At 38.7% G+C, this 573,401-nt stretch overlaps 36 protein-coding genes and 4 long non-coding RNA genes across 79 annotated transcripts; 20 read left to right on the top strand and 20 right to left on the bottom strand.

Annotated features, from left to right (window-relative positions):
- The first annotated feature begins 1,738 nt into the window (after window positions 1-1,738).
- On the top strand, window positions 1,739-33,118 carry b4galnt3b (beta-1,4-N-acetyl-galactosaminyl transferase 3b). Its single transcript, XM_017713448.2, has 20 exons — window positions 1,739-2,006; window positions 9,246-9,289; window positions 12,441-12,521; window positions 13,156-13,251; window positions 13,348-13,438; window positions 13,521-13,621; window positions 13,734-13,801; window positions 17,538-17,616; window positions 17,722-17,788; window positions 18,696-18,839; window positions 20,274-20,383; window positions 20,690-20,790; window positions 21,465-21,532; window positions 23,649-25,170; window positions 25,976-26,235; window positions 27,405-27,558; window positions 27,653-27,725; window positions 27,830-27,983; window positions 30,414-30,540; window positions 30,818-33,118. Exons 1-20 carry the CDS (start codon window positions 1,871-1,873, stop codon window positions 30,924-30,926), a joined length of 3,585 nt encoding a protein of 1,194 aa, XP_017568937.2. The 5' UTR covers window positions 1,739-1,870; the 3' UTR covers window positions 30,927-33,118.
- A 1,674-nt stretch (window positions 33,119-34,792) lies between these two features.
- Window positions 34,793-41,575, bottom strand: tnni1c (troponin I, skeletal, slow c). The gene is made up of 7 exons (XM_017690854.2): window positions 41,561-41,575; window positions 41,232-41,270; window positions 40,950-40,991; window positions 40,115-40,243; window positions 36,056-36,145; window positions 35,792-35,974; window positions 34,793-34,974 (listed from the first exon to the last, which is right to left on the bottom strand). Exons 1-7 carry the CDS (start codon window positions 41,573-41,575, stop codon window positions 34,873-34,875), a joined length of 600 nt encoding a protein of 199 aa, XP_017546343.2. The 3' UTR covers window positions 34,793-34,872.
- A 15-nt stretch (window positions 41,576-41,590) lies between these two features.
- LOC119263705 lies at window positions 41,591-45,581 on the bottom strand. Its single transcript, XR_005130480.1, has 3 exons — window positions 45,273-45,581; window positions 41,839-42,139; window positions 41,591-41,609 (listed from the first exon to the last, which is right to left on the bottom strand). It is a non-coding gene; the product is annotated as an uncharacterized LOC119263705 (long non-coding RNA).
- A 39-nt stretch (window positions 45,582-45,620) lies between these two features.
- c2cd5 (C2 calcium dependent domain containing 5) lies at window positions 45,621-78,260 on the top strand. 20 transcript variants are annotated; one of them, XM_037540133.1, is made up of 30 exons: window positions 45,624-45,886; window positions 47,050-47,175; window positions 47,936-48,022; window positions 48,115-48,286; window positions 48,559-48,654; window positions 48,838-48,993; window positions 51,211-51,421; window positions 53,319-53,492; window positions 54,226-54,380; window positions 55,053-55,226; window positions 56,034-56,122; window positions 58,003-58,111; window positions 60,079-60,132; window positions 63,868-63,982; window positions 65,236-65,406; window positions 65,767-65,958; window positions 66,539-66,725; window positions 67,103-67,267; window positions 68,405-68,545; window positions 68,682-68,745; window positions 68,825-68,886; window positions 69,134-69,232; window positions 69,334-69,423; window positions 69,683-69,770; window positions 72,016-72,099; window positions 72,513-72,551; window positions 72,912-72,983; window positions 75,727-75,920; window positions 76,965-77,111; window positions 77,199-78,260. In XM_037540133.1, exons 2-30 carry the CDS (start codon window positions 47,086-47,088, stop codon window positions 77,322-77,324), a joined length of 3,603 nt encoding a protein of 1,200 aa, XP_037396030.1. In that variant the 5' UTR covers window positions 45,624-45,886; window positions 47,050-47,085; the 3' UTR covers window positions 77,325-78,260. The 20 variants fall into 20 exon arrangements, with proteins under 20 accessions (XP_037396039.1, XP_037396030.1, XP_037396033.1 ...); XM_037540135.1 differs by having other exon boundaries at window positions 45,625-45,886; window positions 65,236-65,325; window positions 72,882-72,983; XM_037540132.1 differs by having other exon boundaries at window positions 45,625-45,886; window positions 72,882-72,983.
- Window positions 78,261-80,319: 2,059 nt separating this feature from the next.
- lmf2a (lipase maturation factor 2a) lies at window positions 80,320-91,636 on the top strand. The gene is made up of 14 exons (XM_017714564.2): window positions 80,320-80,556; window positions 81,342-81,595; window positions 82,171-82,199; window positions 82,498-82,688; window positions 83,227-83,405; window positions 83,502-83,640; window positions 83,856-83,990; window positions 84,671-84,776; window positions 86,485-86,581; window positions 86,696-86,878; window positions 88,090-88,258; window positions 88,349-88,460; window positions 88,630-88,738; window positions 89,538-91,636. Exons 1-14 carry the CDS (start codon window positions 80,463-80,465, stop codon window positions 90,003-90,005), a joined length of 2,265 nt encoding a protein of 754 aa, XP_017570053.2. The 5' UTR covers window positions 80,320-80,462; the 3' UTR covers window positions 90,006-91,636.
- miox (myo-inositol oxygenase) lies at window positions 91,583-97,794 on the bottom strand. Its single transcript, XM_017714688.2, has 10 exons — window positions 97,578-97,794; window positions 97,215-97,295; window positions 97,030-97,110; window positions 95,799-95,961; window positions 95,519-95,586; window positions 94,645-94,754; window positions 94,054-94,121; window positions 93,777-93,826; window positions 93,516-93,628; window positions 91,583-92,555 (listed from the first exon to the last, which is right to left on the bottom strand). Exons 1-10 carry the CDS (start codon window positions 97,593-97,595, stop codon window positions 92,447-92,449), a joined length of 861 nt encoding a protein of 286 aa, XP_017570177.1. The 5' UTR covers window positions 97,596-97,794; the 3' UTR covers window positions 91,583-92,446.
- Window positions 97,795-100,682: 2,888 nt separating this feature from the next.
- On the bottom strand, window positions 100,683-113,233 carry adm2b (adrenomedullin 2b). 2 transcript variants are annotated; one of them, XM_017714807.2, is made up of 3 exons: window positions 113,170-113,233; window positions 112,882-113,033; window positions 100,683-102,459 (listed from the first exon to the last, which is right to left on the bottom strand). In XM_017714807.2, the coding sequence occupies exons 2-3, from the start codon at window positions 112,962-112,964 to the stop codon at window positions 102,072-102,074; spliced, it is 471 nt and encodes a 156-aa protein (XP_017570296.1). In that variant the 5' UTR covers window positions 112,965-113,033; window positions 113,170-113,233; the 3' UTR covers window positions 100,683-102,071. The 2 variants fall into 2 exon arrangements, with proteins under 2 accessions (XP_017570296.1, XP_017570378.1); XM_017714889.2 differs by lacking the exon at window positions 113,170-113,233 and having other exon boundaries at window positions 112,882-113,156.
- Window positions 113,234-122,663: 9,430 nt separating this feature from the next.
- Window positions 122,664-159,059, bottom strand: ppp6r2b (protein phosphatase 6, regulatory subunit 2b). 2 transcript variants are annotated; one of them, XM_037540217.1, is made up of 25 exons: window positions 158,775-159,049; window positions 154,226-154,354; window positions 153,736-153,985; window positions 152,908-153,094; window positions 152,211-152,348; window positions 152,036-152,101; window positions 148,356-148,468; window positions 148,041-148,154; window positions 147,829-147,952; window positions 147,589-147,741; window positions 147,253-147,468; window positions 145,877-145,941; window positions 145,663-145,778; window positions 145,484-145,569; window positions 145,215-145,312; window positions 145,006-145,057; window positions 144,448-144,575; window positions 144,133-144,287; window positions 143,864-144,029; window positions 143,709-143,782; window positions 143,402-143,600; window positions 129,295-129,446; window positions 125,672-125,768; window positions 125,027-125,151; window positions 122,664-124,639 (listed from the first exon to the last, which is right to left on the bottom strand). In XM_037540217.1, the coding sequence occupies exons 3-25, from the start codon at window positions 153,960-153,962 to the stop codon at window positions 124,407-124,409; spliced, it is 3,084 nt and encodes a 1,027-aa protein (XP_037396114.1). In that variant the 5' UTR covers window positions 153,963-153,985; window positions 154,226-154,354; window positions 158,775-159,049; the 3' UTR covers window positions 122,664-124,406. The 2 variants fall into 2 exon arrangements, with proteins under 2 accessions (XP_037396114.1, XP_017570717.1); XM_017715228.2 differs by lacking the exons at window positions 122,664-124,639; window positions 125,027-125,151; window positions 125,672-125,768; window positions 129,295-129,446 and adding exons at window positions 138,679-142,154; window positions 142,262-142,357 and having other exon boundaries at window positions 158,775-159,059.
- A 1,448-nt stretch (window positions 159,060-160,507) lies between these two features.
- On the top strand, window positions 160,508-166,264 carry dnaja2b (DnaJ heat shock protein family (Hsp40) member A2b). Its single transcript, XM_017715933.2, has 9 exons — window positions 160,508-160,639; window positions 161,878-161,937; window positions 162,048-162,277; window positions 162,688-162,768; window positions 163,108-163,241; window positions 163,923-164,119; window positions 164,256-164,400; window positions 164,711-164,838; window positions 165,571-166,264. The coding sequence occupies exons 1-9, from the start codon at window positions 160,562-160,564 to the stop codon at window positions 165,757-165,759; spliced, it is 1,242 nt and encodes a 413-aa protein (XP_017571422.1). The 5' UTR covers window positions 160,508-160,561; the 3' UTR covers window positions 165,760-166,264.
- LOC108438286 lies at window positions 165,987-172,373 on the bottom strand. The gene is made up of 6 exons (XM_017716049.2): window positions 172,106-172,373; window positions 171,428-171,685; window positions 169,014-169,301; window positions 168,256-168,360; window positions 168,011-168,102; window positions 165,987-166,716 (listed from the first exon to the last, which is right to left on the bottom strand). Exons 1-6 carry the CDS (start codon window positions 172,301-172,303, stop codon window positions 166,644-166,646), a joined length of 1,014 nt encoding a protein of 337 aa, XP_017571538.2. The 5' UTR covers window positions 172,304-172,373; the 3' UTR covers window positions 165,987-166,643.
- A 12,022-nt stretch (window positions 172,374-184,395) lies between these two features.
- LOC108438363 (kielin cysteine rich BMP regulator) lies at window positions 184,396-232,984 on the bottom strand. Its single transcript, XM_017716170.2, has 51 exons — window positions 232,661-232,984; window positions 229,151-229,698; window positions 227,660-227,732; window positions 224,532-224,743; window positions 224,031-224,196; window positions 214,051-214,127; window positions 212,971-213,064; window positions 212,725-212,807; window positions 210,936-211,029; window positions 210,518-210,591; window positions 209,383-209,562; window positions 208,509-208,602; window positions 208,308-208,390; window positions 208,048-208,141; window positions 207,856-207,935; window positions 205,353-205,438; window positions 205,131-205,221; window positions 204,524-204,623; window positions 204,313-204,398; window positions 202,704-202,797; window positions 202,382-202,534; window positions 201,588-201,694; window positions 201,292-201,385; window positions 201,031-201,201; window positions 200,428-200,510; window positions 200,210-200,303; window positions 199,892-200,074; window positions 198,379-198,549; window positions 198,076-198,252; window positions 197,533-197,615; window positions 197,358-197,448; window positions 196,479-196,561; window positions 195,532-195,705; window positions 194,380-194,559; window positions 193,132-193,396; window positions 192,881-192,963; window positions 191,617-191,710; window positions 191,331-191,504; window positions 190,780-190,862; window positions 190,181-190,301; window positions 189,713-189,795; window positions 189,464-189,563; window positions 189,289-189,377; window positions 188,950-189,052; window positions 188,655-188,797; window positions 188,402-188,574; window positions 187,681-187,792; window positions 187,335-187,436; window positions 187,036-187,200; window positions 186,212-186,512; window positions 184,396-185,155 (listed from the first exon to the last, which is right to left on the bottom strand). The coding sequence occupies exons 1-51, from the start codon at window positions 232,770-232,772 to the stop codon at window positions 184,938-184,940; spliced, it is 6,774 nt and encodes a 2,257-aa protein (XP_017571659.1). The 5' UTR covers window positions 232,773-232,984; the 3' UTR covers window positions 184,396-184,937.
- A 5,214-nt stretch (window positions 232,985-238,198) lies between these two features.
- Window positions 238,199-251,197, top strand: LOC108438448. 2 transcript variants are annotated; one of them, XM_017716282.2, is made up of 16 exons: window positions 238,199-238,370; window positions 240,009-240,114; window positions 240,567-240,775; window positions 240,860-240,916; window positions 242,173-242,265; window positions 242,406-242,492; window positions 243,472-243,582; window positions 244,069-244,233; window positions 245,491-245,581; window positions 245,680-245,786; window positions 246,299-246,499; window positions 246,590-246,721; window positions 248,059-248,137; window positions 248,258-248,451; window positions 248,616-248,636; window positions 249,153-251,197. In XM_017716282.2, the coding sequence occupies exons 2-16, from the start codon at window positions 240,021-240,023 to the stop codon at window positions 250,446-250,448; spliced, it is 2,937 nt and encodes a 978-aa protein (XP_017571771.1). In that variant the 5' UTR covers window positions 238,199-238,370; window positions 240,009-240,020; the 3' UTR covers window positions 250,449-251,197. The 2 variants fall into 2 exon arrangements, with proteins under 2 accessions (XP_017571771.1, XP_017571857.1); XM_017716368.2 differs by lacking the exon at window positions 248,616-248,636.
- An 888-nt stretch (window positions 251,198-252,085) lies between these two features.
- Window positions 252,086-257,297, bottom strand: calub (calumenin b). Of its 2 annotated transcripts, none has more exons than XM_017716491.2 (7): window positions 257,170-257,297; window positions 255,985-256,230; window positions 255,685-255,878; window positions 254,755-254,921; window positions 254,462-254,522; window positions 254,169-254,368; window positions 252,086-253,101 (listed from the first exon to the last, which is right to left on the bottom strand). In XM_017716491.2, the coding sequence occupies exons 2-7, from the start codon at window positions 256,203-256,205 to the stop codon at window positions 252,997-252,999; spliced, it is 948 nt and encodes a 315-aa protein (XP_017571980.1). In that variant the 5' UTR covers window positions 256,206-256,230; window positions 257,170-257,297; the 3' UTR covers window positions 252,086-252,996. The 2 variants fall into 2 exon arrangements, with proteins under 2 accessions (XP_017571980.1, XP_037395639.1); XM_037539742.1 differs by lacking the exon at window positions 257,170-257,297 and adding an exon at window positions 257,018-257,159.
- Window positions 257,298-257,621: 324 nt separating this feature from the next.
- On the top strand, window positions 257,622-259,219 carry LOC108423551. The gene is made up of 2 exons (XR_001857568.2): window positions 257,622-257,813; window positions 258,409-259,219. It is a non-coding gene; the product is annotated as an uncharacterized LOC108423551 (long non-coding RNA).
- Window positions 259,220-263,024: 3,805 nt separating this feature from the next.
- On the bottom strand, window positions 263,025-272,358 carry utp15 (UTP15 small subunit processome component). 2 transcript variants are annotated; one of them, XM_017716621.2, is made up of 13 exons: window positions 272,200-272,358; window positions 270,634-270,760; window positions 270,460-270,552; window positions 269,553-269,737; window positions 269,225-269,403; window positions 267,994-268,119; window positions 267,485-267,620; window positions 267,268-267,349; window positions 266,999-267,154; window positions 266,795-266,896; window positions 265,402-265,535; window positions 265,205-265,263; window positions 263,025-263,448 (listed from the first exon to the last, which is right to left on the bottom strand). In XM_017716621.2, the coding sequence occupies exons 2-13, from the start codon at window positions 270,721-270,723 to the stop codon at window positions 263,234-263,236; spliced, it is 1,557 nt and encodes a 518-aa protein (XP_017572110.1). In that variant the 5' UTR covers window positions 270,724-270,760; window positions 272,200-272,358; the 3' UTR covers window positions 263,025-263,233. The 2 variants fall into 2 exon arrangements, with proteins under 2 accessions (XP_017572110.1, XP_017572189.1); XM_017716700.2 differs by having other exon boundaries at window positions 272,101-272,357.
- A 6,315-nt stretch (window positions 272,359-278,673) lies between these two features.
- On the top strand, window positions 278,674-284,797 carry si:dkey-88e18.2 (interleukin-12 subunit beta). The gene is made up of 8 exons (XM_037539747.1): window positions 278,674-278,758; window positions 279,411-279,492; window positions 279,597-279,833; window positions 280,888-280,990; window positions 281,083-281,249; window positions 281,336-281,469; window positions 282,598-282,717; window positions 283,973-284,797. The coding sequence occupies exons 2-8, from the start codon at window positions 279,411-279,413 to the stop codon at window positions 284,027-284,029; spliced, it is 900 nt and encodes a 299-aa protein (XP_037395644.1). The 5' UTR covers window positions 278,674-278,758; the 3' UTR covers window positions 284,030-284,797.
- On the bottom strand, window positions 284,027-295,140 carry cfap161 (cilia and flagella associated protein 161). Of its 2 annotated transcripts, XM_017716817.2 has the most exons (7): window positions 294,882-295,140; window positions 294,636-294,725; window positions 290,731-290,969; window positions 290,519-290,600; window positions 290,007-290,165; window positions 285,212-285,285; window positions 284,027-285,069 (listed from the first exon to the last, which is right to left on the bottom strand). In XM_017716817.2, the coding sequence occupies exons 1-7, from the start codon at window positions 294,951-294,953 to the stop codon at window positions 284,856-284,858; spliced, it is 930 nt and encodes a 309-aa protein (XP_017572306.1). In that variant the 5' UTR covers window positions 294,954-295,140; the 3' UTR covers window positions 284,027-284,855. The 2 variants fall into 2 exon arrangements, with proteins under 2 accessions (XP_017572306.1, XP_037395643.1); XM_037539746.1 differs by lacking the exon at window positions 290,519-290,600 and having other exon boundaries at window positions 290,913-290,969.
- A 4,169-nt stretch (window positions 295,141-299,309) lies between these two features.
- Window positions 299,310-305,563, bottom strand: si:dkey-88e18.8 (major intrinsically disordered Notch2-binding receptor 1). 2 transcript variants are annotated; one of them, XM_037539870.1, is made up of 4 exons: window positions 304,115-305,563; window positions 302,827-303,838; window positions 301,408-301,596; window positions 299,310-300,551 (listed from the first exon to the last, which is right to left on the bottom strand). In XM_037539870.1, the coding sequence occupies exons 1-4, from the start codon at window positions 304,882-304,884 to the stop codon at window positions 300,369-300,371; spliced, it is 2,154 nt and encodes a 717-aa protein (XP_037395767.1). In that variant the 5' UTR covers window positions 304,885-305,563; the 3' UTR covers window positions 299,310-300,368. The 2 variants fall into 2 exon arrangements, with proteins under 2 accessions (XP_037395767.1, XP_037395766.1); XM_037539869.1 differs by having other exon boundaries at window positions 302,827-305,563.
- A 6,383-nt stretch (window positions 305,564-311,946) lies between these two features.
- On the bottom strand, window positions 311,947-320,808 carry cd9a (CD9 molecule a). 2 transcript variants are annotated; one of them, XM_017716936.2, is made up of 8 exons: window positions 320,591-320,808; window positions 317,477-317,579; window positions 316,361-316,458; window positions 316,080-316,154; window positions 315,891-315,992; window positions 315,719-315,814; window positions 315,498-315,581; window positions 311,947-312,478 (listed from the first exon to the last, which is right to left on the bottom strand). In XM_017716936.2, the coding sequence occupies exons 1-8, from the start codon at window positions 320,657-320,659 to the stop codon at window positions 312,413-312,415; spliced, it is 693 nt and encodes a 230-aa protein (XP_017572425.1). In that variant the 5' UTR covers window positions 320,660-320,808; the 3' UTR covers window positions 311,947-312,412. The 2 variants fall into 2 exon arrangements, with proteins under 2 accessions (XP_017572425.1, XP_017572511.1); XM_017717022.2 differs by lacking the exon at window positions 320,591-320,808 and adding an exon at window positions 318,716-319,320.
- A 3,623-nt stretch (window positions 320,809-324,431) lies between these two features.
- vwf (von Willebrand factor) lies at window positions 324,432-367,808 on the top strand. 2 transcript variants are annotated; one of them, XM_017717137.2, is made up of 52 exons: window positions 324,432-324,570; window positions 327,821-327,884; window positions 328,068-328,214; window positions 330,186-330,288; window positions 331,316-331,524; window positions 332,494-332,615; window positions 334,618-334,834; window positions 334,988-335,110; window positions 337,455-337,566; window positions 337,714-337,760; window positions 338,020-338,156; window positions 339,522-339,660; window positions 339,783-339,883; window positions 340,566-340,761; window positions 341,693-341,908; window positions 342,800-343,040; window positions 343,407-343,501; window positions 343,756-343,910; window positions 345,743-345,846; window positions 345,947-346,085; window positions 346,806-346,940; window positions 347,177-347,323; window positions 348,197-348,337; window positions 348,557-348,655; window positions 348,742-348,898; window positions 349,957-350,112; window positions 350,697-350,832; window positions 350,917-352,373; window positions 352,510-352,617; window positions 352,733-352,876; window positions 353,636-353,779; window positions 353,865-354,029; window positions 354,138-354,184; window positions 355,295-355,472; window positions 355,727-355,941; window positions 356,041-356,230; window positions 356,788-357,117; window positions 357,955-358,202; window positions 358,772-358,874; window positions 359,071-359,142; window positions 359,284-359,388; window positions 359,528-359,730; window positions 361,096-361,245; window positions 361,720-361,818; window positions 361,939-362,122; window positions 362,326-362,366; window positions 362,489-362,596; window positions 363,384-363,482; window positions 363,833-363,961; window positions 364,130-364,169; window positions 365,698-365,795; window positions 367,358-367,808. In XM_017717137.2, the coding sequence occupies exons 2-52, from the start codon at window positions 327,821-327,823 to the stop codon at window positions 367,547-367,549; spliced, it is 8,487 nt and encodes a 2,828-aa protein (XP_017572626.2). In that variant the 5' UTR covers window positions 324,432-324,570; the 3' UTR covers window positions 367,550-367,808. The 2 variants fall into 2 exon arrangements, with proteins under 2 accessions (XP_017572626.2, XP_017572701.2); XM_017717212.2 differs by lacking the exons at window positions 324,432-324,570; window positions 327,821-327,884 and having other exon boundaries at window positions 328,076-328,214; window positions 331,316-331,526; window positions 332,495-332,615.
- A 1,585-nt stretch (window positions 367,809-369,393) lies between these two features.
- LOC108439094 (anoctamin-1) lies at window positions 369,394-399,931 on the top strand. 2 transcript variants are annotated; one of them, XM_017717333.2, is made up of 28 exons: window positions 369,394-369,667; window positions 371,522-371,685; window positions 373,737-374,042; window positions 377,720-377,812; window positions 380,484-380,635; window positions 380,736-380,790; window positions 380,921-380,972; window positions 381,104-381,159; window positions 382,390-382,437; window positions 382,795-382,859; window positions 382,998-383,132; window positions 384,210-384,370; window positions 385,149-385,231; window positions 385,331-385,354; window positions 387,357-387,368; window positions 388,689-388,766; window positions 389,523-389,588; window positions 391,395-391,469; window positions 391,571-391,772; window positions 391,970-392,081; window positions 392,285-392,342; window positions 392,423-392,523; window positions 392,679-392,830; window positions 394,355-394,507; window positions 395,080-395,132; window positions 395,495-395,676; window positions 396,180-396,285; window positions 396,420-399,931. In XM_017717333.2, exons 1-28 carry the CDS (start codon window positions 369,637-369,639, stop codon window positions 397,677-397,679), a joined length of 4,035 nt encoding a protein of 1,344 aa, XP_017572822.1. In that variant the 5' UTR covers window positions 369,394-369,636; the 3' UTR covers window positions 397,680-399,931. The 2 variants fall into 2 exon arrangements, with proteins under 2 accessions (XP_017572822.1, XP_017572907.1); XM_017717418.2 differs by lacking the exon at window positions 385,331-385,354.
- A 2,353-nt stretch (window positions 399,932-402,284) lies between these two features.
- On the top strand, window positions 402,285-413,837 carry cers3b (ceramide synthase 3b). Of its 2 annotated transcripts, none has more exons than XM_037539829.1 (11): window positions 402,285-402,356; window positions 404,288-404,455; window positions 407,958-408,075; window positions 408,195-408,313; window positions 409,472-409,529; window positions 409,933-409,983; window positions 410,911-411,003; window positions 412,125-412,253; window positions 413,120-413,226; window positions 413,324-413,477; window positions 413,599-413,837. In XM_037539829.1, the coding sequence occupies exons 2-11, from the start codon at window positions 404,292-404,294 to the stop codon at window positions 413,704-413,706; spliced, it is 1,101 nt and encodes a 366-aa protein (XP_037395726.1). In that variant the 5' UTR covers window positions 402,285-402,356; window positions 404,288-404,291; the 3' UTR covers window positions 413,707-413,837. The 2 variants fall into 2 exon arrangements, with proteins under 2 accessions (XP_037395726.1, XP_037395725.1); XM_037539828.1 differs by lacking the exon at window positions 402,285-402,356 and adding an exon at window positions 402,838-402,859.
- Window positions 410,206-422,763, bottom strand: caps2 (calcyphosine 2). Of its 4 annotated transcripts, none has more exons than XM_017717527.2 (18): window positions 422,596-422,763; window positions 422,451-422,491; window positions 421,871-421,916; window positions 421,703-421,792; window positions 421,201-421,383; window positions 420,824-420,891; window positions 420,139-420,222; window positions 419,915-419,989; window positions 418,930-419,025; window positions 418,755-418,833; window positions 417,420-417,535; window positions 416,795-416,871; window positions 416,267-416,418; window positions 415,985-416,104; window positions 415,789-415,885; window positions 415,242-415,423; window positions 413,158-413,223; window positions 410,206-410,492 (listed from the first exon to the last, which is right to left on the bottom strand). In XM_017717527.2, the coding sequence occupies exons 1-16, from the start codon at window positions 422,671-422,673 to the stop codon at window positions 415,266-415,268; spliced, it is 1,560 nt and encodes a 519-aa protein (XP_017573016.1). In that variant the 5' UTR covers window positions 422,674-422,763; the 3' UTR covers window positions 410,206-410,492; window positions 413,158-413,223; window positions 415,242-415,265. The 4 variants fall into 4 exon arrangements, with proteins under 4 accessions (XP_017573016.1, XP_037395724.1, XP_037395723.1 ...); XM_037539827.1 differs by having other exon boundaries at window positions 422,602-422,763; XM_037539826.1 differs by lacking the exon at window positions 410,206-410,492 and having other exon boundaries at window positions 412,846-413,223.
- A 2,098-nt stretch (window positions 422,764-424,861) lies between these two features.
- glipr1b (GLI pathogenesis-related 1b) lies at window positions 424,862-429,310 on the top strand. The gene is made up of 5 exons (XM_017691186.2): window positions 424,862-425,160; window positions 427,053-427,301; window positions 427,474-427,589; window positions 428,216-428,301; window positions 428,861-429,310. The coding sequence occupies exons 1-5, from the start codon at window positions 424,984-424,986 to the stop codon at window positions 428,992-428,994; spliced, it is 762 nt and encodes a 253-aa protein (XP_017546675.1). The 5' UTR covers window positions 424,862-424,983; the 3' UTR covers window positions 428,995-429,310.
- A 1,691-nt stretch (window positions 429,311-431,001) lies between these two features.
- si:dkey-30c15.17 (cAMP-regulated D2 protein) lies at window positions 431,002-440,824 on the top strand. Of its 2 annotated transcripts, none has more exons than XM_037539715.1 (9): window positions 431,002-431,061; window positions 432,542-433,560; window positions 434,819-435,020; window positions 435,681-435,814; window positions 437,400-437,527; window positions 437,610-437,728; window positions 437,810-437,950; window positions 438,452-438,624; window positions 438,933-440,824. In XM_037539715.1, the coding sequence occupies exons 2-9, from the start codon at window positions 432,769-432,771 to the stop codon at window positions 439,383-439,385; spliced, it is 2,142 nt and encodes a 713-aa protein (XP_037395612.1). In that variant the 5' UTR covers window positions 431,002-431,061; window positions 432,542-432,768; the 3' UTR covers window positions 439,386-440,824. The 2 variants fall into 2 exon arrangements, with proteins under 2 accessions (XP_037395612.1, XP_017573140.1); XM_017717651.2 differs by having other exon boundaries at window positions 431,022-431,061; window positions 431,824-433,560.
- Window positions 440,825-440,868: 44 nt separating this feature from the next.
- On the bottom strand, window positions 440,869-445,303 carry bbs10 (Bardet-Biedl syndrome 10). 2 transcript variants are annotated; one of them, XM_017717775.2, is made up of 3 exons: window positions 445,231-445,303; window positions 444,118-444,314; window positions 440,869-443,270 (listed from the first exon to the last, which is right to left on the bottom strand). In XM_017717775.2, exons 2-3 carry the CDS (start codon window positions 444,306-444,308, stop codon window positions 441,614-441,616), a joined length of 1,848 nt encoding a protein of 615 aa, XP_017573264.1. In that variant the 5' UTR covers window positions 444,309-444,314; window positions 445,231-445,303; the 3' UTR covers window positions 440,869-441,613. The 2 variants fall into 2 exon arrangements, with proteins under 2 accessions (XP_017573264.1, XP_017573352.1); XM_017717863.2 differs by having other exon boundaries at window positions 445,094-445,286.
- Window positions 445,304-449,952: 4,649 nt separating this feature from the next.
- On the top strand, window positions 449,953-453,169 carry syt1b (synaptotagmin Ib; the record flags this gene model as incomplete). Its single annotated transcript, XM_017698239.2, has 8 exons — window positions 449,953-450,031; window positions 450,597-450,772; window positions 450,908-451,021; window positions 451,147-451,314; window positions 451,913-452,080; window positions 452,402-452,519; window positions 452,659-452,792; window positions 452,966-453,169. Coding segments are annotated over 8 exons (1,161 nt in total), but the record flags the coding sequence as incomplete, so codon positions are not given.
- A 1,023-nt stretch (window positions 453,170-454,192) lies between these two features.
- si:dkey-30c15.10 (uncharacterized protein LOC559353 homolog) lies at window positions 454,193-463,075 on the bottom strand. Of its 3 annotated transcripts, XM_017691310.2 has the most exons (24): window positions 462,941-463,075; window positions 462,476-462,561; window positions 461,988-462,170; window positions 461,616-461,702; window positions 460,872-461,044; window positions 460,635-460,727; window positions 460,420-460,500; window positions 460,059-460,200; window positions 459,477-459,928; window positions 459,260-459,354; window positions 458,921-459,050; window positions 458,658-458,793; window positions 458,413-458,577; window positions 458,181-458,307; window positions 457,807-457,855; window positions 457,620-457,685; window positions 457,514-457,546; window positions 457,399-457,420; window positions 457,203-457,312; window positions 457,030-457,083; window positions 456,660-456,746; window positions 455,999-456,106; window positions 455,740-455,876; window positions 454,193-455,625 (listed from the first exon to the last, which is right to left on the bottom strand). In XM_017691310.2, the coding sequence occupies exons 2-24, from the start codon at window positions 462,552-462,554 to the stop codon at window positions 455,463-455,465; spliced, it is 2,772 nt and encodes a 923-aa protein (XP_017546799.1). In that variant the 5' UTR covers window positions 462,555-462,561; window positions 462,941-463,075; the 3' UTR covers window positions 454,193-455,462. The 3 variants fall into 3 exon arrangements, with proteins under 3 accessions (XP_017546799.1, XP_017546888.1, XP_017546958.1); XM_017691399.2 differs by lacking the exon at window positions 457,030-457,083; XM_017691469.2 differs by lacking the exon at window positions 460,420-460,500.
- Window positions 463,076-464,734: 1,659 nt separating this feature from the next.
- Window positions 464,735-467,983, bottom strand: pdp2 (putative pyruvate dehydrogenase phosphatase isoenzyme 2). Its single transcript, XM_017691597.1, has 2 exons — window positions 467,899-467,983; window positions 464,735-467,272 (listed from the first exon to the last, which is right to left on the bottom strand). The coding sequence occupies exon 2, from the start codon at window positions 467,219-467,221 to the stop codon at window positions 465,626-465,628; it is 1,596 nt and encodes a 531-aa protein (XP_017547086.1). The 5' UTR covers window positions 467,222-467,272; window positions 467,899-467,983; the 3' UTR covers window positions 464,735-465,625.
- An 859-nt stretch (window positions 467,984-468,842) lies between these two features.
- Window positions 468,843-479,878, top strand: terb1 (telomere repeat binding bouquet formation protein 1). The gene is given in 20 exon segments (XM_037540193.1): window positions 468,843-468,852; window positions 469,409-469,519; window positions 469,620-469,748; window positions 469,956-470,084; window positions 470,352-470,412; window positions 470,971-471,068; window positions 471,280-471,408; window positions 472,090-472,242; window positions 472,326-472,457; window positions 472,556-472,681; window positions 473,831-473,956; window positions 474,030-474,268; window positions 474,429-474,736; window positions 474,990-475,054; window positions 475,209-475,304; window positions 475,482-475,631; window positions 475,937-475,978; window positions 478,423-478,493; window positions 478,679-478,836; window positions 479,806-479,878. Coding segments are annotated over 20 exon segments (2,406 nt in total).
- Window positions 479,879-480,852: 974 nt separating this feature from the next.
- si:dkey-238c7.16 (uncharacterized protein LOC559078 homolog) lies at window positions 480,853-484,438 on the bottom strand. Its single transcript, XM_017718265.2, has 2 exons — window positions 484,322-484,438; window positions 480,853-482,191 (listed from the first exon to the last, which is right to left on the bottom strand). The coding sequence occupies exon 2, from the start codon at window positions 482,181-482,183 to the stop codon at window positions 481,371-481,373; it is 813 nt and encodes a 270-aa protein (XP_017573754.1). The 5' UTR covers window positions 482,184-482,191; window positions 484,322-484,438; the 3' UTR covers window positions 480,853-481,370.
- A 200-nt stretch (window positions 484,439-484,638) lies between these two features.
- Window positions 484,639-511,554, top strand: neto2b (neuropilin (NRP) and tolloid (TLL)-like 2b). Of its 3 annotated transcripts, XM_017718140.2 has the most exons (11): window positions 493,220-493,311; window positions 493,439-493,496; window positions 495,371-495,427; window positions 498,176-498,316; window positions 500,201-500,449; window positions 500,543-500,590; window positions 502,320-502,447; window positions 502,864-503,092; window positions 504,366-504,479; window positions 507,480-507,610; window positions 508,298-511,554. In XM_017718140.2, exons 2-11 carry the CDS (start codon window positions 493,487-493,489, stop codon window positions 508,853-508,855), a joined length of 1,665 nt encoding a protein of 554 aa, XP_017573629.1. In that variant the 5' UTR covers window positions 493,220-493,311; window positions 493,439-493,486; the 3' UTR covers window positions 508,856-511,554. The 3 variants fall into 3 exon arrangements, with proteins under 3 accessions (XP_017573469.1, XP_017573629.1, XP_017573546.1); XM_017717980.2 differs by lacking the exons at window positions 493,220-493,311; window positions 493,439-493,496 and adding an exon at window positions 484,639-484,727; XM_017718057.2 differs by having other exon boundaries at window positions 493,227-493,496.
- On the bottom strand, window positions 500,316-503,007 carry LOC119263726. The gene is made up of 3 exons (XR_005130485.1): window positions 502,839-503,007; window positions 500,725-500,807; window positions 500,316-500,443 (listed from the first exon to the last, which is right to left on the bottom strand). It is a non-coding gene; the product is annotated as an uncharacterized LOC119263726 (long non-coding RNA).
- Window positions 511,555-515,675: 4,121 nt separating the features above from the next.
- On the bottom strand, window positions 515,676-524,267 carry si:dkey-30c15.2 (uncharacterized protein LOC558938 homolog). The gene is made up of 12 exons (XM_017691727.2): window positions 524,081-524,267; window positions 523,870-523,913; window positions 522,955-523,018; window positions 521,401-521,541; window positions 520,944-521,048; window positions 519,813-519,859; window positions 519,394-519,522; window positions 517,899-517,950; window positions 517,729-517,800; window positions 517,498-517,636; window positions 516,590-516,660; window positions 515,676-516,370 (listed from the first exon to the last, which is right to left on the bottom strand). The coding sequence occupies exons 1-12, from the start codon at window positions 524,108-524,110 to the stop codon at window positions 516,215-516,217; spliced, it is 1,050 nt and encodes a 349-aa protein (XP_017547216.1). The 5' UTR covers window positions 524,111-524,267; the 3' UTR covers window positions 515,676-516,214.
- A 3,074-nt stretch (window positions 524,268-527,341) lies between these two features.
- Window positions 527,342-531,137, top strand: LOC108439842 (ADP-ribosylation factor 4-like). The gene is made up of 6 exons (XM_017718514.2): window positions 527,342-527,536; window positions 528,294-528,374; window positions 528,681-528,790; window positions 529,315-529,386; window positions 529,513-529,638; window positions 529,733-531,137. The coding sequence occupies exons 1-6, from the start codon at window positions 527,470-527,472 to the stop codon at window positions 529,817-529,819; spliced, it is 543 nt and encodes a 180-aa protein (XP_017574003.1). The 5' UTR covers window positions 527,342-527,469; the 3' UTR covers window positions 529,820-531,137.
- Window positions 531,138-533,864: 2,727 nt separating this feature from the next.
- On the top strand, window positions 533,865-539,087 carry LOC108439765 (ADP-ribosylation factor 4). Its single transcript, XM_017718387.2, has 6 exons — window positions 533,865-534,056; window positions 535,515-535,595; window positions 536,496-536,605; window positions 537,290-537,361; window positions 537,505-537,630; window positions 537,719-539,087. The coding sequence occupies exons 1-6, from the start codon at window positions 533,990-533,992 to the stop codon at window positions 537,803-537,805; spliced, it is 543 nt and encodes a 180-aa protein (XP_017573876.1). The 5' UTR covers window positions 533,865-533,989; the 3' UTR covers window positions 537,806-539,087.
- A 4,231-nt stretch (window positions 539,088-543,318) lies between these two features.
- Window positions 543,319-547,249, top strand: LOC108439924. The gene is made up of 2 exons (XR_001858794.2): window positions 543,319-543,468; window positions 544,226-547,249. It is a non-coding gene; the product is annotated as an uncharacterized LOC108439924 (long non-coding RNA).
- A 4,243-nt stretch (window positions 547,250-551,492) lies between these two features.
- On the top strand, window positions 551,493-558,369 carry zgc:77752 (uncharacterized protein LOC393862 homolog). The gene is made up of 12 exons (XM_017718700.2): window positions 551,493-551,614; window positions 551,909-552,277; window positions 553,091-553,171; window positions 553,442-553,560; window positions 554,070-554,207; window positions 554,962-555,515; window positions 556,335-556,583; window positions 556,830-556,946; window positions 557,078-557,179; window positions 557,596-557,676; window positions 557,876-557,986; window positions 558,216-558,369. The coding sequence occupies exons 2-12, from the start codon at window positions 552,099-552,101 to the stop codon at window positions 558,327-558,329; spliced, it is 1,845 nt and encodes a 614-aa protein (XP_017574189.1). The 5' UTR covers window positions 551,493-551,614; window positions 551,909-552,098; the 3' UTR covers window positions 558,330-558,369.
- Window positions 558,370-561,674: 3,305 nt separating this feature from the next.
- Window positions 561,675-565,220, top strand: odf3b (outer dense fiber of sperm tails 3B). Its single transcript, XM_017691935.1, has 7 exons — window positions 561,675-561,743; window positions 562,373-562,491; window positions 562,588-562,791; window positions 562,976-563,077; window positions 563,170-563,291; window positions 563,368-563,508; window positions 564,372-565,220. Exons 2-7 carry the CDS (start codon window positions 562,380-562,382, stop codon window positions 564,462-564,464), a joined length of 774 nt encoding a protein of 257 aa, XP_017547424.1. The 5' UTR covers window positions 561,675-561,743; window positions 562,373-562,379; the 3' UTR covers window positions 564,465-565,220.
- Window positions 565,221-565,436: 216 nt separating this feature from the next.
- Window positions 565,437-573,097, bottom strand: trim35-30 (tripartite motif containing 35-30). The gene is made up of 9 exons (XM_017692052.2): window positions 572,515-573,097; window positions 572,108-572,199; window positions 571,766-571,991; window positions 568,525-568,937; window positions 567,665-567,760; window positions 567,346-567,576; window positions 567,222-567,244; window positions 567,013-567,131; window positions 565,437-566,062 (listed from the first exon to the last, which is right to left on the bottom strand). The coding sequence occupies exons 4-9, from the start codon at window positions 568,933-568,935 to the stop codon at window positions 565,518-565,520; spliced, it is 1,425 nt and encodes a 474-aa protein (XP_017547541.1). The 5' UTR covers window positions 568,936-568,937; window positions 571,766-571,991; window positions 572,108-572,199; window positions 572,515-573,097; the 3' UTR covers window positions 565,437-565,517.
- Window positions 573,098-573,401: the final 304 nt, after the last annotated feature.

The raw sequence follows: 573,401 nt of genomic DNA, 5'->3' as shown, positions 1-573,401 counted from the left end.
CACAAACACACATACAGAGAGTTAGCCAGAGAGACAGAGAGAAACAAGACCCCCTTAAGAGTTCATGATTCTGGATAGATTTCTCCTCTGTGCCTGTAAGTTTATACTTTGATCTTTGTTACTCCCTCCTGCTTCAAATCTGTCTATATACGTACAACTGGGTGACATATCATAGAAAAGGCCAAGATACATTAAGCATCTTAGTAATAATAATATAGTGATAAGACACTTAGACTCTCTGGAAGTGTACTGGAAGGATTCTCTCAAAAGATATTCCCTCAGTTGGGGTTTTGATGATGGTGGTGGAGAGGCATGTGTTGGCCCAAAATCTCCCATAGCAGCTCAAAATGGTTGAGATCTGGTTACTGCGGAGGCCATAGCACACATTTTACATAATTTTCATACTCAATAATCCACTGCACTAATTTGGCTCCTTTGGATCCTTATAACTAACAGAATGAGTAGACCCAAAATCCAAAGGCATTAGAGGTATTGTGATGGTTTCGGTTGGACCACTCAATGCCTTCTTTGACTGTGTCTCAGAACCCTAGGCCAACATTAGCTTGACTAGTGCCCCACAGAGGACTGCACAGGACCCATGACTTTGCTCATTGGCAAATGATAATAATGTTAATGTTGATCCTTCATAATAGGCCTAAATGAGAAGCTTAAGTCCACAGCTCAGTGGGCCACTCCTCCTCCATGCAGGGCCTATACAGGCTTAAAAATGACAGTTCTTCAAGGTTTTTAAGTAATGATAATGGTTCTGTATAGAACCATGAACAGTCAAAGAACCTTTTGTATGAGAAAAGAGTTCTTTGCATCATTAAATGGTTCTTAAGATTGAAAGAGAATGTGTTGTAGATGTCAAGCCTGTAACAAGAGAATTCTTCTTAGTGCTGTATAGAACCATATACAACACATTTAATCATGCAAATGATTCTTTGATTGTTCATGGTGTCATGTAGAACCATTTTCTTTACTAAAGAACCCTGGAAGAACAGTCAGTCCACAGTGGGCCACGTTCTGCAGAGGTGGTGTGGGTCTGGGTGTGGGCTTTGTGGGGCTATGCGCAGTCAGTCCACAGTAGGTCTTAAAAATGATAGTTCTTCAAGGTTTTTAAGTAATGATAATGGTTCTGTATAGAGCCATGAACACTCAAAGAACCTTTTGTATGAAAAAAGAGTTCTTTGCATCATTAAATGGTTCTTAAGATTGAAAGAGAATGTGTTGTAGATGTCAAGCCTGTAACAAGAGAATTCTTCTTAGTGCTGTATAGAACCATATACAACACATTTAATCATGCAAATGGTTCTTTGATTGTTCATGGTGTCATGTAGAACCATTTTCTTTACTAAAGAACCCTGGAAGAACAGTCAGTCCACAGTTGGCCACGTTCTGCAGAGGTGGTGTGGGTCTGGGTGTGGGCTTTGTGGGGCTATGTGCAGTCAGTCCACAGTAGGTCCAGTGGGGGCAAGAGGTCAGAAACTGTATGTAACTGTGTATAAAGCCACACAAATGGCATACGTGGACTTCAGGGACAATCAATAAAACAGGAAAATGTAAGATTTCACATTCACCCACAACCACCGACAAACTTACAAACGTTGGACTACTCCTTTAACTACCTGGACGTGAGGAGTGACGTCGCTCCAGAGGGCGTCGCCAACCTGTAAATCAAAGCTGTAGCCACACCGTGGCGCCTCCTGCGCTCGCTAGCGGGTCTCCACCTCTACCCAGTCGTGGTTTGGCTGCAGGATGCGGCTGTTCGCTGCGGGAGGCAGACACGTTTGTGGCCGCGTTGATGGAAGCCGCTTGGTTTTCGAGAGTACGTGACAGTTCCTGACTTCGGGAGCAGAGCGGACTCAGGATGCAGTGGCTGCCCTTTTTCCCCCTGAGGAAACTCAGGCGGAATGGAGGATACCTTCTGTTCGGGGCCGTGCTGCTAGTCGCGGCTTTCGCTGCCTATCTGGAGTTTGTTGCCAAAAGCGCATGGAGCACCGTCCGTAAGTTCAGCTCTTTACTGTTAACTTTACACTGAACACATGTACCTAACACGCGGTGTAATACCGTTTAACATGGGTTAAACAGTGTTACAGAGTGTTAAGAGTCGTCTAGCGCTGTTTACGCGGCGAAAGTAATAAGGGGTTAGAAGGCTGAAGGTTGGCTTGTTTCCAGAGCCCCAAAGTTTAGCCCACAGGTGGGTTTCTCGGTACCACGCCCAATGTGTCCGCCTGGCTGACTAACTTCACATATCCAGAGAAAAAGCTGACGTGAAGCAGCAGGTAAACTGATAGTTCAGTAGTGATTCGGGTCAGCACGATTCTCGCTTTTCCACTTGTGAACTTGAGATGAATGTTAATCACGTAGTTTATCTTGAACCCATCTCTGCGCATGAGTACTGAGGCTGAATGTGTGAATACTTTTTCCAGTGTGATTGAGAAGTTCGCTCATATCTGCAGTGAACTGGGCCACGGTGACAGCAGTATTACTGCAGCAGTCCAACAGAGCTGCTACTGTTCATACAGTTTGATTCTGACATGATTTTTATTTTATTTTTTTTGCAGTGCTCACTTTCAAGGGATTACAGCATTTTGGCAGTGCGTTTGCCTTTATTTTTTATTAATTATATATTTAACTAGTGCCTGTTAGAGTCAACGGAGAACAAGCATATGGAACTAGGCCAGTATTGTCAAAACCTGCAAAAAAACCTCACTGATTCACTGATGAAATGAATCAGTCCACAATCAAGCTAAAGCACTCATTCAGTCCTTTACTGCAGCAGATACAACTGACTTCAGACTATGCAGTTTAAAGAGTCTTTGTGAACATTGTTGTTTTGCAAATTGCAGTATTTTGCTCTGCTTTCTGCATGATGAGTATTCTATGCAGTCTTCACTGAGCTTTAAAATATGTTTGTCCTTTGATCAAATATTTCAACAGTAAATATTTGTGTCTGATATATGTGCTTGTGTGTTTTGTTTCTCAGAGCTGACTGATCACTTTTTGCTTCAAAGAAAAACAGACATGCATGTATTAAAAAGCATTTTTTCCTAATAATTACTTCAAACTAGTTGCAGATAAGAAACAGGATGGAAAATGCAATAACGCTAGTGTGCTAATGCATAACTACTCTTAAGTATTATATTAGATATATAAGATCTGTACTTAAGTATTAATTAAGTACAAATGTGCTCAATTGCATTTCTAACAGAAAAACAACATACTTTTAGTCCTTCTGTTTTTATTGATTCAGATAGGTGAGGTGTTTATCTCTGAGTGTATGTGTGTGTAACTGCAACACGAGAGGCTTGAGTTTAGGCATGACTGGTAGCTTCCCCCAGTCTGGTCCAACCAGCCTTACCACTTGAGTGCTAATGCTTTGTCAGCCTGTCTTGCTTTAAGTTGCGGGTTTCAGGGTTTTTTGAGGCACGATTAAAGGGGAATGTCACTCATTTTTCTTTACTAAAGAACTCTTGATGAACCATTTTTTTAAGAGTGTAGTTTAGAATTGCTCACAGTCCACAGTTTCCAGAAAATGAAATGGTTAAGATGTAAACTGCGTCTTTTAGAGTACTTTGATGTGAAATACTCTCACTTGCTGAATCAGAATTGTACACAGTGGTGTCAAATGGAACCAGACACCCAAACTGTTTGATAGCTCTAAAAGCCATCCCACAGGAAGTTTTAACAAGATGTGGTTTAGAATTAATCTGGCATCTGGTTAATGTCTCGTGTTGAAGTTCAGTAGTTGGTGTAGTGTAGTGGGTTCAATTCCTGCCTGGGTAAGCATCTTACACTATACCAATAAGAGTCCTTGGGCAAGACTCCAAACACTACCTTTGCCTACCAGTGTAAAATGATCAAACTGTAAGTTGCTCTGGATAAGATCGTCTGCCAAATGCCGTAAAAGTAAAGTCCTCAAACACCAATGTCATGTTTGATTTCAGTTACAGAGAACAGCCAGTGAGCACTGTACTTTACAACTGTTGATTCAGTCCTTGTGTTTGTATCTGTTTTCTTCCCTTCATGCTGTGGCTTGCCTCTCTATTGTCTGTGTACTGCTTATGCTAAGACTTTGTTCTGTGTGTTAATTCTGTCAACTGTCATCTGTGAGAGTGTGTGTATGTACAGGATGTGTTGGCTAGGGAAAGCAGGGAAGGGCCATTGGTGTCAGTGCCCAGGGGCCTCTGACTGTCAGGGGCCTTGTGGGGTCTAGACCATTAAGATTGAGGTGGCTCGCAATAGCTGAGACAACCCACTGATGTAAAGACCAGATGAACCAGTAATCCTTAATTATGTACAAATTAAATAAAGAAAGAAATGTTGAGATATTATTGAGGTATTTATGTTGCCATCCTAATAGGAAGTTGGCATCAATATTTATATTACATTTTGGCTTGATAGAAAAAGAGAGGAAATATTTTTTCTGAATCTGACGCAAAACTGTTAGTGTAGGCACAATAGGATACTGCATGTTAATAAGGCAAGTTTTTAAAAAAAAAAAAAAAAAAAAAAAAAAAAAAAACAGTGCTTCTCAGAATGAACATTTTGAAGACCTTCAAGGAGTTTTGTGACCATGATCCGTCCAAACGAACCAGTCCACAATCAAACTGAAGCTACTGTTCAGTCCTTTACTGCAGCAGACACAACTGCCCTGCTGTAAGATTTGCAGATGTTCTTTTTGTTGCATAAGGAGGCTTTATAAGCTTTGCACTTTGTAAATTGCAGTGTTTTTTTTTAATTGCTTTACATTCTGCATGTTGAGTGTTGTAGCCACCCTTCACTGAACTGTGAGAAGTGTTTATCCCTTATTTGATTAAATGTTTAAACTGCAAATATTTGTCTGTGATATGTGTGCTTGTGTATTTTGTTTCTCAGAACTGCCTGATTATGCAGTTTCTCTGTACTTTTTCTACCCTGATGCTGGTAGTAGTGGGGTGATATACAGTTCCTTGAAAAAGTATTAATACCCCTTGAACCTTTCCACATTTTTTCACATTACACCCCCAAACTTAAATATATTTTATTGGGATTTTATGTGATAGACCAACACAAAGTAGTGAAAAGAAAATTATACATATAATTTATTTAATTTTATTTAATAATTAATTTTTAATTTCCATTTATTTAACAAATAAAAATCTGAAAAGTGTGGTGTGCATTTGTATTCAGCCCCCTGTACTCTGATTCCCCTAAATAAAATCCAGTGTGAGCAATTGCCATCAGATGTCACCTAATTAGTAAATAGGGTCCACCTGTGTGCAATTTATTCTCAGTGTAATGACAGCTGTTCTGTGAAGGCCTCAGAGTTGTATTAGAGAACATTAGTGATCAAACAGCATCACGAAAACCAAGGAACACACCAGATAGGTCAGGGATAAAGTTGTGGAGAAGTGTAAAGCAGGGTTAGGTTATAAAAAAAAAATCCCAAGCTATGAACATCTAACAGAACACTGTTCAGTCCATCATCCAAAAATGGAAGGAGTATGGCACAACTGCAAACCTACCAAGACATGGCCATCCACCTAAACTGTCAGCCCAGGCAAGGAGAGCACTAATTAGAGAAGCAGCCAAGAGGCCCCTAGTCACTCTGGCAGAGTTGCAGAGAGCCACAGCTCAGGTGGGAGAATCTGTCCTCAGAACCACTATTAGTTGTGTACTCCACAAATTTGGCCTTTATGGAAGAGTGGCAAGAAGAAAGACATTTTTGAAATCAAGCCAAGAATTCCCATTTGCAGTTTGCCACAAGCCATGTAGGGGACACAGCAAACATGTGGAAGAAGGTGCTCTGGTCAGATGAGACCAAAGTTGAACTTTGGAACTTTGAAAACTAACACCGCACATCACCCTGAACACACCACTCCCACCGTGAAACATTGTGGTGGTAGCATCATGCTGTGGCTCTGCTTCTCTTGAGTAAGGCCAGGGAAGCTGGTCAGAGTTGATGGGAATATTGATGGAGCTAAATACAGGGCAAATCTGGAGGAAAACCTGTTAGAGCCTGCAAAAGGCTTGATACTGGGATGGAGGTTCACCTTCCAACAGCACAACGACCCTAAACATACAGCCAGAGCTACAATGGAATGATTTAGATCAAAGCATATTCATGTGTTCGAATGGCCCAGTCAAAGTCCAGACATAAATTCCATTGAGAATCTGTGGCAAGACTTGAAAATTGCTTTTCACAGACACTCTCCATCCAATCTGACTGAGCTTGAGCTATTTTGCCAAGAAGAATGGGCAAAATTTTCAACCTCTATATGTGCAAAGCTGGTAGAGATATACCCCAAAAGACTTGCAGCTGTAATTGCAGCGAAAGGTGGTCCTACAAAGAATTGCCTCAGGGGGGGCTAAATACAAATGCATATCACACTTTCCAGATCTGTATTTGTAAAACATTTTGAAAACCATGTATAATTTTTCACTTCACAATTACTTGCTATTTTGTGTTGGTCTATTACATAAAATCCCAATAAAATACATTTAAGTTTGTGGGTGTAACATGAAAAAATGTGGAAAAATTCAAGGGGTATGAATACTTTTTCAAGGCATTGTACCAGTTCGTCTGGTATTAGTCTTTTCAAAAGCTTTTACACCTATACCGCCATTGGGTGCAGAGAACTCAGCATACCTATGGTGTAAAACAGTTTTTTTGGCTGATTGGAGTTGTTTCAGCAATCCTACATCTCCATCTGTGTAGTGAGTTGCAGTAATGTTTGTCCACAATTTTCAAAAGATATAATGAAAGAACAGCCAGTCTCTTGAAGTTATACTAGCTTGGACACCAACCTGCTTCTGTTTCCTCTTGAACTGCCTGTGGTGCTGCCTCTCTCTGACAGTGGGGGCTCTTGGATCTTGCTCCCATCTGCTAATGAGCATGAAAGATGTGTGGGACAGGCTTAAGCAAAGGACTTTAGAAATTCGGATGAGAAACCTTTTGCAATATTTTCACACATGCACCCTAGGTTTGTCGATATACAGTCTTATTCAGTTCTGTTTTTATTATTTTTTGTGATTAAAAGTAGTTTAAATGTATTTCAGCGAAGATCTTATTTAAGAGCCTACAAATCAGAGGTGAGGTTTGATCGTGGTCTTAGATGGAGTGCATGCAAAGGCTAGAAAAAAAATATATAAACAGTAATCTGGGATTTTGCAGCCTTTTGTGTACAGAGAGATTTTCACACTTCCTGGAATGCTGTTGGGTGCCTTTCAACAATATCTGGTGGAAAAGTATGCCATTCTGCAAGATGAAAAGACCCAGTGCATTATTAACCAGTTTTGCAATGTTGGTTGAAGGCTCCTTTTTACATACTTTGAAGAGAAACTCATTCAAGGGGTAGAAGGAGGAGTAAAGGACAGTTCTTCAGAGCTCATTACACTCTTCTAAACTCAATGCCTAAAAGTGCCGTAATAAAAAAATCTCAACAAATCTGTAGGTTAGAGAACATCTCTCTCTCTCTCTCTCTCTCTCTCTCTCTCTCTCTCTCTCTCTCTCTCTCTCTCTCTCTCTCTCTCTCTCTCTCTCTCTCTCTCTCTCTCTCTCTCTCTCTCTCTCTCTCTCTCTCTCTCTCTCGTGTGTGTGTGTATATATATATTTCTAATTTACATGACCAAAATGGCCATTGGTTTATTCAAAATATACCAAAAGCAAAATATAGGCACTTTTTTTACACAGACACAAACACACAGTTTATATACACTGATCAGGCATATCATTATGACCTCATCCTTGTTTCTGCGCTCATTCATTGTCCATTTTATCAGCTCCACTTACTACATAGGTGCACTTTGTAGTAGTTCTACAATTACAATTCCATCCACTATATATATATATATATATATATATATATATATATATATATATATATAAAATGTGTGTGTGTATGTATGGATGTGTGTGTGTGTGTGTGTGTGTGTGTGTGTGTGTATATATATATATATATAAATGGAATGGAATGTAAAAAATCTATCTATTTTCAAATGTGTAAGCTTGCTAATTGCTATTATTGTCCGTATTCACTACTGTATAAGTAGGTAGTTTCATTGCACTTATGAAAATAAAGGTCATATTTGTGTACTGAGTATTTCTTCTAAGTAATTCCAGATTATTCCAAGATAATCAAATCATAGTAGTGAAATTTGAGATTTGAGGATGTGTTCAATAATTTAAAACAATTGCAGTGAAGTCAAATGTTGGTGAGGCCTCACGTTTGCTCAAGTTATATAATCTTAGTTCTGTGATACATAGTCCATCAGACATTATAATTCACATGCATGCACATGGTTTTGCATGTATGAACACATACTTTGCATTCTGTAATATTACACATAGAGCAGGATATAGTCAATAGTTATGGAAATAAGCAAGGCTTTATATAAAGAGAGCACTGTGGTGTGTGTGTGTGTGTGTGTGTGTGTGTGTTGTGTAAGCCTGCCTTGTCTTGACAGCTCTGAAACTTTGAATGACCCTCATTGTCTCTCTCTCCACCCACTTTTACATACACCCACACACATGCTGGCCAGTTGGTCTCCTGGGTGTGGCGATCGGTGAAGGTCCATTTTCTTTGTTTACCCTCCAGACTCGCAAAACAACACAGTGTTTTAGATGGATAATAGCTAGCAAACAAGAATATATGTGGTGAGAGAAGCTGTGTTTGATAAGATCGCCTGCTTTTTTTTTTGGTACACTCCCTTCTCTTAAAACATTCACATTGATGGGCTTGTATTGCAGTGAGGGTGAGTGTACTGTTACCACTGCTCTAATGCACACGGACACAAATAAAATATAAATAAACTACAACTCTCCCTTTTAAGCCTGCTTTGTGAGTATGTGTCCTATGGGCAATAGCAGTGTGACGCCTTTAAAGTGAATGTTTCAGTTTCTACCACTAAAGAAAAAGATACACTTGCACAAAATTCAGTTTTAGTGTTAAATGGGTAATGGAGCCAGATTGACTCTGTAAAGCTTTCATTGTCATTCTGTAGAGGGAGAGAATGCCATGCCTTCTGTTGTTTCATTTTGAAATGTAAACAGTTTCATTCCATCTGGAGAAAGCTTGCGCTATCAGTAGTAATCAAACGCATCACTAATATCTGTCTCTTTGTCTCTCTCTCTCTTTCTTTTTTTCTCATTCACACACAACATGGTTCAGGTGACAGTGATGGGTCTGAAGAGTGACAGTTACTAGATAATAGAAAGCCCTCTGTTTGATATTTAATGTTTTTGGTCTCTTTCTCTTCAGATGACGACCTGCACAAGGACCAGACAGCCTACGTAAAGCCAGCTGTGAGTAGAGATGTGAAAACTCTCACACACAAACAAATCAGGAAAAATAATCTGCATTTAACAGAAAATTACTTACAAGCCTCAACTACTAAGCATAATGGAAACTATTTAGTATTTACTGTGTTTTGCCTTTATTAAAGCTTCCATTCTTTTCAGGAGATATTTTCAGTTTTTCAAAGAAATCTGCAGGGGCATTTTTCCACATCTTGAAAGTTCAGTCTTAGAAGCATTTTCTGCTTCTCAAAATCCAAGCAGTCAGAAACACATTCAGTGATGTTGAGGACTGGGGTGTTTAGTCCATTGTTCTGAGAACACCAGCAAATTCTTTTTGATTTACAGATATTCTTTTTTCTCTACTTTCTTTTCTTGGTAACAGCTTCTTCATGACTACACATCCTTTCAGATAAAAGATAGTAGTGTTGAGCTGGATTTTTTTCTCTCTTTCAAAAATGAAAGAAGTACTGTTTATCCGATGGCGACAGTTTTGGTGGCTCAGGTCTTGCACAGTTGTTAGGACACCCAGTTTCTCTGTATGTTTTTATCATTTTATTTCTCTAGTTTAGGAAACTCCTGTTTTTCTGCTTGTTTTCGTTTGTTTTCCCCTTCCTTATGCAAGTATCTTATCTCTAAACTCCTCCGACATATCTGCTGAAAAATTAATAACTTTAATTTGACTGGAATTTGAATACATGAACGATGCTCTCTGACTTTTGCACAGTACCGTACCAATGATAACCACATAAGAGAGAACCGATATTATTTCTGTAATTTCACTGCTGAACTACTACTACTATTTTCACACTGAGTAACCCTGTGACGTTGAGGCTTACTGAGTTATTAATCTTCAGACTTATTAATCAGTAACTACTGTGAAACTAATATGCAAGTTATGTAGTTGTAAGTATGAAGAATTGAAGTGAAGGGGTCTGTGCATTTTCATTGAGGATACCAAAGAATTTAGTGCTAATCATTTGCCCTGTTTCTGGGACATTGCAAGTTCAGTGCCAAGGCATGCCGTAACCATTCATGACTGGAAGTCCAATAGAGAATAACTGGTCTCACTCTCTCTGCATGGGTAGAATTACCTTCCCTCAACCCCATCATGAAGCTAAGGAGCACCTGTTGGCTGACATAACAAAATCGTCGGTAACACTTTCTTTTAAGGAACACATACTGCCCTATTGTTTAATGATTTTAACTGTTGGTGATGAATACAACTTTACAATATGGAATAGAAACTGTCCACACAAGTTTTTTTCACTCCTGCTACTGCAAGATTTCATCCTGCTCCTGCAGCAAATCTCCCACCCGCAACCAAAATGTTTTGGCCTGCTCCCAATCATGAGTTCTGTCAAGGCGAACTGACGTCCAATAACTGACAGTCTATTCACAAATGCATTATTCTCAGCTGAAAGAACACAGCAGTCATAGTCATCAGACTCACTGTGAAGTTACTTCACCAAACACAGTTTATTCCCAGTAAAGACAGAGCAGGAATTAACCCACAGGGCGGTTATTTTTGTTATTCTGTTGGGCTTGACAGCTGTGGCTGTAGGACTGAAGGCTGTGCCGTCTCTTAAGCAATGAGAATTTGCATATTGTTCATGTGATCTTTAGAATGACCTTCATTAATTTTAACTGTGTATGTATAGTAGTGATTGTTCTGATTTTTTTAGGCTATCCATTTTTTTTTGCGAGATTTCTCTCACTGTGTGCTTTGGCCCGCTTCCAAATGCAGTAGGCTGGAAAAGTAGTCCTGGAATACAATTTCAAGCATTTGTGACTTATTACATTCTTATTATCAGTAAATATGCAGTAAATTCCAGCAGTCATATGTCACTACTTAGAACCTATAGGAATGTTGCCAATTTTGCATTAACAAGATTTGAATTTAGGTGATTATGTTCAGTACTTTGAATAATAGTCTTACAAAGTGTTTATTTTGCATTATTATACCTAATAAAGCAATCATTACAGATTTTTACATTACAAACATCCAATTATGTATTAATATAGGTCATAATAAATCATGCTTAGTGGGAAATTCCACCATCTTTTTCAAAATTCAGTCATTGAGATGTGAACAATGTCATTCCGAGTGGTTTGATGTGAAATGGTGCGTTGTGGAGAAATTTAACAACTAAAGGTCATAATGTCTACAACACAAATGCAGCCATTTAATTTACTACTCATAATGACCAGTGAACCAACGCGTGCCTTCTGTGTATTTGTAATATATGTATATGTAATGTTGGTAATGATAAAATAGTGGTAAATTTGAACCAAAAAATAAGCTTTTGTATCTTGGTGCCCTGCATCTACCTCTCCATCATGATTGTATTAAAAAAAAAAACATGTTACCTATTTCACAAAGTAACTGTTTGTGAGAGGCATTAAACCCTTCAAATGTCACCACAACTGTGAAAACATCTGACTTGGTAAGCTCCTCCTATGGCGTTGCATTTCGCATCAAAGCACTCTGAATGACTTAGTTCAGACGTCAAGATGTAAGCAATGTTAACTTTGAAAAAATTAGAGGAATTCCCTTTTAATATGTAGTAAATAAACCATTTAGAAATGTCTGATCTGGCCTTTATTGAACAAAGAGCAAGACCTTTATCAACCCCCAGTATGTATTCCTTAAAACAAAATTTGACCGAATTGGCAGTTAGCCCGGGTGGATTTGGCAGACCGGCAGCCCATGAGCTGCTTCACTTATACAAATCATTAAAGTTTGGGTTGTGCCAGTTTGAGGTAATATACAGCAGTCGCACAGTGCAGCCACACACACACACACACACACACACACACACACACACACACACACACACACACACACACACACACACACACACACACACATGGTTCTCCAGCAGATGGTTTGAAAGGGCAGTCACATTTTGGGGTTAGTGCATAGAGCACATTTAGTCTGTGTTCAAATACAATACACATGTCATGCTCATTGCACGATGCACAAACAACTGCAAACATGAAGGATCCTGTTCTTAAATCCTCAGCAAGATATAGTGCCCGCCCTTGTCCTGCTGAATACTAATTTGTCTGAAGAGGCCCCTGTTGGGTCTCAGGTATTAGCATAAGAGTCATGTTTTACTGAAAAGGCTGAGGCTGAACTTGAGTCTGTCTTCCATAGGTTATCAGAGACGGATCTGAAGTTTATGAAAAGGACAAGAGCTGGATGTCCAGATACACTCCTCAGCCCTGGAGGCCTGAGGTAAACAAAAAAATACCACCATACAAAACTTTAAAGACTGTGGACTGGCTATTAAGGCTGTTCAGTATGTGGTTTGTTAATCATTATGGCATTATAGGCCTTTGCAGTACTGATATCACAGAAGGCTGAAATATGCAAATTTTGACTAATGAAAGCGTTGACTCATGACCCCACAAATGTAAATAATGTCTCAAAATAATGCTGGCATTAACCATGTTAAATAAAGCATTCATGTAGCAATATTTGACAATAGTATCAAATATCAGAAATCAGTCTGCGATGTAATACCTTTTGAAAGCAAACCTTCCCCACCTTAAAAGTAACTAAGGAGGACGAGATATTGTGGAGGTTGTTGCCAGAGAGCAAACAAACTCATGTAAACGCAGAGTGCTCACCTGATTATTTTCTTCATTGGAGCTATTGAAATGCTGGAGGGAAAATGCAGCTCCAGCACACTGTGCTACGTGTAAAGTCTGGACTTTTAATGGCATGTTGGCAGCAAAAGCAATCCCATTCAAGCTCAACCTCTCATTAGGTTTAGAAGTAAACAGTTCTGAAAGGATCAGCAGCTGTGGTGACAAGATGCTTGCCATACATTGATGTCTGCTGACCAATTCTATTGTCTTTGTTTCAGTATAAAGGAGAGGCTAATCTTCATGTATTTGAAGACTGGTGTGGCAGCACCATCGCAAAACTCAGAAAAAACCTGCACTATCCCCTTTATCCTCACGTAAGTCCACGTTTGCAGGGCCACAGAAATATAGGGTCATTCAAACTTGGATCTTCAACTCATTCTACTTCTTTTGCTGTCCATCTGCTTTTGTAGTCACGTATCACAGTGAAGAAACTGGCTGTGTCCCCCAGCTGGACTAACTATGGCCTCAGAATGTTTGGCTACATCCACCCATTTACTGATGGTCAGTAAGACACTTTTAGGCACAAGCCCCTGTTGTTATCTGGACTGCCCTTTTAACTGGTTTTTTTTCCCCTTTTTTTCAGGTGAGTTCCTTTTTGCAGTGGCGTGTGATGATAACTGTGAGTTCTGGCTTAGTCAGGATGAAAACCCAGACAACCTGAAACTCTCTGCCTACGTTGGCAAGGTCTGTGTGTGCTGGGGGAGTGCTTTCAAATTGCTGTGAATGTACATATTCAATGATGGTGCGATATTTATATCCAGACATAAAAGGATTGTGTACTCTCTTTGATTTTCAGGCTGGTAAAGAATGGACTGCACCAGGGGAATATGGGAAATATCCAAGCCAGATATCCCAGCCAGTCCTGTAAGTATGTGTGTGAGAACAAATCATAAACAACACATTAACACGTTATGAACAGACTACAACTTTATTGACCCCAAAGAGGTGAGATTATTTATAGCTCATGGGAGTGTCTCTGTGCATGTATATGTGTCTAAGTGTATGTGTACTGATCATATTTCAGGGCTTGCTGAGACACACTCCCAAGGTTAATTATAACTGTTGAAATATATTAACCCTCAAATACATGATGAGCAAAAGTTTGAGGGCATCATCAGTTGCCTGTTTTGGAGCTCCTTCAGTTGAACTATGCATTTTGTTTGTACAATAAGATTAATGGAGCAAAGTTGTACAGTGAAAAAGTATAATCAAAACTTGATTTTCATTTATGTAGGTAATTAAGCAAGTCCACATTTATATGTTAGTGGGACACTATTTTATGTTCTCAGAATTCTATTTTATTAAGGTACAGCCATCTTTGTTATGAGGTGTGAATTGTTCTTTACATCAGGGGTATTCCTTCCCCTTCACTCCCCATTGCTCACTAACAGCTCAACACAGTCACAACATTTCACACAGAGAGAGAGATATCAGTGTAATATTTAATCTCATTTCGGCAAAATATTTGTGATTTATAATCATTTTAAAAATCTGATTTCCACTATAGAAAGAAGGCCTACAGAAAGAATGCTATTGAGTGCTGACACAACAATAACACAATAAGTGTTGAGTGCTAACGTCACAGGATAAAATATGTGGGGTCTGACATTATTCCCAATATGGTATGGTCACAAATACAGTTATTAACATGGATGGTGTTCCCCTTAAAATTAACCTGTAGTCTTTATTATTATAAGTTACTGCAAACTGATGAAGAAAACTTGCCTATTTACATGTAAAACCTTCTGAACAGCTGCTGTGTTTATTTTGACAGGCGTTGTATAATATCAAAACAGGCTAGATGATCTGTGCGTTTTGGAGAAAGATTTATGGTATGATGGCAGATTTGAAAAATGATTAGAGAGAATTTTATATTCAAATGAGATGTCGTCATGGTAAGTTAAGAAATCAGGATGCCACAAAGGGTCAAGAATAAACAAGTAATAACATTTATTATTAGTAATCATAGTAGTATTAATATTATTATTATTAGTATAATTTTAAAAGATGAGTATTTTATACTAGTATGCAAGAAAAAAATAAAGCCTTCAATAAATATGTGCTGCAAGGCTTGTTAGTATTGGCCATGGTGGGTCAACTCTGATGGCTTATTCAAAAATGAAAAACATTTTTATTGACCTAACCCATGTATGATTTTAAAACACCTCAGGTCAGATCCAGGATTACACAAATATTTGTAAATTCAGATTTAATCTGCCAAGATTGATTGACTTTCCTGGTAAATCTTTTTCCTTTTTTTATTTTATTATTTTACTAGTAACAGTAAGTAATTTGTGAGTTTGTTACAGGAAGTTACTACCCAATTAAGTTTACAATGTTGGAATGATTTTCAGAATGAATTACAGCACTGGCCTCATCTGCTGCTATCTATAGCTATGCACGTTGACTCAGTAGTGAGAAATTGACCCAGTGGCAGTATATACAAGAAAACCTAATGGAGGCCAAGAATTAAACTGGGTGAAACACCATAATAAACATTATGCATTTATGAGACAAAGTCCTGCATGTAAAATATTATGAACTACATTGATTCATTTCCAGGAAGGGCAGTCTAACTTCAGGTCTACTTGTGATTTATAGTGTCAGAGTTGACCCATTATTCTTATCAGAATATTGACCCTCAAATCATTAACCACTCATTAACATAAAATCTTACAGACATTATTTTAAGACATTTTGAATAAAATATTATAGAATTTGAAGTAAAAATAATCTAGGACCTACACTCCTCTGTAAAAAAATGGAAGAACATTAAGCTGGTCTTAACAACAAATCTTTAAACAAGTAGATAACGTATAGTGAAGAGATTTTCTCTCTCTGGTTTTTTTTAAATGTAGTCTTGTAGGTGAAACTTGCAAAAAAGTCTTGAAGGTGAACTTGCAGACAATCTTTTACAGGAAGAAGAGTCAGCACTGTTCCGCTCAGCATTGATGGCTTCAAAGCCAGCCAGTTGAAAAACATTGCCAAGCTGTTTTGTGTTTTATTTAAGACCAGATATGTTATTGTTGTTATTTTATTTCATTCTTTTCACCTGTGTATATGTTTAGATATATGTTCTAAAATCTAGATTTGTGTAAGTTAGTGAGTGAGCAGCTCAGAGAGAGAGAGAGAGAGAGAGAGAGGGATATGAAAGGAAGAGTAATAACTGAGTAATTTAGATGGTGGTTTTGCTTGGCGAACTGACAGCAAGATCAGAGAATAAATGTTGCAGCAGATAAATTTAAACCCGCTGTATGTAATGACACACACTTGAAGACGGTGGTGTTTTGTCACATGTAACTTGCCAGGGACATTTAGAACATTTAGAAATAATTTGTCTTTTTAAGTGCACCAAAGGCAAACAGATATGTACACACAGAGAAGCACACACACTGCTTTTGTTTGGATGTGCAAACACACCACTAATCACTACACACGCACAAATGATAGCTAATGTGTTTTAACGGTCTCTGTATATTTTCATGCAAGGAAACACTGATAATACTCAAAAATAAAGATGGCATGAAACCTCTGTTTTTTTTAATGATAACTATGTCAGTATATCCCAATTTGTCTGTTTTTTGGGAAAAAAAAAACATTTGGACAGAAACATGCACAAGTCTTTTTCAGAACCCATAGTATTGGCCGATACCAATACAGATCCAGTATGTTTTCTTTAAAAAGTAATAAGGCTTAAAATTAGCTAATCACTTCAACATAAAGCACTGTGCTACTGTGAGTCAGCCTGTAAGGCCTGAAATAAGCATTTAAAGGTCAGAGATGTCAATAGTAGATAAGTCACATCCTGAGAAGATGTTTCAGCATGCTCATTATCATCATTCATCTGCCCAGGGAAGGCGTTTAGAGCACAAATGATGCTACAAATATGTTGTTCTGCACTTTGTGTGCAGTTACATGCAGGTCTCCCATATCTTATGTAATGTAACTTTAAGAAGATGAAACTACACTACGCTCAAACTACACTGTTTTAAGTAAAGGTAGACTGCACATATATTTTTCATGCATCAAGGAACAAACAATGTAACTGTACCTTCAAAGGTACAACATTTGTTATAAGATCCAATTGTGTACCTTAAATGAGTTTCTCCCAGTGGATAGGTACGTATTTGTATCCTTTCATAGCCAATTGTTTTAAGATGGAACACTAAAATAAAAAGCCTGGAGACAAGATGGGGTGTGTGGAGTCAATACAACTTAGAAAATGTCATTTCAGTAGAATTATGGAACAATTATATTCCCTAACTAAAGGTACTAATGTACCCTTGAGGGTACAACCCCAGCAACAAAAGGGGTACTGCCCCAGTGACCGTGTATTACCTTTATTTCTGAGAGTGTACTCAAACAGTCTGCTACCCCAACATGAAGAAGTACACAACTAACGACATTGCATCACATAATGTGTGCATGAGCTGTTATAAGATTGGATTGGAATCATTCTTTTTTTTCTCTCTGCTGCTGATACCCATCAGCATCAGTGTTCCATTTCTCCTCAAAATATGACCACTGGTCTCCATTGACTGTCTCAGTATGTAGTGAGTGGTGTAATGCTGAAGACTGTCTCTCTGTCTTTCTCTCTCAGACTGCAGCAGCAGAAGAGATATTATTTTGAGCTGATCCACAAACAGAATGATCACGGAACAGACCATGTTGAGGTTGCGGTGAGTACTGTATATACTACTACTATACTATGTGTATATGGTTGTATATGATTGTGCATGTATATGTGCTTTTCTGGGAAAAAAAATTTTTTTTCTTTGCAACAGTGGCGGCTCAAACAAGCCAGTACAAAGTTTATACTTATCGACTCTCGGTCCATCTCTCTTTATACCAGTAAGTTTGGTAGTAACTTGTAGTTTTGCATGTCTGTCTGTCCATCTGCATGCATAAGTGTTATTTTGGGCAGTGGTAGCTCTATGTGTAATGCTGGAATAGCCGTCCCTGGCCACACCCCATGCTGTGGTGGCACTCTGAAATAGCTAAAATGATAGGTTATAATGTCTGTGTGTGTGTCTGTGTGTGTGTGTGTTCTGCTCCTGCAGTATGGGTGTGTTGTGTTTCTTGTGTGCACACTTATGTTGGGATTGTGGTGTAAGTGTGGGGAACAGGGGAAGGGTGTATACATGTGTATGTTGGTGTATGTGACACTGTAGAGGCCTGGATGGAGAGGTGTGTTTGTGTTTGTGTTGGTATATTTAGCTGCAGTATGTGAGTGCATTGATCTCCAAGGGGCTTAAAGAGGAGGGCCTTAACACAGCTTTACACAAGGTTTCTTTCACTGCAGTCAATGTGGGAAAGGAATTATTTTTAAAATTATGACTGTGCTGCAGTTTATACTAATCCTGCACATGACATGTCATGAACTGAAATGGGAAAAGTGATAAGACTTTACTGTAGAGGAGCATTCATAAGGCTACACAACACCTACATAAGCCTTTCATGACAACTGACATAAAATTATGTAGATATTTATAAAGGCTTACTCAAAAAATGATAAATATAATAACACTTTTTGAGCTGCAATAACATCATAATTGACAGAAGCAGCCTTTGATAGCTGGCATTTGTTGGAATGAGTTTTTAAAAATGTAAGTTTATGGAGTTGTCATGAAAGGTGTCATGTAGCTTTATGAATGCTGCCCTTCAGTAAAGTGTTACTGAAAAATGTGAAGACAAATATAAGAAAATCTGTAAAACATTAACACATTGATTATTTTACTGGGGTGTGTGTGTCTGTCAGATGAGTCTTCCCTGAAGATGAATTATGTGAGTCACATTCCTCAGACTGTTGCCAGTCATGTAGTTCTGTCCCGGGACGCTGCACTATCCACTCCCCATGAGGCGGACATGCTGAAAGAGGATCCCCGTGACACCTTTTATCAGAGTGAGAACCCTCAGTCGTACACTAAGTCAAATCCACATCTACTAGAGTCTAAAAGAGACATGACACTTGTTTCTGTCCAAATGATTTCCCCCAAAAAACAGACAAATTGTAACGAGCTGATTATTGAGTAGAAAAATCAATTATGTAGGTTTAAGGGCTGATTTTGAATTCTTTAAGAAATGAGCATGAAATCCAGAGGTGGAAAAAGTACAGAGAAATTATATGTAATTATACATAAGAAATTATACCCAAAATTTGGGTACTGTGTCAAATATTTATTCAGTTAAAAGTGCTGAAGTCAAAGAGTCATGTCTGTATTGTATCTGGTTCAGGGCTAGGCAGTATAACAATATTTATTGTTGTTGTGATCATTTATTTCATAATACAATATAATATGCTTTTCTGAACATATCATGGACATCATCAGTAGTTGTAAAACACTGACCAGGTGCATGTTTCATGATAAAGAGAGCAATTAGTCCCATTTAACTGGAGTTAATGCGAAATATTGAATAATGTGCTCATGATTTGATATTCTTTTTAAATGTAGCACTACTGGTTCTTTTTTCTCTGGTCTTTTTTCTGGGTGCTGGCCCAGAGTGCAAGAAAGCACTTGGTTTGGATATAATTTCAGCCTCTCAAATCCTCCATTTTTCATTTAACTGTTTTTTCTCTCATGTAATTTTAAATGGAAATCATGCAGATTCTGTTCAGACTTGTGTTGAGTTGGATCAAGATCCGTCTCTGACCACCTCTGAATGTAATTTTGAATGATCACACCTGGCTTTTCATGTGTTCAAGTCAAATCAAAAGACTCAATAACTGAAAATGCTGCAAGGTGTAAACAGGCCCTAAGAGCGTTAAAACATATTCAAATGATACTTTCAACTTCAAATATTTGAACAAATTACAAATATTTTAATAATATGAATAGTATAGTATAGTAAAATATAATTACTGACTACAATTACAACAATTACTACAAGTGTTTTCCACCCCTGATGAAATTACAGGATTATTAAAATGTGTTTTTATTTATTTGTATTTAAAAATACACAATAGTGGAACATGGAGTATAAAAACAATACGCCACACTTTTTCCATACTTTATGGAATGTTATTATATTTGATGGTAATTTATTAAAATTTTTCAAAATCGGTGCATTTTAATTTCCAATTTTAGGCTGATGCATCACAATGCATCAATATATTTTCACAACTTTTAAGTTATATAATCAAAACTGATTAATTAGCAGATTAGTTGCTTTTAATCCAGTATTCAAGAGTGGGTAAACATGCTAAGAAAAGGATCCACTTTTGTCTCTGTACAGTATTGCATGCTATATTATGTGAAGTAGGGTCTCAGAAGAATTTGTGAGGAAGAAGACTGGAGATTTATCTTCTGTATGTGTATATGTGTGTATTTCTTTATAGTTTCATTGCTGGACCGGTCCCATTTATGGGGTGTTTTGCCAGAATGTGCCTATAAACCCAGTTACATCATCAAAGGCTTCCCTTTGCTCCGCTATCAGGGTCTGCAGTTTGTAAGTGCTTGTATATATACTATAACCACATATTCAGTGAAAACTCATGATACATATATTGCTTTTTGTGTTGTAAGACTTGCTCTGTGTACTCTGAAGGTGTTGGTATAATGTCATAGGGCAAGGGTTGTTTCTGGTGTGTTTTGTCTTAAAAACCAAAGCAGCGTAAAGTGTGTTTAGTAAAATGTTGCTCCACACCTGCCATTCCCTCCAACCACTCTAGTCTTGCTTTTGGACTTCATGATACTCGTCAGGGTGTTTTTGTTTGAATATTTAATTGAATATTATATTGTATTTGTATTGCAGGTGCGCCTATTGTATGTTTACCCTAATGACTACACTCGCCTTACTCACATGGAGAATGATAACAAGTGTTTCTATCAGGAGAGACCCTACTACTTAAAGAGGTAATGAACCACACCCAAGGCCACATTGCAGTGTGTGCATGACTAGATGTCAAGTACCCACGACAGATCATGCAAACGTGGGAGCTGAAAGTATGAATACAGTCCTGCCAGACACGGAAGACTAATAATCTTTATGTATTTTCATTAAAAAAAAAAACACACACTTAACACTTAGAAGTCAAAAGTTATCATCATTTTGCTGTTTTTTACCTCATTTTTCTACATCATCTGAGCATAGCAGCTGCCTGTGAAATGTAAAAATTTAATGATATATGGAACATTTGAAATGCACCAAAATTGCTTGGAATAAAAAATGAAAAATGTTTTTCTTTCTACAAAACAATTCAAATCATAATAAATATAAACACAACTGTGGAATCGATAATTTAGAATCTGTGCTTCAGATGGAATTTCTCTGCATGTTTTTAAGAACTACAAAGTATGCTGGAATCCAGCCCTCCAGGTACAGAGTTGGAGACCCCTGCAATAAGACATCTAGGCGCTTCATTTTTTGTTTCAGCTTAGGTGCAGCAGGGGGCAGTATGTGGCAATAAAAGTAAACAAATGAGCGACTTCTTAATTCTTACATTTAAAAGAATGAAGTATTTTGTAGACTTTTAGATCAGTTTGACACATCATTGAACTATTGTTGATAAGAATTTTTTTTCCCACAGATATGGCTTCTCCATGTATATGAAACTGGACCAATCGGAAAACAAGAATGTGGGCTTCAGACACAGAGGTACTGAAATAACGCTCCGTCTCAGCCCCTCTCACTGCTCAGCCACACTTTTGCCAAGTAAACATTCTAGCCCTAAAAAAATATTTACATCAGGCATATTTTCCAAAATGTAGATGAATTTTACTTATGTCCCACAACATACTCACCCTATTTCCTGAGCACATTCCCCTTTATGAAATATCTGTAACATTTCACAGGTCATATGTTCAACAGGAATTTGCATTATCCACAACTCTGAAAGATCAGGTTTATCAGATTTATTTTCAAAGATATTGGGATATTGACTGACAGGTTCCCTTTGAAAGTACAACCTTGTTACCCAGATTAGTGGCATTTCCTTAATGTCCTTGCACTATTTGCATGAATGCTAGTTAAGCCCATTTTGTATATGTTCTAATTATAAACCATAAACTCAGCCTTATTTCTCATTTAAGTCATTGTAATGACACTTTGTAAAAATTTGATATTGGTCATGATGTGGGTTAAAACATGTAAATAGTGAATATGAATAATGCTTGAAACATCCATCCATCCAGCCAGCCAGCCAGCCAGCCAGCCACTCATCCACTTATCCGAGTCGCGGGGGCAGCAGCCTAAGCAAAGAGGCCCAGGCCTCCCTCTTCCTCGCCACCTCCTCCAGCACTTCTGGAGAGATACCGAGACAGTCGAGAGATATAATCCCTCCAACGTGTCCTGGGTCTTCCCCGGGGTCTCTTCCCCATCAGACATGTCTGGAACACCTCCCTAGGGAGGTGCCCAGAGGCTGTTCTTACCAGATGTCCGAACCATCTCTCAACGTGGATGAGCAGCGGCTCTACTCCGAGCCTCTCCTGAATCACCAAGCTTCTGGGTCCTGATGGTCTCCGTCATATGGGGTTTTTGGATCACCCTTTGTCTGGCCCATCACCTAGGACCTGTTTGCCTTTGGAGCTTTAGCCCCTGACAACATCCTAGGATCATGTAGGCACAAAACCTCTCCACCACAGTAAGGTGGTGATTCAAGATCATTGAAAGATCATAAAAACAGTTTTAAAAATTATGTTTTTAAGAATCACAAGAGCTAAATGTCACCCCAATCATCACTCAGCTAAGAAGTAATGGAAGCTTGTGTCCCACCAGTTGGCACAAAATGTATGCATGAATCTTACCAATCTTTTCTTCAAATTCTGAAGCTGTAAAAATGAACATTGTATAGCTCAAAACAGATCTGAGTCTGAGTTTTGTCTGCAATCGTCTGTTTTTATAGATAACAATATATTGTACGGTATCAGATACAACATAAGCACAGGTAGATTTAATGGCTTTAATCATACATCCTCGTTTCCTTTCCTTGTGTCTTAACTCCTCCCTCTGAGAGAAGCATGAATGAGATGCAAGGACTGAGGAATCTGTACCAAATGTGTTTGCTGAAAGAGAGGTCCTTCACTCAGTTGTCAAAATCCTCTCCTCTTACTGGGCTTATTTACTCTGAAAGTAATATACACATATATTGTTACTGTCAAAAAACAAAATTATTTTTTTTACATCACATGAACACATTAACTTTACATTGCCCTTTACATTGTTTGAAAATGTTATGATGGATGAACAAACAGAAATGCTCTAAATTACTCTGAATGAAATATTTTTATGTTAACTTTTATTAAAAGTTAGTTTTTTTGCCCTATCCTGTAAAGTTGATCTTTTGGAAATGCATGTTTTTGGGGGGGTTTTGGGTAAGCAACAATATTATCAAATGACTTTTCACATCAGCATTATTTATTGAAATGCATATACATCACCTTGGTGCTGTCACCAAATCTAGCCTGTAAAATGTACATATGTTTCCTTGCTTTGCTTTTCTTTCCTTGCTCAATTCTTCAGAGCGCATTTATAGAAGTGATACATACTTAAATCTGGAGGATTTTGAGATGTCAGAGTTATGAGATCCAAGAAGCCCATATCTTTTGTACATGTGATGTACATATACATCCATTAGTTGTTTGCTGCATTAGCCTTGTAGTTCCACTGCAAATCTACTCTAGCAGGCTTTGCTCAATACTCTCTGGACTCTTATTTTCAGCTATCTGCATTGCAGTCTTATTAATTTACAGTCTTTTTTTCTGCTTTCCTTCAGGTGATGATAGGATGAGATGGAGGCAGAGGCAGGATTGGTACAATTATGGAAGGATGGAGCAAGAAGGAGAGGAGGAGGACATAAACGATGAGCAGAAAGCTGAAGATGGGATTGTGGATGATTTTGATGACTACTCACTGCAGAAACAAAGGAAACTCTTTTCTATGTTGGCTGAAGGGAGCAGGAACGGGGGGTGGAGAGATGACGGACAGGTGAATGGAGTGGGGAGAGCACAGCAGGAGAACTCCCTAGTAAATACAGTTGGCGAAATAAGAGCACCAAACTGGCCTTCAGAACAGCATCTGGGAAGGGCAGTGGAGAATCAGCAGCAAGGACCAGAAGCACTCCAAATCCAAAGCAAAACAGCAGGACAGCTCAGTAGGTCAAGGGTGAAACGTAAAGTTGAGCGTGATCTGTCTCTTAAAAGGAAACAAGGACATGACCTCCAGCCTATGGGACGCTTAAGTAGTCATGATGGCCAAAGAGAGACACCGCCTGCTGTAGAAAAGCCTGAAGACTTTACTGCCAAACCAGCCGAGGCGAAAGATAAAACTGTTGAAGCAGTGGTGTTGGGCAACTATGATGATGAGCTATTCAAACGGGATGCTGCTAACAGGAAGTCTGCAGATTTTGTCATATCTGACATCAAGGAGAGAGGTCAGCATCTACCCAGATTAAATAACAATGTTCTGCTTGCTAATAGTGAACACAAGGCAGCAGAGCATGTGTCAGATGGCAAACTGAACATTTTGGATGAAGGCAAGATAAAGGAAACCATCCCAGAGGAAATTAGAGCTATTCGGGCAGGGAGAAAAACTGATCCAAGCCTGCTGGATGGTCCTAAGCACAGGTCAGCGGGTCAAGAGAAGGACCGAGCTGCTGAGCATAGGGTCCTGAATCACAAAGTAGCTAATTCAGACAGAGAAAATGCAGCAATATTCCATGTAGATAAGGGCAATGCTTCTCTGTCTCTCAGGTCAAATTCAAATGGTTCTCTGTCTCATAAAGTAAAAGATGGTTCCATCAGGCTCTTAAATGGGCCTAAACCTCAAGAACATCATTATGCCATTACTCGAGATGCACAGCAGCTTGTTGATAAACAGATGGCAAAGGAGTTAAATAAGTCCATTACTGGGCATGTGGAGATGGATGTTGTTGATCCTCCCACCAAGGAAAATAACCACTCTTGGAGGAGAGAGAGAGGGGCAGAGGGAGAGGAGTCTAGATTCGTTTCCAAAAGAAAGCAGAAATTGAGCAAGTATGAGGAAGAAGACAACACTGTTGATGATTGGGCGCTCTATGGAGACTCTGAGTCAGAGTATGACCTCCTCAATCGAGTTGGGTTTGACCGTGAGGTGAACTGGGCTCAGACGTTCCAGGTCAAGCCGCTGGACTTCCAGACCCTACGATCTGATTGGATAGATCTAGCCTGCAACGTGTCTGGGAATCTGCTTATCAGCCAGTCAGAGGCAGAGGCTGTAGTGCAGACTTTCATGGAGAAACTCAACAAGAAATACCCAAGGTACGTTAGAGAGAGAACAACATTGTGTAATATTACCATTAAAAAGCTTGGGATTGTTCTTGGGTAATAACAATCTACACACATTCAAAAGCACAATGTTGCAAACAGTTCTGTGGTTTAGAAAGTAAAATACACACACACAAGATGTATATTGATAGAAATGTTGACATGACAAGTGATACTTTTGAGTGTAGAATCACTGCCTGTCAAAAGTTTTGAGACACCTTGTCTTCTTCTTCAAAAAAGTCATAAAATGTAACATTTTCTCATCCTTTGGGTACTTTTTTGCAACATTCATGTTCATGATCATCAAACTGTCTTCTTTGGTATAAATTTCATAATATATTATAAAGAGCAGCTGTTTTGTGAATGATGTGCCAGTACTCTTTTCTAAACTGTTTTTTAAAGGAGATCTTTTGGCCCAAAGATGGTTTCAAAATCCTGAAATGTTTGTGTTGATGAGTAGGTATGAGTGGAGGGTGAGCATCTCTAGAATCTCCATTTCCACTCAGGTTTCCAAGAGTCAGTTATAAAATGATTTCAACTAATTTTGATGCATCTCAGTATTGTTTTCAATATGCTGCATTGTCATTTTTTAAAATCTTATTTGTCATTAACAAGTAGTGTTTATACCTTGCCCACTTTGTGACTGTGTATGATTTGGTTAGATCCTTTTTCTCCTCCTAGCTGGGCTTCACTAAAATATCTTTCTTTACAATGTCACTAATTGTTTGAATGTGTGTGTGTGTGTGTGTGTGTGTGTGTGTGTGTGTGTGTGTGTGTGTGTGTGTGTGTGTGTGTGTAGTCGGTTCACTCTCCAGCGTATAGTGAATGTAGAGAAGCGGCCTGATGTAGCTCGGGGCAGTCGGTATCTGCTGGAATTGGATCTGCTAGAGTGGTCCAGCCGCAGAATACGCCTAGCTCACTACATCTATGTCCTGTACAACCCTGACCAGAGCCGAGGCAGGGCCATCAACAAGCAGAGTAACCATCCACAACTGCTACTCTGCAGCCCACACAACTTTCAGTGGAACCCCAGAGCTACTGTCCACTTCATTGTGCCAGGTGAGATACACACATCGAAACATGGAGTTCCTCACTTAAAGCTGTTTAAACCACTTTCAATCCAGAAGATTTTCAGCATGAGCTTTTAACAATAGATTGGAAAAGAAAACTCTCAAATCATTATTTAGGCAAAAAGTATTGCAAAATATATACATTACACACTCACTGACCATTTTATTAAGTACACCTACCCTGTGTCTACACTGTACTTACCATGTAGGTGCAGTTTATGGTTTCACAAGTTAATTTGTTTCTTTGCACAATTTGTTAGCCATTCTTTGTCCCATTCATCAACAGTATAGACCTTCATAGGACCACCACTTAGAGTGTATTAACAGCATGGTGAATCATTCTCAGCAGTGCAGTATAAAAAGAAGGAAAGAAATATGGCTTGCTCAGTAATAGTAATGACCAAATTTGTCCAAATTTTGCTTCCCTAGCATTGAACTACAGCTACAGGGTTAACAGTGATAAACAATAAAGGTCAATATTCACCTAAGCCTTTTTTGGTATATACATCCCCCAAATTTCTCTCAGTCTACTCAAACCTCATCTTGATCTTCATTAAGGTCTTGCAGACTAGTCAGTGTGATTTAGTGCTCATTATGACTCTATATGAACTATAAAAAAAAGAACCTCTCCTTGTAGCTGAACCTATTAGGCAGCCATTTTAGGCAACAGGTGTTATGCTGAATTCTGACTCTTCATTCTTCATATTCACACATCACACTGACTTTTACATGCATCAGATTCTGGTCAAAATCTATGTTGTTGATTTTTATGACATTCCTCCTATTTCTTACATTTATAAATAAAAATCTGAAACCGTCATCTAGTGTCCATATATCCTAAAGGCAAACAAGAAGGGGAGTCTGATTCTGTGGGGGAGGCAGAATTTGGCATAATGTGTAAAAGGTGAAGTGTTTAAAAATGTAAAAAAAAAAAAACATAAGTCACATTGTGTCTTAAACCACTTAAGAAAAGATTTGGGCACCTGTTGACTGTTAGCAGTGCAAGATAGTTACATTGCTAAATTAAAGAAGCAAAATATGTCGTTTTTTTCCAGATAATTTTGTTAATGTTGTTTATGAGCGCAGAACGCTCTACAAAGCATTTTTAGTTATTGTTTAATACAGAACCCAGTTAAGTTTATGTATATGTGTATATAGTGAAGAACCAGGCTCGCTGGGTGCAGCAGTTCATTGTGGATATGGAGGAGCTCTACAGAGCCACTGGAGACAGCAATTTCAACATCATCATTACTGATTATGACAGCACAGATATGGATATAGAGAAAGCCCTGAAAAACTCTCATCTACCAAGGTACATACACATACATTTTTTCTAAGTACCTTTCCCTTTGTATTTGTGTGTCTCTCTGTCCTTTGTGATTGTAATTGTCTGTCTGCCCTCTCAGTTACCAGTACCTCAGACTAAAGGGAAACTTTCAGAGGTCAGCTGGGCTACAGGCTGGAATAGACATCATTACAGTAAGTTTTGAAAGGCATATGTAATTACATATGAGTAATACTGCATTGCATCTGAATTCCATCTGAATCTCAGTTACTTGTAGTTTGTTCTTTATTTTTCTCAGGATGAGCACAGCATTGTGTTTCTGTGTGATCTACACATCCATTTCCCACTGGGTTTTATTGACTCAGTGAGGAGACACTGCGTTGAAGGACGAATGGCCTTCGCTCCCATAGTGATGAGGCTTAACTGTGGTGCTACGCCTCAGGAACCTGATGGTGCGCATACTAATCTCTCTTTTTTGTGTGAAAATGTTCAAGTAGGAAATTTTAGGTCCCACTATATATTCACAAGGCTATTCATTGAACAAGACACATATGAATAGAGGACTATTTGTGTAGCTTTTTAGTGCATATCAAAACAAACTGGTTGGCCTCTACCAAAGAATTTAATAAACAGGCAAAGAAAGTTAGTATGTTCAGAAATGCCCTGTCAGTTACTCAGTGACTACTACTGCTAAGGAACCGTATATAGTGTTGTAAATGAAAACTATCTGCAGAGACTTTGCGATGCATTCCAGTCAGAGTTTGGTATCAATGTAGCATGAAAGAACCAGACCCAAGAGACACATCCTATGCCTGACCCTCCTAGAGCTTTAAGCAAGTCTGAAATTTAAGGATAAACTGCACCCAAACTGAAAATAACTGAAACCATCAATATGGTAAGAAACCATAAGAAATTGCTACCCAGCAAATAGACCTATATGCCATATTAATAAGAACTTGGTACACATGAAAGGACGTATGATAGTTCCTAAAATTCACTTAATTTTTAAGGGCTTAGACAGTCTAGGAAATATTTGATTGGTGAATTAATCATCTCTGACAGAAGACTTAAAAAAAGAGGAAAGTAAAAAAAAAAAGTCACATTAAATTTGTGCTAATAGATTTTTCTGTGTGCTCCTAAACAATTGCTTACTTCAAATCAGTAGCATCAGTGTTACCATAGAACTCTGCCAGCGTCTGCCACCATCGCCAGCTCCTATCATCGTGCTGCTAACACAGTTCTTCCCTGAAACATTGCTTCAAGCATGGTAATGATGACTAGGCAACTTGTTTTTGGAATACATAGTAAAAATTCAAAGCTGTACATAGCTGTAAAAGGGTATTTCTTTGAGGTTAGAATTGAATGTGGAATTAGATTACCGGACTTGCAGAGGGAGAGATGTTCTAGACATAAAGAGCAGATCTTAAAACTGCTTGATCATATAAACTTTGGAAGATTGATGATGGGATAGTGAGTAGCCCTGCATACATGGTACATGTCACATCCAGTGGATAAACCAAGTGACTACACTGTAAATTATCACATACTGTATGTTAATAGTTATGCAATATGCTTAGGTGTATGAATAAGTGGCAGTGCAATATGAAATATTTATATATGTATAAACAAAACAGTAGTGCATGGTAAACAGTAGAGACATATAATCCAGTGTAGTCCAGTTGGTGCTCAGTGAGACTGTCTTGTCAGTACCTTAGTATACAGCAATGAAGGGGACCTAACGGTGCAAGTAGGTTTGTAGGGAGAAACAAGAAGGAGCGGTGATGTTAAGAGCTTTGTGTAAAAGCAAGATTTTGAAATGTATATGGTATTTTATGGGAAGGCAGTGGAGATTTTGAAGAACTGGTGTCAGGGGATGGTGTGACTGGGAGTGAGTAAGAAGAGTTCAGGACCGTCTGGAGCTTGTAAGAGAAGAAGAACTACTGCAGATGAGAAGAGAGTGGCATAGTCTAGGTGGCTGCAGAGGAAGGCATGAATCAGTTTCAGCAGTAGACTTTGAGAGACATGGTCTGATTTTGGTGGTTAAGTACAGGTGAAAGAAACAGGTTGTAACAACAGTTCTTACATGGGGACCAAACGAAAAGGATAGAGTCAAGAACGAGACCCAGATTTCGAATAAGAGGGGAATGGGACGTAGTTACATCTTCAATGTGGAGAGTGAGAGAAGCAGTTTTACTGAGGGTTGAGTTGGATCTAATGAGGATAACTTTAGTCTTATCACTGTTTAGCATGAGGAAGTTTTGCTTCATCCAGTTTTTTGTAGCAGATAGGCAACCTGCCAAGTTACTAAGGAGTGGATTGGTAAGGGAATTGTGAGCCCCATGGGATTCTGTGCTAAATTTTGTCAGCGGCATGAGTGAGTTACTTTAGTCTGCCAGATTTTTTGTTAGTCTTGAAAGGTAGGAAAAAATCTAATGCAGGAGGAATTGCAGGCAGACTTGCAGAAGGAGAGCAAGTTAAAGCATTAAAAGCGGACTTTTTCCAAATACTTGACAAAATTCTGCAACAAAGCCAAGTAACATCTGTAAAAGAAAATATCTGTATTGCAGCCACATACATGAACATGAACCAGCACAGCTTCTGTAACAGCTTCTTGTTCTAAAATGATTTAATCTGTGTCATTCTATTTAATCTATTTGCCTGGAGAAATCATAAATTAAGCATTTAAAGGCAAAAATTGTTCCCATTCAATTTTTAGTTTATTTGGACTTTTCTGAGCTGGAAATTTGATGTATCAGGTTTAGTTGAGTGCCCCTGCTCTAGATCCTGTGCAGTCATATGCAAATTAAATCACACACATGTAGTCTGAAATATATATTATAAAAAATGCTTCTTTTTTTTTTAATTGCTTGGATATTCTGCAGGGTACTGGGAAGTAAACGGCTTTGGTTTGCTGGGTATTTATAAATCTGACCTGGACTCTATTGGTGGCATGAACACCAAAGACTTCACTGTCCGCTGGGGAGGAGAGGACTGGGAACTACTGGATAGGTGGGACATTACACTGTTTGTTGGATGTAACGGTTTCTGTAGGCTACTATGCTTTTCTACTTTCTGCTTCAACTTTTCTACTACTATGCCTTTTATAATATTCAGACTGCATCTGAATTATTCCAAGCATATAAACTGCATGGTTCATAATTACATGTAATTATGTGTTTGATTATACAAATACATGTAGTTCTGAACCATGTAGTTTTATTGATGTGTAATTACTTGTGTCTATATGTGGCTTATGGAATGGATGATGTATTGCTCTTGTTTGCAGGATCCTGCAGACAGGAATGGAAGTGGAACGGCTATACTTGAGGAATTTCTTCCATTACTATCACTCTCGGCGTGGCATGTGGAACCGCCGGATAGTCCCTGATACGTAACTATGGCAACCCTACATCTTCAGCACAACAGTCACTGTGGCACTTTAATCAGCCTATGTTCAGTTTGGCCATTCTGGCAGATGACTCCTGTAAGGGTGGGCCTCGGGGCATTGATGCTGTCTGTTAGTCAGGCAGTTTTTGTGATGATAGGCTTTGGTTGTGGTAGCAGAAACCGAAAATAAGAAACATGAAGGAGCTAAACTCTCTGGATGCTCCTGATACTACTGAAGATACACACTCAGGAGAGAAAGTGCTCTAAAAGTAAGTACATCTTAGCTTTATTTATGCTTTGAAGCATTTCTTTAGTTTACACACAGTCTTGAATGTGTATTTATTGGTGTAGAGTCGTTTTGTGTGGGTTTCATTCCACATTGGCATGTGTCCTGTATATAGTGTACAGGCCCTCTCTGAGGCTATGAGGAACTCTACGTTGCTGTAAGGTTTAGTCACAGTCCTTATAAGACTGCCCACGACCAGGCTCCTAGCTCTTTGAATGGAGAGAGACATATGAACCCCAAACTGAAGTTTGGTTTAAAAATTTTATTGACATTGTTTGTTCTCCTGAACCCCAGCACATGCAGCCAATAGTAGTTTTGCACTGGAGATGCAAGGCTTATATAACAGGTTTTTAGACATTTTGGATGCATTAGCCTTGCAGCTCCACTATAATACTAACTTTGGATGGCAAACAGTGGGGTAAATTGTTTGATTCATTTTTTTTGAATAACCATTCCATTAATACACCTACCTCTAAATACCCTGTTAATGAGGTGGATCATGTACAGTATGTTAGAAGACTGAAACTGAACTCTGCAGGGTGATTAGATCTCCGGGACCAGTGTTTGTCTCTCCTGGTGTTCAGCTGGGCAGTGATCAAACCAACTAGTTGCAATAGTTTTGTGCCTTCAGCCTGCAAGCCTTAATGCAAGTCGCTTGCAAGACACTTCAGCTCTGATTTAATCAGCATGGGCAGGGTGGAACAAGTAGCCTTTGTCTTAAGAAAACCTTTTTTGCTTGAAGAGTGCAGAAGCAATACATAACAGTCTGCTATTATTCCCATTCCAAGGAGGAGTTGTAGCATTCATATTGTTTCAGATGTTTCACTGCGCAGAATTACTCAGATACGTAAATTATTTTGTCTCAGCAAACTCAGTCTGCCTCATTAAGAGAAGATTAATTAGAAGATTTAGAAAATCTGTGGATTTAACAGAGCTTCTTTTATGGTCTTTTATTGTTTAATAGCAAGTTCTGATCTCTCTGACTCAGGAAAAGTGGAGAATACTATACTGACTCAAAAGTGCCTTTTGCTTTCTGTTGCAAAAAAGGGAAATTATTCAGAAAACGTAGGCTTGTTTGGTTGTATGAATTCAGCCAGGTTGCATTGGTTTTGTGCGTATTTAATTTTATATATGTGTGTGTATATAAGGGTCTACAGTAAGGACAGATACAGGCAAGAGTCAAGCTACATGTGCACTAAATCTAAAGAAATACCTTGTGAGCAAGTAAAATATTCAAAAGGAGTTTATCATTTTATTTTGTTTTTGAGATTTGCTGCTCATCTGTCTTCAACAATTTGTCTTCAATGAAATACCAATTTTTTGTCATAAATATATTTATATACTTATGTATATGTTTGTTGGTATGTCATTTTTCTTAGTTACAGGAAAAATAAATGTAAAACTTTTGAACTCTCATATGATGGTTTCAGGCAGATGCTGTTTACTTTGTGCTATGAAGTACAGCAGATTTTATTGTTTATATACAGTGCTGAGCAAAAGCTTTATGCTCTTTTAAGCAAATATTACAGTATGTAGTGATTTTTATGAATGTCAATGTGTGTGTTTAAGCCTTTCCAAACCTCCTCATGGCAGCCCAGTATTATTTGTAGGTATCACCCAATACTTGGTTTGGCTCAGTCAGCCGTGAGTGCTGTGTGACAGCTAGAGGCATCCAAGAAAAAAATCAGGAACAAAACTTTAGTCTATAAACTAGCAAGATACTACTTTTTTTCAAAATATGAAATTCTTGTTCTGCTTACTTTCTGCTGTATTTCTGTTTCTTTGTATAGACTCTAATGATATGTGGTGTTTTTACAAACCAAAACATTTTTCTTGCCAAGTTTTAGACAGTATGCCCAAGACTTTTGCACAGTTTGTTATATTGAATAAAATCTGTCTGCTGAGTCTTCTGAACTCTTGTGTTCCATCTGCTCAATCTAAATGTGTGGATTTGGTTTTAAATACAGAATTGCACTGCTTTGTATAAATGAATATGCTTGCATAATAACAACAACAATAATAATAATAATAATAATAATAATGAAGCAATTAATCTAAAGATAATTTAACTAACATAATCATGGTAACAGTTTAATTATTGAACAAAGTAAGGATTTCTAATGTTATTTCATTTTCATTTGTTGTTTATTAAAATGAAGTGGAATCATTAGGGCATATATGAATAGAATAAATGAATAAAATAGAATACTTAGTGTTGTTCTTTGGTAACCCCTTTTTTTTAAATGCAAAGACTAAAAAGATTTGACTTATATCTGTACATTCTGTAAAGCCTTTTATGCAAATAGATACAAGATTTACCAGGGGTCTTCTTACCCCAAGTACAGCAGTAAATAGTGGAGCAAGATGCCTTTTTACAAGATTTTCTTTTTTATAAAATGGAACTGTCTGCTGTTCCAGGTGCATGTGTTTATGAGCAACAACACTCACTCACTCACTCACTCACTCACTCACTCACTCACTCACTCACTCACAAATGTAGTTTACATTTAAAGTAAATGTACTGTTCATCGTTGTTAAAGGGGGTATTTTCCACCTTTTCCCCCTGTGTCTTTTCTTTGTTAGGCTTCAGTGGACTAGTATACGTCACTGGCTTTTCTGGATTAAAAGTATTATCATAATTGGACCTGTTTATAAAAAATGAGGAAAAAGACACTGGCGCGCGCACACACACACATGCCCCAAGATAATCTATATGCAAACACTTAAGGACTCAAAATGATCCTGTGTATCAAGAAAAGTGAGGGAAGCCTCAGCATCTGGCCCTCTCACTTGTTTGAGTGGGGGTTGGAAACAGGTAACTGTTTTCTTAAAATATGCTGGTAAATCTATAAAACACACACACACACACACACACACACACACACACCTCATAATTCAGAGCCCCTGACAGAACACTTGCATTACACACCCTCCTGTCCTTCAACACAAAAGCAATTATTAAGATGGCTCACATAGTAGGAATTTTCCAAGCTGGTGGTCACCCTCATTGGACAGTGACATCGAGCCTTTGTTATGTGGTAAAAACTCAAATAATAATAATAAATAATTTAGTGACACAAAGCTGCCTCTCATCTGTGTCTGGAAAACATGTAAAATAGCATAAAATATTTTACAGGAGAAGAAAAGACTATCATAACTTTTGAAGGTAATCCCAAGTACTTTTTTGGAGCATTTCTATTGGTTCTATTGGTTCATCATGACAGCTGCTGTGATGACACTGATATTCTTGTGTGTGTGTTGGGGGAAGGGGGCAGTGTATGTGTATTTGTTGCATATCTGCCTTCACAATCATGAATAATAAACAACATCTAAATGTTTTTATTTCTCCATTTACAGTTTTTCCAGAAGGTCCACTCAGACAATGTTTTAAAAAATGACATTGTGTTTTCTGTGCATTTGGTTCAGTTCAAGTCCTCATTTCTAGATAAAACCTGTGGTCTTACACCATGAAATGAAATTAATTGTGGTGAAATGATGTGAGATGAAATAACATCACATGGGAAAAAGGTAAGCTCTTACATTCTTGAGAGAACCAAGCATGAGCGAGTGAAGCTCTGACAGCTTAAATGAGTTCAAGTTTTCATTTTTATTCTTCTACTTTAATCAAGTCTCTCACGCACTCATATATACAAAACTATAAACACTGCTCACTGTCCTCCACCAGCAGCATCAAACATCTTCTTCCTGCCCTCCATTCCGGACATGGCCTCCACATTCTTACGCCAGTCACCTACCTCAGTGGTCAGCACCTGCCAAAGGCACATACACATTGGTTGGTCAGACATATTGTAGAAAAGTTTGGAATCACTGTTTTCAATAATGTTCAATAATGTTGCAAAGAAGAAAAAGAGATGCTAGAAAAATACATTCTATACACAATACGTTGATGTTTTAGTTTATAGATTACCACAGGCTGTAAACTGCATAGAAGCTGTAAAAAAACCCTCTAAAGATCAAGAACATTTCAAAGATGAACAGAGCTTCAAATGGTTGAGAAGGCTGTTAACATCAAGATTAAAATTCATTTCCAGAATATTTGAAATGCAGTGAGCAAATCTCACTGAGCAGATAGCTTTGTCCAATCTATATTGCATCACTCATTTAAGATGGTTAGTGAGCATTTCACAGTGTTCCTAGTCTTAAATTGCCTCTGTCCCAACTTTTTTGTTGAAGGCATCACTTTCATAATGAGTGTAATTAAATATTACATGTATGTAAATTGAGTTTATAATCAGTTCATTATTTAGTCATTGATTTCCATTTTGGTTTCTAGTTTGACATTTGAATTTACATTAAATAAGCTATTGAAAACAAATATGACAAGATTTACATGACAATGTGGTATGGTATATATAATAATATAGCAACAGATTATGTATTAAAACATAGTAACAATAAAGTGATATGTGCTCACTATCAGGAAAAACTCAACTCCATTTTTGCTTATTTTTTCCACAATAGATGAACCAATAAAATATTTGAAAAGCTTTAAAGTTTTTTACATCACTGATATTAAAGGTTATACATTTCAAAGTCTTGTTTCTCATTATGTTTGTGTTCAAATACCTTCTCTTGTTTAATGTCCTCTTTCTTGACTGATTTGAGGTTGGCTCTGAGGTCCATGGAGCCTTTGTGCTTGGACCCCAGCAGTGCTCGCATCATCTCATCAGCAGACACGCGCACCTTCCTCAGAGCAGGCTTCTTAAACTTACCCCCGAGGTCCTCCACTTTCAGCTTCAGCTCGTGAATCTGTAACACATAGACTGGTTGTGATTGTACAGAATGATATAATATCTCATGCAGAAGATGTGAGCAGCCTTCTACCCTCACCTCTTTATTATTCTTGCTGACTTTGGCCTCAATGTCATACCTCTCCTCATCCACCACGTCAACTTTAGCATGAAGTTGTCTGCACAGTTTCTGCAGAGAGACACAAACACACGTAATGCCATCATTCTATTAACCCCTTCAAATCACAGCTGTATTACATGCTAAGTCTTATTATTTTGTAACTACAGGGACTTTAGTGCAAACTGGCTGAGCTTATTCTCAGAAGATTATTAGAAGTGTGTAGTAACACTTTAGGCTTGCTGGTGGAAACTGGACATTTATGGGATTAAAACCTGATACTTCCATATTTTTTTACACCATTTGACACCAACTGCCCTTTAAACTGAGTGAACACTTCATTATGAGTGGATCTAGTGCCATGACTAGGGTCTTATGGACCCCAGTACAAAAGCCAATGCCCCACCCATCCAAAAATTACTTTCAATGAATAAAAAACCACTGGGCCACATTCATCAACTGTTCTTATGAAGAAATTTCTTCTTAATGCATTTTTTTACAAAGATTCTGACATTTGCCAGATTCTGACATTTGCCAGTGAATCTACATACACTCAAGAGCACAAAGGTTCACACAGTTCCACACGTGTTTAAGAACACGTCATGAATCTGGCGTAAACTTTATTTTAGGACCTCTCTCAAGAACACATTCAAGAAATTTAGGAAGTCATTGGTGAGTGAGGCCCATTTATGTTTACTCACTTTTATTATGCCTCAAAGCCAATCACGATCATGTAACATCTGGCATTAACCTAAATGTTTACATGCATGTTCTGAACGATTACTGCTATTGAAATGCATCATAAATTAAAGAGAGATAATTAAACATTGGGGCTATATAATGGAAGTTGAGTGGTCATATGCAGTTTTATGCAAAACTGTTTTACATAGTTATAACTACGTATTACATGTTTTGTTGTTTTTCTTTGCTGAGTTTAACTTCTGCACAGGCCACATTTGATGTTTTTTAATGTTTTAATTTGATGTTAAATTCAGCAAAGTGTTAAAGAATGTGTCCTGTGTAGAACATGTGTTAACTTATCTTCACCTACACAATCAACAAAATGTCATTTGACCAGAAGATTACAAACTTTTGCATACCACTGTGTAAAATTGGATCTTTCTAGGCCCCTCACATAAATACTAACACAACTGTACACACATGACCCAGAAATGACTGTGACCCTGTGCGATGGGCCCCAGTGCAATTTCACCCCCTGCCCCATGTACAACATACAGTGGTGGTGATAGGATCCAGGGGTCACAATGTCTACAACTCAAATATAGCCATTTTAGTTGCTATGCACAATGACCACTGAACCTCCATCTGTCTTCTGACTTTTTATATGTAATATTGAAAATATCAAAATAATAGTAAACAGAAAAATGTTTTCTTTGGGAACTATTTTGTCTTCCCACACCCTGTATGTACGTCTCCACCATGAATGTATTTGTATATATAATATTTTAAGCAAATTTTTTTTAAGCAAAAAGATTTCATAAACTGGTCATAAAACAGTCCTTCAGGAATCAGGCAGTGTATCTGTAGTCATTTAATGTCGTAACTTTCTGTGAGGGAGCTTTTAGAGGCATTGAATGCTTCAGGCGTCTGGCTCCTATCAGCACCACTGTAAACAAGTTTCTCCAGAAAGCTAGAAAGCCGCAGTTCATCAAACCACTCTGAATGACTTTACACGATTATGACTTTATGAATAATTTAATAATGCAGAAATTTAGAAACCCTTTAATGGACCAACAGAAATGTATTAAAATTACTTTAATAAATTCTTGTGAGTGAGTGAGTTAATACTTTAACTTACAACCCCAATTCCAATTAAGTTAAAACAGAATATGATGATTTGCAAATCCTTTTCAACCTATATTCTATTGAATACACTACAAAGACAAGATATTTAATGTTCAAATGGAAAAACTTTATTATTTTTTGCAAATGTTCACTTATTTTGAATTTGATGCCTGCAACACATTCCAAAGAAGTTGGGACAGGGGCAACAAAAGACTGGGAAAGTTGAGAAATGCTCAAAAAAACACCTGTTTGGAACATTCCACAGGTGAACAGGTTGATTGGAAACAGGTAAGCGTCATAATTGGGTATAAAGGGAGCATCCCTGAAAGGCTCAGTTGTTCACAAGCAAGGATGAGGCAAGGTTCACCACTTTGTGAACAACTGCGTGGGCAAATAATCCAACAGTTTAAGAACAACGTTTCTCAATGTGCAATTGAAAGGAATTTAGGGATTTCATCATCTACAGTCCATAATATCATCAAAAGATTCAGAGAATCTGGAGAAATCTCTGCAAGTAAGCAGCAAGGCAGAAAAACAACATTGAATGCCTGTGACCTTCGATCCTGCATTAAAAACTGACATCATTCTGTAACGGATATTACCATATGGGCTCAGGAACACTTCAGAAAACTATTGTCAGTGAACACAGTTCGTCGCTCCATCTACAAATGCAAGTTAAAACTCTGCCATGCAAAGTGAAAGCCATACATCAACAACACCCAGAAACGCTTCCGGCTTTTCTGGGCTCCAGCTCATCTGAGATGGACTGACGCAAAGTGGAAAAGTGTCCTGTGGTCTGACGAGTCCACATTTCAAATTGTTTTTGGAAATCATGGACGTCAAGTCCTCCGGGCCAAAGAGGAAAAGGACTGTCCGGTTTGTTATCAGTGCGAAGTTCAAAAGCCAGCATCTCTGATGGTATGTGGGTGTGTTAGTGCCCATGGCATGGGTAACTTGCACATCTGTGAAGGCCCCATTAATGCTGAAAGGTACATACAGGTTTTGGAGCAACATATGCTGCCATCCAAGCAACGTCTTTTTCAGGGACATCCCTGCTTATTTCAGCAAGACAATACCAAGCCACATTCTGCACGTGTTACAACAGCGTGGCTTTGTAGTAAAAGAGTGCGGGTACTAGACTGGCCTGCCTGCAGTCCAGACCTGTCTCCCATTGAAAATGTGTGCATGTTATGAAGTGCAAAATACGACAACAGAGACTCCGGACTGTTGCGCCACTGAAGTTGTACATCAAGCAAGAATGGGAAAGAATTCCACCTACAAAGCTTCAACAATTAGTGTCCTCAGTTCCCAAACGCTTATTGAGTGTTGTTAAAAGGAAAGGTGATGTAACACAGTGGTAAACATGCCCCTGTGCCAACTTCTTTGGAATGTGTTGCAGGCATCAAATTCAAAGTGAGTGAATATTTGCAAAAAACAATAAAGTTTATCTGTTTGAACATGAAATATCTTGTCTTTGTAATGTATTCAATTGAATGTAGGTTGAAAAGGATTTGCAAATCATCGTATTCTGTTTTTATTTATGTTTTACCCAACGTCCCAACTTCATAGGTTTTGCCCATCTTTTTTCCATTGTATGTTGGGTTGTCCACATATACAGAAGCTTTGGTTTGAGGTCATTAAGGCGATTGAGGAAATTTTCAAATGTTCTCTTAATTCAGAGGCTAAGATTTGTGTGTCACGGCTCAATGATGGTTTACCTCAAAAATTTTCAGGTATACGTTTGCTGCATATTCTTTTGTATTGTGCTTACATGTGCTTTTTGTTCTAAATTAGTCCCACTTATAAAGTTTATGTCTGAATACAATTTGTTTAACTATGTGTATATGAGTGTATCTAGGATGTACATGTAGCTCCCACTTTTTTTTCTCATTCCTTTTTCTCTTCCCCTTTCACCTCCTCTTTAATTGTATACTGCATATAATGTTTTCGTCATGTAATTTGTACAATATCTTTGTTTTGCCTTAAAATGTTTAATAAAAATATTTATTTAAAAAAACGCTTTGCCCTTTCCTAATAAAGCTACTTTTTTATTATTCGGTTTGATGTTTTGTTACTATGTTGTTAAGATTGTAGTGGGAATAATCTACATTAATTGTGTGACAGTTTCCACACTCACACTCACTGAGCACTGCCTGATTACTTTAAGCGATGTGGTCACTGTGGTCTATTTTAGTTACTCTCTCTACCTCATCGACTAAGCTTCCATTCATGCACCTGTAGCTCATCCATTGCAAGCCCAGACATCTGCAGAGGTTGGAGTCCTCCCAGGTAGCGGACCTTCTCCTCATCACGGGTCACTTTCTCCTGCTCCAGATCCTCCATCGCTCTCTGCAGCAGCAGAATCTGACACACAAACACCCCTTAGAGTACACATAAACTAGTGCAGCAAACTGACCACATACATGTCCCTCAATGTGTGTAAATTACATGTTTTGTCAGTTTTTAAGTAGAAATAAATGTATATGTCCTCTACAGAGAACACACTTCACATTTCAGTGCACAATTACTGTTTATTTTCTGAATTTAACATATTGGGAAACAATAAAATATAAAATGTGGCCTGTGCAAAAGTTATGACATGTATTTTCATGTTTTCTTTTTTTCAATATTTAAAATTCAGCAAATAAATAAAGATTGTGCACTAAAATTGACAGAAACTTTATATTTCAGTATGTTCTGTGAAGAGGAAGTGTAAAAGAAATATAGAGGAAAATCAACAAACATGACTTGGGTGCTCAAATTTTTGCACGTGACTGAATACAGACACCCCATATTCACTGTTGTTCGTTGATCTTTTTCTCTTCCTGTTCACAGAAATCCTGAAATATTGAAATATCCTGAAAATGACGAAACATCTAAAAATACATTTTGTTAGTTTTAGATTGTTTGCAATATATAAATTCACATCTTCAAAGTTATTTGTGTATATAAAACAACAAAACATAGTTAATATGCCAATTAATTCCAGACTATTAAATGGAAGTGTAGATCAGATGATTAACCCTGATATGTAAATAGATAAAGAGCAATCAGAAAAAATGTAACTCACTTTCAGAGACAGCTTTCTCGAAGCTGAGATCTTTGACTTAGGCTAGAAAAAAAAACAGTTCAGCATTTTGGTTTCAGTTGGTATCAGAGTTTCACTCCCAGTGTTTTATGCAGAAACTCATTTAGCAATTATCTAAAAAAGGTCTACTAAAACAGAAATCTTTGTAGAAATGTAATGACAATCTACAGGAGGTTTCAGTACGGTTATAACCCAACTTAAAAACACAATATAACAAAATAGAAATTAAGTACGTTTCAGTGTTTCGAGTTTGGAGGGAAGTACCTTAGCCTGAACCCGAGGGGCCATTGGCCTGGGGGCATCCTGTGTTCATGTAAAAGAAAAAGATAAATTATTATCATAATTTATGCAGATTTAGTTTTAGTAAATACATTGCATATGTAAAAAAAATTGAATCTTTAAAAGCACTTACACTGTAGACGTTTTAACAGAGAGTGGGCAAAGAGAGAAGAGGAATGAGATTAAACAGTTTTACAGTAGGACAAGAAAATCCATACACTGACCTCAAATATCAATGTTCATGTACATACAAATGAAGTTAATATACATTTGCACTTTTGCTAGTGGGATGATCAGAATTAAGAGGTTTTCACAGAAGACAAATGCATTTAAAATATACTCACTCGTCCGCCATTGTGAAACCTGAGATCAGAGGAAAAAGACAAGAACACATATCAGCACAAGGAACACAAAGCAGTGGTCACCTGCGCAATGATTATATAAAAGATGCTATATAAACGCTGTAATATTGTAATAATGAGGGGAAAATAATCCCTTACTTGGAGCCTGTAAGAAGCACCATCATATCTACACAGTTTAGCTCATTCAAAGAGATACTATTACAAAACAAATGACTTATTTTGTTTCTCACCTTCTCTTTAAGTCCCGAAAAAGTGATAACACATCTACAGTCACAATACACAGCAGTGCACAGAGCTCTATAATGCAGTCTCTCTACATAGGTAAGTGTAAATGAATGTAAAGAAGGCTACAGTACCTTAGCTGCTGTCTGTGGCGCTACTAACAGCACACAGACTGAGACAATGGGTTTTATGTGTGACAGATGGTAGGTAAATAATTATAGCACACAGACAGCAATGTCGATGACCAGACCAGCTGCCTCTGTACGTGTGTGTGTGGGTGATGGCTTGCCAGACCTTGCATTTCTTCTCCTGTCACACAAGGACACAGTAAGACCATAAGAAGTCAACCATAAATCTCTGCTCGATTACATCCAACAAAAACTGTATATATTTATATGACCATTCTAAACACAGCAAACATGCACTCACACAATACAGAGCCTTCAGCTGAGGACAATATTTAGGGGTCACTACATGGAGCAAACAATACTAAATGTAGCAGACCCATCCACAACAAGCTAGACACAATCATAAATGACAAGAAAAGCTGAGGTCATAAAGTCCACACCATGCTAGGCCGTATTACAAATAATAACACTACAAACATCACATCCCTGTCATATCAAATCCTTTGTGACTCTGTTTTCTCAGCTGTTCGTTTTAACTCAGGCCAATAGAGATGGTCCAAAACTACTTAGAACAAAACCTTGCTATGCTAACACACATGTTTAAATTTAACACCTTAAATGGCTGGGGACCATTGACACACCCAAAGTTTTATTCCATGCTTCTATAACCTAAGAATAGCTCAGCCAGTTTGCATTGAAGTCCCAGTAGCTAATGAATAATAAGCCTTAGTGTATTACCAGCATGGGATTTATGGGGTTAAAGCAACAGTTTATCAATAAATCAAATTTACACAATTTTCTCCTCATCCTAAACATAGCTGATTGGCTGAGAAATGTTTCAGTTTTTGTACATTAGCTACAAAGCTAACATAATAGAATTTCATGTCACACAAAACGATTTCTGTTATGTTTTCTGTCATCAAACTGTTTTGATGACAGTTAATAAAAGCTAACTTAGCCAGCTAAGATATTCTAACATTGCTCTGCAGGGTCATTTATTATTAGACATCATATTAAAATGGGTGTTAGCAAATGCAGTGGCCCAGATAAGGTTTAGCTACCCTAATAGCTGTTTGTTAATTTGCCATTGAGCTGTGAAGCTTGGTATTCTACACAGTTTTATCTAAAACTGTTTCAGCTTCAGAAATGAATTAACTACAGCTCTGCACTCCAGATGATCCGGCGTCTAAGTAATATCTGCCTCAGTAACATTTATCCATTTCTTAGCACAAGCTGATTGTTCAGCACACCGGCATCCAGAATACAACATATTTTGGTTTTGCTGGTGACCACTATGCTGTTTTTTCTATCAGGGCTATCAGAATAAGCAGTGCTTACAGACAGCTACAATTCAGTGATTGGTTGAGCGTCATGTCAATCATTGTTTTGCAATAGGCAATTACAGTCTGATGTTCTGATTTTAATTTAGAGCGTGGATTCTAATTCCATCTGATGGGGCACATAAGAAGTATAATTATGGCCGAAGAATTAATGAATGCGCAGTGATGTCCCCAATGAAAAGCAAAAAGATGATAGTCATGCTGACCAGAAATGGACACTTAAAGACACTCATTGAAACGACAGTGCCAACAATAAGTCGGTTTCACCTAAAGTGGTTACTCTGTGGTTTATTTTTGAACTGTGAGTTTTGCTTTGTCATAAGGAGCTGGGTTTATCCATTAAAAATATCCCAGCACTGATCACCAGGTGACTGTACTTCTTGGGAGGATAACGACACTGCAGAGGAATGTGGGGAGGGGAAGGGGTGTTCGATGTCTGTCATTTGCTTAAAACACATCCAAAGACTGCAGAGACGTGACAGAGACTTTAACTGTCTTCTTCCTTTGTGTGAACTGAAGCACACATACAATTTACAATGCTACAAATCATGAGCAACACACCAGCTGAACTCTATATAATGTTGAAAAAAGATGAAGATTAATAGATAGACAGACAGACAGACAGACAGATAAGCAGACACAATGCAAGTGACAGACAAATATTTCATAAAGAAACTATTTAAACTATTATGATTGAAGATAGTATAGTAAAAGTTTAAAGTTGCAGATGTAATTTAGACTGCTATAGAGACAACACGTATATGTTTTTGCACACTAAAGCTGTATAGGCTATTTATTCAGTAACCTTTTCATGGTCAGCAGAGAGGTATGCCAGCTTCCCAGACTATGCAGCATTGTGCCACTGTGGCCGTCCATCACTTGTACACTGACAGAGCGCATGTACACAAGACCAAAGTGACAGTAATCTCTAAGTGATTGTGCTACTATTAGCACATTTCCACCTAAGACAACTCAACAGTGTAAAAATCCCTATGACTCTAAAGCTGCATTTAAAGTCAAATCCGACATTCTAAGGCACACAGTAACACAGTCAAAAGTGTGTCAGATGTGAGCTTAATATAACATGAGATCAGCTTATGCAAGTGGTTTAGAAATAAATGCCAGTCAAACAGGACAGGTGTGTGTGTGTGTGCGTGTGTAATAATAGTAATGCAATTGTAGGATTGCCTGTCTCCTAGTTGAAATTCAAAGGGATTAGTCTTTAAGTCTCTGACTTTACATTTGTGGTACCTGTGAGGTGTCCATTAGCGTGAATGTATGAGGTGAAATGACAAGCCCAGTGACACTGCACATGTTGAGGATTTGATAACGTTTCAACTCAGGATCAGTTAATCAGCCCTGGCTGTCTTTATATAATTCCCATCCCAGGTTTGACATAAGCCCTTGGGCCGAGCAGTGTCTCTGTCCTCATGCTCCTCTGGCTGCTGCCTCTACCCAGGAAAACCTCGCACAAGACTCCCTGTGTTGCCATGTTGATCATTTTTGAATTGGGGGGGGGTGCAAAGAGGATAGGCCACTCGGCCAAAGATCTATTTTATAGCAATACACTGTATGATTCACTTCCAAATAGAAGTACTTAAAGTGAAATTTAATTCAATTACAATTAAATGAATTGTTTTTTTTTTTGTTATGAAATGGAATATTATTTTAATAATAAATCTAAAATATTTAAATAATACAAATACATTTGTTCTTTTACTGGTTGAGGAGGTTTGGTTGTGGGAAAGTTTCTAGCAGGCCAAATCAAATGTTTTTTGACCCTGAGGCCCCACTTTGGGCCTGATTTACAACAAAGGCTTGTGTCTGTTTTTTTCCAAAGTAAGTAGAGTAATGATTTAATGGTACTTTGACAAATAGCACTTCATGACCCAAGATATTGTCCTGCACTTTGCATAAAAGCTCACACACATAAAAAGGTCAGGGACATGCAGAAAAATCAGATATATACCATACATGAGAGCAAGTCTGCTTTCTAGAGAGGTGCTGTTCCTACTGATGCCCAGTTCTGCTGGCTTCTGTGCACTTGTGTGGGTTGCATGAGTGTGTTTAGTGTAACTACTAATTTTATTGTACTCGACGAACACAGCCACAATGCTTTTTACTGTCGTGTGTATTCTGCATCATGTAACTACACTAAGCTTCTTGGACAGGTAATTTAACTTAAGTACCGGATAAACCTCCAGGTCCTTATCCTAAACACCAATAACCCGAGTGCTAAAGGCAATTCATGCAGCGAAATCAGTCTAATAGGAGGAGTTTTGTGTAACTTGGCAACCCTGAATGGAACCTCCTACCTGTCGCCTTTGGCATGTAACGCCACTGCAGTGTGTTTATCTCCAATGAGCCTTATTAGCGAATACACCGCAGTTTTATTGGTACCATTCAAACCTACCGACATGATCTTTAAGGAATAACCGCAGCGCAGTGCTTTTCTAATCATCTACGTCAGGAATACCGTTTTAATTCGTGTTATGGGATCGAAAGGCTCGCTAGGCCGATGGACCGACTGTAACGTCAAATTGAAAACGCTGCGGTATTTTGCAGCTTTGCTGAAACGCCAAGCTCCGGTGAGTAACGTTAGCTAAATGCTGATCAGTGAGCATGTGTTAGCAAAAATCCGCCTTAACACGGGCATAAAGTCAGAGTCGCGTTAGCTGTGTTGCTAACTAGCTAATAATGCATGCTACACGAAACTGAAGTCAAGCTTCTTATTCAGATTTTCCCATTACACCTTAAACAGCTTAAACAGTTAACCCAAGCTAGCTAGTTAGCTAACTAGTTACCTTCTGGCGTCTGAACCTGAGGCGCTGGAATCTAACTCCTGCACTAGTTAAGGTGGAACGGGAAAATCGGAATAAGAAGCTGACTGCAGCCTCGTGAACGCTATGGCGCAAGGTGCAGACTACGACGCAATGTGTGAGGTTCGCTGGTGGTTCCGTTAAAGGCCGGTGTTGTACCGACTCCAGCGCCCCAGCAGAATCAGAATCAGCACAACACTGCTACAGTACTGCTGCTGGTACTCGACTCACTCAAGAACACTGTCGCTTAGCAAGTTTTAATATAACTGTTACGGCTAACTAGAAGCTAAGCTAGTTAGCTAGCTGACCCTTAACGTTATGCAACCGATGTCCATAACAAAACCAGTGCTTTCTCACAGGTTCAGCTGGTAAATCTAGGAAGCAAATTAGCTTAGCCACCTGACTAACTAAGCTAACTAGCTGACAGTTATCCTTGCCAAGCCTGTTTAAAATATAGGTTATGTTGGATGTATCGAATAAAGTAAAGCAAATATTTGTCACTCTAAGCGGAGTTAGTTAACCTACTAATCTGTTACTGCTATGCCGTAATTAGCCAACCCAGTTACCGCTGCATTTCCAACCTTACTGTACGTGGTTTATTTTCTTGTTGAATGATAAAACCAAAACATACTCTTAGATTTTGTTGCTGCACTTGCGTTCTTCACATGTAACGTTCATTTATAGGTAAATGTAAAATAACTGGAATGGTGATTTGAAGTGTCAGGTAACGTTAAAATGAAGCTGAACTAACTAAATCTCTATGAGTTTGTGCAGGTCTTAGTTTTCCCTTCCTGGTTCAAATGCACCCAGCCTGTCAATTGCAGCTGATCTGATTATGCGACCCATACCTGTCTGCAGCATCTGCAGCATGTTATAAATGTTTAGAGGTCCACGACATCTCAGACGTTTTGGTTCTTGTTTTGTGACTTTAGGTCTGGTGTAGGTAAAAAAAAGTAACAAAAAAAAACATGCCAGGGAAACTGAAGGCCAAAATTGTGGCGGGCAGACACCTGCCCGTCATGGACCGTGCAAGTGACCTCACTGACGCCTTTGTTGAGGTGAGTCCAGACTTGTTCAGCTTTACTTACAGCTTCAGTCACGCATTTATTGGTTTATGTACAGTTTCAGTCAAGCAATTACAGCTTCAGTAGCACATTGACAGCTTTATATACAGCTTCAGTCACACATTTACAGTTTTACATGTAACTTCAGTTGTGCATTTACAGCTTTACATACACCTTTAGTTTTGAAAAATGTACCAGTTGCATAGCGAGAATTTTATTTTTGTGGGATTACATGTTGTGGGTCCATCTATGAAGCATTATGTTCCATAGGAATCGCTATATTGAGGATGTCAATCACTGTCATCTGCATTATATTCTAGCTACCGTAGCCAGGAAGATAAAAATTTTAAATTTAAATATCAAAAGATTGCTGACTTCGCATTTAACAGTCTTGCTGACAGAATACCACAGTGGATATTGACTAATTAACCATAGGCCTAAAATTTGGCACTAGGCACTTATTTACTTTACCGAAATCTGAAGGTGCATTCAGAAATTTGAGGAGGTCTAGGCTCCCTACAGATCCTCCTGCAGCTGTGCCCCCTATATGCACAACTTTACATACGGCTCCACACATTTGCAGGTTTATGTACATTCTGATACATGTACAACTTCACATACAGCTTCAGTGCCATCTTTGTAGCTTTACAGAGCCTACATTCTAACATATTTACAGGTTTACAAACTGTTCAGTGTATGTACAGCTTTATGTATAAACACCTGCAATCACACTAACAGTATTTTTGTTTAATAGGTGAAGTTTGGAAACACAACTTTTAAAACTGATGTGTATCCCAAGTCTCTGAATCCCCAATGGAATTCAGAGTGGTTTAAGTTTGAGGTGGGTTTAAGTTTTTTTTTGTCTATTTGATGAATTTTGCTTATACTGTAACTTAATTAAATAAGTTACACCGCCACCTTCTCTCTTTGTAGGTGGATGATGAGGATTTGCAGGATGAGCCATTACAGATAACTGTTCTGGATCATGATACATACAGCGCTAATGATGCGATAGGGAAAGTTTACATCGACATTGATCCACTACTTTCCAGTGAAGCTGCTACAGTCATCTCTGGCTGGTTTCCCATCTACGATACCATACATGGTGTGTACCTGCAGTGTAATTTTTTCTTTCAAGGTTCATTTGACTCAATGTAGAATCACTGGAGTTGAGCAACACCATTACTGTTACATTTAACCTTCCAAACTGATGGGACTGTTGACTCCCTTTTTGTTTAAGTGCTTTGGCATGTAATGTTTTTACTAAACAGTCTGCAACACTTTATGCATGTTCTGTGTGTAGTGACATGGAGTTTGTGTCGTAATCCTGTGATTTTTAATCTTATTTATTTATTTATTTATTTATTTATTTAAAAGGTATAAGAGGGGAGATCAATGTGCTAGTTAAGGTGGAACTTTTCAATGACCTGAACCGATTCAGACAGTCTTCCTGTGGAGTCAAGTTCTTCTGTAGTAAGTCTCCAGACCAAATTTCTTATTTACCTATGTTTTACATTTTCCTCTCTCTTGACCTCTTTTTTTGTGTATTCTGTTTTCTGTTTAATGCTGTCTGGCTCTGGTCATCTTTCTCAGAGGCTGTATGCTTTTAATTCTGTCGATTTGCTTTCTCCCTCTCTTCCCATCTCTGCATGCCAGCCACATCTATTCCACGATGTTACCGTGCTGTGATGGTTCATGGCTTTGTGGAGGAGCTGGTAGTAAATGAGGATCCAGAGTACCAGTGGATTGACCGCATCCGAACCCCACGAGCTTCCAATGAGGCCCGTCAAAGACTCATCTCTCTTATGTCAGGTATAAATGCTCACGTGTGCCTGATTGCTGATCTTCCATCAGTGTGTACAGGCCAATCAATGCTGAGAAGTTTCATTACTCGAACACACATATTAGGGCTGGTGTCACCACCGATTTGGAGCTCAGATCTAGCCTCCAACTGCATACTTGGAACGTGTTAGCGTTTTAGAGACACACCCCCAAAGCAGCAAAACTGACTTGAGGGCTCTGGCTGTTTGTAGTGAACATGTATTTTTGTCACGGTTAGTGCCAGATGGTATTGATAAAATTCAGTAAAGGAATATATGTTACATAATATGTATGTTTTTATACAGTACTCTTCACAATTATTAGCACCCTTAGTAAAGATGAGTGAAATGTATTGTAAGAAATTGAAATTTGTTGTAAGAAAATTAACATCTCAATAAAAAAAAGGAAATATTCAGACATTGAGGTAAATTTAATCAGAGAAAAAAAATCCCTCAACAAGTAATAATTATTTTTAACAAAACATTAGAACCTTACCCCAATACGTTGTACAGCTTGCCTCTGCCGATTAAACAGCACGCAGTCTTCTCTTGTAACGTCTTGTAAGGCTGGAAAATACCGAGCTGGGAATTTGAGACCATTTCTCTTTAGAGGATCTCTCCAGGTGGCCCAGGGCCCCAGGGTCCTCTTTTGTGCACTCTCCTCTTTAGCACACCTCACTGGTTTCTGTTGAGTGTAGATCAGGGGTCTGAGATGGACATGGTAGAAGTTTGATATAGTGTTTAGTAAACCATTTTTGTGTTGTTCTGGACATATGTTTTGGATCATTGTCCTGCTGGAAGGTCCATTGACGACCCATTTTTAGTTTCTTGGAAGAGGAAGACAGATTTTGATTTAAAATCTTCTGGTATTTCATGTAGTCCATGATGCCATGTAATCAGTCCCTGTGTGTATGCACATGAAAAAATATGAAGAGGACAATTTTCAAAAGAGGACCAAGACATCGTAGTATGTAAAACAAAAGCTTAGGAAATAAATCTAAAATGGTAGAAAACACTGTATTCTCTGCCACCTCTATGGTTGTTTACTGAGGCAATAATTGCTCTGTATTTTTCACAATTATTTAGCATGATTTTTTCCCTAAGCTGAAAAGTGATGTTTTACAGTCTTTTTTTAAATGGGTAGCGTCCCACCCATAATGTTGGTCTTTTGCTGTTTAGCTTTAGAGAACTGTCGCTGATGTAGCACTGGCATGGCAAGGCTTGAGTATATGGAAGAGAAATGAACCCTAGAAAGAGCCATTTCTCATTCTTCATCTAACAGGAGAACCCCTTGATCATGTTCCCGTTGATCTCCTATATGAGATATTGAGGGATTATATCCTCATAATTTGAGTATGAATCACTGAGACTCTACCCTTGTTTAACTTTTTTTTTTTTTTTTTTTTTTTTAAACTATACATTTTGCCCCACCACTTTTGGAGGCATGTTGCCACCCCTGCTGAGGGTGTGCATGCTATATGATTAGGCAGAGAGAGGGTATCAAAGATATGAGTTGGGGCTAAGAAAAAGCACTTTAAATCTCAGATCGCTTTATTACATGATGCAAACAAACCTAAACTGGACCAGACCCCATTTGGCATTTAGTGCACACACTAGAGCCAAGAAAAAACACACAAACATGGGGTTGACAAACTCAGAAATCAAAGAGTGCTGAAGAAATATTTCACTACAAACTGGCAACCCACTTGGCATTGTAAAGAGAGTGACTTTTTGCCAGTGTTCAGCCAGGTGATCCTCTGTTTTTCCACTGTCTTACTTGCATGTGTTTACAATTTTTCCTCTCTACTAGTTCTCTGATTGGCCGTTTCCTGAATTACATCACTGGCCATGTAGCTACTTATGAATGATTTGAGTTTTAAAAGTAAAATATCTGCAAATATATGAAGGCCTTTGATCACATCAGGAGCTAAAGGCTAAAGACTTGTGTCTCTTCTCATACTGCCAGATCATTTGGGCTGTTAATCGCTTTTAACCAAGCTCCCAACTTGGAAAATTGCATCAGATTGTGAAAATTAGTCAGAATGGGCAAATTGGGGTTTAAATCAGATTAATCAATATGTAGTGTAGGGTCACTGTAACCGAGATATTCAGCTTTGTGAGACACGTCTCAGGAAGCTTACTATCAAAGTATACTGGTAATGGTTACATTTCACCCTGCAGTAGTCATGGTGTTTGGTTCTCTCTGCAGGTGAACTCCAGAGGAAGATTGGTCTGAAAGTTCTTGAGATGGGTGGGAATGCAGTGGTGGGCTACCTGCAGTGTTTTGACCTGGAAGGGGAATCTGGCCTTGTTGTTCGTGCCATCGGCACTGCCTGCACACTCGACAAACTCAGCAACACATACACACCTGCAACAGCCATAAACCCTTGTAACTCATCTCCGTCAAAAGATATAAAAGAGTGAGTGAGTGCGTTTTTGCACAAAAATGCAAAACGGCCCTGCCTTCGTGCAATGGCCAGGAATAGTCTGTGTAAAATAAAAAAAAAAAAAGTGCCACATCTTGCGGTGTTTTTAGAATGACGCGACTGTGGATGGAACTATATTCAGCTATCCCTGTTCAACCAATATTTTAGGTACAGGTATATTTTGGATTGGATGGTGACTAGCCAAAGGTAATTGCTTCATTAATGAACTGAACTGTTCAGCAGTTTTATCTTAGGAGAGCATTTCTTATTAGTTAAGCAGGGATACCTCTGAAACATTAGGTGAAAGTAAATGCGCTCATATTGTTTGTGCAGTAGCTTGTTTTGTCTGTGTGAAGGGTTTGTTTGTTTTAGGAGTATGTTCTACTGTAATATATTCTCAACATACAAACACTCCACACCTTCAGCCATGCCTTCCCTTTCCTTGCATGCCCTCTCTTTATTTTTCCACCGACTCTGTCTGACCTCCCCCTTCTTCCCTCTTTCTCTATCTCCTGCACGCGACTTCTTTCCTGCGCTTGCATGTTTGTATTAGTGGGCTGTGGTGAAGTTGCAGCTGTGGCGTGCCGAGTTGGGCGTTTTTTGCGTCGGTCCTGTGTCTACAGTCTATTTTGCTCAGCATATTTGAGTGCGTGAGTGTTCATGTTCACAACCACACAAGCCTCTGTGTTTTGTTCTTGTGCTCAGTTAGGGGGAAGGTGTTGTACTTCTCTTTGTTTGCAATTTTTTTGTGTTTTGCACTTTCTGTCTGTGTCTGCTTGCTTGGATGGGTTTGTCGTTGTGTATGTACTCCACGTCTGTGCGTGTATATTTCCACACATCTTTATATATATATATATATATATATATATATATATATATAAACATATACATGTATGTATGTATGTATGTATGTATGTATGCAAGCAAGTGTGAGTTTTGTCCATGTACAGTTCTATGCAAAAGACAGAGACCAACTTCATTTATTTAGTTTCTGGTCAAAATGGCCATTAAGTTGTTCATTTTTCAAGCAAAAAAAATACATATCTGTATATATGTGATTTGCGCAAAGTTTTGGCACATTTAATATTTTTTTATTTATTTTTTCCACTATGTGAATTTGCACATTTAAGTTGCCTGTAGCAGATGTGTTAGCTTACTTTCTCTTAGAAAATCAACAAAACATGCAGTTTTTCTGTTTTTTTAGTGTGTCCACCTTTTGCCTTTATTAAAGCTTCCATTTTTTTGAGAGACTTGCCTGGAATTTTTCAAAGAAATGTGCAGGGATATTTTTCCACACCTTCAGAGATCAGGCTTAAACGTTCTGCATTGTCTGCTTCTCACAGTTCCAAATTTAGACTCTTCAGTCTGAAAGACCTTACTACGTATCTCAAGGGGCCAGTTTCAGTGTTCTAGTGCAGATTCTCTTCTTTTTGTCTAGTTTCTTTTAACAGCTTCTTTACAGCTACACATCCATTCAAACCAATTGAGTACTGACAGTTCTAGAACTTTTTAGATCTAAAGTAAGAGTTGAGTTTGATTTTGCTCCTGTCTCTCAAAAATGAAAACTTTTAAGTAGTGTTTAACTGAACACCTTTTTTTGGAAATGTGTGGGTTTTTTTTCTCACTTTGACTTTCCCTGTTTTTATGGAAGGTTTAAGAAGATATGGGACAAAGCACTATCTCCTGAAAAAATAATATCTTGTACATCATGGCTTATTTGACTGAAAATTAAATAATTGAAACGTGGTCTCTGACTTCTGAACTGTACTGCATGTTTGTATGTGCTTTGTGTATCTAAGTGTGTGTAAGTTTGTGTGTGCCTTTGTGTGTCCGTGTATGAATGTATGAAACACACGTGTGTGTTTGTGTGTGTGTGTGTGTGTGTGTGTAGCTCTCCGCAGGCTGTTCCTTCTGCTCTTGGATGTCGCTCCACTCACAGCAGTCCGGTTCACAGTGCAAGCAGCCGTCTCTCTCAGGGCTTCTCCGTTTCTGTGCCAACCCTGCTGTTCGCCGGTATGAAACACAGACACAGGAGCTCAGACGGCCCCAGAGCCAGGCAGTGTAGGCAGGTACCCCCACGACCCCATGATCCCACCACAACCCTGCAAAAGATCTCTCACCACCCCCTCTTCATTGGACGAGATGGCTATGACATCACAAGACCTGCCCTTCAGCTGCCAAAGCAACCTTTTCTGCAGCTAAGGCTCTGCCCCACAATATGCTTCTGACCAATCAGTGGGCTGCATTCAGCTCGCATAGTGTAGCCAGTCAGATTTCTGGGTTTAGCTGTCGCGTGTGGTTTTTGGTAGTAAACAGGGATGTTAAATTTGTCAGTTTGGGCAAGTTGAATCAGTTGAGGGGGGAAGTCGGCGTTCATATTATTTCTGGTGCCGTTATCAGAGGGTTGTGCTTTAGTTAGCTGAGCGTTGTGCTTTGGTTAGCTGAAACAAATGCTTTTTCATCTCATGGCTTTGTATTGTCACTTTTTTGTTTTGGTATTGCCTGTTCTTTTCCTACTCTTGTGTTGAACTCATGTTTGTTGGTTTGATTCTTTTTGCCTGCCCGCTCTCTCCTGCCACCATCCCCACAGCCTTCCTGTCCAGCAGCAAGCAACCAACACTCTCCTCTCCCCTTCAGCCTTTTCTCTCCTTTACCTTCAGTCTTTCTCCCTCCCTCACATACATCCCCACACACGCCCGCACGCACGCACGCACGCACACACACGCGCGCACACACACACCGCCTGTGTGTGTACGTAGTGGGTGTGAGACTGAGTGTGTTCCTCCTTGCTCTGACAGGGCGGGTTTTGGGGAGGAGGCCCCTGGTGTCCCGTTGTCCTCCGGACCCCCCACCCCTCTGAGAGCCCAAACCTTCTCCTCCTTCTCCCCTTCCAAGTCCTACAGCCGCCAGTCCTCTTCCTCTGACACGGAGCTCAGCCTTACCCCCAAAACTGGTAAGACCATTCATATCCCTGCTCCACCCCAGATCTACCTAACGCTCTCTACACACGTGGTACGCACTCACAGAGTTGGATAATCAGGCCTGTGGTCGCTATCAGGCTTCATATTTATTATTGCACCAACCATCGCAGAGAGCGGGAGGTACCACACTTTCCCTTCATTTGTTTGAGTCTGCTTTTGTGTTTATTTTTAATCAAATCATATTTATTTGTACTTATTTTTTTATATTGATCCATGGTCTTTATTTTGTTTGTATGTGTGGGTATGTATGAAAGAGTGTTATTTAAATAGGGGTAAGCCATGATTAAGTAGAAGGAAAGTCACGGTATATTGTGTAGTGATGAGCTGTTTTGATGGTGTAACATTAATTTGTTGTATTTTCTAGGCACATAAGACAGAAGCATTATTTTTTTATGTAGCCACAGATATTGCGACACTTCCCAGCCATGAATCCCATTCTAAAAAACTGAAATACATTCCTCATGTTTAATACCTCCAAGCCTTCCTCTTCAGTGTTGTCTCTCTTGCTGTCTGTCTTTTCTCTCTCTTACTCTATCTCGCTTTATTTCATAATTAATTTGTGCTTCATTATTGCTTCATTCTCATGTGATCTTTCCATTCCTTATCCTCTTTTTCCATACTCTTCTCTTCTCGTTTTCCTTCAGCAAGGATTTGTCTGTCTCCCAGTTCTCCTACCCTTCAATCTAAATCTTCACCCATTCCCACTACTAAGGCCCTCAGGAGTACAACTCCTCCCCCTCTCCATGTGAGCCAGTCAGACACAGCCATGCTGAGAAAGAGCGTGTCCTTCAGTGAGGACCTGTTACTGGCAGCCTCCGGTAGGACACACCCACTCCTGTCGTTACGACCCCCCTAATCCCCGACTGAGTGCACGCAGTGTGGCCAACCCCAAATTGACCCTTAACAGGAAATCACATTCCTCTTTGAGGGTTGAACTAACTAACGTTTTTGCAAACGTTAGCCAGCGTATTTGCCTGAGTGATCATTCCCATACAAGTAAAATAAAATGGTTTTGCTGTGTGGTTCAAAAGCATTTGTTTTAATTAACAAAAGTTCACTCGCATGTACTTAATTAGTTTGATTAAGAACCCTCTCAGGCAATGGGATTGTAGACGTTGTCTGATCTGCTGTGGTTTAAAGAATGCTGTCATTTGCCAGACAGTGTTTGGGCCTGGTTATGTGTTCAAAGTTGACGTTTTATTCTTGTAATCTGCACGCTAACATTTACTTTTGAAAGTGATGCTCCAAACATAAGTGGGAGTTTGAGGCCTCTGGACTGGGTGTTGATGATGACTGTTATAGAGTCAAAACCTGCTGTTTGTTCATGCTCTCTGTAATTCTTTGCACAAAGGACAACCCTTTCTTTTCTCAGACCTCTTCATGTCAGAATCATGGTCATTGCACCCTACGTGTTATTGTGGACATTAGCACCAAGTAGTGCAATGAGGCTGCAGACAACTTTGAAATATAATTTAATTCTGGAGTTGTAGGGAGATACCATGCTAACTGTGTGGATGTATGTGGCATAAATGAGCATGAAGATTTGTGAAGTAGTGATGTTCATTTCTTTCAGTGTCTTTTCTGTATCCTGGAGTTTTCTCTCTCTCTCTCTGCTTCCTTCCTAGGTATGGGCAGTGGTGGCAGTGCTGGGAAGGAGGCAGGGCCTCTTAAAGCACTTTTAAGGCAGCAGACTCAAACAGCTTTGGAGCAGAGGGTACGGACACACAGACGCTTAAAAACAAACAATGCAAACACTGCAGAAAGTTTACTGTTACTATTCTGTGTACTGTGTGTTTTCATTGTGTCATTTTTTTTTTTTTCATTGGGCTTCAGGGTGTGTCATCGTCCTCTGAGACATTTGTTAGGATGGGGGTATGTCTGCATAGAGCATGTTTTGGGGGTTTAAATAAAGGCCTGGACCTCTTTTTTTCCATTTCAGTGTTCTTAAAACTCCCTCTTTGTAATGCCTTTTTGAGGACTGTAAGCTGATTTCATAGAAGAGTCTCCTCTTTTTTTAAATATGATCCTGTTTCATGTTCATTATTACACGATGACCTGCATGACTTTATCACCACCGCTTACGATGTTATAAAACAACATCTTGCCCATCCCAGTGGACCCAGTAACTAAGGCCATTCAGTTTGAATAGTTCAGCTGTGAAGCATTTGCTCATTCCTTTCACGTGTATTTTCCTCCAAGACGTACTCCAGGGCAAAGGCATTTGGACCTTTTATTTCTGTCTGTATAGTAACATAGAAGTCTTGTTTAACATGACTTTAAATATGACTTGTTGTATGTAAATGAGCAGAACCCCTATGTGTGTTCTTTCCTGATTTAGTACTGTCCGAGGCCACCATTCATTTATTAAATTTTCAGTCAAAACAGTTTGTCAAGAAAAAAAATGTTTCCAGTTGCAGTAAGTATATAATTATAAATATTATATATTATAAATGGCAGTATGGCTCTGTTCTGGGACCTCCCTGCCATTGTTCAGCCTAAGGCAGGGAGAGCAGAAAAAAGACCTCGCAAACCCCCGGCCTGCCGGAGACTGAGAAAAGGCTTGCAGAGTAAGCCGTGAGAAAGGGAAGGCTAAAGCATCTCAAATAGCACCCTAATGAATCAGTTAATCAGTTTTATGCATAGAGGTGATCAGCTGAGCCATCAAGTGATAGAGATCAGATCTGGACAGCTGCTGATTTGAGATTGGCCTCAGCTTGACTTTGTGGCCTGCCCGAACCAACGCTATGCTCAATTTCAGTTGAGACTACTTGGTCAAAGAAATTATGTAATTTCTATTTACAGTAGTTATAGTTGGGGATATGGTTCTGCCCTTCCATGTGCATGCATGGAAAGCCTAAGGCAGGGAGAGCAGCAGAAAGACCCCTGAAATGACCATACCAGGCAAACTACTGTATACTCTTCATATTACGAGTTAGACCATTACTGAAACGTAAATAACTTGTACTTAACAGCATTTTGACTACAAATTTGGTAAATGAAGTGTGGTCTTTGATGGCACTGTACTGTATGACCCTGAGAAAGTGAAGCTGGTAACAGTTAAGAGCACTTACTCAGGACTTCTTATGCATTATGTACGCATATCTCTTTGTGTAAAGTGTTCACAAATGGTAAAAAAGACATGTTGAGGGTATCTGTGCTGTTTGCAGATCTCTAACATTTTGCATGTTACATTGTATAGATTTATTAAGAAATCCTTAAGGAGTGCTCTTAAAATAAATGCAGTGCCTATTATATGTACTGGCACAGTAAAGATAGTTATTTCTGTTGCATGTAAGTGTGTAATCATTTAATCAATTAAAACAATCATAAGCATATTTGCTGTAAATAAATTAGTACTATTACATTTTTATGTATTTAATATGAAGAGCTTGAGAGTACATAAATGAACTTTGACTCTATCCCTGTACATATAGAGAACATTGCGGTTACCAGAGAGCTTCTTTCCTGGAAAATCATTTGTGTTGTATTATCAGAATGCTAAAGCTACTTTGGCATGTTTTGAGTTGTGCACTTCTCATAATATCTAAGATACACTGGGCAGTATAAAACCTATAAGATGTTTGTGTGTTTCAGGAGTTTCCCTTCTTCACCTTGACCAGTTTCCCTCCTGGTTTTCTGCTTCATGTGGGTGGGGTGGTCAGCGCACGATCGGTCAAGCTTCTGGATCGAATCCACAACCCTGGTAAGACACCCTGCAACACAACAGATAAACAGTTCACAACATTATAACAACCTACAATACTCTAAGACATAAGACTAATGCAGCCCCTACACCTGTCAACTTAGTATAAATGATAGTTAAAATTGTAATAAGCCAACAAGAAACCTTTTGATGATGGCAAGATAATATGCAGTGTGTCTGCCAATTGGAAATGCCTTGTAGTTCAATTTGATGGTTGAACACTGCACACCTAATTAACTTAGTCTGACAAAACTTCATTGTATATGGAGTAATGTAAGCAATGTAATGTTTTTTGTGGTTAAATGGAATATTTCTGTACTGCAAATTTGATGAGGAAGTTCAAGCAATAGGAGGACCTTTTTTCTAAAGGCAAATTAAGCAGTTTAAGGAGAAAACCACCAGAAAATTCATAGTAATTGTACTTCTTTGAGCTTTAGGGCTAGAGGTGAAATGTGGAATCTGTTCTGCATCACATGATCTATTGCTGCATGCCCTGTCTGCCTGACAACCAAATGACTGCATCTGTTTTGCAGGTCTCATATATTCAGTTATTTATTTTTACCTCTGTGCTGCACATGGTGCATCTACTAATCCCTACTCCCTGTATTTCCTATTTCCTCAAAGTATTGGAATGATACACGGTGCACATGTTTGTCTTTTTAAATGTGGAGTATTCCCAACACTGCAAAACACTCCAAACTGGCTGTCCTAATACTGGAATGTATGTCATGTGTTAGTAAATGCTACCATCATGCTTCCAAAAGCTTTTTCCAATTTTACCCTGTGCTTGTGCGTAATTTTCATCTTTCCTACCCTGCATATCACCCTCCTGTCACTGCTGGTGCTGTGCCACCACTTCCTGTGCCAGCAATTACTTTCTTCTATGAAATAGTGCTCAGCAATGATGCACATACTATACAAACTGGCTTAATACCTGAATATGCCCATTTCACCTGAAGTAATAATGTAGGTTTCTTTCAAGTTTAAGATGTTCAAATTTTCAGAGTTTTAGGATTATAAGAGTTAAATTGTAGTCTGACCCGTATGAGAATGTTTTGAGATTCTAGAGTCGAGGTACATTCACCTGATTCACAGAATTGAACACACATGCTGAAGTTGTGTGCAAGTAACACACTTCCAAACTCGCATAGTGTGTATTTGTTTACAATATGTAAAAGCCACACATACATGTTTAAAACCTTTTAAACAGAATGAACTAATGTCTGGGCCCACATTTCAGTTCCTCACGCTTATAACTACAGCACATATTGAATTTATTCTCTTTTACTGAATACTAAGTTTAAATAACCTACATTTCAAGAGGTTAAAGTTTATAATCCCACTCTTGACTGCAAAAAAAAAAATCCACTCTACTTATCTTTGTGTGTGTGTGTGTGAGTGAATGTGAGGGAGTGGTAGGGTGTAAGTGTTACCTGAATGTGAAGCATGGTTTGGTTCTAGGTGCTGCTTGAATAATTTTTACTGTGCTGATATAGAGCCACTGACCTAGTGACATAGTGCTGCTGCATGCTTTTCTCTTTCTCTTCTCTCTCTAGATATATATCCTTCCCTTTCTTCATCTCTACTTCATCCTCTATCTCCTCTCTGCCTTTTCTTTCCCCAGTCTCTGCACTCTCTCTCTCTCTCTCTGACGATAACTCTCTTGTCTGTCTTTGCAGTTCCTGTGGAGTGGTGTTGTCCAGTGTTGTGCTCTTGTTTGTAGTTTGTGTGTTCTTTTTTTTCTTCTTTTCTACTCTCTCTCTCTCTCTCTCTCTCTCTCTCTCTCTCTCTCTCTCTCTCTCTCTCTCTCTCTCTCTCTCTCTCTCTCTCTCTCTCTCTCTCTCTCTCTCTCTCTCTCTCTCTCTCTCTCTCTCTCTCTCTCTCTCTCTCTCTCTCTCTCTCTCTCTCTCTCTCTCTCTCTCTCTCTGCTCCTATAACTGATCTACTAATGTGGCGTTTTGAATCAGCCTTGGGTAACACCAGATCATACAAACTGCTAGACTGGAATAGTTTCACCGCAGGTACTACCCTACCCCCAGTCCTGCATTTACACACACACAGCTCTTGGCAGCTCAGTTTCAAGCTCATATCAGCGCTCGCTCACACACATACACACACACACAATACTCAAAAAGTAATGTAGTTTGGTTATTTATTTATTTATTTTAATTTTTATTATTATTCTTATTTTTTATTTCTCACCTCAAAAAAATGTTTGAACCTATATTACCATTCAGAAGTTTGGAATCGTTATTCAAAAGTTCAGAATCAATGGTTTCAGATAATTATATAAACTCACTATGTTAGTCCTGTATAGTTTCATAGCTTTCAAACAATTAGTATGAAGCTAAGAAGCTGTAAAAGAATGAAGAAATTTGAATTGTGTCCACAATAGTGAACAAAGCTAAAAATGGCTTAGAAAGCTGTATAGCATTGAGATTGAGAAATAATTTCAAAATATATAACTACACTTCATCCTACACTGTCCTAGACTATATAAATATTTACTCATCAAATGTTGACTAAAATGCCTTAAATACTTTATGGTGCCTATTTCTTGGGATATAGGTAATATATTTTGAATAAGTTAATATTATGTATAAAATTTATCATGAACATAACACGTGATTCCAAACTTTTAAATGGTAGTGTAAATGATTCTGGCTTTCATCATTGAAATAATTGTGAATAGTTGCTTTTAATGTAAGCCATTAAATGGCATTTTTTTAGCCTAATCTGTATCTGCCATATCTACGTTATGCAGTCACTTACCAATAATACTGAACCATTTCCTTGTACTTTGTAAAGAGCACAGTACTGAAACTTACTCATAATAGAAGCCATTGGACAACAGCTGAATTTTGCGAATAACCATTTAAACGGCACGGCGGTGTAACAAATTCAAAACCAACTATTACACACTTGAGAATACTATAAACATGAGGGAATGTGACATTTAAAGCTATTCCTATGAAGTTTTATCCAAGTTCCAAACCGTCAAACAACACAATTAGTAATTCTCTAACATATTTTCATTCAAGTTCATGATTAGGCCCCCACTATGTTAAAAAGGAGCCCCTGCACCATCACGCTGGCAGCATATTATGTTTACATTGGCAATGTATAATCAGAAATTCATACCTCTGGAAAACAATAATTTTCTGAAAGAACTTGTTCAGTTGAATTTAACTACCAATTACGTTTAATTAATCTTTGTTTTTGTCAGAAATCAGTTTTTATTTTAAGTGGATTTAGACTTAACATTGTTCTTTACAGGGACATGTGTTGAAATTGTCCAATTAATGCCACAGATGCATCGGGTAGAGATTAGTCTAATAAATGTAGGAGTATGCCTTTAATACTATCCACATTAGCTTATCAACTCAAAGTATTTCACACATCACACATATACACAAAATTCTGTAGACACAAAAACTCACACACTTTTTGGGTTTTTCTCAGTAGTGTGTGTTGCATGAGCTGCCATGCGCTGTGTTGGATATGTGTGTGTGTGTGTGTGTGTGTGTGTGTGTGTGAGGCGGCTGCAGCATGCTTTAGCTGGCTGTGTAGCTGTTCTCTGCTGGCTGAATGTTTTCGATTGGCTTTGGCTGCTCTTCACCAGAACCCTTACCCAACATCCTTTCCTCCTTGATCACATCATCACATGACCAAATGATCCAGAGAGGCATGCGCATCGCCCTGCTTTTCTTGTAACTATGGCGATAACTTTGACCACTCAGTAACTCTGTCTCTGGTACCCATGACCCAGCCCTCCATGGTTGCTTTTATATATTTCAGTGGATGCGTGTATACCGTTCTACAGTATGTGTGTTTGCACTGAGGTCATGTGCTGTAATAGAATTTATTGTAGTTGTTTATGGTTGCATATATGTGTATATTTGGGAAAACTCAATTCTGTCTGTGCTTTAACTTAAGTTTTGTAGACTTGTGCTTCTCTGCTGTCCCCAACATTTAATTTTTAAATATACATTTTTTGCCTTTGGATTTTACTGAGTAAAAGATTTCTGATAAAAGTCAACCCTTCCAAAAGTCCAACCCTTCCAAGAGACCACCCTTCATTTATTTAATTTCCATTCAAAACAATGAAGTCAGTCCATTCTTCTGAGAACACTGGCAGATATTTTCTTTCTTTATTTATTTATTTATTGTCCCTTTGTTTCTTTTCTCAGTAAGGGCTTCTTGATAGCTACATATCCTTTCAGACTCATAGCGCTGATTTGTCTGCTGAGGATATCTGTAGATTTTTTTCAAATCTGAGGCAAGAGTGGAGCTTCATTCTCATTTCTCAAAGATGAAAGCTTTAAGTTCTACTTTTGTACTGACTTTTTTTCTCCTTTATGCAAGTGGATTATCTTGCATCTAATCTCAGAAGTATTTCCTGAAATAAAGGAAAGGTGGTCTCTGACCTCTGCGCGTCTTAATGCACTTTTAATTTTGACAGTGGAAAAAGCATTGATATTGTCAAAAGCTGCACATTCGTCAATGCTCTGTAAAGAAAAATGTCTGTGTAAAATCTGGCCCTTCTGCCAGTTAAAGGAAAGAAGCCACTGTTACTTGCAGAATGTTGCAGTTCCTGAACAATCTTGGGCATGTAGCTTCGAATAATTAGGTCATAAGTAACGCATTTATTTTTGTTGGAAAGAAAAAAATGTTACCTCAGGGTAATAATAAGACATTGCTGAGATGTGAGATCTGTGCTATTGTTCATAGTAGTATAACTTGTCAGGTGGCGGAAAGAACTCCCTACATTTTCAGTTTTGTCAGACCACGTTTTCATAAAATTTGGTTTAATGCCGTTAAATCACTTGGAAGCAAAACATTACATCAGACAAACTGAAGTGCAAGAGGGCAACAGCTGTGGGTTTGTATTGTACATGAAGATGCAAGTCAGTTTTCAGAAATCTGCCTTTTTTCAGTAGCTGGGAAGACCCTGACAAGCTGTGACTAGCAGCCAGCAAAACACTGAATTCCTTTAATATCTCAGCTAGAGAAGCTCACAGTCTGAGAGAGGTTTTACTGAGAAGTAGTTTAGGTCATGCAAGCTCCTAGGTTTTGCTGTAGGCATGTAGTGCATATTGACCAAAGACAGATAAATAATAATGGTAAAAGCCTTGAATCAAACTGATTCTCAGTGAAGGCATTTATAGCACTTGCCAATACATGTAACATTGTTAGACGCACAAAACTAGTGTTGTTGTTTAGAATTCTAAGTGATTGGCCTGTTAATTCTCCTCTTTTCATTTATCCTTTATTCATTTCAGTACTGTCACTTTGTCCTCCACTTTTCAGTTGTGGTCACTTGTGTACTTATTTACTCACCCGTTATTCCTTCCCTCTGCTATTGGCTCAACCAGAAAAGAGTTTGCCCTCATTAAGAATTTCTGTGAGATCGCATGTCTGCAAATCTGAATGAATGTTCTGATTTGTAATCAGGTGAGAGTGTTTGATCCTGTCGTTTTGCCCATCCCTGAGATTAAGAGGATGAGCCATCAGGAGAATGGCAATATAATAATCACACTTGCATTATCATAATCATCCTCATCCTCACTGTTGTTAGCTCCATTCTTCTCCTGATCTGTTGCATACTGCCAAAGGGGTTTATTTGTGCTTGCTCTAATGAGCATCTTTAAAAACCCCTTGCTCTGAGAGAGAGGAAATGTGTGCAAGTGTGAAAGAGTTTTTGTGCATATTGACTTTGTGCAAATGTGTGAGTTTGTGCTTTCTATGTGTTTCAGATGAGCCTGAGACACGAGATGCTTGGTGGGAGGAGATCCGTCAGGAGATAAAGTCTCACGCTAAAGCTCTGGGCTGTCACGCTGTGGTGGGCTACAGCGAGTCCACCAGCATCTGGTACTTTTCACCCAGACACACATTCGTGTTGACTGTCAAAAGTTTGGGGACACACAAGCCTTTTCAAATATTTTCAATAAATCAACATGTTTTCTTTGTCTGTAAAATGGCTCACACACTATTCCAGTTGACTAATACAGCAGCACACACTGCTTGACATGTTTAGGGCTGGCCAGAATATTTCTAGTACTGCAGTATTCACTCATTATGTTGGTGTGCAGTTACTTAGTTTTAATAAAAGACAAGGCTTTTAATAAATATGTGGATTCCTGACAATTCTCAGAGTTTACCACTGATTTAAACAAAACATTTTATCATGAAGCCTGGAGGACAATGGCAGCTAATTAATGATAGATATTAAACTATAAAAAATGTCACACCCAAGTAACTTTAGCTGAAAGCTTAATGCTCTCCCTCATGATTTTGCAGTTCACCCTGTTTGTATGAAAGAGGAAGACGATAAGTTAGTGAGACATTATAATTGGAAACACCACACTTGACTAGTCAGTTAAACTGATATTGAAAATACAGAGCTAAACAAAGATTTTAAACCATTTACCTTTTTCTATTACCCAGACATGTAAGCAAAAATGAAGTCAGACTCAACCATCTGTCTGACATAACAAATTTGTTTCTTGGCATCTTTTGAAATGTATAAATCAAAACTTTTAGCAATAGTTTGGAAATAAAAAGTATCAAAATATTATATGGGCAAAACTTGCTCTTCATGCTAAGAATGGCACTTGGTTGATCTTGAAGCTGAGTGTTGTGTAAGCAACTAGCTGCATTATGTTAACAAAACCTTAGCAGGGATTTTGATCTTTCTTAACACAATTTATAGTGTTTTCATTGTGTTTGCTGGTTACAACACCTTTCTTTTTTTTAATTGAAAAGTAAGGCAAGAAGCATATTTCATGCATGTACACAAAAGCACTGTTTTGCACAACACTTCATTCTGTCCGTGTTAAGTAGAGTTTTTTTTACTTGCCCCAGTGATGTAATAACATGCATTAATTATGTGCGGCAAGACATATTTGCAGTGCATTTGTGGCTGCTGTCATTTGCATTTGTGTACGTGTGTTGAGTATGTTTCTGGCCTAAGATCAGTCAGTAAGTCATTACTAAGAAAATTTCAAAAGAAAGCAAAGTGTCCCCAGACTTAAACTGCAGTGTACACATTCACATGCTGCTTTGCTCGCAAATTAATTTTTATTCACACTAATGGATAAGGCACATGTCTGTGTATTTTGCAGTGAGGAAGTGTGTATTCTCTCAGCGTCGGGCACTGCTGCTATCCTCAGCTCCCGCTTCATGCAGGACAGCGCCCTGGACACAGAACACAGGTTGTCACGGCAACAAGCGTCTGTCTTTACCTCAGGGGCAGAGAAGGGCGAGGGTGATATGGGTAGTACAGCCTCATTAGGGTAGGTTAATCACATGCCCTGTACTGAAGGACTAAAACCTCACTAAACTTTACTAATGAGGCTGCTGTGTGTGGTTGAAGATTTATAGAGGATTCACAGGTTTTCACAGAGACTAACCCTTTTAAATATTTGCAAAAGAAAGATGTCTGTCTGTGTTTGTGGGGGGATGGGATGGGGGGGGACATAATATCTAATTTTTTTTTTATTTAAATTTTGTCTTGAGCATAGAGTTATGCATATTAAATATCTCCCTGTAAGCATGTGTATGAGAGAGAGTGAGTCCTTACTGACCATGCTATGCATTTCCCAACATGTTATATTGAGAGGTGGAGTATTTATTGTTCTGTGTCTTTGTGTTAGGTTTGAAGACCTGATGTCCCCTGGTTGTGCGTTTTGTCACATCCCATATGATGAATTGAACATGCCATTTCCCGCTCAGCTCACATACTGCCACTGCTGTCGGCGCTATAAAGTCCCTGATGTGCTCTTCACTACTATAGACCTGCCTACTGAAGCCAATGTTACCGGCAAGGGTTGCCTTATACAGGCCAGGTGTGTTATTTTCATTCTTAATTTTAGAGATGTACCCATACCATTTTCACTACTGATACCAACTACCGATATGGATATAATAACTGTCTAACCTAAACAGCTTATAAGTCATGATATGTATACAATTCCACTTCTTAAATATCTTGATATTTTATTAAAAGCCATGTCACAAATCATTAGGTCATGTTCTTTACAGTTCAGAAAGCACATCAGAAGCATTTAGCAATTACATTATATTAGATGAAATGGCAGAAATTGACACATTTTTATTGGCAATGGCCTTAAAGAGTTGAAGTGCTTGTATCTTTTTATATTTATTTTTTGCAGTAATAGGTTAATATACTATGTATAAATTGTTGTGTATATAATGACATTACCCCACCCACTCTTATAAAACTAATTCCCTCTAAATAGTAATGCTAGTGGAGTAGTAGTAATACTAAAGAGTACTTATGGTCATATAAAATTGATATTGATTACTTTTGGTACTTTAAACCTGCATCAAGTTCACCGGTGACTAGGGAAATACAAGAAAAATATATAACGTAGGCTATTTAAATCTCTCTTTCTCCTTCTTAAGGTTGTGTCGGACTAAAAAGAAGGCTCAGGGGGAGGGCAATGCCACAGCCATTAGTAACTTGTTGCCCTTTCTGGAGTACGAGCTGCACACACAGCTGATGAACAAGCTGAAGCTGCGCAGCATGAATGCACTGTTTGGCTTGCGCATCCAGATCAGTGTGGGAGAGAACATGCTGCTAGGCCTGGCTGTGAGTAGTGCACTTGTGATCCCAATATAGCTCATTTCTCCCTTCACTCATTTCATATGCAACTTATCAGTACTGTTGGGACAAACCCTTATTATTATGTAATTTGAAACCTCCAGCTGCCCATTTACACTATGTGGAAATTTCATTATTAGTAGACCAATAGAAATGTCCAGAATGACTTAATTACCCAGAATTAATTAATAATGATATGAAAGTAAATTAATAACATTTTTGTGTCCATTTTGGAGAGATTTTGTTCCAACAGCACATTAGTATACACTATATTGTTTCCTTAAGCTGTAATTGTGTCCTGAGATATTAGGTAGGTTATAAGAAGCAAGTGTGTGTGTGTGTGTGTGTGTGTGTGTGTGTTGTAGTCAGCTACAGGGGTTTATCTAACAGCGTTGCCCAGTCCAGGAGGGATCCAGATAGCAGGAAAGACCCCCAGTGACATCACGTATGAACAACACATCTCAAACATGCAAAAGAAAATCAATGACACCATTGCCAAAAACAAAGAGCTCTATGAGATCAACCCTCCGGTAAGTGTATACACACTATAACAGTAACTTGAGGTTGTAACTTTTTAGATTGGGTAGTATTGTGTTTTGGTCTGCTGCCACAGAGCTTTTTGCTGAATGGGTTTTGGATATTAACTGGCCAATACTGTGTTTCTCTCTGAACTGATAAAGAAACTATTCACTCTGGACCCAGAAGCTTTCCGATGCATCAATACGGTACATTCTAATGCATGGCAGTTCAATAAAGTACAGACCAGAGGTCTGCACAAAATTGAAGCCCGAGCCCAACACATACCCATGACCTGCCCTGACCTGACCCGGCCTGACTGACTAACTCCACCTGAACACCCAGATTTTCATAGACACAACATTGTAGTGCTTTGAAAGTTAACTGACAAAATATGTTGTGCTGGGCATTTTGCACATCTGTAATACACTAACGGTTTTTATTGTCAGTATATTTTTGTGGAAATGCTGATCATACCTTGCAGAGATATATTGTCGGGCCCTGCTGGGTTCGGGTTAAGTAACAAACCTCTAGTACACACAACTATATTTATAAACTCACACAACACAGTAATAAAAGCATGCAGGCTTGTGTTTACACTCACTCTCTAAGGTGACCATATGCGCTCAGTAACAAACACATGGATGCACCACCCTTTCTTTAAGAGTAACAGGTGTTTCACAACTAATCATGCTGACCTCCTGCAGGGCTGCTGTGGTTTACAAGTTGTATTTTTTTTTTCTTTAAAGTAGCAGAGGATCTTTAACTCTATAAAGCAGCCACTTATAATTCCCTGCTGTTGTTAGCATTAAAATTCTTGAGTTTTATTTGGTCCTGAGTTATTCTTAACAAAGAGTAGCTGGACAAAAACATCAATGGGTAGTTTTAAAGAAAATAATATGAAACTGCTACAGTATACATTTGTTTCTGTGATTTTTGATACATACAGTGCTTGGACTGGCAATTTTATTACAAACTTACTTATCACCAAATTCCGAGTCTACTGTAACTCTACTGTAAGCACAGCAATAGCTCCAAAGGGAATCCTTCAACCTTTGAGCCAACAGACTATTCTGATGATCTATAACCTTTATCTGCCATGACACTGAACTGCCCTCTGATTAGTCAGTGCCTGTGTGTTCCTTATACAGGACTTGGTTGAAGAGGTGATTGGCTCTCCGATCCCTGAACCCCGGCAGCGTTCCCGCCTCTTTCGCTCTCACTCAGAGAGCTCAGATGAAGTGTCAGAGTTAGACTTGTCTCATGGAAAGAAAGATGCCTTTGTTCTGGAGGTACGACAGATGCATGCAAAATGGACTAAATTAGTTTATTCATAGAGTTTAGGTAGATTTATGCAAAATAACTGTATTTGATCTGAATAGATGTATTTTATTCAATAAGGCTTGTGGATTTTGCTGCATTTTCCAGATTGATGACACGGATGCTGTTGAAGACATTCACTCCCTCCTTACTGATGCCCCAACGCCTCCAGGTAATTCCTCTCCTTTTCTCGCTTCTGCCTTTCTTACCTTTTCTCTCCTCACGTTTATTTATGTGCGTCTCACCCACAGGGTTTTACAGCTGCAACACTGAAATCATGCCTGGGATTTATAACTGGACTTCAGCTTTACAGGTACTGTTCAATTTGTTGTATACCTACTCCATATCTTTTCACTTCTCATGGCAAGATTAATAACTGTGGTCACAACACCTCTTTAAAAAGCATATAACAGTTCTCTTGATCCTTCAGTCCACAAAGACTTTCATGTATTCAGTTAAACAGTGTATTGATTTAATACCAGTAACTGGACGAATGCCATACAGTGTGTCATCTAAAGTAGTGTGAAACTGTATGTTTCATGTTTTTTTCACTTCTGTAGATGTTTACGTCCGTGAGGGTCTTTCGTCTCAGCAATGTAAATCTGACTAATCAGGGCCTGAATAAGGTCTTCAATGACCTCTGTGAGAACCTGCTTAAGGTGAGCTCACTCTTTACCTAATACCTACCTTTCCTGTTGTTGTACAATCAAAGGACTTTGATTGTTTGAAAGAGACACTTGTGTATGTTTGTGTGTGTTAGAGTCTGTACTTCAAACTGCGCTCCATGGTGCCCTGCTGCCTCTGCCATGTGAACTTTACTGTTGCTGTGCCTGAAGATGAGCTTATACAGGTAAGAAGTGACTTCAAATAAAAAAGAAAAAAAAAAAGAAAAAGGTAAATGCACTATTTGGCTTTTCTTATGATCCAGTAGATTAACCCCTTACTTATCTGTCTCAGGAGTGTTAGGAACTTGGACTAGAGTAAAGATGTGGTCTGACTTGGCGGGTCTTTCAGTGCTGAATTATTATGGATTATTTTGAGTGCTTTACAATGCCTACCACTATTTTTTTAGACCCTGCTTGTGATTTTGTGTTCTGCTTGATTGACAGGTGGCAGTGACAGCTGTTGCTATGAGCTTTGATAAAGATCAGACACAGGAGAATGGCAGACAAAGTATAGACAAGAATCTTATGAAAGGTGAGTGTGTATGCACCTGCATGTGTGTACGAGAGTTCTTTCCAGAATAAACATGAAACGGAATAATATTATTTAACGTATTATTTAGGATGAATGTGAAGACTGAGGAAATTATAGCTCTCTTGTCCACGTCATGGATCCCATTAGTAGGCTAATTCCATATGAGTATCTGAGCCAAACACCATGCTGTGTGTTCTGCACATTTCAGTTTTACATTAAATATTCATTTTTTTAGTGCATAATTATGCTAAAATGCTTAAAATAAAAGTGATCTGTACGAAGAGCAGTGCACAAGTGATAACCAAGATGCAAAAAGACATCTTATAGACATTTAGCTGGCTGAGTGCAGCTATTACAGTACAAGAGCATGAAGACTAGAGTGGGAATCTTTAGGCACCTCACGATTCGATTAAATTGCGATTGAGGGTTGCGATGCAATTATAAAACGATTATCAATGCATCTTGATGCATTTTTTGTTTTTTTCCTTTACAGAATTTCTGTTTTCGGTAGTTTTAAAGCAAATGCATTTACTTCCAATATCTTTTATTAGTAAATCAGATGGAAGTGATCTAGAAGGCTCTCATTTACTGCTCTCGTTTGAGATGCTGCTGCCACTAATCTCCGATAAAATGCGCTGTTAGGGTGACATACGACCCAGTGGTAATGGATGCCCACGCAGCACATTTTGATTTTTTTGATTTTATGACTTCGGTTTTGGTCTTGTTGTAGAGAGTCAGGGGTCACTGCGTCAGTAAAATATTTTCGAGACTGGACGCTGAATCTTGGCTCCAAAGTGTGCAACATGGCACAAAAGCCCTGGTTCTCAACGACCAGAAATGGCATGCAGATGGCAAATGGCGATCATAGAAATGGCGTGCAGACTGCAGGTCACATGGCAATGAAGTCTCACCTCACTAGTAGCTATGGAAAGACAGATCTGACTGGAGACTAATGGTCTTATTCGCGTTTACAAGCGCTGCACTAGGTTTCCTGGAACTTTAAATCTGCAACCAGAGACTGTCAAACACTAAAGTTCCGAAGATGAAGTCGCTTCTCCTTCAAATTTCCCTGTTTGATCTTAAATGATGCAGCAGTTGCATTCGGTGCCTCAAGCAGAATTTAAGGTGGAATGGGAAAATTCGAATGAGAAGCAACTTCAGCCTCATAAAACAGCCAAACTTTGAGAGACATTTTACAATAAGCTGCTCAACTTCTGATGAAAAGTTTTCTGGCGGAGATGGAAGAAACTTAAAGAAGAAGCTTAAAGCAGAGCAAAGTAAATCTGCATTATCGTTCAGATTTTTTAGCCTATACTAGGACATCAGCACACACTGAAACATAATAGACATTAAATGTTGAGGTTCTCAAGGTGGTTTGATTTTTGTTAAAAGGACAAAATTTCTCTTCGTAACATTTTGGTTGTGACCCCTGACCTAAGCTAGCTTTAATGTACAGTGTGCCGGTTGGATTTCTCGCTCATCCAGTAGCGTTTTTGTTATGTGCTGCCACAGACTGTCCGGGCACTGCACTTACCCACTTCCAAGTTCTACTTTTTACATTCCATCAACACTACGGTATAAATAAAAATTTAGGAAATTGATTTTTGACATTTATGAATCGATTCAGAATCGTTCACGTCCACATTGCGATGCATCTAAGAATCGAGTTTTTCCTGCACCCCTAATGAAGACAAGAAGTTTATCTTGTATGTATTGCCTTACAAATACCTACAGAAAAAAAAACAATTAAGCACTCATTCTTGTGTCTGTTTCCTTAAAAATGTACAGGAAGAACTGCCTCAGTTTATTAAGAAGTTCAGTGTGAGAATAAGGCCTGTTTCACACACACTACCTGTGATTGGTGCAAGCGATGTGCAACACCTTTTTTCCATTTTTGTGTTCATGTTAACAGGGCAGAGCATTCACACAGACTATGCGAGCAACGTGTTAATACACTGAAGTAAACTCTGAAAACCTTTGAAAATGAAACAAACTCTACAAACCCTACAAATTCATAACACTGTCAGACGAAATGTTTGTCAGCAGGTTTACAAGAACAGTCAAATGGCAAATTGTTAATTGTTCCCTCTTATTCAGTCTTAATGAACTGACTGTTCATTTGCGCGCGTGTGTATGTATTAGTGTTATTAAATAGCCCCATCCACAGCATGTTGCTTAGTTTTTCCCTGATTTAATCTGTTGATCAAAGCTAATCTGAACCCTTAACCATGCATGTCCTCTCCAGCGATTACAGAAAATGAAGATCAGCTTCAGTTCCCTCTAGAGCTCTCTGCTGAATCCTCCTCCAATCCCCTCAACTCTGCTAAAGGTAAACTCTCCCTGTTCCCTTTTGCCCTTTTAGCCCTTTTTACACTTAAAACCCAGGACAGCACCAGGTTCATTTTACAAGCAATGTTCCGGCTTGCACAAAAGACACTCCTGTTAATTTTCACCTTTTTTTTTTTTTTTAAGTGTAGATGTGACTCTTCATACATAAGCCTTTTTAGGTATTGTGTGGGACTGCAACTCTAGCTTGCATTCTCACATAACCACTTACTGCTTAATTACTGGGAAAAATACCCATAAATGTGCAGATGTAAAAGGGACTACAGATGCCTGAGACCCTCCTAAGTGCTACCAAAGCTTGCAGTAATACGCTTTCTAACCTACTTGGCAAACATATTCATATCAACTTGTCTTAGTGGTCAAAGTGATGTGAAATCATTTGTGTCTGTGTCTTAGGTTTGTCTGAGGTTTCAGGCCCCCTGCCGAGTGCACGAGGTGAGTCCTTGCTTTGTTCACTGGGTGTTTTCACGGTGGCAGGATTATTTTTTTCAGTTTGATTTCTGCTCCTTTTGTATCTGACAGATTGCGGTGCTGCAACACACACTCCAGCATCATCCATTTTACCCTTCTTTTCTGTTCTTCTTTTTTCTTTTTTGTTCTATGTCCTGTTTCCTCTTCTATGTATCCCTCTGTTGCGTGTGTGTCTCTTGTCTGTGTGATTTGATGTGGTGGCATGCGCATGTCTGTTTGTGTGTTTCTGTCTGTCATTTTGTGTGTGTGTGTGTGTGTGTGTGTGTGTGTGTGTTTGTTTATATGTGTGCCCAGCCCCCTCAGTTGATTACAGTTCCTTTACAGATAGATGCAGCTCCTGGATAGAGCAGCTTAGACTGAAAGCTCATACCATAAGATGCGGATCAATTAAAACAAGTAGGAGCACATTCATTTACACAGACACACACACACACTTATGCTGGCATAAACAGATCACGCCAAACTGACTGACAGAGTGTGAAATCTGAGGCCTGCCCCCTAGTGAAGACAATATTCTAACATGAAGAGTGTGAATTGATGGATTGGTTGGGTTTCTGAATGATTTTTGAATTGGCCTGAATGATGTGTAAGTATGGCAGCACCTCACAGAATGCTCTGTCTTGAAGCCTGCATAAGTGCGTCATAAGCATGACTTAACAAAGAACTAAATGACCTGTGATGTTTAACTCTGACATCTCTCATAGTTCTCATAGTTGCATGCATTCTATTAGCCTCTGTGCAGTGTAATGGTTATGATGCATTATGAAGGCTTTATGGCAGGGCTGTGTTATGTATGCTACGCAGGCTTGGGCGATTAAAAAAATCAAATGGTTTTTCCCCCCATATTGGGAGTGAGTGTTTAAGGTATTTTTGACTCTCTTCTTGTGACTATGCTCTACTATGCTGTTCAGTATCTATTCCATATAGCTCAACATGCTTGGAAGAGAATGCTATCTGAAGAAGTTGCTTTAACAACAGTTTGTAAGGATGCAGTAGTTGCTTCGGGCTGGTGGTATTGTGTGATGGGGAAGCCTAGCTATCAGGTGGGAAGACGGTTTGAAGCTTGAAGCTCTTTTATTGTTTCTACTGTTGTTTGTGATTACTGTTAGGGCTAGATTTATATGAATTTATGTGACGACACAAGCTAAAGAGAACATACTTGCATGGTTCTGTTGTGCAGTGGGAAGTGGACACAGGTACTGTAGTGATAATTTGGGTTCAAATTTGTAACCATACTGCCAGTTGAATATACACGATATTGCCAAAAGTATTCACTCACCCATCCAAATCATTGAATTCAGGTGTTCCAATTCCTTGGCCACAGGTGTATAAAACCAAGCACCTAGGCCTGCAGACTGCTGCTACAAACAATTGTGAAAGAATGGGTCGCACTCAGGAGCTCCGTGGATTCCAGCGTGGTACCGTGGGATGCCACCTGTCATTAAATTTCCTCATTACTAAATATTCCACAGTCAACTGTCAGTGGTATTATAACAAAGTGGAAGCAATTGGGAACGATAGCAACTCAGCTACGAAGTGGTAGGCCACATAAAATGACAGCATGGGGTCAGCGGATGCAGAGGTCGCCAATTTTTTGCAGAGTCAGTCGCTACAGACCTCAAAACTTAATGTGGCCTTCAGATTAGCTCAAGAACAGTGCGTGGAGAGCTTCATGGAATGGGTTTCCACGGCCAAGCAGCTGCAGCCAAGCCTTACATCACCAAGCACAATGCAAAGCGTCGAATGCAGTGGTGTAAAGCACCGACACTGGACTCTACGGCAGTTGAGATGTTCTCTGGAGTGACGAATCACACTTCTCCGTCTGGCAATCCGATGGACAAGTCTGGGTTTGCCGGTTGCCAGGAGAATGGTACTTGTCTGACTGAAAGTGTAAACTTTGGTGGAGGGGGGATTATGGTGCGGGGTAGTTTTTCAGGAGCTCAGCTCAACCCCTTAGTTTCAGTGAAAGGAACTCTTAATGCTTGAGCAGACCAAGAGATTTTGGAAACTTTCATGCTCCCAAATTTGTGGTAACAGTTTGGGGACGGCCTCTGCCTGTTCCAACATGACTGAGCACCAGTGCACAAAGCAAGGTCCATAAAGACATGGATGAGCGAGTTTGGTGTGGAAGAATTTGACTGGCCTGTACAGAGTCCTGATTTCAACCGGATAGAAAACCTTTGGGATGAATTGGAGCAGAGACTGCAAGCCAGGCCTTCTCGTCCAATGTCAGTGTCTGACCTGTGCTTCTAGAAGAATGGTCAAAAATTCCCATAAGCACTCTCCTAACCCTTGTGGAAAGCCTTACCAGAAGAATTGAAGCTGTTATAGCTGCAAAGGGTCGGCCAACATCATATTAAACCCTATGGATTAAGAATGGGATGTCACTCAAGGTCATATGCGTGTGAAGGTAGACGAGCGAATACTTTTGACAATGTAGTGTAGGTGGAAATGCATGCCTTTGACTTGCTTTGTCAAGAAAGGAGTGTTGCTGTTCACTTGAAAGCAGTTATATAGGTGAGCAAGCTATTTTCAGTGTTGACATTATGGAGTAAATAAAGTGAGTTTTATGAAAACATCTTGGAACAGGAGGAGATTGTGGAAAAAGGACAATTTTGCATGTTTTTCAAAATGTTCTTCAGGGATTAAAAATACTATTCAGACGAAAAAGTAGCAGAAAATACATACGAATTTTCAGTGGTGAATTACTACTTGTCTCTTTTCATTGCAGTCTGACTTACCACAGCGCAAGATTCTTCATGAACACAATCGCTCGCTCGCTTGCTCACTGTTTCTCTCTCTTACACACTCTGTGTCAGTGTGTATGCATGTGATGTATGGTAGCCTACATTTTTTAGTAGCATTTTCACATTGCTGAGCTTTCTGATCACATAAAGCTCTTTCCGCTGCACATGAACGCAGAGATGCATGCATGTCCGCTCTCCTTGCTGCCTCGATCCTGTGTTTATCTAGTCATATTTTTGCCCTTAAATAGCGTGCCCTCTGAAAGCCATGTCCACTATTTCTCCTCTACCACCGCTCTCTCTCGCTCTCTCTCGCTCTCTCTCGCTCTCTCTCTCGCGCTCTCTCTCTCTCTAATCCTTCTCTCTCGCTCTCTCTCGCTCTCTCCCTCTCTCAGTGTCATCCCTAGAGAAAGCAAGTCCATTGCCGGAGGGTCGTTCTCGTTCTCTCAGGTCAAATCGCTCCTACGCCGGTAGTTCAGTCACAGTGGTCAAGATGACCCCACTCTCTTTTATTCCCGGAACGAAAATAATCAAGTACCTCGGCATCATTAACATGTTCTTCATCAGGGAGACCACTTCACTACGAGAGGTAATTCATGTTACTCACCCTCAAATGTATTCATGCTCTTTAAAGGACACGAAAATACTAAACAAGCAGGCGCACACCTGATTCTACTCATTAATTTGTCAGTTGATGTGTGCTCCTGCTTTGTTGGAATTAAAATCTGCCGCCACACCAGTGCTTTGTGGATAGGATTGGACACTCTTGAGCTATGTTTGGTTTCCTAAGTTCTTTCTTATCTTTATGCTGGAGCTGTAAGGCTAATGAAGCTAAGAAGTAATGGAATCTTATACTTGTAATTTGCCACTTATTCTAGAGGTAGTGGATCAGTTAAGTCATGTTTGGTGTCCACATTTTGCTAACATTGAAAACAAACATTGGAAGTCAATGGACACCCAAATCTTTTTTCTGTAAAATGCGTACACAATCGAGATCTAGTATTCTTATGTCTGTGTGTTGTGCCTCAACATGAAGGGGATTCAGACTGTACAGGGGAATCAGAATTTGGCGTAACACCTGCAGTCTGAAATGGCTGCCACTGCATTTATGCACCCTGTGAAGTTTTGTTTTGTTTTGTTTTTATATAGCATTGTATGTCATACTGTGCTTAAATCACATTGACAAGTCTGCACGACTTTAATGAAAACCTGGATGCAGTCTGAGCAGGTTGAAAGACGTTTTGGGAATATATTTACAGAAAAACATTTGGATGACTGTTGATTTGGTGTTGGTTAGCTTAATAGCTCCAGTCCAAAACTAAAGAAGCAAACTTTTAGCTAGTCAACTGGAATAAATAGAAAGTTATTTACTTTTTCTTTATTCTGAAGTATTCCTTGAAATGAGTGATTCTTCGGTTGGCTTTACTTAGATGCAACTGTAGTTTCTTCAAACCTACATGAAATTAAACTGCACTTGAGTTGCACAATGTCAATTTTGTCTTTGTAAAATGAACATTTTCCTGAGTCATGACACCAAACATGACTTTTTTTTCTCTGAAAGTTGCATGAACATTTTTCCATGTAAAGCCAGCTCAAGCATCTTCCAAGCTTCTTAACTATGTATGTATTTTAGGAGGGTGGTGTGAGTGGGTTCCTGCATTCGTTTATCGCTGAGGTTTTCGCTATGGTACGAGCCCATGTAGCTGCTCTTGGTGGAAATGCTGTTGTGTCCTACAACATGAAGGAGTGTGTGTTTATGGAGAATCCTAACAAGAACCAGGTCAGTGTGTGTAAATCTATACATTTGCTCTCATGCTCTCACACAGACGTACCTACTTTCTTACTTGTTTTGTAATGTGTTTTCCAGGCTCAGTGCCTTATCAATGTGAGTGGAGATGCTGTGATCTTCGTTCGAGAGTCTGAGCTTGAGGCAACTCCTCCACAGCCACATTCAGCAAGTGCACAGACCTCCAGCAGTGGAGAGGGAACGTGAAGATTCACAAGCAGACACACACCCTCTATAACCTTAAACACATGTACACTCCAAGTCTAGAAGATTTAGTGTCTGTCTCTGCAGATCCAAGCAGACTTCCAAAGATGAATAAAGAAAAGTGAACTTTTTCCCAGGTGAACTCATATAGATTGATTGGCAGAGTGGCATACTTTGTATAAATATTTCTCGTCCATGTTGATACAATGTCGTTACGAGCTTTTACTGAAAGCCTTTTTGCAAGGAAAATCGCCATGCTTTTATTTATCGGCCATGTTTGTAGACATTCCGTTCATCCAAGAGAAGACCGAGGCAGCTAAGAGATGTGACGTTTGAGTGTATGAGTCTGCAAAGAATGTCCAAGTGTCAACGTTGAGAGTCTTTCAGTGGCCATCTTTTATTATTCCACCAAAGGAATGAAGTAAACACATGCACTCATGCTTACGTCCTGTTCAGCGTGCTGAACACAAAACTCCTGCCATGCTTAGTGTCATTTTAGACATCTCTCATGATGTACTACTACTGATCATATTTCAATCATGTAAAAATGCTGGAAATATTTTTTTTTTCTATTTTTAAACCATGTGCCAGATTGGCTGCATTTTCTGTAAAAAAAAAAAAAAAAAAAGGAAAAAAAGAAAAAGCAGTTTGGGATTAACCCTCACTGATCATAGTTTCTTATTCTTGCATGTGCAATGCCAGCTAGTTCTTTCCATACTTATATATGAGGGCAGAGGGATGCCAAAGCAAAGTGCCCAGGAAAGACTTGAATGTACAGATGGAGGTGAACAGAAGGCCGTTGGCTTGAAGAGGCTGGCAGCTTGCTGAAACCTCTGCTCATTTATGGACTGATGGTCTACAGTGTATGTCTGTCTGTCTGTTTGCCTGAGGACAAATCAAATGGTGCAGAGTAATTAAAATATCTATGTTAATAACTGGTCCTGATGTGTTGCTAGTCATTTTCAATTGCAAAACGATTAATCATTAAGATTCCTTTAACTAAAATAATACCTAATCCTTTTTTAAGAGACTGAGTTTTAGAGGGATCGACATTATCAGCAGGTGGTGATAACATTTTCTGTAATGACTCCAATCATCTTCACTGCTTCTGCACAGTCAATGGCTAGAGGCTGCCTGGACACAGACAGAAGAGTTCATGTAGACTGCATTTCAGTGTTTTAGGCAGCTGTGTTTCCCATACTTGAATCACTAACATCCCAGAAATGGTAGTTGTTACATGTTAAAGCCTTTAACACAAATTGCAAGCAGGCCATTTTAACCAAAAGCTATATGCTCTCATCTTTTGTAATTTTGTGAGTTGTCACAAGCTTCCTACATGTACCATAAATGTGTTAAAACAGGGACAGCCATTTGAACTTATTGGAAACTTACCTAATTTAGACTGCTGGAAGAACAGTAAAATACTATGTAGACCAATAAATGGTTAAATTTCAGTTGGCTAACTAACTTAACAACCGTGAACTAAATGAACAAAAAAAACAAGTTCCTTTAAAAGATGAACCAGCTGAACCCCTTACCGTTCTCTCTCAGAGAACCTGCTCCAGGATGTCCCCCCTGGGTCAGGCTGCCCGTCCTACTCTTCCACGCACATAGTGATTGTCACATATTTTATTAGCTTAAGTCTATATGCATTATGACTCCACACAATAGCTCATCAGTATAAAGGCTCTTGGCCCGAAAGGAATCATCTATACTTTTTTGCATCACATTATACAGTTGTAGCCACAACTTGGTACCAATCCTGAAATACATTGAGAATAGTAGTAACGACGTTAGCTCCTATAAGTGTGGACATAAAAGACCGCAATGGTCTCAAAAGACATCCCTTCATTTAGCATGTGCAGTAAAGCATGTTTAAAATAAATAAATAAACAAATAAAAGTAACAATATAAAGCTTTTCACTGGCCTCCCAATCATGTGCTCTGCAGAATCAGGCGGACTGTGACCACGCCCACACCGACGATGTCAGGCCAGTGACAACCAGAGAACTTGTAGAGAGGAGAATTCCCGCTCTGCAATGTCTTCCGGTTTCCTCAAACGCTAGAGGGCGCTCCCGAGGGAGTCCAAAATAAATGGGTTGATACGGAGCAGAGCATTTGAGCAAAATCATAGTTTAGAAATGCTTAAACATTTTTAATGCAAAAAAATACAATAATTTCCTGAACACTGAACAGCATAAACCATTTTAACACCGCTGTTATATTTTAAGAGCTTTTTAAACGGCGCCATGGTCATGACGTCAGTGAGCGGGATCAGCCAATGAGCTGCTCCGCTCGCCAATCAATCATCACGCTCTAGCGGTAATGCCCGCCTTCTGCTGCCCAAAAATGCTGTATAAAAAAAGGAAATATATAGGTGGGATTTCTTTGCTTTTGTGAAATAAATCCTTCTACTCTCTAAAATTAAAGAAACCTTCCGGATGAGTGATTAGAAGCTACTTTAACTGTTCGTTTTTAGCCGTTGTGCTCCATTAACTCCCATTCATTGAAGACTCACTCGCGAGCGCCCTCTGCTGATTAGCAGGTCCTGTTTTTGTTATAACAGGGGAAAAGGAAGTGGCCAGGCTGGTCATTAGCCGGCTCTGGTGACAACAGTTTCATGATTATATTTGAATGGCGGTGTTCAAAATAGCATACTGCGCACTAACTGTGTAGTACGTACTACTTTTGGGGCAGAGTCAGTGGGCTACCGTCGAACACAGCCAAAGTCCGCTGCCATTAACAGGCCATTGAAGTGCGAAGCTTTACTTCACCCACTTTTCCTGAACTCACCCAACTGAGTGTAACACCGGCTGCGGTCTCTTCCTTACACACTGAAAAATAAAAGCCTCTGTGTTCAATTTACATTTTCTAGGCTGTGTGTTAAACGAAGTATGAAGAAGGAGCTGAGATTTATCTTCTGAAACTCTCTCCTGCCCATAGAGGTCGTCTTGCCTGATTGTGGCGATACATAGTGGCGCATGCGCAGTGGCGTTTCCAGTTGTTGCTTCCCTAACGCTCAGTGGGCGACGTGTCTGCTGGAGCGTTTTCCCCCCACAGCGCTGCTGCTCCTGCTGGACTGCTGGACACCTCCAACCCAAACATACACAGACTGCAAAGGAGTAGTGATTTATGTAGAAAATGGGTGAAACAAGATTACCGAGACACATGTTTCTGTGGTGTCTATCTGCAACCTATGTGTTTGCTTTTGCATCTATTTACGTGCAGATTCCAGGTGAGATTTACTTACTGCAAAACTTTCAGTGGCTGGAAGTTTAGTTTAGCTAAACAGCTACGACTAGTGAACTGAATTGAAGCAAAGCTTGCTAGCGTGGCAGCTACTTCTCTATGTATGGCTAAAGCAGAAGGAAGCCCGCCAGAGCCGTTGCAGAAATGCAAGTGATTAGACGCGATGAAACGTTCAGTTGTCAGTTTAAGCAGTGGTTTAGTTAGCTAACTAGGCTGGCAAGCTAGCATTAACAATATCTCTAAGGAAAAGTAAGATCATCATCATCATTAACCGCTTAACGTTAGTCCAGATATGGTGTGCTAGTGATTCAAGACTGAATATTCTTCTTTACAGTACGGGGGCTAAATTAAACATTTACGTTTAAGGGATTTTGTAGTACTAAATCATTCAAGTTGTTAAATCCATCAAGCCCTAATATAAGACTGATAATAAACTGAAACAACGAGGCTAAAGGCAGCTTATTCGCCATAAGCCTCGCTACTATGGGTTTAGTGAAAGACTGTGTGCAAGTTGGTCCAAATGCGTGTCCAGCATCCTTGTTTTGTGGCTGTTTAAGATTTCCTCTCTGACCGTGCTTTAAGTACCGTTTTGCTAAAAAGGATGAAATATTATTATTTTGTTATTGAATTGGGTTCCATATGCAGTGCGATTCCACACAACAGCTTATTAAAATAAAGCCTGTAGGTTAAAAAGAGATCTTTAGCACGCTTACGTTGTGGTTTTGTTTTCTGTTTAATAGACTTATCAGCGTTCTCTTTATACCCCCCCAGGGCTTTATGGCAATGAGGGTGTGTTACCGGCTCGATGGATGCTCAGGATCTCTGGTAAAAGTGTGTGGGAGCAGTTGAGAGACTTGCCCACCCTGCTGTGGTTTGGTCCCAAGCTTGGTCTTGACACGCAGCAGTGCATGGAGCTGCTCAGTCTAGCTGGAGCTTTGCTGGGCCTGGCAGCTACAGCCATACCCGCCCTTCGAGACTGCAGAGTCTACTTGGTGCTGTGGGTGCTCTACCTGTCACTCTACCAGGTACAGTGTCACTCAGTACGATACAGCATACCCTACAACTGCGCTTTCCAACTCCACTGCTGTAGCTACTTGCACTGCACTGATTTTGTGCAGCTTTCCTTAGCTAGTGATTAAGTATTTCATTGGCTGAATTAGATGTGTCAGAGCAGGATAACACAGAGATGTTGGATTACATGACTGTTAGACTGTTAATTAGGGGGCAGTCGTGGGCTGGAGGTTAGGGAGCCAGCCCTGTGACCAGAAGGTTGCCGGTTCGATCCCCAGGGCCGACAGTCCATGACTGAGGTGTCCTTGAGCAAGACACCTAACCCCCAACTGCTCCCCGGGCGCCGTGGATAGGGCTGCCCACCGCTCCGGGCAAGTGTGCTCACTGCCCCCTAGTGTGTATGTGGTGTTTCACTTCACGGATGGGTTAAATGCGGAGGTGGAATTTTTGTGGGATCAAAAAAGTATCACTTACCTTAGAAAGCACTAGCCTACAGCTTGGTGTGGTGTTGTGTGCCACAGGTACAGTACTGTTAAGTGCACTTTCCTGGCTTTTTGCATAGCCTTTTCTCATGATGTTTTTTCTACAGGTGGGACAAGTCTTTCTATACTTCCAGTGGTGAGTACAGGTTCAACTTGAATCTTTTCTGTGTGTGTGTGTGTGTGTGTGTGTTGGGATGGTTTAAGCAGTGGTGAGCATTTGTGTCTGTTCTTTCCTTGACACTGTGGCTGCTCTGTAACTTGGATACAAAACAAACTTGACACTAGTTACACTGTCATACATATCACATACACGTCAAAATGATGTGTGTGTCTGCAACACACACGATGATACTAAATACTTTTAGTATGTCGTACAGACAGCCAACAGAGTCTCTCTCTCTCTTCTTTCTTTCTTTCTTTCTTTCTTTACTCAGGGATAATCTGCTGTTGGAGGTGGGCTTTCTGGCCATCGTTATTGCACCCATGAACATGCCCTGGGGACGGAGGGTGAGCCTCCATGACAACATAACCTTCTGGCTGACGCGCTGGCTGCTCTTTCGTCTAATGTTTGCCTCGGGCGTGGTCAAGCTGACCAGCCGCTGCCCCACCTGGTGGGGCCTCACAGGTGAGAGAGTGGAGTGCGTAAAGCACGCTAAATGAATGTGGTCTAATAATCTTTAGGTGAAAAAATAAAAATTAGTCCAATTATTGCAGTGTCACAGCCCTGATCAGCATTCTTACTTTTACATTAAGACAGTAGTTGCTTTGCTGCTTAATTGTATTCTTAACATTAACAAAAAATGTTCAGAATGCAATCAAGATTTGAGATTAAGAAATGTTAAGAATGCAAGTAAGATTTGTGAGTCCAGTTCAGGCAGAGCTTATGTCTGATGTCTGCAAAAATCACTGAGTACAAGCATGAAAATGTGAGATGGAATCACTGGATTCATTGCAAAGGGAAAGGGTTCATTTTCACACATTGGAGAAATTGCACATTGTTGGTTTTTACAGGAGGCAGATTAAGCCTGAAGACCAGGGTTGTATAAACTTTTTGCCTTGGGGGGGCCAAAGTGCAATGTTTGTCATGTTATTGTTCTAAATATGTATATGCTAGGTCTTCCAGTGTGTGTGCCTCTGATATTATGTGCTCTCTACATCCACAGCATTGACATATCACTACGAGACACAGTGCATCCCCACACCTCTGGCCTGGTTTGCTCACCAGTTGCCAGTCTGGTTCCAGAAACTTAGTGTGGTGGGCACGTTTGTGATTGAGATCGCTGTCCCTTTCCTTTTTTTCAGCCCTATTCGCAGACACAGACTCACTGCCTTCTATATGCAGGTAAGTGTTGTTTTCCTTCTCAGCCTTGCAGCTTTTTGAGGTGTTGTGATTGATTTGCTATATTTATTGTGATGTATATCTTTGTGTCATGGACAGGTCTTATTGCAGGTGCTTATTATCCTGACAGGGAATTATAACTTCTTCAATCTGCTGACCATCACATTGTGCATTTCTCTGTTGGATGACCAGCATGTGAACTTCTGGCTCTGCAGACGGACAGCCCAGAAAGAGCGAAGTATGATCTGTCTCTGCTATGTTGCATTTGCCATCTATCTTATACATGCCTACTTCTTAAATTTTCCACACCAAAGTATAAGCAAGAAGGTGGTGTACTCATGTAACTGATGTGCATAACCAGTGATTTTTTTAGTGTGTAAGTTCAAGTTAAAGAAGAATTGGCCTTCATAAATGTGTGAGTGTTTTGTAAGATTGACTGACTGTCTTTTGCAGCATTGTTGCAGACAGCCTTGTCATGGGTTTGTTTGCTGGTGGAAGTGGCTGTTTATGGACTAATTGTCTACTGGACCATCCTCTACTTTGACTTGAAAGTGGAATGGAACAGGAAAAGCATCTCCTCTAAAACAGGTGGATTTTTTTGTCTTCTTTTTTTGAATATAGCAAAAGTTATACTACATTTTTTATGTGGTTCATAAAAAACAATAAAGCAAAACTTGCCCAACAACGTAGTAAAACCCAGAACATCCTTGCTTCCCTATCAAGGTATTACATCATTATTTAATATTATTTTGGGCACCCTTTTCTTCTCTTCAGTTCACAACAGTTCCTAAAATAGAGCTCATAGAGCACAGCATGCTCCACTCCAGCCTTAGACTGACAGGTAGTCTCAAACAAACTATTGTGCTACTTACCATCTGTTTCAACGTCATCATCCATTTAAAAAAAATAGGATTGACTTGTGATGATGATGGTAATAATAATAATATAATAAATTCTTAGTGATGGAATACAGTATTACATCTGATTGAGTAATAAATTCCTAACAACAATAATGTTGTTAAGGTACTACATAAGACACTACATTATCAGTAAAAATATTATTACATGATGAGTAAGACACCTTACATTACTTGTATTAAATTTTTACGCTAGATATTATATGGTGTTTTTTATTAGAATTTGTGAGTAAAGTGAGTGCAATTTTTTTGGTTGGCATTACATAATTGGGAAATTATTACATGATTGGGTTATACAGGGTTTATCATGCAAAATATATAAGTTGTGTATGTATGTTTTTTCCACTGTAGCATTTACACATTATGAGTTCAATGGGTTTCTGAAGTTGGTCACAGTTCCCAGTATTTGGATAGGGGTTCTCTCTCTCACCTGGGAGATTGTCACTGCCATGTTTAGGTGAGTCGCAACTTATTTTACATTTAATATGGCACTGTTCATGTTCAGTGCATTGGGCTATATTAATCTCCCTTTGGGATATACTTACATCAGAGATCTCAAAGTACTGTTCTGGTTCATACAGCCTGTCATGTTTATATTTTAATTCCATCACGCATGTCATGGATGTTTTTCCCTTCATTCTTCAGTGGTTTAAGGTTTACATTTGACTTTTACATTTACTTCACCAGACACTGTGGCTGTTTACCCAACATAATGTCAGCTTAGGCTGAAGCTTGAAAATACACTTCAAAATTAGACACGACGTGAATGCTGCACATTAAGCAGGCAGCTGAAACTAACTTGGTACTTGACTCTAATCCTAATTTAGACTGATAGTAGGCTAAGTACACCATCTGCCTGATTCGTTCATGGCATAATAGTAGATTTAAGAAATTAATGGAGCCATCAAATAAATCATGGAATTCGTGCTTTCTGTTGGTTTACGCTCACCTGACTTTACTCATGTTTAGCAAATATAGCACTGCTATAAGAGACCCATGCAATTCCACTGTAAATCTAAGTTTTTACTTGCTTGAATCCAACACTAAAGTGCTTATTAAATACATTTCTGCATTTATAGTGCTGCTACGGCTACTAATGATGATGATAATAGTAATGTTTGTGGTGTCAGAAGTGTTGCTAATTAACATTTAACTAAAGCCCTATTTGGTCAGGATTAGTTTTCCGTGGGGAGATGGAGTAATGCCAGTTTACCTGAGGATATCTGTAATATTTACGAGCGATTCGCCTGGTATAAGAAATCTCAGTCTAAATGACAGAGATGGGAGTGCCTACTTGATTTCCGTTCTGCATTTACTCCAGAAAAGAGTAGAAAAGATGTTAAAGCATTTAATTTAGCCATTATTTTGTTTGCCTTAACCATTTACATTTCTATTTTAAGTGTATGCAGTGCAACATTAGCATCATCATTAGCTTGAAAATTCACAACAGTGAACTTCAACACACAAAATCAATTTTTAATAATTTTTTTTACATGTTCTGAGTTCTATTAGCCCCAGAGAACAATGAGGCTGGAGTCAGCTTCCTATTATCACCTTTTTGTTCAGATTTCCCAATTCAACTTTAAATTGTTCAGCAGTTACATTCTGGTGCCTTAAGCATTATGATGATAACTGCTACACAGTTTAATGGGGAAATGGGGAAAATTTAAATAAGTAGCTGATTTCAGCTATGGTAAAGAGCACAAGTAAGTGCTCAAGTAACCTCATTATTTTTACACTTCGTTTTATAGAAGGTAAAAGACACTGGAATCTTTACTGACGGTAAAAAATTACTGACATGGCGCATTCAGATGGGACTAAAATCACTAACAAAAATGCCAGTAATAATTACATTACGTCACCTCCTCTTGTTAAACCATTTCCATCTGAATAGATGTGCAGAAATGTGTCAATAAATGTGTAGTTAGATTTTCTACATGTAGTTAAACTCCCCACAATGGTCTGTGGCATGATGGTCATCTCCTGCAGATGGCATTGTAATGCAGCCGATGGAAAAAGTGAAGACTGGAGCTGTGGTCATGCTCCGTTGTCAGCAGTGCTGGAGTGTTACCAAGTGACAGTTAAATAAACAAGAGACAGTTAAATTAACATTTCTGTACAGAAAGCTTGTGTGTGTTAAGTGCTCTGCCTGCTCTGTGTTTCAGGAGTGCATGTGTGAAGGGTATATTCCTGCGTCTGTGGAGCACTGTGCAGTGGGCAGTCTTTGCTGCAGCTGCTGCCTCCATGTTTGCCATTAGTTTGGTCAGTAGCACCATACTCTTGCATGATTGTAAATCTTTTGTAGTAATGTTTATAGTGTGTTGTTTTTTTGGGGGGGTTTTCTTATTTTTTTTTTCTTTTTGTTTGTGAGTGCAGGTTCCCTACACATACATAGAGTATGAGGCTAACAGTAATATCTGGCCCGGTGTGCGGAAAGCCTTTGAGCTGACTGACCGTTACCAGCTGGTCAACCCGTACGGGCTTTTCCGAAGGATGACAGGAGTTGGGGGACGGCCAGAGGTAGTCATCGAAGGCAGCATGGACGGCAGCACTTGGACGGTCAGTTCCAACTCCATGTAAACTTCTCAAAGGAATGTTTTAATTGCTGCAGGTGTATATTCTAAAGAAATCTCCAACTGATTTTTACAATTACAGTATATTCTAATTGTCTGGTTTTTAAACATGTATTTAGAAGATAAAGTCACCAGACCTTTCTTTTGCTCTACATTTTGTAGCTTCTGAAATTACAAAAGCAATGCAAATGTCCAAAACATTGACGTTTAATGTTTAATTAGAGTGCTAAATATAACTCTTCAGACTTGCAGGGTGTCCTCCGGATTCAGTGTTATGTATTTAACCTTTAGCATTTACATAAGTACAGTCTGTATTTTAAGCCGCTTTATTAAGCGGCATGGAACAAATCTGCCAGTCTTAAGGCCTATTCAGATGGCATTAGTCTTACACGAGGAGGTGGGCTAATGTAATTTTTACCAGTGTTTCTCAGTGAGTTTAGTGTAGTCACAAATATGCCATGTGAAAAGGTGATATGTAACTTCACTGTCCTGTCTCGTGTGCAGTTTATATAAATTAAAATACAACTCTTATTCTGTAATTCAGAATTGGAGAAAAAAAGTCAGATTTTATGAGCTGAAGTTGACTGGTGCGAATTCCTGGTTCCTGATGGCGATACTAATGATGTGCCGCCTTCGCTTAAGGCAGCAAAGTAAATGGTTAGCAAATAAATAGATTTTCTTTGCAGTTTTTTTGCAGTAAAGGTGGTGCGAAAATAGTATCCACTCACATCTGTCAGTTATCCTGAGTCTTCTTATCCCATACAAATTGGTGAGAAACATTAGACATCCTTTGGAAAACTGGCATTACCCCACTTCCCCTTGAAAAACAAATCTTATCTGACTGGGCTTTAGCTGTCGACTATTCAGCATATAATTTGAAGACAGGTGGCACAGATTTAGAAAGCAGTTTATGGCAACTAGGTATTGATGGGTAGGAATAATAGTTAAAAAAATTGTAGGTAGGAATGAAATAAAAGAATAGGTGATTTTGGTTTGTTTGGAATAGTTCATTTGGATTTGCTCACCATGTTGTGAATAATTTTCAGTTTTTCCCTGTTTTATATTTCATGTTACAGAGTGTTAACAAGTCACTTGTCATTGATGTCAGAAATATGGCTTCATTAATCATCGACTTCCTGTCACTTTTATAGCTCGCTAGAATGAGTGTCCTAAACCACTTTTCCCTTTGTTCTTCAGGAAATAGAGTTTATGTATAAACCAGGTAATGTGAGTGCAGCACCCTCAGTGGTGACTCCGCACCAGCCTAGATTGGACTGGCAGATGTGGTTTGCAGCACTGGGGCCGCACACACAAAGCCCCTGGTTCAGCAGCCTTGTCCACCGACTCCTGCAGGGCAAGAAGGATGGTAAGGGGATTGACAGGAAAGCTATACAGGTTGTAGGTAACTAGTTTATTGGAATTGTGTATGAATGGCTACATTTTGTGTGTTAAACAGTCATAAGACTCATTCAAACAGATGAGTCTCAGTACCCGTTCAGTCAGCAACCTCCAGCATACATCCGTGCTCACCGCTACAAATACTGGTACACGGAGCCCAAAGAGGATGGGTGAGTGAACACATCCACCTAGTACACATCGCTGGGAGCCATTTAACGACAGATTAACAAAAGATAAAATTTAGTATGTGTACTGTAAGTTTTTTTCAGGCTGTTTAATAATACTTTTCAGTCACTCTACACATCAGTGTTCTTATCAAGTGCGTTTGTGTTTGTATAGGTCGTTTCCACAGAGATGGTGGAGGAGGATTTATGTAGAAGAGTTTTACCCTGTTGTCCATCTGGGTAATGCTTTTTTGGAGCACATGCTTTCACAGCACGGTCTGAAGGTGAGAACACAGTAGGAAGGAGGTTCCTTAAAAGTTGAGCTTCAAAATTATAGCGATGTTTTAATAACCTTGTGTTTCTGAAATAAAGACAGGACAGGAAAAAAATGTTTTTTAAATTCCACCAGTTTGCAAAAGAATTCTGTATAGTTCAACCATTCAGAATGGTTTAATGTGAAATGATGCAACAGAAACGTACTGATTTGGATTTTCTATGCAGTGGTGATTGGAACCAGGGATCGCAACACAAATAAAGCCATTTTGTTTACTGTCCAGAATGATCAGTGAACCAACGAGTGTCTTCTGAGTTTTTATATGCAAATGGTAATGTTAAAAAAATGGTAAATCTGAAAAAATACATACAAATATAAAAGCTGATCTCAAAAAGCCTCCGTGATCATACAGCATTTATGTAAGGAAACCTTTTATGAACTTTCTCTGAGGTAACTTTTAGAGACTTTAAATGCTTCAGACTGTCATTACCACATGAACAATTCTGAAGGTATGTAGGAGCATTTCACATCAAACCTCTCTGAATGACTTTGAGTACATATTAGCTTTTTAATACAAAAATTTGTAAAAACAACTTTAACGTGTGTTAATGTATAAGGATTTTATTCCAAGTAATTTTGGACCATTTCTATATGTCGTGTCAATCCATTGGTCATGAAATGTTTACATGATGCGAAAGGCAGCCATAACTTGTTTGAACACACTCTTAGGTTATTTCTGCTGATTTTATGTTGTGTATAAGATTTGGTATGTAGTGGTTTCTGTGCAGTGTGTTCTGTGTGTTTTTCAGGATAAGCCTCCTGTGCGGCGGGGATCAGACGCTTGGTTGCCTCGTGTGTTGAAGCATGTTGGTGAGCATGTGCGGGACGTGCCTACCCCACTGTTACTATGGACACTCTTCAGCTCAGCAGTCACAATCTGTGTGATCAACTCTCTCCGCTCACACACTCGCTCTCCGCTGCACTCACAGAGATCAGCCTCCAAATACACTCCACAGCAGCCAGATGGGAAAGAAGAAGAGGAAAAAAAGAAAATGAATGAGAAACAGGAGAAAGTGAAAGTAATAAAAGATGCAGAAAGAGAAAAGGAGGAAAGCAGGGAGGAGGAGGAGGAGGAAGGTGGGGAGGAGGAGGAGGAGGAGGAGGAGGAAGGCGGGGAGGAGGAGGAGGAGGAGGAAGGCGGGGAGGAGGAGGAGGTGCTGAGTGATGAGAATAATGGAAATCATGAAGAGCCAGATCATCTTAGGAAAAGGAAATGAACTTGGTGCTATTTCCATCTGTAGTTGGACTCATAAACCATCTCTGCTGGAGAAGTTGATATACCCAGTCCTTACTGCTATACTGTCTCCTCCCCCTTAACATCAGCACTTGTTAATGCCTCTTTCAGTCATAATGTGCACACATCCTCGCTCATTTAGGAACAGTCATGAGGCATATTTTAATAAAGCTCGATAACTTCAGCCAAAAGGGAGGAATGTCCAATGGAAAACACACTTCTGCTGGATAGGCTTGATTTGGGGCTTAACTTATCTGGTTTAACTGTCAAATTCTGCTTCAAAAAGGTCTTCACACAGCTGATTGCCCTGTGTTTAGCAGCAGGATGAGTAAACCATTGATCTTAAATGTAGTTGTTGAATAAGGTTAGATCCATATCAAATCCTTTGTTGTCTTCTATATCAAAACCAATTAAAAGATAATTATTAAAATCCATACATACCGTACACTCTCTTACACCAAACTTTATATACTGAACAGGGAATTTCACACTACTTGCTTTTTCCAAATATTTAATAGGCTATTTAAATAGTTAAAACTTGACTTTTTGTGCATGTGTGTGTTTAAAGAAAGGCTGTTGATTGTGGCCCGTTGTAGTCAAACACTGAGGCTTCTCTGTTAGGAACCCACATCACATAATTTTAATTTAGCTTTTGTGCACACCTGCATATATTCTCGTATGACTCCTGTGTAAACTTTATTATTTATTTGTGATAGAAACCTTGACCAATTTGGCTTAATGACTTGTTTTGCCTGACACTGGAAGTCTGGCCCATTACATTATTAGCTCCCGCCTTTCAGGGTTTCTGAACCTGTCGGTTGACTGGCCAACAGGATTACACCTACAAAAGGCTGTGCCGTAGATTCTGCTAGGGCTGAACATTTTGGGGAAAATATTGAATTGTGATTTTTGTGACTAATGTTGTGATTGTGATGTTTGTGCGATTATTTTCTATACATTTTCAGGCATTTTTTGGTTGTTTTCTAGAAGACCAGCACATCTGTTTTTTTTAATGCTGACTGTAATATGCAGGCCTGCCAGTTCACAAGCTCTGTTAATCTTAAATTAATTTTAAGATGAAATTTTCCCATTTTTAGCATTTAGTATTATAGAACAGAATAAAAATTGCTGCCCTTGCAAAGTGAAAATGGAACTCTTTCAAACTGCCATTTTGATATTAAAAATGATTGTTTAGCCTTAAAATCTGCAGTTGATTGTTGCTGATCCAGTCAGAAGGTTTCTGACCTCATTAAAAAAATTCAGGACCTGGCCACAGCCAATGTGCAGTTATGCTGTAATGTTTTCTAACAATTCATACTTTCTGGACCCTCAGTGCTTTAGGTTCATTAGGGCCGTCTTAGCTGTTCATCCTAATGGTAATGCAGTTGTGTGTTTGTTTGTGTTTGTTTTTATGTTCAGTTCTTCAGCTTCTTGTTAATGTGCCTCCTGAATCCCTCATTATTATTATTTTTTTTTATCCCCAGAAGTTGTGCACGTTTGCATCTTGTTTCTTTTCCTCCTTTATTGTGATGTATTTTCAAAGACAAATATGAATCGGAACACATTTTATATCATTTATAATAAAACATCCATCTTTTTTGGTTCAAAAAGGAACTAATTGCACAGTTGAAATCTTTCACTGCTGTCAGCTTTTACAGTTAAAGTGTTCCTTTGACCGAATCTGATGCAAATAACTCAAAGTGCTCTGAGTGTTTTTTTCTTTCTAAAAGCATGATTTGTACCTTTCAGTTTGAAGAAGAAAACGTTAGGGAACGTGAAATTAAGAAAGGAAAAAAAGAATTCAGGAGAAAATAGAAACACAGAAAAGGAGAAGAGCGGATGGGAGAAAGGTGTGTAATGTAGACGTTCAAATCTTTGGTCCACTGTATGTCCATCCAGTCTGTGTCCCCTGTATCTTTCAGATGGTGGTGGTGGTGATGATAGGCAGCAAAGCAGCAGGTGTCATAGAGGGAGAGTGATGTAGGTTTTGAGGAAGTGAGCCTTAGACCCAGAGTGCAGTACATTCACTAGACCCAATTACACATCAGCATAGTGAAAGGATGACGAATGTGCTTAGAATGCCCATTACACATCAGCACACAGTATAGAGGTTATAAACAGGCTGAAAAGGCACTAATTGTGATAACTCCATCAAATATAGACAAAATGAGCTACTAAAACAAGTCTTTTAAACAGTAGGACAGAGGAATACAGTAGTCTTACTATTATGTCAGTTCAGATTAGCAGACTTTCATTTAGTTTAAAGCTTATTCAAACTTTGCCATAATTCTGAGATGTCTTCCTTAAGCAAGCACTGTTCTGTGAGAGCTCAAATCAACATTGGTTTATCTATGTGCAGAAGAAGCCTGCATCACTTTGTGTGCATGTACACAGAGATACTGCTGGTCAGGCCACGGTGTGTGTTCACCAGGACAGTACTCCCGGACAGTACTTGTCAATGAGAGACTGATAATACGGCTTCAGCTGCTCCACGTCCGGCAGATCCGTGCTTTTAGTGTATAAATCAAACTTGCTGTAGAGGAAAACACATTGTCACTTTAGTATACGGCTCATCATTTATGTGTTTGTGTTAACAGCGTTATTAGCTTCAAGTGGTAGTGTGGCAAATTTTTGCAATTCCTGCCTTATTAGTCAGATATAGATGATTTGCTAAGACATGTTTAGTATTCACAGTTTATCTCTTTAGTTTTCCAGCTTTTTGAATGAGGCACAATAAAGGACAGCCAGAACAGGGATAATTTACTAATCAGTCTTAAAGATACAATAACAAAAACAGCCTGTTCAGTTCTAAGAGATAAAGACAGGTCGGAAAATGGTCTTGTAAAAATGAATTATGCCAGTTTTTGGTGCATTAAACTGCATGCTTTGTGAGTCGACCAAAGGAGCAAAATAAAGTACAAGACAATTATAGGATATGGGCCCTATAAGTTATCTTAGTGTTTGCTTATATGGTTTGCTTATATGGTTAATAGTAAACAACATGCCATGGAGCATGTATCACGTTCCAATGTTTGTGAGCCAAAATACTGCAGACATCAGCACATTGCCTCATTAAACACACCTGATTCAGCTTATTAGGTAATTAGCAAGACCTTCATGTATTTAATTCTGAGTGTTAAATGAGGGAAAGCGCTAATTATCTCTGCAGCACTTTGGCCCAGAAGGTCTCTAGTTTGACATCTATGATACAGAGTAGTGCACTATAATAAGCTATCTTGAAGCCTGAATTTTGCAAAACTAAAGAAACAATCTTAGAACATGAAACATTTAACTGAACAACTGTATTATTGGGGAAAATTGTATTAATTAAATTTTTGACAAACTATTGTTTTCAAGGAAAATACCATGTGCAAACTCATTATTGGAATAAACTTCAAATTGTGTGTTTAAATAATTGAGATATTGAGCATTTACATAGACAAATTTATATATTATGTATATGTATGTGAGAAAGCTAATACTTAGTGCATACTTGAACTCTTTGACCCAGGGCAACATCTTCAGATCTTTCTCATTGCACAGGTGCATGTAGTTTCCGTGAGTATGCCAGGGGTAGAACGAGTGGAACCGTATCATGTACAGACCCTGAGAGGAGTGGATGTCAGAGCATAGGTACATGGGTAACTATTGGTAAAGCTCATTTTGCAGTAAAAAGGGTTGCTTGATATTAATATCTACTAAAATGATCAGAATTGCCACATGTGTGTAAGTTGAGGAAAGATTAAACACTGACCTCCTCAGGGATGGGACACTTGTTAAATTTCATCACTTGGTACAGATACTCTACAGAAGATGAACAGTTCATTAGCTCATCAGATCTTCTTTGTCATCATTGTTAATTCCAGCATTGGAGTATTTTTTTTTGTTGTTGTTTTTTGTTTTGCAGCATACAGTTTTACAAAGGGTGGTAGCCAATACCTCAGCAGTCTCATTTTATTTATGCCATTGGGTCATGTGTGAGACGGTGACACTTGGACATCTATCTGTGTATATGTGTACACTGTACTCACCATCATGTCCCCAGGACATCAGCACATTACCAAGACCACAGTGAGTTTCATAGATTCCACATTCTGTGCTGTAGAAAAAAAGACAGTGGGTTGGGAGCTGAGTAAAAGGTTCAAAATTGCATTTGTATGACCTTGGATTATATTCTGTTTTTCTGATTTATATTCAAAGACCTAAGGTTAATCTTCAATGTCGAGAGGCTCATTTTTGATAATCCACACACACAAGTGTAAAATTCTAATTACAGATGTTTATGGTTAATTCCAATATTGTATAAAGAAATATAAAATATCTGTATCATATTTACTTTAGTGTATTTGTAATCATTATGTGTTTCCATTGCATTCCATTCTCTGTAATGCTAATCCAGGATAATCTAGTCCTAATTTTTACATTTTATAAACGATTATATATCAGCAGCAGCATTAGCAGAGATGTACATGGAAAATATTGCACATTATATGTCATGTACATGTCAATATATCCCCAAGTACAGAAGACTTCTAATATCAGTATCAGAAAAGAAAATCATTATTCTCTGTGCTTTAGTGATGAGTGAGTTTGTAAGTTTGTATGTAAGTGTTATTTATTACTTCAGGCTGCTGTTCTTGTCATCTGGATTGTCCACAAATGTAGTTTCTCTGAAAACGATTGCGTTCTGGAAGCGGCATCCTACAGGGTATGTATCTCCAACCACTGCCCACTTAAATATACACAAACAGGCTATCAAGAAGTCATCTGTAGGCCAGATTGGGCAACATATTTGGAAAAAGTAGTGATTACTGAATACACTTTCAAACGTATTCCATAACATATTTCACTACAACACAAAGTAATACATTCAGAATACATTTACAATACATTTTGGTAAGGAACACAGAAAAATCTTTTTTTTTTTTGAAACATAATAAGTACCCTAAGTATATTAGTGTTAAACTCACAAACATGTCCACTAGTAGGACATGGAGATTAGTAGTTTGAATGTCCCTGAAAAAGGTTCAATAATGCTGAAAGGAAAAACTTGATCACTTCAATTTATCAGTCTACTCAGGTTTTAGCATGAGCTTTAGTGTTTGTAAAAAAAAAAGCCTTTAATTGAGGCCCTCTTTAAAGTTTTCCTAACAAGTATGTTTGCTATATGCAGTGCACTGATTCTGAAATAGTAAAGATTGTATTTTTTTAATTACTTTTTATTACTTGGACTGATTACAGATACTTTTGTCTCTTTACATCCCAAACCTGTCTGTGTGTTGTTGCACCAATTTAATTGATGTTTTATTATGTAGAACAGGAGCGGGGGGCTGAGGGCCGAGTCCAGCTGAGGGACAGTTTACTGATGTTGCTACTCTAGCACATCCACTAAACATGGCAGTTAACTGCAAAGTTGATTTAAGTGTGTTTGAACAGCCAAATCTGGCCCTCCAGACCCACGTTCCTCAACCTTGGTGCAGTTAATCTGTCACCTACCTGTGGCTCTCCCCAGAGGGCCATGATTTTACCAATGTCGTGGATCAGGCCTACCAGCTGGAACCAGTCTGGAGAAAGAGAGTAAGAGCAATTAGCATGATTGTTCTTTTGTGTGTAGTGCAAATGTAAGCTTTTACTATTAAAAACTTAAAACTAAAACCACCCTACCACTCCTTTCATGGAATTATTGATTTGCACCTTATGTAAATAATACTGTAACATCTGATTCCCTGAAGTTCATGCATGGCAGTGTGGGGTGAATGCCTTGCTAGTCCCTCACCCTTATCTGGGTGCTCCCTGCGAATGCCCTCAGCAGTTTGGAAGGCGTGGAAAGAGTTTGGGAAGTCGACATCAGGATCAGATTCATCGATTAGCTGGTCCAGACGGTCAATACTCTCCATCACAGTCATACGAGAATGAGTGCAGCCCGCCCATTCTGCATGCTGGAGCAGAGGTCAGAGATTAAGGACAGGCGTAAAGAACGATTATATAATGTGCTTTTTTGTTTGTTTACTTTTTTCTTGTAATAAAACATCCTGTTTCACAAGAACTTTAAGTAGTTTCCTGAGATCATTAGCAGAATGTGAAAGTTTACATGAATTGGAAATGATTAGGCTTCAGAATTTGTCCCAAAGGTTTTCTGAAGCTTAAATGTGTCATAATTATTTTATTTATTTATTTATTTTTAAATAATTAACATTTGACGTAGACATTGACGTACACAAGTTAGATGGGAGGAGTCGGGGAGATCACTGAAGTCTCATTCGGACTGAGATCACATTTTGTTCTTAAAGATCCCATAGCCTACAGTTTCCTCGCATTCTATCTTTTCCCCTAAGACTTGCTTATGAGCTTTTATCAGGTTTAATGTATGAAAAAAATGACATTTTCCAACCTCTCTTTAATTCTTTTTATATTCAGTCTGCTTTTGGTACTGTGCCTTTAAGATGGATCAAACTTCATTTCATTTCTGTTAAAGAAAGGTATCCCCAAAATGATGACTGTCTAAAGAAAAACATGTAAAATTGTTAATGTAAGACTTTTTTATTCTAGAGTATTTCTATTGATCACTGACACAATGTAAAGGACAGCTACTGTGTCCACATTTTGTAGAAGAAAATGAAAATAAAACATTTTTTGGACAGCAACAATTTATTAATCAGAAGGCAAATTTGATTCTTACAATCTGCCTAGCCCCCATAACCAGTTACCTAGTGACAAACACTGGTTTAAAAGCAATAATTACATGTTTAAAAACACATAATATATATACATATATATATATATATATATATATATATATATATATATAGCATGTTTTAAACATAATATATCATGTATATCATGCATTTTAAACATATTACTGCATTTAAATCAGTGTTTAAAAACACATTACATACATTTATATATTTGCTGACATTTAGGAAATCCCTTTGTTTACTGCCGTTGATTCTAGATAGCACTGTTTGTTTTGTGTTTGAGTAACTGTTTAAGAAAGATTACGTACTGACCTTTTGTTTGACAAAGTCCAGGGTCTGATGTTTGTGCATCAGTTTGTATGTGTTGAACACACGCTCAAAAAGATCCCCACTCTGTCTCACACACGCACAAAATGGCAGCAAAAAGATTTTTAACAAGCTGTGAAAAATACTGATATTCAGACCTTTTTGCAGTTTTCATTCTTTGAGAAGTTTACCTCAAAGTTTCTAAATTGAGATTTGTCTTTGCCTTCTTGTAGCGGGTACTCAGGACGGTATGCTAGTGAAGGGTCGGGACCCTGACATGGGACAGAAGACAGAGGCAATGATTTGCATTTCCAGTGCAAAATGCGGTAACTCAGTCACAGCTGTAATGTTATTGGAATAGTAAGTATGGAATAGAAGTATGTATGCAAAGTATTGCAAAGTATGTATGGTACTTGATATAGATTTTTGGATGTTTTTTGTAACATTTAACTAACCCCCCTTTACTTGAAGACATATTACCTTCTACTTGCTTTCTTCAGTAGAAAAGAACATGGATAGATGAATGCACATGTAGAGTGCAGAGAGCCACTCACCAGGTTAATCACCCTCATGTTGAAGCTGGGTTCTCTGAGGCTGCTGTTTGTGATGATAGGAGATGCTGTGTTTCTGTATTTCTCTTCTCGACTGCCCTATTTATGAACTCACACACCGCACAGGACGTTTTGGGAGACTAGTAGTGACACTTTAACCTCCATTCAATTACAGAGAAAAGACTTTTGCTGGAACATGTGTTTGTGTACGTGCGTTTATGAGTGTGTGTGTGTGTGTGTGTTTGTTCTGTTTGCCTCCATATTTCTGTAGCTCTTTGCTGTGTTCATCAGGATTTGGGGGTAAGATTTTACCTCAAGCAGAGCCAGCTCAGACTGGATTCTCTGCACCATTAGAGTGACTAAGGCGTTTCAGGAGACATTTTAACTGCAACTCACTCATTGTCTGATGAATGCTTTACTAGACTTTGCGTGTGTGCTTGTGTTTGTGCTGGTTAAAGCTGCTTTGGATTTTAAGTGATGTGTGGTGTTGTCTTGTTTTGTCCATAATTCACCTTAGTCATGTATCTCCCAGCTTAGTCAGGTGGAGTTTAAATGTTGACCACATAGTTATCGATTTTAAAATGTACTTAAATATACTAGTTTAGTTGTTAAAGGGATTTTCTTTTAAAATTACACATAATTCAGTCACTTAGATGTAACCAAAGTCATTCAGAGTGGTTAATTGTAAAGAAACTCACTGATAATGTCTACAACACAAATACAGCCATTTTATTTACTGTCCAGACCGGTGAACCTACTCATCTTTTATATGTAATATTGATAAAAGGGGTGCAACGATTATTCGATGTAGTTGATTAAAATCAATGTCCAAATTAGTTTTTAATTTAATTTAATAGTCAATTAGTTGGTGACATCATTGCACATCTTTCTTGCGCTCACTAGGACCTTTTTGACATTGCTGCTCACTGGAGAGTTTTAACAACAGCGTGATGGCAACCTCAAGAACAAAATTCTTTAAAGTGATGGAGCTAAAAAGTTAGTTTGTTGTAGCTCTAATTGATAGTGGTAAAATTGCTGTAAATCTGAAAAAATAAGTTTTCTTTGGGGACTGTTTTGCCTTACAACACCCTGCATGTACCTCCATGCCATGACTGTGCTTTAAAAATATTCTAAATGTATTCATAAATATTTTGTGTAATAATGTCATATGATGTAGCTTTTAGAGGCATTAAACACTTGAGACTTATGGTTCCTTTCACCTCCACTGTTAACATTTCTAATTTGGCAAGTTTCCCTAGAACAGAGCATTTCACATCAAACCACTCTGAATCACTTTATTTGCATTTTATTGATATCATTATGCAGAAAGTTACAGAGAAGTCAACTGAAAAATCAGTTGCATTTCCTTTTAAGCTCTTAAAAATGTGAATGCACTAAAATGATAGTGTGGATTCAGGTAAATGGGACAGCATATACAGATAATATGGACGTAGGTTATCAGCCCTGAATGGCGATTAACAAAATGTACCTTTTCTCATTGAAGAAACTTCAGCTAAAATATTTAAATTCTGGATGTGTCCCAAAATACCTTTAGTTATTTCCTATTTTGATTTGACCCTGTATGTGTGGTGGTGGGTATGAGTCTGTGTAACACCCCTTTTTTTTATTGGCTCCTGGTTTGGGGGGTGAGACAGCAGTGTAATTGTGTCACTATGTCAGAGGTGCTGAGTAAACAGTGAGAGGTCAAAATTCAACACACTTATACTATATAGAAATCAAGCATTCATCCCACCCTCTAGAATGGAGTGCCAAACTCAGGTCCCAGAAGGCCACAGTTCTGCAGAGATTCGAGTATTCTCTCTTTTAAAACACTAACCTCTGCAGAGGTCTGGCCATCCATGACCTAAGTTTGACAACCTGCACTCTTTCTTTTTTCTTTCACTCTGTTTTTTTAATTAGTTTTAGGTAAACACTGAGCTGATTTTTAACACTCACAGTCAGCCCTCTGATTCCTTCTTTGGCTTCTTCACTGTTATTTTTGCTTAGTATTTTTACTGTTAACTAGCATATCCTGCAATCTCAGCATATGCAACTATAGCTGGTGAGAAGGTAATGTTTTCTGCCATGTGTTCTTTTTTTGTGCATTTGTAGCTTTTGCAAGGCTGTCCAGCTCCATGGGAGGTTTGATGTGGTAAAAAGGGTTTTATAGCTGATTCATTTATGAAAAGGCACAAATGCTTGCAGTTTGCTTTCCCTGCAGTGCTTCTTGCTATTATGCTTGAGTAGAATATAGTGAAGTATTCAGACTCCAGAGGGCAGTCTAACTGCATTCAAATTTCTGAATGGCTTTTTGAACAGAGTTTAGTTAGAGCAGTGCTCAATGTTAAGACAACATGCATGCAGAAATAGTATTTACAAATGCATTCGTAACATATCATATAACCTATATATCTCATTTAGTGGCCACTTTTACCAGATACACCTATTTTTAACTGTTCCTTATGTAATCCACACATTTCTGGCGCCACAGTTTTAGTTGCTTCTCTCAATATGTTTGGCACAAAAAGATTAGATGCATTGCATCTCATGTTTTAACTTGCAGTGTGTTGTGTAATTCATGAAAGATGAACATGAAACATGACAACTGTTATCATTTGTCAACTGACTTCAGTTTATGGTACTCTTTTTATAAATGCCTGCATTACACACTAACCTTAATATTATGACAGCTTAGTACATAAAGATGTATAATAGATGTATGCCTCATAATGCAGCTTCAGCTTGTAAGTATTTTTGTATGTATTGTGTATGTTTGTTTGTGTGTGTGTATATGTATGTATGTGTATATATTGTGTATATATATATATATATATATATATATATATATATATATATATATATATATATATATATATATAATGTGTGTGTATATACATACGTGTCTGTGTGTGTGTATGTATGTATATATATATATGTGTGTGTGTGTGTGTGTGTGTGTGTGTGTGTGTGTATATATATATATATATATATATAAAATTCACACACATGGTACTGTGCAAAAGAAACTGTCACATAGAGCCATTTATCTGGGCAGTATCTGTTTATTTGTTCATATGTTACTATTGAAACTCTAGTCAAAGAAGCCTTCACAGTTACCATCCAATACCCTGTTCAGCTAATCAGTTTTTCATTAAGTGAAATCAGATGTGCTGCTGATGGAACTGAACAAATCTATGCAATCAGGAACCAAACCTCTGCTCTTCTAACAGAACATAGCAATACTGTTACAACAAAACCCAAATGACTGTTACTTTCTATTTTATTTGTTTATTTGTATTTAAACTGTTATATAGTACAGTTTAGTAGTATGGTATGAACACACTTGCTGCTGAGGAACAGGTTTAAACATTTCATGTGACTTCCTAAAACTTTTGCACAGTACTGTGTAATCCTTTTTGTTTTTGTTTAGCTTGTTAGTGCGCTAGCATAAGTGATCCGCTCGTGTGATAAGACAGAGGACGAAGGCTGTATTGGTTTATTGATAATAAAATTACAATTATGCATGTCATGGTGATCATGATCTGCTCATGCTGACATTTCCACATTCTCACTCACACACACTCATACTTCTCATGAAGAAAGGGAAGAGACCTCAGGTTTATGATGCCCTACATTTCGAGTGTTTATGTGGTACATTGTGACGTATTTGTGTGTGTATGCAAACATATTGGTTACCAACTAAGCAAATGAGGAGACTTTCTTAGTGTGGCTTTAAAATAAGCATGTCAGGGGTTTATTGAATATGACAGCTAGTTAATGTATAAACATGTTAGAGAAACAGATCACTGCATATACAGATACAGATACTTTGAATGTTTCTAAAATATTTACATTTCAACACTTAACTTAGAATTAAATAACATGTTTTCTGTTCAAGTCTTAAAGTGGTTAATGAAAACATTTTTCTTTTAAAGTGCTTTCACATGTCTGAGAAATGAATTTGACCTACTTGATTAGTGTGCACATGAGGACAGCAGACATTCCTCCAGGGCTCCACTGAGTGAGGCTGTCTGTATTTGTATATGTGTTCATGTAAAGGAGAGCGACTGTGTTTTTATTAAGGAATCTTGTGTAGGCATGCAAATTGGTCAGGCACACAGTTGACTTTCTGTTTACAAGCTTTTGACAGCATATTTGATGCTGTCTGTGTTCATGGATATGGATGTGTCCTCTTGTGTGTGTTTGTACTCAATTTGACTTTGGCCGGCTTAGCCAAAGGTGATTAAAGAGATTCAAAGTAAGAGAGCAATCTCCTTCTAAACAAACAGTACAGGATTACAGTGGAGATAATGGAAAGTGGTCACTAGAGAGAGACATCTCAGTATTAAAGAGAATGAGAACAAAGTATTCCACGCTTTGGGACCCAGCCTTGAGTGGGGCTTTAGCTTGCAGCTATGCTAGCTCTGAACCTGTATTCTAGGGACTTAATGCCAAGTAGACCCTGTTGTCGCATAGGATTTGTTTGCAGGTACCGTCTTATCCATAACTGTGAGGACTTCGGGGATTGACTGGGGAGGACTCTTCTCTTCCACTCTGACCAATGAGCTGGTAGAGACGATGCCCAAGGTTTTGGACTTGGCAGGTGCCTAATACGCAGCCCACGCGCATCAGTTGGCCGTGCCCATGACCCCGCGTCCCTATGAGGGCATGGCGACGGCCCCGTCTGCGTGTGGCAGTGCCACTGGTGCTGTGGGGGAGCGCTGTGCAGGAATGCCTCGGTGGGGGCTCTTTGTGCAGGAGACTTCTCCAGACCAAACGGCGCTCGCGCAACACTTCATTCACAGCAACTGAAGGCCTAGAAACTGTTTCCAAGGCCATATCACCTCTCACCTCCACCTCCCAGAGCTTTCTGGGAAAATTCACTCTGGGAAAGAGAGAGAGAGAAAGAGCAGAGAAAAATTGATGGCTGGAGTGAACAGACATGTGAAATAGACATTGAAAGTGACATTCTGACCTAAAACTGGAGGTTAGTTATTTGACATTATGCAGCATCCTTTGCTGCAGCTTAACATCACATGGCTTTATCAGTTTGATAAAATTAGCAATGTCTCCATTCATCACTGTTATTTCGCTACAATGTCCTGTATTCATTAGGCAAATACATCATACAACCCTATAGTGTCTCTGTAGTGTCAAACTAAATACAACCATTAGTGTAACTCTGGCCTCAGTCACCAAACAAAATTGAAAATTAAACATTGATTCTGTCTTTATTCTGCACAAAATGGACACCAGAGATGAGTTTTTTTGTCCTTTCAGCCAGAGAATAGAAGCTTAACTGAGGTTAGAAACCTCGATAGCCAGGTAGCAACCTTTCTTAGCTATTTGTCCTTATATGAAGAATCATATCTGTGTTTGAGTAATTCATTCTTTTCATTGTGATGATGATTCGAATAAAGTTAGGTACAAGCAGAAGAATGTAACAGCTGCACTGTTTAAGGTGGAACAGAAAATTCAAGTAAGAAGAGAGCAAATACGAACTTTAGCCTTGTGTTCGAATCAGAGTTAGAATCAGAATCTTTATTCGCCAAGTGCCCTGGACAAGATTTTTTTTCCTGGTGCAGGAGTCAATATGAAATAAAATTCAGTAAAATAAATATAGAAAAAATATACTATATAAACATAAAATAGACAATACACAAACAATCTGCAGTCGGTTAGTAGACAGCCAATTTGAATATCAAGCTGTTGTGGCCTGTACCTACACAGGGCTGCACATTATAAGCAAAATTGTAGTACTGCAGTTATATTGCTACATATTGTCATATTGTGATTTTGATATATTAACAATGCAACATTAATATATGGGAGATACAGCTACAACAAAAGTACTGAAGTACTGAGGTGCATAAAAATAGTACGACAGTTAAAAGAATTGAGTAGCAAATCTAAATATAAATATAAGCATATTTATAAAATATGTATACTGCAACACGTTACATCAGTGAGATTAAATAGGACTACTCAGCTCACATTAGTAATTAAAACATTATGTGTAAACATATATATTAATGCAATGGTACAAGTTGTGTTCTTTGTCTTGTTTTATTAAAGTTTTGCAGTAAGACCTCATTCTAAGACACTAAGGCATAACGTCTGTCACTAAACTGCCTCCTTATTACACATGAATTACCTACTTTAACATTGAGTCTAAACATTGCTATAAAGTCACCAGGATTCACATTCTTTGTTTGCACTGAACATATTACAAAAACAGTTTATTTTTGAAGGAAAAATGTTTCAGATGTACTCCTCCTTGTGCTTCTGCTTTACTTTGTACTACTGAACTTTTTGTCTAGTAAGTGTTACAAATGCTACAAGGAAGCTGCACTCATGTTTGATGGATGTTGCAATGATAAAAAAGAGAGACAGAACTTTTAGAAATTTGGCAATTGATAAAAATTATGTTGGGCAGCCTGATCAGACACACTATTGAGGTTTGCTCTTCCAGAATGCTGTTGTCCAGGGGTCACAGAGACATGTATGTACAGAGATGTTTCAGATCCAGACATATTCTGTTTCACAGGGAGGCATTCTTTAGGCTGTCCTTGAGTGGTATGCAGTGTAACTTGGACATTCTCCCCCTTTTGTCTCAGACTGTGGTGACTGTGTCTGGTCTGTCTCCCATAGACGAAAGTCTAAGTTTTATTCTTAGAGACGTGTAGGCTTTTCTGGGTAAGACAGCGGGGTGAAAAGTCCTTCCTGAACTTTCTCTTTCAGCAGTGCTCTCTTACTGCTGTCTCTTTTCCTTTTCTTTTCTGTGCTTTGACTGAAGAGCCTGCCCTGTCTCTAAATACCTGGCTGTGTTTCCTCTCTCTATTGTAGATGGAGAGGTTCCATCTAGGAAGGGGTCTGGTTGAGCTCCACACTGTCTGAATGATGTAAGATACAAACTTCTCTCTGTAATCATTACTTGTTAAAACCTGAGTTGATTTTTATATCAATGTGATGCAGTTTCTTCCTAGTAATTAACCTGTTTAGTGAATTGTTAAGAGAACAGCTGGCAGTACTGCAGTAGTACAACAGAATTGCAACACAATCAGTCTCATCCCTCTGAACAGTGGAAAGGCTTATATATGAAAGGAGGCTATGTGTTATGTGATACAGTACATTAGGACCTGCCTTGTGTCAGCTTTGTTAGAGAGAGCTGCCTTTACAGGGATTAGCATATGAGTTTCACCTTAGTGTTATAAATCCATTTTGACCCCAATTTACTTACCAGGTTATTAGCGCATGAGTTCAATTGACTTTACAAAAGATTTAGGTGCTGTCGTAAAGGGACAGAGCGACCTCTTGGTCTGTTTTTCTTAGTGATTACAGAAAGCGTCTAGCTTATGGCTCTGTACAAAAAATTGGATTTAGGGCCAGTCTTCTTACTGCCAAAGGGGATTACCTGCCATTCCTCTCTTTATACTGTTGCATAGTTCATCTCTTGGATTAACACAAGTATTAATACTTTATTAACTACAAGTGTAAAAGTCATCTAGTTATTAACATCTAAACGGTATGAACACTTAACTCTTTGCAATCTCAGGGCCCACATAAAATTAAAAAAGGAAAAATAAACTTTAAATTACTGACTACTATGAAACTTATATGTGAGTTATATAGTTATGCGAGTTGTGGACCCTCATAAAGGTTTATTTGCTAATATTTATGTCTTTGATTGAGGATTTTTCCTAGAATGTGGTATCACTATAGTAGATTTAAGTGAAACATGGAAATGTATTGTCACGGAGTGGCATTATATGGTAAAATAGAAAAAGAAACAGCACCATTTCTGTGTGCACTGCTTTGTGTGTGAGAGGATATAGGCCAGTGCTCCCACTAATCCCTAACAGAATGTTTCTAATCAGGATCATTCTGGAAACTACACAAACACACAGGCTTCAAAATATCATTCATTTTATAGTGCTAATAATAGATGTTTGGTTTGAAGTTGGGTGCAATTTGTGCTTCTCACAATCCAGGCAACATTCAGTGATGTTGAGATTTGGGCCCTAAGGACACCAGCAGCTTCTTTCTTTCTTTTTTTTTGTCTGTTTCTTTTTCTCAGTAATGGCTTCTTGAAAGCTACACATCCTTTCAGAGTCGTTGAGTGTCTTCTCACAGTAGAAGGATGGACAGAAACACAAACACCTGTGGACTTTTTTCAGATGCGAAGCAAGTTTGATGAAAGTTTTAAGTTTATTTATCTGATGGGGATAATTTCCTCCAGTTTGTTAGGGATATTCTGTCTTTTTCTCTCTCTCTCAAATAACACATTCTAGATCTGAAGAAAGCATAGGTACTGAGAAGTGGTCTGTGGTCCCCACCTGCAGAACCACTCCTTTATTGAGTGTGTCTTGCTAATTGCCAATAATTTCCATATAATAATAAAGACAATAATTTTGTCTATTCCATTTGCACAATAGCATGTAAAATTGATTGTCAATCAGTGTTGCTTCCTAAGTGGACAGTTTGATTTCACAGAAGTTTGATTTATTTGGAGTTATATTGTGTTGTTTAAGTGTTCCCTTTATTTTTTGGAGCAGTGTGCATATATATATATATATATATATATATATATATATATATATATATATATATATATATATATGTATATGTGTGTATATGTATATGTATATGTATATATATATATCTCACACACACACAGTGCCTCCAAGTAGTATTCAACCCCCTACATTTGAAGTTAACTTAGCATTGTAAAATTTGGAGTGTAGATGGGCCTGGAGAAAAGAATGTTATTCCTCTGTTTATTCATTTTTTAATTTTTTTGCAAAGTTTACCACAGGGCCAATTATTATTCAACCCCTCAAACCACCCAAATTCTGTTTGGTTCCCTCAAGTATTAAGAAGTAATTGCGGTATTAAGAACAATGAGCTCCACATGCTTGGATTAATTACCTGTTTTTTCCCACCTTTTCTGACTATAAAAACCCCTCCCCAATCAAGTGAAAAGCACTCATACATGGTCAACATGGGAAGGACTAAGCAGCATTCCAAGGCCATCAGAGACAAAATCGTGGAGTGTCACAAGACTGACAAGGGATATAAAACCTTTTCCAAGGAGTTGGGCCTACCTGTCTCCACCGTTGGGAGCATCATCCAGAAGTGTAAAGCTTATGGAACTACAGTTAACCTTCCACAGCCTGGACAGCCTTTCAAAGATTCCTCCTGTGCCAAGGTCAGGCTTGTCTGAATGGTCATGGCTGACCCAAGGAAAACAAGGAGGGAGCTCTGGGAAGATCTCATGGTGGTGGGGACATTGGTTTCAATAAATACCATAAGTAGCATGCTCTACCACAATGGTCTCCATTCCAGGCGAGCCCATAAGGTACCTTTACTTTCAAAGCATCATGTCAAGACCTGTCTAAAGTTTGCTCATGATCACTTGGAGGACTCTGAGGCAGAGTGGTTGAAGGTTCTCTGGTTTGATGAGACAAAGATCAAGGTCTTTGGTGCCAACCACACCTGCGGCATTTGGCGAGAGGATGGCATTGCATACGACCCCAAGAATACCATTCTTGCAGTCAAGCATGGTGGAGGCAGCATCATGCTATGGGGCTGCTTCTCAGCCAAGGGGCCTGGCCATCTGTACCGCATCCACGGGAAGATGGATAGCACAGCCTACCTGGAGATTTTGGCCAAAATCCTTCGCTCCTCCATCAATCTTAAAATGGGTTGTCATTTCATCTTCCAACAGGACAACGACCCCAAGCACATGACCAAGAAAACCAAGGCCTGGTTTAAGAGGGTACTACTGGGGCAGTCGTGGACGGGAAGTTAGGGAACCAGCCCTCTGACCGGAAGGTTGCAGGTTCGATCCCCTTGGCTGACAGTCCATGATTGAAGTGCCCGTGAGCAAGGCACCTAACCCCCAGCTCCCTGGGCCCTGTGGATAGGGCTGCCCACTGCTCCAGGCAAGTGTACTCACTGCCCCCTAGTGTGTGTGTTCACTAGTGTGCATGTATGTGGGTGTTTCACTGCACGGATGGGTTAGACTGCCGAGGTGAAATTTCCCTGTTGTGGAACTAATAAGGTCTAATTTCACAGTGTGCAAACACAGTGACACATGGTTCTCAATTCAGTTCAAATCAATTAAGGAAAATATCAAGGTTTTGCAGTCAGTCCTAGTCAGCTTCCTGACCCAATTAAAAACTTGTGGAAGGAGCTCAAGATCAACGTTCACAAGAGATGCCCAAAGAACCTAGACAAATTGGAGAAGATCTGCATGGAGGAGTGGGCCAAGATTATTCCAGAGACCTGTGCTAGCCTGATCAGGTCTTATAACAAACGATTAATTGCAAACATGGGTTATTCCACAAGATATTAAATCTAGGGGTTGAATAATACTTGATCCTATATATATATATATATATATATATATATATGCCTCCAAGTAGTATTCAACCCCCTGCAGACTTTGCAAATTCAACAAATTGCAAATAAGTTAGAGCCTTCAAACTTTGAACAAAAAATATAGGCATAAATTTTAAGTATAAAAATTAGGCATATATATAAAACAGGAGTTTCCATTCGTGTGTGTGTATATATATATATATATATATATATATATATATATATATATATATATATATATATATATATATATATATATATATATATGTATATATCAGAAATATCTCGTGAAAAAAGGAATAACAAATGCTTAAGGGTCTTTTATTAAATAAATGAAGGGGATCTCTGACTTTTGCTCAGTACTGTATGTCACCAGCTGAGTGCTTTAGATCATTTTAAATTAACTGCTTATAATACTTAAATAAATAGTGTAATACTTAAAAAAATCTGCTTTTTGTCTGAGAGACGAATTACAGAACAAAGAATCGTTGGAAATTTTTACAAGACAATACTTAGAAAGCATGAGCTCATTAATTTTATCAATACAGTCTTAAATATCATCTGAAATGGTAGTACTGTATAGTTGGAAAGTTTTATGATGTTGAATTGCATCAGTACTGCTCAGCTTCAGTAGACATGTGATGTCTACTTCTGACATACAGAACTGAGCAAAAGTCAGAGATCCCCTTCATTTATTTAATAAAAGACCCTTAAGTATACGTTATTATAGGTTGCTCAATTAAATTATAATACATTTTTGGTAACTAGCAAAGACACTTTCTCTAGATAGACAAAACACTTCTTGCAAAACTTCTTGTACTCTGCTAAAAGCTGTAAATGTAAATGTGGGCAGTAGTTAATACCTGTGATTGCTCAGCTGTAATGAAATTAGATGTGGTGTTGAAGAGTGTTAGAGAAATCTTTCTACTGATCCGGGTTTTGCAGAGACACGTGAGAGCTACACCTGACTGACTGACTGGCACTCAGCACTGAGCTGAGTAAAACACTGATTCTCTATTACCAGCGCTAGAGGCACAAAAAAAGCGGAGGGTCTGGAGCAGTGTGTGTGTGTGTATGAAACTGACGCTAAAACCTAAGTTTGGCTCCAAATCACTTCTCAGTCCAATCAAATGTAGGCCAGCACAAGAAAGAAACAAAGCTGCCTTCCTGACCAAGGTCACCAGTCTTTAAACACATGCTTTTCTCTCTGATACAAACACACACAGCACACCAATGAACTGGTACTAATAATGCATCACACTGCATCTGTCAGCTCACACAAAACAGCCTTGAACAACGGCCTCTTCTTGCACAGAAGAGAGCACTTTAAAACCTACTGCCCTGTAACTACAGGACCGAACACTGATGGGTGGTAGCAGCTCATTTCATTCCCTCTCTCCCTCTCTCCCTCTCTCTCTCTCTCTCTCTCTCTCTCTATCTCTTTCTGCCTCTCTCTAAGTAATGTTTAATTGGCTTCTTCTCTTGTCTTTTCTGCTTTCTTATTGATTTTCAACAAATCATTGCCCTGTTTATTTTTGCATGTTGTGCTATGTTAAGAAAACCCTGTATCTCAAAAATGGTAACTTTATAGGAAAAAGGAAAAAAACATTTTCAAAATCTTGTAATGCAACTTGAAATGTTGACTGTAACAAAAGGGTTAAAATCTCAGCTTAAGTACCATGATTTACCTTGCTTGGGACCCATTTTATAAAAAAAAAAACACTCACTCTAAGGCCTCTGGAACACATGGCACTGACTGAGAATATGAGCGCTAGTCTAGTCTTAACTTAAGAACTGCTTAATGTCTGTTACGACCTTCATATAAAACATATGGCATGTTTTTAACAAGTGTCCAATATTTGTGTTTGATCTAAAATGTGTATCAACCATCAGCTAAGCACTAACATACTATCAGAAACTCCATAGGGATTTGATTCTCACTTTGGCACTTATGGCCTGAACTGAAGGCCAACCTCAAGTACTCTAATACTGTAATGGCTCACTACTGGTAATACGTGTATGTGTGTGTGTTATACTTGAGTGTGATTAACAGCCTCTCATCGCATTCATTTAGTATTCCTGCAACCTGTGAAGCATGATTAGATAAAAAAATCACCCCACCTTAGTCATCAAAGTCTGCTGTGATGAAATTGGCCATTAGAACATTTTTACAATGTTTCTAATGTACCAGCATCTACCAGATACAACAGAGTTACACAATGTACCCCAAACCAGCTTACACCAGCTTTTACCTCCAGCTAAAGTCTTTCTGTTTCACACTCCCATTCCTAGAACACAGGACGGTGCAGTATTTCTCATACACTAGCCATGCCTGTCTATGAACATGGAGAGTCGCTCAGAGGAGAGAGCAGACAGAGCACTGACCGGAGACGGACGAGTCTGGCAATTGTTCAGTTCTTTAGGCCATTGTGAGGGAGTGGAGAAGAGGAGAGAAGAAAGGGGAGGGTTCATTACCGAATGAAGGTGAAAAAGGGTCTGAAACCAGTTCCCACATTTACAGCCCAGTAGGAGGCCTCACACTCACACAAGATGAGAGACGCAAAGACTGAGATGACCACATTAAAACCCCATCCCACTAATAAGTATATGCAATGTGGCAATTGGACTGTTCATGGCACAGGCTAAACATGGATAAACTGGAAAAACTTAGAGAAAGCCACCTTACATAAGGTGTGTGTGTGTGTATGCTTGTGTGAAAGTGAAAAAGAGGATTTAATTCCCTGCTGAACATTAATGTCCTAAATCAGCTCAGAGTGACCTCACTTTGGCTGCACAACCTTTTCCCACATCTCTCCTCACAAACACTCTGAGCTGAAATCTAGTCTTATCTGTTTTGTTGTCCACTGAAGGTTGCCTAGATGCTCCATTTTTTTAATCCTTCACCTTCTCACACTCCTGCATTTGTCAGTCTTTCATAGCTCAGAGTACCCATGAAAAGGTGAGTGAGATTTCCTGACAGTAATGCTAAGAATGACCCGCGCTATTTAGCAGAGGTGAGTAGTTATTGCTATATGCACTCAAATAAAATTTTTATGGAAGCAAAAGTTCCTTTCCAAAAGTAACTTTGTACCAGGTAAAAAAGCTAAGTACTAGGTGAGTACTGAGTGAACCACTGCAGAAATTGGTAGTACATCCAGCATCTATCAGCATAGGCACTGGAGTTTAATGGGCTTTGTTCTTCTGTGACTGATTGCAAAACAGCACAGGTGCTTTCACCAAAAAACACAATGACATTAAACACAAAAGGAATTACTAACTAAATGTCAAGGGCTAAAACATCAAACTGAGTTTGAGTAAAAAGTAGACTGCTTTCCTCCAAAATATACCAGAGTAGAAGTAAAAGTATCACCGCTATTAAAAGGGACAAGCCGCACAATTCGTGGTGCTTTATTTTCTAGCTGTTGTAGGCCACAGCTACGCCTTACACAGGCAGAGTTTACAATAACAATCAGACAATAAGAGTCCTTTGCAGAATTAACCCAGTGATTGGGTTAATGTTAAATGTAAAGCTAACATGTAAATATTCCATGAACATGTTACAGTATCATCATTTGAATATACTCACCTATTTTTTTTACTCGAGTACCGAGTAAATGTAACTAGCTATTACCCAACTTTGCTTCTGCTCATAGTTGTGAGGAAAGGAATAAACTTTTTACTCAGTTATAGTTTTGTTTTTGTTTATTTAGTTATTAATTTTGTGTTTGGTTTCATTCCATTTTGTTGGTGACAGCATCTGTAGCTCGCGTTCCCTGTAGAGTACTACATTACCATTGGACACAACTTTGAATTTTTTTCAGGATTTCTCAAGCAATTTTAGAATAGATTTCAGTCCCTATGCTGATAGATGCTGTGTTGTGCTAGTAAGTTTTGCTGCAGGTTTTTACTTACTTTAGTTAGTAACTAGTACAGTTATCCAGTAGTTTTTGGTACATTTGCAATTCTAATCAACTTGTTTTTATCCTAGACTTCTTCTAGAGTCAAGCAGCAACAAAGTCGATTTAGGCTATGTTACCCACTTCTGCTGCTCAGCCTGATAGCACTGGAGTTGTTTTACCTGAGCTTTTTAAGATTTGCTTTTTATATCTTTGGTATTCTTGATGACTTTGTACTGCTGTACACTCTTTAAAAAGATGGTTCTTCAAGGGTTCTTTAGCAAAGAAAATGGTTCTCCATAGATCCATGAACACTCAAAGAACCCTTTGTATGATTAAAGGGTTCTTTGTGTGGTGAAACTGTTCTTCAGACTGAAAGAAATTCTGCATGTAGAATATAGCACCGAAAAGCTTTATTCTAGTGTTATAGTGTCAAGCTTGTAACAATAGAAGAACCGTTTGTGGTGCAGAACACTTTTCAGAAAGGTTCTATATAGAACGATATGCAACACATTCTTGATCAATCTGATTAACCTTTTCATGAGGCAAAGAACCCTTTAAGGTCTACATAGAACTGTTGTTTTTACTGAAATAGAAGAAGCATCTTTTTAAGTGTGACACTGTTCACAGTCAAGGGCCGCTGTAAGTGCTGTGCTTTTCAGTCCCAAATTAAAGGAAAGTATATGCAGGTCTGCCCACTGTGCAAATAAAAAGATGATCATTTTCCCAGCATGCTTTATCTTATTCCTGATTTTGATTCAATCCCAGCTGTAAACTCAGGAAACAAAATGAAATGTTTGGGCTCTTTTACTTTTTCAAATACGAAAGCATTTTTTGATGAAGTATTTGATGTCGTGATGACCAGCTAAACGCACAGGGCACCTGCAACTTCAAAATGTTGACGTTTTCTATCATCCTGGGTACATCTGGTCCCCCAAAAAGAGCGCCAACACCAATCTGCAGCATTTCAGGTCATTCCTTCATTCTCTCTCTCTCTCTCTCTCTCTCTCTCTCTCTCTCTCTCTCACCTGTTGCGCAGAGGTGCGGCTCCGCGTGCCATCAGCAGCATCAGCGCGGTGCAGCACGCGCACAGGAGCGGCGGTGCTGTCATCACACTAAGGTGGGCGCAGAGGAGAGGCTCCCCTCAGTGAAGCGGCTGCAGCGCTATCAGTGTTACCGGCTGAGAGACAGAGAGGAGACACAGAGTGAGTTCTCTGAAACTTCACTTATCATTCAATGAAGTTTAGCGTAGCGCGCGGTTCCAGAGCAGAGAGTCATTGCGCTCAGGGCTTTCTATCCTCCTCCTGTCCACTCACCCTGCTGCCCGAATGCAGACTGGTCACCCCTCTAGTTTACAGATGGGTCAGTGAGGCTGCCGCGCTTCGTCGAGTGTGCCCGGCGCGCGTTCCCGTCGAGTTAAATATGGGAGGGCGGGGCGCGCGCTTTAAAGATCCAAAGTAGCACCAATTACTGCCAGAGAGATGGAGAGCAAGGCTCTGGCTTCACTGCTGCACACAGAGCTGCTGCAATTCTGCAGTTCCACGTACACGCTTTTAAAAGATGGTTCTTTAGTAAAGGCAATGGTTCTATACAGAACCATGAACACTCAAAGAACCATTTGCATGCTTTGGGTTCCGTACAGAACCATACAGTATATTACACATCCTCCATCAATCTTTTCTGAAACCACTCTCTGTAATAGAGGGGAGCAAGGTTCAACAGGGCTTTGAAAGAGAGTAGTAAAATTTTAAGCTTTATCCGGGACGGGAACGGCAGCCAGTGTAGCTGAGAGAGAATGGGGTGATGTGAGCTGAAGGCTTAGTATGTGTGAGAACTCTTGCTGCAGAGTTCTAAATGTACTGTAGCTTTTTATAGACTTTACAGGGAGACCAGCAAAGAGTGAGTTGCACTAATCAATACAAGACATGATGAAGGCATGGACCAAAGTTTGTGCATCGTTATCAGTCAGAAACAGGTGAAGATGAGTAAGTCACATTAGTGAAAGAATGTAGTCTTTGTGAGGAACTTGATATGCAGCTCAAAATTAAATAATGGGTTGGATAAAACACCAAGATTTCTAACAACAGGTGCAGGCTTAACAAGCAGCCCATCAATACTAATGGAAAAATTTGATGATTTTGACTAATATTTTGATTAAGATTTAGGGCCAACCAGTAAGACTTCAGTTTTATCAGTGTTTAGCATGAAAATGTTATTGTACATCCAGAGCTTTAAATCAGAAATACAGTGGGTTATAGTATTGGGAGGGGAATCTGAGTGTGAGTGTGTACTGAGATATGACAGAATATCATCAGCATAACAGTGAAAGATAAGGCCATGGCTATGAATGATCTTGCCAAGGGGTAAGATGGAGATTAAGAAAACTAGGGGTCCAAGAAATGAGCCTGAAGGGATATCACATGTAACAGGAGAGGTGGAGGACTTGTGTGGACCTAGTGTGATAAACTGCTGTCTGTCTGTAAGATATGACCTGAACCACTGTAAGGCTTTTTCTTTGATACCAATAGAGAAAAGACGAGAAATGAGAACATCATGATTAACAGTATCGAATGCCGCACTTAAGTCGAGGAGAAGGAGAATACTGAGAGAACCATTTTCAGCAGACCAGAAAAGATCATTAATTACAGCAGAAGAGCTGCGGTGAGTATGGAAACCAAATTGAAATGGTTAATAGATCACATTATCACTGAGAAATGTCTGGAGTTGGCAACCACTCTTTCCATTACTTTAGCTAAAAATGGAAGGTGTGAAATGGGTCTGTATTAGAAAGGGAATTCAGATTTTTGACTTCAGCAGTTTTAAGGGCAGTAGGAACAAAACCAGGAGAGACATGGATTTATCATTGTAGCAATTGGAGTGTTGATTACAGATGAACAGGCCTTGAGTAGAGGGGTGGGAGCAGGGTCAAGCTGACAGAAGGAAGCATTAGGCTTAGTGATGAGTTCAGAGACAGACAAGGAGTCAACAGGTGTGAAACAAGTTAGCTTTGCACCCAGAGTAGGAAAATTGATAAAGGTGAATGACTGATAAGTAGAAGGAAAAAAATGATAGATTTGATTAATTTCTTTTCAAAGGAATGCACGCTGACACAGGAGATTGGAAAAGTTCGTTAACAGTTCAAAACAGTGTTTTCGGCCTAGACTTAGCATTATTTATGATGGAGGAGTAGTATTTGGAGCGGGCAGTATTAGTGCCATCCCTATACTTGTGGGTGTGCTGACTGTAAAGTAGACAGTGGACAGTAAGGCCATTTTTTTAAAGGTGCTCAAGACGCCGACCAATGACCTTCAGTACTCTTAGTACAGGGGTGAACCAAGGACACAAGCGGGTGGCACAGAGAAGTCTATTCTTAAAAGGGGCTAAATCATTAAGCAATCCAGGTAGTGTTATTATAGAGGGAAAACATACTGTCAGGGAATGATAGGTTGTGTAGGTCAGACAGGGCTGAAGACTGAAGAGAAACAGCAAAGAGATTGAGATTGACAGAGCAAATATCACAAAGACCACAGAGATTTTCTCAGAGGGGGAGGAGTAGAAATAGGAAAACTACATTCAGCTTATGGTCAGAGATACCAGAGACTGAACCAGAGACAGAGATCTCATTCAAACTAGTAGGACAGAGTAAATCAAGAATATGGCCATGAGAGTGAGTTGGAAAATCAACATGCTGCATCAAGTTAAAACACTCTAAAACTGAAATGAACTTAGATGTGAAAATTCAGTATCAACATGGATATTGAAGTCACCAAGCACAATTATGGCAGAGCAAAGACATGAGGTGATTGTGTTCATTAAGTTCAGATTGAGTTCATTAAGTTCAGAGAAGAAGCTTGCAGCAAGTTTGGGAGGGCAATAAAGCAACATTAGAGGTGAGGAGGAAACAACCTTCCAAGCATTATATTCAAAGGATGTAGTACTAAATAGTGAAAGTTCTTTGACTGTTAAACCAAAATGATAAACCATAGCCAGACCATCTCCTCTCCTTTTCAGTCGGGGTTTTGATAGCTAACTATAGCCTGGGGGCATCAGCATGTTTAAATGTAGAAACACCAGGTTGTTGCCAAGTTTCTGAGTATAAAAACATATCCACATTTTTCTGGGTAATGAGGTCATTGATTAATGGGGCTTTATTGGTTATAGATTGTGAGTTAACATGGGCAAGGTTAAAGCAGCGACAGTTGGGAAGGGAAGTTTTAACCAGTTTTGAAAGTGGACGAAGATGACCCTGATTTATTTCATGTTTAGATAGATTTGAACTCTCTTTACTGTATATTTTCAAGTGATATTTTAATTTCTGTGGAAAAGGAAATATGCTTTTTACTCCTATTTCATTTATTCTCATTTACTTATTAATAATTGTTTATAGGGCCTGTGTCTTACATTTTTCTTCTATTACTTTTTTCCCGAGGTCCACTGTATGTCGTTTGTGTGCTTTTGTGTACCAAAAACAGTGGTACCTTATTTTTGAATGACTTTTCTCCAACCTCTCTTTATCCCTTATAAATAATAAATATAAATAAATAATAATATGCTGTTTTTATTACTATGCATTTGAAACTGATGTATGTAAATGACCTGTTTTGACTGGCGGCAGTGTATTGTGCCTCACTCAGAAAGCAGTTTAAGCTGAAACACTCCTTACAACATCAGTGCAAATGGGTGGGGCTACTCTTCTGTAGGCTGGATGTGCACATCTGTTGGTTTTCTGGGCATTATAAAACCACTTACATTTTGAAAGATAAGCCATGTTTACATACAAACTGTTTTGTTTCACAAACAGTGGGGAAAGTTTTGTTTTCCAAGGTATGGGCCCTTTAATTTTGTTCTGTTCTGCTTGTGATAGCCAGGGCCATTTTTTGCTATAAGTGAGATATGCAAGTTCTTGGGACCTCAAGACCACCAGAGGGTCCCAAGTACATAACTTGTAAATAAATTTGTTCAGTATTGTTTGTAGAAAAAGGTAAAGTCTTACTTTAAATAAGATCAACATTAATTCATTATTCTTTAATTGATACAAAAAGAAATGACTGGAGCTAAAAAGTGTTTAAGGCTCTATAGAAATTCATTCATTTTGGACTCTCTCAGGAGCGCCCTCTAGTGCCTGACCAAATGGCAGTTCTTCTCACTACTAGCTGAAATGCAAGTTATAGTGAAGCACTAAGCGCTTTAGAAGTTTTTTCATCTGATTCTTTTTCACTCCTACTCAGGTTGGTTTTTGGTGGCTTTGTGAGTCATTAATTCATTGAATTACAAGACTTTAAAAGGATCGGTTTAGACTGGTCTAACTACCTCTGGTATTGAGGAGGCATGTGTGGTCAGGAGCAGGATTTGGAGATTACACTGTACTCTCACCTCTTTAATCAGACTACAAATAAACACGGCAGTTATTAAGACAGTTTATTACCCCTTTTAATGCTGATTATAGTCATTATGGACTATAACTCACTCAACTTCAAATCACTCAAAACAAAAAGTTCTCTTATGTACACACACATGCTAATCCTTAGGCCTGTATAGATTATGCATAACAGTAAAGACGAGTCTTTAAGTATGTATTGGGTCTATTGTAAATGAATATTTCAGAGACTTTAGTCAGGCCTGTGTGAGTTTACTAATTGTCACATCCCTACTACAAAGTAAGATATTAACTTTATTTCCAGAGTGGGTGCAAATGTTACAACCAAAACATAACAGAATAAATATGGATAGTAAAAAGAGTGTTTCAAATGTGGTAAATTTATTTTTGATGACAAAGTAGAACAGTAAATAGCAGCCCAATAAATTAACATTGCATGACATTTATATTCATTACATTCATAGCATATTTTTGGTTCACCTGTGCAATAATATTTCCAAAAAGCTGATTGTGAATCTGTGTGGGAGGCATTTTGGATTTAGCTGTTACACTGTGCTAAAACTACCCCCGCCATGTGGAGGCTGAACATTAACCTGGCTAGCTCATGCTGTGAATTGTTTACATCCTTCAAAGAGTGCAATATTACATCCATGAGGAGGTTGATAGAAATAATAAATGTGTGAGTTCAATGACTTGTACACACAGCTCAGTAAGCAAAAAACACTTATCGGGGAAAAAAGTCTTCAGGGTGAATCTTGAGAAAATCTGCCTGATTGCTGACAGAATTCTCCAAAGACCTTGCTACAATACAACATGCAGAAAGTATGATTAAAAATAGAAAAAGGTGACTAAAGTACATTCTACTTCAAACCCTTAAACCACAAAATATCCATGTTACATTTTACATCACCTTAGTTTGTGCTCTGTGCTCCATGTGCCCCTGATTTTTGCCCTTTTAAAACTGCAACAGAAAGACAGATGTGTCTCTGTTTTGTGTGTTATGATGGGGAGCTCACTCTGCTCTGATAATGACACACTGCTGACTGTGTATATTAGTGAAACTGCAGTGATTCTGGCCTGTGTGCATGAAAAGCTTATACTGTCTTGGCCTTGATCTTTCATGTCAGGTGTTTATCAGTCGGTCTGTATTACGAGTAAATGCTTAATAAGGTGATAGGAGAAAGGTGACAACACTGAATATATCTGAGTCTTTTTTAAAAGGCAGTAATAGAAATGTCAACTCCTGCATATAAAGCTTATATAATGTCCATAGAAAAGCATTGACAATAGAATCGGATACTTTGTAGCAGCCGCACATGTGGCGAAGTTCACTATGCCCAGTGCCAATTGTCAGCTATAAAGCTTGTGAGAAGATGCTTCCAGATAGCAATTAATATCCTACCATGCTCTGTAGCATGTATAAATACACTAAGAAGTACCTTATCCTATGATGGAACATTTCAGTTCTGATGGGCAGTCTAACTGTTTTGAAGGGTATGAAAATGATCATCATATGAAACTGAAGGTCATGTGCTATTAGCCCTCCAGTACAATATATGTGAAGGCACTGTTCTTGTAGCTTGTGGTGGCCCAACATCTTGCTAAAAAACTCAGGTTGTCTCATTTAAATTACACTTACCATACAGGTTCACCTTGTAGTTCTACAACTATACAATTACACAATTACAGAGTGTAGACAATCTGTTTTCCTGTATACCTCGTTGGAACCCCCTTTACCCTGGTCTTCAATGGTCAGGACCCCAACAGGATCACCACAGAGTATTATTTGGGTGGTGGGTCATTTTCAGCACTGCAGTGATACTGATGTGGTGGTGGCATGTTAGTGTGCCACAGTGAGTGGTGTCCACACATTGTCCACTATATTAGAGAAACCTACCTTATTGGTCCATCTTGTAGATGTAAAATCAGAGACATTAGCTCATCAGTTGCTACACAGTTTGCGTTGGTCATCCTTAAATCTTTCATCAGTGGTCACAGGACGCTGCCCACACCACGCTGGCTGGATATTTTTTGTTGGTGCACTAGTCTCTGTACAGTGGTGACACTGAGGTCTGCAGCAGCACTGCTGTGTCTGACCCACCTGTCACCACCACATCAGTGTGACTGCAGCACTAAGAATGATCCAAATAATACCTGCTCTTTGGTGGTCCTGTAGGGATCCAGACCACTGAAGGACAGGGTAAAAAAAGGTTAACATGTGGAGCAACAGATGAACTACAGTCTGTAACTGTAGAACTACAAAGTGGAGTGGATAAAATGGAAATAGAGTATAGATACAAAATAGGTGTGTTTAATGAAGTGCTGTGTGTGTGTGTGTGGGTGTGTGTGTGGATGTGTGTGTGTGTGTTAAGACATTGTGTGTTCCCCAGTGTGTTAAAATCAACAAATAAAGTTTGTTTTCTGTGGAAGACTATGTAACTATGTAGTCCCAAGAGAGTTTATATGTTTGTAGAGAAACTTGACATTTTATAATATACTATAAAGTCATAAAAGAGAGGCATTTTAAGTATTCAGTCTAGATATACAGTGTACTCTGAGACGTATTCTCAGACTCCACTTCCTCCATATTATAAGTGAGGGCTCACACTTACAAGCTATGCTGGACAAGGTCCAGTCTGTATGTCATCCAACTTCATGGTGGCACTGATATCCACGAGTTCACTGCACTGTGTGTGGAAGTGTATATCTGAGTTGGGCAGCAATCGGATATACCCGTCTTCATGCATCACTTCATACAGACAGAGCTGACCGCTTCAGTGCCTGTGTGTGTGTGTGTCTGTGTGTGTGTGTGTGTGTGTGCGCGTGAACTCCATCCCCTATTACCACACACTCACCAGAAATTCATTAAACACTCATCATAGACTCATCACTTTTATTAGAATGGTATTAAAATCTCATTCTAGCCATGTGCTAGTGCAAAGTACACTTGTCTGATTCATTTCAGCCTGGCACTGCATGGGCATCTGGCCTGGCTCTGAGGATAGAATGGAAGGCTGGAAGAAAGTTTATATCACTACTTGGATTTCCTCTGCTGTGCTGTAATGCAGTGATGATTTTGTGACTAGCAGCGTAGGACCAGCAGAGCACATGCTGATTATTAAACATAAAAAGAGCAGTTTGTACTGATTCAGGTCCTGTTAGTATTTATTATATTGTGATCACACACACAAGTTCATATAGAAATCTATTCACACACAAACATACAGACACACACACACACACGTACACACGTTTATATAGAAAACTATTCACACACAAAGACACGCACACACACACACACACACACAGGCACACATTCAATTAGAAAACTATTCACACACAAACAGTAAGATAAGTGTGTGGCTGGTTAGAAGGCCACATGGCATGGATACGTGTGAGTTCATAACTTTTCATAACAACTCTTGAAAGCCAAGCTGGCTAACTGAACAGGTGATTTGTGTAGAATGGAGGTAGAGTCAGTCACAAGCCAGAGTCTCTGCTTCCTGAAAGAGCCTTTCACTGGACCACTGCACCTTCTGATAGGCTCAACCCTTCTGAGACACAGCTGCTAAGAAAGCAATGCCATCTGATCCATAATCTCTCTCTCTTTCTCGCTCTCTCCCTTTTTTTCTCCCTCTTTCATCCCCTTTCTCTCATTCTGTCTGTCTCTCCCCTCATTCCATCCCTCTTTCTCTCTCTCCCTCTCCTCCATCCTATTTTTTCTTTTTCCGTTCTCCATGTTTCGTTCTTTACTTTTCTCCCTTTGCTTTCTTTCCTTTCAGTTTGTCATCGTCCATTCAGTTGTTCCCACTTCAGCGTCAGTGATTAGTTTGATGTGAATATTTCACAGATTTAAAGAAGTTTCATTGAAATTCTTATAACATATATAACTTTTCAGTATTTCACAGCTGTGATCATGTTTTGTCTTGTTTTTTTGTGTGTGTGCGTGTGTGCACCCTTTTTTATGCTTAGCTAAGCAAATTCCTCTGGACACCATATAATTATGTCAAGCATTCAGAGTTGCTTTTATTGCCCTGGTGAGTTCTTCATTGGAATGTTCTTCACAGTGTTGTACTGTGCTGCCCCCAACTGGCTGAGTGAAGCCCACAACATATCATCAGCCTCAGAACAAACCCTAGCATGTACATTTTGGTATCTCCATCATACTTTAATATACTTCTCCTGTATACAGGCTCCTGTATCTCTGTAGGATTGTGAGAGTCTTCTTACAGTTTTTATTCATTGATGTTGACAGCAGTGAGCAGGGCACTGTGTGTAATGCGTGATTTGCAACATATACAAATCCAGTAGTTCAAGTAAAAGTGCAGCTTGGTAAAAATGACTAAAGTAAAAGTGCCATATTTATATGTTTTACTTAGTAACACTTTACATTAAGGGTCGCCAATCATTAATTGTATAATAATCACCTATTCATTTCCCATTATTTAGTTATTAACTCTTCATTAAGCATTACTTAGTAAATGATTAAGCGCTTATCGATTAGTAAATGAGTACATTGTTAGTTGGTAAGTTAGCCTGTCATTGTCAAACATTAGTTCATAATATAATTAATGGAAAAGGTTGTCACTTCACTTGGAGGGACCCAAAAGCAGTAATTCATGATTGAGTAAGAGGAATTTAAGAAGTAATTAATGGTCAAAATGTAAAGATCTAATAGCCATTAATCATCAAACTTCCATAAAAAAAGGTAAGGTAAGAACTCCCGCGACCCTGACGGGGAAGCGGCTTGGAAAATGGGTGGATAATAATAAACAAAATACTTAGTGTTGTTAACATAGTAGAGTGATTGTTTAGTGTTATTAATTCCATAGAATAAACTCTGTATTATTACAGTGTATGACAACAAAAGCACAGTGTAATGTGTCTTTAAATGGAACATGAAATAGTTGCAGCATTTGTTTATATCAGTGCACATGTAAAGTAAGTACATCTACTTACATATACAGATATGCACACGTCATGTGAAATTTGATAGGCCACATTGATCATTATATTATATTACATTTTAAATGATCAGGTTGATTTCTTCATCTTGTGGGCTGCGAAAGCTTTTCTGGTCAGATGTGTGGGCTGTGGGTTGCAAAAGGTTGGGACCCCTGGTTTAGGATAAAATTGTATTCCCAAGCTAAACTCCTGAGATATTGGGCATCTGTTTTGAAAAATACCCTGCACAATGTTACAGTATTTTTAATTCTGAATGCTTGTCAGAGAAGCCTGGGTTACTGTTGCTAATCTATGACTGTACATTCAGTAGTAAGGGGTGGGATTTAGTGTAAGGTATGCTATGATTGACTATTTGTGAAAGTGTATCTTGTATATTATGGAAAATCTAGTTTTTAATTCACAGTAATTTGCAAAAAGTACTGGCATAAAAGTAGACTATTTCAGTGTGGAATGAAAGAAAGTCTCAAATAATGGAAATATTTTAATAAAATACAGATACTTGAAAAAAGTACTTAAGTACATTGACTTGAGTACAAAGTACGTGTAACACAGCAAGAACACATTTTATAGATGTCAATGCTAACAGCAAACATGAGGCCATAAATGTTATAAATAATTTCATACCTGATGAGGGAAAAAGTCGAGTATGTGTGTGAAAGGATCTTATTCCTCTTTAAACCAGTTAGACCAGATATCTGATGCATACTCTCCATGCGAGAGGGAGTGGGAGTAGGCACTGTGTACATTTGTAATGCGGTGGCCTTCTTAATATTTACAACATGCCCTCGAGTAAATAAAGGAAGCTGATCTGTATTCTACATACGTACACCCCAACCACTGTGCTGCGGCTCCAGCGCTCATGCAGTAGCACTCCCAGTTCTGTCCCTTTCCTCACAGCACTCTATGAAGGCCTTCAGCAGTGTCCATCAGGTGGGTTAAAGTGAAAGTTCAATCAAATGTGTACAAGTTTTCCTTTTAGGCAAAATGTAGCATATCATTTTCCATTGGAGCCACAAGGCTAGTGTAGCTAAGTAATGATGACCATTTAGCCATTTAGCATTTGGCCTAAATCATCAAACTCTCAAAACGTGTCAAGTTGACACTGTTTTCTATAAAAATGGGGAACAATACTCAACATAGCTAAAACGGTAACAGCAGCCATTCTGGAGCCGGAATTTTGTCTGTATATTTCATAACCGTCCAACTGTTGCTTTAATGAGTGTCCAAACAGGGGTCAGGCCACTGGATCTACTACACCATCCAGCTTGACAGACAGAGCTTAATTTTACAGTGAAACACTTAAGTTCTATTCAGTCAAGAATACAGAGAGCAGAACTCTGTGTGAAAGCAATCCAACATTTCTTTGGCTCCAGTATATGAACTTGTATGTTTGTGTGTGTGTGTTTGTGTGTGTGCAATACTGAGCAAAAGTCAGAGAACCTTCATTTATGTCATTTCCAGTCAGAATGGCTACAAAGTACAAGTTACACTTTTAACAGAAAATTACACAGAAGCTTCAATACCCGCTATGTCTACTCTGTAATCCTTTTAGCTTCCATTCTTTTTGGGAGATTTCAGTTTTTCAGAGATTTTTTTTCAGGAATATTTTTTCTACACATCTAAAGTTCAGTCTTAGAATTTGGTTGTATTTTTGGTTGTTTCTCATGATCCAAGTAATCCCAGGGTTCAGGACTTTGGGGTGGACAGTCAATTGTTCTAAGAACACCAGCAGCCTGTTTAATTTAATTATTTAAGCTTGTTCAATTTACAAATGTTCCTTTTTGTCTATTTTCTTTTCTCAGTGATATCTTCTCGACGGCTACACATTCTTTCAGGCTCATAGTGCTGAGTTGTCTCACAGTGGAAGGATAGACAGAAACACCTGTGGATTTTTATCAGACCTGAAGCAACAGTGGGGCTTGATTTTCTCCTCTCTCTCAAAGGTGAAACCTTTAAGTGCTGTTTAATTGATGGTGACAGTTTTGGTGGTCTACCAGGTCTTGTGTGGTTGTTAAGAAATCCATTTTCTCTATATCTTTTAATGATTTTTTGAAATTCCAGTTTTTATTATTAACTTTCTTTTGACTTTCACCTTCCTTATGCTAATTATCTAAACTCAGAAAAATTAATCAGTTGTACTTAATCACCATTTTGGATGAAAACGTAATAAATGAAGGGACTTTTGTACAGTACTGTGTGCGTGTGTGTGTATTACTGCATTAGAGCTGTGATCAGGTCGTCGAGTGGTGCAGTCTCTGAGGGCTCCAGCAGTTTAAAGGCGTGACTAAATGTGATAAAGTGTGTGAAGAGGGTGTTGAGGTGTGGGTGTATCTCCATGGCGATGGCGTCCCTGTAGTGAGCTCTGTACAGGTGAGCGAGGGTTCGGAACAGCAGCAGAAACACCTTCTGAACCAAGAACATGAATCCAGGTGGGAACTGCGCATCTACACACACACGCACACACACACACATACACACACAACAATTCCAAGTTTTACCTAAGCCTTGTTTCAGCTCACACTAGTTGTTTAAACATACACTAAGTGTCCAAAGGTATCCAGACACCCCTTCTAATAAGTAAATCCAGACACTTTAAGGTGCACCCATTGCTGGCTCAGGCATTCAATTATGGACACAGTTTGTATAATATCTATAGAATAGGATGTTTTGGAGCAGCTGCACATTAGTCCCCATGGCCAAGGGCACATTTTGGCTAGTAAAATATAAAGTGTTTATAAAGAGACTGTGTTCTCAAGTGTTGCTCTTGAGTGATGGAACATCCAAAGCCTAAGAATGTGCATGTGCTGTGTAGGACTTGGACATTTTTTTACCTGCCCTAGTAGGAAAAACATTCTCATCTGTGAGGAGTTCCTGGATGTAGGACATGGCGTAGTCAGTGTAGAGAGGAGCTGAACACTTCAGCTTCCTTCCATTCTCATCCGTCCACTCATACACCCTGCATAGCAAACACAGCAAAGAGGCACAGCTTCTGAACACTGCGGTTGCCCACCCTAGTCCTGGAGGACCCTCTACCCATTTTATCGTTTTCCCTGCTGCCAAAACACCTGAACCAACTAATCAGCTAATTAACAAGCCCTTCCTGGGTAGAAGTGGGAGTGTTCTGACAGGAAAACACAATAATGTGCAGGGCTGGGGGTTCTCAGTGACCAGGGTTGAGAACACACTGACATTTCTGTACATCACCTGTATGTGTGCGTATGTGTGTGTTTAGTACATTTTCAGGAAAATAATCTGACACTGTAGGAAAAAGCCTAAGCTGCACTGTCATGACCTACAAAAATTTGTAAAATGTGTATTCATTCATTCATTCATTCATTCATTCATTCATTCATTCATTCATTACCTACTATCTTTTTGTTTACTGACATTAAGGTTTAGGATTAAGTTTAGAAAATGTATATTGTTACATATTACACATAGGATATGTGTAGTATGTGTGTATTGATACTCCTCACTTGTTTCCTGGACCACTGGCTGTTGGGCAGGTTGTCAAGGTGCAGAACTCAGAGAGAGCACTGGACATAAGAGTTGTATTCTGAAAGAAAGAGATGGCTGGAAAAAAGCAAGAGAGAGAGGAAGAGAATTAAAACACACACATATATACACACTGATTTTCCCAGTGAAGATATACAGCCTCCCTAGTCTTTTGACATAGTGACATGTTATTATAGTTTATGGATTAAGCAAACATAGGTGACATTATTAAATGCTTCACTGGTATTTCTCTTTTATCATCTTTGTTTATAATCTATAATATTCAGATGACACTATCTATGAGTGACAGTAGAGATAATCCTGACAGAAAACTTATCTGTGTAGGAGTTAAACAGCCCACATCTTACATTTTCTTGAGTTTTATTTTTCCATGAAGTCCATTCGTAGCATTTGTGCAGATTTACACCCACAGACCTTTAATCCCTTTAGAATTAAACAGGCTGTTTGTTGTCTTTAAGACTGAAATATATAAATGAATTCTGTTCTGAATGGTTGCCCTGTATTTTTGTGACATCACAAAAAGTTCCTCAAACCAAGCTGATTTTGTAATTTAGTTCTATATAGTTCTATATATGGATTGTATGAACGGGAGAGTTAATGGTACATTATAAAATTTTAACAGTATTTATATTCTGCACCAACGTGCTTTATTGAAAAAAAAATTCCATGATATAGGATCCAACATTTTATTTAAACTGAAGTTTTCCTTTTAGACTTGTGTAGCGAATGCAAATGTTCATCTCTGTGACTACTGATGGATTCAAAATCAACTCAGTGTGCTTCATCTTCTTTCTATCAGACTTAGTGGCTTTGGTTATCATTTGTTATGCAAACCAGATCACTCATATAACAAGTATTGTTCTGAAACTTATTTTTACAAAGTCATACTGTAAACAGTGACACAATACAGTTTCATAAAATGCCATTGTGTCCTTTGTTACGCATGAAATACAAACAGTGTTGTTGTTTATCCTGACAGCCTGCCCACTAAAGAATAGGTGATTAACCTCATATATCAGATATATTACAATCTACATAATGTAAACATCTGTAATTTAAAAATAATGTAAAAAAAGTTGGTCACTGTGTAACAAAATGAATATACGTAGTTCATCTAGAGATGATCTAAATTCTGCTCAGTTGTTTGTTAATTTATTATTCAGAAATGCTGAGGTAAAACCCCTCCATATGTTGCTGTGTGTACAGGAGCCAAATCATTACAGTTTAGGTTTGTCTAGAATGTAATTATATCAGAGAACATGTCATGGATTTAAAGTTACATTGGTCAAAATTGCACAAATAAAGTAAAGCTCTAACCCAAAAGTGACTGAGTAGACATATTTTATGCTAATGGTAGCATGATGTGTTTGAATAGATTATACATTATATTCCCAAAAGTATTCACTCACCCATTCAAATAATTGAATTCAGGTGTTCCAATCACTTCCATGGCCATAGGTGTATAAAACCAAGCACCTAGGCCTACAGACTGCTTCTACAAACATGTGTGAAAGAGTGGGTCGCACTCAGGAGCTCAGTGAATTCCAGGGTGGTACCGTGATAGGATGTTACCTGTGCAACATGTCCAGTTGTAAAAGCTCCTCCCTACTAAATACTCCAGTCAACTGTCAGTGGTATTATAACAAAGTGGTAGCAATTGGGAATGACAGTTACTCAGCCATGAACTGGTAGGCCACGTAAAATGAACGAGAGGGATCAGCGGATGCAGAGGGTCATTGTACAGACATGCTACAGACCTCCAAACTTCATGTGGCCTTCAGATTAGCTCAAGAACAGTGCATAAAGAGCTTCATGGAATGGGTTTCCGTGGCCAAGCAGCTGCATCCAAGCCTTACATCAACAAGCGCAATGCAAAGTGCCAAATGCAGCTGGTAATGCGCCGCCACTTGACTCTAGAGCAGTGGAGACGTGTTCTCTAGAGTGATGAATCGCGCTTCTCTGTCTGGCAATCCGATGGACAAGTCTGGGTTTGGCAGTTGCCAGGAAAATGGTACTTGTCTGACTGCATTGTGCCAAGTGCAAAGTTTGGTGGAGGGGGGGATTATGTTGTGGGATTTTTTTCAGGTGTTGGGCTTGGCCCCTTAGTTCCAGTGAAATGAACTCTTAATGTTTCAGCAGACCAAGAGATTTTGGACAATTTCATGCTCCCAACTTTGTGGGAACAGTTTGGGGATGGCCCCTTCCTGTTCCAACATGACTATGCATCAGTGCACAAAGCAAGGTCCATAAAGACATGGATGATTTGGTTTGGTGTAGAAGAACTTGACTGGCCTGCACAGAGTCCAGACCTCAACCCAATAGAAACCTTTGGGATGAGCAGATTAATGCAGATCCTGCAAGCCAGGCCTTCTTGTCCAACATCAGTGTCTGACCTCTCAAATCTACTTCTGGAGGAATGGTAAAGAATTCCCATAAACACACTCCTAAACCTTGTGGAAAGCCTTCCAAGAAGAGTGGAAGCTGTTATAGCTGCAAAGGGTGGGCCATCATCATATTAAAGCCTATGGATAAGGAATGGGATGTCACTCAATTTGTATGTGTGTGAAGGCAGAAAAGTGAGTAGTTTTAGCAATATAGGGTATTTCATTTAATAATAAATCATAATAATCCTAATAATGATAGTCATAATAATTATTTATTTTATTCAATGATAATTTAAACTGAAATACTATAAGCCAGACAGCATATGGTAATTTTACATATTTCTTTCCAATATTTAAAGTTTTTTGGAATCAAGACATTATATTCTATATTGCATGTGTTATAATATTGTAATATGATTACTTATTTATAGCAAGTTCTTGAGTTATTTTTCTCATGATTTGATCATGACTTTTCAAATATAAGTATATAAGTAAAATATATTTGTATTTTTTAAAATATTATTTTATGTATTATCTTTTATTTTCTCAATATATATTTTCCCATTCTCAATGTTCTACAACTTTCTAAATGATCTGTCATTTACAGCTCTTTTCATCATTCTGGATCTAAGTTTGTATTTTTACAGATTCTATGAAATAGTAGAAACCTATGAAGCTGTAAAGCACTAGCATCATATTCCAATCATTTCATACATGTTTCTGCAACACAGAGGTTTATATCATCGACAACAATGATTACACATTTTTGAATGGCTTCGTATTTCACTTTCACACAAAATCAGTATCTGTGACTCAGTAATTTTATAGAAGTAGGGAAGACACACCAACTAATTTATCTTAACTTATCTTAATCTTAAGCTTGGGAGATTCCTTTTCAAATTGTTCTGCTGTTTCATTCATCATGAAACATTAAGATTAATATTAAGTGACCCTTATTAGTTCCACAACAGGGAAATTTCACCTCGGCAGTCATCCATGCAGTGAAGCACCACATACACACTAGTGAAGACACACACTAGGGTGCAGTGAGCACACTTGCCCGGAGCGGTGGGCAGCCCGATCTGCAGCACCTGGGGAGCAGCTGGGGGTTAGGTGCCTTGCTTAAGGGCACCTCAGTCACAAGAGGATGATATGATTGGTAGTGATGATGTATTTTAGATGCCTGTGCCTGTACTCACTGTTAAATGCCATCCACTCTTGCTGGTCCAGGTCATGAGGCAGAGCAGTGAGTGTAAGCAGATCAATGTCAGCAATGTGGTCCCTCAGGAAATGTTCCTGCAGGTATGGCTTCTCCTCCAGTGATGGAGCGCTCTGCACATTATTGTTTTTCCTGCTTTACGCAGATAGACACACACACACACACACACACACACACACACACACACACACACACACACACACACACACACACACACACACAATTAGTCATTCTGATTTCCTGTCTTCTGGTGTGTTATGAGAGGTGTGGGTTCATGTGTTCTCTGTATGCACTCTATGCCCCTCATACAGGTGAGTCACTATCAGGAGATTAGGCACATTACTGTGTGATGGGACAGCTGGATTCTTTGATAAGACATAGTTAATCTGTACTCATTTCAACTTTTCCTAACTCTTTTTTTTTTTCCATATACTACATTTTCCTGCTATTTCATTTCTTCCACTTACGATCTTTTGTGGTTTTATATAGTCAAAATTCATTTTTCCAACCTCTCTTGATCATTACACTTAAACAAGCTGTTTTTATTGTGCCTTTAAGAATAAAGCCACAATGTAAACCTCTGTTCTGATTTGATATCCTAAATTGTGCAGGAGTTAGGGTTCTGGGACAGACAACTTTTAATATAAAATGGTGATTTTGTATATATTTAGCTTATCACCATAGGTTAAAAAAAAGATTACATGATCCTTATCTAAAATCTGAATACTTTTTTTTTTACTATAGGACCACAGTTTGGATTAATTTAGATAGAAAATGTCAACAAGTTCTATTTCAAGGAAGCACAGAAAGCAAGGAAATATGGGTTTTCCAGTGTAAGCTGGCTGTATGTATAGCATATATAATGTGGAATATAATGCCATATTCTGGCCATTTAAGGAGTTAACATTTGTGCTTGTTGGCAGCCAAGTTTGCAGAGACCAGTGTTTAACAAATGACTAAGCAAAAGGTTATAACAGCTTGATTCCTTTTCATTTCAATCATAACTTCTTGCTTAAGCTGGCAGTAGACATCAAAAGCTAAAAGAAATAAAATCAAACTAGTGCCAGACTCATCATCATGAGTATACATAAAAAGAATCAATGTGTCGTCTTGGCCAGAATGTCACTGGTTTCATTTGAAGTTACTGCTGGCTTTAGTCTTTTGTTGAGTGCGTACTTCTTACTTCACTTACTTTAAATTTTGGACAATTCCAGAGTCTACTTACCAGTACACATGTAAAAAGTTTTCCAGCTGTTTCCAGCTAAAGTCTAATTAAATTTAAGTAACACTGTTGATATCCCTGTATTTATGGTTTTAGAGACACTCGATCTTATACTATGATATAATATTCTGTAGATGTCCTGAAGCCTAAAATGTTACAAACCTTACAAACACAGCTTATATAACACAACTTAATTGTGTTATATAAGCAGGTGAATGTAACATCTCTGAAATCTTCCGTGCGCAGGACAGTGGGGTTATCCACTACACTATACCAGCCACACCACAAGCATATATACACATGAGCACATGAGTGATGTAGATTAATGTACACTGTGTGCTCAGGGAGTTGCTCCTGTAAGCTCTGTGTAAACGTCTAGGCCTGAAATTTATCCTGGAAAGAAAGCAGCTCTCCAATGCAAACAAGCTCATTTTCCTGCATGCAAACAGGCAGCGTCACACTCTGTAGATGAACAGACAGGAATGCCTTAACGTGGTGTTTACGCACAGAGTGAAAGTCCTGATAACATTAGAGCTGACCTCCACGTCAAACCTTGAAATGACCAATCGTTCATGAGAAAGAATTGCGTGTGTGCAGGAGGCTGGACATGGATGGCCTTGTCCTGACTGATAAAGCAAGCACGTCATGTTGTAGTCTCTGTCCTGTGTATGTATGTGAGTAAGAGTACAAAAACAGGGATGTTACCCCGCATGTTGTTCCTGTTTCCTCGTAATGTAAGCAGCTGAAATTAAATTAATGAATAGATGTTAGGTTCATAACTTTAAGAGCATGTCCAATATGTGCTATTTTACTCAGTATTATGTTGTAATGACTAAAAATATAACTATATAACATACTTATGTTCTTTATTTTTTTTTAAGTACAGATACAGTTTGCTTCTATACAAAGAGTAGCCCAGTAAATGAGTCAGTGAACCCTGTATTACAATTTCTCAATTATAACTACATAACTTACACGTCACAAGAACCAAAGTTCGCCATCATTTAAATACGAATTTGTAAACACTGCTAGAGTTACAAAATGTACCATTCACTACCCAATCCACACTGTCCATATATGAAACCTATACAGTCTGTTTTGAAATCACTGTTTCTGTGATCTCACAGGAACTCAGGTACATCCAACTACAAAAATAGTTCCTCCACCCAATCACACTGAGGATATAAGGAGTGTTTCAAAACAGCGTTTCAGGAGTGCCAATCAGAACAGAGCTCATTCCGTATCAGTCTTGAAGGCACAATAACAAAAACAGGCTTTTTAATTCTAAGGGATAACGTGAGCCTGGAAAAAGGTAATGGTAAAAATTATTTATGACCTTTTTTAAAACCACACAAATGGTGGTTTTAAAAAAAAAAAAAAAAAAAAGAGTGGGTCTAAAGGGGGAAAATGTAATACAAGAAAAATGTAGTGTATGATCCCTTTAAGATTAAAGGAATGGTTCAGCAAAAATTCTAATTTACACAATTTTCCACCTACCCCAGATGTAGTCAATCAGCCAAGAGATGTTTGGTGTCACTATTTTTTTGTTTAACGCAGGAGCTACAAGGCAAACGTTGCTAAGAAAAACACTAGAAGTCAATAGACACGTAAATCTTTTCCATAAAGAAAAGAAAAAAGAAAAAAACTCAAACTGCACTGAAGACTTCACTGAGGTCATGGAGATGTGATTTAGCACACAGTATGACTTACTGTGCACAATATAAAAAGGACAAAATGTCTTTTGAAAAGCTGTCGACTGTTCAAAAGCAGCAGTCCGACACACAGTAAAGAAGGAAATTAATCAAGTGGAAAACTGCATAAATCAGATAACCATTTCTTTAATGACTGAATAACAGGCCTACATCTTAGATATATTGACAGTAGCATTATTATTAGATGCAGGCAATGTATAAAAAGTAGGGGGCAGGGCTGACTGACACATGATGATGCATACTAAACTTGACAGAATTTCTATACATTTCTCAGGATTGATCACTATTTAATTTACAATGAACTACTCTGCTCTATAAACAAACAAAAGTGAGAGAGAGTGAGAGAGTGAGAGAGTGAGAGAGAGAGAGATGCCTTTAAGTAAAACATCCTGTATTTGTCTTAGGTTTAATCCTTAGGCTGGTAAGCAAGCTTGGTCACATTTCCCATGTTCCTTACGGCCCATCTCCCTTAAGAACTGCTGTCCTGTGCATCATAGAAATGTTAAAAACTATCTGGGCTGAGTTTTCCAGAGGCCTCATAATACAAAGATCATTATTTATCGGCAGAGCAAGCAACACATAACCACTCTCTCTACCAGTAATGACCTTAACTAGCACTACAAGACTTTTGGACCAGTGTGCCCCGAAGAGTAAATCTAGTAAAAGCACTAATTAAAATTACAGTTCATACAAATAAATACTAATGTGGTAAAAAGTAAGATATTTAAAGCAAAATTTTATGAAAAGGTTATAACACAGATTAGTTTTCTTTTCTCTTTACCTCTGAACATAAAGAATATAACATGAAGTGTTATGACATAATGATGTGAAGCCTTCAACATGCGTTGGATGGTGACTGTATGTTACCATCATCTTGAATTGATCCATCCAGTATCTACAGAGAAGAATCTGAATGCCAACATACACCTGAACATGTTAATAAAGGCCATCAATAGTTTCCAGACATTTTCCAACAATATGGTGTACCACCGCATTTGAATGTGGAGCAATATGGACCATTTAAATAATGCAGTGTGCTAGCACTACATTAGAAAGGCACCTCCGAATGTGGAGTATGACTGACAGACGTATCAGACTGTGGCTTACTGACAATGGAAGGGACATAAAGTATGTGTTATAAAACATATGTCATAAATTCTAAGCCAGTAAAGATATCTAAAAATGAACATCACTGGACTTTTCAGGAAGTTTACACAATTTAGAGTGGTCACATTACCCCTTTCATCTTCATATTTCTTGCCAGAGGGGTAGGGTACATTATGCATCATTAATACTCCCATTAGTGTAATACATAATAGTACTAATGAGATCACAGATATTTGAATCTTGCTGTATTTAATCTAATGTTAGTTTTCGTATCAGCAAAACGGCTTTAAATGTAAATTTAATAGAATTTTGTGCCTTTTTCTGGTCTGAGTTTTGCACCGAACCCGCAGTTTGTGGTCATTTCTGCATTTCTGAGTCCACTCAACACTAAATGTGCCAAAAAACATTCTTTATTCTGTGCCACAGAAGAACAAGTTCTATTAATGGTTCTTTAAGGAACTGTTTTTTGTAAATAAGATATGTGAATGTGAAGAACCGCTTTAAATTTAAAGGCCCTCCATCCATCCATCCATCCATTTTCTAAGCCGCTTCTCCGTCAGGGTCGCGGAGGGATGCTGGAGCCTATCCCAGCAGTCTTCGGGCGGAAGGCAGGATACACCCTGGACAGGTCGCCAGTCCATCGCAGGGCTTTAAAGGCCCTCCATATAATGGAAAGGTTCCAATGTTCTAATTAAATGTCTACAGAACTTCTACATTATGTGATGGCTCTTCACATTCACAAATCTCTTTTTTGAACGTAGTTCTCTAGGGGACTAATAGAGGTTCTTCTGTAGCACTGCTCAGTGAACCACTTTTAAGAGTGCAGGTTCTGCATGTCTGAGGCTCCCAAAGCATCGACTGTCTTGTCAGATCAAAGCTGAGTGCAGACAAAAAGAGAAACTTTGGATGGATGGAGAAGCCAAACATGAGGAAATGAGCATGGGGGTGGAGGCCCCCACCTTATCATAGGTTGTAGATTTCAGCTGATGTTTTTAGAGATTTGTTTGAGAAGAATGGAGGTTTGTGAAAGCACAGCACCATGTTGAAGCAGTTTGGGGTAAATGAGTTGCTCTGATGTAGAATGCTTGAATGCAGCACCAGCTTTTGGTATGATTAACCCATTCATTCATCTGCTAAACATTTAAACATCAGGTCAGGATGGCAGATATGAACAGTGTTTCATTGAAGTGCCCATACTGTTCTGATGAAATGCACTAAAACACTTTGATTCAAATAATAAAAAAATTTAACTACATACAAGCATTTTTCTACCTTTATAACCATCTTCTGTTTATATTTTCTCTCTCTCTTCCTGTTCTAGACGCAGTATGTAAATACACAAAGACATGTTTACCCATAAACAGGTGCTGCACAGAGAATGGCTAGTGTTTTCACTAAAGGACATAAATACTCTCTAAACAGAACTTTCATTCCATTCCATTATGTATCTATATCTTTGTTCAGTTTGTAGTGGCAGAGACCTGCTTGAAGACATAATATCAGATATCTCTCTAAAAGACCCACATCATGAATACCTGCGTTTTTCTTACTTTTTGTTTTAAAGAGATTGCTATAGAATATGAACATTGTTAAGAGTTTCATACGATACACATTTCCTTACATCACCTATTCAGCCTACAGCAGTTTAACATCGCCTATTATTTGGACTGCTTTTTGAACAATATAAAGCAGCCAATGAAAAAAGAGGTCATATACAGAAAGGGTAGTTAAAGGGCAATTTTCAAACATTCTGCATAATTGCATGGTTAGGATGCAAATAAAGTCATTCAGAATGCTTTGATTAAACTTGCGAGTCAGAATTGTTCACAGTGGTGGTGATAGGAACCAGAAGTCTGAAGAGTTTAATGCCTCTAAAAGCTCCCTCACTGAAAGCTACTAGATTAAATTAAATAGGTTGCAAATATTCTGTCTGATGCTTTAGACATTGTTTGTGAAGCTTTTATGTGTTTTTTGGCCTGAACTGTATTTTTTTTAAACAGTTATTCATGACGGAGAGGTACATACAGAGTGTTAGGAAAAACAGTACCCAAAATAAAGTGTCTTTTACCAGATATACCAGTTTTACCTTTTCTGTTTACCAACATTACATATAAAAACTCAGACATGCATAGGTTCACTGGTCATTTCGGGTAGTTAATAAAATGACTTGTGTTGTAGACCCAGGTTCATATCACCACCACTGTAAAGAAGTCTGAGTCACTAAGTTTCTTTACAATAAACCATCTCACATCAGATCACTCTGAATGACTTTGCTTACACCCCATAGCTATTAACTTTTGGTGGAATTCTCCCTTAAAGGCACAGTAACAAAAACAGTCTGTTTTTGGGTAAGAGGATAAGAGAGGTTGAAAATCCGTCATAAGAAACGTATGACTCTTTGGTACAGGAAACAACACATGAGTGGAAATAAAATACCAGAAAAAATGTAAGATATGGGCCCTTTAACGCTCCCACTTGACAGAAGCTCTGCTTTACTTTCTATATCTCTCACTCATTCCCTCTCTCTCTCTAAAGGTATGTTGGCCCTTATCTTTCCAACAGCCATCTGTCTGCCATGTGCATTCTTTCTGCCACATTTACTGCCTGTCTGCTGCTAGTATGTCAGAGAGAGAGGTTCATACTCACAGTTTAAGTATGCTGATGTCGCTGTAGTTCGCTGTAGTCGTTGAGGCCTCGTCCCCGGAGCCATTATAACTCTGACATCCCCCCATAGCCGCAGAAGCTCATCCATGAGAGGAACGCTCTCTCTCTCAAAGATTCAGTCATTCAAGCTCAAGCTCTCTCGCCCAAACTACAAAAGCAGCCTCTCACATTTTCACCCACAGACATGCTTTCATGGTTTGAGAGATCTACACACACGCCAGTCCCTCACTCTCACACTCCGTTTCAGTCCACATCAAGTCCAGCTGCAGTGTCAACTCTGAACAAAATGCAGAGTAAAAGCTCCCTGTGCCTCACATACCTCAGTCTAGTGCGCACTGACACTGTTTCTGGCTGCTTTTCTTCTCCACCTCAGGCTGTGTCCTCTCACTCGCTCTCTAACAAAGCAGACAGACAGGTTCCACCAGCGCTGAGAAAATATTTACACACACACACACACACACACACACACACACACACACACACACACACACACACACACACACACACACACACACACACACACACACACTCACACCAGTGAAGCCCACCCCCAACCCAACACATGCCTCTTCCTATTCGGACGCCCCTCCCTACTGGAGTGTGGTTTCTTGTCCTCTAGGAGCACTGTTGTCTTCCATGCCCATCCCCTTCTCTTTACACACTGTACAGCAGAAATTACACAGTGGGCTTCTGCACTTTTTTTGTTGTTGTTTATTGGTTTTGCAACACATTTTATTATTTTAAATATTTTCACATTGCTGTAGTTGGAAAAGGGCTCAGAATGTTTCACTTGAATTTAGATACAAATCTCAGCAACACGTTCCATGAAGTAAATACTTAACATTATCCTCCATGTATCTTAGCTTTGGTTTGTGAATCTGCTTGTAATGATGAAATGCCACTCATACCATTGTAATGGACAGTCATGAATTCAGAGTGTAACTGGATCCGGTCTCTCACACTGCTGAGAAATATGGTGAATAAAAACTGTTGTAACACTTTAAGCACAAGTTTGATAATATATTTGAATATAAATGAAAACTTAATAAATACAACTGTTCTGTTGTGAGAATCAATTAAAATAGCTATGCTCCTACACTCCTACTGATGAATATCATAGCACTAAAAGATTAGCTTTAACAACTGAAAAAGGCTATTATGAGTGTTTCTAATGAAATGTTAAAACATACAACTTATGTTAGAAAATGGTCAATTTTATATGATTATTCATGGAAATTAGGTGTGGGTGATACAGCAAAAATGTCATCACAATATGTTACATTTTCACAATACAATGCATGCATTATGATGCTTTTTACTGAAGTTGATCAATTGCAACACACAAAAATGCTACTTTAAAATGCTATTTAAAAATACTGCAAGAAACTATTGTTGACTTCTGCTGGCAAGCGTTGGGTTCTTCGAAGAAACAGAAGTGAAGACTTTGTCACAGAAAAGAAGTTTAATAAACGCGTCTGAATGATGAACTTATAGTCACCAATGTAAACCACATCCTCTAGTTGTCCCTTTGTCTAAACGATCCAGAACCCCCCCTACTGGATGGGCAACTGCCTCTAGCTTTGTAATTAAAATAGGGGTGTTAAGGCCCACCCAGGAATTTACAGTCTCCCTATTTTTCATTCCCTATTACACACATTGCCCAGCATGAATCCAATTCAACAAGAGTAGCTGTGCTTTCTTTCTACACTGAAAAAAACGCTGACTGTCCCTGGTTCAAATCTTTACATAAGCTCCACATGAAAATATATTGTCAACTCAATTCTTGACAAAAATAAACAAATAAAAAGAAAAAGAAAAACATTCATGTGTAACCAATGTACACATTTAAATCAAGTCAGCCCTTTTTTCAGTGCAATGAGTCATGCAGCCAGTCAGTATTCTTTCAGTACTGACAACATACACAATATGATCAGAAAGGCAGTGTGAATTATGATGGGCCTAATGGGAGATAGTACTGTCTGTATGGGGTCTAAAGCTATCTGAAACAAAGTAGCAACATTTCAATTATATATCTATATAAAATCTTCCTTAAAATGAGCTCCATTAGTTCATGTGTCTGATCATATTAATATAATGCATCTTATCAGTTAAAAGACACAATTCTTGTTTTCCTGTCACTTTCAATCAAAATACAATGACTTTAGCCTGGCTCTTTTGATTTTCGTCTACATCACTGTGCCCCAGCAAGCGAGGAAAAACAAAATTATCCAGGAATATCATGTTTCGCCTTCCCTTCCCACCATCCCCACCTATTATTGAGTGAAATGCTCAGTTGGCTCAGAGACCCTCCCTGATATTATGTTTCACTCAGAAATACATCATGGAATGGAGGGAAAATGTGTTGTGATTACAGATTCTAACAACTACATATGATATTTTTTCTGCAAAAACTGAGCAACAAACAGCAGTCAAAAACGTGGGCGCCTCAGGATTTAAGCACAGTTATAACAAAGCACATTATATTATCATGTACCAAAATATCATATTCATAGTAAATGATGTGCAGATCACAGAGTTAATAGAAGTGTGGAGAAATAAAACATTTTGATAATTGAGGTTGATGTCTAAGTTAAAAGCAGATGTTCTTAAATGCTTATTTTTGTTGTTCTTGTTCACTGAAAGAAAATAAGAGCTGACATTTAGACACATCTAAAATGTTTATTGGTTTGATATTTGAATTTGAAGCCTAGAGTCAACAAAAAATAACAGGTACAGTATTGCATTTATACAAAAAAGAAACCACCAGCATCAGTTTACAAATACAAAAGGCATTTGACTGTATGATGACCTGTAGTCCAGACTGACACAAATACACAGATGCTGAAGGCAGTAGATACCATACAATACTGGACCAGATAATGACATATGCTTTAGTGTCCTGTATACATGTTTACATAAACATTAGTCCAACTTTAAATTAGGTGTTTGTATGAATATGCAGTTCAGACAGTCAATCACAGACCTGGTAAGTATACTCAGGGATAACTAAAGTGTGATGAAATCTAATACCATGACAGTTACAAAACAAGTGAGCACACTAGCATTAATCACACCTAAAATAAAGCCGGACCTAAATAGATTTAAGAATCAAAATGATTAGTTTCACAGCTGCACTTTCAAAGTGGAACAGCTGAAGCTACAAGAAACATTATTACTGTGTAATAACAATTTACATGGTTAAATTGTGTTCAGTTGAACTAATAATAATTAATATTGGTTCATTATTGTATCTTTTTCATTTATAAAGATTGACTATTATATGTTTGATAGTTAAACTAGTTCAATTAGGTGGTGTGTGTATTTATTTGACTGCAGTAAGAAATGATCTTTTCTGACTATTAAATTGCCATCGTCACAAAGTTTGTTTCATCAGGTGTTATAATGATTTTGGGGGGGAAAAAACAAACAGGAATGTGAAGGCTTTTGCTACCATCTGTGTGCTTCTGCACGTCACTGAGCAATGACAAGGAAAAAATAAATATTTTAATAAGCAAATTCTACATGAAGAGGAAGAAAAGTACAGAGTGAGCGAGTGGTTAACTAGTATGTGCACTTGGAAGACAGGATAAAGAGAGAATACAGACTATAGCGGCATAGACACTGACCAGAAGGCAGTTGAGTTACTGTAGAGGCATACAGTACAGGAAAAGAATCTTACTCTAATGCTGTGGAAGGGCATAAAGGCGTCTAAGGGAAGAAAATGTAACCCTGTTTTCCAGCAAAAAGGAAAAAAGAAAAAAAAAGAAAGGAGATTGATTTGTTTTTTAAATCAAGAAATTATTTTGTTTAAATTTGAGACCAGTTTGAGACTTTGGCAAAATATATTGATAAATTCAGAAAAAAAATCATAAAAAAAGAAGATACATTCAAACACAAGGCCTGGGTTTGATGGACCACACCTTCTGTTAGACACTCACTCACACCTGCATATTAATTACAAAATAAAGTGTTTCAAAACTTTCAACCATGTACATAGTAGCATAACACAGTGAAAAAGCTCCGTCATTGTCACCATCATTATCATCACCATCATCATCGTACAGCTTTTGGTATCAAAAATCAAGTTTTCAAAAGTGCAAAAAATCTAAACGCAAGGACTGAGCTTCTGGTAGAGTGAATTTGCATGTACACAATCAAGTATCAAGTCATTTAACAGAGAATGCAGTGTGTTTGACAGTCGTGAAAGCAAAGCTAGAGGAAAACTTTCAGAACAGCTAAAGCACTCAAACTTTGTTATTGCCTCTAAATTCTCATACACACCAAAGCTTTGTATTTTGCAAGTAACTCCTCATAAAAAATATATATATACTGTATGTTAAGTAACATACACAACAAAATAGAAGCAACAATCACACAGTAATTACTAATACCTGCCATGGAAAAGGCATACCTAAAGCAAGGGTCAGTCAATATGTGTCAGTGGCATATTTCTGTTTGTTCTTTCTCTTCAGTCTTCAATCTTTCCCAAATATTACTTCAAAAGACTGTAATCCTTCTTGACATTTACAAACTGGATATGCAGGAAGTGCTTGAAATATGTATTTTCACAATTGTTTCAATTATTTACCTTTCAACTTACAGGCTGCAGATGAATGTCAACAATACAAGACATTATAATAAACAAAATTGACTTACATAACATGGTATTTTTATCTACCATTTAAAATTTGCAAATGTCAGTCTCAATATATTAGGCTCTACAGGTTGTGAATTTTCAATTAAAATCCACATTCTTAGCCTGACAATGTGAATTCAGTAATTCAGAATTGCAATTAGCATGTTTATCATTGATATTAAATCAATCTATTTACTAATGATATAAATGTGCAACCTTTAAAATACTACTTTGAAAATAGTATCCGAAGTAACTGAATAGAGAAAGTATGCAATGTTTGACACAAGTCTTTAAGAGCCAAGAAAGATACACATCATCATCATCATCATCATACCTGAGCAAACAAGCTGCAACTACATACACATACATACCCTTGTATCCTCCAGCTATTCTGTGTGTGAATGCATATGTGAGACACAGCATGAAAAGGATTTTTTTGGATGCAAGTAATTGAGAATTGTGTTGCAAATAAGAATTCTGTGTAAGTTGAAATCTCTGAGACAATGATTAAGACAGAATAGACAATTATGAAATTAAACACTGAGCCAATGGACCTGACCAGATATAGATCCAGAAAGGACCTGCAATAAATAAATAAATACACACACACACACACACACACACACACACACACTTATGGGTAAACAGTGATGCTATCATCTACTGGGGGGGAAAAAAAAAAAAAAAAAAAAAACTTATTATGTAATGCAATTCCTAATACTCGCTACAGAATGCAACCTTATTGCATTATAGACACAGCATTCTAAACTGAGTAAACTTCATAGTCTATCCAAAATGTCTTCTACAACTCACTCTTTCGTGCACACACGCACACACACAAAGTAGTGGAAGGAGCTGGCCCACAGAGTTTTAGTGGAAAATGTACCTATCTGTTCTAAGGAAGAGGCCAGATGTCACTTATCTAGTTCTTGTGGAGGTTTGTTTAGGTTGTAACAATGCACCAAATAAAATTTCATTTAAGTGGCTAATAGGGACAGCAGAAGTGCAAGAAAATCCTGAAGGAGCTTGTGAGGATTTGACTTAAGCTGAAGTAAAACCACACCCTTTTGCCTTATTTCCACTGGTGTTCTGGATTGGAAGTGCACTAGTTAGCTTGGCTCGGGAAAAAAGGGAGGAGGATAAAAGTAGTGGCTGGCCACTCGAGGACTGCGAATTGAATGTGTCACAGCTGTGGTAAGCTGCCCTTAGCAACATTGCTATACTGCTCGCAACATAGCAATATTGACAGCAAATGGAAGAATCCTAAACCTGCATTTGCCTGGCACGAATGCATTCAGGCTAGCAGCTGCTATGCAATAGGTCAGATTTCAAAGAGGCTTGACTTGAAGCTGGACTAAAAGAAACTTGGGGGCTCTGGGAAAATGTGAAAACAAGGCATTAGATATTTCACAAGTGGAGCTGATACACAAGAACACTGAGGTGGCTCTGAAATACTGACAGCTTTTGTCACACTTGGTCATTAGTATTTGGGTTTTTGCCTAGAGAGAAAGAGAGAGACAGAGAGAGAGAGAGATATTTGTATGAGATGAACTGAATATGTATATGCATTTATGATGAACTTACACTCATTGCATTTATAAATCACCTTTAGTCTGCTTTCTGCTCCTTAGGGGGAGGAGTATCTGTGATGGACATCGTAGTGCCTGCTGTCATGCCACTTGATGTTTTGGCATCAGCTTCACTGAAACGTTCCGAAATAAAAACAGTTCATCAGGAACGTCTTCTATATTTTGTTTGGAACAGTGTTCCCCACAATCACACTACAAGGTTACATTCACAACATATATACACTGATCAGGCATAACATTATGACCACCTCCTTGTTTCTATGCTCATTGTCCATTTTATCAGCTCCACTTACTGTATAGGTGCACTTTGTAGTTCTACTATTACAGACTGTGGTCCATCTGTTTCTCTGCATACTTTGTTAGCCTCATTTTACCATTTTCTTCAGTGGTCAGGACCCCCCTGGACCCTCAAAGAGCAGGTACTATTCGGGTGGTGGATCATTCTCAGCACTGCACTGCACTAACACTGGTGTGTTAGTTTGTGTTGTGCAGGTACAAGTGGATCAGATACAGCAGTGCTGCTGATGTCTTTAAACACCTCAGTGTCACTGCTGGACTGAATAGTCCACTAAACAAAAACATCCAGTCAACAGTGTCCTATGGACAGCATCCTGTGACCAATGAAGGACTAGAGTATGATTAGCTCATATTGTACAGCAAGAGATGAGCTGTTGTCTACAACTTTACATCTATAGGGTGGACCAACAACGCAGGTGTGTCTAATACAGTGGACAGTGAACTCCAGCACATTGTTGGGTACTTTGCTGACCATTATGCACTACATGACTCATGAGCATTTTAAAGTTGGAGGGCCTCCAATCACTCTGAAGCTCAATCGAAGGGCTAAAGATCGATTAATTTCTCTTCTCACATCACCAGATCATTTGTGCTGTCAGAGCTCCCGACCTTTAAAATCACTTTGAAATTTGTCAGAAGGGGCAAGTCAGTGTATACATTTGGTAGTGTAAGCCCAGCATGAATCACGCCTATGAGTAACATGACAACATACACAAAAAAGCCACCACTGTATAAACTGTTTAAAGATCTGTCTACTTCAAGCTTGTAGGGCCTTGCCAATCAGACTGATCAGACTAACAGCTTAAGAAAAAAAAGTGTAAAGCATCTGTAAAGCATCTTGGCATTGTGTGTGTGTCTACCTGGTAAAGAGTGCCTTCTCATTTTTGGCTTCCATTGTGATTTTGCCAGTCTCTTTGCCTGTAGTAATCTTATCCAGGACAATCTCACTTCTCTCCTCCTCTTCCTCGCTATCGGAACCGCTAGAGCTGCTGTCAGACGCCACCAGAGGAGCCTTCCTCGATCCGCACACACTCCACACACACGCAGCTGAGCCCTTCACTGAAACATATGTGAACATACACTATACATTACAACATTATTTGCACTATTCAGCTTTAAAATATGCAATAATTTCACTGTAGACTAATTCTGAGAAGGAGTACTCACCATCTTTGTCTTGGTTTTGTGTTCCTTGAATTTCTGAGTCTACTGGAGAGCTGCATCTGGGTCCAGTGTCAGAGCTACAGAATGACCACACCATGAATTACATATTATTTTTAAAGAAAATCATACAGAGAGGTTTTCTCCATAGACATACTCACCAGCAGAAAGGCTGAAAGTCAGTGAAGGTGGCCCAGCCCTTCTCCTCACTGTCACTCAGCTGAGCTGTTGAGCTACCCCACACCCCAGAACCTGTGTCTATAGCAACGCTTGCAAAATCAGCCTTAAAGTTAAAGTCATCTTCAAAACTCGCCACCCAGCCTGGACCTACAAGAAATCAGCCATAGGAATAAATACATACATAAAATACATCACATAATGTACTGTGATCTTGAACAACAGTTCTGCTGAAACTGAGTACGAGTCTCACTCTGTGGGGAGCTTGCTTGTGTGCCCACTTCCTGGCCCTGGTTGTTGTCTGGGATCTGCTTAGGCTCTGGAAATCGCTCCAAGTCAGGTGAGCCCAGACGCCTTCGAGCTCCACCCTCACCCTCACTCTTTAGGGTGCTTGATGTTACCCCAAACCTGCCGAAGAATGTTGCATAGTACTCAGCACCAGCATCTGAGACTGTCTTTGTACACGTGCATGCGTGTGTGTGTGTGTGTGTCTGTGTCTGTGAGTGTGTGTGTTTGTGCGCATAAACTCATAGTTCTGTGTATATGAGCAAGTGAATTAATTACTTACCTAGTTCTAGATTTCACTTGTGTTGCATAGTTGATTTCTTTGTCCTCCCAAATATCTTCCTCCTCATCAGCATCATCAAATTGCCGAATTTTCTCCTTACCGCAAGCTTCAAAGGCTCCAGGAGTGGGCTGGTACAGGACAAAACATGAAAATGAGGAAAAGGTAACTAAAACCACAATTTGTTTCCTCTTCTCCTCATATGATGGTCAGCCCAATCATATTTAAACAGTTTAAGCAGGGAAAACGTCAGCCATGAGGGACTATTTCACAGATTTTGCCACTGTAGAAACGCTTTGGTAATCAGTGCTCATGCTAGGTTTTAGTGGGGGGTACAACATCCAAGGACCTCATCATTGCAGGTTTTAAAAGACATCATTCCAACTATCAGCTTTTTCCATTTTCCACACCATGTGTATTTCAGTATTTCGATGAAGAATATTCATTTCAGTGCATCAATGCCAGAAAGAGAAGGAGAGAGAGGATAGAGGAGGAAAGAAATTAGGGAATTTAAGACAGCTAGAAGTTTATAAAAAAAAAAAAAAAAAAAAAAAGACTCACGCCCTCATCCACCAGGCTACAGTTGATTCCTGCAATTCGACTGAATGTTGCACTGAAAGAGAAACATAAACAGAAACATAACTACCTAAAATCCAGTCTACACAGAAGACAGTACAGCTGCAGACAATAGTTTTACAGCTATATAAAGACAAAAAGCTTTTTTTGTCAGTAAATCAGTAAAAATCAGTAAAAATAAGTGCCAAAGTTACTTGATACTGTCATCATGCTCTCCAAACTCATCATCATTGAATCCAAATTGGTCAACAAAGTTTGCTGTCATTTGCTGGATCTGGTAATCTGAAAATACCTGAAATGTGACATACACACAAAACGAAATAAACAAGTAGTTGAAATACAGAAGGTAATGAGGATGCCACAGATTTATTTCACACTGTCCAATGTTCTAACTTGAAATATGCAGTACAACACTGTGTTCACGCACATGGACACTGGTTAATCATATTTTGTGAAATCTTACCAGGTCCACTGCATTCTTCTTGTTGGTTTCTGCTAGCGTTTCATCCACAAAGTTTTGCCAGCGTGTTCTATAGTCTTCAGGTAATTCTAACACAGATGCCAGACAAACACAGTAAGATTATGAAGAGCAATTTTCTTTGCAAAAACCCAAAGAAGCAGAATTATTATGTAAGAGAGTACCGTTTATAAGCTGCATGATGTGAGCTTGTGCTGGCTCTTTCTCTGCACATTGCACTACAGCATTTGCTATCCTGGTAAGATGTCCCATGTACCCTCTCCTCATGCCCCCCTCGGCCCTGCAACACACAAACAGTAGTTTCTACCCTCAAACATTAACACAGAAACACAACCACATGGCATACGAACATTTTTAAACACATTTAAAGTTACTTACTGTGTTTTGTCATTTTCCTCCCACGCATCTAGTATTCTCTGGACCAGCCTGCACTTCTGAAAGAGCTGCACATACAAGAAGAAATATGAACATATGTACATATGAAATACAACAATGAGCAATGCTTTTTAAAATTGTGTATTAGAGATGCAAACTTAGGCAAAACTTTGACTGATAAAGGCCCGTCATTAGTCTGTGATTAACTGTTAATTGGCAAGCCTAAAATCAATAACACAACCCATCCAAACATCTATGATAAAAGTTACAGATCTGGTTCTAAAATCTGACATTTGAAGCCATTGAAAATACTTATATATGGACATATATGGACAAATCAACTAAATTCTGTATTAATGCACCTTGTATGGACCATGGAATGTAGTAGCCTGCACAAAATGAATGTACACATGTCCAGCTAAGCTCATCAATCATGAACATCCAACCTCAAAGAGCTCAGAACTGTATTCTGAGTACTGCCTTTACAAAGTTTAACTTGGACTGAATATAGATACTTAATTAGGGCTGCGACAAAGGAACTGAATCCTCTAGGAAATATCAATGTTCTGGTGGGAATTAGGTTTTCACCTCCACCATGTAGTATGAAGTGGTTCTCACACTACTACAGGAATGGTTATGTTTGTTTAGGGCCCTAAAACAGAGGTAAGTTTTTCAAAGATTATAAAACTAAATGTTATAGTGACCTCAGTACTTTTCAAAACAACCAAAAACCAATGTGTGTAAATCCTGATATTTCATGTTTTATACAGCTAAAACAGCCTGGGGTTGAACTGGCCCCAAAAAGCACCAATGCGTACAAAATATGTATAGGACACTGACAACATATCATTGTGTTAACTTTATGTTGATCCAGTTGTCTTCAATACATTAGGTAAAGAGAAAAAAAATTGTCGTTCATTTATTGAGAGATGTTGGGCTCAGATCAACCCCAAAGATAGCAGGAGGGTTAAACATACCACGGACTTCTTTTGTGTGTCTGATTATTATTGATTATACACAAATAAGACACAAATAAGTCCATAGTTGACACTTGCCTGTTGACATTATTTGATTCAACAAAGGCAAAATCTAGTTTGAACATCAAATGTTATGTCACCAATTTGGGCACATTTTGGCTTTGGGGCAAAACTTGGAGCATTGGCAGTAAAGCGTCAAACCGCAGGGATACACTGATTTTTTTTCACTGCAGAAAGAAAAATCTATAATACCCCTATACTTAATTTTTCTATTCTGAATACATACTTTAAATAAACGTTTTTTTAACCGATAGGACAATAAGTTGAATAATTGTACTTGTTGGTCAACAGTTAATCAGTTAATTGTTTAACTAACACAAGTTAAGGAGATGGCAGACATACATGCTTTACCAGGTCTTGGTGTGATAGCATGTCGGACTTGTCCAAGTTTTGTATATCCTCAATGCAAGCGTGTGCTATGTCTTTGTTTTCTGGCTGTTCTGGCTCAGGACTGTCCTGTGCTGTCCCCTCCTGCACTACTTGATGAAGAATGGCAGATACACAGTGCTCCACTTGAACATGGAGGAAATTGTTCCATGTGAATTTAAAGAACAGATCCTAGATATTGAGAAAGAGAAAGGAATTAAAACTTGTGAGAGAGTTGAATACTTAATGAACAAATGGTGAGTGTTGGTGTGATTGTTATTATGTAGGCAGCAATGTGAAGAGAAGCCACACCAGTATCAGGTTGACCATGTCCAACTGGCAGAGCTCATAGTGGATTCTGGGAGCTGTAGTGTTAAGCAGTGCAGCCACAAGTCTGCAGGCATGCAGCCGAGCATTCCCAAAGGGCTCCTCTAAAATGCCCAAAGTCGTCAGCATACTGCACTTCTATACAAGTGAGGAGAAGAAAGTCTGATCCAAACACATACCCAAATACACCATCTTAAAAACAGAAGCATGGAGAATGAGTATTACCTTAGGCGGGTTCAGCAGGAGGTTGTGGTAATGCTTTAGATAAGGCTGAATGCCCAATAAGATGCTGTTGTTTACAGTATAAGACTTTTCCAACCCCTGAGATGCTGGGTCTATCAGCTCCACTCTGTTACATAACAAATGGTTAAAGATGATAAACACGAAATTTGTGCTTGTGCTCAGAAATGAGTAGACTGCATGTTTATGTTACAAACCCAGGTTTCCTTGTCTCTAATAATGTAAGTAAAACATGAGTTCCATTTATGATGCAGACTTCACTCTTCTCTCCCTCGAACATGTTCTTTAAGAGGGCCTCCACACTCTGCTGGCTAACAAACACAAAGACACAAGAGAGAGTATCATTTTTGACTGTTAGTTTCAAACTGATTATTGCTATTCGAGTATCTCTTTCACACACACACACACACACACACACACACACACTCACACTCACTCACACTCACTCACACTCACTCACACTCACTCACACTCACTCACACTCACTCACACTCACTCACACACACACTCACAGCTCCAGCGTAGTGAGCAGAGGGTCTAGCTCTGTAGGCTCTTGCAGCAGACTGGCCTGATCACGACTCATGCGGATGATGTCGCAAAGCGTCTGAGACACATTCGACTGCCTCTGTGAACAAACACACAAAATGTCAGACTCGGTTACTCTCACAAACATGACATCACTGGGACTCCGTTACAAAAAATTAAAATGACTAAAACGTAATGTTTTCTCTTTTTTTGAAAGTACAAACAATGGCCTGTATTCCTGAAGCTTCTCAGATCAGGACTGCTGATCTACAACCCCAATTCCAATGAAGTTGGGACGTTGTGTAAAACATAAATAAAAACAGAATACAAAGATTTGCGAATACTTTTCAATCTATATTCAACTGAATACACTACAAAGACAAGATATTTAATGTTCAAACGGATAAACTTTATTGTTTTTTGCAGATATTCACTCATTTTGAATTTGATGCCTGCAACACATTCCAAAGAAGTTGAGACAGGGGCAACAAAAGACTGGGAAAGTTGAGGAAGGCTCAAAAAAACACCTGTATGGAACATTCCACAGGTGAGCAGGTTAATGTAAAAGGTTACAGGCAGCATCCCTGAAAGGCTCAGTCGTTCACAAGCAAGGATGGGGTGAGGTTCACCACTTGGTGAACAACATTGTTGAGAACAATGTTTCTCAACGTGCAACTGCAAGGAATTTCATCATCTACAGTCTATAATATCATCAAAAGATTCAGAGAATCTGGAGAAATCTCTGCAAGTAAGTGGCAAGGCAGAAGACCAACACTGAATGTCCGTGACCTTCGATCCCTCAGGCGACACTGCATTAAAAAAACGACATCATTCTGTAACGGATATTACCACATGGGCTCAGGAACACTTCAGAAAACCATTGTCAGTGAACACAGTTCGTCACTCCATCTACAAGTGCAAGTTAAAACTCTGCCATGCAAATCGAAAGCCATATATCAACAACACCTGTGCTCTGACGAGTCCACATTTCTAATTGTTTTTGGAAATCATGGACGTCGTGTCCTCCGGGCCAAAGAGGAAAAGGACTGTCCAGATTGTTTTCAGCGCAAAGTTCAAAAGCCAGCATCTCTGATGGTGTGGGGGTGTGTTAGTGCCCATGGCATGAGTAACATGCACATCTGTGAAGGCACCATTAATGCTAAAAGGTACATACAGGTTTTGGAGCAACATATGCTGCCATCCAAGCAACGTCTTTTTCAGGGACGTCCCTGCTTATTTCAGCAAGACAATGCCAAGCCACATTCTGCACGTGTTACAACAGCGTGGCTTCATAGTAAAAGAGTGCGGGTACTAGACTGGCCTGCCTGCAGTCCAGATCTGTCTCCCATTGAAAATGTGTGGTGTGTTATGAAGCACAAAATACGACAACTGAGACCCCGGACTGTTGAACAACTGAAGTTGTACATCAAGCAAGAATGGGAAAGAATTCCACCTACAAAGCTTCAACAATTAGTGTCCTTAGTTCCCAAACGCTTATTGAGTGTTGTTAAAAGGAAGGTGATGTAACACAGTAGTAAACATGCCCCTGTCCCAACTGCTTTGGAATGTGTTGCAGGCATCAAATTCAAAATGAGTGAATATTTACAAAAAACAATAAAATGTATCTGTTTGAACATTAAATATCTTGTCTTTGTAATGTATTCAGTTGAATATAGGTTGAAAAGGATTTGCAAATCATCATATTCTGTTTTTATTTATGTTTTACACAACGTCCCAACTTCATTGGAATTGGGGTTGTAGGATCTGATCCTAGATTAGCACTCCTATTCTAAGAAGCTTCATGAATTCAGGCACAAATACACACACACACACACACACACAATTAATAAGAATACTATACTAATATTGGGTAGGGCTCTCAAAAGCCTCAATTCTTAAAGGCATAGGTTCCACAAGATGTTGGAAACATTTTTCAGTTGCACTTTCATGCTGCAAATCACCTGTTGTACCACATCCCAAAGGTGTTCTATTGGATTCAAATTCCAGTGACTGGGAAGGCCTCTGAAGAACACTAAACTCACTGTTAGGTTCATGAAACTAATTTCACATGACTTTTGCTTTCTATCATGTTGGATGTAGCCATTAGAAGATGGTAAATGGTGTCCATGAAGGGAAGCACATGGTCAACAACAACACTCAAATAGGCTGTGGCATTCAAGCAATGACTTAATATTAATGGGACAAAAGTGTGGCAAGAAAACATACCCCATACCATTACACCACCTCCACCAGCCTGGACTTTTGACAGAAGGCAGGCTGGGTCCATGGATGCATGCTGCTGGCACCAAATTCTGACCCATCGGTCTGCCTCAGCAGAATTCATGAGTGGTAAAGTAAGTTACCATAGCCTTTCAAAACACTCTGGCCCTTCTCTGTTAACCTGTACTTGAATGATTTTATGCACTACTGCCAAATGACTAAACTGAATGAGTAAGTGTACAGTACTGTTCCTAATAAAGCACTCAGTAGGGTTATATGTGTGTGTATATATACACCAATAAGGCATAATCTTGTTTATACGCTCATTGTCCATTCTATCGGCTTCACTTACTATATACAGTGTCTCACAAAAGTGAGTACACCGCTCACATATCTGCAAATATTTTATTATATCTTTTCATGAGACAACACTATAGAAATGAAACTTGGATAGAACTTAGTCATTGTACAACTTGTATAGCAGTACAGATTTACTGTCCTCTGGAAATAACTCAACACACAGCCATTAATATCTAAATATCTGGCAACACAAGTGAGTACACCTCACAGTGAACATGTCCAAACTGTGCCCAATTGTATTGTATTGCCCAACTGTGTGTTAGTGTGTGTTGTACTGGCATGAATGGATCAGACATAGCAGTGCTGCTGTAGTTTTTAAACACTGTGTCCACTCACTGTCTGCTCTAATAGACACTTGTCTGACACTTGTCAGTCCACCTTGTAGATGTAAAGTCAGACATGACAGCTCATCTGATGCTGCACAGGTTGTGTTGGTCATCCTCTAGTCCTTCATCAGTGGTCACAGGATACTGCCCACAAGACGCTGTTGGCTGGACATTTTTGGGTGGTGGACTATTCTCAATCCAGCAGTGACACTGAGGTGTTTAAAAACTCCAGCATCACTGCTGTGTCTGATCAGCTGTGTCTGACCAGCTCAACACAGACTAACAACACCACCACATCAGTGCTGCTCTTTGAGGGTCCATGGGGGTCCTGACCACTGAATAACAGGGTAAAAGCTGGCTAACAAAGTATGCAGAGAAACAGATGGACTACAGTCTGTAATTGTACAACTACAAAGTGCACCTATATAGTAAGTGGAGCTGATAAAATGGACAGTGTACAAACAAGGAGGTGGTCATAATGTTATGCCTGAATGGTGTGTGTGTGCGCGCATGTGTATATAGTTGTATTAGTTATTTTTCAATTTTTTTTTTTATTTGTCTTTACATTACAATAGAAAAATGTACCATATAGAGCTACAACTAAACTATGAATTATGACACTCAAAAATTTATGGACACAGTTTGAGGCTGTTTCATAAGAACAGTCTGAATGAGATGAGCTTTAGTGCCCTCTAGCAGATGTGTTCAGCTAGGAGTGTCAAAAACAATATATTTAAAGAAGATCTGCTTGTTATACTGACCTCATTGTCACTGCTGGGGTTAATTAACTCTGTCAGTCTTTGAATAAGCTTCTCCTCATCCAACCACTGAAAATAATACACAGAGGAATCTTCTGAAATTTTTATAAAAACATGTAAGGTATGCATAAATCTTGTAATACATTACTTAAATGCAAATACAGCAGTACCCACTCACAGTTAGGACGTCCTGTCTGAGGGGAGCAGGCTCCACACAGCTGATGAGCCGCAGCAGCAGATCCATCATAGCCGAAGTGTCCATGTGCTTCAGCACCAACGTAATAAATCCATCCTTTTTCCTCAGGAAACTGATTGTCTGTTAGCAGCCATAATGTAGGCAGTGCGCATAAAAATTAATAATCTCAGTGAAATGACTTTAGTGTAAAAATGTTTTAGTCCAAATGATTTAGGAGCATTTCTATTGGTCTATTCACCATTAAATGTACACCCAGTATAAAGGACAGCAGTCATGTTGAAGCAATATATCATCATTTTTATTTTTCAAATTTTCTTCTCACAGTGGAAGGATTGGCAGAAACGCCAGTGGATTTTTTTAGATCTGAAAAAAGAGTGGAGCTTGATTTTCTGTCTCTCAAAGATGGCAGCTTGAAATACTGTTTGTCATATGGGGACAGTTTTAATGGCCTGGCAAGTCTGGACCAGCTGTTTTTTTCTTGTTTTTCTTTGACTTTGCCCTTCATTATACAAATATCTTACATTCTTACATCTAATCTTCTCAGAAATCTCTCCTGAAAAATAAATAGTTTCTACTTAAGAGCTGTTTTGACAACTAAAGAAATGAAGTGTGGTCTTAAGGGGACACTTGCACAATACTGCATAAGTGTAAACTCCACAGTGTATGTGTATTTGTGTACCTGCTCTGTCTTGCGGCTAATCAGACTGCCAAAGGTCTTGCTGAAGAAGGAGGCAAGCAGGGGGTTAAGAGGTGGGTCCTGTTCTACAAAGCTGTAAAGTGCGTTCAGGAAAGAATCGTCTCCGCCTACTTTGTCATTAATGATGGACACATCGCATGTCAACAACTCACATGCTGTGTTGGCATATCTGAGAGACAGAAAGAACAAGAAAGAGACAGAGAGAAAAAAGGACAAAAAAAAGAGAGATGTATTAAAGATGCATCGGTGTTAGTGCAAAAAGTACAACGAGTCAGTGATGCTTTTACATTTCAGTTTCAGAAATACTGAGGACAACGGTCAATGTTGCGCAAATGCAATTGCCTAGCTGTCCATAAGGACACATAAGCAAGTCTCAAAATTTTTTAGGCAAAGCTAAGCCCTCCTTTGAGCAAAGTAAGCACCACTGCAGCCCACCCACTCCCATGGCCCTGTTCTATGACATTACCTATACACGATAACGCGACCATGAATGGATTGGCACAAATTTACTAATAAAAGCATTCAACAACATCTATCATCTTTAATCAAGTCCTCCTTTTTTAATATATGGTCAATAAGCAAACCACTGTGATACATACTGGCACACTTGCAGCTCTAAATGAGCAATTTCACACTTTGACTGAGAATTCAGAAATAAACATGTACACACACACACAAACACACACACAGGTCCACACTTAAGCAAAATCATAAACTCTGGACTTTGTGATCGGTCATCTGAGAATCAGTACATTCTGCTCAAGAGAGAACCCTTCTTTCCTTCCTCCTCTCTAATTTCTCCCTGCTTACTTGTAGCGCAGTTTCTCCTCCCGGTCAGTAGGGGGCTCATGTGTGATGAGGCTGATGAGCTCCAGCAGGCTGCTATCCTGTGTGAGGAAGAGTAAGAGGCGCTGGTTCTGAGCTTTACACTCCTGCAGCACATCATCCTCATCCAGCAGCTCCTTCAGAGTAACATCCTCCTTCTCCAACAGCTTCTCCACTTGAGACGCCGTATGCAGGTCAAACTTCCAGAACATGACTGCAGCCTGCACCTTGGGGACTGGAGAGAGAGGAGCAGGAGAGAGAGAGCAGTTTACAGACAGGTTTAGGTAAACAGTGTGACTTAGGCTAACAGTGTAATTTAATAGGGGTCTCATGCTTAGGACGTTTAATAACTGTTCTTCCAATCACTTGAGCATGATAAAAAGTGCTGGAGATCAAACTGTTGCAAGTTATTCCACTGGCAGGCCTGTGTGCTTTATGCAACATGACTGAATACAAAGAACATAAATACATTTACCTTCAAGTCAGAGAGTGTTGTTCCTTAGATAAGGTGCAGCACACCCACATTGGCCTCACAGACAGTAGAGCCAGATAAACTGACTATCTTGAAGGAGTTTTCAAGTCACATCACAATATTCACATCTGTCTAAAAAAACGAGATGACTCATCAGTTCTGAAAGGTCTTAGGCTTGTTGAAGCCTGCTTTTTTCTTTTTTTTTTTTAAAGGGTGGGGGAGGTAGAGTTTCAGTACACTGACCATAAAACAACTCGATAGCAAAAGAATCTGCAATACTTACAGGGGACTTTCAGTGATCTCAAATTTTCTAAGTTATGTACTTCACTAAATCCAATTCAATCAGCCTATTTATGTAGTGTTCTGACAATGTAGTGCTGACAATATCCACGATATACTCAGAAAAGCATATTTATATTACATATTATTGTGTAATCACAATAATAAAATCTGTCACAGTAACAGTGAAATACAGCTATTTTGCCAACCTCTAAGTGTACAAGTGCTACAAGTGTAGCTTCACATCAATCCACTCTGAATGACTCAGTTTACATATAAGTGACTGATCTGAGAAAAGGTGAAATTCCCTTTTGAAAAGTGATTCTGGTGAGAAAGAAAGGTCAGGGCCATATGGGCCTTATGCTGGGGGAAGGGTAAAAGTCACGTTTTAGACCTTATTTATTAGGTGTTTACAGAACGAATATGGAATTAAATCTAAAGGGATTCCCTGGTTAAAGCCCTACTTTTACTAAAATCTAACAGTACACAGACTATAAAAATGTGAAACAGCCCAAATGCACACACATAAATACAAAATAAAAATGATCTGAAGGTAGAAACTAGTATGTCACAGCTGTTCTGGAAAATCACTTGCATTTAAAATACAGGCTGAATGCAAATAAGCAGCCTTTTTCCTGTGCTAATGGAATTAATAAGCGCCTGCAGAGGAGGTCATCCATTATCATATTTACTGATAGATGATCTGTTAAGTCATGAAAGATTCACATGCATCACAAGGTGAGTGCATCAAATTTGGTTAAATTGGTTAAAACCTCTGGTTCTACAATCATGATCTCTGTGTATTTTGGAGGAACACAGGCCAACAAAATCATTTAAAAAGTCTGGGTCATGATAAAATGAATGTTCCTTGCTATTTTCAAATAAAGGTATGTTATATAGTATAATATATTACAGTATATCAAGACATATGTTAAAATGTCAGTGTACCATTTATTCCCCAGTGCAAACAATCCATATATGGAACCAAAGCTGTAAAAACAACCAGATATCTGTTCATTAAAAGATATTAAAGGGCCAATGCCATGCAAAAATCAATTTTAGCTTGTTTATCTGATGCAACACAGTTTGATGTAGGATGCAAGCATTCACTCCCTGTCCATATATGAAACTATCCTGCAAAAACTGACCATGCTGAATTCACTGTTTCTGTGAAAAAACAACACATTGACATGTATCCACCTATTCAGCCTACAGCAATTTAGCCCTGCCCCATTCTTGTTGAGACAAGGAGTCTTCTGACGGTACCTAATACCATAGAAAAGTCTGAAAATTGTCATTTATACATGTATTATGACCCACACAAGTAGGGATGCATAAATACTATTATTTTCAGACTGAGTGTGAGTACATGTTTTTTAGTATTTGCTGATACCAATACATACTGAGCAGCCTTTTAGAATTAAGTAATTGTGCAAGTGCAAATGAGTGCCATGGACCCTAACAATTAAATAACTAACATCTAGCTGATATTAAATCGAATGCATTAGCTAACTATGTTACATTTGTGGGCAGTCGTGGGCTGGAGGTTAGGGATCTGGCACTGTGACCAGAATGTCCATGACTGAGGTGTCCTTGAGCAAGACACCTAACCCCCAACTGCTCCCCGGGTGCCGTGGATAGGGCTGCCCACCGCTCTGAGCAAGTGTGTGCTCACTGCCCCCTAGTGTGTGTGTTCACTAGTGTCGTGGGTTTCACGTCACGGATGGGTTAAATGCGGAGGTGGAATTTCCCCGGTTGTGAGTATATCTTAACTTTATTATCTTGGAGTAGCACTGCAGTGAAGAACAGCACGTTTTGTTCCAACGTCAAAAAGGGACTCCTGTACAGCTGTAAGTAGATTGTGTTTCACAGTTTTGATCACAACTTCTCATCTGTGTCTTTCAACCGTCTTTGTAGCACCATGACAGCAGGAATCACAACTGAGGCTAATGCATCCAAACAGTTCACCTGTGGAGTATTGTCTTGTTGGAGTCTTCTGTTTGGCTGGTTGAGCTGTAGTTAAATGTGCTTTAAAGCCAGGCAGACAACAAGTGATTTTAGAAATCTTGTTATTGTGTGACTCACACTGTACGTTCGCATAGACCATTGTGAACGGACAGACTATGATTTATATGTTCAGACTGTCTGAAAACTCTCGGCCCGGTTGACATGCGGTATAGCCTCTACAGACAGCTCTGTCTATAAACAATTTCAAATAAAGCTGTTTCACTCAATATAACACATTGCACACTCGAGTACTGAGCAAACACTCTCAGAATCTGAGCTACAGCAGCTTTGCTAACTTTGCTTATTGAAATTATGCAGTCTCTCTACAGAGTCTATCACAAAGACGATTTTAAAAAACAACCCATCAACATTTATACTTTGCGATTGTATTAAGTTAAGCAAGGTAAAGGAGGTATACATGGCCTTTAGGGCCACAAATGTTGACTTTCTGCCTATGTTTTGTTATCCATGTGGATCTGACTGTGCCAGTGTTGAAAAATCACACAGTGCCAGGCAGGAAATTCAACAAAGCAGAATGTTTAAAGTGGCCTTTGGGTCTGAAAGCCACAGCATCAGCAACACTTCTCTGCCTTTGTTCACTACCAGCTTGAGTAGTCAGTTGATTAGCACAAGAGCATACACTAAGCTCACGTCACACAGTATGAGGTAGTATTGAATGTTATAGGATATGTGCATTTTTATGAGTACCTTTAAAAGAACACTGTATCGGGCTGATACCAGATACCAGTATTGGTATCAATGCATGTACACAAAAACATATAAAATGCAAGAAAAAAAGTAGAACATGGGGCAGCCAGTCAGATCAGATTGCATTTACATACATCAGCCTTAAAGGGCCCGAATCCTTCCATTTTTCTTTATATATTTTCCTTATGGCATACGTGTGGCTTGATGTTTTGAAAGTTATTCACTTTTTACAGGATCATTTTCCAGCCTCTCTTTATCCCTTAGAATTAAACAGGCTGTTTTCATTATTATACCATGAAGACTGATTCATATAAATGACCTCTGTACTGGGAGGCTGCCCTGTATTGTACCTCATTCAAAAAACAGTCCAGGCTGAAATACTCCTTATAATTTCAGTGTGAATCAGTGGGGCTGGCAAAGTCGAAACACATTTCGTATCACATTTCACGTCAAAAACAGGCTGTTTAGTATGGACTGAATGGTCAAGGGAATAAATGTTATGTTTTCAAACTTTTACATAGTATGTAAGCACCATTAAAGACTTTTATTTTAAAAAAGCAAGGGAAATTCACTTTTCCATAATATGGGTCCTTTAAAGACACAAAATGAAAAAGCCTGTTTCATTCTAAGAAATAAAAAGACATGGACAATGGGTAAAAAGGAATTACAACTGGTCTTGTTGCACAAACCCAAAGAAAGGTCATATGTTCACCTCAGGATAGGGGCACTTTAATATAATGTGCAGACCATTCCCAACATTGCTCTCCTTTCTTCCACTATACCCACATAATGCCTATCATAAAAACATGCTTTAAAGTGGTGGTATTTTATCTCAAAGGCAAATGACTCTAAATGTCACAGCAAGGCAAAAAAAAAAGATGTGAAGGAGTTCGGTTTGTTACCTGCACTCAATATTCGTCTTGCCCACCACTCTCTGCCAAACATTCACCAGTATTTTCCCCCTACAATCCCACTTAGCAAAAGAATTGCCTCAGCACCTGACTGACCATCTCCGGTCGAGAAGGGGCAGCGGCCTCTGTCTCTCTCCTGTTCAATGTCCGCCGTCAAGGAAAGAAGAGCAGCTCCAAATACTTCACGTGGAGGGATCAACCGGGAACGGTTAACGTTAACAGTTTAGCTGCGACGCTAACTCCCGCTCTTTAAAATGAATCCCAGCGCATCAGTGAATACTCATTAGCTAAAGCCCTTTACCACCACGGGCTAAACTGCAGCTTTCAGCCCGATTGCAAACTACTGGTTGGTGGATAATTATCTCGGCTAGCTAACCACATGGCCCAAAAACGCCTTGTGACTTAAATTTACAATAGGTAGGTTAGTCAGCTACCGTTAACGTTAGCATACTTCGCCTCCTTTGGAGATAAACAACTATCGTTAACATTAACGTTAGCACCTAAACCTAAACCTCAGCTCGCTCCTCCAACGTCAAGCATTAAGGTTACACGAGGGGCCGTAGCTGGTTTATCTGATCAGTTTGTTTGCCTAATAATGAGAGCAAACACAGGTCCTTAACTGAACATATGTGCTACAGCGGACTCACCTCAGCTCTCAGAGCAAAGCTGCTGCCCACGGTTAGCTCCAGCTACAGGCTCGGTCACAGCCTGCGGCCGTTAAAAATCAGGCTGCGCGGTGACTGACTGCGCCCCGCTGCAGCACCACCAAGTCCCCACCCGGCGTCCTCACCTGAAAACGCCTCCTCCGGGTCCGGAGCCGCTCAGATCTGTAGGTCGTAAGCAGAAAAATATTTTGACATGTTTTGGAGTTAAAATGGCGGTTCTAGTAACGGGAGCGCGCAGAGCGCGTAGGGCGAGCACCCGGTGCGCTCCAGTTTGATTTATTGGAGATTTATTGATTGTTTATTTATTTATTTAGAAGATAAAAAACGGACCATCCCACTGAACACCTCGTGTGGACTCAGTCTAATGGAAGCATTCATACAATCCAAATATGTTTTAGCTGTTTTAATTCCGAGGTTTATGTATATTATGGATTATTATCCTCTACGTCAAAGATCTTTAATAAAATGACTACTAATAAATCTTAAATTAAATTAGGACAGTTATTATAGTTCTACAGGATAATGCACACATGATGTTCATCATAAGGTGACACTACATGAGTATTGCACGTGAGTGAAATATTATGGGTTAAAAATCTTATAAATTGAAGTCTTATAAATCTGGTTTTCACACATGCCAGCAGTGCTTTACGATAGAAGTATATAAAGGTGTAAGATCATTAATAGCAAGGCGCGCACGAGGTTCCGCAATAAAGAGAGCCTCATAAACTCTTCAGTTTATGGAAAAGGGGAATTCCACCAAATCTCCAAAATTTCTGCACAATAAAAAGGTTAATCTGCAAATCATGTCGTGCAGACTGGTTTAATATGAAATGCTCCACTCTAGATAAACTTACCAAGTTTTTTCACAGAAGGGGTGAGGAGCCAGACCAGTGTTTAAAGCCCCTGAAAGCTACCTCACAGAAAGTTATTATACAGTTATTATACATGTAAGGTTTAAAAACATGTACATTGATTTATCATAGTTTTGCAATAAACGTTTTGCCCGTTACATAAAAAACATAATTTCATAACGATAGTTCCATGGCTGAGCTACAGGGATCATCACACCCAGGCAAAATTACACACAAAGATTAACCAGTGTTTAACCATTATTAACATTCACATTATTAACATTCATTTGAAAGGAAATCTCAGCGCACCCTGTCAGTTCAAACTACTGTGAAATACGTTGAGTACAATGATTGATTCATACAGAAAAATTGGTGGATATACCTCTTAAAAATGAAATTAAAATCAAGACGGTCCCAAAATCAGCGTCAATCTGAACTTCAGGAAGGACTTGGTTATTGAAATTAATTATGAAATTTGGTCAGTGTTTCCCATTTTAGGTCAAGACAACAAAGAGAAGAGCAGACACAAAAAATCAGTTCCTCAGCTGATGGACTGTGAAGTTACAGTGAAGTAAGCGTCTCTGTGGTTGAACTTGTGTAGTTCTACTCCGATTGTTTCTTTTTTTCTTTTCTTTTTTATTTCACAAAAATAACAAAAGAACATTCTTTATTTTACCGAAGTAACAATAACTTTACTGAAGGCTTTAGGTTGGTCTACTCGGCTAAGACGCAGCTCAAGGACACGCTTGTGTGCTAAGCTGAGCTGCGGCGGAGTGACGCATTGCGTATGACGTCTCCAGCCGGCTCCTCTCTCTCTCTCTCTCTCTCTCTCTCTCTCTCTCTCTCTCTCCCACCCTCATTTAACAGAAACTCGGCCCTCCGCTCTAGCGCTCCTTCCTCTGCTGCTCCGGTGCCATGGCGAACGTCGCGGATACTAAATTATATGACATCCTCGGCGTGTCTCCTTCGGCCACGGAGAATGAGCTCAAGAAGGTACGCTCAGTTTTCAGACCCGTTTAAAGCGAGTCGGTCCGTGATTTTTTCCCGAGATGTTGTTAGCTAGCGAGCTAACTAAACCTAGCTAGCGTGTTACCTGGAACGCTAACTAGCTGTTTGGTTGCTAAGCTTCTAACCGTAGACTCATGTGGCCTTTACAATCGGGAAGACATTTTCCCGTGTAGTAAGACTCGTTATTTAGCACCTCCTTTTGTTTTAATAAAGGTAGTTATTATTTAAAGATGTCTTTTAAAAGCCTTCACATGAGACCAGTCCTGACAAAAGATGCTCCTGAGACCGGCTAGCGCGGAGAGCATCACAGAGAAAGAGGACACTGAAAGCTGGCTGTAGCTAGCAGCTAGCTGTGGTTGTGAATTGGGACAAATGTCCATCGGTTAGCCTGCCAATGTAGCAGGCCTGCTCGCTGGACGGGCTTAAAGCTGATTAAATCATTTTTTTAAAGTTAGGGTGTGACTGTACGCTGGTGACTGTCATCCATGCTGATATAACGCGTTGTTCACCTTTCAGATTTGTGGTGACAAAAACAAGCCATTGTCTTTGAATTTGTGTAAACAAAGCTCCTTTACAACCTAAAGAAATAATTTGCTTTGTTTATTTTAAGGTCTTAGACTGGAGGTCGCGTTATCGCTAGTTAGTTAAACAAAAACTGTTATGATTTGTACGATTATACGACTGTGATGTATGGCTCAATTAAAGGGAAAATAATCGTTTCATTGTTATAAAGTATGGTTTATTATTGCATTACCCAGCATAATCTCACTGCTTTGTACTTGTGCTTAAGTTACTACTATTATCACAAATCCATCTGAGCTGAGACGCTGATGTAATACATGAATTATTACTTATTTCTAAATTAGTTTTACATTTTTTCAGGAAACCTGCTGTTATCCGAGGTGTTCTTATAAAGATTCATTTTATAGTGTTGTGTAATTTATGAATTTGTATAGATAATTACATACACTTTTTTCCATTATTTTTTCTTAGACAAAGTAAAAGTGGGCCACAGCAGCATCTCTGTTTGGCTTGTGCCCGTTTTCCAATATAGAAAAAGCAAAATACTGTGAAATATTTATTTTTGCCTCTCCCAATGTAAGACCAGGTTTAAACCAATCTGACCTACTTGCTGCTTTGAGTTTAGGCTGAAAAGAATTGACTATCTGTTCTACTATCTGTATCTACCTCCAAATGTTATAATTATTTCAATTTAATTACAGGCTTATCGAAAGTTGGCAAAAGAATACCACCCTGATAAGAATCCCAATGCAGGAGACAAGGTAAAAGATTCGTCTTCAAGTGAAACTTTTATAAGTGGAAAACAAAAAGAATTTTACTTGATCAAATTAATTGAACTTGAATTGATACAATTTGTGTATGTATGTATCAGTTTAAGGAAATCAGTTTTGCATATGAAGTGCTAACTAATCCAGAGAAGAAGGAGTTGTATGATCGCTATGGAGAGCAGGGCTTGCGTGAGGGTGGCGGTGGTGGAGCTGGGATGGAGGACATCTTCTCACATATCTTTGGTGGAGGTCTGTTTGGCTTCATGGGCGGTCAGAGCAGCAGAAGCCGAAATGGGGGCCGGCGGAGGGGAGAAGATATGGTGCATCCACTGAAGTGAGTCACTGGATGTTGAAGTAAAAAGTTTGTCTTGGCTTTGCCTTATGCTAAAAATATATATTTAAAGTTGTTGCTGGTTTTCATCAAGTGTATTGTGAAAATGTGAAAATTTTTAGTAACTACTATCTGATAACCCAGATTTCTTAGGTGCTCCTGTTGTAACTTCCAAAGTAATTGTTTAGATGGACAAGTATTGGCAACATGAACTTTATGAGGTTCTGTTTTTGGCTTTACAGAACACATGTAAAATATATTTAATATATGTCTTAAAAAGGTCTTAAGGGAACAGATTGGACATTTAATCTCTGGAATGGTGGATGGTGTAGTTGACATTGAGCCTAAAGATGTCAGGAGACCTCAGAGAGGTAAAGCATAAATTAACTTGTTTGTTTGTTTATTTCTGACAGGGTGACCTTAGAAGATCTTTACAATGGGAAAACTACCAAACTACAGCTAAGCAAGAATGTCCTCTGTAGTGCATGCAATGGGTGAGTGATGTTTCTGTTTTCTGTCTACTACCACAACACTGGCTGGATTTAAAATGGCTTCCTACTCCCTAAGTCAGTGTTTGAGCCCTTCTTGGTCCTAGAGTAAGCTTGTCATGCTTGTTTTAGTGTTTTCAGTGCATGAGTAACATGATTTCATGTGATTCATGAGTTGCAGTAGTTGTGTTCGAGTGGGGAAATACTAGACTTGGGGCTTCAAAACCAGAATCAAGAACCAATGAGTGTTTTACATTAGGCCTGAGCTAATTGCTTGTATATCCGATAATAAATTGTCTCAACACCATATATGGATGGAATGCCTGAATTTTCTTTCTTTCTCAGTCAGGGCGGTAAGACTGGGGCTGTGCAGAAGTGTACCACATGCAGAGGGAGGGGCATGCGGATCATGATTAGACAGCTGGCTCCTGGCATGGTCCAACAAATGCAGACAGTGTGTAGTGACTGCAATGGAGAAGGTGAGAGTCTCTTTGAGTGTCATGGAGAAGTAGGTTTAGGCAATTTGGCAAAATTATGATATCAAAGCACCCAAAGTAAAGGGCCCCATCCTACTTTTTTCTATTGTATTTTTTCTCCCTGAAGTCAGCTTTTGATATCTGTATGGTATTAGGTACCAAAACATCATGGTTCATTTTTCCATTTTTTGAGACTGGACTTTTAAGACTGGAATATGTAAATAGTCTTCGTTCTGATTTGCTGCAGTCCATGTTGAAACATTCCTTTATAACTGTAGCATGAAAGGGTGGGGCAAAACTGTTGTATGCTGAATAGATGGATATGCCAATTTTGTTGTTTTTGTGACATCACAAAAACGGTAAATTCACAACAATTCAGAGTCTTTTTGGTTTATATGGACTGAGGAGTAAATAGCATGTTTTGAAACGTTTTGTTCGTAAGTCTTAACTATGGCATGTCATTGTTGCAGCAGCAACTGTTGCATTAACTAATCCAAAACTTGGATCAGTCATGTCATAAAAATGTTTGCTTACAGGAACTTAGGTTCAGTATTATTGTATCACAGAGCTGACAGCCATAATATTATGCAAGATCCATAACTGCCGCCTTTGTATCTTTGCTGTCTTCTAAATATTATGATTGGTTGGGCTGTTTAAGGAACTTGTGCTTTAATCTTTGTGCAGGAGAAGTGATCAGTGAGAGGGACCGCTGCAAACAATGTGAAGGCCGCAAGGTGTGTAAGGAGCTGAAAGTTTTGGAGGTTCATGTGGATAAGGGCATGAAACATGGCCAGAAGATCACATTTAGTGGAGAAGCAGACCAGTCACCTAACACTGAGCCTGGAGATATTATACTAGTTCTGCAGGAAAAAGAACATGAGGTAACATTTCTCATACACTTACATAATTAACCCCTTATGGGTATGTGATATCTGCGCATACTCCAGTTAGATTGCAGTACAGCAAATTAAACAGAGGATACGTAATGATGGAAGAACTTTTTCTCTTGCTGTGTAGGAGTTCCGCCGCGATGGTAATGATCTGCACATGTGCCAGACTATCGGCCTGGTGGAGGCCCTCTGCGGTTTCCAGCTCACTCTCACACACCTTGACGGCAGACATCTCCTCATTAAGTACCCTGCTGGCAAAGTCATAGAGCCAGGTGTGTAAGATGTACTTTCTTGTCCTGTTAAAGTGCTGCTTCTTTGAAAGCTAGGCTCTTCTTATCTGAAAAGGATGGCCGTGGACCTTCACGACAACTAAGCAGAGCACATGACAGAATAGGGTTCAGGCTTTTCCAAAGGCTCCAAGTGTTTTGGATGAGCCTTTACTCTCCAGAATTGTTTGCTTTGTCATGTCATTGTGGAATGATTTACTATAATGCAAATTTGTTACTGATAAACAGGGACAGAAATTTATTATTAAATGGTGGAAAAAGCAGGAATTTAACAATGCTATGAATGTTGTTTTAGGTTCTATTAGAGTTGTCCGTGGTGAGGGAATGCCCCAGTACAGAAACCCGTTCGAGAAAGGAGATCTGTATATCAAGTTTGATGTGCGCTTTCCTGATAATGGCTGGATCAGCACAGAGAAACTAACGGTAACCATTTCATTAATGCAAGTGCAAATAAACTCTTGTGCAACAATAGCTATGACATATTTTACGTTCACAAACTACCCCAGACATCATGTGAGTTACATATGCATTTAAGCTTACCAGACAAAAATCAGTTCCATGCATTATTTTTCCTCTAGTGTCCCCTGGCATTCATAACAGTGTCGATCCCGTCAAGTGAGGATTACATTAGTCTCTTAAAATAGTTCCTGCCCATTTAGCCAAGTTTGTGTGTGTTCATGCATCACCTGCTGTTCCACACTGAGAATTGGGATTAAAATCTAGTGATCTTGGGATTAAATCTTTGCTATTCAGGCAAGGTGTCCCAGGGTTCCATCATGTCTGTTGTACCAATCACATACAGACATCTGACAGATATAGTATGAGAATGTCATAGATTTGTTCTGCTTGAGCTTGAAGCACAAAGATAGTGGAAGAGCAGTCTAAAATAGATAGGAACTATCTCAAGAGGCTGTTGTAATCCTAACAGGATTGGCACTGTCTTTAAGGCAATTAGATGCTTAACTACATGTTAGAGAAGACATGATGCTTAAAAAAAAAGTCATAGGTACATACGCATATATCTGTTAATGGAGATATATACAACATATCACAGCAGTAATTTTTTCCCAGTATTTTCTTCCTTCTGTAAAATCACTGTTTTGTAGAACAAGGTTTCACAACGACATGATGACAGAACTGTGTTTGTTTGTGTAGGAGTTGGAAGATCTGTTACCATCACGTGCAGAGGTTCCTGTAATCTCAGCTGATACAGAAGAAGTTGACCTGAAGGAGTTTGATATAAGTCAAGGGTCGTCTGGAGGTCACCGGCGTGAGGCCTATAATGACAGCTCAGATGAGGAAGGTGGTCCACATGGGCCGGGGGTGCAGTGCGCTCACCAGTAAAGTCCTACAAACCTTCATAGTGTTTCTCCTGGGGAAAACTCTTGATTGCGTTTCAGTTGAACAAACTCTTTAACCCCCAAATCATTGATCGCACAGTGTAGTGAACACAACCCATTCACATCCGCTAAAACTGGACGTTATACTAGAAATAAAATGTTGCAGGCAGCACACATGCACTAATTTTAAATTGATGACAGAAAGAAGAGAATAGAGCAAAAAAGAGGATCTTTTTATTTCATTACAAGTTACATTGTCATTGTAGACTTTTACATACTGTATACTTGCTCACTTGAATATTTAAACTTGAAATGGGGGGAGAACTGACTTTGTGTATAGGGTTTAAGTTATGATTGCCATACATACACAAAACACGCACAGACATGTACACACGCACACATACAGATTTGTGAAGAAGAGACTGCATTGTGTCGGAATGGAGTTGAGGCAGTGATGTTAGCGCTGTGGAAGTGTCTTGAAGTTCAATAAAATGTTCAAATGTGTCTAATACATGCTTGTTAGTCATTCGCCATATAAATCAAATGTTGATGTTATTCGTATGTGTGACTTTAGAATTTAGCTGGAGGGCAAACGATTCCACTTTGATTTTTTAATGACATTTCTATAGATGTAACAGTACCACTAGCGTTTACATTAGAATATTTTGATTATCAGACAGTCTGGTATTGTGCACTGCAAAAAGTCAATAGCCAGCAGCGCTGATGCTACCATTACAACTAAGGGGCCTATAGAGAGCATCAGATGGTGAATATCTTACTGCATGGAGTCACTAGTGAACTTTACCCAGAAGCATACTAACAAAATACTAGAATTAATAGAAAGGTGTGCTACAGTCACCTTACATGTGCATGTAAGCATGTTCTGTGTTAAAGCACATCCTCTGCATTAGTCATCTGTTGAGCTGTGGGTGCAAGCAGTTCCTTAAATCCAGCAGTGTTCCTGCAGACAGAGAGATTTTCATTTATGTTAATGCATTTAGCACATGTTTTTATCCAGATGCTAAAATATGTTCCACCCACAGATACAGTACTGTACAAAACCTGGGGAGTTAGGCAGCCAAATCATTTAAAATAGCTTATCTTGGCAGTAAAACTATGTAACATGATGCATCCAAAGTAACATAAATACAGCAAAAGTTAAAATTCTTTTTAAAAACATTTTAAAATCTTGGTTGGAAGAATACAGATTTGGTTCTTTTACTCCTCTCTAGCCATTCTATGGATTTGTTACATTTCATCAGGAGCGTACCTCATTTAATTTAATGAAAGATTCGTTATTTAAAGCAGATGCTGGATGGTAACTCAAAATACTGAGCATCCTCAAGGAGAGCTTTGGAAATAATTGAGCGAACGCAGACAGAAAAGTCAATGAATTGTTTGCATGTTTATTCATATTTATTTTATAAGCACGAATAAGTTTTTGGGTAGGCATTTGAAAAATGGGTAGGTGAACTAGATACAGTACAATGTTGTCCTGCAATGTCATAAAATCAAGCTATTTCTTATTCCTGGTAGTAGTGCAGTTGTCACCCTGCCTATTCCAAAGCTTCCACCCTATGGTGATATAAAAGACTTGACGGCTAGTCTGTCAGTATACAAATAAAAATACAGGATTCACATAAACCCAACCAGCACTGTAACACCCTTCACTATAAAGCATGCGTCCACTCTCCACAGGCATAAATTCTGCCCAATGAAGGCATATTTAAGTTAAAATCTGACACCTGAGATGAACAAAGATGACGACTAACAATGCTGCAAACAAAGCATCTTAGACTAAAGCTCAGTCAGGCCCAATGATGACATAAGTGATTTAAAATCAGACAGAGAAGTTGTATAAAGACAAGGAAAAACACCACAGAAATCCTAGAAACCTGAACCTAATTCTGTCCTAAGCTAAAGCATCTTAAATCTTATGAAAAATGTTTATGGGCCATTTATGTCGTACGTTTGATCACTCAATGCATTGAAACAGATGTTTGCTTTAATATTCTAACACAGCCCATGTCAGCTTTTGTAATTAAAGAGCATCAGAAGGGCTGAATTCACAGTCCACTCAAGACAACAATATATTCTGTGAAGAAAAGACTTTTGGCTTTGAATGGCTAGAAAACAACTAACTCAACTATATCTGGGACAAGACCCCACTTTTACACATATTTAAGTCTTTTATAAATATTACATGTCCAGCTATATAACCAGCTGTAGGATTCATCTGAAGTGCTGTGCATTACCTTTCTCTCCTCGACTGCAGGATATAAGACCGTTCTCTCCGCAGTTGCTGCAGCTTCTCTCTGACCAAAGTCTTCTGATGCTGCTCATCTTCCTAAAATGCACATACTTCCATTATTGTTTTACCAGGTTATGTGTAAATGTGTTCAAATTACAATGCTTTGTGAACATGTGTTTATGTGATGAATTATTATGTGTACCTAAACCTAATCATCCTGTATAATGTGAATGTGTATAAGTAGGGTACCTGCTGTATAGTGCTGGTCAGGTGTCTGAAAGTGTCTTCCTGTGTCAGACCTAGCAGGTCTTCGTCTGACTTTCTGTTCTGGATGATTGACAGCCGCTCTTGAACCTGTGTGCAACCAAAGGTGTGAATTAACAGTAGCCATCAACACGGATAAAGAGCTTTATGTATTATTTACTTATATACAGAGTACTGCATATTAACAGCTTAGCATAGTTTATATTCTGAATACAGTCCTGGTCAGTGTAGCCGCCTCTGTGACCAACAAGTATTTATCTACTCATCTAGGTCAATCAAATACATAGACACAGCTTTTCAAATTGTTTATAAATGAGCATGACTTCTTTGTCATAAGTAAGTTAGACATTTTAAGTTAGACAAACCAGGTTTTAAAAAAACTTGCAGTGGTAACATTTGGACAGTGCACAGTAAGTGGAGGCAATGTTGACAAACATCAGCAGCACTGCTCTGTCTGATCCACTTTTACCAGCACAACACACACGTAACACAACACCATCACATCAGTTACTGCAATGCTAAGAATGATCCGCCATCCAAGATATACCTACTCTGTGGTGGTCCTGTGGGGGTTCTAAACACAATATGTTTATCAAAAACATTCTTCATACTATAAATGGTCAGGAATGTCTGAGAACCTATAAAATGAACACAATTTTTTACAGGATAAGATGGTATGATTATTTTGACAAGCAATGTGTGTGTGTGTGTGTGTGCGCGTGTGTTTTTGAGGGTGCTCTCACTCTGAGGAGTTGTCTGTCTCTGTCTCTCTGCCAGCGTCTCTCCGCTGTCCTTTGGATGTGGACGAGGCTGCGCATGGTGGCCTCGCGCTGCAGCTGCTGCTCCTCACACACGTCCACATGCTCCTTTTTACCCCCACACACCAGCTCACTGTCCTGATCCTCACACGCTGACTCTATTCCTACTGCCTCAGAGGGTTGAGCAGCAGCGTGTGAGTCCTCAAGATCCAGTTCTGAAACTGTTGGATGTGCGGTGTGTCCATCTGCTACACGGCCCTCACGCTCAGCGTCCTTTTTAAAACAAAAGAGTAAGAAGTGAACTCACTCTCCACAGGGACGGTTTCACAATGAAAGTAGAGTTAAAAAACAATACAATAATTTACATATTATAAACTGGACACACAAAAAAGTGTTTTTACATGTTTTATTCTACATTTATTCATGTTTTATTAGTATTTTCTCATTGTAATACACTCACTGGACACTTTCATTTAAGCCTGGAATGAAAAAGAATACACTGTTCAAAAAAATAAAGGGAACACTCAAGTAACACATCCTAGATCTGAATGAATGAAATATTCTCATTGAATACTTTGTTCTGTACAAAGTTGAATGTGCTGACAACAAAATCACACAAAAATCATCAATGGAAATCAAATTTATTCACCAATGGAGGCCTGGATTTGGAGTCACACACAAAATTAAAGTGGAAAAACACACGACAGGCTGATCCAACTTTGATGTGATGTCCTTAAAACAAGTCAAAATGAGGCTCAGTATTGTGTGTGGCCTCCATGTGCCTGTATGACCTCCCTACAACGCCTGGGCATGCTCCTGATGAGGTGGCGGATGGTCTCCTGAGGGATCTCCTCCCAGACCTGAACTAAAGCATCCACCAACTCCTGGACAGTCTGTGGTGCAACGTGGCGTTGGTGGATGGAGCGAGACATGATGTCCCAGATGTGCTCAATCAGATTCAGGTCTGGGGAACGGGCGGGCCAGTCCATAGCTTCAATGCCTTCATCTTGCAGGAACTGCTGACACACTCCAGCCACATGAGGTCTAGCATTGTCCTGCATTAGGAGGAACCCAGGGCCAACCACACCAGCATATGGTCTCACAAGGGGTCTGAGGATCTCATCTCGGTCCCTAATGGCAGTCAGGCTACCTCTGGCGAGCACATGGAGGGCTGTGCAGCCCTCCAAAGAAATGCTACCCCACATCATTATTGACCCACAGCCAAACCGGTCATGCTGAAGGATGTTGCAGGCAGCAGATCGCTCTCCATGGTGTCTCCAGATTCTGTCACATCTGTCACATGTGCTCAGTGTGAACCTGCTTTCGTCTGTGAAGAGCACAGGGCTCCAGTGGCAAATTTGCCAATCCTGGTGTTCTCTGGCAAATGCCAAGCGTCCTGCACGGTGTTGAGCTGTGAGGACAACCCCCATCTGTGGATGTCGGGCCCTCATACCATCCTCATGGAGTCGTTTCTAATCATTTGTGCAGATACATGCACAATTGTGGCCTGCTGGAGGTAAGTGGCCGTTGCCTGGCAGTGCTCCTCCTGTTCCTCCTTGCACAAAGGTGGAGGTAGCGGTCCTGCTGCTGGGTTGTTGCCCTCCTACGGCCTCCTCCACGTCTCCTGGTGTACTGGCCTGTCTCCTGGTAACGGCTCCAGCCTCTGGACACTACGCTGACAGACAAAGCAAACCTTCTTGCCCCAGCTCGCATTGATGTGCCATCCTGGATGAGCTGCACTACCTGAGCCATTTGTGTGAGTTGTAGAGTCTGTCTCATGCTACCACGAGTGTGAAAGCACCACCAACATTCAAAAGTGACCAAAACATCAGCCAGAATGCATAGGTACTGAGAAGTGGTCTGTGGTCCCCACCTGCAGAACCACTCCCTTATTGAGTGTGTCTTGCTAATTGCCAATAATTTCCACCTATTGTCTATTCCATTTGCACAACAGCATGTGAAATTGATTCTCAGTCAGTGTTGCTTCCTAAGTGGACAGTTTGATTTCAGAGAGGTTTCATTTACATGGAGTTATATTTTGTTGTTTAAGTGTTCCCATTATTTTTTTGAGCAGTGTATATATATATATATATATATATATATATTTATATATATATATATGTGTGTGTGTGTGTGTATGTAATATATATATAGACATATGAATTTCCATTCAACCTATCCAGGGTGTATCCTGCCTTTCCCCCGAAGACTGCTGGGATAGGCTCCAGCAACCCCCCCCCCCCCCCCCCCCCCGCGACCCTGACCGAGAAGACGGCTTAGAAAATGGATGGATGGATGGAGTTTCCTTTCACATCGACAATTGTCTTTGTACACTTCTCAAACCTATGATGGCGCAAGAGGGAGGAAGGTAAGGGAGAGAAAGAAGTAGAAATTCTAACCATACTGGAGGTGGAGTCGTCCTGTAGAGCCTGCACGAATGTGTGCTCCTCCACGGTCTGTGTGTGCTCAGGATGTTCAGTGTTTGCTTGTTCTTGCAGCTGAAATGAAGTGGACCCACTCTCCTCAGGGTATGTGTGCCTTCGCTCTTCATCATGGGTCATTATGGGGTCTCCATGGACCTGTTGTGTGCTGATTTGAGCATGTAAATCTGTAGATATTACTACCGGCTCTTCTACTGCTGGAGCTGCGCTCATTTCCTGTAGACACAGAAAGAAAGTACTTGACAAAAACACAGGACTCACCAACTTATATACTTAGGAATAATTATAATATGCTTTTAATTTACTGTTAATTGCTAGTGGGAATAGGAAATTTGCCATATTTTAGCATTATTGTAATTAATTACAATAGTATATTACAACATATTGTGTCAACATGCTTCTCTGAGCATATTATGGATATCATGTGTGTGTAGAACACCAAACAATTGCAGCAAATCTGTCACATTACTTAACAGATGCCCATGTTGACTAGCATTGCACTGAGTGGTGGGTGAGAGAGGCACTTTTGGACTCCTGGCTATGGGTGGCTGTGGTATCACTGGAGATGAATTTGTTGCTGTGTTTATTCATATGTTATGTTCGCACGTGTGTGTGTGTGTGTGTGTGTGTGTGTACCTGGTCTTTGTCTGTAGCATCAGCTGGTTTGCTCCAGGCCAGCGTGATCAGTGAGCCCTGTTTCTCCAAGGAAATCTCCACCTCCCTCGCCTCTGTTCCTTCACTCATCTCCTTTCCCTCCTCTCTCCTCTCACCTGCTCCCTCTCTCCCCTCCTCTTTTTCCTCCTCTCTACTCTTTGCTACTCCATCTATGCCCATGTCTGGTCCCTCCTTCCCTTCATTTTCTCTTCCCTCCCTCCTCTCCTCTTCTCCTCCTCCCTCCCTCCTGTCTGTATTGCCTTCATCTCTCTGGTTTCTGATACCCAGAATCTCTAGGTATGGAGCATCTTCAGGAACGAGGACAACACCACAGCCTACAAACATGGGAGAAATATCAGAAAAGCTGTCCCTTTTAACTACAGGCCTACTATTGAGTCATGATTTAATTCATAACATATAGTAACTACTATGAAAGTAACATGTCATCACAAGATTGAGCAATAGATTTGTAGTCAGTGAACTGTGTGTGGTAGAGCATTCTGTAGGTTTGCAGAACTGAGATTTACCACTGCAGTGTTCTTGTGTCTCACTCTCTGATGGATCACTCTGTCTCTGCTCAGTGCTCTCACCATCCTACCAGCACAGAAAACACACAATCACTTAACCATCCTTTCACATGCTCAGACAATTTACAGAATGTTTTTTTTGCTCGTTATCACTTCTTTATGTTTTTTTATATGACAGCTGGAGATTTTACTCATTGTTGTGTTGATCTGGGTGTACATGATTATTTGATTTCTACACACACTGCAATCAGTAACAAAGGCTTAATACAAGTAAAACATGTAAACTTAATATCAAGTAAAACATGCTCTCTGTATTTTCTATTACCCTACTATTTATGGGTTCATGCAGGCTTATGTTGATAAAACAAGCTTTTATATTAATCACTGTATTGCAGAAACCTCAGTAAGCTTTAAAACGCATGGTTGCAATTTTGCAACATTTTTGTAATTTTCAAAATATGGATAAGCAGAGGTGTGGACTTGAGTCATATAACTTGGACTAAACTCAATTACTTGAGACTCAAATCAACAAAATCAAAAAAGGCTTGCAACTTGACTTTCAATTGAACACCAATGACTCAGACTTCAACTCGGACTTGAGCCTCAGAAAAGACTCGAGAACAGAAGTGGAAGAAACATAAAGAGGCAACTTCAGCTTCATACATTCACCATTATTTTGCCTTCTTTTCCTTAAACTTTGTTCAGCTTGGTCATTTTGGTTTCTGTCGGAACTAAGTAGCTGTTTTTAGGATGGAGCTAGTTTTTATTTTAATCCCATGCACACAATGTTCCCAAAAATCATCAAAAATCATTATCTTAAAATACAAGTTGTTATTAAGTTTAATTGTATTTTGAAAATTATTTGTATGTGTAGTTGCACTAGTCTGTTTATACCTTTTTGTCTGTCCATACCATTATACCATTATGATGTACCATGGATTGTGTATTTTATTTGGAAGTGTGAAAAAAAGATAAAAAATTAATATACATTAAAAGAGGCATCATTTTGGTATGCAGTGCTGAAACAGCCTTTAATTAGAAGAAGAATACATACTGAACTGTTTAGGACTTAGGACTTGAACCAAGACTCGACTGTCTTTTCTTGAGGCTTGACTTGAGACTTACTTGTTACATGCAACCTAGTGACTTTAAACACCTTAAACTCCTAGCTTGTTCCATACTAAAGGTTATTGTTCAGTACCTACATGGACTGAAATACTATAATTTATAATATGTCAGTTATAAATGGTTATAGAAGTGTGTAATAGTAGTTTGGACCCACCAGCAAATCCTACTCATTTAAAGTATAAAGAAAGTGCATGAGCAAAATTAGAGTTTGGGTTTCTGAGGGCTAAACATTTAGAAAAATCATTTGGGTTGGTCGAAGGTGACTCACCGTTAAAGTGATAGTATCTCTGGAGGCTTGTGGCTGTAGAAGATCATGTAGGTTGTGCAGTTTTGGGGAATGAAGCTCACTCTCATATTTGTGCAGCAAGGCTGTAATACCACTGGATTCCTGGAGGTGATAAACTCACATAGTCACATCCGTTTATAATTAATTCTTTTCTGCAAAATTGCAACTGTGGGTTTTCAAGCATACAGAATTGTCTGCAATACAGTGAATAATATAATCCTTGCTTTATCGACACAAACCTGCATAAATTCATAAATAGTTGGTTACTGAGTGGACATTACATCTGTATAACTCTTACCATGACTGGAAGAGAGCGCAGCACAGTCCAGATTTCATGTTCATGTGCCACGGTAAGCTGAGCAAGTAGGTGAACGGCACAGTCAGGCCAGGACACTCCCTGCATAGAGGCTTTTATCTCTTTCAGACTCGACACACAGCTTTGTTTCAGAGTAGCAGCAGTTCTCTCAGCAGCCTCTGAAACACACACACAATTCCGTTGTGTGTGCAAAAAATGGTCTTGATCATTGTTCAACCTCTCTATATCCCTTGGAATTAAACAGGCTGCCCTGTATTGTCCCTCATTCAAAGGGCAGAGGTCAGACTGCTTATAACTTCAGTATGAATGGGTAGGGCTGAGCTGTGGATATATGTAAATGAGGGGGTTCTGGCATCACAGTAAAACTACTTTCAGAATGGGCTGTTTTTGCAGCATGGTTTCCGTACATGGACTGTATGGGCTGGAATAGTGAACGGTATGTTTTGAAATTTAAAAACACTTGGACTGAGTATTTCAACCTACATTATTTCAAAATAAAGTGAGGAAATTAGATTTTTGGTAATGGGCTTTTTAACTTAAAGGGTCTGCCAGTGGGTCTAGTCATCAGTTCCTCATTTTCATAGCTATATACTTCAATATTTGTATTGTGCTGGTATGAGTGGATGAGACACAGCAGTGTTCCTGGAGTTTTTAAACACCTCTCCTTTGCTGCTGAACTGAAAATAGTCCACTTATCAAAAATATCCACTCAAAAGCATCCTTTGACCACTAATGAAGAACTAGAGGATGACTAATACAAACTGTGCAGCAACAGGTGGTTCTATTGTCTCTGACTTTACATCTACAATGTGAACTAACAAGGTAGGTGTGTCTTACAGAGTGGACAGTGAGTAGACACTGATGGAAAAACCCAGCAGCACTGCTGTGTCTGATCCACTCATACCAGCGCAACACACGACACACAGTGTCACTGCAATGCTGAAAATGATCCACCACCCAAATAATACCTCTCTGGTGGTCTTTGGAGGGTCCTGATCACTGTAGAACACACACACACACACACATACACATACACACACACACACAATGGTGCCTAGCCAGTAACCTGGCTGTAAATAAAGCTGTGCTGCTAATGAGCTGTATGTGGGTATGTCTATGACGTTTTTGACTCACTATAAGCTGATGGCAGACCATGGTCCTGGTCCTGTAGCTCATTCAGAGAGAGTGTGTGTAGAATCTCCAGAAGGCTCTTCCTCTCCTGCTCCTGACAGAGGACCAAATACTGCAGCACAACCTGCTGGGTGATGATATACAACAGACTGAGTGAAACACTGAGTGGAGGTTTGGGAATGGAGCATGTTTTAATCATGTGTTAATGGGTGTGTATGTTACATGGACTGTGTGAGAACCTGTTGTGTACAGCCTGCTGTTCTGCAGTCCTGTTGGAATTTCTTGGTGGGACTTTGTTTCTCCTGAAACCAAAACTTAAGTAATTCATGACTCACTGATCCTCTGGTATGTGGCCTAGAAAAGTAAGCACCAAATGGGGGTTTGTTTGATGCATGTATGTACATAGCAGAAACATGACAACACAGCAGTATTATATATGTGCATATAACACCTAAGGTGTACTACCCTTTGCCACTGAAACAGCTTCAGTTACACTTATAATGTTATCAGTCCTGTAACTGTGCATGCTGGGATATCAGACTTCCTATCAATAAGAAAAGACTTCAGTCCCTGAATGAAAGAAAAGAAAATCTACTTTCCTGTATGGGCTCTAGAATATTGAGGACATATTGTTAGATATTCTGACACATTTTGTCAATACTCTGCAGCCTAACTGATTCCCTTGGCTGTATCTATATACCATAGGGTAAAGGTCCTGACTGGATCATTTTCCTTTAGGTGGTTGGACCCTTTAATTTCTAATCAGACCCTAACATGAGAGTATCACCAAAAGTATAAATCCAACAAGCCTGATGATTTCAGCAATAAAAATCAATCAATTAAATACATAAATCAATGAAAAATTACAGAAATGTATTTAGTTCAGTATTTAACATTTAGGTTATTTTTCTGAAATCAGGAAGGCCCTGAAGAATCCCCTCTGAAAGGGGAAGAACTCTGCCTCTGTAGCTCCAGAATAGCCATAAACCTACAATAATGCTGTAAAGTTGGGGACTGGGGGATCATGCATGATATGGTGTTTAATGGAAGTTTGTGTAGGAGCACTGATCTTTTAAAATAAGATAACACTGTGTGTGTACAGTGTTTTCCCCAAAGAATGATGCTGAACCATTTTAAAATGACCTTTAAAATGACCTTGTTTTTTTTGGCTGTTTTAAGTCCATGCTGAGCATGTAGAGCAATCTTTGGACTTAATATTCCTTATGAGATTTCTGCCTATATATCATTCTAAGTCCATCTCATGTGCAGGCAGTAAGGCATTTTTTGGCTTTTTATAAACATAAACACCAACTTATGTATCTTTATACATTCTATATAAATATATTTTTGGAATATACATTTGTAACTCATGCTGCTTTTAAGGCACACATATAAAAGTGTTGACTGTCCAACCAACTTTATGTGATCCACCTATGTAGTTGCCCTGTTGTATTTAACTCACCACTTGTCCCAGTACTGTCTGGAGGCTAACAGTGCTGTGTGAGAGTGCATCTCTCTCTCTGCCCTCCTCACCGCCACACACAAACTCAGATAGATTTCCCTCAGGACCACCCTCTCTACTCTGCAGCAGTAATGACACTGTTAACTTATCAACATTAACTTTATCAAGAAATAATATCAGAAACAGACAGATTTTAAATCAGAAAATTAAACAAATTGGTCAAGCCTATCAAGTTAGACGATGATGTAAGAGGGAAATTAATCAACAAATGACATGCCTGTAATGGTAATTAAATAATAATTACTCATTAATCAAAAGGAATTTAAAGAAGTTACTGAATAAAACTCTTTGTGTACATGCCTTAAGATTATTAACTAAATAATTAGCCTGCAGTGTAAGGGGTTAATGAAACATCATTACAAGAGACTGCCACCTATTAAAAAATAACCTGCATAATTAAATGATCAAAATGTAAACAAAGTCATTCAGAGGGGTTTAAAGTCAAATGCTCAGTTCAAGAGATGTAGTCAGACTTGTTCACAGTGGTGGTGATAGCAACTAGACATCTAATTTAATGCCTCTTAAAGCTTTTTAAAGTGATTAATAAAATGGTTTTGGCTTAAAGCTAGTCATTTTACATAGTAAAATGTCTATATTATATTTGTATGTAGACATTGAGACCACTGGTTCTTATCTAATCTAAAGTAAATCAGGTTTATCAAGTTATCAGATTCATTAAGTCTCTCTAAAATTAATCATTTCACATCAAACCACTCTGAATGACCTTGTTTCCATCTCATCATTAAATTATATAGAAAATGTAATAAAAATGCAGTTCCATTAATCTATAATGAGATAATAATAATAATATCAGAAACCAAGATTTTTTTGTCTGAAAATGTAACAAATTAGTCAATCCTAACAAGTTTGACTAAGACATTAATAGGAAATAGGTATTAATAATAAAAATAGGCAATAATGATAATAATAATAATAATAATAATCCTCACATGAATAAGTCATAATACCTGAGTAATAAGTCTGCAGTGTAAGAGGTTAAAGAACCATGTAATTATGCTGGGTGAGTGACCTGTTGAGCAGTACTGTGAGAGAATCTCTTTCATCTTGGTGGTGAGACCTGAGGTCTGAGAAGAACACTGCGGCTGACCAGGCTTGTTCCTGGGGTTTGGATGACCATGCCTGTTCCCTGGGTTTAACTGCCTCCCCACAGCCTTGTAAGACCACCTGACCACTGCTCCTGCCATTGTAGATAATTGATAAGTTAGCACTAGTTTTAACATTATCTTCAGTATTGCACTTACTGGCCACTTTATTAGAAACCCCTATGTGTCTCTCCTTCTAGCTGGTGTACGGACTATTGATGCATCCAATAGTCCTACAATAATGGTTGGTTCCATAGAGTACAGAACTGTTGGCGGGATTGTTGGTGGACATTGACATGTGTACAACCCCAGTAACACCACTATAAATGATACAGCTGTGTGAGCTCAACCCACACTGCTGCACTGAGAATAACTAAATAGTCCAGTAGCTTAATAGTATCTAGTCATAATGAAGGTGGAAGAGAGGGCAGACACATTGTGAATGAAACAGCTGGCCCAGGGAGAGGTAGGTACTTGCTATGAACTGTGAGCATATGCTAAAACTGACTTAAATATTGCTGCATGTGTACCTACCTGTAACAGCGGAGTGCACCAGGCAATTCACAAACTCTGAGTAAGTCCATTTGTTTGAATGCTGTCTCAGCTGCCTCTCCCAGCTCACACATACAGTCCACCTGCTCCTGTGATGTCAGTGTGTCCCACCAAACAAGACCTGCAGATACATCACAGTGACATACATCACATACACTGCCTTCATTGCATCAGTATTGAGAGAAAATCCTTATATCTGTGTGCAGTGAAATTAAGTTGGACATTCACCATCGTTTGTTATCACAAAAAAAGTGTAATTGTGAGTGCGTGAAAAAAAACCCTACCATGCTCTTCCTGCAGCATCTCCCTATAAAGCCGCTCCTTGATGATTTCATATTTGTACTGCAGCAGTAGAAGAATATCTGAAGTGGTGGGACTTATCCAGCCCAGTGGTCTAGCAGCAATATGGCCATGAGACAGAGATGAAAAGATACTGCAAACACCATCAAGATGAAGCCTGGACAAAGAGAGCTTAATGAGAATTCTGTCAGTGCACTTAAAGAAAAGTGACTGTGTGTATGTTGGTACATGTGTGCAAGTGCAGTGAGTTTTAGACCTCATGTAAAGTCTTCTGGACTTGCTCAGAAGGCTACTGCAAAGATTTGCGTCTTGCTTCTGAAAGAACACACAGAGTAGCGATATTAGACAGAAGAGGCTAGAAAGCCAAACACACATTGATGAACAGTGGTAGTGAGAGAGAAGACTGATGGACAATGCTAGGTCTGAGAGAAGACAGATGAACAGTGGTAGGTCTGAGAGAAGACAGATGAACAATGGTAGGTCTGTGAGAAGACTGATGGAGAGTGGTAGGTCTGAGAGAAGACTGGTGAACAGTGGTAGGTCTGAGAGAAGACTGATGAACAGTGGTAGGTCTGAGAGAAGACTGGTGAATAGTGATAGGTCTGAGAGAAGACTGATGATCAGTGGTAGGTCTGAGAGAAGTCTGATGAGCAGTGATAGGTCTGAGAGAAGACTGATGAACAGTGATAGTTCTGAGAGAAGACTGATGGACAGTGATAGGTCTGAGAGAAGACTGATGAACAGTGGTAGGTCTGAGAGAAGACTGATGGACAATGCTAGGTCTGAGAGAAGACTGATGGACAGTGATAGGTCTGAGAGAAGACTGATGAACAGTGGTAGGTTTGAGAGAAGACTGATGGACAATGCTAGGTCTGAGAGAAGACTGATGGACAATGGTAGGTCTGAGAGAAGACTGATTAACTGTAGTAGGTCTGAAAGAAGTGTGGTAAACAGTGGTAGGTCTAAGCGAAGACTGATTAACAGTGGTAGGTCTGAAAGAAGAGTGGTAAACAGTGGTAGGTCTAAGAGAAGACTGATGATCAGTGGTAGGTCTGAAAGAAGACTGATGGACAGTGGTAGGTCTGAAAGAAGACTGATGGACAGTGGTAGGTCTGAGAGATGACTGATGAATAGTGGCAGGTCTGAGAGAACACTGATGGACAGTGGTAGGTCTGAGAAAAGACTGATGATCAGTGGTAGTTCTGAAAGAAGACTGATGGACAGTGGTAGGTCTGAGAGAAGACTGATGATCAGTGGTAGGTCTGAAAGAAGACTGGTGAACAGTGGCAGTTCTGAGAGAAGACTGGTGAACAGTGGTAGAACTGAGAGAGAAGGAACAGAGAGGAATCTCACAGGAAATGGAAGGTAGAGGTGGAAATTTATTGGAAGACATTGGAAAGGAGAAGAAGAAGACTGGAAGGAGGAGGATCTTCAGGTGTGACCCTCCTCCCAAAATTCAACTCCAGTTCAAAAAAAGTAAAAAAATAACTAATAGCTTGTGGTTTCTACTTGACTCACCATATGCTCTTTACTGCCAGAGTTCTGGAGCAGCAGCTGTGACTTCATTCCAGCAGAAGTGCTGTTTCTGCCAGACTTCAACATCTGCAGTTCCCAGTACAGCTACAAAAATACATTTAATCGGCATTCATTCCCAACATCAGTAAACATATTCAACCAGTCAATCTCTGACACAACTAGCGGAGTTAAGAGATGAAGGCTGATTAAAAAAATCACTCATTAAGGTGAAAGAGATTGTATTATATATATTATGAAACAAATGATTTTTAATCATCTTTTAAAAGATGTGTACCTTCTCCCTGCTCTCTCGCCCCTCTTCCATCAATAGCAGAACATGCAGAACCCTTCTGCCTGAACAGGGCAATCCTGCATTCTGTGCACTAACCTGAATACAAAAATACACCAACATGTGAATCAGTCTCTCTCTGTCTCACATCTTATTAGGATAGAATGAGTAAGTTAAAGTTAAACTCTTAGATTAAAGTTAAGATTAAACTCTGACTTCATAACAGTTTGATTCAATAATGAATATGATACTTTAGGAAATGATTCCATGCATGACAAAATCTCACATTTCAATACAGTTTAATTTAATTTTATTATATTGTTAATAATAGACAATAAAGGTTCTGGACAAATAGAATGATTTAATCAGATTTTCTTTATGCATACATTGCAGTAAAATGTTTATTAACAAGTTTATTTCAATTGAGGTTTTTAAAAAAAGCTGGTAAGGGGGCCTCAGCAGGAAAAAGTTTAAAAACCTCTGCTCCAACCCCACTGACAAAAATCTCAGGACAAGATTTGCAATTGTATGCAAAAGTGTGGATGACCCTAAGTTTGGATGACCCAACTTATGTTTTGTCAAAATAAGTTCACACTTAACTGTATTATTATTATTATGAACATAAGTACTATTCATTTTCTGAATTTAACATATTGGAACAAAACATAAAACATAAAATGTGCCCTGTGTAAAAGTTACGGCACATTTTATGCTTAATTTTTTTCCTAATATAATACTGAGTAAATATATATAAATTGTGCACTAAAATTTGCAGAAATGCCATATTGAAGTGTGTTCTCTGTAGAGGATGTGTTAACTTATTTCCACTAAGTACATCAACGAAACATGTTGGCTGGGTGTGTTTAAACCTTATATAACTGTGTGATCAAAATGCAGTTACATTTATATATCATCACTGTCCAAAGAAAAACATGTACCTTTTTGTCATTTTTTGGCAGTTTTCTGCATTACTTGAACATGATGATTCTCCTTTATATTGTGTGATAATTTCATAATGAATGGACTAATGGAAATGTTCCAAAATTACTTGGTATAATATATATATATATTTGACTTACATTCAAAAAGTAAATTAAGAAAAAAGGTGTTTTGCCTCTCCTGTAAAGATATCATTTTGGAGATACTTGTTCTTCTTTGGACAGCGACAACATGTAAAATAATTTTAACATCGAATAGACTGTAATTTAATGCATTTTTACTATTTAAACTGAAAAACTGTCACTGCTGCGTCATGCTGTTTGTCATGTATGACTAAAAATCAATCGATTTTTTGTAGTTTTGTTGATTAATTTATGTACATCTATGGTTTATTCTTACTTTGAGCTCATGTTAATGTCTTTAAAGTTGTGGGAAACCATTTGCCACCACAATAGTACAATGGCCCACATTGTAAAGAGGTAAAAATACAGACAGACAGTCAGGACCCATTCCATCCTTTACAGCTCATAACTCAACTCTTCTCCTCTCTCACCTGTGTGATGGCTCTCTGAGTGTCATCGAGGTTGGCGGGGATGAGGAACACTTTCTGATAGAGCACACATACCTTCTCTACATTCACCTCATCATCCTCACAAACACCCAGAGACTCACACACCAAATGCACACAGTCCTCCATCTGTAAACACTACAAACATCAGGAACACATGAGCAAAATAACCACTGTCAACGTTTAATGTGATCTTTGAACACTAATGTAGGAAAAGTCTCACCTGTTCAACAAGAGGAATCATCTTGATGAATGATGAATGACCACAACAAAGCTGCGTCTGTTACTAAGGCAACTACGGGGGTCAAGTTGCACATGATAGCGTAGCACTTTCTCTTTTCCCAGAAAACACTTAGGCTGAGTACTGTCTACCTGCGTCACCTTAAAGCTCCTTCCAGCTTGGTACATTATTCACTTATTAAACGTCGTTATTCTATAGACTACTCTGAAACTAAATTGTAAGTTGTGATGTCTGGGGGAGAGGAACTGAACTGCAGGCCGCATACAGGCCTTTGGGGTTTAACGAGTTAATTTCTGTATGTTGGTCAGAAAGAACATTAACCCACTCACATGAACTTCAAACTGTGGACAGCATCAGGACACACTCTGTATGCCTTCTCAAATAATGTATGGATAATGGATAAGTTAGTGAAAATACAAAGTTTTATTTTTGTTAGAATTGTGACTGATGGGGAACTACAGAGTCAAATGCTGCATCAATTAATTAATTACACCATATTACATGATAAATACAACACAAATAATAATTTAATTGATAAAAACAATGAGGTATGATGAAATGTCAGATATAATGACAGAAATGATACACAGGGTTTATACTAGGTTATTGTGTCCTAGCATGTCCAGTACTTCCTCATCATCATCACTTTTGTTTATATAGCTCCTTTCCCATGCTCAAGGATGATTTACAATCAAAAAATATGAACAAATGAAACAATTAACAACAAAAGAACAATATAGGTATAGAGTTCAAGTACAAACGGAACAACGATAACACAGAGAAAACAAGTAAGTCTTTAACAGAGATTTAAATGAAGATAGAGGGGTGGCATCCTGCACAGAATGGGGGAGAGTATTCTATAATTTGGGAACTGCAACACTAAATGATCGACCACCCATAGAAATCAATGCTCCAAAAAAAAAACTTGGAACATGAAGAAGGCCTACATTTTGCAATATTAAAATGCAGCATGGAATATATAGAATAATGTGAGGACCCTGAAGGACAGGGATGATATGATCATTCTTCTTTGAAAAGGTGATGATCCTAGCAGCGGCATTTTAAACATGTAACCTAGTGAGGGTTTGAAAAGGAGGCCAAATGTAAGCCACTGTGAACCCACCATTCATAGACATTTACATTTACATCTCCTGTAATGCAGTAGCATTATCTTTATACAATATTAATAATAGATCCATTTGGAACTTGGTTAATCTAAATTCAAATGGTTTATCTTCTATATTCACAATTAATTTATTTTAAAGTTGATTTATTTCTAAATCTTTATTCATAGTACTTGTATTGTTGTTTTGCTTTACTGTGTCAGGCCCCTTTTAAGTTTTCTATGACTCTTTCTATGAGTTTTTGTGGCCACTGTCATCCCTGGTTTGCTCATTTAGGGACTGGACCTGGATTTTCTGAAAAGCCTTGTGACAACAGCCATTTTAAAAAATGTTTTACAAAGATTATATGCATTAAATATAGCAGTTGTAGCTGTATTATAACATGCTTTCCTTACTTTTTTTAGTAGAGATTCAATGCAGGCATCTTTTTTTTCTGGTACATACTTAAAGTCAAATGATCATATAATTAACAGTTTAAATTCAGTAAAAACAAATATTTTAGAAACAAATGTGATGGTGGATTTCACTGAAACTAACAGGCATAATATGTGTTAAACTCACTGTCCTTCAATGTCCAGAAAACGATCAGAACTTTAAGAAACATGGGAAAAATCTTAACACTGGGCTAGACCCCTAGCTGTGTCCTTCCACCTCCTTGCATTTGTCTATTTTTATAAAACACAATTTTAGTAATAATAAAAACATGTTTCAAAATAAACAAAACATTCGACTCAAAGATATAAAAAGATTTAATATAATGTTCTGCACAGTAAAACCAGAACAGAGGACAGTGATATAAATACAGTGGCTGTTTAAAAAAATTACCAGTGCATTAGTACAAAATGCCCATTCAATAAGAGTGTCCCTTATAAAACTTACAGAAATGTAAAAGCGTCATTTGATTCTGTTCTTTGATAAATATAATCCATCAAGAAACATACAGTCTCACATAATTTAGAAGAAAACTGCTGCTCGACATTTGATTGTCTGAAATCACCAGCTTAAGTTAGTTAAACACAGTTAAATAAGGTTTACCACAGTGATCAGTCATATGCTTTATACTGCAATCTTTAATAGCACCATAATCAGACTCAATGTAGTGCATGTGGAAGACAAAGAAAGAGGCTCCTATTTTATAATGTTCAGTACAGAAGAGTTGGGACCAGTCCAATGTCCGGGATGTCATGGCTCGAACTCTTGTGTGTTGTCCTTGCGCAGTCCGAAATGCTGTGTGTTTCCGGTTAGCTTGTAATGCAATATGGATTTGAGGTGCTCATGGGTTGCTATAGATGATTTTGGGGCATTTCTCTGGGGCGATGCAGTGAGCTTCGTGCTGCACCAGTCCAGCTGGGCACTGGCAGCCTGGCACGCATGGCTTAAAGCAGTGAGCTTCAATCACACCCAGTGGCACATCTTTATTGAAGCAGGTTTTAGGACATGGTGGTCCACATTCATCAAATACATACCCACGGTCCAAAGGACAGCCCACCGCTACAGAAGAGTAAACATAAGAGAGAAAAGAAGAAAGGCAACATGAAGAATAAAACTTAAACCACACTACCTCCCGCACATAAGCATGCTTTATGGATCAGATCAAACCTTTCAGATGTGTAGCCTCTATCTGCTGACTGCCATTCCACCACTAGAATGGAAACTAACTTATAAAATAAAATATATATTTTTGCCTCACAACTCTGCTAGACATGAACTAGAAAGCATAAAAATTAATGAACATAGAAAAAGAAGATAAATTCAGAAACCAATCCCCTGTCGCGGGGTCCGGCAGCATCATTCCAAGAAGATTTTAGTGACACGAAATTCTTGTGCGTACTGAGACTGAAATAGTCTAATTGCTGTGGAACAACTTGAGTTAAACAACTACAAGGCATGTTCAAATATTATACTGTTTTCTGGGTATTTTGATTTATTAAAAATGGACTAACCATATTAAGGTCAAAAGGTGTATACAAAATGTATCATCTTCTTTTACACAGTTAGAAATAAAGGTGCTGTGTCGGTACATTTTTCGTTCATCAAGGTACAAACAATGTAAATGTTCCCTCAAAGGTACAACAGTGGTTTTACAACAGGTCCAATTGTGAACTTTTTCCCAGGAGAAAACATAATCTAATGATTTAAAACAGAACCAAAGGGTCCAGTTCTGTAAATCATATACATTTTAGTCTAAAATAATTACATTAACATTATGGAAAGAAAGTGGTTCAACTAAGGAAGCTCTAGGCAAAACGCATTTCATGGCTATTATGAAAAAGAGTCAAGCCAACCTTCGGGCCAAAATGTGTTCAATATATAGTTTTTTACAGCAGTTTAGAAATTAAAACACTTAAATCATTATTAAAGCAAAACCTGTTCCTCATAGCACCAAAGGCACTGTTAAGCAAAATATACACAAAGCTATTAATAATCAGCTGTTTGGTGCAAAGTGATCACAAGTGACTTTGATAGGCAGTGCATAAACTCTAATTTGTGCAGAGAAGAAACACTGAATCTGAAAATGCAACAATGGTGTGTGTGTGTAGAACTCACCACAGAGTGATGGTGATCTCCACTGCAGGACAACTCCAGCCTCGCGGCATTCAGAAGCGTACGCCTCCAGAGCATCACACAGACACTCGTCAGTGTTGGAGCCGCAGGCACACAGGTCATACACACACGAGGCAAAGAACATCTCGGGTGGTATCACCTTATGGCAGCGCTGAAACACTGCAGACTTCAGCACCGCACAGCGGCTATTAGCTGTCTTACGTGCAAAATAGCCAGCCTCCTTACATGGGTCAATGTCCCGCCCGTCAGAACACTGACCTCTGGAATGGTTCCCACTCCCCACCTGTGAAGGATTGTTGTTTCTGCTTATATAAATATCAAGCTTACATGATTGCTATGTTATAAATATTCTGTCCCATTTTAACTATCAAAGGTTTAATAGTCTACTTTTTTCTTATATTTTAGTTATTTAATTTCTCATATTTATAATGTGTGATGTAGTAATTTATTTTCACATGACCATATTTAAACCTCTCTTGATCCCTTAGAAATAAACAGGCTGCTTTACTGAGTGTAAGTTTATATAAGTTTATATAAGTGTTAATGAGAAGCTAAACTGCTGTAGGCTGAATGGGTAATAATACGTAAGTCTACAGGCTGTTTATGCAGTGTCCATAAAATTGCTATGTGGAATGTTGATGTACAAAGTACATCAAACTTTTTTATTCAAAGTCCGCAAGAAAAATGAGTTTTTCCATGATATGCGGACCTTAAAACTAATATGCATTTCTAATGTACTAATGTACTTCATAATGAATTTTTCTATTATTTCCTTCCATAGAGTTTGTTCTCTATGTTTTTATTACCTTCCAGTCGTTTCCAAAGGCTGCCTCCGAGGAGCTGATTTGTCCATTGCGTAGCCTCATGTCATCCTGAGGGTAGTTGTTGAAGTTGCCACACAGGCCACACATGTGTTTCTTGTAGGTTCCTGGAACACTCACTTCTAGATGAGAGCGTCCGCTCCACAACACCTGGAAACAGTTTCAGAGCAGTGATTAGAGACGTTTTTCTCTTTTTACAACCTGAAAGTGTAACAGAGAGAAACACGTCTTGGCAGCTATAAAACAAAATGACACTTCAAGCAGACATATTGAAAAAAATGTACCTTCATGCCAATGTTAGTGTTCAGCAGAATGGTGTTGGTTTTCCGCTCTAAGTACACATACGGCTCTTTCAGAAACGGCAGAGAGACGGTCTGATAATCAACCTGTAATGAAGAAGTGCATAAAAACGAAAAAACCTGAAAACTAATATGTAATTCTACTCCTTCCAAAACGATCAACTGGAAAGACCTTAACATAATCAAAAAATAAAAACAGAATTAATTATATGTTACTGAGGAGTATGACTAAGACATAATTAGCAAATAAATCAGTAAAAGACACATATTTATGTTTACACTATGAAAGTAGGTTATATAAAGAGTCATTTTACTGGAGAATATTGACCACCTTCACAACCCAGTCCTGCAGCAGCTGCACCACAACATCACCGATAAACACAGTGACCTCTTTAGTCCAGGACACACCATTACGCCCACGGTCATCATTAGTCACATGAATGCTGCACATAAAAACACACAAATTGAGTTAACTAGCTACCACAAATAGCATGTTAGTGACCCCAAACAGCTCCCTGCAAAGTAGTTAAAAGGCAGCAAGGATATTCAGGTTCAGCTTCAGGTTTAATTTTACGTTCTGAATTCTTTTTCATCACACTAACCCAACATGTAGAGTTCTACAAGTAGCAACACAGGGGTTGTAAACAAAGTCTTAATAAATATGCAGTATGCTGGGGTCCACGCTCACATGGTGGTATGGTATGCGCCAACAATGAATATTAGTAATTACATGTGACAGTATAAGTTCTACTGAAAGCATGTAAATCTCTTCATAACAACTAATTTACAAAATGATTCACTATACCATGAGATCTGATTTTCACATTTGAAAATAGCTAAAAAAAATCAGTTATGCGACAAAAAAGAGCATATACTTTAATCAATATTGACTGATTATTATTGATTCTAATATTCTAAAAGTGATGCAGTTGAAAACTTCATCTTCATTCATATTTGTATTAATGCATTTTTACATACCTAGACTATTCTAAATCATTGTGTTCCTCATGCATTCCTGCAAATAATGTGAGTGCATTACAAAAGACACACACCTGAAGTCTCCACCCTCACAGTCCTGAGCTAGAACATAAGTACATGCCCCCTGGAAGTTCACCATCTTTCCATCAAATGTGCGGTAGTGAGGGTCTCCAAACACAATACAGGTAGCAGGACGGGGGATACAGTGAGGACAGCACATGCCCGGAATCAGGGAAGGAGATTCATCCTACATACACACACACACAAAATGTACACAAACACATACAAATATACACAGAGCAGTAAATGTGTATCTCTGTTACTCACAGAGGTGCAGGACACTGCAGGACATCTCTCAGTCTGACAGTGCACGTCTCCAGACACACACGTGCAGGTTGTGCACTCATCCATCTCCCAGTATTCATTAGAGTCATATGTCTGACCTTCATACACACACTGTACATTCAGGTCTGCAATACACACACATAAACAGACACACACAAATACAAAACTTTACACACATTTTATTCATGATACAAATCAAAAGACTTACAGGCACAAATAACCAAAAACACATACACATATATGCACACACACACACACAAAAGCACAGCAGCAGTACCTTGGCACTCATAACAGCACTTTCCTGGGCTTTTCACTTTGGCCGGTCCATCCTGGCAAACGGGTGGAGCACACACTTTTATATTACACTCTACATGGCCCAGCTAAAACATAAACACATACAGATACCACTTTTACATTGTAGTTCCAACAGTAAAGGAAAAAAGATATTGGCACTGGTGAGTCATAGATTTTATCATCATCAAGAATTAAACTGAAAATACATCGTTCAAACCAATACATTTTATAATAATCTCAGCACAGTGCAAAAAGCACTGGTGATATACACACAGTTTTAAGGACATGTGCATGATGGAGAGTATTTGCGTGTCTCACTCACATTGCAGGAGCAAGTGATACACTCGTCTTCACTGTCTGTCCAGCTCTCACCATTGGACACTCGTCTCCTCTCCCCCTCCAGCACACACACTGAAGGACACACATGCATAGATATTGACTATATACATAAACATTCACAAAACCAAATAAGAGTAAAACACACACACAAACTCTACCATTGCAGATAGGGCAGCAGGAGTCAGGGGGTGTGTACTGTTCATCTGGGGGACAGCTAAGAGGGTAGCAGGTTTGATGGATACACGTCCATGTTAGATCCTACACACGCACACACACACACACACACACACACACACACACACACACACACACAAACACACACACACAGGTCATGACTTCAGTGATTCTCAACACAGTTTCATGGATAAGTGAGTGCCTGTATGTGTATGTATGTATGTACAGTCTACCTTGCACTGGCAGGTGAAACAGGGGTCATCTGTGGCCAAGACTTCATTTCCAATCAGTGTCTCTGTACAATTACTCAGAGGCTCTGATAAAACAACAAAGGCAGACCCCTAAACATTTCTAAATTAAAGCATTAATTTCATTACAAAGATAAAACCTGTGTCATTGGAAAACTGATGGCTGTCTGCTTAGAGAAAAGAGAATAGCTAAACTCTTAGAAGAAGGATTTCTCTACTTGCTTCAATGAGTTACAAATAAGAAATAGTTCAACAAAATGTATGAGGATGTTCTAAGGGGTATAAACCATGGAGAACCTATAAAGAATTAGGTGAAATAATTATGACATAATCTGAGTACTCAGTCATAAAAAGTCACCTTGGACCAGAAAACTCTACAAACTGAAATGTTATGATAAACATATGTGAACTGCACACAGTAATCTGTCTCTTCCTGTCCATTCTGATACTGACGAGCACACACTGGGCAGCAGGAGTCCGGCCCACTGAACAGGATGTTGTGTTTGGGGCAGTCCACCAGGCTGGGGCACTGCTTTCGGTAGCAGCGCAAGTGCTGCTGTCCATCAGGCATCACCTGAAAAATACACACACACACACACACACACACACACACACACACACGAAACAGCCCTTAACATTACTGAAAACTATTAAGTTACACAGACATTTATCAACATTAACACACAGACAGGGCACTGACATAATGTGCTCATTAACTGTAATAACAACACAAAAAGCTTTCAAAAACACAAAAACTAAAGCAAAACTATAAAGAGAGTTAAAACATTTAACTAAAACAAACTTTTCACAAAATAAAAACATAAATACACTATTAACACACCTTTAAAGGTAATTAAAACTTAACTGAAATCAAAATTAAAGTGAAGAGCACATTATCCCAATTGTGACAAAACCTCGTATCTCCAAAATGGTAGCTTTGTAGAAAAAGTTTGAATAGAACCGAATGGTACAAAATACCATAATGTTAAATCATAAATCTTAAATGCATAAATGAACCTAACTGAAGACAAGGATTTATGTGTCAGGTGTACCTCACAGGTGCAGATCTGACATGGGTCATTAGATGGATGAAAGTTTTCTCCTGGTCCATAGACACGGCCATCATAGATGCAGTCTAGATAAAACATGTGAAAAAGAAAACACCCGAGATCAAAATGACCTGACTGTAAACTGCAGTAGCTAATCAACCACAGAGCACATGGCAAGCATTAATGTAATTCACATAATACACATGAATTGGCTTCATGGATATTAGTGCCAATAACACAGATGACTTTGGCGAGCCAGATTAAAAATTATTCAACGCAAAATGTAAGGAGGAAGAATGAAGTATGTAGAAAAACTAAAGAAGAAGTAAATGCAGGCCGAAATCTGCAGAAATTGTGAGGAAACTGTGATATTTGAAGGAATCTGAATTGTGAGGAAATGTGATATCTGAAGTTATCTGAATTGTGAGGAAGTGTGATATCTGAATCCGACCCAAATTTAAGTCTGACAAACAAATGGGAAAAGATACGTTATCTACGGTCAAAATAAAAAAAATGGGTACCACTGGGTTCAGAGACATTTTTTAAGTTCTGACCTGCACAGAGTGGACAGCATTCTCCTGGTACACTGATCTGGTTTTGGCAGGGGGACAGACACTGGATCTCCGAGCAGGTGGTCACTCCGTCCACACACATGCAGGACATACAGGGTCCACTTGAGGCAAACCATGTACTGCCCTCAGCATGCTCAACACCATCATACACACAGCCTGGGACACACAGACAGCTGCGTTGTTGATAATGCAGTTAGATAAAGCAGTATTACAGGTCTTTTACCTGAACAGCTTGTTTGCTATTTTATTGGCTTACTGAAATATGTACCTCGACACCGTGAGCAACATGAGCTTGGGTCAGTGACCTGGTGCATGCAGCTCAGTGGTGCACAATGGAGACCAGCACAGCTCACCTCAGCAGCCTAAGACACATACACACACACACGCACACACACACACACACACGGAAAAGACTGTGCTTTTCTATATAGAAAATTCTGTAGAAACACGACAGCAGTCACCAGTAAAATGATTCTACTTTATGTATGAGTCAAACAGCAATAAGCAATATTTCAATTAATAATAAAAATACTCTAATACACTTTTTATATAAAACCAAAATACACTAAATATCAATGTGAATGGAGAAACTAATTAAACAATAATAAAAAAACAATAAAAACAAAACAATTTTTTACATATATAGTCCAAGTGTTTACTGAATATTATTGTAATCAATTATAAACAGTTCTAATATTTCAAATTAGTGCAGTTGAATTCGACACATTCACCTGCGTGTAAAAGCTGGTACATACAAACGGCCAACAGTGACACTGGGTGGGCTATTTTCATTTTGAAAAAGTTAAAGGGGAACACTTGATTTGGAGTGGTCCTTTGTAGATGATTAATAAACTCTTAACAGATTATCAGTAATACATCAACAACACATCAGTAAAGTATCTGTAGTGAATTATCTGAATACACTGAAGTTGTTGATCTTGTAGATGTTCTGTTGATACATTACTAACATTACATAAACGTATTGTTAATATGGTTCTTCCATTACGCGAAACCTATCCTTACCCAACCATCCACAAAACCAAACCGCAAACCTGGCATTAATCCAAACACTAACCTTAACCTCAGCCCAAAACCTAAACCTAACAGGCATATGTTTTTGACATGTTACTGAGTGTCTAGTGAGTGTTTTATTTAAAAAGGACCACTCAAATTAAAGCATCATCAATTAAAGAAGCACTGAGAGTTTCAGCTCCTCATTCAGGAGCTGAAACTTCATAGGCGCTTTCAAACAGCTCAGGTATTCATAGCTACATGACAAAGCTAATCCTTTTGACGTTTGTTACAAGTTCTACTTACATATTGCGCTAGTTTGTTTCTGAACATCAAACTGAGGGGGAATGTTATGCTTTTGCCTTTCAAAAAACATGTTTGGTGTGCAAAATATCATCAGTAATAGACATAATCCAATGAATTAATTGAGATATGAATAAATCACACATACAGTTCAGGTTTGGTGTGTGAAGACATTATTACTTTACATCCTGTAGACGGAGTGTGTTTGTGCGTCTCACCATGCATGTACACTGAGTGCAGGGGTCACTGGGGGAATTCCACCGCTGCCCCTCTTTGTACTCTATGCCATTCTGCACACAAGCTGAAGGGTTGAAGGGCACAAAAGGGTTTTGTTCATATCAATTCTTATTTTAGCACAACAATCAAACTGATGTTTGTCACAAACACAAACTTTTCTTTTTTACACACACACAAACACACACACACACACACACACACACACACACACACACACACACACAGAACTTACGTCTGCACTGGGGGCAGCATTGTCCTGGTAGGGTAACTGGATTAGGGCAGGAAACCGCAGGGCAAGCGACCGCAGTACACGCCACAGTACCACTCATACACACGCAGCGCTGACACGGATTAGACCGTGATGTGAAAGTCTGCGTGTGTTTGTACTCAACTCCTTCATACAAGCACAAATCACACACTGGACAACAGTCTGTAGAACGTGCTGGGTGGGAACATTGCTGAGCACAGGGCTTCCTCTGACACGAGACAATTTCATTCTGCCAAAACACACACACACACAAATTTGCAAATATCAGAGACCACCCTTCATTTATTACATTTCCAGTCAAGATAGCCATTGTGTACAAGTTATTCTTTTTTCAGGAGATATTTCTGAGAACACTAGATATAAAATAATTGCTCCTAACAACTGTGCATGACCTGGTAGACCACCAAAGCTGTCACTATCTGATAAACAGAACTTCAGTCTTTCATGTTTGAGCGAGAGGAGAAAATCAGGCTCCACTCTTGCTTCAGATCTAAAAAAAATCCACAGGTACTTCTGTCTATCATTGTAACTCACAAGAAGCTCTTACAGAGACAGCAAATACACAAAAAAAGAAATTTTGCCAAAAAAGAAGCTGCTGGTGCTCTCAGAGCAACGGATGGGTATCGTAGGATTTTATTAATACTGCTTATCCATACCAATCCTTATTGATACTCTAAGTTAACACAAAGTTAACTTATTTACCCTTGGTTGTCAGGACAGCTCACACTAAGCCCAAACTTAGGCTACCTAGCAGTTAGCAATTTATGCTATGTTAGATGGCTAGCCAATTTTCATTCACTACCCCATTTTGATTCAGTTTAATATTGCTACCCCCCGATAAGGTGATTTAGGCTATACAAATATAATTATTCTTTTAATACTGCAAAAATTTTTTTTGCAGAATCATTAGAAAAACTGAAAGAAAGTCAACGGAAGTTGTAATAAAGGCAAAGGGTTGACATACTAAACACTGTAAATAGTTCTACTTTTTTCCTGACATTGGAAAATGAATAAATTGTGCTTAACAGACTGGAAATTAAATACTTGGTGGTGGTCTCTGAGTTTTACACAAAACTGCATTTACTTCTGCAGTTGAATGCAAATGCATTCTTATGTTAATTTTTTTACACAGTAAATAAAAGAGTAAATATTAATTATTGTGCCCTAAATATCTAAATCTACTCCTGAAAACCCCAATATGAGCACACTCACCAGGCATGTGCAGGATAAGCAACGGTCAGTGGGCGGGGTGAAAGTGGAGCCGCTCTCGTATTCCTGTCCAAAATACTCACACACACCCGTACACACTGGACAGCACTCCCCTGCAGGCCTCACCGGCCTCCTGCAGGACACCACAGGACAAGACACCGGTGCACAGGACACACCACCATTCTATGCACACAGAAAACAATTATCAGCACCAACACTTCACTGTAAGACATAGTGATTTGCTATGGAGGTGTCCATCTATGATTTGTCTGTATTATCCACATAAAATACGTATAAGGCAGATATACTATAAAGTTAATCTAAGCCCTATTTGATTGTGATTACTGGGATAATTACGTCTTTTAAAGGAGCTACTCTGTACTCCTGTCCAATTTGGTCATGTTTGTGTTTTTCTCCCTTCTCCTCTGAGAAAATTACAGACTGAATTATCTACTGTTTTTCACCAAACTCAGTGATCGACTGACATAATTACCATCCGGATGCAAATCTCTGTGAGGATTTTCCCAAGTATGTATTCCTGCAGGCAAGGCCAACTCCATACTGGAGGGACTGAACCTCAAATAGGTTAGTCTTAACTTAAGGGAAGCTTTTCATGTAGCCTCGTCAAATCCAAACAAAATCACATATCAAAAAATGCACGCTGATGCCAAATTTGAACAGACCTAAAATGTCCTCAAGCACTGTGATACTGTATTTCACAAACTTCAGAAAAACAAAACATCTTAATACATACTGTGCATCATGAAAATGTTTTTTTTTAAATATTGTATTTTTGCCACATCACACATCCCAAATGAGAAATCTACTAAATGTCTATTGCAGCATTTTTGCTAATCATGAATCTAACATGTTCTTCAGTGGCCCAGCTGTCTTTTGTCAGAGAGAGTTGTTTGTCAGTCAGTCTGCCACTGTTATAGCATAAAAACACTTTAGCTAAGATTTTTTGGAACCAAAAATTTTGCTTGCCACACCCTGCTTGCATACAAGAATAAGATATTAGAATGACCAGAATTTGATCTCCAGTATTTTCATGACAGGTTGGTTCTGTTTTTTTGCCACTTAGAACAGTTATTCTGCTCTAATCAAATGTAATACACTCTTCAATATGATGAGGAGGATGAGGGGTGTTTGTACCTGGCATGAGCAGTGCTGGCAGTGGTCTTGTGGATCAGGAAACCGTTCTCCATTTCCACACTCTCGCCCATGGAACCTGCAGTCATTACAGACTCCACATCCACATTGGTCCTGTGCAGGGTTGGGACATGCCACTTGCGGACAGCTCTTAGGTGTACACCTCACTTCACCTTTCTAACACACACACATATGCACACAGAAATGAGGACAGAGTTGATGACAATAAATGATTTTAAAATGACATTTCATGTCCTGGCTTTAGCATCCTTTGAGGTCTGATATATGGTCTGCAGTGTGCTGGTGCAGTAGGCATGAGAACAGTTAAACAAAAACAGTAATCTATCAAATAATGCAGAAGTAAAATAAACAGTTTCACTAAATATGTAGCAAGACCAGCAGCTGTTCAGAAAAAGGAAATATTATAAAGACTTCTACAGAAACTGACACATCTTCACTTCTGAGCATGGGAAAACAGGAAATGCACAAGTGGCTGATGCAAATTTTTGGTTTTCCAAACCACTTTTCACAGTAGCCATAAAATGTCATTTCCATCTGTTTTAGGAGTAAGTCCCCCCAGCTTAACTATGTTTTTTTCTTCAAAAACACTGATGGAATAAACTGGAATTAAAATCTATATGATTTGCAAAACCAGAAGCAAACTGGATTTTAATCTAAACCTGTAGTCATTACAGACTCCACGTCCACACTGGTCCTCTGCAGGACAGCGACTTGCGGACAGCGCTTAGGTATACACCTCACTTCACCTTTCTGACACACACACACATATGCACACAAAAATGGAGTAAGATGTAATTTATATACACACAAGGCAAATCCCATATTAACTGAAAACTTTCTCTGTTATTAATTTTGAGATTATTGTTCAGTAGTTATGTGAGTGAGGAACATGACTATGAGACTATTTTTGTGAGGGTGTATTTGCTTACAGTACATCTGCACTCCTCACAGACTGCGTTAGGGGCTTGAAAAATCTCTCCATCAGCATGAACCTTACCCTGGAAAAGACAATCTACACACAAAAACAGTTTCAGTGGAGTGTCTACACAGAGTATTGGTACAGTTGTGTCTTCCTTTGTGCTTCCTGTGCTTTGTTCCTTTATTTTTGAGTGGGATCTATGTTTATTTACAGCAGTGTGAGTCTTTGTATGCTATAAGTCTGTTAACATTTAAAAGAAATAACATAATTGCATAATTAATTAAATAGTAAAAGTTGTAAGCAGAATGTGGGAATTCAGGGCCAAATTATATATTTTGTTGAAGTAAAAAAAAAGCAAACAATAAAAAATATATTTTTCTGCAAATCTTAATGCACACAAAAATTATAGTAATTATGGCATGTGCAAAATTTTGGATTGCTTGGTAACACTCCCTTTGGCAGATATCACAGCTTGCAAGCGCCTTTTGCGGCCAGCTGGGAGTCTTTCTATCTCGTATTTGGAATTTTTACCCACTCCCCTTTCTAGTTCTGTGATATCCTTGGGCAACAGTCTGGACTTTGTTTAAGTCACAGCAAACATGTGAAAGTTTCTTTTTCTACGTTCCACAAAACAAGGCTGAATGTGTGACAATAACTTTTCATCCTAATCAAACTCTGATAAAATGTCTTACTTTATATTCACAAAAACAAATATGTTACTGATTAAAAGTTTAGAATCTGCCCTTCTGACATAATTTCTCTGCATATTTCAATAAGCTTTGAGTGGGACAAAAATAATATCAAACTGCCATGCGTTTAATTTTTCTGTGGTTTCTAATGGTTAATCTACATCTAAGTGTGTCTCCCTGAATGTATATGTGTTCCACACCTTTACAGACAGGGCAACTGCATGGTCCGCTGACAGGATGGGGACATTTAGGAGCTTCACATGCTCTTCTTACACAATGCACTGAGCCTGCCTGTTAAACACACACTGCTGTGAACAGTTCGCATACACTGCATTCAGGCAGACATATATTCACACACACATACACATAGCTCACCCTGCAAGTGCACTCTGAGCAGTGGTCATTGCGGTCTGGTATTGTCTGTCCACTAAGCAGCATCACGCCATTATAGAAACAACCTTGAAGTAAAAGTAACATCAGATTTGTTAAACATCGCTGTTCATCTCAAAATAACCTGATGTTTCTCAAACAAAAAACCGCTGTACCACCACAGAGATGTCAGTATATCAGAGCTGATGACATTAAATGATCGTAAAATGATAATTGTACACTGTAGACTGGGGTTCAATCCCCACCTGGGCAAACACCCTACACTATACCAATAAGAGTCCTTGGGCAAGACTCCTAACACTGCCTTGGCCTGCCTGTGTAAAATAAACAGTTTCACTAAATGTAATCTATCTATCTATCTATCTATCTATCTATCTATCTATCTATCTATCTATCTATCTATCTATCTATCTATCTATCTATCTATCTATCTATCTATCTATCTATCTATCTATCTATCTATATCAGTCAATAGATTGCTAAACAGCATATTGTGTCATGCCTACAGTGCAGTGAAGTGTCTCTCACCATCACACACAGGGCAGCAGTGGCCAGATAGAAGCGCAGGGTGAGTGCAGCCAGGGTTGTAGCAGGGCTTCTTACTGCAGGTCACATGACCACTCATGCACACACAGTGATTACAGCGGTCTGCAGGGTCAGGAAACTCCTGACCATTTAAATACTCCACACCAGCGTACCTACAACCTGGACAGACATGCAAGCGCACACATACCTTTAAGTAGAACAGACATTAGAGATATTTCCTGCAAAGAATTTACAAACGCTACAGCTGAACTCCACTCCAGCAGGACAAACAAACAGGAAGCGTACCCTCACAGCTCTGACAGCACTTTCCCTGCACAGGAAACGGACAGTTGATGGCTGGACATTGTCTCCTCTCGCATGTCACGGAGCCCTCACGACACACACAGGTTCCACATGGATCGTATGCGTCCACAAACACTGCACCATTACTATGCTCCTCGCCATTATACATACAGCCTGAAAAACAACAGGCAGACAAATTCAGATAAATAACCCGCAAGCTTCATCACATATTCATCTTCATCAGATACAACTGCTCTTATTCATAATTTTATAACTAATAAACATTATACAAATCATTTTAAACCATTCATCCACACTTAATAAAGGGCTGTCTTATTGTAAATTAGTACCAGAAAATATTGTACATAATATTAAGAAAGCCCCCCTTGGAGAGCTGGTGGAAGTGGCTGGGGAAAGGGAGGTCTGGGCTTCATTGCTTAGGATGCTGCCCCCGCGACCCGAACCCCGGACAAGCGGAAGATAATGGATGGATGGATGGATGGATGGATATTAAGAAAGCTTTAAAGTGATAATTAAACAAGAAATCAAAAGTTCAACATTCTCCCTTACCTAAAATGTAGTTGATCAGCCAAGACATGCTTGGTCCTAAATCTGATCATCACACATTTACCTCAAACTGTATCTAGATGTTAATATATTTGAAATAAACTTATGTGGTTTCTGACATTGTTACAGTTATCTGACTAAATGCTCAAAATACTGCAGTACCAGCCAACTTACTACAAGAATTCCCTCTGTATTTTTCTCCATATTATAATAATATGTCATAAAGTGTCAGAAACCATAAAAAGGTAGTCCACCTGAGATTATTTAAGAACTTCATATTGTTTGAGGTGTGTGATGATTTAGACATTGAGTAATGCTAACTGGTGTACATAAGCTTCCATTACTTGTTAGCTACATTACCCTCACTGCTCCATACAAAACTAAAGAAGCAGATTTCAGACTCCAATCTTGTTGATTGCTTTACAGAGCATGTTAGGACAAAAACGAACAAGGACATTAACATGGTAACTGGCATTCAAAAGTTTGATAACACTTGTTATATTAATAATTGTTGTTATGTATGCAATAATAACTTGTACAGTGTAGACTGAAACACTATAAGCTAAACAGTAGAAGGTATTTCAAGATGTTTTATTCAATATTTCACTCTTTTTTGAACACCAAAAGTTAAATAAAACAAAATATACTGTAACTATTTATAATTTCTTTGATAAATTCATTTTTTGTTAAATTATCTGTCTCAGAATTTCACCACTACCTTTTTTAAATATGAAATCTATCTTTTCAGTACACCTAAAACTTTTTTAAAGCTTTATACAAATTTTTAAAGCTTTATACAAATGAGCTGAAAACTATTGCAGAACAGTGGCATCATACTGTTATCATGTTATACATGTAGCTGCCTCAAAATTGGTTTGATAATATTGAAAACAGTGATTCCAAACTTTGAAACAGCCATTTTAGGAAAAGTCTTGATGAGCTATCATACCATCACACGTGCGACAGCATTGCTCAAAGATGGGGTGGGTACAGAGGGCGAGAGGGCAGGGCTTGCGGTGACAGCTTACTTTCCCGTCGGTGCAGGAGCATGACTGACAGCTGTCACTGGGGTGGTAGAACTGCTGCATGTGTCTGTAAGAGTGTCCCTCATAAACACAATCAGCAGGGGGTGCTGTAACACATAAAAAAATAAAATCTTTCATGGTTAATGATGGGATCCTTCTTACAAATAACAAAATTTGAAATGAAAAGAAAAGATGAAGAAAGAAAAAGAGAATAAAAGGAATAGGTTTTATGGGTTTTTGACCTGGACATTGAGGACAACACTGTCCTGGTGTCGAGATGCGATTACTGCACTGTAGAGAAGGACATCTCTTCATCAAACACTGCACATTACCGTTCTATAGAGATTAAAAAGGAAACACAAACACAACAGTTTAAAAGACATACACCAAGTATTACAACCTCTCTTCAGCAGAAAGCATTTTTAGTCCAGAACCCATGAGAATTCTCTGTGTTACTTACAATGCAGTGGCATTCCCTGCACTTGTCTGTTGGGTGAGGAAAGTGCATTCCATTTGCATATTCCTTACCTGCATAACTACAACCTGGAAGGAACAGACAGTGTTAACTCCTGTGAATTTGTATAGGTACATGTTAGGGCCCTGACACATCAAGCTGACTGTCAGTCATTTGATGACCCTCGTTTAGCGTGTAAACTGTTACCTCTAGTTTATGCAGTGTATCTAGTTGGCTCTTATTGCAACTGTTTTGTCTGACTGCATGTTGTATCGGCGTCAGTGGTCAGCGCACAGGGAGACAAGTGAACAACGGCAAAGGAAGTGAACGGCACTCTTAAGAGGGCACTCACAAAGAGTAGCCTGAATTTTCAACGGCAAACCAAATAGCAATAGTTCACTATTACTAGGGATGACCCTTTTAACTAATGTTAGTATTTGAATGTACAAATCGGTATCAGTACTCAATATTTACAGATACTTGAGAATCATGTATCAATATACAGTAGATACTGGAAGGGGAATTTGGTATGTGTGGTGGCCTAGTTTCTCCTTGTCACCTTGGTGTGTCTGGGCCCTTAGGATGCGTTTGTGTGTATCTCTGGGGTACCATTGCAGTTGTTCTGGCAGCACGTTCCTGAGACAGGATAATTGCAGCTTGGTCTTTGACACTGCTGACGGCAGTTCACATGCCCCCCTGTACACACACAGTCTTCACATGGATTCACTGGGCTAGGAAATGTCTCTCCATTAACGAACACCTGGTTCTCAAAAACACAGTCTGGAAGCAGAGTGTAGAGGAATGAAGAAAAGCCTTTAAATACATGACCAAAACAAAGAGTAGACTAGATAATCATCCACTATCGTTTACCTGGACACTGGGGACAGCACTGTCCAGGTGGGGTGTAAGGGTTGGAGCAGGAGACTGATGGACACTGAGCTACAGCACACCGTACCGAGCCATCCTACATACACACACACACACACACACACACACACACACACACACACACACACACACTCTAAAATACACTCATATATGTACAAAGATAATTGTGATGATTGAGAGACCAAGTTAAATACATGCAAGCATTTTATGTTTATTATTTATGTTATTATTATTTATGTATTTTATTTTTTTAGCTTTAATTCTATAACTGAATGTACCTGACAGGTGCACCGCTGACAGGAATCATCTGGGTCAGAGAATGTTTGACCATTTTCATAAATGCGCTGTTTGTAGAGACAGTGATAACAAGAGGCACAGCACTCTCCTGAAATAAACAGATATTAATATATAATATATATAATTAATATTAAATAATCAGTTTAATAAAAAATAATCAGTTTCCCAGCTTCCATATATGACCTACGACATCAAACATAATTTCTAAGAGATATGATTGGGCGATGGTCCGGTTTGAAAACAGACAGCCTGACTTGGAAGATCATATCCCAGACATGTGTGTCATTACATAACAGGCACAAAGCTGAATAACAGTAACGACACAACACACAGCCACATCTATTAGTAGATTTTGCCAAAGTGAATCTGTACCCATAATGCATTTTCCTTCCATACAATGACAGTTTTCTAAGTGAAGCATGGTATAAGAGAGGGTCGCCAAAACGTTTTACTCAGGTATGGTAGTGGATTGAGAGGGAGAAGACACTTTACAAATAATTAAGGATTAAAAAATATTCTGGGAAAACATGAATTTTGTTTTTAAAATGATATGATATGATCATATGATGATGTGACCAAGTTAAAGTTACAGCACATAAATCTACTCCAGCTTTAATATGGCTCTAGACTCCTTGTACTGTCTCTCTCTGTGTCTCTGTCTTTCCTTCTCTGGTTCCGTGTTTAATATGGCTCTAGACTCCTTCTACTCTCTCTCTCCCTCTCTCTCTCCCTCTCTCTCTCTCTCTCTCTCTCTCTCTCTCTCTCTCTCTCTCACCAGGTTCTGTGTTGGGGTGGAGGCAGGATGTAGAAGCACATGCTTTGGTTTGACACACCACTGTCCCCTCCTTACAAGAGCAGGTGTTGCAGGGAGAACCGTCAGCGTCCCAGACAGAACCGTCGTCATACTCTACATCATCCAACACACATGCTACACACACACACACACACACACACACACACACAGATGTATTCATGCCCAAGGATGTAAAGATAATAAGCAGTTAGGACATGACAAAATATAATACTGCATATATCCATGTGGTAGATGTGTTTGGTGTAGGGAAAGTTAAGTGTTAGTGTGTATTTATGTGTGCTACCTTTGCAGGAAGGGCAGCAGACATGAGGGTCCCTAATAGGGTTTGCGCAATGCACACGGGGGCATCTCTCCTGATGGCATCTTACATTACCTCGCTTTACCACACACACACACGCACACACACACACAGTTAGAGATGGATAGTCAAATAACTTCTGATTCTGTTTTGTTTAAAGGTGCATTAGTCAATGTATTTCTGTTATTATTAGTACAAATAACCTGGCAAATATGTAGAATATGAAAAATCCTTTTGCAATGTGATCAGCACAAGTATTTTTCAAGTCTGAGAAATCCAATTTGGAAAGCTGAAGGCTGGAATAGAGGGCTTGTCTTGACACTGACCACTTGATGGTCATTTTGTAAGACACTCCTACACCGAATAACTCCAGCCCCATCTACGTCTTGAATACCTACTGTTTGTAGGTTTGTAACTTTGCAATTCACCCAGACAGAAAAGACAAAAAAGAGTTTGATATTCCCTCAGGCCAAACAGCACTGCTACAGAAAGAACTATTTGGAGAGTACTTGGATAGCATGACTAGAAACGATGAAGTGTAATGGGATATGGGTATTGTAGTGCTCTCTTGACCCTTACATCTTTTAGCTAGGCTCCTTAAAAATAAGAACACCACCTTGAGATAAATTAGCTAATAGCCAAGGTAATAACAACATGTGAAATGATTGTTTTAGCTGTGAAAAGGACAGCCCTAGGTTTGCTCTACTGAGATTTGGCTATAGTATTCTGATCTCCTCTCAGGCAATGTTAGGATAATGCTATACTTCTATTATCTAAATCTAAATAAAGAAGTAAGGCAAAACCCTTTACAAACAGACTATGTCACTGCTAGAATGTGAAGTCATGACAATACTTGGCAATGCTGGCAAACTCTAAAACAATTTGACGCTGGGATTTTTGAAAATTGGTAGGAAAGAGTGGCACATCTAAATAGTAAAAAAATACATTAGTGTTTTTTGTAGTTCACCTATTTAACCACTGAGGTTTGCATATCTAAGGCTGGGCAGTTTGGAGAATATATCTAATTGTGACGTTTCTCACCAATATTGTGGCTATAAATCAATTAATGATTAATAATTAAGGTCAAGGCCTGTTTTTTGGCCAATAACACCAGCATATCTGCTTTTTTTCTGGCTTGAAGTTTCTGTGATGAACAAAATGTACCAGACAGCCAGTTAATAGTTGTGGTCGCAAATTTCATGTAAACCTTAAAAGCACATGAGCTGCTTCTTTTTTGTCTGCCTCAAATAAAGGCGGTTCATGAGCTCTGTGTTACTGGATTAAATCATCATCTTTAAGTGCTTAATCCAGATAGGGTCACGTTATTGGATTAAATTCCTCCATTAAAACTTTGATATATAGGCTATAATTAAAATTGCAACACGTGTGATTTTATCTAGTCTAATTTTTTTTATAAACATCCCAGACCTGGATAAAATTATTTTGCATAGAAGTGAGACATGTTCCTCCCCATCCCGCACTGATTTTGCACCACTGCATTCCAGAACTGTTTTTTAGTGAATTTGTATTGTATGTATTGTGTGTACTGCATGTGTTATATGTATGTTATGTATTATACATGTATATACCTTACCTCGCAGGTACACTTTAGACAGGGTCCATCTCCTAGTGGGTTGAACTCCTTCCCATCAGCATACACTCTTCTCTCATATTCACACACTGCACACACACAGTAAGAGCACAGATCAGAGTTCCCTAGCACCTCTGGGGTTTCATGCTGCTTTGTGGAATCACTAACAAACTACTATAAACACAAGGGTAACAACTGTGTGTAGGTTACTCACTGTCACACGTGGGGCAGCACTCGCCATGTCGTCTTGCTGGGTGTGCACAGTGAAGAGGGGGGCATGAAGACTCTGTATTTTCACACACCACCTCACCAGCCTGGTTACACATACACATATTATCATTATCAGAACAAAAACTCTCCAAAAAAGCAACTTCACATACAAAAGACAAAGGGTGCTTAACTTTCAATTCAAGTTGATCTTAGGATGTTTATTTTAAACCTTTTTGGACCTTTGTAACTGGTCTCCTCATCACAAAATTTTTAAATAGTGTAAACAGCAGCTGGAATTTTAATATTACAAAAAAACAGATAAAAATGGAGGTACAAGCTTCTGTTATGACAGCAATGATATTCAAACACTTGCACACATACAGACATGCAAACATTCAAAAGGAGATCCATGGAAAAATAATATGGTGAAAAAAGGTCACTAGGTCAGTCACTCGGTCCGTCACAATTATTACATAACTGCCTGATCGCAATTAGTCAGCAACTACTTTTGCCATATCATGCTTGTATTTAAATTGGTGATGACAATAATTTTTAGAGAATCTATCATGAGGCCTAACAGTCACATCCTACTGTAAAAAAGACATACTTACTGAACAGTGGCAGTTCAAGCAGGGGTTCTGTTTAGAGGTAAAGCTTTGTCCATGTGAATATTGTTCAGACTCATAATTACACTGTTCACACCTGCACGTGTACAGACACACACACACACACACACACACACACACACACACACACACAAATAAATGTCAGGGGGTGTGAAGGAGCTGTCTCAGATTCTCGTCACTGTTGAAGAAGAATACTGTGTGAGTTACCGTGGGCAACAGTCTCCTGCTCTTCTGACAGGATGAGAGCAAATCGTGGCAGGGCAAGGGAGGTGCTCACACTGAACGTTTCCATTCTGAGACATGCACACACACATATAAGAGCATATCTGATATGAAGGTAAAGTGCCTGTTTCTTAATCAACTTTAACTGTGCTGAGTCCCTTGTACACAAGTAATACACTGTTAATATACTATACATTACATTATTATTCATTTTGGCTATTGTATATACAGTAATAATCTCCATGATATGGATTTAAATATTGCTAATTGTTAAAAGTAGTTTAAGATGTTTTATTCAATATTTCAAAAATAATCAGTGAAAAAGAAGCTATTAAATAAAATATATAATATACTGTAATTATATTTATTTACATTATTTTTGTCAAAATATCCACTTTTTTAGCCTTGTTCATCATTCTGGATACACTTAATATTATTTTTATTGACAGCTTCTTAGTTTGTCTGTAACCAAAGTTTTTATATTATTGAATATATTAATTTCAAACCTTTGAATAGAAATGTATGCTGCTTAATCCTACCCCAAACTAAATAATCTTACAATCTATTGTTGCTGTCAGAAATAAATATGCAATTATGTCATATGCCAAACTTTTTGAAGTGAAAAGAAGTAGACATTCTCCACAGTAAACACACTTCTGCATATTTAATGCACAATTTTGTATATATATATATATATATATATATACTGCTCAAAAAAATAAAGGGAACACTTAAACAACACAATATAACTCCAAGTAAATCAAACCTCTCTGAAATCAAACTGTCCACTTAGGAAGCAACACTGACTGAGAATCAATTTCACATGCTGTTGTGCAAATGGAACAGACAACAGGTGGAAATGATTGGCAAATAGCAAGACACACTCAATAAAGGAGTGGTTCTGCAGGTGGGGACCACAGACCACTTCTCAGTACCTTTCTGCTTTCTGGCTGATGTTTTGGTCACTTTTGAATGTTGGTGGTGCTTTCACACTCGTGGTAGCATGAGACGGACTCTACAACCCACACAAGTGGCTCAGGTAGTGCAGCTCATCCAGGATGGCACATCAATGCGAGCTGTGGCAAGAAGGTTTGCTGTGTCTGTCAGCATAGTATCCAGAGGCTGGAGGCGCTACCAGGAGACAGGCCAGTACACCAGGAGATGTGGAGGAGGCCGTAGGAGGGCAACAACCCAGCAGCAGGACTGCTACCTCCGCCTTTGTGCAAGGAGGAACAGGAGGAGCACTGCCAGAGCCCTGCAAAATGGTCACAAATGTGCATGTGTCTGCACAAACGGTTAGAAACCGACTCCATGAGGATGGTATGAGGGCCCGATGTCCACAGATGGGGGTTGTGCTCACAGCCCAACACCATGCAGGACACTTGGCATTTGCCAGAGAACACCAGGATTGGCAAATTCGCCACTGGCGCCCTGTGTTCTTCACAGATGAAAGCAGGTTCACACTGAGCACATGTGACAGACGTGACAGAGCCTGGAGACGCCATGGAGAGCGATCTGCTGCCTGCAAGATCCTTCAGCATGACGACATTTGGCAGTGGGTCAATAATGGTGTGGGGTGGCATTTCTTTGGAGGGCTGCACAGCTCGCCAGAGGTAGCCTGACTGCCATTAGGGACCGAGATGAGATCCTCAGACCCCTTGTGAGACCATGTGCTGGTGCGGTTGGCCCTGGGTTCCTCCTAATGCAGGACAATGCTAGACCTCATGTGGCTGAAGTATGTCAGCAGTTCCTGCAAGATGAAGGCATTGAAGCTATGGACTGGCCTGCCCGTTCCCCAGACCTGAATCTGATTGAGCACATCTGGGACATCATGTCTCGCTCCATCCACCAACGCCACGTTGCACCACAGACTGTCCAGGAGTTGGTGGATGCTTTAGTCCAGGACTGGGAGGAGATCCCTCAGGAGACCATCTGCCACCTCATCAGGAGCATGCCCAGGCGTTGTAGGGAGGTCATACAGGCACATGGAGGTCACACACAATACTGAGCCTCATTTTGACTTGTTTTAAGGACATCGCATCAAAGTTGGATCAGCCTGTAGTGTGTTTTTCCACTTTAATTTAGTGTGTGACTCCAAATCCAGGCCTCCATTGGTTAATAAATTTGATTTCCATTGATGATTTTTGTGTGATTTTGTTGTCAGCACATTCAACTTTGTACAGAACAAAGTATTCAATGAGAATATTTCATTCATTCAGATCTAGGATGTGTTATTTGAGTGTTCCCTTTATTTTTTTGAGCAGTGTATATATAAAATATAATTTTTTATGATTTATATATGGAAATAAATGGATGTTGTGGCCTAGAGGACATATTAGCTTTTTTCACTTAAAAAAAACAACAAGATGCAAACCACTGTACATCCACAAATATATATAGTGAATGTCTGAACTGTAAATCCTCTATGAAGAGTAATTTGAAGTGACAGAGTTCTGTGTTCACTCCTGAGCACTGCGTGTTAACTCACCACGCACACACACTGCTCACATCGATCTCCACTGGGAACTCGCTCCCCATTTCGAAAATTCACTCCATTCATACCACAACCTACAAGTCACACACATGAAAAATGCAACAGCACTGTTAACATCTATTGTTAAATGTGGGAATCCAATCAATTTTTTAGCTCTTGGTCTTTGATTGGTGGGAACTCACTGACCGTCACAGACAGGACAGCAGCTTCCTGGAAGAGGAGAGGGAGGGTTCGTACATGGAAGTTTACACTCCTCTCTGTCACATTGAACATGCCCCTCCTATGAAAGAGAGAGAGAGAGAGAGAGAGAGAGAGAGAGACAGCAGGTTGAACCATTTCTGGCCATTCATATATATATATATATATGTATACATACATACATACATACATATATGTATACACACACACACACACACACACATATGTATAAACTTGTGTAAACTCACTAAGCATGTACAGACACTGCAGGGGTCATCTGGGTGGTGCCAGCGAGAGTTGTGCTGGTGGCGATTACCCTGATGCATGCAACCTTCATGTGACAGAGACATTACATTAGCACAAGCAGAAAGAAAACCACATTTGTAAAACTGTGTTGTGTTAAATACAGAAACATACAAGCAAAAACACACACACACAGAAACACTTACTTCGGCACCTGGGACAACATTCTCCCCCAACAGTTTCAAGTAAAGTGCAGTCAAGCGTGGGGCAAGCTGTTGTGCTGCACACCACATTCCCCTCCTACACAAGCATGAAGACACAGAGAATTTCAAACACTAGACAGGGGTAGATAGGGGCAGTGCAGAGAAAGCTTTACTCTCTGTGTCTTTCTTTTTTGTTTAGTCAGCCTGGCAATAAAACAAGGTTCAGTGTTCTAGAAATGAAAACTATTTTGTGTTTGCATGTGCATTTTATGTGGGAGGAGGAGGGGTCAAACAGTTCATTGCTTTTTTCTTTTCTATTCTAGGACAACTCATTACTGCCTTCTCTGCATGACTGATCCAGTCTCTCTCGTTCACTCCCACGCATACACACACACAAATGTGGGCCTTTTCAGTGATGAAAAATTACAGTCATTAGTGTTATTCATACAATTGCTAGTGAGTGAATGCCTCAAGGCTCCATCACAGGTCCTCTTTCTTTTTGTTGTGTGTGAAAACTTTTTTCACCAGTCCAACACCACCACAAATATCTCAGGTCCTGAGAAGCAGCCTCTAGTGATTACCCTGCCAAAGGTAATTACTAGAGGTGAATCTGAGGCCTTCATAATTTACTTCACAATAAAGGCAGCATGGTGTTTCTTTTTCACAGTGTTGAAAATCCGATTGCCCACGGAAAGCTCCAATATTACTTCATAAAGTATTTAACTATTCTGAACATGGACATCATAACTACTCTGGGGTCACTGGATGGGGTGTGGGAAAACAGGCAGGTATACTCCACAACCCAGACTCAGAAATACTGCTCAGCAGGACAGATCAAACATTCAAACAGCTTGAAGATTAAAAATTGCTGTCTTACACTGCAGATGCAGCGTTTGCAAGGGTCGTGTCTGTCAGAGAAGGAGACTCCTTCCAGAATGATCTCCCCCTGATATTCACATCGAGTACAGTCCTTGCAGCAAGAGCCAAATGGAGGCCTCACTCCATCATGACATAACACAGGACACTGCTGTTTGTCAACACACGATACATCGCCATTCTGGTGAGAAAAACAACACACAGAATTTTATACATTACATACATACATTACAAATATAAATAAATTTAAAAAATGACATGAAAGTTATCAGTAAGGCCACCACAAGCCAACAGAACAGGTTTAATACACCTTGAATTTACAACCCCAATTCCAATGAAGTTGGGATGTTGTGTAAAACATAAATAAAAAATAATATAAATATAAACAGAATACGATGATTTGCAAGTCCTTTTCAACCTATATTCAACTGAATACACTACAAAGACAAGATATTTAATGTTCAAACAGATAAACTTTATTGTTTTTTGCAAATATTCACTCATTTTGAATTTGATGCCTGCAACATGTTCCAAAGAAGTGTAGTGAAGGTGGACATGGAGATGGTTGGTGTGAAAGTAGAGGAGGCAATGGACAGGGCAAGATGGAGGCAAATGATCCGCTGTGGCGACCCCTAAAGGGAGCAGCCGGGTTTCATGAAAATATAATTTATAGAGCTTATGTTTGCAGAGGATAGCGCAAGATCACCACTGGCCACTGCACATTTGTACAAGCCTAGTTTAAAAAGCATATTTAAGATGAGCCACATAAAAAGCCAGTTCCCTCTTATTACTGTTGTGGCAATTTATTTGATTCATTTTATTTAAATTTTTTAAAAAAAAATCGACAAATTAGACTGGAAAGAAACTAAAATTGAAATCAGCTATAAAAATTAATTATTTGTTATCAGTGCATCTCCAGTCACTACACTTCTGTTTTAATTCCAAAAATTTAGTTACTGGACCTCCTTCGATTTTAAGTTTATTGAACTTCTAATAGTAAGTAAATGAAACTTAAAACATGTAATGTTATGCCTCATGATGATAATTCACATGTATGCTGCTGCTTAGATGTCATAATATTTGATAACACTGGCCCAGGCCTAGTTTAAAGAGCATATTTAAGATAAGCCACATACCCGGCAAGTGCACACCTGGCATCCATCAATGGTACTGAAGGAGCCACTGTGGGGTCGGCCATCCAGCTCACATGCTAGGGAGAACAGAGAAGGGTAACATGTCATTAGTTATGATTGAATTTATAACAGGAAAAATGGTGCTCAAAAGACACCAAAAGACAAAAGACATTTTTGTGCATACACATGCATGCCCATGATTTTAATCTGCATAAGCCTTGGCATAGGTCTGAGGTTTTAGTTTATCACTGAATGAAGAAGGCAGCGATTCTGTGGGAATAAAGACAAGTATGTGATTGAATCTATGCACACTGCTGCTTATCAAGCCTATTCTGCGCTTACCTCAGAGATTACATCAAAGCACATACATACGGGTACTGATGGAGGGTCTGTGTGAGTGTGAGTGTGTCTGATCAAATACCTGAGCAAGTTGGGCAGCACTCCCCAGCCCTTTTGTAAGGACTGGCACAGAGAGTGGGGGGACAGTGGGTAGGGTTACATCTCACCAAATGATTCTGCAAAACACACACAAACATTTACACAAAAAACTGTCCCACACTTCTTACACTTTACAACTGCAATGGTATTTCTTAAGTAATATTTCAGCAAAAAAAACAAATTTACACAATTTCCCCCAAAATTAATGCCAAAACATAAGCTATTACTCTGACATCCTGTCTTGCCCTGCTTTGTCTTTCCTTGTTTCTGTGTCTGCCTTTATTTATCTTCCCTTGTGAGTCTTGATGCATGTGCTTTTGTTTATGTAGGCCATGAGCTTTTGTTGATCTGGTTTTAGTCTCCTCCCAATTCCTGCCCTCTTGTCACCTGTCGAACTTGTCTATAGTCTGTAACCCCACCCTCTCATTAGTTCCAGGTGTTTCTGGTTTGTTCCGTGTATTTTTATTCCCCTGGTGTATGCTTTGTGTTTGCTTGGGGTTTTGTTTTCTCTGTTTCTGTTATCTCCTGTTTGTTTTCTAGTTCTCATGTTCTTTTGTCTTGTTTCCTTTCTGTTGTGGTATTTTGTCAGTGAGTATTTTTTGTTGTTTGGTTACTCTGTGGACTCCTTCTTCACGGGTTATGTCTTATGTATTATGGCAATATGTCTTAGATTGATTTGCCTAATAACTTCATTGCAAAACTAAAGAAGCAACATTCAAACACCAAACATTTTTGCTAAACTATCACTTTGATGGTCACTACTAGGGATGCATTATTGGAACTGGTCCAAATCAGAATCGGCAATCAGACATTTTTTTTCTTCCAGCACAGTCGTCAACAAGCCAATTTATTATTTTGATCATGGCTGATCTGTGTTGCAATTTTATGATGTGAAAGAATGTGAAGCAGGTAAGTGCACTAGCTCTGCAAGTGAATAACATTGCTACACCTATACAAAAAGATCATAGCATAGTTATGTACCTCATTGTGCTAAAAAGCCAGTTCCCTCTTATTTCAATAGGCAACTAATTTTTCATTACAGGGATCACAGCCACACGTCATTCAGCTGCCAATATGTATGAAATACAAATGACTTACAAAGCTTATGTTCCCTGAGAACTCAAGGATAGTGCAAAATCACCACTGGCCAAATCACTGTACATTTGTACAAGCCTAGTTTAAAAAGCATATTTAAGATAAGCAAAATAAAAAGCCAGTTCCCTCTTATTTTTGAAATGGCAATTTATTGAATTCATTATTGAAAAAGTCCAATAGAAAAAATTGGAAAGGTACTCCCGTGTTTCAAGTGGAATTTAGGTCACAATTTAGAGCTCCGGGCACTTCAACCTCAGCAAAAATAAATAGATAAATAAATGCAATTGGCAAATTTGGCTGGAAAGAAACTAAAATCAAAATCAACTATAAAAATTAATTATTCATTATCGGTGCATTTCCAGTCACTACACTGGTGTTTTAACTCCAAAAAGTTACTTGACCTCATCGAATTTTACATTTATTGAACTTCAAATAGTAAGTCAATGAAACTTAAAACATGTAACATTACTTTTAGAAGTTAAATTAACTCAACGCTTTAAGCCAACCCAGTACCTTTAAGTTAAAACAGATTTTTCTTTAAATACATGATTAACTATTTAAGAATGCCTGTTACTAACTCAGCTTAATAAGCATGTAGCACACATATAGAAAAACACTGCAAAATGTACTGACACAGACACACATACACAAACTCAGTCATTAGAGAAAAGACTCACGGAGCATGAGCAGTTGAGGCAGGGGTTTGTTCTGGACACAAACACCTCTCCATCAGCATAGAGCTCACCTTCATACTCACAGCCTACAGAGCAGCCCAAGGAACAGACAGTAACATCAGCAACCTCACTAAGCACTGGACCACCCATCATATGCTCACAACATAAAGTTCACACAATTCTCAATGTCTGTTTAAATGTGCAAGTACAAGGCTTGCATGTGCATGTGTATGTGTTTTGTCTGTGTACCTGGCTGACAGACAGGGCAGCATGCACCATGAGGAATATACGTTTTGCAGGATAGAGCAGGACAGCGAACCTCATCACACTCCACCTTACCATTCTAAAAGCAAAACATTCCATAATAAGGTGCAGACTTATCATTCAGTCAATCTTAAGACATAACATTCAAAAACTATACATTATTGCAGAACTATTATGAAACTAGCATAAAGATGAGGAAATGAAATGTGGACTGTCAGATGAGACCCTAGAGCTTAAGGGACTAACAACAAGAGAGAGAATGAGAGAAAGAGAGAGAGAGAGAGAGAGAGAGAGAGAATGAGAAAGAAAAAAAGAGAATGAGAGAAAGAATGAATAAGACAGAGACAGGGAGAGACAAACTAAAAGGAAAATGAGAGAAAGAGAGGAATGAGAATGAGAAAAAGACAGTGTGAGAGAGAGTAAGAAAGAAATAGAGAGAGAGAGAGAGAGAGCGAGAGAGAGAGAGAGAGAGAAAGAGAGAGAGAGAGAGAGGAAAGAGAATGAGAGAGAAAGTAATGAAGATTAAAGCATTAACGCCAGGCCCAGCATCAAGGGGTCATTTAGCAGGGAAATGCTTACCACCACCCAATCATCATGCCCCACTAAACCTATTATTTTGTCTATGTTTCTATAGAAAGCAGCAAAAAATAACTGAAGTGAAAATAAACTTTATGTGCAGCTGGTATAAAAGGCTACACTGATTAACACAGAAAGGTTTGCATGCATCCCTTTGTACTGGCTGTATTTTAGGGCTGTGCTGTACGTTAGGAGAAGACAAATCAGAGAGCAAAGTTCCTAAATAGATTTGCTCTCCTGTTGATTCTCTACTGAATGTGTGGCTTCTTTGGACAGATCTACAGATTTCACATTTCGTATTTTATTTTTGCTGTTCTTCTGTGTGGCCCGCCCCCCCGAAATCAAATGAATTACATGAAAATAATCAGACATAAAAATACACAAAATTCTGAAATAGTTTGTTTGAGTTGCCCTGCGATGGACTGGCGACTTGTCCGGGGTGTATCCTGCCTTCCGCCCAATGTGTGTGTGTTTGTTTTTTGTTCATACCTGACACACGCACTTGGAGCAGGGGTGTGGACTGAAGACTTCATCATTTCTATAGATCCTGCCCTCATAACTGCACTCTGTCAGACAGGAGACACACACACACACACACACACACACACACACACACACACACACACACAGTGGTTAAATACAGCATACTGAACATCTAAAATCAAGGAAAGTACAACAGTGTCCGGGAGATTGTGGAGTTAGAGGAGGGTGAAGTTAGTGGGTCAGATAAAGGATATTCTGTTTTGTTCATTAACCCCTTAAAATCTCAGGCTTATTAGGTAGATAAATAGATAGATAGATACTTTTTGATCCCGAAGGAAATTTAGCAGCCAGTAGCAGACACACAACACAGTACAGTAATAGTAATAAGGGTGTAGACATATAACAAGAATAAATATACCAAGTCCTATCTACAGGCACATATACAAATAGAAAAAAGACAACAATCTGTGATAATATCTATAACCTGAGATGAGAGATGCAGTGCAATAATGACTGTACAAGAAGTTACAGGTTACAGTATATAATGACCACACTGAATGAATGAATAAATAAATATGTGTATATATTGTACCAAATAAAGTGTCTAGTGTCCAGTTGTGCAAGATGCCAAACAAGGTATGCAGAAAGTGCTAAATGTACAGCACGCTGTCTATATGTGCAGATGAATAGAGAAACACAAGATAAGCATCCTTTCTCTCCACCCTTCTCTGCTGGCCCCCCAGGGAAGAGTTGAAGAGCCTGATGGCTCTGAGCTCTGATGGCTCTGGCTCTGAGCCTTAGTATTACATACTAAGGCTTATTATTTAGTTTCTACAGGGACTTCAGAGCAACTGGTTGGGCTCTTTTTGGTTACAGATTTGTGTAATAAAACTTTGGGCCTACTGGTGGGCCTTGGCCTTTTAAGGGGTTAATTACACTGACAATTTAAGTCAGAATAATCTAATGTGCAATACGTGAAGGAAAACACATAACAGGGGACATTACTAACACTAATTCAGAGTTCAAAAATAAAAGCTGAAACGAAACTATGTGAGTTGAAGCACTGTTATTCTTTACTGCACTCACTTTCTACAGAGCCAATTAACAAGACGATTGCACAACACAATTATGTTGTGCCATTTACCAACTAATATTGGATGTAATGGCAAATAAAGTGAGTTGACTTAATATTCTCATTATGAGATTGTTATGAGAGTATTGTAAGGTTATTAAACTTATTCCTAGTTCATTTTTACTTGTTTTAAGCAGTTGTATCCAGAGACATGGTCTTATTTTATTGCCAGTTCATTTTTTTCAGTTTGATTAAAGCATTATTTCTTGAAATTAGTAGAAAGAGGTATATTACTTCTTGAGACAAATAAAAATATCTTTCAAAAGAAAAACAATAAGACAATTTCTGTAAAGTAATTTAAAGCAAGTAAACCAGGTCTACAAATAAGTTACATATTATAAATATTCTCACAACAATCTCTAAATAAGAAATATTCAATATATCAACTAGATTTAAGATAATCTCACTTGATAAGACCATTGTTTGCTTGGTCAGTTTAACATATTAAACACTAACCATGTTTATTCTGATAAAACAAAATCACACTTTTAAAAGAGTTATATTTTTTTAAATAAAAAGTAACAGGAAAAAATAGAAAGGCAAGATGTAAGTACAATACACAGTAAATGTTTCTGCTCAGGCTTCTCAATACGACTGACAATGACATTCATTGTTTGCGGATCACTGGTGCAATGTCCAGAAACAGGCTTTTCACTTACACTTATCACTACATGGGAAAGACTCTTTGGCATACGTGTGATGTTGTGTTTCAGAATAACAGAAACCAGGAACCATTCTACCAGTTTCTGTAGAATATACACTAATAACACCACTATGCTATGAGTGTTACTATGTGGAATAACCGACTACTAGTAATTACTCAAAGTTAGCCACAGTCTGTAAAATACCATATCCGGCCACATCAGGCAACCTGTCAATCAAAAATCCTAAAGAACAAATCATTCTTAAGAGTTCAGAGGCCATTACAGCATAAACAAAGAAAAAGAAATCTAAAAAGTAGAAGAAAGAAAAGAACAAACTAAATGATGACACATTTAGTTTGAAATGATTTTCTGCTAGAAACCGGATGCTGCTAGATTTTGTATATCTTTACCCAAGAGGTCAATCACACACATAAAGACACAGCAGAGACAAAAAATGCAAGACATGCAGAAACAATTAGAGGAGGAAGAAGCAAGGCAGAGGGACAGAAGGGTCAGACTTCAATTCAAAATGAACCCTCACTCATTTCCCTTCACTAACATGCAATATGAAAGGCATCCTCAAAAACTGAAAAAAGCTGCATCTGTACAAATGACAACTGCAGCCCTGCACCACAGGATATCTAGAAGTGGAAGCAGCTAAGGGAATTGAGGGAGGACTTTATGTCTCTAAACTGGAAATGCTCCAAAAGGGAGGAAGAGGGAGGGAGCAGCTATTAAACAACAGCAGATTTGCATGCGCACACATCAGGCTTCTTCCTGTTTGAATGTTTTTAGTTGCTTAATTGCTATAAAAATAGATTTTCAAACACAATTAATGGTGACACACATAGACTGAAACAACAGCACACAGTCAATCTGACAGTAATCATCAGCATTTTCACTGTATGGCAAAAATATCCATATCAAACCCTCAACATAAATAAAGTACAATTACACGTACAGCTGTAAAAAAATACACAAAACCAGAGAGACAGCAACAACAAAACCAAATCTTCATTTTGAGCAGTGCTTTTATAAATAACAAGTGCAAACATGGTTACATGATGTTGTTCTTGCAATGTTAAAGCAAATAATCAAATTTCCACACACCCCACATATTCGTTCAGCCAGGATATGTTTGGTATCCAGCTTTTACGTCTTATTTTAGTGCTGGAGCTACGAGGTTAATGTTGCTAAAAAACACCAGAAGTTGACAGTAACTAAATATTTTGTGTAAATAAATCTCCAAAACTTTTCAACCTACTTAAACTGCGGTTTATGACATGAACTGTGGTTCATGACAGATTATGACTAACACTGAACTACAAAAATAAACAAAATGTTTACTATGTAGCTGAACACTGTAACAATGACACAAAAAGAAATAAGAAAATGTAAAATGTAAATGTAATGTTATGTAGCATTCATATACCTGTGTGACAAGCTTGCATGCATATGGAAATCAGATTTCAGCACAACACCTGTTGTCTAAAGTAGCTGCCCACAGTGTTTGGCTGCAAGTTCTATTTATTTTTATAGATCTGAGTAGGACTGGCTCAAGCTTTGTTAGTGGCCTTAAGCAGGATTTTTTGGGGCCCCACCAATATTGCTAGTTGATATACTGTAAAACTATGGACAAAAAAAAACTACCAGCCCCGACGTAACTTAATGAAAATTACCACAAGCTATCTAGATTATATACATTTTAACTGGGGTTCTAATAAATTGCAGTTTAAATTATAAATAACCTTCTCAGCATTTTTTATCCAGGGGTCTGTCTCACAATGCAGTATTTCTTCCTTAACCAGCTAACTTTAAGCTTAGATGGATTTAACCTTGGTGGTAGTGTTGCTTTTTTACCATTATAAATGCTTTACTCTCTACATGTTTAGCTGGTATTATTTCTTTTTCCTTCTTTGTTGGCTTGTCCTCATTTTACACGTGACCATCTGTTCGTCATAAACATCATGCTCTTATGCGCACAAGCAAGAGAATTAATCACAGTATCAAAACCTGGATTAACAGAGAACGTTGTAAACTGTTGTTGAAGAACAACTGCACCTAGCTTATCTTTAAGCTTTTTATTTGCATCTTCGCTTTTAATTTTCTGTTGTTTTTTTTTTTTGGTCTAGATGCATATATTCTTTTTGATTAACCAGGTGCTTTTTTGCCTTCACTTAGATAACATAATGGTATAGTAATAACCAAGATGTTGTTAGGCCCCCCATTTGCCGCAAGGCCCTAAGCAGCTGTTTATGTTGCTTATTAAGCAGAGTCAACATTGGTTCACAGTAAGTCATAATGTGTCCTAAACCATGACAACCATTCTGTGCAACCTTAATAAAGACAGGAAAGTGGCTTGAGCAGATGTAGAGATGTTTTTTGGGAAATACTTATAATAAAGATCTGGGTGACTACTGACTACTGTTTTCCAGTATTTGACAGCAATGTTAGCCTTGAAGCTTGTGGTTAACTAAAAATGCAAAATGTCTTGGTTGGTCACACAAGCTCTGTGGCAAATTGAAAAATAGATCATTTTATTCACTGAACCATTGCTTTAACTATGGTAATTCAACTTAGGGTTTAAGTAAATAATTCCAAAACTACAACTACTGAGAATTTTAGCATAACATTTCTGCTTCCTTAAATCTGTGTACATTATTAAATTCTATGGCAGAAGAATTCTGCCTAGCATTGAATGGGTCAGCTGGGATGCCACATTGTTTTAGTCTTCCGTAAGGGTCTTTGTTACTGGTAAGACTGTCACCACTCCTGGCATGCCACAACCTCGCCTGTGTCTTTGTGTATCCATTCAATGAAACAGGAGCCACACATGCGGACATGGCATTGGGCGTCCGGTTGCCCTGGACAAAGAGAATCTTGGCACAAATCGGAGCACTCCACTGGAGCTACGCCAACCGGACACCCAGAAAACCATGGCAACTCAAAACAAAACCTGCAGAAATTGAAATGATAGAAAGATGATGGACAGACGAACACAGAGGCAGATGAAAGCAAAAAGAATCTGTGACATTTTAACTTCAGTGTAATTTCTTATTCATTTTACTTCTACATGAAGAGTCTGTTACCTGAGGTCAGGTGTAATTGGCAGCCAGAGGCCTGTCGCCCTAACTGAAGAGTCGTGGGGGTTGTAATCCTTGTCAAAAGGCCTTCGCTCCTCCCACTGCTGCTCCACCTGATCAATCAGATGATGTCTCTCCTCTAAGCCTAGCCCAATCCACTGCCGACTGGCCCAACGAGGGGGCAGAAGGCTGATTGGAGGGCAGATGCGCTTAATAGTGGACAGAGACTGCACCTCAGCCACACTCATTTGCAGTTGCGCATAAAAGTAGAAACGAAGATAGTGTGGCCCATGGAAGAAGAAATTACACTGGTCTTTATCATAGCCATTGACTCTGAAACCAAATGCATCAAGTCCTGCTCTATCCAGGCCATAAGGACTGAAGCCATATCTGTTGAAGCCGTCTGGAAAAAGCTGGTTCACAAGCACTTTAGTCATAGAAGATATCATAGTCCCATCCCCTTTCATGCCAAATGCGGCCATATTGGCTCGGTTAAAGCCGTATCTGTTGTGACCGTAGATGTCATAACCATCCCTGTCAAAGTGATCCCGATTAAAGCCATCCCTACCAAACCCATCACGGTCCCATCCCATCCAGTCAAAGCCACTGCGATCATATCCCTGTGCATCGAAACCTTGTTTATTGAACTCACATTCAGATTCTATTGCCAGCTCTTGACCATCCTCTGTAGAGCTCATGCCACATGGTCGATTCAAGCCATTCCGGTCACCTGTTTGCATCGTCCACTGCTTGTAAGAGGCATTGCAAGGCGCTCCAAGGGTTATGGGAATGTAAACGGTGCAGAGTTGCTGCCGTGATTTCATCACATCTTCTGGCGATACACCAAATGGCTCCATCTTAACATAGAGCCGCTCTAGAGGGAAGAAGGAAGCTGGCTCAGGGTGTCTCTCCTGCCACTCAGCCCACAGGCGGTCCAGGAAGGCAGAGTGGGACAAGAACACTGGGTCATAGACACAAAGTGAAGAGGCCATGTGACCCCCCACCCAGCGCTGGAACAGGGCACCAGCCACCTGCAGCTGCTGGGAGAAGGACAGGAAGTCTGGTTCAGCTAGTAGAATCTGGAGGGTCACGGCGTCAGGCAGGGAGATGGAGGCATTAAAGTGACGCCGAAGGCAAGGCACCCAGGGTTTTTCTGCTTGCTGGAAAGGGTGTAGTTTTACACATTCATTGCCGGGTTCCCCATCGCCTCCAAACATGTTGGCCTGCCAAGCAGAGGAGGTGTCCTGCGCACCCGCATCCACAGTCCACTCCAGATATGGAATTGAAATGCTACATGATGAAACAGTCCGAAGTTCACGCTCCACCATCCACAAGAAATAACGATGCCAAGGCAGGAAGTAGACATTGTCATTTGCCTGTGGGAGGAAGTCAGCCTGCTGTCTGACAAAGCCCTCCCACATGTCTGATCACACAACAGAGACACAACACATATAATTATGGTGCAATCTGATGGATCTCATTAAGTCATAAAGACACAAGATCATAACCAGTTTCAGTGCTTACAGGCAAGAGTTAGAGCTATCATTTAAACAATAAACATATCTGCTGGGTTCAATGCTGGCTTGGTCTTGGGTGTTCACTTGATATCAAATGAAGCGCTAGCTGGTGAAAGTTAAACTCAGGAAAGAGGGAATTTGCCTGTTTACCACAGCTTTGTCAGCTGTTCTCAAGGGCAACTTGCTTTGGGTGAACTTGTACATTCATAAGTGTACAAAGACTGTTCAATGCACCATTAAATCAATGGCTCGTAACCCTGGTCTTAGAGTACCCCTCTAAGACTGGGGCAGTCGTGGGCTGGAGGTTAGGGATCCAGCCTTGTGACCGGAAGGTCGCCGGTTCAATCCCCAGAGCCGACAGCACATGACTGAGGTGTCCTTGAGCAAGACACCTAACCCCCAACTGCTCCCCGGGCGCTGCGGATTGGGCTGCCCACCGCTCTGGGCAAGTGTGCTCACTAGAGTGTATGTGGTGTTTCACTTCACAGATGGGTTAAATGCGGAGGTGAAATTTCCCAGTTGTGGGACTAATAAGGGTCTCTTAATCTTAATCTTAAGGCATATTTAAGCATAGTCCCTGGTCTATCACATCCACTTCAGCTCATGAGGACCTTAATTAAGTGATTAGATGGCTCATGTGTGCTAGCCAGAGTGTGTTCCACCGCTTACCATGACCAGAAACAGCTTACTTTGAGAGGAAATGGTCATTTGATTGACATGCAAAGTAATCAATCAGAGCAGGGAAACCAGTCAAATATGCAGGGGTATGAGTTGTGAACAACTGAATAAAGTAAAAAAATGCATTAAACAATTCAGGTACACTGCAATATACCTGATTTATGGTAGATTTTCTGGATGGCCTTGTGGTACTCCTCTCTCTCAGACTGGCTCATGTCTCTCACCTCTTTGCGCTGAGTGAGCTGCTGGCAGGTGCACTCCACCACACCCCTGTAAGTGCACACGCAGGCCTCACAGGCCAGCTGGAAGGCTTCTCCTGCCCGATAGAGTCGCCCATTAAACCAGCAGCCACAGACTGGGGCAAAGTGCGATTCTCCACACTGTTGACCTGGTGAGAAGCTCACAACCTCCAGCTGCTCTGCAGTACCAGTCCGAGCCATGCGCTGGCACTGGGTCACGGATACATGCATACAAACATATGGCTTAAACACTGCCCCCTGCAGGCCAAACCCTTCCGCAGTACAGTCCCCCCTCTCACTGTCATTATTCAACCCAGTCCAGCTCATGTTGTAACCACCATCTGAAAAGTTACTGGGGTAATCCAACATTCGCTTCTTAAGGATTCTCCCATTCTTTGGATCATGGTCTGCCCACAACCACATTTCCTCACCCCTCGGTCGGTCTATATCAGTCATGTTATATCCAAGGGAATCTCTGGCATTGCTCTTCCATTCTGGCATTCCATTTTTCTCATCTCTAATAGAAGGGCTTGGTCGATATTGTCGATAACAGCAAGCTCCCAGGATGCACTGCTCCTGACAGGCATGGTGGCTGTGGAAGTTATTGGCATTTCCTCCACACCCACTATATAGGAAATTTTTACAAGATGCAGAGGTGGAGTCGTAGAACCAACGGCGAACAGTTTTCATTTTTCCAGGACATGCACCCTCAACTTGTGGCATGAAACAGGCCTACAGATGAGAATACATGGATCTCACCACGGAAAACACCAAAAGCAGGAATATACATTAGGACTGCATGATGATAATGGATTCCTATTAGTATGGATTGTTTAATATATTTCAAACCGATATTTGATGATGTATTTATTTTTCAGGTGACACTGGGCTAACACACTAATATATGTGTATTTTATTCGTATTGCTGCATTTGCAGACCTAAAGAAATAAATGTTATATTTCTCCATTATGCTAATCCAGGTACATGTAACCTCCGATTTTTATGTTTTGTGAATATTTATGTATCGACACAAGTAGATATATACATGAAAAAAATGAGATTTTGGCCACAGTCCATGATTCCTGTATCAGGGCATCCATACTACACATTAGGGTGTCACAATAAACACAGTGATACACTTGTTTAATATGGGAGATGTGAGATTATATGAGCCACGTATTGAATACTGTCTGATTTTGAGCTATAAAATGTATGATACTGGGAATGGTTACCATAGTTCTATTTAACACAATCAATTCATAAATGTGACAACAAAACCATTAAAAATCCTCTGCACAGCTCTTGGAAGTGGAAAAATCTGCCTACCTTGAATGGTTGATCTGATCAACTAACTAGTTAACAGGCTAAATAATCCTCACATTCATATACTTTGTGGGAACACTTTGGTTTCCCTTTCAAACACAATAAAGAGCAGCAGATTAAATAGTGACAGTGTGCTGACATTGCACAAAGTGAGGATCAAAAACTTTGCTAATGCTAATACCTGAAATATGCAAACTCATTTATGAAGACATCACTCAAATGTGTCAGTTACTGGCGCATGGAGAAAAACTAGGTTTTTATTCGCCAGCTTCTTGTTCAAATTTTATATTTCACCTTAAAGGGAGAATGTAACTGCTACTCCATTTCAGATAGAATCAAAAAATTAACTAGACAGGCAGACAGTTTCCAATTTGCACCACTACTCATTGGTAGAGTCCTGGATTCTGCAGTAAGAGCGACCTAACCTTAACACGTCAGAACATCTACCATATTGTGAAATTTGCGTATTGTTACACCCCTACTACACATCCTAATTAGTGGAGACCTACAAAATCTAAATTGCTCTGAGGTCTGGTAGTGTCTAGTTTACAGGTCCATACTGGAATCCATTCTCATAAAATTGAATGTATGGGTTTTCTACTCTAGTCACTAAACTAAGCTGCAGTACCTGAAAGCTTTTTGCCTCACACCATCTCCCCACTGTGCTAGGGGGACAGGAACAGCTGAACCAGGGGTCGGAGGTCATGGCCTTGCACACCCCCCCATTCTGACAAGGGGCAGAATCACACGGATCTGCAAGATGACCATTGCAAAAGCTCAAATCCCTAACAGACAATCGTAGTGTAGAATCCAATCACCATGTTCTGCTATGGAGGGTAATCTCTTGGATTCAGTCTTATAGATTCTTTAGATTTCACAGAGCTATACATTTCATAGTTTTATGACAAGCAACTACTCACAGAAATGAAAAATGTTCTCATCCCACATTCATGTATGTGCTCACACACACACAACCCAACCCAACCAACCCACCCACCCACCCACACAGTCTTTCTCGCTCTTCAAAACAATTAAAAGGGTATCGTGGAACATTACCAGCAATTACTCTGATGAAACCAACAAGTTAATACTAAATATAAACAGCTGCTAATGTATGTAAGGAAATAAAAATAAATTGTTAAGGAGGGACTGATAAGAAATTTTCGATGAGAAAACCCAGAACAGGGGGACTTCCGCAGATGTGTTATAACCACTGAGTGTTTCTGCTGTAAACTGATGGATATTCCAGGTGTTCATGCACATTATGTCTGTTTTGCTATTAATCAGTAAATTCTGATATGAAGATGTGACAGATAATGAGTAAGCTGATGACTTTGTTAAATGCTTAAAGGACAGAAGTATCACTCACCATTTGAGACGACACAGTGGACTTTCCCTGACGTGCATGAACACACGGTGTGGCTATCAATCAACCAGCGGGACCCTTCCTCTTTCTCACGACCCTCCCATGTGCAGGTTCGCCTCACACACTCACACGACTCCAGATACTGCACTCGAGTCTGCAGGTCCTCATTCTAGAGGTACACAAAGACACACGCACAGTCACTCACAGGCAAGCTCCATTTTCACTAGCCCTTCAAATTCGGCCAACTTGGGCCCACAGGAAACACTGTGGGCAGCACTGGTTACCCAGCCCCACTCCTCCCCCAATGACAGAACAAACATATTTTTATACTTCATATATCTAGACACCTTACCTATTTTTATATTGTTTTGGATTTTTGGTCCTTGGCACACCAAAAACATTGCACTTTGGCCCCCCAAGAAAACAAGTTTGGGCACTCCTACTCTAGACACACTATGACACATGTACACACACTCAGACAGCAGCAATGGCCTGAATACCCACCTGGGCTTTGAGCATGGTCAGCATAGTGTTGACACTGTGCAGTGCCTCCTCTAGGCTGGTATAATCCTGGGCCAGATCACTGGGGGCCACTCTCCCCCGCAAGGTCCCTGGAGGCCCCAGCCCTGTTCCAGCTACACGCTCTGGCTGGTCATGCACCACACCCAGATCAGGGAGCAAAGATGTAAGATCAACAGGGGGCGCTACTGCTCCCTCTATAGAAGAGGGAATAGCAAAGAGATTTGGAAGACACACACACACACACACACACACACACAAACACACAAACAATGACAAACAAACTGTAAAAAAGTGTTCCAGTCATTCCATCATTTAGTCATCATTCTTAAGAAGACACCAGCCCTTGCAAACACCGCAGAGGATTAATTTAGCAATAGAGACCAACAGAGTAATCAAGCTTTAATAGTAACCAGACTAATAGGGTACATGTCATTTCCAGCTAACCTCCTGCTTTTGAAAATTACACCTTCAGATGGAATTAACCTTGTAAAAACTAAAAATACATTAGTATCAATAACATTAATTTCTTAAAACCCCAGCGTAGACAGAAGTGACTCCTTTCAACAAAAATGAAACCACCTTGGGAGCCACAACATTTTATGTCTGTTTTACTATCTTGGCTGTAAGTGTGTCTCAGTATGCGCTGATGTCCTGGTACAGGCTAAAAATTAAATAAACGAAAACCCAGACTTACTTAGCTCAGCTGTAGCCACTTTTCTTGTATCTCGCTTTTCTGCGAGTTTCTTGTAAAATGTCTTTTAATGTTCAACTTTTTACAAGGCTGAAGTCTCTTCTTCTTCTCCTGCTTCTCGTTTGAATTCTCCCGTTCCACCTTGAATAGTGCCTGAGGCACCAGATTGCACTGCTGTGCCATTTAAGGTGGAACGGGAGAATCTGAATGAGAAGCAGGAGAATGAGAAGCGACTTCAGCTTCGTGAGTAGTTGAAGATTAATCGTATCAGGAAACCAGCTGAGTGGTTATGAATGCAAATAAGTTCTTTTATCTCCAAATTATCAATGTTCATCTTAAATCTTTCTCTTTGCCATTTTGTTATCTGCATTGCTGAGTGTCCAGCAGTCTGCGCATCAGTCTTCAGCATTAAAGGGTGAATTAGCTTAACTTCAGTGTTTAAGATTCATTCTGAGAACTGTGTTAGAACTGTCCGTTATAACAATTTTACAGTAAATGAAGATTGTTATGTTATTTTACCTAAAAATCTAGTTGTACTGTGGAGCCGCAGCAGCTCTGCAGCAGTGGAGAGATTATTCAGGCCTGATTCTCACCCAAACAGAACCAGGGTCACTGATGAGGATTTCTGAGGCTGAAGTATTGGTGAAGTTTAAAGGACTCTGAATATCATGTCTATACATATCTTGGGGAAAATGTTTAAATTGGAGCGGTTTTATTTCAACAGTTGACAATGCTTTGCACAAAGTTGTGTGGCTTGTATTGACTAAATGCAGTATCTCATTCACACTTTCAGTTGGGCTTGTTTGGTGTGTCAGGTGGAGATACACAAACTTTCTGACAGTCGTGCTTTGAAAGAAGCTAAAAAGTAGTGCCCTACGTTTCAAAAAGTACCTAAAAATTAGCCACTACTTTTTCTGGAAAAGTAGCTAAATTGTTGCTAGCTACAAATTTTGGGAAAGTAGCCACAGAAGAGCTAACTACTAATTTTTCAGTAGCTATCCCAACCCTGCCAGCACAACATTACACTGTCCATAAAAAGGAACACTTTTTAATCTCTCTGGGCATTTTGATGGGACGCATCATTTTATTTTAATTTTGATGATTTTAATCTTACTGATTAATCACCAAGTACTGACAGTCAGTTATGGGTCAAAGGAATTTGCCAAAAGTTGTATCCTATTTCTGTGGGGTAACTGTTTGAGCTTGTGCTTGAGAAAGATATCCCCCTATATATATCCCCCTTTATATTCTCATTTAGGTGATGCAATTCAATCATATAGTAACTCACTACTTTGAAGTAGTTTTTAAAGAAAAAAAATCAGTATTCAATGTTTAAATGTCAGTATTGCTGTTGGTAAATGTCATCTTGTCATATCTAGTGAGTGTCTTCTTTTTGTCTTTTGTATTTTCCTCAGCTGTCATTGTCTTTGTGAGTATGCACTGGCTCTTAGGTGTGAGCATAAATCTTGGAGAGTGATCATCCTCAGAGTAGAGTGGAGCCTAATCATAAGTTAAACATGCTCTAAAACCCAGTAAAACTACTCTCTACTACCTCATAAGCACCCAAAAACACCACAAAGGCAGATTTTTGCAAACTCTGGACCAAACTCTCAAAGCACTAGACCAGAGGTCACTAATAGGTGGTCCAGACCCAGACGCTGTCCTACACGGACCTGGACCTATAATCAATAATTATAGATAATTCTCTAATTTCGACTGGCTGATCCTAATTTAATCAGCATAACTTTTCTAGTCATTATGGTAGCTTTAGCATCCCGGGAAACTCACAGACCAATCGCATGAGTTGTAAATATCACGTGACGCTACTCAGCCAATCAGATCTGTGCATTACGATGAGCACTGAGACTCGAGTGAGTGGTGTGCACATTGTGGAGGGACGAGGCGAGACACAGCAGTCAGAGAAGAAATTGAGTTAGGGGGAAGTTATTTAACATGTCATGCTCTAAAAAGAGAAAACTGACTATAAATGTTGTTGAAATATGACTGAATTGTACTATATTTGATTTGACATTCAGTTGCTGAATGTATAAGATGTTGATATAACTACTAGGCTACTTCAGTAAACGGTCTATGACACTTAATCATGATGCAAGTTAGACATTATGATGTTCCGGACCTTTGCTTGAGGAAATTTTCTCTAACTGGACCTTAGTGAATTTTAATTAAATACACCTGCACTAGGCCGAGGGTGTGACTTTCTGCTGACATCATCTTGCTCTAAGGTCACAGATCCGCAGAATGAGAAACTACAGAACATGTCATGCCAGAGAGATACCATACTGACACAGCAATACTTTTTTATGTAGACCTAGTTTGTATAGTAAGCAGAATAAATTACTCACATGTATTGACTTCCAAGTGACCATTCAACATGGTCAGACTCAGGAATTTATTTTACCTGTTTCACTCTCGCAGAGCCATGGACGCTTCTCATAAGCCCTGGTGTAGAGTTCTGCAGTCTGCCAGTAGCCCTGGAATCATTCAAACAGTCCCTACTGTAAAGCTACAAAAATCAAATCACACTGCTACGGATAACAAACACTTCATAACAGACAGAAACACTACTTACAATTTTGTATAAGCTTAAAAGGGACAGTCCAATAAAATCTTGTATGTAAATTTTGCATTTGTACTTTGAAATGTTCATTGTCTGACCTACACATTACAGGATATGTGCACTGCTCATATATGCACATATGTACATCATTAGCAAATTTACACATTTTATAAGAAAATTCCTTGCATATCTTGCACTTGTCACAAAAAAATTATTTTATTTTGAGACAAAACGATATCAGTAATTTGTACAAAATCACAAAACTTGTGAAACCACTTCTCTACCACAAGCCACCCCCTACAATGGTGTTTATCAGAGGCTTTAGCTGTGAAGCATATAAGCACTTACATATTAAGGTGGTTATTTAGATTTGTTTGTTGTGATGTTATTTTAAAATGGCTCATATCAGACATCTCTGTTTCCACTCTGAGCAAAGATTTCCTTTTAACTCACACAAACACTCTCATGTGCTACATGTAAGGTGGCAGAAAGATCTGATAAGGCAAACATATGTAAACAATGACATACAACTCAAGTGCCACTACATGTATTTTTATGTAGATGTATTTGGATGAGTTTTAACTATTTACACTTTAGGCTACAGGACTATATTGTTCTGTTATTGGTGGCTTATTATGAAAAACTACTATGAAACTAATATTTAAGGTATGCAGTTATGAGACTGAGGAATAATCTGGGCCTGCAGATGTATTCCAGTGGCCAGGGCACAACAGCACAACAAAGACCAATATTCTAATGTTTTCAGTTATTGTACAATGTACTGATAAGCCAAGTGAACCAGTATAAATGGGCAGATAAATTCTAGAACACTGTGAATAGGACAGGAGATTCTAGAACAGTATGATTAGGGGGGCATTCAAAAACAGTAAGACTAAGAGAGGACATTCTAGAACAGTGAAAATGGGGCAGAACATTCTATAGCAGAGTGAATACGGGGGGGAGAACATTCTAGAACTGTATAAATGGGAAAGATAATTCTAGAACAGTATGAACAGGTAACAGATTGGAGTTGGGGGCATACGAGAACAGTATGAATGAGGACATTTTCAGGAATTGTATGAATAGTGAGAAAATTCTAGAGCAGTGTGAATAAGGTAGAAGATTCTAGAACAGAGTGAACAGGCAGAATGTTCTAGGACAGTGTAAGAGCATTCAAGAACAGTATGAACAGAGAAAAGCAGTCAAGGACATTGCAAACTAGGGAGAACATTTTCACAACAATCACACACAGGTATAGGACACCAACTCAGTGTTTGGGTTTGTTGGGTTTGGTGCTCTGGTCTTTAGAGCTTAAGGGGTTAAAATACTCACAGTGAATTTGCTGGCCTTGTCTCCTGCAGTGCTGGAGAAGGTGACCTGCAGGTCGAAAGGAAGTTCCAGGTTAAGTGTTTGATCCAGGTCCAGTACTGTGGCCTCCTTGCACTCCACAAACAGCACCAGCCTCCTGGGCTCCAGGCCCAGCCCCATCCTCACCCAGCCACCACCAGAGAAAGGGTTTCCACCCGGCAGTGTCAACACCTCAGACTTCAAAACCTCCTGAGATTGGAATTCCAGCCGCAGCCAGTCATCTCGAGTGCTGGAGCTGAGGCGCAGAAGTGGTGGGCTGTCCAGCTGCAGGGCAGCCCTAGAGCTCAGGGAGATGAGAGTGGCCTCAGAGTCTCTGGCTTGCTGCCCGACCAGATGTAAGCCCAGAGAACCCCGTGAGGAGCTCAGCAGGTAGCGAGAGAAGTCCTGTGGCAGAGTCAGGTGAGGCGCGCGGGAGCGAAAACGCCATGCCAATGCCCCAGGTTCACGACCTTTGGTCTTTGTGATTCCTCGAACAAAGCGAGTGATATTCAAAGCTTCTAGGAGATCAATAACTAAAAGGAAGAAAACAACACAACACCAAGCATCAGAATCTGCCAATCCACACACCAAAGTCCATACTACAAAACACACCAACACATCCACACCAAGAGCAATGGCTTACAGAGCTTCTACTTTACTCTGCAAGTAAAAAAAATTCTGATCCTTTTTCTAAACAGCTGTATTTTTAATTGAATAGCTCTTGTATTCTGCAAGTCGTGTATTCAAATATTAGAAATGCTAACTAATTACCAAAAAAAATAAAATAAATAAATGCAAAAGTCATCTTACCATTTATTTTCTAGTTCTGTATCAATTTGCATTGCACTGAGATGCAAAAATTATAATATGTTTCTTATTGTGAAATTCATTACACATCATTACACCCTTACTCTAAAGATGTAATAGCAGCAGTCAACAATTAGAACATTGTTTTAATAAGACTTATGATGTGTATCAAAAATGTGTTTTCTGCTTTCTTTCATTAACCTCAATTCATTTCAAGTCTGCTTGTTGTAATAAAAAACATATGAGACTGGGAAAGCTAAGGTGTGGAATTTATTTATTAAATGTATAAATCACAGGCGATTAAATTCACAGGCTTACCTGGGCAGAAGCCCTTTATTTTGATTGAGATTTATTTGTTCCCTCTCACCAGACTGAGAACAGACCTACCCAATCAAATTGTGGAAGAATATTTATCAAGCCAACATTTTAGGAAGTTTTAATGAAGTTGAAAGTTCAGTTCATTTATAGTGTGAAATTTGTTTTAGATCAGTTTCAGTAAAATAAGGCAGCCCATCATTGCCCGTTAAACAACAGACCAGAGAAAAATAACTGGGAAAGAAGTAAAAATGAGCTGTGGTAACACACGGGGAGAGGAAGAGACAAAACATTTAACTGTAATTTGTTCCAATGGAAAAGTCAAAAGTCTTGAAATAATGCATCATTCTCTGACAGCAGAAGGATATTTTTCTCCATTCACACAGAAAAGGCTACCCGCCGAATCAACTAAATGCTGACGTCTGATGCGTGCTCCTCTACAAACCAATGTCAAGTAGAGCGAGATCAAGCCCAGAAAACGACAGTACACAGGCATTTCATGAAAAGTTCAATAGTGCACATAACAAATTGCGGTGTGAAACCCAGAAACAAACACACTTATTTTTGTTTGTTTAAAAGTTTGTGTGTTATTACAAATATCATCAATAAACACACAGTGTACATGAGTAAAACTCCTGTAAATAAACCATAAAACTTGTTTTAATGGATGCTTCAGGACACAAATCTGATACTGTCATCAGCATGTAGCCATGCCATACACTAACACACACACACACACATTCAATCTCTCTAGGGATATTAAATGAGAACAGCAGAGAGCTGCTTTCAGAGTCCACAGTGACAGCTCCTCTCATGTTTCAACACTTAATTTCTCTCCACTGACACAGGACATGCAGGCTGGGTTAGCACTCTGTGTGCGCACAGTGTGTGTGTGTGTGTGTGTGTGTGTGCGTGTGTGCGTGTGTGTGTGTGTGTGTGCGTGTGCATGTGTACACAGCTGCATTCTTTACTTCCACAACTAAACATGTAGTAGGCGATGAAACTGAATCATCCACAAAGTTTCCTTCCTCACATTCAGGCCGGACAAGCTGTAAATTTCCAAATCCAATGTCTCTACAGGACCTTCTACATTTCATTCTCCCAGCTTAAGCTGTGTATTTTCACACATTCAATTGTGTGTGAGAGTCTGAGTGCTTATGAGCATGTAATCCTCTTCAAGAACAGCTGTTTCTGATTCTCACACTCACCAATTATGGTGTGTAGCAGTAATGTAGCTGTTTGGTGCAGATATTTAATCTCACCAAATCAGATGACGGAGACTGCATTGTCTGCTGTGGAAGGTAATATTGTTTTAAGGCCTTTAACGCATCAATGAAGTGTTTGAGACAGTGTATGAGCGTGTAACAGACAGAGAAGGAAGAGACATGCAGAGCAGAGCTAGTGACTCAGCAAGATGATCCTTAATGGCTTCCTGTCCTCATTAGAATGGAGACTTAATGAGTTACTGACTCGACTGCACACAAATGACTCATTATGCACGCACACTGTCGCAACATGCAGAGGAATGTCTGTGTGAAAACCATGCAGGAGCTCAGAGAACATTAGAGGATAGAAAAGAGAAGGATAGAGATAGATAGAGAGAGAGTGTATTTGAGAGACAAAGAGAACCAGGGGAGATAGAGAGAGAAAGAAAAAGAGAGAGAAGGGAGAAAGGGGAGAAAAGGAGATAGAAAGACAGAAATAGATGGGGGAGAGAGAGAAATGTAAAAAGAGAAGGGGGGGGGCAGAAAAAATGAGATAAAAGAAAAAGAACAGGGAAAGAAAGAAAAGAAAGAAAGAAAGAAAGAAAGAAAGAAAGAAAGAAGAGAGACATAAATGTAAAGGGGCAGGAGAGACAGCAGAAGAAAGGGGAGAAAAGGAGATTAAAAGAATTAAAGGGGGAAAAGAACAGAAAGAGAAAGAAATTTAGAAGGGGAAAGGCAGAGAAAGAGAGAGAGAGAGAGAGAGAGAGAGAGAGAGAGAGAGAGAGAGAGAGAGAGAGAGAGAAAATACACATTTAATCCATTAAATCAGTGAAACTTATTTTCACTTAGAAAATCAACAAAACGTGATTTGGTGGGGTGTTCAAACTTTTTACACTCCGGTCAAATAGTGACACGGTGCGTGAGACCTCAGTGCAACTGAATGAAACTGAGGGAATCTTCTGATCTCACCGTTGTCTCAACTGCGTGCATGAAGACTATATCACAAATATAGACTCTGCATTAATTCTCCCTGAGACCACTCAGTGACGTTAGTGATGTGCGAAAGCCCCGCTGCGTATACACAGCACAAAACTTCCCCCATGCGCTTTCTCAGTACTGCATTCTCCCCTGAAGTGCAGGAGGGAATCCCCCTTAGCAGTGAGCTCACCGTTCTCATCGTTGTCTTGAAGCTGCGCGTCGGCCTTCGTTTGCAGTGACGAGCAAAGCGCTAACAAAGTCAGCTGAGCAAAGAAAAGAGCTTGACTGACTGCGAACTCCATCCTGCACACCAGCTGACTGCAAACTGTGAAGGAGAACAAAGAAGTTTTCCTTTTTTCTTAAAAACATAAAATGAATCCTGCAGAAGGTATCAGTGAGAGCAAAATCCCCTTTACGACTGCACCAGCATCAGTCCAGGGACATGTGCTCTTTGGGACGTCGACATGTCAGACACGGTGTTTTGCTGTTCTTCTGACTGGAATTTACGCGCCCAAGAAACAAGAACCATCTGGTAGCAGGAGTGGTGTTGTTTTCGCACCTTTTTTCCGACAAGCCACGCCTCCCTTGCTAGGATTGGGTCGTGTTTGGCGTCTTGTGTCAGGATTGGCTAGTTATTCCCACTCAAGCACGTTCAGCCCGCCTACATGGCTCTTGTTCAGCCATACTACTAGATAATCCGCGCAAAGAAGGCGGGGCTTGTCTGAATATGGGTGGGGAAAATAACGCGTTCCAGCTGTGGTTTCTTGCGTTGAATTAAAAGCGCTGGAAGGTGAGGTGGCTTAGTGGTGGACCACAGCAGGACAAAGGTCAAAGAATTGGCCGCAGTGGTCAAACTGTATGCACTGCCCTTTTTAGTTAACCGTTGAGTGGAGCAGGTAGGAAAGCTCTTCCAGCTATGTGTTGTTTGTTTGTGGTGGGGGGATTCTCCAGGTCTTCCTCCAGAGAAAAAAACAGCACTGGATTTCTGGCCTAGATACGAGCCAAAGCTCAGAGTTTTGCACCGCTGCCAAAATTAGAACAGGAATTAAAAACTCTATATTGACACCAAAGGCAAATGTATGATTATATAGTAGAATCGGAAGAAGAAGAAGAAGAGGCAGGAGAAGCTCAGAAAATGCTCTTTATTAAATGAGTAAGGCAGGAAGGTCAATCAAAAAGCAACTAAAAACCACAGACAGGCATCTCCAAACCCTGTTCTTTTATCTTATCGCGGGAACAAGTCACTAAGTTGCAAGTAACAAGTCTCAAGTCTTGACACTCAAGTCCTGAGTCAAGTCCTAAGCAAAGATAGTCAAGTCTCATGCAAGTCTCAAGTCGAGTCCTAAGTCAGTAGTCCTAATTTTTGAGTCCTAAACAAGTCAGTCTGCTCCCTTTAGCTAATTTAAGGCCTGAACACTAAAAAGGTAACAGTAATACAGCCACTTAACGACAGCATGTTAGTAGAGTATGGCTGTATATTATTTTTTATTCATTTTCTTTTTACCCTTCCAACTGAAATACAAATATATGGAACATAGATAACCACATTTCCATGATTAAAGGGTTCTTTGCATCATGAAAGTGTTCTTAAGAATGTGCTATTGATGGTTCTATATGGAACCTTTTTAAAATGGGGGGTTTACATAGCACTCAAAATGATTTTTGATTGTTACAATGTCAAGCTTGTAACAAAGGTAAAGAAGAATCTTTTTGGGTGCTATATAGAAGCCTTTCCAAAAGGTTCTGTATATAATCATCTATAGCACATTCTCCACCGATCTGAAGAACCATTCCATGATGCAAAGAACCCTTTTAATCATGCAAAAGGGTTGTTTGAGTGTTCATGGTTCTTTATAAAACAATTTTCTGTACTAAACAACTCCTGAAAAACCATCATTTTTAAGAGTGCATGACAGACATACTGGTATGCACAAAGAATAGTGACCTACACAAGAAAAATGTGCTACTGAACTACTGAAACAAAACTTAGCCAACCAACTCAGCCAACTAAAAAGAACCGCTAGTTGGAATTGAATTTAGATGACAACAGTAACCAAAATGACCAAGCTGAACAAAGTTTACAGAAAAGACAGCAAAATTATGGTGAATGTACGAAGTTGATGTTGACTTCAGCAGTTTCTTAGTTTAATTTGTTGTTCCACGTTAACTTGTGCAGCAGTTACATTCCTTCAGAGCCCTGCTGGTGACATCCTCTATGAATATTGCTGGTTAGTTTAAGTCATGTGTATGTGTTAACTGTGTTGTTCTATATTGAGTTGTGGGGGGTTACTGTCAGGATGAAGCCTGTGGCTGGTAGTGACCTCCCCTGTGAGGTCTGTTTTATGTATATGCCTGTCTGTGTGGTTGCTCAGTAGAGAGTTGCTGCTCTTGGGTGAGAATCATGGCTTTGGTTCTGTCTTCATGTGAAAGGTGTCATAGTATATCGTACTGTCCTGCTAGGCTTGCTCTGCCGTGGGAGCATGGGAGATGTGGCCATGCAGAGCAGCCTTGCAAGGAGGCTTTTGGGAAATCAAAACTTCATGATGAATAGATGAACAGAAATGTCCCAAAATTACTTGGAGTTATATTATCCATTGAAGCTTTTAAACTGCAATTTGGTAAATATATACTTCTAGCAAACAGAACAGTTCCATATATTACCAAAAATTACTTGTAGAACCCTTTTTTGGAACTTTAGAGAACCATTTTTAAAGCTTCTTTTATTAACCATTTACAACAGTTTTTTAATCATAGAGAAGAACCATTTAAATATTTAATTCCACATAACAATAGTTAGTGTGCAGTTCTGGGTGGAATCCAACTCTGCATTTGTGCATGTTTGTGTTTACTGAAGTAGATGTCTAGTATATTTCCTGCAGAACACACAGCCTCACAGTTGGGTGTAGTTTGCTTTATCTGCCCTTACTTTGTTTTCTTGAATGATAGAGGTGCTTATCAGTCATACTCAAAACACATTGAACATCAGATAGGAGAAGTATTCAACGCACTGCTAGCATCTGATTATTATGGAATGCTTAAGTTTTTTCTGTTTGTCCCAAGGAGACCACAAATCTACACTTTACAAGATGCCAACATTATGGACATACATTTACCCATAAAAAGCTCTCTAGTGGCCTCTGGTGTAAGATAAGAAGTAGGAATGAGCAGATAATGAACAAAACAAACTTTTTTCATCTAAAATACCAAGACTCTGGCATAGCTTAGCTTTTCCTTTACATCAGGGGAATAGATCTGTTTCACGCAGATCTTACAATCGATCAACAATCAAACTTTGTCACTCCTTTTCCCCATAGCCTTGAATTAAGTGAGGAGTGAAATATGGTTCCCTCAAGAATACACTGTTAACTACAGTGTTAGCACGAAACAGACAAGAGAAAAATGTGAAAATAGTACACAAATCATGAGTAAATAAAATACAGCCAGTATAGTACACTCATTCAAATGAGCTAAAGTGGTACAATTTTATCCACAAAGGGCTGGTGAGTCTTCAGATTTACATTCCAAACAAGCTGGATCACACCTGATTCCACGTGTTTCAGTCAGTTGTTCTCTGCCTCTAAAGAACTAATCCAGTGTGCTCCTGCTTTGCTGGAATAAAACCCTGCAACCAACACTGGCCCTTTGCAGATAAAGTTAGACACCCATGCAATAAGCTATTCAAAGATGAGGATATGGGTAATTTAACAGAAAAGTCCACTTTTCTATCTATCCATAGGTGTCATTGGTTTTACTGATCATCACTGGTAATACACATAAGAAAGGTAACACCAGTGACAGTAACACCAGTGACATTTTAAATTAAAAATGCATTTTACAAAATGCCTGCTACAGACCATCAAACCGCATGTTGTCAGTCTTGGAATATCCACTAATATATGTAATTTAATCCATTTGTATTATATTTTTTATCTAAGAATAAAGTAGGTCACACCAGTAACTTCAGGTAAAAGTTTCATATGAAATCATGAGCTAAATGAGAACATTTTGATAACTGAAAGATGCAGTGGACTTACCATGTGCTTTTTTCATAGATCCTCAGAAAATAGATAAAAGCAAGTCAAGTGACGTCATCAGTGTGCTTTTTATTTCAAAATAAAAGATTTTTTGGTAACACCAGTGACACAACTCCTGGGGACAACCACTTTTATTATATATTTTATAATATTTATTTGGCATTTGTTTTCTTTATGTCACTTAATTTGTATATTTCATAGTCATATATAGATTATTTGTATTTACACATGACTGTGGGGACAAGCACTTTGGTAGTGCTTGGAATTCTAGATAATTTATTTAAAAACTAATATTGCTAAACTGATGACTCAAGAAGATGTAATAGTTAAAATAGCATTGTTTTATTTTAAAGTATAAATAAATTGTTACCCTAACCTGTTTTTAAAAGTGTAATATATCTGTAAACGCTGTAAATGCAAAAATGAATGTTTCTATAGAATGACCCATACGTAAAAGGTAATATGTATGCATGTCTATATATTACTGTGTAACCCTTGATGTTTGTAAAATGGTCCTGTTAGCCATTGGACACTAGGTTACCTCCTAGACAACCTTTGTTCTTAAGTTGTTTTTGTTTATGCTTGTATTAATCTGTCTTTTCGCCTGGAAGTCATCCAATGATAATTGTAAAATGAGAAAAATAAAGTTAAAAAAAGCTATTCAAACACAATAAATACAGAACAATACACAATAACAGCAGTGCCCAAACCTTTTGTCTTGGAGGGTGGGGGACTGCAATGTTAATGGTGGTTTGAGGGCCAAAAGTTATGGGTGTCCAGCGGTGTAACTAGGATCATATTGGCCCCAAATAAAAAAAAACCTACCTAATAGAAAATTTTACTGAATTGATGATGAAAAAGTTATTTGCTTTTTATTTTTTCCTTGCTATTGATATGCCTTAATCATGTAGGTGCTCTAATGTAAGCTAGTGAATAAATTATGTTTATTATTAAGTTATTGTAGAGTTGTTGGTGTAAACTTGTGTAATATATAGTGATATATTCCAATAGCCATGTTTGGTGACTAGGTTGTCATGTCCCACCCAACACACACACAATACAGGCCCCAGTGCAACTGGCTCCCCTGCACGGCTGCAGGTAACACCAGTGGAAGTGAATGCTGTAAAAGGTCACAGTGGAGAACGTGGAGAAGTTCTTATCTGATCTGTTAGAAAAGAGGATGCTATTCCAGCCTCTTAATCTCCTGTCTGTTTTAATTACTGTGTGCATTCATTGCCTGGTCAGCCTTAATCACTGTGTGTGTTTGTGTGTCTGTGTTCATTCCTTTGTTTCACTCTCTATGTGTGTTTGTAGGGAGAAAGTTAGGAATGCATCCTGTAACCCTGTAACATGCATTACAAGAGAATGGCGAAGTACATTAATACCAAAGTTCCATTCCCTCCACCATTTTTATTCTTATATAGTTTTGCACTACTTATGAGTAAGTGTGTGGCTGTATCAAGTGGCCACTTGTTTGGTCCTAGTATATGCCTTTAGAACAAGCCTAACGATTGGTCTGAATGAGAAAGCTGTGTTATTTGACTGGTGGTAAGTCATGTAATTGGTTAGGCTGTGGGGATATCTGATGTGATTGGTTAGATCTCTGGCTCAGACATTGGTTTTCTCCTCTTGGCTCAGAGCCCCCGAGCTTTAACACTAATTCATAATCCTCAGACTGTTCTTTGACTGCCCCTGAATACGTACACATATGTACTAGCAGTCAAGTTCACAAACGAGGTACGAGTCTTACTTCAGATCTGGAGTCCTGCTCACCATACTGAACACTCTGAAAGCAGTGATGGATTCAGATAAGAATGAGCAGAGCTACACCCTGAGAGGAATGTAAATGCTTTTCAGGAGATATAGGTGAGTCATATTTCTACCTTTTCATTTTATCTTTTGGCATTGTCAGTTCCTGCATCCTGCTCTCTACTCCTCCGTCTTTGTCTCTTGATTTTGTGTTCTTTCCCATTCTTTCATGTCTAGAGAAGTGATAGCTCACTGGCTTCTTTTTCTTTCATATATTTAGAATTTTTGGGCCATAGTTTGTGTAGTGCTTATTGAGTTCAGTGTGTATGCTACTGTTTTTTGTAGTTTTTGTTTTTTATTCTGACCTACAACATTAATGCTGGGTCATATTTTTATCTGTTTTCTAGGGTAATACAATGTGATTGGTATGGCTAGTGTGATTTGCATGTTTTTAAAATCTGTTGAGATTTTCTTTTAAACACATGACTGAATCACCCCCCCCATAATCCTCTTTTGTTACTTAAAACGAGTCACGAGTGCCTCTGGTATACACCCTGAAACAAACCTCAGAGCCAAGACCTGAAGCACACTACTGTTTTATGATTTAAGTGATTTAAATATGTGCTCAATACTGTATGTTATGTGCTGAATGAGTGAAACAAATGTGTGGATATGGAAGACAGTCAGTGTAAGTGTTTTGAGGCCTATATTTGTAGGAAAGAATAACAGAAATCCACAGGGAGACCACATAAGCAGGTAAACCAGCATGAATGCATGACACTGTTAGAGTGTTGTGTGTGTGTTTGGGTGCATGCATGTGAGGAGGTTTACTTGTCTGAAAGGGAAGAACAGGATCTCGGAGGGATTAATGGGTCTTAAGCGAAAACAGAGTGTCCATCAGAGGTCATGTGACTTAAGGCCACTCACTGTATAAGCAATGCAACATGATGAACAATTATCACCATCATCAGTGATGCTATCAGGGATGCAATAGTCCATAACTTGTAACATCTTTCTCCAACTAATTTATTACCAGCAGTTTCTGTTACCTTACAATTATTAGTGTTCTGTAATGTGCAATGTTATTGTTATCTGGTAGTAGGGTATACACAGCATGAGGATTGGTTTTTGCATAGTCTGATTTTTTTTACCGTAAGCATTAATGACAGAACCATGTTGCAAATGTTTGTGCACCCCTTCTTAGGTCATAATGATACAAGAACACTAGCGATCCTAGCAACCACCTAAAATGTCATAGCAATCACCTTGGATACAATGGCAATCACCTTGGATGCCATGGCAATCACCTAGCAACACCCTAGCAACCTTCAGAGATAACACAGCAACCATTTAGCAATACCAAAAAGCCATGTGGAATAACATTTGAACTGCTTAGCAACACCCTAGCAACCACTTAAAATACTATTGAAAACCACCTAAATATATATCAAAACCATCTAAAAATGCATAGCTACATCCTAGCAACCACCTGAAACACCAAAGTCTAACAACACACTAGAAACACCAGGGATTTGCTGAAGCTGTGCAATTACTCTACACTTTCTTGAGGAAATGCACGTTTCTAGTTGAATCACATCATTAGCAATTTAACACAAACACATATGACACTCAAGCTTCAAGAACCATACTGTCTCAGTGCAGTTGCAAAGGACCAGGAAAGTGTAACATGAACGTATGACGAAGTGTAAAGTCCTGCTGAACCTAAACTATGTATGTCTCTCCTCTCTCAATCAGGCACTATTAGAGATGAAGAGTAACAGATTGGTCACCATAAGAGATTTCTGGGGAACGGTTCTGCTGTATTATCTTCTGTCACCTGTCAATCATCTCACTGTATCTGGTACACACACATATACACACAGAGATATGTATAGAAACAAATATATACCATAGTTACATCAATTTCAATGACTCATAAATTGGTAAACAGGATTCAGCTCATGGCCTAGCAGTTGTAGTGGTCATTGTACATCGAATTGAAAAAGATGGGTAGCAGACTCAGAACATTAGAGCAACTTAGGCAAATCTGTAAAGAGCTTTGTGCTTTTTCAAAACGGTAAAGAATATTTATTCATTTTTATTTACACATTATTATAGTCAGAATTGACATTTTCTAGTTTATTAAAACAAAAGTTATGTGTATCTAGTTGTTCAATTAAGTGGACCTCAAAAGTGGTCTTGACTTGGTTGGAGAGATTTATCATCACCACAACAGAAGCACACAGGACCAAACATAACTTGATGAATTTAATGTTATATAAAAAGGTTTGTGTGTGTGTGTGTGTTTGGTAGCCAGTGAGTGTGAAGGTGGGCAGGATGTGTTTGCTACTGTCAGAGAGAACAGTCCTGTGGGAGAATTCGTTGCCAATCTCACCATCACTGGAGACCCTTCAGCCAGTCAACACAACCTGACTCTCACTGGTGAAAATGCTGACTGGTTTTGGCTGGAAGGGAAGACCATCAGACTAAATTCCTCCTTTACACGAGTTCTGGATCGAGAGGTAACAGTACATCATTATTACAAGCATCATTAATATACAAAAAATGAAACCTGTGCACTTGCATGTAATCTCCACTGTTTTCAGGTGCATGGCCCTATTCTAATAGCGACTCTGAGCTGTTATGAGGACGGTGCCATCCAGGTAAAGAACACTTAGCCATCTGTAACAATATAATACCAGTCCCTCAAAAATGTAATCATTAAAGTATCATATCTGAATCAGATTTAAATTGTGCTATGTGTGTTAAAAGTGAATTCTACTATTCTTTTTTAAAAATCAGCATAATTCAATTGTTGTAAACCAAACCACTCAGAATGGTTTGATGGAAAAGGATGCATTGCAAAGAAATCTGCAATGGATGTGATAGAAACCAGGTGTCATGATATCTACGGAGCAAATACAGCCATTTATTTGGTATCCAAACTGATGAGCAAACCTATATGTGTGCTCTGAAATTTTATTTGTAATGTTGATGACAGAAAAATAATAACACACACACATTTTCTAAGCCTCTTCTCCCTCAGGGTCGCAGGGTGGTGCTGGAGCCCATCCCAGCGGTCATTGGGTGGAAGGCAGAAAAATGATAACAAAACACAAATACATTGTCTTTGGGTACTGTGTTTCCTTACAACACTCTAAATGTACGTCTCTTCCAGGCACAGTTTTTGACTAGAACCATACAACAAAGGTGTCATAAAGCAATGTCCTGGGCATCATTTTATGTAATAGTTTGTGAGGTAGCTTTTAGAAGCACATCCGGTTCCTATAACCACCACTGTGGGCAGTTCTGACTTGGGAAGTTTCTCTAAAACGGCACCTCAAACCACTCTGAATGACTTTATTTACAACAGTGGAAACATTCAGGGAATTCCCCACCTAAAAACAAAAAAAAGGCAAAACTTTGTGTGTGTGTGTGTGTGTGTGTGTGTGTATATATAAATCTATTTATTTGTGCAGTATGTGTTTATATGCTCAGAAAAGTGTTAATATTTGAATAAACAAAATGTATGGAAAATGAATTAATAATTAATAATTAATTATATGTAGTTAAAAAGCAACTCCTGGTTAGACCAATCAGTGCTTCATTAAACTGTGCTCATGATGTAATTGATGATATTAACAAGTCTCTGCGATGGCTGTGAAGACATCAAGGAAAAATATGGACCCAAGAAATTCTTGTTACTTTTTATTGTTTTTATGTTTATTTGAATTATGAATATGACTTTATTCTAATGTATATTGTGATAAACTCATGGCTGAGGTAAATTGTTAAAAAATTTGCTTAGATTCCTAAAACTTTCACACAGTACTATATATATATATATATATATATATATATATATATATATATATATATATATATATATACATGCCTAATTAAACAATGTTATCTCTAGAGTGAGCACAGAATTACAGTGGAGATTCTCAACATAAATGACAACAAACCAGAGTTTCTACAAGACACCATCCAGCCTATAGAAATCAGTGAGGTAATGGACACACACAGACACATGCTACCAGTTAAATTTGCCAAAATCTCTCAGTGCTTTAGCCACATTCACCTTTCATTCTGAATCTCTTAATATTTTCTGTAGGCTACATTAACTCTGCTTTGTTTCTGTTTGTTAAGTTGACTACAGTGAACTCCATAGCATTCACTGTTCGGGCAACAGATGCAGATGGAGACACACTCATATATGGCATCAATGAGACATCGGTAAGGGAGCAATATGTACTGGATATAGTCACGATATTTTTATTTTACTTTTTCGTCAGAAGGTGTAGTTCTGCTAGTGTTCATGTGTACATTTTAAAAGCAATACTGTTCCACATGCTACAGTCTATTTCTGGGGTTTGTAGTGTGTTCATTAGCAGGGTCTCAGGAGGGTCTCAGGAGGGTCTGACTATGAAAAAAATTACAAAAAAATTGTCACAAATGTACTACAACATACAAACTGGGCACAGCTAACAGGTCACCAAAGAAATGATTTCTCTAAATATTTTCATGATCACTTGGTTGGAAACCTAACTTAAAAACAGTGTATCACCATATACAGGGTGGTGAGAGTAGGAAGTGGAGCAGCAATACAAATGTAAAAATGTGCATAGAAAGCATTCATATCATCATAGTGATATCTCATTTATGTCTTAATAAAACACAAAACAAATATTTCATCATTGTACATATTCAGTAAAGAAATCTGTTTTGTTGCCAATTTTAACAGCATTTTTTCTTTCCATTGTGTCACTAAAGTCTTAGTCTGATCTGCATAATAATAATGTGATAAATGCCATGATAAATATTTTATGGAAATACCCCAATAATATTAAACATGATTATAATTCAGAAGAAAAAGGAAGGACTACTAATAACTGTTATGATATGAGTCAACAAATAATCACTGAAAAGTGTACCAGGGCAGGTTAGTGCTTCTTTATTTTTGTCATTACTGACTATAATTAAATGAAACAACAAAATCTAATTTGGCTTTAATTACAGTTTTAAACTGTAATTGACAGTATGTTAATATTACAGATTTTATTTTCCATCAGCTTTTCTGCGTCAACGTTTCGGATAACCATCCTGTAACCCCCAAAATAGCTCATGCAATCTTAAAGAGTTATGAATTTACCCCAGCACATACACACGCACCCTTATGAGAGCGATAATATGTGTTTGTGTGTGTTTTCTCTAGCCTGATGCTAGTTATTTCAGAGTGGATCTGCCCAACAGTGGTCGAATAGTTCTGAACAGATCTCTGGACTATGAGACTAAAACTCAGCTTCAGCTGCATCTATATGCTGTGGTAATTCCCCTCACACATGCACAGTCACTCTTTAATTGCTTGGTTCTAGGCTTTAGTGAGGATAACAATAACTGATGATTGTATGCACGGTGCTCAGAATAACCCCTTTTCCCTACACTGGAAACCCAGGAGCACTATATACAGCAGAATTATGGGGAACCGAATTTGTAATTCAAGTAAATAAAACTAATTTTACACAGCTTTGCTTATCAGTCTGCGACTGCGGTCATGTTCCATGGCATTCATCACAGTGCTTATGGGCATTCCATATCTATGATGGTACATTGTTTGTACACTTCCTGTTTCAGAGCACAATCCGATTGTAAGAGATTTGTAAAGAGGAATTGTGATCTTTAATATGTTTTTAGACAGCATTACAAAGAGAGACTCCAGAATAGTGGATCAGGCAGGGGAATAGGGGATATAGCTTTGGGCACAGCTGTGGAGTAACAGAGACATTATTTGTCTTTTTGAAATTTGCTACAGGAGATGAACACAAAAGAGCATTACAACACAACAGCCACAATAACCATCAATGTGACTGATGGAGATGACCAGTACCCACAGTTCCAGCCATGCAAACTCCTGTCCCTCAGTCAAAGCATTTGTGTCAACCCTCTATACACAGTCAACATTACTGAGCAAGACGAGGTAATGGAGTTAAGGGAAACGGGATCATGGAGTCGCCCTCACACTCTGATATACATTCATTGGACTTCATGTATTTCAACAGTGTTAAAAAAAGCATCTCCAAAATGGTAACTTTACAGGAAAAGGCAACAATGTTATAACAAGATTACAACAAGATTTCATTTAAAGCAATTTTGGACCATTTGTATTCATCATTAAATATTCACTCAATGTGAAAAGCAGCTGCTGTGCTCAAATTATTAAAAAGAAAAGAGGAAATACATGTTTTTATATGACAGCCATGATTTGCACTTCATATATTTGTATTTTCTCTTAAGTCAAGTTTCTAAATTCAAATCATGGAGCATCACTGTCCTGCCTAAAACACAATGTTCCTACTTTTGGACACCAAGTTCAGTTAAAGAAAGACATTCATTAGTTGGTGAGTTGAATCAGGCGTGCTAAAGTAGCAAAAACACTGAACTGTGGAGGCAGGTGCATTCTATGACCACAACAAAGAAACACTGACCTAAACTACTGGATCTGTTATGACCATGTAGAGTTCTGTACAAAAGTCAGAGACCACTCTTCATTTATTTATTGTACAGTCAAAACAGCTATTAAGTTATTCATTTTTCAGTGTCAGAAAAAGCTGAAAACATACACTTAACAGAAAATTACATAGAAGCCTCAAAAAGTAAATAAAATGTTTTTTTTTATTTCTACTCTTTGCCTACTATTCTTTTTTGATAGAACTGCTCTTAATTTTTCAAAACCAACAAACAACAAAACTACAGGAATATTTTTCCACACTTCCAAAGGCCAGAGTCCAGACGTTAGTTGCATTTTATGCTTATCAATATAAACGTAATCCAAACATGTTCAGTGATGTTGAGCTCTGCACTCTGGGCTGTCCAGTCCATCACTCAGCTTCTTTGCTTATCTTTTCTTTATACTTCTTTTTTCAGTGAGGGCTTCTTATCAGCTACACATACGTTCAGGCCCACAGTGTTCAGTCATTTTCTCACAGTGGAAAGATGGACAGAAACATCTGTGGATTTTTTCAGATTGATTTTCTCTCTCAAAGTTAAAAGCTTAAAGAAATGTTTATCTGATGGCGACGGTTGCCCTGGTCTGCCAGGTCTTGCAGTTGTTTTCTCTTATTTTCCTTCAGCTTTTCCCTTCCTTATGCAAGTGGATTATCTTATATAAGGAGGGTCTCTCTTTTGCACGTAGTAGTAAGATATATGGCTACTAATGACACTCTCTGTTGTTTAGGACGTTGTCTTGGATTTCTTGCCTGGCCCAATTCTAGCAGTGGATGGTGATGAGGGCTTGAGAACACCCCTCACTTATACAATCCTGTCAGGTTTGGAATACAACACCAACCAGTGTTATGAAGTGTATAAGTGACAGTGTTGAACAGTAATCTTTTCTGATGGTATGGTAATATGTGTGTGTGTGTAGGAGCTGATAATGGGCGGTTTGTGATTGACAGCGAGACAGGGGAAGTGAGGCTTACTAAGCGGGTTGAGAACAGATTGCTGACACCTACACTTAGACTGCACATTATGGTGAGTTTGAGAGTATCTGTGTGGGTAAGAGTGGGCAGTATGACTGTGTCAGCACTATCATGATAAATGATGTCACTCTGGGCTTTCTGAGTATATCATGGATATTGCCAGCACTTCCAGAACACTGAACAACTGCATGTATAATAAAAAAAAAAGATTTAGACCAATTACAGAGAGCCTGTAAACAAAACAACGCACAGTTATAAGTAGCTGATTGGCTTCTTCTGACAGAGTCTTACACCAAGCACTGAAAAAAAACCATTTGTATTCATAGCTTTCCACAGCACTATTTAAAAATAAAAGTTTGAATACCCCGATCAAATGTCATTTTATTGTTTGAGAACTTGCGTAAATATAACATTTTTATGCAAATTTTAGAGCATAATCTTATTTATTTGCTGAGTTTAACATATTGGGGAAAAGCTGGATTTTGTATTTTTGCCATATCTCTCCGTGAGACAGAAACAGGGAAAAATGTAAAACACAATCAGGAGGTGATTTTCTCACTGCAGGCTGCCCAGAGAGATGATCCTATGAAGTATTCAGTTGCTACAGCACTAGTGCGGGTTGTGGCAGAGAATCGATTCCCTCCTCAGTTCAGCCGTTCCACATACCATGGCTTTGTCAGTGAGAGCACCAGCCCTGCCACTCTGGTCAACACCTATGGAAATGAACTGCTCATACTGGAGGCCACTGACCGAGACTTTACAGACGTACGCTACACCACAGCTCTGCACATAATGTAGAATTTCAGTCTAACACAGCTGAATGTTTGACTCCATCTGTGTGCTTGCGCCTGACAGGGCTTCAACCCAAAGCTGCAGTATTCTCTGACCTCGGACTCTAACAGCTCTCAATCCTACTACATTACCCAGGAGGGACTTCTGATCGCCAAAGCCAGTCAGCTGCAGCCAAACCACAAACACTCTCTGGAGGTCAGCACGTTAATCATTGGCTCATCCATACTAAATTATCTCCCTCCCTTAAAGAAGGTTGATTATTCAGTTATTATCCTTAATGGAATAGTTTGGCCAAACATGCTGATTTGGTTAAAAGTTAATGGAAGCTCTTAGACATTAGGGCTGCACAATTAATCACACAATTTTTGGACTCACAATTATGGACTCTCTTGCACCACGACTTGTGTGAAAGCTACAATATATATATATATATATATATATACACACACATACACACACACAGTTGTATGAAAACGTTTGGGCACTTTGGTCAAATTGCATGTACAGTATTTCTCAGTAAAAATAAGTTAGCACATCCTGTACACTCTATAGAAAACGCACTTCTGGACATGGTAATGCTGCACTATGTAAAATCGAGTTGGGAGTCCTCTGTGGTGGAATTACATGCAATGTGAAAAAGAACATTTTGTAATATTAGCTGTACTTTTTTGTACATTTGGAAGTGCGTTGAAAAAACGTCAAAACAAAAGTAAGAGTCAAAACTTGGTAAGGGACATGTCTGCGGCTTTATCTACTGTTGTTATCATCTCTTTATCAGTATAACGTAAATTTTGCATTTGAGACCTAAACATCGACCCTCTGTTTTACTCTGTGCATGTGATGTATGAAAAACTCTACTTTTTTTCTAGTTTTATGAAAAACTACTTCTTTCAATTTGAAACAAAATTTAAATAATGCTGCTTTATTGCACAATCACTATTTATTTACTGAATTTAATGTGTAGAGGAAAATAAAGCAAAATATTTAAGTGTTGTTTTATATAATCAATGAAACTTTTCCATACGACTGTTTTAAAAAATGAAAAGCATACATATTCTTTTATTTTTGTAAGCATATATAGAAATAGCTACTGCAGAAATGTTGACTGTTTCTCTTACAGCCTTACAGTGCAACAAAAAATTCACCTGTAGTTGAAATGTCTGTAGCTATAGTATTATTTTTATTCTACACTTTACACACTAATTAATGGGGCTTTTGCTACAAGAAATAATGTGCTTGTTTAAAGAAGAGGGCAATTAGAGGAACAAAAGGGAGATAATATTATAATAAGAATTTATCACTCATCATATTATCTTTGATATCCAACTTTATTGTACATTTCATTTTATATCCATGTCAATCAGTCCTCTTAGACACCTATTAGCATGCTGTCCCTTGCTTATTGCTCATTGCTTGCTGTCTATTTTTAGTTATTGTCATCTACAGTAGGTTTTTGAGTAACCTATTCCATTAAGGATATTATAAAATTAATATGTAAATTCCTGAATTTGATTATGGACATTCCATCATAGGTTCTGGCTACAGACCAGGAGTCTGGAGATGTTGTTAAAGCTGTGGTTGACATTGAGGTTCTACAGAAAGGAGTGCCAGGTACACTTTGCTTTTGTACATCTGAGTTGTATAATTCATTTACACTCAAAAGAACTTCAGAACGACCAAATAGAAAATTATAGAAAAGAAATGTTAATTACTCCATTCCCCATAACCCAGTTCCGCAGGGCCCACTGGAAGAGGGGCACCCCTATGGCAGTGGGACAGTGGGCAGAACAGGGGGCGTGGTGGGGGTCTGTCTGATCCTGCTAGCTATTGCCTTGTTTGTTCTGGTGTACTTTTTGAAAAAGAAGAGGCAGAGACAGCACCCTGCCAACCGTGCCAACGTAGCTGAGGGCAAGCACCCAAATGTGGTAAGACACTAGCACACATACCCTGCCAGTCAGATGCTTTTTGTTCAATTTGTTGACAATGCTGGCAATTTGTATCTTGTCAACATGGTTTAAAGTTTCACATTAAAATATACTGGATAAGGCAAGTTAATAATTCTGTTTGTATCTCTTAAATTTTTGCAAAGAGTCTAAGATGGTTTCAGCTGGTAAGTTGTTGATGGGTTGAATACTGTTAAATTTCCATTAGGACAAAGATCTTCGTTGTATTTTCTTTGTTGATAAGACATAAAACTCCAAAACCACTTCATTCAACTTGTCACTGAAAATGCAATGAAGATATGGTGACTGTTTTAGCTCTTACACTGTAGATAGTCTAGAGTTGATGACAGTACTGTTTTTCATTGGCTCTAGAACATGTACATGTATGTGTCTGTGTGACGTGTGCCACACAGATAGCCTAGAACAGTATATATTGTTAGAATAGTTTACACTGACAATAGTACCGATTCACTGCCACAAATAACTTTATGTACCTGCAGATAGCAGGCCATATTATTGGTGCTCTTATGTGACACTGTGACTGAGGGAATTTTCAAAAGTTTTCTAAAAGTTTCCAATTGAGAGGCTATTTGTACCAGTGTGAGGTAAAAAAACAAAAAAACATAAAACACAAATACCTTCATGGAATAAACTTATGAATTCACTGGATATTTTTGTCTCAGGTGAATCACGGAAGAGCACAGCCCCAGGCTGAGGAAGTCTACTATCACAATGAGGCATTCAGTGGGTATGATGCCTCCACCTCCACTTTGCATGGCACACAGGGCTTTTACAGCAAAGCTGAGGAGGAGTCTGGTAAAGAGCCCCAACCCAAAGTCAGCTTACCGTCAGATGTTTTAACTTTAACCACACCGACAACAGAAGACACATTTCCAGCTGTAAAGACCAATGGAAAGCAGATGGACAAACCCATCAGCAAGTCAGTGTCATTTCAGGATTTTGTTATGGTGAGGGAGTGTGAATCCCAAGTGGACGAGGACAGAGAAAGAAGTGACAGTGCAGGTTTGGAGGACATTAATATTGATCTCATAGGAATAAGTGTTGATCTAGATGGAGTTACTGTAGACACAGAGGAATCTAGTGCTAAGCCAGAGAGCATCAATGTTGGACCAGAGAAAATTAACAGTGTATCGGTTTTTGAGACTCCAGACATGGACCTGAACAGAAACAGAAAAGATCTTGGTATAGAAAATGCAAATTCTGAGAAACCTGGAATTTCTGATCCAAATGCAGAACAAGAAGCACCAGAGGAAACAAGACAAACTCTCAGATATCCAGACCTGCCAGAGCCATTAGATGGAAAACTTGTCATTCCACAAGAAGACAAGCCTAACTCAAACCAAACAAGAACAGACATAGTTGAGGGTGTAGCATTTGACAACACAGCAAGTAAAGATGCATCTAAAGCAGAAACCCTCAGCACAGCAAAGTCAAATACCATCAAGCCCAATATGATAAACCCAGATGTCTCAAACACAGTGGCAGAAATACCAGATGTGCAATGTTCCAACAGTAAAAGGCCAGATACTGTCACCACAGAGCCTGAGGTACCACATGAAAGTCTTATACCTTCAGCGACTGGAGGAATAAAAATAATAGTTACAATAACAGACACAGACGAGACAAACACTGACTCGGTAAGCGGAGAAACTGAAGCGCAAGACATGGTAGAAAGAGATATGCTAAAAATAAGAGATGTGACACATGACTCACCACAGCATCATGGGACAAAACATATGGCTTCAGCAGGAGAGGCAAAGAATGCAAACAAAGACCCAGAAGAAGCTAACTCAGGCATTTTAAATGTGCAATATGACAGCGAAGACATTTCAACAAACCTAGACAATATGAGCCAAGACGAGAGCAATGCTCCGTTCAACCCAGACATAAACAAGCAAGTATTGAACCATTCAGATCTCAGCCATCTATCAGCAAACAGTCCAGAAACAAACATCTAAACATAACCAAGCAAGCAAAGGGTCATGCACTTATCCCTGATGCAGGTTATCTACCATCAAGATATGAGACATCATCATAAAACACACTTAGGAGACAGCACAGCAATAAAAATATAGAGAAATTACTATTATTATTACTATAAGAATGATCATGCTGAAGAGCTCTGGGGAAAAAGAGGTGGTCTTAACTGAGTCTAAATTTGTTACCTGAAGAATCCTCTGTGCTTCAAGTACAGCATAAAGAGCCACTTTAATGCACTTTTTCCATGAGGAAAAAGATGGAAAGCAAGGTGTGGACAAGGCTGGGTAACAACACCTGATGCATATTTCAGCTGTGCAGTGCAGTACGCAACATTAAATATATTGCACTGTACTGCAGTACATAAAATGCATTAAACTGACATTCACCCATTCTCTTTTGGAGTTCGGTCTATTCAGTCAACATACAGCCTATGAAGAAAAACAGACACTTTGAACTGCTAAGACCTGTCCTTAGCAAAAACAAGAGCAATTTAGACTGCTGCTGTGTCATACATGTATTTCAGACAATCAAGCAGGCTAACTCTGTTGCAACATAAACCAGCTTATACATGAAAAAAGTGGCCTGTTCTGCGTCTCTACTTGGAGAAAGATGTGTTTTAGATATGAAACGACTCCTTTATATTAAACCCTGCAAATGTAAAGATGCTTTGTGATATTGTTCATTATGTAAAGAACTACTCAAATAAACTTCAACAAGGGCAAACAGCTTTGGTTCGTATTTGTTGTATTCAGTGTATTATCTGACGGCTATGTGGATTCCATGTTGAAGGCCTTTAAAATGATGCACAATTTCAATGTTGCCTGTACATTTAAGGACTGGCTAGGAGTTCATACTCATAGGCACGCAACATAGAAGAGTATTCAACTAGCTTCAGTAAGGCATATCATATATAACTGGAGATGGCATCCTGTAACAAATATAGCCTGAAATAATTCACACTACCATTGTGTGATATGTTAGCTGTGTATTTCTTCATGTGGGGTAGAAGAGTGTGATAGCTTACTTTTAGATGCTCACTTTCAATTTTGTGAGTTCACACCATGTCTTCAACGTGGTGGTAATATGAGGGAAGTCTTATAAAGGGTACGGAAGAACTCTGAGAACTTGGGAAGTTTCTGCCTGTAACTAGAATTGCACACCCTTTGTCACGGGAACACCCCCCCCCCCAGTTTTGTTATTGCCAATACCTCTTGACTGTTAGGTCACTCACTATCACACAGTGCCATCATGGTGGGAGACTGGAAGCCAGCATGTTGGGGATCAAACTTGAGATCTTCCCATGATGGTTGCACCACACAGAAGCCCAGTTTAGCACAAATCAGTTTCAGTACAGTATTGCACAATAAAATGGTTTGAATATTGGTGTCAGGAAAGAAGAAATGGTATTGCGCACTCATTACAACACTACAGTTTACTATAATAATGCTTTATTCTTATTATTCAGGCTTTGAAAATGTTAAGATTACATTTATTATGCAGTAACTATGTCTGACAATTATTATGAAACAGTTATGTTTTTATAAAACTAGAGATGCAGTTCCTTTGAGGTGAATAGGTTCATTTACTTCAATACACAACAACTAGAAAAAAAATGTTTAGTTTCTTTCAGATAGATTTTATTGTGAAAAGTCTCATTTGCAGAGCCTGTAGTGTATTTACACTCAATGTGCTTAATACAATTTACATGACTTTAAATATATGTACAGTGTTTTGAAAAGTAGACAGCAGTCAGCTTTACTTCATTATCTCTAATAGTATGCAAAATGAATCAGTGATTGTTCAAACATATACAGTAACGACTGAAATGGTGAGGAGAGAAGAAAAGGCACTTAAGAGACAGAATGATAGAAGGAGACTCAACACCTCCAAATAAAGTGAAATGTGAAGAACAGAATTATTGATGAATGAAACTGCCTCATTAGAATACGTTGCCATTCTTAACAAAAACTTAATGCATTACATTTAAATTAGCCTAAAATGTATGTAGTGATTGTAAATGGTCCCTATGTTGCAAACCAAAACTATTTCAGAAGTGCTGTTTAAATAATATGCACCACTGCATCAGTTTACTCTAGTGACAAAGCTTTGACTTTCAGTAACCTACAGCGACAATCCAAGTCCTATATGAGATACTAAACATTCCATAAAGTTTGATTACAAGGATAAACAACATTGTTATAATCCTTCCTAAAATTAAGATGTGCTTTTGTAGAAACCTCAACACTCCAGAGACTTTATAACATGCACAACAAAATATGAATATTCTTAAATGTTCAGTGCATCTGAATACAAAATCAGCTGTCCACCTTCAAAATCTACCTTCTATGAATAAACTAAAAATGTCTGACATAAAAGCTAACTAAACAATATTTGATTGTTTTCTTTTACAAAAGTAGAAAAATGACAATTCATGGCTGTGGAAGTTTACACAATTAGGATTTTACACAAGGAAAACTGTGAAATAAATTACAGTCCATTTCACAGTCACACGCAATCATTTGGAGATTAGAACTCTTCATGTCTTACTAGAGCTTCTCCAAAATCTGTTGCTTGGCTTCCCACAAATAAGTCATATTTATTCACAATCTCCTGTTTAGTGAGCTGTCCGTCCTGCAATTAGAACACATAACCACACACAAGAAGAGTTAAAAACAAAAGGAACTGTCAAACAAAACTATTCCTGCTGCATAACTCTGCAACCAAAAGATTATGACTTCTGCCACTTTGATCCATTTGCACAGTATCTAAGAGGGGCTGCCTAACAAGGGATATTCAGATGATGAACTGACAGCATGCATGGCTGACTGCATACTATATACTTTCCTTATAACAATTTCTATATAAGATAAAAGCAAAACCATAATAAATAAATGTAACTAATGATGACTAAATTGTCAGAGCCACATTAATTTCATCTTTGTTTTCAAATATGGCCAATTTGTAATGTTTTATTGTGCCGGGTGACAGCAAGGGCGATGAATAGCACATTTGTGCTGTGCTGTATGCCAAACTTTCACAAAGCAGCTAGGAATTCCAGGCTTAACCAGTCTTGAGAGATTTATCACAAGGCCTCCATAAAGTCTAGGTTCCTAAAATATTTGTCATGTGCACTGCTGGGATAAGCCAAGAATGGTTAAATGTGTCATTGTACACAATACAGAGGTACACTTCTATGCAAAAGTGTGAAGACCTGCAGTCAAATTACATAGTTTGGATGATTTTCCTAGCAAAAATAAAATTTACTCATTCTCTACAGGGAGCAAACGTATATATAGAATTTTAAAGTTTTAGTGCACAATTTACATTTGTGCTGACATGTTTGCTAAATAGAACAAAACACGCCACACTGTGTTTTATTTTTTCCAATATATCAAGTAAATAAACAATAATTGTGCATTAAAATGTGTAGAAGTGTTTTCCCTGTAGAGGATGCATCAACTTATTTTCACTTAACAATTCAAAAAATCATGTAACCTGACCAGAGTCACCCAAACTTTTGCACATGACTGCAGGTTGTTCTTTTGCTCTGCTTTTACTAAATAAATTACATGAAAGAAATTCACTTTAAAATATACACAATTCATCAGAGAATTGTAGCAAATTGAGTTTTGTACACAAGAATTATTACTTTCAGTATTCTTTTACATGAGAATTCGGAACATGATGCTCACTCTCACCTTATCTGCATCAGATTCGTAAAGCAAGTGTTTGGCCTCTGCTTCTGCGTGGTCGTAATCTGAGGGTAGAATCCAGTCCTTAGTCTCCTCCTTATCCATACGACCATCTTTATTTTTGTCTCTGAACTCTGTGAACTGCTCTCTCTCAGTCCGCACCCACTCTGGTTCTGTTGGGTCACCATTCTGACTGTACATATCACCTTAGTGAGGCAGGAAAAAAGAGACAAACCGTGAGAAAGATATAAACAACTGAGGGATATGTAATGTTTGTGTTTCCTACATGTTCCACTCACCAATGTACTCTTCTAAGTCAATGAAACCATCTCCATTTTTATCAATGTCCTCCATTGTCTCCTGAGGATCACAAAGTAAAAAAATATTTGACATTATCTGTGCAAACAGGACCAGAGACTGCTGTAAAAGTTTTTAAAATGTACCTAGAGTTCCAGCATAAATTAGCACAACAAATAAGTCAACGGCCATGACAGCATGTTATGTTAGGGGAGCAGTACTGGTCAAGTTTAATCCAATCCAAATTCTAGTAAACTACACTCTTGCTGACTCTGTGTGTGCCTCTCAGACATACCAGCACAACAATATTCTTCATGTAGTCATACTCTTCAGGGTGTAGGAAGGCTGTGAACTCCTCTTTATCTGCTTGCAGGTCACCATTTTTATCAGCCATTTTAAAGCGCCGCTCATCTCTGAACATCATCTGCCTGTAATTAAAACCATCCTCGGGATCTGACTCATCTGCACAGACACAGACATAATTTTTAGCCATCTGCACAAATAGTTCATATAAGTGATGACTAGGGATGTAACAAGGCATCATGACACCATGTTATCGGAATGCAAAACTGTGACAACGTGGAGAACAGACAATCTATTGATTATGCTACCTGCAATTAACATTGTTTGTTGTCATGTTTGTCTTTTGCAAACAATCAGCACCAGTCAACCCATTATAGCACTGCCTCCTAGTGTTCTGGCTCACAAAGCAGAATTTCCTGTTTATCTTAGCCAGGAATAATCATAGTCCAAGTATCTAAAGCTATATTCACTCAGAAAGTTTTTAACCGGCATCACAAAACAACTGCTGGTTAGTATAGCATAGTAGCATAGCATACTACTGCTGCCCTCCATGCAGCAGACTGGGGTCTGATTTATGCTTGGGAGTTCTTGGGCAAGATTCCTGTTTTTCTTTTTTTCTTATTTCTTTATAAAAAAAATCCTAAAGCTACATTCTACATTACACTGACATCTGTAACACGATTAAATTGTGTTATTCAAATGCATAAATGTAGTTAACCGCAGCTGCATTTGTTTGATTTTGTGAAGCTGAAACTTAGTCAGAAACACAAAGTTGAATGTGTTTCATAAGACAATCTCCAGCTCAAGTGTCTCCTGTAAGCTGCTTACAGTGATAATTTCTCTTCATTTGAGTTTTGTTCAGAATATTGTGAGATTTGTCATCTGTAAACATGTCTACACACGGTCACATACAAACACGCACCGAGAATGTAGCCATATGTAGCGTTCTTGTACTCTTCCCAGGAAACAAATGAATCTCCATTGAGGTCGTGAGACTGCCACTGCCGGTCTACATCTTCATAGATCCAGCGCTTCTGAGCATGTTTGATCCATTTCTTCAACTCCTCAACAGTAACATAGCCACTCTGATCCTCGTCTATCTTATCGACAATTATACTGTAGAAAGACAGAGAAAAACAGAAAGACAGGTAAGACTATCTGCAAATATCACCATACTAAACACAACTGGATTGTTTCTGAATAAGCGTCAATGTGTTTATACCCTAGTCTCTCCTTGCTCTCCTCTGGAGTTAACTGGTCAAAAGTCTTTGCCTCCTCCTGGCCAAGGAAGGCATCATGGTCATAGTCAAAATTATCGTCATCATCATGCTCCTTGTCACTGAGTGGAGCATCGTGATGGACACGGTCCTTCTTCTCCATTGGTTTACTGTAAATGTGAACTACACAAAGACTGGCACACAAAAGCAAAGGCCACAGTTCCATCCTCTCCTCTCTGATCTTGCAGCGTCTAAAAAAATGAGTATAAGCAAAGATGGGTAGAGTAGCCTAAACCCAGACTCAAGTAAAAACATTGACGCTGCAAGTAAATAATGAATCAAGCAGTAAAATGCTTTAGTACTGAGCAACTTCTAGAACAATTGTTAGCACATGAAGGTATTTTACTGAAAAAAAAATTCCACCGAATTTTCACATTTTCGGCATATTTCAATGGCTAGTCGTAAACAAAGGCATTCAGAGTGGTTTTATGTGAAATGCTCTGTTCTGCAGAATTTTAGCAATGATTTGTTCACAGTGGTGGTGACAGGAACCAAACGTCTGAAGCAATGTACGCCTCTCAAAGCTCACTCACAGAAAGTTATTACACAAAATGGTTAAGAATACGCCTGATGTCCGAGACACTGTTTAGGAAAGTTTTGAGGACGTTTTGGTCTAAAATATTTTAAAACCCATTCATGGTTATTTTTACTGTTTTACTGCTACATTATTTTACAGTTCGACATCACATATAAAAGCTCAAAAATTAACAGGTTTATTGGTCATTTTGGACAGTAAGTTAAAGAAATAAAATGGTTATATTCGTGTTGTAGACATTGCGACCCCTGGTTCCCATCACCACCACTGTATAGACATTCGAGTCAGCACGTTTTTTTCTGTAACGCACAATTTTACTTCGAACCTCTCTGAATGGCTTTGCTTACATCTCAATGTTGGCCAAAATTGGGATATTTTTCTAGAAGACGTATTTAACGTATAGAATAATGTCATTTATAACGTTTCTAGCTAACGTTAGCTACCTCACGTTACCCTCCACAGCGGACAGCACCTCACATCTTCTTTACACTTATCTAGCGCTGTTACGGCTTCTTTCTCAAGCTATCAAGCGGGGCATAAAAATGAGAAGAATATTAGCAACGACGCCTCTTTGAGTGCAGACGATCCAACTCACCACAATTCCTAACTTTAAATGTTTTTGCACGCCGGTTTCGAGCTGAACTCCGTTCCGGATATAAACTGTACTTTGTGAAAGCGCTTCCTCCCGAGAACATCGGCTCCGACCAATCAGGTCACGAGTTCTGTTCTGCACCGCCTCCAGTGACGTACAACAGGGTGTGTCTCTATTGGTCCACTTCAGGCAAATTGTGTGATCTGATTGGCTGAGAATCGCCACGTACTCAAGCCTATGCCAAGTGCAATAAACTTAAAAACTCTGGTTGTGGTTTGGCTTTGCAATGTGTTTCAACCGTTTCATAATAAAATTATGAAAATTGTAATGTTAATTACATACACAACGTTCATATGCAAATGATACATCTTTACTAACAAAATTCAGCTGTCATTAACACTGTAAGGCCCCTTGTTGCAAAATTACAACATCACTTTTAGCTGTACCAAAAACAAACCTGCAAAACAAAAATATCCTGTGACGCCACATTTTCATAGCCATTAGGTCTTATTGTTTAGCCTTGCAATGCCATTGGACGGTAAAATGTGTAAAAAGGTCTGACCATCAAGCCATGAAGTCATTCGACTTGGGAACTTTTCTGGATGCACATCTCCCTCGTTTACTGAAGTGGATATCTCAACACTGAAGTAAGTAAAATCCTTGAATTATTTTTTTGGGTGATAATTAGAATGTCTAGAACATGTAATTACTACATTATTGTTGAATGCATGCACCAACTTAGATTTTGAGCTTATGTCTTTGTGTCTAACACTTCTCAAATGTTCACATATTGTGAAAATGCTTACTTATTACTACTAGAAACATAACACAGATTTGAGTAATTCTGAATGAAAACATGATTTGTTGTTGTGGTATTTCAAGCCTTTCCAGTAGCAGTATTTGAAACTTTGGCTGTATTTTATATGTAAAAATATATATACATATGTTTTTCTGGGATTTAATTACTCAAATATCTAAAGCCAGACACTGGTTGTGCGGATGGTTACTGTATGGGTGTAGGGAAAGGTGTGAACATTCTTGACTGTATGGATGTAAGTGGGCAGGGGAATTGCAAGTATGGTGCATTGTTCTGGACTCTGTGGATCTAAGTGGTCTGGGTGTTCCTTTTATTATGTTTATCTAAGTGGCCAAACAGTGCATTGTGTGACTTGAGTGGAATGTATTCATATTGATTCATATTGTAGCATATGTAGCATCTAATCCTTCCCACTATTATTTCAGTTCCAGAATGTTACGAGCAAGGAAATCTGTTTACACCGTGAAAGATGTCATTGAAGCTGTTCAAACCGGAGAGAGTGATTTTGAAATGGAATCAGACACCAGTGAATCAAGTGATGAGGAGCTGGACAAACAGAACCAGGCACCCATAGATTGCCCAACTGCTGATGATGAGGAAGTTGAGGCAACTAAACCAAGCCAAACAACTTATCGGACCACACCCCAGGACTGATATCGCTGGCTGAAAAAGGATTTCACTAGTCCATGTACCAATTTCTCTGGTCCAGATGTCACGAGTGGTGCCGTTAACCTCCATACACCATTAGAATACTTCCAAAGGTTTGTGTCAGAAGACATGATCCAGGCTCTGACAGAAAACACAAATGAGTACAGCTTACAAAAGAATGGCAGATGGGAGACCATCTTTAGGCAGGGGGAGCCCTGTATCACCAGTGACATCACAGAGCCCTTTGACATCCATGACAGTGATACCACAGAGACCTGTGTCTGCCCTGAGGAGGTTATGTGTACCACCAGTGGATGTGCGCAAGGATATGGTCGCACATTTCCCTGTAAAATCAAAGAGAGGACGCTGCAGACACTCTGATAAAGGCTACACCAATACCCTGTGCAGGAAGTGTAGTGTGCGTCTATGCTTTTCAGATGAAAGGAACTGCTTTTTGGAGTACCACTGTACATAAAAACAAGTGGTTATCACCATTGCCTCCCACTAATCTGGGTTCTGTCTGCTTGTCCTGGGTCTGCAACAGTTTTTATTCTTATTTTTTTGGTCAATAAATTAAGATTCATAAAAGTATGACTGCTGTGTGATTATTAATAATGATATTTACTGTTAAAGAGCTTTATAAGCAGTCCACAGTGCAAATCAAGCCTTATTTGTTCAGTATATTTGTTTTGACAGCATGAGTGCAAATACACAAATTCTGCTCCTATCTAGGCGCGATGTTGCAATATTGCAACATTTCAATAAAAACTTACTAAAACATAAAAAATTTGGTAACACTTCAATTTCTGCATCACAGGTCCCCTTTAACATTTGCATTTTTTTCTATATTTGGGTTTTACAGGGTTAACATAACACCACCTCCAGATTTCAGAGAACAATGCAAACAATCGTTTATTGCTGGCATGGCAGTTTTCTTTTAACTGAATAAATAAAAAAGTGAAATGAGATTTTTTTTTACTGTAGATCATTTCCAGATATCTTACTACTTGCTCATTTTAAATTAGAAATATTCAGTCTCACTGCATTTGCACATATTTCAAATGCACCTCAATTTAAAAAAGTTGGGATAGTATGTGAAATGCCAATAAATACAGAAAGCAGTGATTTTTAAATTCTATTTGACCTGTATTAAGTTGAAAATGGTACAAAAACACTGCTTTGTTTGTTCCCTATGAACTTCATAGTTTTTTTTTTGCACATACATTGTAAAAGACAGACAGAAATATATTTACCACTTTGTTACATTACTTAACTTTTTAACATTTAATAATCGTTCAGGGACTGAAAATACAAAGAAGGCAGAGGTTTTGCCATTCTTCTATTAAACTAGTCTTTATCTGTGCAACCGTGAAGGGCCTTTGCGGCCATATTTTGAGCTTAATTAGGCTGAGTACATCAGTCCATTTTAAAAGAACTAGAGCCCAGAGAAGTTGGCAGCGTTTCTGGATGTTGTTGATATATGGCTTTTACTGAGTGTAGTATAGTCAGTCGTAACTAATGTTTGTGTCTGCAGCAAAGGATGGTATTTAATGACATTTTTTCAAAGTAGTCCTGAGCCCATGCAGTGATATCCATCACAGAAACCGGTTTGTTTTTAATGCAGTGTTGTCTGAGGGGTCGAAGGTCATGGGCACTAATTTTCATTTTCACCGTTGTCCTTTATGCACAGATATTTTTCCAGATTTCCTGAATCTCTTGATATTATGCACTGTAGAAGGCAAAATGCCTTGCAATATCTGACTGAGGAATAATATTTTTAAGCTGCTGGGCCTTTTGCTATAGGATTTTTTTGGCAAAGTGGTGAGCCTCAACTATTAGACGCTCCTACCTTGTTTGTCCACTTTGTAGTTGTAAATGATAGCTCATATGTTGCTGCACAATTTGTCACTCAACCTTTTAGTTCTTCATCAGTGGACACCGGATGCTATTGACTGGATATTTTTGGTCGGTGGACAATTCTTAGTTAAGCAATGACACTGCTCCTACATAGTAAGTGTAACTGATAAAGTTGACAATGAGTGTAGAAACAAAGAGGTGTTCCTAATGAAGTGCTTGGGAAGTGTGCAAGTTTACTATTCTTAAAACAACGCATCTTTTCCTTTGTTTTGGTAGTAATCCGTAGATGTCTTCAGTTTCAATTTCTGCTACAGCACCCCCATTCATTAATTTCATCGAAACCTGATTAGGCAAGGACAGAAATTCACGACTTGACTTTCATTTCCTCTACTTGGATCGAGTGTTTCCTCCCTGGGCCCTACATACATCTCTATTAATATCTGCTACTCTTGTCAAGCTACAGTCTATTATACACACATGGCACCAAACAGTGCTAAGGTTTGTGCTGAATATCCAGATATTTTCTCAAATGCATCCTGCACTCCTTTAGTTTCCTTCACATGCTAAAAGTAGTACAATACTCTTCCTCAGCAAGTTTGTCTTCTCTCACAAAACATTTGAATTAGAGAAGGCCTTTTACTCTATTGGAGAATAATCTATAACCACTGACGTTACAAAACCTATGCATATAAAGAAAATACACACACCCACTGTACTGTGCAAAAGTCTGTGTTAATACTTGAAAACACAAAATGTATAGAATATTAATGATTTTCACACAAAAATCATCAATGGAAATCAAATTTATTAACCAACGGAGGCCTGGATTTGGAGTCACAAAATTAAAGTGTAAAAACACACATGTCCTTAAAACAAGTCAAAATGAGGCTCAGTATTGTGTGTGGCCTCCACGTGCCTGTATGACCTCCCTACAATGCCTGGGCATGCTCCTGATGAGGTGGCGGATGGTCTCCTGAGGGATCTCCTCCCAGACCTGGACTAAAGCCTCCGCCAACTCCTGGACAGTCTGTGGTGCAACGTGGCGTTGGTGGATGGAGCAAGACATGATGTGCCAGATGTGCTCAATCACATTCAGGTCTGGGGAACAGGTGGGCCAGTCCATAGCTCCAATGCCTTCATCTTGCAGGAGCTGCTGACTCCAGCCACGAGGTCTAGCATTGTCCTGCATTAGGAGGAACCCAGGGCCAACCGCACCAGCATATGGTCTCACAAGGGGTCTGAGGATCTCATCTCGGTACCTAATGGCAGTCAGGCTACCTCTGGCGAGCACATGGAGGGCTGTGCGGCCCTCCAAAGAAATGCCACCCCACACCATTACTGACCCACTGCCAAACCGGTCATGGTGAAGGATGTTGCAGGCAGCAGATCGCTCTCCACGGCGTCTCCAGACTGTGTCACATCTGTCACATGTGCTCAGTGTGAACCTGCTTTCCTCTGTGAAGAGCACAGGGCGCCAGTGGCGATTTGCCAATCCTGGTGTTCTCTGGCAAATGCCAAGCGTCCTGCACGGTGTTGGGCTGTGAGCACAACCCCCATCTGTGGACGTCGGGCCCTCATACCATCCTCATGGAGTCGGTTTCTAACCGTTTGTGCAGACACATGCACATTTGTGGCCTGCTGGAGGTCATTTTGCAGGGCTCTGGCAGTGCTCCTCCCGTTTCTTCTTGCACAAAGACGGAGGTAGCGGTCCTGCTGCTGGGTTGTTGCCCTCCTACGGCCTCCTCCACATCTTCCGGTGTACTGGCCTGTCTCCTGGTAGCGCCTCCAGCCTCTGGACACTACACTGACGGACACAGCAATTCTTGCCACAGCTCACATTGATGTGCCATCCTGGACAAGCTGCACTACATGAGCCACTTGTGTGTCCGTCTCATGCTACCACGAGTGTGAAAGCACCATCAACATTCAAAAGTGACCAAAACATCAGCCAGAAAGCATAGGTACTGAGAAGTGGTCTGTGGTCCCCACCTGCAGAACCACTCCTTTATTGAGTGTGTCTTGCTAATTGCCAATAATTTCAATTTCCACCTGTTGTCCATTTGCACAACAGCATGTGAAATTGATTGTCAATCAGTGTTGCTTCCTAAGTGTTGCTGGACAGTTTGATTTCACAGAAGTTTGATTTACTTGGAGTCATATTGTCTTTAAGTGTTCCGTTTATTTTTTCGAGCAGTGTGTATGTAATTATATATATATATATATATATATATATATATATATATATATGGTCAAAAATTCCCATAAACACACTCCTAAACCTTGTAGAAAGCCTTCCCAGAAGAGTTGAAACTGTTATAGCTGCAAAGGGTGGGCCAACATTATATTAAACCCTATGGATGTCACTTAAGTTAATGTGTGTGAAGGCAGACGAGCAAATGCTTTTGGAAATATAGTGTATATATATATACACATAGCCTCAATATACAACTACTGCACACAAAGTCTGTGGCAGCTTGAACTCTTTTTTCACCAAGATGGAATAAGGTCATTAGAAATTGAAGAAAAAACTCAAACCTCATGATTCATAATAATTGTTTATATATGCACATAAAATATAGCTAAACTGACACGGTGATCATTCCCTGATGCTATTTTCAGACAAAGTCACAAAATGCCTGGCCTTTAGATCAAGTTTGTGGGTTAGCCAACTTGTTCTTTGTCTTCCTTTAAGTCCAACTTTGTTTTTTGGGTACCATGACCACATCAAGATGCTCATAGTCCATGTCAGGCAGCCTGTAGTTGTGACCCCTGCATGATGGGTGGGACCGCAGGGCCAGTCACCTCTTTCCGTGGGGTTAACGAGGCAAAGAGTGTGTCCAGTATTCCCAATACCTGCAGAAGCTCCTGCTGAAGCTCTGCTTCACGACCCAGTAGTTCCATCAGTCGTTGCAGTAGTCGCTCGATAACAGGAGACTGAGGGACCACATGATGATACAGATCTAGACAAACAAAGCCTTGTTAAATTCAGGGGTCCAGAACAACAAAGAGTGGGCCCCATCTACACTCACTGGCCATTTAAAGAATGGTTTGGTGAAACATCAGCAAAATTTTCCACTTACCCCAGATGTAAATCTAATCAGCCAAGCCTTTCTTTAGTTCAGCACTAAAGACTCCAAGAATTAAGTTGTTAAACACGAAGTCAATAGTCACCCAAATCTTTCCCATAAATGCTCAAAACTTCTCTCAACCTGCTCAAACTGCATCCAATTCTTCATTAAGGGTACTCAGATTTGTCAACTGGGTTTAGGACACAAACCACAAAATACAGGCATATTGATTCCAAATTATGCTCACAAATTCTTAACTTATCTTAAATTTATAAACATATCTTCACTTTAAAAGTAAAGATTAACTGTTATTTATGGAACAAATTAGTTCAAACTGCAGTGCCACAGTAAAATAAAAATAAAATTAAGTATTCAGGCATTAGATATTTATAAGGCTTATGTTATGATCTATTTAAACCCAAGGCATTCATTGAGATATTACTAAGCTAAATATATACAAAATCATATACAAATCATTTATAGTATACACCTTCTTCCTATGACACATTAAGTCATAGGCAGAACCCTATTTAAGCAATACCCCTGTATTTTAGAGGAGGAAATGAGACTGCATCCCTGTCCCTCATGGTCACATGGTCAATCCATTCGTTTTGACGCATCCCCAAGCCTGATCATCAGTGCAACATTAAGAAGGGTCACTTTCAAAAATTATTTCCTCAGTTAAATAATCGTGTTTAACATTTTAGTTATGATTTTATATGTAAACACTTTTTATATGTAAAAGTGTTCAACTCCATGTTTGCTAGACCTGCACTGGCTGACGAGTTTATTTTTGAGTTATTCTCAAACTTGGCCAAAATTGTAGCTGTTGAAACATTTGGTAAAGTCTTGACAAAATAGAATATTCAATCTTTTTTTTTTTTTTTAAACAATTAAGATACAAGTCAGTTAAAAGTCTGAAATGCACTCTGCCTTTGAACCAATTTGGTAGAATCATCCATACAAAGGAAAACAAATCAAACAATCTGTAGTGTGCACACAAATGAGGAGTTCGATTCTGTGCATAAGACTGAATTCAGCCCAACACCTGTTTAAAGTGGCTGCCTGCAGTGTTTAGCTACCAAGAGAAGTTTCGTTAATATTCATACTTCACAGTGAGTCATACTGCACAAGACCATAATGAAACCCTGGATGTGGTTTGAGGGTCCTGAGAAGAGTTTTTGGGAAGTATTTGTGAAAAAGATGTGGCTGACCACTAGCTTATGGCTTGTCAGTGACATCAGCCTTGTAGCTGCAGTGCTGAAGTAGAAGCAAGATTTGAATACAAAGCATGTTTTGGCTGACTGACTACATCTGAGGAACCTGGAACATTATATTAATTTGACTTTTCCGTGAACAATCCATATAAATCAGGTAAACCTACTATATGGATGCATTCCACAGTTGCTATAAGCCCATCTGTTGCTGCACAATTTCCTAGCCACTTTCATAAACTGACAACCTGTCAAGGACTGCAAACTGACTACAAACTGTGCTTGAAATAACATCACGTACATGGTGTACCAATAGTGTGTGTCAAAGCAGCCAGTAACTGTGCAACTGAATGAAATAGCAAGAGTAGCTATGGTGGGCACAGGAAGTTTTATACATAGATGTGGCACTCAGACACAAAAAACAGGACACTCACCAACGACCAAGTCCGCTACCATCAGCAACATGCGGGAGAACCGTGTATCTGTCATGTGCCTGAAAGAGCAAGCCATTAGTTTATTACTGTCACCAAGTATTACATTTAGAGAAATACAGAGAATGAATATAATATTGCTATTAATATACTCATGGGTCATTTCCCTTGCATGGATGTGGCTGTGCGCGCATACATACTTGATGAGGAAATTGAGTAGTGTGGTTAAACTCTGCTCATCTCGTCCCGCAAGAGCGTTCTTCAATGTTCCTCTGCGGTTCAGCTCCGTCATCACTGCTACTGTCACTTCGGGTTTATGGAAGCGTCTCCATATCTGCAAACACAAGATTATCATCTTTGATTCCCTTACTTCATCAAACCTCACAATTAATCTCTTTTTTTTTATATTAATCTCACTGCTCATCTTCCAAGTGAGTCATACACTATATTGATCCACACATATAAACCATAATTTGACATTTTAAAGTTCACAAAAAGCCCAGACACAATTTGGCCACACAGCATTTCTGGCATCAAAGGCATCAAAAAGTATCTATGTTGATAGGCCACTGAAACCTTTTTGTTATTGGGGCCAAAGTGCAATTTTTGTTGTTGGCCGAGGCCTTTCAATCACATTTTTAAAAATGTATTTCACATTACACTATATTTTGTTACTAAAATACACTATATGGCTAAAAGTATTTCAAAGTCATGGACATTAATATAGAGGTACACCCCTGTCCCATTGTGGCTGTAACAGCCTCCACCGTTCCTGTGCTTTCCATAACATTTTGTCTGTATGAATTTGTTAATTCAGTTAAAAGAGCATTTGTGAGGTCAGGCACTAATTTTGGACGAAAACACCACTTCCACCACTGCTTGGCATTGTGCATAGTAATCTTAGGCGTGTGTGCAGCTACTCAGTCATGGAAACCCATTTCATGAAGCTCTTGACGCAGAATTCTTGTGATGACGTTGCTCCCATTCGGAACTTTGTAGTGATTAATACAAAGGAGGAGAGGCCTTTTTCTCATGCTATATGCTTCAGCACTCGTGGGTGTTTGCGTGGTCTACCGCTTTGTGGCCGAGTTGTTGCTCCTAGACACTTTCAGTTCACAATTATAGCATTTACAAGCAGGGCAGAAATTTCTTTAACTGACTTGTAGGAAAGGTGGCATCCTACGACTCACATTTAAAGCCACTAAGCTCTTCAGTATGACACATTCTACTGCCAGCGCTCCGTCTATGGAGAATGTATGGCCATGTGCTTAATTTTACACTTCTGTGAGCAATGGGTGTGGCAGAAACACCTGAACTCCATAATAAGGAGGGGTGTCCAAATACTTTTGGCCATATAGTGTACTTCATGAATACAATTTAAAAGGAAAATATGAATTTAAGTTACGCAGAGTACCAAAATATACTTGTTTCACATTTGGTGAGGGGCTAACTTTTGAGGGTTAGGATAACTTAATTTGGTGAGAGGTAAAATCAAATGTCTTGTGGGCCACACTTTGGGCAGCCCGACACTAGACAAATAACCAGGATTGAGAGTACCATGTGCATTTGTGTTTTTCATGCGCATATACTTACCTCTAGTGCTGTATCTAGTGCTTTAGACACCTGGAAGCACTTCAGCTGTCTATCATGTTTCTGCAGATGCTGTTTGACTGTTTTACTGACCAAGAAATCATCCTGAGAGGTGATGGGTGGGAGAGAAGTGTCACTCAAAAGTATTTTTAAATCACGAAATCAGTATAAAAATCTGGACACTGAGCATGAAAAAAATAACAGCACCTGTTTAGGGACGTAGTTTTTCCCCTTAATGAACACCCGATATGCTGGATTCCGCCGTCTTTTACCAAGTACTTCCTGTTTTTCTTCAGTATGTTTCCTGTGTCTGACACTTAACACACCATTTGTCATCCCAACAGCAATCACCTTATCATCAGGCTAGAAGCACATACACGAAAAATTTCATTAGTGACTATAAAGACAGCCTTTAAGCTACATCAATTATTGTAAGCTTAGCTTGTGGAGTTGAGTATTCACAGCACATTACTTACTGCAACAGCCAGACTAAGGATGGAAGTTGCATAATCAAAGTTATGAACAACTTTGTAAGAGGAATTATAGACCTTCACATGCCTGTAGAAAAGGGAAAATGAATGCTATTAATGCTATATTTATAGCAGTAGTATAATCGCCACTATTTATGAATCAAAGAAAATTATTATGAATTAAACAGTCACTCAAAAGAGCAAGATGTGAGGAAAAAAGCACCTGTCAAGTGAGCCTGTGAGCAGTTTGTTGTCTGTGGTGCTTAGACATGCACATGTGACTGTTTTATGATGATTCTTCAGAGAAACGAGCTGCTGTCCTCCTTTCAACAAGTCCCAAACTTTCACATACCGCCCTCCTGTTCAAGACATGATCCACATACACTACTATCACTACAGGTACAGAGCACAGTCTCCAGGGTGCAGCAGGAAAACACCAATGAATTGTTTTATTGTCAGACCATCTGCTGTGCTGTTGCAGAATACAGCGGTCAGTTATGTTTGAAAGCGCTACAAGAAGCTGTAAGAGAATATGAAATTAAGCATGTTGAATGCTTGTTGTATGTGTCTGTGCATCTGCCCTGTGATGGACTGGTGACCTGTCCAGGGTGTTTCCTGCCTTCCAAGTCAATGACCTTTGGGATAAGCTCTAGCACACCCCACAACCCAAGTGGCTTAGATAGTGTGCGTGTGTGTGTGTGTGTGTGTGTGTGTGTGTGTGTGTGTGTTTACCTGTTGACACCAACAGGGCTTCTGAAGGGTAAAGCAGAACACTCTCCACAGGATGACCATGTTGCATGGTCATTACACTGCCTCCTACTCGTACATCAAACAATTTCACCGTGTGGTCATAGGAACCTGTTATGAAGCATAAAAAGCAGCATTGATCAAACATGTCATGACAAATATATACAAAATACTTATTACTTATGTTTCAACATCTTCGCAAGTTTGCAACCATCTTAAAATGTAGAGAATTTCAAGAGCGCGTTTTCATTTGCTTTGATAGTACAACACTGCCATTAGAACCCTGGTGTGCAGAAAATAAGCATGGAAGGCCGGCCTCTGTCTGCTTCCAAACAAACTCCGTTCGCTTGAAATATGAAGACAAATCTTTTGTTTAAATGGACCTGAATGAACTGCCATCTATTCTCCATACACCCCCCATTGTTTCGTCAACAGATGAATTTCTGATGCTGTTTTGGGTGCCTTTATCATCTTTTCATGGTGAAATCTTTGTAAAATACTTGATAAAACACAGACCAATTACATTATAGATTATTTGCACAAATCTTTATAAAATCAGTAAGATGCTCTTAGCAGTGTTTTTTCACAGTGATTTCACCCCACTTCGCTTTGTGGGAAACCATGTTAGCGCAGAGCTTCTCACGACATATGGCATTAGATTATCACAAGCCACAGATAAAACAAGATCTAGATAAAACTTATAAGCTCAGTTAAGCCAGATAACACCTTGCTGGATATAACTGCAGTTAATGTCAGAAATTACATAACAGCACTATCTGACAGAAGCATTCCAGCCAATGAAAGAGCTGCTTTCATAACAAGTGTCTCCTTCCACTGAGCACCGGTTTCTAAGTAACGACAGCTTTGCTGCTAACCATCAATATGTTTCTACTGTGAGGGCAGAACAATTATTGAAATTAGCCAGAAACAAACAGAATGCAATTCAGCAATCAAGATGGGCTATGAAATGCTTTACAGACTGACTGGATCAAAAACATCAGGTTAATCTAGGAAATACTGAAGTATTGAAAAAGTTGATATTAACCTAAAAGTGCAACCTTTTATCTGTGAGCCGACATTATATTAAACTCTGTGGATTAAGAATGGGATGTCACTCAAGTTCATAGGCATATGAAGGTAGACAAGTGAATACTTTTGGAAATATAGTGTATAAACAAGTGAGAATTGCAATGTAGGTGAGGTGTAGCAGAAATACCTGTGACATAGAGATCTGGGTTGAGTTTGCTGGCAGCAGCAGCTCTGATGTAGTCAGTGTGTTCAGTGTAAGAGTTCAGCTCAGTGCCACTGGCCACGTCCCACACGCGACTTGACAAATCATCAGAGCCAGACAACACTCGATAGCCATCAGAGAGGAATGAAGTCACATGCACCGCCCTGAGCAGAAGAGACAACCACCACATTGTCAACAGTCAGGTGTAAGATTGTAACTGCCATCTCTCATCTGAATTTCTCTCTACAGTAAAACAAACACCTCATCTTCTCAACTCTTTTTGTGTCTGTCTCACACACACACTCAAACTTACTTAGAGTGCCCCGTAAACTGTCGGAGAGCTACACGGCCACCAGTGTCAAAGAGTCGAATGAGCCCCTCTTCACTCCCTGCTACTAGCAGCTTTCCATCACCACGGAAACTTCCTCCATATGCAGCGTCATGGAAACGAGTAAAAGTCCGCACGGGTTCCAGTGAGTGAGGTCCGTACACCTGGATCTGACAGACAATACGTTTGAGAACACGAGGGCTGTTAAGATTATCCATTTTTCCTTTAATTGCTTTCAATTAGAGGCCATAATCAAGTTAAGCATTAAATAAGTTGTTGTTAAGTGCTTCAACAGTGGTTTTACACATGTAGCACTGTCTCCCTGTTCAAATCTATGTTCAGGGCACATGCAAGTGGCAGGCTTGACTGTCATCCAACACATTCAATACTGCAAGGAGCAGTTTGTTTATGTATTGGATGAAGTCAAGCTGGCACAAATTTAAGAGAGTTAGTTAGGGGTGCGTGTGAATGCACTTAAATACTCCTCCACTTTGTCCCCCCTTTGTTAGATTAGTAAAATTAGTATGAAGTCATATTCATTGCCTGACACAACTATCAGCCCTGTGTGACAGTCATTTCTGACTGACAGCTAAACTCTTAATGTGAATGCTGTAGACCACAGTTTCCAAATCCCAGTCCTGGTAAACCCACACTATGCACACTATGACTTAATTCATTAGCAAATTAACAAGCTCCTCATGGGCTGGGTCAGGTGTGCAGAGTAAAGAAAAACACAAAAAGCGCAGATCATGAGGTCACCAGGATTGGGAACCCCCTGATATGTTAGTATACCTTATTTTTAATCAAGGTTTAGGTTATCTTCATAATGGAAATTATTATTTTTATCCATTCCTGTTTCAAGTATAGGAGAAGCACAGACTGACTGACTTACTCTGGTGGAGGCTGTGACTACGTAATTGTGAGGTGGCAGCGGAGAAAACTCAATTTTTGTTACAGCAGCAAACTCTTTTATCTGCACAGGAGCCTGAGAAGGAGAAAACGTATTAAACATTTTATCACAGAAATTACCATTATTACAAAAATTAAAAACATTTCTCATGAATACCTTGTAGTTTTTCCAGTACAGCGTGTCCTCGGTCACCCTTTCTCCTAGTTTTGGAATTGTCTGGACTTTAACAGGTTTAAACGAAGCCATCTCGGCGGACTTCTGACTTTCAGAGAGCTAAACGAATCTATGAAAGAGCATACGAAATGTAATTAACCACAATCCACCACAGATGACTAAAAAGCCATACTGCAAAACAGACCTATTAATGGACTAATAGACAAACTGGAGCCTGTCAGGTGTTCTAACAATGTGTCCTATCAATTTCTTGCATTGTCAGTACTACTAGTAGATTATTATAGTAACTTTATTTTTCTAGCACTTGTGTTTTTAATGTTATTTCAGCCTTACTTTGGGTGTACTATAAGTGTATATCTAATAAGCTGATTTAGGCAATCAAAAACAAAAATCAAGCTACAGTTCATAATATATATATATATATATATATATATATATATATATATATATATATATATATATATATATATATATGTGTGTGTGTGTACTAGAACATGTTGACAAGACTGGCACTGAAGCAGCTGTAAAACAGTATGTAACAGTAAAACAAATACAGCTATGAATATACAGATGAACCAATGTGTGGCCACAGTGAGACTAAAATCACCGGTGTTCTGACAATTTGTACCACCCATCAAATGATCCCATCAAGCATGCACATATCACTAGTGCAGCAAAGTAACTTCATGCTTAAACAGTTAAATACTTAACTGTTTAAAATGTTATCTGAATACAGATTCAACTTAATATCACTACTTGCCTCTGATGAGGTAACTTAAGGCTATCAAAACAACAACTAGGCATTTAATGCTGGTAACATATTCTGAGGGGGAGATTTAGACGGTCATAACATCCCACCTGTACATTACAATGCTGGTAGCATTTTTCGATACTGTGATTTAGGCTATTAAAACAAATATATGAAGTACAAGGAATTGTTCTATTTAAAACTACGAATTCCACATGGAACTATTTCATGCTTACGTGGATCTCTGAATGGTGAAATGGTTCTTTAGATTGATGGAGAATGTGCTGAGTAAGTTCTACATAAAACATTTTCAAGTATGGTTCTGCTGGTACGTCGTCAGGCTGTATACAGCCATTTTCAAACGTGCGCTATAAATACAGGCCTAATGAGTAACTTCACCAGGCACAGAATCATTTACGCACAAAATAGCCCCACACAGAACTCACTGTTCTAAACAGAACCGTTCCCTTTATTAAAAAACAGGACGTACGTCCAGTTTATGTGAAGCGGTACCTTTAACTTCAGCACATTTCAACGAGGCAGCAGAATTCGTCAGAACACCGGCCCAAATAACACAACGAGAAATTCAGTTTCAGCCAAATGGAGTAGAATATGAGCGCCTTGTCGGCCGAGAATCTTTAAGTTAGCTTATACGTTTTCCTGTGAAAACCAGCGCTTTTGTTTGATAAAATAATCCTCACGTTTCTGAGTATTGTGGTTCCGCTGGCGTAGCGACTGAATTTTACTGAGCCGTCTTCTAAAAAACAGGCCGAGGAGGAACAAATGAAAGGAAAATGTACCAGAGTAGTCCTGCCGAAGTCTTGTCTCCTGATGCGAACTAGGCTGAATTTAACTTTTGGTTGGTTTTTCCTATTTTAGCTGCTAACTGTGCAAAGAAATCACGTTGTTTCTACAGCCACACGGGTACCGCCATATTGTCTACGCTGCTTCCGTTTTGTAGAAACTTTATTGAACAGCTCGAGTCCCGAGCGCTGATCTTCAGCTCATACGCCCCCACAGTCTCTGACACGAATGACGTGAAGATCAGCGAAAGGCCCTGAACTCTGGACCGCGTTCTTTACTCGAAAGCACAAACAAGTTCTAAAAAATGTCTTAAGTTTTAACCACACGAAAATTACACGGGGTATTTTTCTCCCACAAAGAGGGTGCCTTGGCCAAATTTAGGTTATCATTAAACCATACCACTTATTTCGTTAGGCCAAAATGACTCTTTGACTCAAATTCTCCTTTTTACACCCATGACACCAAAACCACAGATCTTTAAGTGCACAGTACAACCATCATTCCTTAGAAACAGAAGGGGCCCCTAAAGTAATCTAATCTGAAGTTCCGGTTTTTTAACTCACATATCCTGTGTTTCAACGCAAGCTCTGTGAAGCATTTCTAGGGACTGATTATTTGAAGACTGCTGGGACCCATGGAACCGTACAAGGGGACTCTCCCACTCGTACTTTAGTATGTTGAATACTCTTATTGACATTATTATGATGCCTCAATGTGTTTGATAAACTAGGCGTGGATTTGCAAGCCCACCACATATTCTGATATTGTGAAATCAGCTCCAAATGCTTATAATGTAGCTCAAAATGATAGCAAACTGGACCTTTCTCTCTGGTGCCACTTGAAGATTGGTCATCTTTTTTTTTTTTGGGTCTGGGCTTATCTCAAGGTTTTTTCCTCTTTCCAATTCAGGGAGATTTTCCTCATCACTGTCATCTTCAGCTGGGGATCACTGGGGATCTGGCCCTGGATGTCCTAGAGAACAAAACATGCCTGCAAATAGACTTGATGGCAGTTTACTTCACTGGCTACAACAAAGCTTTACACAGAAAAGATTTACTTTTTAACTGAAAAAGTAATTGACTTGCCTGTCTTAAAGTCACTGTGTGTTGGATGGGTTGAAAATAAAGTATAAACTGTGGTGACAAACAGATTTACAATAACAGTTCTGTCACAGATTTACACATACAGTACAATTATAACCTTAATTTTGTCTTTCTCTTTTTTTAGAGGATGGGCTAACCACATATACAAGAGACTCCTCGGCCCACAATTAAAGGATTTTCCACTTACTCCAGATGTAGTTGATCAGCGAAAAGATGGACACACACACCTGCACACATACATACACACCTCAAGTGTTCCAAGTGTTATAAAATCTTTGGAAGGAACCCGACTTAATGCTTCTCCATTTTCACCATGTTGCACAATTCTAAGTTCCACATAGAGTGAGAAGGGGGGATAGGAGATTTCCACTACAAAAGTATAAGTTTCCAAGCAAGGAGAGTGGCCATAGAAACAAACTCACCTCCATAGATCTCAAAGTGGGTGGTTCGGAGAACACACTAACACACTAAACAAGGCGATGAAGACATTTGGTTCAAGAGTTTGTCCCAGTATATCAGATAAAAACTCAGTATGTAATAGTATGTAATAGACCTTGAATGTTAAGGGGTTAACCTCAGCATTACTGAGGTCCTTAGAGGGATGGTCAAATGGTCCGTGGATATGTTTGTGGGTGATAAGTTTAGTATTAGCATCTATGTTCTACGGAACTCCCACTTGGGGAATTGTAGGAGCAGCAGTAGACTGAAGCAGGCAATTAGGGGAAAAAATCATTAATTTAAATGAAAGTTCAAAGGATTTTGCCCAATCCTGCCTGTATATGGTACAAAGCAAGAACTTTGTCTAGTTTCCTGCTTCAGAACAAAGAGACCCTGTGATGATTGGTTTACTCTACTCATCTGTTAAAATTACAAATCTAGTAATGTACTATTTCTTGTCTAATCCTTAGATACTTAAGTAAATCTATCAGACCAGTTAATTTGGGTAAGTCCTACAGACTGATGAGTTCTTTGCCCAAACAGCTTCTCAGCATTCTTTGCTGTTTTGTTGGTTTCTGAGCACATTCACATACTAAAATATTCTGTTTAGATTCATTTTACATGTTTTTGTTGTTCTCACCATAATGATGTTTTGTGTTCAGGTTTATCAGTTCACCCTATAGCCAGGAGTCTTAGTGGTGAAGCAGTTTCTAAACAGAATGGCAAAGAAAGATGCATAAAGCCAGTTGAGCTTTCAGAAATTGGAGCTGCTTGTATTATTTGTTTCTTCATTACCATCTGAAGAAATGGATAAGTAGCTATTGGATATGTAGCCGTCAGTTCATAACTGTCTGAAACACACAGACATACATATTTTATAACCCACAGGGGTGGGTGGGTGCTGGAGCTCCCAGCAGTCACTGGACAGAAGGCAGAATACACCCTGGACAGGTTGCCAGTCCAATACAGGGCAGACAGACAATCACTCACACCTAGGGGCAATGTAACATGTCCAATTGGCCTGACTGCATGTCTTTGGACTGTGGGAGGAAACCAGAGAAGCCAGAGGAAACCTACGCAGACACAGAGAGGACCCCAGTTGCCCGGCCAGGGAATCGAACCCAGGCCCTACTTGCTGTGAGGCGACAGTGCTACCCACCGTGCCACCATGCCTGTATGAAACAATCCATTTAAAATAATACACTTGTTTCATAGTTGATACCAATGCATTCCACACAATAATTGCAGCAAAGTGTTATTAAATGAGAGGTAAACTTAACTAGGCTGATTCAAGTAAACTGCACTGAGAGAAAACAGAACTTTGAAAGTAGAGTACTGCCAACTTAAACTATTTAAAATGATCAGACTGTTTAAGTTAACCTCACTCACTGTAGATGTGTGGATCACTGAACAATATAAAGTACCCCTAACTCAAATATAGTTAGTTCATGTTGAACTTATTAAGCAACTTTATTTTGAGAGTAAATAAGCAGTAAGTTTGTCAATCTATTTAGGTTTACGGTGTGGTAATTAACTGTTAAGTTTAATCAGGTTTGAGCAGAAAAATCACAAAAGTAGGGCAGAGAGGTGCACAGATTGATTTTTAATAAATCATGTAAAAATATTTGTGCACAATTAATTAACTTAATTTTCATACAAGCAACCTATAATTCTCTGCTACTTTGTTTTGAGCACCATTGTTTACGGACAAATCAACAGAACTTGGCAAGTGCAACTGCACTGCTAGAAATAAAGATTCTGTGCAAATACATTTTTTATTCACCAGGTGATTGTCTCTCTGTTTCACTGTGTGGCTAAGTTCAAACCTAACCTTACTGTTTGGAGGCTGTACTTTATCAAGGCCAACTCTCACTGTGAAATTAATACATGTTCCAAATGGGGCAATATTACAGCCACTGCGAGAGTGACTACAGTAATAATATGTCATGAAAAGTTGCCCCCCCCTTCCTGATTTCCTCTATCCATCCATCCATCCATTTTCTAAGCCGCTTCTCCTTCAGGGTCGTGGGCCTGATTTCCTCTATTTATGCTTATTTTTCACAGTACATGCTTTTATATCTTGGAGTAAATAATCTAATATTAGTCAAAGATAACCCTACCAAACAAAGCACATCTCTTAAATGTTTAAGTAAAGTTATCCAAAGCCAATGTGAAAAACCTGAGAAATAAATTAACCAAATTTAGCTGATAATGAGATTCAGCAGATTGAACACAGCCAGACTTGAAACAGGGTAACACAGTTCAGTGGCTCAAATATATCAGTCTGGAAAGGATTACAAAAACATATTTAAGGTTCTTGGACATCACCGAACCTCAGTGAGAGCCATTACTACAAACTGAAAACCCTAGGAACACTGCTGAATCTTCTTAGTAGTGTTTGTCTTACCGAAAGTCCCTAAAGGGCGCAGTGGAAATCATCTAGGAAGTCATCAAAGGTTCCAAGAGAGCATTCAAGGAACTGCAGGTCTCTCTCAGACAGCTAAGGTTCATGATTCCAGAGTAATAAAGGGACTGGGCAAACGTGGCATTCATGGAAGGGCAGCAAGGCAGAAAACACTGCCAACAAAGAAACCTCAATTCTCACAGTGGCACAAAAAAAAGCAGGAGAATCTCTCAGCTTTTTGGGGTACTTGTTTTACGCACACTGATTTTTGGACAACATACGTCCCTTTATATCTACCATAAAGCAAAACACAAAATCCACATCTGAGTGAAAAAAGAAACAAAATCAATGTTTTATTTAAACTGAGTAAACCCTGTTAAATTCCTGACTTGAACCCAACAGACATGCTATGGCAGGGCCTCAAATAAACAGTTTATACTTGAAAACCTACCAGTAAGGCAGTTCTGCAAAGAGTTCCACCACAGCAAAGTGAAAGTCTGATTCTAACAAATTATAGGACATGCTGATTGGATTTATTTCTGCTAAAGGTCATGAAACAAGTTATTCATCTTAAGGAGGCAGTAACTTTTTCACATGTGTGATTCACATCATGGATACCTTGGCTTTCAAAATAAACAAAAAAATAATTCACATATTGTGAAAAAAAAGGCATTCACTGTCACAATAGAAAAAAATGGTGTAAAACTGTACATTTTGTGACTTTACACACAAAAGTCAGTAAACAAAAACATTTATGACGAAAAAAGTTACGTTCATGGTACAAAATCATTGTTTATGATGAACCTTGACACACAGCTGACACATAGCAGGTGACCAAAAGCATGTTCTACTTAAACATGTTTAACCCCTTAAGGGTTAAGGGCCCAAGGTTTTATTACATACTTCTACAATGTAAGAATAGTCCAGCCAGTTTCCATGAAGTGTATCTGACTATTGAATAAAAGCCTTAGTATGTAATAAGCCTGGGATTTTGACAGAGACAACAAGTTTCGATTGTGCTTATTCATTTCTGATCTGGAAAATCACATATTTATGATCATTGTTTTTACGCTGAGTGTATATTTCTTTAGCATTCACAGGGGGTCTGTTTGCTGTTTGGTAAAGTTTTTTGTAGAATTTGTAAATGTCTGTTTAAGTTTAGACCAGGCTGGGAGAGGTGCCTTCTCTAATGAAATATGTCATTGTTCCAAAAATGATGGAAGATCCCTTCAACGTAACACTAATGACTTTGATGTATGCTTGTGCGTTTGACCTCAACAGGGATCTGCCAAAATGATGTCAGTGAGGGTTAATAAAGGGTCTTCTGTATTCTTTAGATATATTTGCTCTCACATCCAGTCACATGAATCAATATGTTAATTCTCATGCACAATGGGCCTGTTAACACACCTTTCAGCCAATGGAACAGCTGGAAAGTCCATTGGGGCTGGGCCCCCCCCCATCTTTATGCTGAAATTAGGGCCTTGGCTCATTTGCAAAGCAAAGTCAGTGTGGCGGAAATACATACACTGTATCTACCACAGTTTATCACTGTCCTTATCGCCTCTCACCATCTTGTGTTAGGTTTCTTGCATACATATATTTAAAGAACATAGAGGGGGAAATCGCAGACGTGAGATAAATGAACAGAGGAACTGTCCCACACACGTTTAACATGCACTTAATTGGAATTCCTCTTTAGCAGGGGAAAGACTAACCTTCTTGCTAACCCTTTTTAGAGAAAAAAAGAGAAAGAAAGAACAGGTTTCAGTGGTTCAGGTTGTTTCAAGAAATGACCACAGGCTACGGAGTAGGCTAAGTAAATGATTAATTACCCAAGAAAAGAAGTCTCCAAACCTCAGCAAGCACTTAAAATGCTATCTTGTGCATTTTCTGACAGCCTCATCATCTCTGCTTTTTCTTCTTTTTTGTCATGTTCTCATTTCTTCATTCTTCACATTTGCTGAGCACTAATAGAGTGTGCATAAGTGCTCTGCTGTGTCTTGTATTTGATATTGAGATCCTCATTATGTTTTCACAGAACTTAAGAGGGAAGTTACTTGTTCCTCTGAAACCACATGAAAGGAGCCATTCACCGTTTTACTAGGGAATGGGAGGAAGAAAAAAGGAAAGGGTCAAAAGACACAAAAGAGCAAAAGACCAAGAAAAAATAAATGACTAATAATGAAAATGGAGGAGTGCTGTAAAAGCAGTATTGAAAGAATTTAAACAATATAGACTTTTTTTTACTCAGAATTGCCAACAATACAGCTTATGAGAGCGCCAAGCTGCGTCCAGTGCACGTGGGCACAACGAGGTCATTTTCTCGTAACTTTCAGTAGCGCATGGAGCGAAACAGGCTCTCGCGGCTCTCGTTCCGCGTGCTGAAAAGTCATCGAGTTTCTGCTTATGGCTATTATTACAGGTCATTAGAGCGCTGAGTATTAGCGCTTATGTCATCGCACACAGAGGGAAATCAGCCGCTCTGGAGGAGGTGTGGAGGTGTGGAAGTGGGGAGGTTTTGGGGCATAAAAGGCTCCACTCGGCTCGCTGGACAGCAAACCAGCACGCCCTCACACACAGATACAGACACGCACACAGCAGAGCAAGGTAAGAGTGAAGGGATATATAGATTGCATTGTACGCTGTCTATCACACACACACACGCATATATATATATATATATATATATATATATATATATATATATATATATATATACACATACATACATGTATGTATGTATGTATGTATGTGTATATATATATATATATATATATGCACATTATTATTACAGTAATATACACATTAAAATATAATTACAGTTTATCTCCACAGTAAGCAGTGTTTACCAGAGATTTTATGTATACCAATGTTTTCACTTTACCATTTCCAAATGGTTAAGCGCAATGGAGGAGAGGAAACCTAGCATTATTTGTATCATTCAATAGTTGCTTTAGAAAATTAATGCTTAATTATGTTTAATTTGCTGGTGCTTATGCTGCTGAGAGAATTGAACAAACCCATTGCATTTATTCTAATGTATACATATTTTTACAAGTGGCAAAAACACACTTGTTGTTGAGATAGATGGTTGTTTGCTTAGGTGCCTAAGACTCTTGCACTATATTAAATTATATTCTATATTCTATAATATTATTATACTGCTTGTCACATTACTACTAGACGTTACTGTTTTACAGCTTTTACTTTCATAACTCTCTCTCTCTCTCTCTGCTCCTCTCTGCCTCACAATTTCTAGATGGGTACCATACTGAGGACAGTCTGTTTTCTCATCTTCTGCATCACAAGTGTGTCAGCTGTGGACACGTTCCCTGAAAAATGTGAGAATATGTGTCACACATTCCTATCACCACAGTAATCATCAGCTTCCTGTAGCTATGCGCTCATATTGTCTTTGTGTCTGCATTTGTGTTCCTGTGTGCAGTTGCATTAGGTCGGATTGATGGCCATGTTACTCTGAGTTGTGACACTGCTAAGCCGCATGTAACATGGAAGCATGATTCTGAAGATGTAGAGCCATCAGAACTAGCTGAGCTTAAAGACAAACAACTGATCCTTCATAACTTTCAAGAAGACCAAATGGGGAACTACACCTGCTGGAGTGAGGGTGAACTCTTAGACTACACCTACATCCTGCTTGACGAGTCTTGGAAATTTATTGGTGAGAAAGAGTGGCTTGTCACCCTTGACCAACATACAGTTTACATCATGAAAAACTTGATGACATACCCGAGATATTATTAATAATCACCACAGTCTGGGGCGTCAGATTTGCCTGTAACAGCAGTGTTGCAGTAAGCCAGTAAAACAGGGGCTGAAAAACTCCACTCAACTGCTGTACTACTATATTCTACATTAGTTGGGTGCTCCTGATAAAATTGAACACTCTCATTCAAACCTTCAGTCAAATAACAATATTTCAGTGAACTATCAGAATGTTTTTGGTCTCATTTTGGGTATGACGATAATTAACATGCAAACACATGTTTAAGCAAGATTTTCATTCATTATGAGGGAACAGTGAACATTTTTTAGATGATTCTATTGTCAGAATAATTAAAAAACAAGAAAAAAACAAGACCTTAAAGTGTTTAAGCATCGATTTCATGTAACATTTTAGTGCTTCATAAATTAAAGCTGCACTGTAAGATTCTTTTGTTAAAATTGAGATTAAAATTGGAGGAAGTAACATTACTGAGAAAGAAAAAAAACAGAACATGGTAAAATGTGGTGTGCTTGTGCTGCTGTGAGTCACCTTGTCAAGCCTGAAATAATCATTTAAAAGTCTGAAGTGTCAAGCCTGATTTTCTGTGGGTTTTTCAGACTACATAATAAATCTTTTACATATTAACTTCACATGCACAGGCTCAAAAAGAAGGTCTGGTTCAATGTTTAGGTCTCAAATGCAAAATGAACATTACACCAATGAAGATATGGTGACAAGAGTAGATCATTCACTTACGTCCTGGAAAGACAATTCGTTCACCAAGTTTTGAATCAGTTCTCTTTGAACACTCTTTCAACATGCTGGAAGGCGAGCGATGTTACAAAATGTTCTTCCGCATGTTGCATGCAGTAACAAATCCCCAACATTTACATAGGGCAGCTTTAAACTGATTAACACATTTTAAAATAAATATAACTCACAGTATCCTCAGTACACTCAGTATCATTTTAATAATATTTTACAAATAACTGAGTCTCTCTCTTTTCAGATTCAGTTCTATCCTGTACAGCTGAAACTTTCAACTGCACATTCAAAATTTCCTGCAGAATGGACCAAGCTGGCTTCAATGTTTTCAGACTTCGCAATAAACGGTATTTATCTCTCTTTATTCATCTCTCACGAATACACAGTTCCACTCCTTGTACATGACCTGCTAAAACTGCTGTACCACATGGTGTTGTAGGGACGACAGCAGCTGGGTGCAGCGTTCTGAAGACGGTTTCTTTTACCTCACTCACTCCACCAACCCATACGCAGAGGAGGCCAAGCAGCTGGAGGTGATAGGGGAAGCTGTGTCGTCCTCAGACCGCTACTTTAATATCAGCCACAGCTTCTATCTCAGAGACATCAGTAAGTGTGTATTGATAGTGTGTGTGCATTGAGGTTGTGTTTGGCTGTTTCGGTAAATCTGACAACTGTCTTTTCTGTCTGTGTAGTCAAGCCTGGCAGTCCTCAAATCAATATGAGCAAGAAAAGCATTACTGTAAGACCTCCAGCCTCTTGGGCCAAGCCCGAAAGCTACTACCCTCTGGAACATGAAATTCAGTGTAGGAAGCGAGACGATGGAAAGGTAATGTTAGTTTCAATGCATGTGCACACCCATATCTTTTCCTAGTAATTTTGGAGCATTTCTATTGGTCTATTCATCATGAAGATTTGAGACAACGTAAAAGGGCAGCTGCTGTGCTTAAATGATGATTATTTTTTCTAAAGCCACGATGTGCACCACTGTTGTAAAAATACATTATAATGTATTTATCTAAAGGTGGTGATTCAACTGCATTGATGTTATGAAGTTAGAAGTATTTGGGGATGCATAATTGGAATCAATATGTAACTGTATAACTGTATATGTCACTGTAACTTAAGTAAACTGTTCATTCTTAAGTATCAAATAAATTCAGGATCAAAAATTAGAAAAAAATTAGGTATTTAGTTACATTTCTTTTCTGTAAACATAAATGAGTTAAGTAAAATATTATTTGGTTCATTTATAAACTAACTTAAAACTTAACATTGCTGTCAAAAAAACAAAACAAAACAACAACAAAAAACACATGCATCTTAAAATGGTAACTTTACTGGAGACTTTTAATATTGGACTAGTGTCGGTTAGAGGATTTTTATTCAAAAGTAAATTTGTAGCATTTCTGTAAATCTGTTCATCGTGAAATGTTCACACAATGTAAAGGACAGCTACTTTGCTCACATGATCTAAAAAAAACAAAACAATAAAATAATGAGACATGCTATTTTTTTTGGCCAGAAAAGCTCTGCTGACTTTCCCCAATTAAAAGAAAAACTCAGTGTTTTCTTACACTCAGAAGCTGGCTTGTCTAGAGCAACTTATAATTCTATTTTTGCACAGGAAGATGAAGGTAGCATTAAGACTCTTATTGGTATAGCATAGGGTGCTTAGCCAGGCAGGCACTGAGCCCAATCTGCAGCATGGAGGCCAGAGGTGTAATCCATTACACTATACCATTCCACCACTCTGGAAACAGTTCCTCCAGTTACATCTTTTCAAAGGAATAATTCTGAATATCACACAAATAATCAAACCAAAATAAATTGTGGTACAATTTGAAATTTTATGATGCATTTAACTAAATAATCATAACAGTAAGGTCAGAAATGTGCACATCTAATTCATAAAAAAATAATTTTCTGCAAGCTGAATTTCTTTCTCTTCTTTCAGGAGGTATCTTGCAATTTGAATGGTACCAATAAGGTCCCAGATGGCATGAGTCACGTGCGGGGTCGCTGCAGAGACTTGCTGCTTCTCTCTCAGTGGAGTGACTGGACACCATGGCAAAATGTATCCCACTGAAACCCAAATCCGCACATTCTACACACCTCTCTCTCTCTCTCTCTCTCTCTCTCTCTCTCTCTCTCTCTCTCAACCTGTCCTCTCTGTCTCTGACTCCTCCTTCACAAACACGAACACACAAACAGGTCATTATTCCTGTCACAACTGTCTGTCCGGAACATTTGCCTGTTTATTTCATTTTCATGTTCCTTCTATGTGTTTGTATGTGAGTGTGCGTAAGCACATATATTTATGTTCACTGTTTTGTCCCATTAAAAAGCTTCTCTTCTTCTACTCTCACCCTGTCTTTGAATTCTTATAGATGTGAAAGCTTAAGTTCTGCATTTCTATAATCCTCGTTTTTGTTTTCTTTTGAAGTATATGATAAGGAACAACTATTTCAGCAAAAAATCTAATATGTGTCTAACGCGACTCTATCTGGATTAAGTGGTTAAAGATGAAGATAATAATGTTTAGTGTCCAAATCGCAACTTTAGTTTAGTTTACATGGCTAATGTAAGTAACAAACAATAGAAATCAGTAATCACACAGAATGTTTTCCAAAAATACATCTTCAAAGCTTCTTTCAGCAGATGCACAAAAGAGCTGCTGCCAGAATTCAGCTATAGTAATGTTTTCTTAATTTTTTATAGTCCTCACTATAAAATGTGTCTTAAATCACACTGGCAAGTCTGCATGACATAAATGAAGAGCTGGATGTGGTTTGAGCAGGTTGAGGGAAGTTTTGGGCATTGGGTATTTAGAAGATTTTTAGTGACTATGAACCATTAGTGTTTCCCAGCAACATTAGCTGCATAGCTGTGTAGAAGCAAAATTTAGACACCAATTATATCTTGGCTGTTTGACTACAATTCCTTTAAATAGATTTTTAACTATATGTATACATAAACACTACAAAAAGGATTTATCAATCATTTTAAAAAGTAAAACATTTAAACTCAGAACAAGCAAATTCAAAGTTCATTTATAAAATAATTTTGCTGGCATTTTCCTTACTAGTCTAGCCTTTTTACATTGTAACAATGGTACTATGTATTATTTATTTGCATTTCTGAAGGTTTTAAGGACTTTTAAAGAGTTCAGATGATTCAGATGAAAAGCCCATCACAGAGTGATAACAGTGAAATGGTGTCATTACGTCAACAGATATCTTCATTTTCATCAAAGTGAAGCATCAGAGTAAACATATTTGTGTGTGTGTGTGTGTCTATGTGTGCACATGATTTCTCTTTTTTATCCTTAGGTGCGTAAGGGAAGAAAAAAGAAGCAAAAGTCAAAGAATGGGACAAAACAAGACTGACGTTTTCCAAGAATGAAAAAAACTACTTTAATGTCCTCTACATTTTCTAGAATTTACACATTTATATGTGGTGCAAAACATTTCTTTCACTTGAAAGGGCCTATATCCTAAATTTTTCTTGTTTTTTCCCCACTTTTCAGTCCTTTATTAATCCCTTAGAATAAAACTGGCTGTTCTAGTTACTGTGCCTTTAAGACTGGCATATGTAAATTGCCTCTGTTCTGATTGACTGTCCTGTATTGTGCCACATTTAAAAAGCAGTTCAGGCTGAAACACCCCTTATAACTTTAATGTGAATGGTTGGGGCTAAAATTAAATTCTGTCAATGTAAACTTACTATATCAAACTCGTTTATTTTAAAAAAGGTAAAAATGATTCTCCATGTGCCCATAATTAATAAATTATAGACTGTTTTAGGTGATAGTCCTGAGAACCAGCTGTATTTTACAGTCTGTCTATCAAGTAAAAGCAGTCACTGTATGATCTTAAGCTTTGTGTGTATCGACCTATACTGATCAGCAGGGGGCTGTAGCAACTGTTGTAGGCATATCCAGAGAGAGGAATCTGACACTTTTTCATTGTCCAGTGTGGTCTTTTGGACCAAATGTGGCCAATTTAAGCATGTATTCTCAGCAGGCTGGCAAGTAAGGGTGGGTTTCCCCTTTATATTTGCATTGGATTATTTGTGGCTTAACAGGATGATGTTCAGATGTTGACAGTTTATGAACTTTAAGAATTGAAAATAAAGGTAAAAAAATCTTCAAAATATTTTATTCAAAGGCTGAAACTCTACTGTACCCTTTCCACTCCATCCTCTGTGTCTGTATTATCTTTCTGATTCTCCTGGTGTGTCTGTGATGGCTTTTGGATGTGACCCATTCTCATTAGTGATGGTTGACACTTGTTGCTGCTGCAGTAGGCTTTGTCCCTCATGGCCTGGGTCAGCAGTGACAAATAGCCAGTGGTTACTGTCCTGTTCTGCCTTGTGGGAGTCCAGGAAGGTGTGAGCTGTGAGCTCATACTCTTTACCAAATGGAGTCCTACACATAATGAGGGACAAACACACACCCGTACTTATTTATATCTGTGTGTCATCAAAGATTGTAATCAGGATCCACTGAACAAATGGCCTCCCTTCTTCCACACATACAAAAATATGTAAAATGTTTAAAATGCACTTACCAGAGCACATGATTCGCCAGTGCAGCCAGACATTGGTTGGTTTTACAGTGGGAGATCAGCACCTTGCAGTTCACCTGTAGACACACAGCCACCAGTGCAGAGACAATAAAACTACTGAAGGTGTCTGAGTGGGTTTTTCTAAGATATACACTTTCAACATTGCAGGAACATCTGTTTTTATGCAGTGTTCAATTTTTCTATTGGTAAAAAGCCCGTATTTCCACTGGGTAAAAACGTCTTTTCTTGCTGTTAGTGATATAAGCAGTCTCTCATGCCTCCCCAGCCATAAGACGATTACACAATGCAGCAAAAAGTATGGTGAGACAATCATAATCATTGAGTTCATTTGTTTCAGCCACATCCATTGCTAACAAGTGTTTAAAATCAAGCACATGTCCATGCAATCTTCATAGATAAATACTGGCAGTAGAATGGGCCATAGTGAAGAGCTCAATGACTTTTAACATGGCACTGTCATAGGATGCCACTTGTTAATTCATAAAACCTCTGTTTTGCTAGATCTGCGCCAGTCAATTGTGAGTGCTATTGTGAAATGGAAGCATCTAGGAGCAAAAACAGCTTAGCCATGAAGCAGTAGACCACTGAGACTGAGCTGCAAAACCAGCATATGTTGTGTGTTGGATGCTGTTATGCTAGTCAGCAGCAATGGAAGCTCACATCACATGCACTAGCAGTTAATGATGATCTGGAACAGTATTATAAAGTGAAACACACAGTAACTCATTAATGAACTAGGAGTTAACGATGATCAGGAACACTATTATAAAGTGAAACACATGGTAACTCATTATTGATGAACTAGGAGTTAATGATGATCTGGGACATTATAAAGTGAAACACATGGTAACTCATTACTAATGAACTAAGAGTTAATGATGATCAGGAACAGTTTTATAAAGTGAAACACATGGTAACTCATTATTAATGAATTAGGAGTTAATGATGATCTGGAACAGTATTATAACGTGAAACACATGGTAACTCATTATTGATGAACTAGGAGTTAATGATGATCTCGGACATTATAAAGTGAAATACATGGTAACTCATTACTAATGAACTAGGAGTTAGTGATGATCAGGAACAGTTTTATAAAGTGAAACACATGGTAACTCATTATTAATGAACTAGGAGTTAATGATGATCTGGAACAGTGTTATAAATTAAACGATATTAGAAGTAAAACCCCCTAAAGAAGTGATATACTGTAGAACAAAAAATATTAGTAAAGACATTTTTGAAAAAAGTAAGATTAAATAAGTGGTTTATGGAGTCCTTATTTATTTGTGAACAGTCCAAATGTGAAAACATCCCTGGGTTAGCTAGCTATATCACTGAAAATAATGATAAAATAATAATAATAAAAATGAAATCAAAATCATTACTACTGAAGGAGAACATCTGAGAACTGAGTATCTGTATAACATCTGTATAACTGATTAGTTATACATAATTCTGTTTCATATCTGAGTCACAAAGTTTTATTGCCTATTAGTTTAGCTCACATTAGATAAATTAACTAGCTAGCTAACATGCACTCATAGCATAACATTAGCAGCAGCTTTAGGGTTAATAAAGCACTAACATGTGCTTATAATTCTGAGACAACATGGTAAAAGACATTGTACAAAAAGACCACATCTGCTTAGCTCAGATTAGTTAGAAAGTCAGCTGTGTTTCTACATTACTACTGCAGTCTGAATAAACCCATGAATCTGAATCAAAAATTTCATATTAGTGGCCCGGGGGTCTGCTTTGAGTCTGATTCACTAATCAATATAGATGAATATTATATTTATGACATATTTTGTAAAACTACACATTAAATAATATATAGACTGAACATACTTTGAAATATTATTATATTATAATATCTATAATATAATTATAAATATATATTCTGCATTATCACCAGCTAAGGTGAATTAAATATAAACCAAATAATATTCATCCTTTTTAAAATTAAATGCCACCATGGACAGATAAATTAGACTTTATTTGAAATAAAATATAAAATAAAGGGTCCTAAGTGAAGGGTATCAAATTGTCTGTGGGCCAAGTGTCAGCTTGTCTTCTCCAAAAAGGCCTGGTACAAAAAATGTAGGTAAAAAATGTTCTGTATTTTTTCATCCAATTACTTCAAATATGCACTCATTTAAGTGCATCTTGGTCAGTGCTTATTAGCAAGTGTTCTATCACCACAATTCACTACTATAACTATTGATAATAATAATAACAAAAACAACAAAAATAACAACAACAACAACAACAACAATAATAATCATTATACATAGTATAATAATAATCAATCATATATAATGATATTTAAGATAAACATTTTAGAGTTACCATGTGTTTCACTTCATAATACTGTTTCTGATTAACTCCTACTTCATTAATAGTAAGTTACCATGTGTTTCACTTTATAATACTGTTCCAGATAATCATTAACTCCTAGTTCATTAATAATGAGTTACCATGTGTTTCACTTTATAATAGTGTTCCTGATCATCATTAACTCCTAGTTCATTAATAGTGAGTTACTATGTGTTTCACTTTATAATACTGTTTACTGTTCCAGATCATCATTAACAGCTAGTTCATTAGTAATGAGTTACCATGTGTTTCACTTTGTACTGTTCCTCATCATCAGTAATGCCTAGTTCATTAATAATGAGTTACCAGCAACACCTCAATCATTATCTAACAGACAATAATTACATAATCACTTGGTAATATGTAGAACCAAGTGAATGTGAAGGCAGGACACGTACACATTCAGATATTTCTGAGAGCCCTCAGTTCAACTGACCCTGCCCTCAAAATGACATTAAAGGAGAACTACTGTTCAGAAGAAACACTGGCACATGTGCTCCTGCAGAAAAGAACAGTGTTTTCTTTTCTACAGATGAGAGGTAAGCAGACTGGTCTACTGAAAACTGAAATATTTTAGCAATTGTTCCACTTGTAGGCTGATGTGCAAGCTGGTTCACACTCTCAAATGTGAAGATGTACAATAGCCTTTTAAAGTTTCTGATCAGAACAAACCCATGAGGGACACCAGTCAGTACAGGGTGGCATGATGCCCCAGCCTTCTCTAAGGATACCTGTTTCTGTGAATAAAAATGGATGGTATAATCCATTATATTGTAGAGACTGCACACTGCATAGTGTATTTCACTACTGTTAGAAATGTTGGAATAAACTACCTCAGTTAGTAGTTCAGCAGGAACCATGTCAGACTCAGCTATTGAGCAATTAATGTTGAATTGATCTCTAATTTAAGAATAGTTATACTAAGAAACCATAGTTGCTAAGTAATTCTCTATGAGGCTCAGTACTTATTATTTAGTTAACAGTGAACTACCCCAATCATTAGTTCATTATTACCTACTGAGTAGTTAACTAGTAGTCTGTGGTAGTTAAGAGTAGTTACTTAAGCATTAATGCAGAACTACTTTGTCCCAGCTTAGTTCCTGATTAGTTACTTATTAACTGCAAAACAGTATTGTAAAGTGTTACCGCAATCTCTATAAAGACATGGTTTGACGAGTATGGTGTGGAGGAACTCCAGTGGCCTGCCCAGAGCCCTGACCTCCACCCCACCTAATACCTTTGGGATGAACTAGAACCTGTTGTTGAATTGTCAGCCAGGCTTTCTCATCCAACATCAGTGTCAGACCTCACAAATTCTCTTTTGAATTAATGGACACAAATTTCCAGGCACACTCTAACATCTTGTGGAAATCTTGTGAAAAGCTCACATGTGGTCACATACTTTTGGCCATATAGTATATTTTTTGTTAAGCTAATCATAGCATTTACTTCACCTGCTTTTCCTGTTTTCTGTATTTTTAATATTTTAGGATAATGGGAAAACCTTTTTTTCTGTTCCCATCGTGTTTTTGTTTTGCCATCCAGTGTCGACCAGAGGAGGATGAGTTCCTCTTTTGAGTCTTGGTTTCTCTCAAGGTTTCTTCCTCTCATTAGGGAGTTTTTCCTTGCCACTGTTGCCACTGGCTTGCTCATGGGGGCTTGGACCCAGATTTTTCTGTGAAGCTGCTTTTTGCTGTTATAAAAAGCGCTATGACTACTGACTGACTGACTAAGCTTTTTTTTTATTGTTCGTGCCACTCCTGATATTAACAGAAAAATATCTTTTAAAAACACCATTAATGACTTTTATTCCCGAAAAAATAAAGAAAACAGTATTAATGCTAGTGCCACTTCAACACACATTGTAATTTTATTTATACGTATTCATTTATTTAATTTTAGATGTTATTTATTTTATTTATATGTACAAGTTAGTTGTTCAAAGATGCTATTCCTTCTTTATGGTGCATATTATTCTTGGTATTTAAATAGATCAAAATTAATTTAAGAATCAAAGGAATTAATAAGGGTAATTATTATGTATTCTTTTTCATCCATATATGCAAAAAAATAATACCACTTGAGTGGGTGGGAGAGCCTCCAAGCAGAACGTCACTCCTGGCCCCTCAGAAATGACCCTAGGCAAAGACTACTCCTTCTTAATTTTTCCCCTAAATCTATTGCCCTTGTTAAATGCGGTGATCACCTTGCATCTTTTACTTTGTCCAGGTTTATGAACGAATACTGTCATACCCTCTCTTTTGGTAAAGCTTAATGCTGAGAAAAACAACACTCAGCATATGTGCCAAGGTTCAAATCACTGTTTGTTATCCCAACATTTCTTTATAAGACTTGCTCAGCACTACATTAATCAGTACACCTGTTGTAGTGTAATTACCTGTACAGGGTAGCCTTCATGTTCCAGGCGTTCCTGTGGGTCAAAGTAAACCACTCTCCACCAACACTGGAAGTCACACTGCTCCACTAAGCTCACTTCTTGTAGTCGGGACTTTTTAGCACACTTCTGGAATGTTCTGTGGTCACTGGCCAAATAAAGCTAAATAAAGTCAGAAAGTACATATAGTTAGGGGACTTATTTCCATTACTGAGACTTTTATTAGGCTTATCATATTTCAAGTTATTATAGTACTTGTTTTTTATGAAAACCACTCTCCAAAACTTTCTGATATGCAATCAAACCACACAGATCAAGTTTTTCAAATGTCAAATGGTCTAGAAAAAAAATCCCTTAAATGTTTTTTTTTTTTCCCGCTGATGCAAATATTGTGTTTTCAAGAAACCAAACTTTCTAATAATTCAATGCATTAGCAGGAAAAGGGACCAGAAGCGAAAAAGATGGATTTCCCCTTTTAAGACAACGGCATCATCAGCAGTCCTTTGCAGGTTTACCTCTCCACCAAAACCTGAAGTAGTTCTCAGGCCAAAGCTTTGATCATATCTCAGTACGTCTCCATCTGGTGTTCCATCCACGCTAGACCACAAACCACAGTAAGAGGAAACGCTCATCAGTGTGAATGTGCATGTGTATTCCTGTATTTGGATGTTTTAATGTCACTGTGTACGTGGCAGCCCTCACAGTGGATGTGTGATAAACTGTTTACCAGGTAATGACGAAGGTGTTCCGTACACACGACTTTAAGCTGTTGGCCCCGCCCACTTGGCAGGGTCCCTGGAGATATGGGTCAGAGTTTGTTTGTGGATGTGAGCACATATTACTGAGGTCAGCAATGATGCTAAGGCTACAGGGGTCACGTAGGCCAAGACTTGTTCCTCCAGAGTTTACCAGCGTTATCGTGTCTCCAAAGCGCAAAAAGCCATCTCGCGACACAGACAGCTTCATCTGAAAAACAGATTTAATTTTTTCAGTTTCCTTTTTACTGTTTTACAGACCTTATCTACTAATTTCATAATTTTCCTCTAACTATTATCTATAGTTTTTGTGGTGTTATTACTTTGTACTGGCAGAGAAAAAAAAGAGTGTTTCTGTTCAGAGATACTGAAATTACTTTTTCAGACATTTTCTTCTGTTTGATTTCAGTTGGGTGGGACTACATTTGGCGTAGATGACATCAAATCTACCCAAGTAATAATCAGAGCTAGCATTATGTATATGTCAGCTTCTCATGTTCCTGTCCTGCACATAAAGTGACCACTCTCCTGCTTCTCTCAGTTCAAGACAAAACTCAGAACAAGCCGATTATTTAGGCTTTTTTAAATTTAACAGTGCTTGTTATGAAGGTTTATTACACTGTTGTTTGCATCATAGCTAGACACTGCTTCCTACTCATGTTGGTTGCTTATTGTTGGATCCTACAAAAAGTGTTCAACTTTATTTATGAGAGCACATTAGATAGCAGTCCACCTTAAATGTAGGAATGAAAAGTTAATGTATTAGCTATCCCCAACATCATGGCTCACAATAGTTCCCTCTAATTTTGTACTTCTGCAGTTGTACTTTACAGGTACGGTGTACAATGTGGCATACAAAAGATTTATCCACAATGTCCGCAAATATGACCATGGACAACGGGAGCTAAGGTGACCTCTGTTTCAGGAGCATAGTCCAGCAGTTAGCCAGCTATCTATAGGTTACGAATATAATGTTAGTGCTGCTGAGTTTTCAAATCTTTGATACGTTATGTCCATAATCTTCTTGTCATATAATGAAAGCCTGAGTTCTCCAATATCTGCTAAATGTGGTCTCTTAAATGACCATTAGACAGCTTGTTCTCTATTTTGTACTTTTTATACACTATTCACACAATTTAAAGGGCAACAGGCATTTTCTGTCACGATTGGCCCCTCCCAGTCCTGTAAATGTGTTTGTGTTGTTTTGATTTAGCCCATGTGCATTTGTTTTGGTCCTGCCCCCTTGTGTCATGACTCCACCCCTGATTGTCTCCACCTGTTTCCCACCTGTCCCTTGTTTACCCTGTGTATTTAAGCCTGTGTTTGCCCCTTGTATTTGCTGGTCTTTGTTGTTTGTACTGGTCTATCTACTGCTGTTTGTTCTGTTTGATTCTGGTCTGTCATGTCTGTCCCCCAATCAATCCGTGTTGGCTCTATGACCCTGGATTTGCCCATAATAAACGTTTATCTCCACATATGCGTCCGCCTCCTCGCTCCCCGTTACATTTTCAAATTATGTCAAACTGAAAAACTAAAACGAAATACAAGGTTTTCTTCTGACAGCACTGATATCTTTATTATCAAAAAAAAAAATTATGCATAAGATAATTCTATTCTAAGTATTATGATCATCCACTAGTGGTGTTAAAATGCATCAGTGGATTGTGATATGATGATATAAAGGTGGCCAAGCTGAAGGTGCATCAGTTTTGAAATGTGAGAACCAATTCTAATCCATTAGAATAATATTTAATGAAGTATGCATTCTTTTTTGGGTGGACAGAGCTCTGTAGGCTTTTTAAGTTTTTATTTATCATCTGTATTCCACTATTGTGTAAATAGTATCTTGTCACAAGTCTGAATCTAAATTACCAATATGAATGCAGCTGTGTTGAAATTTAAGAAGACGCACTGATGTATTTCCTGAAGAACTGCAATCAAATCATTGTGAGCTCTGATGTTTACAGCCTTATTATGAGCACACATCAAGAAATTATTCCTCTATTTTTTTTTTACGTTCTTACCAACATATCACAACTGATAAGGCCTAATTCATCCTGAACATCACCTCTTCCAGCCCCTCCACTCTGGTAGAAGATTCAAGGCCAAAAAAAACAGCAGAGCCAGACATGCTAACAGCTTTTACCCCAGATCTATAGCACTCACTATCCAGTGGTCACTTAAACTAATCCAAACAAAGTTCTTTACTGTATTACAGTAACTCTAATGACATGCAAAACATGGTTGGTGTGACAAATGTATTCCCAGCAGGCTTTGAGGAGGGTTTGTGGACCATTCAATGTCTATATGTCATTTCTAAAACATGAATCTGCCTTCTGATTCTACTTAGCTGTTCCTGTTCATCCTGCTGGTCAGTCCTGATGCCCACTGGTTTGTAGCAATGATTAAACTCCATGACACAAAAATGTCAGGAGTCTTTTGTTCCTTGTCCATCTGTGCAGCACTCTCCAAGTCTCGCCACTAGGGCTGGAAAATCTGGGTGAACGCTGGAAGAGCTGTCTGTTTTGGCTGCCCATAAGGAGGAAACTCTGGACAACAGCCTGGAGTTGCAATGGGAGCTGCTCTGTAGTTGAATCCAAATCTATTCAGAGAATGCTTTGTGGCCTGGCACCATATTGGTGGCACTAAAGCGAAGCAAGCAAGGATGAATGAGGAATGAACTTCTATTTCTTTTAGCTACTTTTGCCTCATAGCTCTAATGCAAAGCTGAAGAAGTAAATTTTGCAGCATTTTGTCAAAGCATTTTATTCACCTCTTTTATCATTCATTGTGCCTACTATGCACACGCTTCACTGTTTATACTGTGCACATCTTATTTGAATCACTGTTTACTCAGTAGAAATCTCATTTGATTATGAGAATACAAGGAAATGTAACCTTCGAGGCTCATCCGTGCAGGACTGATTACTTCATTTTAGGGTTTAATTTGTAACTAGTGAATAAATGCTAAATGTCTAGTTTCATAAGGGTATGTTCTCTAAAGCCAAGACATGAATTACTGTATACTTTGTCAATGTTATACAAAAATATGTTTACATCTCATTTATTTTATTAAAAATCTGTCAACAGAAAAGGCCAATGTCATTTTTTCACTGTCACTAAAAAGTAAAAACACCTCAAAAAACTATAGATCATAGTTAGTAGAAAATCATACAGTGAGTAGACAGAGGCTGTAAAAAAAAAGAAACGCTACAAATCCATTCTTTTTCATCATGTTTGTCCCTTAATGCAACTAACAGATGACACATTAAGCATAAGGGACGTCATGGGAAATAACAGACCATCTTCTGAGGGCCTGAATTTTTTAACATGGTGCAGTAAACTGATTTCACCAAGTAAAATGTTTTAGATGGCACAGTTTATGTAAGTTTATGTGCAATTATATGTGTTGCTATCGAAACAGAGCAATTTCCCTTCGAAATCAATAAAGTTATTTCTATCTATCTATCTATCTATCTATCTATCTATCTATCTATCTATCTATCTATCTATCTATCTATCTATCTAATACTAGAGAAACAAACTAGAACAGCAGGGGGCAGTATAACACGGTCAAAATATTCTTACACTCCTTCACCAAAGCTGGCACAGCACTCATTTTGTACAAATACTGGCAATGAATGCTGGTAGTTATTTTGGAATCAGCTGGATTGAAAAGAATAAAGTGCACATTTCATTTATAATCTAAAAGGTATTCAGATTAAAGGCCAGACCAGAGAGCTTACCCACATCTTTCTAAATGGTAAAAAGTTTTCACTCGTTAAATCGTCTGTTCAGCTTTCCTCAACTTTGAGAGAAACTAATAGACAAAATCCCAACGAAGCCACAGACGCAAGACGCAGGAGCAGCCTCTTACTGGTTTCAGGATGTTTTGTCTCAGTACGGTGGTCTTCTGAAGCGTAAGCTCCCCTCTGTCTTTCCGATGGAGGAAATCCTTCAGACTGTCCTGCAGAAACATTAAGGTTAAAACTGAGGTACTGTTTCCGGCCTTAAAACTAACAACGTTTACTGTGGTGGGCTTTAGGCTAGTGAGAAACTGCACTAGCATAACACTTAAGCATCCTCCTAATTGAGGTTAACGTAAAAAAAAAAAATAACAAACCTCGTCCAGAGACACGTCTTCCCTCCAGTTTCCCACCCGCACGCTCGGGCTGTAGGTCCGGACAGTGGCCATCTGATCACCTGCTGAAAGGCTACTTGCTCTGCTTATATCAGCGGGTACAGATAGGCTGAAATCCAGGCTGCCTCTCTCTACAACTTAAGACTCGAATAGCTAACTTGTACAATTCTGCTCTGTAAGTTAGATAAGCTAACCTACCTAGCTAGGCGTGTAATTCACAGCGCACCAGCCAAGCCTTTGATGAGTCTGTTTACGTGTCTCCATGGTTACAAGCTTCAAAGGGGAACTCCACTGCATTTTCTAAATTGTTGCATAATTCAGTAAACAAGGTCTCTCTCTCTCTCTCTCTCTCTCTCACACACACACACACACACACACACACACACACACATATATATATATATATATATATATATATATATATATATATATACATATATATGTGTGTGTGTGTGTGTGTGTGTGTGTGTGCACGTGTGACCTTGTTTACTGAATTATGCAACAATTTTGCAATATATATATATATATATATATATATATATATATATATATGTATTTGTGCATTTTATTTATAATATATTTATTTACTTATTACCTTTCACCCTGTTCTTCAATGGCCAGGACCCCCACAGGACCACCAGGGAGCAGTTATTATTTGGGTGGATCATTCTCAGCACTGCTGTGACACCGATGTGTTGGTGGCATGTTAGTGTGTGTTGCAGTGGTATAAGTAGATCAGACACATCGTGCTGCTGGAGTTTTTAAACGGTGTCACTGCTCGATTGAGAGCAGTGACACAGCAACAGTTGTGCTACTATCTCTGACTTTACATCTGCAAGGTGGACCAACAAGGTAGGAGTGTCAAATAGAGTGGACTGTTACTGGACACAGTGTTTAAAAACTCCAGCAGCCCTGCTGTGTCTACTTCCCTCATACCAGTGTAACACACTCTACTATGCCACCAGCACCATGTCAGTATCACTGTGGTGCTGAACGATCCAGCCCTGAGATAATACCTGCTCTGAGGTGGTGCTGCTGTATTTTAATACATATAAATACATAAATAAATGTGAGAGAAACTGACTAAAGACAAAAGGAGAAAATAAATAAGGGAAGAATCTCCTGGTCTTTAAGATTTGTAATGAGTACATCAAGTAATTTCAAGGTCAGAAAGAAAAAGAATGGATTAAGATGTATATTTCTATTTCTTTGAAATGTAAATACAAGCATACAGTTTCAATAATACTCAAATAAAGTATGAATCTTCCAAAACACCACTTCTGTATAGAGATGAAGTACATTTTAAAGTATTTTCTGCCCCTCAGTCAAAAGTCTTTTTTAAAACCTACATTTCTTAACATTTCTTTAAACTGCTAAACAGGGTAAATGTCAGATACTGTAGGACAGAAAAAAAAACTTGAATAAAGATTCTATTAGACAACTACATAAGTCTAAAGTCCTCTTTAGGGCCTGAATGGCAGTGTGTCTATGAGAGACAAAGAGCGAGAGAGAAAGAGTGATGGTAAGTGATTGTAAGTGCCTCTTTGTCAATATCGGAACTGACGGGTCATAAATTGATAAAAGATGTTTATGAGAGCTGAGCTCTGAAATATTAAAACTCTAACAGGAAGGGAAAAGCTGCAGCCTAGTAAAGTGATTGAGATCCTGTTACACACAGGGGATTCACCTTTCAGACCTGCTGATCAACACAATATTCTCTTCTACATGCTTCAAGCCATGACAGTGTGCTGTTTAGTGTTATAGTTCACCTGCAGATGTTTTTACTGCAACACAGATAAAAAAAAAGGCAGTTAAGAAAAACGTATACCATGCCACCTGTTATTTCTGGATAACTGTGTTCAGTTATCTCAAAGACATACATAAATATTTGTACAGATGAATGCAATGTGACAGCTGTATAAACCTGTTAAGTGATTTGCCTGGATGCAGTATACATTAACTTCACTAAACCTTCAAATGTACAGACTCATCATCTTCCTTTGAGATATTTTGACAAGCATTTGCTTGTTCAGTCTGGGCTTTTGCTGAGTGGTTTCTGATCTCAGGAAATAAAATTCATGATTGATTGAACATAAATTGAGCCACAAAAACCTTTTTCAACTTTTTTTTCTCCTGACAAAGCTTTTGCATGCCTAGATGTTCATAAACCACCTCCTATGATGTCTGTAGGCTTTTTCCTAAGCAGATGAAAGTTCTTTCTTGACTGAACTATATTATTCTCTTATAAAGACAAGAGGCTTCTCGCTCCAAAATGACTGAAGCCTTTATATCCATATGTCTGTGTGCAAGGAGTCAACGATTAAGCCAAATTTCATATTACATTATTGTGTTTTGAAACATTTTTATCTTTTAGGACTACAAAAGATTCCACTTCCAAATTCTGAGAGAAAATAAAAACAAAATAGAAATATACTGTACAAACATTTGTCTAACATTTCTTCTCAAATGAAGGGTATTAATAGTGGGTTTGTTCCTCTTTGCTGCAGTACAACACTAGATGTTGAAACATTGCTGTGAACTGTTGTGATTTGATTGCTTTCAGCCACAGGAGCATTAGTGAGGTAAGGTACTAATTTAAGATGATTAAATATGGATCACATGCGCCACTCCTACTCATCCCAGAGGAACTGGATGGAGCTCCCCTACAGAGAACACAGTTCCACTGCTCCACAGCCCAATGTTGAGGGCTGTATACCCCCTCTAACCAATGCCTGGCACTGGGCAATGAGACATTAGGCTCATGTGCGGCTTCACCAAAGCTTCCCACTCTATTGGCAAAACTTTTCTATGAAGATTATATGAGCTGTGTGTACACACAACTGAGTGCCTGTTCGGTTGGCTTTAATTGACTAATTAGTAGAGCTGTCTGGATACTTTTGAAAATATAGGGTTGGTTTCCCAGACAGGGATTAAGTCTAGTCCTGGACCAACGAACATTCTGGAGATTCTATGTTGAAAGGGAAATGCACCAATTGAACCATAGTATAAGAGAATGTGGGGCACAAACTAACGCAGGGTAAAATGTAACATGAATATTTTATGTAGGTGAAAAAGTTCATGTAGAAAATCCTTTTGCTTATCTTCTCCTGCTCTTCCCATGTTTTTGATTGCCGAGTTGTGAGTCACAGAATTTTCTCCTGTACTATTTTGATCACAATCTTTGTGGCTGTAAAACAGCACCAATTTGAAACACATAAACAACTCAAGTCAGGTGAAAGAGCAGCCTCCAATTTTAATTAATCAGAATTGTGCTATATATGTCATGTAAATAAAATATATTTACATGACATCTATAGCACAAAGAATGTTGGCCAGTACATGACTAGCACGTGCAGCTTTGAACAGTAAACATGTAAAATAATACATTTTTTATTAAAACACAAAAATGTTTACTTTATTGTAGAAAATGTGTTTCAGTAGTGACAATTCTTAATGCTACACATTGATTCAGACTTCAAAACAATGGTACATATTTGTTCATCATGTGGCCATGAGGGATAGGGATGCAGTCTCACTCCCTGCTCTAAAATGTAGGGGTGTAGGTAGAATAAGGCTAGGCCTATAGATTAAAACTCTTTGAAAACATGGGACAGCATTTTCTGAATAACATTTTTATGTAAAAATTAAACTCATGATAATTTAAATTTTTTTCAACTTGAAATTTAGGGGTTAGAGGATTGGACAGCCATATCCCAATAGGAATTGCCCTATGTTGATTTAGCTGAGTCAGATTAAGCTGAGTGTGGTATTGTATGAGTCTACATCACAGTAGTGTAAGTGAAACTTGGCTTGGCTTTTGCACTTGCACACAAATTTAAGGCAGTGCTCATTTATCAGTGGCAGCAGACAGAACTGGGACTCAGCAACCTTCAGCTGGAAAATGAGGACAAAATATCCTCCCTGGCTCACTCATGCTCCCTCCCTCCTTCCTCACTACCTTTCGCTCTTTCCGCTTGCTATCATAGCCCCATTATTGGTCCTGTGATGTTACTTTGCAGAGTATGTGTGTTGTGGCCATTAAACCATTGCTTCCATTACAGATCCCAAGGGACATATTTCTGTAAGTTTTAGCTTCTGCAGAACAACAAGTGAAGGTATTGTGCATACCTTGCATTCTTGCCCTTAGTGCTGCTTGCGTGTACACTGTAGCTAATGATTTTTGCGTAATGCTTCACAAGAAAGATGTTTTTTTCAGTCCTACCAGAAGACATGCCATGCCTGTACCAGAGATTCCCCTCTATTGTCTAACTGCAGAAAAGGCAAAACATGGATACTGCTTTACCCCTTATCAGATGTTGATGACTCAGGGTAAGGGAAGTGTGGAACAGGTCTGAAGTCCTACAGAGATTTAGGTTCTCAGAGCACTCCAAGTTTACTCTACGGGATCATTTTTGAGTGTAAGCGTTTGTGTTGCGTTGGTGTTTCTTTGAGTGAGGGGATCCCCCTTTTATCTAGAGTATGTGTGTGAGTCTCCATGTCTGACTCAAATTGCTGGGGAATTGGATTAGACTAATGGGCACATCAGTCCAGCAAAGAGGATTTACCGGAAACATCCCCTAACCATAAAAAGGGTGGAATGAGCTTTGCCAGTGGATGCGTATGTGTTCATGAGTGTTATGAGGAGCAGTAAAAGTAAACATTTCTCTGGAAACATATATTTTCCATATATCAGGTATATTTCTACATGAATTGATGGGCACATTTCTAAAGTGCAGAACTTTTGGAATAAAGTTGGTTCACTAATCCCCAGAATCAAAAAAATGATTCTGTTAGATCAGCTAACAAATGTTGGCTAGCACTGAGGGACAGGGAGAGAGCGAGGGAGATATACTGATGGGGAGAGGGAGAGAGTGAAGGAGATATACTCTCTTGGATTCAGGCCACAGATGGGGAGCAGTATCAGTGGGGACCCAGGGATATTATATAACTTTATATAAGATTAGCATCACTTTGAGAAGAGAGAATAGAGAAGGAGCTCAAACAGGAGCAAGACATGACAAAAGAGGCTATCCATGGTCTACTTCACATAGAGGTATTATTATGTTGATAAAATTGTATAAATTTACGGTATAATTTTGAAACACAATTTTTTTATCATTTCAGGCAATACATAGGCTGTATAGAGTGCATCATCAGACTTTGCAGTCCAACAGAGTTTTAGCAAAATTTATTCAGTGAAGAGTAGATCTATACTGTACAGTGGGGTTAAGACCCATTTAAACTGATTTTGCAGTCATGCTTCAAAATTAACATAAAAATTATGCAGTGCAGAATGACAGAATGTAATAATTAGATTAATTAAAATGTGTGCATGTAGTTAAATATTAGGATGTGTGTGTGTGTGAGAGAGAGAGAGAGAGAGAGAGAGAGAGAGAGAGAGAGAGAGAGAGAGAGAGAGAGAGAGAGAGAGAGAGCGAGAGAGAGAGAGAGAGAGTAGATGTGTGAGCGTTATGCAGTGCATATTGGAATGACGATGATGAGGATGAGGATGAGTGTGGCAGTGACACTGAGCGCAGTGATGCGATAGGTTTGGTTCCTGCTGCAGCGTGTGAGGGACTGCGAGCGCCGCAGGAGTGTGTCTGAGGCTGGAGTGTAAACGTCATCCATCCAGAAGTCCAAAGACTCAGGGGCCTAAAAAACAGAGATCATGGTAGTGAACATTTTCATCTTCATTATTCTGCACTGTATTATATCAATAAAAAACATTTTATTTAACATTTAGCTTGTATTTTTGAAAATGTAAATTTATAAATTAAATAAATACATTTCTTTCTAAAAGATAAATACATTATTTAATGATAAAAAATTGTATCCTGTAGAACATACAAAATCCATTTATGAAAAAAAGTCTCTTTGCAATTGGATTTGAATATATGTATGTCATGTATGCATGCTTCATATGAAGCAGAACAGACATCCTTTTGAACATCATGTTAAAATATTGTTTTTTTGGACAAAGCAACTGACTGAAATGCTGTCCATGGCCTATTTCATGTGTAGTACTGATCATTCAATCATTTATCACAGTTTAATTTCAGGCAGCTAAGTTGTATAATATTCCTTAATCCCTTTTAATAGAGTGCAAAAATCTTTCGTATGCACAAAATATTTTAGGCAATAATTATACCAACAAGCCTGTTGAATCTCCAATTCTCTTCCAGCCCTTGAAATAATCACTATTATATCACTATTCTGTTGCTAAGCATCTTGTCAATCATAAGTGTTGCTGAAATCTTCAGTGGTGCTGAAATCTTCTTGGATCCTTGCTATCTGTTAACTTATTTCAACGACCGTCTTCTGTTGAAACTAGTGTAATTTTATCCAAAAAAGTACTACTATAAGAAATGTCATGAACTAGGCAATAAGGTCTGAACTGCAAGCAAACTCCTGTCTTTGAAAAAGCAATATCTAAAAGTTATGTTTCACAATGAATCCAGCCTAATGCAAATCCTGAAAATCATTCACAGAGAGGAAATAATGGGATTACCTGTAAGTCAAAGGGTGTCAGCTCTGTCTGGCTCCAGGAGACTTTGGGGCGATCAGTGAGGCGCAGGTTAGAGCTCTGCATTGAGCTGTGCAGAGGAGCTCTGTGGGCTTCAGGGATGAGGTGAGAACTCTTTCTTCTTTCCTGCGCAGTGCGGGCCTCTTTCTTACTCTGTCCGTCTTGCTGCTCTGCCTGTGATAGTAAGCAAAGCAAGACACATACACATAAACAAACACAAGCACACAAACATGCAAATATGTGCATAGTCTGTGTGTGTCTGTGTCTTTTAGTAATGGTAGAGTAACAGGAAGAAGGATCTAGATGCTCTGTAATATGGCAGACTATTCATTTTTACTTAGTTGTGTTACTTTGAGCAGGGACCTTGGAAGGTATTTTAAGTTGGGGGTGCTGAAATTTTAAGCAGCATACAGGTGACATAGACAGTAAAGTCAAAATAATATTTCTTTATTTAAAAAAATTTTTTTGGGATAATTTACAACAAATAGATCATGTCAACATGTTCATACTGACAGCAATATACACACATAACGGACACAACAAACTGCTGATGTCTACCCTGCTCTCTCTGGTACTCCATGAAAGATATGCAATCAAGCTGAGCAGCGATTGTTAATATATGATGTGGTGATCAGTTGTGCTATGGCCATAGTCCAGCTACATGCTGAAGGTTCAATACTTGAATGCACACATATATAATGAGATATAATGGGCAAACAATGCATTCAAAATGTGGGACTAATTGTGACTAATATTGCAATTATGATTTAAATTAGATTATTTTCCATAAATTAAGCTCTAGGTCATTTGATGCTCACATCCATTTTTTTTGGCACTGGAGCTTCAATGTCGAATGTGATGTGCCAGACAGCCACTTCATGAGTTCTGAGTTATTAGGTTATATTTTCCTACTATGGTTTGCTAAGACAACATCTAATACAGCTAATAAGATTTGATTCAAATTGCAGCTCTTGCAATTTAATAATTCAGTATATGAATGATTAATCAATCAATCACATATGATGTGGGGAATCATTGTGTAGCTTGAATAGTTCACTTTAAGAAACAATATTAGCCCACAACTATCCTTGCATGTGTTTTAGTGACATGCCTCCAAAGTGGTCAACAATTAGTGAGTGAAGAGATTCACCTTAGGGCAATGAAAATGCAGTGTTAACTTTAACAGTGCATGGTAACTGCAGATTTTGAAAATATATAAATTTTTTTTTGTACAATTACACCTAAAACAATTATACAAAATTTTTTACTACACTTTGATTACTGCTTTAAGCTATTTTGAAATCTGGGATGTTACAGGCCCCTCAGTACCCCCACTTCTCAGGGGGCCAAGAATTACTCACCGCTTACACGTATGGGTGTGCATATATGTGTGCTTGTATCTACCTGAGCAGGACATATGTGCTGTTCCTTGCTGTAGCTGATGCTCCACTCGCGCTGCTGTTCAGAACCACTGCTCTCTGTGTGGCTCCTGGAGGCCCTGCGTGTGAATAGACCTCTGCGTTTGGCTGCAGCCCCCTCAGCCCCTTCCAGCTCTGGGTTAGACCTGGGGCCTCCCTGCTGCTGAGCACTTGGCATACAGCCCTCTACAGCCTGGTGGTGTGCGCACAGCTGCTCTGAGTGTGTGTGCACTAGCTGTCCTCTTTGCTCCAGTCGATTCAGTGTGGCTAGGACCAATGCCAGCTGTTCCCGCAGCTCTGAGATAGGCTCCAGCCGCTGCTCCAGCTCTGTGACCCGCTGCAGCAGCCGGCCTACGCCCCACCGCACCCCTTCCTCAGGGCCCTCCAGAGAGTGGAAAAGCCGTCGGAGCTTCCCCAAACGCTCCCGTCGCTCTGGCAATCCAGCCCCACACCCCTCCTGACTTCCGCCCCCTTCTCCAGGTAACACTGCCATTGAACCGCACATACTAATGTCGTCCAGGAAACGAAAGATGGCACTGATGTCGTCCTCACCAATATCTGGATTATCTATGGAAAGTTTGTCACTTAACATGATGCTTCTCAGGGCACGGCGGTCAGGAGGCTCTGTTTGAGTGGCCACATTGGACACACCATCACCTGGAGAACAATCATACCACGCTTCCAAACTCAGCCCGCTCAGACGCTTCAGTGTGTCCCGTACTGACCTGACGATGAATGGATCAAAGCCTGGAATGTCAAAGCTACTGTTATCAAAGCTAAGTTTAGCTAATTTAGGTTTAGCTAATCCAGATTTATCCAGCACAGACCTTTCAGATCCAGGTCTCCGTGCTTTGTTTTTATCTAGTCCAGACTTTTCCTCTTCCTCAGGCCTGCTGTCAATGTCCAGACTGTGGCTTTTGGTGGCCATGGCTGGACTCTGGTGGCTCCTCTCCATCACTGTAGGCCCAAAGTAAGTGGAGCTTTGCAGGTCATCAAGACTTTTGTGCTTCTGGTCAAAGGAAGTCTGTGCAGTAGGGTGTATATTTGTGGAAGGCGCATGCATTTGTGCGACGGGTGCATGTGTGTGTACATGTGGATCATGCATTTGTGTGGCAGGCCCTTGTGAATGTGTTAGCATGTCATTTGTCTGTGTAGCATGCACATAGGGGTTTGCATCCTGGCCTTGCACATGTGTTGAAAGATGGTGTGCATGTGTCGGTGTGTCATGCAAGTGCGTTGCAGAGTCATGTTGGTACACAGTAGAATCAGGATACGGGTTCTTGTAGGTGAGAAAGGCGACGTCCTCCCCACCATCTGTCATTCGTTCCTGGGATTGTTCTGATTGGCTTTTGCTTTCCATAGGGACCAATGGTAAAAGGTTGTGGAACTCCCCCTTAAACATGCTCCTCTTCTGAGCGCAAGAGTAAATAGGCTCCGCATCCGAACCAGCAGCTGAGGTCTTGCTGGACGACTCCTGGTTCCTCGTGCACTCACCAGGAATGTCCATGGAATGCGTGCTCTGCATTTTGTCTTGGTTGAGTGTGTGTGAGGCAGGGTGCGCGTGAGCACGAAAGTGTGATGGAGTCTGCGTGTGCAAGACCTCAGTGTTCATTCTGATCAGTCCTTCAGTGGAGCCCTCGTATTTAGAGCCTGAGGCTATAGCCCCACCCCCTGCTTGTAGCCAATCACAGCGAGGACATCCCTGACCGCAGGCCAGGCAAGTGGTCTGGGACTGGCCAGAGTGTGCATGCGAGGGAGGCAGACGTGTGTGTGTGAGCAGGTTGAAGAGTGAGACCACATCAGCAGCCGCAGATAGGCAGTTGCTGCAGGGTGGGTGCAGACGCTCGCGGAACAGAGTGGCGGGAAAACACGGGTCACGGCAGGCCGTGGAATACAGGAGACTGCGCAGCTCCAGCAGCGGCTGCAGCTCATAGCGTCCACTCAGATACACACACACGTCTGCATATGACAGGCGGCCACGGCACACGCCCAGCACCTCCAGGATCTCCAGCAGCACCAGAGGGTCATCAGCACTGCCTGACATAACTGCAGCAAAGCTAAACAGACAACTCTCACTGCCTTAAAGGTCACTCACCTGTGTTCTACCTTATGTGCAAAAACTACTCTCAAACACCCAACATTTAGGCATGTACATAATCCAGACACCAGAGACCCCTCATCCTATCCATCCCTCTCAAAACAACATGCCAAACATCCCAGATCATACAAGCCACATGCTAATCTGGTGCACTAGAACAACAGGACATACTGCATTAGATGCACAGTGCAAAAGAGAATGAGGTTCCTTGGTAAGCTGGAATAAGAGAACACAAATACATACGTATCTGCAGCATTAGATGCACAGTGCAAAAGAGAAAAAGGGGATCCTTTTACAAGAAACATACTAATTCTACCAATTTCAGTGACCTACCTGACCCATGGAAAGTACAGTGAACACCCTTGACTTTCTGTCAACAGCCGATGCCTCTCTGTTTAACAACTCACTCCATTCACAGAAAATTCAATCCCAGACTACTCACTGAGAAAAAAGGCAACCAGGTCATCTTTCCACAGTGACAGCCTTTCCTTGAAAATGATTACTGCTTTGACTTTAAAAGACTCTTCTGCAGTTTTTCTGAGCTGAATACAACCAGCTTGGCGAGGAAAATGTAAAGGGAAAAGAGCAATTCCATGAAGCTGAAATCAAGTACATCACTGCAGAGTGCTGACCTTATTCAAAGCCTTAAAATAGCCACTGTCGTTGAAGCACATCTTTAGATCTTCGTTATTTTTTTCCCTACCCATATTCCGTCAAGCCCCGCCTCCTGGACGAGGATTGGCTAGAAATGCCACGCGTCCTTCGCAGGGATTGGTGGGTAGTATCACTTCTCCCACGCTAGGATTGGCCAGTAGAAACAGACTCATCACGTTCTCGTATATTTGCATACAGGAGGAATTGGTGCACATAAACGGACAAAAATTTTAGCTGTGTCAGAAATTATGAACAATAAAATTAACACTGTGAGTGCTTCTTATTGGAAAAATTCAGGCATATAACTTAAAAAGGTTATATTTACGGTACACTATCATGCAATAACTTGGTGTTCCTGAAACTTCCCAAATAAAGGATCATGAAATAATAATAATGAATAATCCATCTTCTGGCCTCTAGATTATATTATTTTAATCTACATATGTTAATGTTTGCCATGCAATCAATATGTGCTATATTTGTACTATTCAGTAACGCCGTGCGGTATTATGACTACGTGTTGGCTTAGCAGTTACTTAACAAAATTCCTTTGACTTCCACGCTCATTATGATGGAGCAATGGAGGGTTGTAGGAGGTTGTGACTTGACGACGTGAGAACGTGTGGGCACCAAAATTCTGGAGGCGGGATTAGAAACAAGTGGAAAAATAACGCCGCACTTCAGCGTAGCAAGATACTGGATGGATGGATGGATGGATGGATGGACAGTCAGTTACTTAGTTAGTCAGTTTGTTTATTGATCCCGAAGGAAATACTGTTGTGGGAAGAAACCCTTGTATCTCCTAAATGGTAACTTTACAGGAGAAGGAAAACACATACTTTAGTTTTAATGTAAGTCAATGGAACCAGACTTATTTCGTTTTGGGTCATTTCTTTTGGTCCATTCTTCGCGAAATGTACACACAATGTAAAGGGCAACAGGCATTTTCAAACTATGTCAAAAACTGAAAATCGACAAAAATGGAGATATGAGGTTTTCTTCCAAAAGCAGCGATATGCTACATGAACATCAACATTCGTTTATTTTCCATGATATGACTCCTTTAAAGCTGATGAAACAGGTCAGCCAGACACTCTAGAGACGACATGCATACACGTTCTTCTGCACCAGCTTGTAACACTGAGGAAAACTGAGCTTTTCTCTTAAGTATTCATGTTCATCCCTCTTGAAAATGGCATCACCACTAGAGGGAGACAGGCTGTTACAGCGCTTTGAACATGTTGCATGCTAAACCCAGAGGCCATCTGGAATGTGTCTGTGTATTTATGCGTTTAAAGGGGAATTCCACTGATTGTTTGAAGTTTGTGTTCAGTTGTTGAGATGTAAACAGTCCTTCAGGGTGAACTGATGTGAAATGGTGCATATAGGAAACCTACAGAGTTAGATTTATTTACATTGGTGGTGAACCAGGGGCCCTGATGCCCACAATGCATATAGTTTTATTTGATCTCTACATTGACCAGTGAAGCTACACATGCCTTCTGAGTACAGATTATGTTGTTAATAGTAGAATAGTGGTAAATCAAAAATGTGGAGTTTTTTTTTTTTGGCCATACAGCACCCCGTATGTAAATCTCTACCAGGTCAAAACCTTCTCAGACCTGTGCAGAAACAATGTTGCCGGCATCAGTCAACACATTATTACATACTAAGGCTTATTATTCAGTAACTTCGGGTCAATGTAATGTCAATATAAACTAGTTGAGCTATTTTTGGAATATAGAACTCACTGTAAAATATTTTGTGAAATACAATTCCAGAACTTATTTCTGATCTTTAGTTCAGAGTCAGCAGAAAAAAGATAAATGAAAAACGATTGTTTGATTAGTGTTTGGTTTTGCATCAAGATATAAATGTATATTTGTATTGAACATTGCTAAAAGTTTCCATGGTTCTGGTGAAAATGATAGGAAATGTTTTGATGGGTGTGTACAGTGTTTTGATGCAATGTGGGTGTGTGTATGCAGGCTTTGATGCATTAATTGTGTCGTCAATTTCTCTAATGTCTTTGCTTTTTATCATTTGTTTGGGTTTGTTGGTGAGTCACTATGCTACTCACTAGATAGATAAACTAAGGAAGTGTGTATGTGTGTGAGAAAATTGTAGCCTGATTAGACCTAAACCATTTACGGTTAAAAATATGTTTAAAAAAGAAGGTTAAAAGCCTATGAACATCGCCTCAGGATTGTATAAATACATAGCAGAGCCAGTCACTACTAACCAATATTATTAAAATGATGGCAAAACTGTAAAATGAAAATTAATATAGCAAATAAATGTGTAGGAAAGGAACTACTTTTTCTTCTGCCTTTTCCCTCTACTTCTCACACACACACATACAGGCACAGAGAGCCATATGAGACACAGTGAATGCTCTAAAATGGCATATTTTTTTTTAAATGCCACGACATGAAATTTACATTACAGTTACATCACATCTTCTTCAAGTTTATTATCTGGTTGTAAAGCATAAATCTCATTACTGCCTGACTCATGTAGACCCAGAATTTCTCCATTATCTGATTACTCAACTGCATGTAAACACCTTGATCAGATTACTAACAACATCAGATTTTCTGCAGTTACTGAATTATTAAGTGCATGCAAATCCACTCACTGTCCAGCTGAAATGTAAATTTTCTCCTAAACCTTAGTCTGAAACAGGTTATCTTGCAGCATGTCTCTGTTTTTTGCAGTCTTAAGAAGATCCCTTAACAAGGTCCCTGCTAAGGAAAGGCATCCCCACAATATGATTTCACTGTTGGGATGGTGTTTGTTGAGGAACATCAGAGTGTTAGGTTAGCGTTACACATAGTGTTCTGAATTTGGCCAAAAAGCCCTGATCTGACCACAAAATTGTATCCCACTTTTTAGCTGGATCGGTCTGATGCTTTCAAACTCCATGCATTGATGTGTATTCTCTTTGTTCAAGCCACCCTTTGATACAGATAAGTTAAATACAGAACTTTTAATATTGTTGACAGGTGCAGCTTCAATACAGTCTTAGCCACCAAACTATGTAACTCCTTTAAAGTGATTGATTGCCTCTGTAAGGCTTTTCTCACAAGTCTTGCTGTGATGCTGAGTTTTGAGAGATGGCCTTGTCTAAGCAGTGCCTGGGTGGTATGATGCAGCTTCCATTTTATCAGAATTGATTCACCAGTGCTCACTGGCACACCCCGAACACTTGGATATTACTTGGATATTATTTTGTAAAATATTTTCCTGCATGCCTATAATTGTATCTCTAATTTCCTTAGTATGCTTATTGGTCACACCAAATCCAGGCAATTCAGTCTCAGCAGCGGTACCTGAATTAAGGGGGTCTTTTATCCAGAATTTTTTTAATGTTTGAGAGGTGAAGGAGGATTGCGAGGGAGGGAGGGGGATTTGATGACTTAAGTTGGTCAAATACTTTTGCAAGACACTTTACATACAAGCATACCTAATTTTGAGCATAGAATTTTCTGTAGTGCTTACTGTTATGACCCACTCTGAATGGCCTCTGCCTCACTCTGTCTTGCACATTTCGGCTGAGCAAAGTAAATGTGCAAAGATGAAATAAACATTTTGGATGAACGTGCATCACCATGACAAAGCGACAAATGCACACTCACAATGGAAAGGTGCATGGAGATTCACACACTTCCTGTAACAGGCTGCTAATGTTGTTCAAAAGTCAAGCTGCATGCCTACAGTTCCCTCCAGACACACTAATTTAATTGTTCCCCATAGTATGTTTCATTAAAGAAGTGAATTGTGAAGCAAAATTACAGAATGTCAGTGCTATGTTCACTGTAATGTACCTGTAAGCCACTGACATTACCCCTACAGATGCTTTTCATCTGACTACTGATCTGGTTATAGGAAAATTACACCAACATTGTAAACATGATGCATAATTCAGGAGTTAAGATGTATACAAAGTCATTCACAGTGGATTGATGGGAAATAGTTGCATTGTAGAGAAATTTACACACTCAGTCTTTCTTTACAGTCGTGGTGATAGGAACCAGGGTTTGCGATGTCAATAACGCAAACAGAACCATTTTATTTACTATCCAGTAAGTGGTTAGTACCACTTGCTGGATAGTAAGGGACTATTTTGCCTTAGAACACCCTCCATGTACCTCTCCAGCCTATGTTTAAATTTTTTGTGTTGTGGTATCTGAAGTTCCATATGATATGTCTAAGTTAGGGGCCCTGGTCCAAAGGACACAAAAACAACCTGAGGGGCCCTTTGTCCAAAGGTCATAAAAACAACCAACCTATATAAAACGGGTGGTTGTGACTGTTGTTCGGGGAGATTCACGTTTGCTGCGAACCCTCTCTCAGGCAATCCATGGTGCCTGATTTGATGCTGGTCTTCTTTGTAATAAACCTCTTTATATAGAAGTAAGACGGTGTCAGCGGAGAGTCCTTCATCATCTTCATCATCGCTATTTGATAAACCATAGTATCAAAACTGTCTTAAAAATGTTTCAGCAATGGCATCAGGCAGCATGTTCGTAACCATTTTGTGTAATTACTTTGTGTGAGGGAGCACAGTCTGAATCATTTGGATAGACTCTTTGTTTTCTCACAAAGAACAGCACTTTATTGACCATTTCAGCCTTTATCGTTCCAGAAAATGTTTCCCAATATCGTTTCCCAAAATATCATTTCAAAGTCTATGAGATACAGTAAGAGTAACCAGGAAGGGCTAGAAATAAAGGGGCAGAGAATAAATAAGGAAATTTAGGGTTAGTTTGTGGTCACTCAATCCACAATGTGAGTCACTGTTGTGATTATGCGAAATATCTGATAAAGGTCCGGCCATCGGCACTTCCTGCGACTTTCTCATTACTAATCTGTTGAATGATGTGCTGATCAGTGTGAGAGTTTGAACTTTAAACACCACTTTCATAATTTTTCTTTTTTTGTGACATTTGTGACATTGATTTTACAAATACAAGGAATATCAATATCAGTATATATGTTATGATTCATACCAACTTTTATTAAAAAATAAAAGTTTTTGACAAATTGAGTTATACATCAGCTATTATCCTTCTATTTTTAGAAATGCATACACTGCACATGGAATTCTAAAGTCTGAGGGCCACAGCACCAAATGCTTTGCCCCATTTAATGTCAGTCTTATGTTATGGACCACCAGTTGACCAGTATTGGTGGACCTAAGAGTGTGAAATAGGGTGGGGCTGCAGGAGCTTAGTGAAGTTGGAAGGCCATGAACAGCTTTAAATGTGAGAAATAGAAGTTTGTACCTTTTCCAATGCGAGATTGGCAGTCATTGTGGTTAATGGCAGGGATGGATTACCAACCAGGCCAGTTCCCAGGGGCCTTTGGGGGCCTTGCACCACAAGGCTCATGGGGGATCAAAATTTTTGGAACAATCCACAGCACAAATAACTTCTAAAGATGATTATGCTCAGAAGCCTTGCAAGAATATGATCCTTAGCTGGCTGAAGGAGTATGGTTGTGATGTGTGTGGAGTGCTTGGTGTGTGTACGGAGCCTATAACAGCCGAAAAGTTCGAGTCTATTTAGTGTCTTACCAGGGATGACATCTCATGTCATCTAAACATAGTGTTCTAGTTTTTATATGGGTCAAAGTTGGGCAATGAGGTGGAGCTGATAATAAATATAATGTATATGAGTGACCTAATATGGGGTTAAAATAATCGAGTATAGGATTGAACATTACGTTAATACATTATGCTCATCATGAATTGCATACACTGTTACAGGGTTTGATAGCCACAACATCAATATCCCTTGGAAATTCAGGGGTTGGCCGAAGCAGGGTTTTAGAATCAACAAGCAAAATGTATGTTTTGTCTGGATTCAAGAAAATTGGAGTTCATCTACTTTCATTTATATTTATAGTCATGTTTTTAGTCATAAATGCATGCAGGTAATGAAATGGGAGGGAGAGCTGTGGTGGACCAAGTACCAAGATAAATTTGAGTATCATCATTCTGCATATCGCTGATGTTGGAAGAAAACCTTGAATCTCCATTTTTGAAATTTTTCAGTTTTTGACATAATTTGAAATACATATTACCCTTTACATTGTGTGGAAATTTAATAAAGAATGGACCAAAAGAAAGCATCCAAAATGACTTGGAAAAACATCTGGTTCCATTGACTTACATTAAAAGTAAAGTATGTTTTTTCCTTCTCCTGTAAAGTTACCATTTTGGAGATACCAGGTTTTCTTCTGACAACGATGATACGCTTTACACATACACATAAACTCAAGTTTTCTTCTTTTCTCCTTCTTTGGCCATAATGATTGTCTACGGTGGTAAGTAGCAAGAAAATAACCCCATTTGTAGAGTATTTGGCATTTATTTGAGCCATGTGCATTGATTGTGATACAACAAAATAACCCTATTTAAAAATCACAAACAAATATAACATTTAAAAATTTCATATCAGTTTATATCAATAGAAGCAAGACAGTAATTACCACAGAGCAAACAATAATTAATCTTTAAAATCTGTCATGAATGATAAAAAAATATAAAAAGTTAGACTTGAAGGCTTTTTCCAATGAGCTTGACAAAGTCAGCTAAACCCATTGGCTCATTACACATGATCTAAACCAATCATAGAGCTGCACTGAGAAAAAGAGTGAATTCCCACTAATCAGACAAAAGAACCCCCAGCACTGTCTGGAGTAAGTGACTGTCAGTGTGATCTAATTGGCCCTTAGCTGATGAGGTTAGAGCGAGTGCTTTGGGACAGATATCATGCAACATGAATACACTGGTAATTTCCCAGGTAAAAGGCCCTTAAACAATCTCCCGGGTCTTCCTAATGGCACAGCATAGCATCATGCTAAAGACCATCCCAAAGATCTGTGGGGGAAAAAAACGAAACATAACAAAACAAAACAAAACAAAACAAAACAAAAAAACATTAAATCCTTCAGGGAACACAACTCAAACCTCCAAATTCTTAACTGCTTGCTACAGGGTCCCTAATGGCCAGTGGGCCAGCAGAATGGAAACTGACTCATATTTTTTTCAATGAATATAATCAAATAAATCTAAAAAATATATTAACTTGGACACTGCTGGCTCACAGTATGTGAAATGTGTCTGTGTTGAGCTACTAGCAAGCAATGAGTGGAGAAAGGGGAGGAATGAGAACCCTCAGAATGTGAAACAATTCACACCTCTCCACAAAGATAGTTGTACTGAACCAAGACTGACAACACAACTTAAAAAAATTGTGCACCATTTACATAATAAAAATAAAATGCAATAAAACACTTTTAGAAGTGCTCTCTCATCTACCAAGTCAGAAATCTGGCTTGCTTTTGGTTTCTAAAGTAAATGATCCACATTTTCATCAAAATATATCCATGAATATTAACAAAGGAAACAATGCATTAGGGCTGCACAAAATGGACATAAAATGTGATGTTCGATAAAGCTATCACAACGACACATGAAAATCAATAGTTAAATTATTAAATGATTAATCCAGTGCCTGAATTGATGTGCTGAAATCTAACTGAACTCTCCTTTCAGCACATAGCAAAAACTATAAAATTACAAATGCACAATTCACTCTTGTGTAAAATGAAAATAATGAATACTAATAGCTTCTTACATCATAACTGCAAGCATTTTTGTGCACTGTAGGGTTGAACAAGGACACAGTGGCACTAATTATGGAGAATTTATAAGAAATATAAGTGAATTCTATGAAGGTGCTTAAGTCTAAAAAATAGGCAGGACTCCTTGAGCAACTCTTTTTATTAATGTTTGCAGTCAGATGATAAACAAATAATGAATATGTATACTTTTATTTCCAATACATGCCTACAAAGAAAATATATTGTAATTGCAGAATGTAATTAAAAATAGAATGCAATGATATGCATATCATGTAAACCATATATTTAAAGGAAAATAGTGCAAGAACCACATATCAAATATCAAAATATTTTGAGAAATTTTATTGTTTTTTGAAAAATAAATGCCTATTTTGAATTTGATGCCAACAACACATTCCAAAAAAGTTGTGACAGGGGAGTGTTTACCACTGTGTTTCATCACCTCTTCTTTTTACAACACTCTAAGCTATTACCAAGCTATTGGTAACTGAGGAGACCAGCAGCTGTAGTTTTTGAAACTGAAATGTATTTCCATTCTTGCTAAACATAGGATTTCAGCGGCTCAACAGTTTTTTTTCCCATTTCATAATGCGGCAAATGTTATCAGTGGGTGACCGGTCTGGAGACAGGCCGGTTTAGCACCTGGACTCAATGCTGTTGTAATACATGCAGAATGCTTGTGGTTTAGCACAGCAAGACTTTCCCTGAAAAAGACCTTGTCTGGATAGCAGTATATGTTGCCATATATCATTCAGCATTTATGGTGCTTTCACAAATGTGCCCATCACCCCATACCATCATGAATACTGGCCTTTGAACTGTGCACTGATAACAAGCTGAGTGGTCTTTAGCTCAAAGGATACTGTGACCATGATTTCCAAAAAGAAGTCTGGATCCTGTTTATATATGGTTTCTTCTTTGTGTTTTAGAATTTTAAGTTGCATTTGTTGATGTAGTGATGAACAGATAGTGTTTTTCAGAAGTGTTTCTTTGTTTTTTATTATTTTATTTTTTGGGGGAAAGTCTTTTGAAAAGAACATGGAAGAAAATACCAAATTACAATTATAAATTAGCACCACAATTACAGCTAAGGTCAGTTCCATTGTGGGCCTATTGAGGCGCATATTTTTGTCCCTATACACACAAAAATACCTATTTACATACATATACATAAACCTCTTTTTCTAATCTTTGCTCCTCTTATGGTAAGCATATTTTGACAATACCATCCAAATCAATATTCCTTTTAAAGAAAGAGGTCAAACTTAATAGTAATAATAAAAATAAGAAGAATAATAAATAAAATAAACGAATACAATAAAAAAAATGAATATGTAAAGAAAGCAAAGGACTTGGAGCAAAGGAGGGGGAAAAAAAAACAAAAGTGTTTCTGAGTAGTGTGCAGTGTGCAGTGACTTCCACTACAGAACCATGACTGTTTTAATGCAGTCGTCTGAGGACCCAAAGACCACAGCCAGCAAATACTAGTTTTTGGCTTTGTCTCTTGCATACTTTACTATTTTATATTAAGAAACGTTATTCTTAAGTTGTTGCACTATTTGACTGTGCAGTCTTTCACAGAGTGGTGAACTTTCCTCATCATTACTTCTGAAAGACTCAGACTCACTGGTAAATGATTTGCACATCATTGCACTTTGTCTTTATTTACATTTTGCCCAGCGTCCCAACTTTTTTGGAAATGAGGTTGTACTTAAGAAGCTCCTTAGGATGCCAAACAACACTGAATGTGAGAACAGTCGACATATTAAGTATTTTTACATGCTGGTGGTTCAGGATAAAGTCATTTTTGAGCTGTGCATGTGTGTGTTTTGTAATTGACAGGTTTAGCTGAATAGTTAAGTGACTCATTCTCCATGTAGATTCAAGCTCAGTGCAAGAAAGTACTTGCTGTGCTTCTAACGCTACAGTCTACTAATGAAATTATGTTACTGTAGCGCAGTACGTGTAAGGTAATATAGTCTGTTCTGGCATTAAAACCCATAATCATGTGTTTATTACAACAATAAAGATTTATTGTGCAGCCCTAGAATGCATAGTTCAATAGAGAGACCTCTGAAAAAGGTGGAATTTGCATTTTATGGCTGCTCAGAAAACATAGTCTGCATAGTCTATGCAAAGCATACTGAACACACTAAATATTAAATAGTTTATGTATAAAGAGCACAATCCTCCTATCAGTATGACTTTGAATATGACCCCAAATTATATGCCAAGTCTGTAGAAGGTCTTACCATGATGATGCCAATTCCAATCCCAACAGCTCCGATAATATGCAGTTTCGAATTGAAGACTTCATCAATAGCATCAGGACAGCTCTGAAAGTTTCAAGAGAAAAATTCAGAAGCAAGAGTCACAAAGATTATTTAAAAAATATTAAAATGATCAGTCTTTCCTATAATAGTAAATTAAATAGAACTGCTTTTTACTATTGTTGCCCTTTCATTGTGCTTACCTTGATAATAAGGGTTTCCAATCCATCCTTTTTGGGGCAGGTGCCTTCAAGAATTTTCAAGTCCTCCGCTGTGTTAGAGGGTCCACAGCAGTTCAGCTAAAGGTACATTAAAGTCAATTTAAACTTTACACAGCAAAAGATTGAGTGATAGAGAAAGGAGCCTGGAGCTCACCCTCTCCTGGAACAGACGAAGGGTTTCTTTCAGAGCATCTTGCTTGTTCTCTTTATAGTTGCTGTATGTTTGCCTGTAGAACTGAGTGATGTCATCAACAACCTGTGGCAGCAAAGACAGTCACTTGGATTTAAAAGCTGTACTGATGCCTTTGGGTGAGTGTGGGGGTGCTAGAAAAACTATGCTGACCTTACTCTGGTTGGAAAATCCCCAAATTCCAGCGGCTACTTCCACTGCAAAGATAACCAGCAGGAAGAAGAAGAACTGTAGCAAAAAAACAAGGACACATACAATCATTAGGCAATTCTGTAGTCAATACTGTTTAATTAAAGGTTCGTATACATGCTGAGAATCAATTTCAGCGAATTGTTAAGGCAGGCAGAAAAGCTGATCTAGAAAGCTAAAAAAACTGTAAAAGAAGAGGAGGTAGAAATATCAAATGTAAAAGATAAAAGGCCATTTATATTTACCAATCCCAGCATGCATGGCGACTCCTGAATGGCTCCACAGCAGCCAAAGAACCCCACCACCATCATCAGTGCTCCTGCAGCTATGAGGATATACACACCTAACACAAACAATGTGTGTCAAACCAGTGAGGGGAAACAAGTATTCAGACACTTCAGGTGCTGTTATTTTACATACTATGTACTTCCAGTGTATACTGTATATCCACTTGAAATTTAAGTGCTTTGACTTCATACTTAAATAAAAAGTATGTATGTGTTCATAGTCTTCAACATTCTAACTGAAAAAGCCACAGAACTACAGCAGACTTTACACATCTCTGTCAGCTTTCAGTACAATTGGTTAAATAATATGCAAATGGAAAGCCAATGGAAGCACGATTATCGACCCTGGACTGGTGGAAAATTTCACAACACGTTCTTAGACTGATGATGAAGTTAACAGAGAAACCAGCATTCACTCAAAAAGGATTGTAGAATTACCTAAAAGTAGCTGGAACTACACAAATAACAGCAAGCAATGAACTGTATGAACAACCATCTCTTTTCCTACACGCCACACAACACCCGTCTTCTGAAAAGGAGCACAGACGTGCATGTCTAAAATTCATTTAGACAAATCAGAGCTCTTTTGGAACAATATACTCTGGTCAGATGAAACCAAACAACAGAACTCTTTGGCAATAATTCAGCTCATCATGTCAGGAGAAACAAGATTTGCACATTTGACATCAAGAACATTATATCCACAGAAGTAAAGAGGTGGGAGCAACACGATATAAAAAACAGAACTGGTGTATTACATGTCATTCAAGGAAACAATGAATAGATTATTGCATTAGAATTTGATCTTGGTCATGAAACTGAATCTGGGGGGGGGTGGAAGTTTCAATAAAGAAACAACCCTGGTTTCATGTGCCAGTTTCTAACAAAGGAGATTGCATGGCCCAAACAATCTCCTGATTTGAATCCTACAGAAAATTTATGGAGGATTTTGAAATTGCTTGTCCATCAGAAGGACCCCTGTAACTTTGAAGATGAATGAGCCAAAGTTGAACCACAAAACTGCAAAAAAAAAAAAAAAGAAAAAAAAAAAAAAAAAAAAAAGAAAGCACTGACCTGTATAGAACACATAGGGAGAGCTTTCCCCTTCAAACAGGTTTCTAGTCTTGGGATCGAACCTCAGCCAGAGACCCACAGCCAACACACCTGTACCTGCCAACTGACACACATGCAAATATACAACATATCCAAATGAGCGTGGACAGTACAAATATTGTATACATAAGTGCAAGAGTTAACCAGAGCACCATCACATCAAACAGTGGGGTAATTTCATAAAATTTCCTACCATTACAGTGTGGAGCATGACTACTGTTGGACCATGATATGAATGTCTCCTAGGAACAGGGCTTTTCTTTTGTATACATTATTAAGCAAGTCTTCTATTTATAGGCTTTGATGTAAGCCAACAAAGAGACAGGAGTTCCACAGCCTAAAAGAAGAACGAGTTGTGGTTTTGTTTTTCTTCCATAAAAGTAGAGTGATGTGCATTTTAGATCAGAAGCAGCACCCACTTTGTTTCTGAACCTCGGCTGCTTCCAAAAAAGCTTTTGTGTTATCAGTTTAGACTTTTACACCTGCCACACGCAGAAAGCGCCCCAATGATCATTACGCTGAAAAGATGGGTGATCAGAGTACACAGCTAACTTAAGACAGATCATAACACAGACTAGAATCTGTTGTAGATTGGAATGACACACAATGATGAGTAAATGTGGAGTGAAAGCTTAAGGACTTTCTGACAAGTGTGCCTTATTTCACTTCATAAAATATTTGATGGGTCTTTAAAAAGTTTGGGAACTTCTGGTCTAATACACATCTGTAGTCAGTCAGTAAGAGCTGTTGGTGTCTCTGTGGATTCCCACTATTCTTAAGGCAAATATGTATTCTGTAATCAGACATTATATTATGCAATATCAGCTTACATTGCAAGTGGTGTCACGTACACTTCATTGAAAATCAGTTTCATTTTAAAAGGTTTTGTTTCTCTCTCTCCCTGCCTGACCTAATTCCTTGATTTGAAAATCAGGCCTGCTAAGCACCAATCTCCATGCCAATGGTTCATTGCTGCCCACAACACACACACACACACACACTCTCTCTCGCTCTCTGCACATATTTTCTAAAACTGTGTCTCTCCGGCTGCTCATTCCCACCCCCCATATTTATATATAGACACACACACACACACACATACACACACACACAGGTTACACCTTTACCTACTTTGGTTTACTTTCTGTTCCTTAAAATACGTCAAAAGAGACGGTAAAGTAACTGAAACAGCTCGCATACCCAGAAGAGAAGGTTGAAGATGAACATCAGGTATTTTACACACGTTATTCCTCCTGGAAGCCCCATTCTGTTAGCTGGCCCAAATGGTTCGCACAACAAACGCGATAAACGAGGACGAAGCTGTTCCTCGACTGTTAAAGGTTTTCACAGTGTGGAAAAAACTACAGGCTTGATCTGAGGCTAAAGTCCTTATCTTGCCAAATGTTCAGTAGAAAATAGGTGGACTAAACGTTTAGAGAGTAGAATAACTATATGGGCATATTTTGTCGTGTGTCCCACTCGTCTCTCCAGAGAAAAGGGTGAGTCAAGATTCAGGAAGTTGCCTTTCGCTCACCTCGCGCTAATTCAACAAGCTCGTCGTCTCTCTGTCCGCAGCTAGGCTACTGAAACACTGCTGCCGTGATTTACTTCCCTCTGGAGACGGGGATTAGCCTAAATATCGAACAAATACGCAGATGAGAATGTGGCCGTTTAAAAAGCAACGTGTAACCCGTATGGTGGCTGTGTTTAGTTTTTTTTTCTGACACGGGGCTGCTAAACTAGGCTAAGTGTTGCTGAGTGCTGAGTGCTTTAGGACATTTTGACAGTGTTGAGGTCTGAAACAGCGTGACTGGTACAAACCACGCATTGTTCACCATGTAAATAAACGAGGTTTCAGAGTTATTAACCCATTTAAGAATCACTCTACATATTTAAAGTAGACGGTTCTTCAGATTGGTGTTGCACATGGCTCTGTACAGAACCTTTTTGAATATTGCACCAAACAAGGTTCTCCTACTGATGTCTACACGATGTGAAGAACCCTTTTTGGTGCTACACTGGACGATATTCAAAAGGTGCTGTATATGACCATATACAACAAGTTCTCGTCAGTCTGGACGTTTTCACCATTTAAAAACACTATAAACTTGAAATGGTTATATACAACTCATGGTTCTAAACCTTGAAGAACTGTCTTTTTTAAGTGTGTACCTAATTCAACAAATGTCTCTCTTATGCTTTCATTTTAGCTCTTTGTAGTAGTCAGTTGTTCTCAGCATGGGAGGATTTATACATTGCTGAGATATTTAGGATTTTTGAAGCATATGCATTATTTTATTTGGTCACTATAATGTAGAAGATATGGAAATTCTACAGAAACAGGAATGCAAATGTGTGTGTGTGTGTAAGAGTGCCCTCCATCGTGACTTCTTGATAATGCAAACATGATATAAGAGATGGGGATTAAAAATGAAGTGCCATAAAGAGTGAGAGTAAATCATGCACACTGACTCGATGACATATTTAAGAGGCGCTCGTGCGAGCTGCTCCGTCCACGCGCCCATCGTCTCTTTGCCCAGGCCCACACGCAGCCCGTAATGAGTTTGCGCGTGGGATTATCGAACTCTATAAATAGCCCCTCAGATTAAACACAATCTGGGATTGGTACTTGGAGAAAATCTCGCTGGGGTACAGACACACCTCGCCAACCCCACAGACACAGCGGGGCAGCGGCGCGCGGAGTCGTGAGTGAGGTCAGCGGGCGCGCGAGCGCGTCACGAGAACACTATCAGAATTCAAGACCTGTCCCGCCACACACATGCGGACCCAGACTGAACTGAGTTCAGATCAGTGACGCCCCCCCCCCAAAGCCCCGCCCCCCACCGCCGGGTCGAGAATTATGTCAACTATACAGCAGCCAGCGCGACCATGATAAGGGTAATAGAGCCGTCCCGTCCACAGCTGGTCACAAGAGCCAGCAAACGCTCTCGTGCAGTGTCAGACGCATGTACACACTAAAGCCTGCTGTCCTGCTCTCCTGCTGTCCAGTCGCTCCGGGCCGTTATGCGCGAGCATCGTCCTGTGAGCCATCACAAACACATGTAGGCTACTCACCCAGAATATGAAATTGAAGGCGAACATTAAGTACTTGACGCACATCTCTCCTCCGGTCAGAGCCGCCATCACGCCAGCCGTTCCTTCTCGCGCTCTCTCTGTCTCACCGAGTCCGCGACAACCGTGAAACGAAGCTAACGTGGGCTGGACAATTTGGAAGAACGGCGCGCACGGCTCCGTCCGTGTCCGGCGTATTTTTTCCCCACCCGTATTCCGGAAAAACCACACCCCGTGCACTGGGATTGGCCAACAGTTGAGACTCCTGCGCTGTTAAGACGAGAGGTTAAGAACTCTTAGCCAATCGTAGCGCGAGAGGTGGAACGCTGCAAGCCAATCAAAACGCAGTAGGCGGGTTTTTGGGAATACGGGTGGGAAAATAAATAATGAAATAAATGACGGTCCTCGCGCGTGCTACATCTGCTTCGCTTCTACTTTACGTTCCCGTGCCGAGCCGAACTCTTCCTCCTCGTTCGTTCCCTCTCGATACGCTAACGGCATGACTGTTCCGTTTCAGAATGTTTCTGCTGTAAAGTCGGTGATATTTTCGGTCAGGTTGGCATTGTTCAGCTTATGTTTTAAGAGCACTCCTGGCAATGACGTCATGCCTTTTTCCAGCACAGGTCTGTATTTGCACAACGTGTACGCAGACACACACACACATACGCACGCACGCACCAATGTGTACGCAGACAGATTAGTCAACACACACATACACAAACAGAGCATACACACGTTCCCAGACATGCCCAAACGGTGTATATCAGGAGTGGTCTGTCCTGCTCCTAATGATCCTGGAGTTACACCTGCAGAGTTTAGCTCCAACCTAAGTATACCACACCTGATCCAGTTAGTCAAGACATCCAGGATTCATCTGAATATAAAACCTCCAAATAAACTTCCAGATTGATACATCACCAGAGTCGGTTTCCTCTGTTCTATATGTACACAGTTTTATTTACATATTCAATATGCACACCTTTAAACACAATATAGTCTATGTAAAAGACTACATAACATGTAAAACCTTACACTATATACACACCAATACACACCAAGATCTGCAGTGCTGAAACAGCTTTCACTGCTGCCTACCTGACTTTAACATTTAAAAAGCAACATTTCAGTGTTAATGAACAGCTTATGTCCATATCCACAAGAGGACTTCAGATGTTTTATGAAGAACAGGATACTGCATTGAGATAATTGCTCTTAAACTAAAGCATGGATTCAGATTCAGTCATGTTAGTGCTCAATATGACAAAAATGCAGTAACACCACACTTCAAGTGTTATTACAGTACACAATATGTCAAAAAACGTATGTTTTCTGACATAAGTTCGAAAAGACTGCACTATGTTAGATTTGGGGACTTGGAGACCTCTCTGGTTGAAATGTGTAATTTCATGCAATGCACTGGAGAACATTTTGTAATAATTGTGCTTTGGAAGAGCACAACAAGCAGATGAATCTGATTATGAAAGCAAGAGAGCTCAGTCAAAACTTGGTCATATTCCTGTATTACTGCTTCAGTGCAATAGTACCAAGAGTTCCATTACTTGGGAATGATTTTTTAACAATTTTACAAATGGTCCAAATATCTCCTACTTTAGTTTAAGCCCTGATATTAATAGAATGCCATGAGCTTCAATAAAGATCTCATGTTGTCTTGCGAATATTGATATAGAGCTTTTCATAGGAACTCAAGTATTACTTAACAAGTATCTCCAAAATGTCACATTAACAGGAGAGGGCATTGGAGCATTTGTATCAGTCCATCTTCATGAGTTTTCACACAATAGAAAGGACAGCTACTGTGTTCAAATGATGTAGAAAAGATTGGAGAAAAAAAAATTGAGATACGCGTTTTCTTTGGAAAATGACGATTCAGTACTTATGCATGTGGTATGAAGTCCTTGGCTAAGGTAGCCTTCAAATAAAGTATTAGTTTTCTCTGATGTTTAGCTGCACAGGCAGGTTTGCTCTATATGCAAGATATAAACACAAAGTAATATTCAGTCTTCCAGCTCAACAGGTTTTCAAGGACTCCTCCAGTCCTATTACTGTAGTTAATTCATTTATGTAATTATACATTAGAGGAGATTTAAAGATCCGATTCATTATATTTATGTGCTTTTAAATACCCTCACTGGCCACTTTATTAGGTACCCATTAGGTATCTATACTCGTGGTTTATGAGGTCAATGTAGGTACACTTTGTGGTTCTACAATTACAGTTTGTAGGGTTACCATTTCTCTGCATCATCTGGCACTGACATGGTAGTGACATGTTATTGGGTGTGTGTGCTGTTAGTATGTGTGAAGGAATCACACACAGTAGTGCTGTTGTGTTTTCTAAACTCAGTGAGAACCAACCAAATCCAGCAAACAGTGTCATGTGGCCAGAAAGTGACCACTGATGAAGGCCTGGATGAGGATTAAGACAAAGTGTGCAGCAAACAGATGAGCTATCGTCTGTAACTTTACATCTACAGGGTGGACCAACAATTTAGTGTCTAATAAAGTGGACAGCGGGTGCACACAGTGTTTAAAAACTGTCTAATTCACTTGTTCCAGCACAACATTCACTAATGTCACCACCATGGCAGCATCACTGCAGTCCTGAGAATAATACTTGCTCTGTGGTGGTCCTGTGGAGGTCCTGGCAATTGAAGAACAGAGTAAAAGTGGGCTAACAAAGTATACAGAGAATAATATGGACTACATTCTGTAATTGTAGAGAGTGTGCTGTGCAAAACTCAGAGACAACCTTTCATTTGTTTAATTTCTCATCAAAATGGGAATAAAGTACATGTGCTTAAGGGAATTACACAGAAGCCTCAACAACTAATATGATCTGAAGCAAGTGTGGAGCTTGATTTTCTCCTGTCTCACAAAAATAGGAGTTTTATGTACAGTTTACCTGGTGGTGCCAGTTATAGTGGTCTAGAAGGTCTTGCATAGTTGTTAGGAATCCCATTTTCAGTTTTGAGAACTGCTGTCTTTTCATTTATTTTGTTTGAGTTTCACCTTCCTTATGCAAGTGGCATATCTTATATCTAATCTACTCAGAAATATCTCCTGAAAAATAGAGAGGTTGTACTTTGGAATGGAAATTAAATAAATGAATTGTGGTCTCTGACTTTTACACAGTACTGTATATGGTGCGTGGACTCGATAAAATGGACAGTGAGTGTAGATACAAGATACAAGGCACAAAGTAACCAGTGAATATAAGTGTATGTCTGTAGAAAAGAGAATGTAATAATGGTGTGTTTAAGCCAAAATATGTGCACAGGATGTCAGCCCTCTTGCTTTTTTGCTGATAGTTTGGGTAATATATGGGTGGAGCTGTGAGAGAGTTCATGTAGGATGTGCACTGTTGGTTCTTGGCAGTGAGTAAGATGTCTAAAAGGTGCTGCTCCATGTGAACAGCTTTCATTTTATGATTATATGATTGTGATTTTATAACTGCTAGTGTGTAGGCCTGCAGCGCTTGTGCACTTTGTGTGCTGCTGAGTGATGTGCTGAATAATGTGTGAACTCTGCATGTGATTTAACACAAACCTTATGTGTGTAATGTTTTTTGTTCTCCAAGCAGGGCCTGTATGTGGTGTGTCTGCGTGAGAGAGAGTGTGTTTGTGTGTGTTTTTAATGTTTTGCTTGGCATTACTGTGCTATGTTGGTTTGTCTTATCTGTCTTCACTGCCAGACTAATCCTTTGGTTCCTTCTGTGCCCAGACTTCCTCCTATTGTTCACTCTTAATGAGAACAAAAAAGGAAATCACACATCTATCTTGCTCCCTCTCTCTCTCTCATTCTCCCTCTCCTATAAAAGCATAAGTTCAATGCCAGGGCTCTGGTTATGTCGCCAAAGTTGTGAGACATACAGGAACAGAAAAACTAGGGGAGAACTGGGGACAAAACTACAAGACAAGAGACAGGAACCCAGCAGGTGACAAGAGGCGCATTCTGTCCTTGAGGTATCTGCGCTGTGTGTGCATTTTTGTCATATTTGCTGTATTTTCTTACAATTGTTCTTACATTTTCTATTTCATACATTGGCCATTTTATGCAACTTAATGTTGTAATGTTGTATTTGATGTATCAGTGTGCATATATATATATATATATATATATATATATATATATATATATATATGTGTGTGTGTGTGTGTGTGTGTGTGTGTGTGTGTGTGTGGGGATGGGTACTATAAATGATCTTTTTTTTATTATTTTGCTAAAAATGTGCTGTTCATTGTTGAAATAAGTACTATTATTAATGTCTGTTCATTCTAGGCTGTACGTCCAGTGACACAAGTGATGTGTGTGAATTGCTTAGGTGCTTTTCAGGGTCTTACTCTGCGCAAGAGATGTTATGTGACTGTGCATGTGCATTTTGTTACATTTGGCACCGATGCTTCATTTGGGTAGTTCATTTTAGATGCTTTGCAGACATTTAACCTACCTTTAAAAGAAATTCTGCCAATTTTGAAAAATGTCTGCATAATTTAGTTGACCTGCAAACAAAGTCATTGAGAGTGTTTTGATGTCAAATATTCAATTGTAGAAAAATCTATCAATTTATTTACAGCAGTGGTGATAGGAACCAGGTGTCACAATGTCTACAACAAAAAGTATATTTCACAGAATACACTACATTGGGCTTAAACTGCTCAAATAGCAGTGCTGCCATCAAAAAGGGTGAAACACAAAGTAGCAAAAAGGCAAACTTCTTGCTCCTTATAAAAAGACTTTATTAATTTATAATTTTCTAAATTAAGTCCTAATGATTTTAATGTTATAATTTAATTATAACATTTTATTTTTATAAAAAATATAAAAAAGTGTTTTTTATAAAGAGTTCCATTTTTTTTGCTACTTTTGCAACTATAGCCACCTTATTTTCCATTCAAAACAATTAGTGAACCTACGCATCTTAAGTTTTGATATATAATGTTGATTATTGTAGAATGGTGCTAAATTTGGGAAAAAAAGAAGATATCTTTAGCTACTATTTTGCCACACAACACCCTGCATTCAAGAAAATAAAAAGAAAAAAAGGACTAAATCTTTTTTTCAAAACTATCATAAAGCAATCTTCCAGACAATATATTTGATAACATTTCATGTAATAACGTCCTATGATTGAGTGAGGTATTCCACTCTTTGGATGTCTGGACACTATCATCACCACCATGAAAAATACAGACTTGGTAAGTTTCCCTACAACAGAACATTTTAAATCGAAATAGTCAGAATAACTCTGTTCACATCTAAATAATTTAATTATGCAGAAATTTCAAAATTGATGCAATACTAAATATCTATTTAATTCAGCTTAATTTTCCCTAAAACTAACATTCAACCTGGTCCTAACCCTAATAACCCTATTTCTCATCCTAAACCTGATTCAGATAGATTCAGTAGATCATAAAGGATTTTACTAGATTAGAGGTTCACAACCTTATCTAAATTGCAGCCCACACAACCGACCACAAAAGCTTCTGTAGCCCTCAAGATTTTATCCATCAGATCATTTAAAGTGCAAATATAACAAAATAAATAATGTAGCATGTTGGTTTTGTTTATTGTGTTGCGTTACATTATAAAACAAACACTAAACAAAATACTGTACATTTTCTAACTCACCTAATGAGTTGGCTGATATTGTTTGGAAGCTACAACGTGCTAGACGACATGTTGGAGAAATGAAAGTTACGAATGATTTTGTACAGTAAGTTTAGGAGCATATTATTCAGCCTCCAATTGACAAATTAATTTGGCTTTAAAGCCTCATTAAAAAAAGACATCTGGATTCAGCACAGAGCAGTAGTTACTTATTTTCTGTTCTTGGATGTGCAAAACTTAAAGGCTTTTGTACACTGAAAATTATTTATCTGTACAGTATTTTTGACAACTGTAAATGAATTAGCTCATATCTATAATCGATTCCTGCATATAGGGATTCCTGCGAATAGGGAAAATGCAACACTATTTTATTGCCACTCTGTTTGATATTCGTGAACTTTTGCTGGTAACAGCGAATTTGTCCTCTATTTCATCATCAATGGTGTTTGCATGTTCAAAAGCGGTTCAAACTGAGTTACAAACATCTGAGCTGTATCTGAAAGCTCCAGCTGCTGATTGAAGTGGTGAAACTCTCTGTACTACTTTCACTTCTCAGGAATGGAAAGTTAAGGCTCAGTACTCACTGCTGTTTTAGTTTATGCTTATTTTCTTGCTTTTCTTACTCTGAGATCCTGTGGCTGTTTTATTGTAGGTGGTCCAGCCTCAAGATCTTTACTATGAAATGTCCTGTTTGTAACCATTTATTTGTGATATGCTTTTCCATACAAACAAAAAAAAGAAAAGTTGTATTTTGACTGAAAATGTAACAGTGAGCATTTTGCATGACTAATAAATGAAGACAACATAAATATGTTGTTCTATTTTTGCAAGTAATTAATCATATTTAAAATAACATTTGTTTGAATATAGACATTCTAAAAAAAGTCAGTGCAGCCCACTGGGCGGCCACTGCTCACTCATGTAAAACCACTGCACTAGATAGTTTGGTAACCATTTGAAAATCTGTAGATAATCTATAATGGGCTATAGTGTGCTCTCCAAATAGAACACATTTGACATATTTGACATTTAACAAAAAGTCACATCCACAACCACTTAATTTCAGTTATTAAGGTATAAGGAATAGTTTAGCAATATATAAAATGTAAACAATTGTCCACTTACCCCAAATGCACTTGACCAGGAAGACATATTTAGTGTCTGAAGTTTGCTTCTTCAGTTTTGCACTGGATCTCTGAGGCTAATGTAGCTAACTAGTAGCATTGTACACCATGCTTAAATCAGCTCTTGCCTCATATTGCATTGAGCTGTTATTTGGCTTCAAACAGGCTAGCTTACATGGTTTGTAAATCTGTTATATGTAAATGGATAAAAATGGGTAAAAGCATGTTATTTAGCTAAAAACCATCAGCCAACTTGAATTTTGTATGTGCTGTGTTTGTATGTCCATTTGTCCATACAATGTCAGAAGACACTTTATTAAGTAACTTAAGACAACAAACACATCTTGTATGATTGACTTTGTGTAGTCTAAGGGGATTTTTTTCTGAAAGGTTAAATCATTGTTGGGACATTTAATAGCTTTAATTAAAAGAAGATGTTGTGATGTTTAATCAAGCTGCTTCTCCATGTTTCTCACAGATGGAGAGGCTTCAGCTGAGAGGATGGAATGCAGTCACATGGCTTTTCATCCTCCATTTAGCAGGCAAGTCCTCTTTGTTTGCCACTCCAGTGTGCTGGCTTTTATAATTCGACATGTGCTATATTTGTCTGCATCATGTACTTATTGAATATTGAAAGTTGCATTCTACAGTATACATGTAATTTCAAGAGAACAGGAGAGAGCCACCAAGAGGCAGTGTGTTTAATTCTCTTTTCCCTACTCTAGGTTGTGTGTCAGCGGTGAAGTCCGCTCGCTGTAGCCTGTTTGGCCGGCAGCACATACACACCTTTGATGGAGTCATTTATGAGTTCCCTGGGGACTGTAGTTATATGCTGGCTGGAGACTGCCATCGCAGAACCTTCTCAATACTGGGTAACTCCACCCTGCTCACAACAGTCATTCTGTGTCATTTTCCTATATATTTTTTTGTTTGGAAGCTATGAATGGGCACATAAAACATCTCTCAGCACTGGCTACTTCTGTTTATATCCAGGTTCATTGTTTTGTTTAAGGGTGTATGTAAGGGTTGATGGGGAGTATGTGTGCTTGTATTTAGTAGACACCCTTATCCAGCATGGCTTACAAAAAAGGCAAGTAGGGGAAGCCAAACCTTACAAAGTACCTAGACAATCTGCGATGATTTATAACAGAAAACACATCTAAAATACAACCCCAATTCCAATGAAGTTGGGACGTTGGGTAAAACATAAAAACACAATACGATAATTTGCAAATCCTTTTCAACCTATATTCAGCTGAATACACTACAAAGACAAGATATTTAATGTTCAAACTGATAAACTTTATTGTTGTCTGCAAATATTCACTCATTTTGAATTTGATGCCTGCAACACGTTCCAAAGAAGTTGGGACAGGGGCAACAAAAGACTGGGAAAGTTGAGGAATGTTCAAAAAACACCTGTTTAGTACATTCCACAGGTGAACAGATAAATTGGAAACAGATGAGTGTCATGATTGGGTATAAAGGGAGCATCCCTGAAAGGCTCAGTCGTTCACAAGCAAGGATCACCACTTTGTGAACAACTGCGTGAGCAAATAGTCCAAAAGTTTAAGAACAACGTATCTCAACGTGAAATTGCAAGGAATTTAGGGATTTCATCACCTACAGTGCATAATATCAAAAGATTCAGAGAATCTAGAGAAATCTCTGCAAGTAAGCAGCAAGGCAGAAAACCAACACTGAATGCCCGTGACCTTCGATCCCTCAGGCGGCACTGCATTAAAAACCAACATCATTCTGTAATGGATATTACCACATGGGCTCAGGAACACTTCAGAAAACCACTGTCAGTGAACACAGTTCGTCGCTCCATCTACAAGTGCAAGTTAAAACTTTGCCATGCAAAGCGAAAGCCATATATCAACAACACCCAGAAACGCCGCCAGCTTCTCTGGGCCCGAGCTCATCTGAGATGGACTGACGCAAAGTGGAAAAGTGTCCTGTGGTCTGACGAGTCCACATTTCAAATTGTTTTTGGAAATCATGGACGTTGTGTCCTCCGGGCCAAAGACGAAAAGTACTGTCCAGATTGTTATCAGTGCAAAGTTTAAAAGCCAGCATCTCTGATGGTATGGGGGTGTGTTAGTGCCCATGGCATGGGTAACTTGCACATCTGTGAAGGCACCATTAATGCTAAAAGGTAAATACAGGTTTTGAAGCAACATATGCTGCCATCCAAGCAACTTTTTTTTCAGGGACGTCCCTGCTTATTTCAGGAAGACAATGCCAAGCCACATTCTGCACGTGTTACAACAGCGTGACTTCGTAGTAAAACAGTGCGGGTACTAGACTGGCCTGCCTCCAGTCTAGACCTGTCTCCCACTGAAAATGTGTGGCGCATTATGAAGTGCAAAATACGACAACGGAGACCCCGGACTGTTGAGCAACTGTAGTTGTACATCAAGTAAGAATGGGAAAGAATTCCACCTACAAAGCTTCAACAATTGGTGTCCTCAACACTTAAACACTTATTGAGTGTTGTTAAAAGGAAAGGTGATGTAACACAGTGGTAAACACGCCCCTGTCCCAACTTCTTTGGAATGTATTGCAGGCAACAAATTCAAAATGAGTGAATATTTGCAAAAAACAATAAAGTTTCTCCTTTTGAACATTAAATATCTTGTCTTTGTAGTGTATTCAATTGAATATAGGTTGAAAAGGATTTGCAAATCATCATATTCTGTTTTTATTTATGTTTTACACAACACCCCAACTTCATTGGAATTGGGGTTGTAGATTACAGTTCCTAGTAAACATGATTACAGTTTTATTTTGATCTTGAGAAAATTAAAGGCAGATGTTTTGTTCTGCTGTGTGTAAAGGGGATTTTTCTCAGGGCAAGAGGACAGGAGTGACTGTTTTCCTTGGAGAGGCCTTCGAGTTGCATCTATCTGTGGATGGAATCCTGTCACAGGGAGGAGAAAGGTAAACACAGATGAATGCATTAAAGCAGCTGCTAATATAAGATGTAATACATTGCAAAATGCCTTAGACCAGTCAAGAAAACAGCTCATTTGTCCACAACCAAAACCAACTTGTTTACATATATCTGCCAATCTACAGCAGTTTAGCTAATTTAAGCTTTATACTACATTTACATTACATTAATAAGTATTTCTTAAGACCTGCTTTTTGAATGAGGTGCAATAATCAGAACAGAGATCATTTACATATGTCATTGTTAGGCACAGTAACAAGAAGAGCCTGTTTAATTCTAATGGATAAAGAGTGGTTGGAAAAACATCCTGTAAAAGTGAATTATGATGGTGCATAAAACCACACAAACATTAAATAAACAATAAGAACAATTAAGAATATGGACCCTTTAAGGAAATAGTACAGAGAGTTTCAACCTTATCTCTATCTGCTGCGTCCATAGTGTACAAATAATCATCATGGACAGTTATTTGATTTCCAGGTACTTATTAACAGAACCAAAAGCCTGTTGACTCAAAGCATACTAATAATAGATGTCATTGGGCAGGTATGGAAGTATCTGCCCCTTGGCTTGTATTATAAGTATCTACCCCCTTTCTATTATAAGTATATTTTTGGTCAATGGGTTTTCTGTTCTGTTAGTAAGTATCTGTTAATGTAAAAGTAAATATGTCTGAAGTACACTGTAGCATTCCTTTAATGACGTATTGACTAACCAAACCAGGCATTGGATAGTAGCTACAATACTGAACTGCCATAAGGAGAAATTTGGGCATGGTTAAGCTTACGTAGTGACAGACATTAAATCACAATTTATTGTGTTAATGTTTTTTGGTTTTTTTTGCATTTGTTCTAACGCTAGTGTTTTTCTGTAATTAAATATATCTACCTTGCTTTAAATATAATTTTCTTAAACAGCCTAAGACTTTTGCATAGTACTGTATGTGTAAGTGTAAAAGTGCTTATGAACAATCTGTATGTATTGACATACGAATTCTACATGTGTGTGTAATAGGCTCCCTCTGCCATACGCTTCAAGCTCTGTGTTTGCGGGTTTTGAATTGGGCAGCGTGCATTTGTGGAGCGAGGAATTTGGTTTCTCCATCCGCATTGACCCTGCACACAACATTCAGGTCACCCTCACCAAACACCATAGCAACCACACCTGTGGTCTCTGTGGCAACTACAACTCTGTCCCTGGTGATGACTACACTGCACAAGAAGGTGAAAATGGTTTGGGGAAATGGGTGGAGCCACTTCCCCAAAGCAGACAAAACAGCAGGAAATAACTGTGTACTTTATCAGCACTGTGTGTGTGTGTGTGTGTGTGTGTGTTTGAGTTTGAGACTGAGCTTTTTGTCAGTTACTCTTGTAATTCACCACTTTTCAAAGCTCAGTTTATCATCTCAGTTTAAATTTGCGCTATCAGACAAATCACCATGTGTTATAATACAAAGAACTGCTGTGTGTGTGGATGGATGTGAAGTGTTTATAGCATGTTACAGTAATGACGATAGATAGATAGATAGATAGATAGATAGATAGATAGATAGATAGATAGATAGATAGATAGATAGATAGATAGATATATAGATAGATATAGATATGTAATTATTTTATGGATATGTTTGTCATATGCACTGAAAAATCTTAGTGTCCTGCCTTTTCCAAGTAATGTTGGAAAGTAATGATTTTTATTGCTAGTTTTCAATTAAGTGAGAAAAACATACAATAGTATTTGTTAATATAAAAGCAACTGCATAATAGTTTTCACATATTTTGGAACACTTCAGCATCATCTTCATCAGAGTGTCTTCCTTTGTAAAAGCAGCAAGTTTTAAATAATGATATGACAGTTTTTCTAAACTATGCAAAAAAGCACATACTGAAATTCTTCTGGCCCAAAGGCAATTGGTAGAGCTAGTGAAAGCTGATGTCAATGCAATATGATGATAAAATAAGAATATGTTCTTAATGACTCGGATGGTTAAATTAAAACTCAAATCAAAACACATGAGTTATGGTATTGTTCCCCAGCTAGTACTTTTGCCTTTGGTTTTCCAGTTTTAGGTAAATGGCAAGATCTAAACAGCTTTCTGTTTAATGTTATTTCAAATAAACAAGATTAATGTGCTTGCATATTATAAACTTTTGATGGGCAGAGTATAACTGTTTGCATATGTATATGTTTAGGTTTTTTAACAGAGGATTCATATGACTTTGCCAATTCCTGGGCCATGAATGGTGCATCAGAAGCATGCAAGCGTGTTACTCCACCTTCTCAGACCTGTAACAGCACAGGAGCTTCAGCCAAGGTCAGTCAATAGTTGTCACCTGACAATCAACACATATTATCATAAGAAATATATATGTCATCTAGAGGACTAGATGACTAACACAAACTGCTGTGTGCTGTACATCTACATGGAAAGCTAATAGATTGGACAGTTAGTGGAAACAGCAGCACTGCTGTGTCTGATCCAGTCATACCAGCACGACACACAACATCTAACATCTTGCATCTAAAAGAATGATAGAGGACATGCAGAGCCATATACACTCACGATCCACTTTATTAGGTACACCTTGTTAGTATAAGGTTGGACCCCCTTTTGCCTTCAGAACTGACTTAATTCTTTGTGGCATACTTTCAACAAGGTGTTGGAAACATTCCTCAGAGATTTTGGTCCATATTGACATGATAGCATCATGCAATTGCTGCAGATTTTCTGGCTGCACATCTATGATGCGAATCTCCCATTCCACCACATCTCAAAGGTGCTCTATTGGATTGAGATCTGGTGACTGTGGAGGCCACTGGAGTACTTTGAACTCATTGTCATGTTCAAGAAACCAGTTTGAGATGATATGAGCTTTGTGACATGGTGCATTATCCTGCTGGAAGTAGCCATCAGAAGATGGCTACACTGTGGTCATAAAGGGATGGATATGGTCAGCAACAATACTCAGGTAGGCTGCGGCATTTAAACAATGCTCAATTGGTAGTAAGGGGCCCAAAGTGTGCCAAGAAAGTATCCCCCACACCATTACACCACCACCACCAGCCTGAACCGTTGATACAACGCAGGGTGGATCCATGCGTTCATGTTGTTTACACCAAATTCTGACCCTACCATGTGAATGTCGCAGCAGAAATCATGACTCATCAGACCAGGCAACATTTTTCCAATCTTTCATCATGCAATTTCAGTGAGCCCGTGCGAATTATACTCTCAGTTTCCTGTTCTTAGCTGACAGGAGTGGCACCCGGTATGGTCTTCTGCTGCTTTAGCCCATAAGTTCAAGGTTTGACGTGTTGTGCGTTCAGAGATGATATTCTGCATTCCTTGGTTGTAAGAAGTGGTTATTTGAGTTACTGTTGCCTTTCTATCATCTCAAACCAGTCTGCCCATTCTCCTCTGACCTCTCACATCAATAAGGTGTTTTCATCCACGCAACTACCCCTCACTGGATATTTCCTCTTTTTTGGACCATTCTCTGTAAATCCTGTAGACAGTTGTGCATGAAAATCCCAGTACATCAGCCGTTTCCAAAACACTCAGACCACATGCCACGTTCAATGTCACTTACATCACCTTTCTTTCCCATAGTGATGCTTGGTTTGCAATTCAGCAAGTTTTCTTGACCACCTCTACATGCCTAAATGCATTGATTTGCAGCCATGTGATTGGCTGATTAGCTATTTGTGTTAACAAGCAATTGAACACCTAATGTACCTAATAAAGTGGCCGGTGAGTGTATATAATAACACTAACCCATTTAGTTAAAGTAATAGCTATATTAGAATTTTAAAATCTATTGTAAAAGAGGCTTCAACCCTGAATTGATTTCATATGGTTTTTCATGCGTGCAGCTGTTAACACCCTAGTTGCAGAATCTCATCACATGACCAAAAACAATTACCACAAGCAACACCTATATGCTCTGTTTTTCATAGGTATCTCTGATACATATGTACAGTTTTGTAAGTGAAATCAGTTAACTCATCTTCTACAAGAAACTTAAATCTCTCTGCAAATTTTAGTGCACAGTTTTGTTTATTTGCTAAGATTGACATATTAATTACATGTATATGTGTTAACATATTAACACATTAATATGCAATATGTATTGTAACCTTTTTGCTAATTAAATTAAGTTCAACAAATAAACGGTAGTTGTGCACTAAAATGGGCAGAAGTGTGAACTTATTTTCACTTAGAAAATCAACAAATCATCACCTGTCCTGTGTTACCAAACATTTGTATGTAGATATTTGAATATCTTTTTTTACTTTTTGCGTGTTTGTGTGTGTAGAACTTGATCTCGCGGTGTGAGGCGCTGCGTACCTCTACAGTGTTCCTGCGCTGTGGTCACCTGGTGGATGCAGATGCGTTTGTGTCAGTGTGTGAGTCAGATGTGTGTCACTGTGAAGATGGTGAGGACTGTGTGTGTCAGGCTCTTTTGGAGTATGCACGCACTTGTGCCAGCCATGGACTGGTCCTGTCTGAGTGGCACACACAGAGCCAGTGCAGTGAGTAACATTTATGCATATTCACAAAACAGACAAATGTACAATACATGGACAATCATAGACAGACACATACAACATGTGGAATGTAAAAACATACACTGGGGGTTTGTGTGTCTGTTTAATATTAGGGTTTGTGTGTATATGTGTTTGCAGCCCCAAAGTGTCCAGTAGGCATGCAGTACAGTGAATGCTCTCAGGCATGCTCCACTTCCTGTCAGAGTCTCAATATCCATGAAGTGTGCAGGGATGAGTGTGTGGATGGCTGCAGCTGTGCAGGTGAGAGACCATTTAGAGCATCTGCCATTGTGTTGTCGGGTGTTCATGGTGTCATCAAACGCATAGAATAGTATCATAGCGCAGAATTATTTTAAAATGATTTTTTATGCTCTCTCTTTATTTACTTTTAAGAAGTGGAATTGTGATTGCTTAAAGTTCATTTATAGTGAGTTTATATCAGAAGATTTCAACTGTAACTGAATGCTTCACAGTTCATCATCAGCCAAAGATAATTTGCATATATTTATACAGAATTTATAACAATAGTGTTAATAACCAACCAACACAGACTCCCAAATAACTAACCAACACAGACTCCTGAAGTTGTGTGCTGTTCTGTAGTCAGTGTTATGCCCATTTTAGGAACTCTTTTAACTTTAACTTTAACATTAATAACTTTTTCTGTGGAAGTTGTTAATGGGGCAAAGAATCCCCAGAATCATACACCATGGTTAACCATGGTTAATGGTTCCAAACCAGATATGTTTCGTCCTACATACATTTGTCCCTAGAACTTCCCTGGATCCTCTGAATTATAAGGTTGTTTAGCTGTAAAAATACAAATAAGCTAACTTTTCTGAAATTACATTGCACATAAACACACCTTCTGATGTAAATTCTGTATGCAGCATTGTTAAATTGAGTGTAGCAATATTCATATTTCAACTCCTTAATGATCTCTCAAATTAAGAGGATCCAGTTACATTTGGATGAAAAAGGTGTGTACAGAAAACCATACTGGTTTGGAACATTGTTTATTACAGGACATAAGGCCATATAGGCCGTTTTGAAAGATACTTTTCACTTTCCCTACAGAAAAATCAGCATATATGGAATTTATGTCTTTTAAACACAATAAAATCACCATAAACTAATATTTCAATTCGTAAAAAAACTATAATGTAAAGCCTATTGTAAATAACTTGTTTGCTAGAAGACTAGAGCTAGATGCTGTTTCTCTGGTATGAGCCAGCTTGTCTCTGCCACACAGCTCTAAAACACTGCTATATCAATGATCAGGTTCTGTGTCAGAGTTAGGATCTGAATTTGGTGCATATTTAAATTTGAAATTAGATTGAGAATTTTACTTTTGATAAAAATGAGTATATGCTGTTGTATATTTTTGTCCTTTTCTTTCTTCAGTTTTAGTTATTTTCTTGTTCTAGTCCTTATTTTAAATTGCAGTGTGCCCCGATGGCTGATCACATGCCTAGATATCTAGCTTAATTAGGTGTTTCCCATCTTACAGTAGATGGGCTCTTGTCTCTAGGAAGGGCACAAACAGCTGCTTGTATGGATTTTCAACAGAATGTATATTGGCCTCAGTATCGGCACAAACAGTAAACTTAACAACAGAATGTATGTTGTCCTGACATAATCCTTAACAGATGAACCAATATCTGTAGGGCAAAGTCCTTGCTTACAAACCTGTTAATCAGACTGTGTTGGCAGGCAGACAGCATGCTTTGAATAAAGACATCTTTCCTGCAAACCCTGCTATCTTGAATATAGAAGGCAAATGATTGAACACAACAGGGACATATTTGCATAATACATGCTGGGTGTTGTAGTGAGAGAGCGTTCATGAACAAAAGCATGAAAACAATATAAAATTGTGAATTCTATCAGGGGATCTATATTACAGAATACCACATAACACAACAAATAACATATTAAACATTCGTTTTAGCCCACAGTGCTCCTTTAATATTGTGGTGGCTTGTACGAAGCCCCGATGGTGGCATCCTGTATAATGTGTGGTTTTTTTTTTTTATTTGCATATTGCTTGTGAGCTTTCGTGGTGGGCTATTATGTGTAAAGCTGTCTGTTTTCCAGTAACTGGATGTGTTTAGCACCTACATTATTCACTAACTGGTTGTATGTGTCACACTGGAACTAACAAATGGATTTTGTTGAAACTAGCAATGTTTTTCCTAGTTGTACTTTTTTTTCAATGTTTTTCCAATGTTTCCAATGTACTTGAAATATAAGTCATTTTGTCTCAATCTTTAATTGGCTGTAAAAGCTCAAGTCAAATTTATTTCTATAGCACATTTAATAGACAACAAGTGTCGGCCAAAGTGCTGCACAATAATGTCAGTTAAATTAAACACTAACTGATCAAAACTACACAATACATTGATCAAGGAAAAGAAAAAATGACATAACGAGATAAAAACAATAAAACAAAAAAGAAAATAAAAATAGTTGAGTAAAAATAGTTGTGTATAGATTTTCAATAAGAAAACTGAATTTCAGTCTTTTCTCCATGACTTTGAATTTATAAATTTTTTTGCATATCTAGTGAAAATGTTTCTCTGGGCAATGTCTATGTGTGTGACAGTGGGTAAGGTGCTGGATGGAGGTCATTGTGTTGACATATCACAGTGTTCGTGCCAACATACGGGCAAACGCTACCCTCCTGGCTCCACTGTTTCACAGGACTGCAACACATGGTAGGACCAAACACACCCACATGCTATATAGTGCATCCTGTCAACAGACAGTGTACATGAACAGTAGAACATGTTCACAAAAATACATGTATACATGCTACAATCTACATGAACACACACCACTGCGTTGTGTCTTGTTTTTTCCAGTGTGTGTCGCCATGGATCTTGGGAATGCACCAATGAGGAATGCCCAGGTAAGGATTTACACATTTCCTCTTCATAATCTGTCGACCAAAAAAATGTTCCCTTTAGATTGTAAGTAATTCTAACATTGCCACTGTGGTTTATCCACAGTACCATGTTTATGGTGATACAATTAGATTTTCCATATAAACCAATACTAACTGAATTAGATAAACTTGTAAATGAAAAGTCCTAGAGGCAATACACAAATATACAGAGGCAATACACAAACACACAGGCCTATTTCCCTTACTCTGTGTCTCTCTGCAGGAGAGTGTGTGGTAACAGGACAGTCTCACTTTAAAACCTTTGATAATAAGTTCTTCACCTTCAGTGGCTTCTGCCAATATCTTCTGGCTAAAGACTGTCAAACCAACCTGTTCTCTGCTATCATAGACACTGTGCAGGTATGTCTGAAACATTTCACATACAGAGTCATATCTGTATCTTTCCAGATGTTATGTGTACTGCTTGGGCACCCCTGATCCAGTGATATTTTGTTTATTTTTTAATGAAGTAGTAAGTAAAAGAAGTAAATGCAACCACGGCAGCATTAACTTAAAAAATTAGCAACGGTGGCGTGTACAAACATTTGGATATCGAACTGAGTCAGTACTTACTCACATCCCCTGGCACCTATCACAGCATGGAAACACTTTTTCTAGCCAGCTAGGAGTCTTTCTATTCCTATTTTAGAAATTTTTAGCCCACTCTTCCAGAGTACTTCTATATTTAATATTCTTGGGCTGCCTTGCACAGCACAGCATGTATAACATCTATGCACATTTTTTCAATGAGTCAGGGGACTGTGATGACCATTCCAAAAGGTTCAGCTTGTGTTCATTGAAGTAGTTTGTGGTGGATTATTATGATGGATTTTTTTTGGATCATGGTTCCATGACCAGCATCTGGTCGGCTTCAGTTTCTTGACTGACTGATATTTAATGGAATACATTCTTCCATCTACCCATGCAGTGTTTCCTGTGACACTAACTGCCACACATCTCTAAGCATAATAGATCCACCCTCATACTTAAGATTTGGCAATGTGTTCTTTTCATCAAGTACTGCTCCTTTTTTCTCTAAATATACCTTTGTGTATAAAGAGTTCCATTTTTTATTTCTTTAGTCCACAGCACTTGGCTTATCTAGATTTAGTTTTACATACTTCAAATGTAGACTTTTGTGATTAGGTTGCAGTTAAAGTTTCCTTGTTCTTTGCCATCGTGTGGGCCTTTTGCTTTGCCTTTCTGGCCAGCACATCTGTTTGAGTTTTCATGGTCTTTCAGATCTTGCCTTGACTTTTTACTGTTGCTCTTAACTGCCGTTTCTTAGTAACAGTTTGGAGAGTGACCAGTGTGACCTGGAAGCATTGTGATACCTTTTTATACCTGTCCCCTGTGCTGTAGGCATGAATTACCTCCATTTTGACGTCCTCAGCCAGTTACGTAGAAGGGCCTATGGTTGCTGAGTGTTAGTACAAGGTTTGAAGAGTCAGACAGTTTATCACGCTCTGAAATTCTCATCAATCATCAATTCTTCACGTGCCTAACCAGTGCTAATGAGTCACGTAAGGCCTAACAAGGCCAAACAATTCTATGAAAAGAATTTTGCACACTCCAAAATCAAATTTAAAGTTTGTGTTATTAAAATTAAAGTTGTGTTTACTTCTTTTCATTTAAAAATCAATAAAGCTATTTTACCATGGGTGCCCAAACTTGCAACTGCAATAATTCTCTGTGCCTGTGTTTATTTTTTTGTATTTATGCTAGTGTGCAGATGACCAAGATGCTGTTTGTACACGTTCAGTCACACTGAAGTTCCACAATCTGGCCAATCAGACGATTAGGCTGAAACATGGTGGTTTGGTTTCTGTGAATGGAATGGATGTTCAAACCCCATTAATCAACGGTCTGTCAGTGTGGTATCAAAGAAGATAGAATTATTCGTCATCATGTTCAAAGCCAACAGTTAAGCATGTTTGTGTTTCCATGTGTGTGTGTGTGTGTGTGTGTGTGTGTGTGTGTGTGTAGGACTGCTGCGGGTCCAGAGCACTGTGTTGTCATCTGTTAGGTTGAACTATGGAGATGATCTTCAGATAGACTGGGATGGCCGTGGACGTGTTGTGCTCAGGGTAAGTCCAAACTGATAACTTCTAAAGCACATTAAGTCTACCGTTATGTAATGGCTTTCAAAAACATATTGGGGAAAAATTCACTCCTACAATGTACTGCAATAGCTAGATAATGCTGAAACTGGTAATCTTGAAAATCTAAGTTTTCTTTGGGTCTTGTTTGGCCATGAATGGATTTTGGTTTGGGTTTTAGGCCAAAACATTATCTTAAAACAACTGTGAAAGAATGTCGTAGCCATTAGGCAACATATTCAGAACCATTTCATGTAGAAACTTTCTGGGAGTGAGTTTTTAAAGTAATTAAAAATCAGATGTCTGGTTCCTGTCACCACCTTAGTCAACAATTCTGACTCTGTAGTTGCTCTAAAATAGAGTAATATGAAAACACTCTGAATGACTGTTTACTTCTCTACCATTTAAACATGCAGAATTTTTGAAAAATCATTGGAATTTCCCTTTGACATTAGTGCGCAATATTTTACATGACTCATTAATTATTTGTACAGTGCTCTGTATGGTGGTCCTGAATTTTCTGATTAGGGGACCATTTCCAAAACAGTATTAGTGTGGGTTTGTGTACATGTGTATGTGTGTCACAGTCCTCACAGACAAATTATTATCATCTTCAGTGATACCTACTCTTATTGTGTGTGTACTTGTGTCTGTGTGTGCATATATATAGCTCAGTCCAGTTTATGCAGGGAAAACCTGTGGTCTATGTGGCAACTATAATGGTAACCAAGGAGACGACTTCCTGACGGCGGGAGGGCTGGTGGAGACGCGGGTGGAAGGGTTTGGAAATGCATGGAAGATGAATGCAGAGTGTGATAACATCCAGAAACAACCTTCAGATCCTTGCAGCTTAAATCCAAAAAGAGGTACACATTCATACACACACACACGCAAATAGACACAAATGCTCATTCAGTTCAAATGTCTCAACAGCAGTGCAGTTATGATGGAGACGCTAGAGAAATACCATATGGTGAAATGCATTAAGTATGTGAGTATGTGAAATACATGATGTAGTGTCTGTGCTAAGTATATAATCACATTACCTCTTTCAGCACTAGATGGCAGCAGATCTACGACCATGCTTATTTTTAGATGGTGTGAGGTGTCTGGACCTTAATTTTTGCCTTGTATTTAGCTAATCATGGGGAACATTATTAGCTAACATTTGGCTTGTTATCATGGTTCCATACATATTTACAGTACAGTGCAGAAGGAACCTGAAAAATGTATGTTAAAAATCCCATTTATTTGGGCAGTGAGCATTTTTAGCTCTAAAAATGCAAACATTAGAATAAAAACAAATAAGATTATTACAAAAACTATTCACTTTCATGTATGTCACTGTTTTCATAAAACCATTTCCAAACCTGTCCTTGAGAATGGCCAATATTTTTATAGTAATCATGCAATGATTGGTTTGACCCATTGTTAGTGGATTTGCACAAACCTAGGGGCATCAAGGAGAAATTAGAAACCAAACCTATTTCCTTCTAACTAGTTTAAAAGATATCAACTACATTCTTTACTGCACTAATTTCCTTAGGACTAGATGCAGACTTTCGCACAGTACTGTATATATAATTGTTTTCAAGTTTATTTTTTTTTGACAGAGAAATAAAATTTTCTGTCTTTTTTTTATATTAAGGTTATAATTGGTTTAGGTGTAGCACAGCAGCATTTAAATACAGTAATACAGAAGTCAGTGGAAATGGATGGATGAATGAAAGGTCAAATTTTTTTAAAAGAAAGTCAAATATTCCAAAAAGACAGAAATACAAACTTATGTGTGTGCAGTGCGCTTCGCAGAGGAGGCATGTGCGGTGCTGTTGTCGGTGAAGTTTGAACCGTGTCATCATGAGGTGAACCCAGCTCCATACCTGAAGAACTGCCGCTACGATGTGTGCTCCTGCACAGACGGACAGGAGTGTCTGTGTGCAGCTGTGAGCAGCTACGCAGCTGCATGCTCTGCCAGAGGAGTGCTCATCAACTGGAGGGGACAGGGATACTGTGGTAACGCACACACACACACACACACACACACACACATACACACACACAAACACACAGTAAGGACCACTTAGCAGATCCATACTTATTACAAACCTTACTTATTAGTTTAATAGTAGGGACTAAATAAACGTTAAGATTAATAACTGAAGAATATGCCTGTAGTTAAAGTGAAGTTCCACTGATTTTTCAAAATTCAAATAGATGTGAAAAAAGTCATTCATAGTGGTTTGATGTGAAATGCACTGTTTCAAAGAAACTTATTGAATCACAGTGGTGAAAAGCTACTGGACAGACATTCATTGCATAAAATGGCTCTGAATATGTTGCCTGATATCCTAGACATAGTTTTACATAGTTTTATGAGAATATTTTGGCCTAAAAGGTGTTTTTTTAATACATACATGGTGGGGAGGTACATGAAGGGTGTCATATGGGAAAAAACCGTATCCAAAAAATACTTTCTTTTTTTCAGATTTACCACTGTTATACCATTCACAACATTACATATAAAAGCTTGTGTAGATTCTCTGGTGGTTTTGCGTAGTTAATAATATGGCTATATTTGTCCTGTAGACATTACGACCACTGGTTCCTATCAGCACCACTCTAAAGACAAACTAAATCATTAAGTTTCTGTACAATACATTTCACTGTATACACAATGTATACACAATACAATCATTTCACTGATCACTCTGAATGTCTTTGTTTACACCTAAAAACAAAGTATGCCGAATTTTTGAAAAATTGGAGTATCCTTTTAGAACTTTCCTCATTTTCCACCATTTTCTTTCTTCAACAAAGCCTCATGGGAAGTATGTATAATTTTAAAAATTAACATGTTAATTAATATACATATGTGCTTTTTCTCCATTAACCTTTTTTCTCCAGAACTGACCTGTCCAGGTGACCAGGTGTATGACATGTGTGGGAGAGTGTGTAATCAGACATGTCGATCTCTGTCACTGCCGGACAGTGAGTGCCGCAACATTTGTGAGGAGGGCTGTTTCTGTCCTTGGGGGCTGTATCTTAGTGACACAGGAGAGTGTGTGCCACCAGACCAGTGCTCCTGCCACTACAATGGAGAAATCTACCAGCCCAATGATATGTTCGCTGACCACCACTCCATCTGGTGAGTCTCACACATACACACACACCACACTCAGTCATGTTGTTTTAGTTTTTTGTTCATGCTGGAGTGTAGTTTCTATTTGTGCATATATATTGTATAATACAGTATTGCGTATGTTTATATTGTGTTGATATTTTTAGTTACATTTTTGGGAGGTTGTGACTATCAAGATTCCAAAAAAGACATCCTTAGAAGCTATTAAGAAATTAAAGAGAATTAATTAATATAATAAATATCATTAATTGAGTTATTGTGGCAGCCTTTTTTTGTATTATATTTTGTATATTTTTGTGAGCTCTCACCAGAGCAAATTCCTCCTATGTGAACACAGTGCTTATAAACCAATCTGGTTTATTCTGATTGTAGTTACTGTGAGAATGGCTCCATGCGGTGCAGTTCCAGTGAACTTCCAGCATCTGTGCTTTCGGATCTTTTCTTTGATGAACCTCCACTTTCCCGAGGTAATTACACCTGTGTGTCCTGAAATTCAGAACCAACTTTCTTCTTAGTATTCAAATGCAACATTATGTGTAGTGAAAACAAGAACTGATACCCATCACATTTCATTAATCATAAGAACTTTTTAGAACCTTTAAATACAATCCTGACAGAACTGCATCAGTGGTTGCACCATGATCTCTTTTTCACATGGATTTGCCATTGCCAGAAATGCTGACTTTTCCCCCTATTTATGTGTTTGTGTGTACTAATGCAGAACGTCGCTCTGTTTCCTGTCCGGCTCCACTGCAGCAGTTAAAATGCGAGAGTGTGAGAGATGTGGGCATAGAATGTGCTAGAACATGCCAGAACATAGACCTGGAGTGTGTGAGCCAGGGCTGCATCTCTGGCTGTGTGTGCCCTCCTGGGACGGTATGTGTGAATACCACAGCTCATGTATTATAACTTGTAGCAAAAGAAATCAAAATGCGTTTCTGATATAGGGTTGTTCTTTTGATTCTTACATAGAGGACGCTTAGCCTTACAATGTAAAACATAGTTGGCCAGTTAAAAAAAACTAAAAACATTACTTTGTTTAATAACATGCCATTGAACTAGTTTAATCAGTGCAAATAAATACTTTGCTTGAAAGAATGGATCATTCAAATTAGGTTGAATTAAATTAGTTCATTGTTATCATGTGAAGTAACTTTTGAAGTTGAAGTGACAAACCATTTTTTAGAATGCATATTCTTGAAATACACTGTTTTGGTTTCCCAGACCCACTTTAAACCTAAGCCTGGATTAAATGGCATTTAAATGCTGAAACACCTTTAGCATTGTAATTTAGTCCAAGATAAGGCTTAATCCCTGTCTATGAAAGTGGTCTCTAAAAATCCAAAAGTTTGTAGACACCCCTTCAATTAAATTCTTTTAATGTTCACCCATTGCCAAAAGTATTGCTAATAGAATCAGGAGCTCTGGAACAGCAAGACATGCACACAAGGTCACCATATTTAATGCCAAGCAATCTTTAGAGCAGTGAGTCTATTGGGGTTTAAAGCAACCTCCAAGTACTAGACTGTGGAGCAGTGGATCAGTGTTCTCTAGAGTGATGAAACTCCATCTGTTATTTTTGGACTAAGATGGAATGGCACCAACACCATGACCTCACTGATGCTTTCGTGGCTGAATACACACAGTAATATTCCAACATCTAGTGTAAAGCCTTCCCAGAAGATTTGAGGCTGTTACAACAAAAGGGGGACAAACATCCTATTAATACCCTTGATTTCAGAGGGAATCAAAAAATTTTAGGACATGCAGTGCACCAGCCTCTTATACAGACATCCAGTATTTCTGGCTATAAATGCATTTTACTTGTATTTATATTTGGAAGCCTTGGTAATGTACTATAATCATTATTAATAGACTAATCACTAGGGATATTTGAATCTATGGATTTACAAAAATGAGAGCAAAAGATCATGCAAAATGTTGTTTGGTATACTCAATACCATACCTTGAAAGTCATCAAATTTGGAGGAAAATATTTTTTTCTTTTATATTTTTTCTATATAAATATTGTTTTATTATATATTTCAATTTGTGTGCCTAAACAAAGAATTCAAATGTGTGTAAATGGATCATTCTACTGTACTGGTTCAAATTCAGAGTTGAAAACCCATTCCAGAGTTTTACTTATTTACTGACTGTACCTTAATTATTTTTATTTTATTAAAATAAATTATTTGTCACTATTAAAACAATCATTACATGACTGTAACTTTACCAAATGTTTCAATGTTTCAACATTTTGTATTTAAAAATTAAAATTGCCCCAAATATAAACCTTTCAATGTTACTTTAATTGGAAAAAAAATAACGAAAAAACAACATTTAAAAACACACAAAAAAGTAAGTATTACTTTTACAAGTTGGAATTTAGGGGTTAGGGTTTGGGGCTGACACTTCCTTGTAGAAAGTACCCTAAAAATGATGATTTTGTATATATTTAAGCATATTACTATATCACATATTGCCTTGGGTTAAAATAGCTCATAACATAATCCTTGTGAATATCTAAGGTTTGAATACTTAATAGCTTTTTTAAATGTGGGATCGCAGTTTAAGCTAATTCAGTAGAGTGGTCCATCTTTTCCTCTGTACATTTTATTGATATATGATTATAAGCAGACTTTCATTGTATGGATGGATTTAAATGATTTAAGTTGGATTTTAACACATTTTCTGACCATCTGCAGGTTCGACACAGAAGAGAATGCATTCCTCCAGACCAGTGTCCCTGTTTCCATAACAACCATGCTTACGCGCCTGGACAGAGCATTAACATGGACTGCAACACTTGGTAATCACAGCTGTCCCACAAGCTGTCATTAAGTACTGTGCTACTATGAGAGAGTTATGTGTCATTTTTTCCCTGTGTGATGTTTTCTGTTTTCTGACAGTGTGTGTGGTGGCCGGCAGTGGAAGTGTACTCAGCGAGTGTGTGATGGTGTGTGTCGTACAGTGGGTGACTCGCACTACATTAGCTTTGACGGACTGAAGTTTACATTCCCAGGACCATGTCAGTACATCTTGGCTCAGGTAAGTGGCCTACTGCACCTTTCTTTCTCTCTCATTATTCATAAATAGATAAATAAAAACAGTTTAAAATTATGCATCTTGGCAGTTAGTTAGTCTGTAAAAACACCATATAACGGAGCAAATACAAATAAACATCAATACAGTTAAAAGTAACATGATTTTGGTTAGATGAATATGGTTAGAAGAGTACAGGTTTGGTTCCTAATTGCATGAATTTGATAAATTCCATCAGCAGCACCCCTGATTTAAATTAATAAAGGATTGATTAGCTGGAACAATTTTAGATGGTAATTGTAAATACTGGACCTTTTTAGATGATTTGTTCAATATTTAAAGTATTTGGGGAACAACAAGAAAATAGGAAATGCTAAATAATTTATTATAATAATATATTAAGTTGCCAGAAATATATGTCTTGAATAGTTTTTTTAAATATGAGGCGTTTTTGAAATTACTTTTATTATAACTTCATCTCAAAGCCATACAGGTTTCTCAGTCATTTAAGAATCATATACAGTTCTGAACATCAGGACACACCTAACATTTCAAATAATTTTTTACAGCTTCCTACAAATTATTTCAAATTTGTGAAGTTTGTGAAATATGTTTTTTATTTCATTGTTTGCATTAATGTGATAATTTTTACATTGATTGTAGACTTACAATCAGTACAAGTATACAAGTACACAAGTACAGAAGTACAAGTATTTCTCTCTGTAGGATTACTGTAACGGCTTGGATGGCACGTTTCGAGTTCTGGTGGAGAACTCAGCCTGTGGAACCATAGGTCATCGCTGCAGTAAAAGCATCCATGTGTTTTATATGGGAGGACTGATAACCATGGAGCAAGGAGAGGTCTTGTACACACACACACACACACACACACACACACACACACACACACACACAGAGTTTATACCCACAGATGCTCTGGCTTACTTTCTGACTGTTCTGTGTTTCTTCTCTTTTATTGTTTTTTCCTTGCTCTTTCTGCATCCTCCCCTATGAACCTACAACTTTCTGAGCTACACACACACCTGCATGCTCTGAACAGCAGGATAGCCTTTCATCATAGCATTCTGTATCTGCAGGTGAGGATGAAGAAGCCGGTGATGAAGGAAACAGATGTGGAGATTGTACGCTCTGGATTCTACTATATCATTCTGCTCGGAAAACACATCTCTTTAACCTGGGACACTGGAACTCACATCATACTGCAGATCAATGGCCAGTACAGGGTAATGCACTGTCTGTTTTATACACTGTCAGAATACTGGGTCACACAGATGTCCTATATGGATTACATATACGATAACGCTCATATCAAAACCTTTCATACGAATGGACTAATAGACATTTTGTCACATTAAGGTGTATTAAAATGAAGATTTAAAATTAAGATCTCCTGTAAAATGACCAATTCAGAGATGTGAGAAATGACAGAGATTATAAATGTATCTTTTATAACAATTGTCTAGACCCCTAGGCCCTACCCTAAACGTAACACTAACCCTGTTTTGGCCTTTCAGCTTAAAAAAAAAAAAAAACATAAAATCACTTTAGAATATCAGTAGCATTTTGTCGGTCCTTTGTTTTTCTAAATAATCCAGAACATTTTTGTTCTGAAGATATATAAAAGTGCACATGCACACACTTCATTATTACTCTCTCTGTCTATACTCAAAGGGACAATAAAATGGAACACTGAATTTTCCTTACTTTAGAGTTTACTGCAATATGTGCATACATGAAAACTTAACTGCAAAATAAACAACAAACATCCAGTTTTGAATTCACTGTTTCTGTGATGTCATGAAAACGTGCATTTGCATATATGCACCCAGCAGCAACACAGTCAATTAGTACTGGGATATTTCCATTAAACGCACAGTAACAATAGACAGTTCAAAGGGAGAAAGAGGGGTTTGAAAGTGGTCATGTAAAAAAATAAACTGTTATCACTGTTTTTGGTGTATAAAATCACATAAACACAATAAGTGGACCAATAAAATAAAAAATAAAAGGCAATGTGTAAAATTCACAAAATGGGCCTTTTAAGAACAAAGAAACATTGGTTATGTTTAACTCTGTGTATGTCTGTGTGTTTTTAGGGCAAAGTGTGTGGTCTATGTGGTAACTTTGATGGCAGTCAGAATAATGACCTAATGAGCAGTAATAATCAGATGGAGGTGGATCCTATAGACTTTGGAAACTCCTGGAAGGTCAAACCCAGCTGTGCTGCTGCTGTTCAGGTGACTACTGCACAGACAGCATGCCGAACAGAGTCTGTGTAATAATGCATAACAAGGCATTAAATTAGATAGCACCTTCTACAAGCATGTTTACAACATAAGCATTAATTATACATATATACATGTATTTATTCATGTGCTCGTGTGGTTCTATGAACAGTTTTGTGTAACTGTTACACATGTAATGCAATGTCTGTGTCTGTGTGTTTACGTGTTCAGGTGCCATCTCAGTGCAGTGCTGATATGGCGAAGCTAGTCACAGTGGAGCAGTCATGTAGAGTGCTGAGCAGTGCCCTCTTCAGGGAGTGTAACAATGTGGTTAGTAGCACTTACATCAATCAGTCATTTTCACACTCCCTTTAATTGCAATGCCATTGTAAATCATTGCTGTCTGTTTTCATCAGGTGGACCCTGAGCCATACTGGGAAATCTGCACTCATGATACATGTTCATGTGCCTCTGTGGGTGACTGCGTGTGTTTCTGTGATGCCATTGCTGCCTATGCTCATGAATGTGCCCAGAGGGGAGTGGTGGTAGACTGGAGGTCCAACGACTTATGTCGTAAGTCCACCAGCCCACAGTTGTTATATAGAGAAAATCCTTCAAACTAGACAGTATTCGTTTAAGCTTTCCATGTCTTTTACGTGAATTATAACAGTACAGCATTACAAAAAGCTTATAGAGTGACAAACAAACAGAGTAGTACTAGTGCAAACTAGCATCTGAAAATGTGCTTTATGTAAATTCTTGCAGGGTCAGATGTGATCTCTTAACAAGAATGTTTGGGAACACCCATGCCATGAGACACTTGGGACTAAATATAGAAGGGAACATAGACTTGTGGAGGCAGAGCTCAAAGAAGGGGGCAATGCTGCACTTGTCAACATTGTGTGTCAGACAACAAACCTGTTGTTTTTCCATAGGTGTAACATTGGTTAGCATAGCTGAAATGTCCCACCCGTGAACTCCAATTCAGCATGTAAATGTATGTTGCATGTTCTGGTAACATATTACATGCGATTAAAATGAATATCACGTCTTGAAAAAGAAAAACAGAGCAAATGTGATGTGCAAACTGGTGTTTCTGAAAGAATATATGTTAGCTAATGATAGCATTATATTGTTGGTGCTTTTGTTAGTACTGCAGATTTTACATGGCTACATTATTTTATGGGCTAGATTAATTTAGTGGCTGGTTTTAGAGATGTACCTGTGTTACTGTTTGGTTTCGGCACATTCCTTAACCAACACTTTAAGTTGTCCACAGATGTGAATTCTTGTTATGATTCTTGTTATGAGACCATGTCTAGCCCTGTGAAACTATAGTTTAATATGTCAACATTTCCATTTTTTTTGTTTATAACAGCATTCAGATTTATGAGTTTGTTTTTTGAAATAATAGTGTCCCAATCTAATGTTCTAGCCTCAAGCAAATATGTTAGCCCCAAGCTAACACTTTAGCCACAACTTCCTACTCCGGTTGTCACAATACAACAATGTGATATGATACAATAAAATATGCTGCATGCAATTTGTTACAATACAATATGTAATGTCACATTGCTATAATTAGTATTACATGTATTTTGATGTTCATTGTGTGCATGTTTGTGTTTCAGCACTGAGCTGTGAAGATTTGAACAAAAATGCAGGAGTGGAGTGTATGTGGAAATTTAATGCCTGTGGTAGTGCTTGTCCTATAACATGCCAGCACCCAGAGCCCTTAAACTGCCCAAATACCTGCCTAGAGGGCTGTCATGCTTCCTGCCCTCCAGGTAACTCACAGCACACACATCGAATACTGTATACCTCCACTGTCCATCAAATGTTTGGGACAACTGGGCTTAATTTCAAAGGTTTTGTAAATACCATGCCTCTAACAATAATATATATTTACAACAATCATTTTCATGTTCATCAAAGTCTCTTTCTCAGCATGAGCCTATTTGCCTAAATAATAATTTGACAGCTTTTTGCTTTTCAAATTGTTAAAAGCATATTTCAGAAATGTGGCTTAAAAACCTAAAAGGTTTGAATATGGAGAAGTGCTGACATCACAACAAGGGAATACAATATGTGAGGATTGTCATTATTCCCAAGCTAGTACTGCTACATGTGATAGTATTTTCCAGCACAAAAAAATGATGTCTTTATTATGTTTTAGATGTGTCCTAAGTTTTTGCAAACTGACAAAGAAAGCTAATTTAAATTAATTTGGAAAGCATTTTAAGAGCTTAGTGTGCTCTAAGTGTGGCTTAGTGTGCAGTATAAGATCTGTATTTATACAGTATTATACCTGCATACATTCCTGTCACATACCTACACTACATGTACTGTATTTTTCCTCTCTGTTTTTCAGGTGAGGTCTTAGATGAGGTTTTGAGACGCTGCGTGGAACCATCTGAATGTCAGGTGTGCATGCATAATGGAGAACGAATTTCTCATGGGAAGCAGATCATTCTGCATCATGACGACCCCCATCTCTGTCAGATATGGTATGTCCCGCTGTTTGTGTTCATTCATTTTAACATGTTGTACACCTGTAATCAATGCTTGAACTTTGTAAATTTGTGTTTCAGCCACTGTGAGGAAAACACTTTGACTTGTGGTCCATGCCCTCCCTTTGGCCCCACTACCACATTAAGCCCAATTACCATGTCTACCACACTTACACCCCTCCCGTTCTCCACGCCAGTACCTGAGAACGCCTGCGACAGGGCAATGGACCTGGCTTTTCTGGTGGATGGCTCCTCCTCTCTGAGTGAGGAAGACTTTGGATTGGTCAAGCTGTTCATCCTGGGGGTGGTGGAGCGCTTTCGGATGGGTTCAGCCCATACAAGGGCTACTGTCCTCCTTTTCCACTCTGGGGTAAAGAGCTATGACATGCAAGTGCAGAAATGGATCTTCAGAAAGATGGTGCGAGACATGCATTACAGTGGTGGTGACGTGGCCTTCATGGACGAAGCCTTCAAGTACCTGTCCGTGTACATTTATGACAAGAACAAGCGAGATCACGCTGGTCGTGTTGCCATCATGCTGACTGCTAGTGCCAACCCGCGGCCTATGCGCACCACTCAGCGCCTGCTAAGAAAGAAAGACATCACTGTCCTCACCATTGCCCTTGGGCCTGATGTGAACATGGCACAAGTCAATGAGATCACCAAGGCCACACCTAGTAGCCGGGCATATGTGCTTAGCAGTGTTGGGGAGCTGGAGGATCGAGCTTTTGAAATTACAGATTACCTCTGCACCTTGGGGCTGGACCCAGAGCCACCCAAGAAAACCACTACTCAAAAGTCCACCACTACTACCACCACTGTAAGCACTACAACCACTACACCCAGAACAGAGGTCATCAAACCAAATTTTGCCACTCTTCCTCCGACAGCTGCTATTATGACTGCGTTTCCCAGCATCCCCAGCCCTGGAACAACCCTTGCTCCTCAGACAACAATACGAGACATCACCTTCCTACTAGAGGGATCAGACAATGTAGGAGAGGAAGGATTTAACAGTACTCGGGATGCACTAGTCGACGTTCTGGCATCACTCAGCCAGGAAGAGGTGGAACACTTCCGGATTACAGTGATACAGTACTCCCTCACTGTTTCCATTGAGATAAGCAGGATGGAACTGAGGCGCAGGGAGCTGATTCTGCGCAGAATGCGACAAATCCGCTGGGGGGGTGGGGCCAAGGTGAACACGGGCAATGCCATTCGCTCCGTCTATGAGTCCGTCACCACAGAAAGGCCCAGTCACTCTCCAGACCAGATGGTGTTCCTCATAACTCAGAGTCCACCAACTGATGTGATCCAACGCCCACCGAGCTCCACCCACACAAAGGTGTTCCCTATTGGGATTGGTCCCAATGTGCAGGAGATGGACCTAGAAATGCTGAGCTTTCCAAACGCTCCCATCATGCTGAAGAATCCTGAACAGCTGAACACACTGGGCCCCCTGCTGGTTAATATCAGCAGGACACTTAAAAGGCCGCTTATACCAACACTACCACCCAGAGCTACACTACCCCCTTCAGGTCAGACCAAATAATACAACAGCATCTCAGCGCTGATTTCATTCCACTTCATACTTTTCATTTTTCTCCTGTTCTTCAATCCTGCAGTACTTTAGATGAGTGTGTGTTTATGTGTTTGTTTCTCTTTGTGTTGCAGTGCCCTGCTCCAAGCCTATGGATGTGCTGTTTTTACTGAGAGACACTGGTGATCAGTTTGAGGACATGAAAACTTTTGTGAGATCATTTATAAAGAACGCTGACATTGGTACATCAGAATGTTGGAATGTATTCTGACTTGAATGCATGTACAAAAATGTGTTATTCTATAGTTTTGTATTGTGTGTGTTGTGTATTCAGGTGTTTCTCTTAATGTGTATCAGGTCATAATGGTACTCAGGTAGCAGTGGTTGTTTATGGTGAGAAGCCAGTGGAAGCTGTATCTTGGAGAGATGAACAAAGTGCCAAAAATCTTCTACAGCAGCTAGACAGACTACACAGCAAGACAGACAATGCACCACGACTGGGTAAGTGCCCCCCAAAAACTGGATACAGCACTTATGTGCACTGGGTACTAGAGATACACTTAATTATTTATGGTCTAGCATATCAAGACTTATTATTTGGTGCGTCATGTTTAAAATGCAACTCTTACATTTAGGCAACATATTTGGTAAAGCGACATGCAATGCTGATGCAACAGTGACAGAAAATATTTGTGCAATTGTACTTTATCATTATACTTAAGTATTATACTTAAGAAGATTTCTAATTTACTGCATTATTATTGAGATTGAGTTCATGTGCTTTTGAATTTATTGAAACAGCTTATAAATTTAGAATTTATATAATATTTATAGCAGTGAAACTATCTGCACACCACCATAAAACATTTGTTATTTGTAAAAACATTTACTTTTTTACTTTTATATACTGATGTATATTTAACTGCTGATATTTTTCTCTTCAAGCATATAATTAACTTCATATTTCCAGATTTTTAATTGAGAAAGATTTTGACAATGTATGCATTTTTTCACTTAAGACAGTTTCTTTTTTATTTTTTCAACCCCTGGTAGCTAACATGCAATAGAAGTTTATGCAATTGTAATTAAAATTGTACAACCTGTACAATCATCATACACTTCAAATGTTCCGTTGTTAAATAATCTAAAGTATACTTGGTTTCTACTTTCTGACACTGTATAACAAACTTTTATTATTTCCATTTATTGTGAAATGTGTGTGCGAGAATATGTATGATCACTTTATGTTGTTTTTTTAAGGTGCTGCATTGCAGTTTGCTGTTCAGACTTCGATTTCCTCTACAAGTGGGGGTAGGATGGGTGTGGCTAAGGTTGTGGTAATGCTGGTGATTGACAGGTCAACTGACTCAGTACAGGAGCCTGCAAATGAAGCTCTTACTGCTGGTGGGTGACATCATTATGAGACTTGGGTTATCCTTTTTAATATAGCGGTAACTTCATTGTTGAGCTTTATGTTTTTGTTATCCAGGTGTTTCAGTGTTCCCCATCGGAGTGGGTGAGCATTACGATCGCACTGAACTGGGCATGCTCACAGGCCCACACGGCCAGGACAACGTTATTCAGCTAAGGAGCACAGATGACCTGCTCGCCATGGTTACCTTGGACCGTTCATTCACCGACAAACTCTGCAGGGGTGAGATAAAAACACACACAAAACACACATCCTGTGCAAGAAATACAAATGATAATGAATAATCATGATGGTGATGAAGATGATGATGATGATGGTGATGTCCCTCAGCGGGTCCTCCTGGGGTGTGTGTGGATGATGATGGAAAAGAGAGGAAGGTGAGCTGCATTTAAGCCCAGCTCTCAAAATAATCTAATTTCATTGCTTACCATCAGTAACAAAAACCACAAATACTTAACAAAGTCTACCAGTACATCTCACTTTTAACACCTTAAAACTCCTCATGTCCATCACTCCTTCTTAACATTGAGTTGTACACTTTGACTTTTCTGGAGACTCATTTCTCATATGTTGGGTGATTTGACCGTTTTACATTATCATGGCAATTTGTTCACCGCTTTGTGTCAGAAACCACATTTTTTAAAAATTTCCAGTCAAAATGGCCTTTAAGGACAATTTATGCATAAAATGTATGCAGAAAATTACACAGAGGCCTCCACAACTAAATATAATATGAATTATTTTGGTATTTAGTGTGTGTACTTTAGAACTTTTGTTATTTTTGGGAAACTTGCTTTTTTTTACAACGAAATCCACTGAGATATTTTTCCCTACATCAGTGTTCATCCTTTAGTTGGTGGACTCTGGGGTGGCCAGTGCATTGCTCTGACAATACCAGCTGCTTCTTTATTGGATTTGTAAATTTCCTTCCTTTTTGTCTAAGTCCTTTTCTCAGTAATAGTTTTTTGATAGCAACACATTCTTTCAGACCCATAGCCCTGAGTTGTCTTCTCATAGTAGAGGGATGGACAGAAACAACTGTGGATTTTCTCAGTTCTCAAGAGTTTGGTGGTCTACCAGGTTATGCTAAATGAAATCACATTTTCCCTAACTTTTAATAATTTAAAATTAAAATTCCTCTTTTTTGTGTATTGTCCTTTGGCTTTAACCTTCCTTGTGTGAGTGGAATGTTTCATATCTAATCTCCTCAGAAAAAATCTCCTGACAAAAGAATAAAGTACATAATGGTCATTACAAAAATTACACAAATTACAGAAATAAGGGGTAGTTTCTGACTTTTGCACAATACTATATGAACCCTTTGCAAAACACCAGTGCACATTAATGGGTAAAGAGTCTGATTTCATGTTGATGTGATAGATTCTTATTTTACTCAACTCTCAAAATCTCTGAAAGTAACACTCTGTACTTCTATGAGCTTTAAATGATATGAGTGAAGTATTGACTGATTCCTTTGTCTGTATTAGCCCGGAGAGACGTGGCTACTGGCAGATGGCTGTCACTCACTGCTGTGTAATCCGTCTGGTGTGGTGACGCTGCAGAGCCACAGGGTGAACTGCGAGAGGATGGAACCTCCAGCTTGCAAGAACAGCCTCAGAGCTCTCAGAGTTAACCAAACTTGCGGCTGTACCTGGAAATGCCCTTGTGAGAGCACACATACACACATGCACACACACTACAATGATAAATGAACCCTCCTTAACCCTATTACGGGTTTGTAAGTTTACACTTGATAAATATACATGTGTATGCATTTTCCTCCTGTACCGTGATGCATTTCTGCACTATGATCTTCGATTCTTGCTGAATTTAAAATTAATAACTGAATAAGAAGCCTAAACTACATGGAGTTATGTTTTGCTTTGTATCACAGACTACACTCATGTCTACTCCTGCAGGTATGTGCATGGGTAGCTCCACCAGTCATGTGGTGTCTTTTGGAGGCGCAGCTCTGAAGCTGAAAGGTGCCTGCTCTTATTTGCTGCTTCGCTCAGGAGGGTCTGAGCTAGTGTTACACACGGCTGCTTGTAAGGGCTCACCAAGTCAAATTTGTATGAAGAGTTTGGAACTGAGAGAGGAAGGGACTAGTGTGGTGCTGAGAGATGACATGAAGGTAAAGGTGATCTAACAACACTGTAACAATATCAGTCTTCAGGAACCACATCAATAATGCCAGTATGTTTATGTTTGTGTGTGGATGTGCACAATATAGGTGACTGTAGATGGTGTGATTACTGCAGTACCCTTCAGACGAGGTGGAATATCTGTCACTCAGATTGGAGCTTTGCTTCATCAGCTACGGTCAGAGACGCATGGCTTCACCCTCACTTTTACTCCCCATAGCAATGAGTTCACCATCAGCCTGGATCTCACCATGATAACCAAGACCACCGGCATCTGTGGTATATACACTATTTTGAACAAATTTATTTCGTGTCAGTTGCAGTTGTAAATGGGATGCATTCTGTGCACGGGTTATGTACTATACTGGCCCAAGCCTCAAAGTGCAACTTATATGCCACATGGATGGAAAAAGGCAAAATGCACTTCTCTTCTTCATGCATTGGACAGAGAGCTGTGCAAAATGTGGGATGATTTATTGAATATAATGAATTGATTTCATTTGAAATTAGCCAACTTACTCTTAACACTAACATACTCTTTTAGTGAAATGTTTCCCCTAAATCTATTTGTAAAATGAAAATGAGACGAGATTAAAATTACAGTGTAACTAGGTTAGCAATGGAACCAAAAGTTATAATGAGACATTTGTCTGTGAACAGTAAAGAATTCTCAAAGTTTCTAATCAACATGGTCATTCAAAAATATCAAAAATGTCTCCCTTTATTTCTCTCTCTATCTCTCTATCTCTCTCTCTCTCTATCTCTCTCTCTCTCTCTCTCTCTCTCTCTCTCTCTCTCTCTCTCTCTCTCTCTCTCTCTCTCTCTCTCCCTTACAGGTTCATGCTCTGATGATCAGACACACCTGTTGCTTCCTGATGGCTCAGTGGCTGCAGATCCGGATATGTATCTACGAGAATGGGCTGTTGGCGAGTGTGTTTGGGGTGGGGGCGTGTCTGAGTGTGAGGCGGGTGTGGCGGAGGGCTGTGAGGTTTTAGCCTCGTCAGTGTTTGGTGAGTGCCATGCTGCAGTGCCTCCTCAGGATTATGTGAAGATGTGTAGACAGCTGGCCTGCCACCCTGCTGCCGTGTGTGACCTCATCGCTGCCTACAGCAGTGTATGTCGACAGCAGGGCGTGTGTGTGAACTGGAGAAAACCCAACCTGTGCCGTAAGTCTCATTTATGTGTGTGTATACACACCCAAACACAATTTTGGAATTATTTGTCATTATAATTTTTGTTATTTTATATAGAATCATATCACATACAGTGTAGACACCTACACTTATTTTACTTGTTATTTCGATTTTATGTATTGCGTAAATAGGGTTAAAGGGAAATTCCACTGATGCTTCTAAATTTCTCGAGAAACTTACCAAGTCTGAATTGTTCTGATAGAAACCTGAAGTCTGAAGTGTATAATGGCTTTAAAAGTGCCCTCAAAGAAAGTTATTGTACAAAATAATGATAAATATGTTAGCTGGTACCTGAGACATTGTTTTATGATATATTTATGATAATGCCGATATATAATTTGTAAATCTTTTCAAGGCAGAAAAATATGTGTTGTAAAGGCAAAATCTTACTACAAAATAGACTTACTACTATTTCATCATCATCTGTATTACATAAAAAAACTTAGAAGACACGTGAAGGTTTATTGGTCATTTTGGATGGTAAATAATAATAAATAATGTTCATATCTCGATGATTATGTTGTGCAAATATTTGTAGCAGTGGAATTTCCCTGTTAAATGATCTTATCCCTGTTGAATGTTCTCAAACTTAATTCTCATCTATTTATCTATTTAAATGAAGAGTATAGTACAACTGTATTTCATCTAAATTTTACATATATACTTATTTGGCTAAATTTAATTAGAATATTTTTGTGGAATAAAACAACTAATCAAAGCTTGTGAATGTATAAGATTGTTTTTGGATACTGTGAAGACTGGTTATCATGTGTAATTTCTGTGTGTTTGTGTGCATGTTTTGGTCTTTAGCCATGCCTTGTCCTAACTCTATGGAGTATGATGCGTGTCGTACGGGTTGTGTGGAGCAGTGTGGGCATGGTCTGGCTGTGTTGGGTGATATGTATGTGCGGGGTGACAGTTTGGTGAACAGTACACAGTGCTGGATGGACCCCACTGAGGGCTGCTACTGCCCCCATGGAACAGTGCTGCTTGGGGAAGAATGTGTGGGCAGAGAGACCTGCAACCAGTGTTTGGACCAGCATGGACATGCTCACCAGGTACACATACATACAAGCAGTAACTATCAGCAGTTTTCCTCTTACCCCAAGTATAAGTAACAAACAAAGTTTGTTTTTCAAACATGCTTGCTTCTTTAAAAATAACAAAATATAGGAATATTTGCCAAGTACTTATTGGTGAGGTTTTAGCTTCTTTATGTTATATTGGCCTCATAGCTCCAGTGCTAAAGAAACGAACACTTGACATCAAACATGTCTCAGCTGATCATCGTAAGGGAAGAATTGTGTAATTTCAATTTTTTGCTGCTTTATTGCTTTAATTCTGGCAGCCAGTGGTCTTAGTTAGGTCATATACTAGACTGTTGCCTGTTTTTATGAGGTGCAAATACATGATATAGCTAATAAGCTGTTGCGTTCAGAATAAAACCTTGTATCTCAATTTTTGTACATTTTTCATTGTTTTCCCTAACTCAAAAATAACAGTTTCTCTTTATGTTGTGTATAAATTTTATAATGAATAGACCAGTAATAATGATCCAAAATGTATGATCATAATCCAATTTTTTTTGTTTGTCACCCTCATTATTTTGTATTTGTGTGTTTTACAGTTCATGGAGAGTTGGACTCCTGATGACAATCCATGTTTACTGTGTGTGTGTCTAGATCAGCAACGGATCAACTGTACAGCCTTGCCCTGCACTCATTCAAAGGGTGAGAGTGAAATATCAGAAGCTGCTTTTTCCTTCTTTTTCTATTTCCTCTTTCCCTCCCATGTTTCCCTTTATCTCTTTCACTTTCTCTCTCTCTCTTTCCTGCTATATAATGTATACCCAGCCTAATTATTTGAAGCACTCCTTCAGTATTGTGCTCTGAGTGTGTAGTCATGGTAACTGTTGCTGTGCTACAGCCCCTGTATGCGGGAAGTGTGAGATTCTTCTGGAGAAGAAGGATTCTAAGTGCTGCCCTGAGTATGAATGCGGTAAGAGCACAGCGCATACAAACAGAATGCACTCCACATAGCATTCCTGCAAATGCTAATCTACCAAGGACAGTTTCCATGTTTAATTGTTACTTGTGTGTGCGTGCGTGTGTGTGTGTGTGTGTGTGTGTCTGTTTGCAGTGTGTGACACTGCCAACTGTAAGGTTTCTGATCCTCCACAATGTGAAAATGGTCTTAGCTCAGTTCTTACAAACCCAGGAGAGTGTGCACCGATCTATCAGTGTGGTGAGTACACAGAACACACAACATGCCAATGTACTCTTTCATCAGCAGCCATGCACAGAACCTACATACACATAAAGAATCTGTAACCTCACTTAATGACAACACAGGAAACTGAACAGCCTCTCTTTGTCTCTTTCAGTCTGTAGAAAAGAAGAATGCTCTACAGCTAAACCCTCTTGTCCAGCCTACAAAAAACTGTCTGTGAAAAAGACAGAGTGTTGCGATACGTTTGAATGTATTTGTGACTGTCAGAGCTCCACACAAGTTTGCCCGCCTGGTTACGTCACCAAAGAGCTGACCAATGACTGTGGCTGTGTTGAGGTCACATGCCTCCCTGATAAGGTGGGTTGTGTGTTACAGGCATCTGTTAGTACTCTGTGTATATGTACATGCATGTGTGTGTATGAGAAGTTGTGTTTGTGTGAGAAGTTGCGTTTGTATGAATACCAGAGAAGCTTCATGAAGTGAGAACCACCAAGTTAAAACATTTCTGGGAACTAAATTACATCATTTAGTGAGGGGTGGGGAGCTCATGCTCCCTTTTTGTCTACCAGTGGTAGATTTTGCCCATTTCATCAAATTTTAGTAATTATGATTATAGATTTTTTTGGGGGTTCTGTACAGCCAGCTGTTGTATTTGTTTATTTATTTGCACACTCTGCTGTTGTTGCCCCAGGAGACAGGTAACAAGAAAGTGCATTACAAGAAATAAGCAGACAAGAAACGTATCACTTTTCATCCCACTGACTTGAATAGGTGTGCATCTTGGTCTTATATATCTCTTCTAATAAAAAATATTAAGGAAGCCTAAATCAGTATAGGAGCCAAAGTAGGGAATAAACTGGACTGGAGGGTTTTGTGCAAATCATGTGGTTTGTGTGAATCACAGTAATCTGAACTGAACCAAGCTGAGCTTCTTTAACTGAGAAACCTGAATCAGACATTTGTTCATAGAGTAGGTCTGTTCCATGTAAATGGGTTTTTATTAAATTTAACAGCCTGGCATAAGTGTGATTTCTGCTGCTGCTAATTATACTCAAATGCACACATTTGAACAAAGCTAGCTAGATAGTGTTTGTAAAATAATAATATAACTCGTATATCTATATATGTGAGTATGACTTGTACATGTGTGTTTAGCGAAAGGAGTGTTAGATATGTTTGTCTGTGTGGTCGAGCTTTGATTGGGACTAAAGTTTTGGTCCTCATATATGACCTGATGAGTCTGATGAGTCTGACCCAACCCAAGCCAAAAAATTTCTGACTGAAACTGTCATAGCATTGCACAGCGTGCTAACAACATTACAGCTGAGAAGCAGAAGTGCTTGAATGAGTTGTTGATTGGAGCTGATCGTTTAGAAATTAAGTGTTCCAGCAGTGCAGCTGCATTAAATAGCATCATCATTCTCCATGATTCACACTGCCACATTTTGCCTTTAAATATCATCAACTAAACAATGCTTTTTTACAACATTCCAAAGCCCTAGTACTTGATTAGTAGGGAAATATTACATGAGCTGTACAGAACCCATTTAAATTCTCTGTGAGTGGCAAGATTCAGAGCTGTGGTGATCAGATGGTTTGTATGCTTCTGTTTGCCTGAGACTGAACCTTTCTGAAATACAAGTGTGCAGGTGTGTGTGGTGGAGGGAGTGGTGTGTCAGATGTGTGTATATAGGTGTAATTTGTGCATGTGTTTATGTGCAGGTGTGTGTGGTGGAGGGAGTCGTGTATCAGGTGGGCAGCAGATGGGAGGAGAAGTGTAAGACGTGTGTGTGCACAGAGCAGACAGACAGAGTGACTGGACTGCATATCGTGCAGTGTGTGGATCCTGTCTGCAATCAGATCTGTCCTGTGGTGAGTTCTGCAGAGTTTCTTCACTTCTTCACTGCTCAGTGTCACTGTGCTAATGTATCACCAGTAGATGAGCTCTAGGGCTGTAGATTTTACAACAATTCTGTTCAGTTATGAATCTTCGAGAAACAATTAGGTACATAATTTAAAATTTCAGCATGATTTTATTTGACTATGGCTTAAATACACTGGAGCTCTAAGAGGGTGATGTACAATATGAGAAAATAATGTTTTCGGAAGACGGCAGCAAGTAAGTAAAATTATGAACACTGAAAATGAGCATAATACGTCCCCTTTAATGTGATTGGAGGAACTACTTATACTTAATAGATTGTTTTTATAATCGATTACCTGAATAACTACTTCAGATTAATGCAACATGATTCACTTTTTATAGCCATAATGATTTTTCATAGATTTACAAAATTAATTGTGAAGGAACCATTCATGATTACTTACTTACTTTTGTGCCCTCAGGGCACCACATACTCTCACTCAGAGGGAGATTGCTGTGGTCATTGTCGTAAATCTAGTTGTGTAGAGGAGGATGCAACACACGGAGGCCGCTTACGACTGGTGAGTGTGAGATGTCTGTGTTTTTGAGTGACAGATCTTTCCTTCCCCTTTCCTCATGCCATGACTTTGCTAAAGCAGAGAAACTATTGTGTAATGTTTGTTGTGTGTATGTGTGTGTAGGTGGGAGAGCGCTGGGTGTCTCCTGATAACCGGTGTGTGGTGAATGAGTGTTTGCAAGTAAATGAGGAAGTCTTTATCCAGCACACTAATGTCTCCTGCCAACTCATGGACACACCCACTTGCCCGCTGGGCACAGAGCTCCACTGCAACACTGTAGATGACTGCTGCCCTTCCTGCAGTTGTGGTACAATCACACAGCTGATACAACACTCACACATTCAGGCTTCACACACATACTGTCACTGTGAATGTAAAGGGCAGCTAACATTTTGAAATAACCATGATAATAAGGATATACAGTCATATACAAGGGGTCAAAGTATATGTTTTGAAAAAAGCATCACATACACAACTCACACAAAGTAATATTCTTTTTTTTTTTTTTAGTCCCTGTAGATGCATGTGTTTTGAATCATACTCTTATTGGGGTAAGTACTGTGCCCACCATACTTATAACACTTATATAAGACATATGCACAAGTCTGAGTATTACCATATTTGTGTGTGTGTGTATTTGTGTGTATTTGTGTGTGTGTGTGTGTGTGTGTAGGCCGGTGAAAGCATGATAATGGATGCGTGTACACACTGTAGGTGTGTGGATAAGCTGGGAAAATACCACCTGTCTTGTAGGAAGATGAGCTGTTCACCCTGTACAGAGGTAATGTTCTTCATCATCACTAGAACCACTATCATCATCACCAACACTGTCATCATTATAATCATTACCAACTAACACCATTATCATCGTCATTATAATCGATATCACTATTGCTATTAAAATCATTATTACTATCAGCAGCAGCAGCATTATTATCATGTTCATCATCTTCACTGCCATCATCATTTATCACCCGTTACCTTTTTCATCATCATCCTCATCTTGCTCATAATCATCATCATTCTTCTCATTATTGTCATCCTCATCCTTTTTGTCTTCATCATCATAATCATTCTGCTCCCCCTCCTACGTCTTATCTTCCTCATTGTCTTTATCATCACCCTCCTCCTTTTTCTCTTTATTATCATCTTTCACTTCTTTCTTATCATCATCATCATTATCATCCTTCATATTATCAATAGCATCATCAGCAGCAGCAGCAACATTATCGCTACCTTCACATCACCACCATCATCTTCATCATTTTCAACATCTTCATTATCATCTTTGTCATCATCACCATCATTGGCAACAGCATCAACATTATTTTAAGCATCCCCTTATTCAAATTCAAGATCTATCTCATCCTCCTCCTCCTCCTCCTTTGAGTCATCATAATCATTATCATCCTCATCCTCCTCCTTCTTATATTCATCATCATCATCATCATTATCCCCCATATCTTCATTATTGTCTTCCTTATCATCATCATCATCATCATCACATCATTCTTTTTATCATCATTATCATAAATATCCCTATAAAAATGTGTGTGTGTGTGTTTCAGGGTTACACTCTAGAGCCAATTCCAGGTGCTTGCTGTGGCCGGTGTGTAGCATCTGCCTGCTCCATCCAACGACCTGATGGACAGTTAGTCAGCCTGCAGGTAATTCATTAACACACACACATATACTCTCTCTCACAGTGGCAGATTGGATGGTGAAATGAGACAAATCGTAGAGCTCTGCGACACACAGAAGGCTTTAAGACTGTGCTTGTGGGTGTATCTATACAAACCTGATAAGACAATGTAGTACACAGAACAGCAAAGTTGAATATTGCCAGTAATTAATGCAATACTGTTTTACTTTACATTTACCTAGCATTGGTCATTGGTTACCTAGCACTTTATGGTCATTAGCTGGATTACTGGATCAGTGTTAAAACAGACAAAATACATATTAGGCTTTAGTGAGTACATTACGTAAATTATTGTGCGTGTGTCTGTGTGTTTAGGTGAATAGCACACGTGAAGACGGCTGCAGCAAACACAGCTGCAGTGTGAATGAACACGGTGAGCTAGTGCTGGAGACTGTAGTGACCACCTGCCCTCCACTGGACCGAGCCCACTGTCTGGAGCATGGGGTGGGCATTTGTATTCCATACACGTAGACACACACACAGACCTACAAGCTCACCATTATCCACAGTTTTTTTTTTTTATTATGGGACCCCTATGAAACAGGGGCACTTCAATAAGCTTTCCTGATTCTAATGCATTGAGTGTCCAGCTAAATTTACTGTTATCCACAGGGTAAAATAAGCCAGATTGGAGACAGCTGCTGTGAGATGTGTGAGTATGAGAATACATATATGAACACAAAATGTAGTTTAAGAGCATTTTCAGTACTGTCAGTGTTTGAAAGTCTCTTATTTATTTGTTTATTTATTTGTGTATGTGTGAACACATCAAACTCAGATTCCTCTGAAACAACCCACAAATCTAATCATACTCAGACCACTGTTTGTTTGCGGCTCATTTTATGGTTGATTGTGCATCATGGTTTGGTGACCTCAGGGTCACATCGCTGCTGTTTGCAGATGATGTGGTCCTATTGGGGACATCAGGCCGCGAACTTCAGTTTTCGCTGGATTGGTTTGCAGCCGAGTGTGAAGCGGCTGGGATGAGAATCAGTACCTCCAAATCCGAGACCATGGTTCTCAGGCGGAAAAGGGTGGAGAGCCCTCTCTGGGTCGGGGACAGGTTCTTGCCTCAAGTGGAGGAGTTCATGTATCTCGGGGTCTTGTTCACGAGTGATGGTACAAGGGAGCGGGAGATTGACAGGCGGATTGGTGCTGGGTCAGCAGTGATGTGGGCTCTTTACCGGTCTGTTGTGGTAAAGAAAGACCTGAGCCATAAGGCAAGGCTCTCGATTTACCGGTCGATCTACATTCCCACCCTCACCTATGGTCATGAGCTTTGGGTAATGACCGAAAGAATAAGATCGCGAATACAAGCGGCCGAAGTTTCCTCCGCAGGGTGTCTGGACTCTCCCTTAGAGATAGGGTGAGAAGTTCGGTCATCCGGGAGGGACTCGGAGTAGAGCCGCTGCTTCTTCACATCGAGAGGAGTCAGCTGAGGTGGTTCGGGCATCTGGTTAGGATGCCTCCTGGACGCCTCCCTCGGGAGGTGTCACAGGCAAGTCCACCTGGGAGGAGACCCCGGGGAAGACCCAGGACACGCTGGCGTGACTATATCGCCCAGCTGGCCTGAGAGCGCCTTGGAATCCCCCTTGGAGAGCTAGTGGAAGTGGCTGGGGAAAGGGAGGTCTGGGCCTCATTGCTTAGGATGCTGCCCCTGCGATCTGAACCCCGGAGAAGCGGAAGATAATGGATGGATGGATGGATGGATGGATGGATGGATGGATGGATGGATGGATGTGCTTCATGAAGACAAAGCAGCCCCATTGTACTTCACATTCTGCTTTGACATTCAAGGCTTACCGTACAACTGCAGCCTTCCATCATCTAGCATATGTGATCTCATGAAAGGTCCACCACACTGGTAAACATTGGGAAGGAGGACCAGATTAAATGCCTGCTGTCGTCAGCCCACAAAGAGCTTTCGCTTCTGTTTTCAGAAAAAAAAAGTAAAAGACAGAGGTTACAGCAGAACCATGCTGCAGTGTCAAGGTGCAGCATAAAAAGGCATTTAAAAAAACACTACTCAAAAAGCAAAAAGCACAGAGGGTATTTGCAGCTTGGTCATTTTCAGGTTCACTTTGTGTCATTTGGAGTAGATGAAATATATATATATATATATATATATGTGTGTGTGTGTGTGTGTGTGTGTGTGTGTGTGTGTGTGTGTGTGTGTATAGGTACTGAGCCAGAGTGCAGGAGGATGGTGGGTTTGCTGAATTATGTCAAGATAGATGACTGCCAGTCAGAGGAAAAACTGGAACTCAGTTACTGTGAGGTAAATTTTTCATTTTTTTACTATACTATGGTTTTCCTGAGGTCATGCCACCTGACATGGTAAATTAAACCATTTAAACCCTGAATTAAAAAATTAAATTTTTCCCAGATTTGTGAAAGGGCTACTGACCATGGCATTGCAGCATAAAGATCACTTGGGGGTCTTCTTTATATTGTAATACCCTGGTGCCTTTTTTGTAAAAGCATGTCAGAATAAAAATTTGTCTTTAATTGTTCTGTCTGACATTTGAGGAAGTATAGCGTTGCAGACAAAAGTTTTTCAGTGAGACAAGTACTTTTAAAGTTGCCTAATGGTGCTTTTGAAGTTGCAACAATAATAGTAACAACAGTAATTAATAACAGTAATGCCTATTTTATTTAGACCTTTATGTAGTTAAATTACATTTTTACTCATGTATGAATCAACCTCTCTGGTTGGACAGTTGCACCACCTGCCATTTTTAGACTTTTGGAGGCAAAAAGAAATTTTAAACAAGTGAATTTTATATGGATGCACTGAAAATTGTTTTACATAAAAGAGGTATTGTTAAATAATTTATGTCATATATTTATTTATTTTTTGGGAAATTAATGAACTTGAACAAAATATGCACATTATATCAATGACCTACAGATCAATAGATATTCTGAAAAGCAAACCTTTCAAATTTTGGTTACATTAACAGATCTTAACAAAATGGCAAAGTTACTGTCATTTTGTTAATGTTATATAATTTATAGAGATGCATTGATGTGGAAGTTGTGGGCTGTACATGAATATGTTGATAAGATTCATAAATATTTTTAAAAGTTAGAAATGAGGACTAGATCCATCACTGAATAGCATTACAGAGAAATACTGTAAAGCTTATTTGTAGAGTGTTAAAATGCAATGAAGTGAACAATATGTTATTTCAATAACATTTATTTTAGCACTCTAACTCAGCGTTGCCTAAAGATCCTGCTCTTCCAGAGGACAATAAATACATCATTAAATATCAGTTTGAAATATCAGTCAAATCTAGACACAAATCTGTTCAATGCAGATTTTTTTCTAAAGAAAATATCTGCTGATACCAATATGATTCCAGTTCCATTATACATCTCTAGTGATTACATAATTACATGATTAAATACATAGTTACAGAAAGAATACATTTAATTTATAGTCTTTGCACAAACATTTCAGTATGGACAATTTTATTTGTTTGTTTTTTCCAAGTCAATAAATGAAAAGCACATTAAAATGTAAAGAATGTTGCTTCACTCTGTAAAACAAGACAGCACACAAAACAATAACTTTTCATCAAATATAAATCATGAAATTCAAAATATCTTTTCATCTAATTTTGAGTGAAACCGATTAAATGTTTAGAATCTGCATGTTCTACAGAATGTTACTGCTTTCTTAGATGAGTTTTGAGTCAGAAATAATAAATATCAAATTTCATGTCATGAGAATTTCTTATGACAATAATAGCATAATATAATAATAATAATATAATAGCAATAATAATTTTTTTTCACTTCTCGTGATTTTCTTTTCCTTGTTAAAACACACAGGGGCAGTGCCGCAGTAAGTCTGTGTATTCTCTGGAGAAGAATCGTGTGGAGAACCAGTGTGTGTGTTGCGCTGCTAAGGGCACTCTACCACTGAGTGTTTCTCTACGCTGTGCTAACGGCACGCACATTCCCCATCAAGTCCTCACCGTCACTGGCTGTGACTGTCAGGCTCATGCCTGTCCCTCTGACTGAGAACGTACAATGTCACACACCCACACACACATGTAAACATACTACAGGCACACATGTGCTCAGTATGTAACACTCAGTGACTGGTTGTGAAACTTTAACACGCATACACACACAGCAGGGCCACTGTCTGTCTCTATAGCTAGACTGTGTTACTGTATGTGACATTGCATGACACTCCTTATTAAAGTATACTTAAAAAAGCAATAACTCATGCTGTCATAAATCAACATGTAATCAATAAACACTATCCACATTTCCACATGTCTAGTTGTGTGTTTCTTTCCATTCTCAAGTAACAGTACTCTGGTGAAATAAAGACTCAACAAAAGTATGCTTCCAAAAAAGACCTTAAGTAGATGTTCCAGTAGTAAAAGCTCATAAAACAACTGAGTAACTTACAGAACTGCATCCAGCAACTTTTAGCACACAAACTGTAGACACTATATAATATAATTTAAGAAATATAAATAACATAATAAAATAATACCTCAAAAGTAAGATGTATGGCCAACTGCAAAGCAGTAAAGAAGCTATAATCAGTGTAATTTAACGAAACTAAGCACAAAAAGATGTAGCAACTCAAAATGAATGTCTTAAATATCAGAAATATTAGAACGCCAGCAAAACCTTTGTTTGGTTTGCATTTTCTTCTTCTCCATTTCTTTTCTCAGTAATGGCTTCTTCCTTTCAGACGCTTGTGGGTTCTTTCAGATCAAGAGTGGAGCTTAATTTTCTCAAATCTCTCAAAGATGAACAATTTAAGTGCTGTTTATCTGATAATGACAGTTTTGGTGGTCTATCAGGTCTTGCGTAGTTGTTAGGAGTCCTGTTTTCTCTGCATCTTTTAATAACTCTTTGAACTGCAGTTTTAGAGACTCCTGTTTTTTCACTTGTTTTCCCTCCCTTTCTTATGTGGATTATTGTATATCTAATCTGTAAAGAACTATCTCCTGAAGGATGAGTAAGTCACACTTAATGGCCGGAAATGAAATAATGAAGGGGGGTCTTTTGCACAGTACTGCATGTCTGTCTTTTTGAGTGTGTGTGTCTGTGTTTTCTCTATGAATGTGTGTGTGCGTGCACATCTCTATGTGTGTGTCTTTCTGTTTGTGTGTGAATAGTTTTCTATATGAATGTGTACGTGTGTGTGTGTGTGTCTTTCTGTTTGTGTCTGAATAGTTTTCCATATGAAGCTGTGTCTGTGTGTGTGTCTTTCTTTTTGTGTCTGAATAGTTTTTATATGAAGCTGTGTCTGTGTCTGTGTCTGTGTCTTTCTGTTTGTATGTCAATAGTTTTCTATATGAATGTGTGTGTGTGTGTGTGTATGTCTTTGTTTGTGTCTGAATAGTTTTCCATATGAAGCTGTGTCTGTGTGTGTGTCTTTCTGTTTGTGTCTGAATAGTTTTTTATATGAATGTGTGTGTGTGTGTATCTTACTGTTTGTGTGTGAGTAGTTTTCTTATTGAATGTGTGTCTCTGTGCGTGTGTGTGTGTGTGTCTGTGTTTGTGTGTGAATAGTTTTCTATATGAACTTGTTTCTGTGTGTGTGTGTGTTTGTCTTTCTGTTTGTGTGTGAATAGTTTTCTATTTGAATGTGTGTCTGTGTGCGTGTGAGTGTGTGTGTGTATCTTTCTGTTTGCGTCTGAATAGTTTTTTATATGAATGTGTGTGTATTTGTGTGTGTCTTTTTGTTTGAATGTGAATAGTTTTCTAAATGAATGTGTGTGTGTGTGTGTGTGTGTGTGTGTGTGTGTGTGTGTGTGTCTTTCTGTTTGGGTGTGAAGTTTTCTATATGAATGTGTGTGTGTGTGTGTGTGAATTGTTTTGTCGCTGACAGAATGTGTGTGCGTGTACTCGCTGGTGCGCGCTCGTCTCTCTGAGTGTGTGTGTATCCAGAAGGTGTAGCAGTCTCGCGCTCTGCCTGCTCGCTCCCTCTCGCGCTGTGTTCTGTAAGCCTCCTCTCGAGCCTCCACGGATTTATGGGTAACTGCAGAGCGGGTTAAGCCTGCGCGTGGCGCGAGCGGATTGTCCAACAGCTCAGCGCCGCGCGTCCTCTAACCGGGCTCGCGCTCTGTCCGCGCGGATATATGGCCCTGCACAGGTCTCCGTCCAGCTCGGGTGAGTGCAGCTTTGTTTATTTGTTCAGCGGCGGAGAGCAGAGACGGCGGCGTCACGTGCGTTCGTCAACACGTCCGTCATATTGGCTTGTTTTGTTTATCGCGCGCGAGGGCAACTGTTGCGCGTGCACAGCGTCTTTAATTAGATGGTTTATTTATAGCGCGCGAGGCGCTGAGCTGATAGCAGCTGTGCGTTTATATCTTTACACCTTTGAAAGCGTCATAACTGCATCTAATTGGCTCGAACTGCGTCTAATTTAGTCTGGATTTTGCACGCGCGTCAAAAGAGCGCTCGTGTTGGGGAGCTTTTACCGGACTGTTGGTCACTCCGGTCCGTTGGTGTTGATCTACTGAGTGCTGCTGGACGGGTCTGGGTGTAATTAGCGCGCGCTATAAGCTGGGCTATTTCAGGACCTGCAGGTCGCGGCTATGAGCGTTACAGGCTAAAGGGGCTCATTTTCCCCTCTTTAGTCATCGTGTACTGCAAAACAGCCATTTCTGCTGTATCTCCGCCGGAGGGGTTCAGGGCGCTGTGTGCGCGCGGGCTGCGTGTTTGTGATGAGCGCTGTCAGGTGAAGCAAAGGCGCTTACAGTCACATATCCGCGTTTGTTTACCAGCGCGAGCGACATATTTAAAGAGTGCGTGCGTGAGACAGGTGTGTGTCCGAGTGTGTCCTCGTGTCCGTGTGTGTGCGTGTGTGTGCGTGTGTGTAATGGAATGAGATATGTAAATGAGGAGAAGAGCAGGTGATCTGTTTTGACGTATTACCCTGTGGACCTGTCCATGGTGCTGAATCGAAACGGCCGTTATTAGCCCTCCTCTTTCTCTTCGTGTCACACCGTCTTCTCTCTCTCTCTCTCTCTCTCTCTCTCTCTCTCTCTCTGTCTCTTTGTGCTTCTCTGTTCCTCTCTTTTTCTTTGCTCTGTCGCATCATCACTTTCTCCCTGTCTCTCTGTATAGCTTTGTTCTCTCTCTCTCTCTCTCTCTCTCTCTCTCTCTCTCTCTCTCTCTCTCTCTCTTTCTGTCTCTATCTTTGTTTATCAAATCCTCTGTCTTTCACTTCATCTTTCACATCCTGTCTCCCTCTCTCGCTTCATCATTCACATCCCATCTTCCTCTCTCTCTCTTCGTCTTTCGCATACCTTCTTCCTCTCTCTTCATCTTTCATATCCTGTCTTCCTCTCTCTCTTCATCTTTCACATCCTCTGTCTCTCTCCATGTACATCCTCTGACTCTCTGTCACCTTAACTCCCTTCTTCTATCTCTCTTTCTCTGTCTAATTCTCTCTGAGTCCCTGTTTCTGACACATCTTCTTTTCTTTCTTTCTTTCTTTCTTTCTTTCTTTCTTTCTTTCTTTCTTTCTTTCTTTCTTTCTTTCTTTATTTACTTCTCTGTCATTTTCCATTTCTGTGATATTCTCTCATTCTTACATTCTCTCTTTCTCTCTCTCTGACAGAGAGATTCTCACAATCTCTCTGTCACATTCTGTCTCTTCAAGTCTCTCTCTTTCTCACTGTCATGTCCTCTGTCACTCTCTTCTTGTTTGTCTCATCTTCTCTCTCTCTCTCTCTCTCTCTATCTGTCTCTCTCTCTGTATCTCTCTCTGTTGGTGACACTGCCTCTCTCTTTCTCTTTTTCTCACATTTTTTTCACACATATATTATTTCCCTCTGTATCTCTTCAGTTCTCTCTCTTGCTTTGTGACTTTGTTTGCCAAATCATCTTTCTCTGTGTCACATCATCTCTCACTCTTTCTCTGTATCAATTGTGTCTTCCGTTTTTGCCACTTCATCTCTTTCTGTCCCTCTCTCTCTCCCCCTGTCTGTCACATCTGTTTTTAATTTTTTTTAACAGAGACATGGAACGGAGCCCCTGAGCGCATGTGCGTAGCCACAGCGATGAGTGAATCTTCATCCATTCACAGTGAAAAACTCCGCAGTCTCGCACGTGACATATCTGAAATTGGCCAGGACTCAGCCAACAGCAGACATGATGCAGGGGAGCCTGCAGAGGAAGCTGTGCGTGTTTTTATTTACTCTGTTCATCAAGGTCATGAGAACTAGCATAATTAAAGAGATCAATCAGGCCTTTCACTTTACATTAGCAAAGTACTAGTACCTGATCAGACTTGACTATCAAAGAAGCTAGAGCTTAGACAAGAAATCAATATGCCAGCAATTCAGCAGCTTTTTTCCTTCATGTCACAGGCAGGGGTGTGTTGAGTAGACTAAAATACTGAGTCATACACTGTTAGAAATAAAGGAACATTTTTCATTCATCAAGGTACAAACTATGTAAATGTACCCTCAAAGGTACAACAGTGGTTTTTAGCTCCACTTGGGTACCTTTAATAAGGTTTTCTATGTGAAAAGTACATATTTGTACCTTTTCATTACCTAATGTTTTAAAACAGAACAATAAAATAAAACCTGGAGATGAGATGGGGTGTGTGGAATCAATACAACTTCATTTCAATGGATTATGTTACAATTATGTTCCCTGACTAAAGGTACTAAGATGTACCCTTTAGGATACCACCCCAGTGACAAGAGGGGCAGTGCCCCAGAGACAGTTTAGTACCTTTATTTCTGAGAATGTAGAATGATACATGCTAGAGGCTATTCTTCTCTTTTTTGGATTCTTTTGTTTAAAAGTCAAATGCTAAAGCCCAAATGTAAGAGGTATGAGCAACATCAAAGCAGCAAAGAGGCTGTCACCAACAATCACACCCTTTTGCAGATCAATGTAATGCCATATATTATTTTAAAAATTAAACATATTAAAGGGTATATTTCATTAAAAAAATAATCTTCTAATAAATAAAAGTTAGATATAATAGATAGGCACTATCAAAGTTTACCATTCACTTCCCCTTCCATATAGTCTATAAATGGAAACTAAGCTGCAAAAACAGCCTGTTTTGAATAAACTGATTTTGTGCTATTATGAAAATCAACTAATTACATATCCTCCTATTCAGTCTAAAGCAGTTCAGTGCAGCCCATTCATGCTGAAGTTGTAAGGAGTGCTTCACTCTGGACTGCTTTTTGAGTGATGCACAACACTTTGCAGTCAATGAAAAGAGAGACAAAATTTACATATATTGGTCTTAAAGGCATAGTAACTAAAACAGCTGGGAAAAGGTCATGTAAAATATATTAGAAGTAGACCTCTGGGGAAAAAATGAAATATAAGAAAAATGTAGTGTATGAGCCCCTAAAAGCTCATGACTGCACATCAGGAGGCTCAAAGACTTGGAATCCTTGTTTTCAGTAATGTAAAACTAATGTGACACAGATAAACTTATTAAAGTCTTCCGATATGAATCACATGCTTTAGAATGTTATAGGTTTCAATTAATTCACAGGAACATGACTTATAAAGAAATTACTATAAATAATAATTACAGCATAATATGTCACTTAAGTGCATGTACCTTAATTTAAACTTTTTAATGTTCATAGAAAACTTTAATAAAATATCATAAAATGCCTAAAAGGGACTTTTAGGATTGGGAGCATAACTGTAACATATTCTGTTGGAATTATTTTTGTTGCTTTGACTCTATTCAATCAGTCCTGACTCCATTCAGGCATTTCATTGAACTTCTCTATTTAAAAACACTTCTGGTATTATAGGATACAAATATTTAAAACTATTTTATTGTATCTTTAATGGTACATTTACACTGTTTGTCCCTTGGTGGACTAAAATGTAAAATACTGTGCAGTATTTTTTCTAAAAAAAATGTATAAAGTAGAATTTAATAAATGTAATTGATAAGTTCAATTCCAAAACTGTGTATCAATTTGTAATATATTAAAACATGGACATTCTTGCATGTGTATACCCACTCCCAACAACAAATATCATGGAAAAAAAATATTAAAATAGGTCTATAATGTGTTTGGAATAATTAATATGGCAAGTGATTCCAAACCTTTGAACAGTAGTGTAGCATTGTTCTTAAGAAACAAGCAGGCTCCACAAGTGAGCTACTCTTTTGGAAACATTCATTGTACCATTGTCTTGTAAGGTATAATCTGAGCATGTGTTTATGTGTGAACAGGACGAGTCCGTCCCCTGTCCCAGGGGAGGACTGTGTTTTGCAGATGGCTGCAGGAGAGTGGACTATGTGCTCGTCTACCACTGCAAAAGACGGCACTCACAGTCCCGCCACTCCATCATTTCCAATGGCAACCTGCCCTCCCTGAGCCCCACCCCTTCACGCAGGAACACCCAGCCAGAGCTGGCAGAGGTGGAGCTGGAGGCAGGTCTGGCATCAGGGCCTGGAGAAGGAGAGAAGGCCTTGATCAGGGAGGAGTTTGAAAGGGGGCTACAGGAGGAGGGTCTGGAGATTGAACGGGACAAAGAGGTGTGTTGGAATGTGTGTGTGTTTATGGCAGAGTTCACTTAGCACTTAAATTAGTGAATGTAGCATTTCAATAAAAGTTATATCTTCACTTTGTTTACACTCTTAAAGATTTCTAGAGGGTTCTAGGAAGAGCTTTTCACTGGTACAGAACAGTTATGTAATGTATAAAATTTTATTCTGGTGGAGAACATGTTCTTTACACTGTTCTTCATACTCACATATCTCATCTACATCATGCAGATATACTTTTAAACTCCTCAGTATTAAATAAAATATATGTGTATATATATATATATATATATATATATATATATATATATATATATATATAAAATATAAAATAATGTATAAAATAAAATAATGCTTGATCTAGGCTCTATAGTCCAATAATCTCTCTCGCTTTTAGTAAAGTATAATCATAAATAATTAATTGATAGACAGGTTATTTTTTCATATTTTGTTAATTACCTCAAAGATGAAATGAATTACATTAAAATAGAGGTCCGTTATTTAAAACTTCAAGGGAAATTATACAGATTTTTTCCAAATCATTAAGATAAAAGTAAACAAATCATTAAGATAAAAGTAAACAAAGTGATTTAGAACCACTTGATGTGAAATGTTCTGTTCTAGAGAAACAGAAACAGTTATGACTGTTCACAGTGGTAGTGATAAGAACCACACACCCAAAGCATTTAATGCAGTTTGTTTTGTTTTGTTAAGTTTTATTCATTCATGGCAGAGAGGTACATGCAGGGTGTTGTAAGGCAAATATAAAAAAATATATAAAATAAAATATTCACAAAAGAAAACTTTTTTTTTTTCAAATTTACCACCATTTATCCATTATCAACATCACAAATAAAGCTCTGAAGACAGGGTGCTCTATCACACCGGTTGTTTATGTAGTAAATGGTTATATTTGCATTGTAAACTTGATGATCCCTGGTTCTTATTACAACCATTGTATAGAAATCTGAACTGGAAAGTCTACTTACAATGCAGCATCTCACATCAAACCACTCTAAATGACTTTGCTTACACCTCAATGCCTGAATTATGTGGTAATGTAAAAAGGTGAAGTTCCCCTTTAAAGCTAACTGCAAATTCATAGCAACATAGACTGAAATATATGGAGAGAGTGAAGGAGAGCTCTATAGTCTTGAGCTATCGTCTCCTCGATGTGTGCAAGTTGGGAACATTGTGTCCATTTCTGTGAATCTTCTGCTTAGTTCATCTGAGAGTGAAAGGACTTTGGTGAAAGTTAGATGAAAGGAAAGCCTGATAAGTGAAGATGAATAAACTACTGTTTAACAAGCATAAATATAATGTAAGTTGCTAACACAAACATTGAAGATAAGAAGGAGCCTAGTGAGTTAACCCACTAGCTTATTGTGCTACATAAATGATAACTTTTAAGCCTTTAGAGGAGCAAATACTTAAAAGAAGTTCTATTTTGTTCAGCATTGATCATTCATTAGCTCTCTGCTGAACTGGTCGGCCTGCTGTAATGCTGGTAAAATACAGTCCAATAACAGAGAACACAGCATACAGACTTATTAAAAAGAGACAAACAAACACAGTAACTGCTGTGTTTGTAAATGTTAGAAATCATAATCATATTAAAGTTATGTTGGTTGTTTTTGCTCCTGTTGCAATGAGAGATTTAGGTTTTTTATTCTTTTCTATTAGCTCTGTTTTTTGTACACTGGTTGACTAGCAAGTTGGTGTCTCCTACTGCGGATTACTTCCTACTGCAGCGTTTGAACGATGCTTAGCAAACGCCTCCATAAATACATTGTTACATTCTATCTACGAAGGGCGAAATATGACAAGACATGCTAGGAGGAATGATTTAATATGCGAAAGAGGTTGACGGTCCAGATGTGAGAGAGAGACTGAATCTGTGCACTAGAGACAGTGAAAGTTTGTCTCCTAGTGAAGCTGCACAAGGTTCGACCCACCCCCAAATAGGTTGTGCCCATCCAACACAGTTGTCCTGGTGCTGATGCTACTGGGTGTAGCTCTGTCAAATTCTTCCCCCTGGCTGCACTTGATAGGCATGGATTTATAAGCTATAGAGTGAATAGGGGTAGGCACAGCCTGCGCTTAGCACTGCTTACTGTTTAGCTTGTAAGTAAGACAGAGCTGCGTTTATATTACAGAATAAACTGTGTTGTGATGAATGTTTTAATTGTTATTGATTATGTTTAGTTTACTGACCAAGTTGATTAATTACCATTTCATTTTCCTTTAGTTTTTGTCTTTTTGGTGTGTGTTTAGTGAAGGTTTTCTCTGCTCTCTGACATGCATATGCTATGATCATTTCACACATTGTACCACCTGCTTTGGTTCCTTGTTGCTATGGAAACCAGTTTCGCCCCCAATGATCAACAACACACATGGACCGGCAGTGACTGACTGGCCACCATGATCCCTTTTCCTTGTATTCAAGTTAGCTGGTGCTGCTGGTTACTAAGCAGTGGTAGAAAACTTAATGAGTGTTCAGATTCACCAGTACGCGTTTTGTAAAAATGCGCGAGAAATTTTGAGTGAGTGTAAGTCTCACGGCCAAGGTGTGAGAGTCGGCAGCCTTGTGGTAACTAACTAACATGTGATGACCTTGAACTTTGACCTTTGAGCTTATAAAGATAAAAACACTTGGAATTTTTGGTCATTGTTTAGTTTATGTTTGGTTTCATAACAAAGCTGAAGAACTGTATGGTTTTGGCTCTCAAAAGAAATAATTAGGCACTCATGAAGAAGCTTTTAAGAAACTTCTTTCTTTCACTTCCATTTTATTTATGTATTATTTTGTTAAAGGGGACATGAAGATCAGTTAAAAGTTAACCTTTCTCAAATCATTTTTATGGCATCAACCAAAGATTCTTTAAAGAACCATTAATTGCAGGTTAAACAAATGGGAAGGGAAACAAAACAGATGCTTCTGTGGCATCACAAGATTTTAAAATATTTTTGGCACCTTTATTTTTAAGATTGTAGCCTATAGTCTTGATGAGATCTGCTGAATTACTAAATACTCTGAGGTTGTGTATGGTAAGGGGTGGGGGAGGGGAGGTGGTAGAAGAGATGGTAGATCACTCTCCAGTTGTGTTGTGTTGTGATGGATTAATATGGAGTGCTGTTGTCTCCAGCCAAAAGGCAGATTACTGCTGATCCTCATGGCTGGAGGTGTGTGAGAGATATCGGGTGCGAGTCAATGTGCATGTGTAAGTAGACAGAGTGAGGTTCAGTGATGATCCATTCCATCCACAGTTTAAAGCAGACCACAATAGCTGAACAGATGTTCCACCAAGCGTGTCTGTCTGTGTGCGTGCACCTCCTGTGGTGTTAATCAAGGCAGCTGGACAGCCTCTGTTTGCGACAAATTATCACAGTCTCACACGCAACTGAACTTAGCTGGTTCTGCTTATTTACCTCAGTCCTTTTGGTAACACACTACGCACAATTTACCTCAGTCCTTTTGGTAACACACTACGCACAACAATTAAAATATATGACACAAATCTATAACTGCATATGTAATCTTCTATCGTGTTCTCCCCAAGGGGTTGTTAGGCAGCCTTAAAGATGAAATGTCAGATTTTGCTGTTCTTGCTCTGTCACTCTGTCCTAATCAAAGGTTCTCTCTCTATCTCTCTCTCTCTCTCTCTCAGATGAAGACAGTGCGCTTTACCCGTCTGCATGTTCCCTGGTCTGTGCTTAGCCGTGAGGCAGAGCTTTTGAAGATCAAAGTTCCCACCAAGAGAGTGAGTTTCACTCGTTCCACCCACGATTCACAAAATCCCTCAGTCACACTCAGGAGGGAATACATTAGTAGAGGATTCAACATTAAGACTCAAAAATGATGGGTACTGCATTAAGTCTTTCTGGGCTGTGCACTTATTCAATGACTGCACGTAAGAGTGAATTCAGACAGGAGAATCTTAGGAACATCTACTAAAAATTATACCAAGACATTATGCTTATTAAAATTTACTATGATTAACTGACTGAAGTGAATCACAAATTTAATACAGTATTGTTGCTGTCATGCACAAACCTTGTTTTTCAATTTTGTCTTTTTCTTTTTTTACTTTTTTCCACAATTTGAAAACCATTGGAAGAACTTCAGTTACCACTGATGAACGGACCTACACTAATGGTGTAAAATGACATAATTACTTAATTACTTGTCTAAGAATCGTGTTACATTAATTTCCATTACACGTTAGAATGCTTTTTTCTTCTCCTATAAAGTTACCATTTTGGAGGTCCAAGATTTTGTTCCAACAGGAATCTTATATTACTGTGGTGGAATACCAGATTTGGGCCAATCATTGATATTATCGAAAATTTTGATTGATATTATGCAAATTATTATTCTTTCACATGCCACATGCCTATTTTTATTGTTTTGCCTTTATTTAAGCATTTCCTTGATACAATGACTCTAATGTATATTTAACTAAAAAGATAGAAGATAAATTGCACCTAATTATACACATACATATTTTGAACACAACCACTCCCTGAAAGAGAGTAAAATGGATGAGCTTGTCCAGAAGAAGGGTACCAAAAAATCAGTTTGGCAGTATTTCGGTTTCCAAATGCATATACAAATGCATAAAACTATAAAATGTTAACAAGGTTACATGCCTAAGTAATATTAGAGATTAGCCTAGTTGGAAATTAAATAGTAAATATGTTACCATCATGGAAAATCCAAGGTTTGGTAATGATCACATGTGGTACTTCATAACTGAATTTGGAGCACTATCATATTAATTGTTGTGATAATTCTGCAGACTATTATAATTATAGACCATCTATAGACCTATATCTATAGACCATTATAGCCTACTGATTACATAGAATGTTTGTTATATTATTGTAACTAAATAATAAACATGTAACAATCTTCTCCATTTTTTAATTCCAAAAGAGCGTAATTAATTTGAGTAAGGAAGTCAACAGGTACAGCAGTTTAAGAAATTGTTGATACGTCATAGTTACTGAGGTATCTTAAAACTAGCTTTAAAGGGTGGTGCTTTTCATATAATTTTATTTTTCAATGGGATAAATTTTGTCTTGAGAAGAGGATTTTCATCTCAAGACCATCCTACAATTATAGAATCTTAGGCTTGAAATATTCTCAAATGTGTTATTCTCAAATATATGTTGCCCTATACAGTGTTCAGTCATCATCAGTAGAATCAAACAAAATCTTTTCTTGCTTATTTTTTCATTATGTATTATTTTAATTACTTTAATTATTAATTATTATTTAAAGAGTTTTTGGTATAAACATTGTCCATATAACACATGGGAGTGTTTTGGGCATTTGGATGTTATTGCGGAGTTGTTATTTGGCCTTTCTGTTAATTATGGCCAAACTAATAAGTCAAATTAACAGGTACAGAGGGTTTCTAGAGGCATCTTTATAGTTGAAATCCAGGGTTAGAACAAATAAAACTCTAGAGACTAGAACCCAGTGACCACATACAAAGACAGAGTATTGAATTAACAGTAATGATGGGTGCTTACAGTTACAGTACAGACATACACTATATGGCCAAAAGTAAGTAGACAATTGATCAACGCACCTATATGAGCTTGTTGGAAATCCTGTTTCAAAACCCTGGGTATTAATCTTGAGTTGCCTTCTCTTTTTGTAGCTATAACAGCCTCCACTTTACTTCAATGTACTTGCCACTGGACACCACCCCTGCTGACACTTGGCTTTGTGCATATTGATCTTAGACTTTGTGTGTGCCAGAAAATACATTTCATGAAGTTTCTAATGCACAGTTCATGCGCTGATATTGCTTCCAGAAGTAGTCTGGAACTCTGTAGTAAGTGGATAGAGGCAATACACACTATAGCATTATAGCATAGGTGGCCCCAGTCTGTGAGTTTAACTGTTGTTAGGCATTTCCATTTCACAATAATACTACTTACAGTTGACCAGGGCAGATCTAGCAGGGCCAAAATTTCAGAGATTAGGGTCCATGATTAAAAAAAAATGTGTAAATGCTTTGGGAAGTTGATGAAGGCTGTTTCAATGTCAAAAGACACAGCTGATTATGCAGTGGCAAGCCGATTACCCAGAAAATGTGACAGTTCTGAAGAGGAATGTGATAGAGTGATTTATTGGTATGATGGTCCTCAGACGATTGCTGTCATATATTGTGCCTTTGACTACAGTGTGCTTCATATTACAGACACATTTGTAAGTAACGTGTTGAATTTTCAGTGCTGATGTGCAAATCTGTCTGAGGCATATAAACATCAGCAGTCTACATGTGTTTACCCTCTGCCCTATCACAAATCAACTGACCCCTAAAGAGTGTCAGCTCCGGGCCTGACCTCACTCTGACCTCATCCTCAGTGTTTGTATTCTGTGTTCCAATTGCTAATCCTTTCTGTCTGGCTTTACAGACATATGAGTTGAAAGAGAAAACCGGGCTTGCAGGAGCAATAAGCTCACTTTGGGAGAAACTCAATCAGCCATTCCAGCCGGGGGTCCCAGAACCCCAAAATCCACGTACATGTGTCCTTTCACTGCCATTCAACAGAAAGAAGCTACATCTGTGAGTGGGCACAAACAGATGCAAAAAAGAGGCACACCCATGTCTGTATTATGTAAGATATGAGCAATTTCCCTATCCTAATTGTTTTATTTTTTTCCAGATTTGACATCAAGTCAAAAAACATCCTGTTTGACAATGCAACACGAGGACGAATTGTGAGTTTCTTTGTTCTGTATGGAGTATTTTCTCTTTTCTCCTCATATTTTGCATAATCTGAAAATCTTTTTTGATGTTTTTTCATATAATTTTGTGTACTTGTATTTCTGTGTGAACTTGCCTTTGAAGGTGCTTGAGATACTTAGGCGCACGGCCTGCACACAGACTTGTCAGACAATGGGTACGCAAGTTTTAGAATTCTCTTTAATATTCTACTGATTGGATTGAGGTTCAATTGCCATTCTAAACACATATTTATAATCTAGCTTTCCCATTTGCTACACACATAAATAACACTTTTTTATTATACAGGCATCACGTCATTACTGGCTAAGGGTGTCTACGATTCAGCCTTTCCCCTACATGATGTAAGTTGCATTGAAATGAGTAACAGTGATAAATTCATTCTATTAAATGAGCTACAAATAACATACAGTACAGTGCAACAGCCTTAAGCACCTAAGCAAAACGTTTAGAGTGGTTGGTGTAGTGTAGTGGGTAACACCTCTGCCTTCTACACTGCAGACTGGGGTTCAATCCCCTGCATGGGTAAGCACCCTACACTATACCAATAAGAGTCCTTGGGCAAGACTACCTTCGCCTACCTGTGTAAAATGATCAAATTGTAAGTTGCTAAGTTCTCCAGACAATAAGTCTGTTTTTGCTTGTGAAAAACAAACATGAATGCAGTAACAAGCAAAAGACTTAGTAGCTGAGATGTTGTGAGCTAATTAGAAGAACAAATTTGGTTCCTGTCTTCTCCTTGATTCCTTGATGCCCCCAGTCAATCTGTGTATTGGTGAAATTCAACCACTAGAACACCCAATTTAACATAATGATTTATTGGTTGAGCCAAACCAGATATTGGCTGATAACTACAAATATACAAATTATGGCACGAGGAGAGGTTTGGACAGGGGTGAAGTGAACACATCGATATACATGAGCATCACTACATACTGTATTAATGTAATTTGTATTTGTTCTAATGATAATGTTTTTTGACCAAAAAAATATTATTACCCAGAGAAATAGCTTTTACTGGTGCTTGAAGCTTTTGCAGTAATGTAAATCTTTGGGATTTTCAAACGGCTTTTTCCCACACTCTGTGGTTCTTCAAGTAAAGAAAATGGCTCTATATACAACCATGAACACTCAAAGGACTCTTTACATGATTAAAGGGTTCTTCGCATCGTGTTCTTTAAATTGATGGAAAATGTGTTGTATATAGTACTTTATAGACCCTTTTTTTGCACCAAAAATGGGTTCTTCTATTGTTATAATATTATTATCATTTAATCATGCCAAAGGTTCTTTGAGTGTTCATGGTTCTATTTAGAACCATTTTCTTCACTAAAGAACCCTCAGAGAACCACCTTTTTTAAGAGAGCATGTAAACACGTTTCTGACTTATAAAAAATATAGCAGTTATCTTTGGGCATGTCCAGAACAGGCCACTGTCACATAAGACCATAGAGATGGACAGATCATAGAGATGAACAGAAGTCTCTATTCTGTATTGTGTGGGTAACGGGTACAGTTAAGGATGTACGTGTGTACAGTGTAGAATGTAAATGTGTCTGTTCTCATTGGTTCAGGGGGACTTTACTAGCTCAGATGATAAAGAGCATCGCAATGACAGACAGGTAAGCTCTTCAGTCTTCTATGGTAGAACAGATGTCACATGATGGAGTTTAAGATAAGCTTGATAAGCTATCAATTACTCGATTGATAAAGCTACAATAAGCTGCTTAGTGTCATTAGAAGTGTGTGGATATGTAATTGTGTCTGTTTGCAATTGAGTGCATGTTTCTATAACTGATATTAGGCAATGGTGACATTATTACCTGAGTATTTGTTAACCCCTTTAACTGCAAGCATAATAACTACTATGAAGCTCACATGTAAGTTATGTAGTTATGAATGAGGAACTGAACTGTGGACCAACAGATCACTGTCTGGGAGTTTAAGGGGTTAAGAAGCACATTTTATATATCCCTCAGATGTTACATGAAGAATGGGCCAACTATGGAGTTTTCTTCAAATATCAACCAGCTGACCTTATCAGGTACCACCATGGACTTAAAAAGTGCCCTAAATACATTACAATACGTGGAGACAATACTAGGAGAATGGTCAGTATATATTTTTTAAGGTGTGTGTGTGTGTTTGTTTTCTGAATGGCTGGTTGTCTTCTGCTCTATAGGAAGTACTTTGGAGAGAAGATCGGTCTGTATTTTGCCTGGTTGGGAGTGTATACACAGCTGTTAATTCCAGCCTCTGCAATGGGCATTGTAGTATTCCTCTATGGATGGCTGACTGTAGATACCAATGTGCCCAGGTACACACTGTGAAAAACATGTTATAAAATTATGCAGTACTCTGCGAAATTCAGAGACCATCCTTCTTTTTCAGTGTCAGAACAAAGCAGAAAACACTTTTTATTTAACATAAAATTACACAGAAGATTCAAAAAATTAAATATCTAAATATTACATAATACATATTACACAAAGATATTGTGGTATCTGCCATGGGCTTTGCTGCCACGGGGGGCTTTAGGGGGTGTGACAGGTGGTTGTCACGCTCCCGGCAGAAGAAGGGTGTTTGTTGTAGCTGTTGTTGTTGCTGTATGTGTCTTAATGCGTTGCATTTGGGTAGTAAAACTCGTATCGATATTTTTCTACACCCCCAAAGATCAGTCTTAGAAGTTGGTTGCAATGTTACAAAAACACATTCAATAATATCAAAGTCTGGACTTTAGATTTCTTCATTTTAGGTTTTTAGGTTTTCTTCATTTTTTGTCTGTTTCCTTTTCTCAGTAAGGGCTTCTTGACAGATACACATCCTTTCAGACTCAGAGCATTGAGTTGTTTTTTCATTTTGAAGGGATGGACTGAAACATCTATGAATTATTTTAGGATCTAAAGCAAGAGTGGAGCTTGATTTTCTCCTCTCTCTCAAAGAGGAAAGCTTTAACTACTGTTGGATGACAGTGACAGCTGTGACAGTTTTGGTAGTCTACTAGATCCTGCAAGGTGGTTATAAGTCCCATTTTCTCTGTATTTTTAATATTTTGAAAAGATTGGGAAACAATCTTTTCCTTTGACTTTCCTCAATCTTATACAAGCACAATAAACATTATCTTATATTTGATCTCTTCTGAAATGTCTGGTGTATAATGCCCATTTTGATTGGAAATTAAATAAATTAGGGGTGGTCTCTGTCTTTTCCACAGTACTGTTTGTAAATGAATAATTTATCTTTCTCTAGTACCTATTATCTACCTAAATATCTATCTATCTATCTATCTATCTATCTATCTATCTATCTATCTATCTATCTATCTATCTATCTATCTATCTATCTATCTATCTATCTATCTATCTATCTATCTATCTATTCCTATGTCTCTCAGTCAGGAGATGTGTGATGAGCGCCTGAATTTCACCATGTGTCCCCTGTGCGATCGAGTGTGTGATTACTGGCAGCTGAGCAGTATGTGCAGCACAGCGCGTGCCAGCTATCTGTTTGACAACCATGCCACTGTAGCCTTTGCCATCTTTATGTCTCTGTGGGGTAAGTACACTCAGTGTGAGTGGGTACTGGCAGAAATCTGTTTGTAAACATTCTGTTGAGAGCTGGGTGGATAGAGTCTCACTGTATGTGTGTGTGCAACAGTGCAGCATTTAACAACATGCAAGTGTTTCTCTGTGCAAATGTCTGATTGATATGCATATATGTGCTGTATGTACTGTGTGAACGAGAAGTGCTGTGCATGCACAGCCTATCAAGAGTTTCTTTCTGTTGAAAGTTGGAGTTTGAGTTGGAGTTTTACAGTTACTTTTCAATTAAGTAAGAAAAAATACCTGCATAGGTTCTTTGACTTAAAGCAGCTTTTCACTAATACTTTGAGTTTATTTTGTAACACCCAGCATCATTTCAACCTAAGTGTTGTACTCCAGAAAAGCTGCATTTTATCGGTTACTGCAGTTGTAATCCTTTATGAATAACTGTTATATTTTTCCGTAATGCTAATCTAGACAGATGCTATTTTAATTCTACATTTTATAAATCTTTATCAATATCAGCAGATAGGTACATTAAAAATATCAGATATCAGCATCAGCCCACAGTTCTCATTGTGGAGCATCTCTAATGGACAGTGCATGTTTACCAGAGCAGTGCCAGTACACAGACATTTAAAGCAGACAGATGGTTGGGGTGAAATTAGTTTAATTGGTGGTTCTCACTGCACTGAGTGTATATCTATTTTTAGGATTGGTCAGTATTGCAGACAGTTACAGTTACATATGTAAACGTATGTGTTATGTGTTTGTTGTCCATATGTGCACAGCTGCTGTCTTTCTGGAGCACTGGAAGAGGAGACAGAGGTGTCTGCAGCACAGGTGGGATCTGACAGACATGGAAGAGGAGGAGGTAGGGACCCTATTTACCACAACCCACAATCTCCCAGTCTGAAGCCCAAACACCAGTTTGACTCCAGCCCAAAACATGTGTGTGTGTCTGTTTTTATAGATGTGTTTCATGCGTGGCAAAAAGGTTTGTGTTCTGCCTAAAGGGCTTTTAAAAAGTGCTTAAATACATTCTGTCATACATACTGAAACCACACCTAGTGTTTGTATACCTCAGTCCCATTACAGTGGCCCCAGAAAGTATTTGGACACTTTAACCATAGGTGAACTTTTGTCAGGTTCTTTAGTTTACTTAATAGAATCAACAAAAACATATTTATTTTAGAGAAGCATTTTTAGTGAAATTAAACATTAAACTGATGGTAGACTCTTTCTTTGGAGAAAGCCCTTCAAGTGGATAAAAAACACACAAGCTGCATTCTGAAAGATCTAGGGATGTTTAATATAAATCACTTTTAGTTTAACATTTTGTTTCCTAAAACATTGAACTTTTTTGTAAGGCACAAATGTCTAAATACCTTATGTGGCCACTCTACATTCAGTGAAAGCATGGCTTGGTTGTTGTGTTCACCTTTTTTTTCATCAGTTAAGCTGTTTACTTGCTCGAATATCAGTGTAAACACAAAGTGGTCCCAGCTATATTATGCACATAAGTGGGCTTTGTGAAACAAAGGCATCTTTGAATTTACCCATTTGCATTGCTGGCATCATTCTTTATAGTGGTGATCCACTGATGGTATCTGGGGATCTCCAGTAGATAGCCTAACAGATGAAATATTGCTGCTTTAACCTTAGTGTTCTTATAAGCTAAATACCCAGGAGCTGAGTTCCACACCAAAGCGGGAAAAAACGATATTCTGGAAAGTAACATATGTTTCTCCAAAATATGTATATACCTTTCAGCATTAATGGTGCCAAGTTTTCCATGCAAGGGGCACTTATACATCCCAATACCACAGCAAAACTTTTTAAGACATTTAAACTTTACACTGGTAACAGTAAAGTCCTTTTCCTCTTTGGCCTTGAGAACGTAATATCCATTATTTCCATAAACAATTCTGAAATTCTGAAAGATTGACCCATCAAACCACAGCACACGTTTCAGGTGCGCATCATTCCATTTTAGATGAGGTTCAGTCCAAAGGAGTTGGCATTGTTTTTGGATGTTGACATGTCTTCCACTGTGTATAGTATTGCATTTGTGGATGTAGTGACAAACAGTGTTTATTGACAATGATTTGTCAAAGAGTTCCCGTGCCCATGCAGTGATATCCATCACAGAAGCATGTCGGTTTTTAATGTAGTGCCATCTGAGGGATCAGATGTTATAGCCATTTAGTTGTGGTTTTCAGCCTTGCCCTTTGTGCACAGACATTTCTTTGGATTCCCTGAATCTTTTGATGGTATTATGCACTGTAGAGGGTGAAATGCCTAAAATCTTTGCAATGGGTGATTTAGGAATGTTGTTCTTAAACTATAGAATAATTAATTTATGTATTCAGGTGGAGAGCCCTGGCTCATCCTTGCTCGTGAAGGACTAGGTCTTTTCTGCATGCTTCTTTTATACCCAAGCATGATTGTGTCACTTCATTAAAATGTTTTTTGAACATTTCACAACATTCCTAATATAACATTGCTCCTCTCCCAGCCTTTCTGGAAGCCGTTGCATGCATTAATTTCAGAATGAACTTAAATGGCAAACCATTTAATATCTTGTCTTTTAATCTTTTTGTCTAAATATAGGTCAAATCAGATGTACAAATCACTGCTTATTTTTGCATTTCACATACTGAACGTTTTGGAATTTTTGTATATCAGCTTTCAACAATGACTTTATTTATATTCATGAACACATACACATATTGAACATATAGAACACAGTAAACATTAATGTTTTGCTGGAAATGTCCTCTGAGTGGATAACCCACTGAGATATCAATACAAACTCCCAGATGTGAGGTAGTACTTTTGAACCTACCTCTCCTCCTTTCCCTTCTCCTGTCTCCTATTTTCTTGCAATTACATTCTATTTCCAGCTTGCAATCAGAATGCAGTTAATTATTGATGCACTGGATTAATTTTGTTTTTGTTTTCTTGGATGTTCCTTCTCTGAATGCTGATAATTATAGGATGGAGCTGAGGTGAGTTTATTTTCTCTTTCATGGTTTATTTATGGTTTTTTTTTGCTTTCTGGTCCCGGCAGTGAATGTGCTCAGTGTTAGATGTATGATTCCACTCTGAGGTGGGTTAGACAAGCTCACTGGGGATTAACTTTGAAGAAGCCTTTGTATCAATGGCTGCTGTATCCTTAACCCTAAGGTCAGACCACTAACACTGATCTTATCCATGATAGTGTGCTTTGCAATAAGTGTCATTAGCCTTTTTGCTTTAACGTAAACTATTCACTGAACGCTGACTCGTGTGTTAATCCCGACCCCTAAATCAGACACTGATATCATGCTCTCATTGCATAAGACTTGCGTGTCATATTAACATAAGGCATTCCTTTTGTCATTTGTTGAAGTTTTATTGGAATTGCATTTTCTGTCATTGTTTTTGTTAAGTAAACAGAACTTTTCTATTATATTTGTTGTAAATAGTTGCTTATAAATTTCTGAAGGTATCTGACAATGTCAGTCTAGTTATATCACAAAGAAAGTAACTAAGATGGGTTATAGCTGCTTCATATACTTAAACTGTGAGACAAACATGTTTCATAGATGATGTAGCATTCTTTTTGGATGTTCTAGTTTCTTCACACTTTAAATCTTTAGAGGCCCAAGACCTGCTGGTGGGTCTTGGATTCCATTCCAAACCCCTATAACCAAAGAATAACACAGGCAGTTTAAACAGTATTTTTTTCACATCTTTTGTTATTTTTAATCTTTTATCTTCTATCTGAATTGGTTTTCTTGTAAGTGCGGCTGTTGGCAAGTACTATGCATTAAAGTCTCTTTTTCCTTTTGTCAGTGTGTCCCAAATTCTGATGTGCACTGTTTAAACTACTTTTGTTGAGTAGTCAATATCTTTTGTTGCTTTTGTTTCATAGACTCTAAAATCTTTGTTAGTTTATGCACATGTATTCCAAAGGTGGATAAATAAAGCTTGAGTTTACATCTGAAATCAATGCCTCAACTATAACTTTTTAACCACATCTTTAAAATGACTGTGTTTTGTCTAGGGTCATTCTAAAAGCTTGGCAATAATGACACACAGGCTTTGCCTTAAGTATCTTTAAGGTGAAGCTGGATATTCCCTGCTTAGCAAAACTTAATTAATTAAAGAAATATTTCATGATAAACTAAATTTAAAAATGCATCGTTATGCATTTTATGTGTTATGCCAAACATTTTTTGTAGCATTTTGTAGATTTGAATAGACTGAATTTCTGCTCTTGCTGTAATTTTCTTTTGTCCTGGAGTAACAAAACTGTGTTCTGTTTTTCTTGTCATGTTTCACAGGATGAGCTTCGTCCAGCATATGAAGATTTTCTCCTTCAGAAGCGACAGAAGAAAGGCAAGAACAAAAAGAAAGAAGAGGTATGAGCAATGATTATTTATCTTTACATTAATACATTCCTTTTATATTTGAAAAAAAAATCCTCTTGCTTCAAATGTATTCAGTTAGCCAAGATATGTTTGATGTCAAAAGTTGCTCCCAGAGTCCTGTGTTCCCAGGGACCTATGTTCTTAAGATCCTATGTTCTCAGGACCCCATGCATATTACATATGCATACTACATTCTGTCTTTCCAAAAAACAGTTTGCAAAGCTACACTGTAAGAAATAAAGATATAAATATACCTTCTGTGAAGGTACATGATTTATTCATCAAAGTACAAACAACGTAAATGTACCTACAAAGGTACAACAGTGATTTTAAGATCCGGTTGTGCATTTTAAATACGTTTTTTCCACTGGAAAAATGGACCAAAGTACATAAAATATAGAAGTAGCGGCTTGAAGCCTGAATTTTGTCTGTTCCTTTGTCTTGTTGACCATTTCGTACATTGCTAATAAGAAGCAGTTAGGAGAAAGGGGAAAATTGTGTATAGCTGATATTGGTGTAAACATAGAGGATTGAGATATGTGAGTTTTTGTTTGTGTTTGTTTACTATTTGCTTTACTATTTGTGTGTTTGTGGACCAGAAAAGTTAAGAAGGAATGTATTTGTGTGTGTGTGTGTATGTGTGTGTGTGTGTGTGTGTGTGTGTGTGTGTGTGTGTGTGTGTGTGTGTGTGTGTGTGTGTGTGTGTGTGCGTGTGGACATTCATGATTAATCTCCACTGTTTTGCAGCCGGATGGGAGAACAGATGACATAGGTAGAGAGAAGCTGCTGTCTGCTAAAGGAGGACAACCACCGGTGAGAGCGCTCAGGGTTGGGGGGTGGAGAGAATCAGAAACAGTTTGTGTTTGTATGTGACTCACTGAGAAGGAACGGATTGAAAGAGAGAGAGAGTGAGAGAGAGAGTAGTGGAATGAGAGAAAGCGAGAGGGGTGGGGGGGAGAGAGAGAGAGAGAGAGAGAGAGAGCTAATCAACTTATCAGAGAGAGAGAGAGGTGGTGCTTTGGGGATAATGTTATTAGATGTCAGTCAGCTGTCAGTCAGATGTGGAGTGGTCAGTGCACTCTGTACTGACCTCGTAGACAGGTCCCACCTGCTTTTCCTCTCGCGCCTCTCTAACTTCCTGTCTAATTAGATAATGAGTGGGTGAGGCTATGTGTATGTATTTGAGTGCTGTTTTTATGCATGCCATACATGATTATACAAACTAAATGAGACATTAGAGATGGTAGCAATTTCTGCTTATGAGATTTTACGGATTTTTATTACTGCTTTTGTGCCCTTCTAAGTCTATCTGGTGTCAACACACACGCATGCACACACATACAAAGGCCCGCCTCCACACAGACACACATTGCACGCATACACACTGAAAGTGCTGAAAGCAGATTACCCCTCCTGGGTATTCCACACAGTAGATTATGTGGGATTAGAGTCAGAGCTGGATTAAAACACACAAGTTAAAGTGGTGCCCTTCCTCTAATCAAAGACACATGCTTGGTATATGTGTGTGGAGGGGGGTGTCTGAGTGTGTGGTGAGTGAGAATCTGGGAATGTGTCTGTTTTGAGTGTTTCTACACCAGAACTTTCTTTCATTAAAGTCATCAAATGGTTCAGACTGCTTCCTCTTACTGATCCACATTACCTATTCCATCTACTCCTTTGGTATAAAGTATTAGTACATTTTTACACATTCTATACTTTTTTGTGTAGAATGTATAGTACTTTGCCAAAGTCAAAGACCACCCTTCATTTCTTCAGTTATTAGTCAAAATTACTAGTTATTTATTTTTCAAATGATATTTCTGAGGAGATTACAAATAAAATAATCCACTTGCATAAGAAAGAGGAGAGTCAAATGAGAATAAGTGAATAAGTAAAAATCAGGAGTTTCCAGAACTGGAAAATTATTCAAATATATAGAAAAAATGGAACACCTCCACCAAAACAGATACCATTAGACAAACAGTATTCACCTTTGAGAGAGAGGAAAACATCAAACTCCACGAGTGTTTCTGTCCATCTTTCCACTGTGCTTCCAACTCCATCCTTCTAACTCAACACATCCTTCTAACTCAACACTATATGTCTGAAAGGATGTGTAGCTGTCAAGAAGCCCTGACTGAGACAAAGAAATACACAATGAAGAACATTTGCAACTCAAAGATGCTGCTGGTGTTCTCAGATAAAAAAGACTGACCGCCCCAGTGTCCATTATTTAATGTGTTTAGGATTACTTGGATCATGAGAAGCACAAAAAATAAGCAGCCAATTTCTAAGAACTTAGTGGTGGTGTAAAAATGATCCTTGCACATTTCTTTAAAAAACTGAAAGCAAGTGTCAGGCATGGAAAAGGGTGAACACACTAAACACTGCTGTTATTATATTTAGAAGAAATTGAAAAAAAATCGGGTTGCCTTTTTTTCAGTACTGTATAAATAATATATAGTGTTTATACTAAATTGTATTATTAAAATGCACTTTAAAAAAAGGTAAAAATATTCTTTTGAATTAATATGTCAGTAACGTCAAGGTTTGTTGTGGTAATCTTTTAAATATGTGAGAGATGATGCATATATTGAGTAATATATAATTGTTTTGTAGATTGCTTCAGAATCTCTTACATGGAAGGACCGGTTGCCAGGATATTGTGTCAATGTATCCTCTATACTTCTTATGGTTAGTATTTGTGTCTCTATATGTTAACGCTAATTTATTCACATATGCATAATTGGCATCCCTTTACTATCTTTCTTCCCTCCTTTCTGCCTTTGTTTCAGGTGGGGGTGACGTTCTCTGCAGTCTTCGGTGTCATTCTGTACCGGATCATTGTTTTCGCAGTGATGTCAATGAACCCTGACCATGAGGCCAAAGCCAATGTGCGTGTTACTGTGACAACCACTGCTGTCATCATCAACCTTCTGGTGGTATTGGTGCTGGATGAGATCTACGGGGCTGTGGCAGTCTGGATCACAGAACTGGGTCAGTCAGTGTGCTTGTGTATGTGTGTGGGAGAGCAAGAGGGAGAGAGAGAGAGAGAGAGAGAGAGAGAGAGTTTATTGCTTATTGCTGATTAATGATGAATGGCATTTCAGCACAGAGATGTAATTATTCCATAATTTTATGACAGAGATGCCATGACCCTAATGTTGCTAAATAGTCAATGATAATGTTTTCAGAGATCCCAAGGACTGAGGCAGCATTTGAGGAACACCTGATCCTGAAGGCTTTTCTGCTCAAGAGTATGAATGCTTTTGCACCTGTCTTCTATGTGGCCTTCTTCAAGGGCAGGTTAGTCATGACCACACATGCACAGAGTGCCATAGATATTCATATGCACACAGATTTGGAACATGATATGTGTACATGGATTGATAGGCAGTGCTCTTGAGCAGCGTGGATGGTGGAAGTACAATATGTTGTGTAATGTGTAGTGTTGCAGGCAGTATGAAGCACTGCATTTATCTAACTCTAAACCCTGTCGGGTCATTAAGGTTTGCAGGTCGTCCAGGTGACTATGTGTACGTCTTTAAAGACTTCCGCATGGAGGAGGTATGAACTCAAACTGTTAACTATGATTGCGTTTGTGCAGTTTTCCACTTGTATAATGGTCAATTACTTGTGTGTTATAGTGTGCTCCAGCAGGCTGTCTTATTGAAGTCTGCATACAGCTTGGAATGATCATGCTGGGGAAGCAGCTTATCCAAAATAATGTGTTTGAGATTGCTATTCCGTGAGTTTTATGCACACAAATGCTGCCATGTTTTCTTATTTAACCAATTTTTCTATACACCCTGAGGACTTTCATATATGTTCCATAAATTCTTTGACAATATGAGCTCTAGAAGAACTTCAGTGCTCAGCCAACCCTTCTCTCTCCTTCTCTAGAAAGCTAAAGAAGATGTATCGTACATATAAGGAGGAGAAGGAAGGAGGGGAGAAGAAGAAAAGCAAGGATCCAAATCGCCCACGACACCGGTGGGATTTAGATTATGAGCTGGAGCCATATGAGGGCTTGAGTCCTGAGTACATGGAAATGAGTGAGTATCATTTTGAATCCCAAGTTTGTAAGTTTGTTTGGTGAGATTCATTGAGATTGAAATCAATGCATTTTTCTCCTGCACCATGACATAATTTTGAGTGAAACATATTGCAGAGAAGTCACAGTAAACAAAAATCTGATGTTTTAAAGGCAGCCAAAAGTCATTTATTCTGATAGAATATAATGGGAAAACAAAACCTTTGACTTTAAATGATATGATATTGTTACTATAATAGCAAATCCATGCATCTCCATGTTTGTGCATCATTTACGCACACATCGGCCCTTACAATGTTTTCAGAAATGGAATCTCTTTACATTCAAGCTGCATTATGTAAGAAGATTTCTTGTTAAAATTTAAACAAGTAGTATTCAAAGTAGTTTTTTTGGACATCATATGTTGTTAGATTTTAATGTTATGTACACAGGCTCTAAAGAAGATCCAGCTCAATGTTTAGGTCTCAAATGCAAAATCGGCAATATGACAATATGATATATATATAACTTACAGTTTTGACTGAGTTCTCTTTGACTACTTTTTCAATGTACTCACAATCATACAATTCATCCACTCATGGGGGTCTGAAGCACAATTTATATTACAAAATATTACAAAATGTTTTTCCCCATGTTGCATGTAATTAACAGGTACCAGTACAGAAGTCTGCAAATCCCAAAATCTAGAATGGAGTAGCTTTTACTTGCATTTAATTTAAAAATGTTTTCCCTGCTTGCCTGGAAAGTTACCATTTTGGAGATGATTTATGCTTAATAAGAGCAGGAACATGAACTAGCAAAGGAAAATGGTTTATTTTGTTTGTATTTTATGGTGACTTTAAATTTGATGGTACATCAGAATCAGAAATGTTCTGTTTTTTGGACAAGTAAACAATCAATTCGAAGTACTTAAGGTATTTGTCATGGCAGTAGCTCTCACAGATAGAGACAAGCATAGTAACATTACATAAATAATAGTAAATTGACAGAACATTGATGGTGTAGTGGTAATTGATCTTGACTGTGAGTGAAGAAGCTGTGTAGATCTGTTCTTGTGCACTGCAGGTGAATTCGCATAGTGCATTGCATCAAACTGTGAGCATATTCATATGAGATTTAGGGCCCTTCAGTTGCAGTGTTACCATTTCTAAATGAACCTCAGTTAAGTTGCCATCTCACCCTTATTCTTAGTGCAGTAATTGGAGTTTTGAGTCTCACACAAAGTGTAATTTATGTCGCTAAAATTTACTGCTACAGCAGCAGTTGGTATGATTAAATTAAATACTGTTATTTCCAGCCAGGGAACAACGGTCATGGGATTTAGATTGTTGACAATTTGTGAAACATTTTAATCCTTACTGGCTGTAGTGTGCAAGGGTCTGGAAACATGCCAGATTGCAAGGTAAAATAATAAATTCCTAGTGTTTAAGAAGGTAGAGAGCCTGTTGTTCAAGAACCAAAACTGTAAGAAAAATCACAACCTATGGTACTGGTGCAATTAATCATTTACATTTGTTTTCCACAGTTATTCAATATGGATTTGTTACACTCTTTGTGGCATCTTTCCCGTTGGCTCCTGTCTTTGCTTTACTCAATAATGTCATTGAGATTCGCCTCGATGCTGCAAAATTTGTCACTGAAATACGGCGGCCTGATGCTGTCAGAGCAAAGGAGATCGGTATGAATCTAATTACATACACTTCTATGCAAAAGTCAGAGACAACCATTCATTTATTTAATTTCCAGTCAAAATGGCCTTTAAATAAAAATAATAAGTAAAAATAATTAAAAATGAGACAGAGGGTTTAAATACTAAATAATATATCCATTCAGCATTTGGTGTGTACGCCCTTTGCCCTTATTACAGTTTCCATTTTTTCAGGAGACTTGCTTTCAGTGTTTCAGAGAAATCTGCATGGATATTTTCCACACCTCTGAAGTTCAGTCTTAGACATTGGTTCCATTTTCTGCTTCTCATGAGACAAATAACACCAAATATATTCAATAATATTGAGGTCTGGACTGGGGCAGGTAGTCCAGTGTTCTGAAAATACCAGCGGCTTCTCAGTTAGATTTTTTGTTTAATGTTCTTATATATATTTAGACATATCTCCCCCCAAAAAAACAAAACTTGGAATTATTAATTACCATTTTCACTGGAAATTACACATACAAAGTCAGTTTGGCTTTTCAATTTGTTTTGTGTATTTTCTGCTCAGTGTACTTAGATTCTCTTTGTTTTTTCCTTAGGCATATGGTACAACATCCTGAGTGGGATAAGCAAGTTCGCTGTTATCACCAATGTATGTAACAAACAAATTTTTTTGTTTATGCTACGTTATGTGCATGTCGAATTGAGACACTGATTAATGATTTACATTTTTTTTTTTAATCCAGTGTTAGTCAGTGCTAGCCATATACTGTATAAAATACAGACATAAACTGTATAAAGACTTTTAGCACCATAGAGATTTAAAGCAGTAAATGATATCTGTATTATGGCAGGTTTACGCCAAAGTTTAAACACAAGGACTCTGAAACAACAACTCTCTCCTTCTTTCCTTTTTCTTTATTTCCTTTTTCTTTCTTTCTTTCTTTCTTTCTTTCTTTCTTTCTTTCTTTCTTTCTTTCTTTGCCTCTCCCTCTCTCTCTCTCTCTCTCTCAGGCATTTGTTATTTCCTTCACATCAGAGTTTATTCCTCGGATGGTATATCAGTATCTGTATAGTGACACAGGGACAATGCATGGCTTTACAGACCACACACTGGCTTACTTCAACACCAGCAACTTTAAACCTGGAACCGCACCCAACAGCACACGCTTCGACAGGGAGCTCCGTATCTGCAGGTGTGCACGAGGACCCAAATATACACACATGGCCACATGTGCACACACACACCCACAGACCCTTATCTACATTACTAAGTGTGCCTAACTCTAAAGAACTTATATCACAGAAAAAAATGAATTTGCCTTTATTTTTTTAAACAAGGGAGTTATATGCAAACATTGTTAAAACCTACAATTCACTACCCAGTTCATACAGTCCACATCTAAAAACTATTCTATTCTATATAGTCCGTTTTAAATTTGTTTACATCCATCTATTCAGCCTACAGGAGTTTGGCTTCTCACATTCATATTGAAGTTCTATAGAATGTTTCATGTGTAAGAACTTGTTGAATAAGGCACAAAAACATGGCAGCTAAACAGAAAAGTGAATTCTAAGGGATAAATACATGTAGGAAAGTGTACCTCAGAGAAAGACAAAAAAATGTAAGATATGGGCCTTCTAGTATTAACATAAACAGTCTCTCTATGCCTGTGTTCTCTCTCTCTTTCTCTTTCAGGTATAAAGACTATCGAGATCCCCCTTGGTCACCTGAGTCATATCAGCTCTCTAAGCAGTATTGGTCTGTGCTAGCTGCCCGACTGGCCTTTGTCATCTTCTTCCAGGTCAGTGGAACAACTTTTATTTTCTAGTCATGGTTTCATTTTGTTTTGTATTTTAATGGAGATCTTTATCAAACTGTCAATTATCCCATATTTATATAATTTCGTCTTTGAGCATTTTACATTGTGTATTTCAGAATCTGGCAATGTTCCTCAGTATGCTAGTGGCTTGGTTGATTCCTGATGTGCCACGCTCTCTGAAGGAGCGGGTGAAACGAGAAAAAGTCCTGCTGCTGGATCTTCTCCTCAGTGAGGAGGCAGAGAAACAGCGTCAGCACTCCCAGCGCCCTGCCAACATCAACATCACCATTAAGAGCCCAGAAGAGCCAGAGTGCATCACAGTGCCTCAGAGCCAATCAGCTGAGGACCTGAACGAGCTTCAGAATGCAGTCAGAGAGACTAAGCTCGAACTGGTAGCAGAGGAACCTGTCACCACCAACAGTCAGCCTGAACCTGGTTCACCCACTGAAACCATTGGCAGCCCACAGTCACCTTCCAATCCTTGTATCACATCAGATCCTCCACTGAATCCAAGTCAGGCAAAAAGAGAAGCCCACTCTCGAGAGTTTGACCTGGATAGGCCTTCACCTCAAGATCCCAGCTCCAGGCCCAGGAGCCGCTGCCGAACCCTTCCTCCCAGGCACAGAGGCAATGAAGCAGGAGACAGCTCATGCAAAGCCAGTCACTCTGCAAGCTATGTACAACTCAGCCAGAAGATTCCTCCATCACCCAGTGAGCTCCTACATAGTACCTCCAAAGTACCATCACAACTTCCATCTAAAAAAGATCTTTCCAGCAGCCAGCACTCTACATTGTCCCGACCTCACTCTAAAACAGAACTCTCTGGCAGCCAATCATCTGTGCTGTCACGCCCCCCATCCAAAACAGAGCTTTCAAACAGCCAATCCGGAGCATTGCCCCGCCCTCCATCTAAGCAGGAAATCACAAACAGCCAAGCAGCAGTGGTGCGTTCACCATCCAAGCCAGAGTTTACAAGCAGCCAATCTACAGCACTGCCGCAACCTCCATCTAAACAGGAAATCACAAGTAGCCAAGCAACAATGACTCGTTCGCCATCCAAGCCAGAGTTTACAGGCAGCCAACCAACAGCACTGCCACGACCTCCCTCTAGACCAGAATTATCGAGCAGTCAGTCAACTGCATTGCCAAGACCACCATCCAAGCCTGAGCTGATGGCTAGCATTGCAAAAGGACTTCCCCTGCAGGACCCAAGCACAAGAGCCAAGTCCCGTTGTCAGACTCTCCCCCCTAGGCAAAGAGGACCTGATGCTGTGGAAAACTCAACCCCCAGAGCCAGTCACTCCACCAGCTTTACACATCTCAGCCAGAAGGTCCCACCTTCACCCAGTGAGCTGACACGCAACACCCCCGTGTAAGCATAAGTGGACAAAGCAGAGTTCTACTCCATCCCTCCGACAGCTCTCAACCATTCACCTCTTCAGTGCCAGGCAACCCAGTCAACTCATTGTAAGGCCCACTGAGGGCAGGATCATCAGTAACTGTTTGTCTGTATATTGAGGTCTATTCCATCATGTTTGTGGTTAGATGATGGTCAGATTTTTTTTTTTTTGGTTGCCAAGTCATTTTGGGCACTGTTCTGTAAGTTGTGACATTGTGTTGGGATGCAGCTTCTGTACTCTTGTGTGCCAAGAGGTGCACTCTAGGGGTTTTTGTGTTTCACCAGAACTAAATCAGTTAGTTTAATGAAAATGTGACACATTCCAGTACTATAATTACATTACATTCACTTTACAAAGACTCTCTATTCTTTTTTGAATCTGGCTGGATAAGAAGTGAGTAAAAGGAGAACTCCCTTGGAGCTAGGGCTGAGTGGCTGCCATAATCAGCTGGGTGAACATCCAGAGGTTTTGTCCAGGGATACGTGTTGGCACCTATTCATTAAAAAAAAAAAAAATTCCTGTACATAGGGGATGTAATTCACATTGTAAAACCTGAAAATAAGCTGCTCAAATAATTTAAGTTTTGTGAAACTGTAAAAAGCATCAAACACAAGTGTTTTTAGGAAAAAATGCCTAAGGAAATTCCTATCCTTGAGACATGCCTCCTGAACCTTTAATCTTTAAGGCCACCAATTGCCTTGGCTCAGCTGAATCGTCCTTAATGTGTAATGTGTCAAGTGTAACTTCAATGGAGAATTATTGTCTTTTCTTCAATTCGTTGTGTATTTGTGCGCTTATTATTTCAAGTTGCAGTCAAGGCAGTTGGTTAGCCTAAACTAGCTTGAAGGAACCCAGCTTGTGGGTTTTATTTTTAGACAGTGCTTACAGATAAGATGAGGCATTCAATAGAGGGAAATCCTGGGACTCCATTTACATTTAGATTAATAGAAATAGATATATAGATTTAGATATAGACATAGACAGAAAATATTGCATTTTATAATACATAAATCAACTGAGCAGTCTTATTGTTTGGTTTTACAGTGATTCAACTCCAGCAACTCCACTATCACTAAGACATACTGGCTGTAAGTTTGTTATAAAACCAATATTATTCTCTAGTGGTAAGAAATTTCACAAATGTGAAAGATGCCACTATTAAAAGGTTATACTGGTAATGATTTTTTATGAACAATTCTGAATTCTTTACAGCCAAATTGGTTGATGGCCGATGTTCCGGCCGATTTTTATGAGCCTATTTTTTAATCCGGGTTTTACACTGTGTGGAGTAAATGGAGCACATTTCCAGGACTGTAATAGCCAAACTTGCAATATAAACAACACTATTTGCTCTTTAATGGGCAAAACTGGGACTTAAAATGTTTCAATTTTAAATCAATGTCCTATTTAAATGACATGAATCAAATAAAGGAGGCAGCTGTCTATTTAGCATAATGCAAAATTATGCTACAACATTTTGGTATATGTGTATCATCTTCATTTAGATACAGCACGAGTGCACTTACCTGGCTCATGTTATTTATGTGACGTAAATGCAACACAGATCTGCCAAAATAAAAACCATAAATTGGCTAATTGCTGATTTCATGTTTTAAGCAAAAATCTGCCAATTCCAATCTTGGTTTCCATTTGTACATCTCTATTAACTAAACAAAGTAAAAAATTCTGTTCTGAACAGCAGGAAGAAAGGGAGTCTTAATATACAATATCAACAATGATCACATTTCTAGCAAGAAATTACATCCACAGAACTTCAAGTGCACCTAAAACCATTTTTATGTTGACAAAAAAGTTTTGCTATGTTGTGATAAACCATAGCCAACATTAATAAGTGATATTTTAGAGCATTTAGTACAGAGTATTACTACATTATGTCAAAAATAACACTGTGCAGTCATTGTCTTCACAAAGTGAACTGTTATATAACTGTTTCAGAACAGACAATGAAATTGTTCAGGTAGAGGAACACAATGCCTCCTCCTCCAGAAGAGAGCACAAAGTGTGAATGTAGACTTGCTCTTTGCTGAGTGGCAATATGTGTATGATATGCATGGTGCTTTAGCCTGGGTTAAGTTAACTAAGCACAAATATGAGCCAGCATTTACGATGTAGAACAGTTCCATGTTACTTTTAGAGATCTTTAACTGCAACAATATTTTATAATATAAAGAAAAAAATATTATGACTGTTCATAATAAAAATCTGAATTAATGAAGTCTGTTTCTTCCTTTTGTGTTTGCAAGGCACTCTTCTTTCAACTAAGGCCTGGTGGTGCCAGGTTTGCTTTGATTCGTGGCATTATGCTTGACTGTATTCTAAATGACCACTAGAGAGAGCAAGAGCACCTTCACCTACATTGAGGACCAGAATACCTGTGAGGTCATGAGTGTGTGTCTGTATGTTCTGCTCACTGAGGTCACACCACTTTCAACCATGCTGAATCTCCAATCTGCTGTTGCTTTACTTGCTGCACTGTGTTCCTGATGTTCAGTGTTGAACAAAGAATTAGTGACATAATGAGAATTTGTTTCCTTTGTATACTGTGAAATATTAAACTCTTTTCTCTCAGGGGTGGGCCAGAAAGGGCACTGGCCCCAGTAAAAATCTGATTGGCCCTGTAATTCTCCTACTGTCAGTATTGAGAATTCTGAAGAAGAACTCTCTTCCCCAGCAGCAGATGTATATACAGTTGTAGTATTTTATTTTTATGTAATAAATGTTTATGAGCTGAGAGCTTTCAGGACTGCTGATAGGACTGGATAACATTAACTTAGCTAAAATTTCAGAAATATGTTGCTTTAATGATACTGATATATTGAACTTTTGTGTAAAAAGACAAAGTTCAAGCACATTATGGAGCCAATGTAAGCCTTTTAGAAGACAAGAACACAAATGATAAGCTGAGCTTTTAGGATAGCTTCTGTATATAATAGTTTTGGAGGGGCAACTTGAACACTGGGCAACAAAACACTGACCTTTTGACTTTGGTATGGTAAGAAACAGGTATTCAATTAATAAGTCAAAATACGTGGAAAGCAGTGCAATTTATGACGTGACTTGTATTTGCATAGCTGTTGAGTTTGCATTTGTCATGGGGGCAGTCGTGGGCTGGAGGTTAGGGACCTGGCCCTGTAACCGGAAGGTTGCTGGTTTGATCCCTGGCACCGACAGTCCATGACTGAGGTGTCCTTGAGCAAGACACCTAACCCCCAACTGCTCCCTGGGCACCATGGAGAGGGCTGCCCACCACTCTGAGTGTGCTCACTGCCCCCTAGTGTGTGTGTCTTCACTAGTGTGTATCTGGTGTTTCGCTTCACAGATGGGTTAAATGTAGAGGTGGAATTTCCCTAATTGTGGGATTTAAAAAGTATCACTTATTCTGAACATGGTAGTTTTGAAATGAATAGCTTCATGATTAAATATCTTACCATTTGTGCTACTTTTGTAAAATATGCACAATATACAGAATAAGCTATATCGGGGTCCAAACTTCTGAGACCACATTGAAAATCAGGATTTTTTTTTTAATTTAAGCCTGGAAATGACAGGTAAAATGAAAAATGTAACCAAATTTCTGATACTGACCATGTCACAAATTACCATTTTGTAAGTCTTATCTCTTCCAATAACGCTTGTGTTCAAAAGCTCAAGTGCACAAGTGCACAAAGCAAAAGGAGGGCATACCAAATACTAATAAATTCTAAAATTCATGTAAATATTATATAAATGTATATATATATATATATATATATATATATATATATATTATATAAAAATTGACAATTATTATGCTAATGATACCATTTGTTATGGAAAGGCAAAAGGAAAGCATTCTAACAAGTGGTCTCAGTCTGAGTTAAAATGTTTCCATTAGTCAAAACCCCACTGTATATCAGTAGTGTGCTTGATACTGCATAAATGTTATTATAACAAAAGTATTTAAAGATGTTATGAGAAAACTACACAATGCATTTCCTGAAGAGTAACTGCACAGCTTAAGCAATTCCCCAGTATGGTGGGTGGTATCCTGAGTGGTTGCTAAGGTATCTCAGGTGGTTGCTAAGGTGTTGCTAAGTGATTTCTATGGTAAAGCGCTTTCTATGGTATTCCAGGTGGTTGTTCATTAAGGTTACTCTTTGAATTTCAAGGCACTCATTTTTATCCCTGAAAAAATTCTCCAATCCCCATGTCTCTCTCTCTCTCTCTCTCAATCTAGGGTCTCTAGGGATCTCTCTCCCTTTTACAACCCCAAACTCATAGGCTATCTTTTTCATTGGCCTCCCTACAGCACACACAGGCTATTATTCAGTGGGCTCTTTGTGGTGGTGGTGGTGGTGGTGGGGAGGAGGTTAAAGTATACTGAGAAAATGTGTGTGGAGTCATTATTCTGGGCAGGACTTCTGAGGATCACTGACTAAGGGTGTGTCTTGTCTGTGTGTGTGTGTGTGTGTGTGTGTGTGTGTGTGTGTGTGTGTGTGTGTGTGTGTGTGTGTGTGTGTGTGTGTGTGTGTGTGAAAAACATAGAGGGTGGAGGGATGGCTGTTACAGAAGAGAGGGAGTGTGTGAGAAACAGGCAGAGGGAGGGCTTACCTGTTTCAACCAGGCAGAGAAGAGAGAGTGGAGAAAAGGCAGGTAGGGCTTTTTCTGGCTTTTTTTCTCATGACTTTACTGTGTCTGCTTGACTTCGGGCTAAAATAAATGTAACTGAGTATGTGCTTCATGGCTGCAAACTCAAAGCAGTGTTTTTTAATGCACAAGCTCATCCTAGCCATGTGGTGCTATTGGAACCTCTAGTTGGGCATTCCTGAGGTGAACTCCTTTGTGTAATTCAAGAAGTTCAGAAGATCTAAAAGAGCTTGTGTGACTAACTGAGGACAATGAACTGTTTAACTCTATCAGAATAGAGTGTCAGTTAGTTTATCCATCTTAAACACAAAAGTCATTATATAAAGTGCACTAACAGGCTCCTTTCAGAGCTGTTCTAACATGCTTTCAACCTGCTCTCTCCCTCTCTCTGTGTCTCTCTCTCACACACACACAAACACATAAATGTAGCTACTGCTATAAAATTCAATTTGGAGGTTGAACTATGCCATGTTTTTTTCTTCACTGACTTTGTTGACATACATTTCAAGGTAAATTATTTGATTTACAAAACCTTAAAATGAAAAGGCTTAATTGTTGTCTTCCTAGGTAAAAATGAAAATTTTATTGTGTTTAACGTTTGTGAGGGTGGTCATGCGCTGGAGGTTAGGGAACCGGCCTTGTGACCGGAAGGTCGTAAGTTCAATCGCCAGAGCTGACAGTCCATGACTGAGGTATCCTTGAGCAAGGCACCTAACCCCCAGCTGCTCTCCAGCTGCTGTGGATAGGGCTGCCCACTGCTCTGGGCAAGTGTGCTCATTGCCCCCTCGTGTGTGTGTGCTCACTAGTGTGTATGTGGTGTTTCACTTCACAGATGGGTTAAATGCAGAGGTGAAATTTCCCCATTGTGGGACTAATAAGGGTCTCTTAAATGTTATTTTTATTGTTGTAGTACACAATAATATGAAACTAAGAAGCTGCATTTTAATTGTTTTCACAGCAGGGGGCTCACACTCCTCTCCATTTTACCTCTTGTTGCTCACTAGCAGCTCAACACATAGTTTCGCTGAGCCAGATGTGATCTTGCTATGAGATCATATCATTTGGGGACCATCTGTTCAACCTTTAGTCCCTGATTGCAGTGAAATCTAATGCTAATAAATACGCCCGATCTACAACCTACCCCCAAAATTGCTGTAGTCTGTTCTCACCCACATTTAGCCCAAAGTCCCTCATAGTTGTCCCCAAATTATCTTGTTATGAGAACTCGTCTGGTCCTGTGAAACTATTCAACACACAGTCACAATATATCATACAATGACAGTCAACAGTATCCTAATTATACTTATATTGGACTTTCCACAGAATTGCCACAAGGCTTGCAGAAAGAGATTAAAGATCTTTGGTAGACTAGACTAGATTTCCTGTGTATTTGTGAGTGTAGCAGTGAACATTTATCTCTTCATTAGAACACAGTTTGCCTTGAGGTGTTCCTTTACTGACCTGTAACTGTCTAAACTCATCACAATGTCAATGTTTACTTTGATGAAGAGAAGCTTTCTCTCTATTTCAGTACTAATGTAAGCGATTAGAATGTGTGTGGATGTGTCAACAACAGTCAACAGCCTGTATTTCTTTGCTTAGACAAACACCACGTGTCATATTTTGGTTATTTTTTTTAGAAAACACATTCATAATTTCATAACCATTGAGTTAATGGCTGGTCTGTATAAGCAAAATCAGATTATTTTCTCACTGCAGAAGGTTTGACTAAGTTATGATTTATACATCTATGTATGTATGTAGTTGGAGGTTTGTGTGTGACAGGATGGTGATGCAGGGTGACTGAATCACTCTGGTCAGATTGCTGGAAGCTGCTTTAATCTGTGTGTGTGTGTGTGTGTGTGTGTGTGTGTGTGTGTGTGTGTGTGTGTGTGTGTGTGTGTGTGTGTGTGTGTGTGTGTGTGTGTGTTTTCCAGGGCGATGCTCAGTGAGTGGTTTTGGTGGGATCGTCTGTGGTTGCCTGTGAATGTAACATGGGCGGACCTGCAGGATAAAGAGGGGCGGGTATACGCTCATGTGTCCCACCTGTACATCACTTTACCTATAGCAGTGCTACTGTTGGGCCTCAGAGTCCTTTATGAGAGGTACACATGTGCACACATACACATACTGAGACACACATTTTATACCTTGTCAAAATCTGGAATCACAAATATGTTATATTGCACAGCCACCACACTTGACAGAATGAATCTTTGACTAGCCAAACCAGGTATTCGATGATATCTACACTTAATACTGGGCTGCCAAGAGGAGAGGTTTTTAGGTTTTTAAAAGCAATGCATGCAGTAATATATACTAATCTGTTTCATATGTATTATATTGTGGCGTTCTGCCACTGGCCATGCAATGAGCGTTTTGATGTTCTACAAATAAGGCTCATGGGAAATTATCATCATCATCATTATCGTCATTAACTGCTTAATCCAGATAGGATCGCGGTAGCAGTTGGGAGAGCAGAGAATCCCAGATGACCCTGTCCGCCGCAACTTCCTCCAGCTCATTCCCAGGGACCCCAAGCCGCTCCCAGGCCAACTTGGAGATGTAATCCCTCCAGCAGGTCCTAGGACAACCCTGGGGTCTTATCCCAGTAGGCCATGCCACCAGGAGGCGTCCAGGGGGCATCCGAATCAGATGCCCGAACCACCTCAGCTGGCTCCTCTCAATGCGGAGGAGTAGCGGCTCTACTCCGAGCTCCTCCCAGATGACTGAGCTTCTCACCCTATCAAATAGAGTGTAGCCCACCACCCTGCGAAGAAAGCTCATTTCCGCCGCTTGTATTCGCGATCTCATTCTTTTGGTCATTACCCACCGCTCATGACCATAGGTAAGGGTCAGGACGTAGATGGCCAGTAAACAGAGAACTTTGCCTTATGGCTCAGCTCCCTCTTCACCACTACAGTCTGGTAAAGTGACCACATTACTGCTGCTGCCTGTCCCAGCCTGCGGCAGATCTCACGATCCCTCTTCCCATCACTCGTGAACAAGACCCTGAGATACTTAAACTCCTCCACCTGGGGCAAGTCCTTTCCCTGTACCTGGAGTGGGCATTCCACCCTGGGCCAAGACCATGGACTCAGATTTGGAGATGCTGATCCGCATACCAACCGCTTCACACTCAGCTGCAACCACCATCCCGGTCTGCCAGTCCAAGGGTACTGTTCCTGAGGTCCATGCAATATTGCAGAGGCGCATCAGCCACGACAGCCCCGCAATATCCAAAGCCTCATCCACCCCCAGTGCCTTGCCACTGAAGAGCTTGCCAAGTACCTCAGTGACCTCCACCAAGGTAATGGTGCTTGACCCACCAGAGGCCTCCGGCCCTCACTCCTGTGAGGGAGGCATGTCAACCAGAGTTCTTCAAAGTGCTCCTTCCACCAACCAACAATATCGTCATTTGAAGTCAGGGTTTCTCCACCTTTGCTGAATACAGCTTGGGCGCAGCCACCACGACCACTCCTGAGTCGCTGGACAGTTGTCCAGAACCTCCTTGAAGCCAACCAAAAGTCTTTTTCCATGGCTTTGCCAAACTCCTCCCATTTTTCTTGGATTTTTCTTCTGCCACCATTGCGGCTGCCAACTTTTTTGCCTGTTGGTACCTCTCTGCTGAGTCAGGAGTCCTTCAGGCCATCCAGTCCCTAAAGGCCTCTTTCTTCAGCTTGATGGCCTCCCTCACCACTGGTGTCCACCAGTGAGTTCTTGGGTTACTGCCCCAACAGGTACCCACAAGCTTTTGGCCACAGCTATGCCTGGCAGCTTCCACAATGGAGGTTTTGAGCAGGGTCCATTCAGACTCCATGTCCCCTACCTCCCCCGGAACATGAGAAAAGCTCTCCCGGAGGTGGGAGTTGAAATCATTCCAAACAGGGGCCTCTGACATTCGTTCCCAGCACACCCTCACTATTCGCTTGGGCCTACTGGGTCTGACCATCAGTTTTCCTTGCCATCTGATCCAACTCAAGACCAGATGGTGATCAGTTGCTCAGCACGTCTCTTTACATGAGTGTCCCGAACATTTGGTCCCAAGTCAGATGAAACGACAACAAAGTCGATCATTGACCTCTGACCCAAGGAGCTGTGGTACCATGTACACTTGTGTTCGAACGTGGTGTTCGTTATGGACAATCCATCCCTGGTACAGAAGTCCAATAACAATTCACCATTCTGGTTTAGATCAAGCAGGCCGTTCTTCCCAATCATGCCTCTTCAGGTCTCCCAGTCATTGCCAACATGTGTATTGAAGTCCCCCAGTAAGACTATGGAGTCTGAAGGCAGGACCCTTTCCAGAACCCCGCCCACTCACTCCAAGAAGGCCGAATAATCTGTCCTGTTGTTTGGTGCATAAGCACACACAACAGTCAGAGTTTTCCCCTTTGTGATTTTAATTCACATTGAATCGATCCTCTTGTGCACTGGGACAAACTCCAACTGCACGGCTGCCAGCCGGGGACTCGTGAGTATCCCCAATCCCACCCAGCGCCTCTCACCCTGTGCAATCCCTGAGTAGGAGAGGGACCAACCCCTATCAAGGAGTTTGGTTCCAGAGCCAACACTGTGGGTGGAGGTCAGCCCAACTATATCTAGTTGGTATCCCCACACAAGCTCCGACCCCGCCCCCCACAGTGAGGTTTGATTCCACATACCAAGTCTAGGCTGCCAAGGGCCCCCCTGCAGTCTCCCACTGCATGTGCAGCACTGCACCGCTCCCCTATGCTGGACCTTGTGGGTGGTGGGAAATGTAGCCCCTAAAGACAGCATAATTGTGTGTTTATGCTGTTGTTCTTTAAATTAAGGACGTGTTATATACTACTGATGTTATTTTGTATTTGGGTATGTGGGTTAATGTGTGTTTTGTGTGGGAGGGAGGGGGGGTCACCAGTGGTGTGAAAACATTCTTTAGTGGTAACTTAGCCTGAGAGTTTAGTGCAGACATATTTCTTTTTCCACTTGTTCTCATTAAAGAGCTAAAGAAAAGAAAATGGCTTCACCCGACTCTTCTCTCAAGCACCACCGCAACATGTGCCTACTTAATATACTAGTCCCGTGCTATTTTATAGTTTTTACATAGTTAGTAGGGGGCTTTTTACAGAGCTGTAGATGATTCTGTATGACTGAGAATGCTGTAGAACATCACAACGTTGTAATAAAATGAATACTTAGTTTATCCTTGTCTATGAAAAGTGGTAATCAAGTCTTGAAGCAGATAACATCAGTACATACAGTATCTTATTATTAATCATTTAATACTTTGTATTAAATTATGTTGTTTTCAAAAAATCGTATTTCTTATGTAGTTTAACATATTTAAATCTGCACTGCATGTAAAAGAATAAAATGCATGAATACGACAAGTGATACATTTCATTTGTCCACAAAATGCATGAAAACAAACACACATATGCGGACATTCAAGCCACACCCACTATGAGGTGTGATGAACAAATTGTTTGGCCAGACAGCATAACTGTGGCAGTGAACATGCATTTACATGTGTGTGAAATGAAACAGAAGGGAATGGAAGTTGAGGTGAGGTGTGTAGAAGGTGGAGGTCTGTGCAGTGTGCTGACCTGTTCTTATTCCTGACAGACTGATTGCCCCACATATCGCTGCAGCCCTTGGAGTGAAAGACAAAGTACATCCCAAAGCGTCACAAAACCCCACACTGGAGCAGTTCTACAGAACACATTCTAAACAGCCCTCACAGGTAAACCCACACATGGACTCTACTGTTTCACAGAAAAACCATGCACACAGACATTCACTGAAAATATGCCTACCCTGTAACGGCTCTGTGTATGTACATATGTCTGTGTGTATATGTAGGCAGATGTAAGAGGCCTCAGTAAAAAGGTGAGCTGGACGGAGCGGCAGGTTGAAAACTGGTTTCGCAGAAGGAGAAACCAGGACAGACCAGGCGTGCTGAAGAAATTCAGAGAAGCTAGGTACACACACACACTCACACAGCTTAGCTAACACTAATGGATAATGTGAAAACACTGTAATAACCTGGATAATTTACTAAAAATATTCATATACTGTGAGCTGGGATTTACATAATATCTAGTTTGAATGAGTTACAGATTTTAATGATATACTGCAGAATAAAATCCAACAATATTCATAATGTCTCAAATTTGATTAATTACCTTCATTTAAAAAGTCAGTTTTCCATCAAAGCATGCAACAGGACTGCTTAAATATTTATAGATTGTATAATTGTATATATTATTGTATATAATTAATACTTAGATTCTGAACAGTAAACAGTAGTAATAATCTTATATTTATACATTGTATTAAATTTTTGGTGTAAAATTTAGTACTTACATTTAGTATTTCAGTGTAACGACTTTTGAAGAGTATACACACATATACTTTTTTCAATATATTTGGTGTAAAACATGAGTTTTTTTAATGAAATATGATGTTTTGTTTAATATACCAGACTTTTGGTCACATGCTGCATGCAGTCTATACAATCCCCACTGGTGCAAATTCTAATAGGAAGCATGTCCCACACACTTTTTGAAATTATGCATGATAATTTTGGTTGGACAGCATTATGTCCAAAAACGACATAGCTTATATTACTGATCATATTTTCCACTAAATCTCCCTGACCAATCAAATGCCTTGCCACTGCAAGCTTAAACATAGGGCGACTGTGGACCACATGCACATTTTGCCAAAAAGAGCCACTGTCAGTGTGATCTATCCACACTACAAACTATCCACAGATATGTTTCTTTCAATAAAGTTTGTTTTTGTGTTATGTTGACATATAAAGCATTAAGTGTGTGCTTGTTTTTACCCAGTTTCATATATGAAAACTGCAACTATTACAGGGTGCTAGGATTGTATGTAAATTAAGACCTCTGACAATATCTATGGTGAAATATTGTCAATGTATATGTTTATTAGTGTTTTCTAAATATTTTCAGCATTTATAGTAATGCTGTGATCATTTTGGTCACTGATATCATGACAGGAATTCTTCTTAGGCATCCCATCCCAGCTATGCACTCTGTCTTTAAGTGGTCTACTAGACTGTATGATATTGATAGCTTTTATCTGTGTGAAATATCTGCTGTTCTGTACAGTTGGAGGTTTGTGTTTTACCTTTGTGCTTTCCTGGGAGGCCTGCTGGCTCTACATGATGTGAGTACTCAAGCACTGAATAGATAGTGTACTATTAGCCAATTTCTGAATAGAAAGTGTACTATTACCCAATGAATCAGAGCCTATTTCAGGCAGAATGTCTCAAAATGACCTTGAATCAAGTGTGTGTAGGAGTTTACATGTGCATGCATGAGCAAGTGTGTGATGTGCCTCAAGGATAATAAGTTATATATTCCCACAAGGCTCCAGCCAAATCCTGTCATTCACAGCAAGTCAAAACTCCACAACAGGCATGGACAAGCTCCTGTTACACACGCACGCACACACGCACACACACACACACACACACACACACACACACACACACACACACACACACACACATATATATTCAAATGAATTTACAGAACATTTGTATGATTTGTGATTTCCTTTGTTACAGAAACCCTGGTTTTATGATTTACGGGAAGTGTGGGCGGGATTTCCCAAACAGGTATATATATATTTTTTTTATGACACCTTTGATTTGCTATAGGTGTGCGTCAGACATATTGGACTCAAATCCTTCTCAGGTGCTTAGATTTGACTTGGCCAAGCAAACAGGTTTAACTTATGTCTGAACACCTATGATTCATGATCTAAATATTATTTAAAGAAATATTATATGCAACAGTGATGCAGAAATATTACAATAAAACATGCAAACATGAGTAGGTAGGATGTGTGTACAAAGTAGGTTTATTATTCTTCCATAATGCTCAAGGGAGACAGGAGAGTGAACAGAAGAGGGATGATCATAAACCAGAAAATAAGGCAAGGGTTGAAAACACAAGAAAACTAAGCTTAGTTAAGAGGGCAGGAATTTGCCAACTGCAAACACAAACCAAGGCATTTAAGAGTCTTAATGAGTCCTTAAACTAGCTACAGGTGAGGGTGATGATGAGTGGGCAGAGCCAGGTTGGAGCGGGAGCTGATATGAACCAATCCACACTGTCATTTGAGCTGATTAAATGAAAAAGAAAAAAAATTGAAACATAAAAACTAAGTGAAAAGTTGCCTCATAAACAGAGATTTCCCATCAACACATTAGAATTGACTTATTTACGAACTCAAAGTTGAGCATATGCTGTTTGATTTAATAATCTGTGTGTATTTTTTTTTTTTTTACAAACAACACTGTGTTCTATTGACAGTGAATGTGTGTGTACGGGTGTTAGAATGATACTGAGTGTCTGTATTTGCATGCAGAGTTGGGAGGGCTTTCTATGTGTGTCAAGATGTTGTTTTTAATTTTTTTACATACATTTTTTCATGGGAGAGGCCTGCTGGTTTTTGCATGTGACATTGTGTGTGTATGTCTATGTGTGTGCATGCATGAGATTTGGTTTTTAAATGCCTGTTGATGTGTCTGTGTGTATAGACCCTGCTGGACTCTCAGTATTGGTATTACATGATTGAGATAAGTTTTTATGGCTCCCTCTTGTTCAGTGTGGCAGTAGACATCAAACGCAAGGTGAGAGTTCATCCTATAACCTTCTTATCACATTTAAGCACGTATATTCAGTTCTCAGTAAATTCATACATATATATAGTCACAGTTGGAACAAAACCTTACATAAAAAGCAAAATATGTAAAAAATTTAATCTGAAGTCATTTTTAGTCATTTTGGATAATGTCTAATGAGCCACTGACACAATGTAAAGAACAAAAAGTCATTTTCAGATTCTGTAAAAAGGTATATAATGACAGTGTTCCTCAACTTTCCCAGTCGTTTGTTGCCCCTGTCCCAACTTCTTCAGAACATTTTGCAGGCATCAAATTTAAAATGAGTGAATATTTGCAAAAACAATAAAGTTTATCCATTTTAACATTAAATATCTTGTCTTTGTAGTGTATTCAATTGAATATAGGTTGAAAAGGATTTGCAAATAATTGTATTCTGTTTTTATTTATGTTTTACACAATGTCCCAACTTCACTGGAATTGGGGTTGTGTATATAAGAATAAAACATGTTTTATTTTTTTCCTTGTGGTCAACTTATGACATTTGTGTTGTTTTATTTACCAAAAATAGTCATAATTCACTTTTACATGACCATTTGTCAACCTCTCCTTATATTATTGGAATTAAGCAGCCTACTTTTTGCTAATCCTTGCTAATTTTTCTAAGCATTGCTAATGTGCCCTTAAGACCTATACATGCAAATGAGCGCTGTTCTGATTGTCAGCCCTTTATTGTACCTCAGTCAAAAAGCAGTATGGGCTGAAAGAGTGCTTATAACATCAGTGTGAATAGGTGGATATACGTAAATATATTGCTTTTTGTGACATCACAAAAACAACAAAATTAAAAATGTACTTGCAGCATAGCTACCAAATATGGACTGTAAGAACAGAGGGGGGAAAAAAGAAAACTATATATGGTTGCAAAATTTTGATGACAGTCTTAGTACGAATGTCTGGTTTTTTCTATGACAAAGGAAATTTTGAGCTATCTCTGCTCTTTTATCACCTTTCTTTTTTTTTATCACCTATCGCCTGATGTTAATAAACTGCTCTTGATGTGTTATCATACAGCACTGATATGCTATCTTGCCTGTTACAGATCAAAGTCTCTGTCTGTCTGCCTGTAGGACTTTAAAGAGCAGCTGGTGCATCACTGGGCCACTCTGACACTATTGTCATTCTCCTGGTGTGCAAACTACATTCGAATTGGTACTCTAGTTATGCTGGTGCATGATGCCGCCGACGTTTTACTAGAGGTACGAGAGACAGAGAAAGAGACAGAGAGAAGGCGAGTGAGAGAGATGGAGAGATGCTTCATGTATTCACTCAGTTTCATATTCATTTAACCTCTAAAACTCTATAAGCCTGTATGTAGCCCACATTTCAGCCCATCATGCTCATAACATAGCTTAATATATTGGTATATTGGTTTCTAGTGGTACACTGACTGTTGGCAAAGCCTTCAGCTCAAAATGAATGCCAAAAATTAATTCATGTGAATATTTTTTGGCCATTCTGCATCAAATGTGGACATCTGGAACTTGGAAAAGACATTCCATAAAGCTTGTTAGTTTAAACCCTTTTTTCCCCTTGTAGTAGTTTTACTACGACAGTAGCAGTGACTCTTTCAGTAAAAAGCTCTGGTATAGAGCTCTTGCTGCTATTTACCATTTGAAAAGACTGACTAAAGCACACTGGGCTGTCTTCTTCAGTCTTCTATTACTTCCAGATGGCCTTCCTATTTTTTTCTAACAAAATTGGTCCGACCTCCTAGAAATCACCTTTGGATAGGCCTTCAGGAGTTGAACTGAAGGCCTAACCAATAAGCAAGGTAGTTTGGCTATATCCTCCTAGATACAATGAAAAGAAAATCCTGGCTGGACCATTTTTGTTGGGTCGTTCAGGAAATAAACATTTTGTTCCCAAGCAAAACTCAACAATAAGAGTAGTAAAACAAAACTTGCAAAGTTTCAATAAAAGCATGATTATTTTATTTAACAAAAATTATAGCCTTTTAGGCCCCACTGTCAGCTACATAGAAATAATAACATTTAAGATCAATTAACAGGCTTCCAGTTTAGGGGGTTAACTGATTTAACTGGTCTGTGTTCCTCTTTGTCAGTCTGGGAAGATGTTTAATTATGCAAGATGGGAACGTACCTGCAACAGCATTTTCGTCCTCTTCACTGTTTTATTCATGGTAACCAGGCTAGTCATCTTTCCTTTCTGGTAAGTATGAAGGAGAAAAGGTTGAATAGTATAAAAGCACGTTCTTGTATACTGAAATGTTAACTTTTCAGTTCTAACACTGAAACCAATGGTTTAGGTTGATCCACTGCACATGGGTATATCCTCTGGAGCAGTTTGAACCATTTTTTGGGTATTATTTCTTCAACCTGATGCTGGTAGTCCTGCTGCTGCTACACATTTTCTGGGCCTCTCTTATTCTTCTCATGGTCAAAAAATTCCTCTTTGGCAAAGTGAGTGAGTTCTAAGTATGCAGAGCAATGAGTGAGCTACCTCATTTATTACAGATTCATACTCATATTAAAGTATTACCATTTCTTATTCAAAAGTGACTTTCAGTCTTTCATTCTGCAGATGAAAGGAGATGAAAGAAGTGATGAGGAAGAGGAGGAGAGTCTGGATGAAGATCACAACCATAAGCATTTTGATGGCTGTGCCAACGGCCTGCCTAATGGTCACTGATACACAGCCAGGAACATCAACACAACTGTCCATATTGGACACTCAAATTACTCATTAACTGACTCAGTATATTCATAGCCTTTCATTTTAAGGTGTGTGTGTATATGTCCATTACACTGGTTTAGAGAACAGAAGCACTACTGAGATGTCTTCTTTTCAAAACTTCTGGTTACCTCCTCTTACAGCCTCCATGTTCTTCCACCTCTTCTTTGCCCTTTTTCTGTGTCTCTCACCACCCACAAGTATGAAACAGCACCTCCTACTGGGCGCTGAGGAGGAGTGCTGTCACATTTTTAGTATATATTATTACTTTCTCATCAAACTGTCAATAAAAGTACCAGTAGGAATTAACATAAGAAGGTGGACTATGCCAAAGTCCCTTTAGCTCAATAAAGTACATAAAGATTGAGGTTACTTTATTGTCTCAAATGGGAGAAAACTTGCTCAGGACAAAGTAAGATTTACAAAAGAGTACAATTAATATACAGGACATATTTTGTCAAAGGCAAACATATTTTAAATAAGGGCATGTAGGTAAATTGGAGCTTAATCACATAATTTTAAATATTTCCTCATAATTGCGATGTCTGACACAGTAAGAAAAAATGCACTTCTTTAATACAAACGCATTAAATATGGCACGTAATTAACAATTTATAAAGTTAGGTTATAGTACTCTTGCAGCACTTTGTCCAAATTCAATTGTAATGGGCACACAATCATTAGGGTTGCACAGTGATATTGTAATCATATTGGTATTAGCAGATATTTGCTTAAATAAAATTATTGCATTCAACAGTTTTTTAGAATTGACCAATATTTCAAAGTAACATTTGATGATGCTTTTATTATACTCTGAGGGATGAGAATGCTTTGTGAAATATGGGCTTCCGCGCTACAATATCAGCATTTTTCATTTAACTGCATCTGTTAATCTACAGCAATAGATAATGGATAATAATTATATTTCCCTGCAACGCTAATCCAGGTGGATCTACATTTTATAAATGTTTATGTACTAGCACAGGCAGATATGTTAATAAAAAATATCTGATATCAGCGTATGGCCACAATTCTCATGTTGGTGCATCTCTAATAACTACAGTGCACCTTGGCCATGTGCATACAGTTCTATGCAAAAGTATGAACACGCCAGTCTATTTATAGTATATAAACTATAATTTATATTTTATTGATTTTCTAAGTGAAAATAACACTCTACAGGGAACAAACTTAAATCTGACATTTTTCAAATTTTAGTGAACTATTTCAATCCTATTTTCATATTACATATTTCATTTTTTACCAATATATTTTGAGTTTAACATATTGGTAAAATGTGCCATAACTTTTGCATAGGTGACATTTTTTTTTCCAAAATGTTAAATTCAGAAAATAAACAGTAATTATGTATTAAAATGTGCTCTCTGTAAAAGATGTGTTTTCTTACTAATTTTCACTTAAAATAAAAAAAAAAACAAATAAAAACATGTAATTTAACCTGCATATGACCATTTACTGATACAGAGACATACCTACACACTCACAGGTCACACAAGTCAGATGCCCCATGTGCTCTTCAGAATGTTGATGTACTCCTGGTCATTGGAGATTTCAATGCTCAGTCCTTGATAATAGTCCTCAAATTCAGCATAAGAGACATCTTTAGTGACCCTTCCTGGGTCTCGCATACAAGTCAGGATGTCTATTTTCATGTCTATAAACAGCCAAATATAAAAATGACTCATGAGCACAACGACTGGTCACTCAATAACATTGTTCTTTAAAACAATGTAATTGACACTGCACTTCACCATGTTCTTTACTAACCAAATTTAGCCAGTGTGGTCATCATGGGTAAAACCCAGTGTTCTCTGTTTCCATTGTAATTTAAATAACAGTTTACTTTCCAGAATAAGGCATCATAAGTGTTTTCATTAACAAATTAACATAAAATAAAATAAATTCAAATAAAATAAACATTTGAAGTGTCTTTATGATGAAAATACCAATACTGACTATGTTACACCTACACCTTAGTGTATGAACACTGTGAGTGAAATTTACCAGACAGAGTCTCACCATGCTCCAAATGCAGGTTCACTTTGGCCGAGTAGAATTTCTCAATATCAATCAGAGAAATATAGCCAGTTTTATTTGGGTCAAGTTTCACATAAACCTGGAGGAAGATGGACAGATAGACTCAAAATAGAATATCTATCCAACACATACATCTAAAAGCTAAGCCTATGTGGAGCAGCAGTATCTGCTCTGCTACCTTTATAAAAATGGCTTTTCTGATCTCACTCATCTCCCCGGTAACAGCACGCATCATCTCAGCATAGTCCACCAATGGCCCTCCCTGCTGGCCCACAGTCCTCCATACAGCATCATAGTCCTGGCAAACAGTATAGACAGCATAAACATTATGTTCAAGTGCATTATATGCATTGCTCTTTTTCAAAAATAACAAATATTGATTGAGATTTATTTTTGGTGGATTACTGGCTGCTTTTTTGTTGCTAGTATTTTTAATTATTTTGTTAGTATTTGTTTGTACCTGCTTGCTAAGACTCAGTTCCTCCATCAGACACTCCCTGAGCTCATCTTTGCCAATGAGACCCTTGTTCTTTAGGTCTAAACTCTTCAGTCTTCTCCCAAGACTAATCAGAGTTGAGATAGCACGACCCCTCAGTCTATCACGTACAGCCACTGCAAAAGATCCAGCAAAGATGAACAATTCAAAGTAATTTACATTTACGGCATTTGGCTGACATCGCTTATCCAGAGCGACTTACACTTTGATAATTTTTTACATAGGTAGGCAAAACTAGTGTTAGGAGTCTTGCCCAAGGGCTCTTATTGGTATAGTGCAGGGTGCTTGTCCAGGCAGGGATTGAACCCCAGTATATAGCGTCGAAGGCAGAGGTGTTACCCATTACACTATACCAACCATTCATTTACACATTCATTTGTGGGGAAAGTGAAAATTAGCCTGTCTAAGGTAATCTGTAGATAGCGTAGAAGACTTTTCATATTCTTGGGCTTGAAAGAAATTATTTATGAATGCAAATTAGAGGATATTAACCTTGAACTGCCCTTAAGGTCTTCTGATCATTGCTTTCTTCCTCAGAAAGACAATATTCCCTTTCTCCAGACTGGGCCCTGTGAGAGAGTGATATATTATGCAGTTGCACATTCATTTGTATCTTCAGCTAATACATTATATATCCAAAGCTTATGATTAGTGAATACAGCTACTTTAAGGTGCAGCCACTTCTAAAACAGGCAACTGTTTTATAATCACCGTAGGACTGCATTGCTGATAAATGGAGCCAGGCGTTGACTCAAGGGACATAATCCCCCAGTATTAGACTTTGGAACAGCAGAATTGCATTATCTGGAGTGATGGAAAACCATCAAAACCAATATGATGGCTTTTTGTGGCATTTGTAACCCAGAACTAATTATCCAACAAGTGCCTGACCTTGCTAATTGTCTTATAGCTGAATGCAATCAAATCCTCACAGCAATGTTCCAACATCTAGTGTAAAGCAAGAAAAGTAGAGGCTCTTAATGCAGCAAATAGACAAACTCCTTATAACTACAATTGTATCAAAGGAAACACTAGATTATTAGGTGTCTAACTTATCTGGACATATTATTTATATATGCTTATTTGTGTTTATGCAAGTGTGTGTGTGTTTGCATACAGTAGTGTCCTCTTGGTCTCCTCATCCACATCTGTAACTCTCAGGGTCAGATATGGCCACTGTTTCAGGCTTTCGGGCAGATGTGGCATATCTGTGCTGAACCGCAGATCCGCACCCTGCATAACATACACAGATGGACTTCATGAGTTATTTTGCCTGTGTTTTGTTTATTAATACTATAGTACAAAAGGCAGAGACCACCCTTTCGCTTATTTAATTTCCCATTAAAATGGCCATTAAATACAAGATATTCATTTTTCTATTCAAGATATTGTATATATTTAACTAAAAATGACAAAAGTCTCCAACTTTTAATAATCATATCAAATCTATCCGTATTTAATTTGTCCAGTCTTTACTCTTGTGCATCATACTGCCACATTAACACTTCCATCCATTATGTTCCCCTTCAAACAGACATTACCATTCACACAAGCAACTACTCAAACTCACCTTACCTGCCTCGCAAATTTCTTTCTCAGGCACATTTAAAATTTATTTATGAGATATATAAGTCAGTTGCATTACCACAAGCAGTACTTAAAGCTTTCATCTTTGTGAGAAAGGAAAAAAAATCAAACTCCACTCTTACTTCACATAAGAAAACATCCTCAAGTGTTTCTGTCCACCCTGCCACTTTGAGAAGACAACTCAACAATATGGTCTGAAAGGATGTGTAGCTGTCAAGAAGCTTTAAGTGAGAAAATGAAATAGCCACAAAAGAGGAAAATCTGCACTAGAACACCGAAACTGGTCATTTGAAATATAAAGTTAGGTCTTATGGACTGATGAGTCTAAAGGCAACTGGTTGGGAAGAAATGAACACTACAGCATAGCAAGACAACAGCCCCAAACAATGACGCTGCTGGTGGTTTCAGAACAAGGAACGGGACACCCTCGTCCAGACCTCAACATCACTGAATGTGTTTGTGATCACTTGGGTTATGAGAAGCAGAAAATCCGATCAACATCTAAGCCTGAGCTTTGGTGTGGAAAAACATGCTAGCTGTTTTTTTAAGAATGAAACCAAGTTTCCAGAAAACAGTAAAAAAAAGGTGGACACACTAAATACTTAAAAATATATTTACTTGTTGAGGTTTCTGTGTAATTTTCTATTAAAATGTTATTTGCTTTTTCCTGATGCTGAAACATTAATACCAGCTACTAAGTGGTCATTTAGACTGGAAATTAAACAGATGAAATGGTGATCTCTGACTTCTGCACAGTGCTGTTTGAGTGGGTGTATGTGAGATGGAGAGACAGAGAGGAAAAGAAGATAAGAAAGAAATAATGATGATGATAATTATGATGATGTTAATAATAAGTCTATGGTACCTGTGAGAGATCTGCTAGACAGTAAGGCCGCCCTCGGGTCCTGTAGACACCTCGAGCAATAAAAGGCAATGCACTGCACCTGCAAAATTAAAACAAAGCTCACTTCATAATCCAGCGTTAACCTCCACACATCCAAGCCCTGTGTAAAGACAGCATTTATTTTAAAACTACAAACCTGTTTTTTCCAAAGCTGCGATACTCATACACTGTCAGGGTGTGATCACATGTAAAGAAAAACCCAGTGAGCTCTCGACACGCCTCACGTCCACATCTGTCAAGCAATAATCCACATGCACACATATAAAGGCATTGTTGACTACTAGACATATAGTTTTTAACTCTGCTTGACAAATGTACATACAAGATATCAGTAAAGATAAAAGTGATCACGCTTACATGAAAATATATGCTTACAGACAAGAATAGTGATTTGAACTGATGTTTAAAATGTGTCAAGAGGTTTCACATGAATAAATGTATTGCATGAACACAGTTGCCAAAACAAGTAAGGTTAAAGGAAGCGGCTTTGTTGATGTAACACATTTTCTTTGGGTGCAACTACTTGGAGCAATAAAATCACTAATACCAACAAATATAATTCAAAATTCACTAATACTCATATAGAACATTTCAGGTCAGAAATTAATTTTGACTTCATTTGACAGTGAAAGAGCTAAAGTCTCTTGTTCACAGTTACAGCAATGAGCCGATAAAACAGTTTCTGTTGCATCATCTACTTGGTGAGATCAAGGAGCAAATTTATCTATGAAAGAATGAATTACACTCCAGTCATTTCACAGTGATTTTCTTGTTCTAGGAGGGACACATAAACTAAATTCTAATTTCTTGACTGACAATCTGACTGTTACAACATAATACTTTTTAAATGCTGGCGATGTCTTGGCCAGTTTCTCAAATGAGGCAATAACATCTCATGTAACAGTATTTCCTCCATCCAACCCCACCCCACCACCTGCAGTCCGATCAGATCACTTTTTGGGCAGAAATACTAATAAAACAGAACATGATAATCAAATCTGAGAACAACTGAATCATTGAAGGTTATTGCCCAGAGTTTATGGTGAATGGCTGTATAAAAAAACTGTGTAAAAAAACATTTAATGTAGGTAAACTGTATGGGTTGACAACTACATACTTACCTTGATAAAATTCTGGCATGAAAACAGAGTTTGTGGGATAAGAGGTTCTCTGTTAAAGATTTCTGAGTTTTCACCCTGTGAACACAAACACCTTAATGTAAGACACTAACAGGAAACTAAATGAATCTGTAACCATGTGAAAATGTGCATGTGTGTCTGTTTGAAAGAGGAAGTCTTGTGTGTGGGGAGATGGAGGGATGTGGTGTGTGGGGTGGTCGTTTTACATGGTATGATGGAGAGTCCGTCTATGGCGTGCTGAAACATCAAACTGGTTAGCAGTGTTCTGCTCTGGGTCACTGATGACAGCCCTGCAGGATTAAAACTTCATTACATTTGCTGCAGATGTGGAATTTTAAAGGGCCCACATCCTACATTTTGCTTATATATTTTTTTTTCTGAAATCCTCTTATGTTTGTGTGGTTTTATGCATCAAAAAGTAAAAGATGAGATGATTTCCCAGCTTCTCATCATCCTTCAGAATTAAACAAGCTGTTGATGTTTCTGTGCCTGTAAGACTGACATGTAAATGATTTTACATTTGGCCTCATTCAAAAAGTAGCCTGAGCACTCCTTTTAACATCATCATAACATGGCAGGTTAAACTAAACTATATGATATATGTAAATGTATGTTTTTTGTGACATCACAAAAACAATAAATGCCAAATGGGCTGTTCTGAAGCCATATATGGACCAAATGGACTGGGATTTGGAACTTCTTTAACGTTGTTCACTAAAGTCCATTACTTAAAAAAAGATTATATTTTTGATGATATGGGCCCTTTACACATTACTCACAAGCAGAATATCATGAAGTATATTAACCTGAGCAAAATGTCAGGGCTGTTTCGTAGGAATGATTATTATCTTATAAAAACACTTTTTTTGTGAGGGAGAGTGAGCGACAAACCTGGAGAGCTGGTCCACCATCATCTGTTCAATCACGGCTTGTTTTCTCTTCTCCACACTTAGACCCTCCTTCAAGTGTACCACAACCATTTACATCAAAACAACCATTACATTACATCCATTTTTTTGAAACCACAAAATGTTGATGTATGAACATATCTGCATATAATGTACAGTTTTTATCCTTAATATTAAACCTTAGTATTCAGTAGCACTACGCTTTCAACATTATGTTGGTTTTTACTATACATTTAATGTAATTGCACATCTCTGAAATATATTTGTAGCAGTGTGGTCATGCACACAGCAGTAATCTTTTAGTCACAACAACAGTTTTTAAAACAGCTAGTCTTGAGTAGCTAAGTAGAAATCACTCACTGCCTCCAGTTTCCTGCTTCTAGTGTGGATGTTAGTCTGGGTTTGGCTGAGCTCATCAGAGTACTGGGTCTCCATGTTTGGTTTGTGATTGCTAGGTGGTCTGCTCAGTGGCTGGCCTCTGCAGCTGGACTGTGGTGACTGATACCCAAACAGTGCGGCATTTCTTTCTGACATATTCTGTTGCTGTCCAAAAAACACACATGGTAACATAACCTTGTATCTCCAAAATTGAAACTTCAAAGGAGCATGAAAAACATTCTCAGCATTACGTATATGGTAACATAATATTCTAATCCAAGTCATTTTGGGCCATTTGCATTGATCAGTTCATCATGGTATATTCACAGTGTGTAAATACCATGCCATTTTCAAATGGTGCGCACAAATAAATAAATAGATATATTTTGTCAGTATATATATTTAAATATACTCTTTGTATTTAGTTTTTGTTCTGACAGTGATGACAAGACAATGCACTTAAATAGTTCGGGTGGATGATTACCTGAGATTGGTGTGCTGAAGCTGCTGTACCCCAGCTCATGGCTGACAGCAGAATTGATGGATTTACGGCTACTGTTATAAAAGCACCATCCTTGTGAAGAGAAGAAGATGCGTTGGAGGATGCATTAACTCTCTCTCTGCTTCTCTTTGTATTTATTTATTTTCTCACCTCCACTTCCCTGTCTCCCAGTCTCTCCAACTCCAGCATGGGAACTCTGCAGAAGAAGAGCGATGGAGATATGGTTACTGACCGACTAGCATACTCTATTCCAGCATTAAAGAAATATGACACAGATCTGCACTCGGCAGAACAAGGATGAAAGAGCTTGAAAGGATCTTTAAATGGGATGATGTGTCTCTACAAACGAAGATCAGAATTGTCCAGAAGTTCTTCATGAATGTGAAAGCTTGACAATAAAAACTGGGTAAAGAAAATACTGATGCCTTTGGACTTTAGTACTGGAGAAGGCTTTTGAGAGCATCTTGGATGGAAAAGAAAACAAACCAATGGGTTACTGATGATATCAACCAATTGATTGGAAAACACTATTATGCTTGAAACAGAAGGTAAAAGAGTAAGAGGACGATAGATTGATCCAATCAGAGACATCATGAACAAGTAAAATGAGTTTAAAGACAGAAACAGAAGACAGGATATCCATATGGTCGCCAGGAACCCACGTGATGGCACTAAATAAATAATAATAACACATTCAATAAGCATATGTGGTGAAACTTCTCAGACTTACTCTTTGGGCCGAGGTCCGCGTGATGGTGCAATTTCTTGACTCTATATGAAAATAAAAAAACAGAAGAGTCATTAAACCAACTATGAACTGTAAACCGACTATGCCACCATATCAAACAGAGGAGCAGGCTGTTATGAATACGCACACTCACCGGTGTCTGTCTCTGAGGGGGTAATCCGTCTTGTCGTGTGAAAGTGCTTGTAACATTTAAAGCTCTGTCCATTCCGATTCTATTAGCCGCGACTCGGTTACACGGCTTAAATAAAATCTCGTTAAACGTATTTGAGGATCCTGTAAGCTCAGCCGGAGCTTCGCGTTGCTATGGTTTTATTCAGTAAACAAAGCACACGTGACTACACGTCGCCGCAAAGGTTTTTGGGTAATGAAGTCAGTCAGTTTTTCTTTTGTTTTTCTGTATTTCTGAGTAGTTTGATATCATGATAAAGGCTAAAGTAACACGAATACTAGGTAATGATAATAATAATAATAATAATAATAACAACAACCACAATAATTATTATTAGTAGTAGTAGTAGTAGCAGTAGTAGTGGTATTATTATCATAATTATTATTATTATTGTTATTGTTATCATTGTTGATATTGTTATTATTATTATTATTATTATTAATAATAATAATAATAGTGCAGAGTGAACCTGAAACTTGTTGCTAGGAGATTGCTAAAGTGTTTTTAAGCTGTTGCAATGGCATGAAGGGTGCGAACTAAAAACTAAAAAGTTGGGGGGTTGCCAAATGGCTGCTGTGAAAAATGAATAAGACTCTATGGGAGCAAAAAGGGATGAAAAACAACAAAGAGGAGTGCAAGTCTGCATGGCTAGGGATTAGAGCTTGGGGACCTGCCCTGAGTGAGTACATGAAGTTTGATCACAGTCATGCAAAGGTTGACAGTGAAAATAAATGGAAATCTATGAGAGCAATGACGGACGAAAAAAACACACATAGAGGAGTGCGGGTCAGTGTGGCTGTAGATTAGAACTTGGGGACTTGACTTGAGTGAGGATATGCAGTTTGGTGGCTGTTGGGAAAAGAAAAAATTGGGCTTGTGGGGGAGTCAAAATGAATTGGAGTTTATGAGAGAGAAAAAAAAACATACAGATGAGTGCAACATTGAATTGAAAGGCCTGCCCTGAGACAGCATATAAGTTTTCTGGTCAAGCAGAAGTACAAAAGATGAGCATGCAGTTTTTACCGCTTTCAAATGATTTTACAAACTCCATACGTTGGATCAAGCACACCATTCTCGATCAGACCGAACATTATGAAGTTGGAACAGTGTCAATATCTTGAAAACTGCAGAACGAGTCAGGGGCAGAAAAATAGAAAGAAGAAGAATATAAATCGGATAACAACAGTGTTGCAAAGCAATGCACAACCACTAATAATAATAATAATAAAGGATGTCTTATGGTGAAACCATTTCTGTTTAATAGCAGAAAACAGCCTAAGCCTGGAAGAGTTGCAATATTCCACATAGTTCAGAAAGTTCAGAATGAATCCTGACTGAGAATCAGGAAATTATTTTTAAAACTGAGTCACATTTTAACAAAGCTAACACTGAATCACTCTTTTTCAAAAAAGCATGCAGTGAATTTGTATACAGAACTGTGCAGAAGCCACAAATCACCATTTCCTTTATTCAATTTACAGACAAAATGGTTATTAAGTACAAATTATTCATTTTTCAGTGTCAAAAAAAGTAGAAAACATATTTAAGAAAACATTTTTTCGGTATTCATTGTGGTCACTCTTCACTTTTATTACAGCTGCTGTTCTTTAAATAAGACTTGCTTTCAGTTTTTTAATAAATCTGTAGGAATATATTTCCACACCTCCAAAGTTCAACCTCAGAAGTTGGTTAAAGTTTCTTCAAGTAATTAAGACACATTCAATGACTCTGAGGACTGGGCTCAGGAGTGTACAGTTCATTGACTGATACTACATATCCTTCCAAAAACACCTGTGCATTTTTCAGATATGAAGCAAGAGTGGAGTTTGATTTTATCTCTATAAAGCCTACAATGTGTTTATTGATTTTTGTGTACAACAACATCAGTGACGCTTCCAAAAGATGTTTAAGCTAAAAAAAAAAAGTGTTCATTGTGACTCAGTGCTCCTAAACGAATGCTCAGTTCACATTAATTTAAGTCTGTTTTCCTCTGGCTGTGTTTACATTTGTATTAATGTGAGATTCCTATAAATAAATAAAAAATAAACATAAAAAGCAAACTACAGCGTTGTTGGCATCAGTATTGAACTTCATTAATATATATTTTTGGCGTGTATGCCTGAGAGAGAGAGAGAGAGAGAGAGTGAGAGAGAGAGAGAGAGAGAGAGAGAGAGTGAGAGAGAGAGAGAGATTTCCTTCTTGATCGTGATGTGGTGGGTGGGTTTGTTTCTCTTCATCAGCGCTCTATCAGTGCAGTGGGTGCATCACTCCTCACACTCAGCAGGCACCGCTCACACATACACACACACGCACACACACACACACAAACACACACACAGCAGCGCCATGGACCTGCTCGGCTCCCTCGCGCTGTGGATCTCGGTTCTGTTCGCGGGTCCGGCAGGGGTCCTCGCGCTCGTGGTGCCGGACATCACGGAGCCGGACTTCATCCGTAGGTGCGTCCAGGCGCACAACGCGCACCGCTCGCGCGCCTCTCCACCTGCGGCCAACATGCGCCTGATGGTGAGTGTTTTTTCAGTCTATCAGTGATTATCATACGGTATGATCAGCATCTCTATCTCTTCGTGGAAACGAGAAGACCGTCACTGTGGCCTTATTGGAGCACTGAAAATAAGTGATGCAGTGAATCAAATTCATGCAAATGTGTTTAAAATTTCCACAAAATTCAGATACATGACAACACAGTTAGTGCCAAACGTAAGTTAACAGGCCTGTGATGATGTATTGTATTCTATTAAAAATGATGTATTAGAAATCGTTTTATAAGAAATGATGTAGACACTTGAGTTCAGTAAATGTCCAGTAAATTCTTTGCATTATTTGTAACACCTAGCAAGGTGATTCATTGTTTATACTTAGGAGTCTGCTGAACTACTTATATGTCATTTGACTGTAATTATATCAATAAACCATTCATTCATAATGAACAGTGAAGTACAGGCCAAAATAGCTTGTTAATTCCTTTGTGCCAATATTCCAGAGGCCTATAAATACATCAAATGACCCCTGGAGTTGTCATGGCAATGTGGATAGGTTTTAAAACAAGAGTGTGTTCCTCCTCTGGAGGGCAGTGGAAAGTTTCTCTATTGTACCCTTGCGTGGAAGAATGGATCTTTTTCAAAAACAATGTCTTATCTGGATTTGGAGGGAGAGGCATCCTACACTGAAAAGTTTAACAGTTGTCAGAGCTCTCTTCAGTTGGGGTTTAACTTTAGTCACCAAGTGCACTACTAATTGAACCTGTACTCTTTTTAGTACAGGTTAACGTAAAAGTGCAGTTGGTGATATGGCTGGAAGTTCTGAAGAGAACTGTGAGATGAGAAATATCTTTGGTGGCGGGTTTGGCTTTAATTCAGCAGACAGCTCCTTGGAGATATCTTATCATAAAGCCATTTCTGTTTAATAGCAGGAAATAGCCTGAAACTAGATGAGTTGCAAATGGTCCACACAGTTTGGAAAGTTCAGAATGAATCCTGACTGAAAATTGGGAAATTATTTTTGAAACTGAGTCACATTTTAACAAAGCTAACACTAAATCACTCTTTTTCAAAATAAGCACGAAATGAATTCATATATAGCACCGTGTAGAAGCAAGAAATCACCTTTTAATTTATTTAATTTACAGTCAAAATGGCTATCAATTAAGCGCAAGTCAATTATTTTTCAGTGTCAGAAGACATATTTAAGAGAACATTACACAGAAGCCTCAACAACTGAGGTTTCAGTTCTTTCTTTTCAGGAGACTTGCTGTCAATTTTTATGAATAAATCTGCAGCAAAATGTTTCCACACTTAAAATGTTCAGCCTTAGAAGCAGGTTATATTTTCTGTTTCTGATAATCCAAGTAAACCAAAGACATTAAATGATTCAGAGGTTTGGGATCTGAAGTGGACAGTGCATTTACAGCTACACATCTGTTCAGACCCATAACGTTGAATTGTCTTCTCACAGTGGAAGGATGGACAGAAAGACCTGAGGATTTGTTTCAGGTTCTTGCATGCTTGGTCATTTTTTGAACTCCAGTTTTGGAAACTCCAGTTTTCGATTGTCCAGCTGGGCCAACATGGTAATTTCGGTGTGGAGTTTGCATGTTCTCCCTGTGTCTGTGTGAGTTTCCTCCCACAGTCCAAAGACATGTCGTCAGGCTAATTGGACATAGTAAACTGTCCCTAGGTGTGTGTGAATCTGTGTGTCTGCCCTGTGATGGACTGGTGACCTGTCATTCCTGCCTTTTGCCCAAAGAGCACTGGGATAGCTTTCAGTACCAGGAGAACAAGCGGCTAAGATAATTAATGAATACTGAATAAATTAAGGTCTCTGTCTTTTTCACAGCTCTGTAAAACTAGAGAGTAATTTACAGTTTGACCATGCTCTGTGTCTGTGTTTATATTCAGACCTGGGATGATACACTGGCAAGAGGTGCCCGTTCTTGGGCCAGACATTGCAAGGCTTCCCATAGTCCTGTGCTGCAGCGGGTGGGTCACGTCCACCCTGAGTTCGGGCGGGTCGGGGAGAACATCTGGCTGGGCACTCCATACTCAGCTTTCACAGTGGAGTCAGCTGTCCATAGCTGGAACAAAGAGGGTGCCGACTACACACACCGAAACCACAGCTGTGCCAGGGTCTGCGGCCACTACACACAGGTTAGCTTTAGAGTGTTGGAGCAACTTTAAAAATGTCTGATGGCATCTTGGACCTGTGTTAAACTGTATATGGTCACCTTAAATGCATTTGTGAAGGTTTTGAGAATTCTGTTGAACTAAACATTGACAGATGGCATTTCTTATTGGTTTGAATGTGATTTGTGTGTTTCAGCTGATGTGGGCAACAAGCTATAAGGTTGGCTGTGCTGTTCATGTTTGTTCTAGAGGGATTGACAACTTCTCCAGTCATCCAGAGTCGACTATTTTTGTGTGTGATTATGGTGATGCGTAAGTGAACCACTAAAGATTTTATACTCTGAATTTATATATGACACACATTTACATTCAATCAAATTAAATATAGGCAATTGGGATCGTTACCTATATTTTTAGTGAAAAAAAGCTTTGGTTCATTTCTGAGAGTACTTATTCTAAAGCTCAGTGGTTACAAGGTTCAGTCTTTATTTGGATAGTCGCCTATAGGCCGCTATAGATTATATACAGATGTTCAAATGGTCAGCAAACTATCTGATGAAACTCAACAGACTGTCAACAGTATTAATTTTAGGATTTAGATCAGGGTTAGAATTATGGTTGGGAGCACAGTGGGGGTTAGTTTATATTATTAGTTTAAAATTAGGGCCAGGTTTAGAGTTAGGAAAAATCAATAGATTAGTTTAATACATGTTTAGCTAAATGTACTTTTACAAATAAATAAAGTGTTACCCCAGGTTCTTTCAGAACAGATAAGCAAAATTATTTTTCTTTTTTGTCACTGTAGAAGTCTGAAATAGCCGTTGAGTTACTGAAGACCTGTATGTTCAATAATCAGTTGTCTTAAATAAATGTGGCTTATTTTTATTGTGCTGTTATTGTTGGGATAGTACTAACATTATTTATCTGTTCTGTCCCAGTGGAAATGTGTTTGGCTTTCCTCCGTATATAGTGGGGCTGGCTTGCAGTAGCTGTGGTACAGAGAAATGCCAAGATAAACTCTGCAGTAAGAATCACAAAGCATTTTCATTCCCATGACAGCACACTACCTAATTAGCTCACTACTGTCATTGTCAAAATTGTCCACGAAGAACAAGCAGAAATCTCTTGGTCATTACATTGTTAATTATTTTACAAATGTATTAAATCTGAACACTCATCTTCTCAACAGCTGATCCAATCCGTGACAGATAAAAGTATGCATAGCCTACTGATTCATGCACCAGTGAACAGCTAAATTAAGTGTGATGCTTCTCTCTTACCACTCACAGACCTAATATAAATCCTGCTTTTATGTCTTTGTTCAATTTCTGTCTCTTTCTTCTGGCCAGTTATAACATTTCTGCTTTATTCTGATGAAACTTTTTAAATTTTTTAACACCTGTTAAAAAGGCTAAGAGCCTTAGCGTGTCCAGGCTTCCATTCTTCTCTCCTATAACATGTGAATAACTCAGACAGTTTGCATAGAGTGGCCTAAAAGTTATGGCATAAAAGTTAAATTATTATATAAATAATAAGTTGTTCTTGCTAATATATCTTGCTAATAAGTAACTGTCTTCTTGCAGGGTATGACTGGTCACCAGGTTGGGATCTTGTGCCAAAGTCTTCAGCTCACAGGCTTCTCCACTGGCTGACCAGCGCTGCATTGCAGCTACCAATTGGAATGTGCTGGCTTCTCTACTTTTATGCAACACATTGAAATCACAGAGTAAACCCAGTTCCAAGCTGTTTAAGCCTTATGTCACTGCTTTCGAACTTCTCACCATCTATTAACAGGGGAATGTTATGAAGTCATAGCACTACGCTGAGTCATATGTGTGGCATCTTCCCTGCTGTAAAGGACTGATGCATCACCATCCTTCTCAGTGACTCCCCACTGAACAATGTGACTCTATTCTCTGTCCTTTCATTGTAAATTACATATCAGTACCATCTTATTCATAGAATAAACATGTATGAAACTTTTGAATTTTCATATTCAGACATGTAAAAATAAACAAAGATCGGTATATTTCCTCATGTGTCAGTGTTGACTATGTACTACAGGTGAAGATGCTTGATGACTCCTTACTTGCTAATTTCTGTGATCTATGCATCACTGTTTGAGAAATTAATTAATTACTTCATTTGCCTCATCTATGTCTCCCCAAAGGTTTCACTGTCTCCATGGAGACGGTTGTACGTATAGCATTCTGTAGGCAGTGTGAACAGCGCGTACACAGATGAGTCATGATCTTAAAAAGCTGCCTGTTAGTACTTCTGAGCAATCACTAAACAATCCAGTGTTTTCAGAACACTAAGGATAACAGACTTACATCATGTTTCTTTGTGTTTGAGACATAATGTTTTTCATAGCCACTCTGTACAACCAAACCTTATACTTAATATATCTCAATATAAAAGCAGGCATATTTGAAAAGCAATCCTAATCACTGTCTCAAACACAAAATAGCACTGTTCATACATAGTCCAGACTGGTATAATCCAAACCACGCATAGTCCAGACCAGCTAACAAGATTATTAACCAAAGTCATATGACAAGTTTTCGAGACAAATTCACAAATGCACACGCAAATGCAATTAAAGATAAAAGACAACTTTTCTCGGGGGCAGCGCTTTCTGAACATGGTAGCAGGCCCATCATCAGAATCAAAGCATAAGTGGGGCACCTGAAAATAAGAGAGGGCCAGTGTGGAGGTGGGTTGGGGTCATGCATCATATTCACATGCCATAATGTATCAGTAAATAGCATGCACATAGCTTAGTTTCACTTTGTTTTTTGCCAACTGCTGTCATAGAAGCACACAGTGAGTTTAGTGGCACATAACTCGCTGGTGGGATAGTGATACATTATATGAGCCCTTGACACTGGGCCTGGTTGCAAATTCAATATCTTTCATATTGTGTAGCCTCAGTCTACTGTGTGGATGTGTATACTGTGTTGAAATGTAGTAAGGAGGATAAGCCTAGCGACCGCCAGGCCTGTACCTCTCCCACGGAGCATGGCCTCTCTTGCGGCTGCTCCCTCAGCTCCTAAAGAAGCCCAGTCCGGCGGTCAAGCAGCTGCTGCACCACCAGTGCCCATGCCCCGCTCTCCAGCACGCTCCACAGCCATAAGTAGTGCCCATGAATTTGATCTAAGTCGTCAAATAGGTCTTGTGCCTGTGTTCAGAGAAAATGAACTAGATGCTTATTTCCCTATATTTGAGCGCATTGCCACAACTTTAAACTGGCCTAAGAGTTTGTGGTCACATCGCAACCCTTAGAAATGGTAGAGCCGGTTTTTAAGCCATTTGTTTTTGAGGACTTTGTTTCTTTGTCTAAAGATATCGATGTTAAGCAGTCTGTTCAGATTCTGAGAGACACTGGTGTCGTTTATTTTGGACAGCGTATTGCCATTCTCTGATGAAACATACTGTGACAGCGATGTTTTAATTCAGGGCATCGAGCTTGGCGTACTCAGAGCTCCATTACACACTGTGTTCTTGAAAACCGAAAAGTTTGCTGGCTCTGTAAAAGTGATAATTCGTTCGAAGCTACCAGCTGACGGTGTTTCATTTATTTTGGGGAATGACCTCGCTCGTAAATATTCGGACATCTCTTTATCAGACACCTTTATGTGTGGACCCTGAGCCGCACGCCAAGCCTATTGACAAACCTACTACATCGTCTGACCACACCCACAGCGGATGATCATGTATGCAACGAATCTGACTTAGCAACTCGTGCTGCATTGGTCTCTGCGCAAGACGTCGACCAAACCCTGTATGTACCGGTAAACCAAACTTTGTACTTTGTCGACTCTTTGGTTCATTCTCCATATAGGTCCCTCGTTTTTTTCCTAGCCCACGATCACCCTCTCTCCGGCACCTGGGAATCAGAAAAACGTATCAGCGCATTTTGAAACACTTCTTTTGGTCCATCATTAAATCTGATGTGACGCGCTATTGCCGTTCCTGCCATACATGTCAGATTTTTGGGAAGCCAAATCAAGTGATCCCGTCCGCTCCTCTTTGCCCTATTCCAGTAGTAGAACCGTTTGAGAGGTTGTTAATCGACTGTGTGGGTCCTTCACCCAAAACTCGCTCTGGTAATAGTTATCTTTTAACTTTGACGTGCGCTGTTACGCGCTTCCCTGAGGCCATTCCATTGCGTACCTTAAAATCCAACTCAGTAATCAAGGCACTGATAAAATTCTGTACAACGTTTGGTTTGCCAAAGTATATTCAGTCTGACCAAGGGTCAAATTTACATCAAGGATATTCTCTCGGGTGATACGATCTTACTATCATTCACAAGAAGGGGACTGATACCGTTGTTGCTGACGCTCTCTCTGGGTGCTAAGGATTTGTTTTGTTGTGTGAATAGGTTCACGCTTATGGGGGCGGGGGGTTATGCCTTGTGTTTTTGCTTGGTTTGTGTGTTCTGTTCTCATTCCATATTCCATTCCGTATCTTCACCCTTTCCGCTACTGGACCCTGCTGCCGATCCATTCCATGGTTTCATCTCCCCTTCACCTGCTTAAAGAGGCCCTTAAAGATGGCTGAGTCACCAGGACTTTTTCTCATTGTATCGCTTTGCTTTGTGTGTATTCTGTTACCATTGCCTGTTCTGCTTGTTACCGACCCTGCTCGTTTTGACTACGCTTTAGTCTGACCCTAAATACTGTACATATCTTGTGTTTGTAAACAGTCTATGTGAACCGGCTGTAGGGAGTGGCTGGCATTTTGTTTGGGAACGGGTTTGTCTGTGTGTTTGGTTAGTAAGGGAGGAAGGTTAGGACACTGTCTTTTATTTCTTTTTGTTTGTATTTTAGGGAAGGTAGATTGTGTTATATAGTTAAGTTAGTGTGGGTTTGTTTGTTGTTTTCCTGAGGTTCTTGCCTGTGTGTAAGTCTACTGTTGTTTTTGTCTTGGTCACATAATACAGTCTTGAACTAAATAGATGCGTTTAGTCTTTTATCTCTCACTCACATCAACACTTCTCACTCTTCATATTGTTACTGCCTGACCTAGACTGGCTCGTAACACACATGTGAACAGTTTCAGCAGCTGTGTGCAGATCTGTAATCTGATTTGTGTTACAAAGGCGTCCTTGTGTAATTGTGTGTGTCTTTGTGTGTGTGTGAGAGAGAGAGTGAGAGTGAGTGAGTGAGTGTATGTGGGTCAACCAAGCTCATTGAAGTCACGAGAAATTCAATGGGTCAGAGTCCAGTTTCACCACACTTACTGTTTCTGTTTGACAGCTGAAGAGACGTAAGCGGTGCTTCAGAGATGTTACACTGATGGAATAAAGGTTTTGTGAACATTCAGAATGTGGAGTTTCAAACCTGGAATAAACAAGCACGTCTGAAAGGACCTCAATTACAGGAGCTGGTGTGTAGGTGTGCGTGTGTATGTGTGAGCAAGCAGACCTAATCTCTGGGACGTGTATCCTTGGTGTGTGATCAGCTGGAGCTCAGTGATCATCATCATGGTCTCGCTGGTCGCTGGAGTAACCTTGGTCGTGCTGGTTTCCATGGTGACACCAGACTTGGTGTGTGGGGGACAAGAGGGAGGCGAGGACTCACGACTCACACACACTCATCTCACACATACTCAGCAGCATTACACGCCTCAGACTGGAGGAGCGCGGAGCACGACTTTCAACCACATCCAAAGGACTGTACGTTCTGACACATTTCAGAGTAATGGCATAGCTGAGGATAGTGATTACAATGTCAACACTGATGATGCTGAATTAGTGGACCCATATACTGGACAGGAAGATAAAGTAGAGTGTCAGACTGGCATTCAGTCTGAGGCGTCTGCTTATTCTAATGTCAGAAATAATGCTATTGAATTGAATGGTAAATACTTTGGCCTAGCTGATGAATGTAATGAAGCTGATCGTAAGGATGACAAAGTATATGGTAATACTGAGAAGAAACATAAAAGCATAGCTGATGCTGGGATTAACAGAGTTGTGTGGAATAAAAAGCGCACTGATGATACACTGGACAACGTTATAATGCATGACATAAAAGAGGCACAGTGCAGTAAGGGTCCTGTTGTGCTCACACAGTCTGGGCCTGTCTGTGGACTCACTTTGGACAAAGCTCATGTGTTTTATGGCATTCCATATGCAGCACCTCCTGTAGGCCTAAAACGCTGGAGCGCTCCTGACCCTGTGTCACCTTGGACACAGCTGTATGATGCCACCTTTCCTCGACCAGCATGTATGCAGGCTTGTGCTGGAGAGTTCTCTCAAATGTGTCCTCCTAAGGTAATCTTTCTCAAACCAATCACATGGCATTATCTAAACCTGTACACTGATGAGAACGCTTTGAAGTGTTTGTGATTATCGATTATTTCTGTCACTGTTCCACCATCATTCAGATTTAAAGGTCCCATTTATTTTTGCTTGTATTTCTGAAATCGAAGCATTGTGAACAAAACATGCTGTTCACTCTCCAGTTACGATCCATATATGGAAGCTCAGCTGCATAAATGGCCCTTTATGAATGCATCCTGGTTGACAAGTCAGAGCCTTCTGTCAGATCCAAATATCTGAAATAAGGGGCTGAACTGTATTGTTTAATACAAAATTCTCAGGACAATATGCATGGAAATAGTCAAGTGTGAATGCATGTATACACCATATACTGACAGGTATATTTCCCTATACTTGTGTCTAAGACACTTCAAGTCATTGAGAAGAAAAACGTCATGCAAGTTTCATGAAACATGCTGTGATTGGTCAATTCCATGACAAATACACAGTTTTGATTGGTTCATTTTTGTCCATTACTATGAATATTATCATGGGATTCTTCCATGTTTGAGTCTTCTTTAGATACAGACATGCTGATATGATTTCAGGTACAAAAACAGACACATTTTGATTGAAAACTCCTGTGAATGTTGATTCTGATAAATATTAGAGTGACAAGCTAGTCTAGCATGCTAGTAGCACAACATGTTAGCTAACTTGGGTCAGGTTTGATAAGATCAGCTCTGTGAAACTAGCAGCATTTCAGCAGTTAAGCAAGCTACTGCCAATTTTGTAAAAGATTAACAATATATAAATATTTAGACACAGTTATAAATAATGGACTGTCACTGATGTGAGGACTAGAAAAAGAGTTTGTAAACAAATAAACTGTCAAGTATAACTATGTTAATTTATTTATTTATGTGTTTAGTTTTTTTATGTCATGGCCATCAAAAATGTTAATTTGTTGGCTGTGCGTTCTAGGCTGACACAGATTTAAGGCGTTCCCGTTCTTTTCTCAGGACTACACAATTGGTTCAAATTTAACAGGGTGGTAAATGAATTTCAGCCCAGACTGCATGTATCAAATTAAAGACACAGACACAAAAAACCCTGTTTTTAATTCTAAGGGATTGAGAAGGTTTGAAAAATGGTCAAAATGATTGGCAAATCATATAGTGGATCCTGGACAATAATGCTGAAGGAAGAAAAAGTGGCATCAATTGCATTGCTTTTAAAGTAATAAATATGTATGCCCATGTGTGTTTAGACAAATGAGGACTGCTTGTATCTGAACGTGTTTGTTCCTGTGAGTGTGGATCTATCAAAGCCGACTGTCACAGCCCTGCCTGTCATGGTGTGGATTCACGGAGGTGACTTCGTCGCTGGCTCAGCGTCTAAACCACTGTATGATGGACGCTTCATCAGTAACTACAGCAACACTGTGGTTGTAAATATTGAGTATCGCTTAGGTGAGTGGCACAGTACACAGAACTATATTAGTGTACACTAGCAGTCAAAGATTTGAACACACAGACTCCTTGAAGGGTTTTCTATCATTTTTATGATTTTTACATTTTCCAACAATGGCAAACGCATCAAAATAATGAAATAAAGTCTGAACAAATAATTATACTTTAAATATAATTTAGAACATTTTGAAATGGAACCCTGTGCTCTGTTTGGGCCAAAATAAACCTTTTCAAATTTTACCCACCCACAAATATATTTATACTGTTTATAATGTCACGATAACAGAAAGGAAGCAGAGGGATGTAAAATATTTTATGAGTGTAGCAGTTCTACTGGTCTAAAATCACAGCAGATGGAATGGGCCAATATGTTCCCGTATATCCATTGACATACAGGTAAACGGTGAAGAGAACATGATTATAAAAATGTTTTATTTTAAAATAAATTCATATATAGGCATTATTTATATTTGCACAAAACATTTGCCTAATTTCAAGCATTTATGTGTGAGTATGTACATCAAAACATCTTTAACATTATGAAAACATACATTCAGTCAGGTGTCTTCAAACTTATGACTAGAACAAAAGACTATGTGGTATGGCAGTATGATCCATATGTAGATGTATCTCTTAGCAGAGTGTTTGGTTGTTATACAGGAGCATTTGGGTTTCTTGTGACTGGGAAAGATCCTCAGAGTTCTGCAGTGGGAAATTATGGAATTCTGGATCAGCAGGCAGCCCTGCAGTGGGTCCAACAAAACATTGCTGCCTTTGGAGGAGACCCAGCCAAGGTGTGTATCGGCAGTCCTGGGGTGGTGGTAGTAGTATGCAATTTAAAAATGTTTTAGTTATTGTTATAAATTACATCACTGTTTTTTGTGAGTATAATCGTAAATATTGTCAGTATGTGTAGAACACTGAACTATTTTTGTCATAAAACAGACACATTGAGTCCAATTATAGGGAGCACTGCATAGTAAAAAAATACTTTTACTTTTTTTTTGTTTGTTTTTTCTTCTACCTCAGTAACTGCTTTGTTTATGTATGTCATCTGACTGTGTGACTCACAGATCACAGCATGTTAAATATCTCTGCACCTTATTCTATTACCTCATGTCCAGAATGAGTGCTATGTCGGTGCTGCCCTGTCCTGTTTACTGTGTCTGTCTGTTTTTATTGTTTCTAGCTTAATTTTTTGTTTGCACACGATGTCTGCACGTTTGCACTTTGTACCTTTGTTCCTTGTTTCACCGTGTTGTTCCTGGAGGAACGTAATTTCACTCCACTGTGTACTTGTACATACAACCACAATTCCAATGAAGTTGGAACATTGTGTAAAACATAAATAAAAACAAAATACAATGAATTGCAAGTCCTTTTCAACCTATATTCAACTGAATATACTACAAAGACAAGATATTTAATGTTCAAACTGATAAACTTTATTGTTTTTCGCAAATATTCACTCATTTTGAATTTGATGTGTTACATCACCTTTACTTTTAACAACACTCAATAAGCATTTGGGAACTGAGGGCACTAATTGTTGGAGCTTTGAAAGTGGAATTCTTTCCCATTCTTGCTTGATGTACAACTTAAGTTGCTCAACAGTCCGGGGTCTCCATTGTCGTATTTACATGTTCAATGGGAGACAGGTCTGGACTGCAGCCAGGCCAGTCTAGTACCCGCACTCTTTTACTACAAAGCCACGCTGTTGTAACGTGCAGAATGTGGCTTGGCATTGTCTTGCTGAAATAAGCAGGGACGTCCCTGTAAAAGACGTTGCTTGGATGGCAGCATATGTTGCTCCAAAACCTGTATGTACTTTTCAGCATTAATGGTGCCTTCACAGATGTGCAAGTTACCCATGCCATGGGCACTAACACACCCCCAGACCATCAGAGATGCTGGCTTTTGAACTTTGTGCTGATAACAATCCGGACAGTCCTTTTCCTCTTTGGCCCGGAGGACACAACGTCCATGATTTCCAAAAACAATTAGAAATGTGGACTCGTCAGACCACAGGACACTTTTCCACTTTGCGTCAGTCCATCTCAGAAGAGCTCGGGCCCAGAGAAGCCGGCAGCGTTTCTGTGTGTTGTTGATATATGGCTTTCGCTTTGCATGGCAGAGTTTAAGAGTTTTACTCTTTTTTATTTTTATCAGTCTGAAATTTCACAGGTTTTTCCTCCTATTTTTAAACTAGTTACTTTTCAGGGAAAAAAGTGGCACTGCTGTGGCACTACTGTTCATTTTAACTTGTTTGCAAACCTCTTTCTTCATGGAAAGTGTTTTAATGTTTCTGTATCATCCACCCTCAGGCAGTGGTGTTGGTAAGGTAACTGCAAATAAGTATGTATATTTATGTCTGTGTAGGTGACTCTATCTGGTGAGAGTGCTGGAGCACAGTCAGTTTCTCTGCACCTGATGATGCAGATCAGTGAGCCTCTTTTCAGTCGTGCTGCCATACAGAGCCAGCCATTCTCCATCCCACTCAAAAGCAGGTACTATAAACACAGCTTTCACCCTATTACATCAGTTCTGATGGCGGTGATGATAATTATGGTGGTGACTGTGATATTGTAGGTGGGATGCTCTGAAGCTGGGCAGGGACTTTGTGAAACTGACTAATTGCTCAGTATCTGACCTGGAATGCCTTCGCTCCCTCAGCTCACATGCCATCCTCAATGCTCAAGTTAAAGCAGGTACAAATGCACATATTGTAGATTCATGAACACTAAAAGAACTGGCAAACATCTTGTCTCATTTGATCTGTCTATTTGCAGGTTCGAAAATCATCAATCCCTTCCGCTTCTTGGAGGTGTTTGAGACCTGGGGTCCATATATTGATGGACAGCTGATCAAGGAGCAGCCAATCATGGCCTTTCAAAAGGGTCACTGGCAAAGCTACAAGCCTGTCATATTAGGTCTGTAACACTTCACTGATCTCTGCTACGTTAGTTATCATGTAACCCGACTGGTTTAGCCATTCTTCAGCTATTTCAATGCATGTGTAAAAAGACTAACATAAGCAGGAATGAAAAGAATTACAGGTCAAATGCTCCTCAAGTACTGGATTTCTCACAGAACTGCAGTGAAACTTCTTGGTACATCCAGTACCTGACAGTATAGAAACTGAAGTTTGTCACAGTAATCACTCTGGGAACTTTTTGGTAAAATATTAAAGGCTAAATCTCAAAAGTAAGAGGTTCACTAGCCTTGACAAACAGAACCCTGAAAAGAGATTAGGAATTGAATATGAAGGCCTAAAATAGTGCTAAGTACAGTGGATTTCTTTCCTCAGAATCTACTTGTTGTATTGTTGAAAATATCCATCAAAATTTTACTTAAATATGTCATTTTTTGTAATTTGCATAACTCTGCTTAACCCTCCCATTGATAAGCTTAAGTATTCTGTATCCTTGTAGGCACTACATCTGAAGAAGGAGTGATCTTTGTATATGGTGTATTCACCAAGTCAGTGTCTGTGCTGGAATGCATCATTTACACCACAGCCATCTTCAAGCAGCACGCTCTCAGCATCCTCTACAAATATGTTCCTCTCTACCACAACCAGGACAGACGCGTCATGCTCTCACAGGTTAGACACCACGCCACTAAATGCTCAAAAAACTGAAAAAGGTTTGATACACAGAATGCTGGAAAATACTGAAACAGCAGTTCAACTTTCTTGTAAGAAGTGTTTCAATCTGGACTGCTTTTGGAATGAGGAACAATATGGGGCAATATCAGTCATATAGGTCACCTATGAAGTCATAGTAACAAAAACAGTCTGTTAAATTTAAAGGATAAAGATGGTCATCCAAAAATGTATTATTAGACATATAGGACATAAGCCTTCTAAACCCAGTTTAGTCTGGATCTGATTTTGCTCTTCTTATCTTGCAGATTGTGACAGATTATGTGTTCCTGTGTCCGGCTCGACGTTCTGCCCGCTCTGCAGTGAGTCTGGACGGAGCTGTCTGGATGTATGTATTTGACCACTCCCCATCTGATCACAGCATATGGGCAGGGCTTACTTTCTGTTATGACCACGCCTGTCACGGGGCAGAGCTTCCCTTCCTGTTCGATTCTGCCCCTGTAACAAATCTAACACTCACAGCTCAAGAGACTCTATTGGCCAATAGGATGGTGTGTTACTGGGGCGCTTTCGCCCACACAGGAGACCCAAACGCACGCAGTAAGCAAACACCTTTCTGCAGACAGCAGAGGCTCCCTGCATGGCCTCAGTATACGTCCACAGAGAGCTGGCCAATTCTGAATTTAACTCTGCCATCTCACCCTCAACATGGCAACAGGGACCACTTTTGTGACTTCTGGGATCAGCTGGACATTTACTGATGGAATGTATTAAACGTATTCTGAGCTGTAAGGCTGGAAAATTCACTGCAAAACTTTATTAATGTTACTCACAGCAGTTTTCATGTATTCTGAGAGAGCAATGTTTGAATTGTGTACTCATTTCTATTTTCAGGCCTTACTCTAATCTTTATACACTTTTCTGGTGAGTGTACAGGGCAGTAAACGATATTTTAGTGAATAACCTACTCCACTACTGATAGTTACTTACCATTTTTAACAACTAACTCAGATGGGCTTAAGAAGCAAAATATTGCATACTAAAAGAATATAGAGCCATTTCAATTAATTCGGTATTTGGACAGATGGTAAAAACAAGGCCTTTTATTAAGTAATTGCAACAGTGTTGAAGGCCTGTAACAGTGAACTAAGCCCAGTCTTGAAACAGTGTCCAAGCCCTGTAATAGTGAACCAAGCCCAGTCCTGTAATACTGTCCAAGACCTGTAATAGTAAACCAAGCCCAGTCCTGTAATACTGTCCAAGACCTGTAATAGTAAACCAAGCCCAGTACTGAAGGATTAGTGGAATAAGCTGCTGTTTTTCCCTACTCCAACACACAAGGTGCAACCCATGATAGCTTTGGATAATTAATGAAAAAGTAGTGTGTTTGAGTATGGACATCAAGTAAAACACATTTTAACATGTTTTTTACTAGTGCATTGGTTCTTAACTGGTGTTGACTAAGACCCACATTTGTCCTTATCATTAAGACATTACCAAAAAGCAATTTATCATTTTGATCATTATAGAGTCAATACATTTGAATATTTGAAGTCATAAAAAGTTAAAATAAACAAATAGTAAATTAGAATTTTAACATGCAAATTAGCTCCTCCCTGACATTATATATTCCCACAGTGAAGACCCATAAGATGTCTGAACTCTATGCACTACTAGAAGCAGTGCTGAACCTGCATGTTATGTTGTGGTCAGAGTTTTTCAGTTTAGTCCAAAGAAGCAGGCGGCTAAAGGCTACCATCACTGGAGCAGCAGACAGTACAAACTGCAGCTGTAGCACATAAGAAGCATTGCAGAAAAGTGCCAATAAACAAGAAGCCCAGGTTAATTTTAAACTCTACTTGTATATATTTGACAGAACACTACTGTATCATTTAGTGAATTTATTAGATTTGGTGTCAGCTAACTAACTCTTCATAAATATGCTGTTTTTGAGCTAAAATATATGAAATATGGTGAAATACAGTGTGGCTAAGCTAGTAACATCAGCGCTAACGAAAACAAACATCACTAATGCATGCTACATGTCACATACTATGAATTTTTGATTTGGGTTCAACTATTTTTCACAGGAGCCATAAAATAGAATTTCCACCTGTTTGGAGATCCTTCACTATTGCAATATGGATTTTCTTGGAAAAGAAATGATGGAAATGTGTATGGTGCGAAAAAAAAAAAAAAACGTAAGCAAACTGGATTTTCATCTTAACAGATGAACAAGCCAGTTAACATTTAGAAAAGTGTTTTTATTGGGTTTAAATGCTAGTTTATATAGTGGCAGCTACATGAGGTTTTTTTTAAATAAAGAAAGCTGCAGTTCCATTTTTTACCTTGGCATAGCTGTCTTTGTGGAGAGGGGTAATTGTTTTCAAAGGAGACAGTTCTCCCCTTTCATTCCTCATTGCTCACTAGCAGCACAACACAGACTCAACATTTCACACATAGTAACAGTGTCCTAGTTAGTGTGAAAAAAGAGTTAAGAGAAAATATTATGTTTGATTATAATAATTAGAAATTTCCATCCAGCTTGTGAAATGGCCACTATGGGGCCTGCAAAGGAGGCTAATGTAGTACAGTACTAGTCTCTGGCTCTGATGGTTTCTGAGGCACAATATCCTATAGCCTTAGAACATTTTTTTACTCGTCCCTCCTCTGGAAAGTCAGTATGGTTTCTTGCCATCTCCTCTGTTCTTAATGTAAGAAAATACATGTTTAATATGCAAAATTTATAGTATGTATACATTATATTAGATATATATTAGACTATCCACTTTTGGGTGACAACCACTTTTGGGTGAAGACCACTGTCCCCTGGCTGTAGGTCAGTGGCGGTAATCTGCCGGTCAGATCTGCACAGTGCTGTGTGCTGCATCTGGCTAAAAAAGTTGGAATGTGGAAGTTGATTGAAGTTTGCTATGCTGGGTCTTAACAAGAGGTAATTTAGTGGTAGAACATGAGTGGTCAATCAGTGTCACACGTCCTCTTCTTCACTGTCCTCAGTGGAGGCTGTGAGTGTTCTGTACAGAGGAGTTCGTGTGTGTAGTATAGTCCCCACACACAACAGCCTGTTCACACACTGCAGCACAGACATCACCAACTGGTGTTTACTACAGATTGGCTCTACACTCAAGGAACCTGTTCCCGCTGGCCCTAAACCAAACCTTAAGTCTGACCCTGACCTTAGCTCACTAAGCGTATGGCCCTGTTTGAGAAGCTGCAGCTTACTCATCAATTGTGCCTGCTGTTGCAGAAAATATCGGGGTCTGTGGGAGTGCAGTGATCTGGGCACGCTCAGTATGGCCTTAGCGAGGAGGCTTCGGCTCTCCAAGTCACCATGGTTACCGCAATGCAACAAGGAGTGATGTAATAGAACTTCAAATGCTCCACCCACAGGAAGAACTCCACCAGCTTTTAAAATTCCAGCCCATAAGTCCTTAATGGAACCTTGTGACTGGTCCAAAGAAGAGCTTTGTGACTGGTCAGGAAGTGTTGTGGACATGTGAGGCTGATCATGTGTCAGAGAGTCACTATCTCTCTCAATCTGATATTGGTGTGAGTCACTGAGAGAAACTGTGTCATTTGACTGTTCTCTCATTCTAAGAACTGACAGGCACAGATGCTGGAGCATTGTAAAAACGCCTTGGCTCACACATACGCTCTGTTCAAGTGGTCCAGAAGCAGGTGCACAGAGCACCAATGTGTGTATGTGTACTGATCCATTAGGAGAGACCCCTAGGTGAGCATACCTGCACCCTCCTAGCTGCAGGCGGCTGTAGAAGGTTAGTGTAGTGACGCGCAGCATGGGCTGCACAGAGAGCATTTCAGCAGCATTGAATTCACATAGCAGGTCCAGTTGCTCTGAATCACAGCACTCCAGGACACAGACACCGTTCAGCCGGGCCCACTCCAGCACGCACTCCGGTTGCTTCACCGATGATAATACCACACTCACCTGGAGGCAGAGCAGCCTTGCTAACCTCTGCTTCATGGCGCTCTCAGACCGAAGCAGCCAGTCCTGCTGAAAACAAATACTCATGCTGTCGCCAATAGCAACCAAGGGTTTATCTAGACTCTCACAGATAACCAGTGCTTTTACTGGCCCTTCAGCCTCTCTCCACACTGACCAATCACAAGCCAGCACAAGTCCTTTCACCACTTGTGAACACCCAGCAGGAAGTCCTGACACTTTTGCATACAGCAGGGGAAAATTTGAATGAAGGAATGTGATTGGTTCCACAGTGGTACTGTCCTGTTCATGGCTAACCTTTTTATAGAATTCACAAAGCAGGGGTGTAAGAATCTCAGCCTGGCCAGTGGCAACTCTCCCTGCTACATACCCTTCCACCAGCGCAGGCAAGACTCCACCTTCCAGTCTATATCCACCGAAACCAAAAAGAAATGAGGCATAAGGGACAACATCATGGGCTATGATATCATCCAGCTCCTTCCAGCAGAAGGCCAGAAGCTGATTGGCCAGTTTTCGGTTGGTGGCCGGGCTCCAGGATGCATTGTGGCGTCTGTTTGCAGAGTCGCGAATTCCTCGCAGCAACGCAGCCAGCAGGAGGATAAAAGACTTAGAACCATCTGCTGTGATACGATCATGCGCACACACGCACTCCAGCACCATTCTAAAATACGGACAAAAACAAATCAGTAGGATTAAGAGTAGAAGTAGAAAGCACACCACATTAAAGGGCCCCCATTATAGAAAACCAAATTTTGAAAAGTAAACACTAATAAAGTTTCAAAACATACCATTTGCTGTCCAATCCATACAGTTCATATACGGAGACTAAACTGCAAATATGGCCTGTTTCAAATTCACTGTTTTTGTGATGTCACAAAAACCAATATATTTATATATGGGGGCATGCAAAGGTGTGGGCACCCCTGGTCAAATTATGTTTTGTTGATTGTGATATTAAGTGAAAAAGTTATGGCACATTTTGTTTTATTCCAATATCTTAAACTTTGCAGATAAATAGAAATTAGACACTAGAATATACCAAACATAGTTTGTTCCTTGTAGAGGACAGGCTAACCTATTACATTTTTAACAAAACATACAATTTAGCTCTACCCATTCACACTGAAGTTATAAGGAGTGTTTTAGCTCAGACTGCTTTTTGATCAAAGCACAATGCAGGGCAGTCAATCTGAGCAGAGGTAATTTACATAAATCAATGTTAAAGCCCAGTAACAGAAACCTGCATTGTTTGGTTGTAAGGAATGAAGAGAAGTTGGAAAACAGTCATATACAAATGAATTTTGACTGCTTTTGGCACACAAACCCACATAAATATGAGGATTTCTAGGGAAAAAATAAAACACAAGACAAATATAGGATATTGGCCCTGTAACAAATAAAATGTATGATAATGCTTGGAGCATTGAGTGTCTTAACATTATCAGTGTTTATTTGAACTAAAATGTGTAATCTAGCCCTATAAACACAAGAGTATGTGTGTTGCATACCTGGCCATAGGGTGGTCCAGATGTAACATAGTGAGAATGCGCTGTCCATGTCTGGTGATAACAATCTCTCCAGTGTCTTTGGTGAAGAGCACACTCCCACCATCTGGTCCAACACAGCGACGTACCACACACTCCAATGCTCCAACTACACTGATGCAAGCCTGGAGGGACACAGCCTCAGCTTCACACATGTCTCTCTGTGGACACACACACACATTATTGATGTCTGAAGAGGTGGGTTAATGATTGTCGTCAGTACTCTGTGGTCATTCACAGTGGTTTGATGTGAAATAGTGTACTCTAGAGAAACTTACTGACTCAGATTTCTTTACAGCAGTGGTGATAAGAATGTATATCTATAACACAAATATAGCCATTTTATTTATTGTCCTTAGTGTTTATAGTGTTATATAATGTTGACAATGGTAAAATAGTGGTATATCTGAAAGATAATGTGTTCTTTGGAAACTGTTTTGCTTCACAATGCCCTACATGTACCTGTCTGCCATGCACAGATATTAAAATGATGTTTTAGGCCAAAATCCTATTTCAAACTTTCATATAACTCTGTCTAAGACGTCAGTCAGAGTATTTATAACTGTTTCACTTAATGACTTTCTGTGATGTAACGTTAGAGGCACCAAACGCTTCAGACTATCACCACCACTCTTTGACAGGTTTCTCTAGAGCTGGACATTTCACATCAAATCACTATGAATTACTATTTCATATATCTTAACAATTTAACTATGCAGAAATATTGAAAAAAAAAGTCTTAACGTGTTTCTTGCACAACTATTGGTTCAAAATATTAACAATAATCAGTTTAAATAAAGTCAGTAGGCAAAATATGCAGCAGTCCATTATTTACTCGCCCTCTGAAATACTCAAAACTGATAACTATTTAAAAGCAGCAAACAGACCTCAGAAGTAGTTTAGCTAGTTAGCCTATAAATAAACATCATTAGCTCCTTACCTTAGCTAGTTATCAACCTGACTGCTAAGATACTTAAATCTAAGTTCTTTCTTTATATTTCTGTGGTCGCAAAACGAGGGGCTCTGTGCTTTATTCGCATGTTACTCAAACAGTAAACCCATTTCATTAATACCGACCCACGACTAACGATCATGGCTCTAACGCTTCTCTCCGTCCGCTTATCGTCTCCAGGAGACCGTCTTCTTCACTGTCACAGTGTTTAGTGAAGAAAGTTATTACTGCCCCCTATCGGGCAGTACCGTTTGTGTTTGGAGGATCATGGCGGAGGTCAGTCAGAGCTGGTTTGAGGGGAGCGTGGCCATTTTCTGTTTCTCTCGTTATTTCAAAACATGACTGCAAAACGCCAGAGGGCGACCGCGAGCGAGTCCCAAATAAATGGGGGTCAATTGAGCTTAACGGATAATAATGCAAAGCTACAATAGTTTTGGAAAGTAGAAAGATGTGTTTCAGTAAAAAAAAAAAAAAAAAGAAAAGCAAGAAAACCCCAAACTTATCGGTTTATATCTCTTTTTCTACAGCAAACGTTTTTGCAGTAGGGAACTAGCATTACTTCTACTGAGTGCTGATTGTTTGGTTTTACTGCTACTGAGTACTGATTGGTTGGTTATACGGTTACTGAGTGCTGATTGGTTGGTTATACGGTTACTGAGTGCTGATTGGTTGGTTGTATGGTTACTGAGTGCTGATTGGTTTCGATACTGCTACTGAGTGCTGATCGGTTAGTATTACTGCGACTGAGTACTGAAGATAACTTGCGTTACTGCTACTGAGTGCTGATCGGTTAGTATTACTGTGACTGAGTACTGTAAACAACTTGCATTACATCTACTGAGTGCTGATTGGTTTCGATACTGCTACTGAGTGCTGATCGGTTAGTATTACTGTGACAGAGTACTGAAGACAACTTGCAGTACTTCTACTGAGTGCTGATTGGTTGGTTTTACAGCTACTGAGTACTGATTGGATAACTTACACTGCTGTTACTGAGTGTTGATTGGTTAATGTTACTGCGACTGCGTGCTGATTAATTACATTCCCACTACTGAGTGCTGGTTGGTCGGAGAGCTGATCAGCTCATTGGCTGAATGAAGCGGTTTGTGCTCACTGGTGTCCTATAATAACAGGAGCTCAAAAGCGCTAAAAATGGTGTTGATTGAAAATTTAACGTTATGCGTTTTTGCTCAAAGGCTCCATATTAATTCCTTTATTTTGGACTCGTTCAGAAGCGCCCTGGAGCGTTTGATAAACACTGAGCGGCAATTCCCATCACAAACAGGTTTAGTCTGATGGCACTCTCAGAAATGTGACGAGCGCTCCCTCCAGCGCTGAAAAGCTGCAATTACAGGTGCGAGCAAGGTATTATTTTGGTTTTAAAGGGGAATTTTCTCAGATTTTCAGCATAATGTAGTTGATGTAAACAAACCATTACGAGTGTTTTGATGTTTCATTGTAAAGAATTGCGGACTCTTTACAGTGTTAATGATAGAAAACACGGATCACAGCGCCAATAACGTAAATAATAGCAATTATATTTACTATCTAAAACGGTCAGTGAACCTACTTGTATTTTTTTTTATTTATTTGTGCAATGTAAATTTAGAAAAACATTTTAGGCCAGAACCTTATGTTAAAACTATTGTAAAACAATGTCTCTGGCATCGACAGCACAGGGAGCTTTCAAAAGCTATACACTCATATCTTTTGTGTTTTTTTTCTGAGTTATCACACGCCTCTTACATGTAAATGTGCTTATAGTTATAGCTTATAGTACTATAGTTTTTACTCTGATATTATAGACCCTGGAGCAGTTCAGGACAAAACATTCAAACACAGTTGGCTGAATGATTAACAGTCAGTAACTGAACCGGCTTAGTATTTTTTTAAAAACAAGCCCTGGCAAGGAACTGCACCTGAGGCTTCCTCTCTCATTCAGTATTCTGCTTTCAATATTCTTCCATACTCCTTTTATTCTGTCTTCTCTACACTGATTTTCAGCATTTTCCATTCCTTTATGTTGTCTTTTCTCTCTCTGTCGTCTTTACATTTTCCTGTCCGTTGTGGTTTAGGTGCTAGAAGTGCTAAAAAATTTAAACATAAAAGCTTATTAATCTAAAGGTATAAAAATAATGATATTCACTTGTTCATTGTGAAATAGGGATGGGCTGATATGGGAACTGTGGGCTGGCAGTCCTTTCTTGTTCATTTGCAAATTTATAAAATGTAAAAATTGTAATTACAGAGCACTACAGAAAAATCCATCTATCCATCCATCTATTTTCTAAGCCGCTTCTCCGTCAGGGTCGCGGGCGCTACAGAAAAATATCATACTTATCTCTGTGGGGTTGTAAATGATGAAGAAAATTCAGATCTTTTTTGCATATTTGCTAAGCATCCTAAAATTTCTGTTTTTCCAGGACGCAATAATGATCCCAATGAAATTTTAAACACGTTTTTAACTCAAATAACTGATGATACTGATATGATTCTAATATCATCATGCCTTACTATCACCAATCCCTGCAGGCTTCCGTTCGCTACACCACACAAAGACGTTAATAAGGCAGAATATCATAAATTGTCTAATGATGGTACCAGTACAAATACATAGTTAGGACAATTATGAAATATTCTGACTTTAATACCTTAAAAACTGTTACATTCTGTAGCAGTCATGACATCTTAGCTATTACAAGTGTGATAAAAATGTCATAATATGCCATAATCACTCAGAAAAAGTGGGACTGTAACATTGTTATATTGTTTGATTAAGACCAAGCCATAAATGTAGTTGACTCTCTCTGGTAACCCAAAATGCATTGCAGAATAAAGCTTACTTGTAACACTGTAAGTGATCCCCTTTTCACAAAAGATCCTTACCAAATAAGACACCAAATCCTTATTTACCAATTAGCCTGAAAGCTAGCATTCTTGCAATAGTAGCATTTGTTCCTCACCTGAGAGGGAGGGAACAAATGATGCCTAGAACTGCAGAAGTGCCCACAACATTCAAACAAAAATGAATTCATAAAAGATAATAAAATAGCCCCAGTATTGTCCACCTCATGCTATGCCATACAAAATAAAAGCTTATGGGAGGTCATTTTGTACCCTGTATGTTTTACAAGTCAGAATTTGACAAAACAATGAAAAAAAAACAATAAAGAAAATCATTTGACCATTTCTTTAAACATTCATGAATGTCAAAGAATAAGATGTACAGCTCTGTAAACACAGTGAATGCTGACTCTTTTAGGTACATTTAGTGTAAGGTTAGATTTTGCCTAGTCTTATGGATTGTTTTGTACTTATGTTTTCATCATCATAGCTGATGATAATAGCCAATGTATGATGATATTCTCTTTCTTCTCCCTACTGCACTTCAGCCCTTATGCCAGGGTCCTCCTACTGCATATAGCTCTCCAATGAAATAAACAGCAGTGAGTCTCTCTCTCTTCACTTACACACATCTCCTCACCTCTCTACCACATCACATCTGTTCCTCTGCAGATAAAGGTGATCAGACTTCGATTTCCATTAAGACTTCCAGAGACTATCACAGCAGATCAGGTAAGTTCTTCTCTGTTTAGATCAGTTATTGTTTGGGATGTTTTGAATACCCACTGGTATGCGTTACAGGCTCTTAATGTGAACATACATATATATATAAATATATGTATATACATATTTATATGTTTTGAGGGGACTTGTAATACTGTGTGAAAATGATGAGATAAAGCAGTCAGGAATAGAACACATAAATGTGTATGTATATATATAGGTGAGTGATTTCCTAAATATTTGCACTGAATGTTCTGGTATAAGTTTGCATCAGCAGCACGTCGTGGCCATATCAGTGTCACTGCCTCCTTGTCTCATTTCCTTGTAAATTGAGAGGAAATCAATAGGTCTTTAACTCCCTTACTCTGCATTTCTCAAAATAATCTCAAGGTTAAACAGTATCAGTTCATGTGCAGTGTGTGCAAAATAAGAACCATTTTTTCCTAAATCATATACCTTATAGCCATCACAGGGTGCATCCAAATAATTAGAACCAGAATATTAAATTATGAATGTTATTAATTAAATGATTGAAATTTAGAAGAACAAAACAGACCAGTTCTGAAAAATTAAGTGCACAGTGATTTTTTTTAAGGGCCCATGACCTTCATTTTGAAAAACTGCTGTAGGCTGAATAGATGGATGTTCTTTTTTTAACATCATTAAAGCAGATTAGTTTCCATATGTGGACTATATGAACTGGGGACAGGGCAGTATGTTTTGAAACTTTAACAATGTTTATACACTACATTAAACTCTTTTCTTTCCAAAAAAGTGAGTAATATTTGGTTTTCCATGATAAGAGCCTACTAACATTCTGTCACTGTCCAGAAAAACAAATTCTTTAAGAAAACAAGTATCTCCAAGCAGTTTTTAAGCACTTCTGTTGGTCCATTCATTAAAAACCTTTCAGACAATTTGAAGGACATTGGCAATGATTTGCAAAAATAAATAATTTAAGAACAAACTACAGGAAAAATTAAACTATTGGAAAAATGCAGTTTATGTAGTAACTGAACAGTGGCAGTTTTTTACAGGCTCTCTATAACTGGTTTAAATCATCTTTGTGATACAGTATTCCAGGAGTACAAACACATATTGTAATATTGTCCATATCTGCTTTTATATTTGAATTATGTTTATGTATAATGTCTGTATACAGAATGCATGGGGACAATAAGAATGGTCAGGTCCCTCTACTCCCTGGATCTGCCACACCTACACAGAAGCTGAATGGATCTAAAGCACTCAGACCTACTGAAGTACTGCCCACTGGAGCCCCACCCCAGGCTACACCTGGAGAATCGTTCATCTCCAGCTTCAGGAGTAAATTTCTGAATGAGCTTCACAAAGTCCACTGTGAGAATACATGCAATCTTTTATCTGTCTCTTTCTCTCTCACATGCACACGTGCATTCCCGCGTTCACAGACAGTACTGTGTCTAAAGCACCTAACTGAATTGCTTAAATCCATTTATCTTGGGAGTAAATATGTTTTCACCAGTAAAAACACTAAATATTTGAATTCCCTTGAGTCCAATTACATGTATTGTTGTTAACATATCCTCTACAGGATGAAATATGGCATATTTCTGCTGATTTTAATTCAAATTCTAATTATTTGCTGAGGTTAACATATTGAAAAAAATATCTACAATTACAGACTGTAGTCCATCTGTTTCTCTGCATACTTTGTTAGCCCCCTTTTACCCTGTTCTTCAGTGGTCTGGACCCCATGGACCCTCACAAAGCTGGCACTATTTGTGTGGTGAATCATTCTCAGCACTGCAGTAACACTGACATTGTGGGGTGTTAGTGTGTGTTATGCTGGTACTAGTGGATCGGACACAGCAGTGCTGCTGGAGTTTTATAAACCCTTGTATAGTTATCCCCAAGTGATTTGTTTATTTTTGTATTGTTTCAGTACCTTCATGGGCTTTGGTGACTCTGGGCTTTATCATAGTCCTCCTCATTCTCAGCTGCTGCTTCTGCATATGCAGGAAGTTTGTGTTCAAGAAGAAAAAAGAAAAAGCGGGGAAAGAGAAGAGTGGCAAGGACAGTATCAGCATGTCAACTATGAGAGAGGAGGACTTTGCACAGGTCATGTGTCAGTGTGTTTGTGGAAATTGCTTATGAAAGCCTTTTAGAACATGTATAAAGTCTCTGTGCAGGTTTTCTTTGCATGCGCTGGTATGAATAATGTGATCACTGACAGCAGTGAATGTGCTGTTCCAGACTCTTCATCATAAACCTGACTCTCAACCTCAGGACAAAGAGGAGGATCCTAAAGAGGAAGTAAAGCTGGGAAAACTGCTGTTTAGTCTCGACTACAACTTCACTGACAGCGCAGTATGAACCAAATTTTTATGAATTTTAATACAGCATAACCTGAGTTTATTTATTTATAAAAAATGTTACAAAAACACATAATTCCTCGTGTTTATTTCCTTCTTTTATTCTCTTCTGTATGTCAGCTTGTTGTAGGTGTAATCCAGGCAGAAGACCTTGCTGCCATGGATATGAGTGGAACGTCTGACCCATATGTCAAGCTGTATCTCTTGCCAGACAAGAAAAAAAAGTTTGAAACCAAAGTTCACCGGAAGACACTTAACCCCACTTTCAATGAGCATTTCACATTTAAGGTGGGATTACTCTGAATAATTGTTCCATGTTAATGATTGAGACACTGTATTAACCCCCAAAAAAGATGTGAGCAGCAACGCATGAGACAATAAAGCCCTTGAATTTGACAGATATGAGTCATAGCTAAATTATTAGAAGGTACATAAAGGGCACAGGTATATTTTTCATTCATAAAAGTACAATATAAATATGTTTTTCCCAGTGGAAAATTACATATTAGTACCTTTTCATAACCTAAAGTTTTAAAACAGAATATTACATTAAAAAGCCTGGAGACGAGATGGGGTGTGTGGAGTCAATACAATTTAGAAAATATAATTACAATGCATTATATTCCCTGACTAAAGATACTGAGATGTACTTTTGAGGGTACCACCCCAGTAACAAGAGGGGTACTACCCTGACGGTTTCATACATTATTTCTGCGAGTGTATCTGCTTCACTTGATAGTTTTATGGTTTATTACAGTGGTTCTCACAATGCTGCACAATGGCATTTCAAACAATCTTTTTTTCTTTGCAAATACCCCATTCCGTACCCAGCAGTAGGGTCTGTGTTTGTGACTATTGTATGACTTCACTGCATTACTTTCTGCAGGTTCCATACACAGAGCTGGGTGGGAAGACGCTAGTCATGACAGTTTATGACTTCGACCGGTTCTCTAAGCATGATGCTATTGGAGATGTGAGAGTGCAGATGAATAAAGTTGATTTTAGTCATGTCACTGAGGAATGGAGAGCCCTACAAAAGGCAGAGAAAGAAGAGGTAAGAGGATGGAGAGAAGGATGAATTTACTGAATTCACCTGAATTTCACCCACTTAAAATACTGGTGCATTTCAGGTTGTCATGTGGGTTAGCACAGCGAGCAGAAGATACATATACTGGTTTAGGATTAGTGTCCACTGAATAGTGTTTATTATGATTTATTAGCTAAATTATACTAGCAATCTAAGATTAGCAATCTGGATCAGAAAGTGTCCAATAAATGCAGCATTATTCAGTCCATCACTGAACTATGCCTACTATTATTATATTATGGAAAACTCTCAGATGATCCCACGTTGACTTGTACTTGCTCTTTGCAGCAGGAGAAGTTGGGGGATATTTGCCTGTCCCTACGTTATGTCCCCACTGCGGGAAAACTAACAGTTGTCATTCTGGAGGCCAAAAACCTCAAGAAAATGGATGTGGGAGGACTGTCAGGTGGGTGCTGCCAAGTTAGTGTGTAATAAGTTGCAGTTCAGTGCATTACTATATTGAAAGTGTTTCACATTAAAATTTTTAAAAATTAAATTCCAAAGTATTTTTAAGTACATTTTTCATTTGTTCTGTTTTTTCCCAGACCCTTATGTTAAGATCCATCTGATGCAGAATGGCAAAAGGTTAAAGAAGAAGAAAACAACAATTAAGAAAAACACACTGAACCCATATTACAATGAATCTTTTAGCTTTGAAGTTCCATCGGAACAAATTCAGGTAAAATTTTTGAAGCTTAAAACAAGTTTTTTTGAAAAATTATGTTTTACATTAAATCTAGAATTTTCCAGAAAGGAAAACTTTTATACATCTCACATCAATTAGAGAGTTAAACATGGTAAATAGATCACAAGGCTAATGGTAAATCACTAGTCTGCTGTGCTTTTCCACAGAAGGTGCAGGTTGTAGTGACAGTACTGGATTATGATAAAATTGGAAAGAATGACGCCATTGGGAAGGTTTTGGTGGGACTGAACAGCTCAGGGACTGAGCAACGTCACTGGGCAGACATGTTGGCCAATCCAAGAAGACCCATTGCTCAATGGCACGCCCTTAAACCTGAAGAAGAAGTGGATGCAGAGATCTCAAAGAAATGAACTTCATTTGTGTATGAGTATTCATATAAAGCCATATAGTATGTATTGCTTTCATATACAATTATTGATTGCAGTGTTCTGTTTTAATGGGGACATCAATTCTTGAGATTTTATCCATAGATCTCTACTTTGTTTTCTACTTTCTTACATATTGTTTTATCCATGTCACTGTAAATTGTGTACCATATAAGGACCTATAAACCAATTCCAGTAAGAAATGTAATTTTAAAATCTGTTCCAGATTAAATAATTGATTGAATGAAATATTAATCTGGATTATTAAAAGAAGTATTCAAAGAATTCTATTTAATCTGAAAAAAAAAATTTCCATACCATTTTTTCAGTACAACTGCTGTGAGAATCCCATGGCCCTGAGCAGTCCTATTCAGACATACAGTAAACTAAACTGATATCTTGGAGATGTAGACAAGGCATGTTTTTCAACAAGCTATTATCTAGAATTTTTCTGTGTGGTCTCTTTATAACCTCGAATCCAGTTTTCAGTTCTGGATTTTATAATAACAACATCATGTGGCTGATAGGTTACATCATCACTTTAGCTACCAGTGATTACAAAACCAAAGAATGAAAACTGATAGATCTGAAACATTTTTGTTACTGTGCCTTTATGAATGATGTCAATGACCTGTGTTCTAATTGGTTGTCCTGTATTGTGCCTTATTCAAAAAGCAGTCTGGGCTGAAACGCTTCAACATTGTTATACATGTTAAATTGCTGTAGGGTGAATACGTAGATTTACGCAAATGCATTGGTTCTTGTGGCATCATAAAATGATCCATTTAAACTGAGTTGTCATTGAATAATCATTTTAACTATATAATTAATTTTCTGTATCTGATCAATATGCACTGGGGAGAGAGTAGTACACCATACAGTACATCAAACTGTTACATTAAAAAAAAAAAAAAAAAAAAAAAAAAAAATAATATATATATATATATATATATATATATATATATAAAATCACAGCAACTATAATCAAAACAAAACAGGCCATGCTTATAGGTAATCATAACCATATTTATTCTGTAGTACCCATACTATATGAATACTGTATTGCATAGAGGTGGTTAACAAAGGAAGAATAACAAACAGAATATGCAAAGACCTTAAAGAATACAGACAAGAAACATAATACATAGATAATAACTTGTTCAACAAGATGTTTTCTGCAATTTGTTTCATTAATCAGTAACCAACCTGAGGGTCTAATCCAGCCAAAACAGTTAGACCAATCCAGAAATACAGCTGTCACCAACAAAGACAAGCAGTAAAGCACAATCAGTTATTTTCAGTTTTGAATCTCTGTAGTACAGCGTACAAGACAGAACACATCCTCAGTATCATACACACATACGGCACTCCACCCTAGCCTGCAGAATGCTCAATCTACTTGTAATCAACAGTTTGATGTCTTCAATACAACTACTTCACCATACATCGAAAAATGCTTCAGTATGTTACAGAAAACCTTATATAAGGTTCTAGATTTACTCTCTCCCAATAAGCTACAATTGACAGAACACAAGGCATATGACAGAACTCCCAAACGAATCCTTGATATATAATCTAACCACTGATCAAACCCATTCACAATCAGATGAGACTTACTGTAAATGACAATAAAATGATAAATGCTTCTCTTTAGAAATAAATTTTAGTGCAGATTAAGCACAAAATATGCAAATAAAACTGATGCTCCCTTGATGGTCTGTATCTTAAGGCCATCCATTAAGAAGTGCTTGGTGGGGGTGGTTGTTGGACATTTGTAGTGTCCTTCTAGAGTTGAAAAACATCCATAGTAGCATTAAACTACTCAACAAATATTCTGCTGACATAAAACAGCAGTTAACCTATCTGGCTGCAAATGAACACTTTCACATTACATCAGCCTGAGAAAATCCCGCACTGAGACTTGGCAATCAAAATCAGAGGTGCTGAAACAGGCCAGCACATAAATCAATGATAGAGGCACTTAGAATTCCCTGGGATTCACATAAAGCAGGTTGTATTTCATTTGTATAATCAATGGTACTTCCACGTGTTTATGATTACATGCAAAAGAATGTCCTTCTTACACCTTCCGAAATTTAAAAAGCATATTTATTTACACACCTAACATTGCCTGCCAGCTCTTGGTCTACAGTGCTTGGTTTACCCTATGATGTCTAGTAGACCATGCTTATCTGCCCTTCATGTAGCAGAAGAGTGCAGAAAATAACTTCAGGTTTCCTGTCAGAGATTTTAGTTTTTAGGGATTGTAACAACAACGTCACAGGATGCTCTCACGAGATGCCGCAGTGTTAGAGGTGTTAGCTTGATCAGTCTCACTGGCACTAGGCTGTCGACACCACGTGTGAAGATCCAACAGCACCTGGCTAAGTTTCTCTATCCAGTCAACACGCTCCTCCCGAGTGTCTGCTGAGAACCAGGTCCTTCACAGGGAAATACATCAATAAGGACGAAGTTCAAACACAGTAACAGACCAAACAATACCTTAATTGACCTGAAAGTTAATCAAGTGTGCAGGAGTCCCCAAAACATCTTACTTGGTCAAGATGTGGCTGTTGTCTTGTTGCAGGGTCCTAGTGTTCACCAGTTCAAAGGTATGAGGCCGAGCACAGGAGTCTCTCTCTACGTGTCTCACACAGTCAAAGCCACATAGAGAAATGCTACCCTCTGCTGGCTGAGAGGACAATGAAAAATATGAGGAGCAAAAAGAGACAAGAAATAACATCAGACACACATTTCACACAGAAGGATAATCTGGCTACAAGGTACTGTGTGTTACAAAAGCTGTTCCCCCACCTTGTCACCCATCTCATTGGGATGGTTCCAATAGAAGAAGAATCCTCCTTCTAGCTTAAAGAAGAGGCGCTGCCATGCTCCAAACCCACTGATATCCTCAAACATGGTCTATATGACAAGAGTGTGCCACACAATGAGTGTGTGCAAATTTTACCAACAGTTTTATTATCTTTGATGTATTTGTATGATCTAATTTACATCTGGTAGAAGTGTGAGTAAATATTAGAGTAGCATTTTGACAGCCAAAAAAATTCCTTTTTAACTGGCTTACTAACTACTAAACATCTGCATGAATTAGGGCACGCTTCATATAAATTATATGCATACAAGGGTTAATGTCTGTTCCAAATTATATGTATATGTCTGTTCCAAATTACATGTCTATTCCAAATTATATGTAGTTAATGCACTGAGGCTAATTCCTCAATTCGGCTCAAATCACCACTTGTTTAGTCATTGTAGTTCAATTTTGCAATTCAGTTTCCGGAAGCAGACAGTAGTTTCTACGGGGTGGTCAAACCTCTGCTCACTTCTGCACAACTTTGATGAATACAGGCCATTGTATTTTTCTGGGAAAGTAGCACCTGCCAAGTATGCAGTACATAAGAACTTTTATCAAAATACTGCTGCTGAATGCTGTCTCTCTCAGAGAAGCACACACCAGAAAGCCTTGGTGTTGTACATTGGAGTGGCTCTCACTGTGCAGTCTCAGGTAGATGTGACCCTCCAGAGGAGACAGAAAGGGCACCTAAAACACAATTACAAGGAGTAATTAGAAAAGGTGTCACCACAAAGACAAACATGTGGGAAAAAATTTAGTCCACAGATTAATTTAACCAAAAACTTTTGCATTCAACATCTGCACTCAAATGTTTGCTTTAAGTTAAAGATATCATGTACTTGCCTATTCCCCACAGGCCATGAAAAAAGGTCAATAAAAATATGTATGCAAGAACTCAAGACACATTTATCGATGAACACCAATCACCATGCAGAAAAGAAAGGAAGGTGAAAGAGAAGCAGGGTGAAACCTTTTCCTGAAACTCATCTCCAAGGAGTCGCCTGATTTTGCCCTCAAACTTCATCTGAGAAAAGAAAGACAGACAAGGAAAGAACAGGCACAGTTACAACACCAGAGACCCCACCACAGTGCAACACACCCAGTATGAAACCTGAATGGCAACATTTTTAAAAGACACCGCACCTTATCTAGTGTGAACTTGCTCTGTCCAAGGGAGGCCAGGGTGATTTTGTGAGAGCCTACTAAACTGAAGTTACTGGTCCGACGAGAGCCAAGAACAGGCAGCGCTCCAGCTGTGGTGAAAAGCAGCATGACATAAAAAACTCTATGACCTACAGGATTATAACCAGTCTAATCAAGAGGGAATAAAAGGACTTACAGGTCAAACCTGGGTTAGATTTCTGCAGGAAGAAAAAAGTTAAATGCTGATTAGTTACACAAACCTAATAATTAGTAATTAGTAAATAATCATTTTAAATTAATGAAAAGAATACCGTAATGCTGCTGAGTAGCTTCTTTGGTGTTACCTACACAGGAAAAACAATAATGACTACCACATACAACATACTTCATATGTTAGCAATGTGAATTTATACTTACTCGTGATTTAGTAGAGCTGCGGAGCTGCTGCAGATTTGTAGTGCACGTTTGACCTGCATTACTGGACTATAAAACACACAGGTAAAAGACAGAAAAACATTAACTTTCTGCTCTCACAAACAGATATGGTTTAAAGAAACTATGGCCTTTTCAGGAATAAAATCATGCATATTAACACTTTGCTTACCAGGCTGTAGACTTCTATATCAATCTCAAAATTAGAGCGAATGTCCTGTCTACAGCAGAATACACACACAGCAACAAGGATATCAAACTTTTTGAAAACTACAATTTTGATTTCTTCTTCACAAACAAATGGTGTAGATATTACTGTGAAACTGATATAATGCCAGACAGATAACATGTCAATGAAAAGAGATTTGGCAATATAGGAATGGCTTTAATGCTAAATTCCAGTCAGTTTCAGTCAGTTAAACAGTTGACATCACCTTCAACTTCCATAATTCTCCTGAAATGTCTTTTTTAATAACCCCCCTTTCCTTTTAAATGAAAAAAAAAAACAAAAAAAAACAAGATTTTAACAAAACCGAATGGACTCACAAGGTGATGGAGGTGGGAAAGGTGATGGTGTCTCCATTCTCGGCATCAGCAGCTGTAGCCAATGGGGTGGCCACAATGTTACATGGACCATAACGGATCAGGATGAAAAAGTAGTGAGTAGGACGACCTGCAAGGAGACATACATGTTAGATATAATGACAATACACTTTGAAACTGTCTTATAGTTGTAAGACTACCAGCACAGTGTAATGAACTCATGGACTAAGCTCACCTGTGCGGGCAGAGCACAGAAACTCCACTTTGAGGGGCAGTTGGACGCTGCTGATGCTGACAGTTCCCCTGCAGGGCTGCAGAGAGACAGTGCTGGAGTCCAACACTGCTCCCGCACCCTCTCTCAGTCTGCTGATCTCTGTCAGCAGGGCAGCATGCTTCTCACCTGAATCACAGTAACATTTACTAATAGCACATTAAACCTCTGTATTTGTTTTGTACTGATAAAATGTAGGCTGTACTAACTGGAAACGAGCAGGAGTTTTTCAGCTTCTGCCTCTTGCAGGGATCCTTTCCCATGTTCTTCATCACTACAACAGCTCAGAGCCTGCAGAGTTTGGTTAATAACAGTCTGCAGTCTGGCAGCCTCTTCACTCAGCACCTGTGCAGCAACACAAAACAGGGATTTTGTGGAAAGTTTCTTTCCAAAACTAGACATCTCTAGCTTTACAGTCACCTATGCATTTTCTTTTTTTAATACCATCATTAAAGTAATCAAAGTGACAAACCTTGATAGTCTCCTTAGTATTGATAGTTGGCTTGATATAAGACTTCTCAGTAGCCTGTTTCTGTATCCCAGGAGTTACACACTGAGAGGCTAGATGACTGTTCTTTCGCTGAGAGCGGTAAGCATCAATGCTGTTGACAATGAATATCACTATAATTAACCACAATCAAATGAACCCACAGCTGGCAGAATACTCAAACCACCACTCCAAGGTGTCCATGTTGGACAAGCCAAAAAGCTTAGCAAACGCTTATAACTCAACAAAAAAGTAATCACAAACCACTGAAGATCACATCTCCAGCAGATAGCTCTAGTATTCCTCAGGTCAGGAGGGTCTTACCTATAAAGAGGTGGAGCACTGTCAGCAGAAGGTGTGGTTACCTCCTCTGGAGAGGGACACTGCACTGTGGGTGTAGGCACAGTGGCTACAAGTCTCTATGTTTCAAGAAACATTATAGTCAGAAATAACACACATAAGGGATATTATGTAGGTAAATTTACAATTTTTACAATTATGTGCTGGTGGGACATGAACACTGCCAGTCATACAGTCTTACCAAAGGCGTAACAACAGCCTCCACTGATTTGCTGAGAGGGGATAAGACACATGTAGGTGGTAGAGTTAGGAAGTCTTCCTCATTAGGCACTGGAGTACTCTCTTCCTTAATTTCCTCTTCTCTCTTACTGCAGACATTCTCTTCATCAATTTCCTGTCCTTCAGCAGAATTTACACCGTCCTTCTCTTCCCATTCAGCACAGCAATGAGCTGATTCTTTGCTCATGCCATCCTCCCCAAAGCTAGAAACTAGAGATTTCTCAATCTGCTCAGTTTCAGCTACCTCCATGTCAGCATTCTCTCTCTTGTTACGCTTGGAAAGACTTTCCTCATTCACTGTCTCCTTGCCCTTTTCCCCTTCCTCTTCTTTGTCAGCAGCTTGCAAGACATCTTCAAACATCTTGTCTATTAAGGCAGAGGTGCTCATTTGTTCATTAGGGTGCATCATAGATTCTAAAAACACAGAATAAAATGTCAGTCGTTGAAGAACTCTTATGCAGAGTTAAAATTGTACTGCAAGGTTTGTTGCTCCTTCAGGTGAAAAAAACAGCTGGTGTAGTGTACACCCTGCCAGTAGGTTTACCTGAAAGACAAAACTCTGTGCAACAGGGTTGTAGGTCTCCAGTAAAGGCAGATGTGTCATTGAGGCTGTCTCCCATCACTTTATTCACACCACTGAAGCTTATGCTGCATTCAGCCTCCTTCGAGTCAATGTTTGAGTCATCCTAGAAAGTAAATAAAAAGAGGTTTATACTCTCTCACTCACAAAATCTCTCTTTCACTAACACACACAAACCCCAGATTTGAAATGTGGCACACAATACCCTGTTGCGACACTGACCCCTAAAGTCACTGGTTACAGTAAGGTAGGTAAACATGTGAACCTTAAAAAAAGAGGAACCAAAACACCCAGTGCATACTTTTAATTTCAGAGATATGCTCACTTTCCCAAATTGCAATGTAGGCCAAGGGATTTTTCTTGTCCTCTTGCAAACACAAGTAGAGCTGGTTGGGGAAACAGCTCTCTGGCAAAATGTGCATAATTCACAATTGACATGATCTAGCCACATTACACATAATGTGAACTGAATGAGGAAACAGCTTTATCAAATTATTAACAAAATATCCTGTTTATATTTAATAAATAAAAAAGCCTTACCTCAGCAAGAGAAGAGTCAGACAAACTCCTTTTGAGCCACATGTTCTCTGTGAGGGGCTGAACTCTCAGCAACTTCAGTTCATCCTCTCTAGCCTGAACAGATCACACAGACACACGTCAGCCAGGCCAGAGGAGCGCTTATTAGGGCATGTGATTACTGTTAATTTTTATTCAACTTGATTAACAGTTTCAGACAACATATGCAGATCATTTTGGGGTGTAGAACACAAACCCTACCTGACGGATACGGGTTGCCTCCTTAGTACTGGGAGTCACTGTGGTATTAAGCTGCTGCTGCATATTGTGCACAAAGCTGGAAAGTTGGCGCGTGGAAGGCGTAGAGGGGACTGGACTGCTGTCTGGGGTGGGAGTCTTAAAGCGTTCCAATCGAGAGGTAAACTCACCCTCACCTTAAACACACACACACGACAAACATATAAAGACCATTTAAACACTTTTTATTTTGTCAGAGCTCTCTTCAGAGAGCATGTGTGGATACATTGGCTGTAAATGATATCTATCTGTACTGCTTCAGTGTCCTAATTCATATAAGATACAGTTGAAGTAATTGGGTTTCAAAGGACAGTTTCACCTCCACTAAACTGTCTAAATGTCACATGTCTAAATTCTCATCAATATTGTGACTGCAATTTAAACGCAATTATTTCTATAAATTAACTTCCAGACCTGTTTTTTGACCAGAATATCCACTTTACTGGCATGAAGCCTTGCATTTACTGGCATTGAATGGTGAGTGCAACAGACTTCCAGTGTGATGTCACATATCCATATCATAGCTGTACTGTTTCTTCTGAATGGTCTAACTCATCTGCTTTGAAAGCTCCATGTTACAAAAGTTAAATTTCCCCATTTGATACTTGAAATTCAAATTGTGACCTCGATATAAAAACAATCTTCACCACAAGCTACGTGAAGTAAGAATAAAGATGTACGACGATGCCAACCTGTGTGAAAACTCACCAATGTGACAGACATCTCTAAGTAAGCTGTTGGAGGGACTCTCTGCCCCTGGGTCTGACATACAGCGCTGGACCAACGCAGCCACACCTTTTAATACAAAAGCAATCTTTTGGGTTAACAATTACAAACCTCAGTTCCAGGGACATTAATAGAATGTGGTACACACAAAAAACCCCACAATATTAGTATTTTAATTTAGTATCATCTAAGGGATCAAAAGTTGTTCAGTTCATTCAGTTGTGCTTTCAGTCTTGCTCTTTATGTGTAGAGATTAGTCTGATTTTACTGATGGTATTATGCACTGTAGAAGGTGAAATACCCAAAATCCTTGCAATTGCTTGTTGTGTGTAACAGAGGTCAGATCTGACTCACCATCTCGTCTCTGCGTTAATTGCTGCACCCTGAGACGAATGGAGGCTATGGCCGGCGTGTCGGGCTTCACCTCTAACTCAAGCCGTCGAGATCTGGCTGGGGAACCTGCCAGTGGCTGCAGAGGGTTCTGATTCTCAACCTCTTCTGCAACCAAGCGTCTCCTCTTCAGCACATTCTCAAGCTCTGTAAAATTTACACCAACACTGTCACCTACCACAGTTTTGCCTGATATTAGAATTTACATCTTAAAAAAAGAAAACAATGTGGGTAAAGGGCTCACTTTTTTAAATCTCAAATAAAAATAAATCTACAGACTTCTTATAATGTTAATAACAGTAAACGTTTATTCAGTAAAGGTCACAACATCGATGGGTTGAATATCATGCTCCATTTCAACACAAGGAAGACATTGTTAACAAGTCTATGGCGTAAGCGATGAGCAAAAATAGAAACCAGTGTGAAATATATTTGGTGACAAATATACATACCATTAGAGGCCAACACATTCTCCTCCAAGGGTTCTCTCTGCCTCTTGTGTGTTTTGTCCGACTGCCCGTCGTTGTCCATTCCCTTACTGGCAACACAGAAGAAGAACATTAGCCAACATCTAGATTCAACGTTAGTTACTAAACTTATTTTCGCTAGCTCACTAACTTTTCTACACATTTAGTTGGAGCCTTGAGTAAGTTTGCTTTGTAAACTGAGTTTAAACTAATACAAAGCAATACAAACACCTACATTTTGATTTATCTCGCTGTGGTTCAATTGAACCGAAATGGTTCAAGCTATCGACAGTCTGGTCATTTGTCAGTTGGATATTTACTTTAGCGTAGTTCTCCCACAGCTAAGCTTTCAAGCTTCAGACACGAAAATGAAAAATCGCAAAATAAACTAGTTCACTTTACTAATGTCTTTCTGGAAGACTAGCTAATCTTCGTCTTGTTTTGCCTTACCTCTGCGATTTCACAGATACAGCTCACAGGCTAACAGACGGCTGTTTTCCGCGAAGCTGCTTCAAACATTTGAATTTCAGCGCGTTTGGCGCATGCGCACTACGCCACCCTGGCTCGACACGGCCCTCTGGTGGCTCCTGCTGAAATTACAACACAGCGGCTCTTCAAAATAAGTAAAAGGGCAGAGGTGAGTGGAGTGGTCGAGTAAAATCCCAGGTTCAAGCAAATGTATTGCTACTTTCACGGTTTTTGAACGAGTACAGAAGTATACATGTTTAAAAAACCTAAGTAATGACAAATTAGAACTGTAATAAAGCTTAAAACATCCAGCAACTATCAGCATAGTTGATATGGCATGCTTGTTAGGTGCCATTATAAAAGTTTGATGTACCTGGGATGATAAAAAATAAAATGAAAAGCATCAAACATTAATCTCATACATTAAACCCAAAAAATAGGAATCAGCAGCAAAATATCAGTGACTATAATGTCACTCAAAAGCAGATTCCTCTACTAACAAATATATTGGTCTAAAACTGGTATCATTTGAAAGTGGTACAAATCCACCAACTGTTTCCTCAAATACATGTACCTGGGAAATGTAACTAGTAACTGCTCACCTCAGGGCAGTGCAAGATCAATGTAAGGAATTCAGATATCAAGTTTAAATGCTGCATTTTTATGCAGATGATACCATTATCTGATGTTCTGCTTCATCACCAGCAGAGGCTCTTTCAAAATTACAGGAAGCACTTGTGACTGCTCAGCACAATCTTAGCTCTCTAAGGCTTGTTCTTCATGATCAAAAAACACAATATATCTTATTTTCTAAAAACTTGATACAAAGATCAGCTTTGCCACAAATGTACACACTGCTGGGCAGACCAATAGAATTAGTTTAATCTTGTAAATGATTAGGTTTTATATTAGATGATAACCTGTCTTAGGAATTGCATGTGGAACAATTGATAAAGAAGTTGAAGTTGCGATATTATTTTCGGAACAGTTTTTGCTTTAGTCAACAGAGTAGAAAACTAGTTGAAGTTACCTTTTCACCTATTTTAGATTATTGTGATATTTTTCATAGCTACACATCAAAGATAATGGTGCACTCATTGGACTCTGTTCATCATTCAGCATTAAGATTTATAATAGATATTCAACTGCATGAAACGATTGAATGGCCTTCACTTTCAGAGCAAAGACACTTTCATTGGTTAATTCTTTTCTTTGAAATAATAATTGGTCAGCTTCCTTCATATTTGTCTGCATTCCTATAAACAAACAAGTCACGATACAATTTACATTCTAGTAGTTATATTCAGCTAGATATTCTGATAGTATGGTCTGAATACAGCAAGGCAGCTTTTAGTTGTAGTGCTGCATCTTCATGGCATGATCTGCAGAAACATTTCCTTAAGTGAATTTAAGATAATTGTTAAAGAACTGTATCATTCTGTTTGTTCTTGTTTTTAATTTGGTCTTGACCCTGATTTGATTCTGTTGGTTGTGGTCGTGTTGTTTCTTTGTTGATTGTTTTGTGTGTTGCCTTCTTGTCTATGGCTCACTTGTAAAAGAGATTTTTAATCGCAACATGATTATCCTGATTATATAAAGGTAAAATAAAATAAAAAAAGTCTAGCAAAGCCATGTAAGACTCGACTATTCAAACACCTAAATGTAGTTCAGTAGCCTTATGGCTGATTTAGTTTTAAATGTGTGTGTGTGTGTGTGTGTGAGTGAGAGAGTGAGAGAGAGAGAGAGAGAGAGAGAGAATGAACAACAACAACAATATAGATGTGATAAAAATTCTTTAATTACCAGAAAGGCAAATCTTGCATGAATAGGGATGTGGGTTTAAAAATAGTTGATGGTTAAGATAAGAAAAAAAGAAAAGCTACCATATAAAAAAACAAACACACTTGGAATTAGTTAAAAAATTAACTGAATAAATACCTTCACTGAACACTCTTGAGTCGTGCAAATTCATAAACAATATATCATTCTACTATTAGCAAACTGGAAAGAATGTCACAAGTTCACAGCATAAAATATGACCTGTACCAATAAAAGATGATAATAACTATGACCACTATCAAATTACCAACTGATAATTAGCATTTTGTTTTGGCTACAAACATACAGTATCATACAGTGAGCTTTCACTAAAGTACAAAGTGAAAACATCTTCTTGGGAAAGGTCCAGTAAAGTAAACAGAATTAGTGTGGTTATAGAGACCATGTAAACTTTCACCCACAAATTAAACACATATGCTCTAAGAATATACATCTCTTAATTTTTTTTTTTTTTTACAAGGTCCCATTATCACAGACAACAAATTAAAAAAAAACAAAACAAGGGTTTAAAGTGACAGCTGTTGTTCAGGGCAAATCCAGCCCCCTTTCAGTCAGAGTTTACATAAGGAATGTATATAAAAAGGAACAACTGGCTCAAACAAACCCATGGCATATATTATGACTTGATGTATTGGTGTACATGATAAAACAGCAACCTAAACACTCACAACAGAACACAGAGGAACACTGAACATACCAGGAAATGACATAACAGGAAACATATGCTTATATTTACTACAAACATTACTCAAGTCACATTATTTCATTTGCAGACATTAAACTGACATGATCGATGTGAATTTTAAATCAATGGACTTCATAAATATACTAATTATTCCGGGATTGTTTGTTTAGACTGGAGTTAAAATATACCACAGTGACTGTAATGTCGTCTCGATACATGCGTGCCAGGTCATCTGGCAGTGCAAGCATGGCTGCCAGCCTCTCCTGGTCCATCTCTCCGTACTCATTAGTACCAAGAGCATGGCGAATCAGATGCGTGGCTGCATTCAGGTCAAGGGCCGGTGTTGCACGTGCTCGTCGCCGTAGCAACAACTGGTGCATCTGTCCCAGACTAATTTGCCGCTGGCTAGCAGAGACTGGTGCCTGCAAGTGAATGCCTGTCAAGTGTTCTGCCACCAGCCTGACTGCCTCCTCATTGTCCAGTTCATCCCACAAACCATCCGACGCCAGGATCATAAAACGGTCCTGTGGCCGAAGACGGTGATAGGTGACCTCTGGTGTGGCCTCTAGGTAAGGTGGTGTGAGGTAGTTTGGCGGAGTGTACTGATAGAGGTTCAGTGCCTCCAAGTCACAGCCTCCGCTCTCCAGCACGCTCTGCTGCAGCTCACGACTCCACTTAAAACGAACGTCCCCAAATGCACGCAATGGCATTAGTACCCCCAGTAGCCTATCATCTACGATGACCGTTTGGTGCTCACTTGATGGGTGCTGTGAATGCACACGCTGTAGTTCAGCTGTGTTGGCAGCATTGTGGTCCTGCGAAAGAGGCAGAGCACTCCAACTCCCATCACTCTCTTGGACCCCCAACACAGCCCGACAGTCTCCAGCATTCGCCACATATATGCTGTCAGGTCCCACGTGAGCAACACATGCTGTGCAGCCTGCAAAAGCAGCCTGGACAGCCGTGTTATGCATAAGATCATTCGCCAGTGGAACCTGAGCCTCCAAGGAGAGATCCGTGTCCAAGCGCTGAAAAGCATAACTAAGGGCTTCACTTGTGCTCATTCCATCACCATGTTCTTCACTCGCAAGCAGCTCCTGCCAGTAAACGCGCAAGTGATTGACATACAGAGACGCAGACTCACGGTAGTTATAGTCATTGTGGTGTTTGTACCACTGCAGGATCGGTGGCACAGGGCGTAGGGTCTCCATTGCAGCTTCCAGGTCTTCCAAGCCAGACTCTGACATCATTGCCACAGCAATATAATAATGCAGCCGCTCGCTAACAACCTGAGCACATGCATGGCCACCGTGACCATCAAACACACCAAATAACATGCCCCTAGTTTGCAAGCAAGTGGCAGTGCTGCGCCTGTCCTCTAATGGCGAATTGGCTGCAAGTTGATTACTCTCAAACTTCAGCACAGGGCTTGGACCACCACGCCTGTCAAACTCTGGAATACGCACAGATTGCTCATTAGCACGGAGTACTCCATCAATCTGCAGCCTGCTCAACTGGAAGTCCAGTTCTGGTACAGGAGTAGACAGTCCTTGCATTCTGCCTTGGCTTGAGTCACCATCTGACCTCCTACCATGAGAGGAGTAGGCCCGGGCCTGGGAGTGCAAAACTTTATAATGGCAGGATGAGGAACAGCGAGCATACCAGCCAGCTGAGAAACAGACAGACAGTGTGCCACTGCGAACATGGCACATAAGTCTTGTGCACATGTTAGAAGACATCACTGCCTGTATTTACAGAAAGCAAGCCTAGAATTCTTTCATCTGGAAATTCTGGGGGAAAAAAAACACAAAGAAACATGCACAAATCGTTAATGACGATTCTCTTACAACAATTTTTAAACAGTGTTTCAGTTACAGTTTACTGATATTTTGATTTTAATTCAAGATGTCTTATTAATTTCTTATGCATCGTCTCTGTACACTAGTCAATAAGAGAATGAGTATTGTACTATATTGGTTTGTTTACATGGAATTCAGAAATCGAGAGTAAGCTACCAAACGTTAAAGTCTAACTTAGAAGTAGTTATAAGTTAAGCCTAGTGACGTGACGCTTTCAGTGTTTCTATCGCTACTGTAAACTGTTTTATCTCGATTAATATATTGCACAGAACTCGTTATCTTCATAGTCTTGATTTGATGCGACCTAGACAACTAGCAACAAAAAAACAAAAACAAAGTTAGTCAGCGTTAACCTAGCTAGCTAACTATCTGGTTAACGATTATCAAGTCAGCTAACGTTAGCCAGGTAGCTTAAGCTGCTACACTTAACCGCAGCTTTAAAACTCAACAAATACTGTGTTCAACCCTATCGAACAGTATTACTGTAGACTAAATCGCTTGCTCTCTAGATAAAATAGGTCACAAAAACAGGCATACAAGAGGAAAACACACAACACCTGTCAAAGTCAATGACTGATTTCTTCGCCGGATCCAGCGTCTCTCGCTTTACATTTCGTTCACGGGTCTATGGTCTAAATGGTCATGTCTACTCAGTGACGTGTCCTCAAAAGTGCACGCCGGGAAATGTAGTTTTGGAGGCCTTACGTGATTTTAATAAAACCTACAAGCGAAATGACAAACATTTAGATAGTTGATTTGTTTTGGGGACCAGTAATACATTAAGGTAGTATGAAATCACCAGACAGACACTGTTTTCTGTAAGATATCCTTTTACGGAGGAGTTTGTATTCAACGCAGTGAAAATGCCTTAAGTCATGTGACCAGACTGGAGGGGGGAATATTTCAATAGCAAATAATGCTATTAAACACAATTTTTGACTGTGACTCTTAAAACAGGTTTTGCCCAAAGAGTTTTTTGAATAGTCGACTTATGTTTATCTGACCGAAATCGTAGCAACATCTTTCCTGTTGTTGATATTAGTCTAGACTCCTGTGAATGATCATTTGCTGTTAGTTTTGTTTTGTTTTAATTTAAATTGTAAGTTATCTGGCTAGCTAGCGCGTGATGTTAACTTACGCTAGTTAGGTAGCGTTAGCTAACAGCTAGACGAAGAAACCATGCATAAATGTAATTTTAGTTGTGGTCTTGTTCGTTTTCTGCAACAAATTATGATAAACAAAATAACAAATGAGCTTTCTAGGCAAGTTAACCAACGTTAGTATGTCAGCAATTGTCCTTTGGTCTAGAATCTGTTAGCTACTTAGCTAACGCTAGCTAGCTACCACTATGCACAGAGAACAGCTTACCGTCTTTAGGGTAAATCAAGTTTAGTTTTGTCTGAATTTTGAAGACACTTGGGTTAGGAAATAACGTTACTGTGATCTTGTTCTCTGCAGTTGGCAACACAGAGCAAGGAAATACATACAATCCCTGTTAAAAATGTTACATGGTAAGTCAGTCATGATGTCAAAAAGAGTCTTTGCATGTAACGTTATCAGTTAATAATGTAGTTACACCTCTACAAGACAGTAATAACTACTTTTCTTCTTTTCTTTTGCTCCCTCTTAATGCTCAGCCATATCAGATCATGTAAGACTGGTATTCCAAACAGATTATACCAAGGGCCTGACTATGTTTTTTCTTTTAATTTACAAGCACCATTAGTTAATCTTTTTAAAGACAAACCAATAGTAAATTTGAATAAATCAAAATTCATCTTACTAGGTAAGAATACTTTAAAAACTTGGATTGATTAATATGATGTTCTGTTTGAACTTTTTGTGCTGATGGATGAATTTGAAAAACTAGCCTACTTTTAAAAAGTTGTTCAGACAACTTGTATAAGGAAAGAGGAAAAAATGTCATAAATCAATCATATATCTGCACAGGGGTAGCCAAAGCTTTCTCAGTAAAAATCACATGGGCAAGATTAATGTGGGTGTGGAAATAGGCAATAAAAGTGATGTACAGTGTGATGACTTATGTGTTAAACCTTTTTTTCCCAGCAATCAAAACAGATCTCCACTTATTACTTGAGTGTCTGAAGTACCAGATGAAATGTCCAGACTCACAGAAACAAGCTCTACTTACTATAGTTTCAATCTGTCAACAGAATGGTCAGTTTCACATCATAATCACACATTGCCAGAATTTATCACTTATTCAGTGACACAAAATGTCTATCTAATGTAGTGTTGTATGTTTTTCATTCCACAGAGCACAACATAGAGTTTTTCAAAGAAATAGGAGGTGTGAGGTTCATTTATAACCTCTCCAGGTCTAGCCATTACTCTGAGGTTAAAGAGACAGCTCTTTTCTCACTTGGGTCCTTGGCTGAATTTAATGGTGCGTGTCTGTGAATGTCTTTGCAAACCTTCTGTTTGCATTTTATAGAAATAGGAATGTTTTATTTTTATGATGGTGCAGAAAAACAAACTATGATCATACTTTTTAATAGAAGAACTATTTTAACTTTGAATTTACTTCTCTCCACTGAAACTCCAATATCTTTGCAATCATAAGGCTGAAAGATGTTTGTCTCTTTCTTTGTAGAGAGCTGTAAACAGGCCCTCTGTAGGGAGGAGACATTCTGTGACTTGGCACAGTGCATGAAACACGAAGTGTACCACACGCAGAAGAGAGTGGCAGTATATATGCTCTGTGTATTGGTTTCCAACAACAGTAAGACTGGCTGCTAGTTGCATCATATTCAGTCACATGGTACTAGGTATTTCAAGTAGTCATTGGTCTTGTAATCAGACAGAATGAGAGCTAATCATCCATAGATGGCCTTTGTTTTGCATGCTGCTGCTTCAGAGTTTGCACACCAGACATTCCAATAATTCCAAAGTTCTGAGGATTGTAATCCCCACTGACCTCTCTCTCCAGTTAAGTCCAATATCCTACTAGACCTAAATAGATTGTTTTAAGTTTATCTTTGTGTCTTAGGACGGGGGCAAGTCCTTGCAAAGGCATCTGGATGCATTGATATTTTACTCACGTTATTCAGGTACACTGACTTTTCAGTGTTTTTCTTTGTCTATTGCTCTTATTCATAATTTTAGTTGTTAAAAATGATTCAGGTTACAGTATCAGAATTGTATGGTGGCTTGAAAGATTCTGTATGTATAGAATCCATATTTGAGAATAAAATATGAATGTCAAAGCGGCATTCTGGCCCACAACTAATATTTTATGCTAATTTGTCATATTATGTAATAAATGCAGTACTGCATTGAAGGCAATTATGTCAATAGGATTCTCCCCACCCCTGAGGCTATGCCCCTGCATCATCAGAAGAGGGCTTTCCTAGTCTTTAAAGCCAAAATATTACTCTCAAAACTTGCACTGCCATTGTAGGAGGCAAGTTGGCATGTTTACAACAGATGCAGATGTATTTTAGAGGACATGAGGAAGACAAAAAATAGAGGCATTGTAAAACTAATTTGTATGCATATCTAACACTGACAGCTTAATGCAGAAATGTCTGTATCTGTGTGAATTTAAGGATAAATACACACATTTAGTGTTCTGAATGTTGAGGACTGTTCTCTGTATCGGTTGTCAGGGACAGCTTTCCAGTCTCTGATGGGCCTAATGAACTGCTCCCACTGTGGGCTTCAGTGTCCAGTGCTCTTTGTGGCTGTGTCAACAACCCTCAGAATGGTACATGCACACACTATTATGCATCAGAACTGCTGATGTAATGGGACCTAATCAGTGCAGTAGGATAAGAAGCAGGGTCATTAACTCAGACTGAAGCCCTCTCATCACTTGTATAACCATTTGAAATAAAACACTTGATCATTGAAACAGAGTTAAAGTGCCCGACATTCTGGGCAAATGTTTATTTTCCTGTTTTATATTCCTGTACCAGAGGAAAACCAGAATGCATGCATGTGCATGCTTCCCCGAGTAAAAACGTGGCTGCAGCAGGTATCTGTATCCAAGGCAGAGTTGGTACAACCCATCTGCTCTTTCATTGGCATGGCTGTGGCCAATAACAGTGAGTACAAATTCCTGAATTGAGCATGAAACAGCCTAGTAGAGGTGCACGCTGTAGTTTTGAATGTTGAATGTGATTTGTGAAGTGTATTTCATTGTAAGTAGCCTTGTATTCTTACAATGGTAATTTTAAGAGCAGAGAGAAATAAACATTATTAACTTTGAAGAATATATAATGAATAAAAATGCATTGTTAAATTTTCAAAACATTCCCCAGTTCATACAATCCATATATGAAAACTAAGTTCACTGTTTTTGTGATTTCACATAAATGAACCTATTCAGCCTTTAGCATTTTAGCCCACTCATGCAGAAGTTTGCTTTTTTGGATTAGTCAAAATGCTGGAAAGCCAATCGGAACAAAGATCATTAAGACACAGTAGCAAAACAGCTTTTTTAATTCTAAGGGGTAAAGAGAGGTTGAAAAAGGTCCTGTTAAAATGAACTGTCTTAGTACATAAAACCTCAGAAACATTATGAGATGATATCAGAGAAAAAATAAAAATGCAAGAATAAAGATATGAACTCTTTAATATATATTACTGTAGCATGATTTTTTTCCCCAAGTAATTGAAGATGTTTTCGTGATGTAAAAGGCTGTAGGTATCTCCAAACTGCCAATACACAGATGGTAAGGTTATTGCAACATAATGCTAAACATCTGTATTTATTTGTCCTTCAGCATGTGTTCAGGAGTATTTTGCATCGGTTGGAGGACTGTTTACGCTCACTGACACTTTAGCAAGTGTGGCGCCTCAGTGCAAAGACAGTCCTGTGGCGTGTAAAATTGCTGTTATGATCACCAGAACACTTTCTGCCTGCATTGCAGACAATGGTAAAATATATACATCCACAAAAACAGTGAAACATGAGTGCAAACACAGTGATACAAGGGGCGTCTTTGATTCTCTTACCCAGAAGCTTTAGCACCTGTTGTGTCTAAGCTGCGGGTGGTACCAGACCTCCTCCTGCTGCTGTCCAGCCCAAATCTTTGTCCACGAGACCAGCTGGCAGTGGTGTTGACGCTTGGACACTGTACTGATGCATGTGGTGAGTGTGGATAAATTAATGTGTGCATGTTTTATTTGTTTAATGATGTAAAGAAATTGAGTAAACTAACATTTTATCCATCATCTTTCTCTCTCTAGTGGAGCATCAGTCAGAGTTAATGCTTGGTGGAGGACTGCCTCTGATGATCTCTCTACTGACAGATGCGAATGATGAGGAAGTCAGAAAAGCAGCTATTTTTGTGCTACAAACCTGTAAAAAGATCAGTGAGTTACATACACTGTCCTATGATTTGTCTGTAATGCATGTCATTCTAAGATACAAAGTTGTCATCAGTAACATTGTTACTGTTACTTGTTGTTATTTGTAGTGTGATTCAGTATTCTGTTTTGCAGCATTATGTCACGATTTACATTTATATTTTTTCATGTTTTAATTTCTGTTCATCTGTGTTCTCTCACTACCATACCCAGCATGCAAGGTAAGGTATAAGGTTAGGTCCAGATGCATTCTTCTCAACTCATGAATTCTCTCAGTAGTGATGATTATTTGAGACAGTTACTACAGTTACATGACTGAAATAATATTGTCAGCTTCCTAGCATTAATTATCAGCATTCATCAGCTGTTAAAAAATAGCTGTTATTAAAAAATAAATAAATACAGTTATTTGATGCCCAGGAATGTCAGCTACAGCAGATATTTCCAAGTAGTGATACACAGATGGTAAGGTTACTGCAAAATAATTATGTGTGTATAAAATATACACAATATAAAATATACTAAATATAACAATAAAGTGTCATTATTTGTTTTTTCCTGCAGCTTGTGCTCAGGATTTTTTTCATTAGTTGGAGGACTGGTTACACTCACACTTTGGCAAATGTGTTGTCTTACTACAAAGAGAATGCTGGGATCTGTAAAATTGCTACTAACATAATCAGAACACTGTCTGCCTGCATCAAAGGCAATATATACATCCATAAACACAGTAACACAAACATATGGCTGAAACAAAATATTCAGCTTCCTGGTAATAACATGAGCTATGTGCATTCATCAGCTAAGCAACAACCAACATATAGTTCATTTGGAAACATCTTCTGCCCTTTAAATGTTCACTTTCATGAACAGTTCAAGATTTCAAAACAGCCTACCCTCAAAATTCCATCACAAAGCAGTTGTAGATATTCAGAAGTTCCTTCTTCATCAGAAGTGTGTTTTCCTAGACTTCACACCAGAAAATGTCACTCTAGAGACCTCTGCAGCCCTGCTTTAAGATGCGAATAAGCATGTTTACAGTAGGTGTAGCGCTAGTTAAAATTTTCAATTTGACTAGAGGGTCTTTTTTATTGTTCTTTCAAATAGCATATTGATGATTGATGATCTCCCCTTTTGTCCCTTTCCATATTCTAGCGGAGACACTGGGCGGTGATGTATTGGGTCAGAGCGAGGAGTGTGACTTGCAGAGACACTGGCAGTCAGCCCGGGAAATACTACAGAGAATCCAGCGCCTTGAAAAACGACAACTGGTTTGTCGATGTGATCTTGCGACGTTTTATGTTTTCTGTGATTGTTAGAGAACATGATGAACTTGTTTGTTTTTCTCAGATAGAGGAAAAGCAGTTGGTAAAGGATACAGAAAATTCCCCACCTCGGCACACACAGCCAGTTTTGTTAAGGCCTGCGGAATGCAGAGAGGAGTTGTGGGAGGGCTTAGTGGTGCGAAAGGTGAAAGGTCAAAACTGGGTATATGAAGAGGAGTTGGACAGAGAGAACATTATGCACATGACCCCTACACAAACTCAGGTTCAGCCAGTCACAACCCAGAGAATGAAAAACCTTGAGCCAATGGTGAAAATCTATGCATTTAAAATTTAAGTTAGCGTGACAAGTTTAAATGCAAGTTAGAGCAACAAACTTATGTTGAGGTCTGTTGACAGTCTGAAGTGGTTATATGGCAGGTTGTTAAAAATATATGCATTTCACGGTAGACTTTGTTGTGTGTTTGCAGCCTCATGTTCGGAGACAGATCTTTAGAGACTTTAATAAGTCAGTAAATCCTTCCCAAATAAGAGAGGAACCAGAGGAGAGAGAGAATAATAAAAAGAGGGAGGTAACAGAAAAAAGTGAACTACAAATGAGAAGAGAGGAGATGAAAAACAGAGATGTTGAGAAAATGGATATAGATGAAAGAGAAGAGATAGTAAAAATGAAAGCACACCTCAGGCGAAGGACAGACACTATTGACTGGACTAATGGAAATGCAGACAAAGCCACTTGCAGCAAGCCACCAGCAGAAGGCGACAGAGACATGCAACGGTAACATATGCCAACAGTGAAAAATCCATTTCTCAGTCGTAAACACAGCTACCACGCACTAAGATAATTTTGTTCCGTCCTTGCAGTCCAGTAACTTACAGACTAACCTACAGTATATAATAATTTAATTCCAAAATATGCTAAAAACAGCTTTGAACATGTTGAGCTTATGTGACTCTCCATCACTGTTAGTGGAGTTTGCCTTGTCACTACAGTGACATTTTTTCTGTGTTGTGTTTTTGTTGGGTTTCAGCCCAGATATTTTCAGACATCCTGCTCCCATGAAGCGACGCCAACAGAGACAGTCTCCCTCTGATGGTACAAAACACTCTGTCTAAAGCTTCTCTGTCCTCACTGCTGAGAGCACAGTTTAAAATGCATAAGCATACATTTCTTTAAAGTTGTCTTATGTACAGAAATCATTTCCCTGTCATTGCAACTTGTAGCCTTGTATGTTGTGCTCTCTGCTTAGATGAGCTGTCTCTGTGCTCCGAGATATTGGAGAGTGAGATTGAGAGGATCCTCATCACTTCAGATGTATCCAAACCCAGCAAGCTACGCTGCGTAGGTTTGTTGGGCTAGTGCACACTTTTACCTCAAAGAGAATGATAATTGATGTCTAAACAAAGACATTAATTCATGCAAAACCCTTAAAGTTCCCTTTGTTTCTTTCTTGTGTTGGTTATTCATGCTCATTTTACTCCCAGCATAATGCAGCTTTTTTGTTGCTGGTTCTGTGTTTCAGGATGTGTGAGTGGAGTGGATGAGGTGAACAGCCATTCTATTGGTACTATGCTGCGTAGCTGCAGTTGCCTTTGCGAGTTTCACCAGGTGTTGCAGCAGGCAGAGGACCGCTTCAAGAGAAGCCTGAAACATGAGCATTCCATGCACACAGGCCAGGCCAGTGATGCTAGGATGTTTGAAAGTACCTCCAAACATGGCAGCATGAAAAAGAAAAGGAGATTAGGGTACACAGACAGACCGAACCATTGGGACGCTGTGAAATGTAAGAGACCATGAAGGAGGGGAATCATTTAGCAAGAAGTAATGAGTTGATAATAAGGGAAATTGGAATTAAGCCTTTTGATTGAAGACTGAACTATTTCCTTTTTGTCCAATTCAGTCTAAAAAATCCCCCCACACTCATGTTTTCCTTTCTCCCTGAAATTTCCTTTGCTCTCTCACTCTGTCACTTTCCAGTCATAAATCTCACCCCACTGAAGAGGCCATGTGAAGCAGAGGGTAAGAGATTTTTTATTAATTTTTTTTAGTTAGTCATTTCTAATTATACAGAAATTCTTTAGAAATTAATCAGTTTCTGTTGGCAGTGTTTGGATGTTGGGATGAGTAGAAAGCATTCATCTGGTCATTGTTAAAAAAATTTGAAGTACCTGTCCCTTACTTTACTTTTTGTCACTACCATTGCTTGGGCAATATGGCAAAAATATAAAATCATGATACTTCAAGACTTGAGAGTTATGAGGGTTAAATGTATTTTGGTGTGTCCTTAATTATCCTGTCAGTTGGCACTTGGTAGCTGTGTAACCAGATATTTATGTTTAGGAATGGCAAGAAGGTAGGGGAAAAGTAAATTGTATTGTAATGCATTGAATTGCTGGTGAGAAAAGGAAGAACATTGGAACTGTAGGTTTTGTAAAAATGTCCCAGTTAGATCTGACCTCTGCTCAGTGAGCAGTTACTATGGATACACATTCATTAGGACACAGGAAATGGCCAGACATGACATGCCATGACCCGTACTCATATTCTTATACAGTCTTTGTGAACACGTCCCTTTATTTTCTGCAAAATATAATAAAGACTCTCTCAGTGATTCCATGATTGGTGTACCATTTGGCCCTTGTAATTCTTAAATTCAAAACTTAATTTTTTTTAGCTTTTTATGGTATTCAGTCTAAGAAAGCATACATTTAAAAGTTCAAAACATTGAACCAATCTCAAGCAGTGTATCTTTTTTTTGCAAAGAACTAGCAAAACACAAAATTTAGCAGAACACAAAAATTATGATAACTGGCATCCATGCTAATGGCATAAGGCCTTGAAAGACTTTCTAATGATTTACATAGTGTTTTTCTTTAAGTAAGGAATAATTTACTTTTAGTCAATAATTAGAGGAACACTGTTGAGCTTTCAGAGTAATCTTGTCAGTTGTAATCACAGTTTCATTGAACATAAAGAAAAAAGAATGAGAGAACTTGTTTTCAGGGAATTGAGATAACGCAGAGTGCCTTTGAATATTTAACTTTGAGATATTTCATAAAGATGAATGTGTTCAGGTAACAGGGTTGAACGAATGTTAAGACACAACTAAAATACCTTTTTCATAATTTGATTTTAAGTGGATTCACAATTTGATGCAAAGATTTTTTAAAAGTATTTAAATGATTATATTTCAGGGTAATGTGTAGGTATACTGAGCTGGGACAGGCCAATACTGTTTCCTATATGCTGTTAATAGGTTTTATGAATGAGTTATTTATCTAAAACACAGATAAAGGTTGTTATGAACAACATTTCACTCATGTTTAAAACATCTTTTCATTTGTATATGTATTTTAATTTAAGTTTAGTATCCCATATGTATCTGTGGACTGATTATTGAGATTTGCTTCAATTGTATCCAGTTTGAATTCACATAGTGCTTGCATTCCTTTATCTGGGGCTGTTTTAGGTTTTTTCCGTCAAATCATTATGTGCAGGCATTCAGTATGGACAAATTCACATCACTGTCATGTTTATGTTACTGCCCATACACAGAAGGCTACAGGTGAAGAACACAGTAACATGTATTCAGTTGTGCATGTATATGTATATAAAAGTGAGTACACCTCTCACATTTCTGCAAATGTTTTTATATTTTTATATTATTATTATTATGTCTTTTAATGTGACAACACTATAGAAATGAAACTTGGATATAACTTAAAGTAGTCAGAGTACAGCTTATATAACAGTACAGATTTACTGCCCTCTGAAAATAAGGGCATGGAATTCACCAGAGCTGCACAGGTTGCTACTGGAATGCTTTTCCACTCCTCCATGATGACATCATGGAGCTGGTGGATATTAGACACCTTGCAATCCTCCTCCTTCCGCTTGAGGATGCCCCACAGGTGCTCAGTTGGGTTTCGGTTGGTAGACATACTTGGCCAGACCATCACCTTTATCTTCAGCGAGGCAGGAAGCTGTATTCTGACTACTTCAAGTTATATCCAAGTTTCATTTCTACAGTGTTGTCCCATGAAAAGATATAATAAAATATTTGCAGAAACGTGAAAGGTGTACTCACTTTTGTAAGATACTGTATATGCACACAAGAAATCGTTTAATCTTTTTCTTATAGTTGGTCATTCAGCTGTACTGCACTGTAAGAAAGAGTAATGGAGAGTAATGCTCTGCTATGGGAAATTGCAGCATAGAGTATATACTAGACAGGGTACTGTAGAGGATTCTGTATTTTGCTACTGTGTGTTGAATACGTTTTCTCAGTTTGCAGTCTGTTATTCTAAAGATATTGCCACATCTGCTCTGAATAAATATGGCTATAATACAGCACATATGCTTTGCTTGCATTCATATCAAGAGGAGGGACAATGCTGAATGCAAATGAAGGTTCTGTTTAGTTTCATTGCGCCACCTCCCTCTTTTTGTTCTTTCTTTTATAGGCTCACACATGGAAAAGAGAAACGTTTCCAGTCTTCAGTATAAAACAAGCCTTGGGCATAGCAAAGAGACTGTAAGATTTTATTATTATTATATTAATTTTATTATTTAGTGGTTGGGTTGAGGTATGTCTAAGAAAATATATTAATAGCTTAACTTATCCATCATATCATACAATTAGATTTCATTTTATCATGTTTTCTTTAATGGTCAAAGACCTTTGCACAGCAATCTACATGTAACTATCTGACTCTTCAGTTATCAGGCAGTCAAAAGATAAGGAAGAACTATTCTGCAGATGAGCTGGTTTTCCTTAATGAAGGTGTGAGGCGTTTTGGTAACTCCTGGAACTCCATACTTTGGGCTTACCCCTTCCAGAATGGACGCTCTAACATAGATCTGGCCAAGAAATATAGGCAAGACACAGAGCATGAAATATTATTACCTGGAAATATTAATACCAAGTATTACCTGCAATCTAACAGTGCACTTGTAATCTGTCATTTTATTGCTTATCTTTTACATTTTCTAAATTCCCATTGAACATGTAAATTTTAGATATTTCACATAATTTATAGAAGTGAATATGTTCAGTTAACAGCATTTAGCAAATGATGAGGGCCACACAATTAAAATGTTCATTTTGTTATAGCCTGTAATGAAAGTATTCACACTTTAATGTGAAAATAATAAAATTCTGAAGTGTTTTAATGATTATATTTCAAGGTAAAGTGTAGGGATAGTTGACTGGGACAGACAAAAGTATTGTTTTTGAAGTGCTGTAGATAGGTTTTATTAATATTTTAACCTTGTAAAAAATAAAATGTCTGTTTAAAATGTCTTTAACCTTTACATAGATATTTGTAAATGTAAAATCATTTGGATAAAAATGGCATCCCATTCGTGGAATCTGCATCTATGAATTGATTACAAATCCTATCCAGTTTGTCTTTACAGTATCCTGGAGCATACACACCTACACACCTTTACCTGAGGCTGATTTAGTTTTCCAGTCAAATCATTGTGCAAGCAGTTTCACGCACATATGTACTATGTACTAAAACATATTAGGTCATATTATATTATTATCATATTATATTATAAAAAGGCTACAAGTCATGAACACAGTAGCATGTGAGATATATGCATGCACACACAATGTAGCTGCAGACCGTCTGCAGCTATATTATGCTGTGGGAATCTTTTCCAACTACTAATTTGACAGGTCAGCAGTTAGTATTATTGGTGCAACAGTGCTTTTTATTGAAGTCCACCAAAGCTCAGTCAAAAAGAAGAACATGTATAATTATCTCTTCCATTCCATCATATTTCTGTGTGCTGCCTGTCTGTTGAACCCTATTTTTTCCCCTCTCTCTCATTCGCAGAAAGCTAAAGCAGGGCTTAGCTCAGGCACCAGACCATCTCACACTGGATTCTGCTGAACAAAGAGTTCTTTAAACAGGCGACATGGTCTACACCGTTTCAGCACTTGAGTTGGCTGTCAGACTGTTGGAGAGGTGTCACAGTGTGCAACTCTTTACTGTTAAAAATAGAATGGAATATTTACGAACATTTATTCGTTAGTGTTCACTAAAATAGGTGATGGCTGTCTTCATATGGAAAGAGAAGTGAGATGTTAATTTAAACTTAGTAGTATTTATAATTCAAATGAATCATTTGTTGAACTTTGGTTGAATTAAAGTTTTTTCTAGTTGACTTGATTATGTGAGGAAATTATTGGATCTCTGTTACTGTGATTGTGAGAAAAGACCCTGTGCAGCAGCAAAAAAGTAGCCACTGCTGTTTATGTGGTGCACATAGGCTCCTATAAATGTGATTCCTTGTATTTCAGTAGTATACAAAACTGTTATGACTGTTCTTACCACACATCCTTAAAGAGACTAAATAAGAAGAAAACAAAAAGAACAAATTCATGTTATTTATAATTGATAATGTGGATAATAATAACTGGATGTTGTCTGTTTAGTATGTCTGCTTCTGTGGAGCACATGAGAATCTTTTACTGTGAGAACCTCATCTGGTACTCACATTCTTTACTAGACGTAGAGGAATGAGAGACAGATTTATTTATGTGGGACGGAGGCTTCTCAGGCTAGGTCGCGGATTTTGGAGTCCCCCTCTTTGGCCCCTGAAACCCCTTTCCTTTGGAAAGAATGCTGCCCTTCCCCCGTTCATGTCCATCTTTGAAAGCTCAAGTATGTGTGAGTGTGTAAAATGTTCTAACAAAGAAATGGTGAGCTCCCAGTACAGTAGAATGGAAATCTGAGTACTACATGAGCAAGTCTTTGAGCACTGGGACACTCCACTCACTTCCCAGATGTTTAGTTCTTGGCCTTCTTCCACAGTATTCCTACAAACGCAAATTTGAGATTGTCAAACATTATATTCAGAAATTACAGAGAGGACAATGATTGATTCTGATCTCTTTAATGAAGTATGGCAACTATGTTAAACTAGTTTCAGGCTAAAATATCATAAAGGCATTGTAGGTTTATAAAAGAGATTACTAGTGAAGATTTTGTGATTCATCCCACTTTATTTTTTCCATTTGCTCTCATTGCTTTAGCATGATATTACTTTATGCCTGGTTATGACAGGTCACATTTAAGGCCACTTGATTGTTACATACTCAGAATAGAAAGACATGTTACTACAACACCCTTTCAGCTAACATTTTAAAATATGAGTTTGTTTCATGTTTATATGACTAATATTCATTATGCTTCTGAGGTGATTGATGCTGGAGCTTGCATATGTAGTTAATACATTTCATTTCTGTTACATTATCAGTGGTTTCAGAGAACATAGGGTCTTAAACAAAAAACCTCACTTTATTATTCAGGCACACTTCTTCACTATCTAGATTGTTGTCTAGGTATGAAGTGCTTGTCCCTGTAACAGTCGTTTACTCAGAGCATGTCCATGTGTTTTATATTAGGTCATTGACAGTGTTGACAGCCGTACTCAGCGCCTGCTCCATGTCTCCCAAGTCAACCAATGAATCAGAGTTCAGAGTTGTGGGGTCAGCGCCAGCTTCACAGTTCAGAAGGTCTTCTGCTGGTGCTGCATCCTGTTTCATGCACACCAGTGGTTCCTCACTCTCAGATGGTGCCTGAGCATCATTTTGAATGGGGATGCCTAGGTCCTCCACTGCCACAGATAAAATGTCTTTAGCCACTGCTGCAGAAACAGTCTCTGGAAGGAGGCTCTCTGCGTTAGGCTGCGACAATAGCAGCTCATCCAGGGTTGAAGGTTCGGATGGCAAGTTTGCAGGTTCTTCGGGAGGTTCTGGGTTGGAGAGATCAATTTTGGGTGTAACCTCCTGTGAAAGATCTACCAGGGGCTCAGCTTTGGGTTCTGTAGCTGGCTCTGTGGGGTCATCCTTCACACTGACTGCTGCCATCATGGCTTCCACTGCTCCCATGCCCTTGTTTACAAGATCTTCAACCGGGCCAGCAATTTGTTCGCTTACAGAGCTCACTATTTCCTCTACAGCTTGTGTGATGGTCTCCACAGCTCCAAGACTAGAGGATTGCTCGCTGGGTGCTGTATCCACAGCAGGAGCATTTTCTGAGGCCTTGGGCTCCGCTGCATTCTCAGCTTCTTCAGGTTTCTGCTCATTGGTCTCAGTCTTGGCTAAAGCCTCTGCTGTTTCAGGCTGCTCTGCGACTGGACCCTCCGCTACCACTCCCTCTGCTCCTGCAGCACATTCACTCTTTCTCCGACTCAACTTTGCTCCCATTCTTCTCACTACAAAACATGCAGGACATCTTTTAGAAAAGTTGTTTCTTCATTCAAGGCAGTGCAAACAGGCTATAGTCCAGTGTTTGAACTCCCTCACTAATATGAAGACTCAGCACTTGGCCTTAAAACATAATAAAACTGCTGCGACTTCAGAACTGCAAAATATATGCATTCCCTGCTAACGGCAGAGTGACAACACTTGGGTGTGCACATTGACAAAGTGATCAACTTAAACAGTTATGCAAATGGAACTAGGCATCAAGAAGAAAAAAGGGGGAAAAGTTTAGGCACCAAGCACCATTTTGTATTGGAATGAGTATGACATCGTAAGTAGCGGGCAACAGGAAGTGGCCTCAGCAGGAAGGACCAGATCAGATAGAAACAAAACATCCGTAAGCTTTCTGCATGCCAGTTAGGGAAATACAGTGTGTGTGAGAGTCTCCATGTGCAAGACTGGCATGTTTCATTTCAAAGCATTTGCAGCACTGTCCAGGTAGAGCAGTGGACAGACACAAAGCATGTAGATTCTTTGACAGGTTAAAGAGAGGACTATTATATATGAAAGGCTATGTGATTATACAGTTGGTCACTGCATAGGCCTAACATTTCCAACAAACTTCATCTGCTGCCGCAGTCTCTGATTAAGACCACTTAGCATAAATTACAGCTTACCAAGACAAGCTAAATGTTTCCATTATATTTAATTAGAACTGCTGTCTTTTTATCACTGTCATGTAATCTTACACTGCCTGCCATGGTCAGTAGTAAACCAGTTTTACTGAGACGTTAGACACAGGATAAAATTCCTAGAGTTAATGCAGTTGCTTTTTCTCAAAGGATGGGCATTAACAATCATTTTCTATGCTTTTAAAACTGTTCTTGTGCACATAAAAAGGGGAATCTTTGTATTTCTACAGTGCAAACCTGTAAAAGTGGACAACAGAAAACATATTTGAAAGTCTTTGCATTAGTATGTGCAAACAGGCTGTTAAATAATTCCAAAATAAGACAGGCTTAAAATCTTTTTTTTTTCATGAGATGATTGCTGTCGAAACAAAACAAAAAATGTTAACTTTACAGGAAAAAGCAAAAACCCCACATTTAATGTAAGCTTTATTCCAAGTGATTTGAACATTCGTATTGGTCAGTTCATCATGAAAGTGTTACACAATGTTAATGGACATCTGCTGTGCTTAAATGATGTTCAGATGGAGATGCGCAGTTTATTTCTTAAAGAAACCACTTGGAATAAGCTATTTAATCAGGATGGTATGGGATGTATCGATACTTGAGCTCTGTTCGAAGTATCAAGGTATTTACTCTGGTATTCAATAATATCGTATTATGTGCAAAAAAAAGTATTTCGTGCACGTTGTATGTAGGATGTGTTGAGTTGTTTTAAAGGTAAAGTCTTTAGTCATTTTAAGGATAGAAAAAGATCTTCGAACTCTGATACCAAGACAGACTTCTTGCTTCTTGAAGGCTGAGTTAAAGAGACAAAGCAAAGCAGTGAGCCACGCCTTCTTCCAGCGCGCTGAGCAGGAGTGCCGTTAGAGAGCACTGTTCTCAGGAGTGCTTTAGCCTAAAGCCGATTAATAATTATTCCGCTTAAGTTAAGGTAAACAAGGCAGATACTAAATGCGTTAAGTTGTTTTTACACATCTATCACAGAGACGCCCGTCAGCTGGCTGACTGTTCGTTAGGCTGGTCAGACAGCGCTGAACCGCTGCGGGTGTGAGCAGTGAGGCAGAAGAGCGGTGAGAACAGGCTGAGCTGCTGTTTGTGTTTTTGCCAAACACAGTCTCCTTTTAGCATTCGCACTTCTGGACAGACGGACACGATAAACACACTAACGTATTTAAAACACGTCTGAAAGCATTTCTCAAAGATTTGTAACTTAAGTGAAATAAAGGCTCAAACTTTTGGGATGAAAAAAAAACTAAAACTCTTAACAGTAAAGCAGCCCATATGAAAAAAAGCTAAACAAAAAGGAATAAAAGGTTCTCTCGGGATTACTTTGCTTATAAATATACTTCAGTAGATGTGCTAGCGTTTGAAAACAGAGAAGTTTGATTCTCACATTGGTGCTTAAGCAGCTACATATAATCTGAGTAAATGTGTCTACATGTTACCCACCTCTTTTGCTGAATGGTGAAGGAACTGCAGCTCCGTGGCTTCTCTCAGCAGACTAACAGACTGACTGACTGTCCGAGATGAGATGAATCCAGCTGCCCCTCCCTTCTTGCGGTTCTGTGCAAGAGTGCGTGTTTTATAGGCTCCACCAACCTTCCCCTTTAAACAACACCACTTTCTTGCTTTTTTTGTCGTTTTTTAACCATATTCTTTATTAAGTGCTTATCTGACTGCAAGCAAACTCTGACTGAGTTAACTTTAAGTTCAACCTTTGGTAAAGTGTCAGGCTGAATTACTGCTAATGCACTTTGGGGAGACAGACTGGAGCTGTTTCTGAAAATGAAGTTTTTCCCTTCCATTACTTCCAATATTCCATCTGAACCAGAAGCGCCCTGGAGCCCATTTTTGGGTGAGTCTGAGACTGTGGTTTTCCACTTTGCTGCTGTCATTGCACAAGTAGGCAAAGACTTCATACCAGATGACCGCTGACAGTACAGTCATGCTCAGCACTGCGTGCTAGAGCTGCACGCCCATAATGCTGCGATCAGACGGGCGCAAAACTTTCAGCCTTAGTTATATGATAGCAGTGCAGGATGATCTGTCGAGTATAGCGTGATATTCGCACTGCTTTTTCAGTTTTACTGATATTTTTGCAAGATTGATCAATCATAATACAGCCTAATCCCTATAAAACTGAGATGTGCTTGTGTTCTTATCCTTTCTTTTTTCTGTGTTGTGCACTTCAATAAAGGGACATCCAAACCTTAAACTAACATTCAGTGTTATTTGTAACATAATGCCACGCTAAGCATCCTTCAGCCTCATCGGTTTGACAGAATTCGTGATTTTTTGTAGGCTTTTTTGCATTTTCGTCCATTAATGTTCTGTCACTACGATACCCAGCATGCATCATAGAAATACACCGTACAATCAAATTTCCTCCAATAAAGCTACTCATATATTATATCTGACTTTCTGGCATTCTTCCTCATTAGATAGCTCTTGGGGTGGGGGGGTTGGGGGGGTTCAGCGTTCCCCTCAGTTATTTACCCCAAAGAATAGCATCTCAAAAGGTATCTCTTTAAGGCAGCACCCACCAACCCTGGTCCTGGAGATCTACTGTCTTGCAGAGTCTGATTCCAACCACAGTCTGCTACGCCTGCTTTAGCCGATCAGGGACTTCTGATGAAGGTAATTAGCTGGAGCAGGTGTGGCAGACTGTGGTTGCATTAGTAAGAAGATGCATTAGAAAGGAGTAAGAAAAATGAATTAGATGCATTAGTAAGAAGGAGGCAGCATTTTTGATGTAGGATGGAACTAAACTCTGCAGGAACATAGATTTCCAGGAGAAGGGTTGGTGAACATTGCTTTAAGGCACCCACAACTTAAGAGCGTCATATTTCTTTGAAATAATATATAAAAGTACTCTCCATTCTGGAAATATGGATTGTGTCTAGTCAATACAACATATTGTAAGGTTCTCTCTGGTGTTAAAATAATGTTTTAAGAGAATTAAATGGTCCACTCAAAGCAAGTCATGTGAGGTTTGTAAGACACTACTAGCACTCAGGAAACATGAGTTATTAACTTTGTTAATGCAAAATTATATCTTATTTCAATAAACCACCAGCACTGTGAGATCATGTGATTTCTCCTTATTTGTTTTTAAACTGCTATATATTGTAAACATTCTTTAAATGTGCAACATTGATACACAACATTTCACTTCCTTAAGTGTTTACTCTGCACTGACAGCTGCAAAATGATCCGAGTGTCCACCAGGTGGAGATAAAGAGCTTTTTCTCAATAGCGCACAACAAAAAATCCCCACTTGTTGGATTTCAACAATTCCCATGTTTGACTGGTTTGCTTTTGTGCCTTTTTTTCTTCCAAACTACTCTTTTCCCCCTGTTTCCTGCTTAATCCCTCTGTTGATTCTGCTGGTTTGTGGAGCTGTAACTCCAGAGCAGAGAGGATGTGTGTGGTTGTGTAATGAGAGTGATTGGGAGAGATGAGGCTCAGATCAGTCCTAACACTCTACATCCCTTCATCTCTCTCTCTCCCCCTCTCTCCCCATTTCTCTGTGTTGTTTTAGGAGGAGGTTTTGGCAGAGAGAGTAAATACCCAGGGATGATTGGAAACATCTGTGTCAAGAGGAAGGGAGGGTGATTTTGAGACAGCAGCAAAGGTCTCTCTCTCTCACACTCTCTCTCTCTCTCAGTTGTGTGACTGAGCTGACCTTAACAGACTGCAGAGTTCTGAGTGAATGCTAAATTAGAGAAACTTAAAAAAACTGTGCTACTTCAAAATCTTTCAAATAAACACTGTTTTAATTACAGTATCTGTGACACAGTGTCTTATTTAACAGATTATTCCACTGATGAGGATAAGATAATGGATAAGATCAAATTAATTTGAAGAAGTAAATTATTGAAAGTGAGGGACTTGTAATCTACTGTGGACAGTGAGTGTCCTGGCGCATGACACATGTGCTGTAGCCACTACTGCTTTTGGTACAGCTAATAATGGAATAGCCTACATCAGTGGTTCTCAGACCGTTCCTCAGGGCCTCCCAGATGGTCCTCATTTTTGCACTATTCCTACATGATGGGAGCTGCTGGCAGAGCAAAAATACTGACCATCTGGGGAGTCCCGAGAACCAGTTTGAGAACCACTGACCTACCTAATAATCAACAGCCTTGTCTCTCATATGCACATATACCTCTCTTTAAAAAGAGTTTTATGATCTAATACCAAGGGACAAAAAAAATCACGGTAATGAGAGTGTGAGACCACATAGTGCATCCTACATTTATTTTTTTCATCTTATAAAGTCCACTTTTTTGCTGCTGTGCCTTTAAGAGTGAAATATATAAATGACATTTGTTCTGATTGGGCGCACTTATTTGAAAAGCAGGCCAGGCTAAAGTGCTCCTTGTGGCTTTCATGTGATTGATCAAAACTAAACTGCTATAGACACACCCATTGCTGTGTAAGGTGTGTAAAATCAAGCACATGCAATCTCTGTAGACAACAGTGCCAGTAGAATGGGTTGCACTGAAGAGCACAATGACTTTAAACATGGCACTGTCATAGGATGCCACTTTTGCCAAGTGAAATTTTTGCCCTGCTAGATCTGCCCTGGTCAACTGTAAGTACTATTCTTGCGAAATGGAACAACAGCTCAGCAACAAAGTTATAGACTGCACAAACTCACAGAGCTGAGGGAGTGCTGTAATGAGCCACTTAGATTGCAATTAATTTGCAATTACTTTGAGTGTATTCAGTGTTGACCCCCTCACTAAGTAAATGCTTGCCCTACTATAACAGTGAAGTTGGCAACACAGTGAATCAGTGGGACAACTCACAGATTTGGGCAAGAAAAGGTCTGTATTTTCATCAGTCTGCTGAAATCTTAATGGACTTACTTGGAGAAAAAAAAGGAATTTCACACAACTTTAAGAAAATGAAAAGCTTGTGCTAGCCAAAGAGAATTCTGTGTGTGTGCCTTGTGTGTGCGTGTGCGCAGGAGTGCAAGTTGTGCTGCTGATAGTGTTCAGATATTCTGAGATTACTTTTAGCCTGGAGAGTGATGTTGAGAGATTTGCTAAAGTGTCTGCCACACTCAGAACAGATTCAAACAGCTGCTCGTAGAGGACAGAATATCTGCTTTCACAGGGAAAAGTAACATAAGTCATGAGATATTGTCAGCCAAAGTACCATTCAAAGCAAATCTTTTTCTTTCTCTTTCTTTCTTGCTTGCTTGCTTTCTTTCTTTCTTTGTTCTCTTTTTCTTTCTTTCTCTTATTCCTTCTTCATTGTTCAGTAGCATTACCAGGATGTTTGGACACTAAAGCAAAAAATGAAAGAAAAAAAAGCTGTTAATAAAAAAAAAAAATTACCCTGTAATTTTACTCACTGTTGTTAACAAGTTCACAAACAAGTTAATACTTTCAATGCATGCCACTCCAACCAATAGCATCTAACATTAGCCTAAATGTTTCCATCAAAACTACCTGTTTAAGAATTTTATTGAATGTGATGCAGATTGTGAAGGGTCTGTTAGAAAATAGTTACTGTTGAAGAAATGTATTATGAATAAGAAGGAGAGTAATGGACTGTCTGATGTCATGGATTTATAGTCAGTATCTGCTAGCCGTGGGCCCCATGCCATCAGTTCCCAGAGTTTACCCCCACTATCTGTTTCTCTTTATTTTCCCCTCTCTCCGAGTTTCCCTCTCTATTTCTCTCAATCAGTTTTTCTCCTTTTCTTTTTCCTTCTTCACCTTCTCTCCTTTTTTCTCCTCTCGTTTTCCCTCTTGCTTCCTGTCTTTATTTACATATTTGTCTCTCTTTCTCTCTCTGTCCTACATCCATCACTATTCCCATGGAGTCATAATACTGCTGTGAAGTTTCAAAAAAGAAAACTTTCTCACACAATTCAGTCATTTTTTGCATGTTCTAAAGCATAGGTGGCATAAGGAAGGTTCTGGCCTCAGAGCCAGGGGATTGGGGGGGGTGGTGCGTATGTGTTACATGCACATGAGTGGTATGTTCTGTCAGATGACAAATTAATCCGGACTTCTTCATGGATTTAACCTTGAAGGTCAGACACAACCACACAGCTAACTCAGAAGTATTGCAGTTTTATTTAGGAAATGTATGTCAGATATTGTTTTTGTTGCTGTTTTAATATTATCATGTTTTTTAGTACATTTGGTGACACAGCTGGTCTGTGTCCTTCCAGTAGCTCGATTTTGTGTATCCAATATTTCTGACATTGTGTGCTTATGTATGTTGATGTATCAAGGTTATGTCAGCGTAACTGGGTGGGTGAAATAAAAACAGGATAAGATGCTTTTGATTAATCTGGAGAATGTAAGACCCCTGGTATAAGCCCCTGCTTCATTGAACCTTGAGTTTCACAAGGATTTAATACTCAGAGAGAGAGTGAGGGAAAGAGAGAGAGAACGTGTTCACACATACGCTCATGTACTACTTCTTGCTGCACTTACAGAGCAAACAGCATTATGTATGAAACATATAAACCTCAAAATTTAACATTTTAATTTTTTAAAGTTAAGTTAAATGTCTGATTGTCGCTGTGTGTGATGGCTCTTCTGATGGTGTTAGCAGCAAAACTAACATATCATTTAGTAATTAAAAAACACATTTATTTAAAAATACCACTGTTCACAAAAATGAGGAGTTCCAAATGAAGTCAGCACTCAGAGTTTTTTGGACAGCAAAGAGACTAGCACATCCTCTCTCTATCTCTCCCCCCTCTCTCTCTATTTTCCTCTTTATTTGTAGAAAGGAAGACAGAAAGGCAGCAGATTAAGGAAAAGATTTTACTCTCTTCTTAATCCTCCTACACTTGACTAGACGAGTAAGATCAACTCAAATCACCAGATTCTATAAGACGGTCTGGTCCCGTCCCCTCACTCTCCCCACCGCGCACACACACACACACTCTGTGTAGTCTCACCATTAAATGACAAAGAAAATGGAATGACATGAATTATTTACTGTGTGTGAATACTTACTCTGTATCTACATATCTATCTATTTATCTGTCTATCTACTAATGTATGTATCTGTCTATTTGTCTTTCTTTAGCTTTCCTTATCTCTCTCACATTCTGGCTGGCTGGCTTTATCTTTCATTATCACTCTCATTCTAGCTCTTTTTAAGTTGTGTATTTTTCTACACTATATGGCCAAATGTATGTGGACACCACTCATAATTATTGAGTTCAGGTGTTTCAGGCACACCCATTGTTACCTAACAGGTGTCCGTAGTCAAGCCACTGCGTAATGCCAAGGAATCATGCATCTGGTGGCCTGTTGGATGAATCTGGACTTGGCAGATGCCAGGAGTACTATACCTACTGTAATGCACAGTGCCAATGGTAAAGGGTTTGGCAATAATGGTCTGGGGCTATTTTTCCAGTGAATTAATGCTACAGATTATCATCCATCTATCTATATTGGGGTATAATATTAGGATCTTGACAACAATCTCGATGTCCATATTTTAATACATGTCATAGCTGAATCCAGCTCTGAAAAAAAAAAAAAGTGTTTCTAATCCATAAAATAAGTCCACAGCATTCTATGGTCCAAGTCATGTGAGGATTAGAGGGACTGAATTCATTTTCCTCTTGTCCTTATGGTGCAGCTTCCTCCCTCCGTTCCCCTTGTAGCTATAACATAAGCATCTAAACCTTGTAATGAAAATGACAGTTTTACATCTATATGGGAATTAAACCACAACCCATTTGTTTGCATGTTTCATTGCACTGAGCTGCTTCATTTGCATGTCTGCTGTGTGTGCTGTTTAAATTCACCATGTATGCATAAGTCAGAATCATAATGAGTCTAAAGACAGAGTCGCTCAGACTGACTTGTATACTGGTTTACAGATTTCAGATTGCTGAAGAGAGTGAAGTTGAGGGAGCTTTGTGTTGTGACAAGGCTTTATTCTCAGGTGATGGACTTGGCTCTTCTGTCAGAGATGAAAGCAGAGAGTTTACTTTATTTGAATTGCAAATGTGCAACATTTCACTGCTACAGTTGCAGCGTAAGTTATTTATGAATAGGCTAATTATATTAGCTTCCAGGAAGGGTGGATTTAATGTGTCAGACAGAGTGCCGTTTCTGTCTTTGTACTAACAGCACACTCCTAAAAGAAAAAAAAAATCCATTTATAACCAGTTAAGGATTCTTCCACTGTCTTTGGCTTCCGCAAGAGGGAAAAACCTTTTTGGTCTGGAACCTTTTTGCAGAGGATCTCTGAAATTTAGTCCAATTCTTTTTTGCACTGGTTATGACTGAGTCATCTGGCCGTTGCAGTACTGCCACATCAATCAGACCACAGGCTCCAGACTTTTTTTGTTATTGCTGTGTTGTCATGATTTTTGTAATGTTTTTTTTTAATTATTTAGCTGGTTGGTAGTTAGTTTAACAACAAAGTGGCTATTAGCATTATTATTAATAAATAAAAAAATTAATTTATAACATCTTTATTTTCAGACCACACATCATATGTGCAGTCAGAGACCACCCATCGTGTATCAAAACCATCAAGTACAAGTTATTCATTTTTTCAGTGTCAGGAAAAGCAGAAAACATAGGTAATAGTTACGAAAAGCCTCAAACTAAATATGATCATTTTTAATACCAAGTGTGTTCACTCTTTGCTTTAATTATAGCTTCCAAAGTTCAGTCTTAGAAGTTGGTTGCAGTTTTTGCTTCTCATAATCCAAGTAATCCCAAACTCATTCAGTGATCTTGAGATCTAGACACTGGAGTGGAAAGTCCTTTGTTCTCAGAACACCAGTAGAGGGGAGAGGGGGCAGGTTTAGAAACAGCGCAGCAAGCTGGCATTTACTGTTTATGCAATTTTGCATATTTATAGATCTTTAAGGTTTTGAGGTTTAAGGATGTTGCTATGCCATTTTAATAGTTTTTTTGGCCATGACAATGGTATATAAAAATATTTACCAGTTCTTTATTCAACATGAAACACAGGATTATAACATGGGTTATGTTGTTACATGTTGAATAAAGAACTGGTAAATATTTTTATATACCATTGCCTGAAAGAAAACTCCCACTGCAACTTTAACCATCACTCTGTTACACCAGCTCTAGTTGCTCAGTTTCACTCACTCAGATTTAAGACATTTGCATATTATTTAGCTTTCACACTAAGATAACATTAGCATCTGGTGCTAACAAGGATATGAATCAAGTAGCTTAAGTTAGTATCTCCACACACAGAACACCGACTTACCTGCTCAAATTTGAGTCTTTATTCTCTACTATCAGTGAGGCTGCAATAAGCCATGGTAACGTGTTTGTGATTAAAGACAGTTAGGCTTTTTTGCTAAGCCTACACTAGATTCTAGTGCTAAGCACCTAGCAGCATGGCCTCCAGAATCTCGCCTTAATTTCGTCCTGGCAGTGTTGCTATGAGATGTGAGGGCTGAGCCAATGAGGAGAAGCAACTGGTTCTCTCTCCCTCTTGGCTCAGGTGTTCATGCAGCCCTTAATTAGAGTCAGCTGAGGCTGAAGGCACCAGCAGTGCGGACTCATGACTCTTCCCATGTCTCTCAGCGGCGCTGTGGCGTTGGCTCTGGTCATGTGGCCTCACACAACCTCTTATTAGCATATTTTAGTATATTGGACCATGATAGGTTGAAGCTTACTAGTGAGCTGCTACATGACACTCCACAAATAGTTTTTTTTTCTCTCAGATGTTCTGGGAAGAACTGTTATCAATTGAAAAATATGACTGCAGAATAGAAACAACTGATACAAACATCAATCTATATACCCCTAATAAGAGTTAACCATTTGAAAAAAACATTTTTGAGGGCAGGGGGTCTTTAAATAAACAAAGAGTGGTCTCTGACTATTGTGCAGCATATACATATGCGGAGAAGAAAACTGTATATTATTGGGTGTTAATTAGCATACATCAGCACATGTATGTAAGAATGTCTGTCAAAGATTTGTAAGCCATTATTTAGTACCTGAAGTGCCTTCTTTTAGTTTTAGTGGAAACTTGTACTGTATATAGACATAGTTATCAGTAATATCCTTAAATATCATGTATCTGATGATCAGCCAACGAGGTGCTGTGCGTTTTCTCGAGCAGGTCCTCAAACGGTTATTACGTTTCCCGCCCGTATTTCGACAGCCCAGCCTCCTGCGTCCTCGATTGGCTCTTAGTTTATTCTCACTAGAAGTGGATTGCTTTTAAATTTGAGCTACTAGCCAATCGTAGCGCAGGAGCTTTCTATTAACAGCCAATACTAGACTAGGGGCGGAGCTTGTTGGAACTCGGCTGAGTAAAATATCAGAGTGTTTGGACTCCGTCTCCACTCCGCCCTTCAGTCTCACCGTCTGCTGACGAGGAGCCCATCACTGCTGTGCGAACACGGCTCTGGAAACTTCTCGTCCATATTCAGGATGCTTCACTAGGAGGTTTGGGTTTAGGTGTTTTTGGAGATGGATTATCGTTCGAATTTTTTATTCGCAGAATTTCGACGTGCTGTGAGAAAACTACAGCAGCTTTTTGCAGCTGAAATGTAAACAGCTGTTTTCCCTAAAGGACAACAGCAAGAGGTCAAGAGGTGGCATTCTTGGACACGTGGTGGAGATGCAGGCAGGTGAGAGAGAGGGACAGAGACAGAGCACCTTGATGATTAAATGATATGTTTACCCAGCAAATCATATAAACATCCACAATATAAAATATATATGTAATATCTGATAATATATCATATAAATATCTAATATATTTCTAGTGTAAAGTATCCCCAAAGGGTTTGGAGACTTTTACAATTAAACCATCTGTAAACTAAATAAGTTCTTTAGGTTACTTTGTGAAATGTTTAAGAGAATTATATTTGTTTTAGCCACGACCCTGAGGGAGAAGCGGCTTAGAAAATGTGTGTGTGTATTTGTTTTAGCCCAACATTAAACTGATAGTAGACTTTTGTGTGAAGAAAGCATGGAGAATAATTCCAAACAGACTGCACAGAGCCTACTGTAAACCACAGAGTTGAAAACATCAAAGTCTAGGACTGTTTTTATTAAAATAGCTTTGGTGAGATTGCATTCACTGATGGCATCATTAATACAGAAGACATTGTAGATGCAGGCCTGCAGACGTTTGACAAAAAAGTGTAAAGAATACTTTGTAAACAATTTAAATAAATACCACTTGATTTGATATCCAGCACCTTGTTGACCCAGCAGAACATATTAACATCCACAGCATGAAATATAACTATATAATATCTAATAATACATAATATAAATATCTAATATATCTCTAATGATGTGCCACACACTACCCAGTGTTGATTCACACAATATTTTTAAAAATTGCAGCTAGGCACAAATGTGTAAAAGTGAAGTACAGTGGCGTTTTATTGTATACTTGCTTACCAAGTATTGAACAGTTTTAAAGTTAGTAGATGTGTATCATTCCCTGCCTTTGTCCGGTGGTTTACTGTATCTGTGGTATAGATGCTGTTACGTGGTGTATATTTTACTTAAGTTTTTTACAGGTTGCTGTTTAAGCTTCACTGGCAAAACCAGATTTCTGAATGTATTTGTATGTTTATGTTTGTGTGCCCCATCTGTACTACAATCTCACTACAAGTGTGTGTGCGTGCATGTGCATACGTAGTGATCTTATGACGACAGATGTAAAAACAATCTGTCTCTGCTTCAATCTCTGTCTGGCTGTCGCTCTCTCTCTCTCTCTCTTGCTCTCTGCTGCACATTTAAGGAGCACTCTGTCACATTCTTAATCACTCAATCAACAACACTGCAGAATGGCAATGGACGTTTAACATACAAGTCCCGATGGGCACAAATGACCACTGTAAGAGTGAATGCAATGCTGAAGAGTTTCCTATGAACAAGCACTAACACCAGGCTGATCATGATATGACATGATATGTTGGTGGATCGGTGGGTGAATGCCCAAACCCTGAGGAAATGGTATTAAAGTTGAATATTACATGCCTGTAATATTCATTAAAGTTCATTAAAAGCACAAAAGTATCAGCTCAAAAAACTCCTCCTATATAACTGCAGTGGAACCTCTTAGTACATCTAGCATCAGCACAGGAAGTGTTTTAGGTTGTATTCTTCTCTTTTTGTGTCCCTCTAGGTCTAAATCTAAGGCTAGAAATGAGCAACAACAAATCATTAGAGATGCTCTCATCATCTGAGCAAAATTATATTAAATCCAAAACAAGGAAATATTAATTTGATGTGGAAAAACATAAGCCCATCAGAATGTTTAAGTACACATAAATGAGTAGATATAAGCAGTTCCTCCCACCTTGGCCTAGTTAAGTTTTTCTGTGTGGTGCTGAACGGACAGCTCCCTCAGTCCACATGCGGAATGAAGCTCCAGTAGAAACATGAAGCGTTAAAGAATGTGATCTGTGTTGTGTGTTCCCGTATATGTGTCCAAATGAAACTTTTCTGTAAAATGTATGCATTTGTTTTTCCTATTTTGCAGTTTGGGTTCTGATCATCTTGGTAGAGGAAGGTTTTGCATTGGCTCAGAATGATAAAGGTTGGTCCATGTCTGCTGTTCACACATCGAACACCTACATTTTTCAACTTGTGTCCATCTGGACTTACTCTAGGCGTTAATTCAGCATTGGACATACACTATATAGACAAAAGTATTAGGACTCCTCCACATTACACCTACAAGAGCTTTTATGACATCCCATTCTAAATCCATATTCATTAATATGAAATTGGTCCCACCTTCACAGCTGTAACAGCTTCCACTCTTCTGGGAAATTTGCTGCAAGGTTTTGGAGTGTGTCTGTGGGAATGTTTTCATGCAGAAAAAAATTTGTGAAGTAAGACTGGCTCGCAATTGCCATTCCAGTTCATCCCAAAAGGACTGAGTTCAAGGCTCTGTATGGGCCAGTCAAGTTCTTCCACACCAAACTCACCTAGCTATGCCTTTATGGACCTTGCTTTGCGCTCTGCAGCATAGTCATGGTGGAACAGAAAAGGGCCTTCCCCAAACTTTTCACACAAAGTTGGCAACATACTATTGTTCAGAATGTCTTGGTCTGCTGAAGCATTAAGATTTCCCCTCACTTGAACTAAAGGGTCTAGGCCAACCCCTGCTAAACAACTCCACAGCATTATCACTCCTCCGCCAAACTTTACAGTAGGCACAATGCAGTCAGGCAGTTAGCGTTCTTCTGGCATTTACCAACCCAGACTCATCCAGACTACCAAATAAAAGAGCATGATTTGTCACTCCAGAGAATATGTTTCCACTGCTCCAGAGTCCAGTGGCAGTGTGATTTACACCACTCCATCTGGTGCTTGACATTGTGCTTAGTGATGTAAGGCTTGTATGCAGCTGCTCAGCCATGGAAACCAATGCCATGAAGCTTCTGGTGCACAGGTTTTGTGCTGATGTTGATGCCTTATGAGGTTTGGAACTCTGCAGTTGTTGAGTCAGCAGTGCGTTGGCAACTTTTATGCACTATACGCCTCAGCACTCGGCAACCCTGCACTGTGACTTGTGACTTATGTGGTCTGACACTGCATGACTGAGCTGCTGTTATTCCTAAACACTTCCAATTTCCAATAATACCCTCACAGTTGATTGTGGAATATCTATGATGGATGAAATTTCACAAACTGATTTGCTGCAATGGGGCATCCTATTACAGTACCACACTCAAATTCAGTAAGCTCTTTAGAACAACTCGTTCTTTCACAAATGTTTGTAAAAGGCTGTAACGGGGGGCGAGGAGGCAGACGCATATGCGGAGATAAGCGAGATTTATTAAGGGCAAATCCAGGGTTTAAATACAACAGGGCTGACAAGGGACACAATCAGGGGCAGAGTCATGAAATGAGGGGGCTGGACTAAAACAAACGTACATAGGCTAAACCAAAACAACACGAACACATGGACAGGACTGGGAGGGGCCAATCGTGACAAAGACAGACTGCATGGCTAGGGGCTTCATTTAATATATACATCTGGCACTGAGACTGATTGAAACACCTGAATTCAATGATTAAGAGATGTGTGCCGATGCTTTTGTCCATATAGTGCATTACTGTTGACCATATCTTTTACAGGAAATGTAAGTAAAAGGTTTGGGATTCTGAAATTATTTCATGGTAATACACAGATAATTTTACCATAAAATATAGTACTGTGCAGACATAGAAGTCAGAGACCACTTTTCATTTGTTTAAATTCCAGTCAAAACAGCCATTTAGTATAAGTTATTCATTTTTCAGGAGATATTCCAGAGGAGATTCAATATAAGACAGTCAACCAGAATCACTTTCCTGATGCTGAAATGTGGCTGTTTTGAGGTGCAGTCTCTGACTTTTGCACAGTACTGTATACAGTGCCCCCCAAAAGTATTCAGAGACTTTAACTCTTTGACGATTTTTAAAGTTTAAAGAAGTTCTTTAGTTTACTTCATAAAATGTTTAAGAGAATTATATTTGTTTCAGAGGAAAACTCTATTAGCCCAACAGCAAACTAATGGTAGACTCTTTGTAAAGCCTGGAGAACAATTCCAACTAGACTGCACTAAGTGTGCTGTAAAACAGAGGTGGAAACATCAAAGTCTGGGGCTGTTTTTATTACTGTAGTGTTGGTGAGCTTGTGTTCACTGATGGAATCATTAACACAGAAAGCATGCTGGATGCAAAACAGTCTAGGAATGATCTGTTTAAAATAAATGCCACTGAGATTGATGTTTAGTTTGCTACTTTTTAGGATTTTATGCTTGTACATGTCCTTTGTATATCACTGTTGTCCGAAGAAATTTTTATGTTTTTCAGCTCTTGACATAATTTAAAAGCACCTGTTGTCTTTTACATTGTGTGTAAATTTCATCATGAATGGACTAAAAGAAGTGACCCTGAATGACTTGGATAAAAGCCTGGTTCCATTGATTTACATTAAAAGTAAAGCAGGTTTTTCCTTCTCCTATAAAGTTTTCATTTTGGAGATACAAGCTTTTGTTTCGACAAGAGCAGTATATAAAATTTAAGAGGGAAAGTTTGTGTAGCTGTGCACTATTAAAATGTATAGTTTAATCTAATAAACTACAAAATATATTAATTTAAAAATTGATTCCAAACTTTTCAAAGGTAGTGTATATGCAGTTATATGCAAAAGTGTGGATACTCTTGCTTATAATAACAGAGTTATTAAAACCTCTGCATATGTCTGTATGTATCATCTATGTGGAAGTACACAGTTTCTGTATTAACTTTGTGTGTGTGTGTGTGTGTGTGTGTGTGAATGCATTTGCAGCATTGTCTCAGAATGTGGCTGAAGCAAGCAGGCGGTCTCACTGTGGAACATGGACACGTGATAGTAACGGCGGAACATTCAGCTCCCCAAACTACCCCAACACCTACCCGCCTAACAAAGAGTGTGTGTACGTCCTTGAGGGTATGTACCTCTCTAACACAGTCTGTTATTATTATTCACTCTACCAGTACAGTGTGTGTGCATACACTGAAAGGAATGTATTGAGCTTACCTGATTCAAATGTATACATAATTTCCACATGAATAAAATATATTACAACAATAGAATTATTGCCAAAAGTGGTTAAACAGAATGACCAAACTGAGTATTTAACTATGTTAAATATATTTTTTCTTGTTGAAATGATGTAAACATTTGAATCAAGTAAATTTAAAGCATCAAGACCATCTGAAAGCACAGAAAAACTGTGTTTCTGTACTTTATGCTCTCATGCACTGCTTTTCTACATTCTTTCTACATTCTCAATCACTCAGTGACGTCAAGCCTGAAATTTACATTCATTATAGGAGGACGTGCCCATATAAATAGTAAAGTATAATTTTTAATGCTTAAAATGTGTGTATGTGTGTATGAAGTAGTAAAGAAAACAAAAAGAGATTCCTAGCTTTAGTATACAGTCCATTGTAAAATGCTTCAGAAAAAACATCATGTAAAGCCATTTATCTGGATAGTAAGTGTTTATTCAGTGTGTGTGTGTGTGTGTGTGTGTGTGTGTGTGTGTGTGTGTGTGTGTTTAACCCAGTGGTCTCCAAACCTGGTCCTGGAGAGCTACCTCGCTGCAGAGCCTTGTTCCGAACTTGCCACACCTTCTCCAGCTGATCAACCTCTTTCCAAGTCTTGGCTTGATCAGATACACTATATTGCCAAAAGTACCCACTCATCCATCCAAATTATTGAAATCAGTCGATCGATGGACGAGTCTGGGTTTGGCAGTTTCCAGAACGGTACTTGTCAGACTGCATTCTGCCAAGTGTAAAGTTTGGTGGGGGGGTTTGGTATGGAGTTGTTTTTCAGGGGTTGGGCTCAGCCCCTTAGTTCCAGTGAAAGGAACTCTTAATGCTTCAGCAGACCAAGAGATTTTGGACAATTTCATGCTCCCAACTTTGTGGGAACAGTTTGGGGATGGCCCCTTCTTATTCCAACATGACTGCACACCAGTGCACAAAACAAGGTCCATAAAGACATGGATGAGTGATTTTGGTGTGGAAGAACTTGACTGGCCTGCACAATGCCCTGACCTCAACTAGATCGAACACCTTTGGGATGAATTAGAGCGGAGACTGCAAGCCAGGCCTTCTTGTCCAACATCAGTATCTGACCTCACAAATGAGCTTCTGGAAGGATGGTCAAAAATTCCCATAAACACACTCCTAAACTTTGTGGAAAGCCTTCTCAGAAGAGTTGGAGCTGTTAGAGCTGCAAAGGGTGAGCTGACATCACATTAAGCCCTATGGATTAAGAATGGGATCTCACTCAAGTTTATATGCGTGTGAAGGCAGACAAGCGATGACTTTTGGAAATATAGTGTATATTCCAGTTAAGTAAGGGACGGGGCATCTGATGGGGTATAGATTGGAAGTTTGCAGGAAAGTGCCTCTCCATGACCAGGGTTGGAGACCACTGCTTTAACCATTTTCAAAGATTTCCTTGAGTACACTTTCAACAGTTAGCATCCAATACCTGCTTTAGCAAATCAATGCTTCATTAAATGAAATCAGATGTGCTACTGAATTTAACAAACCCATACAATGGTTGGAGTGGAGCTTTTTAAAAACAATTAGTGTATTGAAGTTTTTTTGTATTTTACTGGCAAAAAACACACTTACTTGGCCTCCAAAGACTTTTGCATAATACTGTCTGTTAGAAAACAATATAAAATTTTAAGTAACTTTGGCCCATCCTTTTTGGTCTGTTTATCTCAAAATATTCACATAATGTAAAGAGAACCTGGCATTTGCAAATAATAAAAAAAAGAAAGAAATAAAACTTATCTCCTGTTTTCAGCATTGCCACGGAAGAGAGTCCAGTTGGTGTTTGATGAGAATTATTATATCGAGCCATCCTTTGAGTGTCGATTTGACAACATTGAGATCCGTGATGGACCATTTGGTTTCTCTCCACTGATAAACCGTTTCTGCGGATCTCAGAGCCCAGGAGTGGTCACCTCCACAGGGCGCTTCATGTGGATCAAATTCACCAGTGATGAGGAGCTAGAGGGATTGGGCTTTCGAGTGGATTACACATTTCCTATAGGTAAACACATGCAATGCTCTTTTTGTCACTTTGCAATAATACTTTATTTATTTATTGATATTTATTTTTATGTATGTCTCCCTCTAATTACAGATCCCGACTTTCATCTCCATATAGGAGGACTGTTAAATCCCATTCCAGGTAAACACAATCAGTCCTCAACTACTTAAATTAATAATTTTGTCATGTACAACCTGTTTAATGTTACATTTAGTTAAAGAAAGTGTTTTCAGCTGTGATGTACATTCTTTAACACAGTGTGGCAGCGTTGTTACCTTGGTATGTAGGGAATATAGATGCTTCCAGATAGGTGTACCGCATGACTAAACAGTGACTGAAATGACATTCGCGTTGAGATCTATGGAAAAGACATCAGTAAACAGGGTTAGAAATTGTGGTCATAAGTGCATTAGTGTGTTATCTAAGTACAAACAGTGGGTCCAGTGGTTGTGTTATGCTGTGGGGGCATATGGCTGGCATGGTTTGGGTCAGTTTAAAGGGAAGAGTCACTGTAAATCAATACAAAGTTATTCTGACTGATCACCTTTGTCCTATGATGAAACATTTCTAATGGGATGTTTCGAATGATCACACCCACAGAGCATGAGGAGTCAGTGGCTGGTTTGATGAGTATGAAATTATGTAAATCATCTGATATAGCCTTCAAATCACCAGATCTCCATCTAATTGAACACTTATGGGAAGTTTTGGGCTGATGAGTTAGACTGTACTCACCATCATCATCATCAAAACACAAATTGAGGAAATGTCTTCCAGAGGAATGGTATTCCATTCTTCCAGTACAGTTTCAGAGATGTGCTGAAACACATTAAAGCTGTTCTGGCAGCTTGTGGTGGCACCTTACTCTGACTCTTTATGTTGATTTCCCTTTTAATTAAATATATGTGTGTGCGTGTGTGTGTGTGCGTGTGTGTAAATGACATACAAATCAAATCTATTCATTGCGTCACTTTATCACTTTTCATTGTAGTTGTATAAACTAATTATCAATGTGTTGTGCTGTGTTTGCCTAAGTACTATATTTGGCTGTGCTATGTTTGGTTTACTTTTTTAGCTAAAGGACCCTCATCCTAATTTATCATATCATTTGTCTTAAACTTCTACAGCATCTATAGCATCTTGAATTGTCAGCCATCTCTCTTTTCAGGGTGTTCAGTTCTCTTATTTGACAAAAACAATGTGGAAAATGAACTGAAAATAAAATGAAAATGTGCAAGAAAAAAGGAGAATGTTGATGAATGAGACGAATTGAGATGCTATAATATGTCGATACATTGACTATACAGATATAGATGTATGCTGTGCCCCCAAAACGTGTTTGGACATTTTTTCCATATTTTAAAAATGTATCCATTTCATTATGTTAGGAATCAAAATGTAAAACCAAGTGGCATTTATTTTAAACAGATCATTCCAAGGCTGTGATTTACCATTTGGCAAAGTATTTTTTCAATAGGCAGTTAGTATATTTCAGAGGTCTTTATCATTTTACAATTTAGATATAGATGTTCATACACTATAAATACATAAAAAAATATAAATATATATTTATAGATAAAGTGATGCTTCTCCTGGATTTATATTTTCCTGTTAAAATCAGTTCCAACCTAAATCTGACACAGCTAATTATGGTTTTCTGAAGATGTTAATATTGAGGTGTTGAAGGTTATGGTTGAAACTGACCTCTGCAGGGAGGTGAGTTTCTGCTGCAGATCATTTGTGATGATGGTGCAATGAATTGTCCTATCACTTGCTTTAGTGCTTTAGCCACAAAGTACTTTGTAATAGCTTCCTAAAACTCTTTTCATCCTCTTTTTCTCGCCTATTTGTCTCTCTGTGCTTGTCTTAGATTGCCAGTTTGAGCTAACTGGTCCTGATGGCTTGATCAGATCCAGTCAGGTGGAAGAGGAGAATAAAGTGAAATCTGATGAAGCTGTGGACTGCATCTGGACCATCCGAGCTCCACCTAACAACAGGGTTGCTGAGGCTTTATTGGACTTCCCGCTCCACTTCTTTGCCCCTGAATGTAAAGTTTAACATTGCTGTCATAACAAAACCACGTAAATCATTACTCCACTGGAGCAAATAGATATTCATAAAATTAAGTTGTCTGGAATTTCTGTTGGTCCATTTGTCAGGAAAAGTGTCTACAACATTAACGACACCTTATGTTTTCAAGTGGTGTAACAAAAAATTCAAACTGAGAAAATGTCTGATATGACAGCAATAAACTTGTGTATGTCTATGTAAACTTGTGTATGTTTGTATATGTAACCCACTTTAGATGTCTCCCACTGTCAGGACCTCACTGTTTTTTTCATCTCCCCTCCTTTTCCTTATTCCAACTCATCCCTTTTATACCACTCACTTTTCTTTTCTCTTCCTCATCACAGATCTTCCTTCGTTTCCTGGAATACCAGTTAGAGAATTCCAACGAGTGTAAGAAGAACTTTGTTGCGGTGTACGATGGCAGCAATGCAATTGAGGACTTGAAGGCCAAGTTCTGCAGCACTGTTGCTAATGACCTCACACTTGAAAACGACGTGGGGGTGGTCAGAATGTGGGCTGATGAGACGAGCAGACTAAGCAGATTCCGCATGCTCTTCACCTCCTTTGCTGACCGTGAGCACTCTGTCAACGTCTCTCTTCCATTTCCTCCATTGTTAAAGTCCTCTTAAAACTTCCTTGTTTGTTCAAACTTGAAAACAAAGAACCAAAGTATACTGTAAAACAGTTGTGTTGATGTAACAAGACATGGGTAATAACAATACATATAGCATCAGTATGTAGTCAGGATGCAACAATGGTAATTGTGTTCTGTTATAGTTACAGAAAAAAATACAGTAATCACATTACAGATACATTATAAACATAGGATGATAACTAGCAAGATTACATTAAAACTGCTCCTAAGTCCTTTACGCACTGAGTGCAATTTATTTGTGTGGGGTTTTTTTAATGCACACCAAACACGATTTATCAAACAGCGATTATAAAAAATTAGCCTGGAGTGAATATTATTGCACTAATATGTAATCATTTTGTTTTGCTAAACAATGCATTTTTCCACTTTTCCTTCTGTTAAGTAAACATTGTCATGATGAAATTTGACTAGGCTTTATTGAATTATAGACTTTAAAAGACAAGTAATTGCAAAGAGAATAATCAGATTACCATATTATAGTAATATTTTGCATTACTAAAGTATTGTTTACAGGTTATATTTTTTTTATCTGTACCCAAATACATTTTTACCAAATATGTATATGTATACCAAATACATTTTAACTCTATCAAACATGTATTTAACACATTTTGTTTATGTGCAACCATTCAACACATTTGAATCATGAACCATTTTTTTCAGTGTACTTGAAATGAATATCCTCAGAGGATCTTCTAGGTGTATTTACTGCCACAACCACGAAAGGACGGAACAAAACATGGATAATTCCAATCCTGATGTTTCCTGTTGAGTGTCAGTCTTTTTATTAAACTATCATTACCTGGGTTTTCTTTAACTTTGTTTTAATGTGGTTGTGTATTTGATGCTGAAAAATGTATCACTGTAGCAAATAAAATCATAGGACAGGTACTATCCAGACATTATCCAGATGTATAGCTATAAGCCTAATATTAGGTTAGTTTATTTATTTAAAGAGGAATTGAATTTTCAAAAATTTCTCCAGAATTCAATTATTGAGATGTCAGTCATTCAGAGTGGTTTGATGTGAAATGCTAATGGGTCCACCTTGTGGTTCTTATTGGTACTGTAAAATGACCTTTTAGTGCATCCTCTGTCTTAGTGCCCCTCCAGTCATGAAATGTTTTGGTCTGTTTTGGTCACTGTAAGATCACCACAACTGTGAAAATATCTGCACTTTTGTGTTTGCAGCTCCATGTGTGTCCAACACCTTCTTCTGCGACACCAACATGTGTATCAACCAGACTCTGGTGTGTAATGGCATTCAGAATTGTGTCTTCCCCTGGGATGAAAACAACTGTAAAGGTACATCTATGTCTTTGGTGGCTGCTAGATGGCGCTCTAACACATTAATCACAGTGTAGAGCTGATAAGAATGTCGGTATAAATCTCTGACCTCACAACATTTTGATTGTGTCTTTAGGAAACAATTCAGCACATCATTAAATCATCAAGATTTATTATTTAATTATTTTTGAAAAGTACAGTTAATTCACAGATGTGATGGACAACGAAAACAGTACATCAAGCTTTTTAACTCTACATTTGAATTTTAAACATGGTATATCAGTATCAGTAGGTTTCCATACCGAGCCGTTATCAGCAGACAATGCTGGATTGGATGTATTGGTGGGCAGGGCCACCCATAAGACGGAGGAAAAAGGGAGAGCTTTTAAAGGCCAAGGGACCAAGCATTGTGCTCAGAAAACATGACAGTGAAAAATAACTTTTTTCCTCAACATTTATCACTCCTCAAAGAGAAAACATTAAAGATATCCGATCAGTATCAGAGCCAATCATGGCATATTTTAATGGATCAGTATTGCTAAAGTATTGCACCACTTCTGGTATGAAACCAACATTAAAGGGGAATTCCACCATTTTTTAAATAATGACATTTCCCCTGTCCTTTTCCTGCTTGCGTGTGCTGTAGGTGTTGGCACGTAAAAATCTGTTCAGTGCTGCGGAGCTGCAGGAAGTGCTGGAGCCTCCTCATTACGAGCTCTTCTCCCTGCGCGAGCGGGAGGTGCCAGACGAGCTGGCAAAGCTGTCAAAGATTTATTATTTAATTATTTTTGAAAAGTACAGTTAATTCACAGATGTAATGGACAACGAAAACAGTACATCAAGCTTTTTAACTCTACATTTGAATTTTAAACATGGTATATCAGTATCAGTAGGTTTCCATACCGAGCCGTTATCAGCAGACAATGCTGGATTGGATGTATTGGTGGGCAGGGCCACCCATAAGACGGAGGAAAAAGGGAGAGCTTTTAAAGGCCAAGGGACCAAGCATTGTGCTCAGAAAACATGACAGTGAAAAATAACTTTTTTCCTCAACATTTATCACTCCTCAAAGAGAAAACATTAAAGATATCAGATCAGTATCAGAGCCAATCATGGCATATTTTAATGGATCAGTATTGCTAAAGTATTTCACCACTTCTGGTATGAAACCAACATTAAAGGGGAATTCCACCATTTTTTTCCACATTTCTGCATATTTCAGTCATTGAGACGTAAACAACGTCATTCAGAGTGTTTAGATGTGAAATTGTTAATTGTAGAGAAACTTACTCAAATTGATAGGAATCAGGGGTTCCAATATCTACAGCGTAACTCTAGTGATTTACTATCGAAAATGATCAGTGATTGTATTCAGAGTTTTTATTTGTATGATATGTTGATAATAAAATGACGAAAAAATTATTTGGGAACTATTGTGAAACAACATGTCAAGTATCAGGGAGTGTAGCCAGAGACATTTTATGTTAAAGCCTTCTGTGAGGGAAGACACTTGATATGTCTGGTTACTATGACTACTACTGTGAACAGTTCTATCTCAAGTTTCTCTTGAAAGGAGCATTTCATATCAAACCACTCTGATTGGCTTTGTTTACATCCTAATCATTTAATTCTGCAGAAATGTTTGAAACATTGTTGAATTTCCTATTAAACTTGGTTTATACTGATATGTCAATGCAGGAAGCATAAAGCAGAGGAATGAGCTGCTACTGCTTGTATGTTAGAGGCACATGAAATCATGTTCACAAGACTATAAAATTATTACATCACATAAGTAGTCCAAAAAAAGACATCAAATCAGAGTGTATATGACTACAGTCAAATCAGAAATCCAAAACATATAAAAAGTGATTTTACTGCAACTGTTTATATTTTCATGATTGCCAAATCATACAATCAGTATAATCAGTCAGTTTCCAATGAATAAAAAAAAATCAATATTAAATGTTTTATAAAAACGGTCATTTATGGTCCCACTACGCACATATGAAAATGGATGGCTTTGTGCAGGCCTGTCGATGAGGAGAAAAAAAGAATAAATCTGATATAGTCCTGCAACTAAAGTAATCTTGTTAGCTGTGTATTTCTTCCTGTGGGGTAGAAGATGATTTGAGTACATGATAATGTACTTTTAGATTCTCATCTTGTGTGAATGAGTTAAAATAGCTCATTTACAACTTAGTAATTTTGTGGGGGACAACCATGAAAAAATTTTGGGTTTAAATGTGGTTGGAAATGTAGTCTTATTAAGGGAACAAATAAAATTTCTAAACCAGTCCAATGCCTCATTACAGAGCTCAAAGTAGGGGGCAATAGTGTGTTCATCAACACTTTGCATGCAGTAAAAATGAACATTAACTCCTGCAAAGGAAAAATAAATCTGTTTGCCAGCAATAGCATGTTGCCTGCTAGCTTGTTTTGGTTGTGTTATTGATTGGTTTAGAGGGGTGTACCCCTATATCTTACGAATTTTGATGCAATGCAGCACCAAAAGGTTAATAAGCTCTCCCTAGATGTGTACTCGTCTGGCCCCACGACACAAAAGTAAAACATTTTAGGTTGATATTGGGATGGCTGACACTCATATCCTAAAAGAAAAATTGGTATTGTGCCACTTTTATTGAAAATGTAAATTTTCAATGAGAATGTAAATTTGCCCACAAAAATGGAGCACAAAGTTTATAAACTTTAATTCCTAACCTGATACAGCTGAATTACTACCTTCAGATTGGTACTTACTTAGTTAATGCTGTTAGTCGTCTATAAATTGCAATGCTGTTGAATTCTTTACCAGTTCACTCACGTCACAGAATTCCCCTACTGATCATATCATTTTCTCTCTCTCTCTCTCTCTCTCTCTCTCTCTCTCTCTCTCTCTCTCTCTCTCTCTCTCTCTCTCTCTCTCTCTCTCTCTCTCTCTCTCTCTCTCTCTCTCTCTCTCCCTCTCTCCCTCTCTCCCTCTCCCTCTCCCTCTCCCTCTCTCTCTGTCTCCTACCTCAGAAACAAAAAGTAAAGGCATTTTCATGCAGATGAGTAAGACTCACAGCACAGTGATTGCCGTGTCCACCGGTGTGGTTCTTCTTCTGCTTATCCTGTCTGTGATGGTGCAGATGAAACAGCCCAGAAAGAAGGTGACACCAAGTAGCATAATGAGTCAATAAATATTCCAAATCTCATGAAAGGAACCATTTCACAGACAGAAAATAGACTACGCTCTGTATAATCACATCTATTTACTTTATTCTAGGTTCACAAGGGAATTCCATTGGAGTTCACACTCTCTTATGAACATTTGAATTTTTATATCAGTGTGATAGTGTGAGATGAGCTGCTCTTTGGCCTTTTGCTCTTTTGTGGCCACTATAAACTGTATAATTCCACACATTGAACAGATAAAATATGGTCATTTTATGACATTTCCTGTGGGCTACCACACCCTGTCTTAGATTACTGATTAGCTGCAGCTGCACAGTTTATGGAAATTCCAAGTGTTTTATTTACAGACATGAAATTGGTCTGTCTACCACTCAGAGGTTTGGAACCACCTGTCATATATGCTTTTAATGTTCTTGCATACAACAGTAATGTATACAAGAGCTGCAAACCTCCTAAACTAGAAAAAGTGTTTTAGATGTTTAATAAGTAGTCATTTAGAATCATCTCCAGTAGAGTTGCCCAAAGGACATTCTGGATGTTGTTTGTCTGTTTTGACCAATGAGCACATTTAATTTGGTCTGCCAGAAAGTTGCCCAACGCCCCTGTACAACACTTAAATAATGACATTTCCCCTGTCCTTTTCCTGCTTGCGTGTGCTGTAGGTGTTGGCACGTAAAAATCTGTTCAGTGCTGCGGAGCTGCAGGAAGTCCTGGAGCCTCCTCATTACGAGCTCTTCTCCCTGCGCGAGCGGGAGGTGCCAGACGAGCTGGCAAAGCTGTCTGAGGAGTTGGAGAGTTTTCAGAAACTCCGTCGCTCCTCCTCTGCATCACGCTGCATCCATGAGCATCACTGCGGTGCCCCTGGCAGCGCAGCCCCTGTCACTATGGCAACCAGAGTGCAACACTTTTCCCAGGGCTCAGATGACCTGCCTGTGGTTCAGGGCGTCCGAGGCTTCAGCAACTTTGCCACCCGGAGGAGCAGCCACGGTCCTCACACACACTCACTCCCCCACGCTGCACACACACACACGCACAGCATGCAGAGCCTGCGGGATGCGCTGGAGGGTGGAGCATATGGGCTGGAGGAGCGGGTGATGGAGGAGATCGGCTGCAGAGAGGTCTTCAGCCGTGGAGAGATGTTTGGCCATGGCGGCAACATTGCCATGGCACGTAGCCATGGCAACCCCGTCCAGCAGCGATCACTTTCCATGGACTTTTGAACAGACTGGCAGACAGCAGATACCTGTTTATGGACACTAAGAACTCAAGAGCATCAAACTCACAGGGACCACTGCAATGGACCTCTGGAAAACATTAATTCCTTTCAAACTTAGGATTCTGTTCATTCAGGGTGCCAGCTCTTGAGGAGCGTCATCCAGTCCATGTTTTAGTTTTACTCTCAACACATTTTGGACTGAATTAATTCACCTATCCGTGCACTGAGCTATCCATGCTCGCTGTCAGAACAAAACAACAGAACCTTGTATCTCCAAAATGGTATCTGTAAAGGAGAAAGAAAAGCTTTATTAATGTTTACTGTAAGTTAATGCATTAAATATGTGTTCTAAGTAAATTTGCACTTATAGGTTTATTAATTATAAAGTTTTGACGCAGTGTAATGCAGCCTAATTTTGATGACCAGCAACATAGTGCAGCTTAGTAGTATAGCATTATAAATTGGAAAATCAGTATTACAAATTTATACTCCAACCCAAATACATTGGGTTGAATGGACTTTTTGCCAATGTTCTGTCAAGCTTGCACAACCTTGTAGCAGTTGTTACAAAATAACACATTTGTGAGTGGTGCATGGATTGGTCAGTTAGCTCAAAGGAGGTGGTAGCTGGTACTGGATGAAAATATGGATTTGCTGGTGATTTTGAAAGACCACTGATTCAGCAGCTTCTGCTGTGAGCCTGTGTTGGAGGCGACCAGCCCCTTAAACTGTTTTGCTGTTCTGTATAACTATACTTTTGTGTTTATCTTATTTTATGCATTTCTAACTAATCTCCTAACTTCTCCATATGACCAATATTGATTGTAGATACCATGTGACTACTATTGAATCCCCTTTGTTTTTTCCTTCACCATCAAGATGTAGATTGAGACACAAGGTGAACTGTGCTTTCTTAGATTGTTTGACATTTCTGTGCTCAGCAATTCTTTAGAATTTTTAGTACATGGTCACTGGAATGATACCAAGGTATGCTGAAAATTACTTTAGCTCTTAAGTCTCTTCAAGTGTGATAAAGAAATCTTTAGCTCCATAATCAGGGGTCAGCACTCTTCCAGTGGACTGTAAGTATTGTTTTGATTGACAGCTACTGTTTTTAGCTACGCTAACATACTTTTGTCAATGTTTATAGATAGCAATGTGTCATACAGTGTCAGAAAACACAGTCAAGTCTATTTGACATTACTGAACAACTCCACTCGATTTGAGACAACTTAGATATGCAGTTAAGCGCCATGTTAATTAGTGGAGTATAAGCTTCCAGTATTGGTTAGCTACATTAGCATCGCAAGTCCAGTGCTAAAACTAAAGAAGCAAACCTGAGGACACCAAGCATATACGACTATATGCAAAAAAATGTCACAGTGTTCGCATAATGATGGCAACACAAAACTGCACCCAAAGACCATCTAATTTTATACAGCAGTTCAGTAAAAGAAATGAAATTTCAGTAATAAATATTCACACTACAGTTCACTTGGATGACAACACCCAGGTTTACAAGACAGCAGAGAAAATGAAAGTCTATATTTTTTGTTTTAGCCAGCATCTTTTGCTTGTTAACTATTAAATGTAAGGAGGACATGCTTGTAGTCCAATACTTGAAGATAATAGAAGAATGGATGAAAACATGGTTTACATTTTTCTTTCCTCCTGTTTATTGCCATCAGCATGTGTTCAGATTGCTGTTTACTGAAATTATGTTGTGTTTTAGTGTTTGATGTACATTAGTGGATGAATTTAAAAGGGCATGATAAAGAAAGGGGTTTAGGTAGCTGACAAAAAGTTACAACAGGGGTTCCCAATCAGTCCTGGTTCTAATACCATACCTGACCCAGACACCGAGGTGCTTGGTTATTAGTTATTGAGATGAATCAACTGTGTTTGATGAGACAAAGCACAAAAAATGTGCATAATGTGGGGTCGCCAAGACTGACATCAGGAACCCCTGAGTTATAGCATGCTTTTCTTTTGCACTTCTGAGTTTAGTCAGCCATTACGAAACAATGTTTTCTTATAAAGCAGTTATTTCTAATTTGACGTCTTTATGATTTTGTCTCTAATTTGGTGTCTCACTGATGCGCAGTGTCATGCTGTGCAGTGCTGCATGACCTGTAGTTTGTAGTATGGCATATCATCATCATCATCATCTTAATAACACCACATATCTCCCAGATGGTAACTTTCCAGTACAAGGAAACATGTTCTTAACTTAGGTGTATGTTAATGTAGTTTATTAAAAGTATTTTTTGATATTTTGTGACAAATGCTTGTTGATCTATTTAACATGAAATTTTGATATGACATCAACAGTATTTTATTGGTTCTGTTCTTTGCCCTCCAAACTTTTGGTGAGACACTGTACGATTGGGCTACAACACAGCAAGGAAAGCTGGAATAACATGAAAAAAGGAAGATCAGTAATAAAGAAATCCAATGCGCACTCAAATAAATGGAATTACCTTTCTACCATTGCATGCTTGTGCTTCATGAGACTGTTGTTTAATTTCTAGTCAAAACATTTAGTACAAAGTATTCGTTTTTCAGCATAAGACAGAAAAGTAGAAAACATTTAACAGAACAGTCTGGGTGGCATGGATGTTTGGCGCCTTGTTTTCTCTGTATCAATTTTTTGAATTCCAGCTTTGTTCTGACTTTGCTTATACAAGGGGATTATTGCATATATAATCTCATAAAATAGACTCCCAAAAAATGTATTAATTTATTTATGTCAAAGAATTTTCTTTATTTGACTGGACATTAAATATATTTTAATGGTGGTTTCTGACCTTTGCATAGTCCCAGATTTACTTATCTTGGAGTGTATAGTGTACTTTTAGTTTTCAGACTACAGCTGTTTATTTATCATACAAAATTGACTGAAATGTGACCTGAAAAGGTAGTTGGAAAAAAAATCTGTATGTGTGTAAAACTGTGAGTATTAAAATAGGCATTAGCTTAAACTTTCACTGAGACCCACATAACCCACATGACTTGCCACCTCCTGTTGTTATGATGCTTGATAAACAGACAGATGTAGGTCAGATAGGGTATAAATACTGAAATAAACAACAGACAACAGAAGTTCAAACATTTGTAGACAACTGCTCATCCATCGTTTCTTCTGAAATCAAGGGTATTAATAGGGAGTTGGTCCCCCCTTGCTGCAGTAAGAGCCTATACTCTTCCTGGCAACCTTTACAGTAGATGTTGGAGAATGGCTGTAAAAATTTGATAGCATTTAGCCACAAGAGCATTATTGAAGTCAGGAGCTGATGTTGAATGATTAGTTCCAAAACACAAATGCCTACAGCTACAGCTCATCATAAAGGGGCTCCATCACTCCAGAGAACACAGTTCCACTGCTCCAGAGCCTCATGTTCCCATACTACTGGATTTGCCTATGCAAGCTGTGTGAGTAACCATTTGGTATGGTACATTTTGAGTCACTATACATGCCACAAAGTGTCACCTCAACCCTTTGGTAGACCATGAATGTATTTTAAAAATTGTGGGGTCAAAATAAACAAAAACAAATAAAAAATACAAAAAATAAAATTCCATTGTTTTTTTTTCTTGGTGAGGACTTTGGACATAAAGTGTATGTTATATTTATCATTATTAACCTGTGTAACAGCTAAATGTAGCTTACCTTAAATGTTTTAGAAGCTAGAAAATCCCTAAAAGCATTGTATGTGTACAACACAATCGTCTTCATGCTTCATAAATGCTTATGCTGTATGTTATGTGCTTTGGTCTTCATCAAGTTGCTCTCTTTCAGTGGCGCTGCTTATGGAAATATGACAGGCTATTTACAACCAGGTTAATCATAGTGCACTACCTCTTATCTTTTCATAATAGCTGCTATCAGATACCATTCCAGAATGAATTATTGTGCTTTTCAAGACTGGGCCTGTAAGTCAGTAAGTCAACTTTGAGGTACTTTGTTACAGCTCTAAGGTGTTGTCAAGAATGTTTTTCAGAGGAGATTGCATCAGAAGCTGGTTTTTTTGCAAAAAAAACCTGCAAAGCGTACATACATAAAAGCTGTCGTCTTTGCGCTGCTCTAACATGTTCAGATGAAGTCACGGATGGATTGTTAATTAGCCAGCGAACTGAGCCAAGTCTATAAAAAAAAAACACTCAACTCTGCCAACCTCTGAGTCCGTAGTCTGATCTTGTTGTGATGGGTGTGTCAGTTTATTGTTCATGTAGGCAGAGCACCTCCACACATGCACCCACACAAACACACTTTCTTACCCTAGTCTGAACTCTTCATGAACTAGACTGATCTATAGGTTTAATTGTATGTTTGCCTCTTACAGGTGCTTTGTATATTTAATGCTGACTCTCCAGAGCACATGACTTGACTATGACGTGTCTATATAACGACACAAGCAGACCTCTCCAAATAAAAAAGTCCTGGACACACACAACCCAATAGCTAAAACATTCACATTCAAGGTCACGTAAGTAATTATTTACTTAGGTGTGGCAAACAGAGCTGTAAAACTGTATAAGTGCTGATCATTGGGTTACATAAAGTCTGGACAAAGTGCAGGAATAAAAAAAAAAAACATGCGAGTTTTGTAACAAATGATTGAACTAGAGTGCATTAAGGAGGAATTAAAGGGGAATTCTACCCCTTTTTTCATAATTTCTACTTAAATATTTCGGTTGTAATGTAAACAAAGTAGAAACTTACCAACTCAGATTTCTTTTATGTAATGCTGATGATGGTATAACCTATGCCTTACAATGTCCTGCATGTACCTATTCATCATGAACTGATTTTTAAAAATATATTTTAGGACAAAGGCTTACTGCATTTGTAAAAGAATTTCACAGGCATCAGCCAGCATATTCATAACCATTTTATGTAATAACTTCCTGTGAAGGAACCTTTAGAGGCATTAGACTCTGGTTTAGATGTAAGCATTTATTATGGAGAAAATCTGTATTAAAATTCACATGCATGGCCATATTATGTGAGGTGTACACTTCAGTTGTATTTTCATTGTTATGCCCACACATAGTACATAGTTTTAGATTTTGTGTGAACATTGTGGGCGGCACGGTGGCGCGGTGGGTAGCACTGTTGCCTCACAGCAAGAAAGGCCTGGGTTTGATTCTCTGGCTGAGCGACTGGGGTCCTCTCTGTGTGAAGTTTGCATGTTCTCCCTGTGTCTGCGTAGGTTTACTCTGGGTTCTCTGGTTTCCTCCCACAGTCCAAAGACATGCAGTCAGGCCAATTGGACATGTTACATTGCCCCTAGGTGTCAGTGTGTGAGTGATTGTGTCTATCTGTCTGCCCTGTGATAGACTGGTGGCCTGTCCAGGGTGTATCCTGCCTTCTGCCCAATGACACTGGGATAGGCTCCAGCACCACCACCCCCCCCCCACCCCCCGCGACCCTGAGGGAGAAGTGGCTTAGAAAATGTGTGTGTGTGTGTGAACATTGGGGAAACTACAAATCTAGTGTAGAAATGTTAATATTTCACAATGTACATTGGTTCAGTTTTCTCCAGAATTATTGCACCCCAACCACCCCACCCCCCAGCAAATTATTTGGAGGGCTTATTAGAGGAATGCCTCTTTTCTCCTCAAACTATATGTAACAGGAGTTTAAACTAGATTCTGTAACCAGATGAGACAACATAATCAAAAGGGGGTTTAGTGTGTAAAAAGTTAAGACACCGCAGAAAAGAACTTAATCCTCAATGAGCAGTGTGGTGGTCAATCTGACACACTGTGAGGTTTATTTCTTCCAAAGCCTATGGAAATATTCTTAGAATACTTGCCATCATGCACTCTATCAAATACCCAAAGAATTTGGTACAGTGATCCAAAGTAGTTCCACATAAATTTGGTTCACTGACCTCAGATTTAAGCTTTTGCACTAGCCATACCAATAGCCATGCTGTTACCTGGACCATATTGAAATCCTCTGGATTGAACCGGAGAGTGCACACATCAGGACCAAAGATCTAGAGACACTTTCATTAGAGAAATGTTCATGAGTTTTTATCCGGTTTTATAATAAAAGCAGTTCAAAGTGTGACTATCAGAGCAAGTGGGGGAAAAAACATATCTACACTTACAAGCATTTCTGTTAACAACCCTATGTGATAGTAGTAGCAAGTTAGTACTAGGCCAACAGCAATGAACAATAACATTTTTAAGCCATTCTAGATTCAACACAGACATCTGATGTTTGTGAAAGATATTCCATGTTTATGTTTCACATACTTTTTACATTGTTTGTTGCAATTTACAGTGACTCCTTCAGTAAAGAGCCCTGGCAAAGTGCTAATGCTGTTTTCCATTTCTAACAACTGATTGAAACCTACTTAGACTATGGGACTACCAGAAAAGCTAGAGTGACATTTATCCTCAAAGTATGCCCCGCCATTGTAAGTCAAATAACAATCAGTTGATTCTATTGTCATTTCCTACGTTAGTGGTTAATCTGACATATTAGGCCTTCAGTCTAGTTCGCTTAGCTGTATCTTTGAGGTAAGATACCACAGAGGAAAAAAAATATCCTGATTGTATATTTTTCTGTTAGGAGTTTCAAGATCTTAATTTGTTCTGACCAAGACTTAGCAATGAAATAAGAGCACTACTACAAAACTTTCAGAGTTTAAATACAACAATCATGATGCACTTATTAAATAAAATTAACTAAAGAAAACAGGCATATATTTTTTATTGCACAGAAATGATCAAGTGTTCCGTGGGGGTTCCCCACTGAAGAAAAGACTTTGCGCTGTTATCCTAGTAAATGGATGAAATGAATATGGGAGTGCCGATAATTGAGAAAAATCTTTATTTTTTTTCTTTGAAAAATGTAACCTCAGTTCAAGGTCCAATTTCTCTCACCTTTAAGCTGATAAATCCCAGAGATGCCTCTTGGTCATCTTTATCAGGACACTCTATGCCCTTTACAAATGTTGTGCACCCCTGCATGCACCTTTTTACAGTAGCTTATCATTTTTAAATAAAAATATACAATAAAATACATTTTATAGTCTCAAATGTTATCCCCCCAATCAGAGAGACAGAAGACATATCTGCACATCTGGAGTGTGACATCTGGAGCACAAAAATGCAAAGCTGGTCTCCAATCAGGCAGGTGCACTGGAGTTAAACTGTTTTACAGGTAAGCTACAGTAAGTAGTAAAGGGTATCACATGACATTACAAATACTTTAAAACCATAAATAAAAATTTCAAAAGTACTAAAAACAAACAAATAAAAAACAAAAGTGCTACACTGTCAATTCTGCTTCAGCTTTATAATCCCTCATTCACACAGTGAGAATAATTTTACAATTAAAGACAATTCAATGTCTTGTTTCACTCAGTGATTGTTCAAAAAAGGCTTTATTTACGTAAGGCAGCAAAGGCAGTCTCTCTCCGAGCACAGCTTCTCTGAAGTTGCGGCGTCTCCAGGCATACACAATGCTGTTGAGGAACCCCTGCAGTGAGACTGATATCGCCTACACAGAGGAAAGACACAGGCACACATGTACACCAAGTGTTACACAGCGGAGCTCATATTAATAATCTCAGAGCTTAGCCATACTACTGTGTTCATTAGAAAATGAGAGGCAAAAATTAATCCTAGATCAGCTGTCTTATTTTGACCCTTTCATACATAAAATACAAGGGTTTCAGTTCTAAAAAGTGACAGTAAGGAAGTGAATATTAAAACACACCTGAATGACAAAGAGAGGAAACAGTCTGTCTGACTCTGAGCAAGCAAACGATAAACATATCAGAACAAGAGCTGAGGAGAGAAAATAGCAGAAGAAAATCAGAACCTGTAAGTCAGTCTCTCTCTCTCTTTCTGTCTCTGTACAATACCAGCCAAAAGTTTGAAACTTTTTCCTCATTTTAGTAGTAATAGTGAAGACATCAAAATTATTAAATGACATATGGAAACATTCAGAGACCAAAAAAAAAAAAACACTGATCAAATCAAAACTCTTTCATTTTGCATTCTTTTATAAATCAATGGCCCATTGCCCCACACTCTTGATCAGGGCTCAGCCCATGAGAACATTTGATTTGGCCCAAAAGAATATTAGCCAAAAACACCATCCCCTCACCCAAAGAGAGAACAGGCATACTTTATACTACTAATAATTGATCAAATTCTCATTTTCCTTTTAAAATTGTATGGTTTAAGTATTTTAGTAATAAAATACTTTGTTCTAAAAATAATTTTTTAAAAAGTCTGCTTTTTGGTATAGCTTTTTATCTTTTGAACCCTCAGCCCACTACAAACATTGCATTTTGGCCCCCCAAGACAACCAGTTCATTCTCATTCCAAGCAGGTTCACGAGGAGGTTCCTGGGACGGTTTTTTCAAAGCCCTCTGCTAAGGGTCAAACATATGTGTTTCTTAAAATATTTACTTTTTAAAAAAACGAAAAACAACTTCACTATTTCGCATTTAAGCCTCTGTCTTAAAGATTATGAGAAGTGTACATTCAGTAAGTTGGGTTCAAACCTTTGACTGGTACTGTATATAGCAGTTTTTTCTTTTACCATTTAGGACATACTAGGTTGTATATCGTCGCTGTCAGAACAAAACCTTTCAGAACAAAACACTGACTACTGACCTGGTGTCCAGCAGAAGATGATGACAAGAATCATGTAGCGGGCTGAGGACCAAATTCTGCCTGTAAATCCTTGTGAGGCTCTAAACATGCCAGCCTGCTCATAATGTCTGTACCAGCTCTGCAACCTCCAATAAACTAACTACAACAGAACAGAGCAGCACATCATCAATAAATGTGCTTTTCAGTTTGAATTTAGCAAATGAATCTTGTTATGAGTCTGTAAGTACTCACTGTGCAGCATGTTAAGACTGACAGCACACTCGCAAAAGTAAACCCCCTAATGAAATTGTTATGATGTGAATCCTATTTGAGACAGAAAGCAGAAAATATGCTTCAGAGACAACAACTCTAATTTAACAAGCAGCAAGTGAATGAAGTGGAAATGTATGACTCACACCTACCACAGTAGGACAGAAATCATTGTCAATGTGCAGTTGCAGGAAGAGAATACAGCTGCAACACAAGACAAAAGTTAAGGGTAAGAGAATGTGCACACACACACACACACACACACACACACATTACATCATACATAGATTTTTTCTGTTAAATTTTCTATTACAGCAACCAACAACTCCTCTTTGGATTTCAAAATAAAGGCTGCACATTCACAGGTGTCAACTGCCAGAGAAAGTAACCCATAAATTCACTGCTTTTTTAATACATTTTGACTTTCTTTACTGTGATAAATTTTGCCAATAACTACAATAATTACTCCAAACTGAATGAGAAAATTATTATTATTTTTTTTTTAAGTTAAACAGCTAAACAGTTTTTCATCCACAATTTTATAAATGTATTCAAACACAGTCAGATTGAGACAGAGAGACAGGCCATGTTCTCAAAAAGATTTTATGTAGCAGAGTGAGACAGAGGAGCATCTGTATCTTTGTTAATGCATCCTTATGCCTTGTTCGAGCACATTTTTCAAATTTCTGCATAATTTAATGGTTAAGCTGTAAATTAAGTCATTTAGAGTGTTTTGGTGTGCAATTGCATGTGTGCCGATCTAGAAAAACTGTGACAGCCCAAATGTCTTTACAGGGGTTGTAATGTCTGCAATGCAAATATAGCAATTTTATTTACTATCAGAAACCAAAACCAGCAGTGAACCTACATGTGTTCTAAATTCTATATGTAATACTGATGATGGTGAAATACCATTGAATGTATTCCAAAAAAAGATGGTTTAGGTCAAAGCCTTGTTTCAAAATGGTCATAAAGCAGTGCATTCATAAGCAGTGCATTGCATAAAAAAACTTCTTCTGATATAACAGGTTCCAGTGAGGTTACTTTTATAGGCCTTAATCTCTGCAGACATATAGTTCCTTATCACCACCACTGTGAAGAATTCTGAGTTTCTGTAGATTGGAGCATTTCACATCAACCCTCTCTGAATGACTTTGATTACATCTAAATTATTTCATAATGTAGAAGTGTGAAAAATCATCCCCTTTAAGGGACACAGAAACTAACACCTAGTCCTTCTAATGATGATATTATTACTATATGTTTTGTTTTCTGTACAACAATATTTCACCTAAATCAGTATGCAACCACCCACAGCTTGAGCACATTACTTAGGCTAGTAAGTGCAATAAAGTAGAAAGTGGGAAAGTAATCTGAACGTGAGAGAATCACTGGTGTTATTTGGCCAAGGTATATGAGAAAAACTGCATTAGACAAGATTTCCTATATCTCAGCCTATAAAGCTGTATAACACTGCAAAATAATAGTTTGTATGGGTAAACAGTATGAATTGACACCTATGTACTTCTCAAACTGTCAAAATCTGGATATTTTCCTACCATTGTGATTCTTATTTTCACAAAATAGCATATTTCTATAATAAATGTATTAATATATTTACAATGCTCTCACAATCCACACTCTTACCTATTGCAAAATCTAGTGTCAGTCCACACATTTTCTCCATCATTGGAGTCTTTAGATGCTGGAATATAGGACACCAGTGACAGACTCATGGTTCTGGTGTAGACCACATATCCTATTAGGGGTATCAGCCTGGAAGAACACAAATTAAAACACACAATTAGGCAGATACTGCTGTTGAAATATGAAGCATCATTCTGGGCCCAGTTTCCCAAAAGCACATTAATGTGAAGATTACACTAACTGGAAGAGAGGATGTTCAGTGTGATGGTTACTTAGCATTTAAAAATCATCTTTGTGCTTAGATGCTTTTGGAAAACCCAGTGCTATTTGGTTAGAACAGTAATCCTGTCTAATAACATAGTCCCAAGATAGCACCACTAAACAGGAATACTGAGAGATATAAATATATTCTTACTCACCACACAATGACATAGAGAAAATCAAATGCCCGCCAACTGCGCTGAGACTGTGATTAAGGGAAAGAGGGACAAAAAGTTAATAACAAATCTGGGGAACTCACCTCATTGGAACCCATCATAAATGTCACGCTTTCCCATTTACAACCAGTGAGGTTGACTTATGGCATGATTCATCAGTTTTTTTGTTGTTGTTATAAACTAGACACAAATTAGCTCAAACTGGCAACCGTTGCTCTAAGTAAATTTTTTATGAGTGTAAAAATGAACTTGAACCTGTTGTTATCCGTGTCAGCTTTCTATAGCAGTGCTTTGCTACCTGATGCTGTGTGGTGCAGTGCATCTAGTGTGTGGTGGCCTTGAGGGCCTTTTCAGGTTTTTCAGGTTTTCAGAGAAGGCCTGACAGTTTCTGGGAACTAAAACAAATAGTTAATTGGTTTTTTTTTCCCAACTTCTGCAAGTAAAAATTGTAAATGCCCAGCAGAAAATTATTTAATTAGAATTTTATTCTCTATTGTAATTAGGCAGATGCAGCTTAGCTGGTTCTCCCATTGGTTATGCTTTCTTGTTAGATTAACCACCAAGTAATAGTGTGATCAACCAAACAGATTTTTTTTACTTTACTGAAATTTGCTGCTACATACAAATTTCGACTTTATTAAAAACATTGTTTCATGACACATAAGCTTCAAATAAAACATGGAATGTCTATTACAAGTCTATTATCAATCTAGAATGGGCAAGAAAAATCATGTTGCTGTTAGCTGAGTGATAACATACTACTAGAATCCCCTAGGTCCCTGAGTGAAATTAGCATTATATAAAGAGAGGGTTTGTTTTTTTGACTGTGTTTTGACACTTACATCCCAAACAGAAGGCCCAGCTTAAATAGTCACGGTTCACTACTGTTTAAATGGTTATTCAATGAGCTTTAAAAGTTTTAAAGTATACATACTCAATAGGAATTGACAGAGAATTTACAGTAAACAGACACAGCTGTAATTTGATCACTGTAGTCATGCCATGTGTATGCTGTGTTCACAAAAATATCTTGATTTGGTTGTTACTATCGTCTATGCAGCTGACATGCCTGTGGGTGTGGATATGGGTGTTTATAGCAGTCTCTCTAATCACCTGACGTCTGTGTTCTTCCTCTCCTTGCTCCCTCCATCCTTGAGCAGTATGTGCTGACTCACAGGCATAAATGATGACAAGAAGGAAAGAGATACAGTAGAAAGTCTGAAAAAGAGAAAGTGAGAGAGAGGCTGTCTTTGTGGCTACAGATCTGTAACATCTCTGGCAGCAGTTGTATTGTAATCATAGACATTTGCACTAATTGTGGAGTTGATTATAGAGATACTGCTAATGCATTAATCCAGAGGAAGTGTTGATGATATAAGTGGGAAGGAAATAAGTAATCAGTAAACTGCAAACTGTAAATATGGCCTCTAAATATATTACTTGCATCACCAGATAATATCTGGCCCTAAATATTCTTTCACTTACTACATTTACTGCATTAATCAGGTTTACAAATGTTCATAAGGCTTCTTAAATCTTTGGAGTGTCAGTCGTTTATAGATTTTCTCACCAGAGACAAAGGCAGTAAATCAGTACACAGGACTTCACTTATGGGTATCGTTGTGTAAGACAGGAAGTTGATGATGGTAGCTCCAATTAAAACAAGTGAAGCCAGGAAGTCTGCCAGAGCCAACTGGAACAATGGTTTAGCCTTAAAGATAAGAACAAAACAAAAAGATCATTTGTAGTACATTGTTGGAGATGAACTAGTAAAAACATGAATACCAGTATGTCTTTGGCCTGTGAAATGGATTTTACATTCAAAATGTCTGCAGTTTAGAAAACAGGGAATGACAAATACTCCCTAAGACAACCATTATTAACTTTGGCTTTGTTTTTCTGAACTGTAAAAGTCTTGAACGTAAAACTCTTGAATGTAAAATCCCTGTTGGCCCTATCAGGCAATTTTCATCCCCACTGATGCTACAGCCAATCGTGGCCAGGAGTCCAATTGGCCTCACTCTCTCTGGGATGGTTCTACCTCTCATACCCATCATTCAGCTTGATACTAGCCAGCACAAGCGTCTGTTAGCTGACATAACAGAACTGGTGGATAGCCAGGACATGACTAAAATGGTGAAGAAAATTGTGAAAAATCCTTAAAAATAGGCTTAGACAATTTTATATAATAACTAGAAAGGGAACGTTTGTGAACGAACTTTCTTTCAGCTTTCTTTAAAGCCATAGCGCTATATATATATATATATATATATATATATATATATATATATATATATATATATACACACACACATATATATACATATACGTATACACACACACACACACACACATATATATATATATATATATATACACACACACACACACACACACACACACATACATATATATATATATATATGTATAGGCCAGTATAGGCTCTAGAGTCCTGCAACATATGAATCATGAAAATGGCACAAAAAAAATAGAACAATAAGCCAATTTAATGATCATGTTGTTATTATTAGGATAAATATGACGAAAAATATCAATACATAAATATGTATTGGCATCGCTCACCCTTCTGGAGCATTAGTACCATTCTGTAGGTACAGCTCAGGCAGAACACTAAAACATCATATTAAGAGATTTCTACTTTTATGGTACATTACAATTGATTTTCGCAGATTACGTCTTTCATTTTCTAGAGTCCATTATGTGATGCATGGCCAGATATAAGAATTTTAGAAGGGCATAGACGTTTCCTCAGTGTTTTAATTGGGGCTTCCGTTTTGCTGCGACTGTGGCTTTAACAGTCAGTAACTGTTTAAAGTAGGAGAGTCATACTTCTGTGTTATCTTAGACCAATAAGGGAAATTAGATAAGTATCACATGTCTTTTTAGGAGAGCTAAATGAGCTTGGTAACAAGCTTGTTCAAGGTATTCATTAACTCACACAAACTATGAACCAGGTGTCACTATTCACTGAGCATCAGTGCTAACTCTGTTGCAACTATTCTATGTGTTCTCACTGCAGCTCTCGTTTGTCCATACTTGACATTTTTACCTCCCCAACACACAAAGAACTCATGCACACAAAGATATTTGATGCATGACTCACCTGTTCATTGAGATGTCTTCTCTTAACAATAGATAACACTAAAATAGAGCAGCTCCCAATCAAACTGGAAGAGAAAGCAAAAGGGATTGAGATTAAACAGTATAGTGACCAATATAAAGACTGTATGATGCAAATGAACAAATAAAAACTGTCCAATGACTAACGGCACTCTTACAATGCAATAATTTAAATTTCAAACAGGACTAAGCACCAACCCAAATTGCAATGGGCTGAAGGGAATAGTGATTTTTTAGAGCTAACTCACTGCTTAAGGCAGGGGTGGCGAACTGCAGTCCTGACGAGCTGGAGTCCCGCACAGTTTAGTGATTTCCCTACCCAAACACTAGTTTAACTCATCACTTAATTACCAGGATAGGTCTGTGTGTTAGAAGCAGGACATCAGCCCTCCAGGACCACAGTTCGCCACCCCTGGCCTAAGAGATTTAACACTGAAATAAACGGTTTTGTTCCAAAAAGCATTACAAACCACTTTAGTGATTTTTGGTGTGATATACTTTGTTGGGAGTGGGCTTTACACATCCAAGAAATATCAATGCAACTGACAGAGAAATAAAAATGTGTTTTTTGTAAGTTTTTAGGCATTTATTTGTTTATCTTTCAGGTTATGTGATTCTCTCTGGGTGACTGCAAGTTTTCCCCTCGTTCTGCGAGTTCTTCTAGTCAGGAACGTTACCCTTACGACATGTAGCACTTTAGCACGTTACATAATCCTTTATTTTATTAATGTATTTATTACCCATCATGAAGGTAAGTCTAACGTGCCTGTGCACCTGGTTTCTTTTAAGGAAGTAATCCAACTGTTTTTTTCACTTTCTCATGAAAGCTGAAAGACAAACTGTTAATTACTCTTTAACACAGATTAGACTCAGCGCTGGCAGACTGAAGAGCTCTTACCTTAAACTAAGCAAAGAAATGTAGATGGAAGAGAGAGCGGCGAGCTGAACAGGGTGAAAAAACACAAGCAGACAAACAAGCAGGTAAACAAAATGAACTTAAAGTCTGAAATGCAATCTGAGGTCATACACACGGCAGTCTTGATCATCTCTCCGCATGTCTCTGCGCTGTGTGTGTGTAAGTTAGTTTTATTTGCATAGGATAAATTCACCTTGTCGTCCGATAAGCCACTTGAGTTCATGTCGCCAGATCAACAGAAAATCCAGTGGACATAAATCTGGGAAAGCGTGATAATCTGTCATTTACATGTCCATTCAGTGCTGAATAGCGGGCCTCCTTGACCGCATCTCGCGCTGAACGGTGAACAAACTGCTGCGTGTTAACTGGTCTGAGGTGTGTTGTGTTTTTTCCACCTGTATTCTGACAACTCCCGCCTCCTGCGCCAGGATTGGCTGATAATGTCCAGAGGTTCCTGCGCCAGGATTGGTTAGTAAATCATATTTACAAGCAGCCCGCCAGTCAGTTTACCAGTACGAGCTGATACCAAATATATGAGCGTTGGCGTAAACGCTGATTGGCCAGAAGGGCTCTGCGTTTCAGTTTACTAGCGCCACGCGTTGTGTCATGGAGAAAAAAATATATGTATTTCCATATATTTATATATTAACTGTTAGTTTCGGCCACGCAAGCTGATAGGCCGAGAAGTGTTCTAACAGTGCTGTTTTTTCACCATAACATCAGAGAACTTGTAGAGATGAGAACTACCACTCTGCAATGTCTTCCGGGTTTCTCAGACGCTAGATGGCGCCCCCGAGCGAATCCAAAATTAATGGGTTGATATGGCGCATTTGAGCAAAATCAAAGTTTATAAATTCTTAAACATTTTTAATGTAAAAGAATGCAATCACTTACTGAACACAGAAGAGCATAAAACATTTTAACACTGCTGTTATATTTTAAGAGCTTTTAAACTCGAGTTATAGGAGTTTGAAACCGCGCCTCATCTACGGCCATGACGTCAGTGACCGCGAACAGCCAATGAGCTGCTCCGCTCACCAATCAATCATCACTCTCTAGCAGTAATGCCCGCCTCCTGCTGCCCAAACCCGTTTGCTGTAGAAAAATTAAATATATAGGTGAGATTTCTTTGAGATTTGGTGAAATACATTATTCTACTTTCTAAAATTAAGGAAACATTCTGGGCAAGTCATTAAAAACTATTTTAACTTTTCGTTTTTAGCCGTTGAGTGCTATTTACTCTCATTCAAGCTAGGATTTTATTTTAGGAGTAAGTCTTGTTTATCCTTTGAAACTAAAAAAAAACATTATATCTGCTACTTTTTTTTTTTTACCAGCAATTGATTAGAAACACGTCATTTACATTGCTTACGCACATTAGACACTGTTTATCCTCATGCTTTAAGATTCATTACTAATTGTTTTATTTGGCCTGTATTTGAATTCACAACTCAAACACTACTAAAAGTGGTGCGTGCTACCCTCTACTGGACGTTGGTAGTATCACACGATTGGAGTACTTGGGAACAGTCTAAAAAACATTTAAATGATGTAAATAGGATATAGACTATGTTAAATACTACAACATAATAGTAGAGTAAAATAACTTTGACACAATACTGTAAAACTTAATAGTAAAATTTAATACTATTATTACTTATTACTAGAGTACAGGTTTTCTCTCTCTATATATATATATCACCAGTTGGAAAAAGCAGAAACAAGAAGAATCAGTGGTTGCTGCTGGAGCTGGCTTATCATTTTGTGTTTTTTTTTAATTATCATTTTGTGACAAATGGAGAATCATACTAATTATCTAGTACAAGAAAAAGCAAGGGAGGGGCATCACACACACACACACACACACACACACACACACACACACACACACACACATCTTCTAAGCTGCTTCTCCCTCAGGGTTGTGAGGAGGGGTGGGGGGCTGGAGCCTATCCCAGCTGTCATTGGGTGGTAAGCAGGATACATGCTAGACAGGTTGCCAGTCCTTCGCAGGGCAGACAGACAGACAGACATACATACATATTTACACCTAGGGTCAATTTAGCATGTCCTTGGACTGTGGGAGGAACCCGGACACCCTGGAGGAAACCCATGCAGACACGGGGAGGACATGCAAACTCCACATAGAAAGGACCTTGTCACCCGGCCAGGGAATCAAACTCAGGCCCTTCTTGCTGTGAGGCTACCCACCACGCCACCATGCTGCCCGGGAGGGACATCAAAGAAGGGAAAACATGACGGCCACTGTAGGTTCTACTACACACTTAGTAAGGGAGGAGTGTTCAGTTGGTTGAAATCTGCAACCTGACCGCTAGATGGTGCTAAATATTACACACTGCACCTTTAATGGTGTAAATGGGCCCTAAGTAGACCTTAGGCCCAATCCTATTTCACCCCTTGCCCCTGTCACTTAGCCCTATGTCTGGGTAGGCTGTCCAGATTTTTGTTGAGATAGAGCGGCAGGGCAAAGTGTTAAGGCTACATGGCGCTCCAAACGGAGAGTTTTCAGATGCACACTCCAAACAGTGTTATGAGAAGAAAAGAAAAACCGACAAAATGGCTGCATGATCTACCAAACCCTTTAAAAATTTAGATAACCATCCTTTTATCTTTTCAATTCATTATGGTCCTTTTCTTCACAACAGCCACAAAAATAATAATAGCTAGTAATATGCTTATGTATCGGTAGTTAGCTAGCTAAACTTCCCGTTCCACTCTGTGCAGCAGTTACATTCTAGTGCTTCAGGCTTCATAGCACCAAAGAATTACAGGTGGGCAATTATAAGTAATTGTCTCACCCCCCTCTTTGAAGGCATATGATGCCCTAAATTTAACTAGCCGACAGTGCATCACTAGGATCCTGTAAATGAAGCAATGTTATTTTTTTTAGGGTCGTCCCATTTCATATGGAAGGATTTCAATCACCACCCCTTATAACTCAGTTCCAAGGGGCAAGGTGACCCTCGAAAACAAGGGGTAAGGGAAAAACTGAGAAATGGGATTGGGCCCAACTGTTTAAAAGCTTCTGCAGCACTGCTGTGTCTGATCCACTTATATCAGCCCAACACACGCTACCACGTCAGTAGCACTGTAGTGCTGAGAATGACCCACCACAAAATTAGTACCTGCTCTGTGGTGGTCTTGTAGGGGTCCTGACCATTGAAGAAAGGGGTAAAAGTGGGCTAAAAATGTAAGATACGCAGAGAAACATATGGACTACAGTCTGTAACTGTAGAACCACAGAGTGCACCTACGTGGTAGGTGGAGCTGATCAAACGGGCAGAGAGTGTCGAAATGACGACGTACTTAATGAACTGGCCGGTCGGTGCAGAATCACAGAAACAGCCATTCAAGCCACTATTCCTCCCCAGTGTCGCAATCTGAGCCGGAAATGACGGAATGTCTTCCACGGTGGCTCTGGTACGTGGCAGCACGCACGCGCAGAGTTACCGGCTTTACAGCTGAGGAGAAGCTCCCTTACTGCTGGAAGGAGAGACAGCCAGAGGAGCCGGTTTACAGACCAGTTTGAACCACGACTTGATAAAGACTTTCCGAATCAAAATGGGCTTGACCATTTCGTCACTTTTTGGGAGGCTTTTCGGAAAGAAGCAAATGAGAATACTTATGGGTAAGTGTGAAAAAGTGAATGAATCCAGTCGAGTTAGCCAGCTAGCATTGCCTCGATATCCATTCAGTTTACTATGAAGCGGTTCAGTAGCTAGAGAGCCCACATTAATCCGGCTGAATAACCACATTTGGGATGTATGTATATATAGTTGGATTACTTTGAAAAATAACATGACCTGTTAATGTAACGTACTGAGAATGAGTGTCATTTTACCTCGCCTTAGTTCGCAGGTTAGCTAGCTAAGGAGGCTGGCTAAAATGCTGCCCTTAGCTCGTTAGGTAATGCTAGCCACCCATCCCAAACATGCTTCCTCTCTGTGAACAGCAGCAGTAAGTTACGCTCCTGGCTTCATTTTGCGGATTTGTTACATGAATCTTTACTTTATATCTGATTCGTGGTCGTTTTTTTCCATCTTGTTCTGATCGCTTTTCGAAGAACACGCTGGTCTCATTGCCCATAAACAACCAACGAATGTTGTGATTCTGTCCTTTTAAGAAAAACGCAAGAAGAAAGGATTTTAAATACATTTTTGCGAACCAACATATCGCAAAACCCTTCCTTGCTTTAGGGTAATCAGGCTGCCTGTTCAAATGTTTTTTCTAAGTGGCTGGAGGTTAATGAATGTGTTGTTTAAACATACCGAAAAGTGTGTTCCCAGAAACATAGTTACCTACTAAGATCAGATGCAGTCACATGCGAGTAATAAAAAAGTGAGTGTAAAAAAAAAAATTACAAAACAGCTGTTTTTTTTCCCCAGTGGGTTTGGATGCAGCAGGTAAAACCACAATACTGTACAAGTTGAAGCTTGGAGAAATTGTGACAACAATTCCTACCATAGGTAAGACTTGTCCTGGAGCTTATTGATGTTACTTTCCAAAATAGTGTGACTTTTGCCTTTTTTGTCACTGCGAAAGAGTTCAGTATTTATAGAAATGGAGCTCATATATAACTAATCTTTCATTATTGATGCCAGACTACTATGAATAGTTCTCTGTGGTAAAGTATATGCAGTTGTGAGGTTCTTGCAACTTAGGCCAAACTCTCTTGTAGCTAATTGATAGTTTCCGTCATTCTTACATAACATCATTCTAGTCCAGAGGAGTTCTGTGACCGTGTCTTGATGACTTTACTTTTTGTTGGGAAGGTTTTAATGTGGAGACTGTTGAATATAAGAACATCTGCTTCACTGTCTGGGATGTTGGTGGCCAGGATAAGATTCGTCCACTTTGGAGACATTACTTCCAGAACACTCAGGTATAGAATTGGTTTCTGCATTGTGTGATATTTTAAATTTAAAATATCTACTCTCACTTACATAAAACAAATTTAATTTATAGTTCTGATTCTTTTTTCACTTCAAAGCTTTTCTAAAAATATTTTATGTAACTCAGTTAAAACAAAAGAAAAAATTTAGAGCCAAAAAGTAGTTAAGCCGTTTTAAGCAATTACCTACTATTGTTTCATGTAGCAGTCTTCAGGTGCCCAACTCCTGCCTTCAGTTGATTTGACGGACTGTTGCAGAGAAGCAGATAGCCAGATTATCTCTGGCTTTCTGATTTTTGGTCAGCTTGTGTGTCACAAACCTCTGTAAACACCTCAGGCTTTAGAATTCATGTTTTTGATAAACCTAGATATTTTTGTAATGTTTGGTGTTACCAAGGACTACAGACTGTATATTAATCAAAATATTGCAGAGTTAGACCAGATGTTTACCAGTTTTGCATGACAAGAAGATCATCCTTTCCTCATCTGACTTATCTTCTTTCATGTCTTTTCAGGGTCTGATTTTTGTGGTGGACAGCAACGACAGAGAGAGAGTAGCTGAGTCGGCTGAGGAGCTCTCCAAAATGGTAAGAGTTTAATTGTTTTTATTTCATCTCTATGAGCAACCTCAAAATGAGTGGGCCCCCTCTTGGTACCCTCTTCCCCTGATATGTGGTGGTTAATGTGTTGCCTCACTTCCTGTGTCTGTGCAGTTGCAAGAAGATGAGCTGAGGGAAGCTGTGCTGCTGGTGTTCGCAAACAAACAGGACCTGCCTAATGCCATGGCTGTCAGTGAACTTACAGACAAACTGGGCCTGCAGAGTCTACGTAGCAGAACGGTACACACACACAGAGTAGATGACTCAGTCATACTCTTACTCAGATACAGACATTGAGGCTTGACTCACTGTTCCTTTGTCTTGTCTTTTGCAGTGGTATGTTCAAGCTACCTGTGCTACACAAGGCACTGGGCTCTATGAAGGACTAGACTGGTTATCCAATGAGCTGTCCAAACGCTAGTGCCTGTGGCCTGAAGGAAGAAAGCGGTGTCTGAATTTGAGAAAGAAAGATAACATTAATCTATAGACTCTGTTCTAAAGAGTGTGTGCATGTAAGACTGAGTGAGTGAGTGAGCAAGTGTGTGAATGAGTGATGTGAAGGGTGATGAGGAGCCAACAATTAATATGTCTTATCTTTACTTTTCTATTCTTTATTCTGGATCTATTCCACTTATTTCTTCAGAACCTCATTTTTTTATATGGATTGTGCTTTAAATTGCATGTTCACTTGATAACTGTGACAGCATTATGAAAACAGTGGGGCTAACTGAAAAAAAATCAGAATATAGGACACTCTCTTAGTTTTTGTGAAGTGTAACTGATCTCTGTTGATTAAATTAAACCACTCTGCACCTATGCTCCCCCTCAGATTCCAGAGTTTGGTGCTTCCTGTGCTACCATACTGCACATGCTTTCTGTACAACTTTGTCCCCAACAGACATTCAAGTCATTGAAGTACATTAAAACAGCCCACCCTTTCAATTGAACATATCTGCATATGTATGTGTACTGTTATTCTCTCTGCAAAGTTACAGGCTTGTGTAAATGTTTGAGGCTGACACATAGGACGTGACTTGAAGATTCTTAATGTCCAAAAAGTCTCTTTCACACTAAAAGTGTTGGAACAAAAATTAGTCTCTGTTTCAGATAGTTCACTATGATGCCTTCTCAGTCAGTCTTAACCTTGCAAATCTGAAGGCCTTGGTATTAGCTATGTAGTTGTATTGTTTTTCAAACTTTTACTGTCATAAAAAGTGCCCTCGAGATTTGAAGGAAGCTACTTCATAGAAATTAACCCTCTCATGAAAGTCAAGGTCATATTCAGAGGCACAATCATGCAAGGTTGCACACTGGGGATATTTTTAACTGAGAACAGGCACATTGTGTTTGACCACAAGCGAGATGGGAGCACCTTCTCTATGTATTTAATGCAGCATGCTCCTGCCTTCGACACTGTTGCCTGTATAGGTGTTTGGCTGTGAATCTAGCACAGTGCAATAAGGTTCCTCTCACCTGTGGTTTACTCTTTTTCTTAAATGATGTACATTGAGCAAATGTAAAGGTGATACATTCACAGCGACAAGCAGTACAGAAGGACAGAATATGGTAATGCAATAATATAACAGTATGTGTAGTGTGATATTGTCTTGTTTTCTCATAGTATTTGGTTTTAAAGCTAGCTTAATACTGGAAAATGCCCTGTTTTTGAGTTTTGTATGTGCTGTATGAAGATTCACTTGCCCTGCTTTTCTTAAATAAATATTTCCTGAGGCTACTGATTTTTTTTTTTCCAGTGTTTACAATTTCTGTTGGAGAACAAGGTGCTAACAGTCTCTCTATCTCGCTGTCTCGCTCGTGCTCTCTTGCTGTCTCTGTACACTTCTTTTAGATTAGATTAAAGATCGTCCTTCAAGGGTCCGTTAGTAAAGACAGTGGTTCTATATAGAGCTATGAACACTCAAAGAATCATTTGCATGGAGAAAGTTCTTGAAATTGACAGAAAATGTGTTGTACAGTGGGTTGCAAAAGTATTCATACCCCTTGAACTTTTCCATATTTTGTCACATTACAACCACAAACAAATATATTTCACTGGAATTTAATGTGAAAGACCAACACAAAGTGGTATACAATTGTGAAGTGGAAAGAAAATTATACATGAATCAAAACATTTTTTACAAATAAAAAACTAATAAGTGCGACGTGCAAAAGTATTCAGCCCCCCTGAGTCAATACTTTGTGGAGCCACCTTTTGCTGCAATTACAGCTGCAAGTCTTTTAGGGTATGTCTCCACCAGCTTTGCACATCTAGTGACTGAAATTCTTGCCCTTTCCTCCTTGCAAAACAGCTCAAGCTCAGTCAGATTCGATGGAGAGCGTTTGTGAACAGCAGTTTTGAGATCTTGCCACAAATTCTCAATTGGGTTTAGGTCTGGACTCTGACTGGGCCATTCTAACACATGAATATTCTTTTTTTTAAACCACTCCATTGTAGCTCTGGCTTTATGTTTAGGGTCGTTGTCCTGCTGGAAGGTGAACCTCCGCCCCAGTCTCAAATCTTTTGCTGACTCCAACAGGTTTTCTTCCAAGATTGCCCTGTATTTGGCTCCATCCATCTTCCCATCAACTTTGACCAACTTCCCGGTCCCTGCTGAAGAGAAGCACCCCCAGAGCATGATGCTGCCACCACCATATTTGACAGTGGGGATGGTGTTTTCAGAGTGATGTGCAGTGTTATTTCTCCGCCACGCATAGCGTTTTGCATTGTGGCCAAAAAGTTCTATTTTGGTCTCGTCTGACCAAAGCACCTTCTTCCACATGTTTGCTGTGTCCTCAACATGGCTTCTGGCAAACTGCAAACGGGACTTCTTATGGTTTTCTTTTAACAATGGCTTTCTCCTTGCCACTCTTCCATAAAGATCACATTTGTGTAGTGCACGACTAATTGTTGTCCTGTGGACAGTTTCCCCCACCTGAGCTGTGGCTCTCTGCATTTCATCCAGAGTCACCATGGGCCTCTTGGCTGCCTCTCTGATCAGTGATCTCCTTGTTCGGCCTGTAAGTTTAGGTGGACGGCCTTGTCTTGGCAGGTTTACTGTGGTGCCATACTCTTTCCATTTCCGGATGATGGATTGAACAGTGCTCCGTGAGATGTTCAAAGCTTGGGAAATCTTTTTATAACCTAAGCCTGCTTTAAACTTCTCCAAAACCATATTCCTAACCTGTCTGGTGTGTTCTTTGGACTTCATGATGCTGTTTGCTCCCCAATATTCTCTTAACCAACATCTGAGGCCGTCACGGAGCAGCTGTATTTGTACTGAGATTAGATTACACACAGGTGGACCCTTTTGAGTCATTAGCAGTCATCAGGCAACTTCTGAATGCAATTGGTTGCACTCAGGGAAAAGGGGGCTGAATACTTTTGCACGTCGCACTTATTAGTTTTTTATTTGTAAAAAATGTTTTGATTCATGTATAATTTTCTTTCCACTTCACAATTGTATACCACTTTGTGTTGGTCTTTCACATTAAATTCCAGTGAAATATATTTATGTTTGTGGTTGTAATGTGACAAAATATGGAAAAGTTCAAGGGGTATGAATACTTTTGCAACCCACTGTATGTGGTTCTATGTAGAATATTTTTGAAAATGGTTCTATATAGCACCAAAAAGGGTTCTTCTGTACATGTTCATCAGTCAGAAGCCAGAGGCAACTTTTCACCATGCAAAGAACCATTTAAGCATATATAAAATGTGTGTATGTGTATGTATGTATGTGTGTGTATATATATATATATATATATATATATATATATATATATATATATATATATATATATATATATATTGGGTTCTACAGTTAAGATTGAAATTGGAAGCACGGTGTCTACTTAGAACTAGTTGTTCCAATACCACTTAAACCTATAAATATGGGCTTTGGGAACTCTTAATTAATGCCTTAGATAGCTGAGTAAGTTTCAGTACTGTTCATATATTCTACCAAGCAGTGCTGCTGTCGAACCTGTTGGCTCAGGCTATGTGGCTGAGAGACAGTGGCGAACGCGAACGATTGATTTCTTGAACAGATTCATCAGCTCGCCTGAATCGAACTTGTCCGTGTTATCAGGCGGTGACGGTCATTGGTTAAAGCCTGAAGGCTTAATAAGCAAGGAAATAGCACAATTCGATTACATAATCTTTCACAGTATAACATCACAAAATTACAGTCTAAGATAAAATTATATTACATAATAAAAACAACCTCTTTGATTCTGCATACATGTTCTGTCTGTTGACTGTAGATGTCTTTGTCCTTCGGATGTTGGTTTCTGTTTTGTGCGTGGCTAGAGCGACGTCCTGAGCAGGTAGAGACAGCAGAGCGTTCATCACTGGGTAAACGAACCTCTGAAGCGGACACGTTCAAAGAATCGATTCAGTAAACGAGTCGAACTGCACCATCGCAAGACTCTCCCAGGAAATTACGTCATATCTTCCACGGAGGCCATGACGTGGCGGTACGCAGGCGCAACCAGCTCCAGCTGCCTAACACAAGAGCATCACACCGCGCACTGAAACTTCCCACTAGAGAGACAGTAACTTAACCTTAGATTTGGCTTCTGATCCGTCATCATGGGGCTTACCATTTCCTCGCTCTTCGGGAGACTCTTTGGGAAGAAACAGATGAGAATACTTATGGGTAAGTGTGGCGGTTAGCACGGTAGCTAACGGTAGACTGTGACCCAGGCTTGGCTGACTAGCCTTAGCCTAGCGTGGATAGCTAGTACAAGCTAACTTTCGCAATTTTCGAATAAGAGTGCCTGTAATTCCCTAGATTAGATAAATTAACTGGGATACATTTCTTTCAGATATCTAAACTCCAGGGTTCTAATTTTAGTCAGATAGTGAACTACCTAGCTAGCTATCTATCTAGTTAACTAGTTAACTAACTAACCTGCCTGTTTTATAAACCGAATTGTGTTAACCTTTGACCACATCTCCAAAGCCTTTATCTTCAGATAAACCCATGTGGTCACTTAGATATTAAAAATGTAGGTGAAATTACAGTCTAGATATTAAAACGTATCCGCTCGCTAATGAAAAGCGGATACGTTTAATGGATTTTTCGGTTGTAACCATATGGATGTTTCCTCTGAAAGACGTCAAAATGTAGCTAGTGCTGAATTATTCTGTCTTTCTGACTTTCTTTTTTTCTGGCACCACCTATTTAACTGCTTCAGTCTCCGTTCTTGCGCCCGTTTTCTTTGAAAAATCCGTGAAATATGAATGAGCGCGTACTGAGTACAGTTTGCCGAAATTACGGAATCGGCTGATGTTATGTCTCATGGAGCCACTGTTGGTGAGCCATCTACGGCCAATCTAAGTTGGAGCTGAAGTTAGCTAACGCTGTAACTAACTGCTAGGGATGTGTAGACCGATATTGAAATATTGATCCTAATGTTTTCTCTTAACACTCAGTTTCTTGAAGAGCACGGTTTTAATAATTAATAGCAAGATGGTAGACACAGTCTTGGATTTGACAGACCCTTTTTTACGCAACGATTTTTCAAACTTATCAGTATTGATACTAGTGTCATATTACCAGCTTTCATATTGGATTGTGTCAAAACTCCTGCCTTCAGTTGCTTGAGTAGTTAGAACTGCAAAGCAAACATAATAGATTGGATAGGAGGTTTTGGTAGAGGTAGCATTTCCTAAAATCATACTTAGAAGCATTGTAATTTCAATAAAATAATAAGTAAAAGTAGCAGAAACTACCAGCTTAGGAATTTCATTGTTTGCCACTATTCTAAAGTGAGAGCTGTAAGGTTCTTTAGGCATTAAAACCGAGTAGAATGAACCTAAATGTAAAAAGAATTAGAAACTTACTGTGAATGACTAAAATGGCACAGAAGGAATAGGAAATAAATAAAGTGGGAATAAACAAATAGAGTGGGAATAAAAGTATTATCATTTGGAAGGACCTAGCGTCACATCCACCAAGGGTTACTTAAGTACATGTAGCTGAATAAATGTAACTAGTTACTGCCCCACTCTGTCATAGTAATGCAGTCAGGAAAATCATCTAGGTGTGTATGCTGTTTGTTAACCCTTTTTTTTTTTTGTTTGCTTGCTTGCTTGCTTGTTTTTCTTTAAGTGGGTCTGGATGCTGCTGGCAAAACGACAATATTGTACAAACTAAAGCTTGGAGAAATCGTGACTACCATTCCAACCATTGGTAAGTTTAACATTTTATCACTCTCTAAAGAAAACTATATCTCTGTTTCTATCCATTTTTTCTGCATCATTTCAACATACCAGCTGTCCTTCACATTGTGTGAACATGTTTTGATGAATGGACCAATAGAAATGCTCTAAAATCACTTGGAATAAAATGTCTCAACATTAACTTATATTGAAAGTTTTAGCCATCTCCTATAAAGTTACTATTTTGGTAATACTTGTTTTTCTTTGGACGACGATGATTTACTACCACATTAACTTGACAAGTCTCCAGCCAGTATGATTTCCATTGGTCATGAAATTTGAAATCATCATACTGACACACATGAACATATGAACATATGATAATGTTATCTGACTTATATGTATGTATATTTATGTGTGTGTGTGTATGTATGTATGTATAATATATATATATATATATATATATATATATATATATATATATATATATATATATATATATATATATATATATATATGGAAATTTGAGCCAACTAGTTTTTAGTTATCACTCGGCTTTGTTCACATCTCCGGTAAGGTTAAACTACCTCTAGATGTCGCTACGAAACTCATCATACCTAAAATTCACCCTATCAACACAATTACTTTCCCTTTTCTCTGCCATCTGTACAAATCCCAACACCACAGGGCTTTCATTTCACTTCAGGTTTCACTTCAGTTATTTATAATAAATCTGCTTGTCAGGTCTGCCATTTTTGTTTTACTGAATTTAAGCAATCCCATGTAGGAAGAAGCGTTATCTACTGCTTCACTATTCTTTCTGCTACAGTCGAGTTCTTTTTCCTTCGAGAAGGTGTCAGAATATGCAGACCGCATGTTCCCAGTCATTATAAAAATTTTATGTAACGTTCCTATGTTTTTCATTGGGCAGGATTTAACGTCGAAACTGTTGAATATAAGAATATCTGCTTCACTGTTTGGGATGTCGGTGGCCAGGATAAGATTCGTCCACTTTGGAGACATTACTTCCAGAACACTCAGGTGTGATATTACATGCAGTGTTGCTTTCAGTTCATTAGTTCTGTTTTAAAACAGAGCAAAATGTTATTACAGCATCATGTCGGGTTTATATGCTGTGTCCAGTTTTCAATACTATTTTCTCCCTCCCAAAATCATTTGGGTTTTATGTGCTAAACACACACATAAATACTTGCGTAATCTTGTTTAGCAAGTAATATTGTATGGACATATAGTTGTGGAAGATTTCAGTGCAGTTGCTGAAAATTGTATCTATTAGGTATTAAAATTGAGCAAAAAAAGTCTAAACCTTGAGACAAATGGTTAAAGATTAAAATGAATGTATTATTACTGTTGCACTGAGTGAACAAATGACTGACTTGTTTAAGAGTTTCAAAATAATGCAGTTTTATTTTTAGCTTTATTATTTTTAGATTAGTATTCTGCTTATCAAGAATGATGCTGTTGGCCAGTTGTTGGTCCATTGATCCTATAATTTTCACCCACTGTAAATGATGGCATTTGTGTTCAAATAATATAGTTACAAAGTGACAATGTTAGGCTAAATGAGGACTGCTAGCCTATTTGGTTCTTAAGCCTGGTTTTGCATCCTTGAGGAAGGACTGAGACGTTATGGAAGTGTTTAGTTTCTTATTAATTAGACTATTTACTACAGCATCTGACTTATCTTCTTTCATGTCTTTTCAGGGTCTGATCTTTGTGGTGGACAGCAATGACAGAGAGAGAGTATCTGAGTCTGCTGAGGAGCTCTCCAAAATGGTAAGTCAGTCTTACACAATTGAGAAAATCGACATGCTTGAACTGTGAAAGCAGTGCTATGCCTTTGCTCAGATGCACTGATTTGTTGAGCTGATGAACAAGCTTGTGTGGCCTCATTGTTGTTATTTCCTGTGTCCGTGCAGTTGCAGGAAGATGAACTGAGGGATGCTGTGCTGCTGGTGTTCGCAAACAAACAGGACCTGCCTAATGCCATGGCAGTCAGTGAACTTACAGACAAATTGGGCCTGCAGAGTCTACGTAGCAGAACGGTACACACACCTACTGACTTGACCATACACTTACTCACATTCAGATTTTGAGGTTTGGCTCACTGTTCCTTTGTCTTGTCTTTTGCAGTGGTATGTTCAAGCTACCTGTGCTACACAAGGCACTGGGCTCTATGAAGGACTAGACTGGTTATCCAATGAGCTGTCCAAACGCTAGTGCCTTTTAAAAGGAAGAGGCAGGGAGAATGTGTAAACGAGTGATAGGTCTATGGACTCTGTTTCGAAAAACCAGTGTGTATGATGGGACTGAAAGTTGGGAAGGAGCCAGTTTTCACAAATTCAGCACCCATTATGTTTTAGCTTCCTCTTCTACTCTGTATTCTTTTCTCACTTCATTTTTATTTCAATAATGCATTTCCTTATTGCTGAGATGAGGGGGTATTATGTAGGGCCATATTTCTGGTGGCTCTTCCAGTCTTTCAAAATATCTACAGCAAAAAGAGGAACCTGGCCATACCCAATCAGGGTTTGGTTTTTGGATTTGCACAGAGCAAGCTGATTACATTTGTTGATACATAGCTTGAAGTAGCATGACATTCATTTATGTTCACCACAACAGAGCAAATATATAAACATGATTCATCTTCCAGTTTGTCACTGTGAACCAACACAGGTCAATCATTAATAACTAACCCTGTAATTTAAGATCAAGTCCAGTATCCTTGGTAGTACTTCAGGTCCACCACCCCTCTTGTTTTTAAACCATTAGTCCTAAACCAATAGTCCTGTTCTCTTATGGGAATAGCAGTGTAGTTAAAAGTTGGAAAAACAGCTCATTGAAAAATGGGTAGCAGGAAACAATTTAAGCATGTCTACTGTAGGTCTACAATTTTGAATGAAATAGGTTTATATGGTCCATTGTAGCCAGTGAGTCTCTGTAGACCCAGTAGACTGCTGTTAGAGGTTTTAAGCTCAATTTTTTTACACACACTAGACTCAACATTCCTGAATCAGCACGCACTTGCTGATTTACTCAAGACAGAAACTTATTTAAGTGTGAACGCCTTAGCTTCTTCCAGCCAAAGTGTAAGGCTGATTGTTAAAAGATCTGTTTTTGGCATACAGATTTGACCCAAGTTTCAGAAATAAAGAGGATAAGATGTGTTTGGGCCATGATGGGTAATGAGGGAAATCTCAAACTGACCGGGTTACTTTATTTTTGTTTTAAATTTGGTAGCAGTTTTTGTGTCAGTCATGCTTATGTCAGAAATGTCTGTTGCTGGTATTATATGCTAATCCCTAGAGTGCTGCTGGAGTTTGCCATTGACATTTGAGACTTTTTGTGACTACAACCCTCCTTTGATTGCAGTTACAGTGTACTGAACTTGCCTTTCAAGGGATGTTAAACAGATTCTCATTCAGTTGGACCCAATTATCAAGGTGATGTTTGTGTACTTTATGTATAATACTGTTTTAGAATAAAAACCATGTAAAACTGAGTCACTGAGTTCATGCTGAAAATAAGAATTTCAACAATACAAACACATGCTCCCAATGTTCCGTTCTACCGCATCCCAAAATGTTTTATTGGATTCAGATTCAGTGACAGGGAGGCCTACTGAAGAATGAGGTATGCATTGTAACATTCATGAAACCAGTTAAAGACTGCTTTTGGTTTGTGACACAGTGCATTATAGTAGATGTAGCTGTTTGTAAATTGTGGCCATGAAGGGATGCACGTGGTCAGCAACAATACTCAAATGGACTGTGCCATTCAAGCAATGATTGAGTGGTATTAATGGGCCCAAATGTGTGAAGAACACTTTCTGTTGATACAAGGCAGTTTTGAGTATGTGGATTCATGCTGTCGATGCCAAATTCTGATCCTACCATATGTGTACCTGAGCAGAAGTTTTAGTTTTGGTGAGCCTGTAACCACTACAGCCTGCTTCTACTGCTGTAGCCGATCCACCCCAAGGTTTGACATGTTGTGCATTCAGAGATACTTTTCTTCTCATCACATTTGTACATAATGGTTATCTGAGTAACCATAGCCTTTATGTCAGCTTGAACCAGTCTGTCATTCTCCTTTGACTTCTCTCTTCAAAGTGTTTCCATCCACAGATCAGCTGCTTACTGTTTCTTTTTTTTTTTTTATTGCACCGTCATGAGTAAACTCAAGAAATGGTTGTGCATGAAAATCCTAGGAGGAGGAAAAGCAGTTATAGAAATACTTAGACCAGCTCATCTATCATCAACAATTAAACCGCAATCAAAATAAATGAGAGTGCATTTTTTTCCCCCTGTTGGTTGGTTTGAACATCACCTGAAGCTGCTGGCCTATCTGCATGACTACATTATATTTGTGGAGTACACTGTGTGTGTGTGTTTGTGTGTGTGTGTGTGTCTCAAAGGCAAAAGCTTACATATTTTTTAAATAAAAAAATTTAAAATTAAATATCCACTCATTTTTAGTTTAATTTATAGCTGTTATTAAAAAAAAACATTCAGTTCATGTCATTTTTGTTTTTATGTATTTTTAACTCATAGGTCTGGTTTCCTTACCATGGTTAAACTGTGGACTGTGATTTGAGCCTTGCACTAACCTGCAATACCAGTGTGAATCACCATTAGAAATTCCTTTTAGTCTGAGATAGGGCTTTATCTCAGTTTGGGAAACTGGATCTTTGCATATTATTGAGATATTAATCTTAAAACATATTTTACCATCTGTGTGTGTGTGCACACCTGTGCCAGTTATGGGAGCACTTTGAAGTAGGTGAATTTAGGTTTAGTGCCTGGACCAAACATTGAAGATACACTTGTTAGTAAGCTAAATGAAACTTAAGGAGAAGTGGAAAACGAAACTTAGGCAGTTGGCCTTGGCGTTGTGCCATTTACCTCCCCCTGTGATGTAAGCTGTGGGCGGGAGGATGGAGAGGTTAAATAGAGAGTGGTGAGAGGGGATCGGTCTCTTCTATCCTACAGACTTGTCTGCTGAAGTAGCCAGAGAGAGTTGGCGGAGTACGGTTCAGCCTGCAGGTTCCTGACACCTGTACGGTGAGTATCCCTGTTATTTGACCTCTTTTTGTTTTGGTTATGTGTAATGTGTACAGGACTTTCTCAATGCTAAACCACAATAATGATAACTCATCATTATCATTGTCAGGCCACCTGAACTCTGGTCAACCTGGGTACTTCTTAAGGATTTCTGGGGCATGTAGCCCACTGCTTGCTTTTTTATCTTGTAAGTGACCTTAACCCATATCTATTTGACACGTTACTCAACTAAACTCAGGTCAACTGTTTCTTAGTAGTATCACAGTGATGTGAAATGAACACACAATTTATATATTGATATAAAATAAATCCAATTAATTTAAATCAGAAACCCTCTGTGTAATGATATGTAGTCTAACAAGGCTGTGATGATGTGTAGCTTAAATTAATGTCTCATCTGTACAGATTTGTGGAGATGAGGAGGAGAACCCAACTGCCAAGGGATTCGGGCACTCGGGTCCTCTGCCAGTTCTAGTGAGAGCTGCGTTGTGGCCTCCTGTCATGGAGATGGGATGGACACCACGTGAAGTCACTGATCATGGTCCAGGGGCCTGCAGTGGACAGCGCCAGGTCTACTCTGACCTGCCAACGAAGCACACGACTCTAGAAGCAACCAACCAATAAACAAAAGCCGACAAGTTATCCCCTTTACCTTTTCCCTTTTGGTCGGCTTCTGGTTGTCTGTTGCTTGGTTGGCGGGTTATGGGGATGGCCTGCTGTAAAACAAACAACAACCCTTTTTTTTTTCCTTTTTTTGTTTTGTTGTTCAAGGCTGAGCGCATTTTTCCAATATAAATCTAAAGTGAAATAAAAATTGCAAAAGCATGTCAACCATATTTCCTTTGTATTGTGTGTTATTTTTAATTAATCCTGGCTTGTTTAGAGTCAGAGACAATGCATATTTTTAACATAACTGTTAATCATGTCATTTCACGATCATGTCATTTCACGATGACAAACACTTATGTCCATACAAAAATCTGTCTGGGATTAGACATGGTTAGAGCTACAAAAATTGTTATAAATAATAATTGTTTTGGAAGTGTTAACTGAAGTGTTATCATCTCATTTTCCTAGCAAATGCTGCCAGAGTTGAAACAGTTAAACAGAGAAAGAAAATATGGAGATGGAAGGAGGAAGTGTTCTGTGCATTTCAAGCACAAAGTAGTAGTTTGATGACCGCAGTGGGTAAAGTTGCAGTATTCCAACTGAGAAATCTCAGTCATTCCAGATTTATCATGTTGAATACAATTTTTAATGACCACAAAACATTTGTTTTAAGAAGATAAACCAACAGAAAAGGGAGAATAAATGAAAGAAAAAAATGCCAGACAGAGATGAAATGGCTTGTGACCAACATCCTGTTTCTTTACTCGGAAACCACAACAGAACAAAGAAATGAAAGTTAAAAACAAGGTAATTGAGAAAAGAGACTCTGATCTATGCTCTATGTCCTATCTTGTGCTAAAAAAGCAGTAGCTAGAGAACCAAACTGACTTGAGGGAATATAGGTGGTTTCCAGAGTTGAAGTCTAAAGGGAGGAGACACTGTGTCTGAGTTTCATCTTGAACTCTCATAAAAAAACCTGCTTTGGATGGTAGCCTGAATTATTTGGTGGAGCCCAAGACTAATGGAAATAATGGAAAGTATTGACCAGAACATTACAAACCATAAATGTGCTTTGAGAGAGTGTTCTACAATTGCTGACTCACAGCATAGCCACACTAGTAGGCTTAGAATTTCCACCTAATAAACGTATATGAATAGAGAGGTTTTGACCAAAAACACACATTTTTGACCCATGAAATATAATATTTAAAGCCACCTGTAACACCTAATAGCTTACAATTGTTGATCTTCATATTATTAAAAAAATTGGCTTTGGGCAAGGCGGATCTTCAGGTCTGTCTTGGACCTCCTGTGTCTCACTACGTCATGACCTCCTACCATGCTGCAGGGCTTAGAGGGCCTGCAGTGGACAATAGGAGGTGCACAGTTTTTTGTTTTTTTAGGAGCTTATTAGTTAGCATTACTGCTACTGCTGGGTGGAGTAGTTAATTCTAAAATGTTCAAAGAATGCCAAAATCTGTCTGAGAAACAGATATTATTCCCATGAATTCTGAAGTGTACAAAAGCATTTCAACAGCTCAGGTCTATATGGTGCAAACAGAGAAAGCACATGCAACTTCAGAAACACTGCAAAGCCAGCCACAATATAACAGCAGACGTGAACCACAACACAGTGGAAATGTTTCTGGAAGACTCTGAAAGGAGAGGGAATATCTATGATGGAAAATCACTGACAGAAGATAAGATCACAGAATTTGTAATGAAGAAAATAGCCACTCAGTATTGTCGTCCGGGTTTGTCTGGGGTTGACATACAGAGTAATAATTCTCACAATTAACATTGTACACAATTGTCATCTCTTTGTTTGAAATATCAGATAACATTTTTAACAGTTAATCAATTATCTATGCTGGAATAAATCATTAAATTAAAACAGACATTCTGCACATACTCATTGTTTCATTTTAAATTCTGTTTACCAGAGTGCTGAGCCAAAACAACTTTCCTTTTCCTTTTCCTTTGTGTGGTAACTCCCTCTTGACAGGCTGGAGCTGGTTTTGTTGCTGTGTTGACAGGGAACCACCCTCTGTTGCTTGGTTATTTGGAATGTAGGTGGTTTCCAGTGGTAAAGTTTAAAAGGAGGAGCCAATCTCTGTGTGTTTTTCTCTCTTTAGAACCTGCTCTTAGCCTCAATTCTCTGCTGGAGCACGAGACAAACGGAATCTGAGTCACAGACAAACCACCATAATGGTGAGTTTACATTTAATCTCAAATAGGTTTTATGTTCTGAAATTGCTGACTCATGCTAGCTTGTCTGTAGAAATAAGGCACCTTTGTTATTGTGCAGACATGTATGTGTTATTGCATAATGACTTGAACTATGAAATGTTCTTATGAAACATTTTTACAATGCTCTTGAACAAATCAACAATGTATAGATGAAATGGGTAAAAACTATGATATATAATATATTTTTGTCTGTGTTTGCATAAGTAGACCTATTTAACAAAATAAGTGTAGCTTTACTCACTGTAGCTAACAATGAAACATTAAAATGAAGAATTTTACTGCACACTTAAGCATTTTGGTTTGCATGTTTATGACAAAATGGATAGGATATAAAACCAAATCTTAAAATCTGTTCATGAGCATGTTTGCAGTTTTTTTTATTTATCCTGAAATAATAGCACTTTCTGTTAGATAAGTATAAGTGGTAGGACAAAAAATGTTAACACAAAAAAATCTGTTCTTTATGCTTTGATGTGTTTGCCCTTCAGAAATCCCTGTGCTCAGCAGTCTGTGAATCTTGTCAGATCAGGCTGACCATTACTTAATCTCATTAAATATTTATAGAAATGATTATAAAGGGCGACTGGGTTTCATTTCCTGCTAATTGTGTTTTAACATTTATTTTTGGCCCTGTTCCTTTTCAAGCTCTTTGCATGTGTCAATATTTTTCCATCAAAATCGATTTTTCAGCAAGTGCTGATCTAATATTTGTTTGTAGGCAATGACAGGGGAGGATGAGGATGGTGATGATGGTGATGATGACGATGACATATAAAAATGACGAAGAGGATGGATGAAGGTCTGTTGCCAAGGGCAGACCACGGGAACTGAACCAATAGGCAAACAATACACATTTGCTGTTTAGCAATGTGTTGATTGTTGATGGTTGAGAGGGAACTCATGGGTCCCGTGATCCTGACAGAACTCCACTGTCAGATTTGCATGCGGTGATAGGCCTGATTTGCCTAAGCCTGCTTAAGCATGTACTACAGAGAACTGGAAAGGCTAAAAGCCAGTGAGATGGGCTTGTATATTCTCCACAGATGAATGATCTCATTTGAAAACTGTGTTCTACTGGAAACCAAAAATATATTGTAAAACTATACAAATTTGTAATTACATTGCTAGGCCTGCATGTGAGGAGATCAACAAAACCAACGAACCTATACATTTGTAAAGACTTACACATGTTTATAATTTTATAATGTTTTTAAATCTCCTTTTGTAATTCCTTGAAATCTATTAATCAGGGAAAATAGACAAGTCTAATTTGTTACTAATGTAACAATAATGGAGCCATTCTGTTCAGAAGGCTACCAACTGGCCAACAAAGAGCCAATACTTCATCAGCTGTCTACATAAAGAATATATGTATTTATTAAGAATAATACGCACAGGAAATAATAAAGAATAAATAGAGTGCAGTAGACAGACTGTATTAAGAGCCGTATATGTACTACAGAGAACTGTGAAGGCTGAAAGTAGCCATAAAGATGGGCTTGTATATTCTCCACAGATAAATGATCTGACTCAGAATTTCTTCACTGCAAAACTCCCTGTAATCTACCTGAAAACTTAATTACACATCAGAGTATGTGTAAGAGTATATGAACAGCCAACCAATAATTTTATTATCTATGAAACATATCAGGGAAAATAGACAAGCCTAATAACAGGACCCTTATGCTCAGAAAGCTACAGATTGGTCAAGAAAGAGCCAGTACCTGTAGAGAGTGTTAAGGGAAAAAAATGTATAAATGTGCTGAATGGGAATGTGATTAAGCACCTTCATGTTGGATTTATATAAACATGTTTTAAGCACAGAGAAATTATTATAAGTACAGAAAAACCTTTGTCAAACTGACATATACTTCAGATGTAGCCAATGGAGAAAAATATTAAGCTTACTATGCCACATACTGTTGAATGTTCTTCTTGTTGTGTAATGGAATACAAAGAAGTGGAACAGCTGAAAGGAGCCAGTAAGATGGGCTTGTATATTCTCCTTAGATAAATAACATGAATCAGAATTTATGAAAAGAGGTGGACATACAAAATTCCACAAATAATCTGTAGCCTATCTGTAAAGCTAACTGTTAAGAGACTTTATATCATATAATTTCTTTAGACATGGCAGGAACTGACATTTTACAACTTAAAATTGTATAGTAACTGATTACATGTCTTTTCATGAGTTGACTTAACTTGAGGACTCCAGAGTTCACACAACTCAAACTTCTTAGTTGAGTCAAAAATTCCCAGCTACTGTTTGTAGGTTGTAAATTTGAGCCCCAGCAACGCAGTAGCCATCTGTAAGTACATATCCAAGACGAAAAGCATCTAGTAGGATTGTGACAGAAAGAGTCCTGGCTAGTGGGGGAGTTCAGTATAAAAAACAAGTTATTTTTATTTACCTGAGATGCAGAACTAAAAAAATGAAGAGAACTTTTGACTCAGTTTAGAAGTTTGAGTTGGTTGAGCTCTTATGACCTCAAGGTGAGTAAACTCAAGAAAAACCATGCACACTATATCATTTTGAGTTGAGCCGACCTCTCATTTTAAACAGTGTGGCTTACTCAGATTTCATACAATTATTATTTATATATATGCCATGTTACAGTTTTCCTATAATGCTATAAAACCTTGCGGATTCCCTTAATAATGAAAATCTATTTAGACAAAAATATCAGGGAAAATAGACAAGCCTAATTTGTGAAAAATGTAAAAATGGGCCCAAGCTGTACATTTGGCCAGTAAAGAGCCAAACCTGTTAGAGAGCACGATTACACAATTATTGTGTATTTTACATTCTCTAATATCAGTATGGAGCTATGATACTCAACTATATGTTATTTTCTCTTTATACTGAACATAATGTCTCAAACTTGATGCATTATTGTCATTGTTTACTGCTGATAACAGAGTGAGAAGCAAGTTTATGTTTACACACGAACATACTTCTAAAGGACATGTTTAAGGACTTTGGTAACATGTTATTCTATAATAATTTTGATTCCAGTTCCACAGTTAATACTGTAGACATTTTAAATGATGTTTTCATGAAAAAAAAACCAAACTATTGGGCATTCCGTTGACTTGGTTATGTGACCAAAGGGCCATCAGAGGTTTGCTGGTCTGGTTGTACACTTTAAAACACAGGTGGATGTTTGCACCAGATTTTTAAAAATCTACAATATGCAAAAGTCTGAACATCCCCAGTCAAATGACATGATTTGTTTATTTTCTAAATGAAAATAAAATTTGAAAATAGCACACCCTCTACATAGAATGAACCTTTTGGCATTTTTAAATTTGTCATTTTGAAAAATGTTTTTAAATTTTGGCAATTTTTCTTGCACAGTTTCTATTTATGTGCCAAGTTTGATAATTTGGGGAAAAAAACTAAACATAAAATACACATTGTGCCATAACTTTTGTATTTCATGTTTTGTCCCAGTTTGTTAATTCAGCATATAAATAGTAATTATGCATTAAAATGTGCAGAAGTATGTCATTTGACCAGGGGCACCCAAACGTTTGCATAGGACTGAACCTCTGTTTTACAGTGTATGCTCAGAGAGAAACTTCTTTCTAAACTGGCTGACATCTGATGGGGTCACAAGGAAATCCCCTTTTCTGTTTTGTTTTCTTTTTATGTTTCGACTGTGCTGTCTTTCTAATCTTTATCTTTCCTGTTTTAAACCACTATAAAATAATCTTTTTATAAACTTTTGTGCCTCTATCCTTGACTGTGCAGTTATTTGCTGTGCCATTTTCCATTTCCAGGGCTTTTACAAATTTTGACAAGAATTTATTTGTCAAAGTTTATAATTGTTTAGAAGTAAACTTCAAACAAACTACACATATCACATCTCTGTGAGTAAAAATAATGCAACTTTTTAACATCAAACAGTAAGTAATCTAGTTGATCTTTTGAGTTCATTGAGCTTCTAATGCTAATTAAAAGAATAATAATTTGTGTTTTAACTTAAAAAAAAAATTCCAGTATGATAAACCAGAAATTGTGCACTAAAAATTGTAATTTGAAAATGCCATTAAAGTGTGTTCTCTGAAGAGGATCTATTAACTTATTTTGACTTAGAAATAACAAAACATGTAATTTGACCAAGGTGTTCAAACTTCTGCAAACAACTGTTTGTAATATGTAAATGACTTCTGTTCTGATTGACTGCCCTGTATCATACCTCATTCAAAAAGCCATTGGAAATGAAACACTTCTTATAACTTCAGCTTAAATTCAGCTGTATGGACATACTACATCCAAATTTTCTATTTGACTTCAGATAGTATGGACCCTTTAAGACACTGTAAATACACATTAAAACCATTGGTTGTATGTCTGCAGAGCACATATAGATGACAATGCCAAACACATTATGGACCACTTTTTTCATGATATAATTTTTTAGAGATATTAATAATTATAATATAGCATATGTTTATTGGATGAATAAAAATATTTTTCAACAGAAGTCATCAGCTTTTATTTATATAAACTCACTATACCCTAAAAGTATTGCAACTAGATATACAGTGTTTTGAAATGACACCTTTCATATACTGTGACGCTATGTAATGCTGACTGTGAACAGTTAACATACAATTTCAAAACATTTCTGAAATTCATACTAAACGCTTTAGAAACAAAATAGGTTTATTCTTTATTATTCTCTATTATTCCCTTTAGCATGAACGTAGTCTTTCTCACTTTTTCCTCCCCATGAACACTCAGTTAAACCAGTTTAGCAACACAGATAATTGAGATTTACTACTACATGTTTTGTTTCTTAGCTTATTTTGAGCGCGTGTCCTTTACTGACCTTGACTATGGAGGTTATTATTACTGTTACTACAACTGTCATAAAGACTAGATCTAGCCTGAGACAGTATCTTGTTTTTTTCTGGAGGTAATATCTATTAAAAATGCAGAACCCTTTTCTGTAATTTCCTTATTAGTGTTTGTTTTTCCATTAGCAAATGAGATTAAAGTATTAAGCTATATTCATCCATAATGAATGAAAGAGCTGAAATTAACAGATTTTGATGGCAAATGGGCCACATGCACTATGGATAGAAAATATTCTAGGGTTCTTTCATGACATTCAGTGCATTGTAGTAGAGACAGAAACCTAATAATAAGTGTTTTTCAAGTTTATATTTATTATTTTTGAAGTTCAACATTAACATAATGAATGATTTATGTATTGCAATTCGAAAAGATGTGTTTTTAAAACCACACAACCACACTTCCCTACTTTGAGTTAAATGTGGATACATGAGGTGTCACCTTCTAACCCAGGCACAAGACAGTATAGAATCCTAAGTCATGCAAAATGTATAAGTACAGAGCCCCACTGATGACATTCTGTATAAATAAAAATAATACATGGCCATGACTTAGTAAGGCATGTGAACGAGATAATTAAGTTGTGGCCACAACTTACGGCATAGGAACGAGATCACATCTTACTAAGTTGTGGCCACGCATTAGAATCTCGTTCCTACACGTTAATAAGGCCATTATTTTTATTTCTGTGGGATGTCACCAGGAGGGCTCTGTATATAGTTTACTGAGAAAACCTGCTTTGTCAAATACCCCTCTGTAACACCAGAACATAAGCACCCCCTAACACAAGTGTACAAACAAACAAGCTCACTGATGCCTTTTAAAGCTTAGATTCCTCCCCCCAATTACCCCAGCAAGGGAGCCAGAGAAAGACAGAGAGAGAGAGAGAGAGAGAGAGAGAGAGAGAGACTATAACACCTGCGTAACACTGTTCATATATAAATGTAAAATGTGACATAGAAAACAATCATTTTAAGTCAAATGTAGTATAATATTTTATATTTTATATTTATAATATGTAGAAAAAATGTTTCAGTCATAAAATAATGTACTGTAATGTAATGTAAGTGACAAGGTTTAGAAGAAGGGACATCATTTAAGTGTTTGAAGAAGCTGAATTCAAATGCTGGTAAGTTTTGATTTTGCAACATTAAAAACTTGTTGTTTTCTCAAACTTTCCCTTGTAAATTTCCTTGTTTTCTCCATCCCATCACATTTTTTGCAACAATCATAGACAAATCATGTAATTTACTGTTGGAAAACTGATGTTAGAAGTCTAAGTTTGACAGCAGACAGTAGGGCCACCAACTCTGATCCTGGAGATCTACGTTCCTACTTCAACTCCAATCCTATTTGATCCCAATATACTGTCAGGGTTTTTGAAGGAATATGTCCTTGAATTACAGTTTAATAAAAGTTCTGTAAAAATCATTCATTTAGAAATTATTAAAATAATGTTAAAGCCATATAGTTGAGACAGACAGATTTCTTCATCCAGAAATCAGGCGTAGCGTTTGCATGGGACAGAATGAACTTCTGACCCAGGCACAAGCAGTGCATTGTATGAAAGGGGTTTTAGATGGCAGTGTGTACCTGGAGCTTGGAGAGGCCAGCAAAATTGCTTACATAGTAAAAGATGAAGGCAAGCTGACCCTCGAAGAGTGAAGTAAGCTGGTGAGAACCGGCAAAAAATGGGTCTTGAGATAAATTAATAAAGTACGTTTCAAAATGATGGCCTTGACATGGTACCACCAGACTAGGAAAGTCTAGAAAGAATAGATCCCAGGGTTGGTTGGAGATAGGTTTCCAATGAAAGTGTCAAATTAAGTAATGAGAACCAAAAAGGTGATTCAGAAACATATGAAACAGGGAGGGGTGATGAGCTCACCCTGAAATAGGTTATAAGAAGGGGATGTTTTGTGATGATCTTTGCATTTGATTGTCTGGAAAACATCTTGCCACCTGAAGCTCAATAAACGAAGAGGGCATTTTCCTCCCTTCCACAAGAACTCAGCAGCTGGAGTCTTTTATTCTACTTTCTTTTATTTTTGGTTGAATACTCTTTTACTTTTGTTCATTTTTGAAAGTGATTAGACTAGATTAAACCCCATATGTCAGGGCTTTGGGCAAGGAGAAAATAGCTCTTGGTCCCAACAATGTCCACCTAATTATTGCCTTCAAATGTCCATGATAAGCTGAATGAGGTGTGTTAGATTTGATTTGGAGGTGAAATCTGCAGGAGGGTAGATCTCCAGGAGGAGAGTTGGTGACCAGTGGATTAGAGCAATATATAATTGGAACTATGGAGGGAAGAAAAAATTAGATTTTCTAACAGGAAAAAAAATCTAATTAGCATGTCTACTTGGCACCAATCTCATGACATGACTTTCAGATATTACTTGGTTTGTGTTCCATTTTTAATTTTTATGTATGTTAATTACTGGCACTAGCATAGCTTTAGCAAGACATCAGAACTGTGGAAGTCCACATATAGGAAGAGCATATCATATTCAAAGCAAGAGATCATGTGCACTGGACGATAAACTGTCACGGTCTGTCCATCATGCAAAACACCAAATAGTACCTGCTGGTGAGGATCTGTAGAATATTACCTTTAATCTGCAAATTTACAAATTAATGTACTTAATGTTCTAATTAATGTTAATTAATGTTCTGCTCTCTTTGTGTTATAGTCAAAAGCATTACTAGGTAAGGAGACCACACTGCTTTGTGGTGGAGCATTAAACATGTAGTCATTTGGTGCAAAGAGTGCACCTACACAGCTATCATGAACAACACTTATGCCCACAGAGCTACATTAGGTACAAAGCTACTGTATGGTATGGCAGCTTATTTGGGTACAAAAGGATCTTCTTAAACTGTGGTACAAGATTACTCAGGCTAATTCCTGAGTCATCAGTCGACAAATGAATACTCATCATGTTCTGTCATGTTTATTAGTCAACATGTTTATTAGGTTATCTCAGCATGTCTAAAGGCTTCAAAATGGTGGACGAACACATATGGGAGTTCTCAGGTCATGTTATATAATTAGGCTTTCTATGATTTGTGAATGTCTTTGCCCTAATGTGTTTATGAGTTAATAAGGATTAGAGAGCTCTGAAGCTAGGTCAGCCAAACATGCGCCTGCAGCATGGCAGTGTGAGATTACCTTTACTTGTTCCTCATGCATGCATGTAAACTGCACACATTTAGGGACACAAATGGGACGAAAGACAGGTAAGTTATTGTTTCATAATTGGCTGGACATGTTTTTACTGAAATGTACGATTTAATAAGATAATGATCATACAGAAAGGTCCAAAGCTTAATATGAAGGTCAAATAATTTTGTTGATGTTTGAATGAATCTTCAAATGCTGGTAAATGTAGTTCACACACAGTCCACATTTGGTAGCTGCAAAAGTTGCATGCATTAATTTTTGGGAAAGGCTGGATCTTTACGTGCTAGTGCTAATTCAAGTCTGTGAGTCATTCTACCTCTAACCTTAAACCATTTTTCTCTCCTCTTTAGCTTCTTCAGCCTCTAGAAACGCTTTAAAGTAGTTATTATTGCTCATCCCTCATTAAACAGCTGATAAATTTTAAGTTTGCACTGCACAGTCTTACCTAACCTGTGCCCTGTAGTTTAGCTTGCTATCATTAGCTTGCTAATTGTCATCTACCTCCATTCTCCCGGCCTCTATCCACTTCCTTTCTGTGCTATGACTCCACTAGTTCCAGTGCCAAAGCCCTCTTACTCCCAGGCCAGGGAGAACCTGGTAAAGGCTATTCCCCCTAAAATCATCTGCCTGCTGGCGTGTGGGGGGAGGGACTGCCGCTATGAGGGTCCTGCATGCTGGAGACCCAGCCAACAGGCCATTAAGGGCCTTTTCTCCAGCTGGTGAGGCTCCTATTTTACAGTGTTTCAGACAAAGTCATATGTTTCAGTTTGTTGAAGTATAGTATATATAGAACATAAAGCCCATGGCTGGCTTTACACGGTGAAACTGTACAGTTTGATCCTCCTCTTCTATAGTAATTTTCATTGTTTGGATCTAATGAATTTGAGCTCTATATAAATTAAAGGCTACAAGAGATGAGAAAATGAACCGAGCTACACAATTTATGATACCAGAAGGCTAACTAAGAAGAATAAATGCTGACACAAGTAGCCAATTTAACAGCTGTTAGCAATAGCTGGCTAATGAACACAGCTTTATACAGAAATGTTAGCTTCAAGAAACACATTTGTTGTCATGGCTCAAGAAACTGACAAAAGAAAAAAAAATTATAACCATGAGTCAGTCAAAAGGGGCTGGACTCCCAGTAAACCATCTTCTATTTTATTTTGTCCTCTGATCCAATGAAATCAGTTGTTTCCAGTATGTTGTTTGAAATTATCATTTGACGCATTACTGTTGTTTTGATTGGGTGTTTCATGAGACTTGTTCATGAAGTTGTGTCACTTGCAATTGCACCTGAGTTTCAAGTGAGTTGCTAGATGCTTTAAACCATGCAATTCATTTGCAATTTTGTTTTATGTAGGTTTCAAACAAGCTGTGTGAAAGCTTCACCATGTAAAGCCAGACTATAAAGTGCACTAAAATGCAATAATGTTGTAGGTTTAGTTATTAGATTGACTAAGCTGTATTTTTGGATTTTGATCATTCCTTCTTTGGCACATAAATGTTTTACCATGTTTACTTTTTTCAAGGGTAACTGATGACATTGTTGCCATGGCACGACCATCTACCAATCTTATTAGAAGATACAGCATAATAGAACAGTTTAAAAAGTGAGTTTTTCATCATACTTACTGCTGATTGAAGTTTTTGGCTGGGAAAGTATTGCACAAAGTAAAAACATGCATGTTCGTTTCTTGTGATAAGTTTGTTTTTTGGAACTGGGAGGTAAATGCTCTGTGAATATTTAGAGTTTATTAAAATAAGTAATGACTTTCTGTATATGTGCTTATCTGTGTGTGTGTGTGTGTGTGTGTGTGTGTGTGTGTGTGTGTGTGTGTCTGTGTGTGTGTGTGTGTGTGTGTGTGTGTGTGCACTCATAGGTTGAATATTAAGTCCATCATTAATATGCAGCTTCCTGGGGAACATGATCACTGCGGCCCTGACCTGGAGCCGGACAGTGGTTTCACCTATTCACCACAGACCTTCATGGAGAATCAGAGTGAGTCACACACACAAACAGAGAGATTTGTTTTATACAATGTCATACATACAGAGTTGTATATACAGTTGTATGCAAAAGTATAAAAAAGGGCACCTCTGGTCAAATGGCATTTTGTTGATTTTGTAAGTGAAAATAAGTTAACACGTTCTCTACATAGAATACACGTCTGCACATTCTAATGTACGATTAGTGTTTTTTTGCTGAATTTAATACCCTTGTGAAAAAAATGGCCTATGCAACAATTTTATCATTTAGAAATTGTGTACTTAAATTTACAGAAAAATGCCGTATTTAAGTATGTTCCTTGTGGAAGATCTGTTTTACACATGTATTATACATTACATTGTCCTTGTCATTTTTATTGACGTACTTTACAAACTTGCAGAAGCCCTGTTTTTCTTTGGTTTTCCTAGAAATTCAACACATGTTTTTGTCTGGAAAATGTACAATAACAAACATATTCTCTTTTCTACAGTGACTTATACTATTGTTCTTCTCTTGTTCAGTTTACTTCTATAACTTTGGCATGACTGATTTTGGCGTTTCATCTCTGGTTGGGATGCTGGACGCAGTGAAAGTCTTGGCCTTCTCTGTGGAGGAAGGCAAAGTGGCTGTGCACTGCCATGCTGGACTGGGCAGAACAGGCAAGTTTCAAGTTCACATGGAAAAACTATTCAGCTCTAGCATGTCTTTTAGGCTCACAGACTTAAGTAGTAAACAATTAATTAAGTAAGGAATAGGGTTTATAACAGTATGATGATGTTATTGCAATACAAAAATGTGACAATGTAATGGAATGGACATTCTATAAATTATAGCAGGGGTTCTTAACCTTTTTTCACAGTGTGACCCTTTTTTGGGGTTAAAAATATTCCTCTATGCTCACTTTTGCCAATCTGCCCCTTCTCTCCACCAGCATACACATTAAAAATAACAAGAATAATCAGACAGTAAGTCTGTTCACTTAGTGGGCCTCTTAGCACTTTGCCACAAACCATACATCTTTAGCCTGGTGCTGGAATAATGCTTTAAGTTCAGCAGTCAGCCATGACCCTCCATCAGTAACAAACTCACCCAAAAGAAATTCATAATCAATATTAGCCTATCTTCCACTGTCTGTAAGTGCAGCCATTCAGCAGAGCTTGTATCATGTTTGTCAACATCATCATCATCATCATCATCATCATCACCATCATCGTTAACTGCTTAATCCAGATAGGGTTGCGGAACTTGTCAACATTATTTTCCCTATTTTTGATATTTTTTAATTTTCTTGCACCCCCAGCCGCCACCGTTTGCACTACCAGGTTAAGAAATCATCCAGCATGTTTAATAATAAACTGTGTAACAATATGGATATGGAAATAATGATTTCTACTCTCCTATGTAACCCTGCAGGAGTGCTGATTGCATGCTACTTGATCTACACACTGAGAATCACTGCCAGCGAGGCCATTCACTATGTACGAATCAAAAGGCCCCGGTCAATTCAAACTCGTGCACAGATCAATTTGGTATTTGACTTTGCCAGACTACTGGGCTCCCAGTTAGCACAGTATCCATGCCTGAGCATGCGGCATGGCGCAGCCTTCAGCCTGAGGCAGTATCTCCAGCGCCAGGCCCTGTTGCTGCATGGGGAAGAGGCCCGCTCCCTCGCACATACCCCCAAAATCCTACATCTTCTGTGCAGCTTGCTGACAGCCATTGCACAGGGAACTCCCAGTCCTCCAGAAGTGCAGGTTCATCTAGAGAGGAAGGTGGCAATTTTGGCACTCCAGGGGGATGTAAGGGACAGACTGGTGCTGCACAGGTATCTGCCTGTCCTGACGGAGGGAGAAGGCTCTGTCTCTTCATGGGATGAGCCTTTTGGATTCTTAGAGAGGAAGAGGGCAGTGCTTCTGAACAAGCGCAGTTACAGCGAGTCAGACCTCAGCAAAATTGCACTGAATAAGGTGAGAAATCAAATCCTTTAAATCAGGGAGTCCACATTAGATCAGGTCCTGGAGGTCCAGAGTCCAGCACTGTTGGATGATTTCCCTGCTCCAACACACCTGCTATACCAATAATGAATCATTAGTTGAATTAAATGTCTTGTGAACAGTAAAATCATACCAGCAAATCTGGACTCTGGCTCTCTAAGGACACCTGGTGGAAATGAACAACAAAAGAAAGATAAACAAATGCATTTTACATGATTATATCTTTAAACAAATAGCTTTGTGCTATAGAACAATGTCAAAATGCAAGGCATTAAAGGCTCCGTATCCTTTTTCTTGTATTTTATTTTTGTGTGGTTTTATGTACCAAAAACAGTCTTAATTCATTTGAAACACCTATTTTCAGCCTCTCTTAATCCCTTAGAATTATACAGGCTGTTCCTACTGTGCCCTTTAGACTGATATATGTAAATGATCTCTGTTATGATGGGCAGCGATGTATTTGCCTTGTTCTAAAAGCAGTCCAGGCTGAAACACTTCTTATAACTTCAGTTTGAATTCATGGAGCTGAAGTGTTGTGGGCTGAATATATCTAAATCATTTATTTTTTTGTAACATCAAAAAACTCTCTCTTCAAAGCAGGCTTATTTGTGCTCTGTGGACTGGAGAGTAAATTATACATTACACATTTTTTTAATTAAAAAAAAAATGGAAGGAAAACTTATTTTTCCAAGATATGGGCCCTTAAAAATAAGAATACAGACTGACAGATTTGACACTCAGCCAAAACTCATTTTCATTTCTTAATCATACTTTTTTCCTTTTGTTCTTCAGGATTTTGGATTCATACAGTGCTCCACATCATTTACAGATGATGGCAAAGTCTGCAATGGAGCTATTACTCATTTAAGAGAACAGAGATCAACAAATCCTGCCATCAGCATCTTGATGAAGGAATCCAGCAGTGCGCCAGACAGATACACACCATCAAGTCCTCGCTTGTATGACAGCAGCACTGCTAAGAGGGCAAAGTTCACAATGAAAAAAGCTCAACCTTTCCCAAAATTTAGTTCCACTATAGCGGTGAGCTTACATTTATTTTTGAAGGATCAGCTCCACCAATCTTTCAAAAAAAATTATTTTATTATATTATATATTTCTTATATTATACTTGTGCATGAGCCATCCACAGGCATTCCCTGACAAGTAGAGAACAGTGGATACTGAAGATGCTTATTAAGTAAAATACTAGTACATATCAGACAATGTCATTAAACAGGTTTGCTTTTTGTTGCATTATAATGAACATCATTGCATCTTTTTTTATAGCTGTGCAATAATCACGAATCGGTAAAAGTATCATTAGCATCGAGAATGGTTGCTGAAGCAATGGCACAGCAAGATCCACTGGAAGACAAAATACTGCAAAAGGCTGCACAATTACAGGTCAGATTTTTTTTCATTATAGTAAGCAAAGTAAGCAAAGCTATAGATAGTTAATTATCAGATACTTTTGTTTTAAATGTAAACACTGACTGGGTTTTTTTACAGTGTGTATGCTCTCTATTATTCCTCAGGATGAACTGAATGTCAGTGCATATGGATGGGCCACGCTGGCCATGGAGACAGACCCAAAGGTTCTGAGTACTCTCGTGTGGACATGGTTTGAAAAACTAAAGGTCAATATGGGCTAGTATAGAAGTTCAGTATCTAATGTTATATACAAAAAGCAGAGGAACAGTTCACCAAAAAAGTTCACTCACCCTAAATAAAGTCAGTTGGCCAGCACACGTTTGGTGTCTTGTAGCAGAGCTAGGCTAATATAGAAGAGATTTATGTGACATATTTGGCTGATGTAGGTGTAATGTTTCATTACTTGCTAGCTACATTAGCTTCATAGCTCCAATGGAAAACTAAATAAATCAAATTTATACACCAAACATATTTCAGCTAATCATCTGCATTGGGGGTAAGCAGAAAACTGTGTGAATTTGCTTTTTTGGTGAACCATTCCTCTGAAATATTGATACCTTGGTTCAGCTTTGCTAAGTAACTGTAAAGGCTGTTTTCACTCTAGTGCTGTTTGCATTAATAGGATCCCATTCTGAATGCAGATGACATAGATAAGCTATGCACAAACACGCCTGGTCAAAATCCCCTTAAAACGCTGCACAAGGTGAGAGCCTAATCTGAACAACACTCTGTACAGACCTATCATTATTGATTATCAGATGTTTATTGATGGTTGGTTATTACCTGTCTGTACGATGTATATGATACTGTAAAACTGATGAAGACAAAGTAGTTTAAATGACCAAATCATGATAGCAAAATTAAGCTTCTTCTGTGTGTTTGTACATTCATATGTGTTTCAGTCTCAGCGTAGCACCGTGTGCTGTTTGCTGGGTTGTGTGGGTCAGGTGTCGGCACACCATCCACAGACTGAAAATGCCATCCTGCAGAGGCTTATACGAGCTCTGACCAGGGTAGGAATCTGTGTGTTAATAAATCTGTGTTCATATGTGAGAGTTCATTTGTTCATGCATATCTAGATAATGTAGACTCTTTGTGCATGTTATAATAGCGTGTCAGCCTATACATAATGTCCATTTGAAAAGAACAATCTGTGCTTCAATTAGATTTAATAAGTATGCATTTTAAAAACTGTAGCACAGGAGTATACAGTATTTTATCTGCTTTTTGCCTGTGTGACAGCACCCTCCAGAGGAGATAGCAAGTTGTGGTGCTCTGCTGAAGGTGTTCAGAGCTACAGTGAGAGAGCTGCAGTGTGGTCGCCCAGCGAGCCCTACAACCCACAAGAGCTCTTAAAAGTCCTCTGATTTAATAAAGAAATATAGTAAACTGTTTATAAAGATGATGTGTCTTAATTTGTTGACTGATGATTTATATGTGTATGCGTTAACAGTACAGCCTGTTCTTGTATGACCTTTGAACCTTTGGAGAGGCCCTAAATAGTATGAGGTCATTGGCTGAATGAAATAATTAATTAATTAGAATATAGATCTGTCAGCGGTAATATTTACCTTACACTTGCCTAGTAGAAGGTTGAATTAAGCTGATCACCTATACCCAAAGAAATATACACTCAGCGGCCACTTTATTAGGTGATTTATTACACCTTGCTAGTAAAAGGTTGGACCCACTTTTGCCTTCAGAACTGCCTTAATTCTTTGTGGCATACTTTCAACAAACTGTTGGAAACATTCCTCAGAGATTTTGGTCCATATTGACATATTGACGCAGTTGCTGCAGATTTGTCGGCTGCACATCTGCAATGTGAATCTCCCGTTCCACCACATCTCAAAGGTGCTCTCTCTGACTGGAGGCCATTGGAGCACAGTGAACTCATTGTCATGTTCAAGGAACCAGTTTGAGATGATATGAGCTTTGTGACATGGTGCATTATCCTGCTGGACGTAGCCATCAGAACATGGGTACACTGTGGTCATAAAGGGATGGACATGGTCAGTAACAATACTCAGGTAGGCTACGGCATTTAAACAATGCTCAATTGGTACTAAGGGGCCCAATTTGTGCCAAGAAAATATCCCCCACACCATTACACCACCACCACCAGCCTGAACCGTTGATACAACGCAGGGTGGATCCATGCGTTCATGTTGTTTACGCCAAATTCTGACCCTACCATCTGAATGTCGCAGCTGAAATTGAGACTCATCAGACCAGACAACATTTTTCCAATCTTCTGCTGTCCAATTTCAGTAAGCCCGTGCAAACTGTAGTCTCAGTTTCCTGTTCTTAGCTGACAGGAGTGGCACCCAGCGTGGTCTTCTGCTGCTGTAGCCCATCTTCTTCAAGGTTCGACGTGTTGTGCATTCAGAGATGGTATTCTGCATTCCTTGGTTGTAACAAGTGGTTATTTGAGTTACTGTTGCCTTTCTATCATCTTGAACCAGTCTGCCCATTCTCCTCTGACCTCTCACATCAACAAGGCATTTTTGTCCACACAACTGCTGCTCACTGGATATTTTCTCTTTTTCAGACCATTCTCTGTAAACCCCAGACATGGTTGTGCGTGAAAATCCCAGTAGATCAGCAGTTTCTGAAATACTCAGACCAGCCCATCTGGCACCAACAACCATGCCATGTTCAAAGTCACTCAAAGCACCTTTCTTCCCCATTCTGATGCTCGGTCTACACTTCAGCAAGATGTCTTGACCACCTCTACATGCCTAAATGCATTGAGTTGCAGCGATATGATTGGCTGATTAGCTATTTGTGTTAACAAACAATTGAATACCTAATAAAGTGACCGGTGAGTGTAATACCACAGCGGTCAGAGCTATTAAAAGAGACACAGCTTTTGCACAAGCCATGGCACTTTATTCTCCATCTGTTGTTGGCCACAGCCACAATGCACAATTTGCTAAGCTATTCTGGCTCATGCCACTTGTTTCCCTCTCCCTCCCTCTCTCTCTCTCTCTCTCTCTCTCTCTCTCTCTCTCCACACACCCTGGGCAGTTTCTAAATCTGCCCTCTACAAGAGTAAAATGAACCACAAGAAATAAACGCCAGAGAACATGTAAATTAAAACTGACATATGCGAGAGCATTTCTTTGACACACTACAATATACTATTATACAGTAATAACAGCAGGTATTAACATTAACAGAAACAAACGAAATGAAATAAAAAAGGAATTATGAATTAGGGGAGCACAGGGAACCACCTAACATGGGGTACAATTTAATACAGTGATTCAATAGTGTTTTAAAGAGATCCGTGCCAAAGAATGTTTTCAGGGCATGCAAAAAGATTTTTTGGTTCCTAACTGCTGTATACATCACAAAATTTAACCTTATATTACTTTGATCACCATCTTGTTTCCTACAATCTCACAGCAAGTGCTAGTTAGGCCTAACTATAGCCTCCGTACTGCAGGATTAGTTGTTACACGACATTACAAATAAGACACCTTGAGTAAACAAAGAAAAATAACGCAAATTTTGCCTTTTTGTTCCATTTGTTTAGACAGATTTTAAGATGAAAAAGAGAAAACCTCTGAAAACAGGGATTTTCTTTTTTTTTATTAGTACCTTTCAGATGTTGGAATTTTGGTTTTACATAAGCATATTAATGAAATTGACAACAGTTGGTAAAACTGTAGCTATTCAGAAACAATGTGCCATATTTTACATATATGTGATGTTTTTTTATTTGCTACTGTCCTACCCTGGACAAAAAATACATTTATCATTGTTTGACACATAGCCTCATGTCAGTTTTCATATCTAATTTGGTGTGTGTGTATCCATCAGTTGAACTGTCTGATTGTCTTATAGATAATACATTACATGATATATTATAGATAATATATCTATATATTCTATATCTATAATATATCATGTAATGTCATATATCATGCAGTGTGGTTTGAAAATATGTTTGTTTCTTACAACATAGAATTATATTGAATTAATTTTGTTTGCACTAATTTATCAGACTTTTCAAGCAACTGTTATAACTGTTATCTGTTTCAGTTAGTCCCACCCATAGGGCAAATTGTACCATTGCGCTTCTCATCGTCCATCCATCCATCCATCCATCCATCCATCCATCATCTTCCGCTTTGCCGGGCTTCTCATAAATTTCAGTGGAATTGTACATGAAGCAGAGATTTATATGTTGCTTGTATACACCCATACTGATTATTCCAACTTAATATTATATTGATATTATAATATTTTAAAAATTATTCAACAAAACCCCAGAAATGTTAGCTTGCCCCCCTGACCCCACTCTCCCCTAAATGTGAATTTTCATGCATTTCCAAATGTATTTGATAAATACACTTTACATTTATTTCCTGTATGGGTAACATATGAAATTTCAGAAAATAATCAAATCCATCATTTTTTTTAAAAATAATGAATTAAATGTAGCTGAACTGCACCTGCACATGTCTAAGCTGCAGTTTCTACCCCCTGGAGCTCACTTCATAACTCAGAAAACCCCAAAGCCATCAGATTTCCCTAGAGTAATCAGCGCTGAGTATAACTCCGCCAGTTCACGTATCAAGTGAAAAGCATTGTTAGTCTTCAGTGAACATTCAGTCGCGTTTCAAACTCTATCGCTATGGTGACGCGTCGTCATAGTGAGAGAGGAAAACAAGTGGACAATCACCGCTGAGCGTTTGATCCACCGCACGTGCTCTCCTCGGGTGCCCCGAGCTGCACCGCATTCTGAACCGCGAGCGACAGGTGCGAGATTTATAGCCTCTCTCTGCTTTAATCACCCACCAATCTGCTGCTGTGACACTTTTCAGCAAGAGAAGGCACAATTAACACGAGCCGTACGGTCTGTTAGGAGCTTTTTGAGTTAGAACGGGTTATACGAGCCTACCGCTGATTTTTGTTGTTTTGCTGGACTTGACGACTTTAAATAGCTGATAATGTTTCACTCAGTGACGGTTTTCATCGCAGTTTTGAGTGTGGTAACGCTAGCTGCTGGCTAACAGCGTTAGGTTTATGTTAATGGTATCTACTATTTTTCTGATTGACCGGGGGTCTAATTTGAATACATACCCACACTGAGCTGAATGTAATATTATTTATAGGCGTAAATTCGTTACAGCTGTTTCAGGGCAGCTCTGCTAGACTGGGAGTTTTCTCGGACTTGTACACTTGATCGCGACTGGAATTGCGTTGCTGTGGTAACGCGGTGCTTATTGGCGCGCTATTATTTCGCAATTGTATGATGGTGCCTTAGTGTGGCTGTGTTGTCTAATATAAAATACTCCCACCACTGATTTAAGATGAACATGTATAACAGAAGTTTAACAGAATTTTCAAATAATAAGATTTATGTTTTTAATGTTTCGCTCCTGCAGAACAAGTATGGCAACTGAGGAGGTCTGGGTAGGTTCCTGGAGGCCCCACAGGCCGAGGGGTCCGATTGCTGCAATGTACAGCAGCCCAGGACCCAAATATGCGCTTCCAGGTGTTACAGGTAACCAAAAGAAATGAAAACAGCCTTGGAACATCTGGTGGCCTTTACTGCTATTTTACCAAATTATTCTTGTACACACTTCTGTTCATCAATCAGGTTTAAACTGTCATGACCCACGGAAGTGGAAAGCTCCAGCATTCAGCTTTGGCACGCATCATAGACAGTTCAGCTCCAGCTGTTCACCAGGACCTGGCTACCTTGTTCCCTCTAATATTACAAGAGCTGGACGAGATGGAACCCCAGCTTATTCACTGTACAGTAGACCCAAAGACCCTCTACTTTTCCAGACCCCTGGACCAGGTAGGACACAATATAAAATAGAGTTTACAGAAACCCCCATACAGAACTGTGCAAAGGTTTTAAGCACTTAAGCATGTTGTTTAAATTTATCTTTAAGCTTGAAAAATAAGAATTTACCACATCATTTCAGCAGATACAAATAAATGTAAATACAGTAAATAACAATGGCTTTTATGCTTTGCAGGGAGATATTCTCCTGAGAAAGCAGGAAAGATGACCTATTATTCCGCCCCTGCATATTCACTGTCAGCTAGAACCAAAGAGTTTCGCAATGACCAGACACCAGGTAAACACTAACCCTCAGAGCTGTAATATAGCGAGTGCTGTGGAACCCTGCTCCATCCTATAATGTGCACTGAATCTTTTTTTTTAATACAGGGCCTGCTGCTTATATGCTGCCTTCAGTGCTAGGACCAAACACTGTAAATAAATCGTCTGCCCCGAACTTTTCCCTCACTGGCCGTAGCAAGATAGGCAGCTTCCATGAGGACCTGCAGAAGGTGAGAGCTAACTCTGAAGGTGGACTACACTGGCTTCTTGAGTACAGATGACTATAAGTTCCTGTGTTCCTCTCAGACTCCAGGTCCAGGGACATACAGAGTTGTGGATGCAGCTGTGTACAAACACAAGCCTCCACAGTACAGCATGACTGCCCGCAACAACATGCCCGGTGACACAACCAAGAAACCAGGACCTGGAGCTCATCACCCAGAGCAGGTCAGCTATGGGGTCTTATGCATACTTTATTATATATTGTCACTGCCCAAAACTGTGTTGAAGTGACATAGAAAAATTAAAATGGGGAAAAAAGGAGATAAATGTTTTGTTTTGTTTTTGGGTAACCATAATATGTATCTATGCAATAAAAAAATAAGCTTAACTAAATCCAACACTAACCTTAAATGTTTTTGCCATTGAAAAAATTGTAGCTTTTCTGAAAGTTCCTAGCACTAGCTGTTTCCACTCAATTTCTGTACAAATTGAAAGTGATAAAATGAAAATGCAATAAAAAATGTATTTTAAGTGATAAACAATCTTTACATAGTGATGTTATTTCCTACAAAAAAACTTTTGACGCATAAGTTTTAGTTTATTGATTTAAAAAAGTTGCATTTGACATATTTCCATTTTAATTTTGTATATTTTTGCAATTTGCATATGTTTGGCTTTTTGAGGTTCCAGTAACCTCTTTGTTTTTTCACTTAATATGAGGGAATCTGCAACATCATGACATTCATGCATAAATGCATTCTTTTTCAAAACAAACAAACAATAAAACAACAACAAAAAACTTGTGACATTTCAGGTATTGGTGAACACTTTTGCACATTGAATGGATAAAAGTTTTCTCCATTTCCATAGCCTATACTTAGAAACTTTTTGAAGTGTTAACAGGTTTTTCATAAAAAAATCATTTGGATTGAAATGCAGCTGTGGTAGGTTCCTCCAGTTTTTCTTTGAAATGTCTACAAAGTGATGAGATTTTTGAGATTTTTTGTACAACACACACACACACACAAATATCTTTTCAGACACTTATAACTAATCCTTTAAAGACTGATGGGTTTCTGTCTCCATAGGTGACCTTCACACGACTCAAACCTCCCAGCTTCTCCTTTGGTGTCCGCCACTCTGAGTTCATTGCACCACTGATTGTGAACATCACTGATTAACTCAGCCTTTTCCCTAATCTCATAATAAAGAGTGCTCTGTTATGCAGTGAAGACTGTTGCTGAAAGTTCCTCAGTGCTGCTATGTATGTAAAGCTTTCAACAAGAGAAGCCATGCAGAGCAAGGCAGCTTCAACACTTGAACTGAGCCAGAGCAGATATGCTGAGAATGACACTTGAAATCCTGACAGAGGTTGATGACAAACTTATAAAATGTTTTAAATGTTGTGAGGATTAGACTGCAGATGATATTTTTTGATTATCACCCACCAAATTTTGAGTCTAGTCAAACTCAACTGACCATGTCTAGAGAATATAAATACAAATAAAACTTACCCTAGTCCAGCACAATCAGCTGTTGTCCTTAAAATTCAGACTTTTCTATAACAAACACTGATTTATATATATAAATGAGATTCATGGGATTCATTCAAAAGACTAATTATTAAAGCAAAGCAAATATATTAGGCAAAGTGCTATTTTTTATATAGTAATAGAAAATGTGAATATGTGAGAATTAATCACATAAAATGCACAATTGAATAAATACTTTATTTAATATAACTGCTAAAATTGGCCCTGTGCATGATTATGTAATTTCACTATAGTAAAGTTAGATCAAAACATGTCATCAGAAATTACCATAATGTATTATCCATTGTCAAGCACATTTCAACTGTATACACATTATGATATCAAATACATGTTCTTTTCAGATCTGTTTTGTCCATATTATTTTCTCCTTATTTTTAAATTATTCTTTTTCTTTTATAAATCTATAATGTAAAAACATTTTAGTAACTTGAAAAAGTTACTAAGTCAACTAACTGCAATAAAATTTAAATATCTTTGAACTTCAAATAATAAGTTAACAGGACATTAGAAGATAAGTTCTGTCAACATTATTAGAAGTTCAACTCAAAAGGATAGTAAATTTACTTACTCTTTTAAAGTACCAAAATTTGTTTACAGTGTTCCTAGATTTCTATACTCAAAGAGGTTAATGATAAAATACACATCTAGTCTGAGACAATTTAAAGAAATTAATTTTTATCTCTAATCAGGTATCTCAACTGTCACTGAAGACTTTGCTGGTAATATTCTCAGAGGATGTGATTTGCAGTGGCTATAAAAGTAAGGAAAAACTCTCTCATGGAATGTTTGTTTGAAAATGTGCAGGCAGGTGTTTCGGCCTGAGTCAGTGAAGGTAACTCTGCCCTTGTCAAAGTCCAGCTGAACTCTGATCCTCTGGACTATCTCACCAACCCGCAGCATTCTCAGGCTCTCTGGAGAATATCCCTTCCCATATTTACCATTAGAGAAACCTACATACCACAAGCCAAAGCGTGAGAGATTCTCTCTGTGCATGTACACAGATTCTGAGATCACCCCCACAGCCCAGGATGTGTTTTCTCCAACTTCAACTTCCCAGCTGTGAGTACCTGAGCTAAAGCCCTCAGAGCCCAGGACCATTGCATAGCCCTCAAACCTCTCTGGATTAGCAGGAAGCTCCTGATGCTGACCACTGTAGACAACAGTGACAAGATCATCGGACACTACAAGGTCAGCATGGGCAGTGTTGGGGTCTAGAGCCACAGGAGCTAGAGAGACAGAAAGAGAAGGACAAAAACCTGTTGTTTCACTTTTGTAGTGTATTTATTTTTACATTTAAAGTAACCTGGCATTTCACAAAACATGATTTCTCAGTAAAACTGGATTACTTTTCTAGGCAAAAATAGACATATCCTCTACAGGGAACAAACTTAAATATGACCAAGTTCTTCCATTTTTAGTGGACAATTTCTGTTTGCTGAGTTTAACATATTGGAAAAAAAAAATGTATAAAATGTGCCATAACTTTTGCCCATGCCACATTTTATGTTTCATTTTGTTTTCCAATATGTGAAATTCAGCAAACATATTTTCACTTATTAAATCAACAAAAGATGTAATTTGATCAGGAGTGCCTAAACCTTTGCTCAAGGCTTAATGACACTGTCTAAAAAAAGTCCCACAAAAACAGACCCAATACCTCTTTTAAATTATTAATTTTTTTCAAACGCATCATTAAATTATTAATATGTAAACAAAGTCATTCAGAATGGTTTGATGTGAGATTCTAGGTAAGCTTAGCAAATCAGATTTGTTCACAGTGGTGGTGACAGGAACCACGTCCAAAGCCTTTATTGCCTCTAAAAGCTACGTCACAATTTTATATATACATTGCTTGAAGGTGAGACACTGTTTTACAATTTTGTTTTTTTTTTATTGTTGTTGTTTTGATCAAAAATTTATGTTTAAATGTATAGGCAGTTATAACATAAAATAAATGATGAAATAAATCTCAGAAGACATGTAGGTTCACTGGTTGTCTGAATAGTAAATAAAATTGCCATATTTACATTATAGACAGTGCAAGCTGCTATTCATATGACCACTACTGTAAAAGAAATGTTGAAAAGTCGTTGAAATTCCAGTTTAAGCCACCCAGCTTTACTGATGAATCATGGTTTGTGTGATACCTCCCTGGGGCATTTTGCTCTGTACTCACTGTATTGTATAACACCATGCATCTTCTCTAATACATGAAAGCCCAGGTTGCTCAGGTGCCTTGTCACGTTGATCAGCACTCCAGAGAGCCTCTCTGGACTCTCCAGCTTGGCCTGTGTTCTAGAAAAAAATTCAGTAGTCAGGGAGGGACTGTGTAGTGAGAACACACAAACACAAACAAACCAAAAAAGTGATCTGTGCTTTACATACCTTTCAAGTGTAGCTCTGTAGTTCTGTAGATTTAAGTAAAATGAGGGAGAATGAAAACACACACACACAACACACAACTAAAATACCATTAATGCATTTTAGCAGCTGAAGAAGAAGTTTTTACCAACAGAAATTGCAAGTCTTCTCTTCCTATCTCCTTTTCAATGGCTTTGATGGTATCCAAGACATAAGAGATCTGTGTTTGAATCTTCTCAATCTTTTTCTTCACTATCTGACTCCTCTGCTCCTCCTCCTTTCTCAGTGCAGATATCCTGGCTGCCTCTTCATCCCAAAGAAAGTGGTGAAGCTTCTCAAACTCCTTTTTTATCAGAGCCTCTGTGTGTTGGGCCTGCTTCTAGAGACACATACCCAGAACAGATGTAAATATCTCTTTGGGGATAATACAAATATAAAGACATGCTGAAAAGCCTCTAAGCCCTCACTTTAATATACTCTCCCGTTTTAAGGTAGGATTGCTTGAAGTACTCAAAGATTCTTTGCTTCTCATGCAGCGGCTTCAGTTTCATCTGGAGCTCCTCCTGCATGGAGACAAAAAGATGAGTGTCAATGTGTAAAAGCCCAGTACCAAAACCACGCCAATGAACAACATGTAGGTTCATTGAGTTCATTGCCCTTTAGCTGTACTATTGGATTTTTCTTCACTCCATTTACTGTTCTCACATTTCTATGAAAACATTTATGTCAGCCATCATCACTTTCTCTGACTCATACATGATGTCAAAACAAAAAATGACAAATTAGTCAAATATCTGCAGATCTGTACTTTTGCAAGGCTCATTAATTTTATGCTGACATGGAGAACCTGCTTGTTGTGTCCTTGATAGCCAGATAGAAAGGCGATTGGCCTGGGAGGACCCGTTTGACAGGACTGCTCTCATGTTTGGACTTTCAACCTTTTGTATGATCCATCATCTAGTGCTGACTGAGGGTCATGAAATGAACAGGAATGACCAAAAGTCATAGTCTCTGTCATGAAATGAGCAGCAACATTGCTCTTTTGAATGTATGTATGTCAAAACTACTTTGCATATTTTCAATGTAAACCACTCAGACTTGTTCCTCAGTATCTACTATGAATTATTAAGCATCTCTTATCAAGCTAATGTGCAAATTGTGTAGTTAATAGAGTGCGTAACTGAAGTATTGTCCCATAAACTCTAATAACTATATAACTCACATATTGGCTTTGTAGTAGACACTGAATTAGGGTATAAGGTGCTAAATTTGGAGAAATATTTGATCATTCCTTAAAGTGCTCCAGGGCTAACCACTACCCCCATACCTTCAGGTCTTGCGATGCGTCCCGTATAGAACAGAAAGAGTGTTTGCTATGCAGGTTGGAGTCCTTGCACTTAGTACAGACGGGCCTTTGCTCCATGCTGCAGAAGATAGTGAGAGCTTCTAGGTGTAAACTGCAGAGCCCCTCCATCTCTACAGAAAACCTGCGGTTCTTCTCCTTCAGCACAGCCTCACACATGTTCCTCAGCACGATGTTGGTGGGGGGCTCAGAGTTGGAAGAGACAGTCCTGCAGATGGGACACTCTAGAGCCCCTCGCTGGTCCCAGAAGTGGCGCACGCAGCCCTTACACATGCTGTGAGAGCAGGCCAGGAGAATGGGGTCTCTGTAGATTTCACAGCACAGAGGGCAGGAGAAATCCTCCTCAGTCAGAGAGGGTCTAGAAGCCATGCTCATACCTACAGAGCCAGTCAAGCATCTGTGAGAACCAAGGAGCTCAAAGCCTCTATATATGCAGTGGGGTGGAGCAAAAGTGAAAAGCATTTGGACACACACACAAGACACGCATGCATATACACACGTACACTAACTATATTCTCTGTAGTACAGCTGTTGCACTTAATTTGTATTATAGATCCTTGGAAACTAATCAAATGCAACAAAGTAGATCCTTTATTTTAAACTGTAAAACTGCAAACAAAAGGAATAGAAAATAATATTTACAGGCTGATGTTGAAGTTTATGTTAACATGCTTCAGATATTTTACAAATTGACTGAGTGTTGACAGAGTATTGACTTTAACTCTTTTGAATATAATATAAAAATAGAATATAAGCAGCTATGGAAATAGGAACACAGCTCTTCTATTAACTGATGTGAGAGCTGCTGGTACATGCCTAATGACCTGGAATGAAGAAAATGTTGACTGGGGACATATTCTGAGAAAGGCACAGTGAGATAAATGGTCAAGATAACATGATAAATGTGCATTTCTAATAACTATAATTCATTGACAGATTCTGAACTTTTGGCTCACGATGTTGACAGTGAGTTACAACTAAATTAAGCACTAAATCTTTAAGAAGAATGAATGTAGTGGCATGTAATACTGGGGTTATGGAATTCTCTCAAAATGGTTCTGTTTCCATAAATAGCTACATTATCTGATTCTAGTAAGTTAAACATCTGGTAAGGTAGGCATGCACTGTTGTGAATAAAGAAAGATTTATCTTTGTTTGATTACATTTTATCTGCACATGGAATACATTTTATACATATCCATTTTCTGATTCATGGCATAGTAATTTCTGCCAATTGTGAAGAGAAGGAACATTTGCAGTTACAACTTATATACACTGAAAGACATTAATGTCTCCAAAACTTTATATCTAAAACTAAGCACCTTTGATTACATTCCAATTTGTTTATGTCAATAAGACACATTACACATGATTGTTTAAGGGAGATCAACAAGATAAGGAATATCTATAATAGAAGCAGACAAAGCTACAAGATTAATTACATCACTTTTTGAGTATTGTAAAAATAAAAAGTGTAGGTAATATCTGTACAGGTATCGTCTGTGCTGGAAGACAATAATCTAACTTAAAAATGTAAGTTTACAAATTTACAGAAATATTTATATAATGTTTTGGTTTTTCAACCTCATTGTTTTTGCAAATCTGAAATTGATGCCAGTAACATGTACAGGTTGGGACAAGGGCAATTTAAGACATCTTAAACCAGTAATGTTTCAGCATAAAAGAAGCTTCCAGGAACAAGGATATCCAGGAGTAAGGCTTGGCACCAAAATATGTATCAGTAAATAATCTAACAGTTTAAAAACAACATCCCTCAATAATAGATTTCAGGTATTTCACTTCAAGCTCAAACTCACCTGAAAAGAACTATTACACAGTAGAAATGTGTGCTGTACTCTGACAAGTCAACCTTTCAGAATGCTTATAGAAATAACAGACATCATGTTCTCCAGGCCAAAAAACGAAAAGGACCATCCATATTATTAAGGTGTAAAGTTAAGTGTTGGAGGCATCACATTTAGAATGAACAGATCTTTTTAAACATAAAAATAGAGAGTTTTTCCTCAACGACATTTTCTTTCCTGCTGTTGTTATTGGCTTGTTCCTCATGGGGGCTTGAACCCAAATTTTGACTTGAAATAAATACATAAACAAATACATAAAGTTCAAAAGATAAAACATTAAGTATTGTGTTTTTTGCACAGTTTTCCATTTATATACAGGTCAAGTGAAGTGTACTAATCACATGCTGTCCCAACCTTTTTGGAATTAATAACAAATTTATGCCAGTGAAATAATTTTCTGGATGCTGTCTTAAATTGTTAATCTCTGATTCCTCTGTTCCACTGTTATAAAAGTCTTTATTGGTAAATTTCTCAGTGGATTGCCACTTCTATTCCAAATATGGGGAAAGACCCTCTCAGTAAAAGAAATTCTTAAATAATACAAACTGTGTGTTAATAAGAGCCCCTGAGAATAGTTCCCTGTTGTTCCAGTCCAGATGGACTTTAATCGACAGTGTATCGACCGTTATAACATCCCAGATCCCAAATCCCACTGCCAAAAGGAGGTCAGCCTTTGTTCCTCTGCACAGAATCTGTAAGTACACCAACATACCACTCTATTTTATCTTTAATGTCAACATCCCATGAGTGGATGCCAGATGAACCTAAAACCCAACAATAATAATAACATCTTTCTGGATTATTGGGAATTACTTGGGAAACATCGCTGAATGTCAAGCTAGTCAAATCATCAAAGGGAACAATGGAAGAAGAGAGAGAGAGAGAGAGAGAGAGAGAGAAATGCTGCATTATTCCTGATGATGCAAATATTCAGTATTCTGACTACTGACTGTCAGTAATCACTGTATTTTATAATGCTCTGCATCTTCTCCCACACTCTGAATGTAAAGTTGCCCAGGTCTTGGGCTACTACAATCAGAGCTCCAGAAACGATCTCATGATTTTTTGGATTGCACCGAGTTTTTAAATATATATATATATATATATATATATATATATAGAACATCACTGAAAGAGATGAGACCAACAAGGCCAGTACTAACCTGCTTTCAGAATTTCACAGTCTAATCAACAATTCAATTCAAAAGGTATTTGTATTTGTCTGCAGTTCTGTAATATAGAGAAAAAAACTATTTATAGATCTGATAATCACTTCTTATGTTTTAAAGTTGTGATTTCTACATCTGCAATAAAAAATGTCATATTGTCTATTAGCTTACCTGAAGGAAAGCAGTGTCATTTCTGCTCAGTTCGGTCTTTATGGCTTCAATTGTCCTGGAAAGGTTTGATATGCATTTTCCAGTTCATTAATTTTCATCGTTATGATCCAACTCTTCGTCTCCTCTTCCACTTTCAAGGCAGCTATTCTGATGATTTCTTCGTCTTGTAGAAACTGGTGAAGCATTTTGAACGGTTTATCTGGCTTTGTACATGCTGGGCTTGATTCTGGCAAACAACAGAATGGCTTTATATAACAGCATTGTTTATATACCACAGTGTTCGATAAATTAACTAAAAGAAATAAATTAAAAAAGAAAGAAATGAATTCAGATTCTGTATACCTTTATATGGCATAATTGTTTTTGGTCTGCTTAACTGCATGAAATAAAATGAACTTTTCCTCTAAAGTTTTCATTTTTGGCTTGATATCCTCCTGAAAAGCAAAAACACAAAGTTGAGTGAGTCTTTCCTGTATCCACAATGTTGTCATAATTAAACTATTATTAGCTAGAAGCAGTGTTCTTGTTTAAAACTAGTACCAGTACACTGAAAGAAGAAGGAATTAGCTGGAACCTCAATAAGATCGCTCTGTATTGTATTAGACATTATATCATGAAAGTTATTCAGGATTTGACCTATGAAACTGTGAACTTGTGATTTGTGATTATTGCATCCCACATTCACCTAATGAAGGACGTTAATAAACCTAAGTAATGGTTTTTGGCAAACTAAGAAAACACTGTCTTACCTTGAGATCTAGCGCTGCCTCATCGATAGGTCTAAAGCTGTGATTGATGTGCCTCTTTGAATCCTGACACTCCAAACACACAGGCTGCTTATCCTCCAGACAGAAGAGCTTGATCTTTTCCTTATGCGCCTCAGTCTCATAACCTGCTTAAGTTCTCTGGCCTCTCTCCTGTAAGAACACCTCACACAGGCTCTTCAACACAAGATTCCTCGGAGGATCAGATTTTGAGGATCTTCTTCTGCAGACTGGACAGATTGTCTTTATTTCACTCCCAGAACTTGAGAATAAGGCAAAAACACCAGATCGGTAAAGACTTCAAAACACACAGGATAAGAAAAGTCCAGATCTGAAGTATATTAAAATGCCATCTGTGAAGTCAAGCAGTTAGTGTTTTTAGTTCTGAGTTTTGCTTAAATGCTTTTCTTCTAGCTTTCATTCCATGATTTGCCTTGTGGTAATGACTGCCAAAAACACCTCAAGCTAGTTTAGCTGGATGAGCTGGTTGATCAGCTGGCAGACTAGCTAGGGGGTTAACCATCCATCCATCCATCAATCCATTTTCTAAGCTGCTTCTCCCTCAGGGTTGCAGGCGGGGTGCTGGAGCCTATCCCAGCGGTCATCGGGCGGAAGGCAGGATACACCCTGGACAGGTCGCCAGTCCATTGCAGGGCAGACAGACAGACACAGACAGTCACTCACACACTCACACCCAGGGGCAATTTAGCATGTCCAATTGGCCTGACTACATGTCTTTGGACTGTGGGAGGAAACTGGAGAACCCGGAGGAAACCCACGCAGACACGGGGAGAACATGCAAACTCCACACAGAGGGGACCCCGGTCACTTGGCTGGGAAATCAAACCCAGGCCCTCCTCGCTGTGAAGCAA

The sequence above is a fragment of the Pygocentrus nattereri genome, chromosome 7 (assembly GCF_015220715.1).
Source record: "Pygocentrus nattereri isolate fPygNat1 chromosome 7, fPygNat1.pri, whole genome shotgun sequence".
Lineage (NCBI taxonomy): Eukaryota > Metazoa > Chordata > Actinopteri > Characiformes > Serrasalmidae > Pygocentrus > Pygocentrus nattereri.
This window is presented reverse-complemented; position numbering and strand designations above follow the sequence as displayed.

What these genes read in the sequence shown, in the direction of transcription:
- si:dkey-30c15.10 (XM_017691310.2), bottom strand. Translation starts at nt 462,554, where the DNA reads ATGGACAACGACGGGCAGTCGGACAAAACACACAAGAGGCAGAGAGAA. An exon ending in GCAGCTCTACTAAATCACGA is followed by an intron (nt 457,547 to 457,619) that starts GTAAGTATAAAT and finishes TTTCCTGTGTAG; the next exon opens with GTAACACCAAAGAAGCTACT. An exon ending in TACAACACCAAGGCTTTCTG is followed by an intron (nt 456,107 to 456,659) that starts GTGTGTGCTTCT and finishes CTTGTCATATAG; the next exon opens with ACCATGTTTGAGGATATCAG.
- cfap161 (XM_017716817.2), bottom strand. Translation starts at nt 294,953, where the DNA reads ATGGCCACTGTCCGGACCTACAGCCCGAGCGTGCGGGTGGGAAACTGG. An exon ending in AAGACGTGTCTCTGGACGAG is followed by an intron (nt 294,726 to 294,881) that starts GTTTGTTATTTT and finishes ATGTTTCTGCAG; the next exon opens with GACAGTCTGAAGGATTTCCT. An exon ending in AACACCTTCGTCATTACCTG is followed by an intron (nt 290,601 to 290,730) that starts GTAAACAGTTTA and finishes TTTGTGGTCTAG; the next exon opens with CGTGGATGGAACACCAGATG.
- cers3b (XM_037539829.1), top strand. Translation starts at nt 404,292, where the DNA reads ATGCTCAGTGAGTGGTTTTGGTGGGATCGTCTGTGGTTGCCTGTGAAT. An exon ending in GCCTGCTGGCTCTACATGAT is followed by an intron (nt 409,530 to 409,932) that starts GTGAGTACTCAA and finishes CCTTTGTTACAG; the next exon opens with AAACCCTGGTTTTATGATTT. An exon ending in AAAAATTCCTCTTTGGCAAA is followed by an intron (nt 413,478 to 413,598) that starts GTGAGTGAGTTC and finishes TTCATTCTGCAG; the next exon opens with ATGAAAGGAGATGAAAGAAG.
- miox (XM_017714688.2), bottom strand. An exon ending in CTCAATTTAGAAACTTTGAG is followed by an intron (nt 97,111 to 97,214) that starts GTAAACTTCTCA and finishes TGTGTGAGACAG; the next exon opens with AGTGGGGATCTTTTTGAGCG. An exon ending in CCCTGGGTCAAAGAGTTCAA is followed by an intron (nt 92,556 to 93,515) that starts GTATGCACTAAG and finishes TTTCCTCTACAG; the next exon opens with CAAGTTTGATTTATACACTA.
- pdp2 (XM_017691597.1), bottom strand. Translation starts at nt 467,221, where the DNA reads ATGTCTTCTAACATGTGCACAAGACTTATGTGCCATGTTCGCAGTGGC.
- ppp6r2b (XM_037540217.1), bottom strand. Translation starts at nt 153,962, where the DNA reads ATGTTCTGGAAGTTTGACCTGCATACGGCGTCTCAAGTGGAGAAGCTG. An exon ending in TCCTGCTGAACCCGCCTAAG is followed by an intron (nt 147,742 to 147,828) that starts GTAATACTCATT and finishes TCACTTGTATAG; the next exon opens with AAGTGCAGTATGCTGACGAC. An exon ending in GCCAGTGGTCCAGGAAACAA is followed by an intron (nt 125,152 to 125,671) that starts GTGAGGAGTATC and finishes TTTGCTATGCAG; the next exon opens with GGTGTATGAGTGGACGGATG.
- adm2b (XM_017714807.2), bottom strand. Translation starts at nt 112,964, where the DNA reads ATGACAGCACCGCCGCTCCTGTGCGCGTGCTGCACCGCGCTGATGCTG. An exon ending in GCCGCACCTCTGCGCAACAG is followed by an intron (nt 102,460 to 112,881) that starts GTGAGAGAGAGA and finishes TCTCTTTCCCAG; the next exon opens with AGTGAATTTTCCCAGAAAGC.
- lmf2a (XM_017714564.2), top strand. Translation starts at nt 80,463, where the DNA reads ATGGGTGAAACAAGATTACCGAGACACATGTTTCTGTGGTGTCTATCT. An exon ending in ATTGTCACTGCCATGTTTAG is followed by an intron (nt 84,777 to 86,484) that starts GTGAGTCGCAAC and finishes TCTGTGTTTCAG; the next exon opens with GAGTGCATGTGTGAAGGGTA. An exon ending in ACGGAGCCCAAAGAGGATGG is followed by an intron (nt 88,461 to 88,629) that starts GTGAGTGAACAC and finishes GTGTTTGTATAG; the next exon opens with GTCGTTTCCACAGAGATGGT.
- LOC108439094 (XM_017717333.2), top strand. Translation starts at nt 369,637, where the DNA reads ATGGCCCTGCACAGGTCTCCGTCCAGCTCGG. An exon ending in GGGAGCCTGCAGAGGAAGCT is followed by an intron (nt 371,686 to 373,736) that starts GTGCGTGTTTTT and finishes ATGTGTGAACAG; the next exon opens with GACGAGTCCGTCCCCTGTCC. An exon ending in CCTTTGTCATCTTCTTCCAG is followed by an intron (nt 396,286 to 396,419) that starts GTCAGTGGAACA and finishes TGTGTATTTCAG; the next exon opens with AATCTGGCAATGTTCCTCAG.
- si:dkey-88e18.8 (XM_037539869.1), bottom strand. Translation starts at nt 304,884, where the DNA reads ATGTCAGGCAGTGCTGATGACCCTCTGGTGCTGCTGGAGATCCTGGAG. An exon ending in AGCACATATGTCCTGCTCAG is followed by an intron (nt 301,597 to 302,826) that starts GTAGATACAAGC and finishes TTACTATCACAG; the next exon opens with GCAGAGCAGCAAGACGGACA. An exon ending in TGACACCCTTTGACTTACAG is followed by an intron (nt 300,552 to 301,407) that starts GTAATCCCATTA and finishes TCTGTTTTTTAG; the next exon opens with GCCCCTGAGTCTTTGGACTT.
- LOC108438286 (XM_017716049.2), bottom strand. Translation starts at nt 172,303, where the DNA reads ATGGGCATAGATGGAGTAGCAAAGAGTAGAGAGGAGGAAAAAGAGGAG. An exon ending in ACGACTCCACCTCCAGTATG is followed by an intron (nt 169,302 to 171,427) that starts GTTAGAATTTCT and finishes TGTTTTAAAAAG; the next exon opens with GACGCTGAGCGTGAGGGCCG. An exon ending in CTGCAGTCGAGGAGAGAAAG is followed by an intron (nt 166,717 to 168,010) that starts GTAATGCACAGC and finishes CTCTGTCTGCAG; the next exon opens with GAACACTGCTGGATTTAAGG.
- si:dkey-88e18.2 (XM_037539747.1), top strand. Translation starts at nt 279,411, where the DNA reads ATGGGTACCATACTGAGGACAGTCTGTTTTCTCATCTTCTGCATCACA. An exon ending in CGAGTCTTGGAAATTTATTG is followed by an intron (nt 279,834 to 280,887) that starts GTGAGAAAGAGT and finishes CTCTCTTTTCAG; the next exon opens with ATTCAGTTCTATCCTGTACA. An exon ending in ACTGGACACCATGGCAAAAT is followed by an intron (nt 282,718 to 283,972) that starts GTATCCCACTGA and finishes TTTTATCCTTAG; the next exon opens with GTGCGTAAGGGAAGAAAAAA.
- LOC108438363 (XM_017716170.2), bottom strand. Translation starts at nt 232,772, where the DNA reads ATGGAGTTCGCAGTCAGTCAAGCTCTTTTCTTTGCTCAGCTGACTTTG. An exon ending in GCCTCAACTGCTCATGCTCC is followed by an intron (nt 211,030 to 212,724) that starts GTGAGTCTTTTC and finishes TGTGTTTTGCAG; the next exon opens with AATCATTTGGTGAGATGTAA. An exon ending in GCTTATCCTGCACATGCCTG is followed by an intron (nt 193,397 to 194,379) that starts GTGAGTGTGCTC and finishes GTGTTTTGGCAG; the next exon opens with AATGAAATTGTCTCGTGTCA.
- LOC108438448 (XM_017716282.2), top strand. Translation starts at nt 240,021, where the DNA reads ATGAAGAGTAACAGATTGGTCACCATAAGAGATTTCTGGGGAACGGTT. An exon ending in AGCCTATAGAAATCAGTGAG is followed by an intron (nt 242,266 to 242,405) that starts GTAATGGACACA and finishes CTGTTTGTTAAG; the next exon opens with TTGACTACAGTGAACTCCAT. An exon ending in ACCACAAACACTCTCTGGAG is followed by an intron (nt 246,722 to 248,058) that starts GTCAGCACGTTA and finishes ATTCCATCATAG; the next exon opens with GTTCTGGCTACAGACCAGGA.
- c2cd5 (XM_037540132.1), top strand. Translation starts at nt 47,086, where the DNA reads ATGCCAGGGAAACTGAAGGCCAAAATTGTGGCGGGCAGACACCTGCCC. An exon ending in CATCTACGATACCATACATG is followed by an intron (nt 48,287 to 48,558) that starts GTGTGTACCTGC and finishes TTTATTTAAAAG; the next exon opens with GTATAAGAGGGGAGATCAAT. An exon ending in AGACAAGAATCTTATGAAAG is followed by an intron (nt 69,771 to 72,015) that starts GTGAGTGTGTAT and finishes TGTCCTCTCCAG; the next exon opens with CGATTACAGAAAATGAAGAT.
- dnaja2b (XM_017715933.2), top strand. Translation starts at nt 160,562, where the DNA reads ATGGCGAACGTCGCGGATACTAAATTATATGACATCCTCGGCGTGTCT. An exon ending in GATATGGTGCATCCACTGAA is followed by an intron (nt 162,278 to 162,687) that starts GTGAGTCACTGG and finishes TATTTCTGACAG; the next exon opens with GGTGACCTTAGAAGATCTTT. An exon ending in TAGTGACTGCAATGGAGAAG is followed by an intron (nt 163,242 to 163,922) that starts GTGAGAGTCTCT and finishes ATCTTTGTGCAG; the next exon opens with GAGAAGTGATCAGTGAGAGG.
- caps2 (XM_017717527.2), bottom strand. Translation starts at nt 422,673, where the DNA reads ATGGACAGAGCTTTAAATGTTACAAGCACTTTCACACGACAAGACGGA. An exon ending in CATGCCAGAATTTTATCAAG is followed by an intron (nt 419,026 to 419,914) that starts GTAAGTATGTAG and finishes ATTGCTTGACAG; the next exon opens with ATGTGGACGTGAGGCGTGTC. An exon ending in AACTGAGTCTTAGCAAGCAG is followed by an intron (nt 416,105 to 416,266) that starts GTACAAACAAAT and finishes ACTGTTTGCCAG; the next exon opens with GACTATGATGCTGTATGGAG.
- calub (XM_017716491.2), bottom strand. Translation starts at nt 256,205, where the DNA reads ATGGAACTGTGGCCTTTGCTTTTGTGTGCCAGTCTTTGTGTAGTTCAC. An exon ending in GAGAGCAAGGAGAGACTAGG is followed by an intron (nt 255,879 to 255,984) that starts GTATAAACACAT and finishes GTCTTTCTACAG; the next exon opens with TATAATTGTCGATAAGATAG. An exon ending in TACATATGGCTACATTCTCG is followed by an intron (nt 254,922 to 255,684) that starts GTGCGTGTTTGT and finishes GTGTCTGTGCAG; the next exon opens with ATGAGTCAGATCCCGAGGAT.
- trim35-30 (XM_017692052.2), bottom strand. Translation starts at nt 568,935, where the DNA reads ATGAGCATGGCTTCTAGACCCTCTCTGACTGAGGAGGATTTCTCCTGC. An exon ending in AAGACTTGCAATTTCTGTTG is followed by an intron (nt 567,245 to 567,345) that starts GTAAAAACTTCT and finishes TTAAATCTACAG; the next exon opens with AACTACAGAGCTACACTTGA. An exon ending in TACAGAGCTACACTTGAAAG is followed by an intron (nt 567,132 to 567,221) that starts GTATGTAAAGCA and finishes ATTTTTTTCTAG; the next exon opens with AACACAGGCCAAGCTGGAGA.
- vwf (XM_017717137.2), top strand. Translation starts at nt 327,821, where the DNA reads ATGGAGAGGCTTCAGCTGAGAGGATGGAATGCAGTCACATGGCTTTTC. An exon ending in GCTGTGCTGCTGCTGTTCAG is followed by an intron (nt 348,338 to 348,556) that starts GTGACTACTGCA and finishes TTACGTGTTCAG; the next exon opens with GTGCCATCTCAGTGCAGTGC. An exon ending in TCATGCTTCCTGCCCTCCAG is followed by an intron (nt 350,113 to 350,696) that starts GTAACTCACAGC and finishes TCTGTTTTTCAG; the next exon opens with GTGAGGTCTTAGATGAGGTT.
- utp15 (XM_017716621.2), bottom strand. Translation starts at nt 270,723, where the DNA reads ATGGCTTCGTTTAAACCTGTTAAAGTCCAGACAATTCCAAAACTAGGA. An exon ending in CCCAGATCTCTATGTCACAG is followed by an intron (nt 268,120 to 269,224) that starts GTATTTCTGCTA and finishes GCTTCATAACAG; the next exon opens with GTTCCTATGACCACACGGTG. An exon ending in CTACTCAATTTCCTCATCAA is followed by an intron (nt 265,264 to 265,401) that starts GTATGTATGCGC and finishes TTGCTCTTTCAG; the next exon opens with GCACATGACAGATACACGGT.
- LOC108439842 (XM_017718514.2), top strand. Translation starts at nt 527,470, where the DNA reads ATGGGCTTGACCATTTCGTCACTTTTTGGGAGGCTTTTCGGAAAGAAG. An exon ending in GACAACAATTCCTACCATAG is followed by an intron (nt 528,375 to 528,680) that starts GTAAGACTTGTC and finishes TTTGTTGGGAAG; the next exon opens with GTTTTAATGTGGAGACTGTT. An exon ending in ATTACTTCCAGAACACTCAG is followed by an intron (nt 528,791 to 529,314) that starts GTATAGAATTGG and finishes ATGTCTTTTCAG; the next exon opens with GGTCTGATTTTTGTGGTGGA.
- si:dkey-30c15.17 (XM_037539715.1), top strand. Translation starts at nt 432,769, where the DNA reads ATGGTCTCGCTGGTCGCTGGAGTAACCTTGGTCGTGCTGGTTTCCATG. An exon ending in CTCAAATGTGTCCTCCTAAG is followed by an intron (nt 433,561 to 434,818) that starts GTAATCTTTCTC and finishes ATGTGTGTTTAG; the next exon opens with ACAAATGAGGACTGCTTGTA. An exon ending in TTGGAGGAGACCCAGCCAAG is followed by an intron (nt 435,815 to 437,399) that starts GTGTGTATCGGC and finishes ATGTCTGTGTAG; the next exon opens with GTGACTCTATCTGGTGAGAG.
- si:dkey-30c15.2 (XM_017691727.2), bottom strand. Translation starts at nt 524,110, where the DNA reads ATGAACTCAAGTGGCTTATCGGACGACAAG. An exon ending in ATTTACTGCCTTTGTCTCTG is followed by an intron (nt 521,049 to 521,400) that starts GTGAGAAAATCT and finishes TCTCTTTTTCAG; the next exon opens with ACTTTCTACTGTATCTCTTT. An exon ending in CAGTCTTAACATGCTGCACA is followed by an intron (nt 517,637 to 517,728) that starts GTGAGTACTTAC and finishes GTTCTGTTGTAG; the next exon opens with TTAGTTTATTGGAGGTTGCA.
- bbs10 (XM_017717775.2), bottom strand. Translation starts at nt 444,308, where the DNA reads ATGTGTGAAGCTGAGGCTGTGTCCCTCCAGGCTTGCATCAGTGTAGTT. An exon ending in CTGGACCACCCTATGGCCAG is followed by an intron (nt 443,271 to 444,117) that starts GTATGCAACACA and finishes TCCGTATTTTAG; the next exon opens with AATGGTGCTGGAGTGCGTGT.
- neto2b (XM_017717980.2), top strand. Translation starts at nt 484,658, where the DNA reads ATGAAGTTTTTCCCTTCCATTACTTCCAATATTCCATCTGAACCAGAA. An exon ending in GCCCTGGAGCCCATTTTTGG is followed by an intron (nt 484,728 to 495,370) that starts GTGAGTCTGAGA and finishes CCTATTTTGCAG; the next exon opens with TTTGGGTTCTGATCATCTTG. An exon ending in GGATGAAAACAACTGTAAAG is followed by an intron (nt 504,480 to 507,479) that starts GTACATCTATGT and finishes CTCCTACCTCAG; the next exon opens with AAACAAAAAGTAAAGGCATT.
- b4galnt3b (XM_017713448.2), top strand. Translation starts at nt 1,871, where the DNA reads ATGCAGTGGCTGCCCTTTTTCCCCCTGAGGAAACTCAGGCGGAATGGA. An exon ending in GTCCATCTCTCTTTATACCA is followed by an intron (nt 17,789 to 18,695) that starts GTAAGTTTGGTA and finishes TGTGTCTGTCAG; the next exon opens with ATGAGTCTTCCCTGAAGATG. An exon ending in GCTATCAGGGTCTGCAGTTT is followed by an intron (nt 20,384 to 20,689) that starts GTAAGTGCTTGT and finishes TTTGTATTGCAG; the next exon opens with GTGCGCCTATTGTATGTTTA.
- glipr1b (XM_017691186.2), top strand. Translation starts at nt 424,984, where the DNA reads ATGGACCTGCTCGGCTCCCTCGCGCTGTGGATCTCGGTTCTGTTCGCG. An exon ending in CGGCCAACATGCGCCTGATG is followed by an intron (nt 425,161 to 427,052) that starts GTGAGTGTTTTT and finishes GTTTATATTCAG; the next exon opens with ACCTGGGATGATACACTGGC. An exon ending in ATGCCAAGATAAACTCTGCA is followed by an intron (nt 428,302 to 428,860) that starts GTAAGAATCACA and finishes GTCTTCTTGCAG; the next exon opens with GGTATGACTGGTCACCAGGT.
- LOC108439765 (XM_017718387.2), top strand. Translation starts at nt 533,990, where the DNA reads ATGGGGCTTACCATTTCCTCGCTCTTCGGGAGACTCTTTGGGAAGAAA. An exon ending in ATTACTTCCAGAACACTCAG is followed by an intron (nt 536,606 to 537,289) that starts GTGTGATATTAC and finishes ATGTCTTTTCAG; the next exon opens with GGTCTGATCTTTGTGGTGGA. An exon ending in AGAGTCTACGTAGCAGAACG is followed by an intron (nt 537,631 to 537,718) that starts GTACACACACCT and finishes TGTCTTTTGCAG; the next exon opens with TGGTATGTTCAAGCTACCTG.
- tnni1c (XM_017690854.2), bottom strand. An exon ending in CCCCTCGGGTTCAGGCTAAG is followed by an intron (nt 40,992 to 41,231) that starts GTACTTCCCTCC and finishes TTTTTTTTCTAG; the next exon opens with CCTAAGTCAAAGATCTCAGC. An exon ending in AGGACATTAAACAAGAGAAG is followed by an intron (nt 34,975 to 35,791) that starts GTATTTGAACAC and finishes TGCCTTTGGCAG; the next exon opens with GTGCTGACCACTGAGGTAGG.
- si:dkey-238c7.16 (XM_017718265.2), bottom strand. Translation starts at nt 482,183, where the DNA reads ATGGGAGCAAAGTTGAGTCGGAGAAAGAGTGAATGTGCTGCAGGAGCA.
- cd9a (XM_017716936.2), bottom strand. Translation starts at nt 320,659, where the DNA reads ATGGCGGCTCTGACCGGAGGAGAGATGTGCGTCAAGTACTTAATGTTC. An exon ending in TCCCTATGTGTTCTATACAG is followed by an intron (nt 316,459 to 317,476) that starts GTCAGTGCTTTC and finishes TGTTTGTGTTAG; the next exon opens with GTGTGTATATCCTCATAGCT. An exon ending in TTCGTCTGTTCCAGGAGAGG is followed by an intron (nt 315,815 to 315,890) that starts GTGAGCTCCAGG and finishes ATGTACCTTTAG; the next exon opens with CTGAACTGCTGTGGACCCTC.
- zgc:77752 (XM_017718700.2), top strand. Translation starts at nt 552,099, where the DNA reads ATGACTCCACTAGTTCCAGTGCCAAAGCCCTCTTACTCCCAGGCCAGG. An exon ending in GACCTTCATGGAGAATCAGA is followed by an intron (nt 553,561 to 554,069) that starts GTGAGTCACACA and finishes TCTCTTGTTCAG; the next exon opens with TTTACTTCTATAACTTTGGC. An exon ending in TGCTGGACTGGGCAGAACAG is followed by an intron (nt 554,208 to 554,961) that starts GCAAGTTTCAAG and finishes GTAACCCTGCAG; the next exon opens with GAGTGCTGATTGCATGCTAC.
- odf3b (XM_017691935.1), top strand. Translation starts at nt 562,380, where the DNA reads ATGGCAACTGAGGAGGTCTGGGTAGGTTCCTGGAGGCCCCACAGGCCG. An exon ending in TCGCAATGACCAGACACCAG is followed by an intron (nt 563,078 to 563,169) that starts GTAAACACTAAC and finishes TTTTTAATACAG; the next exon opens with GGCCTGCTGCTTATATGCTG. An exon ending in GAGCTCATCACCCAGAGCAG is followed by an intron (nt 563,509 to 564,371) that starts GTCAGCTATGGG and finishes CTGTCTCCATAG; the next exon opens with GTGACCTTCACACGACTCAA.